The sequence below is a fragment of the Grus americana genome, chromosome 6 (genome assembly GCF_028858705.1).
Source record: "Grus americana isolate bGruAme1 chromosome 6, bGruAme1.mat, whole genome shotgun sequence".
Lineage (NCBI taxonomy): Eukaryota > Metazoa > Chordata > Aves > Gruiformes > Gruidae > Grus > Grus americana.
This window is the reverse complement of record NC_072857.1, coordinates 25,744,118-26,282,370: the sequence shown is the minus strand read 5'-3', so window position 1 is coordinate 26,282,370 and position 538,253 is coordinate 25,744,118. Positions and strand designations below refer to the sequence as shown.

Sequence of the window (538,253 nt, the reverse complement as noted above, 5' to 3'; positions counted from 1 at the left end):
ATTTCCAACTTACGAAGCACAAAGAAAAGCAAGAGAAACTTTAATTGGTCTTAAACTTACCATTTTGGCATATCCTAAGAGCAGGTTGTTAGGTGGAAACAATTGATTGTGTTAGCAAGAGTTTTGCAGATAATTTACTTTAGCGATGAACAGAAATGGCAATATATGATTTTTATTGCATTTTAAATAATAATGCTGTTTGGTTGGCGCTTTAATGACAGCATTAAAATGTCAAATGTGACTACCTAATGCTACAGGAAAAAAACAGCTTTTTGTGCACAGGTGACTAGCACACAAAGTGTGCTTAAAAGCTTATAGTAATTTAAAATTTTCAAGTATGGGTTTTTATGGTTCTACAATTTAAAATATATATTTTACATATTAGCAAGCCTTTAGCTGTTCTACAAGCAGCTAGCCATTGATTACTGTCACACGCCACTGATGCAAGTTCCTGTCGGGAACCTCTAGTGCACTTTGGATCTGTATGTAAAGGGGAGGAATACTATATGCTATGTAAAATATCCTATTGATTTATTAAACTCAAACATCTGTGCTTAAAATGTCTGAGTAGACCCAATATAACTATCTCTAGTTTCCAATACTCGGTATGTAATAGTCTTTCTTTGGGAAGGCTGATTTAGCCACAGATTATCTGTCAAACCTCTATAGCAAGCCATGCCACTGAGTGCGCGTGACCAAAAGGACCTATGCGACTGCTTTGCACAGCCAGCTAAACCATGGTTTCTACTTATGACTGTACTTATTTCTTCTGAGGATTCTGATGTTACGTATCCCAATCTTGTTCTGTCTACTCTGCTACTGTCACCATCAGAAGGCAGCATGCATGTTAAGTAGATTAGAAAATAATGAAAAGGAGGTCTCGTGGTAGCTGTGTGTCCTAGACCATGCGCAGTAAGATGCTTGGGCAGTTTTGTGTGTGTATGTATTTCACGTAGAATAAATCTGTGACAGCTCAAGGCCAGAAAAGCCCTGAGACTTCTGTGAAGTCCTGAGAATCACTGGCTCTATTTGAATGGATATAAATGCTCCCTACAAAGTAAGTTTATAAGTTGGGTGTTAAAAAATGTTACTTATCCCTTACCAAGATCTTACACCAAACATTAATTCTAAGCATCTATAAATTACAGAAATGAAATGGAGAGTGAAGTTTAGCTGGAAAAACTGCCTCTCAGAGGAACTGATGGACGACCTGTTACTTGAGATGTTTTATATCAGAACAAAGCATGAACAAATACCTCTCAAAAATCTTGATTTTTATTTGTTACTGTTCTCCACTTTGGCAGGAGCAGTCAATGTGCTAATTTCAGTGGTGTAATTTTCAGACGCGGTTCACTGTGTTATGTTTGGTTTGCAGTGTACAGATTGCCATCTCAATTTTAGGGTTTCTGCTTCCTGTGTTCATTTTCTCAGCAAGAGTTGCAGATGCTGTGTAAGTGACAGCACATTCCCACTGTCACTGCTGTCTTTCCAGGCATGCCTGGATTGCTCATGATCCCCATGCCTCACAGGATCATAGGTTGCAGAGTTCCAGTGGGCTGGAGAGCTCCAGTAGGATGTTCTTCTCAAGTACTATGCCAGGATCTTTTTTTTTTTAATGTCTTGGCCAAGTGATAAGTGTCTTTTAACATTCCATTCTCTTTTTAAGGTTTTTAGACCACTAGGAAAGTAGTTTTTATGGTGTTTTAACCATTTCCACAGGCAAGTATACAGCATGGTTACTTGATATTTGTTGTGATTGTGTGATGTGAGTCTGACTTTTAGAAACTTGGGAACAAGCCATATTCTAAACTGGTACTAAGTGCAGACTGTTCTCTTTTTGAACCCTTGTACGCAGCTCTGCATGCCTCTATTGGATGATAGATAACTGCAAGCTAGCCTCAGCAGGGTGAGGATTGTACAATGTATTCAACACGTTTGACTGCTACTCCGTATATCTGTGGTGATGATGTGAACGTGATGCCCCACTGTCTGTTTTATATCACTCGCTGCCTCTCAGAGCGTGGCCTTCCTCCTCTCAAAGACAAATGTATCCAAAGAAACACAGTAATGTGGTCAGCTGTAGCCAGGGTTTTTATTAATGCTTTGCTTGAAACAGCATCAAAAGACTGCAGTGAGCCACATGCTCAATGAGCCTTGTAACGTTTTTATTTCCACCCATTGTATATGGCCAATTCATTAGGTAGCTGCTATTTGTAGGCATCATTTCATGGTGCATTACCTCTGCAGAAAAGCCAGGCCATTTGTTCCTGCACGTGACAGAAAGGTGAACTATTGGAGTTTTTTGCTATTAGCTGTTAGCTCTTACCTCTTCTCTAGGTATTGTTTTGTCTTCTCGCTCTTACCAGAGAAATGTTCACGTTTACCACTAAACTGTGTTCTCCGCTAACAATTTTGTCAGAGACTTTGCAAGTGATGCAACAGCTCCAACAGTTTTAAAAGAGTTCCTTCATCGTTTTCAAAGCAGAATTTACTTTCAGGATGAAATGGTTGCTGCTGCCTGTGTGTGTGTGTTGGGAGGGGATGACAGCTGCATTCCCTGCTTCACAGGGTTGCTAAGAAGGAAACCTCATTTATACTGGGAGTGGGTGAGATTTTATAGTCATGGAAATCATGCACACACCCAGAGGATATAAAAAGCACAGCTCAAATCATTTTCATCTTAGAACAGTGAGGTAATGGGGTTTTTTCCTATATATGGTGGTGAGACCTAAAGAGCAGTAGTCAGCAAGAAGAAAGGAGGGAAAACCAAGGAAGTGTTGTAAGAGTTTAATTTACTATGAAAACACTTACAAAAATCCTGTGGTGTCAACAGGTGGACTGTAAGGAAGTTTGGGAAGATCCAGCTCATCCTCTGAAGGCAGTTAATCAAATACCCTGCAAACAGAAGAAATGTTAGTACAGTGAGAAAGAATAACTCTGAGAAAGCGGGTTAATTACAGAATATTTACTAAATATCAGATCAAGTGAGGAAAAAAAAAAAAGCTATGCAGCCCATGAAGTCCTCTTGCATGCTATTTTTATGCCTGGAACACTGAAAGCAAGGTTCTAAAACATAGTCACTGCAGATCCTGCTGCACTGAAGAGATGACTTAAGGTACATGATCTACCTCTGCATTCTGAGAAGACTGCTATGTAATGAAAGGATGATAGAGGACTCCTCAAAAATTTCTATTAATTTAGGCCAAGTTCTGAGATTCGTCATTGAAATGTGGCTTTTAATCTTTCAGCTCTCTCCTGGAACAGCTTATGTTGGATTCAAGCTCTGTGAGTTAAACAATAGAGGCAGTGAAATAGTTTATTTTTTAAACTTTCTCTTGATTTAGCTAAAGAAATAGAAAGACCACAGTAATTGTATAACTGGGAAAAAAAAATCTAAATCTAATATTCCATCTTGCAACTGAAGAGTATTATTTAAGATTTCTTTAAATCTGAGGAGTACTGTAAAACATGCTACATGATTTTAAAGAACCAGTGCAAAAATAGACAAATAAGAAACATTAGTATTATTGTTATTTTAAATTTACTTGGTATGCATCCCTTTTATCTCAGGGCCTGACTAGATGCCTCAACAGTAACACCCTGATTTATGGTCATTTGCAGATTAGAGGATAGGAACTAACTGGAGCAAAACCTACTGCTCAGCCAGTGACACCATGGTATCTTCTGTAAACCTTCTGTAAAAATGACAGTGTAATTTCAATGTGATCAGTCAAAACCTTAATTTGGAAGTTATTTTGCATTATGTGAATTTTACCTCAGTACTCTAGCAATGTCGTTGCTGCCAGTGAGGACACAGTACTGGTCTTAGGCCATAACATTCCAGCAGATTAATGTGATATCTGAGAACATACACCACAGCACTCTGCCTCAGGCATTCTAATATTGAAATTTTGTTAAGGTTAAAACCAAAACAAGAATCTCATTGCAATTTTAAAAATGCAAGAAGTTTACAGTTGTACTTGATTTGATATTTCCTTTCTCCTTCCTCCCTCAATCCCGTTACATATAGAGGTCCCCAGTGCAGTTTTGTGTCTGACTGCAAATTTCAGCTATAGTGCTTGCCCCACACTGTGAGGAAGATCACAGGAGATTATACCAGAAAATCTTGTATCCACCATATCATTAAACTTCAATTTGTATCCTTTTTCAAATATGGTGATTATTGTTCTGGGCAAACCTATTTTCAAGTGTGAAATTTAAGGTAATTAAGCAATGGGGATCCTTAATCAAAGCAGCTGACTGCAGAGTTCACTAGAGGACTGATACTTCAGAAGCAGCTAGTTTGAGAAACTGGAAAAAGTGATCAATAATGAGTTATTCCATGATTCACAGGAAAAGGCTTTTGTCCTGGCAAAAGGATCCTGGACATGTTACTGGACACTCTGTGACAGATGAAGCTCTTGGAAAAGACAGATTTGAGCAACCGGTTTATTTGTGTGATCAGCAGTGATGCTGATGGCCTATAATAAATGTGTATCTGTAAAGTGTCATAGACAGAACCTATACCTTGCAGATCTAACACCGACAGCAACGTCACAGATGGTCAATTTAGTGATTTGTTTTGCAGCAATACTGCAGTTTTAAAGTGAACTCCTGACTGTGTTCATTCACTACATATTAGTTAGGCTCTCAGAGGTCTGTTTTATTACATATAATTTAGTCTTTAGAATAAAACCAAACTGGAAGCTCAGATCCAGATGTGATTTAAATTGATCCAACACTTAATGTGACATTAGGTTCTCGACCAATGTGTGTGCTCTTTCAGCTTGTACCTAACACAGATGTATGAGTAGCAAGATCTTGAACAATGTAGAGCTCTTTCAATACCTTCACGTGGTTCTCTTGCTACAAAGGGCCAAGTGCCATGTGTGCCTTTGCATTTACTGTTGATCATCAGTCCCTAATTCATTCTTGCAACTCTCAACTTCTCCTTCATCGTTCATCAAGACTTCTGCTGGTTCAAAATCTTATCCAGTCTTTTGTCTTCCATCTCCCTGTTTGAATTCCTTCTTTTTCCTATCATCCTTTTTTTAAAATGTCCTTTCTCCCATTTTATGCTATTTTACCATGGTGAGAGCTACATCTTCTGCCTCCTGCTGAATTTCCAGGGGAGAAACCTGAGGTCCCACAGATGGCTGATCATTAATCTGTGTGGTGGAAGAACCAGAAGTTGCCTGGAGCAGACAGCAGAACAATTTAGTGGCTCTCCTGAGAGTTTGCCACTTTCATGACTGCTATTGGGCATGAAAGAGAAGAAATGCTGTGTCAAAGTCAAAGGGGTGAAAGCAGTGTTCTTGAAGGCTTGAAGCAATGTTTGACTGCACCTTAGGCACAGCATTGTGGCCACATCACCTGCATAAAGAGCCTGAAGGGACTGTCAGGTGGGAACGTGCTGCCAAGGTGGGCTTTCAGATCCTGGGATGACAACAAGGGACACTCCAAGGCAGTGTGCACCCTCCAGAGCTGATCCAGAGTCGTTGTCCCTGGAATCTGCAGTCAAATCCAACAAGGACATGCTGACAGACCACTTCTTGGTTTTCCCTACTATAGCCAGGTAAAGGTACTGATTTTCTAGATATATATCTCTGGGGTAAGGGAAGCTTCTGGTGATATTACAGCACTGAGTGCAGTGGTGTGGAAAAGTGATGTCTATTTCTGGTTTGACAGTATGGGCTGCTCTGCTTTTGAAATCGATTCCTTCAGGACCTTGTGCTGTGGCAGAAATCCTCCTGTAGTAGCTCCCTGTTGCACCGCACTTGCTCAGGTCTAAGGCTGTGTGGGATACCTGGTCCCCAAGTGAGCCAAATGTGTAGAACACCAAGATAACACAGCTCTCTATTACTTCTGGTCCTAGTCCATGGACTATTTTGTCCTCTCATGGGAAAGGGCATGAGAACACCTTGGTTTCTGACATATTTGTGTGTAGAGAAGGGGTCATTTCTAGAACTGTAGAGGTCCAGCTATGAGGACACTCTAGAGCAGGAAACATGGGCAAAGGGAACTGATAGCCCATCATGAGGTTGGAAGAGCATTGTCACTCCCTGAGTAGTGCTTCAAACAAAAGCTGAAGCCTTTGTGATAACAATGACAACTTTTAATCTCTCCTTTCTCCTGTCATTTCCTCGAGGAAACAGCTGCAGGCTCTCATCCCTAACCACATCCACCTAGCAGCAGACAGAGATGGCATCTTTTCAGTAACCAAGACCTATGGAGCCAGTGGCAACCCTCAGAAGGGAAAAATAAGACAAATTGCTCTTCAGGTTCTGGAAGAAGAAATCAAAACCAGTAGCTAAGAGACAGGAATGTTGTCCTAAGGATGATATGATCTCACCAGTCTGCACTCAGTTTCCCAAGCTCAGAGCTTCTTTGCGTGGTAGACCACAAGAAAAGTCACTCCAGTAGAAAGGAGTACCAGAAAAAAACACTTTGCTTCTGCTTTTTCTCAAAAGACGTCAACCAGGATAAGCATACAGTCATTCAAGATAATTTCCCCACAGGATTAAGTCTACTGCTCCCCACTATGGTGTCCTGTAGTACACATTGCCATGCAGACAGCTTGGTCATCATGTTGTCACTTAGAAGCAGTATGAAAAACAGTGACATATATAGAGTCTCAGTACCAAGTTTCTGTCCACTGAACTGCTCCTGTTGCACTGAACCACCTGCTACTGGAGACAACAGCATTCAGATCAAATGAAGTTTGCACACCCAGGTCCACAACAAGGAACAAATCACTTATTCCTGGTGACTGTACAGCAGCCCGAGTTTTTGCTATGGATAGTAAACATGGCTCTGAAGCATGTAAATCCAGTTTAACTGCTCTTCAGTTAGTGTTGAAAGAGTATTGAGGGGGAAAAAAAAAGGTTGTTTTTAATTATAGGCAATGCTTCTGAAATTTATGTGGGACTTGAATTCTGAAGTGTTACATGCCATCCCTTGTAGAGTGGGAAGGGTGACTTAAACTAGGAACAGTGAGGGAGTATCCTCATATCCTGTAGTCACATCCCTGTTACGTTGGGTGTCAGCAGTGAGCACACATCTGTTTAACAACCCAGTTCCAGACAAATAAGCGGGTGGCGAGATTTCAATACTTCCTGTTTTTTAACCTTTTCTAAGCACGTCACGCGCTTAAGCACTTACGTGAAAGGGACAGGCAGGACCTGGTACGTGCTTGCTGTTTGAGGTACAGTGATCTGAAAGAGGGAAATATGTGACCAGAATGTACCGAGGAATGCTCATCAGTGTCAACCTTCAAGTAGCAGAGTTATACAAGATGGAGTTATCTTTTTAAAACAAAACAAAGCACTGCTATTTATAACTCCGCTGATAAATGACTTCTTTTTACAAAGGATTCTAAAGCCTCATGGTTCTTTAACACTTAAAATTCAAGTCCCCTGCTGAATTTTTCTTTTCTGGATAAACCCCCTCCAATATCATATGTCGAAAGTGATGTGCTATTAGAAGCGTGGCTGTGTAACATAGTTCTATACGTGGTCTAAATTTAGCTTTCTGAAACTTGCGTCCATTTAAATAAACTCTTCCAAACAATAGCAATAATACGGTTTTGATGTTTTGATGTGGTTAGTATGATTATATCTAATTAGTCTCCTGATAAATGAACGACTCATACTGATCATTTTGCATCATTGCTGAGTGATTACTTTTGATAAGATTGAACAGAGATGTTTCATTATTAAAAGATGGTCCTAAGAACCTAGTTACACTGATGTAATTGTCTCTTTGAACAGTTTGTGTGATTTTTAACTGATGTTTTTATTTCACAAGTTTAATACAGACATCTGTATTCATGTATAAACATTGAAAATAATTAAAGGGAAACAGTCTTTTAATACAGCTAAATTGTAAATGTAAGTTAAACACAGAACTTGGTGACATGGGGCAAAACTGTCATTGTAGTTACCTTATTGGTTGGGAGAGTTTGCAGCTGCCTTGAGACTTAGATGTAGGTTACAATCTGCATCTCAATCTTTCCTCTTTACAGGGAGAAAGCGTAGCCTGTCTCACATCTATATTTGGTGCAGAGTGCATACTCCACTGTGCTAACACACCACATCAGGAAGGAATTCCAAATGCTCCCAAGGAATTTAGTAACAAAAGTCCTGTTGGCTTTCCTTACATGCATGGGCGAGGGAACATACTAATCTTGTGTAATAAACTGTTCTCTTTCTGCTGCTGCTGCTGGAGCCTGAACAATGGACTAATTAACTACCTAATGTCTCTTCATTCTCCTGACAGAATTGAATACACTGGGCCACCATTTTCTCCGTTGGCAAGCATGCGGTCGGGCTGGCTAGCGTAAATGCCACCCGTGAGCTGTTAAACCTGCCTCACTTTTGTATTCATCAGAGTACAGCTCCATGGGCTGCGCAGCATTTGTTTTGGATAACACCCAATGAGACAGAATTGAGCTTCCCCAGGGGTGCTGATGGGGTAAGTCCACTCTCCAGCTGATTCTGAGGAAACTGAAGCGGAGATAGCCTCCCTGCTATTTAATAGGACGTGCTGGTCTCTTCACCTGGGATGCGAGAGAGAATGAGACAGGATTGCTTTGTGTTTCACACTTGTGTATTGTGTTCTGTTTTGTTTAATCTTTTCACCCCATTCAACAGTTAAAATTTTCATTGTTTATATTTTGCCATTATACTTACACTTCAATAGTCATCAAGTTGCTTTTTTCTTTCAGTCTTTCCTGTGGCTGTCACCTTAGGAAAGGTATAAATCCAACTTGTGTTTTTTATTGGCTGTGACAGCAAAATAAAATTAAACTTGCAAAGAAAAATGATACCAAGTAATTAATGTGTTTGGATTTGGAGACATCTGTTCAGATGAGTTGGCTTAGATACATCTGTTAATCAGTCAGAGCTGCCAATCGCTTCAGAATTATCGTGAGGACCTGTGCTCCTCTCTCCCTCTCTTTCTCTTCCTTTCCCTAAGGTGCTTTTTGTGTTCTTCCTCCAGTTTATTTTTGTATGAAACCTCCTCAAGCTTATCTGTGGGTAAAGAATCTAAAGAAATAATTTTTTTTGCATGGTGTTACGTTTAACAAGGAAAGGAAGTTCCTTCTGAAAGCAGTAATGTTTTAACACATTCTCAGAACAAGAAATTTGTTTTGCTGCAGGTGTTCTTGAGTGGAGATCCCAACATCTCCATTTTCTATGCTGTCTAAGTCATGTGCTAAGATAACAAGATAAGAAAACAAATAGGATGAGCAGGTTACCACCAAGCTTGGTTTATTCAGCCTGGAGAAGAAAAGGGTCCGGGGAGACCTTATAGCAGCCTTCCAGTACCTAAAGGGGCCTACGGGAAAGATGGTGAGGGTCTGTTTACAAGGACAAGTAGTGATAGGACAAAGGGTAGTGGCTTTAAACTGTAAGAAGGCAGATTTAGATTAGATATTAGGAAAAAACTCTTCTCTATGAGGGTGGTGAGGCACTGGAACAGGTTGCCCAGAGAAGCTATGGATGCCCCCTCCCTGGAAGTGTTCAAGGCCAGGCTGGATGGGACTTTGGGCAACCTGGCAGGGGGGTTGGAACTAGATGATCTTTAAGGTCCCTTCCAACCCAAACCATTCTATTGATATGATATTGATATTCTGTGATATGATTGTCTCTGTATATTTGAAAACTATTAGGGCGGTTGTACACTCTGCAGGAATTCAAGTAGTGTGATGCCTGGTGAATAAAAATGTAAGCAGTCCCTGCGTGTCAGCATTCCTCTTTACCCTGAATATAAGCCAGGTAAAGAACAGGAAGACAATTTTTTAAATAACAGATGCTAGAAAGAATGGTCTTTGTTTATATAACATTTAGAAGCTGGCATTCTAAATTTAAAGGCTATATGAGGTTTCTTAAAATAAGAGCAGAGGCTGAAATGATATAACATCTGGTTGTAAGCTCTAGTTAAATTTGGATCTTGTCTATCATTTAATAAATAGTAGTGATTTAGGTACTATTTTGACAAGTGCTAGGTACAAATAGCGTGTATACTTTGTGGAAATCCTCTAGGATCCAAAAAGAGGGATATAGGGAAGAGAATGCTTTGGGATGAAAGAGTGGGACATGAAAAATTAATGACTAGTGGACTGAAATGTATCAGCTGTCATTGCTTCCCAGGTCTGTTTACTGTATGGGTTTTTTTAAATGTTGTTGTCCTTGGAAGCAAACAAATAGTGATTTTGCTCTTACCATTGCACTGAACTAGCAATGTTAAACTGTTTGCCAGTTTCTTGATCTCTGATACACAGTTGGGTTTACAGTTAGCAGTGTTGGGGTTTTTTTTCTTTCACGAAAATGAAACCAGGATACCTTTTGCTTTTGGTCTTTTCTCTGCTTTGTGTGACGATGTTTTTTTGATAGCTTTTTCTCTTCATGCTGTTTTCTTAGGGTGGTATAAAGTGTCTTCAGGACTGGTGACATATGAGCAAGAGTAGAAGGGTTTTTGTTAGGGTGATGCACAGGATGAATGGGAAGATATAAGCTATAATGCTTCATTATACTTGTATGTTTTTAAGCAAAATTAATCTGGAAACTATCAAACAATAATCCAGGCAACACGGACCATGGTTCGTTCTTACCGTTTCTTGCTGCAGGGGGTGGGGGGAGCAGGGTGTCTTGTACCCCTCAGGCACTCTTTCACAGCTGTTTCCTAGCCCTTTAGTGGGACTTCTCTTACCATGGTGGCAAAGATGGCACAACCCTCTTTTTGGGGCCACCAGGGTCCCGGGCTATTTTAGGGCTGCCTTTTCTTAAGCTCATGGACTCTGAGCTGACAGGGAAATGGCTTCTGCCTGTGCTTCAGCTGTTACCTACCTGAAGTTAATCTCATTCACCCTGGCTGGCCCTTTCCTTCCCTCTTGCAGGTAATAACAACCTTGCTTTTGGGAGAGTTCCCTCCCCTCTGGGTGCACCCGCCCTGCCTCAGTAACTTAGGCAGCAGAAACCCCTCACTGTTGTGAGGGGAGCGGGGCTGGCCCGGCCGCCCTTCGCCCCTGGGTGGTTGGGAGCGGACAGGCTTCCCTCTGTGCGGTCTGTGTCCCCACCTCATAGCTCTGTGGGGGCAGCGGAGGAGCCTGCTATTCCTTCCTCTGCCTCTGGGACTGGGACCTCCGTGTGGGCCTGGCCCGCACTTGTCCTGCCTCTCCAGCCGTGACTAAAAGGGTAATGTCTGTAAGTGTCTCAGTTTCCTTCCATTTTCTGTCAGCCTTCATTATGTGGTTTTCTGTAAGAAATGCTTCTTTCTAATTAAGAGTTAAGAAAGAGATGGTATTACAAGTTTCTTAGTACTTTTTGACCTCTGGGAGGAGGCGTCTCAGTTTCCCGCCTTCCTCCCCTGACAACTACTGGTGCCGGGATGGCTCTTGTCATACTTTGTTTGGGTTTTCAGGAATGACAAAACTTGTTTAGGATTTCAACCAGTTTGTCATCTTAGAAACTTACTCAATTAGTGTAGGGTAAAGAGCAGCCTTTTCCAGGAGAAATACCTACCTCCTGCTCAACCTTCACCTTTGTATGTGACCTCCATGGTTGCATAGTCCCCTCTTCCTGCACTGAGGAGACTTGCAGACTGCTTGCTTTCATGCCCTCATTCCTGATGATACCTGAAAATGGTGCCTACTCAAAAGGTAAGATGGTAGGAGCCAGAAAAAGCATCAACTACAGACTTGGAGAGGTCTGACATCTTTGTCCTTCATTCGGGTGGGGCTGCCAGAGGGAAGCAGGGTTTATGTACCTTCTCCAAGCCACACAAAACCCATCGGTTTGAGGGAATGCTTCCTTCCCTTTTTCTCCTTCCCTCCCTTGCTGTGTATGCCTGTTCTCCCAGGCATGAGACAAGGAAAATAAAGGAGACTCATTACATTTACAAACCAAAGTGAAGGACCTTGCATCTTTGAGGCTGCAGGGAGTGAACTTTGTCTCTCCCAGAGGCATTTTTGTAGTGTGCTGGCAGCTCTGAAGCTCTGAACAAAAAGCAACTTACCTCCACGAAAGATAGTCCCTCTTCCTATGCATAACTGTCAAAACTGTGATTAAACGCACTTCCCTTGCCACACATGAGAAAAAAGCTGCTAAGACATGCTCCATGTTGAAAATTAAATGAGTTTTATCACGTTTATCTTTCAAATCCTTTTTACATACAGTTGTTACAGACAATACCTGACATTATTTACACTAGAGAGACTTGATCTTTTTTTCGCTTTTCCTGAGATTGTTTCCTTTTTTTATTTGTTCAGTGTTGTCATTTCTCATGGACAGCTGGTGAATGCTAGTTTCCTCTTGTCATTCTTACTCTGTAGTAGCAAAGGGAAAATATTTCTCTCTACTGACACAGATAGCCTGCCACTTTCTGGCTTCTAGCAGGATTTTTGTTTGTTTGTTTCAGATAGAGGAACAGATGACAGATAGGTAAGTAAACAGGACTGAGAAGGGCGTGCTTGTTAAATTTTGTTTCCGACACAGCAGAAATGGATCACCATGCAATGACAAAATCCTCAGCTTTTTCTCACAGAGTTGTGCTATAAGATCTTTTCTGATTCCTTATTACCTCTTCTCTGCCTGCTACTTTAATGTTTCTCTGTCTCTATCTTGTATGCTTAGCATAAGGCAATTAAATACAATATCCATGCATTTGTTATCAGACATTTTGAATCACTTGACTCAGCTGCTGCCAAACTTGCTTTTGGTCAACTTCTTGAGTGTGGTGTTTTTCCATGATTTCCAGCTGACAGCAGTAAGAAAAACGATTCCTCATTTAACCTGAGTGAAAAACAGCTCTTATGTCTGGCTACCCTAGTGAGATGATGGATTGGCCCAACTTGTGCCATGAAAAAGTACACTTAAACTGTGCTTCTGAGAGAACAAAAACTCAAGGACCCACTTTGACAGAGTACCGAAATTGGTTTGCAACTCCTTTTATAAGACTAACAAGAGGTCAGTCTGTTTTTTTCCAGTTTTTCCAGCAGTCAAATCCTGTTTGTTCTCAGTCCTGCCTGCTGGGTGAAAAATCCAAAGTTGCTTGTCTTCTGGATTTTATTTTTTTTTTTAAATCTTGAGTATTTAGTAAGTTTTGTACAATGGATCTATCTTGTATTCAAACAAAAAATAGGGTGCTCTCTTCTGTTTCAGTTTTGAGGTTTTCTTCAGGACTTCTAACCTCCAGTTTTTCTGTGTCAAATTTCAAACATTTTGTTCTGCCATACCTATTACACAAATACCTGCATGAGTATCATGAATATCTATATAATGTTTCAGTGGCAGGAGGTTGTGGGCCTCTCACAGATGTTACAAGGAGTTTTGGAAAACTGTGATGTTTGTTCCCTTGTTGGCATCTTGAGCGTTCATGGTTCTGTTTTGGCACAAGGGATGGGAAAATCATTGTTTTGATTTGCCAAACCCTTTTATTTCAGCACAAACCACTACAATGCACTTCTGGATTGCCCCATTTGAAACTCTTGGTTTGAAGATGGCAATCATATTAAGATTATAATCTGCCAACAATTGGAGGCAGGGGGGAAATGCACAAAAATTCTCAGACCTTGACACATCTGTGCAAAGTTTCTTCCAGTCCAAAAAATTTCAGAATTTACTTCCAGATCTTGGTTTCATTGCAGGTGTCTGTTCTAGTGTACAATTCGTTTATATAAACTATTAGTTTATATAAAAATATATCTAAATGTTACACCTTTTTAAACAAATGAAGCAAGCAGATGCTTAGAGGAGAGTTAAGCACGTAGTTTCTTGGGTGGAATTGTGTTTCCAGAGTGACCTGAAAACCTAAACACTAGTGTCACTTTCTCAGCTGTTCTGTGGAAGGAAACCCAGCAGCTGCTGTCTTGTACTGTAGGCCACTTGTGGCATGCTCTGTGCTGCTGGCAATAGAATTAATATGCCAAACCAATACTGTGATTTAAATGTGTTTATTAATTTCCCTGCACCGAATAAAAAAAAACTTAAGTGGACTTTAAACAATTACTAGAGAGATCTTCCTTATGCTCACTTAGAACAAATTGAAGACTACAGAAACAATTTATGATTAAACTGAAAAGCAGGTAAATTATCTTAATCTTAGGCTGGAATAAAACACTCCTTAAGAATTCACACAAAGTACTTGGTTTCCTTCTCTGGTTGTTATGGTCACTGTACTTTTAAATATTTTTGGATTAAAAATCTCCTGTCTGTTTTGATTCAGCATCTGATTTGTATACACATGTTCATCCTGTTTAAATACGTTGACTCAATGGAAGAATTATGTTGAGCAGATATATTCAGTAACTAGTAAAGGAGAAAATATTTTACTTGTAGAATGTGAAAATGTAGATTGTATAGTTGCATGTTTTGAAACCTCAAAACACTGAGTTTGTCTGTATAGACTCAATAGTAAAATTTTTTTCTAGATGTTTTAATTTGAGAATCTTTTTTCCTTTGGTTAGCCATTGTCAGGTGATGTTCATGGAAGAAGCCCTTAACACTTCAGATGGTGACAAAAAAGAACAGGCAGCTTAATGCTACCAACTAGGGGTGTGTCACATCTCTCTCAAGAATGATAAACTCAATGGAGTTGTCTATTTTTAACCTCCTGTTCTTTCCTTTTGGCAGACAAATCAGTGTTAGCTGAGCTGTTTCACTGAATGAACCCAAGCAACTCTGTTGCTTTCTGAAATGACCACCAGACCTTGCAAGAGCATTTCAAGTCTGCTTTAATACGTGAAGTCCCATTTTGAAACACCATGTCAAATGAAGCCAGTTCAGAGCAGAAGCTTTCTACAACAACCATCAGTTCAGTTGCTGTTCAGGCTGGGGATGCCAGTATTGTCATAGCTGTACTTAAGGTAAGGCTAGCACGTCTGTTCTTGGCTTTCAGGTACTCAGTGATTACTACTTATTTTAAATGTTCTGTGCAAATGAATAGTTAGCATAAAATGATAAGGAATGGTCATTTAATCAGTTAACATCTAATAGAGCTTTCTTGGAAGTTAACATTTGTTTCTGTTCACAATTTCTGTTTGTAGTGTTGTTTGTTTTTTTTTTTTTAAATAGAATAGGTAATTTGCCAAAAATATGTAGGCTCTTTGAGGCGAGGAATTGCTCTTACTCTGTTTAAAAAGTAAGAGATAAATGCAGAGTGCCACGGAAATTTGTTAATAAGCATGATGTTACCTTTAATTGTAGTGGAGACTCCACAAAAGTTGTTTTTAAACTATACTCAGCAATAATTTTACATAATAAGTCATCTGCCAACTCCAAAAATGCAGATTGTGTGTCTTTTCTTGAAGTATTTGCTGGGGGGAGGAGGGGAAGCCTAAACCCGATAATGAGTGCTTATTTTGAAAGCCATGAATTCATATTCCCATGTGTTTTAGTAGAAGCCCTTGTGTGTATATAGTTGTGCTTATAAGCATGTAAAGGCCTGTTCTTTGAGCTGGGATCTGCACCTACATCTTGCACAAAGTTTGGCATGCAGAGTAAAGCTGGATGCCTAGGTACTGAATCCCAGTTGGAATTTATTGGCAGTTTGATTCTTTTTTCTCCAAGCATCTTGGGAAACACGCTAGCCTCAGCTACTAGAGTTTGCCTGTAAAGCAGAATAAGGTGATAATGAGTTGGGCGGCCACCAAATGAGGGTGATTATTCAGGATGGGGTTACCTCATTGTGCTGGTGGGAAGGTTCTCTCCCATCAGTTCTCACCCTTACTGGGAGGCTCTGTCTGCTGCTGCAGGGGAGTAATTTTGTTGCAAGGAGGCTTAAATTTAGGGTGAAGACATTTATTTTTACAGTGTGCTGTGGGAACCACACTAGCCTCCAGTGACATCGCTGCTTCGTTCCTTATCACTATCTTCTCTGAGTTACACTTCTCAAGAGTGTAGCAGTTCTGCAGCACAAGGAGGAGAGCACTACGCTTTGGGTTGCTGTCAAGCTTCCTCTCTTTGCGCATCCTCCAGGACAGAATGGGAGATTGCTATTTGGGTTCCTATTCCTATTCCAAAGGCTATTAAGTGTCCCTGCATTGTAGTTGTGCAATCTCTCTCTATGTATATTCAGTAGACAAGTATCTTGGATCTGTGTGGTAGAAATAAGATTTGGGGTTAAGTTTTTGCATCTGCTGTAATATAGTTGCACCTTCTGCCCACCCCCCTGCCCACCAAGTTTCCTTAACTATCTATGCAGTCTTCAGCTGAAAGGGGAGATGAGTTGGAGAAACCTTTTTGACTCATTGTGATAATATTACTCTTAACAGGCAAAACCAAAATCACAGTAGCTATAGGATAAGACTAGATAATGGGATTTTGATACCTGTTTCAAATGAAGTGAAATTTACATTGTATTCTCTGTGTCTTCATTCTGCATTTGAATGCATGTTTATGGCTCCACGTGTTCCTACGACCATGGGAAGTATGTGTGACCTGAGAGTCTGTGTGAGTACATAAATGAAGGAAAGCTTGTGTTTTCTGAAGGCTGTAATTGTTTACTTCAATATAGTGTGGAAAATGGGTGAAGCTTCAGCTGGCTGAATCAACACCAAATTTATTAGAAATTGGCAGCAATCAAGATGAGACTAAAAAACTACTGCAAGATCATGAATTCCTCCTAGCTAAACTTAAGGTAAGATGTGATGAGACCACACAAAAGTACATCTAGTCATTATAGTTCAGGTACAACAGCTGACATAGGTGCCTGTGCCTCCTGTTGCAATGTGGTGGTTAGGTTAAACTCCACATAGAAAAAAAACCATGTTCAGCCTCTGTCAGTGTATCAGATCAAAGTTAGGCCTCTGCACTGGAAATCTGTGCTCAGTGTTAATTACTATTTTCTGACAACAGCAGTAAAGATGCACTGTTTTTTCCACTTTATACGTTACTGTCAAGTGAAAAAATCCTATAGCCTTCATTAACTGTTAAATAGAATGGAACATCAATTTTTAATTTTTATTTTATTCTCCAGTGTTATGAAAAGTTAGATTACATTATAACAGCTGTAAACACAAGAAAGCTCCTTGTAAGTGTGAAGTAGATATTCCAGGCACATTTTTACTGAATATTAATTGATGTAAGGTATGGTAAGAACAATTTTGTAACATTAAATATTGCTTGTCATGAGCTAGGAAAACTTTAGCTAAGTAACAGAGCTAAAATAAAATTTTAGCCTTCCTGAGAGCAGATTATAACAACAGTGGCATTCGGACACAGAGTGATATGCTTGCATGAAAAAGCTGAATTATTTTAAATGTGGATGTTTGACACTGAGAAGAGTCTAAAGGCGCCTAAAAAGAAAATTTGTTTTCTTGTTTTGATAGGTCAGGCTGACTTTATATCTGTAAACAAATAAATTCCTCTAAAATCTTGGAGCTGAGTGCAACAAGTTATCTTAATAGATTCCATCTATTGTAATTTTTGGGATTACATAAAATTCAGATCTGAAAGAGCAAATGTGATCTGGATAGGATCAAGTGCACTTGATTTAATACTAGTGAGACTATGTGCTTCCCCGGTCATTATAAATCTCAAATGTATGTGAGGTAATTTAATATAGCATGTAGAGAATGTAATCTAATATAGTGCATAGTATGAATTTTTAATAGTATGAAGAATAGCATTACAAAAAAACCCCAAACCATAAAACCACCCCAAAAAACAGAGAGTGGTTCTACTATCTTTACTTATGCAAGTGCCTCATATTTATTGCCATCAGTGCTACACTCAGGCATTCTTGGAACAAGCTGCGGTACCCTGTTTGAACAATTCAGGTTTAGCTGGGTTCTTACACACTGACAACAGGAAGAAGCTGAGTTTTGTCCCCTCATTGTGAAAAATACATTTTAAAGAGTGGAAAAAGAAGACATAATAATTCCAATCTTTGAAACAAAAACCAAGGTCCAAATAACATTTTGTCAAACCTTAACATGTTGTATACTTATATTCAATGTTGTTTGCTAAGGGGAAGAAAATAATATGAATATTGTTCTAAGAGAGACCTTGTAAGTGTTACTGAAAACTTGTAAGGACATGAACAAGGACAGTAAAACAATAGTCCTCTTCATAGTCTCCAACTTGGAATCATTATATTAAAGAAAACAGAAAGAAAAAGAAAAAAAAGACAACAAAAACCCACCAAAAATCCCCCCAAAAAACTTGTTATAGATGAAATCTCTAGATGCATCTCCAAGCAGCTATTCCTTTTTTTTTTTTTTTAAAAAAAAAAATCTTTAAACTAAAATTAAGTTTTGGATATGATTCTCTCAATTAAAATTTTTCTTAAATAATGAAAATAATAAATATTTCATGCTCTCTGATGCTCCTTCACATGTTTGACTTTCTATTCCTATTAGTCTAGATACATGAAACTGTAAGTTTGTTTTTCATTTAGCAGCATTTAGCTTGTTTTCTGCTCTCAATAAATAGTAAAATAATAATCACAAATATTTCAGTTAATATTGAAGAAAATGCTACATTTTTTCACTGCTAATTGTGAGACCTTTTGAATGATTTCTTGAACCCAGATGACTGATCCTTATTTGGATCCCCAAAGCTTAATAGATTATATCAGATCAGAAAATTTATTATGCATAAACTGTTAAAGAATGCTTGTCATCCAAATATATCAGGAACAAATACTCATTATTTCATGTTTTATGTCTGCAATACTTGCAAAATTCAGCATTGGTTAATGATCATTCTATAAAAGGATTAAGTTCAAAATGACTATTTTTTTCCTCAATATTTTCAGCTGCAATAATACAGGACTGCAATGTCATTATAATTTGTACTGACTATGCGTTTTTCAGACACGACTCTTTCTGTCTTGTAGTGAGCTGTTAACGCTTGTTAGTAATTATTCAGTCTTAAATTACTAAATCAACTCATCAAAAGTTTTTAAAAGAATGATTCTCAGTCTTTGAAGTATTGACTATAGTAATTTTTTCCACTTAGCATTTGTTCATGAATTATGCATTAGTTATATAAAGATGCATAAAGAGGTAGTAATATTTCGGTCTTCAACATTTAAGGACATAAAAATTTAGTTACTTATGAGAGGTTAAAAAAAATTTAGAAATGTGTGCTAGAGAAGGTTCGAAAGGATGACACAAAATTGCAGTTAGATGGTCCTTGTTTTGATGGTGTCTGGTATGTGCAATTCTATTTGATCTTTTACCCTTAATGAACAATATAATTTTGTAAATTTTAACAATATTTAATTATACAAATACATGAACATTCTCCCAGCTGCAGTCTTATCCAGTGCAGTTTTCAATTCTTCCAATATCGGTTACAAGTTATTATTTTCATTGACTATCTTGCTCCAACTAACTCTATCGATGATAGTCTATGGCAGCTTATATTTATTTTTGCTCTTAATCAGATCTTGGCATTTGGAATGCATTATAGATAGCCTAAAAAAAGGCAAAGATGAAGCCAAGGTCTTTTTCCACTTATGTGGCAACATTGTGATATTTTATCTCAGGTTTACATATCTTTTTAGAGCACTTATATACAACTGTAGTAATGCTAATGTGACATATAGCAGATCAGATGATATCTTGTTAGAACAGCACATTTAGGAAAATGCAGGCTTCCATAAGATAAATTACAAATATCTATCAAAACTTAATTCAAAATAGTGTATTTATTACACTTAATATTTATATTGATATTAATGATTATCTAAATTGCTTCAGTGATTAAACTTGTATGAATTTGAAAAGTTGCTAAATGCCACATTAACTTCATTTTTTCCTAACAGTCTGTAACTTTTCAAAGTAAGAAGATTAGAAAGTTACATTACAGCAAGAGGAAAAAATCTTTTTTTTTTCCCCCTACTGTGCTTCATCAAAAATAAGGGAGGATGGAATCCTTACGGTTTTTAATTTTAGAGCTAGAAATGGTTTACAAGTAGAAAACAGTATAATTAAGAATTTCTTCACTTGGATCCCCAGGAAATGGATACAATTTTGTATATCATGGAATTTTACAGTCACCTGAATTTAAAGTACAATGGTGAGGCAGCTTTGAATTGTTTTCTGATATCTCTCTTATTGTTGTATTAAAAAAAAAAAAAAGGCAAAATAAATCATGTTTCCTGACAGACACCAATACCTGGTAAACATATGCTTAACTTTGCTAATCAGTTTAATACAATTCAGAGTTAAGCATTTGTGAAGTACAGGCAAAAATTCCTGAACCAGCAATGATTTGAATGCAAAACTAGTCCTGCTTAAGGGAAGAGTTAGATGATTAATTCTAAACACATCTTTGGAATCAGTGCTGAAGAACCTATGGACTTTTAGAAGATAATTTATGGAATATTTGACCATGCTGGCATTATCCCGTTTCATTTTGCAAACTTATTCTGGGTTTTGGTCATCCTTTTGCTGTTTAGCTTCATTAGTCTCATCCCAGTATATGTATTGTAAATTATAATCAAAATATTCAAGCCAAATTCTTTCATCAACTTCATAGGTTGAGGATTCACAGGTCTAAGAAAGAACAAAACTTGGCACAGTGAACAGTTTATAGTACTTCTGATGCTAGAGGAAGAGGAATGTAATCCAGCTCACTATTCCATGGAATTGTTTTTGATTTAGCAATGTTAACAGGAGTTAAAAACCCCCTGAACAATCAGTTTAACACTCAATAAGGCAGACGGTACTTTAAAGGGTAATAGGAACAGACCTGTTGAATGAAAAAGCAGTAATTTTTAGAACATTTCTTTGCTACTTTTAATGTTCAGAATTATTGTGATAACTGGTGTGTGTACTTTAGGATATGAAGAAAAAGCATATCTAAAATAGTTTCCTTTGGTGGAATGTACTCTGTCATGCTCATTACCGAATTAAATTTGTTCCATTGAATTTTGGAATTGGAACACCCTATTATTTTAATAAAAAGCAGAATACCACTTTTGAAAAGGTCCCTATTTCAAATGTTTATGGATTAGGAAACAGACATGTTATTGTTAATAGAGTTTAAAGAATAAATGCTAAACAGGAAATAATAAAACTGAGACTAAACAAAAAACATGTACATGATGTTTACAACGTCTACTTAAAATTCCTTTCAGTGCTCTTGAGATTTCATTTATATGTATAATATTCATGTCCTTTATAGCAGAAATTATTTTGTTTTTGTTCCATTGTCATACTGACTTCTAGTAGCACAGAAGATTAATGAAACTTGTTTAGCAGTAGTGATTTAAGAGGTAAACTATAGTTCAGTTTCTTAAATTCTGTTCAATGATGCCTAATTGATCAGGAAAATTTGTATATGTTTGTCATTTGTTCTACACAAACTTACAGAATTGTTTTCCTTTGGACATAAATTTGGTGTTTGTAAGTGTTAAAGAATTACATATTCTTTTATAATTGATGAATTCATTTGACAGGTCTGGATGCTGCCAACACTTATATATATTCATTGTTGCAGGTTCCATAAATTGAAATAAAATGTTTCTTTTGAACATGGTTAAGAATTAAACATAAACATTTTCAGGTTTGGAATAATAGCCCTTTCTCCTTGTGGCTTGACCCTTCAGTAGTCTCAACTAATATGTTCTGATTCTAAACTAATATATTCTGTTTCTATTTTGTTAAATTAGACCATATCAGCAGTAACAGTTTTGTTGAAAACATCAACTGATGTGATTTCATGCAAGTCTCCTTCCCACCATTTGCCTTATCCTTGTTTAGGTGACCTTCTGCAAGTTTGTATGTTCTGGAAATGTAAATATATGTGTATATATATGTTTTGATATCTTATTGTTTACAATTTAAAAAAAAAAAAGTGAGAAGAATCAAAACCAGAAAAACTTGAGACACAAAGCTTCCAGGAGATAAAATGATATTGATTGCAATGTGCATACACATTTCTCTGCCTCTCTTCTGTTCTCCCTAATTCAGATGTTTCCAACAGAAACTCTACCTGGAGATAACATGCTGTGCTAGTGTTTGAATCTCCCAATATTAATGCTTTCTGGATCTTTTTTTTTTTTTTTTTTTTAAAAAAAAGGAGTTTGTGTGTGCATGTGTTGCCCTGCTTTTGGCTATGACAATGTTAAAATCCCCACTAAAACAAACAGCAACATTCTTGGTTTGCTTCCAAAGTTCTGGTTTTTATCCTGAAAGAGACTGTGGCAGAACCACTACAAACCAGAAATAAATCTAGCCTATAAAGTTAAGTTTAAAACCAACACTGTTATTAATTTAGCTCATGAACCTGAAGATTGCTCCTAATTATTTTATTTACTTCAATTCACAGAGCATAAATTGCAAAATAGTAATTTATATGCTAATATCCAAGAGAAACAAATGAGAAAATTATGCTCTTCAAAAAGCGATAACAAAATATGCTCATTTTTTGCATTTGATATCTTTTAAATAAGTCTTTCAGTTATTTCAAGTAAAAATATTTTCATAATGCCTATTTTTCAGTAAATTTGTTATGGAAGAAATTATTTGTTAATATCTTCTGTATTATTTACAATTAATTATTGAGGTACCCAACAGTACAAGTAGCAGCAAAGTTCAGCTGCGTTTTCATCATAAAGCAGAGCTGATTTTTGTGAGTGATTTGGAAAAAAAGAAAAGAAAGAAGGAAAAAGGTAAGATTTAATAAACATTTCTTTCAAGGTTAGTTTAGCTCATCAGTTTCAATATTTGCATAAGCAAAATTCCCACTGAAATAGTATTTGTCAAATAGTTTTAGGACTGCTTTCTGGGCTTCAAGTTAATAACTATTTGTGTTGTATAATTTCAGCATTATCTAGAAACAAAGATTAATTTTAGCAGCATGTCAGTTGGAAGGATAGTTTACACCTCTGACAATTCCAGGATACAATATTCACTGTAAGAATCTGAAGCTGGTCCTTTGTACTATGTAAAATACAAGCTAAAGTGTGAAATTTGGCCAAAAATGATAATGAAAAGAAATATAGGGAAGGAAGAAGGAAAGAAACCACTGAGCAGGATCAGGCTTTAAATATAAACTACGTATAATTCCATAATTATGAGAGAAATGCACAATCCAGTCAGCTGCAAGTCTGCTCAAGCACTTTAACAAGCCCTGTCTGTTTTTCAGGAAATAAGTGGCAGACAGAAATAGATGGAAAAAGGAACAAAAGGGAGAGAGTTTTCCAAAGTTCTCTCCTTCTAGAGGAATCTGATATCTAGTACTGATGAGAATATTGCTCATTGGGAGCAATGTGATCATGAGCCCCATCATGAAATGGTGAACCTGAAATGAACCTGATCATGAAAGGAAGAGGGTCAGAAAGAAGCAGATGAACTTCAGTAGTATAATAACAGAAATATTATAATGTTCAGCAATCCATATATAAGGTTGTGCAGTTAAGGTGAATAGCAAGAATTTCTGTTGTGGCCTTGAGTTTACTACTTGATTGTGTAACAGCTATTAACCACCATAGCTTTGGAAACAGTCTAGGATCCGATCCTTGTAACGGTTCTGAAAAGAATTGGGAAGTATGAGTGGAAGTTTAGGATTCTGGTCATCTGTACTGAAAAAAGCTGGCATCAAACTGAAGGTAGATGCCTAGTAGGGATATCAAAGGGAAGAGTATTATCTTATTTCTTAGAATGGACTAAGAAAATGTTTTGTTTGGATTAGCAGGAAGACTGAGATTCTCAGATATATATTACATAGGTAAACACCACAGGAGAGCAACTGCTTAAGTTGAAGGCCACTGCTGGCATAGCAACGTATATATATAGCACATGGAGATCATTAAGAGGTAGGCTGAAAAAAGTTTCTAACTGTCAGAGCAATGTCCACAAAGGTTGCCCACAGAAGTTCTGCAATTTCCATTGTTGGAAATGTTCAAGACTTCATGGGATAAGTCCTTGAGTAACTTGAGCAAGGGATTGGAAGATGACCTGCAGAGTCCCTTCCAACCTAAATTGTTCTATGATTCTGTGTTGACAAAAAGTTCATATTTCAAAGATGAAAAGTATAAAACCAGTAATATCAGTCTACTCCATTTAAAAGTAAACTATTCCCATATGCAGTATATAGAAACTAAAAGAGTTGAGGATAAATATTTGAAAAGTTCACAGTAACTAATGGCTTTGACAGTTGTAGAAAGCATAATTTCAAACTTGTGGCAATAAAACCTTGATATCACTCCAAATACAATCTTATGTATCTGAATTCTTTGTCAACAAAGTAAAGTTTCCTGTAAAATATTTCTCTTCTTTTACTAGTCTGTCTTCTGAAAGTGCAGCTGTTGAGAAGGGCAAGGGAACTGGGGTAAGGGACAAAATGACAACTGTTTTGATAGTATATTAGGTTTTTGTAGTATTACAAGAGCTATTTAAAAAAATAAAATACACAGCTGTTTTAAATGTGAACCATTTTCAAAGGACACTAAAGAAAAAAAAATAAGTCTGTATCTCAAAATTTCCATGAATCAGTTATAAAAACTAAAAGGTTATTACACATGAACAATTTTCTAATTCTTTTTTGTAACTTTATGCACACTGCTTTTGCATTTCATTGAATATGGCAGTTTAGTTTGCTTTAGCTTTCAGATTTTCTTTGGTTCACTTTGACTTAATCACACAGTAATTTAATAAAAAAAATAATTGCATGAAGCATGACTGATAGTTTTGGAAAGTTATCCCAGTTTTCTCTGTTTCTTAGGGCTTATGTGCTTCACAGCTAATCAATTACAGGAAAATATAGCATACTGGTCAGGTAGAAATGTTAATTAACAACCTGTTCAGAAAAAAAGGCTTCTAAAAGAAGGAAATCTATTTCTGGCCCTATACCAATTTTACAGTATACATCCTGAGTAGTTAGGAAAGATTTAACATTTGAAGTGTCTTTTTTAATGTGTTTAAGCTGATGTAATACTAGGATAAATGCACCTCTAGGTTTATTTCAAAATATAAAATAGTCAGCTCTTTAAAAGGTCAGGCTTTGCCAAGAAATTCCAAATGGAGCTACCTCAGATGCCACTTGTTTTTTCCGGAGTGTGTTCAGGACAGCTGTGGAAGTGGTATGATAATTTGGGGAAATTAACCTACTAGTGACAAGCAATCTGTGTGTGAAGTTCTGAAAATATTTTACTTTTTTTTTTTTAGCATGTCAGTATTAAGTCATGACAATGAATTCCTTTCATGGATTAATATTAAGATGTTGAATTAGTAAAGAAACTATCTGTATCACATGCTCATATAATTCCTGTTGTATTAGTTATAGAGCTGGTCCAGAATGATAAGATAATCACATGCTGGATAATTAATGAATGCTACTACTTTTATAGAGTTGTTGTGCATGAAACCATTTTATGCCTCAGTAAGAAACAAACATAATAATGGCTTCTCTTAGTGCTTTACTTCATTATTTTTTTTTATCCAGTAGTATTAAAATGGCTGTTTAGATGTAGCATTTATTTTTTAGATGTGTTTGACAACTGTTCGCTCAACCCATTCTCTGCCGTTTCATGCCAATGCTATTCATGGTCAAAATAAGTTTAAATAGTTGTTACTGCACTTGAAATTCTCTGGAAGAAAATACAACTGTTTCATGCTACATGAAACCTCTCTATATAGCTTAACCTATGGTCAGAGACTATCAATTCATTGCTTCTCTGTTGTGTTAATTTTATTAAACATAAGCTGTCAGTATCTTATCTTGGAGGTGTGGAATTTTAGTGGTAAGTGTATGGATATTCAAAAAGTTAAAAATGTTTTACGAAGTCTCCTTTTACTTGTTTTGTGAAGTAGCTTCTCAGTATGTTTTCATTTTTTCTGATGATTCATTATTCACATTATCCATTATGAGTGTGAATTATTTAATTGCTATTACCTGAGTGTGAAAAAATGCTGAGGATTGAATTCAGTTTAGAGTCAGAGCTATTCCTGATGAAGTAAATTCAGGTCCTGGGTCTTCAATAGTGTAACGGGAGAGGTCTGTAGGACATCACCTTTCCCAGGGCATGTGGGAATCTTCTGAATTTCCTCAGCAGAGACTACCAACACAGGTCTTCTACAGCACAGTTAAGTTATCTTTAGTCCTCTTTCTTTTAAAATAGCCTGTCAAAATGCAGCATAAATTCCATCTACCTACTGCTGGGAATTTGTTGGGGTTGGGTTTTTTTTTTGTTTGTTGGCTTGTTTGGGTTTGGTTTTTTTGAAGTGCTGGTTGTGGTCTAACACAAAATTATTTTTGTGTTTCCTTGAACCAACTTGAGTAAATTTTCAGTAAAACTTTTGATAAAATTAATAAACTTAAGAAATTAAGCAGATCACAAGCTAGTTAAATGCTTCAAGGTGTTAGCCTGCTCTAGAAGTCAGAGGGGAGACCAAAAGAGCTAAAGCAGCATTGATTTCCTTGCACCCTAAGAATCAATGCTTATGCTTTGGAGTGCAAATAGGCTTGTCAAATATTAGGATGTAGAGGTAGGAGAGTGGATTTGCATGTGCTAGTAAACATTGTTATTTGGCCATGTTCTGCAAAATAAAAATACTACATGTAAGTTTGGAAAAAGAAACCTGTAAGGACCATGGAGCTGTACATGCAAACAATGATTTTCAGTTAACTAATGACCAAATTCCAGATCAGACATTTCTGTGAATGGAACAATTATTACGATGAGAAGTTTAAAAAAAAAAAAAAGTAATTTTTATTCATCAATTCAATTAGCTACCATAAAAAATATTGAATTGTGAAAGTACTTGAAGATACAAAACCCCATAATGGTTGCTTAGTTTGAGAGATTGACTGACTATCCTCATAATAAATGCCTCCAATCATTTGTTAGAAAAAATATTTGTGCAGAGTCTACTACAAGCAGTTTACATCTGTAAAAGAGATGCCCAGGAGCACCCCTGTGTGAGCTACCCAGACTCTGCTGTTGTTGTTTTAGCACCGTTTCTGAGTTGCCAATGGAAGAATGCAGTGATTTATTCTGCCTGTTTATCCAGTACTTGTACTTTTTTTTTAAAGCTGTTGAAAGTCAGATCTAGTGTGAAGTTTTGCCATCTCAAGAAAAGCAGAAATGATCAATGTGTTTTCATTGGCCAGGAAGAGTAAAATACTGCTCACTGCACACCCTTTTTATTATTCAGGAAAACTTGATTGGTTTGGCAGAAACTGCTAGTTATTTTTAAAGAGCTGTTTAAGTTAAACTCTATGTAAAAATATGAATGAATTGAACATTAGCAGTTTTACTAAAAGACAGGTTTTTCATAGAGCAAAAAGGAAACCAAACCCTATAATGATTACATGAAATTATAGAGTAACACAAATATAACTTAAAATTGCATTGTTTGTTTATTTATTTCCACCCCCCACCCCCAGCTTTACTTGCTTTGACAGATTTTAAGTATTTCTTAAAGGTACTGTACAAAAGTTAAAGCAAGGCGGCAGCTCCTTAGCCTCAGAGCTGAGAAAGCAGGTTTTTTCTCTTCTATGAATAATATATACTGCCTGAAAAACATCTCATCAGCTGTGGAATGGGCATGGATTTGGTAAAAACTGCAGTATAACTCTATTTTCTGAGATAGATAGATATATATATTAGCTAAATTGAATTTTAGAAATGAAAGTTTGTGAATTAAAATTCAAATTGCACTGAAAGCATAAATAAGGAAATCCAATTACACTTAAATACAGCAGAATTAGGTCAAATAAGTATATTAATAATTCTAGCTGTATATGCTACAATTATACTTATCTATGCCTGTAACTTTAGATAGTCTTGTATATTTGCATGTAAGTGATTGTGAGCAATTAACAGTTTTGCAAGGTCAAGACAATGCCAAAACTATAATTGGATTCACTACTTAACAATTATTCTGTATCTAAGTGAATGAAGGTGGGACCATGAAACTATTCAACCAGAACCGATAAGGTAAGGGAGCAATTGATAGGTGTCTGAAGAAGCAAAACAGTATTGTGTATGGTAATGAAAAACTTCTGGATACTTTGCTGCATATGGGTAATGTAGTAATGGGGATATTAGAAACCTATGTTGTTTCTGAGTTCTGACAGCACGTCTGTCCTGTGCTTATGCCTTCTATAGACATCTGTGAATTAACTTTAAATCAACTAGCTCAGACATAGCTAGCAGTGTAGCAGCAGGAGTATGAGCCACAATTATCCACCATTTCCACTACAATAATCTCCCAAACGCTACTTGTATACCTATAGAAACCTTTCTAGGCATCATTGTATGTCTGTCAAGAACAGGGTTTGTTCATTTGCAGCTTGTGCTCAAAGCCCTGTAATACTTAGTTAAGTTCTTAACATCCTGTGGCAAGAAGTGGTAAATTGCGATAGGAATGTTCTCAAATCTTTTTTGAGCTGCACTGCACTAAAGGATTTATAGTGCAGGTGGCAGAAATGCTTAGCCCCAGCATTCAGTGAAGATACAACCTCAGTGAAAGCAGTGAAAACAACTTGAGAAGTAGATATTGCACTAGCACTGAGTTCTAGGCTACTAACGCTGCACTGAGTGACTTAGATTTTTACCTTAAGCAGCTGCACTCAAAACAGATACCATAGTGCAGACTTACTCATTGCTGCACTGTTTTCTCTGAAACAATACTGTTGCAAACTGGCAGCACTGTGGATAGGCATGCTCAAATAGGCAAGGACGGGAGACAAAATTAAGAAACAAGAGAGGGCTTGATTAAACTAGAGATGGCTACAGTTACAAGTAAATTTAGCATTAGGGCTTATTATTGTTGCAGTAAATACAGTTCTTGCAATATCTACTCTTCTGTAAAAGTAAGATTCTTGCACAGTGCCATGAGTTTCAAATACTTTATGAATTGGTGTGATACAATTTTGTCAAATGTCTCACAGCTCTTCTACCTGGAAATTTTTTTTTTTTTTTTGGTATAAATTATTCTTTGGGAGTAAGCTTTCCAAGTGAAGAGAAGTGTTAATTCCAATTTAATACAATGCAATAAGATCTTGGTGATCTATGTTGATTTTAAGATGTTTTTGGGTTTTGTCTTTTTTAATGCTGCATAAACTGGTTTGAGGAGCTTAAAATACATAAATTCAGTAGCTTTCCTATTGAAGATGACACTAAAATGAAACATGAAGAACAGATGCACAGCCTTTGGTGCAACTTTTTGCAGCCCTACATAAGATTTACCAAGATTTAGAAATATCATGAATAGTTCATGCCTTGGTATGCTCCTTGCAGTAGAAAGTCTCTTTTTTTTCCCTAAAGTAAACCTTAGCCACATAGCATTTTACAGATACTGTTGTTGAAATCATATCTTTCTGTAGCAGCAGAGATATACAAATATCTCAGCATGTTTGAAAGTAACTTTGTAGCCTATAGGCTACAACTAAAAATGCCTACCTATAAATAAGAGGGTAAACTGTACTTCGGGAAGCAATAAACTGTCTTTGGGTTATCTCAGCCCTGGACTGGAACATCTACTGAACTGATCCTCAACAAAATGCAGAGGGAGCAAAGAAACAGAGGAGAAATGGCTTTTGCACTAATAACTGTCTCTGAGGCAGAGTGGTCTGTACACTCCATGCTGCTTTATGTTTCTGTCCTCACCTGGCAAATGCCTGCTTCAAGAAGCAATCTCATAGTTTCCCTCTTCACTAGAGCCACACTTTGCAGGTTGGAAATAAATTGCAGGCTTTCAGGGACTCCACCTCTCTGCAAGCCTCTTGAAGTGGCTGGAAAGTGAGGAGACGAGAATCTCACCCATAGTATCAATTGTTAAAACTGTGGCTTTGGTTTCTCTCTTCCCTGTTGAGGGTAGGTAGCTGCCCAGAGAAGCGAGTATCCTCACCAATTTCCAGTCTTCTCATCAAATCTTAGAACAATCCAAATGAAGAAAATTTTAACACTGCATAAAAGCGAGTTGAGATTTAGTACTTGAACTTTGACATGAACTTGCACTTGCTACTAAAAGATTGTACAAGTGAATTAAAATGCTACATTGAAGTAATTTGTTGCAGGACATAGCTCTAAATTTTAGGTCTATTTTAAAACAAACTTTAAGATGTGACAGCAATTTCCTAATGTTGGGTGCTAAATTACAAGAATGGAGAATGACCCAGTCTGCACATGAAACCTTTGTTATTTTGTTTTCCCTTTCATGGTCTCTTTATGTCTTCATTTATCAGTAGTTAAGCTGTTGAAAAAATGAATGAAGTCCAAAAACCTTATTTATTTTCCATTTTTGTAGCTTTTTTTTAAAAATCATATCATCTTTACTGATTTTTCTAGAATATTCTTTTTCTAAATGTAAAATAGTGTTGAATTTGGGTTCTGAGTGAACTATCGCTTTGAGTGAACTGAGCTGTTATGAAAGAGTGAAACACTTTTGTGTCCTGTATACAAACAGAACTCTAGGCATTTTGTGTTATGTCATCATAGGTAGTTAGAAAATATTGATTATTTTGATGAAATTGGACAGAGAACAAAGCAGTGTGACATGGAAAATTAGTAATAAATTCCTCTCTTATGTCTCTGAAAAGCTAGTCAAATTATCCTTGACTGTTTTCAGGGTAACAAAACCATTGGTTTATACTGTGCTTTTATTGGGGGTAGCTTTTTAAAATCATCTTACAAGCAGTTTGGCTGTGTGTTCAAACTAGATTTTGAGAATCAATATGTGAGTCTGTTTTGAAGGAATGTAAATGTCATATGCTGCCTTTATGTTGCCTGTGAAATATAATGAATGACAACAGGAACAGCCAGTATTAGAAATAAATAAGAAAGCTAAAATATATTTATTGAGTGTATAGACTATTTGAAGAGCAGCATATTATAGTTATGTGTGCTCATTTACGTATTGGCAAATGACTTCAATTAAATAAATTGTTCATTAGTATTCTTTGTGCAAAAGCTTAGAAACAAATTTAGTGGCATAATTAGTAAGATGAGAATGATATAGCACATGATTCTAACTACCAGATTTACTAGCATTATATAACACAATAGAAATGTGACTGCATTATTAACGAAAGTTTGTGTTTGATGTGCTTGATCCGTTTTTATTGTGAGAATCCTGTGTGTCTGAAGTTAACCAAAAAGGGAAAAGTGGAAAATAGAGGATGGGACCTGAAAAGATGGGTAAAGTGGCCTTCCAGATGAAGTAACTTCCTTCTTCCTCTTTGAATTGTATTGACCATTGGCTCTTTCAAGACCTGAAACAAGTGAACAACATAGACAAAAATGTGCCTGATTATGCAGCCATCATGCCTGTTAGGGTACTTCTGAAGATAATTGCCAGTGGGAAAAAACCTCAAGCCTTCATTATTTTCGGTAAACTGCAATCTGTTTTCTGAGAGAGGCAGGAATACTACACACTACCCTTTTGCTAATTTCCCAGTTCCTTGATACAAATATCAAGGAAAATAATTCCTGACTTTTTGTCATTTTTAACAGAAAACAATGACTTCTAGCATATTAAATCTCCAGATTTGTTTTCTAGCCATCACTTACTCTTAAAGTGAACTTTTTATTTTTGGCAGAATGATTGAACACTTAGAATTCTGATGTCGTTTTATGGAATATCTATTTCAGCTGTCTCATAATTTCATTCTCCACTAAAAGCCAATACTCCTTACAGGATTGTTTCTCCAATAATAAGACACAGTTTCCTTTTACTGAACTGCTGTGATGTCTGAAAAACGTGTCATGATTAGGAATCCAAACAGAGGAAAGTGGACATAATTAATATAGTCATGACAGCAGAATATTCCATGTTTTTATTTTTTAGCTTATGGCATTCATTTTTTCAAATGAAGTCAAACTTATCTGCTAAAAGCAAATGGTTGGCATAAAGAAATTTGAAAATAATTTTACATCAAAAATATTGGTAAAGCATTTTCAGCTCTATCTAGTAAGCACTCTGAGTATGTCTACGTTAATGTCATCCTGCCCTGCCATCAGAGGGCAATGAAGTCACATCCTTGTGTATTTCATTCATTCATCTTCTGTCATTATATTTCTTTTATTCTACACTTTGGCCTTAAAGCTTCCACAAGACTTGTACAAGATCTTTTCTTCTACATGCTAGGAAACAAAACAAACTTCCTTTAGATCTGTTAGCCAGAATTCATCCAACACAGGTAGTACTTGGCAGTTAGTACTTGGAGTTTAGCCTTTTTTTGAGTTCGAACAAAAACTAAGGCTTTGTTGGCTCTGAAGAGCTTGTGCATATATTTAGGAAAATCCAGTAGTACATGGACAACATAATTTTTATAGGTTTGACAGTATAAAAATAATTGAGAAATAATAATGCAAACCAATAAAAGAAAAAAACCCAAAGACTTGAATGAACTGTGTTAAAGATTGCAGTGAAAGATGGATTTTCATTTAAATTTTTCATGAGCTCGGTTCATTAACTTATCATTATCATTGTTTTGATGAAGCTGGGTTTTAAAATGTATTAATTGTGCAAACATATAATCTCTGCGGTTTAAAAATTATCATGAGTCTGTGCTGCTTGCTTTTTATTTCTAATAATAAGTAGTCTGATTGCTGCATGTAAGACTAGAAGAAACACCTGCAGCAACCCTTTGTTACCTTGTCAGCTAGATAAATATTCTTGAATGAAAGTTGATGGGAGCACTTTGGATTAGGTTCCCAAGGCCAGCTTGTTTTCCTGATCTGATTCTTGTCTCATTGTGGTATAATGGAGATATAAACAGTTGCTGTCAACAGTTACATCAGAGTGACAGTATCTAGTCCATGCAAATGACCTCATTTAAAGTTAAAGCATGGTTTTAAATAAGTGTTAATTAGATTTCTACTTAAATACAGAATAGATAGCATTTGTGATATTTGAGCTTTTCTTCTCATTTTATGAGGCAATTGGGATGAGGATTCAACAGAACAAAAAGAATTGGTTTTACAGAAGGATTAGAGAGCAGCATTTCCCATTCCTGGTATTCAGAAAATAAAATGGAATGTATATTGTTCTCTAGAACACTGGCTTTTGATCAGATGCTCTTTTTGATGGGTTTGCTACCAAACAATAAGCATGCATTCATGTTGCTGATAATGACTTTTCTATATACTGTAGAAGATGATGGATTTGTTGGAGCTGTTCTTATGCCTGTTAATTTCACCACTCTTTTCATGGTTGGTTGTCTGTAAAATTAAATTAAAATAATTTCATTCTATTTTTTTTCAAAGAAAGAATAAAAGTTCCACAGTTTATTATAGTGTTCTCTCAGTACTGCTTTTAGAGAGAACTGATGAGCCTCTTCAGTTCAAGCTGACAACTTTTTGCAGTGTACAAGTCCTAGGGAGGGACTGGAGGTCATGGTTCCATGTTTAGAACAATAAAGTTTTTTGCACTTTACTCTTTTCAGTTCGATCTGTCAGGAGAATTTCAAGTTTTCCAATTCTTTTAGTCTTTATTAGAGTCTGTGTCATGAGAATGAGTTACCATAGATTTTAATTTACCTAATACAGATTTCTTTTCCCATTACACATTCATGTGATAGCACCTGTAATAACAGCAGAAATTGGCACTTTATTAATTCATGCTCATAATAAAACTCGAGATGTGGGGAAAAAATATAGAACAAATGCTAATCAATTTTTCTGACACACTAAAGATTTTTAACACAACCTGGAAATGGGCCAGCAGTTATCTTTTTCATGGTGAGATTAGTAAAGGGAATGAAACACAGTAGAATGATTTTTCTTGACAATAGAAGTATTATTATTTGGTGGCCAGCTTGAGCTATGCAGCAAGCGGAATTTGAAACATTGCCTAAATTTGGTGTTTTTCTGGAGAATATGTGCATATGTTCAACCTACTCTTATCTGGATTGTGTTGAAGTCATCAGAGACTTATGAGTGAGTTACCTTACAAACTCTTAAAGCTTGTAATGTTAGGTAATGTAATATGATGGCAAATAAGAATATCCAAAATATCTGCTTTGCTACCACTTCCAGGAAGATCCATGTTTAAGGAGATGTAAATCTATTTGTATCTAAATATTAGAGACAGAATTTTAAATTCTCTTAACACTTGTTTTTAAATTTTCATAAAAATATTGCCTCTTAAGTGCAGATGAAATTCAGAAGCTTGCTATGAAACATGCAGGAACAGCTACACTGATAGCACTAAGAATTGGAAATAAAACAGGAGCAGGAGACTTGTGGGTGGTTTATCAGACTCACTGAAAAACTATCCTGATATCAGCATCAGCACAGTGTTCCAGATTTCTTTTGTTTTTTATCTTAGGCTTTGGAAGACCAGGTATGGGACCTGCTGAATGAAGCAGACAAGGCTGCAGAGGAGAACAAAGAAAAGAGTCAGGTTTATGATGCCATGGCGGAAACCCTTGGGGATGCATGGGATGCCCTCATCATTATGTTAGAGAAGCGACAGGCACTTCTGGAACTTACTTCAGTGTTCTTTGAAAATGCTCTGGAGGTTTGTATTTAAATCAAATTACCCTTAACTTGTAACCTTCCACATCTTACAGGTACTCTGTCCACTGTAGTTTTGCTCTGTTATATATGTTCATTGCATTCCTAAAGTTGAAGCAATTAAGAAAATAAAAATCTCTAGATGTATCCTTCCTTTTCTACCTTCTGAATAGTTCAACATGAAACTGAACAAAAAACACATGTAGACTTCAAGAAATATCTTAGTCATGATGTCTCCAAAATTTGTACTTGGCAGAAAAATGACAGTGAATAATAGAAATGGACCAAAACCTAAAATACGTAATTCAGTGGCTATGGACATTCTGCGGAATATCTTTTGTTCCCTATGATTCAAATAATTTGGCATTGAAAGAACTAAATTCTCAGATGCCTTCACTAATGCTTACTGAAGATTGGCCACTGAAGCTTTTACGCTGAAATATCCATACAGCCATTGTAATTATGCAAACTAAACATTAGTCTAACTTGCCAGTCTTTTACCTGAGACTTCCATGTGCAGATGTGCACAAAAGGACAATTGTGTGAGCCCATAGACAGATTTTGGAATGTTGTCTTTCCCCTTTTACCTATTTCTCTGTATCTTAAGAATAGTCTTTAGTGAAAATCAGAACTCCAATCTCAAATATTGATCCCTAATAGATTTATTTTATAGCATGCAGTTCAAGAGGGAGAAAAATGTGGAACAATAGAAAAGATAGAAAAAGCAGAGTGTTTGCTTTTCATCTTCCTTAATTTCACCATAGGTTTCAATATCTTTGCTTACACTGAAAGACACGTTTAAACTCTACTGGTTTCTTCATTCTTGAAGTGAAGCAGTAGAGTTGATAAAGATTGGCTAAGATGCAGGATATGTGTCTCAACTCTCTCTGAGCTACTCATACTTGGAATCACACCTGCAAAGGTGGAAGCCAAATAGAGAATTCCAATTTTAAACAATCTCAGCAGATTACCAAATCTGCTCCAGATCTCCCTGAAGCACAGTGTGTTTCAATATTTAAAATATGGAATCCATGGAAAAATGAGCTGTAAGGGAGTAACCTAACTTCAGTCTTGATTACAGAGATCCTGTTTCTCCATTATAATTAATTACTGTGTTTACCATAATATTTGTTAGCTTAAATTTGCTACTCATTTCTGCCTTCAAAAGATTGCTTTGAAGATTGTCTCTCTGTCTAACGTTGCCCTTAAATGTTATTTTTTCCTCAATACTTTAACATTAGAAATGAGTTCTGGGAAGGAGACCTGAGTTGGTCTTCATTAATTTTAAATGATTTTATTGAAGGCTTTGAAATTAACAGGTTCTTCCATAAGAATTTATTTTCAGTGGGTCTGAAGGCTATGTAGGAAAGATGATTCATAAAGTGACAAAATGTAATTACAGAGTATGTCAACTGAAATTTGGGTTCCCTCAATCAATGAGAACCTCAAAAAAATGGAAGGTGTGTAGATGCCACAAAACATCTGTATCTAGCAGTCACTAAAAATGTCTTTATCCAAGAATTTACAAAATCTCATGAACTTTCCCTACAGTACAGAGATCATGATGGAGTTCTGCAAAAGAAAATTATACTGTGCTTCTTCGTACCCTTTGTTTTCTTAATGCAGTTTGCTGTTAAAATTGACCAAGTTGAAGATTTCCTGAAAAATGCCCAAGAGTTTGACAATATTGACTCTTTGAGAGAACTCCTTCTGCAACAAGAGCACCATACAAAAGGTACAAACAGTATTCCACTACTGATGGTGTGTGATTGTGCGTTGACTCCTTGAAGGATGAGTTTACTCTTCCTCTGCATATTTAAAAAAAATCATCTTAGAACAACTATGAAAATGTTCTATTTGGAAAAATATAATGGTGAAATAAGTGTTTATGAGGCCTCCTGAAAGATATGAAGCTCCTGGTTTTGAGCTAGTTCTCTCATGTTTTCATCTTTGTTGCTGCAGAGCAGCTAGTGGTAAGTTTGTATTCTGATTCAAAGCAGTCTAGGTCAACTGAGCTGCTACGAAACCAAGCTAACTTTTAGTGCTGATAGGCAAGCAAGTTCTAAACCCATCCTTCTGTTCCATGGGAAAATTCATCAAAGTTATCATAGCTATCAATGAGTTAGCATTTTCCTATGGAAAGCTTTTCATTAGAAAATTTCCAATCAGCTCTAGTAATCCCCTGCAGATTTTGTACTATTGTGGCTTTCAGGAGCTGGAACAGACACAGACACATGGCTAGTAGGTCATTAAAATTACTAGTCCACTGAATTTTAACCCTGAATATATCTAGGTAGAGGTTATGGAAAGAATGTAAGAATTCCTGATATTCATGACTTATTTAGTCATAAGGTTATAGCCAGTCTCCCCAGACAGGAGAACTTTTTCTTTCAACTTCTGAGAGGGACATAAAAACCTAAACTTGTCTTTCATCACTAATGAAAAACTACAGAGGTTACTGACCCACAGTAAGCAGGGTAGGAAATTCCACTTCATCTTATCTGAGGATTGGGAAACCATCAAAAAGAACTGTTTTGAGAAAACAATACCACTTCTGGGTTTTGTCTCATTGGCTCTCAGTACACCATTATATGTGTATCTATATTATATTATATGTATCATTATAGGTACATATATGTATGTGTATACACTGTTACACATTTTTAGGTTTATATAAAAGTTGTCCAAATGGAAATATTTTAGGATATATACCTTCTAAAGTAAGTATTTTATAACCTGTTCATGCAGTGCATGAAAATACATTATACTCATGTATGCAAATAGATAGGTAGTTTTAAAAATACTTGAGTAATATTTGAAATACGCTGCTAGAATTACAAATCACATTGGTTTTTTCCAATGAAATTCTATTCTTACAGAGCTTTTGGAAAAGTCACTTGCACTTTTAAACAAAAGCCAAGAGCTAACTGAATTCATAGAAGAATTCAAATGTGAAGGGCCAAATGCAAATCCAGAACTGATTCAGGGAGCCCACAGCAGCTGCTTGAAAATTGATAATCTCCTTGAAATGCTACAAGACAGGAGACGGCAACTGGACAGATTTCTTAAACATCAGCGCCAAGGACTAGAGCAGGTTCTGCAAATTTGTTTGTGGCACCAACAAGAGAACCAGGTAAGACGTATAATATTACCTAACTTTTGTATATTTAACTTTAACTTTAACATCCTCATAATTTATTTTAATATAACTTCAATGTCTTCAAAAGCACTGTTTCCGTTATGTGGATTGCCCCCGTATGTTGTCAAATGTGATGCTTCAAACAAGATTAGATTCCCTTCAAATAGAATTCCCAACACAAACCTCTAGCCACATAAACAATAGCAGTAACTGCTAATAGCAATTACAACTGCAGCAGGCTGTTTCTGGACTAGTCAGTTAAAGAGAAGATAAAACATTGTTAGCTAGTTGGTGTGTCTGAAAGCAGAGGAATAGTTTGTTCTCGGAGTCAAATCAAAATTCTTTCAGGTACTGTAGTGACTCTAGGTTTTTCATAACTGCAACCTGTTTCTCTGTCTTCTTTCTCTCAGCTCCCATCTCTTACTGAATTTCTCAGATACAACTTGTTTTTGTACCTTCCTTTCAGAGCTTAGGTACATTTAGGTCTTACTCTTTCTCTTCCTCTTTCCAGTCCTACTGCTCTTTCTCCTTTTCATTCCTCATTTCCCAGCATTCAGATCAGATAGCTTTTCTCTCTTTGTGCCCCATGTTATCAGAGAAACTTCTGCAATGTAAGACTCTCTTCTCTCATTTTCCTTGAGAAACACTACATAACTTCACCAACTTGTTAGAAAAAAGATAGGGGGAGAGTCCTGCTGTGCCTCTTTGGATATTAAGTATGCTGAGGAGGAGGAACCTATGCAAATTTAACTGCCAAAATTTAACAAGACTAAAGCTGAGTTATCTTCAGTGTTTTGTAAGTAGACTAAAATTTTGTATGGACCTCTGACAGTACAGTCCCGATTGTGATACCTCTGTAAGTATCTATCCTCCTTTGCCTCCAAAATAAAGTTTTCCCCTGTATCAGAGGAAAATGTTAGAAACTGTTAGCAGCAGCCTATTCTGTAGGCACTAACTTTGCCTTTGAGATTGTTTAAGATAAGCACCTTAATTCAACAAGCACAACTCTTTGTAATTTTGCATAAAGACAACAAAATCATTGAGGTACACAAGCAAGCTCACAGCCTCAATATCAGTAGCTGCCAGAAACAGAGCAAGAATTACTTATTTAATAGTAAGATAGAAAAAAACCCAGATAAAAATAGTATGGTCTTGCGCAAGTGTTGTAATCTCAGTATGTAGTTATAAAAATAGCTGACGAAAACACTGAAAAGCAAGAACTACAATATAGGAGGCTGTATCCATTTCTGTGCAAATCATTAGAAACCACCTAGTGCTTGCTTAGAAATAGATATTATTGCTGCTGTTACTGGTTTTGAATTTTTTTAGTATCACTTTTATGGTATATTACTATACCATAAAAGATCCTCAAAAAGAAATGTTTCAATATAATGTATTCTAATAAATTTACAACAGCTACAACTGAACTTTCAGTATCAGTCTAACTCACTATATTGAAATACATCCTATTTCATCTAGAAAAATGATCCTTTCTCTACATTAAAAAGTATTAGATGTTATTACATTTACCTGATCATGTCAGTGTTATTCCATAGTATACAAACACGGAGGAATGTTCAAAATGGAAACATTTCAGAAACAGCTTACTGTTGAAGAGTAAGGGATAAATATGTGAGGTCTTTTTTGGAGCCAAGCACACTTCTTTTAAAAAAAGCAAATCACGTTGCCTGAGGTGTTAAATGCCATGATTTCATAAAAATTACTGGGGAATTCTACTTGTCCTCATCATGTAAGGGATAAATATTTGGGAGTAACCAGCTAAAATTCACCCTAATTTAGGTGGGATTGAAAATACTGTGCAGTGAATTTTTTGTGTGTATGTTTCCATTTCCTCTCAAGTATGTGCTCACATCACAAAGTAAGTACAGAAACTATTTTGTACTGGCAGGTTTTCTGATCATCTGAAGAGAGTGGCCAGTATTGAACTATTTGTTAGCTCGTACCTGTGTCCAGTTTGAGGCTGGTATACACAAGGAGGGACAAATTCAAATAGTTTTTAATATTATGCTTATCAGAATATACTTGTTTAGTATCTGCATTAGAGTCAAATCTGATAGAATGTATGATTTGTACATTTATGGACAATTAATTTGCATTCATCGTGGACAAATAATATATTCACATATAAATACAAACACTGGAAAATTAACTTTTAGAGACTTTATGTGAAATTTCTCTCTCTGGCTTTAACACATCATGCGTATATTTCTGAGTGATGACAGAAATTAAACTCTCCAAGCCTCTCAGCACATCTGAAAACTAATAGTCCAATCTCTGTACATGACTGAACTCCTTTTGATGTCTAATGGCGCTACATATGCAGGAACAGCATATTGAACTCCCACTGACATTAGTGGGAGTTCAGGGGATACAGAGAAAGCAGAGTACTGGAGATGAGCTCTGCTGTGTATGATCTAAGGGTGGATTTTTGCTCTTTGTATTGCCTCTGTTTTTCTAGGCATAATTATGTAATACAGAAGGCTGCATAATCTGTGGGTTGCTTTTTTAAAAGAAAAGCCAAACAGCTGTAAAGATTACTACTTATTACCTGGTTCTGAAGAACTAAAAATTGCACACCTCCTTTGATCTCTAATTGGAATGTGATGATATGATAGTCATGATTGTAACATGTAAGGTGTTTCTTTTCAGTGTTTTCAAGATGTGAAAATGTACTTATTTTACATTTAGAGACGGATATCTGACCTACCTTTATGGAAGTGTCAGCATCATATTTTCTGATAACCTCTTTCATTAATGAAAATTAGAGGCAGATTGGCCTATTTTGTGCATAATTAGTTATCTTTGGAAGAAGATTTATGAAAGTAATTTTTCTTAATCGATCCAATCACGCATATATGAGACAATTAAAACTTTTCATGGTACTTGGTCACATCAAGGGCAAAGATAAGAGCTGAGTAAAACTCAGGGGCCAGGTGAGTACACCCACATTTGCTACCTAGACAGCTATATGGGAAACAAACTATCTTGGCATAAGTCACAGTTCCTGTTATTTAATTTTCATTGAAGGTAGTTTAATTGACATAAAAAAAACCCTCAAGTGGTGTAGCTCAGTGAATTAGAGGCTGTCATTGGATTTTACCCCCAAAAATGCAGGACATTTTTCTTTGCTCGTAATCTTTACATAGTAAATTGATAGGTTTATCATCTTACTTGCCTGGAAGAATTTCTGTATGGTAGGATATGGAAATGTTCTGTTGTTTCTTTGCTCAAAAGCAAATTTCTGTTATGAAAAATGGAGATTTTCATTTTAACATCTAATAATGAGAATCTGCAAATATGTAAGTGCACATATATGAGGAGAAATCCACAGTAGTAGCTAGTGTGTAGAGAATTGTCTAAACATGGACTACATCTGCTGGTGGTGTGCTTTTGGAGGAGTCCACACTGGAGCAGTTGGATATTCCTTGAAGGAATTGTGGCCATAGAGAGCCCATGCTGGAGCAGGGTGTCCTGACAGGAACTGCAGCCCCTGGGGCACTTGTATTGGACTAAGGGAAAAGTGTGAGAAGAAAAGAGTGACAGAGAGGAACTGTCATAACCATACAGACCATAACCGGCCATTCTCCATCCCCCTGTACCCCTGGGTGAGAGGGAGTAGGCAGAGAAGTTGGGAATGAAGAGGTGATTGAACCTGAAGGGCTGGGTAGGATGAAGGTGTTGTAGTTTTTGTCTTTGTTTCTCTATAATTGGCAATAAATTAATTTTTCCCAAGTTGAATCTGTTTCACCTGTGATGGTAACTGGTAAGTGATCTCCATGTCTTTATCTCGACCCACGAGCTTTTTCATTTTATGTTGTCCCTCTGCTCTGTAAAGGAGGAGGAGTGAGAGAGTGGCTGGGTGGGTGTCTGACAGCTGGCCAAGGCCAACCCAACACAACAAGCCAAGCTATGCTGCTGGTTCGGGTTTTTTACTCCCCCGTTCTTTGCTGGAAAATGTGCTTCTCCTTCTAAATTGACAGTGGGAAATGTAGGAAGACAATGGAAGACTTTTATATATATATATATATATATATATATATATATATATATGTAAAAGCACTGAAATCACCTGGACCATAATCAGTGCAAAATGAGCAATTTAACATCCTGAGAAAAATGTTGAAGAGCTTTTGATTTCTGATATGAATTATTCATCGCAAACAGAGCAGATAATTATTGTAAATGAATGATAAAAATCTTATTTTTGTAGAACAGAAGGGATTTTAGATTTCAACCAATCAAAAAAACCCACTGTCTTTTTCAAACAGATATATTAACCTTCTCTCCCATCCCTCCACCAAAATCACTGAAAGTAGGGTTCTGTGGGTTTCTTTCTTAAAAAGCAGTTAAATATTCCCAGCTGTTGCTTAAGAGCTAAGCTGGCACAACTGGAATCACTCAGTGGTATTAGCTGTAGTGGAAGCCAAAAGTGGAAAGAAATATTGTCAAGTGGTAAAGGGGTGAACACTTTACTATAACAACATTAAAGAATGACTTTTTCCTCTGCCCAGCGTTACAGAAATACTAGTTTGTTGATGCATGATACAGAGAACAGTCCTAATTTACAAAGAAATTTTTCTTTCCCTTTTAGCACAATTTTTATTGTCCATTCCATTCATTTGTATTGTGGTGGACCCTTAGTAAATGTTCTGTAAAAATGTACTTCCAGGAAAAATGTTTCAATCAGTAAGTACACATCCGGAAGATATGCTCAAAAAATGAAGGATCAGTAGTAAATTAATTTGTTTACTTTCCTAGCCCTCTTGAACTCCTGAGATAATGTGCCCAATTCTCATTTGTAACTGAAAATGTTTCTAACACATTTTAAAGGTTCTTTCATTTTTAGAATTGTTTAAATTTATTACAAATAGCTTCTACATGAGCAGATAAAAAAAATATAAAAATCTGTAGTGTGCTATTGAAATCTGTAGTACCTAGACTACAAAGTAATTCTTATTATGCCATATACAATTTAAGTACAGTGGTGATTTTCCAGACTGAAAAGATTGGAGAAAGTCTCCTTGATACTAACAACTCATTCTGACTACTATTTTAAAATGCAAAGCTTCACTCAGGAATTCTTGCCATGTGTGGTTTACAAAGAGAGTGAGTGGTACCTACTGTGAATCAAGCAGAAATAAATGCAAGTCATTCTGTGCAATTTAGAAGATATACTTGTATACTGCGTATGGTTGCCGCATATACTTGCTGAAGTAAGTCTAGTAAGATGAAAGAATTTTTTTTTAAGCTACTAAAGATTATTCCACATAAGATTATCTCAGTAGCTTAACTGGTTTTTTGAAGCCATAGATGGGGATGTTCTATTAGGTCATAAGGCCAATTTAGTCTTTTTTTTCTTTTTTTTTTTTTCTTGTATTATTGCAAAAGTACTCAGATTTTTTTACTGTATGCAAAGGGATATTTTTAAGTTAATGTGACTCTAGGGAAAATGTGCGATATCTTTATCATGTTATAAAACATACATTTATTCCATGTGTGACTATAACTTGATTTTTCTTTTACTGTGTTAATTTATAATTTGGTCATACTTGATGAATACATTTTTCTCTGTTTTGTTACATATATTCCAATACATGTTTGCTTTGACCACAATCCTTTCCTTCTTATTAACATTTAAATAATACGAATGCAAACATTTGAATAAAAGCATGAACATTAGGAATGAAAACTGAAAGGAATGAAAATTAGGCCTTTTTTGTAGATAAACCTGTCTTGTACGTATTTTAAAAACAGACAGTTGCTTCTCAAATTTTTCAGTGAATTCTTTTTTATTATTTATTTAGGTAACATCTTGGTACAAGAAAAACATCAGAGATTATTTTCACAAGCAAAACTTAGGTTCATCTCTATTGGAAAATGAAGAGTTACTTCAAGAGCTTGAAGAAATGGAAGTCAAAGTGAAAGTAAGAAATATGGTAATTTATTGGTGAAGCAACTTTAAAAATGAGTAGCAAATCATGAACCCGGACATTTAATGAGCACATATAGAAGTTAGGTACTTGTTATGTGTACATAAGATATATATTTCTATATGTCTAAATAAGGATTTTTTTCATTTTACTTCTTTTAAGGCAGGCCTCCATGTTTCTCAGTGTTTTTCTCACTTAAATCTTTAAAAGCTATTGATAAGGTAAAAGAAGAGTAATCCTTGATGATGTTTAGATGGTTTTTCAATTTAGTGATAAAGTTCCAGACTGGTAGTTTACATATTGAACCATGATGCAAAAAATAAAGAAAAGCAATTTTTTTAGAATATTACCAAAGTTTAATGTTCGTAAAGGATAAAAAGCCAGCCACTTCTACCATAACTCATTATTGTCACTGAACTGTGTATATGATTGGAAGAGGTATTTGCCCATTTATTTCTTGGGAGGAAAAGTAATTGAAAATACTATTTTCATTATGAGTATCAGTTTTCCAGAGAATAAATCTGTTACCATCACTCATATAAGCAAGATGAGATTAAAGACAATGTTGATATAAAAAAAAAAAAAAGGATATTTGTATGAAGTAAATTGAATATATTTACAACCTTTTTTTCGATACTTCAATTCTGCTATCATCAGGTAAGTGCTGCTGCTGGGTCAGGATCATTCCTCACTGTATCATTTTGAAGCAATTGTATTTGGATAACTTAAATAACCAGACAGACCTTTTTCATCCAAAACCCATTCCAATAGAAACACATGTCTTCTAAAATATATTAAATATAATGTGACAAGAACACGTTTAGGAACAGAATGATTTAAAACAGAATGATTTAAAAAAATGCAATACTCGCAATTTATCTAGCTTTCTGTAAAGCAAACATCTATAATTCCCAAAATGTGTTTTCAGGCTGCATTCAGACCAAAAGAATATTTTGATGTATAACAACTCTGCTACATCTGTGCAACCTAATGTACATTGCAGACAATGATGACTGTAAAATGAAACTGAGTACCTTGTAATGCAATCTGATATAAAACCATGCAACATTTTCTGCTTTTAGGAGCTTTAGGTTGGCATAGGTTTTATACATAGCGCATATGATCACCACACATGTGGGTATTTGCTGGGAACTCTTGTGGTATAGAGTCATCAGAATTATTTTCTATTTTTTTTCTTTTAGTCATATGAGATTTTTCCGCAAGGATTAACTTTCTCCCTGAAATCAAGAGTCATAACATGTAATATATAACAAAATTGTAAAGCACTCATTAAAACATTTCCAGGTTCACATAGAAAATTGGGAAAAAAAAAAAAACCATGTCAAAACCCCTACAATACATACTTATACCATTCCATGCTATTTGGAAAACTTTAGAGTAGAAATTAAGTCTATCTTTTCAAATAGAAAAACAACTAACTGCATTAGTGCTTCAAAATTCCTCTATCTCTATTCCACTGAGCAGTTTTTTTTAATATGTCTGAACCTTTGCTTTTATCTCAATAAAATATTAGACACCACTTTTTACTGTGTATACATTAGAAGCAATCTCTTTACCAATAGGAAAAATACAATATCTTTTTTTTTCTGGTAACACTAAATCTACAATTTGGATTACCTTCCCTTTAGTGTCCAACTTACGTTCTAATATAAAAAGGTGAATATTCTATGTTAATTTCAGAGTGAAATGTATATTCCAGAAGTTTTATCAGTTCATACGGTTAACTGTTTTATCAGTTTATGTGAGAAAATAAGGAAATGGTTGTGAAGAAAATTTCAGTTTATGTTCAGGAAGAACCCTTAGGAGTACCTTGGCTATTTAATTACATATATTTTCTGTAGGTTGGTCATTGCTTAGAGCATAGCTGATGTCTGCTGTCATTTCTGTAGTTCCCTCATGCCAAAACTGAATGTTTCCAAAAAGCCATTAGAGGCTCTAAAACATTTTATTTACCTTGCTGCAAAAGTTTTGGTTAGTGTCTTTTCCATACTATCTGAATGGCCATAACAATTCCTAATGGCATTCTATTAGAAGTAATAAGGACAGTGGTAAACTAGTCTTTAACTACTTTGGATTTCTGTTAGGATCTAAAGTGGTGTAAATGAATCTTTTCACGTAATATTTCATATGTATACTTTAGCTTTCAGGATATGGCAAAAAGTTTCTTTGTAATAGACATGCAGAGCAAGTGGGAGTGTTCTCATAGGGAGTAAGATAGTGGAAAGTTCTGATATCTGAACAGTTTCACACAAAGAAAATACATGTGTTTACTTACATGCATTGTTGCATTAAGATGAACAGGGTAAATGATTTACTTAAATTGTTCAGAGGCTAGCCTAAGAAGGATTTACAGGATTAATACCTTATTTATGTGACTGGGCTGAGAGAAGAAAGGAGAATGGTTTATTAGGTTCTCAGGTTGGTATCTTATCTTGAACTTCACCTCACTAAGAGGTGGAACCACTGCAAACATTATCACTGTCTTGTACAATAATCAGGACCAAAGATAAAACCAAGGATTCATAATTGGAAAAAAAAGCCCTCAATTCTCCCAAACTGTAAATGGACACACATACGCACACCCCTCCGAGATTTCAGAGTAAAGGAAAGGCAGGTTTAGTAAATAATGTTTCAATGGGGATATCTGCTGGCACTGATTAACTGCTGGCTGTTAAATTTCTATCTGTATCGGAAGTGCTTAACATGGTAAAAAAAGAACTTCTAGCACCACTTTGTGGCCAAATAACTTTTTAGAATACTACTTTTCTTCATCTCTATTCTTTGCATTTTGTCTAGTTTCTGCCACTTTTCAGGACTGAACAATGCTGGAATCAGTCCTCCTTTTAATAAGGATTAGTAGCAAGATGGAAAGTACTTCCCTGTTTTATAGGTCTGCATGCTTAGTGGGTCTGGAGTAGCCATGCTGTGTAATACCGTGCTCTAATGAGGTTTCAGGATGGTTCTTAATGACCAACTTAATGCTCTAATTGATAGTGATATTTAATTGCTATATTTGGTGACATTAACATAAGGATTGAGAATATTGTATTTACCTGCTTTTTTCCCCCTAGATCTCACAGGTAATGCTTAAATACATGGAAAAGTTATTTCACAGTTAAATGTCTGGAGCCCTCTTTTTCTCTCTGTCCTTTCTGGATTGCCATGCTCCTTTACCATTCTCTGCATGGATGCAAACTCACACTATCCAGCTCTTGCCAGTTTTTCTGATACTGGTATTCTATTGAGGAGTTTGACAAGTATTTCATTTCATCTGCATAGCAGATGTTTTAATGCACTCCTGTATTTTGATAGCTAGAACAAAGCATGCAAAGAAGAATAATTTTTCTTTACAGGCGATTTTATTCTTACCTTCACATGCAGCAGATGCAAGTCTCCATTCATCTATCAGGTTCTTCTCACTGTCTGATTTTCCTGTAGTGCCATCTCACTGCCTTGGGAGAGTGCTCCTTTTTTGTCTATTTTTCTGTTAATGATTTGTTGTGGTTTGGGTTTTTTTGTTTGTTTGTTTTGGGGTTTTGGTTTTGTGGGTTTTGGGTTTTGGGTTTTTTTTGTTTTTTTGGTTTTTTTGGTAGGTCCCTCTCTGTCCTGGCATTATCTTTTAACATCTCTCAACAATTTTCTGGGAGATGACTAACTTTGCATAACTTTTTCCTCTGTCTGTTGATTCTAACAACTCACTGTTAAATATACTGATATAGCCGTCCACTGAACTTCCCAATGGACAATGGATCATATGGTAATTGTCATAGTAGGTCGCAACTTTGCAATTGTATTAGTGCACACTGTTTTATTTGTAATTTCAGAGAATGATATGATTATATTGGTAGTTATACTGCAATGTAGTTAGTGAAGGTAAAAGCATTTCAGATATTCACTGGGGTTAAATTATCAATTAACCCAATTCATTAATTACAGGCACAGAAGTTGGGCTCAGAATAAGTTCAGTTGTGAACATTTTTGCAGTATGACAAAAGGGGCTAATTTCTCATTCTGAAAGATACATATTTTTATACTTAATTGGCTTGTGGTTTAAATGCCTTTTTATCTACTATATGGATCACCATCTGAAGTCAAATAGATGTGTTTCAAGGTTTTCTCAGTTTAACCCTAGAATATTCCAGTGAAGATAGTTTTACACAACTTTTCAGGTTTTAATCCAACGTTAGAAATTTTAAGTAAGAAATGTTTTGTTTAAGGTATAGACCAAAAAAGCTTATTTATCCCACAATATATGTTTAATAACTGGATAAAATTGTAGGTATTTCTACTTTGGGGTTTTTTCAGGCTTGTCCTAGACATTTTTGAAGGCAGAAAAAGTTCAAAATGTTTACTTAGTCACAGTAATTTTTCTTCATTAGTTTTCACACTTTTGAAAAAAACACCTGATTAATCAAGGAACCTAGAAAGAGCTCATTTTCCTTGCCAAATGGAATAGTGAAGGCAAGTTTTAAAAAGACTTGCTACTGTGAGGAAAGTAGGAATAGTGACATGAGCTAAGGAGACACATTGAGTATAGGCACATACAATGCAATGTGTCTTTAACAGGTCAGAGGGATTCACATGCATTTCTTTACAAATTGAAAAGTCAAGGTAATAGTAGGGTTTGTATTTCAGGGAAAATGAGTAACACATATTTTAGTGCTGACTGAAGATTATTACAAATTTAACATGTAGAAGGCTGAAGAACAGAAAAAAACTTACAAAGATTTTGCCAGTGAGTTTGTATGTCCTGTTGATGGAAAGTATAGGCTTTTTATGTGTAGAAATATTTCCTTATAACCAGAAAGCTGAAAATGAAATTGTCGCTAGCTATTTTAAAGAAAATTGAACCAATTTTGAGTAATGATCAAATAGGATAGCAAATGAGTCTACATTTAATACCTTCAGAGAGTATGCAAGATTGTAATGTTCATGGAATATTGTAAACTAAATTATAGTAATAAATTGGATTTTTGAAAGGTTAGAGAAGAAGCTTCCCTCAGTATAAACAAGGCAGAGTTTAACCTGTACTTTAAGATCACCTAAAAGCTGCTATTGGCACCTTGTACCAAACAGATTTATGAATGTTGTTACAGTGAAATCCTTTTATAGGAGATAATTTCACTGCAAATTGATTCATTTTCTTATAGTTAGCCTTGCCTGTTGTAATTATAATTTATACATTGTGAAACACTGAAACAATTCAGAACTTTTTTGTTTTTCTGTATCTGCTTCTAAGTGAACTATAGACAATTTCCGTTCCTGTTACATTAAAATATGCATTTTTTATTCTTGCATAAAATATTATTTTTTATTATTATACAAATAGCATATAATAACAAAATGAGGATGCACATATTTAACTGCACTTTTTGCCTTTTTTCAGTTAATTATTAGTCCCAGTTAGAAGTTCCCAACTGCAGTGTTGTTTTTAAATTCTCATTAACATCTATATGCTTGAATGTAAGGAAATTTTGATTAGAATTTGACCATAGAATGCATTTGGTACCAGTCATTCCAGCTGCAAGTATTGGAAGATGATGACATTGTGGTGCTGATACAATTGGATGTCAGGCGTCCACACCTTATTCATAAATAGGCCAATTAAGCTGTGTGCATGGAGAGACCACCGTACTATTTTTTCCTGAGATAAATTCTTCAAGTAAAAAGGAACACATACAGCACAGCAGACTGTAATTATCCTCAAAATATGCATTCTTGCTGAATATTACTTAGGGCAGACAGACAAAGGACTTTATGAAAGGGGAATAGTGCATTAAATAATAAAGTGCAGGGTTTCACTTAATTAAAAGTACTGGCTGAAGATTATTGCATCCAGATCTCAGAAATGGTCATTATTTTAATTTGAAAGAAAAATAAAACAAAAAAAAAATCAAGAAATATTTTGCTATAGCTGTTTGCTGTTTATTGGTAATAGACAAAATGGAAAAAAAAATTTGGAAAAAAAATTGCTTCTATTGTGCTCTAGATTTTCAGCTTCCTACTGAAATAAAAAAGATTAGTGTCCAGTTGAAGTCCTCAAGGAATACTTAAATGAGAGGATTTTTTTGAGTGTTTTCTTAGAAACTGGTGCAATTTCATTGCAGGATATTCCAAAACAGCAGTATTTTTTTGCAAGCATGAAAGGAAATATAATGGGCAGCATTTGGCCTTCAGGTGCTTGTTTGTGGAAGAGCTGAACTTGAAAAGAGAAGGCTTTTCATAAGGGTTCCCTTGTGGAAGGAGAGAAGGGTGAGCATAAGTGAGACAGGTTTGCTTCTTTGTAGGCATACAGTGCAGGTATATTGAAACATAACCAGAACTCAGTTCTAGATGGAATTCTGGGATTCTAGGACGTCTGGTTTTTTCTTTTTTTTTCTTCAAAATGAAACAAAGCTAAATTTATTGAAATATATGGAATTAGTTTTCTTACCAAACCACTTAGAATGTGGTTGAAACATTTTAATACTATTGAATTATTTTTTACTGGCTTTATTTTTTTTTAATTGGTAGTACTATCATAAAAGTTAAAAGCAAAAATAGATTTAACATGAAAAAGCTAAATAAGATATTAATGCGGATCTATAGATTTTTACAGGTGCTTAGGTCTTCCATGGCAGAAAGGTGAAGAGTATTCACCGCAGTGGAAAAATGATTTACAAACTCAGCAGGATTATCATAATTTTCCTTTTCCTATTCATCCACTTTTCAAGATGAAGGAGTATGTTGCATTGCACAGAAATAGGATGCTGATCAAATAAGTCTATAATTTGAGACGTTTCTACTACTTCAGTGAAGGTGTTAGCAGTCCTTTTATGTTTATTAGCATGAAGTATTTTTTAAAGTTTTCCTCCTCAAAAAGCTTACTTAATACCTACATAAGCTTTAATATCCTTTTAAATTGGTTTTAATTTAATTAAAATTTGCCTGTTGAAATCTTGTTTAGATTCTAATTTATATAAAATGTGCATCCTTTTTTTCCCCTCAACTTTGCTAAAATATTTCTCTGTTATAACCTGCAACAATTAGTACCACAGACTAATTCACACAGAAAGTTTCATCACTTATGATATCCTGGTAGTTGATTTTGGGAAAGATTAAAGGTATTTTTATATAATTCATGATTTTGATACTATTGCAGTGCTATGTATTGACATCGCATCAGGCATCACATTCCTTATTGCCATGGGTTTTGTTCATATTTTAAAATTACTTTTGTTACCCATGTCAGTACCCTCTGTTTCAGCTTTAGTTCATGTGCTGTGAAGCTGCAGAAATGAATCAAAAGTTCAAGGCAAGAACATACAGGCATGGTCTGTGTGTTCCATTTTGAGGTCTGTTTTTCACTGACCTATGAATAATGGTAGATCTTTTTCCTGAATTGTTCAAGTTAATCTAGAATTCAGCAAGGAAATTAGTCCTTTGCATTAGAATTGCTATGTACTATTTAAACTTGACTATGCTGGGCAATGGGCACGTTGGGAATTGTAGGGTGTCAGTTGTTAGTTGTTGGTCCAGATCTAGTCCATATTAATAGGGAGGGAGAGATAACTGTGTCTGGTGGAGAAATCTATGTAAAATAAGTTGCTGATCTTTTTGAACAAATGTTTTTACTGTACCGGTTGTTGTCACAAACAATGGACAATGTCAGAAAAGGAATGTGCTGAACTACACAGACCAAAATAGGTCTTCTCCTGCTTACTGTACTTCAAAGAAGGATAGAGCAGCATGGTGGGACACTGTAAGGGAATTAGAATTGCTGCTGTTCATGAAAGATCTGTGAATAACCAGATTACTTCTTTTGGGAAAACTTCCAAAATAGTGTCTTTCACTAGCAGTAATCTCACTAAAAAGAAACAACAAATGTGAGGCTAACGTTCTTTAAGCATGCTGAAAGTAAAAGAACTTACTCTGTAATCTTGTTGTGCTGTATGCACTTCGGAGTGTTTTCATGAAAAAATTTCTGTCTTATTTTAAAATATTTTTCTGTCTGCTTTACCAGACATTTGATACAAATCTGTGGAAGGAAATGCTAAATCAATTTCAAAAATGTTCTCTTATTTAATTCATTACCAGAAAAAGTGGAGGAAATATGCTACCTAAGGCATGGGAAATTGCAGTATAATAGCAGATGCTTCTTTTGTTTTGAACAGCATAATAAAGCACCAATTTTAAGTGTTGACAAGCACAGCAGGGATAAAGTAAGCTGTGTAACAGTTTTACTATTTTATAGTTTTCTTTATAAAAACACAGCCAAAACAAAGAAGCAACTAAACACCAAAGCAGTAGTTGCAAGACAGGAAGAGATGAAATGGTGTTTTTCTCTTGACTCTCTTAAAGTAAAACTCATTTCCATTTGGACTATCTAGTCTGATATGCCTTTCAATACCTCTTCAAAACCTAAAGAAGACAGTGTACTGAATACTGTAGTAGCATTTATCACAGGGAAGAAAATGTAGGGGAAAAAATATTTTGGTCATGAAGGTTTAATCCCTAAATTTGATGTACAATTTGAGATATGCTAGAAGCACAAGTCAGTCCAGTATGAACAGTTAAAAAAAGAAATGGGAGTCAAATAGACAATCAGTTCTGATTAGCTAAATATGCTTCTAAGTGGTGCAATCCAGACAAAATATCTATATGCAAACTTAAAATGGATTCAGTTGAATCAGTACAAAGTACGTAGCTCAGTTAAGGCTCAGTTAAGTTTCAGTAATGTTTCTGACTCTGGCTTGAAATTCTGAAGTAGGATCTTCCTTTTTAAAGCATCTCTTTGATCTGTCACTGCCACTAGGAAGGTTCATGGTCAGGTAAGGCAGAGACATGCTTTGAACAGACTTGTGTTTTTGTGTAGGATATCAGGACAATGGACAGTGTCAAGCATGATAGCAAACCTCACTCTAAGGGAAAGTCATTTGATTTGATTGATTACCAATCATTTACCAATTACCAAAAAAATGAATTCTCTCAGCAGAAATTGTCTCACTGGAAGCAGGTATTATCTAGACAATATTTTAATTTGTTCTTGGTTAAATAGTTGGACTTAAGGGGCTGTTTGTCATGGGAGTATGGTCTTACCCCGTAGAAGTTTCTTGCCTTTATGTTATCCAGACCATTTTTTCCCAGCAGACACACTAGTAACTGCTACTTCTGCCTGTGAAACTGTATCAAAGAATATAGAAAGCCACCACTGAGAACTCTGTCTCTAAACCCATAATTTGTTAAGAAATCCCTCCTAATAGAAATACTGTTTTAAATGGTGATAACTTTCAGGCTTATAAATGTGATACATGTTTTCCAGTATCTATATTATTATTGTGCAGGTATATTACTTTTCTTTGTGTAGTTGATTAAAGTGGAATTTTTCCTGTTAGGAATGGAATTCCACTGTGGAACAACTGGAAGCTGAAGCACTTAAGATCTTGCTTTCAGAGGACTATACAGAAAAAGAACATCTAAAGCTTTCAAATCAGAAAATCTGTCTGTTGCGAGAAGAAGTGTGCTTCCACATGGAAGAAAGGAAAGCCCTGCTACAAGAGGCCAATGACTTTTTTCATACTGCTGGCAAGGTTGGTAAGAAGCCAAGTCTGTAATAACAACCCGATAATACAACTGACTGTGCACTTGAAGGCTGCTATACATGGGGTTATGCAAATAGAGTTTGCTAAACAATTTGGAATCGAAAATTACAAATCTGATTACCCTTTTATATAACCTTTTGCCTCAAACTTCTATCCAAAATGGCAAATGCATTTAAAAAGAATTTAAATATATATATGTAATATATATATATATTTAAAGAGAGAAGAACATTTGGTTTCCAAAATAAGGCATTTGGGAAATACTATCTGCCTAAAATTGGACTTTAAGATCAGGGGCTCTGTCATGCTGGCATAATGCTGTATCAAGATACACGAACTGCTCTAAAATACCCAAACTGTTACAGGCTAGTATGGATACCAGAAATTATGTCTATACTTGCGCTGGTCTCCACAGGGGCTAATTAATAATCAGACATGAGAAAAATCAAGGGCAGTACACAATTCCTTATACCAGGCACGTCATATGCTGTGTGGTCTAGACATGATGTAACAGTAAATTGGCCAGTTAAAAAAGCATAAACCTCGCTTAGTCACAGCACAAATGACACACCTATACTGAGGTCCGTAAGATAATGTGTAGGCAATAATTTGCATCACTGATGTGCTCATGTGGAGAAGCAGTGATTCATATTCCAGAATTAGATTCTTGCAGTGCTCACAGGAGAAGGCTAAGAGGGGCCTACTTGTCTACTGAATTCTATACATTGCTTGTTTTTGTGGGTTGTGTTTAGGTGCAACCAGCCTTGACTAGTATGCCTGTTTAATTTTCTGTCTCTTCCTAATCTTATGTGATGAAAATGGGTAAATCATTGATGACCAAAAAAAAAAAGAATATTTTACAACTAAATTTTTACTTTTTCAAACATCATGTCCAGTAATAACTACTTGTATGAAAATTATTTTCATATATTTGGTCGTTAATTTTTGTTACATCCTACTTATAATACTTTTTTCCTCTAAAATATAAGCTGTGTGTGAAAAGAATACTCTCATAGACCTTCTCTTCAAATCCTTATCCCAAAACAAAAATGCCAGATTGTTTTTTCTTCAGTCATCTTCTGAAGTTTTAGGCTAGTTATCACGTAGTCTTATGTGGGTTACATTACTTTCGATATTCTTACTGGCTCAAGGCCTAAGATCTTAAAATTATTTTTCAGGTGCTATGGTATTACAGGGTAGCACTTAATCACAATTAAAAATATATAATGAATTTTTGAATTGAACTGATTCAGGGGGAATTTTAATAGGTATCCAGTAAACAAATGTTGTAAAACTTATTGTTCAAGTAAAGAAAAGACTGAAATAAAAAAAAATTAAAAGACTGAAAAAAATCACAATAGGGGAGTACAATACAGTCAAGGAAATGCATGTAGAAAGGCATAAAATAATAACCTAATAATAGGCATAATAGAAATGACTTGAGAATCAGCCACATTCAGTCAAGTAGAATTAAAATGATGGAAGTGTGCATTTACATGGAAACAAAATGAGTCTTCAGAAATCCAGTGTCTATTATTTGCTGTAAAACGCTCTCAGTGAAATCTAAAATATTTACGTGCTGGTTACTGAAAGTGTATTCACTTGTATTGCTTCTGAGCCTTTCTCTTTTGAGAGACTAGATTGGACTTGGAATAGTCTTTCCAAAAATTAAATGATCCTCTGAACAGTTTTCCTTGGTATAACCAAACTGATCATAATCTAGTTTGTAGTGGATGTGTGCCCGTATAATAATAATCAAAACTTTGTTTGGATGCTAATTTGACACTAACTTGTATTGTCTTCTAGAAACTCATCAGAGAGGTAGAAAATAAGTTGAGTAAGAAGGTTTTTCCCCTCATAAGAAGTAGAGTTGTAAAATCTTGAAAACTTCCAATTTCCCCCCAAAATATGAGAATCTTGAGGTGGGAAGAGGCTGGCACAGTTGATTTAAAAGTTTTCAACCTAAAATCAAGATTGGGCAAACTCATGGCAACAGCTGATAGAAAAGTTGGTTCATAAAGAACTGAGGGAGCTTGATATCATTAGTTCAAATCCATTGATATGCATCAGGTTAACAATAGGTTTTTATAAGAAGATCAAATAAGGATCAGTAAAGGTGGAAACAGTGTTATAACAGACTTCTGTAAGGATATATTACTGCTATTTCATGTGTTGATGGTGAAAGTGAATAATACAAAACCCTCAAGCCAATTCTATTTTAAGCCTTAAAATGGGAAAACAAATAGGGATTTTTATCCACAGATGAGCTTCCAGTGGAGTAATGTGGATTGATTGCTGGTATTTTTCTGTTTATAATATTTGTAATTTATGTAAGAGTAGTAGGTAATGAAGATAGACAATCTGTAAGCACCTATATGGGCAAGGAAAGTTTAATAGCATATGATTTTTCTATCCAGCAGACGACAAAATCCACAGAGTGATGTCAAACTTTGTCTAATTCCAACTAGTAATAGAGCATATTTTTTAAACAGTGAAGAAATGAGCTATTGGAACAATTTACCACAGTTGTAAACTGGATGATATTCTTTAGTTAAAACAAGAAGCAATTTAGTCATTTGGTTTAACATATAATAAAAGTAAGTTCTGTTATTACATTCTAGTATTAATACATGACAATTTGTTAAAGGAAATTTGAGTTAGAACAGAAGGATTAAGCAAAGAATCCTCTATCTCATCAGTCCTTGATGTCAGTAGAGGACTTATTCAAGCCTTTTCCAGATGTGTGCTATCAGATCAGAGAGCTATCTTTTTAAAAAATGGGTTCTCAATTTTGTTGCCTTGGTTTGGGGCATAAAGCTTTTGAAACATTAGGTCTTTAGCCAGTGGTGCTGACCAACTGCCTGTTACACTGAAATTAAAGAAAACAAGGGTTTGTGTGCTTTTTGGAAATATTGAGTGCTTAGAACTCTGCTATCTGAAGGTGCCCCATTGAGTTTTAAGTCTCTAGTTTTGAAAATCAGGTGCTCCATCTGAAAATTTTCCCCTGAAAAGGACTTAAACATTAAAGATTGAACTTAAAATGTGAAATCACCCTGTCTCCGTTTTACAGCAAGCCTGTTCTTCAAGGGTACATACACTGAGTAGTATTAGTAATGCAAAGGTTTCTTCCAAACCCGTTTAGTTAGAAGACTAGTTAGGAAAGTTTCTATTTTAACCAACACTCTTCATAGTTCTATTAAATGTGCCGAAAAAACCATCCTTAACACTTTGCCTGTACTATTTTTTTTTTTTGAGCACCAGGTGGGGCTGTAATCATATTTGTCTTTAACCTGTACTATATTCCTTCAGTATTTTTTGAACAACCTGTAAGCAATACTTGATGTTGAAATTATTTACAGACCCTTGAAGTGAGAGATATCTTTTGCTCCAATAAGTCTGAACTTTCTTGACTTCATTTTTAATGAGTAATGTGAGATGGACTGATGGAAACTGTGTTAAAACTGTTGCTGACAGTCAACTCCCTTCTAGTTTGGACAAGGAACTACACAAATATAGGTCTATTACTTTGAGAGCGAAAGTAGCATCTTTTCAGAATACAGGGCTGTGCTTTGTGGAAGTACCTGCTGAAGAAAGCACTAGTTCAGGAGTTTCTCCACAGCATGCCATTATGCCTGTTATGTGTAAAAATGAACAAAGCACTGTAGTTATTACAGTTCAGAAAAGAGACTTTCACTTGTTCTCAGGGTATACCTGAATCTCTGGACTCTCTTTACATGCAAAGGGCAAATAAGCAAAATAAAGTATTAGTTGTTTTGAACTAACTCAGAGAACTGATTTTAGATCTTGTGTATCTCATTGTCATTTTAATTTTTAATGAATTCGGGAAAATAAAAACACAGAAGTACAGCACTTGCATTGTGTTTGTGCTCTTAAGTTCTGGTGTACATTTGGCTGCATTCTGTTGTATATTTGGCAGCCTTAAGCAATATTTTTCTGTATGCTTGCAAGCTCCTCGGCTCTTGTAATCATTTACCTTCCTTGCTAAGCTTTCCTTTAATTATCAATCCATTTCTATGTCTATGTAGTTACCATCAGTTTGATTTGCTACAGGGGAATCTCTGTGTAGCTATCCTCTGAGAATACTTAGGATATGATATGTGGAATAGTCTGAGATTGTTTGGTATGACAAAAGCTTGAAAACATTCACTTGGATAGCTTTAAGTAAATAAGGCTTTTAATGAGTACAGTATTTTTGCAGATTCGCATTTTTAGTTAGCTATGGAGAATCTTGTACTTTGGCACGTAAGTTACTTCAAAATTCACCTTTTGATTTTGAATTCCAGGACATAGATGCTTTCTTATAACTACACTAGAAGAACTTCTAGGTGCTGGGTTTTTTTTTTTCCTCCTGTGTGCCATTGCAAAATTAAAAATCATTCGAGATGATAGTATAGATAGTAACTAGCTTTAAAGTGAACATTCAGGAGGGACGTAGAGGTGGAGTATTCTCAACATGGAGCTGTGGGGATTGGAATGCAGACCTCGCATGATCCAGTGAAACTGCTTAACCTTCTAGACTCTCTTTTTCTTTGTTAATGGAATTTTCAGGTTTGCATATGTTGTTAGTTAATGATTTTGTGGTGATAACATTCAGTATTGGTAAAAATAAATAAATACCTAAATAGAGGTCCATATTGCTGAGTAGAAGCCTTGCTGAAAAATCCTTTACTTTTTTTGGATCTTGGTGATTAGTAAAGCATAAGGAACTACAGACAAACAATTCAACAGGCACAGGACTTGGAAAGCAAAACAACTACATGGAAGCAGATGATATACAGAGGGATGATATCCTTTATTTACTTGAAAATATCTCAAAACTATGATAAGTGGATGAGGAAGGCAGATGAAACTAAAATAAAACTAAAGCAAAATTAAAGAATTAAATTTTTAAAAAAGAACTACAACAAAATTCACTATTCATGTTTGGTATGTACACGATCACAAAACCAAACAGACTGGGAAAAGTGCATTGCATGATTTTTGTTGCTTTTTAAAAAATATTTAAAATGGATCCCAATCACGAAGAATGGTCAGGGTAACCATTAACAAGGAAATTTAGAGAGAAATATTAAGATCCTTTTTGAAGGACATCTGGATTTATTACAAAGTTTTTTTAATAGCAGGAAATGCTCAGAATGGCTCAGGAAAGAGGGATATTATTTCTGCTCAAAGGAGTTCTGCCCATGTTGTCTTCTGCATGTTGGTATTCATTTTAATTACAGCTTGTAAGATTTTTATCATTTTTGCTAGCATCACTATTGTTTTTCCCTACTAATCTTCCATACTGAAATGAAAAAACACCTCAAACCCTGTCATTAGTGTTAAGCTTTTGGATCACTAATTATAATTCTCCTGCACCTTTAACTTGTGAATATATAAGTTGCAAAGTATTTTTGTGTTATCAGGTGATAGATCAAGCGATACAATTTCTAAACCCTTGTCATTTAATTTATGCTCTGGTACCACAGTTGCATGTAGATGTGATGTTCTCCTCGTATTCTGTCGTCTATGCCGTAATATGCTTATGCTGTAAAAAAAAGATCAGAGATTTACACATATGCTAATTCTTGAAAAGCATCTGAGATAGAAGTAGAAGGCTGGCTTTGTGTGGATTGTTTAATGTTGATTTGGTTGAGCTCTTGAGAGTCTGAATTTAGGGCCCTGCTATTCTGAGCAGAATAGTAGCAGTATAGAACTACCAATGACTGCAGCGGCTGCTAGAGAAAAAGTCGATGCAGATAATATCTTGCTGTAACCAGGCTTCCTACTTGCAGCTGAAATTTGACACAAGGAAACAAATCTTTCCTCGTGGTAGCAGCCTTAATTGGTCAAAGTGGCAACAGCACTGATGCAGGCAATGCAACCCAATAGAGTAGTCTGTCATCCTTGAAGGCAGAGATTGATGAACATGCAAGGCACTCAGATCAGTTTAGGAAGAGCAGCTGCAGAGAACACCTGAGACTATATATATAATTTTTTTTTTCTCCATCCTGGTTCTCTTCTAAATCGTCTCTTGTCCAGTTGCTATTCTGCTCCTGTTGCTCTTTGATAAATGCAACCATGGCAGTAATATATACTTTTTTGATTTATATTTTTGAATTTCCCTGTTACTTTTTAGCAAGACTGAAAACATTTTCTGCTTACCTAGTTGAATATGCTAACTAGTAATACTTATAATAAATCTGAGTGGGTAACTCCTTCTGAAATGCTTATAAGTCCATAATCATTCTTGTATACTTTATAACTTTCCTATGACTCTAATATTCTTAAATATGGTCCTGAAGTCTGGAATACGTTATACAGAACCTATTACACAAAATAAACTTGTCTCAGTTCCTGAGTTCATGTAAATGGCCTCTATTTACAGAAGAAAATCTTTGAGATTTGCATAGGTCCATAAATACATGAGTTTCCAAAGGTGATTGTAATTCCTGTCTCGATCTGAAGTTTTATACTTAGCGATGACCAAAAGGACCTCATGTTTTAGGAAAAGTCCTTCATGGGTACCTCCAATTCCATTCCTCCACTGATAAAGTGTTCTTGTTCTTTGTATGGTCGGGTGGGGTTTTTTAATTATTATTAAATGCTGAATCCTTTATTCTGCAAGGAGAAATAACCTGGCAGACAATAAAATAATATACATATCCTATTTTAATCCATTGTGTTTAGAAGTTGAATTATCTTTGCTCATCCTCTTTTCTCTATTTTCCTTCATTTCTTTTGCATAGATTTCAGTTGTTTAAAAGGGTTCAGGCATTTCTTCTTGCTATTTTGAGTCAGAAATATAGGGCTCGTTCTCAGCTGCTTTCTTGATTTGTATGTAATATACTGTAGCAAGCTGGATCATATCGTCCCCTGAGAATCTCATTGAATTTTCACTTTTCAACTTGTTATGAATGTAAAACCTTGCAAAAGTCTTTAAAGTTAAATTTAGTCTGCCTCAAAGTTCTTTTGTTCTTCTGATGTAGTAATTTTAAATTTGACATAATTAAGGATAGTATTTTAGCATGTATCTAGTTTTGTTGTCTCTCAGAATTCTTCTCAGTGAACTGAAGCTTCAAGAGCAATGTTTTTAAAGACTGTAAGTCTGCAAAATTATTCGCTGAACTTAAAGCTTAGAGTTTATCTAGAAATTGGGAAAGTTAAAACACAAGTTTGGTGCTGTACAAACAGTTTATTTCCTTTTAAAAGTATGTATACAGAGTAGTCTGTTCTATAGTCATTCTATTTTTAATTCATTACATAAGTGTATATGTTCTGTGAGAAATTGATATTAGACATTGTCTACTGCTTTGCTTTATTTAGATTTCACATTTTTGTGATGTTTAGTGCAACAACAACAACAAAACCTGTGTAAGAGAATACAGTGCTACTGCTATGATGCTAATTATGCACAGTAGGTTTGGGCACATTTCTATTTTACTAATATTAGTATTTAGTAACTTCAATAATAGAGTATTGCAAGACAGAAGTCTTTTTAGAGTACTTTTGTCACTTTCTTCTGGTATTTAATGAGAAACTTCTGCTTGCACTGAAGGAAGACAAAGAATAGGTATAACAAAACCAAAGCTCCATATGTGCAAAATCAAAGCCTACCTTTTAAATAAAAATATATTTAATTGTAATTGATGGTTATAATTTGATATATTTAAAACATTAAAAAGAAGAATAATTTTGGTAAAACTCTTCAAGAGCATGCTTCAATAAAACTTGGAGTGGTAATGTGCTGTATTCTCATTATTTTGGTTCTGCTTTGGTATGTCAAATTGGTCTGTTGCTGAAAAAATGGAATATTTTTAAATTCAAAGAGTAATCATGATTTTGCATGCCCATACTTACATTAACTTTTGTTGAATTATACTTGTGGTGTTCTGTGACCTGAAAAGTCAATATCAGGCCCTAAATTAAAATACTGCTTTTTATTTCTGAAGAAATGTTAAATATTAAATGTCCATTGATCATCTATTTATGGAAAAGAACATACATGCACATTTTAAATAGAAATGTTGACAATAGATGCTTTTTTTTTTTAGGTACTTGATGGTCTTGAAGGTATTAAGAATTACCTTAAAATCTTTAATTCAGAAGGATTACATTTGCCTATCTTGACAATGAAGTACGAGGAATTACAGGAAGCAATTAAAGGTTGCACAGCAAGTACCTTGCAAAAGGGACAAGCTTTAGTTCATAAAGGAGATCCTCACAGGTATTGTCTCCATTTTTGCATATCTGCTGCATTTCTCCATATCTACCTGTCACTTTGTAACTCGACTATTTAGAATCAGACTGCATTTAGAGCCAATGTAGTTAACTAAGTAGGTATGCATTTAAATGACCTGAAGCTCAAAGTTTCTGCCATACTTATCTGTTGGTATTTATACAAACCAATCTCTTCAACAGAAATCTTTAGGAATACTACATGCTACTTGTAAGAGTGATGTCAAACACTGGAAGTGGTATGTTAGGGCAGCGTTCAGAAGCAATGGTTTAGTTAACATTTTTGAAAAGTAAATGTATGTAAATTAAAATTAAAATATCAATGGCTATGAACACTCCCTGCTGCCTAATGTAATCCTTTTAGACCTTTTTGAAAGTCATCATTTTAACAATTATAATGTGATTTGATACAAGATAAAAAATACAGGTGTTAAGCCAAGTGCAGAAAATATGGAAGTTTCTCCACCTAGTAGTTTTAATTCATGAATGAAATAACTTTTTTTCTTTCAAAGCTTTTGTTTATTACAATGATGATGTACTCCACAGATACAATTTTTATACTAATGTAAAGCATGATTTAGTTTAGAATCAGTCCTAGTGGCTTCATATCTTATGCTTTTCAGGTCTTAGTAGGAGGCTGGTGCAATAAGAATGAAGACAGTTTATACTAATGAGTTCTACTTCAAAGACGGAGTAGATGACCATGGTTGATGGTTGGCTAGTAGTCAGCTTAGCTCTACCTTTCCATTACGTGCTTATGTCCTTGATTATTCCTGAGCTTTGAATAGCTTTACTTCAACACAGCAACTGAAAGTCTTGATAAGATTTTAATTTCATCATTTGCAAAAATTTTATCTAAAGTACCTTCACCTGTCATCTCAGATTTAATTGGTTTGAACCTAGCAAAGGGAGGAAATAGAAAATTCAAATAGAAAGTTGTTTTGGGAGCATATGTAGCTGGCTTTACAAATATTGTTACTGCTTCAACATCTCCTAATATTTTAATTAAGTGGAAAGGAAAGGGATTTTTCTCAGTGAAACTTTGATTCCTAAACCAGCCATAATTCCAGAACACATGCTGCTGTTCTCTAGGACTTGATGTTCTGCTAGACATTACCTTAACACAAGCAGATGTTTTGTTTCAAATTATGTCTGCACAGCATTGATTAATGTTAGGAGTGCTAAAGATCTTGATAGAATGAATCCGTAAAATATCAAGTTGTTAATTTTATTTTGTCCTTAATGAGTTTTTTAAAAATGTTTGAACAGTCCAAATCAGCAGTGGGATAGTAAGGTATCATTGGTACACATCAAGAAGAATGGGATTAATTTGTCGAAATAACCCAATCAGTCTTTCTTTGTAAAATTCAGTAAAAATAGGTAATGCCACAGGCAGATCTCCTGTGTGCCAAAGAGCTGGTCAAGGTATTCTGTAAATAAATTGAAAGGTAAGATTTCTGCCTAGAAAACATTATAATTTAAAAATTGGCAAGGCATTACAGCTGAAGCAGGAATGATTTAGAGAAGAAAGGTGAAACTTAAAACAATATCAATAGGCAATATCACTAGAAATGTGTTTTGCTCTTTCTAAAGAACAGTGAAAAATTCTAGGCTCTCAAATATTTTAAATATCTACTTGTATCATAAAAATAAGTAAGTCCCTTTCTAAGAAAGCAAATACAGAATATTATGGCTTTTCAGTTTTTCCCTGCTGCCTTCAGGCCTCATTGCCTGAATGTAATGAATTTGCCATATATTTCAATGAGTAGTGCTAGTACTTCTGTGCAGGTGGAACACTTTATATTCCTAGACATGGGCTTGAGGATTACAATCATGGAATAATTTAAACTGGCAAGGAACTTTGGGGGTCATTTGGTTTAATACCTTGCTCAAAACCCATCAGTTATATTAGGTTGCTCAGGGCCAAATTTTTAGTATCTCTAAGGATGGAGATTCCATAGCCTCTCTGGGCAACCTGTTCTAATGCTTAAGCACTGTCCTTGTGAAACATGTTTTTCTTGTATCTAGCACAAGGCTAGTCTTCAATGCCACAAGGATGATCCTCACTTTCATTCAACTTCTTGTACACCAAGCTAAGTCTAGGGGGTTTTTTTGCCTCACCCATGGCTTTAGGAGATACCCAGAATGCTCCAGCCCGCTCATAAGCCTAGTAATGGTGATGCAGTGAGTTCTGTCAGAAAATGTGATAGTGTTATATTCCAGAATATTAATTTCCCCCAAAATATTTATGTTTTGAAAGAGGAAAGAGAGAGGCCTCTCTTTGTCGTGTATAAGCCATTGTGCTATCCTTAAATGCTGGCCAGTATTTAGCCCAGTGATTAACCCAGACTTCCCATTTCCTTTATCTAACCAGACTGGAAATCCTGAGGGACATGGACAGTCACCCATTTGAAGGGTGTGGATCTGAAAAAGTTTAGGTATCTTTCAAAAAAGCTGCTTTGCCATAAGAGAGACTCAAGGATGGGTAATCTGACAATGAGATATGTAGTTAAGTGTTTGCAGTCTGGTAGGATTCTTGAATTGTATGTGGTAACTTTACGATTTGAAGAGGACTGCCTCAAGTATTCAGACTGTGAATTGCTTCCCTGATATTAAATGTTTTAAGTTATAAGACAAGCCATTGTTTTGTAAATTGATGTTGTCTTTTCTTCTGTTAAAACAGCATCTTTGAAGAAATGTTGACTTAGAATGTATATGACATTCTTTTTTCAGCTACTGTAAAAACACTGAAATATTTGAAAGTCCAAAGAAAGCATTCTTTTTAAAGTAGAATTGATATGCCATATATTTTCACTCTTTTTAGGCTGTTCCATTTGTTGTTTTAGTCTTTAGTATAACTAAGGTAAGAATTGTTTGGGAAATGGGGTATTTCTCACTGAATCATGATATCTGCCACGTGAATCTAAGACACTGGTAATAAATGATTTGTTTGAAAGTGTCTTGTGTTCTACTTATTATCAATTTTGTTTGGATTAATTTTAATATTTCTCTTGGTTATTTTTCTTTTAGTTTAAAATTCATAAGTTAGTGTCATACTAATCAACAGAAAACACGTTGGAGTTTTTTTTAATCATTATCATCCTGATTGTTGAGCAAAAATGAGAAATAACAGCAATTCTACTTCTCCATTTTAGTTCTTGGGTGACAGGAATTCAGAAAATGATGGAATATATTAAAAAAAAAGTAGATCAATTAATCAGGCAGTGTCCAGATTATAAAGAATTAACTTTGAAGAAACAACAATGGACTGCCTCACTTGAAGATCATCTAAATAAGGTACATCATAACACGTCATCTTCTTAATGCATTCATGAACAGTGCATTGCATTTCCATAATTTAGCTATCTGAATATTAAAGTTGACTCAAATAAGTACAAATAACATATTAGCTTGTTAGAGAGCACACAGTTGTAGTTAGAATGCTGAAGGCTGTTATCAGCACAAAAGAAACTAAAGCTGTTCTGAAAAATGCAGCTGTTTCCATGAGAACATTTTACCAGTGATCTTCAATAAAACATGGATTTACTTAGATAATGAGCTATTATAATTTGTTCTATTGGAAAACAAGTGCACAATCAGGACTGTGACCTGCATGCAGGTTTCCTATACTGTTTCTATGTCTTCTGTTTCATTTGGCTGAAGAGAAAAATAAAAGTGTGGCAAAACTGAGGGTTAATAAGCATGGTGACTCTGAACCACAGCAAATTGTCAGTAAGGCTGAAGGAAACTAGATTTCGTTCGCTATAAAAATTCTCTTTCTTCATTGAGATACTGATGCATCAAGGACTTCACAATCTTTAGGCTATTGAATGTTCTGTAGTGCTGCAGACCTTTTTAATGACTTGCCAGAGATGGAACAGACACATGGCTCCTAAATAAGGTTCCATGTGTAAATTCAAATTAAAAAATATAATTTTTTAACAAGATTCATATGAAGAAAATCCCAGAGTGTTGACCAAAAAAAGTAAGTCAAATTTAATGACTGAATAATTAAGTCTGCAGTCAGGTATTTAATAATATTTGCATGATGTTTATAATGAACTATTCTGAATCAAATGGGAAGTCAATTTGACATAAATTGGTCCCTTTGCATATAATTTATGTAGAAGAGGCCTCATGGTATTAGAACATAGTGAAAATATTGAGTTTAGTTGAAAATAAAAGATTTGCTAATAGCTGCTGTTGGTCTTGTAGAAATGATGTTAACAGCATATTGTGAATCTTAAGCTAAAACTTCAATTACAAAGGTAATTTTTACTCAAAATGTAGACCCCAATTTTGACATATGGTTTTCATTTTGCATTTTGTTCTAATCAGTTTGTTCCCAGTCCTTGTGATACATAACATTCTGAAGATTTGAGTCATAATACATGATCTTTCATTACAGTGAACAGTGTTTATTGTTATATTCCTACCAAACAAAGCACTTTCCATTCCAACCCTGTCCTAATACAAAGTACCCCAAAGAATCTGGTGCTAAATTCAACTGCCCCTAAGCTTCATTTAATAAAGGTTGAGCCTCATCAGCAGCCATTTCTTAAAGTATATGGTACGTGTGAATTCACATGTCTAATAATAACTATATATACTATGGTATCATCTGCCTCTGCTCTTCATAATCTGTTTTTATCATCATGCATATATAACATCTTACAGTGACAATGAAATGGAGTTGTGTACATATATCTGCACAAAAATAGGTCTCTTGGCAGAGAAGCTTTAAATGTATGTTCTGAAAGAAAACCCCCACAAACAAACAAAACATAACCACAAACAGAGCATAATAAAAGTAGTTCTGCCAAGGTTATAATATCTAGATTATAATGTGGTTGTGCCTTATTGAAATGACAAGCCTGGGATATTTAGGATAAAGGAAAGCACTATCAACAAAATGAGAACAAACAGAAGGTTTTTTTCTCAAATTCTGACCATACCTGTTAGAATTTTCTTAAGAGAAATAGTAGAATTTTCTTCCATTATATTTTCATTCCTGAATTTCTCTGATTATACAAAGTGTATAATCTAAACACCAACAGGCAAGTGTTACTTCATTTTTTTCTATACAAAGTGATGTTTTATACTGATTTTATACTGTCTACTTGTATAAATTAACTATATAAATAATGCTTTCAAATGAAGGTATCGCAGTCGATTAAAAAAATCACCCCAATGCTTACAGTCGGTATGGAGATTGGTTCGTATTTGTCTGAGTCGGAAAAAGTTTTGAACAAACACCTTGAACTGGCTAAACAAACAAAGGTAAAAAAGAAGCTTTAATAATATTAAGTACTTTTAGAAACAAATGCATGCTGTAATTCTGAATGAGGTGAGAGGCTGAGAGTTTCTCATGTATTCCTGGAAAGAAAATAAGTCTATAGTTAGCTTAAAACTGCAGTTTTAACTCCTACCTATTCTTTCTGTGGATTTGTGATATGCTAGAGTTTGGGCTCTTGGCTGAATGCCAGAAGTAGATATGCTAAGTGGTATTGAGTTAAATATATAAAAGCAGATAAGCACAGAGACATAGATACATGAAGCTATGAGTTAAGACAGTGAATCTGAAAACCAGAATCCCAGCTGAATCATGGAAAATGTTAGTATCTCAGTTATCACTCAGACAGCATACTGTGACTTTCTTCTGGGTCTGAGCAGTTGATGCAGTAAACAGATACAACCCACTATTTGATCTCTATCTGATTTCTGCAGATTTGCTGCATGCAAGAACATTGTTTTGGGTTGGAATGCAGAGCAGTCTAGCTTGATGGGTAGGGACTAGTCTGGAGCTAGGAAGCAATTCAAGAATGAAGGCATGAGTGGAATGAAGATTCATAAGGCAAAGTGCTGCAAGGACAGGCCTTAACAGAATTACAGCAGTAGACTTCTGAGGACCCAGTGGTTCTGGAGTCTTACTCTAGAGTGGACACTGAATTATTCTATGAGAATTGAGTATCAGACAAGCAGCTAAGAGGGATTTAGACTCAAGAGAATCAGTTCAGAAAATTGGGCTATATTGTTTATTAGAGAATTGTATCAGTTCTGGCTATTAATGTTCCCATATGGAACACTTCTGTTGTTTCCATTCTTACACAGTGGTTTACTTAATCTGAATACTGAGATTCCTACTTTTTTCCCATTCAAAAATAGCTACTTTAATAACTATATACATAGTTTTTAGTGTCAAAATGTTACAGGAAAGAAATGGTTATTTTCAGCATATAATGTCTGCTATGAGGTCTTATTCAACTAAGTAATTGAATTATACATAAGAAAGCAATACTAGTGAAAATTAACAATGTGATATCAATATTCACGAGTCCTTTTCAGTCATTATGCATATTGTTCTATGCTTATACCCTCAAAGGAAACTTCACATGAACTGGAAGCAGCTGAGAGAATCATCAAAGATATGGAAGAGTGTGAACCTGAGCAGGTGGCAGCTTTTTCTAGCAGAACCGACTTTCTGAATGAAGAACTGAAAAAAATTGAAAAAATTATTAGTTCAAAACTAGAAATTCTAGAAACTTACGTGGCCTTTTTAAAGTCAGCTATGGAGGTACAGATTACTTATTTTCTGCCTAGACTGTAAAAATCTTACAGCTGAAAAATGTGCTTTTAGCTAGCTAGTCATGGAAGGACTATGAGTCTTTGTAAGCTTCTTTCTTCTTTAAAGAAGATCTCTTCCATCAGGGCAAGCAGCCCTGATCATTGAACTTGCATCAACATAATGACTAGTCTATGTACAGATTTTCTAGTGATTTAAATCACCATTGTAGGAAGTATTATAATTGAATTTTTACTTTTTCTCCTGCACACATGAGCGCTCTCATTGTATACATGGTAAAAATATTTACGTGTATGTACTGACTCTTAGGTTGACTGATTTTGCTTCATATAATTTTGAAAATATTTCACATAATATGTGGATACAGATATTTATCTCTGTCTTGCACAACTTCCACTGAACTGCTAATTCATCTGAAGTGGTTTAAATATTAAATATAAACCAGCTCTAGCTGAAATCATAATCAATTCAATACCAACATAACTTTGGTAGCTGTGCTAATGATGCCCAAGCCAGTTAATTTTCATTTTGATGTAATGCTTGCTTTAGGATTTTACAAAATTTATTCTTTTATATTTAGAAAGAAATTGAGGACAGAATGGAACCTATCGGATAAAATTAGTCATAGGATCTATTTATTTGAAGATAAACTGCCAAAAATTGGATTTTGTCTACTTCTGATTATTGCTAACTTCAATTACTTCATATTAAACAGATTTGTGGAAATCATTGCATTGATACACTGGTATATAATAGCCATGTAATGATACGTGACAGAAATTGAACAAATTGCTGCCAGCTGTCTGCTTGTCATCTACTGGTTTACAAGTTATTTAAAACTTTAAATTATTTAGTATTTGTATAGATGATAGATCTTAAAACCTGGAAAAGATTCAGAGACTGCAATTACGTTTTATCATGTCTGTATGCCTTCTGATTATAGCAGATCAATTTTTTTATTGTTTTTTTATGCTTATTTTATGTTTTTCTGTAGGTGAATGATGATATTAAAAATCTGAAGGAATTCTATAAATCAGAACCACTAGAAACAAACAGGGAGGCTGAAAATAAAATTGCAATGGAGTCAGCTAACATTCAGTGGCAAAGGGCTATAAAGAAGATTTTTTCTACCCAAAATATGGGTTGCAATTTTCTTAATTTAGTAAATATGGTGAGTACAATCTTGATAAATCATGTTGAATATTTGATCTTTGCCTGTGATGAGGTATAATCCCAGTTCTGTGACTGGTGGATTGTGATTTCTCCAGTACCTAGTTCTAAAGGGACTAATACCTCTATGTGCTTTTAAAATATGAAAGTATTATAAGTAATATAAAAATATTTGTGATTAACAATGACAGAGCCCTTAGGAAATGATCCAGTACATGTATACAAATACAATAAAATAATACATGCACATATCTGTTTCGTTCATGTTAGAAAGCAGCATATATTAAAGTATAGTATTAAGTTTATTTTATTTCCACTAAGAGGCAGTCTTTACTGAGTGTATGAAGTTCTTCTAAAGAAATGGGTGCTAGAGCTACTTCCTTACAGATAATCTTTCCTGGTGTCTTTACATTCTGTTTTGAGTTCAGCTGCACTGCTTAGGCATCCCTATCTAATTTTGCAGCACCCCTTATGAGATGATCATTTGAGATGTGCAATCGTTCCCTATGCCACTCCTCCTAAAGTGATCCCAACTAATGTAGGCAGCCTGGATACTCAGCTGTTCTTTCTGTTTTTATAGGACAGACTAGGGAGCAGTTACACTGGGGTGAGAAGGGGGAGTTGGTGCTGATAACATACAGCAGCATGAAAGATGAGCTGGAAAAACCTACTTAAGGCGGGAAAGTGCTCAGGCAGTTAGTGTGGGCTAAAGTGTGTGCTGTCACAGCTGGATGCAGGCACAGATAAGATAGTGTAAAGGTAAGCTGAATATGTGTGAATAGGAGGTTGCACTGCAATCACTTAAAGTCTAAACATATCTTTAGATACTGTCTCTCTAAAGACCTGGAAGTGTGTTGCCACTGTATTTTCTGCTACTCTGTTCCCATGATATTCTTAGGCTGTAACTTTTAAGTGTCTGGAAGATATGGATTATACAAGTAATTTATGAACACAACTTTTCTTAAAAATTTCTGAAATGGGAAAAGCAGAAACAGCATTACCCAGTTTTCTGGTGTTTCTGATATGGGCGCTGTTAAAAAGAAGAAAAAACATGAAATGTTCAAAACTTTATCCCTCCCATGCTTGGGTGCTGCTTTGGTTATCAGCACAAAGGAGTGGTCTTTTCTTCATCCACTTCACTTTCCAGTTGCTGTTCCTCAAAAGGCCATTTTGGGTAGTTTTGTCTATTCAGAAATTACTTTATTTTGTATGAGTGTTAAACAGCCATCAGATGGCAATAATTCAGTCATTACTGACCTGTTCTAGGTTTTAAAATTTAACATTAGCCATGTCCTCAGTATACGAATTCTGTTGATCTATTCCTATTTCTAAGAGAACAGTGTATTTAAAGACACCTAGAGCATCAGAAATTTTCAAAGTTGTTACACTAGAATAGTTGGATTTTATTAAGTTTTATAGAGATTTTAATATTATGAGGTTTTAATTGTATTTTATAAAAACATATGTGGAAAAAACCCATGTCTGTTTATTTGCCAGGTAAATGAGAGTTTAATATTAAAAGTAGAGAAATCTGTACAAGTAACAGAAGATATCATTGTTAATCTGAGTAAAGAAAAGAAAGAGCTGACTGATCTTTGGCCAATATGGAATTTTAAAATTACTCAATTAAAACCTGTCAATCAACAGTGCTGGATATTTAAAGAACAACTGAAAACTGTAAGTAAAATATCTAGGAAGAAAGCAACTGTGGCATATATTTCTAGATTGTGATTAGTTTGTTGTGACTCTCATCAACTATTATAGGCATCATTTAAGAGAGAGAGATGATCAATAAAATACTTCTCCATAGTCTATTCTACCATTCAGATAGTCATCAAGAAACATGAAATGTTGTTGATCTTTTTTGCCCTTATTCAAACACATTAAAGTCTAAGTCCTACCTCAAATTTTAAGTTTTAATCAAGTCCATATGCTATACCAGCAGTGCTTTATTTTTTGTGGAGTTTTTTTGTTTGTTTGTGGGGTTTTGGTTTTTTTTTATTATTTTGGGGCTTGTTTTTAAAGCACCATTTTGTTGTGACTTGGTAGTTACTATACTAAACTGTGTCCTAATGGTTACTAAACTCAAGTCCAACCATGTTCATAAGGAAAGGGAGTTGAAACCTCCTTGGCACAGGGACCGTGTGAAGTGTTCCTTAAAAGCAAGGCTGGCTAGGCTAGTAGAAAACCAGAGGTTTGTAGTCGCTATTCGTTTAGTGCAACTTATCGCTAAACCCTTGACATCTATTATCACAGAAAATACACTGTGTGTATGGGTCCTTCAAACTCAGTGTCTGAATTGTTTTGCACGCTGTCTTAAAGATTTCCTTGTCAGAGGATTTGAGATAGAGAAGTTTATAGTTTCAAAAAAAAAATTAGTCATCGTAACTTCAGAATATATCTTTTTTTTTAACTAGTAATTTAGATTTGAATTTAATTTTTTTATTTTATTTACCACAGATAGAAACACTGAATTGTTTGATTATCTTTTAGACTACCCATGGATTAGAGATTCTTCAAGAGGCACTCCAGCTTACAGCAACAGTTGACCTTGGAAGTGACCTTTTTATTGTATTGGAACTACAAAAAAAGGTTAACCAAATGAAACCACAGTATCAGGTGGGAAACCAAGCTAGTGAAGTGCATAGTGGATCAAAATCTCTTTTTGGTACAGTAATGATTCACGTTCATGTTGAACCCAGACAGTGTCTGGGGTTGCAGTGTTTTATGTTTTACATTACTTTTCCAGAAAGAAGGGTTTATGTATGTTTATAAGGTAAGGAAAAAAAAAGAGTTTACTTTCAGTGTCCAGAGAATGTTTTACACAGTCTTAGCTGTGTATTAAAGTGACACTCAAGCATTGGGGTGGTGGAAGTACAGGGAGAGTACTAGCTTCATGCTTTTGAGTTAGAGTTGGTCAGAGGCTGATGTATGTCATACTGAGCTTCCTACCTCCTCTGAATACTGTCTCTGAGTTATAGCCGTTCACTCTGCCATTCTCCTATAAGTCAGTTTGACTTATTGTCATCCAAGGCTATTTCTGGAAGATAGCTGAGCCTCATGCCTAGCAAAAAGTAAAGTATGCGGGGAGTGTTTTAAAGAGCATGGCACTGATTTTTCCCCAAGGCAATTTACCACTCTTAGGTTGTTATTTCATCAAATGTAAGGGAAAGCTTGCAAATATATTTGTGTATTTTGAGTAACTTCTGCTTTCTTGCTAGCAACTAAATGCTGAACTTGAGTACCTGATAAAATTATTAACATTGCCAAGCCAGAAAGAATTTCCTGTGAAAGACAATTCTGAGAGAATAAGTGAGCTTATTCATCTCCATCAAACAGTAAAGGATACAATGACACAATACGATGAGATTTTCAACAAGACAGTCAAATTCCATCACATTAAAAAAAAAGTAAGTATAATCTTTTAAAATATACCTTTTTCACATTGCAATTAAACTCTGTTTGGTTTTGGTACCTGTCATCTTCCCCCCTCCCTCCACCCTCGCCTCCAAACAAACAAACAGCATTAACCCGCCTGGTGATCAGAATTAAAATTTTGGATCTAAACCTGCATGAAATTTGGAGAATTTAAAATTCAGGTCTGAACTCGAATGTAATTACTTACCCTAAACTTCATTGATGTGGGTTTAACACATTATGGGTAAGGAAGGAATTGTAAGCTTCCTTTCACATTATTTTAAACACAGACTGATTTTCGTTTTAATATATTCCAGCTGGAATGTCTATCAAAATCAGGAGAACTGGATATTCCTGAAATATGTGAGGACCTTGAAAATTTGCACCATGCTAAAACCTACCTTGTGAATGCTCAGGAGAAACATGCATATATCAGACAGCTATATAAACTGCTTATTACCCAGGGAGTGGATATCTTGTCTGCAGTGCAGCAACCTGTGAGTAGAATTAGAACAATTTGTGAAATCAAGGATAAATATGAAAGATTATTGGAGCTGACTGACTTTTAGATATACAAAAATGTATTAATAGTATGAGAAAAATAAATACAGAGCTTTAAGTTTCTTTTAAAAGAAAGCGAAACATAAAGCAGTTGATCATTTTTAGATTTCTGCTTTTAGAGTATGCAGATATACAGCCATCAAATTAAATGAAACATCCAGGAATGACAAAACTTATTCTTCAGTAGTTACATTATGAATTGCTTTTGCCAAGAGAAAAGAAAAATTAGTTTCTTTGAAATCTTGTTTTATTTTGTTAATGGTCTATGAACAGATTATACTCTGAAAAACATTGAAATAGATTTGAAATAGGGAGGAAATTAATCTTAAAATAACAGTGCTTGGAAAGAAAAAAAGCATGACTTTTCTCTAGTATTCTTTATGCAGTTCAAGACCCTGTTGGTGATTTCTCGAATAGCACATCTATATATTAGACTCTTCCTACCTTTTAAAGGTTGCTTTGCATATTTATTCTCCTATAAAGAAAGGATAACAAAAGAACAAAAAGGAAATACAACAGTGTTACCTTATTAGTGGATTCCAGACTGATTTGCCTGACAAAATGGATATCATTTTAGAAAGGAGTTTTTTATCCAGGGCAGGATTGTCATTGCCCTGTATTAATTTAGTAGGGAGAAAACAAGACATTCCCTTATGACCTGTCTAGATTATCAATATTGCTGGTCTGCTCTTCACACTCCATAAATTGATTGATGGCAGAAAGGAGCTAATCTCCAGGTGGTGAAGGACTAGAGTAGGCTAATTCTTCTTTGCTCAGAGAAGGCACCATGCACGAGTTGTGAATTTGACCTAGACCACTAGTGATTGAAACTGCTATGTAGTTGCTCTCATTACAGTAGAGGTTTAATAGTTTACTCTAGCCCACTGGAACCGACTATGCATGTTCTGCCTCAAAATGATACTCATTTTAGATTGGTTAAATCAATACATTTCCTGAGTTTAAGTTTGTCTGTTCCCTGTTTAGAATTGCTTGAATGTTTCTGTAAAGAATCTGAAGCAAGAACTTGCTAGATTTGAGCGTGATAGCATTAACTGGAGCTCCAAAGTTGATAAATATGAGGAAGAACTGTCACAGCATTTCCAACACTGCAGCACTCAAGAGGAGATAAATGAGGTGAGAGAGAGAAATCCCAGTATGTTGAATGACGGTTAAAAGTACTGTTGTGTTTTGTAATATATGTCACTGTTTACCATTCCCCTAGATGCTTCATATGTACACAGAAAAGTTGATTTTCATTTTACAGCAACCTTTGATCCATGCAGCAGGAATAATAATCTGTGGTCCATACCTCTGCAGTTCAGGATTATATAAAGTTGTTGGACTGGCAATAAAATGTTTTCACTGTACCAAGAGGACTGGAAATAGAGCAGCTATAGTTTTTATAGCTTTTCTTTGGCTTTCAACTCTGTCAGTTTCATCTGAAATACATGAGTCTTCAGAATTCTTCCTTATGAAGCTAAAGTTTCAAACAAAAGTAGAATTTACATATATTGCAGTTATAAGGCTATTAGAAAGAACTTTCAGGCTTTTAATAAAAAGTTCGGAATAATTTAGTACTGAACATGTTTTTCAGAAAACCAAGATATGATACTACATTAGAAGAAAAGGAAATGTTCTTTGGCACAAGATATTAGAATTTAGTATTATGGAACTTAGGGAAAATTACTTAGTTAATATGATTATTAATTTAGCATCTTAGTAGGCCAAATATAAATCCACTCGCAACTTAGCAGGTTGAATTGGATAGATGTCTCAGCAAAAATTAATTTGGAAAAAAATTCCATAGAATGTATTTTCTTAGAGTGATCCATTAAAATAAGAGGCTGATGGCCTCTGCACTTGATGTTCTGTAGATCGCACTTCTGTGCATCCATGATGTACAGAAACTGGATTCTTACCTGGAAGGATTTCACACTTATGTTCCCTGTAGTATGAAGCATACGTAGTGGAAACACAGGACACTGAAAATTATATTTTTTTTTTATTTTATGTTTTTCTAAGCAAATCCACACCTGAATAAAGAAAGACTATATTTTCTCAAAATCACCAAGGTAGTGGTGACTGTCCCAACTATTTTTAATGACAAAATTATTGCTTGTATGATTTTTTTCTTTTACAAAATATTTTTTGTGTTTGTGAAAAGTGTCCATTTTCACAAAAAAGGTATTTTAAAATTGAAAGAACATGTGCATCAAAACAGTTGGTGTTTTTTTTTTTAATCTCAGTTACAGTTCTAGTCCCTTGTCAGTTATAAGCTGATTGTGTTTCAGTCTGTGATCTTCAGTGCATCAGTCTCCTGCGATGTAACTTCTTGGCCAATGGTAGGAGGCAACGGGAGCAGCAGGTGGTATAGGAGAAGCACTCTGGCAGAGGGAACCATGCTGTAGAAGAGAATGAAAGCATGAAGTACCTAAACAAGAAGTCCCATTATGCTTTGCAGTGTCATGGCAGAATCAGAATATTTGAGGTTTGAAGTAGTCTGTTTTCACTGAAAACTCCTCAAATTTGCTGAAGAAATATATAATGAGGGCAGGAGAATGTGACTCCTTTCTAAGAATAATTATTTTTCTGTTTTTATTCCTTGTTAGACTTCCAGTGAAAGCAGGAAGTAGAGGAAATAAGCAATCTTCTGTCTCTCAAATTTAAATAAAAAGTGTGTCAGTGACACGTGTTACTTGCCACATGCCCTATATAGCAAAAAATAAATTTTAGCTTCTCATAGTTAATAGATACCCTGTGCAAAATAATTACATAGCATATTTTCAATTACAGTGTTAATTATTGATTTGATTTTATTTTTTCATTTTAAATTGGGAAAGCCATGTTGACTAGTTATGTTAAAACCTGTCATCCCCAAACCTAATTGAATCTTGAATGTAGACTAACTGAACTATACTAATTTGATGTGTGGATACCTTTTTCTTTAGATTTCTTTTCTATTAGATGTTAGCACAGAAGATGTTTCCTAAACAAATACTTGGCTAATGTGCGTGTATACGCATTAATCCACTGCCATTTTTCTTCATTTTTTTCATTAACTATTTATAACTAATTCTGTTTAGTGATCAAAAAACTAAACACTGAACTACTTCAAGAATGTTACTTATGAGTATTTACTTCAGTATTTTAACTTCTCCTAATTTTAACATCAGAAATTAGTCTGAGTATTGCTAGTATCTAGCAGACCTGTCTAAAATAACAATTTCTTTACTATCTACTATGTCTAAGCAAATAAATATTTCATGTGCAAGCTGCAGCTGTTCATAGCTGTCACATAGTACACAGCCAACCAGATAATTTAGCTGTGATTTACCAGTGTACAGAGCAAACTTTAAAGTTGACTGAAAATATTTGGAATTCAGCTGTAAATAAATTAATTTAATGTGATGAATTTAAGTGTGTAAATAAAGCACGTGAGCAAGAGCTTTGATGGTTAGGACTCACTGGTGTTTGAAAATATCCTACTTAGAGGACTTGGCTATCTCCCTGTGTTTGTAATGTATTAGTGCTTCTATAAGAAGCAAGGAAACAAATACTTATCATTGATAGCCAAGGATACGTAGCATGAATTTTGAAAGTCTTAGAGGACAGAAGAGTAAAATGCATGCCTTTTGTGTGCTTTCTCTAATTTAAAGAGAATTTGCAAAGGTCAGAAAAAGGATTTATGCCCTCTGCATCTTTGACAGGTATAAGGAAAGCTCATATGACGTTTGGGATCTGTATTTGCCAGTTTGGGCTTCCTGCTTCACTAACTAGCTTGGGTAGCAGCCTCCGAAGAGGCTCCACTGCGTTACACTGCAATCTTTTGCAATAGAGCTGAGTCAAGCCTCAGATAACTGTAGCTTAATACTACACTGAATCTATTCATGGGATTATAAATGACAGTTATTTACATAGGATAACTTTTGCAATTAAAAAGCTTTTTCTTTAGGTGATCACTTTAAAAATAACATGCATGGCTGCACAAAGCTTGCAACAGAAGAGTAACACCCTGAAGCAGATTCTCAGCTCTCCTCGCTCATCTCACTTCTTTCCTCTTCATCATGTCATTATTTATACAGTTATGGAAAGGTGTGACTGAAAATGTGGATTTTAACCACAGAGCGTAATGAGCTATCTCTGTTCACAAGTGAATAGGAACTGACACTTAGTACATTTCTCACCTTGTAATTTATTTTGATTGTGGTCTTAAGATTTAAAGTAATCATTAATGGCTTGAACAGCACCTTTTCTTTTTTTCTTTCTTTCTTGCTGGCTGGCTGGCTTTGTTTCTGTCTGTTCTTTAATCTTTGCCACTTTGAAAATCTATTTTCAGCAACTCACTTTCATGGGCTATTTTGATTATTAGTGCTATATGTTTTATGTATAAATAAAAAGGCTAACAACGCTGAAGTACCTCCTAGAGTGGCTCAAACAGGAATCAAAGCATTTTACTGGAACTGTACTGTACTGTTAACAAAAACATGTTTAAAGCAGCTTATAACTTGCTTTTACCATTTATTTTGTAGTTGTGTGATAAATCAGAGCAATTGGCAACTAAACCGTTCTCCTCCACTATCATTCTCCACCCATGACAGGCCAACTATAGCTAGGAACAGCTGCCTGATTAATGACTATGACACAATGGACAAGTTATAAAGTTCCATTAAACTTGTGGGCTGAAGTCACTGAAGCTTGTAAGAGTGTATAGTTTCTTTAGTATTTCTCATTTATTTTTTCATAAAATAGTGGAAAACTTAGATAATTTTGATTTCTAAAAATTGGCAGCCATATATCATCCCCGGTACAATTGCTGATGATAACAGGAGTTGTGTACATGCACTCTGAGGCGGTGATGTACAAGTCTGAGCTGAATCTGATTTTTCCACTGAGGCTAAAAGAGAAGAGTGACAGCAGCTGCAGACCTTTGACACATGAGCCATCATATCTGAAACAAGGCGATCTAATTTCACATACTGCTATGAGGAGAGCCTCTGGCCTTATAAATGATCACTAGTCTATGTATGTGCATAAGCCAGTAAAATAAACTGAAATAAACTCTTGCTCATCTCTTCTCTTCCTCAAAATTAAACCAGCAAATAAGGATCTTGTGTTCTGAATGCAAAATATTGTTCTACAGAAGTGGTTTTATTAACAGAGGGCTTTTAGATATTATTATTCTGTGTACTTACGTGGGATAAAAAGCTTAAACTAACTGGAGATCATAGTGCTAGTGATAGAATTCCCTTCCTTTCCATTACACTGAGTGAACACCATCTGTCTATTCACTGCTGAAATCATGTGGCAACACCCCACTAGATGAAACGAAAAATATATCCCTTGACAGATTAACATTAGTGTGTAATAATAATAATAATAAATGATTGATTGCTAGCTGTTCCAATAAGAGTAGCTGTAAAATGAGCATTGATTACTCCCTGGATTCTTTGGCAGAGAAGAAGAGAGCAGCAGGGGGAAGTCTGTAAGACTTTTTAATATGTATTTTTAAAAAGCCTCAAATATATTAACTAAATATCAAATTGTGGATGTGACTCAAACTTGTTAGCACTAATCAGGTAACTTAAGTTCTTTTCATTCATGTATCTGGAGGATCAGACCCTAAAGCACTAGAACTACTGCATTTCTTTCATATGAGTTCCTTTAGATAAATATAATTTTACATAATTTATTCTACATTCTCCTAAAAGCAGATTTTCAACCCAAAGGATGTGAAATTCCCCAAAAATATATTTCAGTCATTTTTGTATTCTTCCATTTCAAGTTTTATGAATTAATTATAAATAAATTGAAAATGTGATCATGGAATTGTAATGTAATTAAAACAGTACCTTTTATAAGGTACCAGAAGTGTATTTTAAGCAGGTTTTTTACTTGTCTGGTTCTGGTATCTGTTGCTTAAAGATATTCAAAACTAACTGCAGTATCTTAAAGGATTTTTTTGCAGTTGTAAATAAAATTGAAAATTACATAGCTTTCAGAGAAAAAATATTGCAAAATATTTTATACTTAAAAAATTCATAGTCCTTTAAAGATAATTTAGCTGACTATGATATGTTTATATAACATTGCTAATGCAAAGAATGACATGTGGTTTCTTAAGGGCACACTTGTAAGAAGACAGGTAAAAAGCAAAACAGGTAATTGGCATTGGAAAAAAAAAGATAAAGAACATAACAACCCTATATTATAACTAGTTCCCATGGTAAATGAACACCGTTTTTTAAATTATGTTGATCATATATGGCTCTTCTTTTTGATGTGTATTAAACCCGTTCTGGTAAATTGGCAATGCATTCGATCCACATGTGTGTAAATGAAAGTGTAGCTTCCTAGAGCTTCATCAGTGTCATTCATATCATTCTGGATTTTTAAAATATTTTGTAGATTAAAGAAAATGTAGCTACAGACCATTTAAGTAAAAAAAAAGAAAAAAATTACAATAAATTTAATATAACTAAATTTATTAGTAGTTATCTCGGATAAGCCCATCTGAACAGTCTTGAAAGGCACATATGCTTCATAATCAGAGCTACTAGTTCATCTTAATTTATATTATTATAAGAATCATTTTCCATAATGTTGAGCTTGCTGCACCAGGTCAGTGCTAACTGGTAATAATACTCTCACATGATACCAAATCTATCTAGCTGTAGTTAGTTGAGGCTTTCTTTGGGTATCTGTTAGGCAGAATTTCAAAGGCAGGTGCTCATATAGTCCACACCTTGATCCTGCAAAGAGCTGGATTCATCTTTGTATGCTGTGAATAATTTTACTAAGATGTTTGGACTAGCATAGTATATAAAATTAAGCCTCTCTCTCACTTCCTTTCAGAAGCAGGGTTCCTGAAAAAAGGCGGGGGGGGGGCACAACCAAAGAAACAACTTGACATAAACTAAATGCTGTATTGTAGGAGAAAAATACTATGAAAAAACACATATCTACTTGTGCAAGCCCAATAAAACTATGTTTTTCTGGAAACTAAGCATGGATATACATTTACAGGGGTACCATTTCCACTACATGGACCAGAGTATGTGAAGGACATCTGCCTCTAGTTAAAATCAATGAAAGCTCTTGGAAAGGATTTTTTCATAGATTGTCTGAGCAAAGATCTCATCCTTTGCCCCAATCCTTTTTTTTTTTGCCCCAGCCATTCTAGGAACAATACTCAGCATTCAGAAGGAAAAAAATGTTAATTTTGTAAGATTATGAGTTCCCACTACTGGAAAGAAATTCTGAGGGAATAAAGATGCTTTATGAGATGGCATAGTATTATTAACTTCTGCATTAAGTTTTCAGTGTTCAGATCATGATCTGTTAAACAGCTCTTGAAAAAACCTGACTTGAAATGTTCTGGTTTCTTTTTTACTAATAAATATGCTTACTCTGTTTCAGCTCAGAGAATCATTTAAGGATCTCAAAAAGAAATTCAACAATTTGAAGTTTAACTATATGAAGAAAACTGAAAAAGCTCGAAATTTGAAAGTACTTAAAATACAGATTCAGCAAGTTGATACGTATGCAGAGAAAATACAGGTAATATTAGAAATTTTAGTCTTAGTAAAGTCTTCACTGGTTGAATTGCTGTGGCCTGTGCCAAGCAGATCAGAGGAGATATAAAAGGCATTGTGAGCTTTCCTGTTACTCAGCTTTATATCCTTCCCCTGTCTCAGTCACTGACTCAGACATTTTTCATTGTTGTGTTCCTTTAATTCTTCCATTTCCTTCAGTGAAATGATCTTATCTCAATTCCTGACTTCTCTGTGTTCACTCCTTTTATCCTCCATTATTCTTCTATTTAATCTTTTATTCTTCTTGCATCTATTCCTTCACAGTATGTGTGACCTAGTCTTCCCTCTCCTTAAAAAAACCCAAAATAAAACAAAAACCCTATCAAAATCAACAAATCAACAATAAATGCACACATATTCCCTCTGGCATCCAACTACTTTCTTGTCTTTCTCATTTCATCATGTAAGTCTTCAGAACCTTTTTCTGCATTCATTGCCTGGAGTTGATCATGCTCATTTTCACCTTAGAACCCTGCTAACCTCACCCATTCTTTACATTCACCAGAAACTCTTCTTCCAAAGCCTCCAATGACCTTTTTAGCTGCCAATCAGAACTAGCACTTTTTGTTTCATTTGCCCTGCCAATCTCTTCCTTCACAACTTTTTAACTTGAAATTTTCAGTAGCTGTTTTTGTTATTTCCTTTGTTGTCATTGTCTATTCATTTTACAACTTTTTTTCTTCTTGTCTTTTTTTTTTTCTCCTTTCTTGGCAATTTCATCTGCAAATTCAAATTACAGAATCATTGATGTTGGAAGGGACCTTGGACATCATCTAGTTGAAATTCCTTCCTCAGAGCAGGGTCAACTACAAAAGGCTGCTCTGTGTCATGTCCAGTTGGGTTTTGAATATCTCCAGGTGTGGAGACCACAACCTCTGTGGGCAAGCTGTTCCACCCTCAGAGTAAAAAAACTGGGTTTTGCTGGGGTTTTTGTTTTGTTTTGATTTTTTTCCGCTTAGGCAGAATGTTCTGTATTTCAGCTGGGGTCCATTGCCTCCATCTTTTCACTAGACACCACTGAGATGAGTCTGGTTCTGTTTTCTTTATTTCCCCCCCCTCCATCATATTTTCATGCACATTTATAAAATCCACCTTGAGCCTTGTCTTCTTCACACTAAAAAAACCTGAGCTTTCTCTGTCCTTGTATGACACATGCTCAGTCACTCAGTCATCTTTGTGGCCCCTTGCCAGATTTGCTCCAGTATGTCCAGGTATTTCTTGTACTGGGGAGCCCAAAGTGGACACAGGACTCCAGATGTAGCCTCTCTATTGCTACGCGGAAGGGAACAATTGCCTCCTTTGACCTGCTAACAACACTATTCCTACCAGTGTATATTCTTAAAAGTGTCTATATGGACACTTCATGAAATACTTTCCTATTTTAAACCAATCTCTTTCTTTCCAAACAAAATCAAGGACCTGTCTTTTTGCATCACTTGTAAAACAACTAGCACAATGAAGTCTTGATCAACTGTCAAGAGTGGTGTTCCCAGGATATAAAATATATAAATATATATACATGTATACCATCTTATCCTAAAACTTACAGGTCATGTTTATGCCGGATAGCATAAAGTACTAGTACGAATACTTGTTCCCCTTGGTCTTTGAGATTATGCTAGATTGTCACTGATGTTGCTTACATCAGCTTTTTAAGCAATATGTTAGTATACTAGGACATAAATAACTATGATGCTTAAATTGACTTGTATTTTGCCAAAGGCTCCAATGGCTTAGTAGTTTTTTTTCCTTTCCAAATTCAATGAAAGTTATTTCAGGACAAGAAGTGTGGGTTTTCTCATGTTTTTTCCTTTTTTGTTCTAAAGATAGAAACATTTTTGTTGTGGTGTTTAACATTGCTACATCTTTTAAACAGATTCTTAAAAAGAAGATGGATAATTTAGAGAAGAAAGTCATTGGCTCTGTAGCAAATGAACCTAATGCTAAAGTTAGAGTCCTCTTAGCGTCAATCAGTGACTTACAAAAACAGCTGAATGACTTTAGCAGAGTTGTGGAGGATTACAAGCAAAATCTGGATCTCGTGGAGCATCTGCAACAGATGATGGAAGAGGTACTAGTAAACCTGAGATCCCCACTGTGGCTTTAATAATGATCCAGCACTGGGATAGATAAAAGTGCTTATAACTACTTCAGGCAAATTCTGTGGCTTCCAAAAGTAGCAGAATGGTAAAAATCTGTATTTTCTTCTATGTTTTCTTTGTAACTTTGTGGAGGTAGGGGGGAAAAACATGCAACTTGACCATATTCTTGCACTGCTATACATACGACTGGGGTCTCCACCTCTACACGACTTTCATAGTGATTCAGCATATCTATGATACTTATGAGCTCATTTTCTCTAAGTATATTCCGAGGCAACACAGAAAGTGCCACAAGGCCCACTTTGATAGCTGTATACCACAAGAGCCAGGTTATCACAATACCCATTTTGTTAGTTGTCAGGAAGAACTGTTTGTGTGGTATGTAATTCTGGAACTGAAATATAAATGTTCATTTACACTTAAAAGCAGTGTATATTTTTTTTTAATAGACTTAATTGTTAAGTATATGGATATTTTTTTTCCTGAACTTCAGTCTAAGTCCTTTCAGAGATTTCTGTAACTTCATTTTAATGTGTCTGAGGACTGCCTAATGCATTCCCTTTTTTTAAAGAAAAAAAATAAATGTTTGTAACAGTATTTTCCCTCTTGCCACATTGTGTTGGTTCATCTGCTGTGAGGCAAGCACATTCCTGTCATCATTATTTATTTTTAGAAATAACACTGTTCATATCTCCAAAGTGATCTAAATGCATGACACATAAATTCCCTTAATGATGGATCACAATACTAAAGTTTTGTTTAAAAGATGTTTTCAGTGTCCAGTGATCTGATCAATGTGTCATTTCATATATCGTTAGCAAAGCAATTTTTTACCATTTGTTGTGCATTTACATTTTTAAACTCCCCATTTACTTTGAGGGAAATAAATTATTTCCTGGAGCTAAAATTTAAGATTGCCTTTTTTTTTTTACTCAGTATAAAGTATCAGCTTTTACTCACCAGTTTTCTTTTAGCAAATAGACACAATGTTAAATACTGACTTTAATGGCAGTTAAAAATGGCAATTGTTAGCTGCTTGCTATAATGATGCAATGCAGATAATGCTGAGTGAACATCAGATTCTATCCTCGTCTGAGTATTGATAACCAAAAATGTTCAGTAAGGGTATGTTTTAAAGGCCATTTTTGTCAGTAAAGAGACTCCTAGCAATTTTAATGGTTGCTGAGACCAAAACCCCTGTTTGCTAGTAGACTAAATCTAAGCAAACTTGCTGCCCTTACAGAGGGCCATGGCCATGAAATGAAGTTTGCAAAATTAGTCAGTTGATGTACATGGTGGAGAGAACTCAGAAATAAAACATTTGTTTGCAGAACCGTTAACTAATAACCTCACCATGCTTGTAAGATGAGCATGGATCTAGTGTTTAAAGAAAATTTAACAGCTATTAATATTTGAAGCAGCATTGGTAATGAAAAAATGCTTTTCAGGTTAAATTCAAATTGGAAAATTTAAGACATACTGTATGCCACCGATTATGGAAAGTCTCAGAATTGTCCAGTCTATTCTACAAAAGCTTCAACAGCTGATAAGAATTCATTATAATGCAGTGTTTTTATCCATCAGAGTCAATTTTGGTTTGAAGATGTGAGTGCAACAGTCGTTAGAGTTGGCAAGTATTCTGCTGAATGCAAAACAAGAGAAGCAATAGAGACTCTCTACAAGCAATTCAATAAATTTATTGAGCCTACAGTGCCTCAACAAGAAGAAAAAATACAGCAGATTATAGACCTCGCTAAACGGTTATATGGTGAGGAGCTGTCTGGTATTGTACTGTGGGGAAAAAAATACTAATAATTTAGGACAGGAGGAAGCAGATTCCTAGATTAGTTCATTTAGGAAGAAAATCCCATGAAGTTTAAAAACCAAATGTTTTAAAATATTGACTGGAGAAGGTGAAGGATTTCAGAACATATTAAAAAATAAAAATATGAAAGTACTTGACAGTCTGGTTTTCTGTATACAGCCTGAGTTCACCTTGAAATCAAAGTGTAAATGTCGTTGTAATATTTATGAGCTTGGAAAATTCACTCAGTGCTGAGTGAATTTTTTGCATTAACACTGAATAACAAGTGGTATTTGATTTCCAACTTTCTTAAGCATCTTAGTAGCAAAAAATGCAGATTGTGTAAATACTGTATTTGCAATTGTATTGATTTGGAACATTGTTGACCAAAAAGAATGAAGGTCAACAAACTTCACATTTTGCTTTTTTTCTTCCACTCATAATGTTTATATACTCAATGAAGTTATTTTATCCAAAGAAGGTGACCGTCCAAATGTGCAAGAATACTGTGTAGCCTATGAATTCAAGTAGTAAATCTGAAGAAATTTCAGAGTCAAACTGTGCTTTTAAATTGTTCTAATTTAGTGTTGAAAAGACTATTTAGAGAGCACAGATCAGGGTTGGGTTTTTTTCCTTCTCTCTCTCTTTTTTTTGTTTTTGTTTACTTTTTCAATATTTTAAACATTCCTATCTGTAAGAAAGGAGCTGACAGAATGGATTCTTGACACCAGCTGATTAGGAATACTGGGAGAAAGAAGCTGTGTTGTGGTTTTTAGATCATTACATGGGAAAAAGCTTCTCCATCCTGCCTTTACATTTCTTATAAGAGGGATGTAAGTGCCTCTTAGCTGTATAATAAGGCAACTAGTTTAGGAGACACTTTATGAGGTCAGCATCTTTTAAAGTAGTATCATTAACCAAATAGAAGTAATTTTGTTCAAGGAGAAGCCTAGCAGAAGGCCTGTAGTGACTATGGGGGCCCATCTCAAGCTAGTAAAAGGTAGGAAACACATTGCTAGGAATCACAGAACTCCTTCAGCAAAACAAAACACAGAAAAATGTAATTATTGTAGTATATTGGGGTTGCAATGTACATTGTTACACATCTATTTGAGGGATTCTGTTCTACTTTCATGTTGTAGGTGTTGAAGAAGGAAAGAAGTATGTTGAAAAAGCCGTATTAAAGCACAAAGAAATCATTAATTCTGTTGATGAGTTGTGTAAATCTCTGAGAGAACTTAAGGAGATTAAGGTATTTTTTTTTTTTTAATCTGGAGAATATATTGCATCTGCATCAACTTGTCAGGCTTAGTGTCTGAATCAGTACTTTTAACTGAGAATCATCTATGGTAGGATGAAACATTTCTGAATTGTTCACTTTTTCATTACCTTAGGTAATGATCGTAATGAATCAATGAAGTGGTACTTGTTTGTGCACTGAACATTCCTCCGAGGTTTCTTTTTCTCAACTTCTTTCAGAACTGTTACTGCTTTCAAGTAACCTTTAGGGGAAAATGTCACAATTTCTTTGAGTATCTAGACAGATACCTTTTTTCATATTTCTTCTTCCCTTGATACTGTAATGTAGGTAACTGCTAGATCTATAAAATGCCGAACAACCTAGCTTGGCTCCCTATTGGAAAAATTGTCCCAAGAAACAAGTTGTGTTAAAACCAAAATAATTTAAATTAGAAGAGCATGGCTTATAACATAAACATTAAAGGGATCAACAACATTTTTAGTTTCATGTTCTGATGAGTGTGCCATGAGTATGGAATGCCATGACTATGAATTGAGTCTCACTTCCTGTCATTTTTAAAGTGTAATACTTAAGGGGAAATGTATTGTGCAATCTTTCCTCATTTTACATGGCTGTTGAATGTCAGAAGAAAACAATTTTTGGATTTTTCAAGTGCAAAATTAAAGACTACTATTTCTTCAGAAAAAAATAGATTGCATAGATCACTGAGAATTTTTCGCTTTTGTTTAATGCTAGAATGGAAAATTAATAATCCAGCATTTTCCTATAAGAACTTATTTAGGACTGTAACTTTTGATTGGACACCTGAATATGTGAAATACACAAAACTGTAACTATAAAACTTTTGGTCTTCCTTATGTTATGCCACTGTGATGTTCTTTGGAATCTGTAGCTTTCTTCCATGACAATTTTAAGGGATTCATGAAGTCTTCATAAAATACAATATGGTTGTCTGGATTTCTGTTATGTGTAAGTACTTTCTAACCAGTTGTGCAGTCTTTGAGGCTTAAGCTGGAAATAATTGTTAGCCAAAAAGAATGGTAAAACTAGCTTATCTAAAGTACAGTTAACTACATTCAGAATGGTTATGGACTGTCCAGATGGGAAGTTGAAGGAGGGAGGAAAATAAGAACAAATGCAAATGCTGCCTGGTGATGTTTTATGCTGAGAACACATACTCCCCTTTCCACATTTTAGACAAATTTGAAAATTTTAGACACTCACAAAACTTTCTTTCCTCCCTAGAACTGTTTTCCTGAAATCCTGATTTTTTTTCTGGATTTGTTATCCTCTTTTTTCCTAATAGTGTAACTTTCTTCATCCTTTCTTTTCCCTTGCTTATGCTGAGTACAAATTGGTTAATATTGCTCAGATTCTTGACCAGCTACTTGGGTTCTTCAGTCTTTGGTGTCCTATACTATCCGTGCCTCAGAAAAGATCCCCTCAGCTTTGAAAAATGTTATCTTTGCTTGTTCAGGAATGCATTAATCAGGCTTTGCTGCATATTTTTGCCATAAGGCATTTACACCTGTGATGATGACAGGTTTTAGATAACATTGCACTTTTTTTCTTACTCTGTTGTAGAGAGCATAAGTCATTGTGTAGCTATCATTTGCTGCCTTCTATTGTGTATAAGCTTACTTAATTTTCTTTTCATGTGGCAGAAAGAGGAGTTTTCTGAAGAGTTGGTTACTGTTCAAAAAGAAGAAAGAAATGGTCAAGAAGTGTGTGAGGCTGTTATTAAAGACAAAGCAGAGGAACAAAAGCAGCAGGTTAGTTAGATTTTTATTTCTTTTTAACTAGAACACTTTTTCTTAAAAGGCTTTAGTATTGCTGGAAAGTTTATTGCTTTTCAATTTTGAAGCCTCCCTTAAGATGAATGTTATCAGTGTAGTCTTGGTCATTTCCCTTTCAATTTTTTTTAGTTACCCATTTGTCTTCTGTCCAATCTGCATATTTTTCCCTATGAATTTTAATTTTTTAGCCTTCATTTTACTTGCCTATGTATCTCTTTTTCTTTTCTAAAATAATATTCTTTTCAGAATCATAGAATGGTTTGGGTGTGAAAGGACCTTAAAGATCACCTAGTTCCAACCCCTCTGCTATGCGCAGGGACACCCTCCACTAGACCAGGTTGCCCAAAGCCCCATCCAACCTGGCCTTGAACACTTCCAGGGAGGGGACATCCACTGGATGGTTCCTCCTTCCTCAAGGGAGAACACATTCTGCTCTCCCCTTTAATGTAAGACTTAAGGGAATATTGGAAGTAAGAGAGGCGACTGCTGTTAGTATTTCGCAGAGCCCTAATATTCCTATAACCTCTAGAGACAAGCTATGAAAGTTCTTGATTTATAAGTAACATGCTATGAGAGAAGCCTTATAGCTCAGAATTTCAACTAAGTAATGATGGAAATTATGTTTTGTTAAATCATTAATCAGGGGAAAAAAGTGGGTTTTAAACATTTTTCTTTCAGATGGCATCAGGTAAATTGCTTACAAATTCAGAAGGTGTTACTGAGAAGAAAAACAATACTCTGTCTCCTACAAACACTAAACAGGTACCTGCGGTTCATGTTGATTTTTTTTTTTTAAATCAAATTGATGGCCATTGTTGTGTACTCTGAAAGGAATTTTACTCCTTAATCCATTGATTCTCAAAAGTGACAGATATTGTTATAGATTGGTGGGCTTTGATTGTCTTCTCATTTACAGTCTTACAAAAATCCAATGCAAAACAAGCACAGAACTACTTCACTTTTGCAACAGTGTGAATAATAGGAAGGAAGTCATGGCAAAAACACAATGGAACACAACTACAGCTGTCAGCAGTTAAGTATGACATCATGTCACAGATAATCTGCTGTACTGTTGGTACGACACTATACATCAAATAAATAACAGAACTCGACATCAAATAGTCATCTTCACCCCCACCTCAAAACACTTAAGTTATATTTCAGTTGCCAAAATTCCGTGCAGCAGAGATCATAAATAAGTTGCAACATATGGGTTGCATGTTGAGGACAATACACAAAAGGAAATTAGATAGTGAAAGACTGGGTATGCATTTAGAATGATAAAAATCCTAACAGACAAACATATTTTTCTCATGGATATACGGTAAATGTGTCTGAAAGGTTCCAAATTGTCAATGAATAAATGTAGTCTTAGAAATACAGGCAATACAAAACCAGACCTACATTTTATGAAATTAATTGCTTTAGCTTAAAGAACATTTTGAAGCCTTAGGATCCTGGATGTAAAAGTAAATAATTTACTATGTGAAATATTCTGGTCAGTTGGAGTGGGTGATAATATCTTTAAGTCCGTAGAAAGATAGGATACATTAGTAATTGATTTAGAGCTCTAAAATTTTTATTTTGTAAGCTGATAACATAGACTAATACTACAAGACATTAAATTTGTGATGTTCTGTAGAAATTCAAGTAATGGTAACATTCCTTTCAGTTCAATACAGACTGTCCTATGATCTGCTGATGAGCCAAAATTGAGCCTAATTAATCTTGTTACCTCCATTCCAAGTCAATGGGAGTTTCACCATTGACTTGGAGCCCAGATTTCACTCAAAATTTTGTGTGTTCCAAAAAGCCACCCTCAGGAGAATCATCTCACCCAGTTGATGTCCATACCGCTATTTCCTGTTTTACTAAGCCACAGCTTTGTCAGTCCTTGCCTAGACTGTGCGTCAGCTGCCAAGGGGAGAAGTCAAGGATATGTGAAACAGCAAATTATCAGATGTGAAGTATGGCAGCTATAATTTCTCCACCCTTTTCATCACTCCATACTTCATTTAAAAAAGCAGCAGGTTCTTCTCACTAGACCTTTTCTGTCTTCCATTTCCATCCTTTGAGGAAAGACCTGACTCACCTCCAGCCCCCCTCGTCTAGTGGGCCACCAATATGTAATTTTGTCTATATTTCTGCAAGCTAGTTTTTCCAGTATTAATTTGCTTCAGTAATAAACATCACTCTCTAAAAAGTGGCCTAAACTTTCTCATGGCACATTCATCCTCATGCTTCTTTGATCCTAGGTGTCACACCAGCGCTGAAAGTCCTCATGCTGCCAAAGCCTGTCTGACAGCTTGCTCACTCACTGCCCACCTGTCATTCTTTTCCCCAGCATTTTCCCCACCATCATTTTCCAGCAATTTCTGAAATAACTGTTCAATTCTGTGATCTCCAGATGAGGTGACCATGAAACTGACAGCACATCTCTGCACTAAGATCCTAGATTAGTCACTGGAAGATGCCTACGTTGTTGTAGCCTTCTCGTAGTTACCCAAATGTATGCCACTGTGTGTACGTGTGTGTAGACTCCTCAATAGACAGAATGAATTTGGACCATTGATTTCATTCAGACAGTAGAGACTGGCTATTCAGAAATTTTGACCTATGTTTTTTAAATATACCTGCTCAGAATTTAACATTCTAAAGAATTTTTCAACTTCTTAATCTTTAATCAAATTTGTTTTATTAAATTTTTTAGTGCAAGTCAGAACAAACCAGCCAGAATTTGCTACTGAAGTGCCTATTAAAGCTTCATCTAAGAAAGACTTGCAAATTTGGTCAGGCTTAAAACCAAGAGAGTTACTTAGAACAATGCTGATAAGGTTAAAAGAGCTGGGTGACAGTGAAATTTACAAAGCCTAGGAAAAATATATTGTACGAGTGTATTGGAATTAATCCCTAAAAATAACAGTTTCTTAGGAATAGTTCACAATTAGAACCTCAATTAAAAAAAAAAAATTGAATCTGTGCAGAGGGAAGAAGTAACTTAGTATTTATTATTTTCTGAGTAACTGGAAAGGGGAAGAATTGACACATTTCACCAAAGTGGAAAGTCAGTTATAACTTATCATGTTTATATCCATTATATATTGATACTGAAAGACACTTTGTGGGTCAGAGTTCATCAAGGGATGCTTGTGGAAAACACATTTAATACCCAACCTTAAACTTTGTCTTACAACTGAATTGAATTATTTAGTAAAATAGACACAGTAAAATCCCAACTTTTGTCCAGTCATTCATTCGTGGATCTGGCATGAATCGCATGGCTTTGAAATAACAAATGTAATAACTTGGAGAAACATCTATGTTAAAACTACCATGTCTACAGGACCAGGGCACATGTGAGGTTCTATTACTTCTTTTTATTTTTATTTTGTTAATTTTAATGATTAGGTTGTATTTGGAGCAATAAAGCAAAAAGAAAGCTGAAACAAAAGTGCTGCTGCACTTTTGTACTGGATGCTGCCCAAGAGACGTGGTTGGGAAAGCAATGACATCCAGTGTATCACCCAGTTGATTTGAGTGAACAGTTTATAGGTGATAGAAACATTGCTTAGTAATTTACATATTTTTGTATAGAATTCAACAATGAGAGAATACCATAAGAAAACATATGAACACCTTTGCTGAGAGCTGTGGCACAAATGAAATAAGCCTGAATATATGATTACACATTTCTATAAAAATCAAGGGGCAGATAGGTAATTAATAAATCAGATAAGGTCTTTGATACTTTGCGATTAAAATTAATGCACTCGTGCCACATCCAATTCTTTTTGAAACATGATGAGAGGGATTTTTTTATTTTATTCTGGATCCAAGAAAATATAAAAATAATTTTAACAGTGTTTTCTGTTAATGTTTGGACAAGGTCTTGAAACAGCTGGCAAAATTAAGGGAAATATAAAATGCTTGGAAAATATCTTAAAGATGTTGGTTTAATTCTGTAAATCTCGAACATGATTGTTGACTCTTTCTCAGAGAATCAAAGTCCAATAATTTGGCTGTTAATATGTTTTTATTTCTATGTAACTGTTTCTCATTTAGATGTAATTAGGCCACCTCCTCCTCCACCTTCCCCTTGCAAATGCTCTTTATAAACAGCACCTATGGGATATCCACATGTTGTCCTTTGTTTATAGAAAGGGGCACTTCTTATTTTATTGTTACTGTTTAATAAATGCTTATATATAATTATAATATCTGCTAGAAGCTATTCAGTTTGAAATTCCAGTTAGCGGCTGCAAAATTTTCTGAGAAATTATCCTTTTCCACGTATTTCCTCTTGCTTCTCAGAATACATTAAGCTTAGTTCGACTAATAATTAACAATTATTGTTGCTAGCTTCTGCATGAAAAGGGGATGCATAAAATGATAATTCATTCTCTCTCTGTTTTTCTTTTTCTTCTTCTTTTCCTTCTCTTCTTTCCCCTCCTAATTTAAGGAGGGGAATAGATTGGCTGATATTCCAATCATCTGTCCAGCTGGTGAGGATCTTGTTTCACAGGATACAGAGCTGTCATCTTCAGCCAAAGAGGATAGTTTACAGACTGAACTCCTGGCAGAAGAAATACCCTCCGGAGATGAATATGAGTGTATATCACCTGATGATATCTCTTTGCCACCGCTTTCTGAGACACCAGAATCCAACCTATTACATTCTGAAACAGAGCTAGAAGAGCAATGCTGTTGTAGTTCTCATAGTCTGCATGTCAGTTCCTATAGCTTGCAAATGCAGAAAAACACTAGTATTAAAAAAGTGACGGAAGCATCTGATTTCTTAACAAATTCTGCTTATGCTGATGCTGCAAATAATAGAATGGAAAGCCCATCAGATCAGTTTGAGAAGTTTTGTATCTCTTCAACAGGTTCTAGTCCAAAAGTCAGAGCAGTATCTCCTTTGACTTGTTGCTTACAAGGAATATCTGAAGCTAGCACTGCTTCCTGCACTAGAAATACCAAGCCAGTATATAGCATGATGACTGAAGTGTGCAAAACACATTTACAACACCTTGAACTTTGTAAAAGCATGGCAGAAACACAGGAACAATTGCATGACTTGAATAACTGTACTAAAACCCAGGACAGGCTGCATGCTGTGCCTGATGCATTCTCAGGTTTCGTGTTTCAATCAGACGCCACCAGAAGCTGTCAGAGGCAGATGGTTACCCAAGAAGAGATTAAAAGTTCATCAGAAAAGAACAGCATGGCCAGCCTAACTGGACAGGCGCCTAATTTCTCCCAGCTTCTGTCTAACAAAACCGTCATGGAAGGTTCTCCAGTAACTTTGGAAGTAGAAGTAACGGGATTCCCAGAGCCTACACTGACATGGTGGGTAGCTTATAATGAGGAGAAGTAAATATACCTATTAGCAAGACACCTTGAACCACTTATAACCAAATTAATTAATCTATAGACTAGAATAAATGGCTTGTATTCTTTCTACTCCACACTTCTGCATGATTCCCACCTTCAAAATTGCTTTTGACAATTAATCTACTTGAAATAATCTCTCTGTACTTAATTTTATGAATGAGAGCATTGAACGACTGCAAGCATATCCAATGTTTTTTAAGCAAATATATCATATAGTTTTTATGTTCTGGAATATGACATTAAACTTATTCAGTAATTTCTTAAACCAAATGCACAGTCCAAATTTACTGTAAGTAAATTCACCTGCATTTTCTCAGGATCTTGGCACTATACATGGACGGAGACACACATACATGTGCGCACACACTAAAATATTTATATAGCCACTACATATACATAGAGACACACTTTTATATATATATATATATACACGAGAGTCAGTTGTCAAAAAATGGAGAGTGGTTACAGGTTAAAAAATCCCCTAAATGTCTTCACTAAGAGAACCAGTTTTATATTATATATTTTTGTGCACTCTATCTATCTCTCTGAATTTCTGTATGTCTAATTAGATTGCTTTATACTGCATTTGTGAGAAATACAGATGATATTAGAGAAACATCTTTTAAGATGACTTTTTAGAAATGCCATGCTGAGGGGAATAGGGACTGAAAGAGGGGCAGGATTTTAAGATTTCGGTAGTAGTCCTCTGTGTGTTGGCATATCTTCATAAAATTTTACCTCATTTGCCATTTATCCACTTCTTCCATTAGTTTTTCACAATGGAGGCCTTTCTTTTAATGTATTAAAATTAGATATGCCTCTTATTGGAAATGTTTTGATGTTAAGATTATTATTATGTGTGTAAAGAGTTAGGCAAACTATAAGCTTTTAGTAAGCTGAATTTTCTTTTATAGCACTGAGAAAAATACTAGACACTCCAACCTTGATGCTATACTGTGTTGGTATCAATAAAGTTACTTTGTTTTAAATGCTGGTATTCTACACTTTGAGGAGTATTGTTAGTGAAACAAGATGTACCTTCAGTTTTATTTTATAAGAAAGCCTTAATTTAGCTTGAAAATATATACACTGTTGATCTATGGTCTTTTAAAAAAAATTCAACTGGAAGCATTTTGCAAATTAGAAATTTATGAGAAAACAAAAAAAAAGTGGGGTTTTGTAATTAAAAAATCACCAATAGCATGTATTTTGTACTGATATAGACATTTTATTGGATATACGTGTGGAAAAGCATTTCTATGTTTGTATTAGGTTCAAAGTAGCTTATGCTGAAACATCACAAGGAATTTTCCCTTATTTCCGATATGTAAGTCAGGAGTCAATAACAATACATGGTGACAGATCCTCAAGTGTTAGAATTTGACACCAGTTCTCTGAAGTAACTCCTGATGCATTGTTCTATCCGTTTTGATGGTGTGAACTAAGTAAATGTTAAGTGTCTGGGGTGAAGGAACAGGTTCTTGATTGTTCTTTATACTGAAAACACAAGTTCAGAAAGTTTGTATGTTGCTTATGGATCTTCAGAGCCTATTCGCAAATTGAATGTGGATTGACTCAACACTTTACTAGCAAAAATGTTTCAGCACAAAACTGATGGCCCAGGCCTTCATGCTACTCTCTCCAATACTGCAGTGAGATAACTGTGACTTGTCCATTGAAAACCATTTTCAGAACTACATTTTCTAGTATTAAGAATGTATTATCTAGCAATTTGGATTGTTTAAATATTCATCCATATTTACATATAACTTTAAAATTAAGGAATGAGACCACAGCAGTGAGCTGTATCTCCTGCTGTCAATGTAGTGTTATAGAGGTTGTCTGAATTTGCGAAGTTCTGCTTGGCATACGGTGATATAAATCTGACTTGAAAACTGACTCTCTGCTTCAGGTACAAGAAGGGCCAGAAACTGACTGCAGATGAGCACTTAAAGCTTTTACAAAAGGAGACAAAGCATACTTTGTTCATTCAGAAGGTGTGTGATAAAGATGCTGGCCTCTATGTTGTTCGGGCTAAAAATTTGAACGGCACTATCTCATCAAGTGCCATTCTCCACGTGAAAGGTAACAGGCCACCCATTACAAGAATAGACTGGATAATGCTGTGTGTCATCTATATTAGCATATCACTAATGTACTGTCTATTCACAAAATAAGTACAATATTGACTGCACTGGACTTAATTCTCACATGCTAAGACAACATTAAACGTATTTTCTTACACTGCATCTTTCACAACATGTACCAAACCACTTTTATGTCACACTCGATATATTGCTTGTTTCTTTAATACCGGTATTATGTGCTTATTTTCCTTTCTCAGTGATGCTGACATGAAAAAAGCTACAAAGATTTTCTAGAATCTGAGGCAGAGTTTTGCTTTCTAAAAATGTTGGTGTTACAAAGCATTGGAAACAGTTTTAATGGTTATAGGTATTAAACGTCAAGATACACCCAGGTAGAGTGCTCAGATCAATGTATATTTTATGATATGGGTTTTTTTGGGTGGGGGTGTGGAGTGCGTTGAAACGGTTTTTAAACATCGAATGTATTATTTCCAACCGCATTTTTCTCATATACTTTTTTAAAAAAATTATTTGTAGGATAAAGCTTCTTAGTAAAGAAATCATACCATTCATGATTGCACTGGCATAGATCATGTTTAAATCTGTCTTAGTCCAGCGGGTAGCGTCCACAAATGAAAGTCGCAGTAGTTCCAATAGAGTTGCGATCATCTGCACTACAAAGATTTGACCCAGAATTATCAGGATTTGTGTAAGTGGCTCCTAGTCTTCAGTAGACCAACCCCCCCGAATGTTTGCAAAATTAGATGTTCCAACACCAATCTACTTAGGTAGATGCTTGTGATACTTTCTCTGATTTTTATAAAATTAAAGATATAAATATTTCTAATAATCCAGAAAGTTGTTAGTATAAGACAAGAAAAATAATAGTTTATGAAGTGAGCATTTGTGCATGTTTAAAATTTTTAACACACTGATTTCAAACAGAATCATCTAAATTGGGGAAATACTCAAAAGTGTATTCACACGAAACGGTGTGATGGTTGGACTTAATGATCTTAGAGGTCTTTTACAACCTTAAAGATTCTATGAAAAAAAAAAAATAATGTTTTATTTCAGTCAAATTTCTAATTTCAAAGCAGGAAATACAAACCAGAACTTTGTTCACCTACATATTTCATTTCAGTGTTGACAAGGACAACCCCAAATATTTTTTTATTAAAGTAGTAATCTGTTTAAATATTTGAGAACAATGACATAACTGCACCAGTGGAATATTTCATTTATAAAGCCTCAAATGCAACTTTATTCTTTAGGTCCAGTACTTGTTGTATTTGTATGGTAAAAACAATTGACAAACAGCTACATGATTTTTCCTGCATCTTTGATTTGCAGCTTTCATATTACAACTGTGCTGGTGAGTAAAATTTATAGAAAGGAAATATTTACTTTCTCTTGCACAATTTGCTGAAATGAAGTAAGCCTTTTACTGTGTAGCATGCTATGAACAGAATATGTATTGCAAATTGCCAGGGGTCAGTGAGATTGAAGACTGACATTTAGATATTTTGGCCCAGTGACTGCAACTTTATTAAAATTCCTGTAACTTTGAAACAGGAGAAGTTCTCAAGGGAATATAACCTCACAGCAATACGAGAGGGAGCAGGAGGAGGAGGTGGTGAGCAGATGGGGGATCAAAGTAAATTCTAACTAAAATTGGTATTACCCTTAATGAACAACTTTCTAAGTTCAGTCATCTCCCAAAAATGTTGATTCATAAGAATTCTCTCAGGTATAAAAATCACCTATTTTCCTAAAGTGTACTTTCCATTTCACAATAAAGCTAATTTTAATTAGTATGGTTTTTAATGTTTCAATTTTCGTAAAAGTAAAATTCAGCTTAATGTTTTCGTGCCCTTATGACTTTATGTATGTCTGTTACAAACATACAGCAAAGAGCCTATGTAAACAAGCTGACTTGCATGAGCGGTACATTATGAAATATTGTGGTAAGAACACATCAAAATGCCTCTCCTACATGCTGTAAGGTTTTGCCTGCTACAGCGCTGCCAGTGCTTGATAACTTTATCCTGTTTATAACACTCATTTTCTCTTTGAAAATGAGTCTTCTAGGTGATGGCTGCCCTTTAATCCTTTTTTTTTTACTGAGAGTTGCCATCATTCAAAAATTAAAAGTAATCATGGATGTTATTTTGACTGGTTTTCTGATTGTCTGTGTAACTTTTATATAATACTCAGGTCACTTTTTCAGGCATTTTTGCCTCCAGTATTGAGGGTAAGTATATGCACACAAAAATCAAGGATTGAAAGCAGAGATTTTCCAAGCAGATTCCAGCCCTGTCCCAAACTCCTGAGGTCTATCAGAGCAGGAGAAAAAGATGAGAAGTTTTCATCATGTCACAGAGCAGGAATTGGAGGTAGCTTGGATCTAGACTTGTAGTTGGATCTCATTGCTTACTGGCACTTACAGAAAGACCACTCACTATTTATGATAATCAGCTCTACGAGTTAAAAAGGCAACAAACAGACACAGAATTTCTGGATGAGTGTACACAGATTATGGGGACATGTTCTTTCTCCTGCCTTGTAACACTTCCTGATGTACGTCCAGGCTCCTACGATATTACAAGGGAGCAGGCATGCGGACCTCCTCTCTCATACACATTTGCGTTAAATCTGTTTCTGTTAACGTCATATAACAGGCTTTAGAACATGTGGGAGAGATCTCAGTTACTTGCTTTACCTGAGATTTGACAGCCAGAATACAAGGCCAGTTTACAAAATTGAGTAAGAGATGCAGCTTTTAATCCAAGTAAGATTTATTCCATCTTTTTATTAATATTATTTAGAAGCTTGCCAGTGATGTAGCCTTTTATTGGGATTTGGTTTACGGTCCCAGTTCCAAGCATAACAAGGAGGACTGTCATCTTTCCTCTAAGAGGGGAGGAGTTAGAGAAGCCTCAGAGAGAGCGCAAATTTTATTTGAACATTTACAAATCTGCACTGCATATGCCTATGAACAAGCATATTCTGCCTTTAGTAAAATTCTGAGTATGTATCATGCTGCAAATATCTAATTGAGTATACTATGTTTTGCCTCCTTAGCAGAAAAATATTTAAAATCAATACAATGCTGATTTTCTTTTCTTCTGAATTATGGTTTATATAGTTCATGGAATCACCCTTGTTGCTAAAGTTTGTATTTTCCTTATCTATTTTTCTCTTTTTTCATCGTATTTTGAAAGTACTATTGGTAGTTCATGTGCTGAATAAGACACAAAAGTAGTTTATTTTAATGGACTTTTTCAAGGCATTGCTATTTGAGACTTGATTTGGGATTATATGCTCCAGGAAGGCTTTCCAGATGAGGAGGTTGTATTGACATGATGCCCCTGTAACTGTTCACTGCTATGATCTGTTGAAACAGGGAAAGTTGCCCTCTGTCCACAAATCTAAAAAAGTAGAATGGTAGTGAAATACCACACTTGGTGAGCTTAACAGTCATTTTCTAGCTTGAACCATAAATGACTGTTGTGACTGACAAATTAGGTAGCCCAGACTTCAACAGAGCCTCACAGAAAAAAGATGTCAAGGGTGATCTTGTCTCCAACTATGCCAAGACAAAACAAAATTATTCCACTGGGGAAAGACAGATAAATGCAGAATTCTTTGTACACCCTGATTAAAATTATATGGGTCTAAAGCTTATATGGAAGATCCCAGTATCTTACTTGTCACCCAGGGAAGCCAGCTGCCTGTCTAAGGAAAATGAGCCTCAGTTTTGCTATTCAGTTCAAAAGCAGCTGAAGTGGCTCTTGATCTGCTCCTGTGCCAATGCATCCACTTTCATTTTTACACAGACATATTATCTATGAAAAGTAAGCTTCCTACTATTGGATTAAATCCTGGAATTGAGTTCCTATTTAAATGTTAAGTAAGATCTTTCAAGTTTGACCTGTGAGAAGAAAGATGCAAATGAATCCAACTTTAAATATCTAAGCACACTATTATTTTCAAGAGTACACGCAAGTATGGAATTCATTTTATTGCTATATAGCAGACACTGTGAAATAATAGGTCAAAACAAGCACCTTGTCACTTCTCAGAATGTTGTCATTTTTGCATAGTCAGATATTATAATAGTCAAATGCAAAAAGGTATAAATATAAATATAAGGCCAGAAATTGCCTTAGCAGATCTGTAGATCTGTAGTATTGTAGAAGTACGTAATCCCTTAGTTCATTAAACCTTTCCTCTGAGAATTTGAATATTTCTGTGAATTTTGGATAAACAAAACAATTTTGTGAGTGTAGTATTGCATCGACTTGAAATCAGGAATAGTTTTAAATGCACAATTTTTAATGGGTATGTGGATACCAGCCACATTTTTAATTGCTGCAAGAAACAAGATTTTAAAAAGAGAGAGAGATTAGAGATAGAAGGGTACTGAAAGTGTTGTGGGTTTAAATGCTTTGCTTTGTAAACAAATGTGTAATCAATGCTGATTACTGCTATGTTGACAGTCTGGGTTTAAGTACTGTTTATTTAAGGACTCTAATGAATGCCCAAAAAACTTTTCTGGAAAATTCCTGCTGTTTTCTGTTCAGATAATTTAAAATAAGAGTGACAGTGATGTAGTCTCATGACACGCTAATATTTCTCTGAAGGAAACCCATATTCATTCTGTTTCGGCAATAATTTCAATGTAATGCTTACCGTCCCCCCACCCCCCCTTTTTTTTATGTAGTTCACGTTGTGCATGCTTCACTTCCTCCTCCTTTTAACCATACTGTAGAAGCAGGGAATTAATCTAGGTGTTTTGTATTTTTCTGGTTCTGCTACTTTCTTGTTTTACAGTGCTGAGTTCCCCTGAGCACAGTCACAGTTTTGAACCTATAGTTACTTCAAGACCCCAAAATGTTTGCATCCTTCCAATTGCTGTCTTAAAGAGCATATTTAAATCTCAGTCTCTCTAGCCTTACAACAAAAATATTATACTTAAGCATATTACAAAGCTAACCTCCCTTCCTCCTTCCCCATATACAGACACCCATTAAGAAAGTAAGTGGTGAATGAGATTGCCTGACTACAAGATGTGGAGTTGTGTGAAGGGGCATATACACAAGGTGCATGAGTTTGAAGGGGAAAGGGATTAATTATTTTCATTTTTCAAAAGAAGCAGCCTGTCTGAGGGCCCAGGTATGAGTCAGTAGGCAAGGGCGGATGAGGCATTCCCCTGGCTGGCTTTGAATCAGATGTGGCTGGAGCTGCAATGGAGATGGTGGCTTCCTCTCAAACGATTGGTAAGGTATACCTGTTTCTGGACATTTGTCTGGAGCCTTTGCTACGGTAAGCTAGTAATTTTTGCGTGTGTATATCTTTCGTGGCTCAGAGGAGCTGTGTCTTTAAAAATTACTGCTCAGACTTCCTTTAATGAGGCGACACCATGGTATTCAATAAGATTGGAGCTCAGGATTATGGATATTTCAGATCAATTGGGTCATGAGACCTCCTTGGTGTTCCTTAATAAAATTCCTTCTGATTGTCTTAGGAGTTTGACTGAGACAAAAATCTCTAAATGAAGTGCAGTGCCTTACTTTAGATCAGTGCTGAGCGAATCTGAAGTCTGAGCAGCACGGTGTGAATCTCAGTCTAGCCTAAATTTTTAGAGAAGATAATGGGAAGTCAATAAACTTGTTTTTATGCTGATTTACTGATACAAAATCAAGATAGGATCTGATCATCATCACCATTCCACTCAGAAGATTTTTTTTTTTTTTTTTTTTTTTTTAAATGGTAAAACCCTTCCTGGTATGAGATGCAGCCTGACTTCATAAGGTAATACAAACTGCACAAGTGATGAAATCCAGCCAAAAATATCACAAGGAGTGGCTCATGCCCACTTTTTCCACTGGAATATATGCACTGTTTGTGATGTATTGCCAGCTGCCTGCAAAGAGGAGGCAGGGGTTTAAGGTTGGTTCTCTTGCTTGAAGTGAAGCTACAGATCCCAAATTTCTGTGCTTCAGGTGAACGCAATGCAATGGTGGGTGGCAGTTTGTACATGCTAACTTTCAACAGCTAAGAACCAAGTTGTTTGAGCTGCTGGGACTGGCTAATACACACCTTAAGTTAGCAAGAGTATGAGAGAGTAAAGCTCATCTACTTCTGATCTATATTGTGGTGTCAGTCCTACAGCACATGGAAGAATGTAAAAAAAAAAAAAATCAGCTAAGCTTGAATGCTTATTGCAAGTAAGAGCTCACCTAAGCAGTGGATTTAGTAATACAGTGGGTGAAAATGTCTGCCTCACCATGCTGACAGTCCCACATTTGGCAAAAAAATAGCCATGGGCTCGATATATTTGGGTTGAGAAGTTGCTGAGTCCTTTTGCAGAGTAGACTGATTTTTGTTTCACAACAGCATAAAGAAAAAATTTTCATCCTCAAACAGTGGACCAGTGCTGGCATAGTTGAGAGCAGTTTCAAGCTCTGTAATTTATCACACATTTCAGTAACATTCAGTTTCTGAGAAAGCTGGTGATTACTTTTGTTAACTATTATGGACACATGATAGAATTTATAGTTAAGAGGAACAAGAAGGCATTCTTTATGTGGTAGGAAAGCAAAATGTTCATTTTTGTTGTAGCGTATGTCTTTGTGTGTGCTTCTGTGTGTTAACATCTGCTGCTTTGGATCCCTGTGTCAAGAATACTTAGTTGGAGTTCTGAGGTTACCTTCTTTTTTACTGTGGCCCTGGAGGTGGAATAAGTGGAACCTCAGGTAGTAGTACAGTGATCCAGTAAATCCAGCTTTACAGCTCATTAAGTTACATGTCACGTGAAGCAATGCTTTGATTCAGTACAAACTGATGCTGATAATGGACATTTCTTCAAATGATTTTGATGGGTTAATTTGTATTAGCCAGGCCTTGTACTGGCTCAGGTGTCATCTGTCCTCTCACAGTTGTCATGAAGCCAGCACAAACACAACCTCATGTGCTCTAGTTATTGCAATAGAAATACAATTATTTGCCCATCCTTGATCTGAATTAGATTTGTACTGGATGATCTGGTAGTTCATGGTTTCAGTATTAATGATCGCCAAAATAATGATCTTGATCATAGTACAGAGGCCACATTCTGGCCTTCTTTGTTGTTGCAAATGTAGATCAATCTTTTTTTATTTTTTCAGTAACTTTTTTACTAGAAGAATAAGCGAAAAAAATGAAGAAAGAGTGTGGTGTACAACAATACACTAAATGCAAAAGTGTGCTTTCTTGACTTTGTCACTTTAAATTTTTGTAGAATATTTACTCTTCCAAATTCACTGAAACACAATAATCCACACAGACTTGCCTACTACCTACACAAAGAACACGACTCTTTAACATTACCATGAAACTAATATCACTATGCCGATGCGTGAAATTCTTAGGTGCTTAATATCCATATGTTTCAACAAACTTTGTTATATAGATAAATAATACCTGCCTACTAACTGTCTTGCAAACAAGTTATCCTGAGTTCCAGGCATCAACAAAGGCTTTCTTTGTCATACAATGTGGTGAACTTTATAATTATGAGAATGGGTTTTTTCTTCTGTTGCTTTAGTTGTGCCTTTTAAAATACAGCGAATAATTTTTTTTCAGTACAAGGAAAACAGCCAGACTTCATACAAAAATTTGGACATACGACTCTACAAGAAGGAGAAGATTTAATCCTTTATTGCACTGTACATGGAAAGCCCAAACCACATGTCTGCTGGATGAAGGATGATATCCAAGTGGTATCTGGAGATATAAGTGTATGTTCTAATGTTCTTGAAATATTTCTTGAGAGAAAGATAATGTATTTTGCTTTATGCTACTAATAATCTCCTATGTGCATTCTATTGTTTTACAGATTGAGAAATTAGGAGATACCTATTACCTTTTAAAAAGAAATGTAGTCCTTGCTGATACTGGAAAATATATTTGTGTTGCCAGCAATGAAATTGGAAAGGCACACTGTTCTGCTTTCATAACCGTGATAGGTGATTTATCCTGCCAGCTGTATGCTTTTGGGCACGTTGTTGCCATATTAAATGAGCACCACTTACTAATGTATGTTTTGTTTCAGAGAAGAATAAAATCCCAGAAGTTTCCACTGTAACTCAGGCTAAATCAGAATGGGAAGACGGGTACTTTTCAGAAGAAGTGAATGTCACCACAACGTACAAGCCCACGACACACATTGTGTGCGAGATGAAAGGCCAGTGGCTAAACATCTCCCAGTAAGGTAACTTGCAGCTTACTCTGTGCTACATCTTGTAATACGCCAATAGCTGTATGGACCTTAATTTACAAAGGACACATCAAACACTCTTCCTAATCCTATTAATTTTTGCATAACGTAAATGAAGTGCATAATGTGTGACTACCTTATACGCTTAATTCTTCATCAGAAGATATGCAATTCTGTTTGATGAAGGACTTTGTAATACAATAGAAAATGGAGTGTGTGCAATAAGGTATTTAGTTTTGTGAAATAATTTTTAAAAATCTAGGTATCTTAGTCTAGATATTAATGTAAGATTAAACAGCTGAAAGATACGAAGTATTCCAGAAGTCCAAATTGGTACAACTACATGAACATGAAGTTTCAACAACGGAATATGTAAACAAAGTTTTCTACTAGGTAAGCATCTTATTTAGAAGAATAAGTTGTAATTCTAATAGTACATGAACAGTTATTGTTCATTAATTGATTGAAGATGACAAAAGTTCCCACTGTGCAATTTCAGAATATTAAATGATACACATGAATTCAACAGTCCTCATGGTAACTTCTTGCACAAGATTAAATCTTGTCTCCTGAATTTAGGCTCTGATAGCCTACTGTAGTTTATGGTGCCAGAACTGTCTGTCTTTTGAGTAATGCATTCAGGGATGAGAGAGTTTTTATACCCTGTGACTGTTGCTAATCTGGCTTATTCTACTGTTAGTTCACTGTTTCACTGGAAACTTCAGATAAAATGAGGTAACATAGGGATGTAGGTGGGGGTTAGGAAGAGATTGTGTACGTAAAAATGAGGCTTGCTGTCAGAGGTTTTCAACAGAAAATACCTGAACAATTCTATTGATAATGTTTACTACAAAACTCTGAAAATGGTAAGATTGTTTTACAGTGAAAAGCTGGTTTCATGATGATACAGTAAAATAGCTTGCTTTCTAGAAGTTATGTGGAGCGACGTGATGGAAAAGAGGCTCCAGGAGTCTCATGGCTTTAAAGAAGTGATGGTTAATGTGACCTGGGAAAGTGGCTGAGAATCTGTGGGGCTGCTGTCAGGCTAGTCTTTCACAGTCTGCTCAAAATGTTAAGTTTACACTGGTCACAGAAAAATGCTTTTGTTAACTATTACGGACACTGAAAAGTTTCTGAATATTATCTGAACTTTTCATACATAGTGAATTCTCTAGCAAAAAGCCATAGAAAAAAGAAAAAGCAGTGTTCTTTTGTCTTTAAGTTCCTCAGGTTTGTCTATCTAGACATAGAGCAACAGGTAAAAGGAAAGGAAAATTATTGCATATGTTGATTCAAAAACTTCTCATTTCATCATAAGCTGCCTGCACACTTTCCATCATGTTCAACTGATTAAGCATTGATCCCATATATTTTGCTCAGGGTTTTTTTGTATTTCTGTGAAATGGCAGATATTCCAAAGGAAAAAAAAAAATCAAATGTAAAATCATGTTAATTTTACTTAGGGCACATAGAGAATTCATTATTTGATTCTTTATTTGATCTCTAAACTCGTGTTGTCTCAAGACCACAGAGACCAGCCTATGCCAACCACCACAGTGTTGCTTATGAAAGGGAATGCAGCAGCTGCCACCATTAAAAATATGGGCAATATTAACTGACCTTTTTTAAACAGGTTTAAAGAGAAACTCTGGCTTCAAGGAGTGTATCTTGAACTTGAGACACCACAAAAGATTAGCTTCAATTTGGAACATGATCCTGTTCTTCTTCTGTCTGCTGCAGAGGATCAGAAGATGGACTGAACTGCAAGATGCCTGATTCATGAGGGTGTTCATGTTGTTTGCTGTGTCCATTAGTAGATGTTTGTCATGGGTGAGGAGAACATGAATCTTTGAGTGCTATTCAATTTACATCTAGGTTACAATTTGTAATTGGTTTCTTTATAAGTAAATCATTAATAAAATTCACCTGTGCACAGCATTTATTAGTGATTTCTAATTCCTTGAGGTTTTGTTCTGGTTTGTTGGACAAATCTAGCAGAAAAAAATGATGGAAAAAAGAGACAGCCTTTAGAACTACAGATCTTGGTGATTCATCAGTACCCACTGTTTTATTCTTTATACAAATTCCATCAATGCCATCAGTTCCATCAATTGTTCTTCTTACTAGATTATATAGAGAATTCAAACACAAACAAATGAGGTCTTAAGATGAGTTTATAACTACAGAATTCTTGAGTTTATTAAATACAGTGTTCATTACCTTATTTCACAGTGTTTGTTACTTTACTTCTAACAGCTTTGAGACATTTTGAGGAGACTGGGCATCAAAAGGAGTGGTTACTAAAAATAGCAAACCTTGTCTTATCTAAGCTTAGTACCAAGAATGTTTTCAGGGAAGAGAGAGTCTCTTTAAGGCAGCATAATGGAGAAGTCTCCTGCTATATAGCTTCTGCTTTCAGGACTGGATGACTATGACAAAGCAGTCCATTTCCAGTTGATACATGTCATTACAGTCCAAAAGAGTGGACTATGAAGTGACACCCACACTGGTTTCAAAGCACATCCTTATTAGCCAAGGACTTCCCAATGATAGAATTCCTCAAGACTCACAGCATCCATTTATGGCATAAAGAAAACCTGAACTGAAATTGAATCTTTTGGATTGTAGGGCAGTCATTAGCATGATGAAATTTTTGTCTCCATCTCTTGAATTCAGAGTCTAGATATCTTTTTCACTTCACTGTAAAACTCCTTGCAGAGAAAGAGGACTTTCATAGGGTCATGCATTTGCAGCATTGAAAAAAGTAGTTGAGAAAACGTCCCATTTTGGATGGCTGACTGGCACAATAACCAGCAGAACATCTGGTTAGACTTGGGAATAACTGCTCTTCAGCTTGGTCCTTCTGATTTGGATTTTCAAAGTCCTACCTAGCAAATGATTCATGCTAATCAGACTTCTGTTTTGGTGCACTGTATATGGCTTGGCCACAGGTGCATGTGTATTGTGCAACTGGCTATTGTGCAACATTTTGTCATTCTTTATATAAACATTGACTAGGCCTACACTGGGTTTGTATACCACAGCAATGCACTCACACTTCTCACAGAGAACAGATAGGGGTTTAAGCAGTGCAGTATCTTTTTGATTTATCCAGGTAGATGTCATCTGTGCAAAATTAGGACTGTAAGATCATTTTCAGAGTTGCTTAAATCATAATATTAAACATTAGACATTTGTCTCCAAAAAGATGCAGGTTGGCTGGTAGAAACTTAAATTTATCTATAAAGTACAGGCATAGAGAGGAAATGAGCTGAAAAAAAATATCATGTACATGTCTTCACCTGATCGCATTAATCACTTGCTTGATGTTACAGAAAAGTCAATGGCATCCTGCCCACAGAAAAGTCACAAGGCTGTGTATATGTGCACATAAATATAGCTGAGGACTGAGGTTCTTGCTCTGCTTGTTTACCCTGTATCTATCACAAACAGTTTTTTCCAAAATGGAATGGAGAGAAATATCAAACATCTTGCAAATCCCATACAATTACCTTTCTGATGACTACACACCTCCTTTGTACATGTTGTTTAGATTTAAAGATTTCACAGAAAATATTGTTTCTAACTGCAATCACATTCAGAGGACTGAAAAAGTACATATCAGACATCCCAAAAAATTTTTAAACCTTCTGAAATTTATTTTCTTTTATCAGCTGGAATCCATAAGTATAGCATATTAAGATTTCCTATTTAAAAAAAAAATTCTGTAAAAATGAAAGCATAGGACTCAGTAGAATTCAGACCTTAATTCCTCAGCAAATTTCAGGCATTGGGTTCTTTTTGCTTTTCCTCTTGATTGTCAGCCTGTAAGAACAACTTGAACTTGATTATTTGAGGTGGGCTTTCTTTCCCCTTGATTCACAAAACACAACTTTACTTAAAAAAAAAAAAGGTATTAATCCTTTTCTAAATAATACATACAGCAAAACAGAAATCTGCATATCTGTTCTTACTAATGGTTTTCTTACAAAATAATAGAAAGTGGCCTTTATAAACAGATAAACAAAACCCAAAAAACCCCAGCAACCTTCTTTTGCCAATGAGGAACATAGCTATTGCTCCAAGTGCTCCCAGGGAATGGGTCCATTATGAAACGTGGTAAGTGTGTTCATTTCATTTTATAAAACATAGATAGCCATGAATTTGTTAAAAAGTCTGCAAAATTTAACAGGATGTATGTATCAAATTCTAAGCACTATTTCAATGTTAGTTAAAGTTTTTCCCCAGTATTAAGATTTTAATTATTATTTTGTGGAAGGAAGTGGAACAGTTAGTAAATATATTCTTTACTCAGGGTCTCAGGTTTTGTTAATAGGGCCCTGCTTTCTAAGGTGAGATGCTGAGTAAGTAAGGTTTTATTTCTTCCTTGTTCCGCATATATAATTGTGTGTGGATGACATATAAAGAAACGATATACAAGGAAAACTTGGGAAAAGTGATGTCTGTAATTTTTCTCCTTAGCTGTTTCCAAGGAGATGATATGAGTGACAACTATCAGCATGAAGTTGGTGAATATGGACTCTGATAACTATTCCATACTCATTCAAATCTAGTCACAGTTCCCAGTAAGTTGTTCACGTGTGAAATAGCTAAAATAGTTTCAAAAATTGCTTAGTGCCTTAGTTATCTTTTCTGCTTTGGGAGCAACTGACAGTGCCTTCTTCAGTAACAAGTAAAACAATTTTCTGTCAGCAAATTTTAGTTTGTATTGAAAAAGATTAATATATCTTGCATAATCAGTTACAATCGTTCAGATAAGAGACCTTAGCATTGGAAAATGCTGCAGCTTTTCAGAAGCCAGCTGCACCACACAAACGTGGATATTGTTGTGAATATAATGCATTTTATAGCCTTTATTTAAGGTTCTAAAGGTGTCGTTGCAAAGTACTCTATAGCATTTGCAGGGGGAGTTGATGAAGGTGGTGGACACGCGTTTTGATTTCAGGTCAGGATTTAATGGTTTAACAGTTAACGGAAGAATTTTTTAGTTATTTCTAAGTTTAAAGAAGGTGAATGGGAGGAAGGAAAGTAATTTTTTTTTTTTTTTTTTTGAAAGTAGACTTTATAAAACTGGAAATTCAGCAAGCATACTATATCTAAATACATTTCAGGTTGTGTTTTCTCAGTTCTATAAGGATTTAAGCATCTTAGCATTGAGAAGTTTTATTTAAACTGACCAAATGATTTATTTCATTACTCCCTTGGTTCTGCATATTTGGTTGGGAGGCGGAGTGAAATGAAAATAGTATATGAAAGGAGATATGACAGACATTGTATAGGAAGGAACAGGACAAAGAATGGAGTGAGGGAAAATTAAAGTAGAGAGGAAATGGGAAAGATACTGATTCTTTTTAGGCAGTTTGCAAATTAGCATGTGTAGATTGATTAAGGGACTAGGCAAGAAAGCAGAGTTTATGCTATATTGGTTGTGCAGCTACAGCACATAGTACACTACTACTGTTTGACAAATAATGAAGAAAAAGAGGTTGTGATTTAAAAAAAAAATTAGAAAATTCCACTTTTAAAAAGCACATTGAAATTTGCCTAAGTGGCAGTTTGAAACTTTCAGAGTTCAAGAAAGAATGAATTTGTCTTTAAGCTCTGACTAGAGTCTTCAGCTTTACTGGCATCTTCATGTGGGTCTACTAAAGTAACCATTCCTTTTGTGACACTAAACATGTAGAAATAACACTGGGCTGATAGTCATTCTGTTAACAGAAGGCATGCAATATAATTAATTTGCATTTCTTTGAGAGCATGAGAGAAATATTTCACTGTTCAATTTCATTTCTGAATTCACCAGCAAAAGTAAAAACTTAAGAAGGTACAAACTCCTGTTGGAATGGAAATAGATTTAATAGTGGTCAAAAGCAAATGTAAAATTTCCAAAGAATAAAAAAAAAAAAAGAAATGAACTTATTTTAAAAATACAATATATTTGGTTTATGTATTTGAATGCATCAATTTTTTCCCTTGTAACTTTCTATTATTGCCATCAATTGTTGTTGACTTGATCGAAATAAAAAAAAATTGAACTTCTGACCATCACTTAACTTCAAAAGTGACATTTCTGTCATTTAGAACTTATCACATGTTCATAAAATTTTACATTGTTTATTTGACTTAGACATCATCATTAAGCTGGCTGTGATTATTAAATTTGCAGATAATAGCCAGTGTTCTTTCTCTAAGTTTGATTTTTCATTGAATATTTAAGTGTTCAACTATACAGAAAAACAACCATCTGCTAATTAGCAAGTCTCTATTTAGAATCAGAAATTAGCTACCCTTTACACAGATTTCTTTGGACATTTTGTGTCTTTTGGTAGAAGCTAACTTGTCCTCCCCACTAATGCCCAGAGTTTCATTTGTTATCATACTAAGTCTTATACAGATTAGGCTCTCTGACATCTGTTTCCAACAAAAAGCTATAAATGAGCCATAGTACTCTGACTTTCAACCTCAAGTTGTGTCTAGATGGTACCAGTGTAGAGACTATTCCTCCAGTTTCTGTTGCTGCTGTTACTGCTGTGTGCCGAGAGTAGCCGCAAAGGTGACACATTATGGGATGGATAAATTAAAGGGAAGATCATATTTCTGAACTTATTTTATGAGATCACAACAATGTGTATTTTCTTGTTTCTTTTAGTTCTGCAAACTACAATGTAATACTCGGGAATCATAGCGGTGGTATTGTCTCTCCTTGGCGTTTTGTGGAGCTCCTGCTGGAGGTTTCCTTCGGGTTGTTTTCAAACACAAGTGCAGCTGATAGTACAGAACTCCAGCCTGTGTTAACTTCTCTATGTATCTTCTTGGAGGACTTTATACCGCTTTCCCTAGTTGCATTTATCTTTACATTTGGCATCCTGTGCCTACTGGAGCCTTTTGGTTGAAGGATGGAATTGATAATACGAAGCTGCTGGGCTCCTCCTTCCCTCACCAGGAGCAAACCTGCTATAATGATAGCTCTCATAAGTACTGAGAGGATCCTTTTCAATGTGGATCTTGGTAACAGCAGACTGAAGTCCTCCATTTACCAAAACAGCTGAGCACATGCTTGACTTTAAGCACATAGGTAGTCTTATGAGCCAGTTATGTGCTTAAAGAGTTTGCTATATATGCATTATATATATTCCACTTCATAGGGACAGAAAAGGATTTTTGAATAAGAAGGCAACAATGAAAACAGGCAGATGTGATGTTGTGGCAAAACACCTCCCATTCCAGCTACAGACAAGAGTAGTCTTCTCACTGTCTTCTGTTTCAGAGGTAACCAATTTAGATTGGTACAATTAGCTGCATAGACTGATGAAGCCGGGCTAGTGGAAGTTCACAGACTAATATGCTGTTCCATGGATGATTAACTCTGTGATCTCTCCACATGCCTAGAAAAAAGCCGTTAGACTTAAAATCTGCTCTTTTGGAAATTACAGTAGTTGTCTCTGTTAATTTACTTTTGCAAAATTTATATTTCTGCACATCATATGATATTGTTTGTTAAGCTTAATTGCTTGGAACATCCAACAGCAAAATTGTGAAGGAAACAAAAAAACCCCCGGAGTTCCATATCTATACATTACCAAATACAGTTTTTGAATTCAAAGTTATGGAAAAAAATAATTTAAACAGTGTATTCTAATAATCTGCAGCCACATGTCTGAGCTCAGCTTACTTAGTCTGGTGATTGACAGATGCATTTGGTAGCTTCTTCGATGTTTTATAATGCAAGAAAGTAAGGCTGAATCTCACTGACATGACTACTTCTGACTTGTCCGTATCCTCTGCTGAAACTCTTTTTTATTACTTTCTTCGTCTTGTGCTTATGACTTAGGAAATTTGCAATGGCTTGTAAACTGCACATTATAAATGAAATTGAATTATAAATCAAAATCTTTGGAACAGATGATGTTTCCTCAGTGATTCTCTTTTGTGCTTCCAAAATTAGTGATGTCAGTCAAACCAAGAGGTGGTGTATGGTTACACGGAGTGGATCCCCTCTCACAAGATACTTTCTTTCAGGAAACCAATCAGAACTGGCACTGACATGATGAGGCAGACCTGTCAGCAGAGCTGGGGTATATAAAGCAAAACAACTATGTTAGCGCTTCTGAGCAGTCGTGCATTCCCCGCCTCGCCTCGGGTGTAGGGATTGCAAAAAAACAAAACTACACTGTCAAGACTGTGTAGTTTTGTTTTTATGATTAGAGGCTCTACAATTCTCATGCTGGGATTGTCTAAAAAAATCTTACTCTGGATAAGGACGTCGTTCAAGAAGATTTCGTTGGGCTTAGCCCACTCTTACAGGCACTTTGAGAGATCAGGTTAGTAGCATGTTTCTGCTAGTGTAATGGGTATTTTATCAGTCATTAGTAATCCTGATAAGATCTATTATGTATAAATTTGCTCACAGGGGGGTATAGTTTTCAGAGTATAGATATGGAGCACAAATTCTCTGGAAAGGTTATGTCTTAAATTTCTGGGAGTAAGTTTTGATAACACTCAGCAAAAAGTTTTTGCAGTGTATTTATTGTTAAAGAATATATAAATTAAGATTTGAAAAGTGCATGGGAACATCTGCTTAACTTAAAAACTCCTTTCTGTTGGGAGTGTTCAAGGTTATGCTACTGACAGATAAACTGAGAAGCTCCAAGAATAGCTCTGATAAAATGCATATGGTATCAGCTAAGCGCTGATGACTTTTTAAGGGAATCAACTGCTAAGGTATCAATTACATGGCAGCTCTGGAACACTTGTCTGCTGTCATTCATAGCTGGGAAGGTTATTTCTGGAACATGACATTTCAGATGCATGCTTTCAATTCTAATTATACAAAAAGCCTTATAAGATCAGATCTTCGACACCAAAATTTACCTAAACAATGAAATATATAAACTTTGTGTGAACTCAATGAGAATTCCACTTAATTAAATGACTTCCAATCTATTATAGAGTCAGGAAATTACATATAAATATATATATATAAGCTTTCATAATGTTTAGTTATATTGTAAGATTATTTCCATATATTTTAGATGACCTTCAAAACATAGTTATAGCTGAAGTAGATCTTAGTGAATTACATGTGACAGATGTGTCTTCATCTTCCTTTCAGAAAACTAGTGTTATGTTAGGATGAAATGTTGGACATTTATTTCTGATTTGAACTCATTTCCCCCCACCCCTGAAGCTGAAAAGTTTTGATAAAAGGCTGTTCCTCTGTCAAGATGGAACAAGTACCCAGATAACCAGTGAAGGCAATAAAAAGCAGCACAAGATCCCAATACAATATCCAGTTCTGCCCTTATTGTATGTAGGCATCGGGCACTGATTTTGATCACGAAGAATTTTCACCCTGTGAAAGATAGCATAGATTTGGCTCATAGTGAAAGAAACTTCACTTTCTCGTTAACTTTTAAGTTAAGCCTGGGACTGTCACAAAATCAGACACAAAAGCCAAAGTAAACAATGGTAAATATTTGAGTGAGATTGACTTGAAAAGACTATGGGATTAATCCTTGTTTAGTAAGAAATGAAATACTCTCAAGGGAATTTTCTAATGAGAAAAATTGTAACTTTAATAGATGTATGATACTATTAAGAAGATACTAGCTACATTTTAAAAACATACACAATTCAACATCAGTGAATAAATATGTTCATGCAAATATAAAATACTGCTGATACAGAAGCTTTTCTAGTGGCAGTGCGCTATTTAAAAGTAGAATCTTGTGGCACAGGAAGAGAAAGCAAACTATTTTTCTTTCAGATTTCATATGGATCTGCAGTTGTTCAAACCATCAGTGTCAGTGGCTACCTTATATCTGAGCTCACATTTCGAAGGTGGCTGTCTTCCCATATTCAAAATTCCACTGAGATACTCTCTAAGAAAGAGTAGAATTTTATCTGCATCTTCAATGCCAATATGCTTCTGTGTAAAATGAAATTATTCATTAATAACAGACTGCTGTTAAAAGAGACCCTCCTGGCATTTTTTTAATTTTTAAAAGCCAAATAGATTGTAGACCTTCACATTTTTTTCAGTTGCTACTTAGTGACCTAGTTGCCTTCCTATTGGAGAATGAAAATACTTTGTACTAACAAAGCATTTTCAAATAATTTAAAAAAAAAATTTACATGGACATTATTTTCTCTTTAGGTAAAGGAGACTAATGAACAAATAGAGGCTAGATGACCTGCACAAGGTCATGCAATGAGTCAAGCAGAGCTTTGTCTCCTGCTGCATACTTGTAATGCCAAATCACAGCTTCACTAAACAGAACAGTTTCACATCCAACTCAGAAAAGTGTGCCCTAAGAGTAATTTGCTATACAACTTTTAAAAAACCCTACATTTCGCCAGGTCAATGTGATTTAAAACTGAGAAGAGTAAATTATGAAAATAATTACAAATATTCCTAAAATCTAGCAAGAAGAATGTGTGTATAATAACAATTTTGCCATGAATATCTAATTATGTTTTTGTTGCTTTCAGAGTGCCTGTAAAGATGACGACAAAAGCACCAACATTTACACAGCCATTACAAAGTGTTGTGGCATTGGAGGGTAGTGCCGCAACCTTTGAGGCTCATATTAGTGGTAAGATTTTGATTCATTCTTGCAAGACTGTTTATTTTTTATTATTATTTTTGGTAACGTTTATGCTAAGACCAACAATAACACTTTTTGTAGAGCATAATCTGATCTGAATGAGTAATTATCAGTGCTGAAATGTGAATATATATCCACCTCATATGATATTGATCAGCACCGTGAGGTGCTGTCAGATATCTACAAACATACTGCATAAAGATACAAGGCTTCCCAGGCAATAGCCGATCATCCTGCCAATGAGACTGGTGTCCAATACTCATCTACATTAGAATCATCAAAACTGGGGGGAAATAGCATTAAAAGTATATATGTGAAAATGTATACTGAGCTAATAAGGGAACTTCATATGGGTGCAGAGAGAGTAATGCTGTTTGGATGATGATCAGACAGAATGAGAAGTCAAGGTACAAAAGGCAAGGCATATGCTAGTTCTTCACTGACATGGCCACTGAAGAGGATAGAAAAACCTAGTTTGTGAGATAGTAGATGTGTTGGTGATCATGATGTTAGTACAAGGCTGGATTAATATAATTTAAGGTGATACAATTTAAAGATGCCACATAATTTTAAAAGATACTTCATTTTGCCAGTCTACACGCTATTAAAACACCCTGTCTTGTGCAAAATCCCATGCAAACCCCTGAGATAATTATACCAGATAACCAACACCCTGTTCTAAGAGTGCCTCTGACCTTGGCAGTGACTAAGGAGAAATGACACGTGTTCCTGCTGATTGAGCTATATTGTCTTACAGGCATTAGCAATGTGATGATCCACATACCGTAAAACACTACCCAGATGCTCTCTGACAGGTGCAAATGCATGATCTGTCCAACTATAAAGATCTCTGACATCTATGGTCCACTGTGGTTCATCCCTTCATCCCTTTGGGTAACACTGGCTCACACAAGGTTGACACAAAGTGTTTGAACATGTCCTGTACTCTACATGCAAGATATTTTTTTCATGCCTTACTCTGTTATTTGGCCCTCTACTCTTCAGTTAATTGCCCTGACCTTCTCTTGTTGTCTGTACACCATAAATTTTCTGTAAAAAGTTTCTTTCCACTGATGATTACAATACTTATTATGATGAATACATAAATATATCATCAGAACAAGTTAGGATGCTAATATTATGGCTCAATGCGTGATTTTGGCTATTTTCATTTGTGTGATATCATGGAGTACTTGGGAGGGGAACTTGATTTCTTACTAAGAAGAGATACAGGATTTTTTCTAATAGCATATATCATATTTGTATTTTAGTTGCAAATATCATTTGAGGCAATCTCCTGTTAGCTTTTATTCACGTTGTGAGATTCTGGAATATCTTTCCTGCCCCAAAAGCATCCACCAAGATTGACGGATCTGACAGTGGCTTGGCATTCAGTTTTTCTAATGCATAAAAAATACGAAAGTTTTATTTCTTGAACTAATTGCATAAATAATGGACTACATAGCTTTATTCTGCAACATTGTCTGCACTTTCTATCTGTCATGAATTATTGTGAATTTGAAATTCAGACTTTCTGTTTATCTCTGATAACACTGCCCTTGTGTATACAAGTCAAGTGTTAATATAGAGCTACAGTTCAGACATGAAGAGCCCAGTTAATCTAAGAGTACCAAAAAGAGCTTAGCAACCACCTGAGATGCAATTTTGCAGTCTGTAAACTAGAACAAAAGAATTGTACTGGTGTATCAGACTGTGAATTAAGTGCCACATTACAAAGGTTTGATATCAGACAAAAATACCCAGTACCTCCCCCTGTGCTCAGAAAGTGCAGAACACACAAGCCCTGCGATTAAAAGCAGTAAATGCCAGAACAGCTAGGACATCATCACAGGGGGAGCCCTACTGGGTCAGCATGACTGAGGGAACATGAGACAGCATGTCACTGTCAAGAAAGTCTGCCGTGCTGCTGGCATTAGAACGGTGCCCGTCCTCATGTCTCCACAGTACTGATGAGATATTGAATTTGTTCATAAAGAACTAACCTGTACTCTGCTTAACTTTCTTTGAACTGATATTTTCAGGTATTACCTAATGCAAGCTAGCCTTTACACTCTGCATATTGTTGAAAGCAGCACATAGATTGTACACAGGCTGACAGTTTCTCTCACATCATTGTCAGGACAATCTCATTGAATTCAATTATTTAAGCAGTGAAGTTGAGGCACTTCAGGTTCATTTTCTTCTTTTTGGTAATAAAGCTCAAAAAAACTCAAGGCCAGTTTTAAGATGAAAATGAATGTCCTAATAATTAATATTCAAATCATAGTGTAATTTGGCACATATAAAAGTAAGTCCCTACTCCATGTAGTCCAGGCAAAAATATCTATAATCTGAGGCAGATCTTACCTTTTAATTGCCAGCTCGTTGGCAAGGGACTAGAAGAGTGCTAGTAAATTTTGTGAAGTTGAGTTTCTTTTAATATGAATTTGGGCTCAGATTTTCAAAATGACTGCTATTTTTGGATCCCTTGAACATATTGGTTTGAGATACCAAAATAGACTCAATTTTTTTAAAGGCAGGCCTTTTTCAACCTACCACACCAGCCCCATGTTTGTGAACCATCATACAATGCTGCACTGAGAAAATAAAACATTTTGGCAATGTTTCAAGAAATTCACTTTTGACAACATGATTTTGGGTTGCCATGCTTAACACATTTTGAAAACCATTTGCACAAATGTTAAAGATGCATAGCTCTGGATGAAATCAGTGGGATCTGCTGGATATGCTATCTTTTTGGTGATAATGCCCAAGTTGTCCTATACCAGTAGTACAAAATTGAATTATACCAGCCCCATCAGGGCTGCTTGATAATTTCCATCTGTGAAATTAACAATGCTGAAATGTACTTTTACCCTTTTGGTTTCTAATCCTCTCTAAAACTGGCCACATTCTCCTTCTGTGTGCGTGTGTGTTTCTATTTTACATATACCTAAAAATAAGTCTTTCAACTACAAGTAAAATTTAAAAGTTAAGCAAGTCTGGTGTCACTGCAGACAACCAGTAAAAGCCTCAGCTACATAGCTTCTCTTTCATTTTAGTCTCACACAGTCATATTCCTGGCACATTAAACCCCCACATAATTAAATGAGTTTATAGGAGGGATACTCTAGAAAGGAAGCAGAATTCTGTGGTCCTGGAGTTTTCAAACCACAGAGTGGAACTGGGAAAATTAGAGCAGCCATACTAAGCCTAGTCCCAGATCTCGTTCCTGAGCCCCTGTGCAGTGCAATTGGTGATTTGGCTTGAGAGGAGAAGTACATGAAGTACAATTTACAAGTAAATTGGCAGGGGTTTTCATTTTGGAGCAACGGTGTTCTAGGACTACAAAAAAGACTTTGAGCTGGAACTGTCTCCTTAAATTAGTTGTTATCCTTGTGTGGCTCATATAAAAATTTTACCTGTTCGTCAAATGGTTTTCAGTTGCTCAATAAAGTTGGCTGAGTAGAACACTGGAAGACAACTTTCATTAGGAATCTAAAAACTAGCAATAAGCAGTACTACTTAGATACTAGCAAATAAATTAAAAAAACCCTCCTTATATGCATCCATTCATCCCCCTCATAATTTTGATGAACTTTTATTGCTCAACAGGATTGCCGAACACTACGGTCCACTCATTATTCAAGTGATTTCCTAAATGCAGTAGCATTGCAGTTGTCCTATTGCTCTCTGTATTTTAAAGACCTTTCTAAAAAGAAAGTCCTTTACCACTGTGTCAGTGAACATATAATCATAGATCTGTGCCTATGTCATTACACTCCACTATAAGTGTGTATACATGAGTGAGTATTATGGTAATTTTGGCTATCTGGCATTTCATAGCATCTTAATCTCCTTTTGTCTTCCTTTTTCTTTAGGTTTCCCAGTTCCTGAGGTGAGCTGGTATCGGGATGGCCAGGTTCTCTCTGCTGCAACTCTGCCCGGTGTGCAGATCTCGTTTAGTGATGGCCGCGCTAAACTGGTGATCCCCACCGTGACAGAAGCAAACAGTGGCAGATACACCGTACAAGCCACCAATGGATCTGGGCAAGCAACTAGTACTGCTGAGCTACTTGTCACAGGTATCAAGCAACTAAAGAAAGGCACCTCTCTCTGCTAGCCATGTGAGAAAGAGATAATGAAAAAAGTTTGGATTGAAGTACATGGTCAGCAAAGAAATAGCAAACCAAATTCCTTCTCCTAAAGCAGTCTAGAATTCAGCATATATTCTCAGCAGTAACTTCTAACAGTGTCCTTTACACTTTAAGTTTATAAAGTTTAATCTTGATCTTATACACTCTTAATCACAATTACGAACTTCTGTCTTAGCCCTGTATACTTCTGCTCACATGATCTGTCACACTGGCTACATTCAAACTATGCATAAAAGAAAGGATAAAATTCAGCAGGATGGAGCCCTTAGTATTTAATAATATAGATGATATTTAACAGAATAACTGACATAAAGAGCCATACCCAAGAGACTGTGCTTACTACCTATGGTTATAATCAATGTATCTCTAATTCTAGAAACATTTGCAATCATGGGCATAATCAGAAATATCAGAAATTTTAAACACATGAAAGAAAGTTAAGGTTGTTTGCGTTTTGGCAAATCAATTCTTAATGTTTTGAATGTTCGAAAAGGTAGTATCATCTGTCAGTAGCATGTGAAGGAGAAATTGACCTTGTGCACTTCTAGTAATGATAATATCTAGCCTTACAGTTCTTTTTAACAGAAGTTATTGTTTTTCTATTTATTTCATCAATAAAACTGCAGCTGGAACAGCACCACCAAACTTCTCACAACGACTACAGAGCATGACTGCAAGGCAGGGAAGTCAAGTTCGGCTTGACGTGAGAGTGACTGGAATCCCTACACCTGTGGTGAAGTTCTATCGGGATGGAGTAGAAATCCAAAGCTCCCCCGATTTTCAAATTTTACAAGAAGGAGACCTTTACAGCTTAATAATTGCAGAAGCATATCCTGAAGACTCCGGTACCTATTCAGTAAATGCCACGAATAATGTGGGACGTGCTACTTCAACAGCTGAATTGCTAATTCAAGGTAATGGCGTTGAAGTTGCAAGCCATGAAAATAAGAGAGCATTCATTGTTGTAATGGTACAATATACACCACTTCATCAAAGTTATATCAATAAGTTCATTTATAACTTCTTTCTCAAGAGTTATTAACTTGCTGGGAAAAAGCAGCGTCATTGGTGAAATTTGCCAAAGATTTTTGTCTGAGACTTTAAAAGGACCTTTTCTGCAGAGTGGTTCTTCTTTAAACTGAGGATACAGTACACAGAAAAAAGCAGAATACTTTCAGTTGTTCTCATTTTGTTCCGTAGATTTCTCAAAGTTGTATTTGTAAGTTGGCTTTGATAGAATCGATATATTAAACTGCATAACTGTACATGGTCTTGTAAATGAGCCTGGTAAGGACGCAGACAGTTCTTAGAGGAGAATTGTAGCAGTGAATCATTCTACCCAGAGCAGTCTTGCTTGGATTTCACCTCAGTCAGGCTTGCAGGCTGTGTAGTCATTTGAGATCCAGGACCGATTCTGAAGAACCTACAATAAATGTGTTTTGTTTTGGTTGCTTTCTAATGACGTAGTAAGGCAGAAATATTATTTAAACTGTTTTCCCAATTATCTGTCTATAGATACTGCAGGAAAAACAGATGGTTGCTTAATTATTTTTCTGTTGTTTGTATACACTTGCATATAATTGACCATTCATTTAGTTCTGCAACTGCTTATTTTTTCTTGCCATATGCAATTCTCCTGACCATGTTTTCTCTTCCAAAAGGTGAGGAAGAAGCCGTTCCTGCTAAAAAGACAAAGACAATTGTTTCGACTGCTCAGATTTCCGAAACAAGACAAGCCAGAATTGAAAAGGTATATTTTTCAAAACCAAACCAGGTAAAGCTAAAATGTGGATGCCTACTTCTACAGTATCTCAGACTTGTTTTTTTGATTTCGTTGTAGAAGATTGAAACCCACTTTGATGCCAGATCACTTACAAGTGTTGAAATGGTCGTAGAAGGTGCAGCAGCCCAACAGCTCCCACACAAGACACCTCCACGAATGCCTCCTAGACCTACATCAAAATCACCAACCCCACCGATAATTGCTGCAAAAGCACAAATGGCACGACAGCAATCACCATCACCTGTTAGACAATCACCATCACCTGTAAGACATGTCAGAGCACCTACACCCTCACCAGTAAGGTAAAGTCACTATTCTTTCAAACAAGATCGCTTTTTGAATCACTTTCACATATGGCAGTAATGCTGTAGAGTGAGAGCATAGTATAAGATGGAAGAACGCACTGACTTAATACTGATCAAGTGTATTCTGACTGAGAGCTATAATGTGCTGTATTTGCCACTGCTGTAGAAGTGCATGCTTCTTATGTAAATTTGCTATCCCATATGGAAGAAAATCCTTTAGAGAATAAATCCCGTTTGATTGCTCTACATACAGCTGAAGTAGCACTCAAAGCTCCAAGTTCATGATGAAAGAGAAGAAAACAATAGGGCAGTTGGCCCTTGATTATTTTAGATGAACAGAGATAAGAGCAATGACACTCTGATAAGGACAAACAGAATGGAAGGATTTGTCAAAAAATGCAAACACACGTTCTATGTGTATGCTGGTAATGACTGCAGAAATAATAATTTGAAGGTAGGCAAAGTGTAAATGTGGTTATGGAAAAATGAAGGTTAGCTCTGCTGTGTAAAGGGTCTTGAGAGGGAAAGCGAGTGATTTGAAGAGCAGGGCTCATGATCTGGTAGACCCCAGGAGGTCTGTGCTGAGAGGCAGGTAAAGAGAAAATTGCTTTGGAAGTCCTGCAGTTTCAGCATCCTGAAGCACTAGTGTCTTGGAAGGAACGTCTCCAAGCTGAGCACTCAGAAGAGACCCATTTAAATTGTCAGAGCTAGGTATGCTGGTGAATTTTGCCTCATGGAGAATAACTTGCAAGGGCAGGAAGAAATGTATTGAGAGTAACTAGCAATAACTAACTACATAGATGAAAGAATAATTCAACAGTGCCATCTAGAGTGCATATAGAACTAGAAGTTTGTACTCTGATAGTCAAACCACTTTTAGACATACAACACGTTAGAAAATAAATATAAAAAATAATATGATGCTGATGCCCCCTACTGCTGCAATCTGTTAATGTTATCTGGGAAATGCAGAATAAAAAATTTCCTGTCAAAGAAAATCTAAGTTAGAAAACCTGTTAAAGCATTTTGAAAAATGCTTTAAAACTATCTGCTGGGACTGGGATTGAATTTTTGGAATATCAGAATTTAGAAACTAGTATTCCCAAGTGGCCACCAATTATTGTGGCTGGTATTTGTAAATATAAGTATGGGGAAAAGAATATAGCCCTGATCAGAAGCTTGCCTGGAGTCTGAACACATGTATGGATGACACATGGAAATGAGATGTGGTGTAGCAGTAGATACAGTTGTGTTGTTGCTAGGTGGCTGCCACAGCATATTTTTACGAAAAGCAGTTACACTAATCATTTTGTGTCTCTACAGAGACCGGACTACAAATATAATATGTAATACTCACAGCCTGTAAACCTTTTGTATTATTCCTGTTAAGAAAATTAAGATAGAGCAATTGAAACTAATGATGTATTTTTATATTTTAAATGTATGTGCTTGAATGAAATGCCCTTTGACATTTGCCCTTATTTCTTTTTGGAAATCTAACTAAGCTACTACAAAGATGACAAAAACACACATTAGGCATAATGTTAAAAACAGGTAAGTGTAATTTACAAGTAGAACACCTCAAAAACTTTTTAAAAATCAAACTACAAAGTGCTGAAGATACCCTAAATCAGGAGTGAATTCAAGTTCAGGCTGAAGTAGTTTATATAGTTGTTGTTGTATGACACTACATTAATTATATTAATACTTTTTTTTTTCATTAGGTCAGTTTCTCCTGCTGGAAGAATCTCCACCTCACCTATTAGACCAGTGAAATCTCCATCTCCGATCCGTAAAACACATGTAGTGACAACAGCTGGGGCTGAAGTCCTTCCTCCATGGAAGCAGGAAGGATATGCTGTAACCACAGAAGCCCAGATGAAGGAAACGAGAGTATCTACAAGCGCTGCTGAAATAAGAACTGAAGAAAGATGGGAGGGAAGATATGGGGTCCAAGAACAAGTTACGATTAGTGGTGCTGCTGCTGGTGAGGTTGTGGCTGGTGCTAGAGAGGTAAAGTCTATTTTTGGAAAGAGCTTTGGTTTTGCTCTATGTGTGGACTCACCAGTGCTGAATAGAGCTGCTAAATGGAACCCAAGTGGCTGTGTATAAATACGTGTATCTGCTCTTGAGAGAGTTCTGCTGCAAATATTTAAATGCTGCTTTGCAACATTCTGTCTCTGTACTTGTTTTGTGCTTCTACTGGATGTATGCAAAACATGAAAAATGTCTTTTCATGTGACTAATATAGGTGAGAAAGGACAGTGAAAAAACAGCAGCTGTTGCTACGGTTGTTGCTGCTGTGGATCAAGCCATGGTGAGAGAACCAGCTCCAGGTGTTGTAGAGCAAACTGCTAAAAGGACAGCAATGACTGCAGTCCACGTTCAACCTGTTCAGGAGCAGGTAGAAATAGAGCACAGACATTCTATGATTTGCCCTTTATCCCTTCATCCAACAGGCAAATAAGGCGTGATTCACTGAGGCATTAACAAGTGCACCACAAAAGCATGCATACTCATATAGAGCATCTGGACTGTAAAGGAGTGCTCGTGGATCACTTATTGCATTGCTTTCCATCATAGCAGGACTGAACTAATTATTCTTAAACTGTTTTTAAGTTTAAGAATGCCTTCTGTGAAAGTGATCCTGTATTCTCCCTTGCCATTTATTATCTAACATTATTCTTACACTGATGGTTTTTCCTCTAATATGTTATTTATAATTTCCTTACTAGGAATAAAATAATTCTCCCTTAGTATTTTCCCTTCACTTGCATTCCTCCCTATTTTACCTTCTCCCTCTTCTTTTGATGATCAATTTGTTTTAAAATGAATTTTAAGGCTTTGTTTTTTTTATTTGTTGCTATGAAAATCAGATGAGAAAGGAGGCAACAGTAGTAGTTACCAGTGATAAAGCCACAAAACAAACAGTAATATCGAGAACTAGAGAAGGAATTACTTCACAAGAACAAAGGCACATCTCTCATGAAAAGGTGAATACAGATGTTATCGATGATTGTCATATCCTACCTTGTTCAAAAATCTAGTATCTCATCAAAAAGACAAGCCTATGAACAAGACAAATGATGTACCGTAATATTATTTTTTCCTTATATATATATGTTCATTCTTCTAGTTTACATTGCTATCATTCTTCTATCTCTCCTTGATGATAACTGTCTTTCCTTTTTTATTTCTCTTCCATTATTAATACCTAAGAATGTGATAGATAAACTTGCAAAACATTAACTTAGAAAAAGATCTATTTTTTTATCTATTGTATGGTGATTTAGTAGATAGTATTCTAAATCATTTAAGGAACTGACATGTAGGAAATATCTCTTAAATTTTCCAATTTTTTTTTTCTGATTTTGTTTCTAAGCTTGCCATTTGTAGCATGCTCTGTTTGTTGGCAACACAGTGGGTCAGAAAAAGGAGGAAAAACTCATTCTGCATTAAAATCAATTTTGAAAATATTGATGAGTGAATGGGATTCAGATTATTTTAGCATGTGTTTTATCAGACAAATGTGATTTAATGGAAGACCAGCTTTTATAGAGAAATGTTACATTTGCATTCTTGCTGAAATGCATGAGGAAGAAAGTTTAACCTACCTTTAAATTACTGAAAAACAGAAATCCACCTGGGCAAAAAATTATGTGTTTATGTGCAGGTTACATCTGAACAAGTTGGCAAAATAAAAGTTACCTAAAACTTGTTTTTAATATCCTACACTTTCTCAAACTGATTATGATGCAGGACAGTTTTTCTCTGATCCGATTTTTTTTATTGCTGCATTCAAAAGCAAAGCAAGCATTTGTGGAATGTTTTATTATTTTTATGCTAACTGTGTACACATTTTATAAAAAGTGTGTTTATATTGTTGTTGTCGTTTCCAGACAAGATGATTTTGAAATCCATAGTTTGACATTTTTCCTCCCTTTTGTTTGTATACTCTTTTCCAAATGTATTGAAAACCGCATACCTTATATTTTTAATCAACATATCATTTAAACTTCTTTATTTGTAAACATGCAGGTAAGAAAAGAAGGAGAGAAAACTCCAGTACCCAGAGTAATAATTGCCACAGACAAAGCCAAAGAGCAAGAAAGAATATCAAGAGCTAGAGAAGAAATATCTACCAGACACGAACAAGTGCACATTGCTCATGAAAAGGTAAATAAATGTTACAGATGTTTAACTAATTGTTATACTCCAATAAATTTATAAAACCTCATTCTTCATGCTACATATCTTTGCTCTGCTTCTTCATGAAGAGAAAATTGCAAAATTAAAACTTTATAAAGCAACGTATTCCTGATATAGGCCCAGCACTGCAAGTCCAGTTACACTGACCTCATAGTGGCTCTGTTTACAGAGGAAGAGTACAGCTGCCCTTCCTACAGATCTTTTGAGCATTATGGCTTTTATTGCCAGGGTACTCAGAATTTCATCAGATGCTTAATGACCTTTGCTTTTTATCTGAAGGTAGATTTCTGAAGATAAATTGTAAAGGTTATCTCTCATGATATGATATTTACGCGTGGAGTTTGATTTAATGAAGTTCATATTTGTGTGAGGACTGGAATGTACCTGCTACAGCATGTGGAACCATTGTTTGTTGGGGTAACCAATGAAGTGGTTCCATCTACTGATGGGAGTAAATATTAAGTCAGTAATACTCATTTTTATGCAAATGGTTTTTACAAAACATGACAATGATATATCACAACTAGGAAGTGGGAAGATTCTTCTCTAATTTACACACAGATTAATGCAATATGTTAATGACTTTGCACTTTGTTCAGCTGGCATATAAACTATAATTTGGTCTGTACAAAGGAATTACTCCTTTTCTCAGGTGATGTTTTTCTCTTATTGATACACATTCTGAAACCTTATCCCACTTTCCTGAAAAGCTGTGTAATTTTGACAACAGGTGTAATTGATTACAATTATTTTTCTTTACCATAAAAACTAGATAAGAAAGGAAGATATGAAACCTTCTGTACCTAAGGTAGTAATTACCGCTGATAAACCTAAACCACCCGTCATAATATCAAAAAGTAAAGAAGAAATTGCTACCAAACAAGAACAAGTGAGCATAAGCCATGAAAAGGTGAATAGAACTGTTACAACCATATTTGGTTTTTTATCCTCTTTTCTCTACAAACATTATGTGTCCCTCAAAAAACTACTAACTATACATTTGTAGTTCATTTTTTCTAAGATTTATTCTACTTACAAACTTTTAGAACTACTGTTATTTAGACTATATTATTCCACCTCTATCTTTCTCTCCTAACTGTTCCCATTAATAGGATGCCCATAATTCTTTTCTGACTGACCTTTGGAATGGACTGACTCCTGAAATGCATTTTAACTTTTTTTTAAAATCATTACTTTTATTTAAATAGGTGTCAGAAAGTAACAATACTTATCAGTATACATATAATACAGAGCTGTGTGCAGTGCACCAGGATCTAACCCCTTAATTCTCCTTCCCTGTTCCCATTCCATAATGCTTTCCCATTGTTCAAATATCTTTCAAGATCATATGTAACTGAAATTTTTATTTCTGCTATAATAATTAGATTAAAAAGGAAGCCAAGAAAACTACTGTAGTTCCGAAAGTAATTGCCACTGATAAACCCAAAGCACCAGTCACAGTGTCCAGAACTAGAGAAGAAATTACAGCCAAGCAAGAACAAATTCATCTATCTTATGATCAGGTGAATACAGCTGTTGCAGATGTGGAATGCACTGTTACAATTTCTTTTATCTGCAAAACTCACCTTTTAAGAGCTACTTGGGTGCAATAGAATACCCTCAAATTAATTCCTGATAACATACCCGTTAAGGGGGATGATTATCAAGTAACAGAGTCAGTGTGATTGGGTTTCTAGTGATAAAGAGGTTTATGTCTCACCCTGTTAGGAAATGCCCCTTTTAAGACTGCAGTCGGATTTCTCTATGAAAGCCTGCTCCCTACCAATGACTTTCAAGTAATGTTTGTTTGTTCAAATTTTTGACACTGCAATCTTTTTTTCTGCAAGATGATTCCTTGCAATTTTATGGTTGTCAGAAGGAACAACCTCTCTCTATTAAGGTTTGAATTGTATTGTTCATTGTACAATAGAAACTTTAACATCCATTCAAGTCTGTCCAGTATATTACTTTTGACAATCAGACACTTGTTGACACTGCTTTGTTCCAGTAGCACTCCCACAGCAGAAAAGCTTTTCTATTATAACATAGCCAGGAACTCTTATATGTGGGACCTGTAGTTGCCAACAGGTTTTATTTAAAGTCTATCTACCTACTTTGTTAAAAACAGTACGGTACATTCATAAAATACATTTATAATATATAATTAAAATAGTATAGCATATAAAACTCTCTCAGAGAGGTCAGACTGTTAAAAGATTACAGTTACCTGTTAGATGATGTAAATTTAGGGACAAATTCAAGTTGGTATAAAAAATTATTTTGAAATCAGCAATGATACTGAAAAAGAGATCTCTGTTACCTAAACAACTACTTTAATAATAAAACAAAGTCTCTGTAAACAAGCACATTTTGGCCTTGCTTAAGTTATTTTAGTTTAAGGTAATAATTTCATGCTGATTTAAAAATCATTATCTATTAGGTTTTTTCCCATTTACAAGGCATGCCTTTTATATGCTCTGTTGCTACATCCAGATCAGTTATGACAGTAGTAATAAACACTGGCAGTAATCATCCTATTACCTACTGTTGGCTGACTGGGCAGAAATTTGGACCCTGACAACATAGAAGTTGACAGGATTTATCAGTTATTAGAAACAAATAAAATTCCTGATACAAATGCATTATTTCCAATTTCTCAGAAAGCTCCTTTTTTCGTAAAATAATTTAAAATAGATTAGCACTGAATTAACAGATATGACTATGGTAAAAATTTTTATGGGTATATTCCTTAGTAAACACATTCACATCAAATGCTAGACATTCTCTACATTTTTAATAGCATCTGACAGTTACATAGAGCTGATGAGCATACTGACTCATAATTTAAAATTATGTGCACATTTACACAGCTGCTGTACTCTTAGACAAGTAGCTGTAAATGTGACTATAAAGTAGTAAAAGTGGTCTTGCATACAAATATTGATATGTATAAAGCACACAAACATAGATATGTTCTGAATGTGTATAGATAGAGCTTAGGAAAAAATATGTCTATATTGGAATCTTCTGACTCTGAAGTGCATTTATGGGTGAACAAATTTGATGTTTGCATTATTACTTTTGTATATCTATGCACTCTGTCTGGAATATACTTTACTGAGCATTATATTTATAAGTATTTGCGAGATATGCACACCTTTAATACAATGATGAATATTTCTATAAATTCTGCCAATGTTATCTGTAGACTGAAGCTGGAAAAAGGGCTGAAGCTGTAGCTACAGTTGTTGCAGCAGTTGATCAGGCACGTGTTCGATCACCCTGGGAACCAGAACAAGCAGATGAAGCTTATGTAAAACAGAAAACTTTGGAATATGGCTATAAAGAGCACACTGTAACAGACCATGTTGCTGAGGCCCCAGCAGAACGTCACGTTGTCACTAAAGAAGTTAAAACTGTCTATGTTCCTCCTGAGAAACATATCTCAGCTGCTGAAAAGAAGGAATTTCATGTATCAACAGAGGTTAGAATCAGTTTACATTACATTCTTTTCCAAAAACTATGTCCCAGTGAAATCTGTTTCGGTTTGGAGAAGAGCATCACATTCTGAACAACTTTTTTCATTCCTTTGTGTAGATAAAAAGAGCAACAGAAACTATGACTGAGAAAACAATTCATGTTGAACACCCACGACCCCGCACGGCAAGCCCTCACTTCACAGTCTCCAAAATTGCTGTTCCTAAACCAGACCATGCATATGAGGTAAGAAGTGAAAACTGTATCCAAGAACAACAGCATGCTCATTTATAATAACCAGTAGGTCACCCATTCTATTTGGCTTTTGCTCCCACTCCAGTATGGTGCTTTCCCAAGAAGAAAAATAAGAATTGTATGCTCTCCACAGTAGTTTTTGTTGGCTTGTTTAACTAAGAAAAAGCAGTGCTGAAAACAGACACACAAACTGCTAAAATGTGATTTGTAATTATTAGTTATTTAGACAAGCTTATCATCTGTTTAAGGATGCAGCTTTGATACTTCATGTCGTGCAGTGAAATCGTAAACATTTGTCATGCAACTTATGTTTTTAAAGAGCAGAAGTATCCCTCTTCAATCTTATTATGTAGATCAGTTCACTAGCACATTGGAAACAGTGCTTCTTTCTTCCTTGCAGATTACTACATACTAAGCTAATTTTTGAAACAGAAAAATTCCACACTGCATAATATGACACCATCCATTTTTAATATTTTTTCCATTCTTCTGTTTGAATCCTTCACATAATATTAAAAGTTCCCATTTAATTAATTTTCTCATTCAAGCATACTTTCTCTCTTCACCTGAACTTTAAAAAAGAACTGTTTTTTCCCCTCAAATCTAATTAAACATTATAAAAATTACCTAAAATATTTTTTCTTTAAAGATTTATGTATGTTTTTCCAAAGTTACCAGACCTACAATAACATTTTGAAATATCTTCATTTATTTTAATCACCGATGGTTATGAAATTAGGAGTATTGTTTATTGCAGTATCAGATTAAATGGAAAGCTAAGGCCTCAAGTGAATAAATTTAGAGGACATTTCTCATGTTGCAGGAGCAACAAGAGCTTCTTGACCATTTAAAGATCAAATTCTAAAGTAAAAAAAGAGAAAATATTTGCATGTTAGACACATCCAAAATACTACAAGTATATTGTGTCTCTGGTATTCTACTAGTGCAATCTAAAACTAAAAGTAATTTTTGTATGTATAGCTTTTGCAGTGTCAACAAATAAGTAACTAAGGAAGCAACTGGTACATGGGCAATCTGCTCTCCTTTGAAAACAAGAGAACAACAAAGCTGTAACTCTTCTGTTCCCCAGGTTTCAATAGCAGGATCTGCAATGGCTACTCTGGAAAAAGAGTTATCAGCCACTTCTGCTGTGCAAAAGATCACCAAGCCCGTGAAACCACCTCAGCTAAAGCCACATGAAGTCAGGATAAAAGCAGAGCCAGTTGCTCCTCCACAGTTTCCCTTTGGAGAGGCTGCTGAGACCTATAAAAGTCGCTATGACGTTGAGACTAAGAAAGAGACAGGTGTAAGCATTAAAAGTGAAGGAGTGCGGGAAGAACACTTGGTGTTGCGGAAAGAAGGTGAAGCAAAGGTATGTTATTAAGCAAATTTCCATCATGTTGATTTTCATCTTAAGAACATAGCATAGCCTCACTTTTTTTTTCTGTTTCCTCATTGCAATTTTCCACTTTTACAGCATTCCACCGACTTTTATCTCTTTGCTGTTTCACACAAATCCGTCTAAGGACCTAATATTTACCTATGACAAGCAAAGAGTTCTCTTTATCTGATTTATTTTCTTATCTAAATTCTGCTCGTTATGTCCTTGGCTTTGTTAGGTGTTTGTTAACTGTGCTTTATACAACCTAGGTGACAGAAACTGCCAGAGTTCCCGTGCCTGCAGAAATCCCTGCTACTCCACCCACCTTAGTCTCAGTAAGTAATATATATGTAGATTAGGGGAGTTACACTATGTTTTCACTCATTTTGTATTTTAACTTTTCTCTTTGAAAACCTGACCATGAAAATTTGGCTTTGTTTAATCTTTTTAACTCTGTATTAAACTTACTCAGCCATACAATTTATCTCTAATACAAACTACGCAGAATGTCTGTTACGGGGGTGATTCTTCACAATTATGTCAGACAGTAGATTGATCTTTGCTGCAGTGAGACAATTTCTCACCCTGATCTGCATAAACATCCACCTACCTTTTCATTTTCTTGTTAATAACAGTAATGTTCAGAGATCCCAAATCCAGTTTCAAATACTTCCCTTTGGAAAATGCCTCCTTTTTCCTGGATACACTGCTGAACAGAACAATGTTTTCAATTAGATGTTAAATTTTCCATTCAAATAGGTTTTAGTTATTTAAATATCTGTTCAGTAGTGAAAATACATACTGACTGTGATGATACTTATTTTTTTGTCCTACAGGGCCTCAAAAATAAGACTGTGACTGAAGGTGAGTCTGTAACTCTGGAGTGCCATATCTCTGGTCATCCTCAGCCTACTGTGACATGGTACAGGGAAGACTACAAGATTGAGAGCTCAATGGACTTCCAGATCACTTTCAAAGCAGGGCTTGCTCGCCTTGTGATTCGCGAAGCCTTTGCAGAAGACAGTGGAAGATTTACCTGCACTGCTACCAATAAGGCGGGGAGTGTCAGCACATCTTGCCACTTATATGTGAAAGGTAAAATTATAATCTTCCTACAGTGATATATATACTTGTTAACTGCATATTACTTGTAATGTAACTTAGACATTTTCTCAGCTCCCAAGTAGAACATATTCCTTAAATTGCATTCCAGGGCTGTTAGGTAATAGGGCTGTAAGAACATGAGGAAAAGGCCAATTAAGGGCTGATGGAAGCTCTTAACTTGCTTCCTCAGTGGAAGTACCTGGCCCTCTGGGCCAACTAACTACTTAACCTTCTCTCTGTGTCAACTAAACTCACTGTTTAATAACTATTAAAGTATTTTAAAATCCACTATATCATATTTACCTTGCAGTTTCAGAAGAAATTGAGACTCGAGAAACCATTTCTGAGAAGGCTGTTACAGAAGAGAAACGGTAAAGTAACTTTCCTAAACAGACTGCTGCTATTGTGGTCATTAGTTTCTTGTACTCTGTTTATGAGAGCCTCAAACATCAGCTCATTTACCTGCACTGGAATCTTGTTTCAGCTATGTGGAGACAAAGGACGTTGTAATGGAAGATGTCTCTACTGCAGCAGAGGAAGTAATGGGAGAACCCATGCCTCCTTTCTTCATAAGAAAACCCATTGTACATAAATTAATTGAAGGTGGGAGCATTATTTTTGAATGCCAAGTAGGGGGCAACCCAAAGCCACATGTCTACTGGAAAAAAGGTGGAGTTCCTCTAACGACTGGCTACAGGTACTTTGAATACAATGCACAAAAACTATTTAAGCATAATTTTAAAGAATATTTAATTGGCAATACCATAATTTTGATTCCCTTACTGATGCTGAGCCAAATAACATCACTGATTTCTGTGAAACTTTATTTTTGAAATGGAAAAATCTTAGGATCATGTCTTAATGTGAAACTTTAGAAGGCTGCTAAGTTTTAAAATACATATATTCAAAAGACTGTAAAATGAGAAATTATACATATCCTTAAAAACAAATCAGGAAGAAGTTTTGCATTTGTTTTATCCTGTCTGTACAATGTTTACATTTTGTCTGTGCAAATGTTGTCTATAGAAAGCAACACACTTTCTAGCAGAGGAAAAAAATATATTTATCGCATTCTTGAAATATATCATGCTGTAATGACCCATATTAAGATAAGTTATGTGCACACAGCATATACCATTTTACTGTGTCTGACAACTAGATCTCTGATATTTCAGTACTGCTGTTTACATCTCATTTATTTTAGTGACAACAGAAAGAAAGTAGACCTGTAGTCTAGTTTCAGCATGGTAACTTTTCCTATGCTGTTTTGCAGATTCATTGAGTGAGAATTGCCTGCAAAAGTTCCTCTTTTTTTGTCTTACACAAGTCAGGAGTGATTCTAATTAATTGTATAACTAAAAGCAAATTCAATAAAAAGTATATTCATCAGAATTATAGAAAGCTTGTACTTATATTTTCTATAGATACAAAGTAAGTTACAAAAGAGAAACCGGGGAATGCAAACTTGAAATTTCCATGACTTTTGCCGACGATGCCGGAGAATACACTATTGTTGTTCGTAATAAACATGGTGAAGCTTCTGCAACGGTCTCCTTACTAGAAGAAGGTACATAGTAGATTAAAGAAATGGGAAAAATATTTCTTAAAATTAACTTTAAAATGGGAGAAATATTTTAAATTGTGCTGAAAATTCTTTGCAGCTTAGTGTGATCAATTCAAGAAACATAAAGGGAGATCTGGTGGTTCTGTTTCTGCAAGGCAGAGAATTTGACATCAGATTCTTGAAGGACTTATACTCTTTGCTGGAATGTGTAGCTATAGGAACCTTCTTCTGTTGATGTCCATAACAGTCTACATAACATAAGACATTCAGAGTGATGTGGGGAAAGGGGGTTAATCAAGTTCTATTACAGGGAAAGAAGCTAACTTTTTTTTTTTTTAATCAATTATCCATGTAAAAATGCATGAAAGTTTGCAGGAGACAGAGCCACAGTGAAGAAATTGTAAAATAGACTCTACAAGTGCTTCCGCTTTGAGAACTAGAACACCTAAATAGCAGTGAAACTTTTACCTGTTTATAAAGCTCATCTGAGGGCATCAGTCTTTGTATTTTATTGCTGTTTGTATTTTATTGGCAAAACAGACAGAAACTCTGCTTGAATCACCAGAAACAGTAAAATAAGTTTGTACTTGTTTTCTCTATTCAATCCAGTGAAAACCACAAAAACTTGTCAAAATTAATGTGTTCTTATTTCTTAGCTGATTATGAAGCCTACATAAAATCACAACAAGAAATGATGTACCAAACTCAAGTGACTGCATATGTACAGGAACCTAAAGTGGCTGAGGTAGCCCCAGCTATTTCATATGGTGACTTTGAAAAAGAATATGAAAAAGAACAAGCCCTAATTAGGAAGAAAATGGCAAAAGATACAGTGATGGTCAGAACTTTTGTAGAAGATGAGGTATGTGTACCACTCCATACTGATTTTATACACCGACATTTTACCAGTACAAATCACTTCTTTACAAGGTCATTATCTGACACACAGAACTAATAGTCTTGCTCTTCTGTACAGGAATTCCATATTTCTTCTTTTGAAGAAAGACTTATCAAGGAAATCGAACTCAGAATTATTAAGACCACCTTAGATGAACTTCTTGAAGAAGACGGAGAGGAGATGATGGTTGATATTTCTGAATCTGAAGCTATAGAAGCAGGATTCGATTTAAGATTAAAGAATTACAGAACCTTTGAAGGGACAGGAGTTACCTTCCATTGCAAGACAACTGGATATCCATTGCCAAAGGTACCCCAAACCTGTATGACATTACTCTCTTTAAAAAACCATCTGGTGCTCTACTTGAAAAATCTCTTAACATCTCATTGTCATTCTACATTCTGCATAGAAACCAGCAAATCTTAAAGGAAAGCCAGTCTTTTGTTTTGCTATCAAGCTGAATTTTCCTTTCCTTAATAGAATAGTGTTGTGTTGGTTAGCCAGTTCAGAGGTAGGTGAGATTTACCAGTTAAACTGGTCTTGCTCCTGAGTATATCTGAGTTAGCTCACACAAGCAGGGAACACAATAGCAAATCTGGTCTAGGTCACTTTGCTCTTTGTCAAAATGGGATTTATATCTGCTTCTAGCTCCAAAACTCATGTTTCAGGCTACTGTGAAAACATGTTACTTTAGCCTCACTTATTTTAAGTAAAAATGTTAATGTTAACATATATACATAGGCTGTGATGATGCAACAGCTGAAAAATAGGAAGTTGTAATATGTTCTATGCATGGGTCATTACTGGATCTTTGTCTTTAGGAAAGCTCACATAGCATTCCACTGTTTCTTTCCATGCAGATTGCATGGTACAAAGATGGTAAGCGCATAAGGCATGGAGAACGCTACCGTATGGAACTTCTGCAAGACGGCAGTGCCAGTCTGCGTTTGCCTGTTGTTTTACCTGAAGATGAAGGAATTTATACTGTCTTTGCCAGTAATATGAAAGGAAATGCCATTTGCTCAGCAAAACTCTACGTTGAGCCAGTTGCACCCACAGCAACTCCAGGTTATATGCCAGGACCAGAAGTTATGAGAAGATATAGGTGGGTACACAGTAATACATAAATTTCATGAGACTTCAGTCTGTTGTGATAGACAGTCCAAAAACGCATTACACAGCAGCTAAACGGCTTAAGTTAGTGGCATTTGCATACCTCTAGAGAAACTCTAAATGCTGTTTTCATGGCTTATATTGATTTATGTGCCAACTCTTTATCTGATTTGCCTTCTTAATGAGCAATGCGGTTCCCAGAGTACCATCATTCACATGCATATCTAGCCACAGTATCAGATTTACAACGTCAGTAACCATATTTATTTCTTAAAGTACTCATGTTTTGGAAGAAAATTCTTCTGCATTTGGGAGTTTTAGTACTGTGTGCAACTCTTACTCCCCACCCTTGAAACAGCTGTATTTTATGACAGAAAAAAATCCAGCGTTGGCATGTACTCTGTTCTGTCTCCATATACATACACACACATGCACAAATGTACACAGGATTACACCCGTATCTGTACAATATCCAAACTCCCAAAATTTCCCTGCCTGTAGTATGTCCTCATACTATTCAGCTATACAAATTACTGTCAAAAACCTCAAGAAAATTGACTACAAATAAAAATTAATTTTGTCACAATTTCTCACATAGATAAATTGAAAAACCTCTTTAAAATAAATTATGCTAAAAGCAAAAGTTGAACTCCGTTTATTGTGTCAGCCCACTGCTATATGATGTCATACACATATGTCTTATCTTTTCCTTCCAGGTCTATTTCTCCACGGTCTCCAAGCCGGTCTCCTGCCCGCAGTTCTCCTTCTCGTTCTCCTGCCCGCAGATTAGAAGAAACTGATGAAGGACAACTAGAGAGACTATATAAGCCAGTTTTCGTGCTGAAACCTACATCATTTAAATGTGCACAGGGGCAGACAGCAAGATTTGACTTAAAAGTTGTTGGCAGACCTATGCCAGAGACATACTGGTTCCATAATGGTACATCGGTCTCATTTTCATCAACAAATAATCCTAAAAAAAAATCTTATATGTATTTTACATCTTGTTGAGATACTGTTTTGAGTGCAACTTTTGTTTTTTTCGTATGTATCTGCAGGTCAACAAGTGGTTAATGACTACACCCATAAAATAGTGATTAAAGAAGATGGAACTCAGTCATTGATCATTGTTCCTGCTATGCCTGATGACTCTGGAGAATGGGCTGTAATTGCTCAGAACAGGGCAGGCAAAGCTTCAGTCTCAATGACACTGACTGTGGAAGGTATCTACTGTGCATGCTGTTTCTAGGAGGCTGCAGAGTGTTTCTTATTAAAAACCATGGTTATGTCATTTCCTCTTGTGATAATTTACCTTTGCTCTTTCAGCTAAGGAAGACCTAGTCAGACCACACTTTGTGGAAAGACTGAAGAATGTTAGTGTAAAGGAGGGCTCTAGACTGGAGATGGCAGTGAAAGCTACTGGTAACCCTAATCCTGACATTGTATGGCTGAAGAACAGTGACATCATTGTACCTCATAAATACCCCAAAATAAAGTAAGCATTTTTATTTTGTTTAAATAGCAAAGTGCCCCCTACTGTGTGCTGAATCCCTAGAAGGGATTCACTAGGGGCTTAGTCCAATGACTGCTGAAGCTACTAACAGCTTTTGTATTGCAGCAAGGCTAAGAGATATAAAATACTTCGTAGGACTCACTCCATTTTTTCCAGCCTGTGTCTTTGTGTATTTTGTATCCTGCAGAGTCAATGCTCTTACAACAGAGATTTAGGGAACCTTTATCTGTCTCTGATTTTAAGACCTCTGCAGGCAAAACTGCCATTAAATTCAAGACTGGTTATTATCATCCTTATCAGTTTGATTCTTAGGCACTGCACTCATAAACAATAATAAACGTAAACAACATGTCTAATTCCTCCAGAAATCTACTTTTGGAGGTTTTGACCTAATTTTGGAGAAGGGCAAAAATGAATAACAAAGAAGCACAAAAAAGTTTTTAAAAAATTGTTTTAATATTTCAGGATTGAGGGAACCAAAGGGGCAGCTGCCCTTAAAATTGAATCTACTGCCAGGCAAGATGCTGCATGGTATACTGCTACTGCTATCAATAAAGCTGGGCGGGACACTACTCGGTGCAAAGTAAATGTTGAAGTTCAACACGCAGAACCTGAACCAGAAAGGAGATTAATCATTCCAAAAGGAACTTACAAAGCCAAGGAGATTGCAGCACCAGAGTTAGAGCCTCTCCATTTGCGTTATGGTCAAGAGCAATGGGAGGAAGGAGATCTCTATGACAAAGAAAAGCAACAGAAACCATTTTTTAAGAAGAAGCTCACATCTTTAAGGCTCAAGCAATTTGGACCAGCACACTTTGAGTGCAGGCTTACACCAATTGGTGACCCAACCATGGTGGTGGAGTGGTTGCATGATGGCAAACCCTTGGAAGCAGCTAACAGACTCCGCATGATCAATGAGTTTGGGTACTGTAGCTTGGACTATGGAGTGGCCTATTCCAGAGATAGTGGAGTGATCACTTGCAGGGCAACTAACAAATATGGTACAGACCATACATCCGCTACTCTGATTGTGAAGGATGAGAAAAGCCTTGTGGAAGAATCCCAGTTGCCAGAAGGCAGAAGGGGACTGCAGCGAATTGAAGAGTTAGAAAGAATGGCTCACGAGGGTGCTCTTCCTGCAGTTGCAGTGGACCAAAAGGAAAAACAAAAACCAGAAATTGTTTTGGTTCCTGAACCTGCAAGAGTCCTGGAAGGTGAAACAGCACGATTCCGCTGCCGTGTGACTGGCTATCCTTTGCCTAAGGTCAACTGGTACCTCAATGGACAGCTCATCCGTAAGAGCAAAAGGTTTAGACTCCGGTATGATGGAATCTACTACCTGGATATTGTGGACTGCAAATCATATGACACAGGAGAGGTGAAAGTCACTGCAGAGAATCCAGAAGGCTTTATTGAACATAAGGTGAGACTTGAGATCCAGCAGAGGGAAGACTTCAGATCTGTTCTTCGTCGTGCTCCTGAACCCAAACATGAGCCTGTAGTGACAGAGCCTGGAAAACTTCTCTTTGAGGTACAGAAGGTAGACAAACCTGCAGAGGCAACAACCAAAGAAGTGGTGAAACTGAAAAGGGCTGAAAGAATCACTCATGAGAAGCTTTCAGAGGAATCTGAAGAGCTACGCAGTAAATTCAAGCGTAGGACAGAAGAGGGCTATTATGAAGCCATCACTGCTGTGGAACTTAAGTCTCGCAAAAAAGATGAATCATATGAAGAAATGTTAAAAAAGACAAAGGAAGAACTTCTTCACTGGACCAAAGAGATCCCAGAGGAAGAGAAGAAAGCACTTCCTCCTGAAGGCAAAATCACCATTCCAACATTCAAACCAGAGAAGGTCGAGCTTAGTCCAAGTATGGAGGCTCCTAAGATATTTGAACGAATTCAAAGCCAGACTGTAGCCCAGGGGACCGATGCACACTTCCGTGTGAGAGTGGTGGGAAAACCAGACCCTGAGTGTCAGTGGTTCAAAAATGGTGTGCAGATTGAAAGGACTGATCGTGTGTATTGGTACTGGCCTGAAGATAATGTTTGCGAATTAGTCATCAGAGATGTGACTTCTGATGATTCTGCCAGCATCATGGTGAAAGCAGTCAATATAGCTGGTGAAACTTCTAGCCATGCTTTCCTGTTAGTGCAAGGTAATTTAAATTCTCTTACTTTTATCCTACTGCTTATCATAGTGCATTAAGTCTGTATGGTCAGTGCACTGTTGATTCATCACATATTGTTTTGCAGCCAAGCAGTTAATCAGCTTCACCCAGAAGTTACAAGATATTGTTGCTAAAGAGAGAGACTCCATGGCAACGTTTGAATGTGAGACATCAGAACCCTTTGTCAAAGTGAAATGGTTTAAGGATGGAATTGAGATTCATTCTGGAGACAAATACCGGATGCATTCAGACAGAAAAGCTCATTTTCTTTCTGTACTAGCAATTGAAGTGTCTGATGCTGATGACTACAGCTGTGCACTGGTAGAAGACGAATCCATAAAAACTACTGCAAAGCTTACTGTTGAAGGTAAGAAGCACACAAGTCAGTATCATGCAGTACTGTTACAGTGAAATCAGCTTCAGGCAGAAATAAAACAATTTAAGCTGATGTCTAATGCACTAAGATATGTTCAAGCTGCTTTCATATTCTCAGAATCCAGTATGAAAATTTGGAGATATATTTATGTAAAATGATTACACTGTATATATATTAATTTCCTTAGGCTCATTTAATAAGAAATGTTTTCATCAGGGGTATCTAATCAAGCTTATTCATTAATGTAATTACTTTTGCCTGTAGGTGCTGTGGTTGAGTTTATTAAAGAACTTGAGGATGTTGAAGTACCAGAATCCTTCTCAGGTGAACTTGAATGCGAGGTTTCCCCAGAAGATGTGGAGGGGAAATGGTATCATGGCGATGTTGAACTCACTTCTAATCATAAATATGTGATTACATCCCGCCGTGGTCGCCAAATCCTCACTATTAAAGACGTTAATAAAGATGATCAAGGAGAGTATAGCTTTGTTGTTGACGGGAAAAGGACTCACTGCAAACTGAAGATGAAGCGTAAGCATTTCTAATACTTATATTGTCTCTATATCATAGATTTTCTGTATTATAGCATGTATTATAGCTACATCACTGTATCCCATACTGCCTTAATATTCAATAATCTCCTTATCTGTTATGAGAATTAATTAACTTCATTTCATTCCACAGCTCGTCCCATGGTTATTCTTCAAGGACTTACTGATCAAAAAGTCTGTGAGGGAGATATTGTACAACTTGAAGTTAAAGTCTCCCTAGAAAATGTGGAAGGTGTCTGGATGAAAGATGGTCATGAAATTCAATCAAGTGATCGTATTCACATTGTGTTGGATAAACAGTCACACATGTTGCTGATAGAAGATGCAACAAAGGAAGATAGTGGAACTTACTCTTTTAGTGTTCCTGGTCTTGGACTGTCAACCACTGGACGGATCACAGTGTACAGTAAGTCATTATCATGATTTTGAAGGTGTGTTTGATTTTTGGGTCCTTTAGGATTACTTTTTAAAGGCATAGTTTTTTTCATTGTGAATATTTTTGTAACTTGACAGGTGTGGAAATAGTGGTGCCTCTAAAAGATGTTCACGTAGTTGAAGGAACAAAAGCTATCCTCGAATGTAAAGTTTCAGCACCTGATGTGTCTTCTTCCAAATGGTACCTAAATGATCATCAGATAAAACCTGATGAACGTGTACAAGCTGTATGTAAAGGCACTAAACAGAGGCTAGTGCTTACCAGAACCCATGCATCAGATGAAGGACATTATAAGCTAATGGTTGGCAAAGTTGAAACAAGTTGCAATGTCACAGTTGAAAGTAGGTTTCCTTTAAGATGCACAGTTCTTTGTCAGATTATTTCTTTAAATACAAAAATGTGGAAGCAACTAATATATTTGTAATGTATTCTTTTTACAGAAATTCGGATTATTAGAGGTCTTCATGACATCACATGCACTGAAACACAGAATGTATCCTTTGAGGTCGAGCTCTCTCATTCAGGGATTGATGTAATTTGGCATTTCAAAGGCCAAGAGATAAAGGCTGGTCCTAAATATAAAATTGAAGCACACGGCAAAATATATAAATTGACAGTGGTGAAGATGATGAAAGATGATGAAGGAGAATATGTATTTTATGCTGGAGAGAAGAAAACATCTGGAAAGCTTATAGTGGCAGGTTAGTACGGTTAAAGTCCAAGATTTTTATTTCACTGTGATTTAAAAACAATGCTCAATGTACTGTATTTTGTAATTGCAGCAGTTGTGCTCTTTCTGTACTTTTTTGTCTTTAATTGTGGTTTTTTCCTGTGTTCTCCTTGTTCATCCTCTTATCTTTTGTGATTGGTATAATTTGATTTCAACAAAGCTTTTAAGTAAGTGCGTATGTGTTTTGCTAAATCAGAGCTATAGTATGGAAAAAAGCTGTAGTAGATTTTTGATGTAATTAATGTAGAAAAGAAGATTTTTGTCTTGAATATTCATTATACCTGTGCTGATAATAAAAAGAATAAATGAGAATAACTAGGATAGAAGTAAGGAACATCTTTTTGTGATGTTCGGGTCATATTCTATTCTTGATTTTTCACAGAACTCAGAATGTCTATGGCATGCTGCAAATTAGGGCAAAGAATTCCAACATCAACTTTTCACACAGTTGCATTTCCGTATGGGGGAAAGTTGAACAGCAACACAACAAAACCATGCACTTTTTCTTCCCAACAGGTGGTGCCATCTCAAAGCCTCTCACTGACCTGACTGTGGCGGAGTCCCAGACAGCTGTTTTTGAATGTGAGGTGGCAAATCCTGAATCAGATGGCCAGTGGCTAAAAAATGGTAGACCATTACCTATGACAGATCAGTACCGTGCTGAATCGGATGGTGTCAAGAGAAGGCTCAATATCCCTGTCACAAAACTGGATGATATGGGTGAATACAGCTATGAAATAGCAAGCTCAAAGACATCTGCCAAACTGAAGGTCGAAGGTCAGTATTTTTTATAACTAACTGATGTCTTTAAGACTCAGTCCAGCATCACTCACTGTGTCTTGGATAAGGCCCTAAGATGCAAGCATATTTTGCTTCATTTTTTGAAAATATTTTTATATTATGTGCTTTCTGAGATAGCAAACTTACCTTATTTTGGGGTTTCCGTATTTGGAATTTAGCATGGTATTTTAATAAAAACATGTTTTATTCAAGGTACTATTCAAATTCTTTCTTTTCTAGTTGTGTAGTAAACATATCAAATAAAAAACCCCTCTTTCTCATGAATGCTACAAGTAAACATTCGTTTTTGTGTTCCAAGCACACCACCGGTGGAAACTGTATAAATCAATCTATACATACTAGATTTTAAAATGAAGCACCATAGTTCAGTTTTATTAAGATTAATCTATTTACCATAATTTTTAATTTTGGTCTGTTTTGTGAAGTTTTTTGTGTTTTTTTTCTTTTTTTTTCCCCTAGCTGTTAAGATAAAGAAGACACTGAAGAACTTGACTGTGACAGAAACACAGGAGGCAGTTTTCAGCGTAGAACTGACCCACCCTGATGTGAAAGGAGCTCTGTGGATTAAAAATGGTGTTGAACTTGAATCAAATGACAAATATAACATTTCAGTGAAAGGAACTATTCACACACTGAAAATCAAACACTGTGTTGTCACTGATGAGTCTGTTTATAGCTTTAAGCTTGGAAAGATAGGAGCAAATGCCAGGCTTCATGTGGAAAGTAAGTCAATCTGGTTTAAATATTTGCTTTAATGTGTGGTTTGAAATTCAAATCAAACACACTGCTGAATCTTGCTAACTTTTTGTCCTCAAGCTGTCAAGATCATCAAAAAGCCAAAGGATGTGACTGCTTTGGAAAATGCTGTTGTCTCCTTTGAACTGAGTGTATCCCATGATACTGTACCAGTCCGATGGTTCCACAAAAATGTTGAGCTTAAACAAAGTGATAAATACAAGATGATCTCTCAAAGGAAAGTTCATAAACTTATGCTGCATAACATATCTCCTGCTGATGCTGGGGAATACACAGCTCTTGTTGGGCAAATTGAGTGTAAAGCAAAACTGTTTGTGGAAAGTAAGTATCGTAAATTTGTAAGAAAGTAATTAATTGCTACAGTAATTCGTATTGAACATCTTGACCTGACACTTCATAGCTTGTTATCCCAGGTTTTTTTTGCAGTCTTCCACACATACTGACTTTAAAAAATTCCTTTCTTTTCGTCTTTCTTTTTTCCCCCTCTTAGCCATACACATCACAAAGACTATGAAAAACATTGAGATCCCTGAGACCAAAACCGCCTGTTTTCAATGTGAAGTTTCTCATTTCAATGTGCCTGCTGTCTGGTTGAAAAATGGTGTAGAGATTGAAATGAGTGAAAAGTTCAAAATAGTGGTCCAGGGGAAACTCCATCAGCTCAATATCATGAACACAAGTAGTGAAGATTCTGCAGAATACACCTTTGTGTGTGGAAATGACAGAGTCAGTGCAACTCTGACCGTAAAACGTACGTAAAAATCAAATTAATCAGAATATTTTACAGGTACCAATAATAGAGTTTGTGTTAGAACATGCACTTGGTGCAATTCAGACAAAACCAGCACTGTTGTAGAGGTTTTTTTCAAATAATCCTAAACAGCCTCTATTATATTTTTAAAAGAGATCTGGAAGCTGTGAACTTGAAAGTCAGATCCTGGATTCTTCTGTGTAGACCAACATGCCTAAATGCCAAGTCACCATAGGAGACAGAATTTGCATTCCTATGTCATTCAGAAGTTTGGGGAAATTTAATTGTAGTATTGGTTCTGGACACAGAGCCTTCCTTTTAATGTTACCAAATATCAGAATCTGTCTTAAAGAATTTTAAACATCTCTGATCCAGTTAACCTGTTTAAAATAAAGCAAAACAGAACAAACAAACCCAGACCATGTTCATTTCTTTTCTTCTAGCCATTTTAATTACCTCCATGCTAAAAGACATCAATGCTGAAGAGAAAGATACAATAACATTTGAAGTTACTGTTAACTATGAAGGTATCTCATATAAATGGCTGAAGAATGGGGTAGAAATAAAATCGACTGATAAATGCCAGATACGAACAAAGAAGCTCACACACTCCCTCTCCATAAGGAATGTGCATTTTGGCGATGCTGCAGAATACAGTTTTGTTGCTGGAAAAGCAGCTTCATCAGCCACTTTATATGTGGAAGGTATTTGTCTTCTTGATTTGTATATTTAGTGACTTCTAGTGGCTTAAATAGCACCATGGCACTCATTCTATTTTTTTTTTTTTTTTTCTGCCCTAGCTCGTCACATTGAATTTAGGAAGCATATTAAAGACATCAAAGTTGTGGAGAAGAAGAGGGCTATTTTTGAATGTGAAATTTCAGAACCTGACGTTCAGGTCCAGTGGATGAAGGATGGACAAGAACTCCAGATTGGTGACAGGTAAATGATTGCTTCTACACCATATTGACTTTTGATATGTATTATCCCCCAGCAAATAACTTGTTCATTTTCTTTTCTGATGTCCTTAGGATGAAAATTCAGAGAGAGAAATATGTCCATCGTCTCATCATACCTTCCACAAGAATGTCTGATGCTGGTCAGTACACTGTAGTAGCAGGTGGAAACACATCCAGTGCCAATTTGGTAGTGGAAGGTCGTGACAGTCGTATCAGAAGCATCCGTAAAGATATTCAGGTATGGCCTATACAGAAGAATAAATATTTCATATCTTTGTCACTCAAAGAATAATGCAAAGGAAAAGCAACAATATCTAACCAGCAAGAGTTCTAACACAAAAATCTGTAATCATAAGGTCAGAGCCACCTTCTAGGAAACTGGAATGTAGGACCATCTGTAAAAACAAATGCTGTTTCTAATATTTATTCTACTTATTCAAAGGTCATTGAGAGACAAAGAGCTGAAATTGAATTTGAAGTCAATGAAGATGACATTGAACCACAGTGGTACAAGGACGGTATTGAGATCAACTTCCAATATGAGGAAAGATACAGTTATGTGGTGGAAAGGAGAGTTCATCGAATGAGCATCTTTGAAACCACTTATTCTGATGCTGGAGAATATACTTTTGTTGCAGGACGGAATAGAAGTTCTGTTGTTCTCTATGTGAATGGTATGTGTCCCCACAAACAATGCTTTGACTGTATTTATTACTGTGTGTTTTTCTGATTTCTATATAACTTTTCTGGAATTTTAACTCTGAAAGTTAAAAAATAAAAAAAAAAACAAAAACAAAAACAACCCAAAGAGAATCTTATGTCTGGAACACTACCAAAATCCTCATGTACATGGATGTTTCTTGCTCTACTGAAATAGCTGACTAGCTGATGAAAATGCTATAGCAGTTCTTTTCCCCACTGTGTTTATTTAGACCAGGAAATTCTCAAGTCCAAATAAAACTAATTTGTTCATATGGAGAAATATGCCTTGCCAAGAGAGATCAATCTAACAATTCTTGGACGTGTTTTGCCAGAAAACATGCCAACACAGCTAATTATGTTAAGGCAGTTGCTGCTAGATCATTCTGCCTGTATCAAGGAAAAGGGCAGATTTTCATGGGCACACAAGATTGGGAATAATAAGATTTAAAAATCCCTTGCTAATATTTTTGAAGCCTTGATAAATATCAATAATGAGATTTCTCTCTCTCATTCTCCCCACCCCCCCAAATTTGCAGCTCCAGAGCCACCCCAGATTATTCAGGAACTAGAGCCAACCACTGTGGAGTCTGGCAAACCTGCTCGCTTCTGTGCTATGATATCAGGCAAACCCCAGCCCAAAATTTCCTGGTACAAAGATGATCAACGGCTTTCTCCAGGTTTCAAGTGCAAATTTCTTCATGATGCACAAGAATATACTCTATTGCTGATTGAAACTTTCCCTGAAGATGCAGCAGTGTACACCTGCGAAGCAAAAAATGACTACGGAGTTGCTACAACTTCAGCTTCGCTTTCAGTGGAAAGTGAGTGTCCTGTGCTTATAACAATGTCTGTGAAATAAAACTGTCAAGATATGTGTAATCTTTTTCATGTTTAAAAATTACTTCTTTTTCTTATTCTTTAGTCCCAGAAGTTGTTTCTCCTGAGCTAGAAGTGCCAGTGTATCCACCTGTTGTCATAATACCACTACGTGATGCTGTTACATCCGAGGGCCACTCTGCTTGTTTTCAGTGCAGAGTTACAGGGACAGGTGGGTTTAATGAAATCCTGTACATCTTTTCACCTCTCGGAATTTTTTGTCTTGAACTCAGAAAAAAGGCAACAGTATATGTGCTGGCATCAGTCTTTCCCTAGAAGTACAGCTATTTGATATATGCACGCAACAAAGTGTTACTCACTGATGACTATCCGTTAAGCAAGTCATATGTCAAAAGTGGCATCAAGCATGGAAGTTATAAACTGTCATAAACATTAAGCACTTCTAAAAAGAAGGTCTGTTTAAAAAAAATTGTCTTTGGAAGCTTCTCAGCATTTCAAATGCTAACTGATGTTGGAAAACTGTGTCAGTGAGTAAAATGCAGTTTCAAAACACATAGTATCATGGTGGAAAAGCATTATCATGTTAAATGAACAAGGCAAAGTTTCTGATGATGCAAAGTGTCATGTCAATTAACTAAACGTACAGACTGAAACTGGGCCTCAACCTTTATCCCAAGTATTTTGTATCACTCTACAAACAGTAAACCACAATTGCATTATTTTTCCTAGCATAAAAAGGTGTTTGCTCATTGTCTTTTTAAATGTAGATTTTCCTTAACTAAGTTTGCTAGATTTAGTTACATAGAATATCATTCTACAATTAAAATAATTATTTCCAAGTTAACACCAAACCAAATAAAACTACCTTGAGTATGACTAGTAATAAAATATTCACATGGTAACCTGCAGAATAAGATCCAGTTCTAATCCCAAAGATTTACAGTTACTTAAAGATAAATGAAACTCCAAATTTAAAAATAATCCTGACTGATAGCTGTGTAAAAAAAAAAAAAAAAAAAAAACCCAAAAAATCCCACAAAACCCAAAAAACCCCCCAACGACAACAAAACCACAAAAAACCCAAAACCCAAACACACAAAATTGTTAATATACATATATATATGCAAATATATATAATTTCCATTTCCTTCACTTGAAATCAAACTCCTTTTTTTTTTAAAAAAAAAGCTTTACAACAAATCTGATTCTGCTTTAGAAATGGTACTAAAACTCAGAAAATGTATGTTGGAAAGACTGGCCTGCCTTTGTTCAAAGTATGCTATTGTAACTTTTTTTTACAAGAACTGTATTTATGTGAATGTGGAAGCTGCCTTTACAGCACAGAGCATAAGGATCCTTTCATCTAGGATGAAAGTACATACTATGCAACTGGCTATTGAAAACACTGTCTCTTCTGATGAGAGTAACAGCACACTATTTGTGTGAAAACATTTGATTCATGATGTAATGTAGTGCCAGGTGGAGAGGCAAGGTTAAAGCTGCCTGCAGTTGTCTTTTTTCCCAAGTCTACAAGAATCTATATGTCAAATAACACAACAATTTACATAGGAATTTTACAAAGGTACAGAGCTAGGATATTTCTTGAGAAATATGAGGTGTAAAACTTATAATATTTGCAACAAAAACAGGCAAGGTGCTGTCCTTAGTGAAAGGATATTCCGTTTTAATTTCTTTAACCTGGTAAGCTCAACCTGGTGATTTTATAGGCTGTTTAATCAGCAATTGTAGCAGAATCCCTTTTCAAAAATGAGACTTTCTCTGATAGTAGTAGTAGCAAAATATTTTTAAATTTATACTTTAAGAGAGGAAAGGAAAAATTATTTTTACTCAGGAATATAGCAGCACCAGAATCAGTTTTCCCATATAAATATTTTCAATGCAGAAGTCAAAACTTAAAGCAACATGGAGACCACTTTTCACTGATCATACATTACCAAAGTAATACAAGGCACATTTAAACTTAAAAAAGATACTTGAGATTAAGATTTCTGGCAGATATGAATATAAAAATAGTGTTCACTTACTGGTCTGATATCATAACTTACACTTTTTTTCTTCTTTCTGTTGCTTGAGCAGATCTGAAAGTCTCTTGGTACAGCAAAGAGAGAGAGATCAAGCCATCACGGTTTTTTAGAATGACTCAGTTTGAAGACACTTACCAGCTGGAGATTGCTGAAGCTTATCCTGAGGATGAAGGAATCTATACCTTTGTGGCTAGTAATTCTGTAGGCCAAGTGACAAGCACTGCTACCTTGAAGTTAGAAGGTACAGTGTGCGATTAAAGAAGATGTCTTTTTTAGGTCACGTTCCATTACTAATCTTACTTTAAACTGATGATATGTGAGTCATTGTCTGTCATGTTGTCTTTTAACTCAATTAATTGCTACCATTTACAGTATCCACAGCATACATTTATGTCTCCAAAATATAGGTCATGCACAGGAAAACTTATTTCATGGTTTTTCAATGTTCCATGCACCTCACCTTTTCATTCTCTCCAGTGTTAGAATATGTCATGCACCAAATGTGGTAGAAACCGTCTTTCTAATAGAAGTGCTTTGCTTACACATTCTTTGATTTGACTGTGAGGAGAATCTAGTAAGAGTTTTTGTATAAAATAAATTACTTTGAAAGTGTTGGAAAACATGTTAAATAGAGGTGTGTACCAGGTAGCAGGTAGTTTATATTCATATGAATTGATGAAACATTGACCAAAGTTTTAGAGCAGAAATATTGTCTGGAGAATTCGCTATTTAAATTCTATATTGTTTTTAATATTATTTAACCATAAATATTTTGTTTTCTTTTTGCAACAGATTTCATAAATGATGAATTAGAATAATTCATGCTGTTAAGTTGCAAGTTAGAAAAAAAAATCTTGAAAGAGAGAATTTATTGTAGTGTAGGGTAAGAAATTAAAAGTTGGCATGCTTCTTTTCAGGATTTAAAAAGGTTGAAGAAGTTACATCAGAGTCCCATTGGCATGTTTCTTCATCTGTTTCACTTAAGGAGGAGTCTATTGGCCAAAGGCCCACCTTTATCCAGCCTATTTCAAGCTGCAGGGTATGCAGCGGGGAATCAGTCAGATTTCAAGCTAGAGTCTCTGGCATGCCTAAACCAAAAATCCAGTGGTTTCATAATCAACAACTCATGTTGCCAACAAAAGACTTAGTTTTCCACTTTGATGAGTCAACAGGCACAGCTATTCTGATAATAGTAGATGCTTTCTTAGAGCATGCTGGGCAATACTCTTGCAAGGCAAGAAATAGTGCTGGAGAAACAACTTGTACAGCTACACTTACAGTGACTGCAGAAGGTAAAGCCCCATTTTTACTTCAAAGGGATTCAGTTTGTTGTATACCACACTTTATGCTGTTACTAATGCTCTTCTTTCCTTGTTTCACATCTTTTCTTTACCAGCTAATGTTAGTAATACCCACCCTCTGTAACCCAGCCACTCTCATTTCTTCTGTTTAAGCTGTAATGTTCGGAAACTTGAAAATTTGTATCGTGATATAGGTCAAAGAATAGTATCATTTTACTGAAGGCGTTCAGATTTTTAAAACGATTAAGTGATCTTTATAGCATTGATTGAGGTATTTTGCACTATCCTGTAGGGGAAAAAAAAGAAAAAGAATAAAGAAAATACCTCATTAAAAAGTTCCATAATAAGTTTCCAATACTAAAACGGACTTCGGTGAAAGAAGAGACAAGCATCAATTGTGCATCAACTGCATGACTAGCTTAGGCATCACTTGTAATTCGTAGATGTGAATGGGTAATCTTTGTGTCAAAAGCGTAGTGCATCTGGCATGCTAGGTTTTCAAATGAAGATCATTTATTTTCATCCTCCATGCTGTTTGATTTTATTCGGAGCATGGTCCAGTAAAGTTCTTTAGATACTAATATTGTTATTATTTTTGTTACTTGATTACACAGTGCAAGCCCTAGATAGGCAAAGTTCTGGGAAAGATGTAAAAGAGTCTATCCGGTCACAGGCTATATCAGAACTTCATGTTGCTCCTCTCACAAAGAAGAACATTAAAACCTATCACAAAGAATTTAAATCAGTACAACAACCATCACAGGAATTGGGTGTACAGGTTTTTGAAAGCGTATCAGAAAGTTTGACCATGAAGGCTACATCAACTGAAGAAATGGAAGCCATGCACACAACAATCCTTTCCCAAACATCTCAGAGCACCAGGATCTCTATGGCCACTGCTCAGGAAATGAAAGATGTCCCTCCAAAGATTCTCTTGCAGCTCAGAGACCTAACTGTGAAATGTGGTGACACTGCTCAGTTTATATGTGGCTTAGAAAATGAATTCTTCTCTGAGTTTTTCTGGGCTCACGAAGGTGAAAGGATAGAATTGTCTGAAAAATTGAAGATATCACAGAATGGAAGTGTCCTACTGCTCACAATCCTAAATGCCCAGATAACAGATCAAGGACTGTACAGTTGTACTGTATATAATGCTTACGGCGGGACAACAACTGCTGCAGTACTAACAGTCAAAGGTGGTTATCTGACTTTTAACATTATGACTTACCTTTTGCAACTTCATTATCACTGCCTACAGCTCACTCATATTTCCTTTATTATCAGTATATAATTGAGAAGGCTCTAGTAATAATGCTTTGAGGTTTTTCCCTCCGCATATACAGCTCTAGTCATAAGTGACATGTGCAGTACTGGGAACTTGGTATTGTAACTTCATGCCTCTTCCCAAAAAGTCACAGATGTCTGAGGCTTTTTGTTCCTTTTCTCTTTCATGATATGTGGTGAGATGTAAAGAAATACAGGCTGATAGGAATTTTTACCTTTTCTGAATTCCTGAAGCTGGAGTTTAAGGAAGATAATGTCAGATAAGCAATGTTGAACTAGATACCTGGTCATTTCAAACTCTATGGGTCCAACTTGTTTCCAATAAATCAAAGGTTCCAATTCCAAGGTTGGCAATATAAGTCGAAGTACTTGAAAGGATTAATGGGTGCAGGTATTGTAATACTGCACTAGTGAATGGTCTTCTACTTTTTACTCTCCCCGAGTTATAAGTACTTATTTTTGCTAAGACTCCTTCCACTTCTTCCTGACATCAGCACATTAAAATGCTAGTAATCTTACCACTAGTGAAGGCACAAAAATGTATTATCACCACACTGTCCAGGTGTATTTCTGCTGAGCTCAAAGGAATCAAGAGCAGAAAACTAAGATGAATCTTGAGGAAGCCATTGACCCTTTTGATTTGGCTTTTACATATTGAATTTTCTTTCTGCATTCTTGAGCTGTGCAAAACGCTTTACGTAATCTTCTGCTGCTACTTTCAAAAATGAGGCTCTCAGTTAAAAGCAAAGATGTACTTATATTAGGCATTACAGACTAAGTCTTGGTCCCATGAAAGTCCCATAGGCTTAACTGCTACCTAGAATTAGTCCAGCAGGAACAGAGCTCTTAAATGTGTAATCACTCATGTTTAATAGCATTGCTGTAGCACTAATATGATGGACACTCTTTCAATACTAATTACTGGGGTTTTTTCCCCTAAGTATAAGGATATTTTTTATTCCTGCAAAATGTCTGACCTAATCCTTTTCCTAACTTTATTCTTACCTAGCAAAAGAAGCACAAGCCAAAGCAGTAACAAAAATTACCCTTGAATCAGATACTAAAAGCTTTAAAGCAGCCAAAGATTGTCAGTTTAAAGCATCTGAAGTTAAGCAAGAATCTTCCAAGAAAACCTCAAGCTTGTTTATATCTACATCCCAAAGACCATATGAAACTGAGAAGCAAAGAAACAGAGTCTACTATCCTGATGTTGTGCCATGTGAAGACATCACAGAAACTGACGCCAAAGCACCAGAGTTTCTTGAAACTCTGCCTTCAGAAACCACTGTAAAAGAAGGAGATGATGTGTTACTCTTTTGTATAATGAAGGGTGTGCCTACACCTTGCGTGGTCTGGCTGTACAATCAGCTAATAGTTGAGGAGTCTGCACTGTGTTCCTTAAAACATGATGGGCCACTGTGCAGTTTAAGATTGTTGAAAGTTGGTCAGAACCACAAGGGTATATACAAGTGCAGAATAGTTAATCCTGCAGGACAAGCCGAGTGCAGCACCCATCTCAGAGTGACAGGTTGGCAACTGCATGTTCCTTCCAAGTATCAATTCCCCATGCATAGCATCATTGCATTCCAGTACATTTCTTCCCTGAGAGATGATAAAGAACGAGAAGCATCTCATTAGTCTGTGGATTGTTGAATGTTTTCTTCAGGGATTTAAGGCATGATAAAGGCATGTTACATTAGAAACTTTCCCCCACCTTGCAAAAAAGAAAGCAAATCTTATAGAAAAGCGTACATTGCAAACAAGTTTGAAAGCATTTGATTACTCTGTCCTCAAAATTTATCAAGTGTTTGAATTATTTGGCATGCGTTTATATGTATGTATGTGTGGATTTCTGTATATTTGCAAGAGAGATCGGATGTTTTTACTACATAAAGTGTTGATTGGCATATTTAGCAACTATAGCTCAAAAATCTTTCTCTTTTTATTCTAGCTCCTGAAAAAATTATTCATGAGAAGCTAGAGGAAGAGATTGAAATGGAAGTGAAAGGTACAGTCACCAATTATGTTACGCAGATTAATCAGTACCAGTAATTAGTAACATTGTGAAAAGTTTTTATCTGCTTACACGTAGTGTCTGATGGGGAAAGACAGACACACTTCAAAGCATATTGGAATATGTTGCATGTTTGTTTTGATATGCAAAGGGTTACCTGCATTATAAGGTTATTTAAGTTTTAAAATATGTTTAAAACTTCAAATTTATAATTTTGCAGCCATATTCTTAACTTTTACTTCATGCTTTGCAGCTGTTCACAGAGCTTTTATTTGTTCAATTTCCTTTTGAATGCATGGAATAGTTTACTTCAGAAGGAAGTTATAAAAATCTTAATCATATTATTTTTAAACATGTTAGCAACCTAACATTAATTGGTTCAATGGACACTATTGGATGGATGGATGGATGAAGTATACTAGAAAGCATTTGTTGTTTAGGATATGTGAAAGCTACACATTCCGATTGATTCCTTGCACTTTTTTTACATACATTAATTCATCATTATACATCTCTTACCCTGGCTTGCAGATAGCATACGTGGTTCATGTTGCTTGCTTTTTTCCCTGTGTATAACACTGTGAAGTTAGTGGCTGTATTAGTTCGAATAAACGCCTTCTCATTTCATGTTAGCTAATTACTTACTTTTTTTTTAATATCTTTCAAAATATTTTTTCTCAATTGTTTGAACATTTAATCTACAAAGAGAAGGGTCAGAAAGGGCGTTTATTCTACTGTCTGCAAGTCAGGTAAGATTGTCTTCTTCGCCACCCAAAGACACACAGCTTTTCCAGGCAGCAAAAACATACACGCAGAAGAACGTGTTATTTTGAAATTTATTTTTGCTTGTTCAAGAAGAAATTTCCACAGTCTGAAGAAAGAACAGACAACGAACGATTTTCGTGTCAATCTTTAAAACAGAGCAAGGCGTTGCGTTTATTCGAACAAATATGGTGAGTGAATTACTTTTTTTTCCTGGGTGTGTGATGAAATCTGTTGCATGCCCATTTTTTATTTCAATACATTGCTATTTCATTTTTTTCAATCACATGGCAGGCAGAGTATGGCATGTTGTAACCCAGTCTCCTTCTCTTGCAGAGCAGCACAGCAAGGTGAACCTCGAGGGACCTGAGACATCAGAAATGCTGGCTTGCCCCCAGAACTGTAAACCCACCTTCACACAGGGCCTCAAGTGTAGGTCTGTCTTGGAGGGGGACCCTGCACTCTTCCACTGCAAGCTGGTGGCATGCCCGGTGCCCCACATGGCCTGGTTTCACAACAACCGGCCGGTCCGCCAGGACTGCCGCAAGGTGATCCGCACTGAGAGCGAGGAGCACACACACCATGCCAGCCTGGAGGTGCGGGATGTGCGGGAGCACGATGCTGGCAGCTACAGGGTATTTGCTATTAACAGTGAGGGCTCAGCTGAGTCCACTGCCTCGCTGCTGGTGGCACGCAGTAGGGAGCTGCAGGGCTTAGGTTTCGCAGGGAAAGCTGAATGGATGCAGGAGAGCTGGAAGTGCCTGCTGCAGCAGCGGCGGGAGGATCGGCTGCGGGTGGTGCTCCGCTGCACTGGCTCGCCCTTCGACAAGGGACAGGAGGCTGAGCAGTTGCTCGGGGACCTCTCCCCAGCCCGGAGCATGGTACGAACCATCCGCTTCCAGAGGCTACCACTGGCGGGGCCTCACCATCCAGGGCTGGCACGCGGTAGGGAGCATAGTGGCACAGTGGTGGATGCTGAGGAGCTGCTGGATGAGGAGATCCGTTGGAAGCTGCAGCGGCTGCGGGAGGCAAAGAGGGCAGCACTGAAAAAGAAGCAGGAATCCCTCATGTCCATGCCCCACGGGGGCCCTCCTGGGAAGCCCAGCCCACCTGAGGCAGCTGCCACCATGGATGCCTCGGAGCCCTTCACAGTGCAGGTAGTGAAGGGATACTGCAGGCCGAAGGCTGCGGGGGAGAGATGGCAGATACCAGGTGGGCTCCTGGAGCCCTGCCCACCCATCTTTGTCCAGGAGGTCAAGCCCCAGGAGGCTGTTGAGGGGCAGAGATGCACCTTCTCCTGCCTCTTCCATGGCCGCCCACAGCCCACAGTCACTTGGTACAACAATGCCAAGCCCGTGGGGCGCATCCGGGGCACTGCTGTTCACACCACAGAGTGCCGCTCTACACTGACCTTTCCATCCCTGCTCCCACAGCATGGTGGCACTGTCACCTGTGTCATCTTCAACCCACTGGGCACAGTCAGCACCTCAGCTGCACTCCATGTGAAGCAGCAGATGCCAACCTATGAGGCCACGAAGAAGGAGGAGGAAGAGGAAAGGAAGAAAGAGGTGGAGGAGGATGAGGAGCAGAAGGTGAAGGAGGAGGAGGAAGGGGAGAAAGACAAGAAGGAGAAGGAGGAGGAAGAAGTTGTTGGCCTGGCCTTCACAGCAGAGCAGGGACTGCCAAGTGCAGTCCCAGACTCAGACTTGCTGTCACTACCTGTGGAAATCAAAATCACTGCCCCCACTCCAACACCAGAGCAAGACACAGACATAAGGGAGGCCATGCAGCCCTCTCCAGACCAGGCTGCTCCCACCATAAAGCACAAATTCAAGTTTTCATTTGATGTGGGAAACGAGCCACCCCAATTTGTGGCAGAAGCCCCAGCACACATTCATTGCCATGAAGGGGAGGCAGTGGTGTTGGAGTGTGCTGTGTCTGGGCAGCCCCCACCAGCTGTGGCCTGGTCCCTGAATGGCCAGAGCCTCTCTGCCAGCAAGAGGCTGAGGTTTGAGGAAGGCAAGAATGGCATGTACCGCTTACACATACGAGAGGTCTGTGTCACAGATGCTGGGCTGTATTGTTGTGTAGCCAAAAATGTGGCTGGAACAGCTCAGACTGTCACTGAGCTGACAGTGCAGCCTAGTGCACCCAGGTTGTATAGCAAGGATGAAGGCACTGAGGAACTGCCTGCCATGGACCATGTTCTGCACCTTCAAGGCCTCAGCACACTTGGGAAGGATGAAGAGGAACAGATCACATGCTCCAAGGAGGACAAAGCCCACCTACCTTGGTCCCTGAAGCTGTCTCCATCTCCTGGGGAGCAGTTGGAAGAGGAGTGTGAGAAAACTCCTCCCTTCAGGGAAAGTGAGATGGAGGAAACGATGGTGCTGGGTATCCTGGACGTTTATGGAAGACAAGAAACAGGTTATACAGAAGAAAGTGTGAGGGATACAGATGGTGTTTCTGAGATGAGGCAGCAGAGGGGAAAAGTGGTCTCTGAGGAACACAGTTTTGGAATTGATGCCACGGAGCCACACCCCAGCATGCCCAGGGAAGAGAATAAACTGGTGGCCAAGGACTCAAGTGCCAAGGAATTTTCAGAGGAGCTGGAGGCTGAAGTACCACATACAGATACTCTGTCCTGGGACATCTTGAAGTCACCATTTATGGAAGTGAAAGAGCAAACACATGCCTCTGAGCAGTCTGCTCTGGCAAAGGAGTGTGACAATTCACAATTTTTCATTCCTATATCACCTGTGGTACAAAAGGAGAGTGATGTTTACATGGAGGAGAGTGATGCCCCTGCCTGGGAGGCAATGTCTCCTGACGTGCCTCTTATAGAAGAGCCAAATGTGCCATACCTGCAGGACAACATTGCAAGCACACCAACAAAGGAGCAGTTTGGCTTTCATGACTTCTGTACAGAAGAGCAGCAGGAGGACCAGAATCAGGAGCAAGAGGGATCGGTTGATATTGAACAGGACATTGAGGTTGATCATCTTTGTAAAGAAGAAATTATTGATGATGGGAATGCCACACACTGCGAAACGCACAATGATGAACAAATGCTGCAAGAAATAGAGTCTGATGCAGGCAACTCTTCTTTGGATCTAGTCCTCACTCCTCCTTGCATAGAAAACTCAGGGCAGGATTTTACTGAGGAAGGTGAGGTTCATCTAGAAGAAGTGCATTTCAAAGAGCAGCCATTACCATCTGACACTGCTGAGACTAATATCACATTTGATCTGAAGAAGTTTGTGGAGCCTTTCTCAGCTGCCGAGGCTGTGGACACAGAACAGACACAAGCCCCCACAGCTTTGGAGAGTGTGGAGATAGGAGTCACTGGGCTCATCTCCCCTGTGCACCAACATGATGTGCTTGTGGAAGAGATGTCTCTGGGTGAGGAGCTGCATCAGAGCTACAGGATGTACCAGGAGGAGGTCAGTGCCCAGGAAGAGGCACAGCCAAGGGAAATCAGAAGGGCTGATTTACAAATCCCTAGTTGGGACCTTGGCAGCATCATGGTATCTGCTGAAGAGAGATCTTCTGCTCAAGAAATGAATGAACTGGAGGCGAGTGTCTGTGGGGAGGATTCACGTGAGGGACAACTTCATAGTTTTCTGGCAGAGTCCACAGCAGATTTCCAAAGAGGAGTGCAGGAAACATGTGTGTGGGAGAGTGGGGAACAACTGGAGACCGCAGACTCCCAGGGTGACAGCTTCATCATTGACTTGAAAAAAGCTGCACGTGAAACGAAACCCCAGGTTGGGCATCAGGCTGAGGAGGAAGAAAGTTCTGGGATAGAAAAGGTCTTTGAGACAGGAATGAGCAGCTCCACCTGTGAGATAGAAAGCACAGATTCCCCTGAGGAGATGCTCAGGGACACCCAACAGGAACCAAACATAACCAAGGGCTTCTCTTTTGGGCAACTCTTACTTGGTTTAATAATGGATGATCCTGTGGCACAGAAGGAGCAAAGGAAGGGGTCTTGGGACAAGAAGATGACTCCCACTGAAGAAGCCTCTGAGAATAGCCTGGATAGAGAAGGACTGTGGGAGGATATTTCTGCAGGTCCAGAGCCCAGTGCTGTTCAAACATCTGAGCTGGAGCCTGACTTGTCCCTGGCCAAGTATTTAAGGTCAACTGGGATGCAGGAAACTCCAGATCTCAAAGGGACAGTTCAGAAGGAGCAGCGAGAGACCATCACTTCACTGGAAGTGGAGGAGGTTACCTTCAGCATGGTTTACGACTATTACAACAACCAGCAGGAATTCGCCCGACCCTTCTCTCCTGAGTCAGAAATGTCTATAGAGCTGGAGACTGCGAGCGCGGAGGAGTCACCTGATTCGGACCGCTTCTACACACCTCCTTCCTCAGTGGAGATCTTTGAAACTGCTTCATCAGCATCCTACCACACACCGCTCAGCACGCCTGAGCGCTACTCCACACCATCTGAGGGTTCAGGATACAGCACGCCACCTGAGCGCTACTCCACACCGTCCGAGGGCTCAGGCTACAGCACACCACCTGAGCGCTACTCCACACCATCTGCAGGCTCAGGGTACAGCACACCACCTGAGCACTACTCCACACCATCTGAAGGCTCAGTGTACAGCACACCACCTGAGCACTACTCCACACCCTCTGAGGGTTCAAAATGCAACACACCCTCAGAGCGCTACTTCACACCCTTCGAGGGACCCTGCTCCGCATCAGGGGACAGCACACCACCAGAACGCTACCGGACACCCACTGGGGAGTATATGGATGCCCTGGCCGTGCTCCCCCTCAGTGAGAGAAGGCAGCAGCCTCCAGACCAGCCACAGGCTGAGGTGTTTAGGACCCCCTGTGAAGCCCTGGAGCCATCAGGCAGGGACATGCCACCTGCATTCCTCAAGGCGTTGAGCAGGAAGAGGCTGTATGAGGGCAGCACGCTGAGCTTTGTGGCCAAGGTGGTGGGCGTGCCCAAGCCAGGGGTGAAGTGGTATCATAATAAATCTCTCTTGGAGCTGGATGAGAGAGTGCAGATACAGCAGGATGGGGACAAATGCATGCTGGAGATCACTAACATCCAGACAGCCGATGAAGGACAGTATCTGTGCCATGCAGTGAACATTGTCGGGGAAGCTAAAAGTATTGCGCAGGTGGAAGTTTTGTCTGAAGATGGGCGGTCACTAGCACTGCCACCCCCTGTCACCCACCAGCATGTTATACACTTTGACCTGGAGCAAAACACATCTTCAAGGTCACCTTCACCACAGGAAATCCTTCTGGAAGTGGAGCTGGATGAAAATGAGGTGAAGGAGTTTGAGAAGCAGGTCAAAATCATAACCAGTCCTGAGTTTAGCCCAGATAAGAAGAGCATGGTGGTTTCCCTGGATGTCCTTCCACTTGCCTTGTTGGAGCAAGCTGCAGGCTTGGCCACAGAGGAGAATGAGGATGTAAAAATCGATTTCCAAGTAACTGAAATGCCTCCCCGCTTTGCCGTGCCCTTTGCAGATGTCAAGGTGACAGAAGGCTTGGAGGCGATGTTTGAGTGTGTGGTAACAGGTACTCCTGTCCCAGCAGTGCAGTGGTTCAGAGGTGACACCTGTGTGACACCTGCAACAGGGAAGTATGTTGTGAGTCAGAAGGAGGGACTTCACAGTCTGAAGATCCAAAATGTAGGTCCCTCTGATGGTGGCTGGTATCACTGTCGGGCAACCAATAGGCTGGGAGAAGCAACGTGTAAAGGCTCCCTCATAGTCATGGCTCAACAGGGAGCAAATGCTAAGGCGAGCAGTGAGACAGTCATGGGCAGTGAGCCACACAGGCCTCAGAAGTGTGACTTGCTTTTGAGTAAGACTATGAGCCTAGGTGACCAGTCAGAAACAGAGCTGGAGTTTGAGTTTGACCCACACATAGATGATTCAGAGAAAGCGATCCAACTGCTTGCGGTGACTCAACAAGAGCAGGAAGTGGAAGGGGAGAAGTGTGTCAACATTAGTTTTGATGTGTTTGCTGAGCCATCACAAGAGGAACGGGTTGAGTTTAAGCCAGAGGACTCGGAGAGCTGCAGCTTTGAGTTTGAGGTCACAGAAACTCCTCCCAAATTTCTGAGGCTCATTTCTGACTACAGTACATTTGTTGGTGCCTCAGCATGCTTCCAGTGTCTCGTGATTGGTTCCCCCCACCCTAGTGTCCGTTGGTACAAGGATGGGGTGTTGTTGGAAGGGGACAGGTACTGTGTACAGGAAGAGCAGGGGGGCTCTCATAGCCTTACCATTGAAAACTTGATGCAAAGTGACAGTGGGCAGTACAAATGTATAGCTACTAACACTGCAGGAACTGCTGAGACTTGTGCTATGTTAACATTATACTAAATTTCCATAATTTATTTCAGAGTCTCTTTTGAAACACTAAATGTTTTTATGCTGTTGTTCACTGCAGGTAAAAATGCAGCACTCATTTTAGGGGCATTGTTTTTCATCTCTTTAGGGATGAAAACCACTCCATGTGGGCATATTTCTCTCACTTAAACTTGCCTTCACTGGGGAATTTAAGTGAGGTTTAGTCTGTGCATAGGTCTTGTGCACACTTTCTGCACCGAGGTATATTTCAGGCTCCTTCCAAGCTCCTCACTTATTCTTGTAAAGATATTTTAATTGACGCTCATTTATGTAGGACTATTTTTTTCATATAGTGTACATATTCCCGTGTGTCTGTAACAGTGCAGTCATTATTGTTTTATGTAGGCTAGAAATCACCTGAAAATGTGGAAACCACCTTTTTATTGTAACCTAAAGGTATGGAATACTAATTTACACTTGCTGTTTAGTTTGAATATAGTTCTGTGAAAGAACTCCTTAAACTGATATTCCCCCTTCTCACAATATTGTGTCAGAACATGTAAGCCTCACTGATTCAAATCCTGTGTTTACAGTTTCTATCACTGCAAAATTCTTACATCCATGGGCCTCATTTTACTGACTCATGGAATTAAATGACTTTTTTTTTTAAAGTCAATGGAATTATGCTGTCACAAAGAAAAGCAACACAATGGGAAGAAAATGAAAGTTTTGCATTAGTAGAGACTGGACAGGATTTTTTTCTCTATTACCAAGTAATAAACATGAAAACATATTTTGTACTGTATCTTTAGAAGTTAAAGTGAAAAGAGAGGGAGCATAATAAATCAATGATGTTAACTGTAAATTCATTAAAATAATTTTGGTTGTCCCCGTATTCCAGTGTCATCCATTAAAAAAATGCATAGTAGTAAAAAAGTGAGAGATTTTTATGCAGTATTCGTTTCACATTAGAACTAAATCTCTACATATTCCTTTTTTCTGTGGTTTTTTTTTTAATTAGTAACAGTTAAGTGTGCTATGCATCAAGGTGACCAGAAATAAGTAGAATACATTCAGTTGTTATCTGTGGCATTTTCTCAGCAGAAGAGATTTTTGCATTAATGTTCTCAATGTGAGTAATATTTTTGTATTTAAAATAATGCTAATATTTAGGAGGAGGAATGAGCAGAACTAAATCTATCTTACATAAACAATGATAAATTGATTAAGAAAATATGTTAAAAGTATGTTTATCAGAAGTTAAATAACTCTCTAATGCATATGCCAGCTTTCCAGTTAACTGTATGCCAAGGTGAAACCTTGAGTTCAACAACCCAAAGCAAAAAATATTTTTATTTTGATTACCTGTTCATGAGGTTCTTCCAGTTATTTACGAATTGCGTCAGGTGCCTTGCAAACTGCTTTAAGGAGCATGGTGATTTTAAGCATAAAAGTACTACTCCTATAGTACATTCAGTTACATTCATATTTCTGAGTTTGATGTGTCCTCACACTGAGGTTAGCATGCCTCAGAACCTCAATAATCTTTTAAGTCTACCCATCACTCACTTGGGATATTAATTTTTGATTGAAAGATTCACTTTGCCCAATTATATTGCTCAACATAAACTGGAAGTCAGGAGCGGCAAGTTCTAATGATCCAGTACATGGGGATGTGTAGCACTGATTCATTAGCTAGCAGAGATCCTTACAGAAGTTGGCATGAATTGTCTGATGTTACACGTCAGCTGTGACATGACAGGTCTTTTAGGTCCAAAGCCAAAGAAGTCAGAGGGCCCTTTGGTTGGGTCCTAAGCAATTATGACGTGTGTTTGATTTGCACATAAATGCACTGAAATTTTTAGTAGAAACTGGCCCATAACTTGTTTTTGAAGCCAAAAGCAAACAGGTCCAAGTTCATGTTCACATCTGAAATATATGGCCAGGCATCTTTATCTCTACCAGTGTAGTAGTGTTTGTGGTTTATGTAAGTTTAAAAGTCTTGTTTTAAGTTTCATACATTAGCCAGGAGCACTATCATGTGCTTATGGAGAGACAAAGTCTCACCTAAGCTACAACGACATAAATCTGGAGTAATTCTTGTTTTGAATAAACTTACTCTGGGGCAACTGGTATAGCTTAGAGCCATGACTGACCACCTCTCTTCAAAATTTTGTGCTTTTGTAGGAATTACAAAATTCACAATTTCATTGTCAGGGTTAATGTCGTCTTCATTTCTACAAACCCAGTATCTTAAAAAAAGGATGAATTATGTTTATTTGTCATCAATGTATAGTGAATGTTAACATGTATGGTTAATTTGTGAAATAAATATGTAAATGATTTAAGTCTGTTGCTTCTTGTACTTTATTCATTTCACAGACATAGCTAAAATATGAAAAAGTATCTGTACAATTTTTCTGTCATAAATATCCAGGAACACACAAAAGTGCATTAATTTTTGCCACACTCCTGTGTATATATAGCATTTTCATGTGTGTTAGCATAGGTTCCATTCTGCAATTTTTATACTTTATTATTGGCCCAATTATGCCACCCGTTCTCACATTCATTGGCACATTGTATTTCTGGGGAAACTGCTCTAATGTTTTAACAAGACTGGTAGGTAATACTGAAGGACTGGTGTAATTTATTTTTTTTATCTAAGCATCTCTTCTCTGCAGTTAATCACTGTGTGCACTGTGCTATGTCATGTATATTGTGGTATTTGTGGTAAGATGAATAATTCCTAAAACCAATGAGAAAGAATTGGGTATGGCATCCTGTGGTGCTCTTTATAGCTGTTATTGGAGTGCAGCAAAAATTATCATCTCACAATAAGTTTTGGAATTTAAAACGCTGTAATTAATTGAGAGACTTATCAAGGTTCACTATTGGAGTGCCTGGAGACATTTATCCACTCACACTTCTTTTATTCTTTTTAACAACTCATATCGTTCCAACATCAAATACTGTGGGCCTTAACTGAGCAAACTTGATTCAGTGAGGACAACAGGATTTGATTTCTAAAAGTTTTCTTTGCGCCATGCTTTTCATGGATGACTTGTTCCATTCCTGGACATCTCAGATTTCACTGATGGTTCTTGTGTCAAGCACATGCAGATAGTGACATGTTCTTGACACCTGCTTCCTGTCATTTTAAAACCACCATTAGAAGAAAGTGGTCTAACACATAAATGTCTAAATTCACAAAGGCAAGAAAAAGAAAAACCTTAAAGTGCTCTGTCCTCCTTTTCTCTGGTATTGTGGGAGTTTTACTATGCAACATTGTAACAGGGAGTTTAAAAGCAGAGATTTAAATCACTGACATTAAATCAAGGGTGCAAACTCGTGATTTTAGTTAATAATGGTGTTGTAAGCCTAAGGTCTAATGGCAAAAACAGGGCAAAGCTGGTAAGGGACAGGTAATACCTTAGTGTGTTAGACGAAAGAGTTGAAAGAGATGAACTAACTGCACCAAAAGAAAGGTTGTGCGCTGAAGTTTGTTATTTTTCCAATCCTAATTCTTGCATTCTGCTTTTTCTTGGTGTTTTGAATTAAGCCAGAGTCTTAGCACTGTTCTGCTGTACTTGTTTGTATAAGTGTACATACAAATATGTATGATACATACCACTTCTTTAATTATATTTGTGAAATGCACTGATGTTGCTTGACTGTTACTTGCACTATACACCCTGGGGTTATGCCTAACCCATACTGTGATGTCAGGTTCAAAGAGACACCCATGTTGATTCAGATGGGAAATTCATAAGTAGCCTGACAGCGCAGTATGTCTTACTGGTTTTGGCAGTCGTGTATTTGATAGCAAGATGACCTCATGTTCATTGCTAACTATTGTACGGTATTGAGAAAGCCTCCAGATCTAGAAGAATAGTTGCACTAACACTGTTTATTGCTATCTACAAGTGCTCTCTTAAACATTCTAGTAAAACTAAACAATTTTTTTCCATACAGACATTGCTAGCTCTCTTATTGTGTCTTCAGAGGAAGGAAGAAGGGAAGGCTACAGCAGCAGCTTTCAGTTGCCTGATAGAGAGAAAACACTTGAATTTGAGCCTGAAAAACCAGTTTATTCCAGCAAAGCAAAGATGAAAATGGAGGACAGGGGCGAAGCCCCTGTTTTCCTCAAACAGGTCTCAAATGTTGAAGTCTGGCAGGGAGATGTAGCTAGGCTCTCTGTTACTGTTACTGGCAGCCCCACACCCAAAATCCAGTGGTTTTTCAACAGTACGAAGCTAACCCCATCCCTGGACTGTAAATTAGTGTTTGCTGGCAATGACCACAGCCTCATCCTCCCATATGCAGGTGTGCAGGATGAGGGTGAGTACACATGCGTGGCCAGCAACATACATGGTGAGACCACATGCAGCGCCCACCTCCGTGTGCGGCAGTGGATACCAGGAGTCCCTTGCTTTGCCAGGGAGCCGGAGGCTGTGCGGTGTGCACCAGGCTTCACCGCAGTCTTTGAGTACGCTGTGGCTGGGGAGCCAAGTCCCAATGTGCAGTGGTTCAAGGGAAGTGAGCAGCTCTTCTCCGATGCACGTCATTCTGTTGCTCACAACCCTGACGGCTCGGGCTCCCTGACAGTGCAGGAGTGCATGGAGGAGGACACTGGGCTCTACATGTGCAGGGCAGTAAACGCCCTGGGTGAGGCCACATGCTCTGCTGAGCTCCTTGTGCTGCTCAAGGAGCATGCTGTGTGCAGGCACAGCCCAGCCTTGCAACACTCTGCAGTGGCAGAGGACCACAACCCCCTCTCCTATGAGGAGGCTGGTGAGCTTCCTGCCATGGAAGGAGCGCTCAGCCTTGAGGCCATGAGGGAGCCCCTGGCCCTCCTTCAGCTCCAGACAAGCCAGGCAGAGCATGTGCTGCCCAGGGAGGACATCTTGCCTGGCCTGCCACCAGCCTGTCTGGCTGCACAGGGTCTTGAAGAGATGCTCACCCAGGTGGCCACGACACAAGAGAGCAGCAGGCTTCTGGCAGAGCCACTGCAAACCCTTCCTGCTGGCCCCCAGGGTGTGGTGCCTGCAGCAGCAATGGAGACAAAACTGCCAGGCTTCCTTGGGACTGTAGCTGCACAGATACTCTTGCCCAAAGAGCAAGTCATCTGCAAGGCAGCAGAGCAAATGGCTGCTCTGAAGACAGAAGCTTCCCAAGCCCTTCTACAGGTGTCAAGCACCACTGAGAGCCATGCCATAGATGGTGACCACATCCAGGTCCTTGAGGGCTTCCAGGCAATGCAAGGTGAACTGAAGGCTGAAGCCAGATTTCTATCTGAATTGGCCTTCAGTGGGGGCCAAGCTGTCCCCCTGGAGAACATTTCTTCCCTGGAAGCAGCAGAGGAAGATTTTGCTGCAAGAATCCATGAGGGACAGGCTGTGAGATTTTCCTTGCTGCTCGAAGAAAACCAGCCCCTGGAGGAGGAACATGTCATCGATCTTGACAGCCCACTTAGGCAGCGTCCAAGGGCAGGGAGACAACCCCATGAAACCATGTACACTCACCAGCTCCAGCCAAGCCAAGCCCTCAACAAAGAGAGCCAGCTCACTGCTCAGGTTCCCAAGAGCTGCAGCTTAGACATAAAGTCTCAGATTAGAAATGCACTGAAAGCTGCAGTGATAAGTGAGCAAAATCTCTTGTTTTCAGAATGGTTGGCTGATAAAGAAAACGTTGAAGTACAGACAATAAATATCACCAAGGAACATAAACACACCCTATGCACATATGTTGTGACCACAGGAGGACTCAGTCCCATAGAAATACCAGTCTCCTTGGGAGAAGTCAGCATTCAGACAGCTGATCAGAAAACAGTCTTGAAGGAGGCTTTCTATTCTCTTATTTGTGAAGAAAAACATCTCTTGACAGATGAAAAATCGAAGGCATTGCCAGTCCATCCCAGTCCATTTGTCTCTGGAAAATCCTGTGATGAAACCTCTGAGCTGGAGACCCAACAGGCTGAGAGGACTATGGAGGCAGAAATACCCTTGGAGCAGCCTTTGTCTGCACAAGTAATCAACACTGTGACTGGGCATGGTCAAATCAAGGATGTGGGCGCGGCTGCAGCCACTGCTGCTGTAGTGTCCACAGGTGTTCCCATTGAGACACCCACAGAAATACTGAAACGGAAGGAGAAAAGGGAAGAAATATGTGAGGAAGAGGGCAGAGAGGGTCTGGAAACTAGAGCTGGGAACCTAGAGGATGAGCTGGGCAAAGAGAGTTATCCCATCATACACAGCAAACTGGTCGACACTGTTGTGGAGGAAGGGGAGAGTGTCAGTCTGGTTTCTGTCATAACAAATGTCAGAGAGGTGAACTGGTACTTTGAGGGTAAACTGGTATCTTCAGGCGATAAATTCAAGTGTTTGCAAGATCAGGATACGTACACACTAGTAATAAGCAAAGTGTGCGAGGAGATTCACCAAGGAGAGTACACCTGTGAGGCGCTGAATCAAGGTGGAAAAAGAGCAACAGCAGCAAAACTCACAGTTATTAAAAGAGGTTGGATTATGGGGATAAAATATTGCCTTTCTAATACACTGCTCTACTAATGAAACTGCCTTACTATGTGTCTGTATCTTTGGATACAGATACAATATTAATACTATCATGCCACCAATCAGAGGGTCTCCTTTCTCTCTGGATTTATGGTCTCCTTTTATCACATTGCAAAGTGTCTCACTTCTGTCACCCCAGTTTTTGGCTGGGAACTTTGTTGCTTCCTGTTCTCATCACACAAGCAGAGTCAGGACAAGCTGTGTGTCAGTCCTGACCACTTGTTCCCATTGTTCCCTGTGAACTGGACCTGATCTTCCCACTTTCTCACTGCTGCACTTTCTCTCACTCTTTAGAGTCGTTGCACAGTTTTAGCACAATTTCTTATTCACACCATAATTTCTCACAGCTCCAGGATAGTGTGATATATGTTTGTATTGTGTTGTTATTCTGCATCACTATTGCACGTTGTTTTTCCAGTACCACCACTGTATTTCCTGATGTCATTATGCACCATAACACCATCTGTCCATGAAGCCCGGTACTGCTTTCATTTCTTACAGATATTTTTTCTTTTATAATCACTTTATGTGGATTGCAAGTAAATCACCTTTTTTTCCCCTCCAGTCAGTCACTTCACTGTTACTTTCCAGAATGTCAGCAGGCAGGGCTTTGAGTTACTCTCTGCTTCTGATTTCAGTTGCACCAATCCTGAGGAGAAGGCTCGAATCTCTGGAGGTGGCTGTAAATCATGTGGCCAAGTTTACCTGTGAGGTAGAGACAGCTCCCAATGTCAGATTCCAGTGGTACAAAGCCGGCAGAGAGATATATGATGGGGACAAATACTCCATTCGCACCTCCAACTACCTCTCCACACTGGAGATCCCTAGACCTCAGGTTGTTGACTATGGAGAGTATAGCTGTAAGGCTTCAAACCAGCATGGCAGCGTAAGCTCTACAGCCCTTTTAACAGTGACTGGTAAGTACAGGCTTCTCCTTCTCCATAAAATATCTTGGTGTATTGTAATGCTTTCACTGCTGTACTTACAAATGTTTATGGTAGGGCTCTTGATTACTATTGGTATACATTATCCATACCTAATTTTGGTAGGCACAAGCATAGAGAAGGAATAATTTTTGACAATGCTGCTTTTAGGTGCCTAAAAAAGGGAATCAGTGTGAAAAGTTTCAGAAGGGAAGATGTGGGGGGGAAAGAGAGTGTGAGGAACTACATCATCAACAGAATGGCATTGGTTTGTGAATCCATTCTTGAAGAAAGTTTATTTAACTTCCAGACAACAAGAAAACATACATTTTAAAATCTGATTTCTTTGGTGTAATAATCACTGTGCGATTATCCTAGCACCCTATGTTTATCCTGCAGCTATACTTGTGAGACAGGCTATGCAGCTACGTGTGTGTACCTGAGCATCTGTGTGTCGTGGCCAGAGGGGAACTCTGTGACTGGGCAAAGAGATCTTCTTAACCAAACAAAAAAGAGTTTAAAGCTGCTTCAATTTGCAAACTTTTTTTGTCTATTCAGAACTATACAATTCTCTTCTTTTGTTTATCTTTTAAAAAAACCAAACCACACTATCTTTTGGACTTTTAGTGTCTGCTAATTTTTTTACTCTGACTTTTCTCTTTGTGGGAGGAGTCTTTATGTGGTCTTTGCTAAGTGCCAGATGCTAGAGACTAAACAAAGATGCACAAACTGTGAAATGCATGCAGACTTGTCCGTCTTGAGGGAATGATATGCAAACGTGTCAGTCTTGGGGGAGGAAGTTTTGGCTTTTGGTTTATTTTCCCTTAGTTTGTACATTGCTCCAGAGATTCAAAATGCCTTCAAGCTCTGGAGCAATATACAGACCCAAGAAGTACAAAACTAAAAGCCAAAATTCATTATCCTTAACACTTCTTACTCTCCTTCACTGCTGGCTTCTTTTGCTTAAGAGTGTTCAGTGACAAACTGGACCCTCTTGCTCTCTGTCCCTGGCAAATGTGGAGAAATGGCATAAGCTCTGGTCCTCACCTCTGGATAACATTGAACCCCTTTGTTTTGCAGAAGCATTTCCGCCAACGTTTCTTACCAGACCTGAATCTATCACTACTTTTGTGGGCAAAAGTGCCAAGTTCCTGTGTACTGTTTCGGGCACTCCAGTCATCGACGTCATCTGGCAGAAAGATGGCACAACCATTTCACCTTCGGACCACCACAAGATCTCCAAAGTGGAAAATAAGCATGTGTTAGAAATTTCCCGTCTCACCACCAGTGACAGAGGGGTTTACACTTGCAAAGCTTCCAACAAGTTTGGGGCTGACATTTGCCAGGCTGAAATGGTCATTATAGACAAGCCCCACTTCATTAAAGTTTTGCAGTCAGTGCAGTCAGCAGTCAATAAAAAAATACATCTTGAATGTCAGGTAGATGAAGACAGGAAAGTAACAGTAGGGTGGACAAAGGATGGAAACAAAATCCCTCCAGGCAAAGACTGTAAGATTTACTTTGAAGACAAAATAGCCTCGCTTGAGATTCCTCTGGCTAAGGTCAAGGATTCGGGCCATTATGTGTGCACTGTCTCAAACGAGGCAGGAAGCAGCTCCTCTTCTGCCAGCGTCACAGTCAGAGGTAAGATAGTCCTACAGCCCCTATACCTTTGCTTTTCTTGAGTTCCCCATTTCTTCTTTTGCAGGCAAAAGAATTCTTTGGGCTGAAGCCACGCTGTGAACTCTTCTCAGACCTGCCATCAGGTCCATTCACCTCTTGCTTGTTTCTCCTGCTGTCTTCTGCTGCACTGTGTGTTGCTTCACTGTTTCTTTCACAAGCCAGATCCAAGAATTGCTCCTGCATGCAGAGGAGAAATGGGTGGAGAGGGCAAGAGAAACCACAAGAACTGCAGCTCAGGAAAGATTATGCTGATCTTTTCTGAAGTCATGCTTTGTTCTTGTGCTAGGAACCAATCTTTCAAAGATTTGTATTTCAGCCTTCTTTCCTTTTTCTCTTTTCCTTTTCCCTTTTCTTCCCCATTTCAGAACCACCAGCCTTTGTGAAGAAGGTCGATCCATCTTACTTACTGACCCCAGGTGACTCTGCACGCCTTCAATGCAAAATCAAAGGGTCTCCTGAAATCCAGGTTACTTGGTTCAAGAACAATAAGGAAATCCGTGAAAGCAACACACACAGGATGTCCTTTGTGAATTCTGTGGCTGTGTTAGATATCTTGGAGATGAAGGTTGATGACAGTGGGAGCTACTCATGTGAAGCTGTAAATGAGGTTGGAAGTGACAGCTGCACCACTGAAGTAGTTGTCAAAGGTCTGTTCTTCTTGCTGCTGCCAGTCCATTCTTGAGAAAAACCTTCCTGTCTTTTTTTTTTTTCATGGGTGACTAATTCTTTCTTACTGCTTTTATAGAGCCGCCTTCTTTCATCCGAACACTCGAACCAGCAGAGGTAGTGAAGGGAACAAACGCCATTCTTCAGTGTGAGGTTGCTGGCACTGGACCATTTGAGATTAGCTGGTACAAAGACAAGAAACAGATTCGCAGTAGTAAAAAATACAGGTTGACCTCTCAGAAAGCTGTTATTTCTCTGGAGGTGTCCTCATTTAATAGTGCGGATGTCGGTGAATACGAATGTGTGATAGCTAATGAAGTCGGGAAGTGCATGTGCAGTGCAACATACATCTTGAAAGGTCAGTGGGAGAGAGAAAACTCCACTAACTGAAGGGATTGGCAAGAACCTTGCATTTCTTAAAATGTCTTTTCTTTGGATTTGAGGCCTAGGGAGGGTGGGGAGGGAGAGTATCTTTTTCTTCTCTTAAAATTCTTAACTCTTATCTGTCGTCAAACCTGTGAATTTAAAGGACATTGAGCTTAAAAGGCCATGCATTAGCTCCCAGCTGGGGAATGCAGCTTTTCTCCTTGCCTGCTCTTTAGCTGAATTGTGCCATGTACTGCACATACAGTCTCATAAAACTGTCTTTAAACAGCAGATTTTGTGGGATGATGTGGTAGCAGATAAGCATTTCTTCTTGTCTCTTTTCTTTGAACTAGAACCACCATCTTTTGTTAAGAAAATTGAAAATGTGACAGCTCTGGCTGGAGACAGTATTACATTACAGGCTGTGGTGAAAGGGTCAGAGCCTATTTCTGTGACGTGGATGAAGGGCAAAGACATTATTCAAGATGATAACAAAGTGAGAGTGACATTTGAACATGGTCTAGCAACACTGCAAATTACTGGTGTCCAACTGAGTTCTGGTGGCAAATACACCTGCGTGGCTGAAAATGAGGCAGGAAGTCAGTCCTGCTTTGGTGAACTAGCAGTGAAAGGTCAGTGGAGTAGTGCGGTGATCCCTGCATTGTGTCCTACCTGAGAGGAAGAGCAGTTTCCTTTTGTCCTTAACACCAGTTGTTTAATTCTGTTGTAGAACCTGCCAAAATCATCGAAAAATCTGAAATGATCCAGGTAACAGCAGGGGAACCAGCGATTTTGGAGTACACTGTCACAGGCACTCCAGAGCTAAAAACCAAATGGTTCAAAGATGGAAGGCCACTACCTGCCAGCAAAAAATACAGGATCAGCTTTAAAAATAACATTGCCCAGCTCAAATTTTATGCCACTGAAATGCAGGACAGTGGCGAGTACACCTTTGAGATATCCAATGATGTGGGCATCAGCTCTTGTACTACCAGCTTCACTGTGCTAGGTTGGTATTGACTCTTTGCAAAGAGCCCTGCTACTCTGCTCTGAGCCCAACAGAGCCAGTAGCAGAACTGCCTGTCTGTTTTGCTCACATGTTGGTTTCTTTCATATTTTTTTTTCACTCTCACAGATCGCACTCTCCCTCCCTTCTTTACTAAACCACTGAAGAATATTGACAGCATCATTAACACCTCATGCCGCCTAGACTGCAAAATTTCAGGCTCTCTTCCAATGACCGTCTCTTGGTTTAAGCAGGACACTGAGATCACTTCAAGTGCCAAGTACACAGTACACTTTGCAGAAGGCTCTGCATCTTTGGAAATAAAACGTCTAGATGCAAGTGATGCTGGGGTCTACATTTGCAGAGCCACAAACTCTGCTGGTAGCAAAGACAGTAGTAGCACTTTGTTTATAAAAGGTTTGGCAATTTGTTTCACATTTCTTGGAGTTTTACTTTTCATGTGATAATACTTTTCTTCCCCAAAGTGCAGGCCATGTGTCTTACTCTTGACAATTGTTTCCTTTCAATGCAATCTAGAGCCACCCAGCTTCACTGCAGAACCAGAGTCCCAAGATGTACTGCCTGCATCAACCGTACGTTTCAAAGGCACATTTAAAGGCACAACACCACTGACGGTGAAATGGTTTAAAGGTGATACTGAGCTGGTGACAGGAGGAGTCTGCTACATTATGACAGAAGCATTAGCAAGTTACTTGGAGCTTTATGCAGTCAAACCAACAGACTCAGGAAAATACACCTGCAAAGTCTCCAATGTAGCTGGTTCAGTAACATGCAGTGCAAACTTGTTTGTAAAAGGTTTGCATTCTTTTAAATTATCTTTTAAACTTTCAGCTGCTGGATGGACCCAGTGGCACTCTCTTGCCTTCTTTGTCCTGAACACTCTTCTTAAATCCACAGAACCTGCTGCCTTCAAGGAGAAGCTAGAGCCAACCCATCTGGTGAAGAAAGGTGGATATGCTGAGCTGACCTGTGAAGTCACTGGTACTCCTGAGATTAAAATCACATGGTTCAAGGATGATAGAGAGCTAAAAGAGAGTGGCAAATACAGGATGTCTTTTGCAAAATCCTTGGCAATACTCCATCTTACAGACGTTGAGACTGAAGACAGTGGGGAATACATTTGCAAGGCCAAAAATGATGCTGGAAAAGATATTTGCAGTAGCATTGTTACAATTAAAGGTGTGTGTGACATCCAGCCCCCAGTTTGTCTCTTTAAACTCAGTCCAGTTTTGCAGGCTTCAAAAGTATTATTAATACAAACTGCACTTTCTCTTTTGCACTGTAGAGTCACCTTATTTTAGCAAGGAGTTTCAATCCATGGAAGTCTTGAAGGATTCTGATGTGGTTTTGGAGTGTGAGGTGCTTGGCACACCTCCCTTTGATGTGTTTTGGGTGAAAGATGATAAACCCGTGCGGAGCAGTAAGAAGCACAGAATAAGCACTGAGAAATCTTTGATTAGCCTCCACGTTTTCAGGTTTGACGCTTCTGATGTTGGCGAGTATCAGTGTAGAGTAACAAATGATGTCGGGAGCTGCCTCTGCAGTTCAGAGGTCACACTGAAAGGTTAGTGCAAGGTGCAGAACACCACTAGCATGCTCTTACCTCAGTGTGGTTTCCATGCCACACTGTCATGCACCAGACCCGTACTTACATTGCTGCTTTCTTCCTGCCAGAGCCCCCACAGTTCTTGAAGAGGATAGAAAACATTAGTTCCCTTCGAGGGGGCACGGTCGTGTTTCAGGCTGCTATTAAAGGCTCCTTGCCAATCACTGTGTCCTGGCTGAAAGATAATGATGAAGTGATTGAAGACAACAATATCAAAATGACCTTTGTGAACAATGTTGCCACTCTTCTGGTGAGGTCTATTGAACTGAAACATGATGGGAAATATTTCTGTCAGGCTAAAAATGAGGCAGGAATTCAGAGGTGTTCTGCTCTGCTGACTGTCAAAGGTTGGTCCTACCCTGAGGGCTTGCAGTGATCTCAGATGGTTCCCTTGTGGTTTTTACAGATGCTCTTAACACTCTATCTTCTTGTTTACAACAGAACCTGCTACAATTGTGGACAAGGCTGTGTCAATAGATGTGACTGAGGGAGACCCAGCAACCTTGCAGTGTAAATTTTCAGGAACAAAAGATATTACAGCCAAATGGTTCAAAGATGGCAAGGAACTGACGTTAGGCCCAAAATATAAGATCAGTGTTACAGATACTGTCTCAGTCCTAAAGGTGCTTCATGCAGAAAAGAAAGACAGTGGGGAATACATTTTTGAGGTTCACAATGACGTTGGGAGCAGTAGCTGTTCTGCCAGCATTAATGTCCTGGGTGTGTATGGATTCTCTTTTATCATTGTTTTTGCATACAAAATCTTGTCTCCTGAGCTGACATCTGCCACAATCAAGGTTGAATTTCATACTTTGTCTTTTTACTCTGTCTTGAATAGATCTCATTATACCACCTAAATTCACCAAAAAGCTCAAGAAAATGGACAGCATTAAGGGATCTTTTGTCCACCTGGAGTGCATAGTGTCTGGTTCACATCCAATAAGTATCCAGTGGTACAAGGATGGACAAGAAATAACAGCAAGTGAAAAGCACAAATACTCTTTCCATGATAATACTGCATTTCTAGAAATCAATAAACTGGAAGGCACAGACAGTGGCTCTTACACCTGTGAAGCAACAAATAGTGCAGGAAGCAACCAATGCAGTGGGTTCTTAACAGTCAAAGGTTTGAGCTCCTTCTTTGTCTTTTGTCAGTGCTCTCATTCATAAGTTTGGAATTCCCCTGTCTCAGATTAATCTTCTTTTTTTCCTTTTTACATGTTATAGAACCGCCATATTTTGTGGAAAAACCCAGGTCCCAAGAGGTTGTGCCCAATGCTAGGGTTCAGTTCAAAGCACTGGTGAAAGGCTCTACTCCTCTGCAGATAAAGTGGTTTAAGGACAGCCAGGAGCTCCTCTCTGGAGCCAATCGATCTGTCTGGAAGGACGACACATCTAGCGTACTAGAGCTCTTCTCAGCTAGGACATCTGACTCCGGGAACTACACTTGTCAGATAAGCAATGATGTGGGGACTGCAACTTGCAAAGCAACTCTGTTTGTAAAAGGTGTGCAACCCAATGTTCTTCCCATCTTCGTGGTTCTGATTTTTCTGTGCAATTTGGGGGGAGGGAGTAGCATTTCTTTAAACTACCTTGAAGTGGGAGAAGCCTCACTTTTTCCATCCATCTTCTAGAGCCCCCCAGATTTATTCAGATGCCAACTTCTGTAGTAGCTTTGCGTGAAGGACAGTCCACCACTTTCGAGTGCCAGGTAGTAGGCACGCCAGAGATCCACGTCACATGGTACCTGGATGGGAACGAAGTGACTGACCAAGCTAAGTACGGCATCTCCTTCATAGACGGTTTAGCCATTTTGAAAGTCACTCAAGCCAGAGTGTCAGATAGTGGGATTTATGTTTGTGAAGCCCGCAATGATGCCGGTAGTGAGAGCTGCAGCGTCGAGCTGAAAGTAAAAGGTTGGTTTTGAACATATTGTCATCACATAGCTGGGGTAATGGAGTAGGGGAGGCTTCTTCTCCCCTCAAAACCATTCAATGTTACTATCTACTTTCCCTTCATTCCTCTTTGTAGAGCCTCCAACATTTGTTCGGGAGTTGAGACCCACTGAGGTAGTAAAGGGTTTGGAGGCCACGCTTGAGTGTGAGGTGACAGGTACTCCTCCATTTGAGGTGAAGTGGCTGAAGAACAATAAGGAGATGTTCAGCAGCAAGAAATATGCCATCTCCACCAAAGAATCAGTATTTACTCTTAATGTGACTAACTGCGATGTCTCAGATGTTGGTGAATATCAGTGCATTATATCAAATGAAGGAGGGAGCTGTTCTTGCAGCACAAGGCTCAGCTTGAAAGGTCAGTCCTCTAGGAAGCACACCCCAAGCATTACATCCCCTAGCTAAATTGTAGTGACTAGGATGACTTTATATGGTCTCTCTTTCCCCTTTTCCTTTTCCGTGACTTCTCTTCCAAACAACAAACAAAACCTCACACCACAGAACCACCATCCTTTGTCAAGAAGATGGAGAACTTCACTAGCATTTTGAAAGGTACTGCATTCTTCCAGTGCGTGATAGCAGGCGCTCAACCCTTATCTGTGTCATGGATAAAAGATGAGAAAATACTAGAAGATGATGAACACCACCGTATTACTTTTGAGAACAACGTGGCCACACTGCAACTTGCCGGTGTTGACCTCAGCCACAGAGGGAGATACACCTGCCAGGCAAAGAACGAGTCTGGCATGGAGAAGTGCTTTGCTTTGCTTTTTGTACAAGGTGTGTACAAGGTGTGACCCTTTGAGCTCATCCTTGATGAGTACTTGGAAAGTCAGTCCCCTATCTGTGTAGCTAACTGCCATTTTTATACACTTTATACCTCAGAGCCTGCACGGATCATAGAAAAGGCTAAATCACTTAAAGTCACTGAAAGAGACCCCGTGACTTTGGAGTGTACTGTGGCTGGGACACCAGAGCTCCGAATAAGATGGTACAAAGATGGCAAACAGCTCCTGCCCAGTAGATACTACACAATGAGCTTTGAAAACAACGTAGCCAGTTTCAGGATTGAACCTGTATCAAAGGAGGATAGTGGTACATACAGTTTTAAGGTTGAAAATGACTTTGGAAGTAGCACCTGTGAAGCTGTTCTGACTGTGCTAGGTTTGTATTGTCATTTGGCAAATTCACCAATACAGCTGGGGGGGAATGACAACATAATAATCTCTGTTTGTGGAAGATAGGCAAGAAGGTAACCAGTGTGTTTTTGCCATTTTTTGTGTTGGGCAGATCAATCAATTCCTCCTGCATTTATCAAAAAGCTAACCAAAAAGGATGCTGTTCTGGGATCTTCTATCCAAATGGAGTGCAAAGTTTCTGGGTCACTCCCTATTACTGCAAAATGGTTTAAGGATGGAAAAGAGATAACTGACAGTGCAAAATATAGAAGCCTGTGCCATGAGAACACTATGTCACTCGAGATTGCTAATCTAGAGCTGGCAGACAGTGCAAATTACACATGCAGTGTCTCTAATGTTGCTGGGAACGATTCTTGCAGTGCTGTCCTGACTGTGAAAGGTTTGAAACTCTTTTACTACTTCTTATTTGTGATAGATGCTGGGAAAATACCATAAATCTTATGCTAACATAACACTCTTATACCTCTTAATGCTGAAAACTTGGTGTCCATACTTACCTCACTAATTTTCTTCATTCTTAGACATTTCTGATGTAACTGAGTATTTCTTTTTCTTAAAAACTGCAGAGCCACCAAGCTTCTTAGTAAAACCTGAAAGCCAGCAAGCCATCCCAGATTCCACAGTGGAGTTTAAGGCCACACTGAAAGGAACACCACCCTTTACTGTAAAGTGGTTCAAAGAAGACTTAGAACTTGTATCTGGTCCAACTTGTTTCATTGGGATTGAAGGGTCAACGGGGTTCTTAACCCTCTATTCGGTGGATACTTCTAGGAGTGGGCACTACACTTGCCACGTTTCAAATGATGTTGGCAGTGACTCTTGCACTACAACATTGATGGTAACAGGTGTGCACTCTTTCTTGTTGTGTTGCAGTCTTTTCATGTATTTCTTTTCTTTCCTTTCTGCCTAGCCCACCTCAGTGAACTTTGATACATTGCCAAGTGACTTCCCTAACCTGTGTTTGCAACACACAGTTATTTAGCTCTTTTACCTCCTCTTTTCTGTCCAGTATTAATTCAGATCTTCCTGACCCCACTTTTCTGGTTTTTTAGAACCACCCAAGTTTGCTAAGAAGCTAGAGGCGGCAAAAGTAGTCAAGCAGGGTGACTCAGCCCGGCTTGAGTGCAAAGTAAGTGGATCTCCAGAGATGAAAGTAGTGTGGTTCAGAAATGACCATGAAATTGTTGCCAGTGAAAAATTCCGGACATCATTTATTGACTCCGTGGCCGTGCTTGAAATGAATCATCTCAGTACTGATGAGAGCGGTGACTACATCTGTGAAGCTCACAACCCCGCCGGGAAGGCCAGCTGTAGCACCAAAGTCACAGTAAAAGGTTAGCTGTCCTCTTGTTCTCTGACTACATCCTATTTTCCCCTAGTGGTTTTATACCTTGGAAATCCACAGGAACATGAGATTCATTTCTTATTTCAGGACTACCTTTTTCTTCATGTCGTGTTCATTTCTTGATGCTCCCTCACCCCCACTGCCAGGGCCTGAACAAGAGAGATGTTGTTCTTAATGCAGATGGATCCTAAGCTAGGTGTTCCCCAGTCCTATGATTGTCAACATCCAAGACAGACCATAGTGGGAATTGTTATATCAAGGAGCTGAAATATGAAGAAAAAGAACAGACCCAAACTGATCAGTGTCAGTTTCATGTCCTGTGTTTGAGACTACCACCAGCTAAATAAATCCCATACCCTCTGTGCCAAGGGTCACCCCCCTCATTCCCTTTCCTACAGAGGAGCTAAGAGTTCTGAATGCTCACCTACCTGCAAGATCATTTCATAATGTGCCCAGAAAATGAGAAAAGTCCTTGCCCATTCTGTTGATTTTCTCAGCAGTCTCATTGTGTAGAAGTTGGTATCAGTAAACTGTTGGTCAAATAGTTCCAGACTCCTTTCTAAAAATGTTCCTTTCTTCCCTTGTTAGAACCTCCTGTCTTTAGCAGGAAGCCATCTCCAGTAGACATGCTCAAAGGAACTGAGGTTACCCTGGAATGTGAGATTTCAGGAACACCACCATTTGATGTTACCTGGTACAAAGACAGGAGACAAATCCGCAGTAGTAAGAAGTATAAGGTTACAGCCAAAAACTACCATACAAGCATTCACATTCTTAATGTTGAAGCTGCAGATGTTGGTGAATATCAGTGCAAAGCACGGAATGACGTAGGAAGTGACACTTGTTTCTGCACTGTGAAGCTGAAAGGTAAAGTATTGGCACATATGCCTTCTGCAATGCTCCCAATGACACTGCATTGCTCTTCTTTACATAGACACTGTGAGTATTTAGTATAACTGCATATTTCCTCTTCAGAACCACCAAAATTCTTGACTAAGATAAACAGCATGACTGTTGTGGTTGGTGAACCAGTAGAATTACAAGCAAGAGTGGAGGGCTCCCGGCCGATTTCTGTGCAGTGGCTTAAAGACAAAGAGGAAATTATCAGAGAAAGTGAAAACACGAAGATCACGTTTATGGAAAATATTGCAACTTTACAACTTGTGCGCACAGAGACCAGCAATGCCGGAAAATACATCTGTCAGATCAGAAATGATGCTGGAAGTCGCGAGTGCATGGCTACCTTAACTATTCTAGGTTGGTAAAAAGCACAAGTTTATAACAGATTTTTATAAAGTTAGGAACTTGGCTATTTAATGTGAGCTCTATGCTTTGCTTATGCCCTTGAGTTCAAAACAATCAAAACAGAGAATCCTTGTGTCCTCAACAAGCAGTAGTCAAGTTCTTTGTTTCCAGTTGTCCAGAGGTAGGGGTGAAAGGAACCACAGGCCTCAATATTGTGATGGAATCCAATTGACTTGATTTCTAAGTCAATCTAAGTCTAAGATTTCTTTTCTGCTTATGCCTGCTTGGAGAGGGACATAAAGTTGCATTTCTCTCCTAGGAGTTCAAAAATATTTTTACTTCATTTTGGAGAACATCTGAAATCTCCAGTTCAGAGCAGAATTAAGGGTGGAAAAACCAGAGCTGAAAAAATTCCCCAGCCCAACAAACTGAGATATCCTGACTAGCAAATGCGTGAGCCCCATCTTATAGTGCTGTAATACTTATAGCTAGTACTAATCAAATCCTGTTTTCACCATACATATTACCCATCTCTCCTTCCAGAGCCTGCAGTCATTGTAGAGAAAGCAGAGCCGATGAGAGTTACTATAGGAGACGCCTGTACTTTGGAGTGCAAAGTGGCAGGCACACCAGAGCTTTCCACTGGGTGGTTCAAGGATGGCAAAGAGCTGACCAGCAGCCAAAAATACAGAATTACTTTCCTCAATAAAGTATCTACACTTAAAATTATGGATGCAGAGAAGGAAGATGGTGGATTGTACACTTTTGCAGTGCAGAACGACGTGGGGAAAAGCAGTTGCACAGCATCAGTTGATGTTTTAGGTTGGTTGGGTTGCTTGTCTTCTATCTTGCAAAAACTTTCTTTCAGTCATATTCTCTCTCCTTTCTTCCATTCCTTCCCTTCTTTTCTCTCTAACCATGGATTTATTATGTTTTCTTATGCAGATCGAATCATTCCTCCTTCTTTCACGAGAAAACTAAAGGATACCCCTTGTGTCCTGGGTTCCTCAGCATTGCTGGAATGCAAAGTGTCGGGTTCACCGCCCATTTCTGTTGCCTGGTTCCAAAATGGAATTAAGTTAGTTAATGGGGAAAAACATCAAATCTCCTTTTCAGATAACCTATGTATTTTAGAAGTGAATTCACTGAGCGACTCAGATACTGGAACTTACACCTGCAAAGCTACAAACGTAGCTGGTTCAGATGAATGCAGTGCTGTATTGACCGTACAAGGTCAGTATATGATGGTCAGGAAGCTCTCCGAGCAATTCTTTTCTCTTTCTCTCTTGAAATTGCCTATGGGCTTTTGTAAGTATACTTGGGGGAAATTATTGACTGGAAAATAAAGATTTTGTTCTTTATCTTTAGTAGGTATGTGGAAATGCCAGGGTTATGCTGTAGCAACCTGTCTTATCTCTTTTTCTCTTGTGTGTTTAGAACCACCTTCCTTTGAGAGGACACCAGAGCCTCTGGATGTCTTACCAGGCACAAGCATCACTTTTACATGTGTTATCAGAGGAACCCCTCCTTTTAAGGTGAACTGGTTTAGAGGGGCAAATGAGCTTGTGCCAGGAGACAAATGCAATATCTACTTGGAGGACTCCATTGTGGAACTTGAATTATTTGATGTAACTCCTCTCCAAAGCGGAGAGTACACTTGTCTAGTGACTAATGATGCTGGCAGGGCGAATTGTACAACACACCTTACAGTAAAAGGTTTGTAAAGATTGTGTCTCTCTATATACTTTAAAATATTGTTTACTTCCCTCCATTTGTCCTGCTGTGCTCAACATTTGTGACTTCTTACCCTTCACTAGAGCCGGCTGTCTTTGTGAAGAAACTGAGTGATCAGTATGTGGAGCCTGGCAAGCCCATTATCCTGGAAGGCACTTACACAGGCAGCCTGCCCATCTCTGTGACATGGAAAAAGAATGGCTACACCATCACTCAATCTCAGAAGTGTAGCATCACCACCACAGAGAAATCCTGCATCCTGGAAATACTTGACAGTACCAAAGAAGATGCAGGAGAATACACTTGCCATGTTGAAAATGAGGCAGGAAGAGATGTTTGTGAGGCTGTAGTCTCTACACTAGGTGTGTGCTCCCATTGCTTCTTTTTCTTGCCTGTTCTTTCAAGCGTATGCTTTCCAAGGCCTGACACTGTAATGAGCCTATCTAATTGCTTCTTTTTTTTAGAACCTCCCTATTTTGTTACACACTTGGAACCTCTTGAGGTGTCAGTTGGGGATTATACAACATTGCAATGCCGCGTTGCTGGAACACCAGAAATCACTGTGTCTTGGTACAAAGGTGATACAAAACTCAGGTCTACTCCTGAGTACAAAGTGTTCTTTAAAGACAACGTTGCTACACTTATTTTCAACAAAGTGGTTAGCAATGACAGCGGAGAATATATCTGCAAGGCAGAAAACAGTGTAGGAACTGCATCTACAAAGGCTCTCTTAACAGTTCAAGGTGATGATTTTATATTAGCTTGCTACAAATTTTTTTGCTCTTGCAAAACTAAAAAAAAATAAAAATGCTTCCTGGGGCATATTTACCTTTTACTTGCTTTCTTCTAGAGCGCAAACGACCACCCTCCTTTGCAAGAAAATTAAAGGACATCGAGCACCCTGTGGGTTTACCCCTTAAATTTGTGTGTCGGCTCAATGGCTCAGAACCCATTACTGTGACTTGGCATAAAGATGGTGTGCTGCTAAGCGATGACCACAATGTGCAAACATCCTTTGTAGACAATGTTGCAGTGCTGCAACTGGTGCGAACTGAAATGAATCATACCGGGCAGTACTCCTGCACAGCCACCAATGCTGTGGGCACTGCCACCTCAAGTGCTAGACTCACAGTGGCAGGTGTGTTGACTTACAAAACTTTTGCCTGGATCACAGGCTCCCACTTCCCATTTCATGCATGCAATGGTATCTATGTGTTGGATTAGCTTTCTCATGAGGTATGAGTATTACACTGTTTTCTTGTGTTTCTAGAACCCAAGCAAGCACCTGTCTTTGACACCAAACCAGAATCTATTGATGTACCTTTTGGAGAAAGTGCTGACTTTGAATGCCATGTTACTGGAGCCCAGCCAATACACATCACCTGGTCCAAGGATGGTCGGGAGATCCGAACTGGAGGAAACTTCAATATTACGTTTGTAGCCAACATAGCTCACCTTCGAGTGCTCAGAGTGGGAAAAGGAGACTCTGGCCAATATACTTGCCAAGCTAGTAATGAAGCTGGTAAAGACTTTTGCTCAGCCCAACTCAGTGTCAAAGGTATTAAGTGTGTGTTCTTTTTCTTGGGTAAAGAGAGCTCTTTGTTACTGAGTCTAATCTTCCACCCTTTCCAGTTTGGAAATGTACAGAAAGTAGCTTTCCAGAAAGCAAACATATACCATGTGGTGACCTTCTCCTATCATACTGCATGACAGTAGAAGCCTCGTGTGCCTGCAAAATCTCCAAGGGGAAAGATCCCCTTGTGAAGCTGTTTGTATGGAGAGTTGCATTCACTCTGCTTTTTACTTTGTCATTAATGCTTAAACTACAGTCACAGTGGTATTCATACATAGCAATTACTATATGGAAAGCGGTGATACAGTAAATACAACTACCTTGCATTTTAGGCCAGCATTGGTGACTCCTTCAAATTTGCTAAAGATTTCAATTGCAGTTCTGAATTGCTGATTTAATTTAAACTATAAATCACGTAAGTTCTTCATGCAGAAATATGCTTTAAAGATATGTAAGCAAGTGAAACTATCCCTACCGTGTTTCTGCTGCTCCTGGGGTGAAGGGCTTGTCAAATCTTTCATGCTGGCCTGGGAATATTTTCGCCCCTCAAAGGTAACAGCAAAATTTCGCTTGGGTGGAGTAATCGTCCTTCGTGTGGTTTTTTTACAGCTCCAACTGTCAGACACAGCAGGCTCCAGAGTTGGCAGAACATAGTTTTAGTTGTTGTCTTTGTGTTCTTTTCTCCATCTTGCTTCTTTCCTTGAGGGGAAACTCTGGTTGGTGATACAGCCAGCTGCTGTAGCAAGCTTACTTTGTTGTGCCCCAATACTCTTGTGTTCCCCATAACTCTTGCTCAGCACTGTAGATTTCACATGGCAAACAGGTGTACCGTCACTCTTTACGTACTTATTCTGTTCTGCAGAACCTCCCAAGTTCCTCAAGAAGCCTGAAGCTTTGCGGTTCGTGAAGCAGGGGGACACAGTTCAACTTGAATGTAAAATCAGTGGCACACCAGAGATCAGAACCGTGTGGTACAAAAATGATCAGGCACTCCAGACAAGCGACAGGTTCCACATGTCCTTCATAGATTCCGTGGCGATGCTAACCATCTTGGGTGCCAACACTGAAGATGCCGGCGATTACATATGTGAAGCCCATAACTCTGCTGGCACAGCCAGCTGCAGCACATCAGTCACAGTGAAAGGTTAGCAGCATGGCTCTGCACACCACCAGAATCCCTGGCTTCTGGGGGGGAGCTCCCAGCTGCACATCCCCCTGGAGAGGGAGCTGCTGCTATGGCAGTTGGTAGCTGCTGGGGCAGTGTCTCTCCAGCTGCTCTCACATGCAAAGGCTGCTGTGTTTAAGCAGCGGAGACCAGGCAGCAAAAAGTGGTGGGTGTTCACTGTGCAGCCATTCCCTTGTTTGCCCATTTAAGTCAATTGCAAGCTGAATAAGGCAAGCTTGTCAGTTCACAAGGGAAGCATGGGCTAGATGAGCCATGGTGAGGGAGCTGGGCATACATTGCAACTCTCCCTCTGCTTCCTCTTTATACACAGTAACCCTGGCAGGAATGAAATTTAAGACGGAAGAGGAGGCTGATGCTGAGCCTCGCTGATGGTAGCTTTTGTGACTGGAAACAGGCGGGGAAAGCCGGAATGTGGTCCTGGAGAGAGGGGAGAGTGGCTTTTGGGGAGGAGCACTGAGCACTGACTCCAAACAGGTGCAGAAGTGTCATATTTTCTGCCCTTGGGACTCTGAGTGCTGGGATGGCTTGCTGGGAGATGCCAGGGGCTCAACATTTTTTAGAGGTGAGGCCACATATTTGGAAGCTAAATATGGGTTTACAAGAATAAGTGTAGGGCCCCTTCCTGAATACGTTGCCTCCTGCTACTATCCAGAAACCCACCCAGGAAAGCAAGCTCACACATTATGATGTGATTCTTTTTTTATAGAACCACCTGTTTTTAGCAAGGTGCCGAGCCCTGTGGACACACTTAAAGGCTCAGATGTTATCCTCCAGTGTGAGATAGCAGGGACTCCACCCTTTGAGGTGGCTTGGTTCAAGGACCGGAGGCAGGTCAGGAGCAGCAAGAAGTTCAAGGTGACAGCAAAGCACTCCGTTGCCAGTCTTCATATTCTCAATCTGGAATCTCAAGATACTGGAGAATATCAATGCAAAGCTATGAATGAGGTGGGAAGTGACACTTGCACCTGCCCAGTGAAATTCAAAGGTTTGTATGCTAGACAATCAACAGCATCACTGCCTTCTTTTCTTGATCTCCTGGCTGTGCCTCTTCCAAACAGGCATGCATGATTAATCCTCCTCTGCCTCCTTGTTTTTGCCATCAGAACCCCCACGCTTTGCCAAGAAGCTGAGTGACATTGCAATCTTCGTTGGGGAGCCAACAGCCCTACAGGCAGTGGTGGAAGGATCCCCACCAATTTCTGTTGTCTGGCTCAAGGACAAGGGTGAAGTTATTAGGGAGAGTGAAAATGTCCAAATGTGGTTTATGGACAACATTGCAACTCTTGAGATTGCCAGCGCAGAGGGAGCTGATGTTGGGAAGTACATCTGCCAGATCAAAAATGACGCTGGCATGCGGGAGTGTTCTGCCTTTTTACAAGTCCTAGGTGGGTATAGCCTGCTTCACTGGTACTATATCTTACAGCTTGCACAACTGCCTCTACCAGCCTGTTTTCTGCTTATATCCTGTACTCACTGGTTTACGGGTAGATTTCCTGGTGACACACTGACCTCTCCGTTCCCATTTCAGAACCGGCAGTCATCTTAGAGAAGACCGAGCCGATCACAGTAATGGCTGGCAACTCTTTCACCTTGGAGTGCAAAGTAGGAGGAACACCCGAACTTGTCACTACATGGTATAAAGATGGCAGAGAACTAAGGAGCGGCCGCAAATACCAGATTACCTTTTTCAACAATATATCCACTTTGAAAGTCTTTTCTGCAGACGGGGGAGACAGGGGCTTGTATACTTTCGAGGTGCACAATGAGGTGGGGGAGAGCAGCTGCACTTCTTCAGTTGATGTTTCAGGTCAGCTTTATGTTTTTGTTGTTCACACTTGTCTTCTTTAAAGGAAGCTTTTTTATTTCTTCCCCTCTCCTTTCCCCTAAAAACACCCAACAATTTTCTTCCTATTTTTCTGCCCTGTCCTACTTAGATCGTCTTGTTCCTCCTTCATTCTCAAGAAAGCTAAAGGAAACAAATGGGGTGCTGGGATCCTCTGTGCTTCTGGAGTGCAAAGTGTCTGGCACATCCCCCATATCTGTGGCATGGTTTCAGGATGGGAATGAGATTGTTAGTGGAGAAAAATATGAAATCTCATTCTTGGATAACGTTTGTGCTTTGAAGCTGAATGCCCTGGATGTCACAGATACAGGGCCATATACCTGTGTGGCAGCCAATGTGGCAGGATCTGATGAATGCAGTGCCTTCTTGACTGTACAAGGTCAGTAGAAGGATATTACAGCCCCTTCAACAAAATTCTTCTTCCCTCTTCTATTTCTTCCCTCTGGTTTTCCATGTTGTTTTTTTCTTTTTTCTTTTTTTTTCTTTTCTATTTTCTCCCTCTTTCTTTTATTTTTTTTTTTTTTGACTCAAACCAGCTCCAGTTTTCCTCCCCCACAGAGAGTCTCCTATTAACATCTTTCTCCCTCTTCACTTCTTTGCATGACCCTTAGAACCGCCTTCTTTTGTGAAGACACCTGATCCCCAGGAAGTTTTGCCTGGATCAAGTGTGACATTCACTAGCTACATCAAGGGCAGTACTCCCTTCAAAGTGACCTGGTTCAGAGGCATCAGGGAGCTAGTGGCGGACAGCAACTGCTCCATCTCTCTGGATGAGTCTGTGGCACAGCTGCAGCTGTACAACGTGGAGCCAGGCCACAGCGGGGACTATGCCTGTGTGGTCACAAATGATGCTGGCAGTGCCTCATGCACCACCCAACTCTTTGTGAAAGGTGTGTTCATATATGTGTGTGTGTGTGTATGCACAGGTGTCTCACTTCACACTCTGCCTGCAGCCCTGCCACATCTGTCCCTCTCACTATTGATCTATGCCTCCCCACAGAGCCTGCAGTCTTTGTGAAGAAATTAAGTGATTTCAGTGTGGAGCAGGGGAAGTCTATTGTGCTGGAAAGCAGCTACACAGGCACCCCTCCTATCTCTGTCACCTGGAAAAGAAACGGCATGGCCATTGCTCAGTCTCCACGCTGCAGTGTTACAGCTACTGACAAATCTGGCATTCTTGAAATCTTCAACAGCACCAAGAGTGATGAAGGCGAATACACCTGTGAGGTGGCAAATGAGGCAGGAGGGGATGTTTGCCACAGCCTTGTGTCCATCTTAGGTACACATTACCCCTGGTCCCTCTAAGGTACCCCAGTGATGCTCTGTCTCTGCTCACCATGCTTTCTCCTTCCCTAGAACCACCCTATTTTGTCACACACTTGGACCGTGTGGAGGTGAAGATTGGTGAGCCCTTGATCTTAAAATGCCAGATTGCTGGTGCGCCAGAAATTAAAGTGTCCTGGTACAAAGATGACACCAAGCTCAGATCAACACAGGCCTACAAAATGCACTTCAAGAATAATGTGGCAACGCTGGCATTCTCCAGTGTGGAGGACAGTGACATTGGAGAATATATCTGCAAAGCAGAAAACAGTGTTGGCTTCGCCACCTCCACAGCTTTGCTTGTTGTTAAAGGTGATGGGCCAAGGGCCACTCTTTCCTGGGGTAGTTTGTAGGAACTCTTTGTTGCCTACAGAAAGGGGTTCTTATTAATTTCAGATTTAATTAATTCTAGATTGACAGGGTGACTTCCTACTTATAGTGGTAATTATTATTGTTTTGCAGAACGTCAACTTCCACCCACATTCACCAGAAAACTGAAAGATATTCAGGAGGCAGTTGGTGCCCCAGTGACATTTGATTGCCGCATAACTGGCTCAGAGCCTATCCAGGTGTCTTGGTACAAGGATGGGGTTCTCTTAAGCGATTCTGATAACGTGCAGTCAGCCTTCTTAAATAATGTTGCGACTTTCCAGATCTTGCAAACTAGTATGGCTTACTGTGGCCAATATACTTGCTCAGCCCAAAACGCTCTGGGGACTGCATCTTCCAGTGCCAAACTTCTCCTCACAGGTTTGTAGCTCACACTTAAACAAAGATCTTTTGTATGTCTTTGCTCTTTTATTTCTTCACCCTTTTTCCCACTCTACCCATTGTATGGGCACGGCATGGTTAGGTGTGTGGTGAGGAGAGTTTGGTGGTGAGCTCTTCCATGTTTTCTTCTTTGCAGAACATCTACAACCTCCCTTCTTTGATATCAAGCCAGTATCTATTGATGTGGCGGTTGGGGAAAGTGCAACCTTTAAGTGCCACGTGACTGGTTCTGCCCCCATGAGGATTACCTGGACCAGAGAAAACAGAGAGATCCGCCCAGGTGGCAACTACAAGATGACGCTGGTGGAAAACACGGCCAGCTTGACGGTCCTAAAAGTTGGTAAAGGGGATGCTGGACTCTACACATGTACTGCGAGCAACAGTGTTGGAAAGGACGCATGCGCAGCTCAGCTGGCTGTACAAGGTATTGCTGTGAGCTTTAGTGTTCATGAAGCTTTTCTTTGCAAGGCAAACACCCAGAAAACAAAGCCCTGAATACAGACATGTGTGAGACTAACAACCTTTACAAGAGGCTACACTGAGATGTCTTATAAATACTTATTCATCTTTCTTCTGGTCTGGTATAGTGCGTGACTTGTCTTATCAAAGGGAGTCTTTGAAACATTAACTCTGACTTAGTACCCTGTTGCGCCTTTATGAATGACCCTGTTGGCCAGCAAAATCTCTTGTTCTTAAAGTCTTTCTCCAGCACTGACATTCACTAAGTTGTCTAGGGGAGGGAAAGGTAACTTAGAAAAACTCAGTTCACTTATGAGACCTAAATGTATTTTTACTGGGTGTGCAGCTCCTGCAAGTAGTTTTACTCTTTCACAGACTGAAAACATTGAAAACTGCTGTTCTAGATAGCAAAATTGGAGGATCTGAGGGCAGACTTGGTAACAAAAATCCGTTTCACCAACACTTTGCTTCTCCACATAGTATGTCTATCTATCTTATACATTTCAATGATCTAAATTTATGACTGGATCAAACTGTCTTGGTACAAGTGACACTTGTATATTAGTTTAATTTCCTCAATGTAGGTGGGAACATTGGATTTATTTATAGCTGTTCCAGATATCTTATTCTTATTGATTTTATAAAAGAACAAATGTTAAATACACTACTTAAATTATTCATGAGTTCAAATGTTGCTGTTGATTTAGTGCTTCCCCCCCCCCCCGCATGAATTTGAGGGGAAGAAACAAAAAATATTTCAAGAGTAAATAGTATGACTTTTACTCTCTAAGACAAATAACAAAAGAAGCCAAACTACCACTAGAAAGGTTTTATAATAATTGCTTACCAAATGTATTATAGAAATCTAGATTATATTGTATCCATAAGGATTTTTCTTCATGGGGGTGGGAAGAGTGTGGCAAACTAAATTACCTGTGGATTCAGTGGCAGGTAGGGATGCTGTTGTTATGTAGCTTAACTTAGAAAAAGTATTGAAAGACTGTAGCAAGAAAGCTAATCTCTTTAAAAGATTTAAAACTTGTTTCCACCATAATCACAATTCTGTTTGTTATTAATGATAACATTACTAATAGGTTTATTAGACCAGAGTTACCATTCATAAAATGATCCCAACAGACCTTATTTATTCTCTTACTCTTCAATTCTTTATTCACTATTTACCCCCCTCTCCCCCCCCCCCCATTGTTATTTTCTGTTTTGATCCTGAACTGACATTGATGCTCACTTCAATCCTTCAGAATTTGTACACTTTCCCCAGGGCTGTAAAATAAATGATGTTCATTGTTTGTCAGCCAGTTTCTATAGAACTTGAAAGGGCAAGCTCTTTGTGTGCATTGATTTGCATGTGTTTAATTTGAGCACATGCTGTCTCATTTCTATGACACGCAGCCTATTGTTTGTAGAATTAAGATCTTTGTTCAACTGACCTTGCAAATCTCCCCGGATTTTATTAACTTTCCCACTTTAACAGCTAATGTTCCCAATCTGTAGTTTTAACAATTGCTTTAGGTTCTAGAAACTGCTTTACATTCTAAGTATAAACCTTACTAACTTGTACATCCTCATTTTTGGAAAGGAATGGAATTAGACTGACTACTCAGCAACTGTTAGTATGCAGATAGATAATCAACTCTTTGTCAAAGTGAAATCTGATTGCAAATCACTAAGATTCCAAGAGTCCTTGTGTTAGCAGTCCATCATTTCTATTTTTAGAAACTCTAAGGAAGTTTTGTTACTAACAACATAGGATGTTCTGCAAATGTTCTACAAGTTGAAGTAACCCACCATAAAACAGATATTCCTCCTACACTTTACAGATACACAAAGAGACGCTTCATCCTGTTTTGCAGAGAGATTTATTTGTTGTGCCCACATTACCACCTCTTGGTTTTACTAGTTATATCTTTGATCTATGAGTAGTCGGTCTTGTGATTCTGAATCATCCGTATGGTACTTTTGATGAAAAGGGTCAAACCTCCACTCCTTTCTCTCCTTACAGAACAAAATGTAACCATCTGGTTTACTTTTCAGCCACAGGACCTTTAACACCAATTTCTGTAATTCCAGCAATCTCATAATTCTTCCCAGCATGATGATTTTGAATCTCTTTTGTTTGCTACATAAGCTCCTTGACTTTTATTCCTTATATGCACCTCTACATTTGGCTTTGCAGTAAATGTGTGAGGGGTTATAATGCGATACATTTATTAACTATATCGTTTCTTAATGGCATTAAGATATAAAGCAGTTGCTATAATGCTCAGCATAAATGCTCTTCTTAATAATATTTCTTGGCTGAATAATTTTGATTCGTGCATTTCCATCAGGCATTTTCATTACATATTGCAAGAGGATATTACTTAAAGAAAACTACACACATCAGCTGATCTGTACTGAATAAATAGAAGAAGTAGTGTGGGACATAAGTAAGGAGAAATTAACTAAAATGCAGATAGAGAACTTGTTTGCTTCCTAATCTAGATTTTTGGACCAACTTGAAATAATCGAAAAAAAAAATTTCATAGCAATTGCAACATTAGAATGTTTGCACAAGTCCCCAAAGTTTACATTATCTGTTACATATTTCCCTGCTTATTCAAAGAATCAGTGCAGTTTAAAGCACCATCTCCCCTTTTTGGCTTTCTAGAACCACCAAGGTTTATTAAGAAACTAGACTCCTCAAGACTTGTGAAACAGCATGATTCCACTAAGTATGAATGCAAAATAGGTGGATCTCCAGAAATCAAAGTCACCTGGTACAAAGGTGAAACTGAGATCCATCCCGGTGAAAAATACAGAATGTCCTTTGTGGATTCGGTGGCAGTCATTGAAATGCACAACCTCAGTGTTGAAGACAGCGGTGACTACACTTGTGAAGCTCGGAATCCAGCGGGTAGTGCAAGCAACAGTACCTCACTGAAAGTAAAAGGTCAGAATCCCAGTTCTTTCCTTTTCCTTACCTTTCTATCTGTACAAGTCCTCCGTTGTGGAAAAGCTGTTAAATTCCACTTTCTTTAGTCAGAGAGGCCAAAACCTGTCTGAATAGGTGGCAAATCTCTTACCTGTTTGCTATGCTGTGGGAGATCTTATTTATGGTTTGTCTTTGTTGTTCAGCATCAGAAAGGCTACTTGAAGTCTATCCTCTTTAATCTCCTTTGCTCAAATAACACAAACTTTAACCCCTTTCTTTTTCAGCACCCCCCATTTTTACCAAGAAGCCCCATCCAGTCCAGACCTTGAAAGGGTCTGATATTCACATGGAATGTGAGCTTCAGGGCACTCCTCCATTCCAGATTTCGTGGTATAAAGACAAACGAGAAATTCGGAGCACCAAGAAGTATAAGGTCATGTCTGAGAACTACGTAGCTAGTATTCACATTCTTAATGTGGATACTGCAGATGTTGGTGAATATCACTGTAAAGCTGTAAATGATGTGGGAAGCGACTCCTGCACTGGCTCTGTAACACTAAGAGGTTTGTATAAAGATTGGCACCTTCTTGGCATTTCATTGTTCCTGTCATTCTCCTCCTACTTTTCCGCTCCTGGGGTGGTTATTTACTGTTAAATATCTTCTCTTAAATAGCACCACCAACCTTTGTGAAGAAGCTGAGCGATCTCACTGTCGTAGTTGGGGAGTCGATTGAACTGCAGGCTGCAGTAGAAGGATCACAACCCATTTCTGTTCTGTGGTTAAAAGACAGAGGGGAAATCATTAGAGAAAGCGATAATCTTTGGATCTCCTATTCAGAAAACATTGCAACTATGCGGATTGGAAATGCAGAACCAGCCAATGCTGGGAAATACATTTGTCAGATAAAAAATGATGCTGGAGTTCAGGAATGCTTTGCCACGCTGACAGTGCTAGGTTGGTAGCATGGGATAAAAAAACACAATGTGTTTTAAGATGCTTCAAAATTTCAATTTTTATGATACTAATAACTAATCTCATTGCAGAACCTGCAGTCATTATAGAGAAGCCAGGCCCAGTCAAAGTTACAGCTGGAGACTCTTGTACTCTGGAATGCATAGTAGACGGCACACCAGAGCTTACTGCTAGGTGGTTTAAGGATGGGAATGAACTGTCCACCGACCATAAATATAAAATCAGTTTCTTCAACAAAGTATCTGGGCTTAAGATCCTCAATGCAGGACTAGAAGACAGTGGAGAATATACTTTTGAGGTGAAAAACAATGTCGGTAAAAGCAGCTGCACAGCTTCAGTGCATGTTTCAGGTTAGTGGACTACTCTTTTTGAGCCACATCTGATCCTATAGTTCCTTTACAAAGCCTTCAGGTAGCAAACTGTTTCTCATGACTGGCAGTCTGAGAGACTCATTGGTTGTGTAATCTTAAGAGTACTTGGCATGTCGCTTTGAAAAAGCATCAAGACTAGATGCCTACCTAACCTCTGAGGGGCAGGAGTTGTTGCAAGGGCTTGATTTCTTCAGCTGTAATCTACACGTATTTCTTGGACAGCAGTACTGGTGCAATATTGTTGCTTATGAAGAAGAACGCAAAAATAAAAGCTGTCCCTCAAAAAGTGTGAATGAAAGCGCCAGCATATCCTTAACTATCAACTATCTATTTTTCAATGACTTAGGTGTGTAGGAGCAGATTGCTAAAGCAGATATATCAAAAGAAAGTTAACTGATTTTATTATGCATGGGGATCTTTCTGCATTTTAAGCTCCTGTATGGTAATTTTAATTTTTTTTTTTAACAAATGCAGATCGTATTATACCTCCTTCTTTCACAAGAAAACTGAAAGAAACATATGGTCAGCTGGGTTCTTCTGCTGTACTTGAGTGCAAAGTTTATGGGTCACCACCTATTCTGGTTTCCTGGTTTCATGATGGACAGGAGATTACCAGTGGAGACAAGTATCAGGCTACCCTTACAGACAATACCTGTTCTCTGAAAGTGAATGGACTTCAGGAATCTGATATGGGAACTTATTTGTGCACAGCTACTAATGTAGCTGGGTCTGATGAATGCAGCGCATTTTTGAGTGTTAGAGGTCAGTATCAATAAGAAGCCAGAGGGCACAAATGTATTTTTAAAAAGACTTCATTCTTTGCTTTGTTACCTATTTCTGATTGCTATGTTCTTCATCAGAAGTTCAAATGTACTTCTCCTCTGTTTTATTTGCATGCTTAGAACCACCGTCTTTTGTGAAGAAACCTGAACCACTGAATGTTTTATCTGGGGCAAACATAACCTTTACCAGTATCATAAAAGGCTCCTCTCCATTGGAAGTTAAATGGTTTAGAGGTAGCGTTGAGCTAGTGCCAGGGCACAGATGCAACATCACCTTGCAAGATTCAATTGCAGAACTGGAGCTGTTTGATGTACATCCGCTTCAGAGTGGAGACTACACCTGCCAGGTCTCTAATGAGGCAGGGAAGATTTCTTGCACAACACATCTTTTTGTCAAAGGTTTGTCCAGACTGCTGTTTCTTATGCTTCTAGAAATGATCTCTTGGCTTTATTTAATTTGTTTTCTTCCAATTGTTCATTATAGAACCAGCCAAATTTGTGAAGAAGGTGAACGATTTAAGTATAGAGAAAGGGAAAAATTTAGTCTTGGAATGCACGTATACGGGTACTCCACCAATTTCAGTGACATGGAAGAAAAATGGAGTAAAAATAACACACTCTGAAAAATGTAGCATCACTACTACAGAAACATCTGCCATACTGGAAATCCCTAGTAGCAAACTAGAAGATCAGGGGCAATATTCTTGTCATATTGAAAATGATTCTGGACAAGACAATTGTCATGGTACAATCACAATACTAGGTGCGTCAAGCCACCATCACTTCATTAAGTGTTATTTGAACTACTAATGGTCCTTGTGCAATACCTTTTTATGCTAATGGTGTATGTTTCTTCTTCAGAACCACCTTACTTCATTACACCCTTGGAGCCAGTGCAGGTGACTGTTGGGGATTCTGCATCCTTACAGTGCCAGGTTGCTGGAACACCAGAAATGATTGTATCATGGTACAAAGGCGATACAAAGCTGAGAGGAACTGCTACTGTGAAAATGCACTTTAAGAACCAAGTTGCCACTCTGGTTTTCAGCCAGGTAGACAGTAGTGACAGTGGGGAGTACATCTGCAAAGTAGAAAACACTGTTGGGGAGGCTGCTTCATCATCTTTGCTGACAGTTCAAGGTGAATATTTAATTTGAAAAAAATAGGAAAATGGCCTATTTTTCTTAAGTATGCTTTGCTATTTTGAAAAACAAAGATTACCTTTTCCTTGTTAAACACTTTACTGTTTCGTGATGTGTAAGAGACCCTGTGGCACTGTCTTCTATTAACAAAGGCCTACTAGTAAAGCTAGTTGAAATATGTCTCTTACCGACCACAGCTCTTCTCTAGGGATACAAGCTTCTGCATCTTCCTTCCCCACTGAGGATATTGCTTTGGTTGTTTCCAGCATTAGCACTCCTGAGGGTTAAATAGGCTCACTGGGTATAAATGAGGGCAGAATGGTTATATGTTTTCCTGCAACTGTATGCACAGTGCTCTTTTCACATCAGGTTCCCAATAAATGATATGCTGAATAACATTTTTAATCAGAATTTATGAGCAAAAATCCAGCATACTCTATATTAGGCAGTGATTCTTGGTGAGTACAGCGATAGATACATATTTTCTGAAAGCCCTCACTGTGCAATACCTGTTTTCTTACAGAGCGTAAACTTCCTCCATCTTTTACACGAAAATTAAGAGATGTTCATGAAACTGTTGGTTTACCAGTTACATTTGATTGCTGCATTGCTGGTTCAGAACCCATTGAAGTATCTTGGTTTAAAGATGGTGTACGCGTAAAAGAAGACTACAATGTTCACACATCCTTCGTAGATAACGTAGCAACTCTCCAGATTTTGAAGACAGATAGGAGCCTTATTGGGCAATATACCTGCACAGCTACCAATGCAATTGGGACTGCTTCGTCTAGTGGCAGGCTTGTCCTTACAGGTCGGTGGGCTGTGTAATATTTAATGGAAATATCTTAAAACTCACTTTTGCTTTATATATGGATTTAATATTGTACAAATAATATTTATTTCACAGAGGTTTAAAGCAAATAGAGATTTTAAAGTGATGGGGTTTTATTTCTTTCACTCTTCAGAAGGGAAGACTCCTCCATTCTTTGACATCCCAATTACACCTGTGGATGGTATTATTGGAGAAAGTACTGACTTTGAGTGTCACATTACTGGAACACAGCCTATTAGAGTCACTTGGGCAAAAGATAACCAAGAGATTAGAACCGGAAGAAACTACCAGATCAGTTATGTAGACAACACAGCCCGCTTGACCATCTTGAGAGTTGACAGGGGAGACTCTGGAAAGTATACATGCTATGCTAGCAATGAAGTTGGAAAGGACTCTTGCACAGCTCAACTGACTGTTAAAGGTACTGAATAGATAATACATTGTGTGTACATTTTTCTTCCTTTAATTATAAAGGAAGTTAGCCTTATTGCTGCAACATAAATTTGAGGAAAAACTTTTGAGATATAGCTTGAAATTACCTATCTGGAGATACTCCCACTAACAACAACAGGAGGAGTAATGAAAGAATATTTTCTTTGCCCTAGTTTCTTTATAGGCTTCAACCTATTTCTTTCTTGAAAACTTGACAAAAATCTTGTTGTTTTTAAACAGCATTTGACTTAAATCAATGTAAGAGGAGGGTTTTTTCAAATAGGAAAATCAACTATGACAGTGACTTTAAAGGCAAGACACCTGCTGTTTATCTTGGCATGCTTTCACTTAGAAATAATATCCTGTTTGAATAAGAGCAAATATTAATTCCCCAATGTACAAATTTTTCTTGAAACATTCTCTTTAGAATTTTTCATTTCAGGTTTGATTCATAGAATTTTAATAATATGTTCTTTTTTTTCCAGAACGAAAAACTCCACCTACTTTTACTAAGAAACTATCTGAAGCAGTAGAAGAAACAGAAGGGAATGAACTTAAACTTGAGGGCCGTGTTTCCGGCTCTCAGCCTTTGACTGTTGCTTGGTATAAAAACAATCAGGAAGTTCATTCAAACCCTCATTGTGAAATATCTTTCAAAAACAATACCTTACTTTTGCATATAAAGAGCATAGAGCAATCAGATGCTGGTTTATATACCTGTAAAGTGTCCAATGAAGCAGGAACTGTGTTGTGTACATCATCTGTTGTTATCAGAGGTTAGTTGAAGTCTTATTTTTCTTTGTTTCTTACTTTTCTTTGTTGTATGTTAGCTGCAAATATACATCTTCTATCTTATGAGCTGGTTTTACTTACCTTAACAGCAGTAATTTGTCCTGAGATGGACAAGATAAAACTAAATTAAACCACAAAAATCAAGGAATTCTTTTAATTTTGTGATTTAACAATATTTTTCAGGGAGGGGCTTTTCTACTTTTTCACTATTTGCTACAACTGATCTAAACTGGACATTAAAATCTGTATGTGACATTTCTGTTGAATTTTTAATCATTCTCTTTTCATGGAATCACAGTTTTTCTGTGCAATTACATCAAAGCTTGGACAGCCTCAACAGTGTGTTGTGGCAGCATGGCACTTCATCATAATACTCTTGCAGGAGATTGCATATTTGTTTCTTTAAAGGTGCTTAAATAGTTTTGCAGCCTAGTAGCAGTGCTTTAGTTCTTATACTATTTTTTGCATGTGTATGTCCGTGCTGCGTGGATAAAAGATATTTCTTGCACATTTGCATAGAAAACATACTCTCTTGCTGTTGATTCCATTTTCTAAAACTATGATTGACATTCTCACACTTCTGTTTATATTCCTTCATTCCTTGCCATTGTCATCTTAAGAACCACACGATCTCTTTTTCTCTTAGATTCTTAATCATACTTTCCTTCCTTGAGTATTCACTCAAGCATTTTCATATTCCAGAACCTACAAAGCCTCCAGTTTTTGACCAGCCCCTTCAGCCAGCAGCAGCAGCAGAAGGTGATACCCTACAGCTCAGTTGCCACGTCCAAGGATCTCAGCCAATCCGGATTCAGTGGCTGAAGGCAGGGAGAGAAATAAGAGCTTCAGACAGATGCAACTTCAGCTTTGCTAATGGAGTAGCTCTGCTGGAACTTGTTGCAGTTACCAAATCTGATTCAGGAGAATACGTATGCAAAGCTTCAAATGCAGCTGGCACTGATACTTGCAAATCTAAAGTGACAGTTAAAGGTACAGTAACATGGAGAAAATCGAGGCATATGATGAAGATTTTTAAAACAAAATTCCATCCTGCTTTGTTTCCTGTGGAACAAAAATGCTAATAATGTAATAGCAAAAAGTTAGTATCTTTTAGTTCTGTACAGTCTGGGAAGACAGTGTATTTAACAATAATTTATATATAAATAGTGACATAAACAGTGGGAGGCCAATGTAAAATCAATATATTCTACTATTAAGAATTTAGTTTCTATTTTAAATTAAGATTAAGAAATAAGATTAAGAATTTAGTTTCTAAATCTAAACACTGAATTTAAAAAAAAAAAGCAAGCTAAATGAGTGAAATTACTTGGACATGCATATTTTATGGAAAGGATGGGAACAGTGGTGTTTGTTAAAGGAGAATACAAAAGGAATTTGATTGAGCTTGTGGCCTTAGAGGCTAATTGCTTCAGAACTGTTACAACTCTAAGACATTTTGGCCTTTTAGCTGTAAGCAAATATTGTCTAAGCATGGGTCCTTCCATGTAGCTCTTGCCTTACCATTGCATAAAAGACATAAGAGTTCAATAATATGTAGAAATAGTATCTTTTTCACTGCATGGGTTGCTGCAAGGCTAAGAAATACACAAAAGAAATAATAAAAAAAAGAATTTCGTAGATCACTGATAAAAAATACAAGTAACTCTGAGGTTGAAATTTCCAGAAATAGAAAGAAAAGACTAAAAACTGACCCATTTTAGAATATGAGGCTTCTTATTTGCATGTCCATCTATGAATTTTCATCCATGCAGAATGTAAATGACCTGAATGAAGTTAATGAGCAGCACAATGCTTCCCACAGTATTCAGTATCATCTGGAAAGTAAAGTACAAGTAAATTTAAACAATATGAAAGTATTTTGCATTTTTATTTCTTGCATAATATTTTGTTCCATCTCTGCCATTAATTCCTTTTTTACAATTCCTTTGGAAGCATCATCACACATGAACATAAGCTATTACATGAACACATCTTTTTTAATTGTTTGACTCTGTTCTTTTAGAAAAACCAGCAGCTGTACCAGCAGCTAAGAAAGCAGAATTGGAAGGAAAACTTTATTTTGTGTCAGAGCCTCAGAGTATCAAAGTCATGGAAAGTAAGAATTCTTTTCAAAGTACATTGTCTTCTATTTGCCTATACCTTCTGTTTGAGATTATGTTCTACTGTCACAGAGAGCAGGAAAGACTTAGCTTCCTCATTTGCATCTTTCTGCAGAGACTGTTGCAACATTTATTGCAAAAGTTGGAGGAGACCCAATTCCAAATGTTAAATGGCTGAAGGGAAAATGGAGGCAACTCAACCAGGGAGGTCGCATTATAATTCAGCAGAGAGGAGATGAAGCCAAACTAGAAATAAAGGATGCAATAAAAACTGATTCTGGCATGTACAAATGTGTAGCTTTTAACCAACATGGTGAAATTGAGAGGAGTGTAAATCTACAAGTTGAAGAAAGAAAGAAAGAAGTTGTTGAAGGGGATCTCAGGGCAAAACTAAAAAGGTATATAGAAAGTTTTCATAGATTAATTTGCCATCAACACAGAAGAAACATTTTTTTATTATATATCTCAGATCAAGATACAATTTTTTAATATTTGTTAAATATGAATAACTGTACTAAAAATAGAAGCACCTAACTTGACTAAACTAGAGGATTCCACTGCACAGGGCAGCTCTAAACTGATCCATTTTTTCAGTGAACAATTTTCTAGGAATGAAACATTGTATATTTAACATTATATTTAACTTATGTCATTGATTTGAATAGCACTCCAACAAAAAGGAAAGAAGAGGAAGAGCAACCTATTGATATCTTGGAACTTCTCAAAAACGTAGATCCCAAAGAATATGAGAAATATGCTCGCATGTATGGAATTACAGATTTCCGTGGCCTTCTGCAAGCCTTTGAGTTACTAAAGCAAACCCAAGCAGAAGAAAGCCATAGATTGGTAAGATACAGTGTGACTGCAGCACTGGCTTTGTTAGGAGTAACACGGTTCCTTTGAACAGACTTGGTGTCCACGCTCTGATGTTACTGTGTGTGCAGGAATTTCTTGTTCCTCTTTAGATCTTTTACTGACAGTTCTCAATTTCTTGCATGCTCAACCAAAGAAGAAGGAATGGGCCTTCTTGCCAAGTATGTTCTGTCTTCACCACTTGGCTGCAATTTTTAAGATGGGAAGATACACTAGTTACAGTAGCGTTACAGAAAAATTGATGTAGGAACTAATTCTATGTTGGGTAAACATGACAGCTTGACATTTAGTATCCTTTAGTCTTTGAGTACATTCTGCCTTTTTACAGGAAATTGAGCTCACAGAAAAAGCTCAAAGAGAAGATCAGGAGTTTGATGAACTTGTAGCTTTTATTCAGCAACGACTCTCACAGACAGAGGTAACGTTTTTGGACTGATTTGTGAAATATTCAAACCCATAACAGAGAACGTGAAACTAATTTAAACTAATATTTTTCAGCCAATTACTCTGATCAGAGACATTGAAAATCAGACGGTTTTAACAGATGAGGATGCTATCTTTGAATGTGAGATTAAAATTAACTATCCAGAAATTAAACTTTCATGGTACAAGGGAACCCAGAAACTGGACTCCAATGACAAATATGAAATTAGAATTGAAGGTGATCGCCACATACTGAGAATCAGGAACTGCCAACTTGAAGATCAGGGAAATTTCAGAATAGTCTGTGGACCACACATTGCCAGTGCCAGGCTAACTGTGATCGGTAAGTGTACTTTTGAAGTGTGTCTTAGAATTAATTTACACTTTAATTATTCTACTGTCTGACGTCTGCTAAAAATCTATGTTTTAACATGCTAATAGAACCTGCAGTTGAACGGCATCTTCATGACACTACTTTCAAGGAAGGAAACACATGCACGCTGTCTTGTCAGTTCTCCATCCCAAATGCCAAGTCTCAGTGGTATAGAAATGGGAGACCCATTAAGATAGGAGGGAGATATTCAACACAAGTCTCTGACAAAGTACACAAACTCATCATCAAGGATGTTAGAACAGAAGACCAGGGACAGTATACCTGCAAGCTTGACAATCTAGAAACAACAGCAGATCTGGCCATTGAAGGTTTGTAAACAGATATAGAATCTCTTTATTACAGTAGTGATAAACATTTTTTGGATGTTCCATTAACAGAACAAATGAAAATAAAAGGAATTTCTTAAAGAGATATTCCCAAACTTGGAAACCGACTAAAAAAGAAATTTTGCTGTCCTTTCTCTCAGAAAAATATGTGACAAACTTGTGTAAATTAGTATGTTTAACTAAATCATCGTTACTAATGTCCCCTGTCCCTCAAACAATCTGAAGTTTTGCTTACTTTTATTTTCTTTTTCTCTCATACTCTTATATTTTCCTTGGATTTCCTCTTTTTCTTAATTATTCTTTATCTTTAATTTCCTTAATGGCTTCTCTTGTATAATTTATCTGCACAGCAGTCTTGTTATAGTTGTACTCTTATGTCTTCTAATCTTCATTCTTACATAGAAAACTTCATAGAAGATGGAATCGCTTTGTCTTACTCTACTTTTTCAAGATCTGTTATTATCTCTTATTATAATGTAACTGTTGTTATGAAAACAATGAGAAGGAATTGGATAAGCTGAATGGCTTGGTGGTGCATAACAATTGATATATTTTTTGTTTCTAAAAACAGCAGAACCAATTCAGTTCACAAAGAGCATACAGAACATTGTAGTGAGTGAACACCAGTCTGCAACCTTTGAGTGCGAGGTGTCTTTTGATGATGCAGTTGTGACATGGTATAAAGGTCCCACTGAACTGAGAGAGAGTCCCAAGTACAGCTTCAGAAGTGAAGGTCGCTGTCATTATATGACTATTCACAATGTTACTGCAGAAGATGAAGGTAAAAATGCATGCAATGTTTGTGCTGATGCCATTCTTTGATCTGATTTTGTTGTCTCATTTTTTAATGATAAAGGCATATAAATATCAACATTCTTGGCTACTGCAGGTGTATATTCTGTAATTGCTCGTCTTGAACCAAGAGGAGAAGCAAGAAGCACTGCAGAACTCTATCTGGTAACCAAAGGTTAGTGAATTTGCTAAACAAGCTTGTGATTATAACCATCTGAAAATTTGTAAGTTTGAAACATGATTCTGAAAAAATAAATAGTCCTAAATGAAATCTAATATTCTTTTGCAGAAATCAAACTGGAGTTGAAGCCACCAGGTAAAGATCATGAACAAGACTGGCGCAAGATCATGTCTATACTCTGTCATAGATTTAGTGCATTGCTCTGCTTTATTTTTGCTTTCAGATCCTTTTTTCCTGGTTATAGTAAATCAAACCTACACCTTGAAAAAATATTCCTCATGCATGCATACATATGAGGAACTATTTATTCTCATAAATGGCAATGAATACTGTGGTAACTCCAAAATCAGTGATATTATTGTGTCTGGGGTCCTATTTTGTACAATATGGGAAACCACATTCTCTAAAACACAAACGTTTATTTTTGTTTGAATGACTGAGAAATAGAACAATGAAGAGTTACCAACGAATAGATTTGATGTCCTCTGCACAACTGAAAAAAATAACCAAGAACATTTCTGAATGTTCTTAAGAGTCTACTCCAAAATGATGCAAGAATTATTGAGAAATAAAATTAAACAGTGTAAAGTCTGACCAGACTGAAAGATTAATGCAGTTATTTATCTATTGGTCAGCTAGTTTATTCTTGAGGAGCAAGGTACAGTCCTTGTATGCTGGAACCGAAAGCACCATGCACTACTATTCTTGAGGACAGCATATTCAATCTAATTTTATTATTTCCTAGATGTTCCTGATGCCAAGGTTGCAGTTCCACCTCAAAAACCAGCTGAAGGTAGGGTAACAAACTATACTTATTCCATAGTGCTGTCTTATATCTGCACTGAAGCAGCAGGTCAATGGGAACCTGAGAGAAAAATCTTAGACAGTGATAAGATCTAGTTAATTATCTCTATACAAACATGATATAAGCAAGGCTTGGCTTGGGTATGTTTGTTTTGCTTTGTGGAAGGTGAAAACTATACACAGGTAGTAGTAGGAATGAAGCCTTTTCTCTTAAGAAGAGTTTGTAATTTCCATCTTGTTTTCCTATCAGTTCAATTTTCTTGGTTTTATTTCCAGGATAATTTAGTAAATGCTTGCAGTGGCAGCAGGAGGGGAAAGATTTGATATTTAGATGAATTACTAAAGATAGGAGAGTGTTGGCAGTAAAGAAGATATAAAGCTGAGAAGGGTCAGGGTTCAAATAAAGGTAGGCTGGGGATTCCCACTCAAAATATATTCTTCCAGCTATGGTAAACTCTCAGAACGAGCACCATGTTTGCTTTTGTTCTGCAGCTGCAATAAAACCATCTCATCTACTTTTGAAATGCAGTAGGATTTTTCTTCATTTACGAGGAAACACCATACTCACATTTTATTCTGAATATTTTATTTTTCCTACAAGCTGCCCCTATTCCTATTCTTCTCCCTCTTGTTCCACCACCAGAGGAGAAAAAGCCAGGTAAGAATACTTACAGTATTTGGACGGTGTGTACATGTTTCATTATGACTGGGATTTTTTTATTTATTTGAATTTTAAAATATGTTGTTTTTAAGCAGAAAAAAAGGTTCCAGTAAAGAAAGTCTCCAAAAAGGTGGTTAAAAAAGGTCCTGAAGAAATCCCACCACCTAAAGGTAACGTTTTTCCTTTTTTTAAGAAAACTTTTTTAAAAATAGTAAAATTACCTTGTGGAAACAAGGCAATTTGTTTTGAATTACCTTGAATCAATCAAATCTGTTTGATTTTTTTTTTCCTCATGTTAAAAACCTACATATTTAAAATCCAAGCTGATTAGGACTGCTAAAAAAATAGTTACTTCTTTAAACTGTCTGTGACGGTGAAATCATTTCATTAACTGTGAACATCCAATACACCTTGCAAATTCCAGGCTATGATATGAATAATCTATTTTATTATTTTTTTTAAGTTCCTGCGGTGCTGCCAGAAAAGCCCAAAGAGATCAAAATAACATCCATGGCAAGGAGAGAGGAGATTCATGAAGAAAAGAAGGAAATACAGGAAAAGCCCAAAGAAACTTATGAAGAATGGGAAGAAGATTATGGAGAAGACCATGACTATTATGTCAAGGAAGAAGGCTATGACGAAGGGGAAGAGGAATGGGAAGAAGCTTATGAGAAAAGAGAAGTGACTTATGAAGAAAAACGAGTCATTCATGAAGAAGGTATTTTAATTATCATACCATTTTATTTCTTCTCTTTTGTCATATTTATTATTAAGGCCCAAAAATTTTGAGACAGTCAGAATTTTTTATTTTGTTGTTGTTGTTACAATAACCTTGAACCTTAATATGCTGCCAAGTTTTAACTGGCACTTGATAATAAGACAAGGATTCTAGTATGGCAAGGTATAGAGGTGGGTAGAAATTGATACACTATAATTTGGTTGGCAATGGATTTAGCAGATTGGGACATCTTTAAGACCTAACACCAGTTAGAGGTTTGCAAGGATATGTGTAATTTTTAGTTGTCTTGGCTATTTCTTCTATCATTTTCATGTATTCTAGATAAAGTTGATTCAGGTTAAATGTTTCACGCATTAATTGCTTGATGTTTATAGCTGTATTTTGCAATTCCTTACATGCTTTAACTGTCTTGGGTAGTAGTAACATGTATGCCTCTAGGAACAGAATTTGGCTCTTATGAGTAACCATCAAACTTGGAAATAAGCAGACAATTTTAATGCAACAATTGGATCTCCAAAACTCTGTGTCTGTTTTTCAACTTCATAAACTTATAATGGCATAACTAATAACTTTTGTGTGTATAGAGCCCTTAGACAATGCAGTTTTCATCATTAAGTGATGTTATTATTTTTAAAGCAGTTGAAGTTCCTAAGAAGCCTGTGCCTGAGCGAAAACCACCAGCAATTACGGCTGAAAAGAAGGAAAAGAAAGAAGTAACAGTCCGTAAAGGTATGACTTTCCTGCAAAACTAACAGGAACATGCAGATTAAGATCTGTCATGTATCTCCTTCACGCTGAGCTATGGTGGTGATTCACATTTCTTTGAAAAGGAGACAATTGCCTTTATGTTGGACAGTGACATGAGCAAGGCTCATGGCAACCCTTCCTTTTCTCCCACCTCATGTTTTGAAGCAGAGAGAGAATAGTAGCAATGGTGGTTGAAGCAAACCAAGAATTGCTGGCAAAATCAAACTGAGCTTCAGTTATCTTTCCTTCTCATTGTATGTTAGCCTTGGGCATGGGTGGTGCTTTTGAGCCAGTGAACACTGCACTTCTGAGAAGTGTCCTCCATTTAGATCACCACGTATCTCTCGGGCCTGATCACCTGTTTCACAAGTGCTTTTACCACCACTGTTCACCATCAGTGAACAATGCACTGAACAACACACAGGGTGCGCAAAGTTTATAACATCCTAAACAAGAAAACAGCAAAGTTCTACCTGATTTGTGTCTGGAAAATAATTTGCAAGATGATTTAAACAATAAATATATCTGAATCACTTCTAGTTGTCAAGAAACCTGTTGATGAAAAAGTGGAGATAACCACTCAGAGGGTTGCAGAAGAAAAAGTCAAACGGGCTGAGGGTAACTACTGTTTAATTACCTTAATGGCATCTTTACATGAAAGTAGTGACTATTGTTACTTAGCTGATCTGCATATGCTTTGTCTTCATTTAGCATGGGCCTGATCAATTTTTCAGTCTTTGAAACATCTAATAAAAGCTTCTGCTGAATTGTATAAAAGGAAGATGAAAAGCTTTTTAGGGAAATTACTAAATGCAGATGCTAACTACCAATGCTTTAAGAAAGGCAGTAAGGGTGAAATGCTATGTTTCACTCTAAGCTGAAGATGTGAAATCCCCATCTTGCTCAGATTTCCATCTTGACCTGTCTACTTTGGTTAATTGTTTGGTTATGAAATAAAGATGCATCCTTATTCTCTTGGTAACCACCTCTACTTATATAGAATTTACCATTCTGCAGTAGGAATCTGTTGGCTACAATTCAATATATGTCAGGATATGACCCATGTACTAAATGCCCTGAGTTACCCAGCCCCTTTAAGGAGGTAGCAATAAAAAGGAGGAAACACATTCCTTCTGTTGCTTTGCATGGTTCCAAGGAGCCTGACTTAGCTAGAGTTAGATTATGTTTGTTGTTTTTTTAACATCATTGCTAGATAGCTATATACTTGTTTTGATCTCTTTGCTAAATATATGACTGAGTAACAAAATTTTAATGCCAACAGTTACCAAGAAAGTTCTACCACCAAAACCTACACCAATGATCATTGAGGAAAAAGTTATGAAAAAGGAAGGTACAGATAAGCATCTTTCAATTGCAGTTTACATTTTTTCCAGCACCCTGTGTGTTCTTGTGCTTCTTGTAAATATGTGGGCCTGTATATATGTACCTGGATCCGTCCTATTAGTCATGCTGTGACTACTCTCAGTGTTTAAATAGTATGTGTACCATGCTTTTCTCTTTCATAAAGTCTGTTTTTAATGTGTTTGTGGCTAGCCTTTTGATTCTTGTTTAAACAGCCAATAGGATATTGCAGTGTGATTTAGCTTTTTCTTCATCTATTCTGTCTGCTGGCCAATGCTTATATAATAATGGCTCAGTGCCCCAAAATTTCTTAGAAGAACCGCCTTTAGAATTCTTCTGATATACTATTTCCAAAAGCCTGTGCATGCACTTATTTCAGATTTTCAGGTTAAAGGTGTCTGTGTCTTTAGTCTTTAACAGATACTAAATATTACATGTGTATGCTTGTTTTGTGTTTTGTATTTTAGAATATGAATACTGGCTGTCTAAATATGTCTAAGACTTAAATGTTCAATACAGATACAGATTTGATAAAAACTCACATGCTGACTACCACTAATGTGGATCTAGAATATAAAATACTAAAGCAAAATCCTATCTTTAAAGTACCGACAGTAGAAACATGGACTGTTTCAGAAGAAAAGATGTCGGTTTCTGTCCACAGAGAAGAAGAGTATTCATATGTCACAGGTATGTACAAAACCAAAAATCTCTGCACCCAAATCAAAACAATCTTTCAATCCTACTAGATTTCTTTTAATCTATTTTTATGTATGGCAAATTACATATTTAGACACATTGTATATTTGTCTTCCAATATGCATTGCTTCTTTTTGTTCATTGTGTTATGTAGCCTCAGATTTCTTTAGATTAAAGACATCAACATTTCAACAATTTTATCTTAACATTGTTTAAATGCTTTTCTTTGAAGAGCCAACAGAGCAGGAGAAAACAGTTGAAGAAAGATTCTTTGAAGCTGTTTACCCAATTGAAGGTAGATTGATTAGAATGAGAGGCTGATCAATATTTAAGATTTTTAAACTGAATCTGTAGTTAATCAAAGCTGATTGTGAGATGTGCACATGCTGCTGGTTTTCTGGATGAAATTTTTTTACGTATTAGCATATGTGTTTCAGTGACCTTTGTGTACTGGACACAGATAATAGCTTCTTAAAAGCTTTTCAGATTTACTACAGACATTGATATTTCTTATCTCCAAATCTGATATTTTTAAAATTCATTTTGTAGCACATAAGGAAGTCGAAGAGGAGGAGGAGGAAGAAGAAGAAGAAGAAGTAATTTCTACAGAACTGGACATCCCTCACGTTGAAGGTGAATAAAATCTTTGTACCGTCATGCACTCCATTTTTCTGAACGTTCACATTATCTGCCTGTACCACTCTTTACCAAGGATAGCATAGCAGAACTGAGATCTTTCCATCTCTCTATGCCTCTACTCTCAAAAGTTCAAGCCCTACTGCATTTCTAAATCTAATTCTTCTTCATCACTGCTTTAAATTCTTTGAATCACTTTTTTTGAGATGAGCATATTGTATCTGTTTGATAAAACAGCATATTTTTTAACATATAGTGTTTGCTTATCTAGCATGTTGAAAGTAGCCTACTGTGATTTACCAAATATTTTTACTGTCTGCTAAGTGTTCACCACCTATCTCTTTAAAGTTCCTGAAATACCAGAGAGGCATGTTCCAGAAGAAAGAAAGCCCGTTCCTGTCCCTAAAAAAGAAGCTCCACCAGCTAAAGGTATTTCTACTGCCCTAGTAAAAAAAAAAAAGAAAGAAAAACAAACAAGCAAAACCAAACAAAAAAACCCCAAAAAACTCCAAAGAAATTGTCTTTTGTTATATTATTTTTCACATTTTCTTGAATATATTTATGAATGTACTCTCTATGGGGCTTTGGTTTTGCATTATCTCCATACTTTCAGTTTTTCATTTGTGCTATAACATAGCTTACAGCTTGCATTTGTCTCTACTTTGGCCCTTCTCTTTTCTAACAATCTTCTCCTTGTTGTTTGTATTTACATTGTGTGGCTTTTGCAGACAACAGTAGGGTGTTTTTACTTCGATAGAGTGCTATGGAAGGTGATAGTGCAGAAATGTTAGCATTGGAATTTTATACTGTATCATAATGTCTTTCTCATATAGTCTGACATATGTCCAAAAGGTTGTGCATTGTATTGTGTTGCAGTGCTCAGCTCTTTGTGCAGACACTATGTTCTATAAAGCAATCTTGGATTACTGAAATCTGGATAAGTGGTCCAAAAACTAAAGCTCTCTTACTTTTATAATGTTTTCCAAAGTGCCTGAAGTCCCTAAGAAACCTGTTCCAGAAAAGAAAGTTGCTGTTGCTAAAAAAGAGGTGGCTCCCCCAGCAAAAGGTACAGCATCTTTTGAATGTGGACTTTAACCAGTCCTGTACTATTGTGCTCTTTTCCTAACTACTATTCACTTCTCAATATAAGCATATGATATAGTCTTTGTGTGTTATGTTGTATGTCTGTTCTCATCTAAGACAAACTCAAAACCCTTAGAAAGATTACTCAAACACATTTTAATACTTTTAAAGTTCCTGAAGTGCCTAAAAAACCTGTGCCTGAAGAAAAAGCACATGTTCCTGTTCCCAAAGAACAACCTCCACATGCCAAAGGTATACTTAGTGATGGAGTGTACATGTACCTGTTGCATATCTTTTTTGTTTGTTTGTTAGCCTGTACATAAATATGTTTGTGTTAGAAATTAATTTTTTATGTATAATTCTCTGTGCATATATAACAGTTTTTATAGGCCGGGTAACCTACTTGAGTGGCTCTTTCTTCAATTAAGAAATCGGTCTTAAAGCACTTGATAGGCTTCCAAAGACTGGTTTGATTTTTAATTTTTTTTTTAAATATATGTTGTTCTTGTCTCATACCTGTCTATGTTAAGTGTATTAATGTGTTATGTGGTATATCTTGATAGTCTTATAAACGCATTAATGAAATTCTATAATATTCCAGTAAATCTTTGAAATATAGAATTCAGTTATCTTATATTTTACCTTTTTTAAGTGCCAGAAGTGCCTAAGAGAGCTCCCCCAGAGAAAAAAATTGCTGTTCCAAAAAGAGAGGAAGCTCCACCACCTAAAGGTACACTTAAATAAATACCATTCTTTTCTTGTTATCTTAAGCATCTTGTTTATGTCCAATTTTGGTTTTGATTGTTAAGTGAGTCTGGTTTTAGTTGTACTTCAGTTATGTTAGCTATGCATCTTTTGTGTCAGTTTTGTGGATAACTGTGCTATGAATGCAATCTTAAACCACCTGTAATTTTAGTTACTTAATATTACTGTAATTCATATCTCTGAAGTGCCAGAAGTACCTAAGAAACCAGTTCCAGAAGAAAAAATACCACATGTTCCTAAAGTAGAAGAAGCTCCACCTGCAAAAGGTACAATATTGTTCAATGTAATATCATTTATTATAGTCTTTAGAACATTACATTTGTCTCAGCTTGCTCAGCTCGTGTGTTTTGTAAGCAAAATATGTTCATGTGTAATCTTTTTGAATTATACATTTCTGTTGCATGATGCTTTTGCCAGTTTTGTACTTTATAGGTCCTAAAACTAAATATGTTTTTTTAAGTGCCTGCAGTTCCTAAGAAACCTATCCCTAAAGAAAAAGTATCTCCTGCTGTTCCTAAAAAAGTTGAGGCTCCTCCAGCTAAAGGTATGCTTTCCAGTAAAATGAAAGAAAGCTGTTTCTCAGCTTCTGTTTATATGTTTTATATTATCAGTCATTGATTTGTGCTTCCCTTGTGAATTCTGCTGTTCCAATTTAGTGACAATGAATTATTAAAGTATGTTGTATGTGTTGTGCAATACTTATAAAAATATTATTTCTAAATATTGAATCTTTGTTATGTGTTATGTGCTCAGTACCCTTAAGCAATTCTATGGAAATCTATATTTAGCATTTTGTGACAAAGCTGTCACAATGGAAGTAGAAAAGCATAGATTTAATGCTATTATCTTTCAAAGTGCCTGAAGTGCAGAAGAAAGCCACGTTTGAAGAAAGAGTACTTATTACAGAAGAAAGAATATCTGTTGCCATTCCAGAGGAAATCCCACCACCTGAAGGTACACTATCAACAGACAATAGCAAGAAACTTGTGCTTTGTCTACAAGTCTGTTGTTCTAAGACCAAGGTCAAAATACACAAAAATTTTGTGTTGGTTATCTTGTATGAGTTTTGTGTTGAACATTTTACAGACTTGCAGGCAGTTAAGAGCCTCCTGAGTGCCATTTACCATTTCGGTCTTGAATGCCAGGATCCCACCCCATTAACATGAATGGAAAATCATACCACTGAATACAATGGTCTTTGGATCAGGCTCTCATGAAATCATAGTAAGAAGTATAGGTGTATAGTATTGAGATTAGACTCCACTAATTAGGACTGTAACCATCCATTTGTGATACTCCCTACAAAGCTCTCTGTAGCCCTGCAGATAACAATACTACTTCTGTCTGCAGTGTTAGCATCTCACCAGCTCTTTTATTTCACATTCTCATACTCAGGGAAGGTTGAGATCAGTAGTTTTAAGTTAGCATAATTCCACAAAATATCTGCTTCAAGGCAGCTGAAATCAGCATTTTGACCATTTTTATATCCCATTAATAATTAGCCAGTCAAGACAATTTACATTATTCTATTAAAAAAGCATAAATGAGTTTTTAAAAGCAGATATGGAAGTTATCATCTATCAAAAATATGAACATGCAAATATATATTCATATGGATACATGCAGTGTTAATTTCTGTTTGTCTCCTGCATATTAACCTTTTACCCCAGAACAAGTTGATGTTTTCCCTGATACAGTCACATGTGCACATGCCAGACTGTCCTTTCAATTCTCGACCAACCCTTCTCATCTTGTTCCTGTCCTCCTTACTTTCATGTAGCTGGATCAAGGAGAAACCTCTAACTCTTTGACTGTTGTTTCCCCCCCTCCCCTGAGCTGTTGTGATGGGAAGGTTTGGGGAGCTGAGGCATTCTGAGGGACTGACAGTTGACCAATGAAGGATATTTGACAGATACAACAGTACACAATTGGGTACATGGAGCATGGAAAAAACACATCATTTAGAACAAATTATACATATGTGTGTGCACAGCACTTTCGGTATTGTATGCATATGTCATTGTCATATAGAACTTGTAAGAACTGATCTTCATCTTCTCCCCCCCTCCCTCCACCAAAAATACTAAACCTAGTAATTTTCTTTAAAGAACCAACAGTTGAAGAATGGGCTGAAGAAGAAGCGGAGGAAGTGTATACTTCCATTCACAGAGAAGAGATTTCTGAAGGTACAACCACAATTCAGGAATAGTAGGAAGAAGCAAAAAGTAATTTTTGTTTTGTACCAAAAATAGTGTGGATTCATATCTACTCTTTTCTTTATGAATTTTCTACTATATAAATATATTTCATATCTTATAAACTTTAATGCTAAAAGTGTCTACAATTTCTATTACTTGGTTTTGAAAAGTGCAGTAGTTAATTTTGTTTTGGTATGGTAAAAATAATGAGGTATCTCTTGGATGTTGAGAATTATCATTCCTTTTGTTTTTTACAAAAATTCTCTGTTGGAAGTTCCTCTTCCACCAGGTTGCCTGGATGAAGTAAAGCTCCTTCAGAATATCATGGTGCACTCTGGTTCCTCAGACCATTTCATCCTAAAATGACTAAATTGTTTCCACCTGTAAGTTTATTGGTGGTAACATAATGCCATGAAGGATTGTAGTATACACTGATTGACTCAATTACAAGTGACACCTGGAAAATATTTTAAAGGGATGCCTTTAGTCGAGGAATTTTCTCAGTGTTTGAGAGAGAGGCTTTCTCAAAGTGAACAAATTCCGATATTAGTGAACTAGTGGACAGAGGAATGGAAAATGCTGATCTAGTACTTCAAATGCTGAGCTTTTTCAAATTCTATGGAAATACAGGATGAGAGCTCAAAATCAGTTACATTTAAGTTGCCTGGAGTTTTTCTGTTGGCTTCAGAGGGAGTAGGGTGGTTTGAATGTAGATTTTGTAATACGAGAGGTGTCTGTTAGTAAAGCACACTGCTTATTCTTGTCTTACAAATACTTTGTTGCTTACTAGGGCCATAAATACAGTAATAGATGTCAAATACTTAAACTCTAGTATTTTTTTATTTTGCTCTCTTTTAAGTGACTGAAGAAGAGTCTTACTACATAGAGGAGAGGGTAACTGTTCCTAAAAGAGAGGAAGCCCCACCCACTGAAGGTATCTGTTCTTTTCATTACAAAATATTGGTTGTTTCATCATTATGTGAATTATGTTGTCACTATATGTTTATCTCCATTTGTAGTTTTTTGTATTAAGGTAATGTGTGCATATTACAGTGATACTGCTCCTCTTTGTAAAACCATGTATTGTAATCTTTTAAAGTGCTTGAGAAGCATAGGAGAGTTGTCCCTGAACCAAAAGTTCCAGCTCCCCCTAAGGAAGCTCCAGGAGTTAAAGGTATAAACCAGTTCCTCATCTGGGTGATGTGTCTTCAAGGGGATTAAGTTTGTCTTACCGTCTTGTTTGTACATGTTGACGTGGGTAGTGCCTGCTTCCAGTGATGAATGTTTGTCTCATATTCCATCTTGTACTATGAAAAGTGTTGCTTGTGTTAACTCAGTAAAACACATTGTGATGTAGTAGACAATTACAAATATTGCACCTTAATATTCTTTCTCATCTTCCTTCTTGTCTTATTCATTTTTCTGAAGTTCCTGAGGTTCATAAGAAAGCAGTTCCTAAAGAGAAAGTACCTGTCCCTGTGCCTAAAAAAATGGAGGCCCCACCAACAAGAGGTATACCAGTGGTTTGTTCCTGTTGCAAAAAATGTTTTTTTTCCTGCATTCCATCTTTAACATATAAGCATACTGATAAAAAATATATCTCCTATATCAAATTTCTTCAACATTAAACATGTACTTGTGTCCGTTTGTCTACAATGTGGCCTGTGTTGTCTTGATGAGATTTATGTGTTATTTTGTCTTTTATCTTGTGCCTGTTGGTGAAATCAATCAAATTTTCTAAAGTTGCACAATCTTTTTTAAGAACCTGCAGAAGAATGGGTGCCCACTTTTGAGATAGAAGTTGAAGAACCTCCATCAACCAAAGGTAACAAACTGAGAATATAGTTACTATGGAGATTTTTTTGTTTGGCCTTGTAGTATTTGTGTTTAGCCATTTTACTTAAATAAACTTTTGTTTGTTAGTATATGTAACCTTTGTCTGGATCTCCCCTTTCTTTTGACTATTTACCCATTTTTGTGCTATGGCTGTAAAGTACACTCTTCTGCAGTGTCTCATTTTTGTTGCTGTTGTAGTTTACTTAGCTTTTTCTTTTTTAAAAAAATCAGATTAAGTAGAAAAAACATGCATGTCTGCATTTCAAATATTGCAATTAAATATTCTTACTCTTATCATTTTTAAGTGACTGAAGTGCACAGGAAAATTATCACAGAAGAAAAAGTTGCAGTTGCTAAAAAAGAGGAGGCTCCACCAAAAAGAGGTATATAATTTTTGAGAGCTACACAAGAGAAGTCTTGTTTCAGAATACTGATTTATACTTATAATGTCTAATTGTCTAACACAAGCTGTAATGTTCATTGTTTGCTGTCTTTTTTATTTGACTTGAAGAAATGTCAAGTCTTTGCATTTGTGTTTTGTCATCTGATTTTGTTCATAAACCTTGATTAATTCAAAATCTTTTAAAATAAACTTTTTTTTTTTTTAAAAAAATATAAATGCCAGCAGTGCCCAAGAAGCCTGTACCAGAAGAGAAAGTACCTGTTCCAGTTTCACGGAAAGTGGCAGCTCCACCAGCTAAAGGTATACAAGTTCTTTTGAAAGTAGAGAAGGCTTCTAAATATCAGATATCTGTGTGCATCATACTCACCATCTACCTGGTTAATCAAATCCTAGTCTCTCCTGACTTGATTATAAATGAAAAGGAGCTTTGTCTTCTCCCCTGCAAAAGAATGCAGAAGGTGACAGAGAACAGTCACATACCTGCATTCTTTGCATTTTCTGGCCACTATTTAATTTCATTGATCACCGTGGCTGCTTAAGAGCTTTGGAAAGCTGAGTAAAGACATTTACTCAGTGAAGAAGTTAAATAAATATGAAGACATTTAGAAAAAAACTATTGATGTTTTATAACATTGTCAAGATTCAGTGAAGGGTTTCAAACTTACAAATATGTCTTCTGTTTCTGTGATTTTCTTGTGTTTGAAAAGTGATTTTGTTATGTATTGTGTATGTGTGGTGTTCTGTTGTTTAATTAAATTTCTGAAGAGCCTAGAGGAAAATTATTTAAATCTTACTTTCACCTCAATCATTCCATCTTACTTCATGATGTGTGAATATGCTGTTTGCTTTTTGATGTGTTTTGGTCTATATATTATCCTAGTATTATATGTATTATTTTAGTAGATATTATTTTAATATTTAACTAAATTTCTGCTGTTACTGAAATTGCACAGTGTTTCAAAGTGTCTAATTTATCTGGGGAATTTATTCCTGGAACCACTCAAAGTAGTAGTCTTCAAAATACATCATGCATATCTAGCTACTATGCATTATAGCTTCAGCTGGTCATTTTCTCTGTTAGTTTGTCTTCAAGTTTGTATGTCTGGTGTGATTGCTGTGTTTATTACAAGTACCTTTGCTATGTAAATGTATACTATTTCCCCATAATTGTTTGTCCATAACTCTTTCACATGGACTTCAGAAAGTGTATGATTTCTTTTAGAATTTAGTATTCTTACAATTACTGTCTTTAAAGTGCCAGAAGCACCAAAGGAAATTGCCAGAGAAGAAAGAGTACCCACTGCTGTTCCAAAAAGAAAAGTGTCTCCACCACCAGAAGGTACTCCTTCCCATGGATTAATCTATGAACAGACTGTCCTCATCCAGTACGACCAGAACTTCAAGCCTGCTGGTCTGGCACCTTTCTTGAAGTTTTAATGTTAGAATCATAGAATCATTAAGGTTGGAAAAGAACCTTAAGATCATCACGTCCAACCGTGAATGTAACACTACCACGTCCACAACTGTGTTCCACTGTAGTCCCAAGGCAACCTTAACAGAGTGTTTGAGAAACACTAGGGACATATTTTTTCCAATTACTCTGGATGTGGGAGGTGTCAGGAAATAATAACTAGTTTTCTAAGAAACACCAAATGGGATATTTATTATTTTACATGATATTGCACCACAGAAAAATATTAACATTAGACTCTGTCTTTGAAGTACCAACAGAAGAACACTGGGCTATGTCAGAGGAAGTATCCATTTCTCTTCACACAGAAAAGGAGATTTCATACACAGGTATGAACAGACTAAAAAGATTCTATGTCCAAATTTACATCTTTTCATCCACTTAAAAAAAAAAAAAAAAAAAAAATAGAACACAATTTTATGTCCTGTGCAGATCACCAGTTTATCCAGAAAGTGAAGCTTGTAGAATACCACAGGACAGTATTCCATCCTCACAAAATGCTTAAATCTTTTCTCCTGGCTTACTGCTGTTGTCATAATGGAAGTCCAACCATTTCACTAGGTCCTCCTTTGCAAATCTTGCCACCTGTCTGCCCTTTGAGGGGAAACAGGCAGATCATGAGTACTAAAAGGAGGATGGAAGAGGATCTTTGACTGGCTTTCTGTAAGGCAAGGGTAATGTGCCAGCTGGTCTGGGGAAAAAAGGATCAAAGCAGAAGGACATTAAATACAGCAGTTCTCCTGTGGAATACCAAATAGATGTGTTGTAGCTAGGATGAAAGAATCCAAAGGAACTTGAGCTTCCTGGCAAAGGCACTCATGTTCAATGCAGGGTTTTTTTGTCAAATCAACCAAAGTTACCAATCCCAATCAGTTTTAATTTAAAATTTCAAATGCAGATGTACCTGGCACTTACAAGTAAATATCAAGCAGGGCTCTGCCAGAAAACATTTAAAGAGCTAGTAAGTCTTCATATTGCCCCCAAAATAACATCCACTTAGCGAGCATCAAGACTTGTGCTAGCCACTCATCTATGCTCGCTGTGGCTTGTCATGAAAAGCATGTAGAAATTCTGAAATATGTCATTGACAGAATGGATTCCATCTCTTAAGAAGATTGAAAAAGATCTCCAATCTGTTAAGAAAATGCCAGAGTTAGTGTCTAACTTGGCAAGTCTAGTAGTCTCCCAGACATTAAAATGCTCCCAGATGTTAAAAAGGGTCATTTTCTGTGCAGTTTCCAGTTATATTGGTCAAAAATTTCCCAAGACACCTGCCTCAGAGGTCAAGACCCCTGCACTGCTGTTCTAAAAAAGGGAAAATGTTGCTTATACATAGCATGCATTCTTTCCTGAGTAAATCTTAAAAACTGAACATATTTACACCTTAATCTTTTGGAAATTTTCCTGTGTTCATAGGGAATGGCTCCTTGCCATGCCTGAACACACAAGCCACTTTGTAAAACAAGCAACAGAAGAGGAAAAACACCTTCCTCACTGAGCAATTAATTCTTTTGCCTTTAATTAGACCACAGCTCTTATCCATTGTCAGTCATTCACAAATGTTTTCTCTGTGTGCTCCCTCATCTTCATCTAGAGTTTCCTGTGCAAATCTTTTGTGACCAGTGATTGAGGACTCTTGATCTATTACTGAGGTAGTGCAAAGTGTCACTGCTGTGGAGACGGGCTGCCACAGAGGACAGTGGGATTTAGTGATTTTGTAATTGGTTGAATTTTGATTTCGAGTTCTGCCCGTTAGCAAGCTTAACTTCACTGCTGGCAGCAGTGGATGAAGTAGGAGTCATATTAGTTGCTTATATTAGGATCTTGAAATGTTACTTAATTAAATAGCAGCCTAATGGCTTCCATAATTACATGTCCAGTGTCAATAAGCACACGTCTTTTACATATCAGCCATGTATGTGTAAGATATTTTTTTGTGTTTCTTGCTAAGAATGTTTTTGCTTTTAAACAACACTTTTAAAAATTCTTAAATGTAAATGTACTGTATCTTTTAAGTGCCTGATGTACCAGAGAGGGCTATCATTGAAGAAAGAGTACCAATTTATCCTCCTAAAAAAATGGCAAGACCACCAGCCAAAGGTATACTGGATAGAGTATTGAAAGATGATATAAGTGTTTTTTGTGTCTTGTGTGTTCCATGTACAGTGAATACTGATTTGTTTTCTATGGAATGTTCTTCCTTTGATTTAAATCTTATTTGACAATGCCTTGTGATCCTTGTTATTAGTAAGATCTATGTGCTAAACTTTAAGATTATTTTAATTGATATCTTTTTAAGTGCCTGAAGTACGCAAGACAGTTGTCCGAAAAGAAAAAGTGTATGTTGAAGTTCCTCAGTATGAAGAGGAAGAAGAGATTCCAAAATATGAAGAGGAAGAAGCCACCAGATATGAGAAGGAAGTAATTCATTACAAGGAGGAAGTCCACCATTATGAAGAAGTTAGTCACTATGAGGAGGAAGTTCCTCAGTATGCAGAAGTTCCTCAATATGAAGAGGAGGAAGTCACGCGTTATGAAGAAGAAGCTGTTTATTATGAAGAGGAAGTTCCTGAATATGAGGAGGAAGAGCCAGAAGTTCCCCAGTATGAAGAGGAAGCTCCTCCACCAGTTAGAGGTATACTTTAATTTTAGGATTTGTGTGAGAAATAGTAGTATATTTGCATTCTGTTAATGTACCAAAGTCTTGTTTTGGTATGTTCCGGTGTCCTTTTTTCGAGATGTTTAGTATGTATTAGTACATAGTGTAGAAAACGTGTGATGGCTGTATGTCTACTCTTTTCTACTACCTCTATAAATTTAAATGTTTCACATCATACATCTTCATTTCTCTTTCATATGAAGTCTGTATAACCCATTAAAAAAATTTAACTGAGCTCATCTGTGGTCCAATTTTGCTATCAGACTATGCTTGAAATACTTAGAAATGTGTATGAGAATTCTGCTATCACAGACCAAAAAAAAGGTTTATCTAGAAAATGGGTAGGGTACTTGAAAATAAGTGATTCTGGAACACAAGTCACATTGACTTGCTCTCAGAAATCTTTGAAAACCCTATAGTTGTTGTTTGTTTATTTCTTGAAGGAAATAATATATTTCTATGGAAAGCAAAGATATAAAAGTTCTATTAAATTGTCATATATAAATACTCTTAGTTTTAGGTGTTTTCCATAGGAATAATTGTTATGGTACAGCTGTAAATTTTCAACATTGTTAGTACAGGATGAACATACTATTCACTACTTAGAGAGGACAACTAGGTCACACCAAGACCTTGGTAATACACTCTTTCTACATCTTAAGTCAGACTAACTATATCTGATTTTTCAAAATTACATTACAAGCTAAGAGTACTTAAAAATGTATCTTTTCCAGTCCCAATTCAAATCATTCCAGAATGTCTCTTCCCCAAAAAGAAGTTCAGAAATTCTTTTGACTAATTAATGAATGCCAAAAGTATATTTAACGTTGTTTGCACTAGAATTTTGACATATTGATTAGCACGTTTTTCCTAGTAAAGAAGAGTCCAGGCTGTACACTGCAGAAGCCAGGTTAATCCTGAACAGGAAGATTAGAGTTAGCTAAAACTTCCTTTGATTCTATCACAGTAATGACAAATTGTGGTATAAACTTCTGAGTACTTCTAATCTGTCCATAGTTCTGTGTTTGAAGTAGATCAGTTGATAAACTTGCTGTGCTTGCTTTTTACATATAGAAGCACTTGGAAATTTCTGAGGAAGAAAATGTAAACAGCAACATATATTCAATGCATATACAAAACTGGCTTATTCAACATGATCAGATGGAATCTAATACATGTCTGAGAAGCATTAGGATCATAGCTCTAGGGGAAAATAAGGAGAAGTAGTAAACCCACTAAATAGCTAATACAGCAATTAAGTAGTTGTTTATTACAAAGCTTGTAATAAACATCCAAAAATGGGAGGAAAAAAAATAAATTGTATTTTTGCAAGTTTCCCCACCATGACCCCTTCTTAATCTTCTTTAACAGCTGGTTCTAAAAAGTCAAACTCTGTTTTAACTCAATCTTTGATCAGCAAATAAGCCCTTGAAGTTAAAAACATTTTTATTGATGGCCTCAGTGGCTAAGCAGGGAGAATGGACATAATAACAGTTAATGTAATCTGTTTGCTATTTTATTTTGTCTTAATGATCAAATGATGTTAAAACATAGCTGTATGTTTTTGGCATGTATTTGTGATGCTTGCTTGCACTTTATGTTGTTTTAGTATTAAATACCTAAAACATTAATGGTATTTTTCAAGTGCCTGAGGTTCCCAAGAAGCCTGTTCCAGAGGAAAAAGTACCTATTCTGAAGAAAAAAGAAGCTCCTCCAGCAAAAGGTATATATCATCTCTTTATGTTAGTAGACATCCTCTGAATATGTAATTCACGGTATTTTTCAGATGTCTGTCTTGATCATTAGTTTTTTCTGTTCTTTTTGGAGGGAGTTCTTCCTATGAAAGGTTTGTGCTGCTGTCTTTTTTTGTTTCATTTCTATTTTGAATATCTTATGGGTTATTTTTAACCAAAATAATGTTTTTGAAGTGCCCGAGGTGCCAAAGAAACCTGTACCTGAAAAGAAAGTCCAAGTGCCAAAGAAGGAAGCTCCTCCAGCTAAAGGTATATGAACTTGTAATTAGCTGTGATCAGAAAGGTCTTCTAGTTTTCATTTATCTTCTTACTTGTGTTATACACTCTGATAGTAAAAGGACTGTTGTTCCTAAGAATTGTGGTTCTTTGTATTTGTCTTCAATTGTTTAGTGTCACTGGCTTGTAAGTGGTTTAGATTCTTATGCCAAGCTTAATTTACAATAATATCTTATTAAGTTCCAGAAGTGCCAAAGAAACCTGTGCCAGAAGAGAAGGTTCCTGTTCCTGTACCAAAAAAGAAGGAAGTTCCACCAGCCAAAGGTATATCAGCTCTTGATTGAATGTGTTATAAAAAAAAAAAAAATTAAAAATCAGTCTTTGTTCACTTTTCCTCTTTAATGTAATGTAGTGAAGAGAGTTTTCTATTCTTGAAAGTTCTTCTTTGTTATTCCACTTTATTGATTCATGTCATTGTTCTTTACAAAAATGAAATTCTTAAAATACAATAATATCTTTAAAGTGCCTGAAGTACCAAAGAAACCTGTGCCAGAAGAGAAGGTTCCTGTTCCTGTACCAAAAAAGAAGGAAGTTCCACCAGCCAAAGGTATATCAGCTCTTGATTGAATGTGTTATAAAAAAAAAAAAAATTAAAAATCAGTCTTTGTTCACTTTTCCTCTTTAATGTAATGTAGTGAAGAGAGTTTTCTATTCTTGAAAGTTCTTCTTTGTTATTCCACTTTATTGATTCATGTCATTGTTCTTTACAAAAATGAAATTCTTAAAATACAATAATATCTTTAAAGTGCCTGAAGTACCAAAGAAACCTGTGCCAGAAGAGAAGGTACTTGTCCCACTGCCTAAAAAAGTGGAAGAACCTCCACCAGCCAAAGGTACACCAGTTTCTGGTTCAACTGCATAATTCTAGTTTTGTGTCTTCAGCTTTAGAAGACTTCAAGTAGCAATCCCATTCCTTGTCCTAGTGTGTTTGATACACTGACCTATGTTTTATCAGGACACTGTATTGTGGCCGTTTCTTTTAGTCATGGGTACTATGCTTAGTCTACACTTTGAAAATTTCTGTTTATGTCTTGTATTGTGTCTGTCTTTTGGATCTTATATATCTGAATTATTTAAATTACTTGCTGTTTCAAAAACAGATGCTCCAAAAGATAAACAATGTACCTCAACCTTCCCCCTTAACCCTACTACACCAATTTGTAATGCTGTAGTGTGTATGTTTGTAAGTTTACTTCTGTGCATAAATCTGTTGATAAAATCAATGTTATCTTTCATACACAATTAAATTTTACCATATTTGTGTAGTTATCTTAGTATCAGTTATACAGTTGCCATTTTACTCTGTTTTATGTTACACTGCAAATTAATTTCTTAAACAAAAATGTCTTTAAAGTGCCTGAAGTGCCCAAGAAAGTTCCAGAAAAGAAAGTACCTGTCCCAGTACATAAAAAGCCAGAACCTCCACCAGCCAAAGGTATCTCTTCTTATAACTGAACATGTGGATGATGCCTCTTATTGCTTCTGTACGTTTGTTATTAGAATTTAACTGATGTATGGTAGCAGTTTGTGACAAAGGTACTTGCTAATCCATACTCTTTAGCTTCTGTGTAAGTTGTCTCTCAGTTTCTGATGTTGTGTCTAAGTTTTCTACAATTAAATACTATCTTTGAAGTGCCAGAAATACCAAGACCTCTCCCTGAAGAGGTACCTATTTTTGTTCCCGAAGAAGAAGAGGAGGAAGAAGAAGCTGTTCCAAAGATACCAGCAAAAGGTACACCATTTCTTCTTGAAAATTATCAGAGAGCTTTGTTCAGTTCATTTAAAGATCTTCATCTCTACTGATTGTTTTAAGTTGGATGTAAACCTTAATTATGCTTCTGAGGGGAGTCTCCTTCATCTTATTGGCCTTTGTGACTTTGTTCTTTCGGTTTAATAGTTTTGATGCTGTAAAAGTAATTCAAAATTTCTTATCTAAACAATATCTTCAAAGTGCCAGAGGTGCCCAAGAGAGCTGTTCCAGAAGAAAAAGTACCAGTTGCAGTTCCTAAAGTAAAGAAAATTCCACCAGCTAAAGGTATAGCACATTGTGGTGTATGCAGATAATTCTTTTCCTGTATATTTTTGTATTTCAGCAGAACCTCATTTTAAAAATCAATTTAAAAGTAAATTCAGATCCTTGGTTCTAGCACACTGCTGCTCCCCTGTAGCGAGCAGTGCTAGGTCTCAAGCAGGGCTTGATCGTCTGTTTTATTATTGACTTCAGTGGGCTGAGAATCAGGCCTTGAAAGATCTGCTTGTTTTCCATTTTAAGTGATTGCTGTGAATGAAATAATTCATTGTGATATCATTATTCAGAACTAATGTTTAAGTTAAATTTTGTTTAAAGAAAATACCTGGAATAATTTTATGGGCCTTTACCTGGAAATTCTTCAATTCAGGGAGATCATTCTGACATGTACCTTGAGATTGTGCTAAAATCTCAAGCCTTTTAGCTAAACTTATATAAAAAATAAAATCAAATTACAACTGGCCATACGAATAACCAGAAAATACACCCTAAATGTGGAATTCAAAGTGGAGGCAGACTATTGCAGAGATCACTCCTTGGTGCTGAGCAAATTGTACCTCAGCAGCTGAGTTTTTTAGAAAAAAAATGAAAAGCAGACACCAAAAAAATTTTTATGTAAAATCTTAAATGCAAATAATCTTCTACAACCTCTCATTTGTAGTAAGTCTTGCTAATATTTTCTATTATCAATGCTGTGTAATTAAGAATCAAGCTCCTCATGTAATTCTTATAACCCAGTTGCACTTTGCTGTTTTCATGGAGTGAAAAATAACTAAGAGAATTTCCCTTATTTTTATTACTATTATTACTTTAAATTTGGTGTTGTGCTTTACGTTATTAATTTTTCTTTGTGTTGTTGTGAAAGTAAAGTTCTTAAAATAATATCTTTAAAGTGCCTGAGGTGGCAAAGAAAGTTGTGCCTGAAGAAAAGGTTCCCATTTTTGTCCCTGAGGAAGAAGCTGAGGAAACTATTCCAGAGGAAACTATACCAGCAAAAGGTACACAATCTTTTCTTGCAAGTTACTCATGAGACCTTTTGGGTTCGTTAAAATTCACCTTTATTTCTTGTTCTAAGTGGTATGTAAATCTTAATGATCTTTTGGGGAAGTTTGTGATCTTGTTTCATGTTTTTTCATGTTTTTAATCCTCTGAAAGTAATTTTAAAATGTGTTTGCAAAATAATATCTTTAAAGAGCCAGAGGTTCCTAAGAAACCTGTCCCAAAAGAAAAAATACCTGTACCCACTCCTGAGAAACTGGAGCTTCCTCCAGCAAAAGGTACATAAATTAATACCTCGGAGAACAATGTGTTGTTATTCTCATTCAGTGTGTCTATTTATTTTATTTTGTTTCTTATTTATGTTAGTTTTGTGTCCCTGCTGTCTCTCTGTATTGGTGTCTCAGAGTGCCTGTCAAATTCCTAGCAAAAAATAGTCTCTGAAATGAATTGACTTGTTCAAGAAGTCTGCCAATGGATATAAAGTGTCTTTTGTCTTTATTTCTGTTTCATCTTTAAAACATTTTAAATATATTCTGCAGAACAGTTCTTATTTCATTATGTATGTTTGTATGTTTTCTGTTGTCTTTCTGATACTACTGGCAGATGACATTCTTAAAATAATGTCTTTAAAGTGCCTGAGATGCCTAAGAAGCCTGTTCCTGAAGAGAAAGAACCGGTTCCTAAAAAGGTGCCAGGTCCACCAGCCAAAGGTATTGCAGTTTGTAAATGCTTTTGTCATTAATAGATAACATTCTTATACAAGTTGACATTTTAGTATGTCTGTCTTGTATTATATTTGTCACTATACTATTTGTTTGTAAGTTTCTGTTCTGCTGTTTGTAAGCTTCTGGGTTTGTGTCTATTTAAAAATTGTGCAAAAGAACACTGAAGTTAGGTCCTATCTTTAAAGTACCCAAGGTGCCTAAGAAGGTTACTCCTGAAGAGAAGGTACCTGTTGCCCCCCCTGAAAAAGTGGAGGTTCCAGCTGCAAAAGGTATATATACTCCTGATTATAATTAATATTTATTCTAAAAATACTCTTGGCCACCTTCTTTCTAACTTTTGTCTTTGTTGTATGAGATTTCTGCCTGAATTTATGTTAAAACTTCATTATCAATCTTTGCATTGTAGAACCATAAAGGTCTCTTCTTGTGCATTTTTACTTATACTGCTTTAAGGTGTGTGTTTTTAAATTCCTAAAAGAAATCTATATCTTTAAAGTCCCTGAGGTGCGTAAAAGAGCTGTTGCAGAAGAGAAAGTGCCAGCTGTTGTACCCAAACCCAAAGAACCAACACCAACTAAAGGTACAGATATATTTCTTCTTATGCCTCCCAACGATTTGTTTTTCCTCCTCATTCCTAAAATCTTTTATAATATATACACTGTTTCAGGAGCATGTTCTTCTACTTTAATATAACTTATGCTTGTGGTTATCATGTACATTTTTTGTTCTATGTGGATCATCTTGACCAACTGTAAAAAAAAAAATAATTTAAAAAAAAAAATGCTAAGATACTAACAATAATACTGTTTCTAAAGTGCTCGCAGTACCCAAGAAACTTGTCCAGAAAGAAAAAATCCCTGCTCCTGCTCCTGCGGTGGAGAAGTATGAGTATACATATGAAGAGTATGAGAAGTATGAGACATATGAAAGTATTGAAGAGTTTGAGAAGGTTCAGGAAACTGAAGAAATTGAGGCATATGAGGAACCTGAAGAACCTGAGACATATAAGGAGATTCAGGAACAGGAATACGAAGAGGAGGCTGAGGAGAAAGATGTCTATGAAAAATATGAGTTTAAGGAGAAGGAAGAGATCTATGAGAAATATGAGGAGGTATATGAAGAGGCTTACGAAAGCCAACCAGCTCTAGGTACATCAAGTCATGATTTCTTTATTCTTGTAGTTTGTTGAGTTCCCAGCTACTGCTTAAGCCTCCTTTGGGTATTTGTTTATAACTTTCCCTGTTTGTACTCCTATGTGTGTCTGTTGCTGGTAATGATAAATCCATTCAAAGATTGTTTCTCTCCTACTCCTTCCTAAGGAATTCTTTCCTTAGAGTGGAATGGGAGGATTCCCCATCTGACTGCCCAAGAGTGAGCTAGTGTAGATATGACGCAAGTAAAGTAAATGATAATTTTCTGATGTGGTTCAGCTTCAGCCTGAATTAAATATTTTTATGTGTCAATATTTGTTTCTTTTGCCCAGTTTAGCTCCTGTGAGTTACATAGATGCTAAAATTCATGTAGGACCTACCTTCTCATCGTTTAAATTTATGATCATAGGATCCCTCATGCCAAACAGAAAGTGCATCTAAAATGTACCAGAAGGATGTACGCAGATATTCCTTAGCCGTTGCTCAAGAACTCCGAGATAAATGTCTGTTCGCTTGTCTCTGCATAAATGATGAGATGGTTCCTCTACAAATGAGTGATTGCTATGCTTGCTGTCTTTGTATCTGTTGTAATTCCACCTAAATAACTTAAAAACCATAATTAAATATTTTTAAAGTGCCCGAGGTGCTTAAAAGACCTCTGCCAGAAGAAAAAATACCGGTTCCTGTTCCTAAAAAAGAAGCTCCACCAGCTAAAGGTACATCAGCTATTAGATAAATTTAAAAACACAGCCTTCTGCCTGAGTCTCTGAATTCCCAAATCCAGTAATTTACCCATGCTGATTTGACTGCTAGACCCTTTCACAGTACAGTCAAAGACAGGGATTAAGAAATATTTAAAAATCAGAAAAATAATACTACTTTAACAAATCAAAACTGAGACAAATTACTTTCTGAGGACAAAGGAAGTGTAGGTAGGACTTTCAAGATTTAATTTTTGCTTTCACAATATTAGTGACATTTTATAGCTCATCATTGACAGCAAGCAGATGAATAAATTAATAAAACTCTGTTGAGCTATAGTGCCATATTAGTGAAACTCTAGTTTCCTACAGAATCCTATAAAACTAGGACCTTCTTCAACCTAATGATGTGCCGGAGTGCATACAATCTTAATAGGTGTTCTCTGTCTCAGGCTCTGCAAAAGATGTGTTATGAATAGCGATTGTCAGTGGATGCTAGTAGAGTTTCTGTACTAGTCTGGAACTCTGTAATTTTCTGTTCAGTGCACTTAATTTGCCAGAAACTCATTTTGTGCTAACTTTTATAGCTATTTCTCATATGAATTATCAGAATGAAATCAGTGGGAAAGGCTTGGGGTTTTTTTTAAATAAAGACTTGGAGTTAGTTGATAGGAAATTAAAACCTTACCATATTACCAGCCGGCATTAATTAGAGCTGATAGTTCATGAAACATAATTGTTAAGCCTTATCCCAGTTAAAAATTCACCCAACAAGAGCAGTGTTTTTCTTTCGGTGGATACTGAAGACTCTAGCAATGTGAATCCAAGCCAAATAGTCTGATGGCTAGCCCGCAAGGACATCACTCAGTAGCAATTGAGGACACTGTATTTTGTATTTTTCTAAATTTTCTGACTCTTTGCATTGTTTGCTTTTTGTTTAACTTCTATTCTTAAATAATATTAATAGTGCAAAAGTTCTTAAAAAAACACCAATGTCTTTAAAGTGCCTGCAGCGCCAAGGAAACCTGTCACAAAAGAAAAAGTACTACCTGCTGTTCCTAAAAAAGAAATGCCTCCGCCAGCTAAAGGTATACTTCCTCTGCATTGTCCTCATGAATCATGAACTCTGATTTCAGTCTTTTGTCTTCATTATTTATTGAGAAAGATGTGCGTATGTTTTATGTCCCCACAGTGTTTTTTTAATCTGTTTGTGATTGAGTCTTTTTTTGCCTGTTGGTTTCAAGTCATTTGTTGAAAATATGTGAGTCGCTTTAAAAAATGTGTGTTCTGTCATTATGTCATTACATATGAAAGTATTTTAGAAAGAAAGAATATTTTTGTTTCTTCTGAAAAGGAAGGAGATTCCACCATCCAAATGTATGGCCATCTTTCAAGAATATTTTTTTAATATGTTATTCTTTGTCTAATCTTCAAAATTAACATAGATGTTCTCTCAGGAAGCATTTAATCCTTTGTTGTTTCATGAATCTTCCTTGTTAGATTTGCTGTTCTTCTTTCTAACTTCTTCCAAATAACTTTGAAAGCACTAAAATAAATTATATCTTAAAGGGCCAGCCATTCTCAAAAGAACTGTCCCTGAAGAAAAGAAACCTACACGTATAGCTGAAATAGAAGTTCCACCAATGAAAGGTAAAGGAACCTTTGATATGAGATTTTATGGAAAGGAAATATTTGTGTCTTTTTCCAACTAATATCTTCTAAAATGATTCTCATGTTCTTTACACCATGACAAGAGTATCCAGTCTCTAAGTGCAGATTCAGCTCTCAGTGATAAATTGAAAACTCTGAGGCAAACATTTCAGATATGTGCTATACATGTGCTAAACAGTAAATACATTGATTTATGAATTAAAACCTGCTGAGAAGGTATTGCTACTTACCTTCAGTGCTTTTATATTTGTAATATAGTTGTGAATTTAGTTTTAACTGGGAGTTTGAAGCCAATACATTGGTCATGATATTGGTGGAGAAGTAATATGGCAAGAGCTAGTAAGTTAAAACCATTAAAGCTGTTACGCATATCAGAAGGAAAAGCATGATGATACAGTGAGAAAAGCAAATGACTTATGCTCTTTGAGAGCAGAAACTGTAAATTTATTCACATAATTAATTGTTCCAGCAAGACAGTTCTAGAACTGTAAAATATTTCATTCTCAAAAAGGCACAATATTTGGGACCTCAAAAGAACTTAGTTTTATGGGTTTATTTCTGTTTGGGATTTTTAAAGTTGAAAAATTATTTTGAGGTTACTAAAAGAAAGCTAATATCTTTGAAGTTCCTGAGTTTCATAAGAGAGCTGTCCTTGAAGAGAAAGTACCCACCATTATTCCTAGAGAAGAGGAGCCTCCTTTGTATGAAGGTACATCAATGACACATCTACCAAGCAGTAAATTGCAGAGAATATATCAATTCATGCTCTACATTGTTCTGTAAAATATGAGACATTTTCAATTAATTTTTAAAAATTATTTAAAAGTAACTTCTACCAATGTCTTTGAGACTCTCCCCCCTCTATTTAGTTCTAGTGTAGCATTTTTTAAATGCTCTTTTCTCCTCTATTAATGGGGGGGAGGAAGAAACGTAAATGAGAGAAACTAAGATTCTGATCCAGGAAAGCACTTTAGCCACATTGGACCAAAGAAATGAATTTAAGTAGACACTGGTTTAAGAGCCATCCTGAGTAAGACTTAATTATTTATTGAGCTGGGATATAGATAGTTGACGCCAGATGAGGACATGTGAAATTCAATTACAATTTCTATCTAATACACAGAACTAAGTAACTAGAAAATAAAAGTAAATATTTCTGTAAACTTGTATTTTGCTAACCGGAAATGGTAACTTCTAGCAATAGCAGCTAAATGATCAGGCTGAAATGAGATTTTTAAATAATTTATGTTCAAACAGCTCTTTATCCATATACATTTCTGCATTTTTGCATTATAAGTTGTCTTTCTAATCTTGTCTTGTAAATAATATTAAAATATGTAAAATAAACTAATATCTTTAAAGAACCTGAAGTTTACGGAGAAGTTCCAACAGAAGAAAAAGTCCCTGTTATTACTCCTAGTGAACCAGAAGCTCCAGCAGCTAAAGGTACACCAACTATTCAAGCAATCTAGAAAGCAATACTTTCCCTACAAATTAATCTTCATCATTCCATCTGTGTGCTAATCTATTATTTAATGTGTTCGTTCTAATGTTTCCTTAGATGCTATGTGTCTGTCATTGCTTCTTTGCTACTTACATTTTGTATATTATAATGTTCATTAAAAAATGTAATATCTTTGAAGTACCTACAGTGACAAGGAAAACTGTCCCACTGAAGAAAATACCTGCTGCTGTACCTACAGAAGAAGCTCCTCCAGCTAAAGGTATATGACCTCCAAGTGGATTTTCTCTAGCCTCTTTCAAAAGTGTGGTACCAAGTGAGAAACCCAACACAATTGCCCAGAAAAGTTGTGGATGCCCTAACCTGAAAGTGTTCAAGGCCAGGTTGGATGGGGCTTTAGGCAACCTGGTCTAATGGAGGGTATTGCTGCCCATGGCAGGGGGATTGGAACTAGATGATATTTAAGGTCCCTTCACACCCAAACCATCCTATGATTCCATGATTCTTGAACATGACCAGGTGCTATATCCACTGTTTACTTCCATTTGAGCTCTTATTGTAAGTGTAAATTTTGTCTGTTGATTTGTTTGTTTTCATCTTAGAAAGACAGCACACATTTGGGGAGATCAGAAATTAAAAACATAATAATTTTTCAACCATTTACAAAGAATTAAAAAATATTTCAGCATTTGGGGAGATCAGAAATTAAAAACATAATAATTTTTCAACCATTTACAAAGAATTAAAAAAATATTTCAGCATTTTCTTCATATGTTAAACTAATGAACAATTATTAAGACAGAATAATTCATCATTCAGGAAAACAAATTCAAGGAACCTTTTCTATAAGTTCTTATTTTTGTCTTATATTAGCAGCTGCTCAGATTGATACACTCTGCTTCAAGAATTTAGAATTTTAAAAGACAAATTAGACAAATTCATAGCAGAGCCAGGGATTAGCCTTATATTTTTTTTACTTCTTGTCTCATGTTCAATTTCCCAAAAATACTTTCTCTGACAATATATGTTAAAAAAAAAAAAAAAGGTTGTGGAAGAAGCTTGTTTGCAGAGGCACTCTTTGCAGTCATGTCAGGGGGTTAAATAAAGTCAAGATTAAGGTCAGACTTTAAATCAGGACAAAATACAAAGCCACAAATTTCTTTTTCATAGAAACGTACTTTTGTAATAAAATTCCAGCACTGAAGAAATCTATAGATGTTTGAAACATAATATTTAGTTAATTGCACTGGACTTTTGCCTTGCTATAATAGGTAATCTTGAAATTTCAAAAAAATTAAAACTCTTTAAATTGCCAAAATTCCTATAGATTGTTTGATAAAGGAAATAAACCCAACTAACTACGATCTTTTCAGAGAAGGGAAATGCAGACTTGTAAGTGTTAGGAGTTAGAAAAACAGTGAACTCCAGAAAGTGAAGTTGTTGAGTTGTATTCACAGTTGATAACCATGTATTTTCATGTTGTTCTAGTAGATTTTTTTATTATTTTATAAAACTGTGCTACTTATTTCCTACTGCAAATTTCTAAAATAAACGAATATTTTTAAGTTCCGGAAGTACCAAAGAAAGCTGTCCACAAAGAAAAAATACCTCCTGCTCTACCTAAAGAAGGAGCTTCACACCTTAAAGGTACAATACATTTTGAGTAGGATTTGAAGGATAAAAAATATGTTTTCATATATAAATCTAATTATTTTGACAACATTCTGTCTACCATAAACTAGAGTTTAGTTAGAAGCTGTAGTTAGCTACAACAGTATAACATTAATTAAAAAAAAAAAAGTAATAATTATATCATGTGTAGTTGTTCTTAAGGGGAAAATGAGCTCTATGTGCAAAAGAGACAATTGCAAGGCACCCTGGTACTTGAGATCAGTCAGAGGGGAGATGGGAAATAAAAATAGAAAAAGTGTCAGAGCTTAAATATACAGGGCCTATCTCTTTGCACTCAAGGAAGTACCTCAGTTTAGGACACATAACTCATCTTTCTTCTGGCAAGCTGCAGGGGTCAGATCAGGGTAGAATATGAGATTATTTTTTTACCCTCATTTGAAAGAATCCTAATTTTGAGGGTAAATATAAAATAGACCTGTACATCTTAAGATGAGCTTGAATATTTGATTGTAGTTGTTCTTTATCTTTCACATTGTCTTGTTTTCTGAAGATATACTAAGTATTTAAACTAATATCTTTCAAGTACATGAAGTTTATGAGGAGATACACATAGAAGAAGAAATTTCTACTGTTCATACAGAAGAGGAGGCTCCAGCACCTAGAGGTATATATCTTCTTCATCATCTCTTCCTGCAATTTGCAAAGTTATGAACTCCAGGAAAATCAAATTATTCATGTTCATGGTTTAGTTCTTGTTCAATGTAATTAATATTTATGTTCGTCTTTTTAGTAACCTACTCACATAACAACAAACTTGGGATTTTTTGTAACTTATCTTTCTATTCTATATAAATTCTTAAAATGAACTAACATCTTTAAAGTGCCCACAGTCATTAAGAAAGATGTTCCAGAAGAAAAAGTGCCTATTGCTGTGCCTAAAAAACCAGAACCCACTCCTGTGCCTAAAAGACCAGAATCTCCACCATCTAAAGGTACTTTGATAGCCTAATAGAACTGAAGTCTTTTGCTGATAACATCTTTTTCGTTTCTTACATCATTCTAATTTAATAGTTCGTGGTCCATTTGTGTCAAATTTGTGTCAATTATGTTGTATATGTCCTTTTTCCTGTTTCTCACATCTTTAAGTCATAAAATTAAAATCAGTAAATATCTTTCAAGTGCCTGAATTGCCCAAGAAAACTATTCCTGAAGAGAAACCCGTCCCTCTGCCTAAAAAGCCAGAAGCTCCACCTGCCAAAGGTATAGGTCAACATATAATTTCCTTCTCCTTTTTCTTCAAGTTTCTTCTTTCCCTTGTTTTGTTGTTGTCAAATCATTAAAAATTAGTTGAGTTTGTCTGTTTCTTCTACCCAAGAGCAATACATCGTGATGGCACGGAAATTGTATCAGAAACTAATCAAAGGGACTAAAAATAAGGAAAATTCTAGCTGAGTCAACATGCAATGAGAGTTACAGAACAAACATTTTCCCTTCATGGGTGTTCATAGGTGCTGTAAACAGCCTGAGAATTTCAGAAGTATATACATTTCCTCTTTCACATTGCTCGTGTCAAACAGGGTCAGTTGATTTAAATTTGAATGGAAATAGCATCAGGCACAGAAACCAGTTGTTACGATTCATTCAGATATTTTAGAATTCTGTCTGAACTAGCAGTTTGTCACCACTGCATGACAAAAGATCCCCAGAAAATTCACTTCAAACTTTTATTTGCCAGAGGGATAGAACCATGGAGACTTTTCAGAACATGTAACTGTCAACAGAGTATCCTTATACATCTACTTGTTTTGTCTTATTTCTCTGTATTGCATGTTTTCTTTTTATAATTCTTAAAAGTACACTAATCTCTTTAAAGTGTCCAAGGTACCTAAGAAATCTGTCTCAGAAGAGAAATTAAATGTTTCTGTGTCTAGAAAGCCAAGAGTAACACCACCTAAAGCTTATATGTCAACAATGGTGACTCTCTGAGGAGGAGATTCCTCTTTCTCTTAGGCAGTAGGGTCTACAGTAAAAGAAGAAAGTATCTTTTATTTCTCATTTATAAAAGGTCCTGGTAGTATGCAATAGCATAGAACATTTTTTGCATTAAATATTTCTTTTTATATCTGATCTTACATTTCTTTCTGATCTGCTGCTTGTGAGACCATTTCTTCTTAATAATTTACATATTTTTAATGCCTTAAATATAACAAAAATGGATGCTGTTTTCTTTAAAGTGCCAGAGGTGCCCAAGAAAATTCCAGAAGAGAAAGTACCCATTACTGTGCCTAGAAAACCAGAACCACCAGCCAAAGGTATGTTGCACTACAGGTAACTAAAATTTGGAAGACAAAACACCTCTGCCTTGATTGTGCAGATTAGTTTCTTGATTGTTTGTTGTGTTGTCCTATTACTTTTATTTTCTGTGCCCACAGTTCTATATATGCTACTGTTTTGAAAATTCTTCTTTTTGAATCATAGCTGTAATTTGTGTACCAGTGTGTTAGAAATACTGATGTGGCTGGGCAGACATGAGACTGATAAATTAGAACCATAGCAGAAATCTTGAAGAGAAAATGGCTTCTGTGATCTGAGATATTTCCAACTGACAGTGAAAAATTAGCCCCAAAAGAAAGTTTCATAATTTCAAAGTATAGAATGATACAGATGTCTAACACAGGAGAAACCCCTCTGTGCATAGATGAAAAATTGACACCAAGAAGTCATCATGCATAGAAGAATGTGACAAGGAATATAGAATGGACAATGACAGTCTTAGCCAAATGGAGATTTGGGAGGTGGTTGAATAAAGTGGAAAAATAATGTAATGTAGGAGGAGAAACTCCAAAAGACTCTGAGGTGTTTCCCTAGACTTTACAGGGACATAAAAGAACCTTAAGTCAATAAACATGTCAAATCTATGGCTCCATTAAGAACCTCCCTACTTTGCAATTTCTACTGCAAAATTTTGAGGATAGCTGTAAAATTCCATATAATAACTGAAAATAATCTCTTTCCTTAAAGTGCCTGAAGCACCCAAGGAAGTAGTTGTAGAAGAGAAAATCAAAGTTGCTGTGCCTAAAAAGCCAGAAGTACCACCAGCTAAAGGTAGTTGTCATTAATAAAACTATGGTAATAATTTGTCTTACTTTCACTGATAAGGCCTTCTTGATACTATTTTCCCCTCTTTCTGCCTTATAAACCATGATTTTTGTATTTCATTTTCGGGACCAGCCTCTTTACTCCTCTCAAATGACTCTTGATCAAGAGAGCGAAAAGCCTGTATTAGGTTTAATTGATGTTACCTGGTGTCCTTCTGTTTGTTTCTTTTTCCACTTTAATGGTATTTAAATTTCTTTAAATGCTTAGCATTAACGTAATGATTAATTTTAGAGTGTCAGAAGTGCCCAAGAAAGTCCCAGATGAGAAAATAGGGATTGTGGAGCCTAAAAACCCCAGTAATAATGACTAACTGCACAGAATCAAAAACATTACTCTTCTATTGTTTTAATTATAGAAGACAGTACCCAAGACCTCTGATAGAATTTTCTTCTATTGTCAATGGTTTTTCAAGTGAACAAATGTGTGAAAAAAATAGATCTTGGTAATTATTGTTCTCACTAATACTGTTCTGCTGTTATGCTTTAATGTTGTTTACGAAATTCTTATAGTAAAAGTTATTAATATTTTTCAAGTGCCTGAGATACCAAAGAAAGTGGTCCAAGAAGAGGTTTCAGTTAAAGTACCAAAGAAACCAGAACCTCCACCAACTAAAGGTAACTGCTATACACAATTAACGAAATAAAAACCCTTCATTGTCTAGGGTACTATTTTAGCATGTTGGTAATTTACTTTTACTATAAATGTTCTGTAAAATATTTTTGTTGTTTAAATTGTAGTATTTACATCTGTACCTCAGTGAGGCATCAGAGACAATTTTCTGTATGCAAGGAAAAAAGTTGAATTCACATCCAAAACCACTGATGCTTTTATGTCCCTGAGTTTTTCTTAGTGTCTTAACACTGCAAACATATGTTTAAATTTCATAAAAATAAAATTAATTACTTTCTTTAAAGTGCCTGAGATGCCCAAGAAAGTGATTTCAGAAGAAAAAGTACACATTGAAGTTCCTAAAAAACCAGAACCTCCACCATCTAAAGGTACGTGTTCAATACTGATAAAGTTGCACAGAAATTTTAATCTGTTTCTCTAAATATTATCTTTTTTTAAGTTTTCTTATACTCTTTTTTAATATTCTAATATTTATAAATGTTACAGATTATGGTGTTGTCATCTTCACTTGTGAATAGCTTCCAGTAAGCAACAATGGCTATTAATGGTGTGCATCAAGCAATATGAAAAAAACACAGACTGTTTATAAGGGTTGGGGTTTTTTTGTGATGCTGTTTGTTAATTTTCACCTTGGAGCTATTTTCAGCTTTTTAAATCCTACTCTTCAAATTCCCGAAAGTAAAACAAATAAATACCTTTTTAAAGAACCTGAGGTGCCGAAGAAAGTTGTTCCAGAAAAGAAAATACCTGTGCCTAAAATACCAGAACCCGAGGTTGTGCCTAAAGAACCAGAACCTGTGGTTGTCCCAGAACCAGAGGCTGCACCTGAAGAACCAGAACCTCTGCCAGAGAAAGGTAAATCTCAACACTAATAAAATAACAAAAGCAATATTTTTCCTCTTTTCTTTAACACTGTGATTTTCCAGGTCTTCTGTTTTCTGAGATTCTAAATTATACTTGGTCTATGTATCCGTATATGTGTGTGAAACAGACGTACATGTATCTTTTTGAAGAGTAATGACAAATCTTGTATGTCTGAATTGCCTGTATTTTATACTTCCATTCTTCGTACTATTTTGGATTATTCTTACTGTTCTACCCACTTGTATTTATGAAAACAACCACAACTAATATCTTTAAAGTGATAATAGTAGAAGAAAAGAAAGTATCCATTCTAGTAGCTAAGAGCAGAAGATATCAATGTACTTGAAATACCAGAAGCTCCACCAAGAAAAACTAGATGCCATCACTACTAATTCTTGAAACAGTCTTCAGCATATTACCTGCAATGTTATTAATATCTTTTGTCCTGTCCATTCTGTTTATAATTATCATGGATTTTACTTATAACTTAAGTTACACTATTAGTGCACATGTGCACTTGCATATGGAGGCATGACACTTTGGGGAGGAGGGGGGGTTGTACATTTAAGAGAAAAGGGACAAAAGCCAGAATCCAGTATATTCATCCTTAAAAAGGCCAACATAAATGATTGCTACTTGATATATTTTTTAATGTTTTCATTACAATTTTGGGTTTATGTTTTATTATTCACTTAAATTTGGTATGATTGTCTGTGCAGTTGTTAAATTTAGAACTAATATCTTTTACATACGTAAAGTGGCCAAGACAACTTTCCCAGAAAAGAAAGTACCTGTCCCAGTTTCCCGAAAACCAAAGCCCATTGCAGGACTCCCAAAACCGAAGCTTCAAGAGGTAGAACCTCAAGAACCGGAACCTGCTAGAGTGATCCGAAAACAAAAGCCTGTTGTGGCACCCCAAAAACTAGAGCGTGTTGTGGCATCCGAGGAGCCTGAGTCTGTTTTGGCATCCCAAAAACCAGAGCGTGTTGTGGTGCCTGAGAAACCAGAGTTTGTTGTGGTACCTGAGGAACCCAAGCCTGATGTGGCATCCCAAAAACTCAAGCGTGATGTGATGCCCCCAAAACAAAGGCCTGTTGTGGAACCCCCAAAACCAGAGCATATTGTAGAGCCTGAGAAGCCAGAGTTTGTTGTGGTACCTGAGGAACCCAAGCCTGATGTGGCATCCCAAAAACTCAAGCGTGATGTGATGCCCCCAAAACAAAGGCCTGTTGTGGAACCCCAAAAACCAGAGCATGTTGTAGAGCCTGAGAAGCCAGAGTTTGTTGTGGTACCTGAGGAACCCAAGCTTGATGTGCCACCCCATAAACTCAAGCGTGGTGTGATGCCCCTAAAACAAAGGCCTGTTGTGGAACCCCAAAAACCAGAGCATGTTGTAGAGCCTGAGAAGCCAGAGTTTGTTGTGGTACCTGAGGAACCCAAGCCTGATGTGGCATCCCAAAAACTCAAGCGTGATGTGATGCCCCCAAAACAAAGGCCTGTTGTGGAACCCCAAAAACCAGAGCATGTTGTAGAGCCTGAGAAGCCAGAGTTTGTTGTGGTACCTGAGGAACCCAAGCTTGATGTGCCACCCCATAAACTAAAGCGTGGTGTGATACCCTCAAAAGAAAAGCCTGTTGTGGAACCCCAGAAGCCAGAGCCATTCATGGTCCCTGAGGAACCTGAGCTCACTGTGGCACCTGAGGAGTCAGAGACAGTTGCTTCACCTCAAAAATCAGAGCATGTTGTGGTGCCCCCTAAAACAAAACTTTTTGTGCCACCCCAGAAAACAGACCTTGTTGTAGCACTTGAAGAAACAGAGTTTATTGCAGAATTCCAGAAATCAATGTCTATTGCAGTGTCCCAAAAATCAAAGCCTGTTGTGGCACCCTGCAAGCCAGAACCTGTTGTTGTGCCTGAAGAACCAGAACCAATTTTAGCACCCCAAAAACTAGAGCCTTCTAGGGCACTTCAAAAACTGAAGCCTGAAGTGGCATCCAAAGAAGCAGAGCCTGTTTTGGCACCCGAGGAACCATCACCAGCCGAGCTGGCCGAAAAGCAAGAGAGTGTTGTTGCTATACCTAAAAAACGAGCAGCTCCACGGTCTAAAGGTACCTCTTATGAATAGGATCTCTTTTCCTTCTCTTGAGTATACTGTGTTTCATTGCTTGTTTTAAAGCTTAAAACACATAACTAAAAGATACTAATATCTTTAAAGAGCCTGCAATGCCCGAAAAGGCTGTCCCAGAAGAGAAAATTCCTGTAGCTGTTCCTGAAAAATCAGAACCTCCATCAGCCAGAGGTACATGTTATCATGAATACATGATAAACATATCTAATCATCTTCTCTTAAGTATTATCTTAACCTCTTTTGTTCTGTCATTTCAAATCTGATGTTTTAAAGGATGCTTGCTAAAGAAATCACACTGAGTATAAGCATGTGCAAAATTGTTACTTCAGAACATTTCTATTGTCCTCTGTGTTTCCGTCTCTGTACTTATGTTCGGTTGTATGTAATTGTAAAATTAAATGCACTAATATCTTTGAAGTGCCTGAGATGCCTGAGAGGGCTGTCCCAGAGGAGAAAGTGGCCATTGCTGTACCTAAAAAACCAGGAGCTCCACTTGCTAAAGGTACATGCCACCATGATTATCATCATAATGAATGGATGTTTTTTTAAAAAATTAATCTCATTTTAAATTGATCTTTCACTGTATACTTTGATATCTAAAATGTGAGAGAGATGTACCAAATATGAATTGCTGTGCAGGGGCATCAAATGTTTCCTCTACTAAAACCATCCAAACGTATGTTGTACTGGTTTTTTGGCATATTCAAAAAGTTCAGGAGATAAGATTTGATTCTTTAGGCTGTAGCAATAAATCAAGCACGTATTATGAACACCTACAAATAAATGCCAAAACTTTATGGATGCTAGCAAGAGAAAGAATGCATAACCTCTTGTTCACATTATTAGTAAGGATGGCTTAGTACAGGGTTTAGTGGGATGTGACAGTGTTAGGTTTACGGTTGGACTCGATGATCTTAAAGACCTTTTGCAACCTAAATGATTCTAGATTCTATGAGAATTGCAAAATTAGCAGAAACTCGAGGTTTCAGCAGAGAGTAGCAGTTTCCACACATAACAGCAAAATAATTGCAAATATGTCTATGTACCTGTGTTGTCGTGGGTAGCATCATTGAGCAGAATCTTTTCTTTAAACTGTTAATTATAATTTGCCTGTATTTTGGTCATATGCCAACATTCTCCACTCTGATTTGCGAAGTTGCTACATTGTATGATTAGCACCAAAGACCTGTAAAGTTCCTGTGAACACCTAATTCACTGAGCCTTTTAAGAGGCATTTATTTTCTCAGATTAATCATGATGAGAAACTTTATGACTGAAATACTAACAAATTACTTAAGATACTCTAAAACTGTACACACCATAGACCGATGCAGTGCTGCAGCATTTTTCCTTTAGAAAGTTCCATGCACTGCCCAGAAAAGCAAACATTCTCTCTGCCACCAGATTCTCTCCATCTGAAATACAATGAATGACATTCCTCAAGTGAAGTTGCACCTCACAGTGATGATATTTAAAGCATTTAAATAATTTAAATTAATATGATAGGAAACATTTATAAGCAAAATCTAGTGATTACAAAGGAAGTCAGAGCTGTTACAGGAAATAATGCGTGAAGCAAAAAAACAGGAAACATAGAAAGACAGAAAAAGAAAGGTAAAGTCAACTTGAATGATAAAAATAGTGAAAATATCCAAGTGAAAACTAAAAAGATGGCAGTGACTGCCAAAACCAGCACGGAACACACAGTCATGAATGATACATGACTGCTACTCAAATACAGTGGATTCCGTAAATAAGTCTCTGATCAACTGTTACAAAGAGGGTGTATGTTTTCTACCCTTCCGCCTTGAGTCAGAGACAGAAACTAAACACACAATTCCTGTCTCCTGCGTGACATATTTGACACCCTGGTCATCCACGTGTTTGAAGCAAAGCATAACCGATGACTGAGTGTAACCACAGCACTTTCTCAAAGACGACTGCGTGCATGTATTATTGATTGTCTTATTGTTTCATATACATCAGTAGTGCCCACAAAACTAAAATATACTAATATCTTTGAAGTGCCCAAGGTGCCCAAGAAAGGTGTTCTGGAAGAGCCCAGACCTGTAACTGTGCCACAAAAGCCAGAACCTGCACCAGTTCGAGGTACCTGTTGCACTGTGCCTCAGCCTGAATGAGACTGTTTCTTACTGTCTTATGTGTTACCTCTGGTGTCTGTTATCCTGTGTGTTTGTGATTACCTGAAACTGCTATGTTCTGTGCTGTGTACAAATTCTATTATTCGAATGGCAAATACATAGGGAACATGAGGGACGCTCCCTATCTCTTTCACATGTGTTCAAAAGCTAAAGTTCTATATACCAAAACTGACAGGATATATGGGAAAGCTTTCCACTTTCAATTTTTAATGTAAACTTCTGTCTTTATTACTTTGCCAAGAATCTCAAGTAATATGAATGTTTTTTCTACCCAAAGTATTTTTCTTTAACCAGTACCAACTGGCAACCCTGTCCTATGGCGTGGTTGTAAGAACCAGACACAGTCATGGCACAGCAATATTAAAAAAAACCAGAAAAAAAAAAAAAAACCCAACTGAAAAAAACCCCACCCAAACATAAAAACTGATTACTTCAGAGAGAATAAGGAGGACTGTTCAATGGACTGTGAAGGAACTGAAGTTGCTATGGGAAAAGAAGTCCCAAAGTAAAAAGAGGGAGATACCTACATAACACAGTAGTATTTTAATACTTGGGCATATTTGATCTGGGCCTAGATCTCAAATAACAGATACTCCAAAGTCATAAGTAAATGCAGTGCTTATTCAAATGCATGGTAGATCAGGATGGTTTTCATTCCGTGGTCAGATATAACATGAAAAAAACCCATATGGCTGTAGTCATAGGCTGATGTAACTTTTTCTGAACGTAAGTGCATGGGGAACCAAAAAAATGAGTTCTGCAAATCTACAATTGAATTGCATGGAGTTATTAGGTACAAGACCACCAGATCTTCAGTATTTGTGCAGAAAAATTCTGCATCACATTAAGAAGGAGAACAAGGAAACTTGTTTGCTCTGCAGCTGGCACTTTTACCCTTGCCAAATGCAATTTCTAAATACAAGATTATAGAAGCCCTGAACTTTCACTAAGTCAAAGGCCCCAGCGTACTTGTGCTGCAAAAGATTTGAAAAAAAAAACAACCAACAGAACAGAAACAGAGGAGAGAAATAGTAATGATGATGGGATTTCTGTTCCTCACCCTGTCACTGCCCACACTGCTGAATGCAAAACACCAGCAGCATCGTGAGGAATGGCAACACATAAGATACGGGCTGAGGCTGCTCCCAGGGAAGAGCCAGATCCCAGTGGGGCTGAGAACGACAGTCTCTCCTCCCAGGGAGGGAGGGCTGCTGAGTACAGAGGAGGGTATCCTAATTCATGCCTCACCCTCGAGCTGTACCTAAACATAGCCAACAGTTTTCTCACAAAACCTCATTGGCGTCACCACTCTGTGCTGTGCCTGTGCCTGTACGTGGTTTTGTGTGTATGTGAGTCCGTGAGTGAGACGTGGGTCAATATCGTGAGACCAGTTTGGTTACTTTCATGAGTGCATCTCTAGTTTACGTTTCATTGTTCATCTTCCTGTTTAATGTATAAAACTGACTGTTACTAATACCTTTGAAGCACCTAAGGTGCCCAGGAAGGCTCCTCAAGAGGAAAAAGTACCTGTGGCCATTGCCAAAGCACCAGAGCTTCCAACACCCAGAGGTACCTGTCTTCATGGATGACTTAACAAAGAAGATATTTAATCTTCTTCTCTTAAGCGCTGTCCTACCCTCTCTTGGCCTGTCTCTGTTTCCAAACTGAGACTCTCAAGGTTGTGCATGCTGGGTAAACGGTGCTGCACGTGTGTGTGTGATGTTTTGAGCCAGCCGTTGTGATGTTCTGTGCCCATATTGCCCTGCGTTTTGTTTCTACTTGGCCCGTGTTTTCACCAATGTAAAATGCAACACACTAATATCTTTGAAGTGCCTGAGATGCCTGAGGCAGAGGTCCCAGAAGAGGAAGAGGAGGAGGAGGAGGCGGCACTGGAAGAGGTGGCACCAGTTGCTGAGCCTGGAGAGCCAGAAGCTCCTCCAGCTGAAGGTATATGGTGGTGTTCTGAAAGAGCCTGCGGTGCCCTCTGGGTTGCCGCAGTACTGGTCGCTCTTTGCCCCTCTGCGCTCTGTGGGGAGGGGTGAGAGTGGGATTTGGTCATGTTGTGTCTGTATGTGCCTGCGCATGCCTGCAGGGGAGGGTGGGGCTGCTCAGCAAGCACTCTCTCATGAGCCCATACTTTGGCTCTTTGCTGCGCGTAGTCCACCTAAAGGAAGAGTGGTTGCCTGAAGAGGACTCCCTGGTAGTCTGTCAAGGGTTTACTTTCCTGTTTTGCTGCTTGCCACTTGGCTGTTTGCTGACCTTTGGCTCAGTCAAGTAAAAGGGACTAATATCTTTAAAGTGCCTGAGGTGGCCGAGGAGGAAGAGCCAGAAGAGGAGGTGCCAGTGGTCGTTCCCCCAAAGCCTGTGGCAGTGCCCAAGAAACCTGTGGCTGTACCAAAGAAACCAGAACCTCCTCAAGCTAAAGGTATATCTTCTGCGGGGAGTTGCTTTTTATTTTAGAGTATTGATTAATATTTTTGTTTGGTATCCCTTCTTTTCTGTAAGATGTGTTTTGTGTCCTCTATCCCTAGCCTCTGCTCTGCATATCTTTGCATATGTAATTAACAAACCTGTCACTAGAGGATTGTTACAGTGTTAAATACGTAAACTCTTTCATTTTATCCTAAGTGTTGTGATCATTTGTATTCTTTAACTATGAAATTAAGAGAAAATAATATCTTTAAAGTGTTCAAGGTGTCCAAGAAAGTTGTCCCGCAAGAAAAAACACCCGTTGCTGCACCCCAAAAACCAGAACCACCACCTGCCCAAGGTACATGTCATCCCTATTAGTATCATCATTAGAAAGTAACATCATGATCTTCCAGACTTAGATTGAACTAATTTTTCTGGTGATGACCTATCAGAGATAGGTGTATAAGAAATATGAAGTGCTATCTGGAGTGTCTAAAACATGGCAGAAAAACTGGATTCTATTCCTTGAAAACTGTCTGCAGCTTTCAGAACTTCTTGTGAAGTTTAAGAATTAACATTTAATGAATGCTGAGTTTAAACAGAATAACATGTTGTTCTGAAGAAGACTCTGCAAATAAGTCCACAGTTAAAAGAACATAATGTTGCATCCCTGAATTTTCTAATAAACTGTATTGCTGGATGACAGCAGCAGTATCAGTTCTGTATCTCTTTAAAAGTAAGTTAATGTGAGTAGACATGAAGTAGATTTACTAGTAAAAGACTGTCTATATCTACTGATGATCCTATTAGCATATGAAAGGGTCATTAATATAATCCAAAAGAGAGGAGAGGAAGTATATATTTTTGTAAACAACAGAATCTTAAAGACAGGAACAGTGGAAAACTGAAAATGAAGAGGAGATGTAAAGAATGGAAATAATTGATAGAGGAAAAAAAAAGTGGTAATGATAAAGCAAATGTTACTTCAAAAAAAAAAAGTTTTGTTACAATGACAAAATAGTCATGAATGATACATGACTGCTACTCAAATACAGTGGATTCCGTAAATAAGTCTCTGATCAACTGTTACAAAGAGGGTGTATGTTTTCTACCCTTCCGCCTTGAGTCAGAGACAGAAACTAAACACACAATTCCTGTCTCCTGCGTGACATATTTGACGCCCTGGTCATCCACGTGTTTGAAGCAAAGCATAACCGATGACTGAGTGTAACCACAGCACTTTCTCAAAGACGACTGCGTGCATGTATTATTGATTGTCTTATTGTTTCATATACATCAGTAGTGCCCACAAAACTAAAATATACTAATATCTTTGAAGTGCCCAAGGTGCCCAAGAAAGGTGTTCTGGAAGAGCCCAGACCTGTAACTGTGCCACAAAAGCCAGAACCTGCACCAGTTCGAGGTACCTGTTGCACTGTGCCTCAGCCTGAATGAGACTGTTTCTTACTGTCTTATGTGTTACCTCTGGTGTCTGTTATCCTGTGTGTTTGTGATTACCTGAAACTGCTATGTTCTGTGCTGTGTACAAATTCTATTATTCGAATGGCAAATACATAGGGAACATGAGGGACGCTCCCAATCTCTTTCACATGTGTTCAAAAGCTAAAGTTCTATATACCAAAACTGACAGGATATATGGGAAAGCTTTCCACTTTCAATTTTTAATGTAAACTTCTGTCTTTATTACTTTGCCAAGAATCTCAAGTAATATGAATGTTTTTTCTACCCAAAGTATTTTTCTTTAACCAGTACCAACTGGCAACCCTGTCCTATGGCGTGGTTGTAAGAACCAGACACAGTCATGGCACAGCAATATTAAAAAAAACCAGAAAAAAAAAAAAAAACCCAACTGAAAAAAACCCCACCCAAACATAAAAACTGATTACTTCAGAGAGAATAAGGAGGACTGTTCAATGGACTGTGAAGGAACTGAAGTTGCTATGGGAAAAGAAGTCCCAAAGTAAAAAGAGGGAGATACCTACATAACACAGTAGTATTTTAATACTTGGGCATATTTGATCTGGGCCTAGATCTCAAATAACAGATACTCCAAAGTCATAAGTAAATGCAGTGCTTATTCAAATGCATGGTAGATCAGGATGGTTTTCATTCCGTGGTCAGATATAACATGAAAAAAACCCATATGGCTGTAGTCATAGGCTGATGTAACTTTTTCTGAACGTAAGTGCATGGGGAACCAAAAAAATGAGTTCTGCAAATCTACAATTGAATTGCATGGAGTTATTAGGTACAAGACCACCAGATCTTCAGTATTTGTGCAGAAAAATTCTGCATCACATTAAGAAGGAGAACAAGGAAACTTGTTTGCTCTGCAGCTGGCACTTTTACCCTTGCCAAATGCAATTTCTAAATACAAGATTATAGAAGCCCTGAACTTTCACTAAGTCAAAGGCCCCAGCGTACTTGTGCTGCAAAAGATTTGAAAAAAAAAACAACCAACAGAACAGAAACAGAGGAGAGAAATAGTAATGATGATGGGATTTCTGTTCCTCACCCTGTCACTGCCCACATTGCTGAATGCAAAACACCAGCAGCATCGTGAGGAATGGCAACACATAAGATACGGGCTGAGGCTGCTCCCAGGGAAGAGCCAGATCCCAGTGGGGCTGAGAACGACAGTCTCTCCTCCCAGGGAGGGAGGGCTGCTGAGTACAGAGGAGGGTATCCTAATTCATGCCTCACCCTCGAGCTGTACCTAAACATAGCCAACAGTTTTCTCACAAAACCTCATTGGCGTCACCACTCTGTGCTGTGCCTGTGCCTGTACGTGGTTTTGTGTGTATGTGAGTCCGTGAGTGAGACGTGGGTCAATATCGTGAGACCAGTTTGGTTACTTTCATGAGTGCATCTCTAGTTTACGTTTCATTGTTCATCTTCCTGTTTAATGTATAAAACTGACTGTTACTAATACCTTTGAAGCACCTAAGGTGCCCAGGAAGGCTCCTCAAGAGGAAAAAGTACCTGTGGCCATTGCCAAAGCACCAGAGCTTCCAACACCCAGAGGTACCTGTCTTCATGGATGACTTAACAAAGAAGATATTTAATCTTCTTCTCTTAAGCGCTGTCCTACCCTCTCTTGGCCTGTCTCTGTTTCCAAACTGAGACTCTCAAGGTTGTGCATGCTGGGTAAACGGTGCTGCACGTGTGTGTGTGATGTTTTGAGCCAGCCGTTGTGATGTTCTGTGCCCATATTGCCCTGCGTTTTGTTTCTACTTGGCCCGTGTTTTCACCAATGTAAAATGCAACACACTAATATCTTTGAAGTGCCTGAGATGCCTGAGGCAGAGGTCCCAGAAGAGGAAGAGGAGGAGGAGGAGGCGGCACTGGAAGAGGTGGCACCAGTTGCTGAGCCTGGAGAGCCAGAAGCTCCTCCAGCTGAAGGTATATGGTGGTGTTCTGAAAGAGCCTGCGGTGCCCTCTGGGTTGCCGCAGTACTGGTCGCTCTTTGCCCCTCTGCGCTCTGTGGGGAGGGGTGAGAGTGGGATTTGGTCATGTTGTGTCTGTATGTGCCTGCGCATGCCTGCAGGGGAGGGTGGGGCTGCTCAGCAAGCACTCTCTCATGAGCCCATACTTTGGCTCTTTGCTGCGCGTAGTCCACCTAAAGGAAGAGTGGTTGCCTGAAGAGGACTCCCTGGTAGTCTGTCAAGGGTTTACTTTCCTGTTTTGCTGCTTGCCACTTGGCTGTTTGCTGACCTTTGGCTCAGTCAAGTAAAAGGGACTAATATCTTTAAAGTGCCTGAGGTGGCCGAGGAGGAAGAGCCAGAAGAGGAGGTGCCAGTGGTCGTTCCCCCAAAGCCTGTGGCAGTGCCCAAGAAACCTGTGGCTGTACCAAAGAAGCCTGTGGCTGTACCAAAGAAACCTGTGGCTGTGCCCGTGAAAGAAGAGCCTGTGGCTGTGCCAAAAATACCAGAGTCTGTGTCTGTCCTTAAAACCCATAAAGTTCCTTCAGTTAAAGGTACATACATCAGTGACTGAGCCTCTCCTCTGTTTTCTGAATGTTTTTTCCCTTGTTTCACTGATGTACACAGTGTTTAGCTATCTGAGGGAATAATCTGTCACTTAGAATTTAACTGTTCCTGTTTTGACTGCCTTACTCTTTTTAGTCATTTCACTTTTCACTATTTTATATATATACACATATATATGTATTTTAATGTTCACAAAAATTAAAATTTACTAATATCTTTAAAGCACCTGATGTGCCGGAGAGAACTGTCCCAGAAGAGAAAGTGCCTCTTACAACACCTAAAAAGCCAGAATTTAAAAAACCAGAGCCTCCTCCCACCGAAGGTATATATTGCCAGGAGGCATCTCCTGAGGAGAAATGTTTCCTATTCTTCTCTCTTTTCTTTGTTCATAACTGAGTCTATAAAATGTGTCAGTTGTGTGTAGACTATCTTGGGAAAGACTGCTTGGAATACAGTCTTTCGTGGTTATGGTCACTGTTACTGTGATTTTCTGTGTTGTAGATGTCTTTGTCTTTTTTATGTTTCATATGTACATTTATATACCTGGAAATAAAAGGAACTAATATTTTTTAAAGTGCCTGAGGTGCCCAAGAAACCTGTCCCAGAGGAGGAAGTACCTGTTGCTGTTCCTAAAATACCTGAACCACTACCAAGTGAAGGTATATGCCATCATAGCTATTACTGTAAGGACAATCCTTTGTCCTGTTCTTCCAAACATAAGCGTTAAAATAGATGTTGTCCTTTTTTTTCCATTGTAATGTTTGTAAATCGTTTGCTTCATATTTTAGATACCAGTCCATGTTTCTTGTATCTACTATTATATTTTCATTTTTAGAAGTAAAATATAACTTTCAAAATTAAATATTTTCAAGTGACATATGCTCCTATACAGGATATTCCTAACAAAGTGTGTCTCTTTTTAGGATAATAATAAATTCCCACTAAATTTGAGTCTCTTAAAACCTAGTATTTGTATTGCTGTTATAATCGTAAATGATTTGAGAGCATTGAAGTTTTTATTCTTTCCAGTTACAATGACTCATCCACAAATTTAATGTTTGGTTTATATTGTATGCATAAAAAATACTATCCTTCACACAACACTGATTCATTCCTACACAGAGAGAGAGTAGTTTTTCAAAAGCATTCATTAACTGCAAAGGTAACATACTGAGTGATTACTTATCTTAATATGTATTTGTCTGTGTCTATTGGAGTAGCTTTCTTTTTACTAATATCTACAAAATTGTTCATGTGAAATGATCTTATCTTTGGAAACTTACACGGGTTGTCAATATTCTTTAAAGAATACGAAATTGTAAAGGAAATTGAGCCTGAAGAAGCAGAAGAAATTCCAGTTGCAGAAGTAGAAGAGGCTTTACCAATTAAAGGTATACAAAGTACCTACATAGAGGCTGCTGGACACCTTTCTTTCATTACTGTGCAGGTTTTTTTCTTACTCTGTTGTTCTTCATACCTGTACCTGTATGTTGTATGTGTCTGCATAATTCTTCCTCAGTTGTTATGTTTTGGAAATGAGTTCTGATCTCTTAATCCTAAGTACAACACACAAATTATTTTAAATGCTTTCACTTTGTTTCTTGTCAATGAGAGTCTTCCCGTCACTTGGTTTCCCACCTTTGTTCTCATGTTATTAACATGCTTTTTTAAGTCAGCTTGGATATTTGTATTGTGTGCATGCTACAAAGCAATAGTCTAAGGCTCTTTCATGCTCCCATTTAATTCAATGAGATTTTTTCACTGGCTTCATTGGAAATGGAAAATGACCATCTTTACATTTAAACGTTACTCTTCACATAACTGCTGTGGTAGTAAATTTATACTAAATCTACCTAATGTTATTTAAAGCACCGGAACCTGAAAAGAAGATCCCTGAAAAGCGAAAACCCCCACCACCTCCTCCACCAATAGAAGATATTAAATTGGCAAAAGAACTACTTAAAGGTATAATCAACTGAAGTCACAATTAACAGTGGGAACTGAAGCATATAATTGCTTTAAATTATACTGATGAATCTTGAAAAGCATGCTTTTAAACATATCACTTTGGATCTTTTGTTTTTCCTTTTCTAATTTACTATCGCTCTAATGGCGCGCCTTACTAATGCTCAATCCCTTATGATTTTTTACCAGCGTTATGCCAAGTCAGTTTACATGGGTTCTTTTCAATAGTTACAGAAAATCATTTAAAAAAAATCTTAACTAAGTTAACACATTCTTCTATCCTTAACGTAATTCTTCTATCTTTAACATGTTCTTACAAACGAAAAGAATCCCCAGCAATAATTTGCTGGTGTTACTATATGAACATGAGTTTCAGATCAACTGCGTTTCCTACAGATCATCTGACTACTTCTAAACAGTTCATCAGCCAGAATCTTTGTAACTCTTATCTTTCTATTATGCCAGTTGTATTAATCAGTTGTTTGGATTTTTTAGAAAGTTCTTTTCTTTTTTGAATCTAATGATGTGTGTGGTAAAATTCAAATAATTTTCTTTAAAGCGCCTGAATCAAGGAAGAAAGTTGTGACTGCAAAACCTGGTGAGCCTCCGAAATTGGAACCCCCACCTGCTAAAGGTACCTGCCTAGCTAATATAGGAATCTTACTTAAATTAAGTGCCTCATGAGCCCGAAGTTGCAGTTCTTGGTATCTTCTTCTTCTTTAATTTTCTCAGAAATATCAAAAAGCTGTCTGTGTTAGATTATGCTCAACAGTGGGCTCCAGTCTTGGATGTTTATGTTCGTGTTATATTTATGTCCACTTTGACCTCCCATCATGCAATTCATGAGATGCAAAAGACAGAATCACAGAAGAGTGAGAGAGTTTTTACGAGTTTCGTCACTTGTATATATTCTCACGTTGGTTCTCTGCTTAGGGAGAAATAAAAAACAATGTACTGTTTAAATATATATAGCATTGTTCTAACATACTTAGTTTATTATTTGTCTGAAATGTAAGTTATTTTTGTGAGAGGACACTTTCCAGAGATGGAGATGAATAATGAATTGAGCAAGCCACTTTACAAGTACACCCTTATATTTTTCATATGTACTGGAGCTTAAGACAAGCTAAGCAGCTAAGCAGTTAATGCTGTTTCAAATTTAGAAATTAACTGGATAATTATGAACATCATAGATAGACAGTTCAGATGAATAAATATGTAACGTAAGCCTGTAATGAAAGAGGAAAAGGAGATAAAAATGTTACTATAACTATCTTTGAATACATGACCTTTATAGTTTTATCAAACCATACTTCTCTTTTGTTGATTTGTATGAAAATTTCCTCTTATGCATGAGCCTAGAAGACAATTGTGTGCAAATAATATAGAAAAAGTATTAAAACTATTGACTTCAATCTCAGCGGCTTTACCTTTGCTTTTAATATTTAGTAGTGGACCAGCATTTGATTTGTATGTTTGGAATGGTTCATTGTTTGTTAGCTCTTACTACTGTTATGAACCCATAATAAAATCTGGAATAATATTCTTTTAAGTGCCTGGACTTGTAAAGAAACCTCGCAGAGTAATTCCCGAAGTTACTCCTCCACCAAAAGAAGAAGTTGTTTTGAAAAGAGGTATAGTAACTTGGCTCTGTTTTAAAAAAAACCAAACAACATATTAACATTGTTCAATATATTCCCATAAGTAACATTGGATTATGTGTGTGGTATGGAAAATTACACAAACAAAGTATTATCTGATGTCTGTTTCTTGGGGAAAGCCTTATAGTTGCAGAGATGAAGTGGAGATATTCCGAAAATCTGTCAGATCCAAAGGATGTGTGATGAAAACAGACCAGCACCCTGAAAATCTGGTTCATTATAACTCTCTTCTGTTTTCTTAATCTCTGTAAAAGTAGAGTTGACAGTTTTCCGCTGTCCTCAGCTTCTGGACCCCTAAATATTTTCCAGTGACAGTGTAAACGTTATTAAAGTCACATATATAGCATCTGTATTCTTTTTTATGGTTTTCTTGGAAGTACTGCACAGATAGCAGAACCTTACGGTACTATTGGACATCAGTCCCTTTCCTGCAATGTCTGGAGCCTTCTGAATCACTTCATGCTCAATCGTTGCTTAGAAAAAGGAAGCATTAATTCCAATTATTTTTGAAATACCACAGTGGGATGATTCATGCCCATGTACCTTGCAGATGAACTTCAAATTTCAGACAACATAATAAAATATAAATATTCAGCTTTTCAGATAACAATCTCATTGGATATCCAAGAGTGATATCTGACAGGACAAAAATAAATTAAATAAGTAAAATGAAAAACAGACATTATATAAATTTGAGTTCTCCAAATATAACACTTGAAGATTCAGTCTTGTTCTGTCACTGAAGTCAATAGTTTAATCCATAATCCTGCATTTTATCCCTGAAAATCATCTGTAACTGCAGTTATTAATGCATTATTATGTATTTGAAGTCATCATTTAATTATGATTATATGTATGATATTATAAGAAATTTTATTCTATCATGGACAGCTGACATTGACATCTTTCCTCTCGGGTGGACTGCTCTTAATAAAAGCATCTTTTTGCTCTAGATGACTTCAAATTTTAAGACTTTCAGAATAATATCTTGAATAGTTACACAAACTCTTCCATTTATATTGAACTATATATACTTTACATTCCTTTGATATATTTTTAATCTTTTGTCTTATTCACTTATTCTTTTGTTTATATGTGCTTTAAAAACTGAAATTCCTTTTCTTTTAAAGTTCTTAAAAAGAAACCAGAAGAGGAGGAACCTAAACCAGAAAAAGAACCTAAACCAGAAGTTAAACCAGTACCTACACCAGTAGAAAAAATTAAGAAACCTGAAGGTACTAGATTACATTCAAATCTATCTGGTAAAGTATAATTTATAAATAAATAAATAAATAAATTCCCACTTTTAAGTAGTATTCTCTGAAATTCAGGAATGAAAGTGAGATTTTAAAAGATGACTTGCATTAACCTAATTGTGTAAATTAAAGCCTTGATGAAAGCACAGCTGAATTCGACATCCATATTTGGGTCTGAATTCTATATTTTGGGATTGTTCCTGATTCTTCACTGTGTATAGAAGAGAACTTGACAAATATTTTATACTACTGATAAAAGTATAACTACAGCAAAACAGTTAATCCAAGCATTCTTTTAGTTAACATTTTGCAAATATGTGTCCTTTCGTCCATTTAGTGTTTCTAATTCATTCAATTCTCACTCTTAAAAATACATATTCCTAAACCTTATGAACAGCTGACACTGGTTCTGTCTAAAAAGAATGAAAACTTTTAAATACATTGGAAATAATTGTATTTGAAGATTCAAGGAGTTTCAATATATCTTACAAAATAAAAATAATATTTTAAAGTCCCAGAAGTTCCTAAGAAGAAAACTGAGATACCTGTCATCAAAAAAGAGGAGAAACATGTGCCTGAACCACCAAAAGGTACAGACGTGTAGTGCTCTTTTTCCTTATTGCAGCAAGTAAATGATATTCATTGCTGAATATCATGCTATATTAACCTAATGCGTTACTATCATCCAGTCTGTTCATGACTATTGTGTCATGATTAATGACTTTGCATTCTTCTGGATTTCTTGTTGGCTTTAATTCTTCAGTGCTTGAAAAATTCATCTTTGTTCCATTGTATCTTGCTTTACAAAAGTTCATCTCAAGTTAATTTCTTGCTTTCTGCTAAATAAAATATAAACCAATAAATTCTGTCTTCGATTAACACTGTTTGTATTCTTGCTTCTAACTTTAATGTTTGATGTGATTACAAAACATGTAAATTAACCTATTTGTAATTGTTGTGTTTGAAATGCCAGAACCTAAGCAAGCAGCTATCCCACTTCCTGGGCCTGAACCTAAACCTGCAGTAGGTAAGAATTCTTTAGTCATGAATACCAGTGCAGCCTTTCTTGTGCATCTAGTATTTTCCATTCAGAGACTTCTGGCTAAAAGGACATTAAACAAATGTCTTTAATATTACTAAGATGGGAACTTTCATACAATCTACAGAACATTTTAGAGAACATTGTTCTGAAAAAAAAATTATTTATTAAAACAAATATTTGAGAACTTTTTTTTTCTTCCCTACAGCTCTAAAATCTCCAAAACCAGTAGCAGAACCAGCACCAGCTGTCACTACTCCAGCTGTTACAGTCCCAGTGGTTGGAAAGAAAGCAGGTATTTATGTTTATTCTATGCTCTTTATAGGGTTTTTCTCTCTGAGATACCTAAATACCTTCAGGATAAAGAGAATTAAGAGCTGTACAATCATATAACTCATTCATCACAGGAAGATTTGAGGTCCTATTCAAGAATCTTGTTATTCTAGGTACTGTCACCTAATCTAAAAGACAAGTGTCTCTGGTATACCATAAAGACGGATCTGTGCTCTTGTTTCTGGATGGTGATATGTGTGTCTCTATTGTCATACTATGAAATTGGTGTATTCTGTTGATGCCTTGATGTTGTTTATGTCCTGATGTATGTCTTGTGAACTGCATCTTGTATTTTCTGTATAGCAAATGAAAGATTACACGTTTCTAAACAATTATTGTGTTATTTAGTTTTCTGCTTTTAATTTGTTATTGAAGTCATGAGAAAAAGTGGCAGTGGTGTTGAAGAACTAGAGTATTCCTACTTTCATTGGATATGCTTAGGAACCTGGATCATATGCTGCTGTGAAAAAGGAATTGTGAAGAGTTTAATTCCTCTGAAGCACTCTGAGCCTGAGGTCCACCAACAGAGCTGACGTACGTGCTGCTCACCCATCATTCAAAGGGCCTCATGTTACAGTAGAGCTCGGATCTTGGGCACTTGAAAAACCTAATCATGAATGTCTCTTGGCCATTGATTCAGTGATGTGGCCAGGCCTGCAGTTGCATAACTAACCCATTTTATATAAGGTGGTCAGATAGACCTTAGAAAGCTGTCATTTTCTGCTACTTTTAACCTGGATTGGATTGAAATTGGCAAACTAGTGGGACAATGCTCTGTACCATACTAGTGGTTTACTTAGGTCTTCTGTACTGTTTGTGTGTGCCATTCTTATCTTTCTTTTGTTTTGTGATTGTGTTGTAAGTTTTCTGTTGTGTGGAGAAAAAGTGTTCTATGTTAATTTTATTTCAGGTATAGCTGGAAATCTTGTCTTAAAATATATTGTTCCTGATGCTTATTCTTACGGATTTTAACTCTAAATTACCTGTGAAACCTTTGTAGCTGCAGAAAAGCCTGATGCCCCATCTGTACTAAAGCATAGACATAGAATGCCCCCAGTGGAAGAAGAAAAGCTTGAGTCAATTGTGTTAAAGAAGATTTTGGTTGAGAAACGCTTGCATGTAAAAGAGACAGTAAGTCCTAAGGAGACAGTTCTGGACATTCAGACAGTAGAGCCACTTGAGTTTAAAATCTCACTGGAAACAGCTGATGGAATACTGAAGCCAGAGGGAGATGAGCAGGAGAAAGTGGCTCTTAAATATTTTATCCTGGCTCATGAAGAAGAGGAGCCAGAAATGACACCTGTGGGTTCAAGAAAGACTACCCTTACAGGTGAGAAGATAGAAGTTGCAATAGATCACATTACTTATGCAAAAGATGAACCACCAATACCTGATGAGGAATTTAAATTGATTTCTATAGCATCTGAACATGTGGAAAGAGATTCTGGAGAAGAAAAGGGGGATGAAATTAAATTGGTTGCTCATAAGGAAGGTGCTGTAGAGAAAGTCTCTGACAAGTTTAGTGTTCTTCATGAAGGAAAGATTCCTGTGCATGAAAAAGGAGAGGGAATTGAGTCAACTTATGTACCTAAACATATACCCAGAGAGCCATATGAGCCCAGAGACCAGAAAAGACTTCTAGGAAAAGAGAGAAAATCAAAAATCACTTTGCAACCTGAAGAATTTCCCATTAAGGATAAAACTTCATTTGTAAAGGATATCACAGAGGCAGGAATAGCTGAAACTCCTTTGTTTAGAAGTGAAGAAGAGAGAGGAGGGTTTACTCTAGAGAAATCTGAAGTTCTTCTTGAAGAATCCATGAAGGAGCATGACTTACAAAATAAAACTCAATGGATGAAGAAATCTGGTACCATGGTAGCTGAAATTCCTATAGATAAGATTCTTAATAAAGAAGCAAAGAAAATGGAAATTATTCAAGGTGATGAGAAAGATGAGAATCTGGACTTTATATCAGCAGAACTACATTCCTTAGACCTGTCTGAGGTGACTGAACCAGCATTGAGAAAAGATGTTGACCTAGAACACCACACTGAAGGTGAGGAGTTTCCCAGAGAAAAAGCTTACATAATCTTTAAACCGTCTTTTCTTAAGCCAGAAGTAGTGGAAAGGAAAGCAAGAGAAAAATATTATTCAGAGGAAGAAGTTCATTATGAGGAGGATGCAGTACAATTGTTGACTGAGAAAGCACTCCTAAGTGATGTAAAAGCAGGCAAAAAGATTATACCAGGGAAGGAAGAGAAAACTACTTTCAGCACCCACTTAAAAAAAGACAAAATTAGACAGTCAGATGCTCCTGAAAAGCTGCCTGTGGAAAAAGAAGAATTTGATACGGTGGTTACAGGAGAAGGAATAGAAGGTGAAGTTTCCATAGGAGAACATAAAAAGGGAGTCAAAGATGAAATAGTTGACAGATCTGAGTCAGTAGAGACAGTTCCTATGCAGCCACCAGGGAGTCAAGATAAAAAACAATTTCAAGAAGTCCATACCATTCAGGATGAATGTAAAGAAACTCCAGCTCTCAAAAGCAGCAAAGACGAAACTGAAGAAAAGAAATCTTCTTTGACTGTGGAAAAAGTGAAGCTTTCGGGAAGAGAACTTCCAGTGACAGAAGGTACATCAGATGAAAAACCATCAGCTAAATATGGCATTGGAAAAAGCACATCTCTTACCATGAAAAAAGAGAAGGGAAAGCTTTTGGACAAAATACGACCAAGTAAAGGAACCCCTGGAAACGGAGATGGAAGTTACTCCTCAAGCATAGGTAAGATAATAACTCCCAAGAAAGCAGGACAGAAAGAATACCGGAAATCAGAACCTGCTCATGTGATTGAGCAGGCCAGTAGACTTCCAAATGAGAATAGGAATTTAGATGCACCTGGAGAATCAAGTGAAGTTCTGGATGTTCCTGCAAAGTCTCACGCAAAGCAAGGTGAGGAAGACCGCTGCCAAATTCTTCTATGAAGTTATTATATTATTTGCTTCTAGAGAATACCATTTGCCATTGTGATGTTTGTTTTCATTCTTTAACACCGTTCACATTTCCATCTAGCCTGTCAGCTGGCTGTACTGGCATTCAGCCACTCTTGACATGTTTGTCTTACCTGTCTTTATATGTATCTGTGTGATCAATGCTCATTGTCTTAGTCTTGCACTTTTATAAGACTGCATAAATCATGTTGTGTGCCATTATCTTCTCAGAAAAACTCACACATTTTTTTATAGTATTCATTTTTCCATCCACTGCAATAAAATCTGTCCTACATTTCATTCATATCATCCTCCCATTAAAAGTATCATCTTCTGTATTTCCTTTCACAAAACGATGAGAAGCAGCATAGCATGGGAAATATTTTCAAAAGTCTGAGATGATTCATCACAAGTTGGGCAACTAACTGAGCATCCCTCACTTGTGAGAGTATCACATTGTCCTGAAACATGTATTTCATTTATACAATTTATATTTTTGTTGTCTTCATTAGTAAAAGTATGTGTTTTTTTGAAAGAAAACCATAATGATTTGTAATAGGTAGTTAAGCTATTTTGGTTGACAGGTGGGTGTTGATCACAAAATATTGGGGAGGATAATAGATTGAGGAAGCAGGAGCTCATAAACTGCCTTTCAGTCCCCACTGCTGAATATGCTTTTCCCATGCTTCAAGATATTGAACTTACTATTGAGATATAGACAGATAAGTTGTATAAATATATACATATGTTTGTATCTTCCTCCCCTTGTATGTGTATATAACTAAAGGAAGAGAAAATCTGATTTGAAAAATAAATGTTTGTCTTAATTTTAGTATATATGTTTAATTACATTCCTAATAATACTGCTCTTCTACTGCTCTACAGAGGCCAAGCCACCAAAAGAAGAAACGCCGAAGGGTATCAGTCCAGTCAAAGGTAGGATACTACAAGTCAATACCTACAAGAAAAAGCAATAAATCAGAATTAGTTTATTCATTTCTAAATCTGAATTACAGCCAAGAAGACACCTTCGCCAGCAGATGCAGAAAGAAGGAAACTCAGGCCAGGCAGTGGTGGTGAAAAACCTCCTGAAGAGCCTCCATTCACTTACCAACTCAAGGCTGTACCACTGAAGTTTGTCAAGGAGATGAAAGATATAGTTCTAACAGAAGCTGAATCTGTTGGGTCTTCTGCAATCTTTGAAGTCCTTATTTCACCATCCACTGCAATTACCAGCTGGATGAAAGACGGAAGTAACATCCGAGAGAGCCCAAAGCACAAGTTTATTGCTGATGGCAAAGATAGGAAGCTGCATATTATTGATGTCCAGCTGTCAGATGCTGGTGAATATACTTGTGTATTACGACTGGGGAACAAAGAGAAGACCTCTACAGCCAAACTAATTGTTGAAGGTATTCCCTGTTTCAAGTTTATCAATAATTTAAAGGCTAGCTACTCCTCAAGTTAGAAGTACTGGTACTTTGTGAATTTACAGTGGTTGGTAGGTGCATTCTTTTGTTTCCATCTATCACTACACATATTGGTTTAATATGTAAGGCATTTCTGCATCACACCTTCCGTATATAAATGATACAAATCGAGATGTGTTTTCCACAGAACTCCCAGTGCGGTTTGTGAAAACTCTTGAAGAAGAAGTCACTGTGGTTAAAGGCCAGCCACTGTACTTGACATGTGAGCTTAACAAAGAAAGAAGTGTGGTCTGGAGGAAGGATGGGAAGATCATCAAAGACAAGCCGGGGAAATTTGCTCTGGGCATTATTGGTTTGTCACATTCCCTCACGATCACTGATTCAGATGATGCTGATTCTGGCACTTACAGTGTTACTGTGGAAGACTCTGAGCTGTCATGCTCGTCTTGTGTTAAGGTAGTAGGTAAGCAATCAAAATCGTGTTCTCCTATCTCTGTAGGATATTTGGGCTGGTTTAAAATTAGGAAAGCTTTTTCTCAAAGAATTACAATATAAATGGACAGATAAGATTTTTACAGCTATTTATTAAAAGCTTGTTGTAATAAAAAATTTGTTAATTCTATGTCTTCTATTTATGACCCACCAATTTGTACTAAAAGTCTGCTAAGCTGTATTTTTATGTAACTTTTTGTCATGCAGAAGTGATAAGAGACTGGTTAGTAAAACCCATAAGAGACCAGCATGTGAAACCAAAAGGAACAGCTATTTTCACCTGTGACATTGTCAAGGATACACCAAACTTTAAATGGTTTAAAGGAGATGAGGAAATCCCTGCTGAACCAACTGACAAGACAGAAATCTTGAAAGAAGGAAATAAAATTTTCCTGAAAATCAAGAATGCTGGCCCTGCTGATATTGGCGAATATTCAGTGGAAGTTGAAGGTCGCAGATACCCAGCTAAACTGACCCTTGGTGGTAAGGAAGCTTTTATTTGTATTATATTTAATCAGTTCATAGGCCAATGTTCAAAACCAACCAAACAAAAAAGGTAACCTGTATTATTATAGAGGTCTATCAAAACTTGACCTAATTATATATGTGTTCACTTGTGCATTCTAGAACGTGAAGTTGAACTTCTGAAGCCATTAGAGGATGTTACAGTTTATGAGAAAGAAACAGCAAACTTTGATACAGAAATATCTGAGGATGATATTCCTGGTGAATGGAAGCTGAAAGGAGAAATCCTGAGACCCTCACCTGTAAGCATCCTTGAATTTTACGACAAAATTTATTTAAATTTAAAGACTCTGAACAGGTTCCTTTGAGTCTATATGGTAAGATCTTTCCAGGTCTGTCACTGCTACTTAGTCCAGAACGTAGAAAGGCTAAACATTATGGTGATTAAAAACCACTGGTTTTCTACGTAAGAATTATATGCTATAAAAGCTAATTTTTGAAGGGCTTCATTTTCTCAAAGGATTACAGCATACCATTCAGACAGTAATAAAAATATCCTACATATATTGCTAGGAATGATGCTGACATTTAAAAGAAGTGTGGAATGCTGAAGAAATGTACTCCATTTTTTTATTATTGAGTAAAAGTGTTAACTTTCCTTGGAAAGCAATTCCAGTCTTTCTAGTTGACTCTTTACTGTGTATAAAATGTTTATAGAATCCCTCTATTAAAAATACCTAGCAGTAACGCATTGGCATTGTATTTACCAAAGTCTGTCATCTCTCTAGACATGTGAAATCAGAGCTGAAGGAGGAAAACGCTTCCTAACCTTGCACAAAGTCAAGTTAGACCAAGCTGGTGAAGTCCTTTTCCAGGCACTTAATGCAGTTACTACAGCTATCCTGACAGTGAAAGGTATGATGCACCATGGAGTATGAGATCAACTTAAACAGAATTCACATGGAGCCCATTACAAATGATGTGTTCTGTTTTGCTTCCAGAAATTGAACTGGACTTTGCTGTGCCCCTAAAAGATGTTACTGTCCCTGAGAGGCGCCAAGCAAGGTTTGAATGTGTCCTTACCAGAGAAGCCAATGTTATATGGTCTAAGGGCACTGATATACTCAAGATTGGAGAAAAATTTGACATCATTGCAGATGGAAAGAAGCATATTCTTGTAATCAATGATTGTCAGTTTGATGATGAGGGAGAATACACTGCTGAAGTTGACGGCAAGAAGAGCACAGCGAGACTGTTTGTGGAAGGCAAGTATCTTCTTGTGAACAAAACAATAACAAATGGATAAAGAATGTATCTTTTAGAACCACATTAGCCTTTTTCTGATGGTATTTACATGTCTACATTACAGGTGTGAGGTTGAAGTTCATCTCACCTCTACAAGACCAAACAGTGAAAGAAGGGGAAACAGCCCACTTTCAGTTTGAGCTTTCTCATGAAGACATGCCAGTAAAATGGTACAAAAATGACAAGAGACTCCACACAAGCAGAACGGTTTTTATGACTTCAGAAGGCAAAGTTCATAAACTAGAACTGAGAGAAGTAACTCTTGATGATATCTCTGAAATAAAGGCCGTAGTCAAGGACTTGAACACACAAGCAAACCTCAAAGTCTTAGGTAATTGCATAAATAATTGAAAATATGCTATATAATATATATAAAGAATTTATATAAGTAGAAAGTGACAAAATCTTGATGTTTTAGTAAATTTATGTTACTAATTTACTGTTTCATATCCACTATGTCTTTTGTAGAGGCCGATCCATATTTCACTGTGAAATTACAAGACTACAGTGCTGTGGAAAAAGATGATATTATTCTGGCATGTGAACTTAGCAAAGATGTGCCAGTAAAATGGTACAAAGATGGTGAAGAACTAGTAGCTTCCAACAGAATTTCCATAAAAACAGATGGCTTGCGCCGTATCCTGAAGATCAAGAAGGCTGCAGAGAGTGATAAGGGTGTTTATGAGTGTGACTGTGGAACCGACAAAACTAGTGCTAATGTCAGCGTTGAGCGTAAGTTACCATGCCTTGGCTAAAGGAAAGTACCGAAACCTTTGTAACATGGTGTAGACAGACGCTCTCTAAAGTACAACACCAAAAACTGTACCTTTAGAAAACATGCTGTTATGATAAATAGCTGAAATATCCAGATTTACAATTATTAACAGTATTTACAGGAGATAATATATCTTAAGACATATAAATGGCTGTTGTAAAGACAGTGATGATCAATTATTCTCTATGTCCATTTACAGTCAGAAAAAACCCAACAGTGTAATTCACTGTAACAGATAACTGGGTTAATTATGAGGAAAAATATTCATACAAAAAATAACTAAACTTTCAGACATATTATAGATGGAGGTTGTAGACTGTCCAAATTTGCAGCTTTTTAAAAAGAGGTTAGATAAACCTTTATCAGTGATGCCCTAAAGAAGGGATAGGGAGGGAGTTGAGATCCTTTCCAGTACTACATTTCTATGGTATAGAATGAGTGAGTAAACAGATGTGAACTTTTTTGGGTTTTGATTTTAGCTCGCTTAATTAAAGTGGAGCGCCCACTGTATGGAGTGGAAGTATTTGTTGGTGAAACAGCACGTTTTGAAATTGAAATTTCTGAGCCTGACGTCCATCCTATATGGAAGCTAAAGGGAGAAACCCTAACACCTTCACCTGTAAGTCATGGTCTTTATTTTTAGACCATAATTTACACTAGAAAAAACATATTTAATAATAGTGTATTCTGAGTGGTCTTAGAATATTCATATGTTGGCCGGGGGGGGGGGGCGGTGTGTTTCTTTATCACCAGGACTGTGAAATCATTGAAGATGGGAAGAAGCACACTCTTGTCCTTCATAACTGCAAACTTGATATGACCGGAGAAGTGTCTTTCCAAGCTGCTAATGCTAAAAGTGCTGCTAATCTGAAAGTGAAAGGTACAGTCTGTACTTTGTCAACTTTTCCACACGTATCTCAGGGCATTAGAACAAATCTAGCAGCAGAAAGGTCTATATGAACCTATTGCTGAACTGAAAGTTCTCTTCTTTGATTTCAGAATTGCCTCTCATCTTTATCACTCCACTAAGCGATGTGAAGGTCTTTGAGAAGGATGAAGCCAAGTTTGAATGTGAGGTGTCCAGAGAACCCAAGACTTTCCGCTGGTTGAAAGGAACACAAGAGATCACTCCTGATGAAAGATTTGAAATTATTTCAGACGGAACAAAGCACACTCTGATTATTAAATCTGTTGCCTTTGAGGATGAAGCTAAATACATGTTTGAAGCTGAGGATAAGAGAACAAGTGCCAAGCTAATTATTGAAGGTTTGTCTGACTTTACCTTTCTAGAAAAGGTTTGCACCATGGTCCTTGAATAATTTTTATTGATAACATTATTATTAATGAAATGTTATGTTGTTATAGGTATCCGTCTGAAATTCATTACTCCTCTAAAGGATGTAACAAAAAAAGAGCGAGAAACTGCAGTGTTCACTGTGGAACTCTCCCATGAAAATATCCCTGTTGTCTGGTTCAAGAATGATCAACGGTTACATACCAGCAAAGTGGTTTCAATGAAAGATGATGGCAAATTCCATACCCTCACAATCAAAGATCTTACTATTGATGATACTTCTCAGATTAGAGTGGAAGCTATGGACAAATCCTCAGAAGCTAAACTCACTGTCCTTGGTAAGAATACCCAAAAGAATTTACATGATGTACATTATCAGAAGACTCTTACTAATGAAAAATGGTGATCAGAAGGTCTTGGGGTTAGTTTTGGTTTGCTTTGGTGGTTTGGGTTTTTGTTGTTTGACCTCAATCTACATTGTGATTTTTGACAATTTTACAGTTCATTTGTCTTCTTTGGGTCTCCTTTTCCCCATTCACAAAGGATAATTAGAATAACTTTAAAATTTCTTGCAACTGTTGCAAAATTAACTATTAGATATTTAAATGTTGCTCTGAAATTCCTACAGCATCAAAACAATGTTGTCAGCAGTATTAGTAATACACTGAATTGTTTCTTAGATATTTATTGTTTTCTCTTTTTTGCAACAGAACTATGTAATATTTATAAGGACTATATTTAATCCTTCTTTCAGAGCATAAAAAAGTATTTTATGGTAAGAACTAATTGTCCTTTTTGAAGGACTAAAACTTCAAATTGAAATATATTTTAACTTTGCATGCAGAGGGAGACCCCTACTTCACCGGGAAGCTGCAGGATTACACTGCTGTAGAGAAAGATGAAGTAATCTTACAATGTGAAATCAGCAAAGCAGATGCCCCAGTGAAATGGATGAAGGATGGCAAACCAATTACTCCATCAAAGAATGTTGTTATTAAGGCTGATGGTAAAAAGAGAATTCTTATCCTCAAGAAGGCTTTGAAGAAAGACATTGGACAGTACACTTGTGACTGTGGTACTGATCAAACCTCTGCTAAACTCAGTATTGAAGGTATGATACAGCTGCTCTGTAGTACAGATCTAGGGTGTGATAGAGATTGAGGAAATCAATCACTTTTTTTTTTTTTTTTTCCTGCAGACCGGGATATTGAGATTATACGTCCGCTATACAGTGTGGAGGTGATTGAGACAGAGACTGCCCGTTTTGATATTGAAATCTCTGAGGAAGGTGTCCATGGCAATTGGAAGCTAAAAGGAGAACCCCTGACTGAATCAGCTGTAAGCAAATATTTCAGGATGTTTCTTAAATGTGTCCCAACAATTTGTGGGGAGGTAGGGTGTGAGGGAGTAGGTGGTGGTTGCAGAAAATAATTGAAACGTCTTTCTGCTTTCAGTAAGGGTCACTATAATAAAAATACTGTTTTTTTCACTAATAACTTTTAAAATACAAAATATAGTAAAAACTTAATCCAAAATATTATATAGAATAGCTAAATAATAAATTATTTTACATAAGTAAGTACATTCTGTATTGCTAGTCCCTATGTATCATGTATCTAAAGTGCAAAGACCTCATGGAATTCACTTAAACATAATGTCATTTAAAAATGCAAACTTTGGATTGTCTGCATTTACCTTTGGGTTTTGAGTTATGTTTGGTTTAAATAGATGTAGATCACATTTTCAAACTCTTTTCCATTACTATGGCAGCTAAAATTGGTATAAAATGGTATAAGGTTTAATCAAATATTCTTAATTCCTTGCTGGAAGTATCTGGAAAATTAAGAAACAATACAATCATGACTGGCAATAATTTGGCAACTCTTTGATGTAACAGTACCAATGTGAGTAATACACAAAGATCAGAAGTTCCATGAAAATCAGTGTCAGGATAAAAGAAAAAGACCCTTCTCAAGGAAAGGTCACAGCACAAGATTAGTAATTTCCAGTTCCCTTAGCCTTCTGACTGGTCTGCATACAGCTATATTGGCTAGTCAATCAGCACATACCATTCACAAACACAAGTGTGTTTTCTCTTGCCCTTTCTTCCTAAGAGGAAACAGACTACTAGGAAGAAACATTGAAAGGCCTCTGAAGCCCCATCCCTGGAAGAGTTCAAGGCCAGGCTGGATGAGGCTTTGGGCAACCTGGTCTAGTGGAGGGTGTCCCTGTCCATGGCAGTGGGGTTGGAACTAGGTGATCTTTGAGGTCCCTTCCAATGCAAACCATTCTATGATTCTATATTGCAAGTGGCAGTTAGCTCAAGTGTTGCAAATGGAAGAGGAGATAATAGATGCATGATATGAGAAGAAGTAGAGGCTCTTGTGGTGAGGAGCACAAAAAAGATACTGATAAAATAATTTCATTTCTCTTTTTGCAGGATTGTGAAATCAAGGAGGAAGGCAAAAAGCACTTCCTTACACTGTACAATGTACGTTTAGACCAAGCTGGTGGAGTAGATTTCCAGGCAGCAAATGCCAGATCCGGTGCTCACCTTCGAGTGAAACGTAAGTGTCTTTTAAACTGAAATTAATTAATTAAGTGAAAACAAGGTACTCATTGCCTCTTTGGAATGAGTGCAAATCTCTATACTGTATTGAACTCACAGCAATTATTTCCAGAACAGCAGCTCAAGGATTTAATTACTCAAGCCATCTTGATTTTTTAGTTAAGGAATGTCCTATATGGTTTTTTTTTTACCCTCGTGTATAGTTTATTCACATAGGAGAAGTAAAAATAAGGAGATGGCCTTGAAGGCTGCTTCCTGGTCTGGCATCGTATGTTGTTATGAAATCAAAGTATTACAAGCGAAGGCTTTACTGCATTAAAGTATCATGTTAACCTGAGAGGATGGTATCACAGTGGTATCTGGGGATAGGGTTAAGAGCTTGATGGACAGGGACAGACCACACGGTTGAAGACCACTTGTTTCCCAATCCAATCCTAGCCCTCGCTATTTTGGAAAACACATGCCTTATCTAGCAAGAGGCATGCAAGGCTTGGCAGGGAGACAGATGCATGGCAACTTTCCTGCTGACCTTGTTCAATTTAAAGAAACATGGTCTGCAAATAGGAAAATTTAGGTGACCAGCCCTCCCCCTAAAAACCCAGGGTGGCCTCTTCTATTTAGGGAATTTAAAGAGCAGCATTGCGATGTCTGTCTCTCTTGAGGGAAGCCACCATGGAGATTAGTACATAAGGGCAGCAGCTCTCTCTTGGGTAGAAGTGACTAATCTGAAAATGATGTCTTCTCCTTACCAAGCTCGAGTAATTGGCTTGCTGAGACCCCTCAAGGATGTAACAGTGACAGCTGGGGAATCAGCAACCTTCGATTGCGAACTCTCTTATGAGGGAATCCCAGTAGAGTGGTTCCTGCAAGGAAAGAAACTGGAGCCTGGTGATAAGGTAAAGCAATTAAACTTTATTTTTCCTCATGTTTCCTCCTTCTTCCTCTCTTTCAGCTCTCTTCCCCTTCTTTATTTCTCATTTATTCTCTGCCAGTAGAAGTAATAAGGCACAGCAATACAGTAGTGCTGCTGTGCCAAATGGTAAATCCTCACTAAATCAGATAGAGCATTTTTTCACCCAGAAATTCCAGTATTCTGGCATACTACAAGTATGTATCATACAAAGGAAAACTAAGGTTCCAGAATAGCAATCATTACAACAGTGATTTTGTGCCTGATTCTGTTGGTAACTCAGCCACTGGGCTACTGAATGATTTTTGCTCAGGTTAATTGTAGTTACAGTGAGAGGGTTTTGAAAGGTGCTATCAGGAAATGCTTTTTTTTCTCCTGAATGCTGAGTTGCAGTCCAATTCTGCATATAAGGGGATTAAGAGGATTCAAATTCCATTTCAGGCATTTGTTCTGGCTCTCAAGATAACTTTCTGGGCAGATTTGCTTGTCAAGCACTTCTCACTAGCTATTTTTAACCCTTCATCAAGTGCTGGCTCTTAATGCTGAGATCTGAGCAGCCTGGAATGCAGTCAGTTTAATATTTAAAATTAATGGTACAGGAAATACATAAAGAAACATAAATAAATACATTAAGAAACAGAAAATATAAATGGATATCTGGTTTTAAGACTTCTTTTTCACGTACTAGGCCTAAGGGAAATAATGCAAATGAAAACATAAATTGAAAACCTCAGACAAAGCAAACTTTCAAGGGATTACATGACATAGCAAAGTTTCAGAACCCGTAATAATGCTGTTAATAACATTTAGGTACAGATTTTTTTTCCTTTAAATACAATTTTTAACATATTATTTTCAGGTTTTACTAGATCTTTCTGTGCTTCACCAAATTTGCCTAAATAAAAACGATTTCATTAAAAAGTTAGAATATAGAAATAGGAAAAGAAAAACCAATCATGGTGATAGGCAACCCTATTACAGTATTTAGGGACAGATAAACAAAATTGAAACTTGACAGATGAGACATGTAATAAATCAAGGTAATGACTCCTGAGTCTAGGAATAAAAATGTTGAAAGCTATTGATCAGTGCAGTGGCTTGATAGTTATTACTGCCTGGCAAGAAACATATTATATGTTCAATATTCTGCATTATGGAACATTATTTTGTTCTTATCTGTCTAAGCTATCGTTTTAATCACATGAAAAAAATAAATCCAGATTTTCATTCAGTTTACATATGCAGTCAAAACTGTCATTTGACTTCAGTTGAAATTTTATCAAGAAGAAATTCAGATTAAACCATATATTTACTTGATGCATCTCTTTCTGCCCATTTAAAATAGCCTCTTGAAACACTTTTACTGCTGTCTTCAGGAATCAATCTAATTGTACAAGTGTTTCATTTCAGCTTTTTTTAATTCAAACCATTATTTTACCTCTGTGGCTAGCATTCAGGTGCACACATATAACCTTTATTGAAGTGCCTTCTTTGTTTACCTTTACTGCTTATCTTGGTCAAATATATTAATCTCAACTTCATCTCAATCTCTTTCAGACGAGCATTCACTAGAGCTAGTTTTCAGGGACACAATGACCATTTGGGAGGAAGGACAGCCTCTTAGTTCCTTCTTTCCCTCTGAAGCAAAAGGAACTGCCTTCTCAAAAGAAACACTCTTTTAGGCTTCTTCCTTAGCAGAAGCTCACTTTACCCCTTTATCTGTCTAAACCAGCATCTACTACTTGATCTCATACTTCTCTGAAAATAAATAAATAGTATTCTTCAAGAGCTATGTTAAAATGTGTGGCATGAATGAGTAGCAGCCCTCTTAATGGCTGCAATGCAGGGTGTATCCTTAAATCCCTCAGATCTACTCCTAGAAAAAGGGATATTTGTGTAGGAGTAGCCCAAGTCAAGCTCATGATTGCAAGGTAGTTTCAGCAATAGATCAATATGGAAATGTTTTGGGGTTTTTTTTAAAGCAGAATTTTTTACCAAAATTTAATAATAGAAAGTGAAATTGGAATTTATAAGAGTGTATGAGGAGGGTGCCAAACCTCTTTATAGCTCGCTAAAAGTTTTTACTTTAGATGTGGCCAGGAGTTATACTAACTTTTTCTCATAAATTTACTTATTTTGGTATTTATGAGTACCAGTTCAAAATAAACATTATCTCAAGTCAGCCTCATTTTCAACTTTGATAGTAGACTCAGGTTTTCTAATACAAGGACACAAATACCGTAAAACATGGGGAAACTTAAAATTACAATTTCTTGTAAGTGAAAGGACAAAACGGAAATGATTCTCAAAATACTCAACACATTTGTGTCTTGAGCTATATCTAGTATATACAAAAGCAAATTATCAAAATTTCATGTAAACAACCAAACTCCACAGATAACAATAAATAGCAAAGCTATTTCATTAAATATTTCTTAACTATTTGTTGTAGATACTTACAAAGCATTTTTTTAATGTACTTTATAAGGTTGTGACACGTGCTGAAGGGAGAGTTCACACACTTATTCTTAGAGACGTCAAGTTAACAGATGCGGGAGAGGTATCACTGACAGCAAAAGATTTCAGAACTCAAGCAAATCTTTTTGTGAAAGGTAAGTCAGTCATTTTAATTATACTATAGTCAGTGTTAATGGTCCATTCACGATTCACCCTGGACTAGGATTTTAATATACACCATATATCAAATTAGTAGGATCATACATACAATATTGCACTGGTAGATAACTTTCCTGATTAAAAAATCCACTTAAAATCTTTATGCTTCATAGAAGAGCTGAGGGAAGGGGGAAATACTGGAAATGTGTCAGATATGGGAGATGAATCAGTTGATTAGGATTTCCAGGGATTCATCGCAGACTTGAACATTCAATTGGCCTCAAGATGACCCACAAATGCTGGCCTTTATGGCTCCTGATGGCTTTTTTCTGTTCTTTGGAGTATCCAGAAACCTACAAGACCACAGCTACACCAGCAGTCAGGTGACATACTGTTAGCTGTATACCCACTTGCACTGCTTGCAAACTGTGTATGGCTAAGAAGTCAAAAAACTTCTTGCACACACTTCTAACTAATTTAGTAATTCAAGGAAAAATTAAAAAAAAAATCATTCCTTAAGTTCAGAGGATAACTTCAGAGTCATTGAGATCACATGGGTATAGTTCAGCTAAAGAAACTGAGTTACAAGGCTTTGTGATGATATTTGAGTACAACCCCCGTGGACAAGGATATCGTTCAGTCTAATCTTACAGTAGGCTGAAAATTAGGAGAAAAAGAAAAAGAAAAAAACTTCAGCAGAGATGTCTAAGAGCATTTTTGATTAGTCAGTCAAGGAAAATTAGTGAACAGTATGGGACAGTTCTGTACTAGCAGAGGGCTGGCTATAATTTAGATCTTTTGTAGCAAAAATCTATCTTTTTCTTTTAGAACCCCCAGTTGAATTTACTAAACCACTTGAGGACCAGACTGTTGAAGAGGAGGCCACTGCAATACTGGAATGTGAAGTTTCCAGAGAAAATGCAAAAGTTAAATGGTTCAAAAATGGAGAACAAATTCACAAAACAAAGAAGTATGATATCATTTCTGATGGAAGGGTCAGAAAACTCATTATCCATGGCTGCACACTGGATGATGCAAAAACATATACCTGTGATGCTAAGGATTTTAAGACATCATGTTTTCTCAATGTAGAACGTGAGTCATGTACAATTTTCTACAAAATGTCTAAGTGCTATAAAATCTTTGTACCAGTGTCTATGACTGGCAATAATATCAACGTCAGCAGTTTATTCTTCTCTACCAGAGACTTTCCTCTATTAAAATTTTTCTTTTCTCTTATAGCTATTCGTGTTGAGTTCCTGAAACCCCTAACTGACCTTGAAGTTAAAGAAAAAGAATCTGCTCGATTTGAATGTGAAATTTCTCGTCCAGGTGTCAAGGTCAATAATAATACTTTTTAATCTGAGTAATTCCTTCAACTAGAGCTTTTTTTGAATTGACAACTTTATTATATTGTTACAAAAGAACATCTATGATGAGTATGTTAATATTAATAACCATGTTGATTTGTTCTAAAACAGGTGAAGTGGTTTAAGGATGGCATTGAAATTAAAAAAGGGAAAAAGTATGACATAATTTCCAAAGGTGCAGAACACATTCTTGTTGTCAGTAAATGTGTCTTTGATGATGAAGCTGAATATGCATGTGAAGCAAAAACAGCTCGAACTTCAGGCCTACTTACGGTGATAGGTAAACACAGTGTTTTAGAATCTAAGCTATGAACAAGAAAAAGTATTTTTTGATGAAAGGCTTTAATCATCTTTCTAAATTCTTGTTGCAGAGGAAGAAGCTGTTTTCACAAAAAATCTTCCTGATCTGGAAGTAAATGAAAATGACACTGTAAAATTGATCTGTGAAGTTTCAAAGCCTAATGCTGAAGTTACTTGGTTTAAAGGAGATGAGGAGGTGCCTGATGGTGGTAGATTTGAACACATTTCTGACGGCCGAAAGAGAATTCTTCTCATACGTAATGCTCATCCTGAAGATGCTGGCAAATACACTTGCAAGCTCCCAAGCTCTAGTACAACAGGAAAACTTACTGTACATGGTAAGAAAGTTACTCTGGTGGCCTCATTTTCTGGAAAAAAATTTAAAAATATAAAAACTTGGTTTATTCTTTTCATAAGCAAAAAATAAAATATCTACGAAAATGTTTTCTTTCAGAACTGGCAGCAGAATTTCTTACCAGACCACAAAATCTTGAGGTGCTTGAAGGAGACAAAGCTGAATTTGTCTGTTCAGTATCCAAAGAGGCAATTACAGTACAGTGGCTGAGGGGTGACACAGTCCTGGAGCCTGGTGATAAGTATGACATCATTTCAGATGGCAAAAAGAGAACACTTGTGGTTAAAGACTCTATTTTAGGAGATGCAGGAAAGTATACTGTCATGGTTGGTGAAGTAAAAGCTACAGCACGCTTAACAGTGATTGGTAAGCTTTATTTTGTCTATGTGCAGCTGCATATTTTGTTTCATTCCTTATACTACATGATGTCCTATTTCTTCTATTTTCTCAATTTCAGAAAAACTCAGGATTATAACTCCTCTTAAGGACCAAGAAGTTAATGAGGGTCAAGAAATTATCTTCAACTGTGAAGTCAATAAAGAAGGTGCCAAAGAGAAGTGGTACAAAAATGATGAGGCAATATTTGATAGTGCAAAATACATTATTGTCCAGAAGGATTTAGTTTACACTCTCAGAATCAGAGATGCACAGCTGAAAGATCAAGCCACCTATACCATCTCACTGTCAAACCAGAGAGGCGAACACGTCAAAAGCTCAGCTGCCTTAGCAGTGTTAGGTAAATAACTTGCACTGTATTAAAATTCTTTCATCATCTTACATTCAATTTCACATCAGGATCATGAGGATGTAAATTAATCAGTTTGAGTTTTTTGTCTTAACAGAGGAGGATCTCAGAATTGTTGAGCCTCTTGAAGACATTGAGACCATGGAAAAGAAAACGGTCACATTCTGGTGCAAAGTCAATCGCCTTAATGCAACTCTCAAGTGGACAAAGAATGGTGAAGAGATCACATTCAACAAGCGCATTTTGTACAAAATTGATAAATACAAACACTCACTCATCATTAAAGACTGTGGGTTTATAGATGAAGGTGAATACACTGTTACTGCTGGACAAGACAAATCTGTTGCAGAGCTTCTCATCACAGAAGCACCAGCAGACTTCATTGAACATCTCCGGGACCAGACCGTCACTGAATTTGATGATGCTGTCTTTACATGCCAGCTTTCCAAAGAGAAAGCCAGTGTAAGATGGTACAGAAATGGAAGAGAAATCAAAGAAGGCAAAAAGTATGTACATTTTAATATGCTTGTTAATATCCTAAACATGCTTTACTTTGTCGCTTTTTCTGGAAACTAAAATACTGAATATTTTTCTCCCCTATAAAGATACCAGTTTGAAAAGGATGGAAATCTGCACAGATTGATCATAAAAGACTGTAGACTAGATGATGAGTGTGAATATTCCTGTGGAGTGGATGACAGGAAATCTAGGGCAAGACTTTTTGTTGAAGGTATGAATAAAATTGAATAGAATTTATTTCTTCATTATTTAGTAATAATAGAAACAATACACAGGTAACACCAAATGAATTAACATTTATTTCAGAAATCCCTGTTGAGATCATCCGACCACCACAAGATATTTATGAAGCTCCTGGTGCAGATGTCATCTTCATGGCGGAGTTAAACAAAGATGGTGTGGAGGTCAAGTGGTTGAGAAACAACATGATTATTGTCCAAGGTGACAAACATCAGATGATGAGTGAAGGAAAGGTCCACAGGCTGCAGGTGTGTGACATAAAGCCCCGTGACCAAGGGGAATACAGATTTATTGCCAAAGATAAGGAAGCTAGAGCTAAGCTTGAATTAGCAGGTAAGTTGTTTGCTTTGTGTTTCTTTTATAAAATCTTAAATTAGAGCATTAACTGTTTGACTGAATTGATTTTTGTCATTTCAAAGAGTTGAATTAAAATGAATACATAATCAGGCTGGGACAAGTGCAAGTCTGTTAAACTGTATGAATTATAATACAGGCAACAAATATTTTTTATTATACCACCCTAATCCAACTGTTGAGGAAAATGTAGGTCATATTTCAGTGTCTATACAAAAGACCATGTATTGAGCTTAAAGGAGACACAACCTTTTCATTAGGTCACTGCAGATCTAAAACATGAAAATTATTTGGCCTACTTTGGTCATATAAGACATTTAATTCCTCATTTGTCTATTTTACAGGATGAGACCAATAAAATACATTTAATTAATGCTCAAAAAGCAACTCCCTCTTCCATGATTTTATAGGAGGACACAGTACATACCAACCAGCCTGAGTTTCTTTCTCTGGAGCAATCCAATGAGTCTATGAAGGATTTGCTTAGAATTCCCACAACAACTGCTTTTTCTTTTCAATGTTAGCTTCTTTAACTACACAAATATATCAGTTGGTTTTATCTATAAGTACTTACTTGTCACATTGATCTTCCTTAGCTGCACCTAGAATCAAGACTGGTGATCAAAACCTTGTGGTTGACGTTGGGAAGCCTTTAACTATGACTGTTCCATATGATGCCTACCCAAGAGCAGAAGCTGAATGGTTGAAAGGGGAGGAAAGTCTGCCCACAACAACTGTTGATACAACAACTGACTGCACTACCTTCAAAATTTATGAAGCAAAGAAATCAGATAAAGGAAGGTACAAGGTTATACTTCGAAACAAACATGGCCAGGCAGAAGCATTCGTTAACGTAGAGGTCATTGGTAAGTGCTCCCATTATTAAAACCTTGCTTACATTTATTTAACCTGGGGGAGGGGAAGATGATGCAATGCCCTAAACTATTGTCATATCTTTGTTAGATGTTCCGGGTCCAGTTAGAAACTTGGAAGTCACTGAAACTTATGATGGTGAAGTTGGCCTTGCCTGGCAAGAACCAGAAAGTGATGGTGGAAGTAAAATAATAGGCTACGTCGTTGAAAGACGTGATATCAAGCGTAAGACCTGGATTATGGTCACTGATCGTGCTGAAAATTGTGAATACACTGTTACTGGACTTCAGAAAGGAGGAGTTGAGTACCTCTTCCGTGTTAGTGCACGGAACAGAGTGGGCACTGGTGAGCCAGTGGAAACAGAGAGACCTGTGGAAGCTAAAAGCAAATTCGGTGAGCAGAAGTTGTGAAAAACTCAGTGTTTGATGACAGTGTAAGAAAAGTAGTACAATCTGTAGCAATAGGGAAAAAAACACATACTTTGTTTTTCCTTTTTCTCCCTAAAATAAAATGCAGACGTTCCTGGTCCTCCTCAAAATGTAGAAGTTGCTGATGTGAACAGGTTTGGAGCTACACTTACCTGGGAACCACCTGAGTATGATGGAGGATCTCCAATTACTGGCTACGTTATTGAACTGCGTAACAGAGCTTCCATCAAATGGGAGCCAACTATGACCACTGGAGCTGATGAGCTTTCAGCTGTCCTGACTGATGTTGTGGAAAATGAAGAATATTTCTTCAGAGTAAGAGCACAAAACATGGTTGGAGTTGGCAAACCAAGTCCTGCTACACGTGCAGTTAAAATTATGGACCCAATCAGTAAGTATGCAAGCATTGATTGTGATTGCATTATGAGGCAGGGACATTTTGACTGTTTATATATTATGTATGCAGGAAAGTTAAATTGAGAAACGTGTGCTGCAAATACTATGTACAGCTAGATTTTTCCTACTTTTGTCCTTCAAACATGTCAGAAGTATCTTGCTACCATTTGATTCAGTAAGAACTCAAAATATTTTTGCTCTGAAATTAGGATCCACCCTCAATTTAAAAAATTGGTTTAGAAAAAGCCATGCAAAGGCTTTAAAAAGAGTACTTTAAGGTATAGACAGCTGATATGCAGAACCATACTCTTTTATCAGTTGCAAAAATGTATTTTTCTCAAATTCTTTCCAGAGAGACCAAGTCCTCCCATTAACCTTGATCATTCAGATCAAACTAAGTCATCAGTGCAGCTCACATGGGAACCTCCTCTCAAAGATGGAGGAAGTCCAATCTTAGGCTATATTGTTGAAAGGCAAGAAGAAGGAACAGACAAGTGGATTCGCTGTAACCCAAAACTGGTACCTGCTCTTACTTTTAAGGTAAGACATTCTGTTCATCAACAAAGTACTCAAAATATGTACATCATCTTTAATATGAGTTACTAAATGATTATTTGTGCTTTTTAGGTAACTGGATTGAAACCAGGATCCAGTTATTATTACAGAGTCTCAGCAGAAAATGCAGCTGGTGTGTCTGACCCAGCGGAGGCTATTGGGCCATTAACTGCAGATGATACTTTTGGTAAACCATATGCTATTTATTAAAGATAATTAATCAGATAAGACACACAATTAACATGTATCTTGTGGGTAATATGTATATTTTTCACCAGATAACTGTGATGCCAACTAGTATAAAGAGCCTTAGACCTTTGAGATTCTGAGCTATTTCTCATCCATTATGAATTCTGCAGATAATTAACTGTACTGGTAGGCAGAGACCTATTAGGTTGCTTGAAGAGCAAAGCATGGTCTTTTGTCTCCTGACCTAGCTTTGTGGAAGGTGGGAGGTAACAGGAAAGAAAGGCAGAGAGGATTAAAAAAAAAAAAAAAATCAAAACGATATGAAATTTTTATATTAAAGGGAAAATTAGATCTCCTACTTGATAATGCTAAGCTGCCTTATCAACTCACATATTTCTAAAAAATGTTTAGCCAGGAGAGGTAGGGAGTGATAAACTACAGCTAGGCCTAGGCAGCTCCAACCTGCAGACTGAGATACAGTCAGAGTCAGCCTCTCAACACAGCTATCATTAGCCATATTCAGAACATCTGAAAATATTTCATTGAATCCATTTTCCACTTTTTCCAGTTGGACCTACAATGGACCTAAGTGCATTTAAAGATGGACTGGAAGTTATTGTTCCAGAGCCAATCAAGATCCGTGTTCCTATCACTGGCTACCCTGTGCCAACTGCCACATGGTCTTTTGGTGACCAAGTCTTAGAAGCGGGTGATCGTGTAACAATGAAGACCACTGCCTCCTTTGCAGAACTTGTAATTACTCCAAGTGAACGTCCAGACAAAGGAATTTATTCCTTAACATTAGAAAACCCTGTGTCATCTGTTTCAGGAGAAATTAATGTTAATGTCATCAGTAAGTGGACACGTATATATTCTAGCAATAAAATTCTGTATTTGTCTTGCTAAAATCTAATTAGTTTAATAATGTGAAGTCACACAACTTTCACTAAACCAAGTATATTAAAATATTACTAAAAACTAGAAATCCATGCTCCAAAATAACTCCTTCCTGGTTTTCAATATCCAACTTTGCTGTTTAAGGAAGAATGACTAAGAAGAGTAAGTCTTCTGGCAGATAGACTACATAGAGATCATCTGTCAAACTCCAATTACAAAATAATTAATACAATTTCTCGGATTTCTAGCTCGTCCAAGTGCACCAAGAGAACTTAAAGTTTTAGACATAATCAAGAACACGGTACAGCTGTCATGGGAACCTCCAGAAGATGATGGTGGAAGTCCAGTTACTGGCTATATAATTGAAAAACGTGAAGTAAGCCGGAAAACATGGAACAAAGTAAGTTCGTTCTTTTTCATTTCAATTTCTATTTGCTATATTGTTTCCACATGTGCTGCTGAATTTTGTGTCTTATTTTGTTAATTGCTCTTTGGAAATAAATTTTAGAAAAACATTGGAGCCTTTCTTCTCTTTAGGTTATGGATCATGTTGTTGACCAAGAGTTCACTGTGCCTGACCTCATCCAAGGAAAAGAATATTTATTTAAAGTTTGTGCATGCAATAAATGTGGCCCAGGAGAGCCTGCATATATTGATGAACCTGTAAATATGTCAGCACCAGCAAGTGAGTCAACTGTTTTACAATGTTGCTGATTTTCTGTTTCTGAAATCTTGCTGATTTTCTTCAAAGTAATATGTAAAAAAATTTCTTCCTTAGACTGGTTTCTAAGACCTCATATGTTTTATTTTTTAATAGCGGTGCCCGATCCACCAGAGAATGTTAAATGGAGAAATCCAACATCAAAAGGAATCTTCCTAACTTGGGAGCCTCCCAAATATGATGGTGGTGCCCGCATTAAGGGTTATCTGGTAGAAAAATCCCAACGTGGCACAGACAAGTGGGAGACATGCGGGGAGCCTGTTGTTGAAACAAAGTAAGTCATTTAACATCAGAAGGTATATCCTTTCAACTAACTGAGCCATCCTCGCCACTTCAAATATCTGGATTTATTTTTTTTTAACAAACAGAATGGAAGTAACAAAACTCAAGGAAGGAGAGTGGTATGCATATCGGGTTAAGGCTTTGAACAGAATAGGAGCTAGCAAGCCAAGTAAGCCAACAGATGATATTCAGGCCACTGATGCAAAAGGTAATTACTTCAATCACTGAATTACAATAGTTGCTTTGTTTTTACCAGTCTCCGAAATACTATTTTTATAACAACGTTTTTATTCTCTCCTAAATTAGAGGCTCCAGAAATTTTCTTAGATGTGAAGCTTCTTGCTGGACTTACTGTGAAAGCTGGAACCAAAATTGAGCTGCCAGCTAAAGTAACTGGAAAGCCTGAGCCCCAGATTACTTGGACCAAGGCTGACAAAATTTTGAGACCCGATGACAGAATCACCATTGAAACCAAACCTAATTGTTCTACAGTCACTATTACAGACAGCAAGAGGAGTGACAGTGGAACCTATATTATAGAAGCTGTAAATTCCAGTGGACGTGCTACTGCTGTTGTTGAAGTTAATGTTCTTGGTATGCATGTATTTTATATTGTTTCTAAAAATCATTAGTAATGTACTGAGGTATGCAAGCAGAATATTAACATTCACATCTTGTCCTCTACAGATAAACCTGGTCCACCAGCTGCATTTGATGTATCAGAAATCACAAATGAATCCTGCCTTCTGACATGGAATCCTCCACGAGATGATGGGGGTTCTAAAATTACCAACTATGTCCTTGAGAAAAGAGCTACAGACAGTGAAATATGGCACAAGTTGTCATCAACTATTAAGGATACAAAATTCAGAGCTACAAATTTAATTCCTCATAAAGAATATGTGTTCCGAGTCAGTGCTGAGAACATGTATGGTATTGGGGAGCCAGCACAGTGTAACCCCATCATTGCAAAATATTCATTTGGTTAGTTAATTAAATTAATGTTAAATTTTTACAGTATTTTAACAGAGGGAAAAAAACACAACATATATGTGATGGTTTTTCTTTCTGTTTTTTTCTTCGTACATTTATTAATTTATACAGATCCACCAGGGCCTCCAACAGGTCTCAAGCCTACAGAGGTCACTAAAGATTCAGTCACCTTAACATGGAATGAACCAGATGAAGATGGCGGCAGCCCCATAACTGGCTACTGGGTTGAAAGATATGATCCTGATCAAGATAAATGGATAAAATGCAATAAAATGCCAGTGAAAGATACAACATTCAAGTAAGACTATAGTTCGTTTAGTCTGAAATATGTCAAAGAGACATGAAAATGTAACTGTAGCCTTTTAAAAAAGTTTTACATTTTTCTCATTCTTTTTTCCTTGCTTCCATAAGCTTAGATCCAACTAACACCTGGTGACATACCTTTTTTCATAATTAAAGAATGTCTTTACAGAAGAGTGAATCACCTCTTTTTTTTTTTTTTAATCTTATGCTTAATTTCTGTGCTATGTTATTATTCATAAGACATTCTAAAATAGCAGACATAGCCATCTCAAGTATCAATATGCCAAAACCCTGGGGTTTTTTTCTCATTATATTCATTTTCAGATTTTCCAAGTAAACTGTAGTATGAAGAGTAGAGAGAATAATTTTTTAGGCATGAGTTAATGTGTATATTTGGTTTAATCAAACCTAATTTTTATTTCCAGAGTTAAAGGTCTTACAAATAAGAAGAAATATAAGTTCCGTGTCTTGGCAGAGAATCTTGCAGGACCAGGAAAACCAAGCAAGGAAACAGAGCCAATCTTAGTGAAAGACCCAATTGGTATAATAAACACTTTTTTAATGGTTTAATTTAACAACACAAAAAAATTTCTTTGTTTTCAAAGTAATTAATATTGGACTCCTGTCTAGATCCACCATGGCCTCCTGGAAAGCCAACTGTGAAAGATGTTGGCAAGACATCATTATTCCTGAACTGGACAAAGCCAGAACATGATGGAGGGGCAAAGATTGAATCTTATGTCATTGAACTATTAAAGACCGGAACAGACGAGTGGGTGAGAGTGGCTGAAGGAGTTCCCACAACTGAACACTTCCTCAAGGGGCTTATGGAGAAACAAGAATATTCATTCCGTGTGAGAGCTGTGAACAAGGCTGGCGAGAGTGAGCCCAGTGAACCCAGTGACCCTGTGCTGTGCAAGGAGAGGCTCTGTGAGTATTGTTTCAGAACGTGCTGCTACTGCAAATACACTGTCTCTGTCTTTAAAAAAGCCCCATCTCTGCCTGTCTCTGTAGGTACCAAGTGAACTCTTGGAAGGCTTATGAAATATTAAAAGTCTGTCCTGCCCGAAGTTTTAATACTTTTGGTATATTCCCTGTCTTCCAAGATCTTTGATGGGAAATACACTGACCTGTTTTACCTTCTTTTTCTATTTCGCAGATCCTCCTTCACCACCTCGGTGGCTTGAGGTTATTAATATTACTAAAAACACAGCAGATCTTAAATGGACAGTCCCAGAAAAAGATGGAGGTTCCCCAATTACCAACTACATTGTTGAAAAGAGAGATGTAAGGCGAAAAGGCTGGCAGACAGTTGATACAACAGTGAAAGATACCAAGTACACAGTGAGCCCACTCACTGAAGGCTCATTGTATGTGTTCCGTGTGGCTGCTGAAAATGCCATTGGACAGAGCGACTATTGTGAAGTTGAAGATTCGGTGCTTGCTAAAGATACTTTCAGTAAGTTTCAGATTTGCTTACTGAGTGATCAGTAGAAACAGCTCATGTGTAATGGATTCCTATCCTTCTAATGTGTGTAATTTTTTTCTTTAGCAACCCCTGGGCCACCATATGCTCTTACAATAGTTGAAGTGACAAAAGGTCATGTTGATTTGAAATGGGAACCACCTAAGAATGATGGTGGCAGACCAATTCAAAGGTAAGGTCATTTTAAGTTTGTGTAGCGTTTCCTGTAGATTAAGATCTTTTCATGAATGAAGACATTTCTCTCAAAATGTTTAAATTTTAAATGAAAAAGAGGTGGATGGATATAAAAGAGAAGTCATGTGGTCAAAGCAATTAAGGGTTTGATTTTAAAATGTGGAAATTTTGCAAATATAAATAACTTAATGTGCATGAACAATGAATGTGTGTCAACATCCTCAAAACAGCAACTAATCAAATCAAATTGAGCTGTATATAAAATTAAAAAAATGAATAAAAATTAATGCAACCATAGTCTCCAGTTCTTCCAGAGCTGTAGCCACTTAGACCCATCTACCAAGTAATATTGTTACATTTTCCTTCTGCCTTAGTTTCTCATTCAGACTGTATACAGTCAACTAAGATGAAGCTTCATCTCTTTTCTGTTCATTCTCTTCTTTATTTCACTTTTCAGACTGGTTTACTCCTTTATGTTGCTTCCAACTTGTCCTTTTCTTTGCTTTCTAAAGTATCTGTCCTCTGAAATTCACCTTGAAAGCCAGTTAGATTTTTCTTCTTTATATTTTCACTCTTCCTCTCCTTCCCAATCACAGTAAGCATATTGTAAACAAACTGACAACTACAGAGCAAAAGTCCTGTAATTCACATTACTTTCCCATAACCTATCATAGACAGAATTTTGACAGCTGAGTAACTCACAGATAATATCTACAAATATTTTCAGTGGACTAACCACTGAGATCCAAACTAGCAAACATACAAGTAAACTTGGAGGTTCTTTTACCTCTGCAGCTCTCTAAAACCTGAGAACACAGCAGAAGTTCAGGAATTGGCTTTCAGAACTCAGTATGTCAGTAATGTCAGCCCCATTACATCCAAGACGTACCAGGACTACCAGGACCACCAGGACCAAATGCCTGATGTGTGAAGTAAAGTTCATTGAATTTGTAACTCATGACTCTCTACTTTTCCATTGGCCAAACTATTCTAATCTCTATCTATTTTATTGAGCAAGACTGAAGTGTTCATATTTCAAGTGCCTGATAGTATTTTCCCCAATTTATTCAGATATGTTATTGAAAAGAAAGAAAAACTAGCCACTCGCTGGGTAAAAGCTGGCAAGACAGCTGGTCCAGATTGCAATTTCAGAGTGACAGATGTCATAGAAGGTACAGATGTACAGTTCCAGGTTCGTGCAGAAAATGAAGCTGGCTGTGGTCATCCCAGTGAACCAACCGACCTCATTCATATTGAAGATCCAACAAGTAAGTAATAGTATAATATACAGTGTATGGATTAGGGAAGCAGTGCAATGTGTAGAACAGCTATTCTGGGAGAAAAATGACACAATTATTTTCCATTTCTACAGGCCCTCCTTCACCTCCTCAGGATTTACATGTCACAGATGCAGGTCGGAAGCACATTTGCATTGCATGGAAACCACCTGAGAAGAATGGTGGAAGCCCTATTATTGGGTATAATGTTGAGATGTGCGAAGCAGGAACAGAAAAATGGATGCGAATCAATTCTCGTCCAATAAAAGATCTAAAATGTAAAGTGGAGGAAGGTGTTGTTCCAGACAAGGAATATGTGCTGAGAGTCAGAGCTGTCAATGCCGTTGGAGCTAGTGAACCATCAGACGTCTCAGAAAAAGTTGTTGCCAAGGACCCAGACTGTAAGAATAGATTTGTTTTGGGTTTGTTTTTTTTTTTTTTTCCAGATCTGCATAACTGAAAAAAGAATGGCATTTGGCAAATTTCTAGTAATATTATACTTACTTTTACAGGTAATCCAACCATTGATCTAAAAACTCGTGACATTGTTGTTGTTAAAGGACAGAAATTAAGTATCCCTGTACCCTTCAGAGCTGTTCCATCCCCAACTATAACATGGCACAAAGATGGCAAAGAGTTGAAAGCTGGTGACAGAACAACAATGAAGAGTGACTACACCTCTGCATTGCTCGAAGTCATAGACAGTGTTCATGCTGATGCTGGTGTTTATACTATCACACTGGAGAACAAGCTAGCATCAACAACTGGCTCAGTCAATGTCAAAGTCATAGGTAACTAGGCTTCTTCCATTCTAAGAAAGATACTTATCCTCACTTGTGCCCTGCAGCTGACAGAAGAAAGGACTAGAAAAATTCCTTTTCTGCCATGTGGAGGAATCACTTCATCTCAGATACATGTAGATTGCCATAAAGGCATTACTGTTACAAAATACCACAGAAAAACACTATACCCCAAGTTGATCTAACTAGTCAGTGGCTGCTCAGAGCCCGATTATTATGAATAGTCATCATATAAAAAAGCCTATAAGAATTATGAATATTTCTCACCTTTAGGAACATAAATTTGTATATATGTTGTGCAGCCAACATTTGTGGTTTTGGTCTGTTTTCTGCAAAGCAAAGAAATGCAATATAATTTCATATTTGTAGGAATACAATTTGTCATCTGTTTAGTTAACTAATTTTATTATTCCTATTTAAAACAGGACCACCTGGACAGTGTAAAGACATTAAGGCAAGCGAAATAACTAAGAATTCTTGCAAAGTATCCTGGGAACCTCCAGACTTTGATGGTGGTACTCCTATTCTGCATTATGTTCTGGAACGCAGAGAAGCTGGTCGTAGAACATATATTCCAGTCATGTCTGGTGAAAATAAGCTTTCATGGCAAGTCAAAGATCTTATCCCAAACAGTGAATATTACTTCCGTGTTAAAGCTGTCAATAAGATTGGAGGAGGTGAATATCTTGAACTAAGAAACCCAATCATTGCAGAAGACCCAAAACGTAAGAGGTTTTTTACTACTAAATAATCTATCAAAATTAATTTTAACTAAAATCTTTATACTTTATTTTCTCATATGATCCCTCTTTTGCTACTCTTCCACAGAGCCTCCGGATCCTCCTGTTGACCTTGAGGTCCATAATCCAACATCAAAATCAGTAACACTGACGTGGAAACCACCGCTGTTTGATGGTGGAAGCAAGATTATGGGCTATATAATAGAAAAGCTCGCTAAGGGCAAGGAAAGGTGGGAGAGATGCAATGACTATCTGGTACCTCTATTAACTTATCCAGTGAAAGGTCTTGAGGAAGGAAAGGAATACCAGTTTCGTGTTCGTGCTGAGAATGCTGCTGGCATCAGTGAGCCTTCTCGGATTACTCCTTTTGTGAAAGCTGTGGATCCTATTGGTATGAATTGCTCATTTGATTGTTTGTAGTAATTGCCGTACATCCTCAAACACGTTGGAAGATTCTACTCTCCATTTATCATTCTGTTATTACAGAGGCTCCAAAAGTCTTCCTTGCTGCAAACCTACAGTCTGGCCTTGAGGTGAAGAGAGGTGATGAGATCATACTTGAGGCACATATTTCAGGGTCACCTTATCCATCTATCACGTGGCTGAGGAATGATGAAGTTGTCAGACCAGAGGAAATCAAAAAGAGAGTAACAACATATAAGAGGAAGAAGAAGGGCGAAGCTGAAGAAGAGGAACCTTTCCAGCTTTCACTGCCAGAACGTACGAGTATTGACAACCATAAGGAAGGAGAGTCTATACTATCGGTTCGTGACTCCATCAGAGCTGACCATGGCACATTTACAATTAAAGTGGAAAATGATCATGGTGTTGCAAAAGCCTCATGTGAAGTCAATGTGTTAGGTATGCAATGAATGTTCTCAAAAATATCTGATTTTTCAGAGTATTGGATAAAAAGTGCACAAGATGAGTACTCATCATTTATCTTGCTTTACTAACAGATACACCTGGGCCTCCGGTCAACTTTGTATTTGAAGATGTCAGGAAAAATTCTGTCATTTGCAAGTGGGAGCCTCCCCTTGATGATGGTGGAAGTGAAATCCTAAACTATGTACTGGAAAAGAAAGACAATACAAAAGCTGAAATGGGCTGGGTAACTGTCAGTTCAACACTCAGGCATTGCAAATTCCATGTAACAAAACTGATTGAAGGAAAAGAATATCTCTTCCGTGTATTTGCTGAAAACAGAGTTGGATCAGGGCCACCGTGTGTTTCAAAACCAATGACAGCGAAAGATCCTTTCTGTAAGTTCTTATTTTGAAATACAACCTTTTCAGAAAAACAGTGCAAAACTACACAGAGTCTTAGAACACTCAGTTTCATCTGTGTGAATGTCTCCCAGAAGAAAATTGAGCAATGTAATTATTATTTATTGCACATTTTAAACCATTGAAATAAAGGGAAATAAAGAAAATATTCTCATTTTAGTAGTAAAGAAATAAGAATGACAATCACTGTCATAAAATTTTGCACTTAAAACATTTAACATCTGAATTCTCTGTGTTCAATAGACTAATATTCTTACCAAAAGAGAGAATCACTTAGTTTGATTAGTGATTGCAGTTAGGAATCAAAGTTTCTAAGAAAGAGAGTAGAAGAACTATGAATGACTTAAAATTAGCCATTTCTCATATCTTAGTTCTCTCTTAGCTTTGAGTAATCTCTGAAGAAGACAGCAATGATGACAAAATTGCAATTATTTTCTTTCAGCTCCACCAGATCCACCTAATAAGCCTGATGTGCAAGATGTTACCAGCAACAGTATGTTGGTTAAATGGAATGAACCAAAAGACAATGGCAGCCCGATCATAGGATATTGGATTGAAAAACGTGAAATTAATAGTACTCATTGGGCTCGGGTCAACAGGAATCTTGTGAATGCTCTGGAAATAAAAGTTGAAGGACTGTTGGAAGGATTAACCTACATCTTTAGAGTATGTGCTGAAAATGCAGCTGGCCCTGGTAAATTTAGTCCACCATCAGATCCAAAAACTGCACAAGACCCAATAAGTAAGTAGCTTAGTAGAAGCTAGTAACAGATGGGTGACAGGATAGGATTCATAGCTTTTAACTTTGATTTACACCTTTTTGTTTATAGTGCCACCTGGTCCACCGATTCCACGGGTTGCTGATACAAGCTCAACTTCTATTGAATTAGAATGGGAACCTCCTGCATATAATGGTGGTGGAGATATCACTGGTTACCATGTATACAAACAACTAGTGGGAGTAAAAGAGTGGTCACGCTGCACAGAGAAACCCGTTAAGGTTCGACAGTATACTGTTAAAGAAGTCAGAGAAGGTGCAGACTATAAACTCCGTGTTACTGCACTTAATGCAGCTGGTGAAGGACCACCTGGTGAAACCGAACCCGTAACAGTTGCAGAACCTAAAGGTATTGCAATTGTATTATTTTCAAGAAATGTCCAGCTGCCTAAAAGGTGTTTTTGAATCTCTCCCTTGAACTAATTAACTGTTTCTCTCTCTTCTGCAGAGCCTCCCACTGTTGAGCTGGATGTTTCTGTCAAAGCAGGCATTCAGATCATGGCTGGACAAACTATTAAAATTCCTGCTACTGTGACAGGGCGTCCTACTCCCACCATTGCATGGGCTGTGGAGGATGGTGAATTAGACAAAGATCGAGTTGTTATTGAAAATGTTGGCACAAAATCTGAGTTAACCATTAAGAATGCATTGAGAAAAGACCATGGAAGATATGTAATTACTGCTACCAATAGTAGTGGTTCCAAATCTGCAGCAACCAGAGTAGAAGTGTTTGGTAAGAAAAATATTTTCCAAAATCAACTGAGCATTTCGTTTGGTGAGATAATCATTGGGCTTTATCTTACTTGTCTGATTTTGTTTTTTCAGATGTTCCTGGGCCAGTCCGTGACCTAAAGCCAGTGGTCACAAACAGAAAGATGTGTTTGCTTAACTGGTCTGATCCTGAAGATGATGGTGGCAGCGATATCATCGGCTTCATCGTTGAACGGAAGGATGCCAAAATGCATACATGGAGACTAGCTATAGACACAGAGAGATCTAAATGTGATATTACAGGTCTAGTTGAAGGGCAGGAGTATAAATTCCGTGTTAGTGCCAAGAACAAGTTCGGTACTGGTCCAGCTGTTGAAATAGGACCCATTCTTGCAGTTGATCCATTAGGTAAGATGACTAATTTTATGGGATTTTTTTAAACAATTTTTAATTATAGGTTAATAAACCGGTATTGTTGTGTGAACGGTTTTCTGTACAGAAAGTGTATTTACTTTTCTACTACCTGGATAAGGCATCTGCCTTAGATTAATTACTTCAGTTAGATCTCTGAATCAGTTCTGTAAAACTACTATGGTTCTTTAGGTAACAATATACTGATGTCTACTGAGACACTACTTGTTACCTTTTTATCCACATGCATGAGAAACTTCATACTATCCATAATCATACTCAGATACTTTGCATACAAAAGCTATGGCTTTAAAAAGCCAGAGCTACTGTATTCCTATGATTAAAAATTCTCTAATTTTTTAATGTTTTTTTTTCATTATGATTTATCTTTGTTAATAGGTCCTCCAACAGCACCTGAGAGGTTCATGTACACAGAGAGGACAAAGTCAACCATTACACTTGATTGGAAGCCTCCACGTAGTGATGGTGGCAGTCCTGTCTTAGGATATATTGTTGAGAAGAGGAGACATGATTCAAAAGACTATGAAAGAGTTAATGCAAGACTCTGTCCAACAACATCTCTTCTCGTTGAAAATCTTGATGAGCTTCATATGTATGAATTCCGTGTCAAAGCTGTCAATGCTGTCGGAGAAAGTGAACCATCATTGCCCCTCAATGTAGTTATACAAGATGATGAAGGTATATCTGCTTAAAACAATCCATGCAAATATCTCCAGAACACTGCAAGGCAATTTCTCTATTTCGTCTCCATCTTCACTCTGTCATTTTTCTTCTTGTTTCCAGTACCCCCAACTGTTACATTACGCTTGGCTGTGAGAGGAGATACTATCAAAGTGAAGGCAGGAGAACCAGTTAATATTCCTGCTGATGTGACAGGTCTGCCAATGCCAAAGATTGAATGGGACAAGAATGAAGTTTTAATTGACCAAACATCCAGTGCACTTAAGATAACCAAGGAAGAAGTATCTAGAAGTGAAGCAAAAACTGAACTTATCCTGCCTGCAGCAGCAAGGAGTGATAAAGGCACCTACACTGTGAGAGCTTCCAATCGTCTTGGCACTGCATTTCGCAATGTGCATGTTGAAGTGTATGGTAAGGATGCGACATTTTAATAAAATGACAGCTAATAAAATGCTCTTGCCTTTTTCTTAATGTAATTCTGTGCTCTGTTGCTTTCATGCAGATCGTCCTTCTCCACCAAGAAATCTTGCTGTTTCTGATATTAAAGCAGAATCATGCTATTTAACATGGGACGTGCCTCTTGATAATGGTGGTAGTGAAATTACCCATTACATTATTGAGAAACGTGATGCTAGTAGAAAGAAATCTGAGTGGGAAGAAGTCTCAAAAAGTGCTGTTGAGAGAAGATTTGGGGTAATTTATAAAATAACTTTATTACATACTTTAGTATATGTAAAAAAATAACAATGGTAAACATCTAATGAAAACTGCTAGTGGCATAGATAGCTGTGCTCATGCTCCATTTAGCCTCCAGAATTACTGGATGAATGTTGCCCATCTATGTATGTGTGTTTTCCTCATGTGACAAAACAAAAGAAATTGTTCTCTTTTGCTACTTAATCTCAGCTGAGTTTAGGAGACATCTTCCTTTCCATTGCCCATCATTATTGATAGATTTACCAACAGAAAAAACAAACATAATAACATTTTTATTTATGTTTGGTCCTATGCACGTGAAATAAGAATATCCCTAGGGCATTACATGCAGCTGTGTACTACATAAACATAGGTATGTCAATGAAATTCCAAGACAGAATTTAAAGCAAAAAAACGCTGTATAACTTCAAATAAGTTTATTCTCAAAGTAGCCAAGTGTTGATTTAAATCTTATTTTTCAGGTATGGAATCTTGCAACAAATGAAAAATATCAATTCAGAGTCCGGGCTGTAAACAAATATGGAATAAGTGATGAATGCCTCTCAGAAAAAGTTGTTATTAAGGATCCCTATGGCCTTCCTGGACCTCCTGGAAAGCCAAAAATTTTAGATCGCACCAGATCATCAATGCTGGTGACTTGGGAGCCTCCTTTGAGCAATGGTGGCAGCCCAATAACTGGCTATTGGTTGGAGAAGAGAGAGGTGGGAGGTGTCTACTGGTCACGTGTTAACAGGGCTCCAGTAACAAAACCGTCAGTAAAAGGTCTAGAGTACAATGTGCTTCGTTTGGCTGAAGGTGTTGAATACCAGTTTAGAGTTATGGCTGAAAATCTTGCTGGAATTGGCCCTCCCAGTGAACCATCAGATCCTGCCTTAGCAGCAGATCCCATATGTAAGTATATAATTTGTACGACTATTTTTAAGGACTATATAACACTAGAAACAAAATATTATTTATATTGAATTTAGTGCAATTAATCCAATGCTTTGTTTTCATTAAACCAAAAAGAATATAATGACACAAAGTAGTTTCCTGATTTACTGTTTTTCACCGTTTTAAAAATAATTAGCATTAATGCAATTTTTTTATGAACCTTAAACTGTGATTACACCAATGCAAACATTGCCAAATAAACTTGAGTTCAGAATCAGATTTTTATATTATCATTTTTCTTTATTCTTAAAGAGTTCAATCTTTATGCCTTGTACCTTAAATATCTCTTAATAATATATGCAATATATGTAATTAGTATGCATGTTCTAGGATTATATGCTCTATGTATGACAGAAGAAAATTAAAATGCTTGCATTCTTCTAGAAACTATTCAGCAAAATACAGGCAGCCACTAACTCTCAGGTAATTTTTACTTGCTCTTGTTTTACAAGTTGTGCCTGGTCCACCGTCTTGCCCAGAGGTCAAAGACAAAACCAAATCATCTGTAGCTCTTGCATGGAAGCCTCCACAAAAGGATGGTGGCAGTCCTATAAAAGGATATATTGTTGAAATGCAAGATGAAGGTAGTACTGATTGGAAGAAGGTGAATGAAGGAGACAAACTCTTTCCTACTTGTGAATGTGTTGTTCCCAACTTGAAAGAGCTCAGAAAATACCGATTTAGGGTGAAAGCTGTAAATGCTGCTGGAGAATCAGAACCAAGTCCTTCAACATCAGAGATACTTGTCCAAGATATTCTAGGTAAGTGTTCTGGGAATTAATTTAGGTATTTATATCTAAATGCCATCTACTGCTGTGAATGTTCAAGCAGGATGCCAAGCAAGCCAAAGTCAAAACAGAATAATTATGCAAACATGTAACTAAAGATTGACACACATATTCGAAAGTGTCATGATGACCATTACCAGGGCAGGATCCATTAGAAAACTGATGAGCACCTACAGTCATACTAAGGAAATAATCTGTATTTTATGAAGAAATGACTACAACAAATTTTTCTATTCATATACTTCCCATCTTCCATTTTGCATACCCAACCTTTCTCACATAAACATGCTGCATGCATTCTGCATGTTTATGTGGGGTTTTAGCTCAGTGCTGACAGAAATTTACTTTAAGTAGCTCTTAAAATTGATACATTAAAATATTTTTGCAGAGGAACCAGAAATCTTCCTTGATATTGGAGCACAGGATTTCCTCTCTTGTCGTGCTGGCACAACAATTAAAATCCCAGCTGTTATCAAGGGTCGTCCAGTTCCAAAAACATTTTGGGAGTTTGAAGGAAAAGCAAAGACAACGGCAAAGGTTAGTAAAAGAGAAAGGGTTTTTTTACATGTGTCTTTCTAGATATTTAAGCCTGTCCCCTTCTATGTTTACATTATTTTCCTTTGTTTATAGGAGGGAGGTCATACTGTACCTGAAGAAGCTCAGGTAAAGCAAACAAATTTTGTAGCTTTAGTATCGTTGCATTTTTCAAACATAAAGTTGATCTATTCTCTTTCTTTCTGTAATACACAGGTGGAAGCAACTGATACACGTTCAACGATTATCATCCCAGAGTGCAACAGAAGTCATTCTGGACGATACAGTATTACAGCAAAGAACAAAGCAGGACAAAAAACTGTGCATGTCAGAGTCAATGTGCTTGGTATGGCTTACACGTATTGAAGTATTCAAATGCTAGTTTTTAGTCTTATTTTTCTACATATTTATGTAAAATTGTTTCTGTTGTGCTTTTACCTTGACAGATGTCCCAGGCCCACCAAAAGACCTAAAAGTAAGTGATATTACAAGAGGTAGTTGTAAACTTTCATGGAAGATGCCAGACGACGATGGTGGAGATAGAATCAGAGGCTATGTTATAGAGAAAAGAACTATTGATGGAAAGGCCTGGACTAAAGTCAATGCAAGCTGTGGAAGTACTTCCTTCATTGTACCTGATCTCATATCTGGCCAAGAGTACTTCTTCCGGGTACGTGCAGAAAACCGTTTTGGTGTTGGCCCTCCTGCAGAAACCATCCAACGGACCACAGCCAGGGATCCAATCCGTAAGTGAAATCAAAGTAAAAAAATTCTTTACAACCAGATAGTACTGTACAGTGGATTTATTCACATTTCTGTTTTGTTTGTGAAGATCCTCCTGATCCACCTATTAAACTGAAGATTGGCCTTGTAACCAAGAACACAGTGAGCTTGACATGGAAACCACCAAAGAATGATGGTGGAGCACCGGTTACACATTATAATGTTGAATGTCTCCGCTGGGATCGTACTGGAGAAGTGAAAGAGACTTGGAAGCAATGCAACAGACGTGATGTGGAGGAAACAAAGTTTACTGTTGAGGATCTTGTAGAAGGTGGAGAATATGAATTCAGAGTCAAAGCTGTAAATATAGCAGGTCCTAGTAGGCCTTCAGCCACAGTCGGCCCACTTGTTGTCAAAGACCAGACTTGTAAGTACTAACTGATACCAGTATATAGAAATTCCATTTTAAAATTATGAAGTATTTTTGTATGTTAATTTTTTCAACATTTCGTAATAGGCCCACCATCTATTGAACTCAAAGAATTTATGGAGGTTGAAGAAGGAACAGATGTTAACATTGTGGCCAAGATAAAGGGTGTACCCTTCCCCACATTAACATGGCTAAAAGCTTCTCCAAAGAAACCAGATGACAAAACACCAGTGCTGTATGATCAACATGTCAACAAGATTGTTGGTGAAGATTCTTGCACTTTATTGATTCAACAGTCTCGCAGAAGTGATACAGGCTTATATACTATAACAGCTGTAAATAATCTGGGAACAGCTTCAAAGGAGATGAGACTAAACGTTCTGGGTAGATATCAAGAACTCTTATGCATTGCATAAATTGATAGCATTCATGTAATACTTTAATAGCATTTTAATTAATTCTTCTTTATAAAAATGTATCTTTTAGGTCGTCCTGGACCTCCAGTGGGACCTATTAAATTTGAATCCATTTTGGCTGATAAAATGACAATATCATGGCTTCCTCCATTAGATGATGGTGGTTCTAAGATTACAAACTATGTTATAGAGAAAAAAGAAGCAAATAGGAGGACATGGGTACCCGTTACTAATGAGCCTAAGGAATGCTTATTCACTGTTCCCAAGCTGATGGAAGGCCATGAATATGTCTTCCGCATTATGGCACAAAACAAATATGGTATTGGAGAACCTTTGGAGAGTGAACCAGAAACAGCACGAAACCTTTTCAGTAAGTAGGAATATGCTTTCAAATTATGTCAGTCGTTTTCATACACTGGTATGTGTACGGCATGTTAAATACCATTATTAATTTTCTTTCTTCATGTAAGTAAATTTTCTAGAATAGCTTGAAGAGCTTTAGAATTAGCAGTTAGTTCTTAAAGGACATGTAGTACTTAAAAATACTCTTCTCCCTCTTTATTATATATTAAAATACTATCTTGAGCTTTTTTAAGTTTTGAATATACAAATAAGGGTTTATCTGATAAGATTCAGGTCGTTCTGTTGTATTTGAGACATTATTGAATTTATAGATCAGGAAGAGCCAATTTCCTGCCTTCAGTTCAGACAGAGTAGCTCTGATGTAGAAGAAATATTAGGCTGGCAAGAGAAAATCATTCTTAAAACGTCCACGGTTATGCTGGGCACTGAAATGGGGTATTGATCCAGGAAGGCAAGAAAAACTCATTTTTGACAATTCTTATTTGAAGGAAAGTATTTTGCGTTTCACAGAAGTATATGTATCTAAACAGGGATGGGAAGGTGAATGTGGGAAGAAGTCTTGTGCACATAGGTAACTACTGAATGCAACTGTGTTACCATATGAGTGCATAGCTCTGTTTTGCACTCTAGCTATCTCCATCTTACTTTAGCATTTTATTTTATTCTTTTTTACAAGCTATGTGTGAATTTTTTCCCCCAGCTGTTCCTGGACCTTGTGACAAGCCAACAGTTAGCAGTATAACACGTGACTCAATGACTGTAAACTGGGAAGAACCAGAACATGATGGTGGCTCTCCTATTACTGGTTACTGGTTGGAGCGCAAAGAGACTACAGGAAAGAGATGGACTAGGGTTAACCGTGATCCTATCAAACCTATGGCACTGGGGGTTTCATATAAAGTTACAGGTCTAATTGAAGGCTCTGAATATCAGTTCCGTGTTTCAGCTATCAATGCAGCTGGTGTTGGTCCACCCAGTATGCCATCTGATCCAGCAATGGCTAGAGATCCCATTGGTAAATATTTTCGATTCCTATTTTTTAATTTGAAAATGTTCAGATAAGAACATGGAATATAATGGTATGATGATATTTTTCAGCCCCACCTGGCCCTCCTATTCCAAAAGTTACTGATTGGACAAAGTCTTCTGTAGACTTGGAGTGGACTCCACCACTAAAGGATGGTGGTTCTAGGGTCACTGGCTACATTGTTGAGTATAAAGAGGAAGGAAAGGAAGAATGGGAACGGGTAGGTGGAAAACTATTACAGAATCTGTGTTTCTTCTCTCTATGTGTCTAGCAAAAGAAATCCCTCCAGAAAATACATTTTTTTACAAATTTTCACTATGCACGTTATTTACTAAAAGTTCACATTTTTGCACCATAATTATCTTCATATATTTGAAATGTAAGACCAAATGTAAAAGTCAGTAATTTCTCCTCCACAACATCAAGTTAACTTTGCAGTTTCCTAAACTCAGAATTTTAAAATTTTTAATTTTTCTGTTTAAAGATGTGAGAAATTATGTAGGTAATTTTTTGATAACAGAACCAAAGACAAGACCAAGTTACAACTGGCAGAAAAGTAAATCTCACTGGTATCAGACTGTGCCAAATCATTTGCAACTACTATATCCCTACATTTGCCTACTGTTTTCAACTACTGAAATTTTTTTTCAATAATGCATTACTGTAAATTTTTTTTCAGTAATGCATTACTGACGATTTTGTTGCAATAATACATTACTGAAAATTTAACTGATGCATACCTTGGTTATTTTTTGTGTCTCCATAAACATTTGGGTGCATTTTAAGTAATACCTAAATTTCCTGCAGTGTTTCCAGGTAAACAGGCTTCATATTGGGGTTTAAAAAGAGCAAAGAATTCCTTTTTTTTGTTTGCCACTCTTGCTTATATGAGTTTATTTGTCCAATAACACATGTAATTCTTGTAAGACTACAAACTATTGTAATTGCTGTAACATCCTTGTCTGTTAGAATTATCAAAAAGGTGAATCTTCAGAATAGCTTACATGTCTGTGTCCTGTATTTCTTTACACACGTTCTGAAGAATTCTGTGTGAGCTAGATCCATGTATGCTTAAGACTGTCTTGTGTTTGTAAATCTGCAACAACATCTGATTTAAGATTTGTTTCAAACATCACAAAGAAATTGATGATACCTTGATGTTAGCTGATGCTATAATATTTTTTTCCAGGTAAAAGATAAAGAAATTAGAGGAACCAAGTTCGTTGTAGCAGGATTGAAAGAAGGATGTTTTTACAAATTTAGAGTTAGAGCAGTGAATGCTGCTGGCATCGGAGAGCCTGGAGAAGTTACAGACATTATTGAAATGAAGGACAGAATTGGTATTTATCACTTACATTTACATTTTTAGTACCTTTAAGTAAAAGTGAGAAAGAAATTAATTTAAATGTTTTTGTTCACCTCCCACAGTGGCTCCTGATATTAATTTGGATGCAAGTGTCAGGGACAGAATTGTTGTTCATGCTGGAGGAGTAATTCGGATCATAGCGTATGTCTCAGGAAAACCAGCTCCAACAGTGACTTGGAGCAGGGATGACCGCGCTTTACCAGAAGAAGCCAAAATTGAAGAAACAGCTATTAGTTCTTCCTTGGTCATCAAGAATTGCAAAAGGAGCCATCAGGGTATATACACTCTTCTTGCTAAAAATGATGCTGGTGAGCGGAAGAAGACTATTATCGTTGATGTGCTAGGTAAATAGCAACTTCAGTCCTTGTGAACAAGTGAAATTACGTAACGTTCAGCATGTATACTTAAATAGTCCATTTCTTCTTTGCTTTCAGATGTGCCAGGCCCAGTTGGAATGCCATTCCTTACTGAGAACCTAACCAATGACTCTTGTAAATTGACATGGTTTACTCCAGAAGATGATGGTGGTTCTCCTATTACCAATTATATAATTGAAAAACGTGAATCTGACCATAGAGCTTGGACTCCAGTAAGCTACACAGTTACAAGACAGAATGCTACTGTTCAGGGACTTACTGAAGGGAAAGCCTACTTTTTCCGAATTGCAGCTGAGAATATAATTGGCATGGGTCCATTCACAGAGACACCAAAAGAGATTGTCATTAGAGATCCAATAAGTAAGTATGTTTTCAGGTTTGGATTACTGTCGTATGACATGAATATGCAGAAAAATGCATTTACCTTTTTGTTTGTTTGTTTATTCACAGCTGTTCCTGACCGTCCAGAAGACCTGGAAGTAAAAGCAGTTACCAAGAACTCTGTTACGTTAACTTGGAACCCTCCAAAATATAATGGAGGTTCGGATATCACCATGTATGTTCTAGAGAGCCGCCTCATTGGAAAAGAGAAATTCCACAAAGTTACAAAGGAGAAAATGCTTGATAGGAAATACACTGTAGAAGGCTTGAAAGAGGGTGATACCTATGAGTATCGTGTGAGTGCTTGCAATATTGTGGGGCAAGGCAAGCCATCATTTTGCACAAAACCAATCACGTGCAAGGATGAAATTGGTATGTATCTTTTTCATATTTCTTTTGAAAACAGTGATTACATTTACTCATTCCTTACTTTTTCTTATTAATATTGCTGACATTTGTGGGCATTGTGTTTTCTAATATCATCTTTCAGCTCCTCCATCACTTGACCTTGACTTTAGAGACAAGCTTATTGTTCGGGTTGGTGAAGCTTTCAGCTTGACTGGACGTTACTCAGGCAAGCCTGCACCAAAGGTTACTTGGCTAAAGGATGATATTGTTGTGAAAGAAGATGACCGTACAAAGATCAAGACAACTCCTGCAACTCTTTGCTTGGGGATACTAAAATCTGTCCGTGAAGATTCAGGCAAATATTGTGTTACTGTAGAGAACAGCACAGGATCAAGAAAAGGATTTTGTCAAGTTAATGTTGTTGGTAGGTTTTACTGAACAACAGTATCATCTGTGATTTTTAGTAGTGATTAGAATTCATTGAATTATAAACAATGTAAATATTAAAACATGTTCTTTATTACAATAATTTGATTTACTGAATTCACATTTATAGTGAAATACTATTTATTAATTTTAAGTACATAGTTATCTCCGGCTTACTTTATTAAGCATGAATAATTTAATGTGTCTATGTGCATTTAAAGAATGTCAACACTGTAGAAACTGTCAATCACCAAATACCTTATAAACATTAAGGAATTAAGTCCAGTGAGTCAAACACTTATTAAAGAGAAATACTCTTGAAGTCTTGATTCCTTATTAAAACTGTGATGCTAAGTTTCTACTTCCGTAATATATTTACTGTATTGACACTGTTTAATCTATGTCATTATGTGAAGTTCATATAAAAGCATGGGTATGCTTTGTCTTTTCTTAAACAGATCGCCCGTCACCTCCAGTAGGCCCAGTTATATTTGATGAAATTCATAAAGACCATATGATAGTTTCCTGGAAACCTCCATTAGATGATGGAGGCAGTGAAATTACAAATTATATTGTTGAGAAGAAGGATGCACACAGAGACGTGTGGATGCCAGTTACATCTACCACAGTTAAGACAACATGCAAAATTCCTAAGCTGCTTGAAGGAAGAGAATATCAAATTCGAATTTATGCTGAAAACCTTTATGGCATCAGTGATCCTCTCATCTCTGATGAGATGAAAGCCAAGGACCGTTTCCGTATGTTATTCATTTGCTATTTTACTTTGATACTTTAATCTTTACTCTGTTTGTAGTGCTCATAAACTCTTTTTTCCCCCCCCCAAGGTGTTCCTGATGCACCTGAGCAACCAATCATTAAGAATGTTACCAAAGACTCTGCAGTAGTGGTTTGGAAAAAACCATATGATGGCGGCAAGCCAATAACTAACTATATTGTAGAAAAGAAGGAAACAATGGCTACAAGATGGGTCAGAGTTACCAAAGACCCTATTTTCCCCACTACTGAGTTCAAAGTACCTGACCTCCTTGAAGGCTGTCAATATGAATTCCGTGTTTCAGCAGAAAATGAAATTGGTGTTGGTGAACCTAGTCCACCATCAAAGCCAATTTTCGCTAGAGATCCAATTGGTAAAGTATTAATTTCCATTTCTCATTGAAATTTTAATGCACTTTTTGGTTAGAAAATGATTTTAATTGTTTCCTTTTTTTCTTTTTCCTTTTTTTTTTTTTTTGTTTTTTTGTTTTTTTGTTTTGGTTTTGGTTTGGTTTGTTGTTTTTTAACAGCAAAACCAAGTCCACCTGTTAATCCGGAAGCAGTAGATAAGACTAAAAATTCAGTTGACTTATGTTGGCAACCACCACGTCATGATGGTAATGGCAAGATAATTGGCTACCTTGTTGAGTATCAGAAGGTTGGAGATGAAGAATGGAAAAAGGCCAATCTTACAGCAGATTCTTGTCCTGAAACAAAATACAAAGTCACTGGCCTTACTGAGGGTTTAACCTATAAGTTCAGGGTCAAGGCAGCCAATGCAGCAGGTGAATCTGAACCAGCCTATGTTCCTGATCCAGTAGAAGTAAAGGACAGACTTGGTGAGTTTAATAAAATCAGATGTTTACCTAAGAAGTTTTTTTTTCTCCTCATTTTCTAAAAATATACCATTTTGATTCCAGAACCTCCTGAGCTGATACTTGATGCTAATATGGCCCGAGAACAACACGTAAAAGCTGGAGATACCCTGAGACTTAGTGCTGTTATTAAAGGTGTTCCATTCCCAAAAGTTTCTTGGAAGAAAGAAGATCGTGAGGTGTCACCCAAAGCTGATATTGAGGTTACAGGAGTTGGCAGTAAGCTTGAAATTCGTAACACTGTCCATGAAGATGGTGGAATTTACTCCCTGACAGTTGAAAATCCAGCTGGTTCAAAGACTGTTTCAGTAAAAGTTGTCGTTTTAGGTAATCTTTTTGATCTTCCTTTTATACTGCTTGTTTTTATTCTATAATTAGAGATTAAGAAATAAATTAATATCTGGAAAATATCAGTGAACCAAGTTATAAGAAATACACAGAAAAGGACTAAAAATTATATGAAATACATTAATTTCTCTTCAAATTTACTAAGTTTTGTAAAAAATACTTTGGTTATCAAATAAATAACAGATTCAATTTTTGTCAATATTAGATAAGCCTGGTCCACCCAGAAATCTGCAAGTCAGTGAAGTCAGAAGCGATTCTTGCTATCTCACTTGGATGGAACCAGAAGACGATGGTGGCTCTGTCATTACCAACTATGTGGTGGAAAGGAGAGATGTAGCTTCTGCACAGTGGGTAGCTATCTCATCATCCTCCAAGAAACGCAGTCACATGGCTAAATATCTGATGGAAGGCACTCAGTATCTCTTCCGAGTTGCAGCTGAGAATCAGTTTGGTAGAGGTCCATATGTAGAAACACTCAAGCCTATTAAAGCTATAGATCCGCTCCGTAAGTGTTTTTCAGTTATATGATTTGTTTTATTCATATTGTTCTTGGAAATTTTTGAGATTATCTTGTGAATGTGGTACACTGCTACCATAGATTGGCCATCATAGTAACCATTTTGGTTTTCTCTTTTTAAAGATCCTCCAGGGCCACCAAAGAATCTGCATCATGTAGATGTTGACAAGACTGAAGTTTCCCTTGTTTGGAATCGACCAGATCGTGATGGTGGTGCTGAGATAACTGGATATTTGGTGGAATATCAAGAAGATGGTGCAGATGAGTGGACAAAATTCCAGACAGTCCCTATGCTAGACTGTGTTGTTACGGGCCTACAAAAAGGAAAAATATACAAATTCCGTGTGAAAGCTCAGAATATTGTTGGTCTTAGCCTTCCAGATACAACTATACCAATAGAGTGTCAAGAAAAACTAGGTAATTTTTAGTTTTTCATGTTGTTTCACTGTTTCTTTCTCTCTCTCTCTTTAAGCATTTCCCCTGAAAAGGTAATTTCTATTTTTTTTCTAATTTCAGTACCTCCGTCTGTGGAACTAGATGTGAAATTAATTGAAGGTCTTGTTGTCAAAGCTGGCACCACAGTGAGGCTTCCTGCAATTATGAGAGGTGTGCCAGTTCCCACTGCAAAATGGGTTACTGATGACATGGAAATTAAAACCGATGGCAGACACAAGATTGAGACTGACAATTATTCAACTGTACTTACCATCAAAGACTGTATAAGAAAAGATACAGGAGAATATCTACTCACAGTATCTAATGCAGCTGGCAGCAAAACTGTTGCTCTACATCTTACAGTTTTGGATGTTCCTGGCCCACCAACTGGTCCTATTAATATTCTTGAAGTAACACCAGAACATATGGTTATTTCTTGGCGCCCTCCTAAAGATGATGGTGGGAGTCCTATAATAAATTATATTGTTGAGAAGCGTCAATCAAAGAAAGAAACTTGGGGAGTGGTTAGCTCTGGAACAAGTCACACAAAAATTAAGATTCCACGACTGCAGAAAGGCTGTGAATATATTTTCCGTGTTCGGGCAGAAAATAAGATAGGCATTGGTGCACCCCTTGATTCAGAACCAACAGTTGCTAAACATATGTTTGATCCACCATCCCCACCTGGTAAACCAACCGTTTATGATATCACAGAAAATGCTGCAACAGTATCTTGGACCCTACCAAAATCTGATGGTGGAACTCCAATAACTGGTTATATACTTGAGCGTCGGGAAACATCTGGTAAATGGGTGCGTGTCAATAAGACACCAATACTTGATATGAAATACAGAGTCACTGGTCTTTTTGAAGGCAACACATATGAATTCAGAGTTTTTGCAGAAAACATGGTGGGCCTAAGCAAACCATCTCCAAGCTCTGATCCAATAAAAGCGTCACGTCCTATCACTCCTCCTGGACCACCTATAAATCCAAAATTAAAAGACAAAACCAGAGAATCAGCTGATCTCGTGTGGACAAAGCCCCTCAAAGATGGTGGCAGCCCGATTCTGGGATACATTGTGGAATGTCAGAAAACTGGAACTACGCAGTGGAATAGGATTAATAAGGATGAACTCATTAGACAGTGTGCTTTCAGAGTGCCTGGGTTAATAGAAGGAAATGAATACAAGTTCCGAATCAAAGCTGTCAACATTGTGGGAGAGGGAGAACCAAGAGAACTGGCAGAAACTGTACTCGCAAAGGATATTCTTTCTCCTCCAGAAGTAAGCCTAGATGTGACCTGTCGAGACTTAATTACTGTCCGAGTAGGCCAAACAATCCATATTACTGGTAAAGTAAAAGGCAGGCCAGATCCTGACATAACATGGTCTAAAGATGGCAAAGTCCTAGTCCATGAAAAGCGTGTTGAAATAGTCCATGATCTACCTAATGTTGAACTGCAAGTGAAAGAAGCCAAAAGATCTGATCATGGCAAATATATAATAACAGCTAAAAACAGCTGTGGACATGCTCAAGCTTTTGCTATTGTCAATGTACTTGACAGACCTGGACCATGTCAGAACCTGAAAATAAGCTATGTCACAAAAGATTCTTGTATGATCGCTTGGGAGAGTCCAGTTGATAATGGTGGCTCTGAAATTACGAATTACATAGTAGAGTACCGTCAACCAAACCAGAGGGGATGGTCAATTGTGTCCTCTGATATCACTAAACGATTAGTAAAGGCAAATCTTATAGAGAACCGTGAATACTTCTTCAGAGTTTGTGCAGAAAACAAAATAGGCCCAGGTCCTTGCATTGAGACCAAGACTCCCATCCTTGCCATCAATCCTATTGACAAGCCTGGAGAGCCAGAAAATCTTCACATTGCAGAGAAAGGAAAGACATTTGTATATCTGAAATGGAGAAGGCCAGATTATGATGGCGGAAGTCCCAATTTAAGTTATCATGTTGAGAGAAAACTGAAAGATTCAGATGAATGGGAAAGGGTTCACAAAGGCAGCATTAAGGAAACACACTACATGGTAGATAAATGTGTGGAAAATAAGATTTACCAATTCCGAGTTCAAACCAAGAATGAGGCAGGTGAAAGCGACTGGGTAAGAACAGCTGAAGTTGTTGTGAAGGAAGATCTGCATAAACCAGTGCTAGATTTGAAGTTAAGTGGGGTTCTAACTGTGAAAGCAGGTGACACAATTAGAATTGAGGCTGCAGTCAGAGGAAAACCGCAGCCTGAAGTTGTATGGACAAAAGACAAAGATGCCACAGATCTAACCAGATCTCCAAGAGTCAGCATTGAAACAACTTCTGACACATCTAAGTTTGTTCTCACAAAATCAAGGCGTAGCGATGGTGGGAAATATGTGATTACTGCAACTAACACAGCTGGTAGTTTCGTAGCGTACGCTACTGTTATTGTCTTGGATAAACCAGGTCCTGTAAGAAACTTGAAAGTCACTGACATTTCAAGTGATAGATGTACTGTTACTTGGGACCCTCCAGAAGATGATGGTGGTTGTGAAATACAGAACTACATCCTGGAAAAATGTGAAAGCAAGCGTATGGTTTGGTCTACATACTCTTCCTCTGTCCTAACAAATTATGCAAATGTGACACGCCTCATTGAAGGTAATGAATACATATTCAGAGTTCGTGCAGAGAACAAAATGGGCACTGGTCCACCAACGGAAACACACCCAATTATTGCGAAAACAAAATATGATAGACCTGGACGCCCTGACCCTCCAGATGTCACAAGAGTTAGCAAAGAAGAGATGACTGTAGTTTGGAATCCACCAGAATATGATGGTGGCAAATCAATTACAGGATACATTTTAGAGAAGAGAGAGAAACGATCACCAAGATGGGTTCCTGTTACTAAGACCGCAATCCCAGAGAGACGCAAGAAGGTTACTAATCTCATTCCTGGTCACGAATATCAGTTCCGTGTCAGTGCCGAAAATGAAGTTGGACTTGGAGAACCGAGCTTGCCATCAAGACCTGTAGTAGCAAAAGACCCAATAGGTATTATACCACTGTATTCTACTGTATTTTGGTTTAATGTTAACAGATTGCTAAATTGCGGAACTGTGTTCTTATCTGTAATTTTTGTTGTCTTTCAGAACCACCTGGTCCTCCCACAAACTTGAGAGTTGTTGATAGCACAAAGAGTTCCATAACCCTTGGCTGGGGAAAACCAGTGTATGATGGTGGTGCTCCAATTATAGGATATGTTGTGGAAATTAGACCAAAAGTTGAGGGTGCTGATCCTGAAGCAGGGTGGAAACGATGCAATGTTGCTGCCCAACTTATTCATACAGAATTTACAGCCACCAGCCTTGATGAGAACCAATTATATGAGTTCAGAGTTTCTGCCCAAAACCAGGTTGGCCTTGGTCGGCCAGCTGAACTGAAAGAAGCTGTGTCTCCCAAAGAAATACTTGGTGAGTTTTCCTATTGTCTTTATGAGTATTTACATACAATCTTTATTTGTTCTGGTTTTATTTTATTTCATAAAAAAATGCTAAACTGTCCTGCTTTCCAGCTGGGATAGAGTTAATTTTCACAAGAAGCTGGGAGGGGACACAGCCAGAACAACTGACCCAAACTAGCCAAAGGGGTATTCCATACCATATGATGTCATGCTCAGTATATAATGGGGAGCTGGCCAGGGGAGGAGGAGCCACTGCTTGGGGACAAGCTGGGCACTGGGCTGTGGGGGTGAACAAATTCCATTGTGTATCATCTGCTTTGTATATTCTTTTATTAGTATTGTTATTTCCTCTTTCTTTGCTGTCCTAGTAAACTGTCCTTATTCCAACCCATGAGTTTTACCTTTTTCTTACAATTCTCCTCCCCATCCCACTAGGGGTGGGAGGGAGGGGGAGTGAGCGAGCGGCCAGTGGGGTAAACCACAACATAAACTTTGCATTTTATTTCATTAATTTTGTCTTTCAGAACCTCCTGAGATTGAGTTGGATGCAAGCATGAGAAAGTTAGTCACAGTCAGGGCAGGATGCCCTATTAGACTTTTTGCCATTGTTAGAGGTCGCCCAGCACCAAAAGTCACCTGGAGGAGAATGGGTATTGATAATGTTATCAGAAAAGGACAAGTTGATCTGGTTGACACTATGGCGTTCTGTGTCATCCCCAACTCAACACGTGATGACTCAGGCAAATATTCATTGACACTTGTTAATACAGCTGGAGAAAAGGCTGTATTTGTGAATGTCAGAGTCCTGGGTAAGTAATGACAGAAATACCTCTAGACTTTTTTTAACTATATTGAATGTTCATTGCATGAATTTTTATGACCCCCAGGTGCTACAGTTTCTGAGCACAACTGTATCAGCTAACATTAACTCCCCCTGTATAGGAAGCTGTTAGCCCCCTTTATTTTTAACTTATTAAAGAAGAAAATACTAGAATAAATTGAAATTTCTTTATAGATACTCCTGGACCTGTGTCGGACTTCAAGGTTTCAGATGTCACCAAGATGTCATGCCATCTTTCATGGGCACCTCCGGAGAATGATGGTGGTAGCCCAGTGACTCATTACATCCTGCAGAAACGTGAGGCTGACAGGAAGACCTGGGGAACAGTCACTGCAGAACTAAAGAAAACTAGTTTCCAAATAGCTAACCTTGTACCTGGAAATGAGTATTTCTTTAGAGTAACAGCAGTAAATGAATATGGATCAGGTGTTCCAAGTGACTTACCAAAACCAGTTCTAGCAACAGATCCCCTAAGTAAGTATGCCTTTATGCACATTTTGGTTTTTTTCTCTAGTTTTAATATGGTTTGCATTTTTTGAAAGTTGGTGTTTCTAAATTGGACAATGCTGCTAACTACTCAATGATAAACATAAATATTTCTGTGTCCTTTTCTTTCAAAGAATACAATCTATAGTACCTTTGCAATTATTAAGAATTTTGCTCTTTTCTATATTGTCTTTGTTGAGATGGATAGCATCCAATAATTCAACAAGTGTTCAATAGTCAGAAAATCTTGGAAATTCAATGTTTAATGGACTGCTTTTTTCCCTCCTTGAAAGGTGAACCTGATCCACCAAGAAAACTTGAAGTTACTGAAATTACAAAGAATAGTGCTACTTTAGGATGGCTGCCACCACTGCGTGATGGAGGCTCAAAAGTTGATGGGTACATTGTTAGCTACAAAGAAGATGACCAACCAGCGGATCGCTGGACAGAATATTCAGTTGTTAAAGATCTCTCCATTGTTGTAGCTGGTCTGAAAGAGGGAAAGAAGTACAAGTTTAGAGTGGCAGCTAGAAATGCTGTAGGAGTAAGTTTGCCAAGAGAAACTGAAGGAATATTTGAAATTAAAGAACAACTCAGTAAGTAACAATGTCAATACTACCTATGTTGCAATATTCTGCTTTAATAATGAAATGAGCAAGAATTCTAGTTCTTTGAGTGAGTCCCAGAAAGATATATGCCTTATGAAGTCACCTAGGGGATTATTATTAACTGTATTGAATATTTTGACATGTCAGAAAGGATGACAGTTGACCATTAATTCAGAATTATTAAATAAATTTGCAGGTATGGTTTCAGTTGGAACCAGAAGATAGGAACTAAGGAGAAATAATAAATACCTTTAATGAACTTAAAATGAAAGAGATAAAGAGTCAGAGTGGTAGCTTGAGAGATAAACGGGGCCAAAAGTGGGAGCTGTTTTAAGATATGAGAAAACAAGTTGTTTATATTGTAGAATTGGTTGAGAATGTAAAGTGAAAGGCAGGAGGACAGGTTGGCCTAATTAAGGTGGTAGGGTCCCTGAGGCACAGGAAGACACAGGAATAAGGGGCAGATGAAAATAACCTTCTTCATTTGTGACATGGAAAGAGGAAGAGAGGTGTATAGGAGTAAAAAGAGAATGAAAACTAGCCAATGGCAGGTAGAAAAGTACACCAAATACTGCCAGCTTTCTTTTGGAAGAAATTGGAAAGATTTTGTGCAAAAGAAGGGGCTCTACTTGAAGAATAATTCAAGGGTATAAAAAGATTGACTGTGGAAATGGGTTTAGTTCAGAGAGAATTTGTCTCCTTTTCTCCTCCTTCATGTTTATCTTGTAGAAAGTCAGCAATAACTGAGCAACAATGAGTTCCAGATATAAAGAGGAATTATGTGTCATGCATTAATAGTGCACAAGTTTTACATAAACATGTGAGAAGGCAATCCAAATTCAAAAATATTCTCTTATAAAATGTACAAGAATGTGAAAGTAAGACTGGAATAGATATTGCCCACTGCAAAATCTCTAGTTGTCCATACGTGGAATCTAAATCAAAAATTATCAAGTCATTCCTACTGATAATTCCACTGGAGAGAGAAGCAGAGAACTTCACATGAAAACATAAGAAAAAGTAAATTAATATGCCACAGAAGTTGAATTTATATGTCTCTGTGTGATTTTTTTTTCAGTCCCACCTAAGATCCTGATGCCTGATCATGTTCACATTAAAGCTGGAAAGAAACTGAGAATTGAAGCTCATGTGTATGGGAAGCCTCAGCCAGTCTGTAAATGGTTGAAAGGAGATCAAGATGTAATTACATCTAGTCGCCTTGCTGTACATAAAGCAGAAAAGTCTTCTGTTCTTATCATTAAGGATGTGACTAGAAAAGATTCTGATTTTTACACTCTTACTGCAGAAAATAGCTCTGGTACTGATAGGCAGAAAATCAGAGTGATAGTCATGGGTATGTTCCATTTGATTTTTCTTAAACCCAGCTTTATGCAAAACTAGTTTTAGTATATCCCAGTGGTTGCCATTTTCTTTCATCCCTTTTTTCTTAATACACTTTTTTTGTGCAGATAAACCAGGTCCACCACAGCCTCCATTTGATATTTCTGAAATAGATGCTGATGCTTGCACTCTTGCATGGCATATACCTCTTGAAGATGGTGGCAGTAACATTACAAACTATGTAGTTGAGAAATGTGATGTCAGTCGAGGAGACTGGGTAACAGCTTTAGCTTCTGTCACAAAGACAAGCTGCAGAATTGGAAAACTGATTCCTGGAGAAGAGTATATGTTCCGCGTTCGTGCTGAAAATCGTTTTGGGATTTCTGAGCCACTTACTTCTGGCAAGATGATTGCAAGGTTCCCATTTGGTATGTCAGTTTTTGATAGCAGCATTTCTCTTTTTAGTCCTCCTGGTAAGAAAGCATGTGATTGATATCCATCTTTGTATTTCTTTCTAGATGTTCCTAGTGAACCAAAGAATGCACGTATTACCAAGGTCAATAAGGACTGCATTTTTGTTGCCTGGGATAAACCAGATAGTGATGGAGGCAGTCCAATCACTGGTTATCTCATTGAGCGCAAAGAAAGGAACAGTCTACTGTGGGTGAAAGCCAATGACACAGCTGTGCGCTCCACAGAATACCCTTGCGTGGGGCTCATCGAAGGTCTTGAGTATACTTTCAGAATTTATGCATTGAACAGAGCTGGAGCAAGTAAACCTAGTAAACCAACTGAGTTTGTCACAGCAAGAGCACCAGTTGGTAAGCCAAACATACCAATAATTTCCAACAGGCTACTGTTTTTATGGTCATTTTCAATTATCTGCAACTCTTTATGATCTTCACTTTGCCCTTATGTTTATATTTTCACGTTTACTGTGACTGCACTGTGTGGGTATGCTGTAAATAGGATCCAGCACTGCTAAAGCCATTTTTTGGCAAAACAGACTATAACATGATCTCATTTACCTTAGATCCCCCTGGAAAACCTGAAGTTATTGATGTCACTAAGAGTACTGTATCACTGGTATGGACAAGACCAAAGCATGATGGTGGTAGCAAACTTATTGGCTACTTTGTTGAAGCTTGCAAATTACCTGGTGATAAGTGGATTCGATGCAATACAACTCCACATCAAATACCCCTAGAAGAGTACACTGCTACTGATTTGGAAGAAAATGCTCAATACCAATTTAGAGCAATTGCCAAGACAGCAGTTAACATTAGCCGACCTTCAGAACCTTCTGATCCAGTGACCATTCATCCAGAAAATGGTAAGAAATGTAAAAGCATTTGAGAACTGGTAAGGGTCTGTGCATATTGAACTAACAGTCATGTGAAAAATGAGATGTTTATCTCTTACTAGATTGATTAACTCTTGGGCTTTTCCTTTCAGTTCCCCCCAGAATAGAGTTAGATCTGTCTATGCAATCACAGCTTACAGTAAAAGCTGGAACTAATGTGCGCCTGGAGGCAAATGTTTATGGCAAGCCAATGCCAACAATCACCTGGAAGAAAGAAGGAGAAGTTTTAAAGCCATCTGAAGGTGTTAAGATCACTACTAAGAGAAATCTTGCTACAGTTGAGTTGTTCAGTGTTAACAGGAAGCAAACAGGAGACTATACTATTACTGCTGAAAATGCAAGTGGATCAAAGTCAGCAACCATTAAGCTTAAAGTACTTGGTAAGCTAAAGATTGTCTCTTAGTAAATACATTTATACTTAAATGATATAGCAAGAGAGAGGTATAACAATATGATGTTAATTCTTCTAGATAAGCCTGGTCCACCAGCCTCCGTTAAAATCAAACATATGTATGCAGATCGCGCAATGCTTTCTTGGGAGCCTCCTCTGGAAGATGGAGGTTCAGAAATTACTAACTACATTGTAGACAAGCGTGAAACAAGCAGACCAAACTGGGCCCAAGTCAGTGCCAATGTACCTATTACAAGCTGCACAGTGGAGAAACTAATAGAAGGACATGAGTATCAGTTCCGCATATGTGCTGAAAACAAATATGGTGTTGGAGACCCTATCTTGACTGAACCAGCAGTTGCTAAGAATCCATATGGTAAGTGCTTTGTGGGATAGCTTCATTAGTCACTGGGGGGTTTTACACACTTGTAAATGTGAACATAACTTTCAAATAAATCTTCACAGATGTACCTGGACCTTGTGATCCACCAATAATTAGCAATGTAACGAAAGACTTTATGACTGTTAGCTGGAAGCCACCAGCTAGTGATGGTGGATCCCCAATAACTGGTTATATGCTTGAGAAGCGTGAAACTACGGCTCTTAACTGGACAAAGGTGAACAGAAAGCCTGTCATTGAAAGAACTGTTAAGGCTACTGGACTCCAAGAGGGAACAGAATATGAGTTCCGGGTGATAGCATTGAATAAGGCTGGACCTGGCAAGCCTAGCGCACCGTCTAAAGCAGTGTATGCTCGTGATCCTCAATGTAAGCTAAAAGTCTCAGATGTTTTCCATGGTTATTTCCAAATACTTTTGCACAGTATTTGGCATGATAACTTTATGTTATTTTAATTCTCAGATCCTCCTGGCCCACCTGCTTTCCCGAAAGTGGTTGATACTACACGTAATTCGATAAGCCTGTCATGGAGCAAACCAGCATATGATGGAGGAAGCCCTATTATTGGTTATCTAGTGGAAGCAAAAAGAGCTGACACAGACAACTGGGTCAGATGCAATCTACCCAAGAACTTACAGGCTACGCGATTTGTGGTAACAGGGCTGATAGAAGACACAGAGTACCAATTCCGTGTTTATGCTGTCAATAAGATTGGATACAGTGATCCAAGTGATGTTCCTGATACACACACTGCCAAAGACATTTTAAGTATGTTCACAGAAAAAAAAATTACCTAGTTGACTTTTGCTTTAATTCATAGGATGGGTTCCAAAGACAGGGTTTGTCACAGATCACAGAAGCAGATTAATTTGGAATGTGTCATTTCTCAAAAAATGTAAGCTAAAAGTGGCTAATTTGGAAGAGAATAGGGCAGTAAGGAACTGAGGAGAATCTGACTTGTGTCTGCTTTTTTCATTTGTATGCTAGATAGTCTTCTGCCTCCTATTTTGGGTCTTCAAGAAGTTTTTCTCTAATCTTAAAATTGGACTTTTCAGATATATCTTTTATTCTTAAAACTTTGAGTATTCTGCATGTCTTCTAAATAATTTGAAGTCAAGATTGCTATTCTAAGCATCTGTGTGGCACACTATTTAATTGCATGACACTTATTCATTAAGAGCCATGCTGGCTCCTATATGCATTTTGCTGTACGTACAAAAGCATTGCTTCACAGAACTGTCTTGGTTCAAGATAAGCAGTACAGTCCAGGAGGCTTTGAAAGTCCTTTGAATTCTAAAAGAACTAGGAGATTTCTTCATATGATAAGTAACGTAAATGGTGGGAAAGGTGGTGGTGGGGGCGAAATAAGGAAGTGAAATCAGTGCAAAAAAAAAATGCCAGGCTTGCAAATGATCTTGAAATGGGAGTCTGGACACTAACTCACTGACATCATCATGGGCGTAAGAACAAGTTGGTTAATCTAGTGAAATGCCAGTGAAGAGGGACTTTTTGTCACAGTAACTTTAGTGATAGTCTTAAAGATGATGTTTTAATTGAATCTTTTTTGTTAAACACACAGTTCCTCCTGAAGGAGAACTTGATGCAGAACTAAGGAAAGTTCTTGTGTTACGTGCTGGAGTCACAATGAGACTTTATGTGCCAGTAAGAGGACGTCCACCTCCAAAGATTACATGGTCCAAAGTCGGTGCCAACCTAAGAGATAGACAAGGATTAGATATCAAGTCAACTGATTTTGATACCTTCCTGCGTTGTGAAAATGTAAACAAATATGATGCTGGAAAATATGTCCTCAGTCTGGAGAACATCTGTGGCAAAAAGGCATACACCATTGTTGTAAAAGTACTTGGTAAGTGTCAGGGTTTTCCCCATTATAATACATACTGATTTTTTTTTTATTTTGTTTACTAAATCAAATGTGGGGTTGTTGTGTTATCTAGATACTCCAGGCCCTCCAATTAACTTGATTGTAAAGGAAGCATCTAAGGATTCTGCCTTCATTACATGGGAACCTCCACTAATAGACGGTGGCAGTCCAATCACAAATTATGTTGTTGAAAAACGTGATGCAGAAAGAAAGTCATGGTCCACAGTAACAACTGAATGTCCAAAGACAAGCTTCAGAATAACTAACTTAGAAGAAGGGAAATCTTACTTCTTCAGGGTTTTTGCTGAAAATGAATATGGTATTGGTGACCCCTGTGAAACTCGTGATGCTGTTAAAGCTTCTGGTAAGAAAAATTAATCCATTTCACCTATTTTGGTATTCAAATAATTTTTATTTTTAGCTTGAATGGAGACTTACTATGCTTTTCTTCTCCTAGAAACACCTGGGCCAGTTGTGGATCTAAAAGCTTCAGCTGTAACAAAATCATCATGCAATTTAGTATGGAAAAAACCTATCAGTGATGGTGGAAGCCGTATTTTTGCATACATTGTTGAGGTCCTAACTGGTGAAGATAAATGGCAAGAAGTCATGCGGGCAAAGAATCTCCATTTTTCGATGAGAGACCTAAAAGAAGGACAAGAATACACTTTCAGAGTGAGAGCCCAAAATGATGCTGGATATGGAACTCCAACAGAGCTCACAATTGTGGCAAGAGATGATGTTGGTAAGAAACAACTTAAGAGCATAAATTCGATCCTTCACTTACCCAAATTACATTTAGTTTATGCTTACTATTATTACTATGCATACATACAAATCAGATGCCTTTAAAACAGCACACAAAGTTTATGCATAGTTGAATAATCAGTTTATTTTATTTTTACAGTGGCACCTGATCTTGATTTAAGAGATCTGCCTGATTTGTGCTATACAGCTAAAGAGGGTAGCAATTTCCGTCTTAAAATCCCAATTAAAGGCAAGCCAGTCCCAACTGTAACTTGGAAGAAAGACGAAGACCAGGCACTTACTGAGAGTGGAAGAGTTGCCTTTGAATCTACAGCAGTAAACACCACACTTGTAGTACATGACTGCCAGAAATCTGATGCTGGAAAATACACAATAACTCTGAAGAATGTTGTTGGCAGCAAGGAAGGCACTATTTCTGTGAAAGTTGTTGGCAAACCTGGCATACCAACAGGTCCGGTGAAATTTGAAGAAGTCACAGCTGATGCCATAACCTTAAAGTGGGGCCCTCCAAAAGATGATGGTGGTTCAGAAATCACTAACTATGTCCTAGAGAAGAGAGATAATGTAAACAATAAATGGGTGACTTGTGCCTCTGCAGTCCAGAAAACCACATTTAGAGTTACAAGACTTCATGAAGGAAATGAATATACATTCAGGATCAGGGCTGAAAATAAATACGGAGTAGGTGAAGGTCTTAAATCTGACCCTGTCATTGCAAAACACCCATTTGGTAAGTATGCGTTATAATTTTGAAAATTGAAAAAAAAAGTTTTAGGGGTAAGATTTATTTTTAATTTTACTGCATTTTTTAATATCGTTTAGATGTGCCAGATGCTCCTCCACCTCCCAACATTGTTGATGTTAGGCATGAATCTGTAGCTTTAACTTGGACTGATCCCAGAAGAACTGGAGGCTCACCAATCACAGGTATATCCCCAAAAGCAACCCTAGTATTTCAGTTCTTAACAGTTCTTTCTCTCTGTCAAAGGGTAAGACAAAACTATCAAGTGTTTATGCTGTAAATTGATTTATTGATTGATTTCACTGTTTTACTTCCTACTCTTTCTCTATGATGACTTTTTTAAAAAAATTAACTTAGAAGTTGGAAAAGAGTAACTGAGAAACAATATTTTTGCACATAGCCAAAACATCTAAAGAAAGAAAAACAAACTCACCTATATGTTACATTACTTGGGTCTATAAAATTAGCAATTTGCATTTACAAACATCTCATTCTTGCAATTGCATACATCTGTAATGTGTGTCCACATCCATTTCTTAATCTGGTTTTCAGTGTCCCTCTTGCACAACGCCTATGTGACATGCCATACAGGCAGTATGATGTTTCACAATGGTATGAGAAATTATGATTTCTAGAAAACCCCTCATATTTTAATCTCACCATTTATCTTCTAGGTTATCACATTGAAGTCAAAGAAAGAAATAGTCTTCTGTGGAAGAGAGCAAATAAAACACCAATAAGAATGAAAGATTTCAGAGTCACAGGGTTAACTGAAGGTCTGGAATATGAATTCAGAGTCATGGCAATCAATATGGCTGGAGTAGGTAAACCAAGTCTGCCATCTGAACCAGTTGTGGCACTTGATCCTATTGGTAAGTCATCAGGAGAATAAAAAGGAAAATTCTGAACTTTGGAATAACTTTTGTTTGATCACTATTTATTATTTTTTCTTCTAGATCCCCCTGGGAAACCTGAAGTTATCAATGTAACTAGGAACTCAGTAACACTCATTTGGACAGAACCAAAATATGATGGTGGACATAAGTTAACTGGCTATATTGTTGAAAAACGTGATTTACCCTCAAAAACTTGGACAAAGGCTAATCATGTGAATGTTCCAGACTGTGCATTTACTGTAACTGACCTCACTGAGGGCTCCAAATATGAGTTCAGAATTAGAGCAAAGAACACTGCTGGAGCTATCAGTCCTCCATCTGAACCCACAGAAACCATAATATGCAAGGATGAGTATGGTATGTAGATGGCATTAAAAATGTAGCATTTTATTTGAATTATTAATACCAAATAATCCTCTTCCCCCCCCCCCCATATTCTTGTTATAACAATTCAGGGGGTTTGTTTGTTTGTTTTGACAGAGGCACCAAGCATTGTTATTGATCCTACTTTGAAGGAAGGTTTAACAGTAAAAGCAGGAGACACCATTACAGTATCTGCTATTAGTATCCGTGGCAAACCACCTCCAACTTCAGCATGGTCCAAAGCTGGAAAAGATTTTAGACCTTCAGAGCTTGTGCACATTGAAACCACACCAACTTCTTCTACTCTAACTGTCAAATATGCAGCCAGAAAAGATTCTGGAGAATACACAATTACTGCAACTAATCCTTTTGGCACTAAGCAGGAAAGCGTACATGTGAAAGTTCTCGATGTTCCAGGACCTCCAGGGCCTATTGAGATCAGCAATGTTTCAGCAGAAAAAGCGACTCTTACATGGTCACCTCCTGCAGAAGATGGTGGATCACCAATCAAATCATATGTTCTTGAAAAGAGAGAAACTAGCCGACTGCTCTGGACATTGGTTGCTGAAAATATTGAAAGCTGTAGGCATGTTGTTAGCAAGCTCATTCAAGGAAATGAATATGTTTTCCGTGTCTCAGCAGTAAATCAGTATGGCAAGGGTGAACCGGTACAATCAGAACCAGTTAAAATGGTGGATAGATTTGGTACGTAGAACAAGATAAGAGGTTCCAGTGTGTGTTTATTAATCTCTGAAGACTCAATTTTTGATTTAACTGTACTTTTTTTCACCCTTAACAGGTCCCCCAGGCCCTCCTGGAAAACCAGAAGTAACAAACGTGACTAAAAATACTGTCACAGTTACCTGGAAAAGGCCAGTAGATGATGGTGGAAGTGAAATCACAGGTTACTATGTGGAGCGAAGAGAAAAGAAAGGTTTAAGATGGGTTAGAGCAACAAAGAAAACAGTTTCAGATCTTAGATGCAAAGTAACTGGTCTGCTGGAAGGAAACGAATATGAATTCCGTGTCAGTGCAGAAAACAGAGCAGGAGTTGGACCACCAAGTGATGTTTCAAACTCAGTCATATGCAAAGATGTTGCATGTTAGTATCATGCCTTTTCTTTTTTAGGGGTGGGTGAGATGGACAGGGAGCACATTCAAACAGTGTAAGAGTGACTCCCTCTGTAATGTAATGTTTTATCTTTTCCTCACTTTTCAGACCCACCTGGTCCACCTGCAAATCCAAGAGTGACAGATACTACAAAGACAAGTGCATCTTTAGCCTGGGGCAAGCCTCACTATGATGGTGGTCTTGAAATCACTGGCTATATAGTAGAGCATCAAAAGGAAGGAGAAGAAGAATGGATAAAAGACACAACAGGGACTGCTTTAAGAATCACTCAGTTTGTTGTGGCTCATCTGCAGACAGGAGCCAAATACAATTTCAGAATCTCTGCTATGAATGCGGCAGGTGTCGGTGAACCAGCAATAATTCCAAGTGTGGAAATCAAAGACCGAGAAGAGATTCCTGACTTTGAATTAGATGCTGAGCTAAGAAGAACGCTTGTTGTTAGAGCTGGTTTAACTATTCGGATTTTTGTGCCAATTAAAGGACGTCCAACTCCAGAAGTTACATGGACAAAAGATGATGTTTCACTCAAAGGACGTGCCAGTATTGAAAATACAGACTCTTTTACACTCTTGATTGTCACAGAGTGCACCAGATATGATGCAGGAAAATACGTAATGACTCTCGAAAATGCTGCTGGTAAGAAGACTGGCTTTGTAAATGTAAAAGTCTTGGATACACCAGGTCCACCAATAAACCTTAAGCCTAGAGAAATAACCAAAGACAGCATCACCCTCCAATGGGATATGCCTCTGATAGATGGTGGTTCGCGTATAACAAACTATATTGTCGAGAAACGTGAATCAACTCGGAAAGCATATTCAACAGTCACAACCAACTGCCAGAAGTGTTCCTTCAGGATTCCTAATTTGGCTGAGGGATGTGAATACTATTTCAGAGTGCTGGCTGAAAATGAATATGGTATTGGTGAACCAGCTGAAACTGCAGAACCAGTAAGAGCTTCTGAGGCGCCATCCCCACCTGAGAGCCTTAATATTATGGATGTAACACGGAACTCAGTTAGCCTGGCATGGCCAAAACCTGAACACGATGGTGGCAGCAAGATCACTGGGTATGTAATTGAAGCGCAGAGAAAAGGAACCAACCAGTGGGCGCACATGACCACTGTAAAAACACTGGACTGTGTCGTAAAGAACCTGACTGAAAATGAAGAGTATACTTTCCAGGTTATGGCAGTTAACAGTGCTGGAAGAAGTGCCCCAAGAGAAAGCAGGCCAGTTATTATCAAGGAGCAAATGATGCTACCAGAGTTTGACCTCCGTGGTATCTACCAGAAAACAGTCATTGCCAAAGCTGGCGACAATATCAAGATTGAAATCCCTGTGCTTGGTCGTCCAAGGCCTACTGTGACTTGGAAGAAAGAAGACCAGATACTTAAGCAAACACAAAGGGTAAATTATGAAAATACTGCAACTGCAACCATACTAACCATCAATGAATGTAAACGAAGTGATAGTGGTCAATATCCACTGTCAGCTAAAAATATTGTTGGAGAAGTTAGTGAAGTAATCACAGTTCAGGTTCATGACATACCTGGACCTCCTACTGGACCAATCAAATTTGATGAAATTTCATCTGACTTTCTAACATTCTCATGGGAGCCTCCTTTGAATGATGGTGGTGTACCAATAAGTAACTATGTTGTAGAAATGCGTCAAACTGACAGTACCACGTGGACTGAATTGGCAACCACAGTGATACGTACTACATTTAAAGCCACTCGTCTTACTACTGGAGTTGAGTATCAGTTTCGTGTTAAAGCTCAAAACAGATATGGAATTGGTCCAGCCATTACTTCAGAGTCTGTAGTTGCTAACTACCCGTTTAAGGTACCTGGGCCTCCTGGCACTCCTCAGGTGATTGCAGTCACCAAAGAAACCATGACCATTAGCTGGAATGAGCCAGTTACTGATGGTGGAAGCCCAATTCTGGGATATCATGTTGAAAGAAAAGAACGAAATAGCATTCTTTGGCAGACTGTAAGTAAAGCACTGGTATCAGGCAATATCTTTAAATCAACTGGACTTACCGATGGCATTGCATATGAATTCCGTGTTATAGCAGAAAATCTGGCCGGGAAGAGTAAGCCAAGCAAGCCATCTGAGCCTGTGTTTGCCCTAGACCCAATAGACCCACCTGGTAAGCCGATACCTCTGAACATTACAAGACATGCAGTTACACTGAAGTGGACTAAACCAGAATATAATGGAGGTTTTAAGATAACTGGCTACACTGTTGAAAAAAGAGACCTTCCTAATGGCCGTTGGCTGAAGGCTAATTTCAGCAATATACTAGAGACTGAATTCACTGTAAGTGGTTTGACAGAAGATGCTGCCTATGAATTCCGTGTGATTGCTAGGAATGCTGGTGGAGCTGTTAGTCAGCCCTCTGAGCCATCAGATGCAATAACTTGTAGAGATGACATTGAAGCACCAAGGATAAGGGTGGATGCTAAATACAAAGACACCTTAGTGCTGAAAGCAGGTGAAGTTTTCAGACTTGAGGCTGATGTTTCAGGTCGCCCTCCACCAACTATGACATGGACAAAAGGAGAAAAAGAACTTGAAGACACAGCAAAATTAGAAATAAAAATAGCAGATTTCTCTACTGTTCTTACCAATAAAGATTCTTCAAGAAGAGATGGCGGTGCCTATACACTTACTGCAACAAATCCTGGTGGCTTTGCCAAGCATATCTTCAATGTTAAAGTTCTTGATAGGCCTGGTCCTCCAGAAGGGCCTTTGGCTGTGTCTGAAGTCACTGCAGAAAAATGTGTGCTGTCATGGCTACCTCCACTGGATGATGGAGGAGCAAAGATTGACCATTATGTGGTTGAAAAACGTGAAACCAGTAGATTGGCATGGACAGCTGTAGCCACAGAAGTTCCATTAACTAAACTGAAGGTTACTAAGCTGTTGAAGGGCAACGAGTACGTGTTCCGTGTTATGGCTGTTAACAAATATGGAGTTGGTGAGCCTCTGGAATCAGAGCCTATTCTTGCAGTAAATCCATATGTGCCACCTGATCCACCTAAAACACCTGAAGTTACAGCAATTACAAAAGATTCTATGGTTGTCTGTTGGGGCCATCCTGATTCTGATGGTGGGAGCCCAATAACTAACTACATTGTGGAACGTCGAGACAGGGCTGGTCTACGGTGGGTGAAATGTAACAAACGGATTGTTACTGACTTACGTTATAAAGTGTCTGGCCTGACAGAAGGCCATGAATATGAATACAGAGTCATGGCTGAAAATGCTGCTGGAGTCAGTGAGCCAAGCCCAACCAGTCCATTCTATAAAGCTTGTGATACTGTATTTAAGCCTGGTCCCCCAGGTAATCCTCGTGTTTTGGATAGCAGCAAGTCCTCAATTACAATAGCATGGAACAAACCTATATATGATGGTGGTTCAGAGATCACAGGTTACATGGTTGAGATAGCACTACCTGAAGAAGATGAGTGGAAGATTGTAACTCCACCAGTAGGTCTGAAGGCCACTTCTTTTACCATCACTGACCTGAAAGAAAATCAAGAGTATAAAATACGGATATATGCTATGAACTCTGAGGGTCTTGGAGAACCTGCTCTTGTTCCTGGGACTCCAAAAGCTGAAGAAAGAATGCTGCCTCCAGAGATTGAACTTGATGCAGAACTACGTAAAGTTGTCACTATTAGAGCCTGCTGTACTCTAAGGCTCTTTGTCCCAATTAAAGGAAGACCAGCACCTGAAGTAAAATGGACAAGAGAACATGGGGAATCTTTGGATAGAGCGAGCATTGAATCAACAAGCTCTTATACTCTCCTTATTGTTGAAAACGTAAATAGATTTGATAGTGGCAAATACATACTGACCATCGAAAACAGCTCAGGTAGTAAGTCAGCATTTGTGAATGTCAGAGTTCTTGATACCCCAGGGGCACCTCAAGATTTGAAAATAAAAGAAGTTACAAAATCATCAGTTACACTCACGTGGGAGCCTCCTCTCATAGATGGCGGCTCTAAAATAAAAAATTACATTGTTGAAAAGCGTGAATCAACAAGAAAAGCTTATTCAACTGTTAATGCAAATTGCCACAAGACCAGCTGGAAAGTCGATTCACTGCAAGAAGGCTGCAACTACTACTTCAGAGTCCTAGCTGAAAATGAGTATGGAATAGGCCTTCCAGTTGAAACTTCAGAGTCAGTAAAAGTATCAGAAAGACCTCTTCCACCAGGGAAAATAACTTTGTTGGATGTGACAAGGAATAGCGTATCCTTATCTTGGGAAAAACCTGAACATGATGGTGGTAGCAGAATTCTAGGCTACATTGTAGAAATGCAAAGCAAAGGCAGTGATAAGTGGTCAACTTGTGCTACAGTAAAAGTTACTGAAGCCACTATCACAGGACTGATCCAAGGTGAAGAATACACCTTCCGTGTTTCAGCTCAGAATGAGAAAGGTATCAGTGATCCTCGCCAGCTGGGTATACCAGTTGTTGCAAAAGATCTTGTGATTCCACCAGCTTTCAAACTACTGTTTACCACTTTCAGTGTTCTAGCAGGAGAGGACTTAAAGGTTGATGTTCCTTTTGTTGGTCGACCTAAACCAGCAGTGTTTTGGCATAAAGATAATGTGGCATTGAAGCAGACTACAAGAGTAAATGCAGAAAGTTCAGAAAATAACACGGTGTTAACAATAAAAGAAGCATGCAGAGAAGATGTGGGGACATATTTAGTTAAACTTACAAACTCTGCAGGTGAAGCAACTGAGACCCTAAATATTGTTGTCCTTGACAAACCAGGACCTCCAACTGGACCAGTAAAAGCAGATGAAGTAACAGCAGATAGTATTACCATTTCCTGGGAACCACCAAAGTATGATGGTGGTAGCTCTATCAATAATTACATTGTAGAAAAACGAGACACTTCCACCACCACTTGGCAGATTGTGTCAGCTACTGTTGCAAGAACAACTATAAAAGCATGTCGATTAAAGACTGGCTGTGAATATCAGTTCAGAATTGCAGCTGAGAACAGATACGGGAAGAGTACCTATCTCACTTCAGAGCCAATCATAGCCCAATACCCATTCAAAGTTCCTGGTCCACCTGGAACACCTTTTGTAACAAATGTCTCAAAAGACAGCATGGTAGTACAATGGCATGAACCAGTCAATGATGGTGGTAGCAAGATCATTGGGTATCACTTGGAGCGCAAAGAAAGAAACAGCATTCTGTGGGCTAAACTGAACAAAACACCTATTCCAGATACCAAATTTAAGACAACTGGCCTTGAGGAAGGTCTTGAATATGAGTTCAGAGTCTATGCAGAAAACATAGTGGGCATTGGAAAGGCAAGTAGGGCATCTGAATGTTATACTGCACATGACCCATGTGACCCTCCAGGTCGTCCAGAACCTATAATTGTCACAAGAAGCTCAGTAACACTTCAGTGGAAGAAACCTGTATATGATGGTGGAAGTAAGATTACAGGCTATGTTGTTGAAAAGAAGGAGCTACCTGATGGTCGTTGGATGAAAGCAAGCTTTACAAATGTCATTGATACCCAGTTTGAAGTAACTGGTCTAGTTGAAAACCAGAGGTATGAGTTCCGTGTTATAGCACGAAATGCTGCAGGTGTTTTCAGTGAACCATCTGAGAGCTCAGGGGCAATTACAGCAAGAGATGAAGTAGAACCACCTCATATAAGTATGGATCCAAAATACAAAGACACTATTGTAGTGCATGCTGGTGAGTCATTCAAGCTTGACGCTGATATTCATGGCAAACCAATACCTTCCATTCAGTGGTTCAAAGGCGATCGTGAGCTGACAAACACAGCTCGGATGGAAATAAAAAGTACCGATTTTGCAACAAGCCTTAGTGTGAAAGAGGCCATTAGAGTTGACAGTGGTCAGTATGTACTACTGGCAAAGAATGTTGCAGGTGAAAAGAAAGTGCCTGTTAATGTCAAAGTTCTTGATAGACCTGGACCACCAGAAGGACCTGTTGAGATTACAGGTGTTACTGCTGAAAAATGCATGCTGTCATGGAAACCTCCACTACAAGATGGTGGTAGTGATATTTCACACTACGTTGTAGAAAAAAGGGAAACCAGTCGCTTGGTGTGGACGGTCGTTGATTCAAATGTGCAAACCCTAAATTGCAAAGTTACAAAACTTTTAGAAGGAAATGAATATATTTTCCGTGTCATGGCAGTAAATAAATATGGCGTTGGTGAACCTCTTGAATCTGAACCAGTACTCGCGAAGAACCCATTTGTAGTGCCACTTCCACCAAAGGCACCAGAAGTCACAGCCATTACCAAGGATTCTATGATTGTTGTATGGGAAAGGCCAGCCTCAGATGGCGGTAGTGAAATCCTAGGCTATGTCCTTGAAAAACGAGATAAGGAAGGTATTCGCTGGACAAGATGTAACAAACGCCTGATAAGTGAACTGCGATACAGAGTGACTGGACTTATAGAAAATCATGATTACGAGTACAGAGTTTCAGCTGAAAATGCTGCTGGTCTTAGTGAACCAAGCCCACCTTCCACTTACTACAAAGCATGTGATCCTATTTACAAGCCAGGTCCACCCAATAATCCTAAAGTTGTGGATGTTACAAGATCCTCAGTCTTCCTTTCGTGGGGTAAACCTATCTATGATGGTGGCTCTGAAATTCAGGGATACATTGTGGAAAAATGTGATGTAAGTGATGGTGAGTGGGCAATTTGTACCCCTCCAACTGGAATTAAGAATACTCACATGGAAGTAGAAAAATTAGTGGAAAAACATGAGTACAAATTCCGCATCTGTGCAGTAAATAAAGCAGGAGTTGGAGAGCATGCAGATGTTCCTGGTTCTGTTATTGTGGAAGAAAAGATGGAGGCACCAGACCTTGACCTTGACATGGAATTAAGGAAGATTGTAAATGTGAGAGCAGGAGGTTCCTTAAGGCTGTTTGTTCCCATCAGAGGTCGTCCAACACCTGAAGTAAAATGGGGTAAAATGGATGGTGAGATCAGAGAGGCAGCTATTATTGATACCACTAGCAGCTTTACTTCCCTTGTTCTAGACAATGTTAACAGATTTGATACTGGAAAGTATACTCTGACTTTAGAAAACATCGGTGGAACAAAGTCTGCCTTTGTCAGTGTAAGAGTACTGGATACCCCAAGTGCACCTGTTAATATAAAAATCAGAGAGATCACTAAAGACTCTGTTTCACTTTCATGGGAGCCTCCTCTCTTGGACGGTGGAGCAAAAATAAAGAATTACATTATTGAAAAGCGTGAAGCAACAAGAAAGGCATATGCAGCTGTTGTAACAAACTGCCACAAGACTTCATGGAAAGTAGATCAACTTCAGGAGGGATGCTATTACTTCTTTAGAATCTCTGCTGAGAATGAATATGGAATTGGCCTCCCTGCAGAAACCAGTGACCCAATTAAAGTTGCTGAAGTTCCACAGCCTCCTGGGAAAATAACAGTGGATGATGTCACAAGAAACAGTGTCTCGCTAAGCTGGGCAAAACCGGAACATGATGGTGGCAGCAAAATCCTACAATACATTGTTGAAATGCAAGCAAAGGGTAGTGAGAAGTGGTCAGAGTGTGCTCGTGTAAAAACACTTGAAGCAGTTATTACTAACCTAACTCAAGGGGAAGAATATCTTTTCAGAGTAATGGCTGTAAATGAAAAGGGTAAGAGTGACCCTAGAGCACTTGCAGTTCCAATAGTTGCCAAAGACCTGGTGATTGAACCTGATGTAAGACCTGCTTTCCACAGTTATAGTATCCAAGTGGGACAAGATCTGAAAGTAGAAGTACCAATTGCTGGTCGACCTAAACCAACTGTTACCTGGGTAAAAGATGGTCAACCGTTAAGGCAGACGACAAGAGTCAATGTGAGTGATTTGACTGATCTCACTATATTGAATATTAAAGAAAGTAGCAAAGAGGACAGTGGCACTTATGAAATCACTGTGGCTAATGTTGTTGGGCAAAAGTCTGCCTCTATTGAAGTTATAACTCTAGACAAACCTGACCCTCCGGTAGGACCTGTGAAGTTTGATGAAATAAGTGCAGAAAGTATTACCCTGTCATGGAATCCCCCAGCATACACAGGTGGCTGCCAAATCACCAACTATGTTGTACACAAGAGAGATACGACCACCACTATATGGGAAACAGTTTCAGCTACTGTTGCAAGAACTACACTGAAGGTGACTAAACTGAAAACTGGTTCAGAATACCAGTTCAGAATATTTGCTGAGAACAGGTATGGGCAGAGCTTTGCATTGGAATCTGCACCAGTTGTAGCACAGTACCCCTACAAGGAACCAGGGCCTCCTGGCACACCATTTGTGACAACAATTACAAAAGACTCCATGATCGTACAGTGGCATGAACCAATAAATGATGGTGGCAGTAGAGTGTTGGGCTACCATCTTGAGAGAAAGGAGAAAAACAGCATTTTATGGGGTAAAGTGAACAAGACTATTATTCAGGACACCAGTTTTAAGACAACTAACCTTGAAGAAGGAATTGAATATGAGTTTCGTGTTTCTGCAGAAAATATTGTTGGTGTGGGCAAAACCAGTAAAGTTTCTGAGTGCTACATAGCTCGCGACCCATGTGATCCTCCAGGTCGCCCAGAAGCTATAATAATAAAAAGAACCTCTATTACTCTACAGTGGACCAAACCAGAATATGATGGTGGAAGTAAGATTACTGGTTATATTGTAGAGAAACGTGACTTACCAGATGGTCGCTGGATGAAAGCTAGCTTCACAAATATCATTGAAACTCAGTTCACTGTAACAGGGCTTACTGAAGACCAAAGATACGAATTTAGAGTAATTGCAAAGAATGCTGCAGGTACATTAAGCAAACCTTCTGACAGTACAGGACCAATAACAGCAAGGGATGAAGTTGAACTTCCACGAATTTCAATGGATCCAAAGTACAAAGACACAATTGTTGTTAATGCTGGTGAGACATTCAGACTTGAGGCTGATGTTCACGGAAAGCCACTGCCAACCATTAAGTGGTACAAAGGAGATAAAGAGCTTGAGGAAACTGCTAGATATGAAATAAAGAACACAGATTTTAGTGCATTAATAATTGTAAAAGATGCTATTAGAGTTGATGGTGGACAATACATTTTAGAAGCCTCTAATGTTGCAGGAACAAAGACAGTACCAGTAAACGTAAAAGTCCTGGACAGGCCAGGACCTCCAGAAGGTCCAGTCCAAGTGACAGGAGTTACAGCTGAAAAATGTTCATTGGCATGGGCTCCTCCTCTTCATGATGGTGGCAGTGATATTTCTCACTACATTGTAGAGAAGAGAGAAACTAGTCGCCTAGCATGGACTGTTGTTGCTTCAGAGGTTTTACCTACAATGCTGAAAGTAACAAAACTCTTGGAAGGAAATGAATATGTTTTCCGTATTATGGCAGTTAACAAATATGGGGTTGGTGAGCCATTAGAATCTGCGCCAGTAATGATGAAAAATCCATTTGTGGTTCCTGGACCACCAAAGGCCTTGGAAATTACCAACATCACAAAGGATTCTATGACTGTCTGCTGGAGCCGGCCAGATAGTGATGGAGGTAGTGAAATCATAGGTTACATTGTAGAAAAGAGAGACCGAGCAGGCATCAGATGGGTAAAATGCAATAAACGCCGAATTACAGATTTGCGATTACGAGTTACAGGATTAACAGAGGATCATGAATATGAATTCAGAGTTTCTGCTGAAAATGCTGCTGGAGTGGGTGAACCAAGCCAAGTTTCTCCTTACTTTAAAGCTTGTGACCCCATGTTCAAGCCTGGCCCACCTACAAACGCCCATGTCGTGGATACCACCAAAAGTTCAGTTACACTTGGCTGGAGTAAACCTATTTATGATGGGGGTTGTGAAATCCAGGGATACCTTGTAGAAATCTGTAAAGCAGATGAAGATGAATGGTCACTTGTTACTCCACAGACAGGTGTACGTGCCACTCGATTTGAAATCAAAAAGCTTACTGAACATCAAGAATATAAACTACGAGTGTGTGCCCTCAACAAGGTTGGTGTAGGAGAGGCTGCATCAGTTCCTGGTACTGTTAAACCAGAAGACAAACTTGAAGCTCCAGAACTTGATATTGATTCAGAACTAAGGAAAGGGATAGTGGTTAGAGCTGGCGGGTCTGCTAGGATTCACATACCATTCAGGGGACGACCAACACCTGACATCACGTGGTCTCGAGAAGAAGGTGAATTTACAGAAAAAGTTCAGATTGATAAAGGCATAAACTACACACAACTTTCAATTGACAACTGTGATAGAAATGATGCTGGAAAGTACATTCTTAAGTTAGAGAACAGCAGTGGTTCTAAATCAGCATTTGTTACAGTAAAAGTCTTGGACACACCAGGACCACCACAAAACTTAGTGGTAAAGGATATAAAGAAGGATTCTGCTGTATTATCTTGGGAACCACCCATTATCGATGGTGGTGCAAAGGTAAAGAACTATGTAATAGACAAGCGTGAGTCAACAAGGAAGGCATTTGCAAATGTAAGTGCTAAGTGTGGCAAGACAAGTTTTAAAGTTGAAAATCTTACAGAAGGAGCAATTTATTACTTCAGAGTTATGGCTGAAAATGAATTTGGAATTGGTGTTCCAGCTGAAACCACGGATGCTGTCAAAGCCTCAGAGCCACCTCTGCCTCCTGGGAAAGTAACACTCACTGATGTGACTCAGAGAAGTGCATCACTTACATGGGAAAAACCTGAACATGATGGAGGTAGCAGAATTTTGGGATACATTGTTGAAATGCTACCTAAAGGAACAGAAAAATGGAGTGTTGTTAGCGAGACCAAAACATGCAATGCAGTTGTGTCTGGTTTGAGTCCAGGACAGGAATATCAATTTCATGTGATTGCCTACAATGAAAAAGGCAGAAGTGATCCCAGAGCACTTGGAATTCCTGTGATAGCTAAAGACTTGACAATTGAGCCAAGTTTCAAACTGATGTTTAATACATACAGTGTACAGGCTGGAGAAGATCTGAAGGTAGAAGTACCATTTATAGGTAGACCCAAACCTACTATTACTTGGACAAAAGATGAGCAGCCACTGAAACAGACAACCAGAATACATATTCAGGATACATCAACATCAACTATCTTACATATTAAAGAAAGCAACAAGGAAGACTTTGGTAAATATACAGTAACAGCAACAAACACAGCAGGTACGGCAACAGAGCACCTGAGCATAATTGTACTGGAAAAGCCTGGTCCACCACGAGGACCTGTCCGCTTTGATGAAATTAGCGCAGACTTTGTTGTTTTATCATGGGATCCACCTGATTATACTGGTGGCTGCCAGATAAGCAACTATATAGTAGAAAAACGTGACACAAGCACTACCACGTGGAGCATTGTGTCAGCAACTGTTGCAAGAACAACTATCAAAGCAACAAAGCTTAAAACAGGTTCTGAATACCAGTTCAGGATTTCTGCTGAAAATAGATATGGGAAGAGCTCTCCTTTGGATTCTAAACCCATTGTTGTGCAATACCCCTACAAGGTGCCTGGGCCACCTGGAACCCCATTTGTAACAGCAGCTTCCAAGGACCATATGATCGTACAATGGCATGAACCAGTTAATGATGGAGGAAGCAAAGTTCTTGGCTACCATCTTGAACGTAAAGATAAGAACAGCATTCTTTGGACAAAACAGAACAAGTCACTCATTGTAGACACCAAATATAAAACAGATGGCCTTGAAGAAGGTCTTGAATATGAGTTCAGAGTTTCTGCTGAAAACATTGTTGGCATTGGCAAAGTCAGCAAAGTATCAGAACTGTATGTTGCCCGAGATCCTTGTGACCCACCTGGCCGCCCAGAGGCCATTGTCGTTACAAGAAATAATATCACGCTGAAGTGGAAAAAACCAGAATATGATGGTGGAAGCAAAATAACTGGATATATTGTAGAAAAGAAAGAACTACCAGATGGTCGCTGGATGAAAGCCAGCTTTACAAATGTGTTGGAGACAGAATTTACAGTGAGTGGTCTTGTTGAAGACCAACGATATGAATTTAGAGTAATTGCAAGAAATGCAGCAGGTTCCTTGAGTGAACCATCTGAAAGTACAGGGCCCATTACTGCCAGAGATGAAATTGAAGCACCAGGGGCTTCACTGGATCCTAAATACAAAGATGTCATTGTTGTTCATGCTGGAGAAACATTTGTTCTTGAAGCTGATATCCATGGCAAACCTATTCCTGACATTACATGGTCAAAAGATGGTAAAGACCTTGAAGAAGCAACTGCAAGAATGGAAATTAAATCTACCATTCAGAAAACAACTCTTACTGTCAAAGACTGTATAAGAGTAGATGGAGGTCATTATACTCTTAACCTCAGAAATGTTGGTGGCACAAAATCTATACCAATCACTGTAAAAGTGCTTGACAGACCAGGACCTCCAGAAGGACCTTTGAAGGTTACAGGTGTCACTGCAGAAAAATGCTACTTGGCATGGGCTCCACCTTTACATGATGGTGGTTCTAGTATCTCACATTATATCATTGAGAAGAGAGAAACAAGCAGGCTTTCGTGGACACAAGTAGCAACAGACGTGCAGGCTCTTAACCACAAAGTAACCAGACTCCTTGCTGGCAATGAATACATTTTCCGTGTAATGGCAGTGAACAAGTATGGAACTGGAGAACCCTTGGAATCTGAGCCAATTGTGGCTCGTAATCCATACAAACCCCCTGGTCCTCCTTCAACACCTGAAGTTTCAACGATCACAAAAGATTCTATGGTGGTAACATGGGGTCGCCCAGAAGACAATGGGGGAGCTGAAATTGAAGGTTACATACTTGAAAAACGAGACAAAGATGGTATCCGGTGGACCAAATGCAATAAGAAAAGACTGACAGACTTGCGATTCAGAGTAACAGGTCTTACCGATGGGCATTTCTATGAATTTAGAGTTTCTGCTGAAAATGCTGCAGGGGTAGGGGAACCCAGTGAGCCATCCATTTTCTATCGTGCTTGTGATGTATTATATCCACCAGGTCCGCCAAGCAATCCAAAGGTTACAGACACTTCCAGGTCATCGGTTTCCCTTGCCTGGAGTAAGCCCATTTACGATGGTGGTGCTCCAGTTAAGGGATATGTAGTAGAAGTAAAAGAAGCTGCTGCTGATGAATGGACTACCTGCACCCCACCAACAGGCCTACAAGCAAAACAGTTCACCGTAACAAAACTTAAAGAGAACCAGGAGTATAACTTCCGCATCTGTGCCATCAACTCAGAAGGAGTAGGAGAACCTGCTACTATACCTGGTACAGTCATAGCAGCGGACAAGATCGAACCTCCTGAAATTGAACTTGATGCAGATCTCAGAAAAGTGGTCACTGTACGTGCTAGTGGTACATTACGCCTGTTTGTCACCATCAAAGGAAGACCAGAACCTGAAGTTAAATGGGAGAAAGCAGAAGGAACAATTAGTGAGCGAGCCCAGATTGAAGTCACCAGTTCCTATACAATGCTGGTCATTGACAATGTGAATAGATTTGATAGTGGTAGATACAATCTTACTTTAGAGAACAACAGTGGCAAAAAATCAGCTTTTGTTAATGTCAGAGTGCTTGATACACCTAGTGCACCTATAAACCTGACAATCAGAGAAGTGAAGAAAGATTTTGTAACATTAGCCTGGGAACCGCCACTTATTGATGGTGGAGCTAAAATTACCAACTATGTAGTTGAAAAGCGAGAAACCACAAGAAAGGCATATGCCACAATTACAAACAACTGCACTAAGAATTCCTTCAAAATTACTCAACTACAGGAAGGATGTAGTTATTACTTCCGTGTTCTAGCTGTAAATGAATATGGGGTTGGCTTACCAGCAGAAACACCTGACCCAGTTAAGGTTTCTGAACCACCTTCTCCACCTGCAAAGGTCGTTCTTGTTGATGTGACTCGCAACTCAGCTTCAATTAAATGGGAGAAGCCAGAGAGCGATGGTGGCAGTAAAATTACTGGTTATATAGTAGAAATGCAAACTAAAGGAAGTATAAAATGGAGTACATGTACAGAGGTGAAAACATTAGAAGCAACGATAACAGGCTTAAGTATGGGAGAAGAGTACAGTTTCAGAGTGATAGCTGTTAATGAAAAAGGAAAAAGTGATCCAAGAGAACTTGGTGTCCCAGTCATTGCAAAAGATATTGAAATCCAGCCATCTGCTGAGCTCCTTTTCAACACCTTCACTGTGAAAGCTGGAGATGATCTTAAGATTGATGTGCCATTCAGAGGGCGACCTCTTCCAACCATTAGCTGGAAGAAGGATGGGAATCCCTTAAAAGAGACAACCAGGGTAAATGTTCAGACATCAAAGACTTTAACTTCACTGTCCATCAAGGAAGCTTCAAATGAAGATTTGGGACATTATGAATTACATCTTTCAAATACTGCCGGATCAACAACAGCTTCTTTAACTGTAGTTGTCCTTGACAGACCAGGACCACCAACGGATGTGCATATTGATGAAGTTAGTGCTGACAGCGTAACTCTGTCTTGGAAACCTCCAGTGTATGATGGTGGGTGCCATATTAGCAATTACATTGTGGAGAAGCGAGAAACTACCACGACAACTTGGGATGTAGTATCTGCAGCAGTTGCAAGAACATCAATTAAAGTATCTCGACTCACTACTGGCTCTGAATATCAGTTCCGTATTTGTGCAGAAAACCGCTATGGGAAAAGCACTTACACTAATTCTCCTTCTGTTGTGGCAGAGTATCCATTTAAACCTCCGGGACCACCTGGAACTCCTCATGTGGCACATGCAACTAAAGCTTTCATGATTGTAACTTGGCAGATACCAGTTAATGATGGAGGTAGCAGAGTACTAGGATATCACTTGGAGCGTAAAGAAAGAAGCAGCATTCTTTGGACAAAAGTCAACAAGAGCCTTATACCTGATACACAAATGAAAGTTACAGGTCTTGATGAAGGACTGATGTATGAATATCGTGTGTATGCCGAAAACGTTGCCGGAATAGGCAAATGCAGTAAATCATGTGAACCAGTTGCTGCAAGAGATCCATGTGATCCTCCTGGTCAACCAGAAGTTACTAATATTACAAGAACATGTGTCTCACTGAAATGGACTAAACCAGAATATGATGGTGGAGCTAAAGTAACAGGATATATTATCGAACGCAGAGAGATGCCAGATGGTCGTTGGCTAAAGTGTAATTTTACTAATGTGCAAGAAACATACTTTGACGTAGGTGGACTTACAGAAGACCAGCGATATGAATTCCGTGTGATTGCAAAGAATGCTGCTGGACTCTTCAGTCAGCCATCTGAATCAACTGGACCTGTGACTGTAAAAGATGATGTGGAGGCTCCAAGAATTATGATGGATGCCAAATTCAGGGATGTCGTAGTTGTGAAAGCTGGAGAAGTATTTAAAGTCAATGCTGATATTGCAGGACGGCCAATACCAGTGATTTCATGGACAAAGGATGGCAAGGAGCTTGAAGGAAAAGCTAGAGTTGAAATAGATTCAACAGATCACACTACTGCAATAACCATTAAGGACTGTATCCGAGGTGATTCAGGACAGTATGTACTAACATTACAAAATGTTGCGGGAACAAAATCTTTGGCAATTAATTGCAAAGTACTTGATAGACCTGGCCCACCTGCAGGCCCCTTAGAAATAAATGGCCTTACTGCTGAAAAGTGCCATTTGTCATGGGGACCCCCTCAAGAAAATGGTGGTGCAGATATTGATTACTATATTGTAGAAAAACGTGAGACCAGCAGAATTGCATGGACACTTTGTGAAGCAGAGCTTAGAACAACATCCTGTAAAGTGACAAAACTGCTGAAGGGTAATGAGTATATTTTCAGAGTGATGGGAGTTAACAAATATGGTGTTGGTGAGCCTCTAGAAAGCATTGCTGTCAAAGCCCTAGACCCATTTACAGTTCCAAGTCCACCTACATCTTTAGAAATCACCAGTGTGAGCAAAGATTCGATAACTCTGTGCTGGGCAAGACCTGAGTCCGATGGAGGCAATGAGATCTCTGGCTATGTAATTGAAAGACGTGAGAAAACTAGCCTAAGGTGGATTCGTGTAAACAAAAAGCCAGTTTATGATTTAAGAGTGAAATCATCTGGTCTCCGTGAAGGATGTGAATATGAATTCCGGGTTTATGCAGAAAATGCTGCTGGCCTCAGTCTTCCAAGTGAAACCACACCACTGATCCGGGCAGAAGATCCAATCTTCTTACCATGTCCTCCATCTAAACCTAAAATTATGGATTCTACGAGGTCAAATATCACAATTGGGTGGACAAAACCACTGTTTGATGGAGGTGCTCCAGTAACAGGATACACAGTTGAATACAAGAAAACTGATGAAACTGACTGGACAACTGCTATTCAGAACTTAAGAGGCACAGAATACACCATAACTGGATTAGTATCAGGCTCTGAGTATGTCTTTAGAGTGAAATCCATTAACAAAATTGGTGTCAGTGAACCAAGTGATGTCTCAGACCCTCAGGTGGCAAAAGAAAGAGAAGAAGAACCTGCCTTTGATATTGACAGTGAAATGCGAAAGACTTTAATTGTAAAGGCTGGTGGATCATTCACAATGACTGTTCCTTTCAGAGGCAAGCCAGTCCCAAATGTAACATGGAACAAGCCAGACACTGATCTCCGTACACGAGCAAGCATTGATACTTCAGATAATTGCACATCTCTTACTATTGAAAAAGCAACAAGAAATGATTCTGGAAAATACACATTAACGTTGCAGAACAACCTGAACACTGCTACCTTGACTTTAGTTGTCAAAGTTCTTGATACTCCTGGACCACCATCTAATATTGCAGCAAAAGATGTCACTAAAGAGTCTGCTGTGTTATCTTGGGATGTTCCTGAAAATGATGGTGGAGCACCTGTAAAGAACTATGTTATTGAAAAACGAGAAGCTAGCAAGAAAGCGTGGGTCTCTGTGACAAACAGTTGTCATCGCCTCTCCTACAAAGTGACTGGCTTGCAAGAAGGTGCCATTTACTACTTCCGGGTTTCTGGAGAAAACGAGTATGGTGTTGGAGTGCCTTCTGAGACCAAGGAGGGAACAAAAATAACAGGTGTGTTTTACTAAGAAAAATATTTGTTAATATTTAAAACAATATGTGTTTTAAAATGTTTACTTTGAAAAAATATAAAAACTGTTAAATCTGTTTACAGAAAAATACAATTTTGTGGTAGGTATGTCTGTGGTTTGACAAATGAAAAAGACTTAAGTGATAGATGAATTTTAAATTTTGCTTGCATTTTACTTAAAATGTTTCTGATATACGAATTCATTTAAAAACATATTTTCTCAATCCAGATGGCATTCCTTTGTAATTGCTAAGATAAAAGGTAAATATTTGCTATATTCCTTAACCTGTTGCACTTTTTTTCCTCAGAAAAACCTAGCCCACCAGAAAAACTTGGAGTAGCAAATGTCACAAAGGACAGTGTTTCTCTTTCATGGCTAAAACCAGAACATGATGGTGGAAGCAGAATTGTGAGCTACCTCATTGAAGCTCTTGAGAAAGGACAGCAAAAATGGGTTAAGTGTGCAGTTGTAAAGACAACTCATCATGTTGTCCGTGGTCTTAAGGAGAACGTTGACTATTTCTTCAGGGTGTCTGCAGAAAACCAAGCTGGTTTAAGTGATCCTAAGGAACTACTACTCCCTGTTACAGTTAAAGAACAATTAGGTACGCTTCTTGACATGAGACAAAAGTTGATACACATTAAATTGGATTCATATTTAAAAAGAGAGAACATTTTTTAATGGTTTGAAAATGTATTCTTTTTCAGAATCTCCCGAGATTGACATGAAGGGCTTCCCTCATAACACTGTATATGTTCGAGCGGGATCAAACCTGAAAGTTGAAATTCCAGTTTCTGGAAAACCGATGCCAAAGGTGACATTGTCTAGAGATGGTGTTCCACTGAAACCTACGATGAGATTTCACACAGAAACCACTGCAGAAAGTCTCATCATTAACCTTAAAGAAAGTGTGGCTGCTGATGCTGGCAGATATGACATTACTGCTGCCAACTCAAGTGGCACCACAAAATCATTTGTTAATATTGTTGTGCTGGATAGACCAGGTCCTCCTGTTGGTCCGGTTGTCCTTAGCGATATCACTGAAGAGAGTGTAACACTCAGATGGCAGCCACCAGCTTATGATGGTGGAAGTCAAGTTACCAACTATATCGTACTGAAAAGAGAAACAAGTACCGCTGCTTGGTCTGAAGTGTCTGCAACTGTTGCTAGAACTGTTATCAAAGTTATGAAGCTCACAACAGGAGAAGAATACCAATTCCGCATCAAAGCTGAGAACCGCTTTGGCATCAGTGATCACATAGATTCACAATGTGTGGTTGTCAAGCTTCCTTACAGTGAGTAATACGCTTCTTACGCTGTAGGTCAATGTTTTAATGCTCTGATGTTGAAAATATAATTTTGTTAACAATTAATCACTTCTTTTGATATCATCAGCTACCCCTGGCCCTCCTTCCACACCATGGGTCACGAATGTCACCCGGGAGAGTATTACTGTTGGATGGCATGAACCAGTCACTAATGGTGGCAGCGCAATCACTGGATACCACCTAGAAATGAAAGACAGGAATAGCATATTATGGCAGAAGGCTAACAAGACCCTCATTCGCACAACTCACTTCAAAGTCACCACCATCAGTGCTGGCCTTATCTATGAATTTAGAGTTTATGCAGAAAATGCAGCTGGCATTGGAAAAGCAAGTCATCCTTCTGATCCAGTCCTCGCAATTGATGCTTGTGGTATGTACTCTCTAGAAAATAAAGAAGCTGAACCATTTAAGTAGTGGGGTTTGGGTTGTTGGGGTTTTTTCCCTTTGATATTCTGTCCTGTACAGTAAGCCAATATTCAAAATAGCCGTTATTCATTAGTAATACTCTCATGTTTCCTACTGCAGAACCACCAAGAAATGTTCGTGTCTCAGATATTTCCAAGACTGCTATCACTCTGTCATGGCAGAAGCCAGCATTTGACGGTGGTAGCAAGATCACTGGATATATCGTAGAAAAACGTGATCTTCCAGATGGCAGATGGACAAAAGCTAGCTTCACCAATGTTATTGAGACTCAGTTCACAGTATCTGGTCTGACACAGAATTCCCGATACGAATTCCGGGTCTTTGCTAAGAATGCCGTTGGTTCCATTAGTAATCCCTCAGATGTTGTGGGTCCTATCACGTGTGTTGATACATATGGTAAGTGTTTTGCAATGATATAACGGTACCATTTTGTTATACTAGGAAGCTTAAAGGCAGTGCTGTTTTGTAGAACCATAGTCTTTTAAATAGGGAAGGCTAATTTACAGTGATTGATTCAATAAGCTTGGATGACTGTGAGCTATTTGGGCATGATTGTAATGAACATCTTTGGCTGTAGCTACATTTTTAAAGTCTTATGGTGTCTTTATTCTTTGAACAACAGAAGTCTGCCCATGCCCCATGGTCAAAGTGGTTATACTTATACATGTGGTTGCCTTTTCTTGGTACAATTAGTTCTAACTTTTTCTAGGTTTATGATTTAATTTATACATGTTAGCTTTACTTTAATCTGTGTTTATAAAATTCATGTAACTATTAGCATAAATAAGGTACTCTTATTTTTGTTTTTATTAAATACAAGTCTAAAACTACTATGTTTTTAACTTTTTCTTACTCTTATTTTTTCTTAAGGTGCACCTGAAATTGATGTGCCACCAGAATATACAGAAGTAGTGAAATATAAAGCAGGAACTTCAGTTAAGCTAAAACTAGGCATCTCAGGCAAGCCTGTACCCACAATTGAATGGTTCAAAAATGGCAACGAGTTACAAACCAGTGCACTACTGTCTATTGAAAACACAACAGAATTTGCTTCTATACTCATCAAGGATGCAACTCGACTCAACAGTGGCACCTATGAATTAAAATTGAAGAATGCCATGGGTTCAGCATCAGCCCACGTTAGAGTACAGATACTTGGTATGTCTTGAGATATGACTGTATTATACTATTAAACAATAGTTCAGTAATAAATATTTAACATCATCTTTCTCCTGCCTTCCACAGACAAGCCAGGACCCCCAAGTGGACCTATACAGTTTAAGACAGTCACTGCTGAAAAGATTACAATAATATGGGACCCACCAGCAGATGATGGTGGTGCACCTGTAACACACTACGTTGTTGAAAAGCGGGAGACAAGTCGGGTTGTATGGTCTTTAATTTCTGAAAAAGTGGAGGGGTGTATCATAACTACAACAAAACTCATCAAAGGAAATGAATATGTGTTCCGTGTCCGTGGTGTGAACAAGTTTGGAGTTGGTGATTCACTGGAGTCTGAACCCATTATAGCCAAAAATTCATTTGGTAAGAAACATATAAAATAACTTATGCAACTGAATCATCTTATGTATTATTTGTAAGTAGTACTGATCTACTGACATATATACTGTTATTTTTACTCAGTTACACCTGGACCACCTAGTGTACCGGAAGTCACAATGATAACCAAGAATTCTATGACCGTTGTCTGGAACAGGCCCACTGTTGATGGAGGCAGTGAAATATCAGGATATTTTCTGGAGAAGCGTGACAAGAAGAGTCTGAGTTGGTTCAAGGTTACTAAAGAAACCATTCGGGACACCAGACAGAAAGTAACAGGTCTGACTGAAAACAGCGAATATCATTTCCGAGTTTGTGCTGTCAATGCAGCTGGACAAGGTCCATTCTCCGAAGCTTCTGACTTCTACAAAGCTGCAGATCCTGTTGGTAAGACACAATGTGCAGTATTTCTAATTGATTGGAAATCAATGGACAATGAGGATGGCATTGCACCAATGAAACTGAGGGCAGATGCGCAGATTTTATTCCTATTTATGATTAATTGTAAATTAAATTAAATTAAATTAATTGTAAGACAAATACAGCTTCTGATTTTTTTTTTCCCCCCATAAACTATCACTTACAGATAAGCCAGGCTCACCAACAAAGCTGAAGGTTGTGGATACAACCAAGACATCTGTCACCCTTGGCTGGATTAAACCTGTTTACGATGGAGGAAGTCCAATTACCAGCTACGTGGTGGAGAAAAGGGAAGGTGAAGAACAAGAATGGACTGTAGTCAGTACTAAGGGAGAAGTGAGAACAACTGAGTATGTTGTCTGCCACCTTCAGCCAAGCGTTAATTATTATTTCCGCGTGTCTGCTATAAATTCTGCTGGACAAGGAGAGCCTATTGAAATGACGGAACCTGTTCAAGCTAAAGATATTCTTGGTACTGTACTTTTCAGTCATTTATCATTTTTCTGTGTTTGGTTTTTTTTTTCCAAAGCATTTCTTATTTTACATTCCAAGTATGCATTATTGATTTTTACTTATTTCCACAGTGGCACCAGAAATTGATCTGGATGTTGCTCTCCGGACCTCTATTGTTGCTAAAGCAGGTGAAGATGTGCAAATACTGATTCCATTCAAAGGAAGACCTCCTCCAACAGTCACATGGAGAAAGGGTGACAAGAATCTTGGGATTGATGAAAGATATATCATCCAGAACACAGAATCATCTACACTACTTACTATTCCTCAAGTTACCCGAAGTGATACAGGAAAATATGTTCTGACAATTGAAAATGGAGTTGGGGAAGCAAAATCATCATTTGTGAATGTAAAGGTACTTGACACGCCATCTGCCTGCCAGAAGCTGCAGCTTAAGCATGTTTCTCGTGGCACAGTTACACTGGTATGGGAGCCACCTCTCATTAATGGTGGTTCTGAAATAACAAATTATGTTGTTGAAAAAAGAGATGCTACAAAGAGGGCCTGGTCAACTGTAACAACAAAGTGTTCTCATACCACCTTTAAGCTGACTAACCTGTCAGAGAAGACTGCATTCTTCTTCCGTGTTCTTGCTGAAAATGAAATTGGACTGGGTGAACCTTGCGAGACATCTGAACCTGTGAAAGCTGCGGACATACCTGGACCTGTGAAAGACCTAGCCATGAAAGATTCTACAAAGACTTCTGTTAAATTGCACTGGAGCAAGCCTGACTATGATGGTGGTAGCATTATATCAGACTATGTTATTGAAAAGAAACTGCAGGAAGAAAAAGAATGGACATATGCAGGCACAAGCAAGAGCTGTGAATTTGAAGTTGAAAAACTTAAAGAGCTTTCTGTCATGGAATTCAGAGTCTTTGCTAAAAATGAAAAAGGCATGAGTGACGGTGTTACTGTTGGACCCATTACAGTGAAAGAACACATAATAACACCTGAAGCTGACCTTTCTGATATTCCTGGAGGTCAAATTGCTGTAAGAATTGGACATAACCTGCACATTGAATTGCCCTATAAAGGTAAACCTAAGCCATCAATGAGCTGGCTCAAGGACAACCTCCCTCTTAAAGAAACTGAACATCTTCGTTTCAAGAAAACCGAAAACAAGATAACCTTAAGCATCAAGAATGTGAAAAAGGAGCATGGTGGCAAATATACTTTAATTCTTGATAATGTAGTCTGCAGAAAAACATTCACAATCACTGTGATCACTCTTGGCCCTCCATCTAAGCCAAAAGGACCTTTAAGATTAGATGAAATCAAAGCAAATAGTGTAGTTTTGTCATGGGAACCTCCTGAAGATGATGGGGGAGGAGAAATTACTGGCTACAGTATTGAGAAGAGAGAAACTTCACAAATGAACTGGAAGCTGGTGTGTTCAAGTGCTGCAAGAACAACTTTCAAAGTACCAAACCTTGTCAAAGACACTGAATATCAGTTTAGAGTTCGTGCGGAAAATAGATACGGAGTAAGCCCACCTCTTCTCTCAGCAGATGTTGTGGCAAAGCATCAGTTTAGACCACCAGGTGCCCCGGGCAAGCCTGTTGTATACAACATAACTGCTGATGGAATGACTATATCCTGGGATGCTCCCGTTTATGATGGTGGTTCAGAGATTATTGGATACCACGTTGAAAAGAAGGAAAGAAACAGTATTTTGTGGCAGAAGGTTAATGTTGCATTAATATCTAGCAGAGAATACAGGATTACTGGACTGCTTGAGGGCCTGGATTACCAGTTCCAAGTATATGCTGAAAACTCTGCAGGTCTAAGCCGAGCTAGCGAGCCGAGCAAATTTACTTTGGCAGTATCTCCAGTGGGTGAGTGAATGATCAGTCACTAATCCAAGAAAATTCTAGTCTTGTAGACTATGGTGAGCAGTAATAAAAATAAATTTTAATTATTTTCCTTTCAGACCCACCTGGTACTCCTGATTACATTGATGTCACCAGGGAAACAGTCACCCTTAAATGGACCCCACCACTGCGTGATGGAGGCAGTAAGATTGTGGCTTACAGCATTGAGAAACGGCAAGGAAGTGAAGACCGTTGGCTGAGATGTAACTTTACTGATGTCAGTGAATGCCAATATACAGTTACAGGACTCAGTTCAGGTGACCGATACGAATTCAGAGTGCTTGCAAGAAACGCTGTTGGTACAATCAGCCCGCCTTCACAGTCTTCAGGCTATATCATGACCAGAGATGAAAATGGTAAGAATTATTTCTTAATATGCTTGGGTTTGGGTACTGAAGCCAGCTAGAGCTTCTGGCTGTACTGATGGGAAGTGGGAGGCCAAGGGGGAAAGAATGTGTGACTGAGGTCCTTCCAGTCAACTCAGAACATTTCTGTTTGTACTCCAAGGTGGGAGGGTCTAAATTAAAGACCCAAATCTGACAGATATATGTAATCAATTGCTGAAAGGCATGGCAATCTACATTTTTGTTGGATAAGCAGCAGCAGCAAAGTTGGAAAGAAATCATAAACTGTAATATTTTGATGCACTGAATAATTTAGAATTTAAAATGTGCCTCAGGTAGCTTGGCATACTGTAACAGTGTATATTAATGGTGTCTTTCACCTATTGTTAATATGAAGCACTGTAAGCTTACAGGAAAAATAAGTTTATAATTCATATAATAACTGCTTTTTAGACAATGCGATTTTCTAAGTGAAAGAATTCTATATATAGCAATCTATTACAATTAGTACATTAAAAAAGAGTATCAGGAAAAAATATTTAGCTGCAAGGGAATTGAATTATATTTTCCTTTTTTAGTTGCTCCAACAATTGAATTTGGCCCTGAGCACTTTGAAGGCCTTACTGTCAAAGCTGGAGAGAGTATTAGACTTAAAGCTCTCATCAAAGGACGTCCAGTACCTAAAGTGACATGGTTTAAGGATGGTAAGGAGATTGAGAAAATAATGAATATAGAAATAACTACAGCTATTGGATATAGTACAATCTTCATTAGAGATGCTACCCGGGATCATCGTGGAGTGTACACAGTAGAAGCCAAAAATGCATCAGGGACTAAACGAGAAGATATTACCTTTAGAGTACAAGGTACTGCACCAAATACTTTCAAAATGCTCTTTTAAAATATTTTTTTTTATTCTAAGTGCCAGCAAATTATAATTCTGAACCTTTAAAATTGCAGACGCACCAGGAAAAGTTGGTGGACCAATACGATTCACAAACGTTACTGGAGAAAAAGTCACATTATGGTGGGAGCCTCCGACTAATGATGGTTGTGCTTCTGTTTCCCACTACATAATTGAAAAACGTGAAACCAGCAGGATTGCTTGGGCATTAGTTGAAGATAAATGTGAAGCTTGCAGCTACACGGCACTTAAACTGATTAAGGGCAATGAGTATCAGTTCCGTGTCTCTGCAGTGAACAAATTTGGAGTTGGCAGACCATTGGAGTCTGATCCAGTCACTGCACAAATACCTTACAGTAAGTTTCCACCTCTTTCTGTAGAAATAACTGTGGAGTTACCATCTTGTTTTTCTAATGACTTTTTTTAAATTTTTTTTTTTAGCTCTCCCTGATGCCCCAGGAACACCAGAGCCTACCAATGTAACAGGAGACAGTATCACACTCACATGGGCAAGACCAACATCAGATGGCGGAAGCGAGATAAATGAGTATATTCTAGAAAGGAGAGAAAAGAAGAGCATGCGCTGGGTTAAAGTATCTAGTAAGAGACCTATTACTGAGAACAGATACAGAGTAACTGGCCTTGTTGAAGGCAATGAGTATGAATTCCATGTCATGGCTGAAAATGCTGCAGGAGTTGGACCTCCAAGTGACGTTTCAAAGCTGATTAAATGTAGAGAACCAGTCAGCCCACCAAGTGCTCCTAACATTGTAAAGGTGACAGATACATCGAAGACTAGTGTAAGCTTAGAGTGGACCAAGCCAGTTTTTGATGGAGGCATGGAAATAATTGGGTACATCATTGAGATGTGCAAAGCTGATCTTGAAGCATGGCAGAAAGTCAATGCAGAGACTGTTCTTGCTACGAAATATACCGTTGTTGATTTGGAGGCAGGAGAACACTATAAATTCAGAGTTAGTGCTGTCAATGGTGCTGGCAAAGGAGAAAGTTGTGAAGTTCCTGCTTCAGTCCAAACTGTGGACAGGCTTTCTGCACCTGAAATTGATATCGATGCAAACTTCAAGCAGACTCATATTGTTAGAGCAGGTGCAAGCATTCGTTTATTTATTGCCTTCTCTGGAAGACCTGTTCCTACTGCTGTGTGGTCCAAAGCAGATGCTAATCTTAGCTTGCGTGCTGACATTCAAACAACCGATTCATTCAGCACGTTGACTGTGGAGGAATGCAATAGAAATGATGCTGGCAAGTATGTCTTTACTGTGGAAAACAACAGTGGCAGTAAGTCTATTACATTTACTGTCAAGGTTTTGGACACACCTGGTCCACCAGGTCCCATTACATTTAAAGATGTGACTCGAAGATCTATTACTTTAATGTGGGATGCTCCTGTTCTGGATGGAGGTTCACGCATCCATCACTACGTTGTGGAAAAACGGGAAGCAAGTCGTCGTAGCTGGCAAGTGGTGAGTTCAAAATGCACTCGACAAATCTTTAAGGTCACTGATCTGGCAGAAGGTGTGCCGTATTACTACCGAGTGTCAGCAGAAAATGAATATGGTGTAGGTGAACCCTGTGAATTAACAGAACCAGTTGTAGCCACAGAAGAACCTGCTCCACCTAAGAGACTAGATATTGTTGATACAACCAAGTCTTCTGTAGTTTTAGCTTGGCTTAAACCTGATCATGATGGTGGTAGCCGTGTTACTGGGTACCTTCTTGAAATGAAACAAAAAGGATCTGACTCCTGGATTGAAGCTGGACAAACCAAACAACTTACTTTCACTGTTGAAGGCCTTCTGGAGAACACTGAATATGAGTTCCGGGTCAAGGCAAAGAATGATGCTGGCTACAGTGAGCCAAGAGAAGCTTTCTCTTCTGTTATTATTAAGGAGCCACAGATTGAACCAACAGCAGATCTCAGTGAAATAAGCAGACAGCTCATAACATGCAAGGCTGGAAGCACCTTTACTATCGATATACCAATCAGTGGGCGCCCAGCTCCAAAAGTGACATGGAAACTTGAGGAGATGAGGCTGAAGGAAACTGAGAGAGTGACCATCAAGACAACAAAAGACAGAACCACACTGACTGTAAAGGACAGTATGAGAGGTGACTCTGGTAAATACTACCTCACACTTGAAAACACTGCTGGTGTGAAAACATTTACAGTCACAGTGGTAGTCATAGGAAGGCCAGGTCCTGTCACTGGCCCAATTGAAATATCATCTATCTCTTCTGAATCCTGTGTGTTGACCTGGAAAGAACCTGAAGATGATGGTGGCAGTGACATTACGAACTACATTGTAGAGAAACGTGAATCTGGCACAACAGCATGGCAGTTGATAAATTCCAGTGTGAAACGTACACAGATCAAAGTCAGTCATCTCACAAAATACCAGGAGTACAGTTTCCGAGTAAGCTCAGAAAACAGATTTGGTGTCAGCAAACCCCTTGAATCAAAACCAGTAGTTGCTGAGCATCCATTTGGTAAGTGAAACACTTTTCAAAATTTGTTCTTCTCTGTGCTATTCATAATAACTAACATTTTTCCTCCCCATCTTTTTTTTGTTTAGTCCCACCAAGCCCACCTTCAAGGCCAGAAGTCTATTCTGTGTCTGCAACTGCCATGGCCATTCGCTGGGAGGAACCCTATCATGATGGTGGCAGCAAAGTCATTGGATATTGGGTTGAAAAGAAGGAGCGCAACACCATCCTTTGGGTGAAGGAAAACAAAGTGCCATGCTGTGAATGCAACTACAAAGTCACGGGATTGGTGGAAGGCCTAGAATATCAATTCAGAACCTATGCTCTAAATGCTGCAGGTGTCAGCAAAGCTAGTGAAGCTTCCAGACCTGTAGTGGCTCAAAATCCAGTTGGTAAGTATTACTTTTACAGTCATGTTGTTATTTAAGCTAAAATAGAATTGCATTTCTCATTTTTCTGTTTTATTCCTCCAGATCCACCAGGAAGACCAGAAGTAACAGATGTCACCAGATCTACAGTGTCACTGAGCTGGTCAGCACCCCTTTATGATGGTGGAAGCAAAATTATTGGATATATTATAGAGCGCAAACCATATAACGAATCTGGTGATGGACGCTGGCTGAAATGCAATTATACCATTGTCTCAGAAAACTTTTTTACTGTGACAGCTCTTAGTGAAGATGAAGCATACGAATTCCGTGTACTAGCAAAGAATGCTGCTGGTGTGATTAGCAAAGGATCTGAATCGACTGGTGCCGTCATTTGCAAAGATGAATACTGTAAGAAATATTCACTTGGAACAATTGAAAAAATAATGTTCTATTTTTAGTACTGTATTTGGTTTTAATCTCTTTTTCCTTATGACAGCACCACCAAAGGCTGAACTCGATGCCAGACTGCAGGGAGAAGTTGTGACCATTAGGGCTGGATCGGATCTTGTTCTCGACGCAGCCATTGGTGGGAAACCAGAACCAAAAGTCTTCTGGTCCAAAGGTGACAGGGAATTGGATCTATGTGAAAAGATATCACTGCAATACACCAGCAAACGAGCCATTGCAATTATCAAGTTCTGTGACCGAAGCGATAGTGGAAAATATACTCTAACAGTTAAAAATGCCAGTGGGATGAAACAAATTTCTGTTCTTGTCAAAGTGCTTGGTATGTATCCCATGATTAATATTCATACTTAGTATACTAAAAAACCCACATTCTTTTAAATAAGTGTAAGACGCTTTTCTTTAGCTGCCAGTAACAATACTTATTTTCATCTCCACCCAGATTCACCAGGTCCATGCGCAGGCAAAATCACAGTTAGCAGAGTAACAGAAGAGAAATGTACTCTGGCATGGAACATGCCTGAGGAAGATGGAGGTGCACAAATCACTCACTATATCGTAGAAAGGCGTGAAACCAGCAGACTTCACTGGGTTATTGTTGAGGCTGAATGCCAGAGTTTATCATGTGTGGTAACGAAACTTATTAAAAATAATGAATACATCTTCCGTGTGAAAGCTGTCAACAAATATGGACCAGGTGTTCCACTTGAAACAGAACCTGTGATTGCCAGGAATGCTTTCAGTGAGTGTTACTACCTTCTGTTCTGCATTAGAATTTGTGGAATATTTCTCATAGATAAAAAATTTGTTAAATAATTTTTTTTTTTTTTTTTTTAAAAACCCAGCTATCCCATCACAGCCTGGTGCTCCTGAGGAAGTGAGTGTTGGCAAGGAACATATCATTATTCAGTGGACGAAACCAGAATCAGATGGTGGCAGTGAGATTAAGGACTATCTTGTGGACAAACGTGAAAGGAAGAGTCTGCGCTGGACACGAGTGAACAGAGATTACACTGTTTATGACACCAGACTGAAGGTCACTGGTCTCATGGAAGGCAGCCAGTACCAGTTCCGCGTCACTGCAGTGAATGCTGCTGGGAACAGTGAGCCTAGTGAAGCTTCACAATACATGTTATGTAAAGAACCATCATGTAAGTTACCACGTTTAAAACATATTTTAATATTTACTTACAGTAATGGAGCATAAACCCATGTTGACACCACATAAGATGTAATGGAACTTGCTAGTATCAGAATAAACTTAGAAGAAGTTATAGTTAATTTTAAATGCATTTCCTGGCATTAGCTGTTTAGAACTTGTTTTTAACTGTAAAATGTTTTGTGCACCAATGTGAAATGCATTTTCTTCTTTTTCAAAGATACTCCTGCACCACCTTCAGCTCCAAGAGTTGTGGATACTACCAAGCACAGCATAAGTTTGGCATGGTCAAAGCCCACGTATGATGGTGGTGTTGACATCTTAGGCTATGTTCTTGAAATGAAGGAAGAAGGTACTGAACAGTGGTATCGACCACATACAACTGCCACTCTGAGGAATGCTGAGTTCACCGTGACTGGTCTTAAAACAACACAGAAATACCAATTCAGAGTTGCTGCTACAAATGTGAATGGTATGAGTGAATTTAGTGAATCATCAGCAGAAATAGAACCTGTGGAAAGAATAGGTAATTTGAAAAGTTAATGTATATTTTAAGGAATAATTGTATTTTCCTTTAGAACTACTAAGAGATTAATTAATTCCATGTTTCTTACACCCTTCATCAGAAACACCTGAGCTTGAGCTTGCTGATGATCTGAGGAAGACAGTTACAGTAAGAGCTGGTGGTTCCCTGCGCCTAATGGTCTCTGTATCTGGCAGACCTGCTCCCGTAATCACATGGAGCAAGCAGGGTGTTGACCTTGTAAGTCGAGCTATTATTGATACTACAGACAGCTACACTCTGCTTATTGTGGATAAAGTTAATCGGTATGATGCTGGAAAATACGTCATTGAGGCTGAAAATCAATCAGGAAAAAAATCTGCAACTATTTCTGTAAAAGTGTATGGTAAGTACTGTTACAATTGTACATGGGCATTACATCACTCATAGTGCATGTTGCTCAGGAATAAGGAAGTTATTCATTTCCAAAGGAAGTTTGCAGTTTAAATATCACAAGATTTTTTTGGGGAAGTCAGAGAAACAATCTAATCCAAAGGAAAATACATAACTTCTAAAGCTGTGCTAGTTTATAAATCAAATCCCAGTGTTGTTTTTTTTATGCAGAAGCAGTCATTGACTGTAAAAGGAAAGGATCCAAAAGAAAAAAAAATTGTTTTGTTTTTGTTTTAGATACACCCGGGCCACCAGCTGCAGTGAGAATTAAGGAAGTATCAAAAGATTCTGTGACACTTACTTGGGATATTCCAACCATTGATGGTGGAGCCCCAGCCAACAATTACATAATTGAGAAACGTGAAGCTTCCATGAGAGCTTACAAGACTGTCACTACCAAATGCAGCAAGACATTTTATAGAGTTACTGGACTTCTAGAAGGAGCTTTGTATTATTTCAGAGTACTACCAGAAAATATTTATGGTATTGGTGAAGCTTGTGAAACATCTGATGCAGTACTAGTATCTGATGTCCCAATGGTACCACAAAAACTTGAAGTGATTGACACCACTAAATCAACTGTTACTCTTGCATGGGAGAAACCACCACATGATGGTGGCAGCAGATTGACTGGCTATGTTATTGAGGCCAGCAAAGCTGGAACAGAAAGATGGTTGAAGGTAGTGACACTGAAGCCTACTGTCTATGAGCATACAATTATCTCTCTCAATGAAGGTGAACAGTACTTGTTCAGGGTCAGAGCACAGAATCAGAAGGGTGTGTCAGAAGCACGAGAGATTGTCACAGCAGTGACAGTACAAGACCAAAAAGGTAGGTATCTACTGTTAAAAATAACAGGGTAAAGCTTACACCAAATGAATGTGACATTTATAAAATGGATATTTAAAATATCAATAACTTGCTTTTCTTAGTTCTGCCAACAATTGACTTGGCTGGAATACCTCAGAAGACAATTCATGTACCTGCTGGCAAGCCCATTGAGTTAGCTATTCCAATTGAAGGACGACCACCTCCAGCCGCATCTTGGTTCTTTGCTGGTTCTAAGCTGAAAGAATCAGAACGCATCAAAATGGAGACTGTTGCCAAAATGGCTAAATTAACTGTGCGTGAAACGACTATACATGACACTGGAGAGTACACGCTTGAACTGAAGAACACAACTGGAACAGTTACTGATACAATAAAGGTTATAATCCTTGGTAAGGATTAATAAAAATAATTGTCCATGATCTTTCTGCATCTGAACTTTGTTACATCAGCAATTCCTTTTCTCCACATTTTTTGTGTGTTTTCATTTTTTTTTTTTTTCTAGACAAACCTGGACCACCTGTTGGACCTATCCGAATTGATGAAATTGATTCCAATTATGTAACCATCTCCTGGGAGCCACCTGAGCTGGATGGTGGAGCTACCCTTAGTGGCTACGTGGTAGAACAGCGTGATGCTCACCGCCCTGGATGGCTGCCAGTTTCAGAGTCAGTAACCAGGACAACATTTAAGTTCACTAGACTTATTGAAGGTGCAGAATACGTGTTCCGTGTGGCTGCTACAAACCGCTTTGGAATCGGATCTTATCTGCAGTCTGAAATTATAGAATGCAAGAGCAGAATCCGTAAGTCTGAATTTTTGCTTATTCTCTATCTTTAAAAATAAAAATATCTATTTAAATGGGCTTACATATCCACACATAGGTAAGATTTTTCTAGATGTTACTACTTCCTTTCGCCAAATAAATTGGTACATTATGATGCACATTAGTCTTGTTATAATTTTGGAGAAAAATATCATCCATAAATCTATATAGGTATTATAGATGCACTGCACAGAACCTGGATGGTAAACTTGGATTTTCTTCTCAGGGTACTATCAGCCTTAAAAAGTGCTTTACCCCATTAAAAAAACAGGACTCTTTCACTGACCTAGTTTGTAAAGTACTTTGATATCTGCTGATAAAGAGTTTGATAGGACATTGATATTACATTGTCATTCACAATATGTTGCATGTTACTAATGTGTAGAATCATTTGACGCTTTCTTCACTAATTCTGTGTTGTTTTTACAGGTATTCCTGGTCCTCCTGGCACTCCAGAAGTGTTTGATGTCTCTCGAGATGGCATGACATTAACTTGGTACCCTCCAGAAGATGATGGTGACTCACAGATTACTGGTTATATTGTGGAACGCAAAGAAGTTAGAGCAGATAGATGGATCCGTGTGAATAAAGTTCCAGTCACTATGACTCGTTACCGTTCCACTGGGTTGGTTGAAGGACTAGAATATGAACACCGAGTCACAGCAATCAATGCCAGAGGCACTGGCAAACCCAGCCGTCCTTCCAAGTCTGCCGTCGCCAGAGATCCGATTGGTAAGTAATTTCCTACATAGATGAAGCACATTATGGCAGAAGGGAATGATACTCTTTTCTCTAATTTGGAAATTTATCTGAGTATATTAACAAATGACATTCTGACTGGAGAAAACCAAGAAAATATTAGCGAAAATTATACCCCATAGACTTAATACAGATCATATGTTGCAAGTTAGCATCTGTTACATCTTTTAAATATTCATAAAAAATATCCTACTCCCCCGTCTGATCTTCTCTTCCAGCTCCTCCAGGTAAACCTCAAAATCCAAGAGTCACTGATACTACAAGAACATCTGTCTCCCTGGCTTGGAGTCCACCAGAAGATGAAGGTGGTTCTAAAGTTACTGGCTACTTAATTGAGATGCAGAAGGTTGATCAATTTGAATGGACCAAATGCAATACCACGCCAACCAAGATTCGTGAATACACCTTGACACATCTCCCCCAGGGCGCAGAGTACAGATTCCGTGTGCTAGCCTGTAATGCTGGTGGGCCAGGAGAACCTGCTGAAGTGCCAGGAACAGTCAAAATAACAGAAATGCTTGGTAAGACACTTCAAGTCTTAACACTTATTGAAAGGCATCCTAAAAAAGTATTTGCCTTAAGCAGATATAATATTATCTGTAAAACAGACATAGCGTGACGTGTTCATTTTGTTTACAGAATATCCTGACTATGAACTTGATGAAAAATACCAGGAAGGTCTCATGGTGAGACAAGGTGGAGTTATCAGGCTCACAATACCCATTAAGGGTAAGCCCATCCCAATATGCAAATGGACAAAAGAAGGACACGACATCAGCAGGAGGGCCATGATTGCGACTTCTGATACTCACACAGAACTTGTGATCAAAGATGCAGAAAGAGAAGATTCAGGCACCTATGATTTGGCACTTGAAAACAAGTGTGGCAAAAAAGCTGTGTATATTAAAGTCAGAGTGATTGGCATTCCAAATCCACCAGAAGGGCCACTTGAGTACGATGATATACAAGCTCGTTCTGTCAGAGTAAGCTGGAGACCTCCTACAGATGATGGTGGTGCAGATATCCTAGGTTATATTGTTGAGAGACGAGAAGTACCGAAGACTGCCTGGTACACTGTTGACTCTAGAGTGAAAGGGACGTCACTGGTGGTGAAAGGGCTCAAAGAAAATGTGGAATATCACTTCCGTGTTTCTGCTGAAAACCACTTTGGTATTAGCAAATCTCTCAAATCTGAAGAACCAGCAGTACCAAAGACACCTCTAAGTAAGTCCCCTTTTAGATTTTAAAAAAATAATAATTTTTAATTACTACATTATGGCTCTAAAAGTACAATAGTATATGCAAATGTTTCAATGCTATGTCACTATTATTTCCATTATTTTTGTTGTTATAATTATTAACAGATCCTCCAGAGCCTCCAAACAACCCACCTGAAGTGCTTGATGTTACAAAGAGTTCTGTCAACTTGTCCTGGTCTAGACCTAAAGATGATGGTGGTTCTCGTGTAACTGGCTACTACATCGAACGTAAAGAGACATCTACAGAAAAATGGGTCCGGCATAATAAGACACAGATTACCACTACAATGTACACAGTCACAGGACTTGTACCAGATGCTGAATATCAATTCCGTATCATTGCTCAAAATGACATTGGTGAAAGTGAAGCAAGTCCTGCTTCTGAGCCAGTTGTATGCAAGGATCCATTTGGTAAGAAAATGTTTGCATTAACAGATCTGCTGAAGAGCAACCTAGCAACATTTAGAGGAATTTATCTTCTGTGTCTATTTTAATTTTCAGACAAGCCAAGCCAACCTGGAGAAATTGAGATCACTTCTATATTTAAGGACAGCATTACGTTAGAATGGGAACGACCTGAAAGTGATGGTGGCAAAGAGATCCTTGGCTATTGGGTTGAATATCGCCAGTCTGGAGAAAGCACCTGGAAAAAATGCAATAAAGAACGCATCAAGGACAGGCAGTTTACAGTAGGAGGTTTACTAGAGGCTACAGAATATGAGTTCCGTGTCTTTGCAGAAAATCAGACTGGTCTCAGCAGACCTCGAAGGACTGCTATGGCAGTGAAAACTAAATTAACATGTAAGCAAAAGAATATTGTCGTATTTGCTGTGATATTGTTGTGATTTGCTGTGTCATAATCCACGGTGCTGCACTTAACATGCTGCCTATTTGTTTTACATATTACTTGCCAACATGACTGTCCTAAAGCACAGTCTTTCAAGTACAAGAGGCACAAGTATAAATGAAAATTAATTTCCAGTAATATAGTAATAGAGGAAAATTTCATAGTAATCTACATTATTCTTTCATTTTCTTTGTCATAGCTGGAGAAGCACCTGCCATAAAGAAAGAAATGCAGGATGTTACAACTAAACTGGGTGAAGCAGCTCAGCTGACATGCCAGATTGTCGGGAGACCTTTGCCTGATATTAAATGGTACCGCTTCGGCAAAGAACTAGTGCAAAGCCGAAAATACAAAATGTCATCTGATGGACGCAACCATACACTGACAGTAATAACAGATGAACAGGAGGATGAAGGTCTCTACACTTGTATGGCTACCAATGATGTCGGAGAAATTGAAACTAGTGGCAAGCTATTATTGCAGGCACCTCCTCAGTTCCATCCCGGTTTCCCATTGAAAGAGAAATACTATGCAGGTGCAGGTGGCACCCTCCGCCTTCACGTTGTGTATATTGGCCGACCAGTACCAGCAATAACTTGGTTCCACGGCAACAAACCTTTGAGAGGATCAGAAACGGTTACTATTGAGAACACAGAGCATTATACTCATCTTGCTATTAAGAAAGTCCAGCACAAGACTCATGCTGGGAAGTACAAAGTGCAACTCAGTAACACATTTGGAACGGTTGACACTGTACTTAATGTGGAAATACAAGGTAATTAATTTGATTTTCAGCATTTTTGTGGAATATTTTCTCAAGTACTTATGGGGAAAAGAACTAAAAATATCGTGCTTTTTCTTTTACAGATAAGCCAGATAAACCGGTAGGGCCAATTGTTATCGAGTCTATACTGAAGAATTCTGTGGTGATAAGCTGGAAACCACCAGAGGATGATGGAGGTGCTATGATAACCAATTACATCATAGAGAAACGTGAAGCCAAGGAAGGAGCAGAATGGCAACTTGTATCTTCAAGCATTTCAGGCACAACCTGTAGAATCGTTAACCTAACTGAAAATGCAGGCTATTATTTCCGTGTTTCTGCTCAGAATACATATGGCATTAGCGAAGCACTGGAGGTTTCATCAGTTGTTGTTATGAAGCCTCCATTTGGTAAGTGGATGCCAAAACATTGATTTCTGTATGCCCCTGTAATTACTAAGGCAAGCTCACTTCACTTTTTGAACCTTTTATTCTTTACAGAAAAACCAGGACAACCTGGTCAGCCAGTAGCAAGCGCTGTCACAAAGGATTCTTGTGTTGTCTCATGGAAGCCACCTGCAAGTGATGGCGGTGCAAAGATTAGAACTTATTATCTTGAGAAACGTGAGAAAAAACAAAACAAGTGGATTTCTGTAACAACAGATGAAATTCGTGAAACTGTCTATTCTGTGAAAGATCTTATTGAAGGTCTTGAATATGAGTTCCGTGTAAAATGTGAAAATCTTGGTGGTGAAAGTGAGTGGAGTGAGGTATCACAACCAGTCATTCCAAAATCTGATGTACCAATTCAAGCTCCACATTTCAAAGAAGAACTAAGGAATCTGAATGTGAAATTCCAAGCCAATGCCACATTTGTCTGCAAAGTCACTGGTCATCCTAAACCAATTGTCAAGTGGTACAGACAAGGCAAAGAAATCATGCCAGATGGTGAAAAGATCAAGATACAAGAATTCAAGGGTGGATATCACCAGCTGGTCATCACAAATGTAACGGATGATGATGCCACAGTATATCAAGTTAGAGCTACCAACCAAGGAGGATCCGTGTCTGGCACTGCCTCTTTGGATGTTGAAGGTGAATGAGGGGTCTTGATTCCTAAGACGAATTCTTTTTAAGCTTTGGATATTTAGACTATTGGTGCTCTTATCATGTGCTTTTGGTCATGTGTTGTTTTTTCTTCCTCTTTCTATTCCAGTTCCTGCAAAGATTCACTTGCCCAAAAACCTGGAAGGCATGGGAGCTGTTCATGCCCTCCGAGGGGAAGTAGTGAGCATCAAGATTCCATTCAGCGGCAAGCCTGCCCCCGTGATCACATGGCAGAAGGGACAAGACCTCATTGATACTAATGGGCACTACCAAGTCATTGTTACACGATCATTCACATCTCTTGTTTTCCCAAATGGTGTTGACAGAAAAGATGCAGGTTTTTACATTGTTTGTGCCAAAAACAGATTTGGAATCGATCAAAAAACAGTTGAATTAGATGTGGCTGATGTGCCTGATCCACCAAGAGGTCTGAAGGTAACTGACATTTCAAGGGATTCAGTCAACTTAACCTGGAATGAACCAGCTACTGATGGTGGAAGCAGAATCATAAACTACATTATTGAGAAACGTGCTACAACAGCAGAGCGATGGATTCGTGTCGCACAAGCTCGTGATACACGATACACAGTGGTGAACCTGTTTGGCAAGACCACCTACCAGTTCCGTGTAATTGCAGAAAACAAGTTTGGCCAGAGCCAGCCTTCTGAACCTACTGATCCAATTATAACAAAGGAAGATAAGACCAGAGTAATGAACTATGATGAAGAAGTTGATGAGACCAGAGAAGTCACCACAGTTAAAGCAGCTCACTATTCTACAAAGGAACTCTATGACAAATACATGATTGCAGAAGAGCTTGGACGTGGGCAGTTTGGCATTGCACACCGCTGTGTTGAGGCAGTTTCAAAAAAGACTTACCTGGCCAAGTTTGTCAAAGTAAAGGGTGCTGACCAAGTTTTGGTAAAGAAGGAAATTTCCATTCTAAACATTGCTAGGCACCGAAATATCCTGTATCTTCATGAATCATTTGAGAGCCTAGAAGAATTAGTCATGATCTTTGAATTCATTTCTGGAGTTGACATCTTCGAAAGAATCAGCACAGCTTCATTTGAACTGAATGAAAGAGAAATAGTAAGTTACGTACGCCAGGTCTGCGATGCACTAGAATTTTTACATCGCCACAGCATCGGACATTTTGATATTAAACCAGACAACATTATTTACTCCACAAGAAGAAGCTCTGTAGTTAAAATTGTTGAATTTGGTCAAGCCAGACAATTGAAGCCTGGAGACAGCTTTAGACTCCAGTTCACTTCTCCTGAATATTATGCGCCTGAAGTACATCATCATGATTTGGTCAGCACAGCTACTGACATGTGGTCAGTCGGTGCTCTAACATATATACTTCTCAGTGGCATTAATCCTTTCATTGCTGAAACAAACCAACAAGTTATTGAAAATATTCTAAATGCTGAATACAACTTTGATGATGAAGCATTCAAGGACATAAGCATCGAGGCCATGGACTTCATTGATCGCCTACTAGTGAAGGAAAGAAAAGCTCGAATGACAGCTGCTGAAGCACTTAACCACGTGTGGCTAAAACAGCAGACAGAAAAGACCAGCACTAAAGCCATCAAGACTTTGAGGCACAGGCGTTACTACCAAACTCTAGTAAAGAAGGAGTGGAACACGGTTGTGTCAGTAGCCCGCATTTCCTGCGGAGGTGCAATTAGATCTCAGAAAGGCGTAACAGTGGCAAAAGTTAAAGTTGCGCCAATAGACATTGGTCCCATTGCTGGTCAGATAAAGCATACCGTTACAGAAGAAGGAGGGCATGCCAAATATGTATGTAGGATTGAAAACTATGATCAGTCCACACAAGTCACATGGTACTTTGGTATGAGGCAATTAGAAAGCAATGAGAAATATGAAATCAAATACGAAGAAGGTGTGGCAACCATGTATGTCAAAGATGTTTCTAAATCTGATGATGGTACCTATAGATGCAAGGTAGTAAATGACTACGGTGAAGACAGCTCTTATGCAGAACTTTTTGTTAAAGGTGTGAGAGAAATTTCTGAGCACTACAGATGCAGAACTGTTAGGAAAGTGAAACGACGGGTCGATACTATGAGACTACTAGAGCGTCCACCAGAATTTACTCTGCCTTTGTATAACCGCACTGCATACATAGGAGAAAACGTCAGGTTTGGAGTAACTATAACAGTTCACCCAGAACCTCGCTTAACATGGTTCAAATCAGGCCAGAAAATCAAACCTGGTGATGATGATAAGAAGTATACTTTTGAATCAGACAAGGGTCTTTATCAACTCGTCATCAATAATGTCACTGAAGAGGATGATGCTGAATACAGTATTGTGGCACGCAATAAATATGGTGAAGACAGCTGCAAAGCTAAGCTGACTGTGATTCCACATCCACCTCCAGCAGATGCCACACTAAGGCCAATGTTTAAAAGACTGCTGGCAAATGCTGAATGTCAAGAAGGCCAAAATGTCAGTTTTGAGATCAGGGTATCTGGTGTACCAAAACCAACACTGAAATGGGAGAAAGATGGTCAACCTCTATCCTTTGGGCCTAACTTTGATATAATTCATGAAGGTTTAGATTATTATGCTTTGCATATTAGAGATACTTTACCAGAAGACAGTGGTTATTACAGAGTTACTGCTACAAACAGTGCTGGATCTACAAGCTGTCAGGCTTATCTAAAAGTTGAACGCTTGAAATATGTAAAGCGTGAGTACAAGACTGAAGAAGAGCGGGAGAAGCATGTACAAAGGCAAATTGACAAGACCTTACGAATGGCAGAAATCCTTTCTGGGGTTGAAGCTGTTCCACTGACACAAACTGCACAAGAGGCTCTCAGAGAAGCTGCTATCTTATATAAACCAGCTGTTAGCACCAAGACCGTCAAAGGTGAATATGAAATTAAGAAAGAAGAAAAGAAGGAAGAAAGACGACTTCGTATGCCATATGAAGTCCCAGAGCCTCGCAAACATGTGCGCACTACTCTTGAGGAAGATCAGAACATTAAACACTTTGTGCCTCTGTCAGACATGAAGTGGTACAAGAGGCTGCGAGACCAGTACGAAATGCCAGGAAAACTTGAGAGAACTGTTCAGAAACGCCAGAAACGCATACGTCTTTCCAGGTGGGAGCAATTCTACGTGATGCCACTGCCACGTATTTCTGATCAGTATAAGCCTAAATGGCGCATACCAAAGCTAACACAAGACGATCTTGAAATTGTGAGACCAGCACGTCGGCATACCCCATCTCCAGACTATGACTATTACTATAGACCAAGAAGGCGATCACTTGGTGACTTGTCTGACGAGGAATTACTTCTGCCTATTGATGACTACTTAGCCATGAAGAGAACTGAAGAGGAAAGACTTCGTCTTGAAGAAGAGCTGGAGTTAGGCTTTTCTGCTTCCCCACCAAGTAGAAGCCCCCCACGCTTTGAATTGTCTGCCCTTCGGTATTCTACTGCAGGAGCACAGGTCAGTTCAGAGGAAGAAAGAAAAAGAGAGCTGAGGTATTCAAGGTATCACATCCCAACTAAAGCTGAGACCAGTGCAAGCTATGCAGAGCTTCGTCAACGCCATGACAGGGCTGCCTACAGACCACCTAAACAAAAGCAAAGAATAATGGATGAAAGAGAGGATGAAGAATTGCTCCGCCCTGTTGGCACTGCTCAACGACTCTCTGAATACAGGAGTGAGCTCGAATATATGGCAGAAGAGGAAAAGAGTAGACTGAGAAGAAGGCGGGAAAGAGAAATAACTGAGATCACATCAGAAGAAGAAGAAGAAATAGAAATGGTGCAACATGTTCACAGGGAATTTTCACCTCCCTCTAGATTACTAAGGAGAAGAAGATCTCTTTCTCCAACTTACATTGAGTTGATGCGTCCTGTATCTGAATTAATTCGACCCCGCTCACGGCCTCCTGAAGAAACTGAGAGAAGATCCCCAACACCAGAGAGAACTCGACCACGCTCACCTAGCCCAGTTTCTAGTGAAAGATCGCTCTCTCGGTTTGAGAGGATGGCAAGATTTGATATATTTTCTAGATACGAGTCCATGAAATCTGCTTTGAAAACTCAGAAAACTATGGAAAGGAAATATGAAGTTCTGACTCAGCAGCCTTTCACCCTTGACCATGCTCCTCGCATTACCCTGAGAATGCGCTCACACCGGGTACCATGTGGCCATAATACCAGGTTCATTCTAAATGTCCAGTCAAAACCAACTGCTGAAGTGAAGTGGTACCATAACGGTACTGAGCTCCAAGAGAGCAGTAAGATACATTTTACGAATACCAGCGGTGTATTAACTCTGGAGATTCTTGATTGTCACATTGATGACAGTGGAACATACCGGGCCGTATGCACGAACTACAAAGGGGAATGCTCTGATTATGCCACACTAGATGTGACTGGAGGAGATTACACTACATACTCTTCCCAGAGGAGAGATGAAGAAGTACCAAGGTCAATTTTACCTGACTTGACAAAAACAGAGGCATATGCAGTCTCCTCATTTAAGAAAGCATCTGCTACAGAAGCAAGTTCCTCAGTAAGAGAGGTCAAATCAGAAATGTCAGCAACAAGAGAATCACTTTTATCATATGAACACTATGCTGCTTCTGAAGAAAAAATCACTGCAGCTGAAGAAAAATCATTGGAAGAAAGGACTGTACACAAGGCCTTTAAAAGCACTCTACCAGCAACAATCCTTACAAAACCACGGTCAATCACAGTTTCTGAAGGGGAGACTGCAAGATTTTCCTGTGATGTTGATGGTGAACCAGCACCAACAATAACGTGGTTCCGTGCAGGTCAACCCATTGTTTCTTCGAGGCGCTTCCAAGTAACACGAACACAGTACAAGTCTACCTTTGAAATTTCTTCAGTCCAGATGTCAGATGAAGGAAGTTACACTGTTGTGGTGGAAAACTCTGAAGGAAGACAGGAAGCGCATTTTACTTTGACCATTCAGAGAACAAAAATTCCTGAAAAAACAATTACATCACCTCCAAAAGTCAAATCCCCTGAGCCTCGTGTAAAGTCTCCGGAGCCGGTTAAGTCTCCTAAAAGAGTGAAATCTCCTGAACCTGTCAGCAGCCCCCCAAAAGCAAAGTCACTACCTGGAGACAAAACAGTACCAGCAGAGAAAGTACAATTACCAACTGCTTCTCCACCAAAGATAAAACAGCATCTGAAAGCAGAAACTCTTGGAGATAAGGTAAAGCTATCCTGTGCAGTTGAAAGCAGTGCTTTAAGCGTCAGAGAAGTGGCTTGGTATAAGGATGGCAAAAAACTGAAAGAAGACCATCATTTCAAGTTTCATTATGCAGCAGATGGCACCTATGAGCTCAAAATCCATGACCTTATGGAATCTGATAAAGGAGAATACACCTGTGAAATTATTGGGGAAGGAGGTGCTTCAAAAACTAACTTCCAATTTACCGGCCAGGTATTTAAAAATATCCATTCCCAGGTGAGAGGTGTATCTGAAACTCATAAATCAGTTCAGAAAGAAGATGAGGTGCTTACAGTTTCTACACAGAAGAAATCAGCAGTGGCAACTGAAGAAAAAGCAGCAGTTCAAGAAGTCATTAAAAAGTCAGTTGTTACTGAAGATGTCAAACAATTGAAAGCAGAAATTAAAGCTTCTTCAACTAAAATGACAGTGTCTGAAGGGCAGAAAGTGACATTGAAAGCCAACATTCCTGGTGCCTCTGAAGTAAAATGGGTGCTGAATGGAATGGAGCTGAGAAATTCAGATGATTACAGATACGGTGTTTCTGGAAGCGATCACACGCTAACTATTAAAAAGGCTAGTAATAAAGATGAAGGTATACTCACCTGTGAAGGTAAAACTGATGAAGGCATTATTAAATGCCAGTATGTTCTGACCTTTTCTAAAGAGCGCTCCAACGAACCAGCATTTATCATTCAGCCTAAGTCTCAAAATGTCAATGAAGGACAAGATGTATTGTTCACCTGTGAAGTTTCTGGGGATCCTTCTCCTGAAATCGAGTGGTTTAAGAATAATCAACCTGTAAGTATTTATTTAATATATTTACTTGAAAAATTAGCATTGTTCATAAAACTGATCTTAATGAAACCATTTTTTACCCTCCTCAGATTGCTGTTTCATCACACATCAGAGTAACACGCTCTAAAAATATGTATTCTCTTGAGATTCGAAATGCAGCAGTGAGCGACACTGGAAAATACACAGTCAAAGCAAAAAATTATCACGGGCAGTGCTCTGCTACAGCATCTTTGACTGTACTCCGTAAGTTTGTTCTCTGGCTCTTTTGTTCAGACTAATCATAACTTTCTGCTGTGGTGTGTCTACTAAAATGACTTATGATAGAAGCCACTGGTAATGTTGATTTAGGTACTTTAACAAGTTCCTATTATTTCTCTTGTGTATTATATATACAGAACTAAAACAGCATTAGAAATCTTTGTAACACCCACAGAGGAGCACACAGATGCTCTGTCAATAGATGCTCTCATGAGACCCCACCTGGAGTACTGTATTCAGCTCTGGGGCCCACAAAATAAGAACATGGTCCTGTTGGAGCGAGTCCAGAGGAGGGCTATTAAGATGATCAGAGGGCTGGAGCACCTCTGCTGTGAGGACAGGCTGAGAGAGCTGGGGTTGTTCAGCCTGGAGAAGAGAAGGCTCCGAGGAGACCTTAGAGCAGCCTTCCAGTACCTAAAGGGGCCTACAGGAAAGCTGGAGAGGGACTGTTTACAAGGGCATCGAGTGATAGAATGAGGGGTAATGGCCTTAAGCTGAAAGAGGGTGGATTTAGATTAGATTAGATATTAGGAAGAAATTCTTCTCTATGAGGGTAGTGAGGAACTGGAACAGGTTGCCCAGAGAGGTTATGGATGCCCCCTCCCTGGAAATGTTCAAGGCCAAGTTGGATGGGGCTTTGGGCAACCTGGTCTAGTGGAGGGTGTCCCTGCCCATAGCAGGGGGTTTGGCACTAGATGATCTTTAGGGTCCCTTCACACCCAAACCATTCTATGATTCTATGTTAACAGAAGGCTATGAGCATTCCTTCTAGGATGACTGTGTTAAGACCTTGGTGCTGGCAATTACTCTTTCCTCATTTACTAACAGAACCTGTTCCAATAAAACAAAGTAATTCCACAGTAAAAACTTTTTTATGGAAACTTAGCCATAACTGATCTGGGTTTAGTATTTTATTGGCTGTACCATATCCCAGTTCCTAGCATCCAGGGGTTGCTATGATTTGCTTGTTTGACTGTGCTTGGGTTTAAAGGAAAGCTGCAGTGATTGAGCTTTTCTGTTGCCTTTTATAGCTACAGAACAATGCAGTGAAATACAGAGTTTCCTCTACCAGGCTTGTAAGAAGTTGAAAATGTTTCACAGCTTCTACAAACATGAACTGAACACACACAATTTCTCAGTGGCTAATTCTAGTAATGGTTCTAATAGGAAACGCTGTGTGACAACCTGTTTCTTCTTAAGTATGTTTTTCCTTCAAGCTCATACCTACTAGTAACAGTTCCATTTCCTACTTGTTTCATTTATAAATTACTGTTTGTGATTTGGACATCTTGAATCAAATGATTGTAAACAATCTTATACTCCACTGCAGTTTTCTATTGAAAGCAAACTATGTTGTCTCTTCATTTCTGTAAAATTAACCATATAGGACTGCATGACTTCGTTCGTTAATGTGACATTATTGGTTTTTCCTTCTATGTTTGCGATGCTCCTCAGCTCTAATTGAAGAACCTCCAAAAGAGGTAGTATTGAAGACAAGTGGCGACGCAAGCATGCACGAAAGTTTTTCTTCTCAGTCCTTTCAAATGGCTTCTTCTAAACAAGAGGCTTCATTCAGCAGTTTCAGCAGTAGCAGCATGACTGAAATGAAATTTGCAAGCATGTCTGCCAAAAGCATGTCCTCCATGAAAGAATCCTTTGTAGAGATGAGCTCCAGCAGTGTTGTGGGGAAATCTAGTATGGCTCAACTGGAGAGTTCAACTAGTAAAATGCTTAAATCAGGTCTGAGAGGTGAGCAATACAATTACTGGTAGCGTTAGTGCTTCAAATATCCTGAAGTAGTCCTCAGAGTAAACCTGCTGCATGGCTTAGTGAAAACAGACTAACTTGGTGTTTCTTCTCCTATTTTGTAAAGGAGTACCACCCAAAATTGAAGCTCTCCCATCCGATATCAGCATTGACGAAGGAAAAGTTCTCACACTATCTTGTGCCTTTTCGGGTGATCCTGCTCCTGAAATAACATGGTACTGCAGAGGGAGAAAAATTACCAGTCAGGACCAGCAAGGCAGATTCCACATTGAAACCTGTGAAGATCTAACCACCTTGATCATCATGGATGTCCAGAAGAATGACGGCGGACTTTATACCCTGAATTTAGGAAACGAATTTGGTACCGATTCTGCCACTGTGAATATTAATATTCGATCAATTTAGAGAGCTTGATCTGTATTATTTACACTTGTCTTTTTACAAGTGATTCGTATATGGACTGAAATATCTGATCTGTAAATATAAAAAAAAATATTTTTGTACCTACCTGAATGAGACAAAGTCCAGAGCTATACATTATGACTTATAGTCATTATTGACCTAAGAATTTTAAACACTTTTTTCACTGACATGTACATACTGTATATAGCCGAAGTTAACGGTTATGAAGTTTTGTACCATTTATTTTATGACATTTTGAAACGTAACTTTTGGAACTAACAGTTGGTAGGAGAAAGTTTCCTAGCAAACGACTACCCTGCTCAACATTTAACTAATTTTTGCGCCTCAACTCATTGTTGATGTCTAAGAATGCCTCAACAGGTAGAGAGGCTCCCTGTTGAAGATTACCTACACCTAAGAGATGATACTGTGCATAGTATTTCATACATGCACGAATATTTATGTTGAATCAGAAATGTAAGGCATTGGTGATGTTTGCAACTACCCTCCTGTAAGCATTGCTTTAATGTTTTACGTTTAGTCTGATTATGTCATAATTTCCATACCTGACTGACAATTTTTGGACAAAGTGCAAGCGGCCAGCACTTTGTTCACCCACTATCATCTGTGTACTGTTTCTGACATATTGACTGCCTGAATAGCTTTAAAAAAGTAACATCACCTGGCCATCCCCTTAATCAACGAAGCTATTTAGGTACTCAAGTGCAGCAGCAGTACCCCCTCTTGGAGGTTCGTAGGGTGCAGTGATTGAGTTTGTGTGGTAGTATTAGACATCCAGTAGTCACTTCCGGGCAACTAAGCAATGAACCACAGTTTGGAAACAAACTGTTGTTACAACATCAAATACCGCCCTGCACTTCAATTTGCTTTAGTTCTCCTAATGTAGTAATAAATCTTGATAGCTGTTGAACCTCCTTGAGATAGTTATTCATTTTTAAAATGCATTTGAAATAAAGCATGCTTTCTGCACCATAAAATCTGTACCTTTGTTATTTATTTATTATGATCTGTTTTTATAGTTCCTGCACTACACTACAGAAAAAGAGCTGCTGAATAAAAAGACTAGGTAGAAATGCAATTTTCCAATGTAAACCAGGGAGCTAACTGTTGAAAATACAGCCATCTACCAGAAACAGCCTGGCCACCAGAGAGTCAGCCTTAAAAGAAGTCACTTAAAAAAAAAAAGGCTTCTTCATAGGTTCTTCATTGACAAAGGAAAACGATAAATTCTAGCACATATCTAAGCATTATGCTGTTCTTATTATCCCTCTCGAGTGAATTTACAGGCCTTCCGCTACACCCTATATGGATAAATTGCTAATCTCTCTTCTTTTAGAGCTGGTCTCTGCTCACATGGTTAAAAAACTCCCTCCAGCAAACCTGGCTATTGCCTTGCTTTTTTGGCAGCTGCAACTAGTAAAGACCCTGCAACTAGTAAAGACCCTAATTGCCTGGACCTACAAGTTCTCACCTCCCATGGGTGATTAAGGGCCCATCAGTTCTTCATCCCTCAAGTCAGCTGACATACCTATAGGAGCAACGCCTGTCTTTACATTCCTGGAGGGAAATCACAAATCCCATGCAGGCAGGTCACAATTCTGGTTATCTATGGGAAAAGAATATGAAGGTCAAAGGAGCAACTCTGCTTCTAGAATTCACTCTGGTCAGTACAAAAAGCTTGACAGCAAATACACTCACAGCAACACAACACTGCTTCAGGGGCTGTAAAATATCTCTTAAGTGGAGCAGGAGCATTAATTATCAATAGTATGCATCACTATGACTCCCAGCATATTACTACTATTATTAAAAAAAAAAAAAAGCTCAAGTTGACCAGAATAGTAAATGAGGTAGTATGTTTAAAAACGTATTCCAAAAAGAGTCACTAAAGAAGCAGACTTTTTTATTTTAATTTTCTATAAACCTATATACTATCAACCAGTAGCTATCCCAATGATGCAGGAAAGCTAATAAATGGGGATGAAACAAGGACTAAAGTGAAAAAAAAAAAAGGATTTCAGAAGAGCTAAGTTTTGGGTCAGGACAAGAGCCAGACTTTTTCAAGTAACATAACCAGTAACATTTAGAAACAATCATAAAGATGAAAGAGTTTAAGAGTGCATGGTATTTCTTCCTTAGGGAAGAAAGTGGAAAAAAAAAAAAAAAAAGAAGAAAAATGAGGTTAAAAATGCCCTTTATTTTAATCTTTAAAGCATTCAAAGACAAAAAAACCCTCAAGCTTCTCATTCTAATTCCATCAGATGTTTAAAAAACAACCCAAAACACAACAATTCAATACAAGACACAAAAATATGCCTGTGCACAGGCATGTAATAAAATTAACACTAAATATGCACTAGTCAGTCATCTCAGCAGAAAGTAATAGTGACAGCATTTGCAGACTTAAGCATGGATAAAGCATCTTCATAAATACTACCGTAAATTTGGTGTTTCGTGGGCTCTACTGCATCCAGACCTATTTACTTGATCAAGAGGAAAGCACGCCGGTGTGGCAATGTAAACAAGTTTGTTCTGCCTGTACCTCTCTGGCCCAACTCTGCGCAGTACGTAAGCCAAGCACACCTAACTTTAAGCAAAATGAGTCAGTCACATGCCTAAAAATAGGAGCTAAAGTATTTACAGGCTTTGCTGAAGCACAGCTTTAACAGATAACTTTACATGCCAACCTGCTGAGCCAGTGGTTTTTCACAAGACTGCTAAGTGAACACTAATACAGAGTGACGCTGATAAAGTCATAACCTAAAGCTGCAATATTCAGTTTCACAGAACACATCCTTAAACAGTAACCGTTTTTCAAGACAGGAGATTAAGGAGTCTCTGGATAAAAAAAAAATAAACCTAAAGTTAGCAGTGAACATTTAAAATTATTTGCTTATTATATTCAGGTTGAATATTGTGATTTTTAACTGTACAAGCAGACATTTGCTCTCTTCGAAATCTATTGCACTACAGACCAAATTCAGAAAAAAAAAATAATTATCCTACCACTGATACGTATGCAAAGGCATTTGGACTTCATGTTTTCTGAGGCCTGATGCACAAGGACAATCTTTTTAGCAAAGCTCTGTGAGCTGCTGTATAAATTCTACTACAGGGCTATACATTCTCTACTAACATTTTACGTTTGGCAGCCTGAGAAAAATAACTGTGATGGTGGCTAGCCATAATAACACAAAGAGATTCCTTTTACTGCTAGCAGACAAGAAACCCTAGTCCTAACATTGCCTTTCAATTTTTACCATCATTTCCAGTTTCAACTATTTTTCAAGGGAAGAAAAATTATATGACCAGACTACAAAAACGTTGTATCTCTGATAAAAATATTAAACCAAAAAGCTTCTCTACTTGTTTTTGTTTTCCTTCCCCCTTTTTGAAGATGATAATGTTCTAGAGCTTGAATTTACAAAAAAAAAAGTAATCAGAATATTTAATGTCAAAAAACAACCCAAGTCATAACACAGTGCAAAGTAAATCATTCAGTCATTCCCACACTGGAATGTGCCATAGTACTAACAGCACCAGTACAAAGGAGAAAGGATGACAGAGAAAATAAGGTACTCTGACATGTCAGAAAATGACAGCCAGTATGTAGAAAAATGAAAGACAGCCCCATGCAAGGTAATTACAACCTGCTTCTGCCACTGTAACCCAAACTTTGTGGAAAATACCTAGGCAGGCTACAGAGTGCACTGAGAAAGGGAAGATACAGAAGTAACCAAAGCAGGATTTATCACAAGCGAATATGAAACACAGGGAAGAGGATGGAGACACTCTAAATCCTGTCGAGGGACAGCATTTAAAAGTATTACTTTTGACGTCTATAATTGACGGTGTTGGAGAGCCTGTTTACCCTTCTCTTTGAAAAAGCTGAAGGAGGCCTGGGTTGGGGGCGGGGGGGGGGGGTTTGACCACATACATAATATACAGCTGTGCTCTCCTCTTTAGTCTTCTCTCCCATACGTGTGCCGGTTAGAACAGTCAGGATGCGGCTACAGGAGTACCTATGTATATTGGCACATAAATACCATGTGTCCTACCATGGAGAAAAAGGTGACACCAGCCAGCAAAGCAGGGAAACAGTCTGACTACTTTCTTAAGGTACTCAATTGTCAAACAACACTCTAGATTGTTCATCCAGACTTAACAAATATCAAAATGCTAAGCAAAGTAAATTAAATTCCTAAATAACACCTTCCAATCACTACTGTACATACACAGTGGAAAAAGCAGAGGTAAAGCATTTCTTTTAGAATGTTTTAAAGTGCAAGCCATTATCTTCAAGTAAGCTTGTTCATGTTGGTGTGTTAGACATCCTTTGCAAAATAGTGAAGCACTGGTCCCCCTGCTGCACCAGCAGAGGAATGACTAGTTCCCAGATCTTCATTAGCTGCTAAGGGGCCAAGTCCTTCCATGACACTGGCAATTCTTAGGATGTACATACACAGTTACACTCATCTGGGGAGCTTTACAAGTGAAATAAAAATCTTTATGGCCCTTTGGTCTTCAGTGTTAAACAGCAGAGATTTTCAGGAAGGCAACTGTTGATTTGGGCACACAGGTTCTACATAGATCTCCTTTAAGTAGTAATGCTCTCTTCTAGATCTGGATCTGAAACTCTTAGGTTCAGCCCTCAAAGAAGTCGGTAAAGAAAGACCCCTAACAGGCAGGTTTCACATTAACTCTTTTAAAGCAGGATAATGAGGAACATCTGAAAAAGACAGATAGTTTTCCAACACAGACATTTCCTTTATTCAGGTACTGTACCTCTTTTTAAAAAGTTATTAACTTACAACAGCTACACTACAATACTTAAACTGATGGTGGCATAACAAGCAAAACTCAAGCTTATAGTTTGTGAAAATAACCATAAAACAAAGAGCTGTGAATGCAATTTTTAAATAAATTAAGTACAGGTTTTTTTATGCAGAAGCAACCTCTGAAATATTCCTACCCCAAATATTGCTTTCTCTGGGGAAAAAAAAATTTTAAAAGTCAAGCTGATTTCTATAGACTAAGTGTAAAGAAATACAAACATTAATTTTCAGAAGTTTAAAGCCCCTTAATGTTATAATCTCAGTATTCACGAATCTCCAAATCACCGATTGCCTGATCATTAATTCTTTATAGTACAAACTGGTAAGCCATTTAAGCACATTCCATTTCTAATTATCCGATGTTAAGAGACTTCAGAGATATAACTCAGTAACTAGAAGTTATCACTTTTCACCTAAAGAACATAAGCATACTACATATATTTAAGTGATAAATACTATTTAAAAAATTGAATTGGTTTCAGATTCATCTCTTGAGAAGCAACTGAGATCAGAACTACGAGTAGTAGTTACACGGTCTATGTTGAGGTTCAGCTTCCATTCTCCACCAGAAAGAATAATGATACAATTAGGCATTCCTGATAAGCTCTCCTCTAAACTTGGAAATGAAAATGTAAGAGCATCCAGCTTTTTTTCAGTCTTACTACACATCGATCATCATGATTCAGCCAGCTAAGTATCATTTCAGAAATTACTTCTTAGCTCCAGATGCATGAAGTATGATGGCATATCATCTTCACTGATTTCACTGAAATACATTATAGGATTTTTGCCACAGCGTGTGGCACAGGTATATATAAAAAGGCTGATTTGACTTCAGCAGGAACATGCTCCATATATACAAAGCCATCATTCTAGCTTCAGTGACATGGGGAAACCCAAAACAGTGCTGAAGTAATTATATGCAAATTCTGTGCTTGAATCTAATCATTACAACTTTTGTCTAAACAATCCTATTGTTGGCAGTACTTAAAAATATTATTTACTACTACATGCACTTATCAGTCTCAGAGTTTTTTTGCACAATGTAGAGTCCAAACTATTTTCTCTGTAGTAGCTGAAAGCCAGAAAAAGATATTTGTTAATGTGACACACACTTAACACTGTACAAGCTGGCTGAAACTTCAGTGAAATTTCAAAAAGCAGCTCTAAGACAGCATATGATTCAAGACAACACTCTAATTGCAATCTGTAGTTTACTTCTCTGAACATATTTTTAATACTTATTTTTACAGTTGTCAGAAGTGTCATACAGAATACATTAAAGCAAACATTCAGAAAAAAATGTACAAGCATGTGTGTGGCTGATATGCCTATGCAAATGCTAGTTGCATGAAAACTGACAGAACTGAGCACAAATGAGAGCTCTGCACTGGTATCCACAAATAACTTTACTTGTATGAGTCATTCCATTCCATCTGACTGTGACATAATGGTTTATAAACTGCTGTTTTATATATGGGCAACAGCTCCTACATTTTTCCTCAACATTGGGACCTATTTTGATTTAGATAAATCAACATTCCAGAAATTTATAAGGAAAACTTCTATTCCATTCCCATTTGTCCTTTCCAGCCTGCTTCAAAAAACACCAAATTATTCATATACACAACAGGAAGACTAGTTAAACCAAATTAAAGAAGATTTGATTATAAAAACATGTTTTGGTATGTCCTTGAGTGCAAAAAACCCTGTACATTTATTTAACAATTGTGTAAATCAAACAACAGTAAATGGCTTGCTTAAAGTGCTCTACTGCTAAGACTTTATAGACCAAGTTTATCCCTAAATGAATACCCAAAAAAAATCCCCAAAAGCTTACAATGCTAACACTAACATCCTTATGAACCAAGGTGCTAGTAGGCACTCTTATACTATATTACTCATTAATTGAGTCAGACCCCCATCTCACTTACAGTTAATGCAAATTTACACTGATGTAACTGAGAGCAGAATCCATCTCCTGGTGTATACCATCCTCAAATGATATAAAGGAGTCACAAAAACAGAAGCTCCCTTTTGTATAAATAGGTCATAAATAAAATACATATAGATACAAATATTCACTACAACAGCAGCTTAATGGTCTAATATTTCATCTCTTGCTTCTATAATACTTGCTAAAAAACACATCTTAAGCAAGCAGAGTACATCTTAACAGTGCTGCATTAGCTACTTGTGATGCTACACACCCCAGAAACAATTTATGCACATTTTGAAGCCTTTAGTAGATCTTTAGAAATGAAAGTAGGTAGAAATTTCTTATGCAAAAAAGAATAAATAAATAAAAATTATTAAATATCCAATGTTTGGTACAAATGCTTCATATTAAGTTATTTTTATACATTTGTTTAGAAAAATACACTAAATATTTCTACTTTCATTGGCTAAAAATAAGGACCGGATTATGTATATCCTTAGGTTTTTAAAGAAGGCAATGTCAATTACTGTCAAGCTGCTAGAGTAGACCCATTAGTGCCCATTCCCACAGCCCTTACACAGGCAAAAAAGCCATTGCAGGTCTAATCACAGCTCCTGGTGGATGACCTGGTACAAATGACCAAGAGGCCCATGGCACAAGATGCATTTTCTCCAAAAAAATGAAACCTTTTTGCTAAAGTTTATAACCTGCAGGTATACTAATGTATCAGTCAGACCTTCACACTTTTTAAAAAGAGCTACATTTACAAATGTGGATGCTTATCTGTTAAGCCATCACTTGTTCCAAAAAATGAACATTCAAACTCTGAAATATTAGGAAAATACTCTTGCAAATAAACTATATAAAGATAAAATACACTTCAAAGATAGTTTTTAGGTTTTCTATAAAGTGCAGAGAAATCCTTCTAAAAAGGGAAATGACTACTTCCTATAACAACAGTATAATTACAGCAGCCTTTGCATAGCATTATTTATAGAAAATTGAATACTTTCAGTTTCTTCAAGAAGAAAAGGATGAAAGAGTCTCTTCCAGTTCAGATCTTTCCTTTGATACCGATCTATTTTCTTCAGGAATGGCTGATGATACCAGATCTCCATTGACAGCACTTCTAGAACAGTGAGCAGATCCTATGAAGATATCAGTAAGTACTTAATTTTCAAGCCCAAAAATACTCATCCAATCTGTCAGTTATTCTATTTGCTAACTATTTCCTATACATAACCAATCAGAAGTATAATTACTCTGGACTTTTCCTGAAAGATTTCAATCAATATCATGCCCAAGGATGATGTATATGAGGAATGTTCAGCTAGTGTAAATAAAAGTTGTTTGTTTTTTTTTTAATACACAATGATTCTATGATTTTTACATTATGAATGACAGTAATCTGTGAGGTACAGACATATTCTGTATAAGGAACATATGAACTTTTTTTAAAAAAAAAAAAAACAAAACCCTGATGCATCAATAAGCATTTAATTAAAACATTTTCTATTATTAAAATAAAATGGATGAGTTACTGCAAGTTTAGTATTGCTATGCTACCTGACAGGAAAGAGGAAGAAATAAGATAACTAGAACGTAGTAGAGGGAGCTTCTAACACAGTAAAAGAAAACAAACCAAGACAGACTCCTCAGCAGTCCCGAAAAGAGTCAGACTGGGTAACCAACACCAGAAGGTCCAGATGGCAACAACAAAAGCCTTGCGTTATAGGAAGCTAGACTGGCATACACCTACATTTGCAACAAGACACAGAATAGGATCTAAACTAAGTTTATTAGCTAGGGATACAGGCTGGCATACCCTATGCTGGTAGCAGGTGAGTGAGGTGAAAGAGGTGCTTGTCCTGCAAAACGTGAGCATCAGAGAACCTAGGAAATGGTACGGAGGTGCACATACTTGCTTCATGATAGCACGTAAAGCATGTAGCACAAAAGACCTCTTTGTGCTCACGTGGGCTTTCAGCAATGCATAGGCCTCAGGTTTTTTCAACTCAAGTGAGGCACTAGGCACTCCGAAAGGAAGCAAGATTAAACTGGAACTAGTCAAGTTAAAGTCTCCTGAGAGAAGTTAGGATGGAGTCAAAATTACAGCAAGATTCAAAAGGATCAGAACGCAGAAGCACTGGCTACTAACTCAGTAGGCCCATCTAATCAGGATGAAATGATACTCTGATCATGACATCATTTCATAATTTTTTTGGGTTGTTTTTATTTATTAATGGCAAGGCTGTGCTCATTCAGAACAGTGCTGTTCTCTACAAAAGACAAGCAGCCACTGAAATGAACCATCTTTCTACAACGCACTGGGTGGAAATTACACACCGCCATTCACAGGGGTCACAGTAAGGAGAATTTGTTCTGTGACAAGTAGGTGGCAAACAACAGTATTCCACATCACTTACCAGAACATCGTTCATGTAAGATTCTGTTAGTACAAACATCCCTTTTTTGGTAATGTCTCTATTTTATCTTGCCATTAGTCCCACTGATTTCAATAAAACTACTGCAGCTGCAAGATCCTTTTCAATATGAATGAAAGCCAGCAAAAGTCAGCTACATCACAAACTACACAAGTGCTTTGATACAGGAATCTTACAACCAAAACTTTGCATAACTCAGTAAACTTTTTTCTTCCTGCTGATATCAGCACTAGAACAGTTACCTGTAGACAGGTAATAAATTGTACAGAAAGATACAAAAGAAAACCATCCCTCTTCCAAACTTACTCTGAGAATCTTCAAAGGGACTATCACTGTAAGATTCGGTATCCGAGTACGTTCTTCTGCGCCGCTGTGAAAATCGGTGAAGGGATGAAATTGGTTCTTTTATAGAGTGATTATTCCTACAAAAGAAATGAGATCTATTAGCAAGCAAAATCTGTAACAACCCACACAAACTTAATACACTTTAAATTTAAAATAAATTTGGTGCATAAATTAAACTGTTAGTATCAATGTTTTTCACTATACTAAACCAAAATCGGCAGTCAACAGAACATTCTTAATTTTCACTATTATAAAGCCTGAAAATGGAAATAAAAATGTAATATAATCTTTGCATGAAGAAGAAAATTCAAGAATCTGAAATACTGACCCAAAAAGAACATTAGTGTTTCAAGCTCCATATCTAATTTCATGAACTTTTCAGAATAAGTAATTTGCATAAAGTTTCTAGCATGAAGAAATTTGTATAGTATATTAGAGACAGCAGCTGCATTATTTGCCACAGACACTGATAATCCACACCCTTAGTTTTCACAATTAGATCTTTATCTTTCATGCTGTTAATTTTTTTTTCCCCCCAAGCGAATAATTCTCACATCTTGATTATAATGCTAGCAGGTTCAAGGACGTTTTTTGAAACAGAAGAAAAAAACCTTAATAAAATAGAACATTACCTTTCTGAATAGCACGGACCAGGGTGGCTAATGGAACGCTTCATCTAGTTAAAAAACAAAACAACAAATCAAACAACAAATCACACCAAAAATGTCACAAGCTACTTATAAGAATAATATGCATAGCTACATTAATTTCTACTTTATTTACAGTCTCTACAAAGAGGGAGGGCAATTCTTTTTTCTTTTTTTTTAATTAAAAGCAACCATTCTTAGTTAAAAATCTGATTTAACTATATGAAAACTGATGTATTGTCACCAATATTAAAGGTTTTAAAGCATTCACACAGGAAATAGTTTACTACAAAAAATACTACCTAGTTTCTATGGAATTCATTCTCTCTTGCTCCAAAGTTACTCAGAGAGCCATTTGTTAATTGCTATGATACACAGAAATAAAGACATTTTTCCTCTACCAAATGCCAGCTTAAATTCCCCATTACACAATAAAGCCAAATCCTGCCTCTTGATTCCCTGTGGTTCTTTTGATATCACTGTCAAATGTTAAGGCATATCAAATAAAGTCATATTTTAAATGAATAATGATCAGCTTTGTAAGTAAATTGACTGAAGATAAAGAGACAAGAGACCCAAGTACAAAGAAAGGGGTTCCCACAACAAAATCCCACAATACAGGTCATCTTGGAATCTATACATATGATGAAGACGACATTTAAGATGATTCCATATACACTGTCCTTCTAAGGGAAATAATCAGTAGTGAAGAGTTATGCAAGTAATATTTTTAGCATTATTTACCTTTTTGTCAAATGAGGGCATGTTAGATTAATACAAACATTTTGAATTATATACACTGAAAGATCTGCTATCTTACTGAAGTGCTTCAAGCCACAAGGCACTTAACTGTTTAAACAGGAGGCAAGGTTATGAAATTTTTAAGATCAGAGTACAGCTAGCATTGTAAAAAACAAAGAAACAGTTGAACTGAGGAAAAAGTTAAACCTCATTCATTTACAAGATACTTCATTGCAGGTTCTTGACATGTATGATGAATTACTCTGATTATGTAAAGACTAGCAAACAAAGACTGGGAATGGAAAATCATTGATTTATATCTAGGACCAGTACTGATCATAACAGAGTCAAGATTTCAACTGTTCACATCATAGCACATAGCAGTATCATAGTCTTCTGCTATTCTTCCCCCCATCCAACCACCAATATGACACTTAGAAAAAATAGTATTTCAAAATGTCTAAACCATTTGGACAGGTGATGGTGACACAGGAGAAACCAAGGGATCAGAGTGAGGCAGCTGGAACATTTCTGGCTTAAACTTGGCATGAGCAATCTTCACACATTCTTCAAGTGTTGTGATAAATGTATTACATGTGGCACTAAGCAAGGAAGAGGCTTCATTCATGTTCTGAAAATAAATGAAAGTACAAGCATAAGCAAGAAGAAAATTAAAATATGCCAATACTCCCCACCACTCACACACACACACACACACACACACACACTAATTTCCCTCCTTACCATTAAGGGCTTCCATTTCCCTTTTAATTTAAGCAAATGTACACCTTCCAATGAGGTTAATTTAAGCAAACAAACGTGACAGCATTGTAATTTCTTTCTGACATCTGAATTTCTTTAGGGTATCAGCCAACAATGCCGTAACAATTCTACTGCAAAGCCTGTCTCAGAGCAACTAGCTGGTATGAGAAGATCATTCAGTGAAACAAATGAATCTCAGCACAAAGTGCAAACAGCTTTATGGCTCCAGTGCAAGGAGCCTCCAGTTCAGTTTCACCTTGCTGTAAATTGACAACAAATTGCTGTGCTGTGTCTAAGCGTCAACTCCTTGCTGTGTTTTGTCCTAAGTGGACAACAATATTGTCCACATGCTGCTCATGAATAAGGCCATTCATAATTTCCAGTACTAACTTTCATTCAAAAGCAGAAATACTAGAATAATTTTCCTTGTGCATATTCAGGGAGACTTATCTACACCACAGGTTTCCAATACCTGTGACACTAGCTTTCACTGATAACAAAATGGAATACCCTCCTACACAAGGAAATAAAGAATGGACAAAGACGACTGTTTCAACTACTCTGCCTGTAACAGAGATGCAAAACAAGACAAATTACTGCATAACTTATATAGCAGCCCTTCTGGCCTTTTAACCAAATGACTCAATAACACAATTGCTTCCTAATGCATGTTACAATTACAGTTAAATCATTAAATCATCCAGGTGCTTTATGCACATATAATCACTGCTAGTATTACAGACACACAAGCACTCAAAAATTGACCTTAGGTTCAATCTCCCAACATTAGGGAGATGAAAAAAGCATAAGATGTCAACAGAAACTTGAGGTGAATTATATAATTAGGTTCTCCAATGGCATTATAGAAATTCTCTACCTCAATGCTGGGAGGACAGCGAGTCTCATCATGGTGAACAAATTCTTGTATTGTATGAACTTGCTGCATTAAGAGATCACAGTAGAGACGAAGTTCAGACATTTTGGTTTTAAGAGATTCATTGGTTTCGCTGATTTCTATAAAAACAAAATAAGGAAATATCAATTTATTGCATACAATATATGCACACATTTTTTAAGTGCACTTTTCATTTAAATTTAAATATGAATTTTAAAATTCACTTAAACTTTCACTTAATTTTGAAGAAAACTGGAGTCTACAACGAGTCAAGAACTGTATTTGAAGCAGACAATAGTTTGTACTTTTGGATAACTGATGCTAACTTAATGACCATTAAGACAGAGGCACAGTACTAGGGAAGATAAAATCTTTCTTAGCTGCAATGTAACGTAGCAAAAATTTAGTGGATTAAATTTACGGCCACCAGAGTGGTTGGAAATGATTACATTAATCCATCCAAGAAAAATTATGGAAAAAAAAAAGTAGTAACTACAAAGAATCAAAACAACAGAAATGAAATGACTTCACAACAGCTACAAACAGTATGTTTGTTCTTGTAGTGACAGTAAGTTGCTGATATTTCAGCTTTTTAAGATAGGTCAATGGAGGTGACCTCTAATTCCAACATCAAGGGGGAATTTACCATATAGATGACTAGAAATAATTACAATTTATTTTTAAAGACAATAATACTGACTTTCTACCACAATATTTGCCATATTATTGCCTGAAAACAAGCATTAGGAAAAGTGGTGAGATTGTATATGCTCTAGGTAACACACATACCTTTTTCTTTTTTTGTTCTGGTATCTGCTAAACAGGCTTTTGCACTCCCAAGTGCTACCAGCCACCTTTGCCTTTCAGCTGCATTAACTGCTTTCATATAGAAATGCTGTTCCCCTGGGATGATTAGCTCCATTCTTGTGTTGTCTGTTGCATGAACTTACAACAGAGGAGAAAAAAAAATTAAAAAATTATGAACACCTCAACCCAGTAACAACTATTTATTAAATAATGATCAAAATACTCTAAACTTTTTATTACAATCCCATAGTAATACAGTAAATCACAATGTACCACTGCTAAATAACAAAAAGCCCAAAGTTGCTCAACCCTTCGCCCCAGCATGCCTTCAAGTCAACGTGTAGGAACATGAGACACCAAACAGTGGCCACGCTCAAGTACAATGGGGTCCCCTTTCTGCGTTAACAATGCACAGCGTATGAATCTGTAATAACTGTTGTATTCCAAACCTGGTCTAAACATGGCAAACAGGAGTTCTGTTGCAAGGACAAGCATTTACAGAGGACTAGGCTAAAAACTGAAATAATCTCCCTTCTAGATGAAATCTGGCTTCAGATCACAGAGCCCTAGAACCAAGAACTGAGATGGACTTTGTATTAAGTCTATTCAATACTTCAACTGAATATTCTGCGGAGTTTCACATTATCAACCACAAGTTCCTCCAGACCCACACTCCCTCCCCACTAGCCACAGATGCAGGAGACTGCACCAAATCCAGGCTTCAACTATTATCTTCTTTTGGTGAAGGAAAGATAACAAGCTAAATGAACTGGAATGGCCAAAAAAATGGGATCTTCCACTTTACATCACTGATTTCATCTAGACCAAGGAAACAGTAACAAAAAGGAGTTACCACATCAAAAAATACTTGGTGGCCCACATAAAATAAGAAGTCTCACATTTTAAAATACAAGTACCCACATCACAAGCCCAGTCATCTGCGGGTATCTGGAAAGAGGTCAAGAGTTTAAAGCAACGGAGGGTTAGACAATGCCTTGCTGTTAGCCAAGGAGGTTGGCCTACAGCTTAGAATACACTAAAGGTACAGGCTAAACTCCGAGTGTGAGACAAACAGTTCACTTACTAACTCTAATACATCCATCACCTATATATGGGCAGCTGCTAACAGTGAGAAAAATAAAAATGACTCAGGAAAGCCAAAAGACTGAGCATCTCTGGTTTATAAGAATCTCCCCTTTTGGGTCACTGCTGCTACTCTTCTGAAAAACTAGCATTTATGAATCGGTCTCTTATCCCTGGTCATAAGAGGGATAAGCAGTAGAACTAATTAGCTGAGGTAATTACAAGCATAAGCTACATGCACACAACTGCTTAAAACTAAACGGAATATATGGTTGGTTCTAGATCTCAAAACAGAGTTCTAACTGTCAAAAACATTTTTCTTTGTCATCATTTCAAAATTCACATTCATTATTATTTGTGAACTATGAAGCAGTCACATTGGACTAAAACAAAAATAGCGGAGGAAAAACTTGTGATGCAGAAGGTACGTTGGGTGACCTTTTCTATTTCCCTGGCAGCTAAAATTTCCTCAAGCAAAAATCTATTAACTCTTACCTTTTATTTCACACACAGCCATCTTTATACTTCCTTTGCTGCCTTTGCAAACATCATCCTGTGAATCATAGTATGACAATATCCCATTGTCTAAAACAAACCACCGAGGCTGCCAACCTAGCGAGATCAAAAACATGAAGAGGAAAGTTTAGTCTAATTACTAAATTGCAAATCAAATTCAACTTTTTGGCTGTTCAAACTTTTATAAAAAAATGCAAACATTAAACTATTCATGTAACACTCCAGGAAGTAAACAATCCGCGCAGTCTGAAGAGCCACTCTACAACCAAAAACTAGCATTATATGGATATTTCACTCCCATTCCTTTTGGATGCAAGATCAGCAGTATTTCAATTTTCACTATATTCCATTCTAGAGCAAAATTGAATCTTAACGTAGCCACCAATGAATCCTATTCTGAAGGCTGATAAATTACATACCTCTGAAGAACCATTCTCATTCAAGTATATTTTTCAGGTAGACTTTTCTAAGATTGTAGGATCTTATTTGTAAGACACAAATAAATGACTGATGTCACAAACTGCTATGCTATGGTCTCCTCTGCCTACTGTATTTCAGTGAGAACTTCTATATTTCACACTTAACTACTGACATACCATTTGTGCTGAAATTAGCGCAGCTCCATTGCTCAACAACAATTTAGTGCCAGGCATTGCACAGGGAACTGAGGCAGGGCTTATACTACTAGGTCCATTTGTTAGGACAGCATACACAGCTCCTCTACTCAGGTTTTCACCAGCTTTGCATTAGCAAAATTATAGAACGATCTCTGATTTCACAACATCTACAAAACAGAGCAGTTTATGCATGGATGCAGATGTCTGAGAACTCTATGCAGCATTACACCACATAGTAAATGAATTACTCTCATGGGCACTCCTGGATTAAAGTATACTAGCATTCCTTTTTTTTTTTTCCTTTTTTTTTTTGCCTTCTTTTCCCTTTTTCTTTTTATTACAGTTATTTCATAAAACTCAGCACTCATTGGAACAGTTGCCCTAATTTCTAATACTACTAAATGCAAACCATTTTGCCTAGTAAATCACCTTTGTTTCTAAAAATAACATAGAACTAAAATATTCCAGTAGAGCACAACAGTTACACTGGCCCACTACAGTCTGGGTCAGCTGTACAATAGGAGCAGATTATCCTTCTATTTTACAACTCAACACCAAACTTTAACTTCCTGCTTGCATTTGGAATGGCAATAACTGCATGGCCAAGAACTCAACGTATTTGTCAATATGATGGTGTGGTCCATGGCCCTTATCAATTGCCATTCCAACAGAGCAAGCTGCAATCATCCAGCAGCAGTATATTATAACACAGGAGGCTTAATCAGGTACCAGACTCTTGAAAATCAGCTATTAAGTCATTACAAGTTTTAATATTAATTCAAGAAGTGTAAGAGCAGGGACCCATTACATCACATCACAATTACATGATAAGAAAATAATAAAATATAACTATTTTTTAAATTTATTAACTATAATGGTAAGCATCTGTCTCTTTCAAAATGCAGAGTGGTAACTAATAAGGAGATCCACACTCACACATGAAAACAGAATGAAAAAAGTACAAACATTAAGGGATACCAACTCCCATAGGAAATATTTCAAGTTGTATGTGTACATCACCACTTATACCCAAGGAATATGCAAACAGTCATGAAATGACTGTACTGAAGACCCTGTCCCGTAAAATGCAGCTTAGAAATGCACTGATTTTTTTTTCCTGTTACACTGTGTTGCAAAACATTGACTCTGTGCTGCCCTTATCTCCTAAGTGCATGCACAGCTGGTAATTCAATGCCTGTCTCAACAGTCCAATTGTGATAAAAAGGGACCCTACATGGATGATTATTCCAGCCTCACATTATGCTGGTATTGGAAAACACAGAAGCAAAGGATTTAAAATTCTCCAAGTGCCACACAGAAGTAAGCTAAAGAATAAAAACACCTCTTCTGATTTGAAATTGGGCAGAGTGTCCTATGCCTGACAAAATGTTTAACGAATTTGTACTTCACAAGTTCTTAGATGCATGCATATTATTTGAGGGGGAAAAAAAAATAAAGCTATATTTCTGGTTTGCTTTTAATGAAGAAGGAAACTAAATGTTTTCCACAATGCTTCAGCAACAATAACAAGCTCCTTTGCTGCCTGACTTCTACCATTAATGACAACAAGTACTACAGCCTATTTCTGGCTACAAAAATAGATAGTAGAGTAACAAGAAAGTTGGTAATACGATTTAAAAAATTCACTAATATGATTAGATTCCTTTTTTTTGTTTTAATTTGCTGCCCTCCTGTATTCCACAAATCATAGGGAATTCCTGACACATTGTAATTTTGAAATGCAAGAGCAAATGCTCGCAGTTGGCCAGCACGCAGAGAAGGAAGGGTTCTGCAGTTTGCTATTTTAGACGGCTACTTACTTTTAGCAGAAGTTAGCTGCATGTTGATATAAGTCTATTGCGTGTACAGCATTCACAGTTACTGTGGAATATTTACTTATTAAATAACAGACTTCAAATGGGAAGTTTATATCAACCACCACAAGGGCTCATTACCTGTGACCTTTTAACTTTTGCTACAGTAACATTTTTGCTCACATAAGTGAAAGTGACAATTTCCATTCTATTTTGAAAAGAAACTTTACTCATTATTTCTTTCATAACCACCACTTTTCCTATATGTGTTTTCTCCACATTTATTGTGAAGAAGTGACAAAAATATCAACTATCTATTTGATTATAGTACAACTGTTCTCTTTCACCGGAAGGCCAGTATACATGGGCACATATTTGCTCTGAAAAATGCAAGATTATGTTCTGTACACTTCAATTCACAGCAAGCGTGTGCAATCCTTGCAATGTGGCCCACGTTTCATAAACCCTCAGAGTTGAGTTTCACACCACTCCACATACAAACTCTGAATGTACTGAAGGAGAACAGCACATGTGAAGCGCTGAAGAACAAGAGGGCAAAGAAGATATTGCCAAAGCAGTCAAACAGGAGGCCTGATGAAGCATGGTATATGATCCAACACTGATCTGCTCTAGAGGGACAATTAGTCCTGTTACAGTGTCAGAAGAGAAATCTGTTTCACCTTGACAGGGCCATCTATCCATTGCTATCTCCAGCGGGAGGTGGTATCTATTACAACAAAGGACGAGGCAAACAAAACCAGAGCTTTGATGGCAAATGCAGGTATTTGGTGCATTTCTGTCTGCAGCACTTCTAAAACTATATTTCTTGAATACTTCACCCAGAACTAAAGTTTTTTATATGTTTTACAGGTTAGGATACAGGAGAATAGAGTCAGAAAAATTACCATCCAAAACGAAATGAAAAGAGAATTCAGACTTTTACATTTAGCACCGAAGATTTAAAGATGTAATCATAAATCAATCTACAACTGCAAGCGAGGATACCCTGCAAGTTTGCATGCTGCAGATTAGATCTGAGAGCGAAGAGGAGAAAATCCCATAGCTGGGCCGTTAGAATACGACGCTTCAGACGGCCTTTCCCTGCAGCCTGTCCTGTTCCGAGCCCCTGGCTAACTTGGCAAGGCGCAACCCAGGTCTCCAGAGGTACCTGGCCACGCAGTTCCCAGTGGAAGAACGCGGGGGGCCGGGCACATTCTGGCTGTGAGGCTGTCGGGGCCGCGCCGATGCCCACGGCGCAGGGCTGCGAGGGGACCGCGAAGGGGCTCGGCCCGGCTGAGAGGCCTGCCGTCACCCCACGCCACACACACGGAAGCGCGTGGGGAGCGGTGGCGACCGCTGTCACTTGCCGTCCCCCGGCCCAGCCCCCGGGGCCGGCTCCAGGCGGCCCGCCGCGCCAGCTGCCTCCGGGGCGCCGGCAGCCCCCGCCGCCCGCGACGCGACGCGCTGCCGCTCCCTAGCAGCTTGGATCTAAACACAAGCGGCGAACAATTTCTCAGCCAGCCCGCTAAAAACCGCTCCTGGCCGGCCGCAGCGGCGCCTCACGGACGAGACCAAGCTCCCCCCCCTTCCCGCGCCGCAGGCCCCGGTCGCCCGAGCCCCAACCGCTGCCCCCCAGGCCCCGGCCGCCTACCCGCCAGGTAGTTGGTCCACTTGTACAGGACCCCCTCCATCGCTCAGAGCCCGACGCCGGGCCGCATCCTCCTGCTCCGCCGCGGAGAAAGGGCAGCCGCCGCCGCCGGGATGGGCGCTCACCTCCCGTCGCCGCCGCTACTACTCCCTGTGCGCGCTGAGGCGCAGCCGCTCAGCTCAGGCGCGGCAGCAGCGGCGGCCCGCGGCGGCCCCGGCGGTGCCACCCGCCCCGCGGGACGCTCCGCATCTCCCATGCGCGCCCGGCCGCGCTCCCCAGTCCTCACCCCCGGCACCCCGCTGTGGTTGTTTCCTGACGTCCCTTTCACTTCCTGAGCGGAGGGGGCCGTACCGAAGAACCGCCCGCCCCGCGGCTGCGTGGGCCGGGCCCGTTCCTGTCTCCGGGGAGGCTGAGACAGTGCGGCAGCGTAGCCTTGGCCCCTCCGGGACAGTGCCACGCCGGCGGCCTCCTCGAAGCGACATGGGCCGCGGGCTGACCCTGCTCCTCCTGCCGCTGGCCCTGCTGGCGGCCCCGGTGCAGGCCGAAGGGGGCACGGCGGCGGCAGCGGCGGAGGAGGTTAAAATAGAGGTGCTGCACCTCCCCGAGGTGTGCAGCCCGAAGAGCAAGAAGGGGGATCTGCTGAACGCGCACTACGACGGTTTCCTGGCCAGCGACGGATCCAAGTTTTACTGCAGGTGGGTCGCCAGGGCACCGGCAGGGTGGAAGGGAAGGTAGGCCCCAGCCCGGCGGTGTACGTGGCACAGCCTGCCCGCCCCCAGGCGCCCGGCCCGCCGTGCCCCCTCGGCCGGGTAAGCGGGACTCGCTGCTCTCTCAGCGTGGGCACAGCTTGGGGTCCACGCTAAACACGTTAGCGTTAGTAATTTTCCTCCATCTCAGACTTTCTTTTTCCTCAGCTGAGTGTTGAAGGATGTAGGATTTACCTAGGGTCAGCAGGGACCTTGCGCCGAGGTAAGCAGGGAACCAAAGCCGTGCTTGAGGCTGGTGGCAGTTGCCAGCCCAGGGGACGGACTGGGAGGGTTACCGAGAGCCTGTAGCCCCCACCTCACATGGAGAACCCCTTTGGCAGGGCAAAAAAACCCTCCGACATGCTATCACCTGCCTTGTTCTGTGTTGTAATCAGTGCGGAAAAACTCGGGTTTGGAGGAGGAGCTCCTGGTAGGGACGCAGACTTACTATTTTAGACTGAAACTTGAGCACAGCATGCTGTGTAGTTGGCATTGTGCAGGGCAGCCACATTATGCTAGTGGTTGGCAGTCTTTATGCCTCATCCCTGCTGTTCCTTCCCTCCTTGATTTGTGCTGCCTTCCCCTTTGCCCCAGTGTTAGCATTTAGGCTTTCGCTTTTTCACTTTGTCCCATTCATCTATCTTCAGGCTTTTTCAGCTTGGTTTATCTTGCTTTGCACAGAAATTGTTGTGCAAAAGCTTTATTTTTACAGTGCCTTGCTTTTAATGGCAGTGCATCCTACTAGTGAGGCTGGAGTCACTGGTGCAGAATTGTGGAGGACACTCTTTTCTTTCCTTCAGGTACCTGGCTCGTTCCTTACCTATGTTTTGAGAGATCTTAAAGACTGTGGCCTAGTTTATTACAAAATCTTGATTCATTCCCCCACTTGTATCATTTAAGAAAAAATTGTTAGGGGATGATTCTGCATTTACCAGTACCATTTTACTTGCGTTTTTTTGCCTGTTGAAGTGACTGATTTTGGCAGGTACAGCGTTCCCCTCTGACTTTTGAGCTACATGCTGCTCAGTCGCCATTCAGGGTAGCTCCCATCCTGGGGAGACCTCATACGACCAGAAGCTGGCTCAGGTACTGAATATCTAAACTGGAGAGAGCAGTTGGTGGGCACACAGTACTGCAAGTCAAGGTTGCCAGGCTCCCCACACACACCTCTGCATGCCCTGTCATCCTACAGTGATGTGAACTGCTGAAGGCATTTTCACTTCCTAGCAGTGAATTGCTCCCAGCGCTCCTCCTCTTGCAGACTCCCTGCAGCGGCACCTTGTTTCTGGCGTGCAGCATATATGATCAGGAAGATTAGATGTTTTTGTAAAAAGCTAGATTTTTTACTTGTTTTTTTGATTTCAAAAGGAGGTTGCCTCTTACGTATCTCAGGACTTGACCCCTAAGAATTATAAATGTAGCGGAAAAAGAGTGTTAATATTTTATATTCTTGCACTCTAAACATTCTTGTGTTTTAATAACCTAATGTACATTTTTACACTTTTTATATTTAAAACATACAACTAAATTCACTGTTATCCACTCGTATGTTTTTTTTAATAGTCGGACGCAAAATGAAGGTCATCCAAAATGGTTTGTTCTGGGTGTTGGACAAGTCATAAAAGGGTTAGATATTGCTATGATGAATATGTGTCCTGGAGAAAAACGGAAAGTGATCATCCCTCCGTCATTAGCATATGGACAGCAAGGATATGGTAAAAAAAAGTTTTAATACCAAACTTTGTCTTTCTTCTGTTTTACCCTTTCAAACATAACAGTATTGTAAATGACTGTAAGAATTGGTGCTCCATTATTTTTGGAGCCACTTAAGGTGATGACTTCAGCTGTGCAGCCTAATCCTGCTCATTCCTGTGCAGTTTAAGTAGTCCTCATCATAGACCCATGCCCAGGCCTTGCAGTTTGCATTAGAATTCAGTACATGGCACCCGATGTGTTTTTCCAAGTATTGCCATAAAATGAAAAATTAACAGCAAAAGGAAGATCTTCATGATTTATATCAGCATTTTTTGTCTTAATCTATTATATTCTATTCGTGTTTAGTTTCTATTATTTAACCCCTACCTGCTTAGCCTTTTAATGAATTTTTGTCTTCTGAGCAAAATGGAATGTAATCCAGTGCATGCCACAGAATTAATCTAAGTAGAAATCATTTGTTTAAAAGACTGCTTGCATTCTGGATAGTTCATGGACGATATCATCACATTACATAATTATTTCAACAGTACAAAGCGTGAAATCTGATTTGAATTTATTATGCTGAAGTGTGCAGTCTACTTTAAAAAAAAACAAACAAACAGTTCTGGTCTGAGTTTTATGCAGTGTTTCAGTACTCTTAAGTGGGGATAACTTAAATTCAGCTCTGACTTAGTGTAGTAGTTTCTGTGAAAAGGTAGCTCCTGCTCTGTAGTAATTGGTTGGTAATGGTATTGTGTCAGAATTCCATGTACCAGTTTTGTCTTTGATACAATTCCATTGTAGCCAATGAAGTTTACTAGGAATATATTTTTCCCCTTGAGCATAATGTTTAATAAGTAAGTCTCATAACAACAAGGAAAAACACTGACACAAATAAAAGTATATACTTTAAACCTAATCTAGTGTTAACTGTTTGTTCTAGGTAGCACTTCAAGAAAGTATTATTTTCCTACAGCATCCCTGTTCTCTGTCTCAGCGTATTCCTGCATGCTGGGGAAGATGCCTGCCTAATCTTGAATTAAAAAAGATGCATGTGGCTTTCTAAATCTTTACATATCTTTCCTTTGTTGGTATGTATATTTGTAAACTACTGGCACTGAATTCTAGTATTGTATCTTTCTTTTGTAAGTAGTATATAAACCATGATTTATATTTGGATATATTTAAAACTTGTGCATTTTTAAAGCTGTAAGATTAAAATCTTTTGAACTCTGAAACCTGCCATTTTTACTATGGATACTTTAGATGAGAAGTGCAAGTAATAGTTTTGTTTACCTTCTGTTTATAAACAAAGTAGATTCTTTAGTTTTTCTTCAGTTTAGGAAGGATGGGCACAAGTTCAAAATTCTGAGGTTACAATGTTATTCTCACTGGCTTTGGCTATGAATAGAAGCAACTTGCATGTTTATATTTTAATGTTACACTGCATGATTTCTTGATGCTTTTTTGGCTTTACTTTTAGACCTCATTAGTTTGTTAACGTCTCACTTCAGTTCCCTTTTTTTTGCCAGATGCATTATACAATGACTGTGTTTATAGGCAGTGGTGTATTTACATCAGATACCAGAAAATGCTTTGACAAAGAAATAATGAAGTCTAACATGGTTTTTTTTTCTTCAGGGACCAGACAAAATATTCCAGTAGTTTTTTGGGTTTGTTGTTTTGGGGTTTTTTGGTGAATCAGATGACTTAGATTCTGTTGCTTCTTTCTAATGAAATGCATATTTTAAACACTATTTTACATAAAGTCGTTTAACCATAGGTGTAATTCATAGCATGTTGGTAAAAACTGATACTGCCTTCTTGTTTCTTCAGACAAAATATATGTGAGCAATGGTCTATTACTGTAATCTTTTAAATCAGATTGCAGATATTAAATAAAGGCATGCATCTTAGAGTCAGTCTCTCAAGCCCCATCGTATGACAGTACAGTATGTGAAAGAGTGAGAGCTTTAGAAATACTTGCTTTTCATGTTAACACAAACCCTTCTCTTAATTTTTAAAAGGCTCTGAATTGATATAAGCGATATAATTTTGTTTCAGGGAATTATATTGCTGGCAGATCTCTCTCAAAATCATTTATCTAACACAATCTGAACAATCTTCCTGTCTAGCTGTGTAATATTAACATTCAGAGTTTAATCTGAATATTAACACAGTCTTTTGTAATAAAAAAATAAGGCACTTTACATGTGAATTTATCATATCTGTGATCTCTGACCATACTGTCTGATTTCTTAAATACTTTTTTTCCTTCTTTTCATAGCACAGGGCAAGATTCCACCCAATGCAACATTGATCTTTGAGATTGAACTTTATGCAGTAAATAAGGGACCTCGCAGTGTTGAAGCATTTAATCAAATAGACAAGGACAGTGACAAGAAACTCTCTGAACTTGAGGTAATACAATGTAACTAATTTGGAATAAATAATTTCTCACTACAAGACAGACATTGAGGTGCTGGAGCGTGTCCAAAGAAGGGCAACAAAGCTGGTGAAGGGTCTAGAGCACAAGTCATATGAGGAGCGGCTGAGGGAACTGGGGTTGTTTAGCCTGGAGAAAAGGAGGCTGAGGGGAAACTTATCCACTACCTGAAATGAGGTTGTAGCCAGGTGGGTGTTAGTCTCTTTTCCCAAGCAACAAGTGATAGGACAGAAGGAAACGGCCTCAAGTTGCACCAGGGGAGGTTTAGATTGGATATTAGGAAAAATTTCTTCACCAAAAGGGTTGTCAAGCACTGGAACAGGCTGCCCAGGGAAGTGGTTGTGTCACCATCCCTGGAGGTATTTAAAAGACACGTAGATGTGGTGCTTCTTAGGGATGTGGTTTAGTGGTAGACTTGGCAGTGTTAGGTTTATGGTTGGACTTAAGGGTCTTTTCCAACCTAAATGATTCTATTATTCTATGATTTACAAAACTATAGGTATAGTTGCATCAGTGTTATCTTTTCATGAGCTGCCTCTGCTGCAGTTCATCATGTAAAGCTTCTGTATGGTCACATAAACTACACTGTGCAACATTGAAATTTGCTTTAATACATTACTATGTCTCAGACTTGCTGGGAAACAAACTTTAGATATGTCTGCACTGGAGTCACAATAACTCACGTACATACCCCAGGTGTCCTTGAAGATGGCTGTTGAGTACTGGTGTAAAAGCCTCAGTGGGTGGACTTTCTTTCTTTTCTTCTAGATAAGCCAGTATTTGAAAGAAGAATTTGCAAGAGATGGCAAAAAACGTCATCCTTCAGTCCATGATGAAATCTTAGCTGATATATTTAAGAAGAATGACCATGATGGAGATGGTTTCATATCAGCAAAGGAATACAATGTCTACCAGCATGATGAACTCTAAGTACTTAAAAAATCTTTAGCTGTTTTCTGGACACTGAATTTTAAATAATACTACTTTGTCACACAATTTTTTGTATTTTTTTATAGTGGCATCTTTTTATATCTCTTAAGGTGACTGCAAAAATCTTATTTTTAACATTAAACTAATAAAATGTGTTAGATATTTCAAAAGAAAGAAATAAAAGTGGAAAACACCATGATCTATCATTAGTGGTTCCTGCATCATGTCCTAAGCTACAGTATTGCTCAGTAGTCTTTCGTATTATGTAAATTACTGATGAAAATAATTATTTCTGTCCTATCAAGCACACAAAAATGGTTCCAATACCTGTTGACGTAGGTAGAACATAAGTTCTCAATCCTCGGTAAGATAAAAGGGGAAAACAGAATCCCAGGAAATTAGCTCTGTTAAACTTCTGCAGGGTCCTAGGCAAGCTTCTTGAGGAATTGCTGTTTGCAGCAAATTTAACTATAAAAGGCCTTAAAATAAATGAATGCTGGTTATGGAATGTCAAGATAAAAACGCAAATGTTTTTAAAGCAACTTAAAATACCCTCTTTGATATAATATTAACATGAATAATTTGTGTTCATGAAAAAGCAGTATTTTAAGTGGATTTATAAACTTTGACTTAATTACCAAATTATCCAGTTTATTCAGCAGCACTAAGTTAAAAATCTACACTATGGTGATTTACTTGGATGAGGTGGCAGATAATAGCAGATACTCTATATAAACATAAGTAATTATTTGGGCATCATTTGAGTTTCACTTAGGAAAAATGCAAAGTAACAGCAATAGTTAATAGTACTTGAGGCTCATTAACTGTTCTGCTTGTGCATATTTGTGTAAGATACTTTTCTCATGTGAAAATCAATGGCTGCATTTATTTCAACATGTAGTAATCAGATGTATGTAGCGAAAGTGGTATCACAGGTAAAAAAGCTTCCGTACAGGGGTTATCCTTAAAATAATTCTAAAACATAGCAAAACATTTCATAGTTGTTTTCCCTGTTTAAAATAGGACAGGGAGAGCTTCAACAGTGTACTGACCAGCAGCACCCCCACAGTTCTGTAATGCCCTCTGCTGTTTATATCCTCAACAGACTTAATTTTCTGTGGTAGAGATCTAACGGTTGAAGACCTTCACCCCAAAGTCTTGATGGAAGGATACAGTTTTGTTATTTTCATAAGCTTCCAAAACATTTTCTGCGAAGCAATTTTTTTTTTTGAATGCATAAAGTCAAGAGCAGCTGTGACCTAAAATCCAAATGCAGAAGGGTGACTGGCTGGTACTTTCTGGTAATCTAAACAAACTGTTGACATACGGTAACGGCATCCTAATATGAAACGCCTTTCCCTAGTTTTTGTTGTTCCCTTTTGTAAATGAAACATTAGACTGAGCTAAGTTTTAGCATGTTTTTTAATGTGATACTTCAGTTAAACATTCATGAGAACACTAAATTATTAACAAATATTCTCATTTTACCATAATATACCAGGGTGGATAAAGGCAGCATTTGGGGGGTTAACAACAAGTTTGTGTAAACAACTTAAAGTAAGTTCTAGCATATATTTTGACATTATAAAAATCCAGTTTAAAATTACATTTTTCATTGTCATGTTAATGAGAGGAGAAGGTTCTGGAAAGAAGAAAAGCAATGCCAGGGAATGCACGAGGGCATTTTCAAGTAAGGTTATTGACCGTGAAAGCAAATAATTTGAAGATAATAGCATAATAAAATGTTTTGCACTTTAACTAGTTTGCATTTCAACAATCTGAGTCACACTTACTAATTCTGAAAAGTTTGTGGCACAGTTATGCCCATGTCTGTGACAACAGGCACTTACCTCGCTCAGTTACTTAACTCGCTTATGCCAGAGGTCAAAGCAGGGCACAGCGTGCAGTCGTACGTACTTTTGTCCATTAAAAGAACACTCGAGGCATCCGTAGACTGTCTCCCTTTTAGAACTTCCCATTCCACAAAGGACACAGGGACCTTTGGGGATGTTGTTATTAAGCAAATTAATTCGGATATGAGACCCTTCTCTGAGATAGCTTGTAGATAGATCAGTCATGCTCGCAGCTTTTTCATAATAATCTGTAAAAAGGTCCTCCAAGTAAGCATCAGAGTTAGCAATGGTATCCACTACTCTTTTATCTGAAAAAGAACACAAAAAAAAAAGAAGCAATGATTTGTCATTACATGATGAACTGTTTACAAAACAATCTGTCAGTCTAATTATGGAAATACCAACTGATTCATGAAACCATTTTAAACATGCCGTGTTGTAGATTACTTCCCATCAAAAGCCCTGTGTGATGAAAATTTTTCTTTAATTTCCTAAAAGACACTGACAAAAGTCAGAAATTTTTGTATATGATCCATATAATTATAATATTTTCCAAAATGTACCCAGCAGATAGTTACGAGGTAAGCTTTTGAAAAATTGGTGCCAAATGAAATCACAGCTGTGTTGAACCATTTCTAATTTTGCATTTCTAGGGTTTTTTCTAAAAACCGTAAATTAACTTTTTTCTAGTTTTTACAAAAAAAACCCCACCAATACTTAAAAAGTTTAGAAAATTTGGAGATCCTAGCAGATTTCTAGGCATCCAAACACCCCAGGAAGAAGTCACTTTTGGAACTACCTACCTTTTTCCTCTCTCTTCAGGCACTGATTAGTTTAGATTGGATGACAAACTTTTAGGCAGGTATACCTACTGTGGAGTATCATACCCACTGAAGATTTATTCCCTTAGTGTGGACTGGAGCAGCACTGAAGGCTTGGTCCATAAAAGCCCTGGATACAATGGAGCAGGGACACCTATACAGAGCAGCCTTTAGAAGGATGTGTTTACTGCTCAACATTTATCTTTGCACTCAGATTTGCAGATTTCCAAAATGCTTAGACGAAGGAGCGTTAAAAGTTTAGAATCTTGTTCTGAAGAAAACACAGCTACGTATAGAGATGCTCAGTTTTGTTGGCTGTTGTGTTCATATCGGAATGAGAACGGAACTGTGATGGTATCTTGCCCATGTCCCTGCCATGTGAACATATAGCCTAAAGACTACATTCAAGTATTTAAATTTATATTGTTTGATATTTAAAGAGTTTGCCCTGAAATATTATTTATAGATCATAACTTGCATTGCATAACACTAGTCATTAATGACAAGCATATGAAATGGGCTTAATGTTAACTGAAGTTAGTTGTACAATTACTCCATACCAGTTTATCATCAGCCATAAATTTTTATTTTAAGATCTTGAGAGTTTTAATGAACAGCAATACCATAAATCTGTTATTTGTGAGAGTCAGATTCTCAAATATAAATTTTAATAACTTTACAATCATTTGAATAGACAAGAAATTAAAAGAGGTACATTTTCCATCAAAATTTTCTTCTTTAAATGTTCATCTTGCACACAATTAAAGAAACGAAAAACTCTTTTCATGCATTAACTAAGACATTTGGATATAAATATCAAAAGTCATACTTCGATGAAACAGATTTCTCTTTAACCTCCTTAATTTGGTCAGTGAAGATGATCCAGATTTCTCTTTTTCAAATCCTCCTTTTGAAACTGGAGTCACACAGAGCTCTGTAAAAATGAAAAATAAGTTTTTACAAGAACAAAATATAAAAGCAATAATTGCACAACAGAGTTTAATATGCTTTCTAATCTATAAAGCTAACTGATTAAATTCAGCTTTGCTAATGTTTTTAACGGCTAGTACCACTTTTTAATACATGTCTGCACTCAGTAATAGCCCACAGAATCAAGTGACACAGATTCAATGGGAATTTTAAAATGTTGGTGGCTTTCAGCATACCTCATCAGAGTTTGTTTTGGTTTTTACACAATTTATGGCCATATTAAGGGACTAAGTCAATATCATATAAATGCAAGTTCCACTTCTGAAGGAAAAATATTTCTATGATCTCATTTGAAACTAAAAATGAAAATAAGCCAGGCTGTGAGTTCTGCAGTCAAATCAACTACTAACACTTTTTTTTAAATAAAAATAAGTATCATCTAAGTTTCTATCCATAACTTGAAAGACAATCTTTAACATGAAATATAAGTTTTATCCATAACTTGAAAAACAATCTTTAACATGAAATGTAAGAATAATTAATTACAAGGAACTGAAAAAAACAGGTTTTAAGCTTTCTGAATTGAGAATTCTCTTTAATTATGCAAATACAAATATCAGCTTCATTGATTATTTCACTGATGATAACTTCAGCAAAAACATTCTGCATGTACCTACCATTGCATAAAGCTAAAATAAAATTAAAAGACTTCCAAAATTTAAATTAATGTTGAGCATTATGGAAGTGAATATAAAGAACTACCATACTGTTTTCTCTCTTTTAATCCAGTGATTATGCTTGGTTCGGAGTGTATTTAAAGTTTTTACAGAAGAGTAAAGGTATCTCCCAGTTCAGTGAAAAGGTGCTTTACAATGCAGAGTACCTGTCATACTCTGTATGCCAAAGGGTACGGAGCTGTTTGGGACTTGTAAAACACAGCGCTGTACAGATCTGCAGAGAGCGAGATTACTTCCCTAACCAGGTCCTTTATCTTGCTATTCACAGAGCGCCGCAATGTTACCCAGAGTCAAGCCGCTCCTGAACAGTTGAGTGACTCCCAGAGAGGTTCCTGTGTTTAAGCGCATGTGAATCTGGTGGTTAAAAGTTTATCTAACATCACTGTAGTCAATGGGGAGTTTTGCATTTCATATTATCAAGTACTGGATCAAATCCTACAATTGACTTTCTGGATTATTACAAACAATATTGGTAACATTGATAACGTTTTAGGCTGCACTTTAATTAGTGCAAATCATGTAAATACATAAGCGCTATCCTTTCCCAAAAGGCAAAAAACTTACAGGTGCTATGCAATTTTTTTAATTAGTTTTTAGTAATTGTGATTATTTCTTCTTGAATGTCTTCAGATATCCATATGTGGTAATGATGTATCAGACTGGAATTAAAAGCCCCAACCAAAAAAAATGTTAGCTTAATTTAAGAGTTCTGCACACTTTCTTCTTTCCTTGGCTCTTTTTACATGCCTGTTTTATGCAGAACTGATCAGATGGTCTCATAAGCCTGTTCCTTACGGGCAAGAAATATAAAGAAGTAATTTTTTGTTCAATGCAACTGCAGGATTTAAAAAAAAAAATACAAAATCATACTTTTAAACAACGTTTCCATGATGGACTATTTTCTAGTTCCTGCCTTGTTTATCTTTTCAAGAGCGGTTTCCCTTAGAAAGTCAGACTACTTATGTGCATAAAATAAAGGCATACCATTGCATGGGATCCAGGCTTACATATATCAAGAGCAAGAAAACTTTTAAAAACTCAGACCATTATAAATAATAGCAGCAATGCCAATAATGCACCTCACTTACCAAAATTACCATCCAAATGAATATAAAGTTCAAATACACTGAAAGCAATAGTTGTATGCGCAGGAAATACAATGGCTTTATCCCGCCCTTTATAATTCTGATCTTCAATAATGTGAAACTATAATTTAGGAAAGCATCAAAAGAAAAAAAAAGTTACAAATTGAAAAGAAAAAATAAACAAAATAGTAACTTAACTGTATACATGGAGAATTGTAATGCCGGGAGGAAGCTTTGAAATTGAAGATAAGATTTCACAACTAAAGAATTTTATATTAACGACTTTGCATTTTGATAAAGTTTGATACAGAGATAGTAACAACTTGCACCACTCATTGAAAATTATGTGAAAGATTTATAAATACTAATAATGGGCAATCTTCAGAAGATTTGTAGATTCAATTATTCAAACACACTGAAGAGAGAGAGGGAGAGGGAGGAATAACATAAAGCAGGGAGTAAGATGCCAAGCCTTGAAGTAATAAGAACCTGAAGTTCCAATGTGTTATGGAAGATGAATATGTTAATGAAAGATAGGTTATACATTTACTGGAGATTCAAACTGAGAAGTAAATTGCACATTTTTGCTGAGGCTTCACCCAAAGGAATAGCTCATTGTCTAGCCATCCTTTCACACGCATTTCCCATCCCTCAGTCACATAAGCAATACTAACAAAAGACCAACTTTTAATTCAATTTCCATCAGTGCAATAACATCGATTTACTTCAATTCTTTTTTCTGAGCTTACATCAGTAAAAATGCAATTAAATCCAACCATAAAATGTATAAAAATGAGATTTTTATGCTTGTTCATTTAAGTTACAGAACTTTGACAACCATATTTACCCTCATTGTCTCTCCACGCATTCCAGTATGGACGGTTAAGGAGCACTGCCTTGTAGTTCTAATACTTTCCATGACCACGCACAAAATTTCCATCCTACTTTTTCTTGACTGATGGACTAGACAATGATCAAAGTTTATTTTTCTAAAATCAAGAGGAAGGAAGGAAATTCAGACATTATTAGCAATTTACAAAGCAGCTAATAGTATTAGCAACTTTAAATCAGTAAATAAATCACTATAACTTCTGTCTCATAGCGGGTAAACAACTGACTGAGGAGGTCTGTGGAAACTTAATATTGATTTTCAGTGTTTGGGAACAGAAGCACTAAAAAAATTAAATAAAGCCAGTAATGTACAAATATTAGAGAGGATATGTGGGACATCCTGGAAAATTCCAAGTCTGTCCGTCTGACAGTGTTCTTAATGACAGTAAGGAACTGTCAACACACCCTAATTAAAAACAATTTTTTTAAAAGTGATATAATTAATGTCAGCCAGTAAGAATTTATGGAAAATAGGTAGTAAAAGCAATAATGCTCTACTGTTAGGCTTCTATAAAGCTGCTGTTGCTGGAATGTTTTGGTTAGAAACGTACACGATGCCTATACAAGCTGGCATACACTCAGTGGATTAAAAACTGGTTAAGTGACATGCATCAACTATAACTGAAAAAACCTCTATCAACTATAAACATAGAATGATCATGAAACAAGAGTGTTTGTAGGAGAATTTCTACAGGCATTGGCTCTTAGTCCTATAACATTGAATTTTTTTATCAGGAGACTGGAACCTCTTCCCCCCTCTCCCCCCCCCCCCAGTTATTAATGATAATGTTTGGAGGTTACAGATAAACTGCGAAAAGGTAGGTACAGAACAAGAGAGGTTACAGATACAAAATCACATGCACTGCTTGGTAAATAACTACAAGGAAACAATATATATTTGAAAATACCAAATGTCACATCATACATAGCGAATAATTTACTGGGATGCACCACTGGGATTCACTGGGATGACATTGTGGCCAAGGAGTAATCTTTGAAATATAAACTAGAAAATTACACCTAGGATCAGTTATATCATATTCGTATGTGTTTGGCATTTGCGCCAGCACTACAGGAACACAAAGTTTGGTTTCAGCGTCACCAGCTCAACAAGGATGTTGGAAAAATGGAGACTGCATTTAGAGAAGAGCCACAGCAGGTTATGAAAAAATCAAATATATAAACGTACTTTGCTTTTCAAAGAAAAGGCTGTGTAATAACCTCGTAAAACCTTGAAGCACCTACATTCACAATAATACATTTGGCTCTCTAGTTCATCAGACAAAGGCAAAGAAATCCTTATTCTGAAACTTGAAGTTAGGTAATGTCATCTGAAGTAAATTTCAAATTTTCAATAGTATGGAATAACATAGATAGGACCTTGGATGGACTCTTCCTCTCTGGATTCCCCCCCCCCCCCGAAAGATGTGCTGTAATTCAAACAAGAATTAATTCAGAAAAATTCTGCAGTCTATGTTCTACAGACTCTTTATGCCTATAATTAAGGAACTTGGAAAATAGCGGATGGTGACTGCTATTGATTGGATAAAAATAATCCAAACATAACCATTTCAGAGGCTCAGCCTAACTGTATGATATACAAATATGGAACCAGAAAACAAAATATATAATATAACCTTGTAGTAAGTTCTTTAAGCAATGTTGGTACTTCAACCTCATGTTTGGTCACTATGCCAAATGAAGCTTTAAAGGCAATAGAATCTGATCCAGCAACATCAAAACCAACATCATTCATTATATGATTTCCTCTTCTACCGTTAAGTGAAACATCTGATTTGTCTTCATAGTTGAGCAACTGGTAAGACGAGACACCTGAGTAAAAGAAGATAAATGTTGTGTGATGAGAAGTCTGAACATAGTATTTTTACACAGCATGACATATTTGTAACAGGACATTTTAATTCTTTTAAATTTTAATAGAATAAATATAAAGAAGAGAATAATTGGTCCTGTTCCTACTGTGCTTAACTATTTTGATGTGAAATTCAGAGCTACACTGAGCACTTGCTTATCTGAGGGGAAAAGAGCGCATCATAGTCTGCTGAGGGATTTCTGCAGCGGTCGCTGGTAGAGTTGTGCCCATGCTCCTGCATGTGGTATGTCCTGGGCATGAAATGGTGATCAGGGCTATTTCTGCATTTCTGTGCGTAGCTTTGTTCTCCGCAAGTACTTTTACCTGTAAGTATGCTGTTGGTACTTGTATAAACAGACACATAGTAGTGTGTTCTGTGCTTAATGACAGAGGTTCTGAAACACAAAATGACTCAGTGGAGGCCACACAGAATATTAAAACTAGGAACACAGTGAAAGCCGCTGTGTGTAAGATAACATTAGTGAATTCTGAATTTTGTCTAGGTGCAGTACAAATGAACCTAACGTTTCTTCGTTTCTGCAATACGTGAATGAGACATGGATGTGCCAGTAACATTAACTTTGCCTTTTACCCAATATGTCACAGTTAGAAAGACTTGCCACACTTTCCGTGAAGGCCTGATGATTCCAGGAACAATGACGGTTTATTCTGAAGGAAAACAACAGGTTAATTCTGACTTACTTGAAAGTTTGCATGGATTTATTGTACAACAAAATGGCAGGGGCCAAAGCATTTTTATAATGCTTTCTTTATAACCTTAAATATATTTTCGGTATACTAACAGAAAAATATTACAACACATTGGCTGCCAAATTAAAAAGAATAGAGCAGGTAGAACACAGGGATTAGGCATCCAAAGGGATCCAAATACAATTGAGAATCTAGGTTTCACTCCTTTTTTTTTTTTTTAAGTCCTTTGAAGCTTATAGGATAAAGTGACATTACGAAGTCGCCTAGTGTGAATCCTGTTTGTCTTTAATTTTAACAAAAACCCCCACCTTCATATACTTTTCATACTGCTAAAAAGACTGCAAATGCTTGCATTAGTCACATAAAAAAGGCAATTCAATTACAAAGTTCTTTGCTTACATTAAAGGACAATACCTTCTGCACATGACATCTAACCTTTACAAAAAAGACTATTAAGGTTTTGTGAGACATTTTAATGAGATTTTGCAACCTTTTTCTCAGACTTTTTAATGAGATTTTTTTCATTTTTTTTTTCATTCTGAACAAGCCAGCTGACTTCTCCTGAATGTAAGACTAGTAGGATCAGTGGGATTCCAAACTTTTTCATCACACTTGCATCCTGGAATCACCCCTTTGTGGGGTCAAACAATATTTCTGTCGTCTTGTGCTCATACTGGTTTGTCTTAGTAGAGTTTTTAATTAATGCAATTGTTGTGCAATTAATGTGATCAATGCTTTTGTTAAAACAGACATTTTTTCAAAAGTAAGTAAAGCAACGAACTGTTTTAAAGAAATACAGCACGTAGAAATGACTTACACAGACTTTTCAAAGGAAGGTACAGCAAAATGTAGGCAGCATAGTTCAATTTTGCACCTTTTATTCCTCATAGAATCCTCTCAAAACTTTCTGATATTGTGTAGCAAAGGCAATTTAAACACAGTTAAGCTCTTTAAATACAGAAAAAAGATTACAAATATGGAGGAAAAAAAATCTTATGGAAATCCAATTACTTCAGTCAGATAGCTGTTGTCAAATGCTTCAGCCTGTGCAGAGCCCAGTGCAACACCAGGGATTACTGGCATGGAAGAGCTGCAGAACCGAGGTCATTCTTACGTATTTAAAAGTGAGTATGCAGAGAAAGGTGAACATTAAAAACAATTTTTAAGTAATTAATCAACATACATCAATACATCTACCAGGAATCTGTTGTGATTTGTGAAAAAACACAAAGCTTAACTGAAATTGTTTCATATTAGTTCAGAAAATACCAAGGATTTTTAGTATAATTGTTTGGGTTTTTCACACTTTTTCCAGAAAGTCCTTTTTTTCTCTTTTTCTTTTTTTAACCAGTTTGACTTGTCCTTTTTTTCTCAAATATTTACTACAGGACTAAGCAAGACAAATTTTATTACACATCTACTAAAGAACCATCATACCACCTGCAAAGTTTAAACTGTCTGCTGTTCTGTATTTACTACAAAACGTGCATTTTTCCATTCTGAAGAAAGATAGAAATCTTACCTGCAGAAATTTCTTTCTCGCCTTGAAGAATGTCTTTTAATGTGAAAGGTGTTGAAGCAAATTTAGATGTTTTTGAAAGTAAACATTTTCTTTTCTTAATCACAAGGCTCAGAGGTTGGTATTTATCAGCTTCACTAAGACTGGGCACGGGAACTAGTCTTCCTCCATCACCAACCTGTTTAACAAAGTTTTTGGTTGCAGCAGCAAACATATTATGGCATTAGAAACGATAATAATAAAAAGCTCTGTAGCAAGTGTGACTTCCAGACGTCAAGCCCATGTTCAATTCTTTCTACAACGCTCTTTCAAACAAATTAACATGTTTAAAAAGAAAAAAACCAAGAACTGTCAAATTGGGGTTTAGATCGAGTTATATTTTGCTTGGAAAGAATCAACATCATCTTAGCTACCCAGCTGCTGTGGTGTGTTGCTCCTCTCAAAGACCTTCAGTTGAGCTCTCTAGTTCTGTATGATGAATAATGAATTACCAGTGTAAACTGATAGGGAAATGGTTGCCCTTTCCTAGGCAGTTTAATGCCACTGTTTGAAAACAAAATTTACAATCTTAGAAACAGATGACAGTAACTTCTGCAAGCCTTTGCTTCCCGTTAGGAGTTATCGATGCATTACTGTTGACTGGGTCCTTGCTGCAGCCGAATTCTAATGCTTGACCAGCAAAGCAGTCCAGATGCGCTCCGGGAGACCGCCTGAATTACACATTCGTGAAAGCTGGTAGGTCTGCTGAGACAGTATTGCCTTTCACCAGCAGTTGCATAACCTCCCTGCGGAAGCTCGGCCGGGGAGTAAGTGGTTTGGGGTCTTCGGAAGCACCTGGGCCAAAGCGTGAGACTAGAGATGGCTGGGGCAGGGGGAAACAGCGGTGGGCTTTCAGTATATGTTCGTTGCTCTTCTCCTATGGACTCAGCTGTCTGTGACCCCAGGGCTAGTTTTGAGACGGGCCAGCTGCATATTTGGCTCAGACTACTGAGAGATTTGATAAATCGTGAAAATTAGGCAAAATAATAAAAGTAAAATTGCAGACAGAAGTGAGATCATTGATATAGCGTTAAGGAGGAGCACAAGGATCCAAGAGGGAAAACACCAGTGTAGAAAGATATCAAATAGTAAAGGGAAAAAAGAGTCAGTAGACAGCACAGTGGAGGATCTGTGAGGGAGGCAGCAGGAACCAACCCATCCTCATGTAAACGATGACTTGATTTTCTTGCAAGAGTGGTGAGTGTAGAATTGCTAAACTTTGTAGCACATCTTCCAGAGACTCCTTTTGCAGTCACAGCAGGTTAAATATCAGCTTGTAAAGCTACACTTTATTATGAATATTATCCCTAGTTGCCAGGTAAAAAATCTTTGCTTGGCTTTTTTTTCTGAAGTAGGGTTTTCGCATGACAGCATTTTAAAGGACTGCTTTTATAATATGATCATTTATTTAATAATTTAACATGTTTCAATTTAGTTCTTTCCAACACTTCCATAGCTACATTTAAACATTTAGAGTATCAGGAAGTCAAATAAAAAGGCAAAAAAAGGAGTATACTACCTTGGCTATCTAAGATGAAAGGAAAGACTGCCGGAGCTTTCTGCTTACTCTAGAGGGTGCTAAAAAATCAAAGCTGGTTATGCGTAGACTTTGAACTGAAGTCATGTGAAATGCTGCAATTCATTCTGACTGTAATTCATATTACACTGCACTAACAAAAAACCCCTGTACATATTTACTCAGTCAAAACACATTAACAGATCTAAAGGGTTTAAAAGGAAGGAAAAGCTAAGGAAATACTTAAATTAAAATTACCAATTCAGTCTCGACTTAGATTTAACCTTTATATGTCTTATAACTGTTTGACAGGATACTATTATTTCCACAGGTTATTAAGCTCAGCTGGCACTGTTTATTCAACACGTATTTGTATTTCCCTTGCTTAGTATGTGGTCATAGATCATAGTCAATCTGATCCTAGCACTAAATTTGATAACGAATAGTTTCATTTGATATGTTTACGTGGTACTCCTGTTACTCTAACACTTTATAATGCACCATAAATGCTGCAGCAGCTGTTTGTATCATCCTCACACCACAGGTCAGAGAAAAGGAGTGCACTACATGAATGTTTCCGTGTTCAGAAAACATTCACTAATTTTGTGCATCCAAGTGAAGAAACCTAAGGTGCTCCCCCTTTTTCCCCCCAGTACTAGGCACTTTTGTATTTGGCACACAAGCGTACTGGTGAACCTTCGGCATTTCTGCAGCCCTGGTGCTGTCTCATTTCGGGCAACCAATAAATGAAAAACATGCTGTGCATACGTTATGCCTTAGTCAGCACCTGAATAAGAAACTCTTGCCTCATCTCGCCAAGCTGTGCATATGAAAATCCTTGCTCATGCGCGCGTTGGGTTCAAGGCTACCTCTGGGGAGCGCCAGGGCTGTAACCTTGCATACCCCTTAGCACAGAGCCACGTAATGACAGTGACAAGGCATCCCATCCACCTTTGCTGTGCAGGATCCTTCACAGAAGGACAAAAGGACTTTTCTAGCCCAATCTTAGCCCACCTTTATACATTACTGGAACGAGGTCAGACTTGAACCTTCACCATGACCCAGGCACCTTTTAAAAAATAAAAAAAAAGAAAAAATATGACCAAAAAAATCCCCCCCACAGATTGCCTAGTGTCCATCTATGATGACCTTTGTTCTTAAGTGAGCCCCCCCCGAACCATATACAAACTTCTTGGTGATGTCAGAGACAAAACTATTCATCCAGTTTCCCCATTTTCTCGATCATGAGAACACACTTTCTTTGTGTTACCCCTTCTCTCTCTAATTATATACCCTTCAGCACTTGCAAATAAATAAATCAATCAAGACTCTTACTGGCAGAAGCCTCATTTGCTGATTCATCTGCAGATCAGGTTCATCTATAGTTGGAAGATGGAATTCTGTGCAAGAAAAACATGAAGTGGTGTAAAGATTAAAATAGAGAGTAGCATCTGCATTGTATGGTTTTTTTAATTGACTTTCCTTTCCCTGTAAGTCTAGCTTAGCTTTGCTCTCTGCTCCTAACTACGACCCTCTCTTCTGCTTCTGTTTGAGTTGTCCATCCCTGGCAGACTGAAGGTGTCTGTAAGTTTGCCCAAGGACATCACAAGCCTCAACATGGGGAGCAGTTTCAAGGTAGCTTATTCAGCTCTGTGTTCTGCAGTTTCTTTGCTGTATCTTCACCTGGATTAATGGATAAAAACCCCTTCTCCATTATGCTTAAACATGATAGCATCATTTATGACTGTCTGGCTGACATGACTAAGACCATACAGTTTCTCTGAGCTGATTTTTGGACTGCAGTGGAACTGCAGTTAATGTTTGGGGTATTACGTAAAAGAGTCCTTGCCTTTTGTTGTGCCTCTGTGTAATGTGTTTCTGAAGCCTTTGCCTCTGCCAAAAGCACTCTTCTCAGACACCTGAATGGCTCTTTTACCATATTTATTTTTCTACTCAGTTACTACTGAAATAATAACAGTGACTGTAATAATAAAGGATCAATGAGTTTTGGTAACTGAAGACTAATTATTGAAAGAAGCTTACAGACACAAAAGAGTTAAATCCTTTGATTGAGGATCATCATTAAAGAAACTTCTGCTTCTTAAAAAAATAAAAAAAGGCAATTCAAGAGGGATGGAGACTTCCTGAATATTCACTTTAGCATGGCACTCAGTCTCCATATAAGACAGTTTTTTAGTAAGTTACAGAACAGCAATATTTCTAGAAGCTGGTATTTATTTTCTTGTTATCAAAACAGAACTTGACAGCTTCAAAACTTGTTCATATGTTTAGTTTCCATTAGTAGTTTCTAATGCATTATCAGTGTTGCCTCTTTTCCTCAATCTATCTTAAAGGAATCTGAATATTATATCTATTAATGCACATGTTTATCAGATCCTTAACATTTACTTTATGTGTTCCAAATATTTGTAATATAATACCATTAAATTCCTTATATTGAAATATTGAAGTGCAATTCCCATTTTCTACTGCAGCTTAATATTTTTATAAAAGTCTCTTGTTAGCCTCAACAGACAACTATTTAATCAAGTTTTATGGCAAAATTTTAGGGGCACAAAGTTACCGATAATATTTAAAAGCCTTATTAAGGCTAGGATGAAAAGTGGTATCAGAAAGCTAATGCATTCTGCAGTAACGCCAATGCTCTAGACAGAATCAGCCCAGTTAACATTGTAACTAGCTACTGAAACAATGCATGTAATAAATTTGCCCGCTTTGAGAAATTATTTTCCAACACAAAAATAGGATAGAAATTGTAAACTGATATAAACAGAAGATTCTGTCCATGCAGACCATGTTTCTATATTTGGACCATCTGCTGTACAAATACACACTATTAGATTTCCTTCAACAAAGAATCTTCATTATGGACTGAAACCCGTGCCTTGCATATGTTGATCTACTCACTAAGATTCTGCACTAATATTTGTTTTCTTGCAAGTTTTATAAAATAAGCACAGAATTATCTTGGAAATAGTTATGTATTTTTCTGTGATCTAATAACCATCACTATCTTAGCTGGATGGAGACCTGAAACTGATTATTGGATTCCTTGTTTCACAGGAGGAAGAGGCACTACCAGCTGAGCTTACTGAAGATCAAATATTGATGTTACCCTGAAATTAAGACAATGGGGTTTAGAAGAAGAAACAAGTTGAAAATACTCAGAAGTTGAAAAGCAAGATAGTTTACTTCATATGCAAGATGAGTTCCATTTCTTCACATTGGGTCTTAGCCATGGAGTAGTAAGAGAGCAAGCAGGTATTAACTGTACATAGCTGAGAATTTTGATGCTTAAATACTGTATTTTTTCCTTAAATTATATTGATATGAACCTGGAGATTACTTAATACTAAAATCTAGTGGATAGTCCTGCTTTCTGCATAACCTTTGAGGATGCAGAATGCTTTTTGTAGTTATTAGGTAACTCCATCATGATTTTTCTTTTATTATTAGATAGTTATCCTACATTATCCTTACAGAAATGTTGGATATCTGCAATTATGGGGTTTCTAAAGATGCATTTATAAGCTGACCTAAGGTGCATGCAAGCTAGAGGCTTGCCCAAGGAACTGAAAATGTGGAATTATCTCACTAATTTCAATCCAGAAATCTAGAATCATCTGCAGATGATTCTGATGTTTCTGTAATCCACATAAACTGTTTCTTGTCATAATCAACCATATCATAAAATTAGTATGATTAACCAGTCGTTTCAGGGGAGAAAAGAAGTCTTAGGTGCTAACTGACTGGATAAACTGAGTTGGTGTTTCACTTAAAAGGGTTAAACCCAAATATCGGTACCAAATCATGCTAGTAATTTAATATCTTCTTAGTGTACAAAAATGTGCTGTCAGTTGCCAGACCACCTGACTTAAGTCCCTTTGAACTACCTTACATTTACTTCAGATCTTTGCAAAACAACAAGTGCAAGAATATAACACCTAAACAACAGCAAAATAAAATGCTACAGAAAAAATTACTTGCTAAATTCCATAACTTTCCAGCAGATGGCATGAGTATTTCCTTAGAAAGCAAAGATCTGTGCAAGATAGATCATGTTGTATTTCAGGAGGTAACAAAAATAATAATTTATGGGACCATAACATATGGTCCTTATTACATATATGCTTTTTTTTTTTTTACTACCTAAGGGGTTTTAACAGCATTTGACTTCCCCCCCTCCTCCCCCGCCCAAGGTGGAGCTTATCTAGAGATTCTCGTGTATAAGCAAACCCCATCAGTTTAATACCATGACTTACATCACTTCAGAGCTCCCGAGTATGACAACAGTACCACTGTCACGCTGAACTCCTGGTCTAGCAGTTTGCTGGGGTACTGGGATCACTTGGCATAATGCTTGCATTTGTGATTGCTGCTCACAAAGTATTATGGTATTTAGAGACCATTGTGGGAAGAAAAGTAAGTTAAAGGAAGATCAAAGTTTTCAGCAGACTTAGCTTCAGCAGAGATACTTCCACATTGGATTTCTTTATTATATACTTCAAGTGCAGTCAAAATTTTAAATCCATTCACAAATGCTATTTTAATTATGCACCATAGGGGAACAATTAAATTAGCTATGGCACTATTTTAATTTTGTGTAGACTTACTTTATTTAGCTCTCAATTTTGTAAAGTAGTAAAAAAATGTAGTCACTGCTTGTGTATCTGAAATGCAGTTTGTTCCTTATCAAAACATCTCTGGATAGCATGATAAATAGACCATATCAAAATTAGAGAACTCAGAAATTCAAGGAGGAAACTCATCAGAAGGCTAGTCCTAAAATATTTTAAGATCCTCACATTTAAAATATGTTTTACTTCTTGTGAGGCTAGATCCTTTTGAATATTCCACTATTATCTGTAGTCTCAGGAGAAAATTTTAATAACCTTCTAGAGGTATTTTAATAGACTTTTATGTTTTATTTATATGGGACTTTTGTATGTGAACAGTTTCTTCATCAATTACAATGGATTTGAAAAAAAAATTTAAAAGGTGCAGGAAACACTGTTGTCCTTTTCTATGCAGATATCTAAAACATACCACTAGGGCTGTTCTAAATTATTTTCAAGGTCCATTTGAAAGACAGATACACATGCTCAGTATTGTTATGTTTCCTCTATAATACTCTTCATGTTTACAGCTCACGTAAACTGTTGGAACCTCCTTCTATTCTCTGCCAGAGAATAGACTGTGATAATGCATATTCATAGTCTGTGCTACAGTACACATGAAAGGTAGATCTCCTGCCAGGAGGTGCTGTATTAGAGCGTGACACTTGCCTAGCTATCAAAGTATTAAAAGCTGCACTGTACTGTAAGCGTTACATCAATGAAAGGCTACAAGATGTGGAGTTCAACTGGCTTCTCTATGGGCTTTGGTTGACATCATCCCCCTTTCACCTTTACACAAGCAACATCTGCTGACCCGATGAAAAGGGAACGTGTTGCACAGTTGGCTCCTTTGTACCACTTTACTGCCTTCTCGCTAGAGTCATGTTAATGATGAAAAGGAAACACAAAAGAGATTAAGGAGCATATGTTCTGGTGATAGTTTTATATGCTTTTCCACCAACTTACCTTTCAAGTTTCAGACCTTTGTTCATGGCTGTGCAGACCACTTAATCGGTGTTTCATGTGTCCATCTTTAAATAATATGGTATTAAATTACTATTGCTGCTTAAATTTTATGAAATATCCCAGCTTTTGCTTCTCTGTAATTGCCCTAATGTTATTGACAATATTTCTAATGGGCAGGTGGATGTGTTAGCTGTGAAGCATTTACTAGTAAGAAATGCAAAAGTAGCACACCAAGGAGAGATTCACTGAAAAAGTATGTTTGCATTTAAACTTAGTACCTATGAGAAGCAGGCACATCTTTCAGCCAGAAGTGGTCCTTCGTTACATAAACATTACTGCATACAATGGAGCTACTTTCATCACCTAGCATTATTAGCTTGTGAAGACAAATACGGAAACAAACAAGCCAATGCGACCTAAAGAAGGTTTAATGCTGCCTTGCCTTTGGAGGATGCTGCCCGAATCGCTAAATCCTTTTCTCCAGCATCTGTGGGTGTGCGTGTCTGTGTTAGAGGACAGCTCTGTGGGCTTGCGCATCCGCCTGTATGAGGATGACGGCCTGTAGCTGCTGTGCCACTATGTCTGAAGAAAGATTACAAAACAAAGGATTTGTCTACACTGTCCATGCTAGTCTCTCTGATGGGCACTGGTACAGTTATCTCTATACACTGCTTCCTTCCGTAGTAGACATATCTTGTTCCTTGCTTCTTCTCCTTATGTTTTAATCTGAACAGCAGGCTTGAACTGGATTCATTTTTGGCATAGCCACTAGCTTTTTCTGTGATACTGGGCAATTAACCGCAGTGTATGATACCTACTGTGTGTGGCTGTGGTAATATAGCACTTCCTTGAGCAAGATACCATAAAAACTGACTAGTATTATAAAGTACTCTCAGATATTTGGATATAGGGTATTTATAAACAGACAAAATGAAGTAGGTGTTTGTAGGGCATGCAAGAATTCAGCATCCTCTTTCATAATCACCTCTATACTTATTCAGGCTGTTCCTTTTCATGGTGCAAGAATACTTCCTCATTTAGTTTCCTTTTTTGTTTCTTCTTTTTTTTTTCCCTCACATGCGTAGGCATAAAATAAGAAGATACTTGAGCGGTTTCCAGATACTAAACATTTTAACAGACAGGTGACATCATACAAAATTATTGTCACCAAACATAAAAAGCAGCCTGACTAATACTGTTGTACTAGGTTGGCTGAGCAGCATTTAAGTGAAATCAGTTCTTGAACTAGAATTGAAGAACGGATGTGTCCTTGTGCTATATCATCTCAATTTCTCGGACTGCTAAATGTAATGCCAGGCCCTCAAAAATAACCTACTTAAAGAGGAACTTAAAAGACAATCTACACATTAAATTTTATCAGTTAAAAAAAAAACAAACCTCAATGTCCTTACCAGAACTTGCAGTCCACTTGCAGTCCAACAAGTGTAACCTTTTAGAAATGTTTAATTATACTTTTTTCCTCTACTGACTTGCCAAAAGAAACCTGGGGTAGTCAGGAAATTTGAGCTAGTAATTAGTCTCATTTCTTTGCTGAAGGAAATATAGCCAGGCAGTCATCAATGAGAAAAGCAACCACATATTTGATTTTACTTTGGAACTTTTCCATGTGATTACAAATGTAATCTAATGTAAACTAATCACAGGTAAAAAATGCCTTTACACCAGATTCATGTCTGTAAGGTGTTTATGCATACTTTATTAACCTGTTCTGAATTCTTTTTTTAAATTTACCATTATTAATACGCACTGGGGATATAGATATGGGATATACAACCTAGCCTGTCTCTTGGCTACTCTGCCTAATAGTCACATGTTAGACATAGCTTTCAGAAATAAAAAGCACAGTCTGATTATAAGACATTTTATTTACTGGCCTTGAGAAAAATTAGACTCACCACTCAGTTGAAATAAACTATAGAGTACCTCCTCAGCTAGCTCACAGTACCTCATTAGTTTTGAGTGGTATTTCAGCTTAGTTTCTTTTAATCTGATTTAGTAATGATTACCTACTCAAAAAATAATTTTGCATATTCAGGTGCAAGAACAGTCAATATTGCATACTTGTGGTTTTTGACATTTAGACCAACTTAAATATTTAATAAGCTAATAAGGACTTGGAGAACCATGTGGCTTGATACATTGGCTGGGCAAAAATGCTGTGTATCATCACATCAGAACAGATTTTTGTACCGGCAGTGAAACTTGGAACAGCTTTCTGTGGGCAACTCCTTTAGCTGAGTCAGGATGAAATCTTGTCAATAGCTTCCCACACTGCCTCACTTCACCACACCACAGCGCCTACATGTTTGTGGTTAAGAAGAAGTATCATCTGTCTCTTGGTTAGATTAAATTTAAATATAAAATTTACTTCCATACTTAAGTAATCATTTTATTGCTAAATTAGATGTCAGATTGGTAGTGCTGCCTCACAAGCCTCTTGTGCTCTAATCTATTCCCAAAGGTTTGTTGTATAGGGGTTTTTTAACCAATTAAGTAATGACATATAGCTTTTCACATTTCACTTATACACAATAATTTTACTGAGCAACAGACATCAAAAAGTGTTAGATTTGTTTCACAAAGCATTCAGAGGCAAAGTACGGATCTCAACTACACAAATGTGAAAGCAGAGCTGAATTTCACTTGGAGAATTGTTTAACAGGGAATAAGCTCCCTGTGTACAACCTGGCCCAGAGTATCGGTTTGGATGAGATCAGATGTGTACTCTGACACAAGAAAGAAAGCATTGCCACTCATGAGAAAAGTGTTTTCCTTTCCTTTGCTGTTGCTTCAACTCAGGCAGCATTCCAGACTGTTTGAACACTTGTTCTTTTTACAATGCCAAGAAACAACAAAAACCTTAATTTCTCCTCCCAACCAAATTCTTGTTTTCTATTATGCTTTCATTTTAAATGTAATGTAATTGATTTAAGGGCTGAACAACTGACAAGAACACATAATGGAAAAATCCCACATACTGTTATTTTTCCAAGATGCCAGAAGGGGTGGGTGTCAAGTAATTTTTTTTTTTTTTTTCATTTCCACACCTCTTTTTTCAATTCTATTAGAGAACATCAGGAACCATTTTCCCTACACCCTCTCACAAAACTTGAGAAACATACTGTAGGCTCCCTTTAATCATAGAGAGCAAGCTGAAATGAAAAAAAAAGCAAAAGGCTCTTACCAGCTGTAGCATGAAGATAAAGCTGGGAATTGCCAAAAAGAAAATTATCTTCTTTGAGACTGCAGTTGGTAGCTCCTGCCAGATTTAAAGGAACTGCACAGAGAATCACATGGCAAAAGTTTTATAAAAATAATCCTGCAGTGGAAAAAAGGTTAGAAAGGAACAGGATGATGCTAGTGAGAAGCCACTGTTTCAATGCTATTGCTGCCACTATCACCTACCTCTACAAAATCGATCTGTACAATGTATATTAAGAATTTTACAATTCATAGTCAATTCACTTAACTAGTTACAGTTCATTCAAGAAGCACATTCTAAAGTGTTTCTTATGTTAATAAATCAGAACACAGATGACAGCAGTTTAAACAGTGTACATTGAGATTTATTAGAACAAGCACTAATAGCAGCAGTGTACAGAGTGATGGAGACAATGTACTGTATGCACTGAACAATAATAAGTATACAATTGCACTTCTTCAGAGATCTATTAGAAAATGCTTTTCAGTAAACAGTTTCCCAAATCTAGCATTGTTTGGATTTGCCTCTGAGGAAAAAAATACAAAAAATATGCTTTTTTTTTTTTTTTTTTTTTTGGTAAGGCATTAGCAACATTCATTGGCAGGCTAAACAAGTCATTTGTACATGCATTATCCAATTACAATGCAACAGGTAAGACAGCATCATGTTTCCTCAAAGACTAGAATTGTGTGTGTGTTTTTGGACACAATATCCTGGTAAATCCAGCTCAGCCTGAAGGAAACAGATTACATCTTTTGTTACATTTTAGAGCACAACATAAACTATAGCATAGCCAAGTTCACCTTTATTTCCTACCAGAAGCTGTAGGACCTCCCTCAGTTGGAGTTGGTATTACGGGTATTATGTATATCACATATATCACTGGAATAAAGTCTTAATCAAATTGATTTCTTTTGTTTACTATTCCCCCCAGTACCACCTCCCTGAATCATGTGGCCAAAAGATGCTCAACTGTAATCAACATTAACTACTGCATGAGCCTGGTTTTTATTGCATGAGAGGTAGTCAGCATGAGGCCTCATCTGCATTCTGGATAACTACAACAGTATGTTCAGAACCAACTCACGAGTGCAAAGACACAGAGTAAGTGTTGCAGCTGCATTATGTGGGAACTGAAAATTGTTTTTTTACTGCTCCTTCCTAGCCAGGTTCAATCTCTGAAGTAGCCAGAGAACTTGATATACCAAAAAAAGCAATTCTACATACGTGCTAAAGCCTAGAAGGAGAGAGGGGAGGCACTTTCTCACATTCATGCTTTTCTAGGCTGAGATTAGGAGCATGCTCTTAGTTAGCCAAGCCCTTCTTCACAAATCAGAGAGATTAGTCTCCTTTTTTGGTTGGCATACAGTACTAGCGACCCTCACTCTGGGCTGGCACCATCCTGGGGAAAGTACAGGGAAACAGGGAATTGCAAATATTCTTACAATTAAGCTTGCCAGAGTGAGACATAATATGATGAATTGTCATTGATTTAATCTTCTTTTCTTTCTTCCAAATGTCATACATAATTGAGCTTCGCAGAGAACATGAAGTTAACTGGCTTTTAAATACTACAAGCCCCAGAATAAGGTCCCAAAATGCAAGAGAGTCAAAGGAAAGTCAAATATACTGCTCTGACTGGCAAGCAGTCAAACCAGCTGTATTTCACACATTTATCTTCCACAAGACAGCGCACATGTTCAAAATCAAGCTTAAGTGTAACTAGTTGAATACCTAGGCTTGACTGCACGTTAGGCCTAGAGTTGAAATAGACTTGGGCTGCTAGATCATCCACTCGCCTGGAAGCTCACTGAGTTCAATGGAATAACAACAGCAGCTCAGTCTCATCTGCATAGGTGCTCATTTGTTTAAGCATGTAGGAATTAAAAATCAAGTACTATAAAGCCTGGTGTAACCAGGTACATTGTTTTGATTTCTTAGGAATGGCACCGTTGGGCCTTTTTATTTGAACTTTAGTATCTACATCTTTTAAACTGAATTCAATGAGACTGTTTGCAATGTTTATGCTAAGTACATATCGCTGCTTGGGCAAGACCAGATTCCAAGCAGATGAAGCGAAAAAAAAATCTGAGATGTGCATTGCTGATTAACTCTTGCATGTGAAATAAAAGTCTATAAATTTGGAACATACAAATTATATCCTACCTATGTTATTCTTCAGCTGTTGATGCTTAGTAACTGTAAGCAATATAGTTGTTTTTACAGGCATGATTATAGCCAGTACTTGGAGTCAGAATTAATAAGATGTAAAGAAGAATCATCCTGAAAGATATCCCAAAATTGTGAATAGTCAAGCACAAATGAATGCATTTGCAGGAAAGCAATCAAGATAAATCAAGATTTTTTTTTTAAATGTTAAATTACTGAATGTACTATGAAGGACTAAACTTGCACTTTTAAAAATTGCAATACTGGAAGTAGTTTATCCAGTTTTCAAAACAAATATTTGCAAATCAATTTTCTATTGAGTTATTTAGAAATTATGGTACTGATTCTTTTTTTTTTTTTCCCCAAGTATCCTTTTCTTCTTCATCTCATTATGGAAGTTCACAGTGAATTTCTGAGCATAAAATTAAGGGTGCTGCAGGTGAAGTTTAATATTATAGTTGTCAAAAATACCTTCTGCAACATTTGGGTACATAAATGTTTTTTTTCCCCCCTTAAGTAACTGTTTTCTATAGCTTTCAAACAACAGAAAAAAATGTGTCTGATGCACCTAGAAACACAGACCCTTTCTAATTACAGTCTGTACAGTTCCCTCTAAAACAGACACTGTCTACCCAGTATTCAAAAGTAGTACTGGCTTTGTATGTTAGTCTTCTAGAAAGCAACTATTTGCCTTTAACATTCATCTTAAAAACCGCAAAGCAAGTTTCTGTATACCTTTCTAGCTGACAGAATAGCATAATCACAGTGGAAAGACTCTGAGGACCTCCTTTTACAAGTATGTTACACAAACAGGTATACGAGAAATCAACAGATTCGGCGGGGGTGGGGGGGGGTTGTAGAATGAGCACAGAGTTATGGGCAATCAGCAAAGAATGCTCTTTTAGCTATTTAGGTTTTGACATTTTGGCTTGCTAAAGAATTGGTGCAGGGCTGTTTCCCATCTGAAATTAAAGGCTGTTAAAAGCAAAGAAAGCCCAGTAATACAATGTAAAATTGAAAACTAATCTAAACCTTGTTCTTCTAATGGCATTCTCAGAGAAATTTATTACATTTCATACATGTGCGTATGGGATCTAATCTCACCCAAAAAGTGTGAAATTCTTCCCAATTCACATTAATTTTGTGCAAAAATGAGAGAAAATACAGAATTCTTTGTTGTTGAAATACTGAGAAATCATAATTCACCTGTTAGTTATACAAAGGAAAGTAGATAAAGACCCAAAGAAGAGTCTTGCTACTGGTTACAACCAAGAAAATATACTTAATACCCTAATATAGAACTATCATAATGATTAAACAGCAGTTTAATTTTATGATGGCTTTTTACGTGCTAAATAAAATATCCGCTTCAGACAATCCAGCAGTATCAGATAAAGAACAGGTTTTCTATGCATTTTTGTGAAGGAAAAGATTTCAGACATCAGATGCTAGCAGCTTGATTTCTTACTCATTTTATAGTAAATAATATAGACACAAATCAATATACAAAGAAGAATCCCAGTCAGAAAAGCCCACTGGTTTTTTTTTTTGGTCCAAGGATGAAATTTTAGTAAGTAAGCACTATATAGGTCCACTCTGCTCTGAGAGCTGGAGATTTAGCAAGATCTGAGCATTAGGTGCAAGACAGAAGCATCACTCTTTATGTCTGTGGAGTTCCAAACATTGTTTAATTTTTAAAACTCAAACTTCACCTGCACTAATTCTTAGTGCAGAATGAATGTTTGAAAATAATTAGTTTAGACATAATTTTCGCTAATTAAAGCGAAAGCTTAACTAAGGTAGAAGTTGCCATCTTTGCATTTATGCCTGCATACCAAAATATACTCATCAGCATTTATTTCTCAGCTCATCGTCAGGTCTTGTTCGAGACTCAGATGAAAATAAAATTTATTGTCATCTGAATTTGTTATACTATATTCCAACCACTAAAGAATACCAGTAACACTTCTTTCAAGAACTAAATAGACCTAATTTCTAACCTCAAATTGAAATTATAATTTTCAATGTTGACTTCAAGACAGGTGACAAAGCAAGTTTAATGTATTTATATATTATTTTATTATTGGTGATCCAAGCTCAAAATCTTTTATAAAATATTAAGCAAATACAAAGATAATTGAAGATCTCATCTGTATTTAACATAGTTGAAGAAGCTATTGTGAATTTTCCCTTTCCTGAAAAATAATGAGGATTAAACTTATATTAAATTTTGTTAATGTTTCTGTAATATCCCTTGTTCAGATAAATTTAACAAAGGAAGAGAGAGAGCATTCAGCACAGGACTACTAGAACAGAAATCTGAGTTTGCAAGCCTTACTCTAATACCGATTGTCCTCGGTGGACCTGACAAGTCAACCTCTGGGCCATAAGCACAATCATAAATAGTGCAACTTCAGAAAAAGATGTTGCATGTGTGGCTATACTGACCGGCACAAGGAGCGAGTACCTCAGTGAAGAAGAATAGTTGTGGCTGAATATTTATCACTGTATGTGCTGCTCTCATATAGCACTTACATAATTTTGACGCTCAGGGTGTAAAAGATGTTACCCACTCCTGACTTTTTGAAACAATCTCCTCACCTCTTCCCTTTTTGCATCCCAAATGTTCTGGGCCAGCAACATTATATATTATCATAAGATATCCCTCTTTCATTAACGTAGACCATTAAAAGTAGCAGTCAATATGGAAATACCTTTTAGTGTTTCACAGGAGACAGCATGTGGATCATTGCTTCAGGAGTACAAATAAGTAGCTTTACCATATTTCAATGAATTATTCATAGGTCAAGACAGAATATGTTACAAATTGCTGATTATATATTCCAACTTTATGGTGTCCTTATTTATAAAATATGTTACTCTTTTTGTCCACATTACCAATACAACTTGAGCCAAATGCTGGCTACAGTCATTTTTATTTATAAAAGGAATAAAAACTTCCCTTCACCTTCAGAGTTAATTCTGAGCAAATGTCATCAGTGCTCCCTTTTTTTATGCTGTCATGGATCAGTGGAAAGAAAAATGGTATTAAGATAACCTGCTGAAATGGATTCACCAGCTCTGCTGACATTTTAATTCACAGAAGTTAGAAAACTTTCTATTTTGTTACAGCTGTGCCACTGACAGAGCTGCTGCAACTAGTTTTTGCTGTTCTCCATTTAGTCTCTCCCTCTGTTTTCTGAGGTTTGTCAGAGATCGCAAGGAATGGAAAAAAAAAAAAAATATATGATCGGTTTATAATACCACAAAACTTGACAGAGGAAAAGATGGTTATATAAACCACCTACAAATACATTGCTATCACCTTTTAAACCTGCAAGACACCATATAAAAATCCTTTTATAAAGAGGCTTTTCAGTTTAGTGGAAGAAAGACATAGCTTACACCAAAGCTAATGAATGAAGGTGGTTCACATTCCCTAGCTTAAAGAGCAAATAATGTATTTGCTTTTGTAAGTGGACTCCTTACAAAAATAAAATAAATTGCTGTAAATAAGCCATTTCTCTGAGCTTACTGAGATTTGCAACATTCTTGTGGGTGCCATTCACTGTTCTAATGGAGCTCGGGGAGATATCCTCCCCAGGAATAATTAAACCCTTATTAGTCTAGATTCTTCTGTTAAAAACAAAACAAAAAACCCCAAACAAAAACAGAAAAGAAAAAAAAAGACCTTTCTCCATGGAACTACTTCTGAGTGATACCAGAATTATAATAAAAGTAAAGGGATGGTAAAATAGAAAATTATACTACATACTAAATATATCTTCACAATTTTGAGCACATTAACAGAAAACATTAATTGCCACTGTATCCCTGCCTACCTTGACTTTTATCAATATATGCTCTAAAGAGCAAATTCAAGTTTTATACAATTTTGATGACTGTTACTTAATAGGACAGACAGGAAGAAAACGCAAGATAGTATTTTCAACCTCAGTACCTGCCCAGGTAACTGGTTATGCCATAGTAAACTTTGTTAGCTTTCTCCCAGGTCTGTGTATAGCACAGAATGACTGATGAGGCCATTCCAGTGTCTCTTACACAATTCTGTCAATGTTGATCTTTTTCCTTCAGCTGGGCCAAACTCTCTAACTTTAACCTCTTGTAATTTTAGCATACGAATACAAATACCTTTTCCTTTCAGGTGGATTTAATCTGAAAACTCTCCTTTACTTTCATTATGCACCTCCAGTATTAGTAATGACATCTAAAATGGAGTTAATTCCTCACATTACGACTGCAGCTAACGGCATGTTAAACAGTTAGTGTTTATCTTTGCACTAGACAATGTTCAAAATCCTACAAAACAAGGAGACCACACAAACCTTCCCTTTACTAACAGGGTTTGCTAGTGAATGCAAGTTTTGTAAAACCTACAGAGAATTGGCATATTCAGCCCTCTTGGTTATTGTCTAAGTGCAAATGAACCTCCCCTCCCTTCCAAGGTATTTCTAAAAATTCAGATTTTTTGACAGAAACTCTACAAGCAAGACTGCATTGCACTGAGCTCCACTCTGCCTGGTTGGAGGTGAAAAAATCCCATGTTTCCTCATGGGAAGCAGAGGGGATGGCCCAGATGCAAGCTCCTCACCAGCCACCCATGAGGGCAGGACCAGCACTGCCTCCTAGAGTGCCTGAAGGTTTATGTAATTTGTTTCCATAAATCTCTGACAGTGTTTGGTACGGAATTAAGGGCAATATCTTTCAAACTTGTGCTATGTATACATGCTGCCATACTCGACATATGCCTACCATGTGCTATTCCAATAAAACCCACAAATGCCGTACAAGCTCATTCAGTCAGAAGTTCAAAATGAGAAAAAAAAAAAAAAAAAAAAGGTAACATTATTTGTAAGATGAAGAGAGTATTATAGTGGGAGTTCACTTTTAAAGCCAAATACAAAAAAAATTATTTCATGCAATGTGCGTCAGTCTAAAATTAGAATGGGTGTCTAGATGACTTTTTAATCACAGTGATACTGTACAAAAATCAACTCATATTCAAATTGTATCTCCCAGTGAGATAACAATTTCTGATATGCTGAAAAATCTACCATCTCGTTAATACAGATCTAAAATAGGAACAAAGCTTTTTAAGTCTTTGTAAGACATTACATTTGATGAAAATAGCTATTATTATCCTATCATATCTGCAGTACCAGAACAGGGAACAAACTAAGGTACACTTTTAAAATATTAATTGATAGTACAGTTCACTATTGTGAAACTAGGGCATAAGGGTTGCGTATTTTATACAGAAATAAGTGTTTTGAGAAGACACAGGAAAAAGCAATGGATATGCCTTTGTAGTGAAAGATAGAAATTCTTAAATTGTTTAAAAGGTTTTAAATGTCACATGATTTGCACTAATTTTCATCACATATCAAACCTATAGCAATTAAATCTACTGAGCTGCTAAGTACTTTTCCTGCCTTTCAAAAGGAAATACTGCCTGGATGAATGGAGTGAGGTGGGCTGAAAACTGTCTGAATCCCCAGGCTTGAAGGGCACTGATCAATGGCTTACACCCCACTGGCAGCCAGCAACAAGGACAGCCCTGCAGGAGTCAGTTTTGTGGCCCATGTCAATCAGCATCTCACCAGTGACCTGGGCGAGGACATAGACTACATGCTAACAAGTTCGCAGATGATATTAAATTAGGAGATTGAGACAGCACACTAAATGGCAGAGCTTCACTCAGAAGGACCTTGCTCGGCTTGAGGACTGGGCCAGAAGACACTTCATGAGGTTCAGCAGAAGTGCAAAGGTCTGCACCCATGTGCTGGGCAGGGACAGCCAAGCAGCAGCCCCGCTGAAAAGCAGCAGGCACTTACAATGGGTGCCAGGCTGCAAAGGAGCCAACAGCGCGTTCTCATTGCAACACGGGAAACCCCATTCCGCACTACACTGGTGGGGGAGTGGAAAGGCCACTATCCCCCGCGACTCAGTGCTGGTGAAGTTTCACTGGTTGTCTAAAAATAGTAATTTGGATAAAAGCCCCCAGACTGATCCTCTGTTAACTAATTCTCTTTAGAAACAGCACAAAATATCTCACGATGTCTCCCAAGGTTACGGGAAAATTTAATAAAAGATTTTGCACAGAATCCAGAGAATTCTGCACTATAAGAAATTGCTTTATGGTACATCTGCTAGCACTTTTCAATTTCAGATAAAGACTGCAAATATTTTGTGATGCATTGTTTTGCGTTTCCTCTACTTACTAATTAACTAATTTAACATTCAGTAGGCTTAAAAAGTGCCTTCAACAGAAACGTTTAACATGCCACTTTTTTAATTCTAAAAATGTTAATGCTATTTTTCTTTCAATGAGTATCAAATAAACAACTGTAAAAAATAATTAAATCAGTGATATCATCTTTAGTGTTCACCAAGTTTCAGTTTGCATTGCAAATAATGGCATTCACTAAGCACTAGCAGAACACTGTAAAACTAAAGACCTTATTTCTGTATTTAAATTAAAATCCAACTTTCAAAAAAATTTCAGGACACACAGTTTCTGTCCCTCAAATGTATTTGGTGTCATACACACATAATGCTTTCTAATATCATGGTAGACTGCTCATAGACTGGAGCATGGGGTGGGCAAATGTTTAATAATGTTGTTTTTAAGGAAAGTGACACAGAATAATTAATTGCTGTTTTGCACACAACATGCCAATTTGATTCATAATATAACATCATTAAAGCAAGTAGGATGAATTTAACCAAATATGATTAAAAAAACCCACTTTTGATATGTTTTCATTTTCTTATAATAACAATTGCAGAACTAAAAAGAAAATATCAGACTAGGTTCAACTAGGAAATAAAAATAAATAGTTCTTGAATAATTCAAAATTTTCTTTGGAAGAAACTCTGTTAATCTGCACACTTCTTTTATACCAAATATTCATAAGCAATTCATGAGCATTCACAATTCTTTAAAAGTATACTTAATATTTTCTTTAGGTTTTCATCATTTTTCCTGATAACAGAACTGTGTGAAGAAATTGGAATTCATTAGTATCTAGTTGCTCTGCCAGTTGCTTTGCCATATAAACAATGAGGAGTACTAGACACATATTAAATAATCAAAGTAATCTCAGTTCTGTAGGGACCTGACTCTGCAAAACGAAGAGGCAGTCAGAGAGCTGGATATGCGTGGTCGTCTCCTGAGAACTGTTCAAGCAGCTCTGCTGCCAGGATCACATACCTATCTAATAATTTTTTTAGGTCTCTGTACTGGAATCAATCTTAAATAGAAAAATTCAAGTGCACTATGTACGCTGTGTATGTGTAGAAAGAAATACAGTGTATATGCATGAAATCTAACCTATCATCAGTGCCTGGATGTATAATACATGCATAAATGGAAGACTAGATCATACCATATGGAATGCAGGTTTTGCCTAATAAAATTACTTTTTTTCCCTTTTATTAAAATCTGCCCTCCTACTGTTTAATGTTTCAGAGATTTTCAAATAGAAAGTGCCGAGCCTTCTCCCACATATATTAACTGAGGCTTAGCAACACTTAAGAGACTTGGTTCTTAATCAAAAAATATAGAATCACTTTATGAAAAACTGTAAAATATAACTTTGCACAAAGCTATTTTGGCAACACAAGTAGTAGTTGTTAGGTACAATGTATGGAAGCCTCTGCCATAGTCTCAGATATAAATTTAGATAGGAGAAGTGGATGGGGAAAAAACAGAGCCAGTCAGCAGTGTGTGTGGCAGAAAACAATTGCATTTACAGTACTATCCAGCTTCTGGAGAGAAGCCAGAGACCTTCCCATGAAATCTTTCTGTGCTTTTAACACTGTTGCAAAGCTTCAGGGAATTCTAATTGTATAAACAGTTATGGGGAAATGAGATTCACTGTGAGACTACATCCAGCCAGTGGTGAAAGCGATGATTGCAACTCAGCATCAGTCATTTAAAATATGAACTTTCTGACTAGCAAGTCATATGCATTTACCAAAACTGTCTCAAATTCAACCAGTTAGCAGTTTCTTTTCAGTCTGATTATACAGTCAGCTTCCCAAAACTAAAGCATGTACAGAAGATCTCATATACAGTTAGATGTTTGGTTGTCTTTTGATTTTAAATAATGCAGGTTCTCCAATATTTATATCATGATAAAATTCTAGTGCTTTAAAAATCTGCCCTTCACACAAGCCTAAGTATACTTATTTTAAAATTACTTACTGTACATCTTCATACTTTGTTTAAGGCATGAACAATGGCATATGAATGGGAACAGCTTGCAGAAAAGCATATCTCTTTGACAAAGGCCAGTCCAAGTACATCACACCAAAGGACTAACCTGAAGCCAGTAACGATAGTATTGTGACCCAAGAGTTTTTAACAAAAATAGTTGAAAAAAAAATGGATTTTTTTTTCTCTTTTTCTTCCTTTTTTTTTTTTTAATTTAAATTACATTACTCTTAATGTCTGTTTAAAGCACCGGTTGCAGTTTTGCATTTACCACCTCTTCCAAGTGACTTTGGATAACTCATCTGCTTCTTTTGTTCTGAATTTTCAGTGTATGAAACTTTAAAAGGTTTTTGTTTCTTTTTTTTTTCTTTTTTTTTTTTAAATGGCTGCTGCAAAATTAAAAAGATCCAGAAGTGGTCAGGGGCCTGGTCTAATGCACTTTCAAAAGTCCGTTATAAAGATGAATATAAATGCAAATGATAGGTTTTTCTGTAGACCCACAAACCACGCTTAGCTATAAGAAACATATTGTGCATAGTTATTTTTTCCTTCAGAGTGATATGTTTACTAGATCTACATTCTCAGTTTACCAGAGTACAGGAATTTCTACTTTACTAAAGCCAGGATCCTTTCGCAGTTCCCAGTAGGTGTCATTGGTAACCCAGGCTTCTCTTTGATTAGCGTCGATAACTTTTCTGTAGAAAGGAAAAAAAACACAAAAGAGAGAAGAAAAGAAAGTTCTGACCATAGATCTCTGCTCTTATGCAATATGAAATCAAATTCCATAGCCTTCTGATCTAACCCCACATTAAATCTGATTTCATATTTCTAAAGGACACAACAACAATCAGGATTCAAAAATAAAAACCAACCTCTACCTGTGTCAAAAGTGGAAGGTTTAGAAAAGAGCAAAGACTGCAAATCCATTCTCTGATCTACGTGAGCATGTCTTAGAGCCACATGAAGCCTCTTTGACCATTACAGATTCTGGTTATGTGCAGGGGATCAACCAAGAGATCTAGTTTGCAGAATGCAAGCCTTTTATCATTTACCTTGTTTGTCTCCTCTGTGTTTTGCTCAACTTCCACTACAAAACTGCATCAAGAATGTTCAATCTTTTCACTTTTGATTCCCCATGCTAAACATCAGGCTATTTGGTATGACTACCCCTTGTTTCAGAAGAATGCTTCATTAAAAACAAAAAGAAAACAAAAAACCCAACCCTCCACTCAAAATTAAATAAATTGTAATTTAAGTGTGTATATATACATTTATATATACATGTGATGTTGTTCAGGTCACTATTTATTACTTTGTTTATGTAATGACTTAAAACAATAACATAGTTAAATCTTAGATCCTAATATTACACTTTTATTCCACTTCAAAGTTCAAAAACATTGGCCAAGGACCACAACAGGCTTGTATAGCTGTTACCCATTGTGAGAAAATGGTCTTTCAATTATGAAGCTTTAAACTATGTAAAAATTGCTTCAGGCAGAGATCAGGTATCTGATTATTTTTCTTAAAATTGCCATTTTCCAGGATTTCACAATTAACAGACTATGTTGTGGTAATTCTTGTAGTACTTTGCCCAGTCACGCTATAGAAAACAGAGGGTTACTACTGAAACAAAGAGACTCACTTAAAAAATTTGGGTACGTATTCAATGCTGTTTTCTTCCATGTACCGCCTTCGACCTCTCTGGAGTTCCTCTATTCGTTGTTTCTCAGATGCTGCTGCTTCTACATTTCCTTCCTCCAGAAGCCTGTATGAATAACAACAGGTCCTATAGCAATCACACAGTGTGTAGAACAAGGTATTTTCTAGCACCAATCATCACAAAAGACAAGCAGAAGTCAAGCCTGTTGTCTGTGTTGTACCCACTTTCAGATCTAGACATAACCTCATAAAATAAGAATAACCGAGATGGAACTCCCCAGTTAGATGTACCTGACCGATAGCCTAAGGCATACACTTTCTTCAGTAACTTCAGCATATCACAAACATTGAAGTACTATGAACTGAGAATTAGGAGGGAATTAATGTTGCTTCCATTCATAGGAGGAGGGCATGACATTTCAGAGCCTGTCTTTCCAGTTTGTTATGAGGAATCCTATCTCTGCCCAAAGATTGTGCTATAGCTCTACTATACCAACAAGATGCTTTCTACTTTCCCTCAACTGGGTAAAGTAGAAATTTGATTGCAATACCGAATACCTTCTCTGCTAGCAGAATACTCCAAAGTTTAGTTCAGACTGTAGTGAAGACATAGACAAAATTCAATACTCAGCCAACCCAGCCTTAAAACCTCCAAATATTAAGTGTATAAATAAGCATTCTTGCCTTTGATCTGGCCTGAATCGCGCATCTGTTGTAGGAAGAAGATCTTTCAATAAAGGGTCTAATTCATTGAGCTCAATAGCAAACCTCGTGAAGCCGTAATAACGTTCATAATTGGTTGGCATGGAGCCTGTATGAATATGTATGAGAAAGAAAAAAGCTTTTTTAAACTATTCCTCTAAATATGCAAGAGATTAATTTATTTATTAAAGTATAACAGCAAAAATATTAATACATTTTACTCTTACATAAAATTAAAAAGCATCAAAAGCTATTCTCTAGGTGGAACAACATTCACTAAATATTAATTTCAACTCCTTATCCCACAGAGGTTGTAATTACATGCTAATAGATTCAAAACTTTTATGATCTTCCTTCCTTTTTAAATAAAAATTACTGTTTTCAAGATTTTCAAGTTAAATATAGTTTTCTGTTCCTCGGAAAGTGGGCTTATCAAGTGTCTGTATAAAAGCTAACCTTAACTGATCTTCAGAGTTCATTTTGAAACATAACGCTCAGTCACAGACTGGTTTGGCGCTGTCCAACACCTTCAGCACTACCAGCAGGCAGAGTAGGCATTGCAAAGTAGGGTTCAAAATACCAACAAAGACAACTCCTGGATAATCACTCTGCATGTATGAAAGACACTATAGGTGCAAAGGATGACTAATTCAACCTCAGTGCCTCTAAGCAAGCAGTAAGGAAGTTGAAATCAGCTCCTGAAATCACAAGAGCTCACCATCTCTGAAGACCAATCCTTTAGGCTGATAAAGCATTAAGACAACAAACTCAACAAACTGGCACCTCCTATTTGTTGAATCTAAATAAGCTACTCTGCTTTCTGTGAGAAGGCAGGCAGGCCCAGACATCCAATTTTTTTCTTAATTTTATTCTTATGTTGACCCCAAGACCCCAGAATATTTGACCAGGAGTCAGACTGAGATGTAGAAGACTATGCCCTATAAGAACATTTCCAATTACAATTATTATAAACTCATGTAAATTCTTGCTTATTTATCTAACCAGAAGTTTAATTTCTCCACTAGTATTTTGTGTATTTAAAATAATGGCTAGAACAGGTTTACATAGTTAAGGGTCACACTACCATGCCTGATAGTTTATTACAAGCTTCTTACCTGGCCTCCATATACATTTGGCGGAAGGTGCAACCCCACAATAAAGGCCTTCATGCCACTTTCCAAAAAGGCGATGAACCACCTTCCCTTCTTGATCTATTACAACACCCTGGACCTCATTTACATTTGAATTCCAGTAGTTTACCTGCAAGTTTAATAAAGAATTACTAGTTCACACTGTTTTTCACATTACCCATTGTACCAATACAGATACTGCATGAATCTTAATATGTGGCACCGACTGATCAAATTTTGTATCAGAACAGCTCACCTGGAACCAAGAATATAAGAATTCAAAATTCAGATGATCTGAATACTAATTGATTTAGTATATCAGAAACCCTGAATATTTGATAATGGTTTTGGTATAAAGGTATATAAGCACAATTAATTATCTGGGAACTATATTGTTGTTCATTAACCCAAATCCCACACAATTCAGTAAAAATCACACTCTGAAAGTTGGAAGATCAGAGCCAGCTAACTCTCTTCTTTCTATATGGAGAAATACTGAATATACCTGGGTATGTAAGGGAATCCTTTGATGGGTGCTGTACACTACTGTTTGCAGCAGGGATTACATTCACTTGGTATTACTTGTTAATCGTGCTTTCTGTTTCTTTTCTCTGTTTTCCTTTTCTTAGACACATTTATTTCTTACACCTTCACCTACTGAGCTAGTTGCCCATTCTCAGAACATCCATCAAAACATGAATTTCAGAGTTATGGCAACATGCTATTGCTAATACTGCATTATTCAATCTAAAGACATTCTAAATTCTAGAAAAGGCAGAAGTAAAATGGCACAGAAGTCTACAGTGACTTTGCATTTTCATTGTGGTAATAGAAATTTTGACAATTCATTTTTAACCTAAAACCGACAACAGTATAGCACACAGCTGTACAGCAATGCAACACACTGATATCAAATGTTCAATGGAATAGAGTCATACCACTTGACATAGCACTCTCATTTGACAATTTACATTTTTACAAATGTTGATAAGACAAGATGTGGAATGTTGATTTCAGGAATACTGAAGAAACAGCTTGATGTATGCTTAAACTATGCAGCTTTATGAGTATATTATATGTACTAGAATACGTATGTTACCTTGACAAATGTGAGTTTACAAATACAAATACTGCTTTTTGTGTTTCTGATAGTTATCTCTCCATAGTGTTCTATCCACCTCCTTCCACTAAGAATATTATGTATGCAAGTAGTGACTTTGTTCCAGACGTAGTAGTCTCCATACCTAAAAACAGATTAACAAGTAGTTGGTAACATATATTAATCATGATCATTATGGACAAAAAAAGTAAAACATAGGCCCATTATCATAAATACAAGACCATATTCCTCAAAAATTTTTGAAATAATAGCTTACTTTTATTAAAGCATTGGTTCCAGGTACATTACTAATCCTCTGTAGAGGAGCTCACCTAAGCTCTAGTGCAGAGAACTGAAGAATGGTGCTATGAACCACAAATCAAGACGTTATGAACCACTGAAGCCCTGCATAGCATATTCACAGTCCTCAGAGCATTAAGTGCTTCAGCCACAATTCCTTTAGGAGCAGGACCCAAAGATCAACATAAGGCTGAATTGAGGCTATAAGCAGACAATGTAATTAAATTACAAATAGAACAATATATATGGAAATAAATAAAATAAATATGGAAAGGAGATAACAGAAAGGAAGTAGGAAGCAGGAGCTCATTGGCACATAATACCTTTCCCTCTGTAACAACTACTCAGAGTCAGAGCATCTCTAGTGTCAAACAAGGGAATAAAATGAGGGAATTATACTGTGCAAAGCACATACTCCTTTGGAGCTGAGGGTAAAGCATGAAGACAGAAGACAAAGATGCTCTTGAGTGCATTTACTTCAATTTCATGAGAAGGATAAAGAGGTGGAGTGATGCCATACTGTTAGGCACAGAAAGAAAGGCTGGCTGCAATGTACATGAGCAGGAATAGTACTGCAAAACCACCAGACATGTTTAAAGTATCCTCTCCTTGCATATTCTCAGGATTTACATCTTGCAACTAGTCTTACCTGTGGTGAAACTTCTTCTCACTACTCTGTCAACATCTGAAGAACATGTTTTGCTTATCTACATTTTGAAAAATGACCTTGCATTATTACTAGTGGTTGTTCTGAGGGAACACTTAGCAGTATTGAGAGCCTTAGTAGGACAGCGCTAGCTGCTGACAGTCCTATATTGCAGCCTTGTTCTGAACTGTTGATCACTACTGTACATGTAAAACTTGGGTTCTCTCTCCTAAAACATTTCTATCCCACTTTGTCTATCACTTTCTAGAGAGTTTGTATATTTTTCCTTCAAAATCCCAAATGGATCTTCAGGCTCAAAAATGCTTCAGTATCCCCACCTGTACCCTAAGGAGAGATTTAAGCTAGGCACTAACTCTCACCAGTACAATTCATGTGATGTCTGCACACACCTCCCCCAATCCATTCACAAGGCAGCACAGATTAGATTGCAGCAAAGACTGAAAACAAAAGGAAATAGGACAGTAGCTTACTTTGGAAGAGTCACATTCAAGGTTCCAACTGGCAAAATTTCCATTGATTTGCCCCAGAATTTGTTTTTCCACCTGATATCTGAATATAATAGTGAAAGATTTACAAAACTGAAAAGACCATAGTCTCGCCCTTGCAGTCACCTGCGTAGCACACAAGATGATCTATGCTAGATCATTTGGTTTAAAACAGGACAGTATGAGGTTGCCATGAAAATAAAAAAAAAATACTAGGAAATGACATTAGGTCAGAAAAACTAAAGATAAGTTTGATTTTTTTGTAGGAGTCGTGCCTGTGCTACATTATTGTCAAATCTCTCATGAAAACACTCAATATAAATTAAATGCATATGCCAGTAGATACAAGGAAAGAAAGAGCTGCTTGTTCAACTGTGTAAAAAGAACTGCTTGTGTTTGTAAGAAATAATGATTTTCTTGGTAAAAAGCTTTTAAGCAGAAAAGTATAAACAGACTGCAAGGGACAAGGGAAGTTGTAACTTGTCTGCTCACTCTTAAGAATGAGAATTTGGAGTGAAATAATTCAGAGCATCAGTTTGTAATATGTTACTACAAAAACAGTAAGTATAGAAATTTTGGGTAAGTTCCAAATGCAAAGTTCAACTTGTACAGACAAAGTTTTTACTTGCTAATAAAAAAGGAGTTTATGCTTTTGAATTAAAATGTATACCTTGCCAAAACACAAAGTTCTTCGATTCACAGTGACAGGCCGAAATGGGAGGATGGTGGCTAACCTGGAAAACAGTTTGGCTGAGTTAAAAACAATTCATTTTCATTTCTAAGACAATACAATTGTCACCACAGTATGAAAATGCTAAAAAGCCCACACTATTTATTGACCTATCTTGCTATGAAAACAGAGGCAACTTAAATTTGTACTTAAAACACCATACTTCCTTGTGATTACTATAAAATTATATACCTTCTAGCATTTAACGAAGTTCACTCATACTAACAACCTTTCTTTACTAATAAGAAAGCAAATCATTCTAACTAGAAACAAAAACCAAGATTACCCTATAAAACAAAGAAATAAAAATCTAAATCTAAATAGGAGTGTCTATCTAGAAAAAAGCTTTACCTGCTCTGAGAAAAATCGAAATCCTTTGTCTTCTCTAATACATTCATAAGTTTCACCAAGCACTGGGTTAAATGGCTTGCTTCCTGCTCTAAAGTATGTAGAGGCATAGCCTGACGCTGCAAAAGCAGCTATGAGAACCTGTGAAAATACAGACAAGAACGTAAGTGAGAATAGGCAAATTCTTGTGTATATGCCATCGCTATGTGGTATCACACACCTCACTCCTGTCAGAGTGAAATTGGGATTAATGAAACATGCCTGAAAGTGAAGCGATACATCCCAGCCAGAACCAGTATAAACTGTATTTCTTTTATTGACATAATTTGTTTTTCTTCAAGTCAGTCTCTTTCAACAGTCCCCTAAAATAACAATCTGCACAAGATACTGTTTTTCTACCTTTGACCAGGCTTATCACTAATGATCTAAAACACACACACAGCTCTAGTCTATGCTCCTTGTGAATAAATATTATATGATAACTTCTAATGACAAGATCACATACCATTTTCCTATGGGAACTATTTTATTTAGTGCCAAACATAAATGGCTCTCACTTAGTATGTCCTCAACGCAAAGTTATCTTAGGATATTCCATGTGTGTGCGGCCTTATCAGCTCCCTTGTCTACATGCACAACCAAAATTTAGTAATCTCTAAACCAGGCCTAGCTGGCAGCAATAAGCTGACATGCCACAGTAATTGAGATTACAGCTCCCCTTAGCAGACTTAAAAAATCACAACAGGCACTCAGAAGTCCAAGCAAAACTCCAGAGAAGCAATACAGGGATAAAAATTGCTCAGCTATGGATAATCTGCTAACAGCAGGGTGAACCTTAACCCAGTCCCCCTCTCCTGATGCTAGCAAGGACATAACACTTGTGTGAGCTTTTACATGCTTTGTTTTCTTCCATCTGTGTAATGGGTGCTCCATTCTCTTATTCATTTTGTATTATTCATAAATGCAACATCAACAGAATTAACACTCTTTTCACAGGCTTTGCTTCAACATTAAAAACCTTCATTCATCCAAAAGTTTTTTCATGAATTTAACTATAAGATACTACAGAGCAATGAGAGGTTTTATTATCCTTATGATACATAAAGCAATGAGAAGGAAAAAGTTTCCACTACTTTTGTATGCTTAGTTAAGATAGCAAAGTCCTGATTTTTCAGAGAACAGTGCAGAAGCAGGTAACATATTCACAGCACTGCTACCACTGATGCTTTGGGTATTCAGCACTTCTGCCAAGTAGTCTCACATGCCTCAGCTTGGGTGTGCAATTTGCATTTTTAAAGTGCTTGTTAAAAGTTTGACTTTTATCCCCAGTATTGCACTAGATAGCTGCAACAGAGAAGAGGATTGAATCCACATTTCCAAGTTGTTTTTGGTTGCATCATGGCTTTTCCTTCCTGAACTCTCCTGACTCCTTCACCACTCATCTTCCAAGCTTTTCAACAAAGAAGACAGTCCTACAGGCAAACAGCCTGCTTTACTCAGTGCAACCATGCCCCGTTCTTACATGATCTCCCTTTTGTGAGGGACATAAGGAGTCTTGTAGGAAACCAGCATATGACGATAACAATTCAACACCCTATCATAAGACAGGTCCAACTTCTTCAGTGGCAAGGAAAAAATGCCAGTGTTTAGGACCTCTTGCTCTCCTACAGACCACATGAACATGGCAGTTCATGGACATAAGCATGTGGCTATATGACAGCCCCGGGCAACCTCTCTTCTCCCCTCTATCTGCAGGGATGACAACCCATACCAGAGAACAGTAAATATGTTCAGCAGCAATGCTACCAACTTTTCCCTAACAACCTTTCTCTGTTTCTTCTGAAGAAAAGGAGACATGACGAATCAAAACACCCTGAGAGCTGAACATAGGCTGTCGGCTGTCATTTAAAGAACCAAGACATACTTACAGGGGACCTGAAGTCAGGCTGCCCAGGCAAACTTTGTTTTGGTATTTTGGAACTTCTCTATTAGAAATTGCCTAGGATGACATCTTACTGACACCTACATTGATCATCAGCCAGCCACAGACTTGATTAGCTCTTGGAGGCTGCTGGACTTGGTCACTGAAAGCCAGGAAAAGATGCTGCAGGGTTAGAAACTGCCAATGCATACATATACAGTCCTAGAGAGTGAGATCAGTCTTCGCATCAATGAGTCACAATTACAAGACTTGGTTTGAAGTCAAGAAAAGTCCATCAGCCTTGTTCAGATCAAACCTATCACCTGGAATTGTTCACAGCACTCATCTGACCCAGCAGGGAGGTCTGTTGTCTGTGAACAGCAAGAGCAAGAGAGGACCCTGCACAGACCCTCACTCAACAGCTCCCTTTTTAATACAGACATAAGAAGTGTTACGCTAAATTTATTACCATGCGTTCATAAGGATCATCTGTTTCAGCAGCCTTGTCCAAGAGTTCACTGTATTCCAGCTCTTCACAAAGATGTTGCAAGGTATTCAGAGGTTCATTTAGCTCAACTGGCATGGATACTTTGGAAAGATCTTTGCCAATGTTATTTCTCAAAATATTCCACAGATTGATATTACTGGTGTCAGGGCTGGGAGCTGGGAGACAAGTTCTCCGTCCATTCCTGAATGCGCCTCCTGTTAGCTCACCATTAAGAACTGTGAAGGTAAAAAATTATGATCATAAGAAAGCACCAGACTAAGACAGACTTAACCATTGAACCTAATGACCACCAGAACAAGCAAGCCCAACTTCACTGATTTCAGCTGAGTTGGTCTGTAAAGACATGCAGTAAATCTGGTACATGAACATAACCGACGTAATTTCCCGAAGTTTAAAACATAGCAGTATACTTTGCCGAGAAATGTTGTCTGCAACACTGGTGTTGTCTTCAGATACATTATCACTCACGTCACTGATATAAGATTCATCATCAGAAGCCTAAAACATAAATAAAATATCAATCAAGTTAAATACATATAAAATATACTCACCAATTAGACAAAAATAATCAATTGAAACACAAATATTCAAAGAAATAATCTCTACCTAATTAGAGCTTTTAACTAAATCAACTGGACGTTTCAATCAGCCCATACTGCCAATGCACTATAAGTGTCAAAATAAATGCTATGCTTTCCTTATGTTTCTGAATTCCTTACTAAGAAGCCAAATACAGACATTAAATTTGCAAAAGGGTGACTTCAAATGACATCAGAGATAAACAAAAAAATGAGTACATAATGTGCTGGGGATGGGAGGTGAGAAGAGATAGTCAGATTTGTGTTTTTTATAACGAACAATAAAATGCAGCTTGTGTTTCAGCAAAAAATTATATAAACATTGACCTATCATTTTGCAAAATGAGAACTACATGAGTGTTAAGACTATTTTTAAGATTTTTTTAAACAGTTTTTTTTCCAGAAATATGACTTTCAAAATATTTTACAGTATTTCCTGATGACAGAGTATTTCTTATAAGGCCTATACCACTTGGGGGTGATTTTTTAAAGTTTCCATTTTGTTTATGCCATTCAGACACACCAATTTTCCACGCTGACAATATTGACTATAGAGATAACACGCACTTTACACCTGCCAGAAGCAATAAGATAAGGAACCATTCCACCCTTTAGATGAACAACTCGAGCTGTGGTTATGGCAACTCATGGCACATGAGCAGTCCTTGTCAAAGAGGAAAATACGGTGGCACACTCCTATTTCCTCTTACAGAAGAATTGTGGTAGACCACAGCACTACTCTGGCTTTATAAAAAGGTATTTTTAAAAATAAATAAATATTTAAAATTGAAGAATTTATTCAGGATAGCACAGGAAAGGATAGGACAGGAACATGATTCAGGAGCCTGAACTGTATCTGACTGCTTCAACTTTGAGTGAGATAATTTTTCAGGCTTTTATCTACTTCTCTGGTTACGGAGACTCACTTCATATGTATAGAAGATTTTTTTTTTTTAAAGAATATTTTAAAATCTAAATTAGTTGACTGCACATAATTGTTCCTGTCTATGTCATCCTAATTTGAAACTGCCATAGTCTAGCAAGGACATACACTGAACATAAGCTACTGATAAGCAACTTTCAACTCTGTTTTACACTTCAGGGAACTTCTGCACCCCAGAACAAAGGAGTCTCAGGTTCATTTATCTACATCTTACGCATTCTGATACCTTTTTATTCTAAGTAGCATTATTACAAAAAATAAAAATCATTCACCAGTGGTAGCAATACCTAAATCTGTCCAACGGAAAAGCTGCAGCATGCTGTTATAGCCTACCTCGTTTTCTGATGAGCTGGCAGACAGAAGCACTTCCTGTGCATCAAAGAACTCTGAAACGGATTCAGACATAGAGAGCCTGCTCTCATTAGAAACTTGCTGAGATAGCGGCAAACTGACATGAATTTGTTCACCCGTCTGTAAATAAAGCACAGAAAACCAAAAGTATTATTTCTAGTATAAAAGAAAGATGCATAGAAGGGGTAAATCACCTGAATAATTTTTCTATGCCAAATATAAGCACAGATAGCACAGATGGCATTTTAGTAGGACTTTGTGTCTACCTAACAGATGACACTTTGACAATTACAAAATAAAGTGCATTTTGAGCAGTGAAATACATGTTTTCATTTGAGGCCTGCTCTGCATCAGCTGCTAAGTTTTAGCGGCGTGAACAATCACATACCTACTTCTGTATACAGAGGAATGATTTTGTGGACAATAGCTGGACTGTACCAGGCAAGTTCAACCATGAAATTCAGATGAAAAGACACCTGGTCATAACAAATTACACCATTGGGAGCTAGCTTTGATACAACCAAAACTCAAATGTAAAGCTTTATAAGGTCGAGGATTTATAAGCTACTTTCAAAATAAATGCGCTTGTGAACAAGTTTAATAGCAAACATTTGAAATGTTTGAATATTCAGGAGGATGTCTCTCGTATTTATGTGTTTTTATTCCATGTTCGTACTCCAAATCTCATTTGAATTATGCCATTAACACTGACTCAATACTACTAAAGGGAATGAAGTCTCTATGGTTTATTATAAAGACAATTTAACAGCAAAGGCAAAGGTTCAAAATTGTGTTATGTGTATATCAGGTGCGGGGGCAAGCTAATTTAAATAGTGGAACATATCTTCCTCTTCCTGCTATCGATTGGAAGAACACCAGGTTTCAACGTGTTACTCTACAGGCTATCACTTTAAGAAGGAGAAAAAAAAAAAAAAAATCTCTCCCTGTGCCATTCCACCAAAGGAGCTGTTGCTGTGGAGAGAAATGGGCTTCTGACTTAATCCTTTAATTTATACAGCGTGATGCTTCCGGGAGATAATACAGATGAAAGTACTGAAGCCCTTCTAAACACAGTTAACTCTTCAGATTGCAGCTCCATCCCTATTAATCTTACTACAGAAGTTCTGCAAATGATTCTGTTGACGTCTTAATCCTTTAGACTTATTCTATATAGTTGCCTCAAAATGCACTAACAACAAAAAAAAAAATCATAAACAAACCAAGAGGTCAAAAACCATTCCTTTTCACTGGGGCTTATAAGCTTGTAGATGGTTTACAATGCTTCATGAATTATTATGGAAACAGCAGCTCATTTCACTGTTATCTTTACAGGAAGTGATTAAAATTTTCAGTTTTTGTATAAACTGAAGGGGACTTGGAAAAATACACATGCCCCTACCCTACCTGAAAAAGATGCTCACACAGGCATTATCTACACACTGCAAGACTATGTATATAAAGCAATCAAGAAAAGAAGTGAATGAGAGATCTGGGAACCTCTTTGAAAAACTCCTTTAGTCAGATACACTTGTACGAAGATAATGATGTACATAAGAAAAAGAATCAGCTAACCAACAAAAAATACAAAATAGAAGCGATGGTCATTGCTCAGAACTTCACTGCTGTGTCATCGCTTCACCTCTATCTTCTGTTGCTAGTGTCCAACATGATGGACTCTTGGAAAAATTGTTTGGACATTTTCAAAAAGCAAATAAACAAAAGTAATCGGAAACATATTTTCACCTTCCTTTCTTGGTGGAAGAAATAATTAGGAGACAAGAGTATGTTAATTGAAATGGCATATGCATAGAAAAAAAATTAGTGGAAATGACAAAAGAAAAATATTTTGGTAAAATGCAAGCAGAATGGTTGTCAAAAGTGACCACATTAATTGTAACATACTACAGCTCACAAATGCAGATTTGTCCTTCTCATGAGGGAATCTGACTTGTTATTAACACAAATGTTCGGTAATCTGTTGACTGAGGAAAACAAAACAAGAAAGACTAAATGTTGCAAACATGATATTATTATAGTGCTTGGTTCATAGACTGAACCTTTTGATTTCAGCAGTGCCACTCAAGATATTAAGCATCAGGCCCTTTCAGCATTTGCAGGATCAGGCCATTAAATACTAAACTGTTCTGTTGATTTGGCAAGAACTAAGACACAGAATTGGTTAGCTACTGTGTGTTACATTCAAATACAGTAAAACCTCACTAATTCCCACAGCCAACAATTAATATTCCAAAACTGGAGTCCTTCCCTGTTACTCTGCAGAGACCAAACTGAGTTCTTTCATGAGATCTGACATATGCAAAATAAAAGACAGAAGTTTCATTTTATGAAGGGAAAATATAATCTCACTTTTTCTATAAATGAACACTTGCCAATCTGAAAAATTCTGTAATTTGCCAGGTGTGTTTCAGCTATTAGTGAGAATTAGCAAGGTTTGATTGTACTCTAAATCCATTAAAGGCCAAAGTCTTACCTCATCAGGACTAGGGATAATATTTACACTGACAACCTGATCACAAATAACAGATTCTGAATGTATTCTGTTCAAGCGACTCCTTAGTTCAGCATTCTGGTTGAGAGCCTTAAAATAAAAATTGCACATTTCATTTAAAATTAAAAAGTAAGCGTTAAACAGAAAAAAAAAAAAAAGTAGCTTCTTCCCAGCAATTTCCTAAGAAATCACAGAACCTCTTTCCTTCCATTTTTAGAGAGATATTTATTTTGAAATCCTCTCTAACATGATTTAATCTTGTGGTTGGATTGCCTTCAGTGATTTTCAGGAGACAGGGGTTACCGATATACTCTCACAATGTAACAGTGGCATTCTACCTTAATTCTTCAGAAAGCTCTTTGGCAGGTATACTGGTGGGTTATGTACATTATGGAAATGGGGAGTGAACGCAGCAAGAAAGAATGAAACTGCAGAACAACAAACGGGAACTACCTGCAAAATGCGCAAAGAGGCAGCTCTTGGTTTACAACTATACAGCCCTTTCTGAACCTAGGTTATCAGCACTTGGAGCCTGCAAAAGGAAATTGTTTCCTCTCCATCAACAACAACATAATTGCTAGTATCATTGGGTGTTTGTCCATCCAGATCAAGTTGATATATTTGCATGTGTGTACTTATTTCAAATTACTGATCTATTTGTGTCACAAATACCAACAGAATTCAACTGGTGTCTGGTATCTGCTGATTCTTCTCCTTTTTTAAAGCCCAACCCAGATTATAAACTTGGGTGCATATATATTTATTGTCTGTTATCTAGAAAGACTCATGTGCAAGATTCTGAAATCTGGAAAAAGTATAATAAGTTACATTCCTAGAACACGAACTGACTTAATCCTAATATAACCCCAGCACTGGGGATTATAGAAAAGAACAAGACAGCCAGCCATACTGTTTTAGCAGAAATTTACTAATGACTGTTATAATGGAGTAAGAATCTTCTTCTGAGACTCAGGAATAGATTGCATGAATGTACTGAAGCAAAGTAGGAACAAAGTAGAATAGGTTAGCTTAAACTGTCACTAAACAGTTTCTATTAACCCGTTTTGCTTTGTTCTGAAATGGTCTGGTCCTGTTCACAGTTGCCATCTACCAGGAAGGGAAGGCGATGACTAACAGCAGCCTGGCAGTAGCTTCTTAAACTGCTCAAACCTGGTCATGAGACTGGTCAAACCAGGCTGTCTGACTAAGGTCAAATTTCCACTTATTTCCCATTAAGACTATGAACTAATGTGTGACAGGAACAAGAAGAAAACACGATCACCTATTCATACAAGGTGCTAATAAGTCTCCACAGGTCTTAGTTAAATTTGTATCAATAACCAGAAATGGTTACCCTTATCTCTTGTCCTCAACTTTTCTGTATTACAACACACAGTAATCAATCTGCATAACATGATACCCATCTGTATCTACAGAAACATTGTGCATCAATTTTAATCTCAGAACGAAAACCTCCAACCCAATAACAGTGTATGAAATTATATACACATTTGGATGAAGTTATGTTTGCCTTTGAACCTCTGCTCATATTTCTTGCAGATGCAGTACGCCACACCAATCCATTCTTCAGAGTAAAAGCTTTTATATTTCCTTGACAATGAATTAAAAAATTTGAGTTATTTTGCAACCTGAGGACTTACTCTCACTTCACCTCTTCTTCCCCACTAAAGCCAATGACAATCTTTCCTTTGGCTTAAGTGGGAGAGATGCTGGACACTAACAGGTGTGTATCTGATAATCCAATTTACCCATGATTATCCTGTAACCCATAATTCCTTTTGCAGTTAGACACATGGACATATAAAATAAATCTGAAAATATACAGTCAAAATTTAAAATTAATTAAGAAAACAAGAGTATCTCCTTGGTGCTGGAAACAGCTCCCGGAAAGATATCTAGCATTTGTATACAAACATTTAGTCCTTTTTCTTTATTTTGGAAAACCATAACAGATACATACTTACATAAACAAATTATATCCTTCACCTCCACATGCATTGAGGTTAAATCTATGCTCTCATGCCATAACAGAACGTATGTCACAGTTTTGGTCAAGAATTTGGCTTTTTCTTTGCTCCTTCTACCTCAGGAAATGGCCAACATACAAAAGAAATAGTGCACCAGGCAAGCTAGATGTGCTTGAAATGAAGTCAAGAACATACCTGAGAGAGGGACTGTCTGAGGTGTGCTATTTGAGCATTGTGGCCTGTAAGATCCTGCTCTGAAACAATCTGCTTAAGCTTCTCCTTCTCTATAGCTATGCTGTTAAAGGCAGACTTCAAAAGAGAATGCACTAAGCAAAAAGAAAAAAAGAAAACAAGTGTTTTCTTAGCTACAGAACTGCACATTGACATCTATTACAATATTTCAGCAATAAAGACTGAGAGTGAGATTTCCACCCCACAATTATGGACATTTGAAACAAGGATCTGAACTTCAAATAATCCATGCCAAATTAAGTACTAACATTTACGGCTTGAGGTTGTAATGTGCATACTGTATGTTCAGACATATGTCATCTTGGTGCTGAACGTATGGACAGGTGCATATTCGGAAAACCTGTGTCCAATGTGTGTTCTTTTCTTTCTGGTTCTTTTTTTTTTTTTCTTTTCAGAGTAATAAAAAACCCAGCTCTACTAAGACTTAATATTGCACTAAGAGGATTACTTGGTCTTTAAACAGTTTTTTGACATTTGTTAAGATATCAGTCTCGTGTTTTTCCTATGTTTTTATATAAGAGATAGCAAACTGATAACAAACCCTTTTAAAATAGTGTTTTTCAGTCTGAAGGACCATTCATTTATTGGCAATAAAAGGGCATTTATAAAATACATTCTAGTAATAAGCTCTTCCATTGTTTCCACTGACATAGAAAACATTGCACAAAATAAATTGCACAGCATTTTACGTAGCAGTGACATTCTGATTCATCTTTGGGGAGAAATAAAGCATTTTATTGAGAATCAAAATGTTTGCAAATTCAGTCAGGTATTTACAAGATGCAGAAAGTGGTTCAGAAGACTTGTAAAAAAAATCTCTTATCAGACAGAGTTTACTTATCTCTATATTCGTGACATGCATGGAAAATGTAAGAAGGCTAATGCATGTCGTTCTTTATGTAAGCCACCCAACCAGCTAAAAATTCTTATCCAATATCATCTAATGCAGATGAATGCTCTGGCCATAACTAAGCGAAGGCAATAAAGAAACACAAAAGAGAAGCACAATAAAGGAAAGGCTTGACATTTCCAGTTACCTTTTTGTGCCATCAGGCAGAACTCTTCTTGAAGCTTCATGTACTCAGTAGAGCACTCCAGAGGGTCCGTTACATGGCTTGGGGGAGTCTGAAACTCAATGTCTGCACAAAGGTTGGGATTGGATGAATGTAGTCGAACGGGTGACATTGTAGCACTGAAAGGGACCTACAGCAAAAACAGTGAAAAAACAACCAACCTTTTGACTCGAAGCAAAATACAAACTTCTTCTGAAAACAAAAGACTTAGTTCACAATGTTAAGAACATGGTAAGAGTGAACATGTAACTTTTTACTCTCCTAAATGTCAGCACAGCTGATGCAGAATTCTCTTGAAAATTTTCACTGAAACAGACAAAAGAAGGCCTAAACACATAGCTAACAATGGAGCATTTCAATTTTAACATTTACAAAAATGACCCATTTCCTAATGCTTAAAAGATGACTGGAAATTTGAACCATGACACATGCTGCTTTATATTTGGACATTTGAGAGTACATGTAGTATGATTCTGTTGTTACAATACCAACATCTGAAGTATGCAAGTTCCTCCACAGATCTAGAAATATGATATTATCAAATGTATCATTGAAACTTTTCAAAACTACTGGTAAATCTTGAGTTGAAACTCACTGTACTGGCAACACGGAAGACGGAAAAAGCATATAGTTTTCTATATTCTAAGTAAACAAATAAACAACAACCAAATAAAAATAAAAAAAATTCCACCTGATTTCCATTTAAAGTACATGAACCATAAATAAATGCAAAGAGATACAGTTTAGTAAGATGGAGCAAATAATTTAGTTTATTATCATTTCCACTTCTCTTTCTCCTCTCTCTACTTTTCAGGTACAGTAATAAAAATATGCATGCAAGTCTTTATAAATTATATACACTTGTATACTGCACAGTTACCTGTATACTACATGTGCAGTGCATGACTACCACTGTCATATACGTGATGTGTGCGTGTGTGCGTATGTTATATTTTATTTTAATTTTACCATTTACACACATTTGTATAAAAATTGGGCCAAGAACCCAATTTTCAAATTTAAAGGCAAAGGAAAGCCATGCAGAACTACATTTTGTTACTTAAATATTAAGCACTGTTAAACACATCAAATACATTTAATCTATTTCATTTTATTGATCAAATGTATAAATCAAGAATTTGCATACTGCGGTCTAATGTAGTTATTCAAATACGAAAAATGGGGCCAAAATATAAAATGTGTCTTCTGAGGCATGATAAAGAGCAGCAGATAATATAAAAAGTCATATTACTAAGAATTATTACTACAGTTAAGTTCTATACTACCATCAGTATTTGAAATTGGTACCTTGTTATTTGATTAGATCAGGGAATGGTTTTATCAATCCCCTCCTGTAAAAGCTGTCATCAGTATATGTTTCAGGTTTCTGATTCCCCAATGAAACCCTCAAAATCCTGTCGGATCTATTCATCACATCTCATTCCACTCGTGAGCGTATTCTGCAAAATACCATTTTCCATCCTATTCTTCCTCAACTTCCAGATACATCCAGTGTATATCTATGGCACCTATCCAGTATCAACTTTATTTATTCTCTTCTCTCATATATTTTGATTTCCAGCTATATCAACAAAGTAGGTATTTTTTATTGTACCTCATTTTAGCCTCATATCAGGAAGACTTCATTAACAGGAGATGTAGAATAAATTCCTTTTGTCCGTACTGAGTATTTACCCCATTATCTTCTTCATGAGTACCAGACTGCTTCTCAAAACAGCCCAATAAAACTAGGTTAATTGACTAAGGTGACTAAATGTAGGTTAATTTCAAGTTTCTTTTACAAAACCTTTTACTTCCTAAATTGGAGATCATGTTCAATTGCTCCAGGTGGGCAGAGTTGGTGGCTACATGATGTGTGCAAGGAGCACGTATCCAGCCCTCAAGTCGATCCAGAAGGCAGGAAAGAAAGCTGATCCCAGCTATGATACACGAGCTTGAGGGAGAGTCCCTGCAGCCCCACATTTCTGTGGTGATGGGGCAGGTTTCCCCAGCCCCACACAGACTGGCAGACCTGTGGGTAGGCTGCCCACACATGAGGGGGGCTCTTCAGTCACTTTGTGATGAACCTAGCTGAAGAGATCTGCTTTAGATCAATCATTTCTGCCTCATACCTCATCTGGCCAGCCTGAAAAGCAATGTTTCTGCAGTGAGATTTACTGGAAAAATAACATTTTACAGTATGTCCTAGAAACAGCATTTACATGTTCTACAAATACTGTCACACTGCAAGAAATATACATTCACATGACAGAGAGAAGTAGCTGCTTTGCTGACTGCTTTAAATACAAGAACCAAAAATACTGAACTGTTGACTGACATGAATTCTCTTCATATGCATCTTTTAGAAAAGTTTCCAAGCTACTTTCCACAACAGATGAAAAAATCCACATTGAACAAACTCTTTCATTCTCTTGAATAGGTAACAGTTCAAGAAACACCACCAACATACTTCTCTCCCTTTTTTCCTTTCACTGCCATGCTTTCTCTCTACATCCATAGTGACTTGATTCTGACTTTATTACCCAGGTGGTTTTTGGTTGCTTTTGTTGTTGTTGTTGTTTTGGAGGTTAATTTTAAAATATTTAGCTTCTTGATGCACCACTCTGGTTTCCTCCATACACACACACTCCTCTAGATCTCTGATGTACCTTGTCCTGACTTTCTGCTTTACGCCAGGGTCAAAATACCCACTCATCTATCCCCTTCTTCAGAATTACATGTTCATGTAGGAACAGACTGTTCTTGGTAAAGTGGGTTGTAAGGAAAACCTCCTCTTTCTGCCATGCATTTAACAAATGTAATTCTATATCCCTCAGTCTATACACACAGCTTCACTGTTTAGGAGAGACAAGCACTTTGCTACGTCAGCTAGGAAGAACGGGCTATTGCCACGACCACTGCAACAGCTGCAGAGTCATTTTGGTGCCTCTAGTTTTCCTTTCTCGGGTGCTTTTTCCAGCTCTTCCAACATCTCCCTCAACAGGTCCTCACTTCAGCTGCAGGCAGCAACTTTCAGGTAACAAGCGATTCCCTGGACTCCTACAGTCCAGCTGTATTTGCTCCACTTAAGCACTCCTTGGTACAGCTCTTGCCAACGCTGTTTAACCACTGCTGAACCTACTGGTTAGAGCCTCCCACTGACACTGTTCAGCCACGGAAACTGAGAAGTGGGTTGATTTCTCTGCTAGGCAGGCAGACCAATGAGGTCGGAATATCAATCAATTATTGAGCACAGCATTCAGCATCAACTGATTACAGGGCATTAAATTTAGATGAGTTAATCTGGGAACTGGAGAAACACTGATTTTTCTCATGTGTTTTAAGAGGGCCTCACAGTAACCGAGTGGTTCACGTAGCAGGAGCTCAAGGTATTCAGGCTATGGGATTTTAGCTATGGGATGGGGCAGCAGACCCTGGAATACTTTAGCCTGGTGAAGACATTCGCTGCTTGGGCTAGGTAAGGGGTATGCGTTTAAAGCTCCCTTTAATCTTTGGCTGCACAGAGTCTTCCCTATCTAGCTGTTGTACTAATCCATTGATGGATTAGTACTAATGTCTATATTGTGCATGCCTAATAAGTGCTTTCCTGATAAAGCAGCAGCTGAAGATATCCTTTTGACGTTAATTTGATTTCACAAACAGCACTTCCCCCTCCCAATTCCCAGCCCGCATGTTGATTTCATAGCTCCAGATTTTGCGTCAGAGACTTTGAGAATTAGCAAAACTATATACAGACACTAGAGGTAGTAATATGACTTTTTGGGATTATGGAATGTAAACAGAAAGTGTCTCAAATGAAAAGGCTAACCTTACACTACTTTAAAAAAAAAAAAGAAATCAGGAAATTTAATAATTCCATGGTTGTTTGTAACAAATCTTGGTTCTGCTGTCTTGCTATAGACTGTCATGAGAAACTTTTAACAGAATTAGATAATTTATTTCCATTTTGTATAGTTTATAGCAGAGTATGTCAAAGACATGTTCAAATAGTGCGGGGCCTGAGTCTAATCGTCACTTGCACTTGCATAAAGGAGGAGGGACGTGTACCATGTAAACAAGATCAGACCCACATTTATGGAACTCATTTGTGTCGGGCTTGATGAATTCTAAGAAACTCAGCTAAAAGTGGGTAGCATGGACACCTCCAAAAAGTGCAAGAAACATTTTTATAAGCTTATTACACATTCATGTACACAGCTTCCCATCTTTAGAGCTAACCCTTGATTTTTAAATCCACTCACTGTTGTAGCCACTGCAGCTGCTAGTCTCTGCCGGCGTCGTGTTGTGCTGAACTGGCCCTTCGGTGCCGGCCCTTCCTGACAGTGAATGCAAGAAGAGAAGGAAGTAGAAAAAGAGAAGGGAAGGGGTGATGGGACACAGGAAGATGAAAGGTGATCAGAAAAGGGAGAGGGAGAGTCTTTAAGTGGATTTCAATTTTGTTAACTCTTATGGCCTACACATTCTGAGGACATATCACATGTTTTCAGTTGTGTATGCCAGAGACATAAAAAAGCTAGATATTTCACTAAAATTATCTCTAGATGAGTTGGACTGCAGTGCACTCACTAAGAATAAAAAAAAAAATTATATTAGCATTGCCATTCAGAGTCATAAGGCAATTATGGAATAAGAAATGAAAAAGGATGCTATGGCATGGCAGAAAACACAAAACCCAAACTCCTTCTGGGGGTCACTTGACCATCTAGAAGATGAATTCTGAAAGAGATCACTTTGCATTAGTGGAAGCGCATGAACTGTGGTCATCGAAGATGCATGCATCTTAATGGTAAAACCTTTCAGTGCGTATGTTATAGTGAGTTTGTTTATGTAAACATTCCTGTGACAGCTCTAGCATTTCTGTGTCCCTCCTTGAGCCCATTTGTTCATTTTCTCCACACACCACTTTTTGGAGTTCCAACTACTTCTCCCAAACATGACTGAAGGCTTGGCTTCCACAGCAATCCAAAAACTCAGATAAAGCAGTACAAATGAAAACTAAGTGTTCCAACTACTCCTTCCTTTTCTGCATGCCTAACTTGTGGTCTCATCCTGCTTAATTTCACTTTCATTTTACATTTAAGAAAATTCATCATGGTATATTAAAGTCAAGCAAGTAATTAGACAATGCAGAGGAGCTCCACACCTATCGTAAAGTCCTTCTAGTTAATGTCTAATCAACATGTCATTATTCTGAAGCCATTTTAAGAAGACTAGAAAAGCTACCTTTCTGCTTTTAGAAAACAATTTTCAATCCCTGTACTTTTTTCTTCCCCTATATCTTCAGCTATAGCCTATACAGTATTTCTAAATCTATATACATTTTTACTTTTTCTGAAAGTAGCCTGGGCGCCATATAAATAACAATGGTATAGATTGGATACATGGACACCATGCTGAAGAACAAGATATTGTAGGTCACTTATTAGCTGAAGTGTATTGCTCCTGTAACATTCCGGCTGGTAGTGTTGCTGCATCTGAGAATGGCCATACACTCCACCACCCGCTGGCTGATACTAGTGGCAGTGCTACTGACAATGGAAGAGTTGGCTAATGATCAGAGTAAGGGAAGACTTGCTTTGCAATATTTTGTAAAATTCTCACATTAAAAACATATACATAACCTCTAAAATATAGAGTATAAACTTTGTTAAAGCAGAGAATGCATCATATGCATAACATAAAGCTCTTTCTGCTCTACAGAAGTATGTCTATCCTATGAATAAGAATTTGGAAGAAAATTCTGGTTTAACTAATAGGGACATATATAAATTTATATATGTACAGAAAGAAACACGTGCAAATGTATATATATCTGCAAAATTATGAAGATGTACATTATTAAAATGGGAACAACGAGCTCTGCAGAAACACACAGTCCCCTCAACACAATAGAAAGTGAGGTGATAATCTGGGTTACAACAGAAAAAATATCTATTTAAGGGAAAAGGTAATAAGCCAGTATTTGGGTCTGATTTAATTTCTGAGCTGAAAGCCTCAGTAGAGCAAGCTGACTTTTCAGATTGCTCCATACTATATAGTTCTCTATTAAACTACACCCCTTGAAAAAAAAATAAAGGAAAAAAAAATCAGTCTTTGAACTTCAAAACTCTGAGCTTTTGAGGGAAATCAAATCAACGTCAGTTCATTTTATTGCTTTTCAGTAATATTTTTTTTCTTCTTTTGAAGATCTTTAGATTGTCATGAGAATGAAAAATTGGTCTTTTGCCTAAAGCGGGGGGGAACCCCAAAAAAACCCACACATACCTCTGTCTTTCTACAAAAGTGTCATTTGTAAAATGAATGAATACAGGTCAACTAACCTGTTGTTGCAGGCCATTTTCATAAGACTTTAAAAAGGCTTTTAAAAAACAAAATAAACCTCCTTCATAAAAGCAATCTTTCTTCAGAGAAGCAGTCCATGTTTTACTCTTGAGTAAAGGCCTGTAAATTAAGCTGTTAATTCTAAACAATTTAGCAATATTAAACCCCCAATCCTGCAAACATATACACACATGCTACACTCAATTTTACTTCAGGAAGTAAACCCACTCCAGTTACTGGGATTAGAAGTGTGAGCGAAGTTAACTGCATACAGAACTGGTATACCTAATTGGTAAATATATATTTCTAAGAAACAAAGCAAGCAGCTTTTCTTACGAGAAAAAGTACATTTTAAACACATTATTCACCTAGCATTCATATTCCAGAATGTATTAGCAGGAAGACAACAAAAGCTATCTTATTAACAAAAAACTAGTAACAAGTACAATACAAAATCTTGATGGGAGAATTCTCTCCTTGCATCTTACACAGTGGATCCTGTGCTAGCAAAAATTACATCCTTGTCCTCCATTACTCATGAACAAGACACCTATACATAAAGCTCCCTAATTTCTATGCTCCCCAGAAGGATGGCTCTCAACATCATACTATCAGAAGGTCTTTTGATGGTAGTTAACAACTGCTCATTCTAAAATAAACAGGTGCAAGTACTTCAAACGGAATTAATAGTGCAACTAGCTTAAAGTTAGTATGTTAGCATTATCCCCTAAACCTAATGAGATGTATGGAGTCATGGGGAAAAGGACAACAGGAGTTTCCTTAGTACCAAATGTCAACCATTTAATAGCAAACTATGTGTCAACACCATGAAGAAACAATCGCAAATTAGACAAAGTGATTCTCAGTAGTGGATGCTCTGATAAACAGTTTACAAAGAGTGGGAGTAGTCTTGAAAAAATAACCTATAAGGAAGGCCAGTGAAGCTAGAAGAAATGGCTAACAGAAGAACAAAATGAGACTGTAAGCTTAAAAAGCACCTATGCATGGGAGGAAATCCACATTTTAGTGGCATGGCAACATGAGCAAATTAGGAATAACACAATGAGTCACAGTGAGGCCATCTTCCACAGATCACAGCTTTAGACCATTCATGGGACAGCCCTTGGAAGAATAAACAATGTGCTGAGCCCATCAAACCAGGAAAGATAACGGAGCAGCCGAAAAGGAGTCTTCATCTTCCATATAATTTAGAATAATTTTATTGTTTCTGTTTCACTGCAAATCAATTTATAGATCCATCATCAATAATTTCATGCTTTGTTCTAACAAAATAACCTTTACATTTCCAGCATGAAGCTTGCCAGGAGTTAATGCCGACCCAGGTTAGGCAGAGTTCAGTATCAACCCAGAAGTGACATACCCATGTAAAGCAGTGCTATGCACACAGACTTTCTCAGGGAAACCTGCAAACGAACTGTATTTGAGAATTTCAGGAGTTGTGCCTCAGCTCAAGCTGCAAACAGCAGTTTGAGAGTCAGGTGTCAAAATGACAGAAGCCCTGACCAGTGTCACTTTGGCAAAGTGCAGGCAACACAGGAGCAGCTTGTAATTACTCATGACCCACTCTAGATCATACGTTGACTGCTTTCATCATTTTTTCATAATTTTTGTGGAGAAGAATTTCTCTGAGATCACTGTGGCATGAAAGAAGAACATGCAGTGTTGACTCTGCGTCTTCATAGGCACCAAGTACCTGCATCCATTTTCCTGATATTTTTATTTGCCTATGTTATTCGGCAGCAGGGAAACACAGTGATCCTTCAAATGCAGGTAATAGGACATGACATCAATCACCAAAATTCCTTTGTTAATAAACCTTTTTAATCCTAACAGATGCTTCATTGTTCAACCTATTGTGATTTATCTAGTATAACAGGTAGAAAGAAAAATCACCTACAGCAGCTGCAATGAGAAAGCTGATGCAACTACAATTTCTTCTTTCCTTAAGATTATTAACTTTAAATGAGACACAAAGAGCTCTTACTGTGCCTCTGAGTCACAGAAAATTCCTTATTGTACCTCTAGGGGACATATTAAAGGCTTTCAAAGTTTGCATGAATTTCAAGGAATTTAAATGGATCAAAAGTTGTTGACATTTATTCTGTAGCAGACAGCATAGTGATGATTGTTAGCTCCTGAAGTCAGTTGAATATAGTCTTCATTATCAATTATAAGAAAGATTAGGTTTTGGATTAGGCCTCAAAACACACAACTACTGACAAAGCACAGTAAGACACCCTAGATCTAGCAGTAAGACAAGCATATTATGCTTATTTCTGTGCTTTTACTTTTCAGCTCTAAGGCAGGATGGGGTAAATTCTTTCGTCACGTAATTTATTCTTTGGTTTATTCAGTTTGTTCCCATACTAGCCTTTTCCATAACAGAAGGCTCGTGAAAATACTTCTTATTGGTAACATTCCTAGTATAGGTCTTCACAAAGACAACTGGTGGTTCAGTATTTCATTCATGTTTTCTGCTTTTAGCTTGATGTCGCCTGCTCAACTGCCCTTCTTGGCAAATCTGAGATAGAACATCAGTATCCCTGTGTGCTGCACGCATATTACTTTTTGTGCACCTTAATTGACTAGTATTCAGATCCCACTCCTTTCCCTAGATGGCAATGTTTTCATATGAATGAAAGTAAAATCAATACTTTTCTCACTATATTCTCCAGGTTTTAAACAACAAACGGGACTTAATTTACTTCATCAGGAACATAAGACACAGTACATTGACTTCCTACTTTCAGCTAGTATATCATTTCATGCTTAAAAGTTAATCTAAAAGTACAGTGAAAAGTAAAACATTGTACATTCAGTACCTGAAGTTGAATTTTTGCATCTTTGCTGACACTTTTTGTTCTCCATCGTCTCGTGACCCGCTTGTCTTTCTTTGAAATATCTACACAGTTAGCCTACATTACACAAATAGTTAAAAGCGACAAAGTACTATTAAGTTGACACAAGCAACACAGACAGTACAGCAAGTTAGTAAAGAATTGTAGCATTAGACATCTACAAATTAGAAAGGAGAAGAATGCCACTGCCAGGACCCACAACTACAGCAGTGACCAGCTGTAGCTATCCATACACTTCTATAAACACATGGTACATTTAGCTCATTTAGCAAGACTACTGGTATACTTTCTTCATGAGTGCACAATATTTAGGACCAGATCTTGAAATCCTTGTGGATTTCTATTATGGTGCTACTCAGAAAAATACAGAGTTCACCTCTTCCTGAAATCAGTGGTGAGTCTTGTTACCTCATTGGAACTAGACTTCCCAACACACCAATACCACTGCAAGATTTGTGTACTCAGGAGGACTGAGTGAAAAAGGAAGAAAATATTTAGGATTTGGGATCTTCTGTTGCTTTCTTGTGATCAAGAGAAAAACTCATGCTGAACTGGGAAATGGTCCAACCCTTGGGACATTTGTATTATGCCCTCTTTTCTAAAGCATGCAACTTCATCTTTGAGGGTCTTTGGGTCTCCACTCCTTAAAAACTTAAGATCATATCTTACTCAGCACAATAAAAACTCCTTAAATACAATTTCAATGTATACATGTATTTCTATTGTAACAGTTCTCAGTTTTGCTTTGCAATCATTTGATCATTGGAATCACTTGATTTGTCCCATTTAACTCAAATAATTAAGATACCTTAATTATTTGTTTACACTTGAAATATTATTGTACATGATTAAGATAAACACATAAGATAAACCTTTCATCCAAGAGTTACTATGATTTCAGAAAATCATTCTGAGTTAACAGCCAATATCTCTGTATTTCCCTTAACACAAAGAACAAATGTATCAGTGTGATGATTTATGTTCAAGCATATTTACCTGCATGTCTGTGAAATTTGGTGCTGACTGAGTTCTCTGCAGTATTTCTAAATTTTGAAGAAGTTTACTGAGTTCCACAAGGTTTGACTGACAATGAGCAAGATCTAACAGATATAAAACAAAAATACATTAGGTGCTTCAGTTCAAACTTTTTTTTTCTTCTATGATGTCCATCATTGGCACTTTATTGCATTATAAATGTCAAAATGTCAAAATCCCTGGTAGTAAGGCATCTAAGTAAAAGCTTTATTTTTAGAGATGTTGAGCACTTCTTATTTCTATGGGAGTCAGCAACAAGTCTGAACCTCAAAAGTTGATCATATTTTAACAATTACATCCTTTAAGATAACACAGATTATTAAGATAAATTTTAAAAGCAACATGTCAAAACATGCAGAGGGAAGTTCCCACCACAAGCATCTAATTACCTGAAGAGCTACTTCATGTGCATGTAAAGATGCAACTTAACCACTTTTCTAACTGTTTCTTATTTTATATCAACAAGAAGTTTTGCTGAAAGAAGGCAGCATGAAAAGGTAAAGACTAACCTTCTGCACATCTGTCCATCTCTTCAGAGTCCTGCAACCAGGCTGCTACTTTACTCTGACCAGTAGTGCAAGTAGCAGGAAGGCTGTTACTACAAGGTATTGGAGACTGCTGCCAGGGGAAGCTATTTTGTTGCACCTAAGGCATAATAAAATGCTTAAATTTACTGTTGCTATGTTGCTCAGTCAGTGTAATCACCATACTACTTCAGAATGAGAAAACAAAATATTTCAGTGATTCTGTGACACCTGTGATTTGACTATATAGTTCCCCAAGATGCAGATTTTTCTGAACAGCATGTTGGAGAACCAAACCAAGAACCTCACAAGCAAACTGTGTTTGCTAACCACCAGTTAGAAAAGCTGTTGTTTAAGAGGAAGAGCATTATCAAACAGTAAAAAAACCCAGATTTATCCCTGATGACAAAAGCAAGTGCAAATTGTTCTGGAGATGGTGAATTCTTTGCAAGACGTCTACAACAGACTGTTAATGAAGGCTGCTCTACAACAGACTGTTAATGAAGGCTGCGTAAGGCCAAATTAGATGGTCTTTCAGCTGCACACACTCACAGCTTTTTGCTGGCCATTGGTTCCCACAGTGGAAACTCCTCTCTATTGGCATTACAAGCAAAGCCCACTGAAACCGCCCACGTTAAGCCCAGCAGGCATCAGTTTTCAACAAAAGAACACTACACACCTTTCCATCTGACACATTAGCAGCTGGTGAAGACTCTGTAGTAGAGGCTGAAGGGAATATATGAAAGCTAGCATCTCTCGGAGATCTCACAATCTCATTCTGACGGTACAACCGGTGGTGGCGTAATTTTGAAACCCATGCATCAAATGAATCCTGGGACTTCACCTGGAAACAAATTCATTATCAAGAAAGCATTCAAAATACTACTTCTCTGCACATCTTTTACAGTTTTATTTATTTCCACTGTGGATGAAAAGAGAATAAGTATTTGCACTGCTTTTTACCTTCAGATGATAGATGTGTTCTTCTGTGTCAAGATCTATTCTACGAGCCTTCTTTTTTATGGACATAACTGATAAACCAACATCAATGCTCCCATGGACTTTGCCTTTCTGTATCTAAAATAAAAAGCAGGGTAAGAAATTGGTAGTATCATGCACTTCTTCACTATATTTAACAGAAAAATATCTGGTGCTGAAATGGTTTCCCATTTTACAAACATTTTAATATAATCCTATATTAAAAAATAAAACCTGTAGTCAGAATAACCACTTACTATATTTATAGACAGAGAAAAATATCTCACAACAAGTGCTCACTGCAGAGCCAATTCCAAAGTTAAAGTGTGTTGGTTCACACCAGTACACAGCTACAGGTAAGTGAGAAGCAGAGAAAATTAGACAGTACTCAGCTCCCTGCTGCTACCGCTCGATAGTTATTGGTATCAGATCTAACTAATTTAATGCTACCCTTTATATCTCTTGAGTGCATTGTAAATCACTTCTCTGTCCTATCCACATATCTCAGAATAATCAGCTCTGACTGACATAAAAATTAAAAAAGAAAAATACATGGTCAGAGTAATCCCTCAAGCACCTTCCTTAAATAAACTACTTTAAGTAACATAGTTTTTATTTTCACAGAAGTAAGGAAAGGCAGAATTCTTGAGGACAGAACTCAACCAAAACCTTACATGCTTTCCACATACAGATCTCTCTCTGAATCCATCACTAACTTTCACATGTGCGCTGTCATAATTATGTCTAGAGGGAGTATGAGATTTAATCAGGCCAGCAGGCTGAATTCCAATACAAATTTTAAAATGGTCTTCAATTTTACTTACATCAATTGGTGACTTTGAATATTTCAACATGCCATTATCCAGGACAAAAAACCTCTGAAAGAAAAAAAAAACAAAGCCACACAACTCTTTCTTAATGAGTAGATTTAATTTAAACTGTTTACTATAATGCATCTGCAGAAGAAAAGAATTACTCTGTAGCAATTAAGGAGTGTGTGTGTGGGTTGGAAAGAGAGGCTAGATACAGTATTGAATAATTTTCTTGCTTGTTTTTTGACAACAATTATCTTCTAAGAAAGAAAAACTAGATTCTCTTTTTTCAACATTATGTTCTAGGTTTTATTTAACAAACCTCAATAATGAAGGGTATTTTTTCAGTTTTCCAGCCAATTCGATAAATTCTATAAGAAAGACACTGTAGGCCAAAAGAGTTGTTATGTTTCTTCATTTTCTTCCTGTTTTTCTTCCCACAGAAGCTGGTCACATTTCAAATTGGCAACCTACCTTCCCTATCCAGAAACTGAAAAGTTTTTCCTAGTGCAAGATCTATATCCCAAAAGGAAGACCCACATATGGATGTTCTTGTGGTCTCCTTGATCTCCGGCTGGGAAAAAAAATTTAGGCTGTAAGACACTGCTCTATCATCCAAAATTTTTGCTCATGGCAGACCTCTATGCAGTGACGTAAAGATGAGATTGTAATTCATGCTGATTATACTTTTTATTGCTGTAATCTTGCTAATACAGGTACTAATACAAGTGTAAATATTACATCATTCCCAGCAACACACCCAGGTCAGGAGAGGGCTTATGTTTTGGGTGTTAGTCATTGATATGGTGACGTCTTCATTAACATAGTTACCAGGGCTAGGCAAATTGCAGCTAATCTGACAACGCCTATCTGTGCCATTGCTTTCTTTTATTGAGTGGCTGTTTGTTACAGCAGAGGGCAGAATCCCCTATTCACAACGTGTTTTTCCTGCAATTAAAATTGCCCTAGCTTGTGTGTACCAGACCACTCAAGCTGCATTGCGGAGCAGTTAGCATAGACTTTGGCACACAGCATAAAGATACAGCCCAGCAGGAAACCCAGGCATTAAATGAGATTCCCTAATTTGTGTTTACCACCACTAACTTTCAAAACATGCTAATTAACAGAAACTAATTCATATTTTTAGAGTCTAACCTAAAGCACTGATTTATGTTAAAAATCTAGAGCACAGCAAAATATTATCCTAGACTCTCTAAGCTCTCTGACATGAAAGGAAAGGACAATGTTTTCATGATCTGAACCTGTTAAATTGACACTGTGAGCAGGGTCAGTAGTTAGATGGCAAAAAATATCTCCTGAAGATGTTTCTGGAAATTATGTCAGTCACACAACAGATGGTACCAATATCTCACACAGGGAGAGAAAACAGTGCTTTCCTGGAGACGTAACTTCTTGAATAAGATGTCAAAACAACAGGAGGGGGTTTTCTTCTGCTTTTTTTAACAAGGTATGGTCATTAATGGACTTCACAAGAACATGGTATTAATTTGATATTGCTCTGCCTCTCTAAGTTACACATACAAAAGAAAATGCGGGACTTTCCTCATATTTCATTCCAAAGCATACTGCACTTCAGAAAATGATAAGCTACTCTCCCAGTTGTATGCATTATATTTGGTATGATACTAAAGCACATTTAGAACCATCAGAATATGACATGCAATGTTCCATAGACAGAGGATGCTACGGCTTTGCTAGCAAAACACTAACACAGCACATGCTACAATTTCTGTCTCTGGAACTCCTGGCTGGGCTCTCAGCACAAAGTATTGTTATGGAAATTGCAGGATATCAAGGCAGCACTTAAAAAAAAAAAAAGAAAAAATCCACAGTTTCTAAAGACAAGTTCAGCATAGATCCTTAAGTGAAATGTGAAGCAGAGTAGAGGGGGATGCTGAAATGTGAAGGTATTAATCACATTAAAAATTATTTACGCAGGTAACTGCTCTAAAGTCAGCGTGAAAAACAGATCATCAGTAGGGATCTCCTTTATAGAACCGTGAAAGTTGGACTCCCCTTACTCTCCTCTAAAGCTCCTTACCAAAACAGACACTTGTTCAAGAAACATCACATTAACATAATGAATTTTAAAGGAATGGAAGCCGTGGGTTATTACATATATTCTTACACATCTGATTGATTTTTTTGTTGTTGTCGTTTGGGGGGCGGGGGTGGTTTGTTGGGGTTTTGTTTGTTTGGGGTTTTTCAGTGTGCTTGTTTGGTTTTTTGGTTTGGGTTTGGGGTTTTGTTTTTTTCTAATAAGCTCTGCTTTTCTGCTCATTCAGTGTTTCAGGTGTAACAGTTTGAAATCCTTTAATTTCCCTAGACTAAATTCAAGTAGTGCATATGTATTTGGTTGCTGAAACTACAAACCCTAGTTAAGTAAAATAAAACCAAAAAATCTAAAGTGCACAAAAAAGAGTGGCAGTCATATGTATAAGTTAGTATAACATTCAGAAAGAACAGAGAAATTAGAAAAAAGCGTAATTTATACTACTATGGACTACATTTGGACTCAGACCTGAGTAAGTTCCAGTGTTTAGTAAGAAAACAAAGTTAATGCTTTCCCAGAAAAAAGCACCGTATGTAGCAAATGGTTTCATGATCCTTTGCAGTAAAACGCATTCTATCCTAGAAAATTATCCCGCTTCAAGTACCCTCAGATACAGAAAGATAGGTGAGTGTCAATACCACACATCTTGTTGCTAAAAAAAGGGGAAAAAATGTAATTATTATGGTATAAAATACAGACAAAAGTTTATGAACACCAGGTTTAAGGCTAACAAAAGGTAGAATTATGCATGGAGAAGTGTCTCCAAATTAACTAAACAGAAACAGGAGATTTGGGATTGAGTTTTGGAGTGTTTGGGTCCGTTTTTTTTTTTTAAATTGAGACATCTAATGGCAAAAGCACATAGTCCCACTGCATGCCCACACAGAAGACTGCAATCAAGAAGACAAACAAAATTCAGGGACAAAGCTGAGCAAATCTGCTCCGTCAGTATGCCTGAAGGGGAATGCTCTCCTGTATGAACACCCATGGGTCCACGCAAAAGCCTCTCAGCTCTCCTCTGCTATCATGAAGTCTTTAATGTACTTTAATGTAAACTCACTGCAATCTTACAGTACACAGCTACATTTTGTTATAATATATTGGAAAGAACAAAAGGAATGTTGATTAAACCTCTTAAACCACCAAGCATCTGCTGCATTATTTACAACTTCCACCTGGATTTTGAATACAAGATTAGGTAGCAGGCACTGCAATTTGGAAGCAGCGTGTGTGCAAACTAATTCTTTACACCATTTGAAGAAAAAATCATACACCAAAATCCTGGGCATTTATCTGACATCCTGATTTCCTCTAGACAAAAAATCCCAACTCATAAAATGAGGTAATAATCTTTTGACTGTTTTATGAGACATTTACCTTGTGCCAACCTTTTAAAGGCCATTTTCTCTTTTTCAGCATGAAACCTTCATGTTTGTCTGGCTTCTGGACATTGGTCTGGCCTATTTTCAGACCCTCTATGATTTCCCAGCTGTCAGGTTCCTGGTGAAAAAGTATGAAGACACATCAATTAATTAACTGTGCAGACACATGATGAAAAATTGCACTTATATGTCGCACAAAGTCTCCAGTGCAAGACAAAGAGTAAAGGAGGGCTAGGCTTTTAAATCAGCCTATTTAGGTAACAAACTTCATGGTCACTGTATTATGTCCAGCTGTATCTCATATAAAACTACTAAATATGAATACTTTTGGAAGTCTAACCCTTACCAGGTAACTAAAAACAAGTTGAAACTTTTAAAAAAGGCTGACACGGTAACTGAACGACAATCTGAGGGTAGGTCTGGACATGCTGTTCACAACAAGGACTGCGTCCCAATGAAATATATACATCCAAATATATGAAAACAGGATAAAATTGTGGCTGAGCTAAGTATAAGAAAGGTCAGACCGGCTACTGGAGGTAACGGTGTGTAAGTGCAGGTGGCTCTGACCACCTGTTAAGTCTGTCCAGAAGTCACCCCACAAATAAGCACTGCACTGTAAGAACTACAAGGACTGAAGAGATTTTGCAAGTGGGGTATGGACAGAATCTGCATGTTAAAAATGAACCTTTACTCTGACTATTCCTTCTCTAAAAAAAAAGATGGGATTGTGAAATGAAATGAGGAAGAAAACATACTGTTAAATGTACAGGCATATATTAACAGTCCCCTTTGTGGTATTTCCTGATCATAAAAAATTGTAACTTTTCTGATCTTTAAAGTGCAAGCTACATTGATTCTGGATACAGTAATTTTTCCTTAAAATCAGACAAACAAGCAGAAAAGGTTAGGAAAGCTAACTAATTTTCTCTCTAGAGGAAAGAATAGGAACTGTATCATTGCAGATACAACCAGCTGTATGCCTTTCAGGGAGCAAATTAAAGAATATTTCTTGCACAACTCAAGCCAGACTTATAATATACCATAGTGAACAGCTGAAAAACAATATTGTTAAAGAGAAAAAAGTCACCCCTTTATTTCTGTTCTTTTGCTACTATTGTAATCAACAAAATTCTGTACCAATTTAAAAATCTCCTATTGCCTGCTCATTAAGACTCTATTTTACTAATTGTATCCTACAAAGTTGTAAACTTGCATTTTCTCAGCTGATCTGTCACAACTCCTAGCAATGTTACGAAAAGTTATCAAGAGAGGAAGGAGGTCATACAGCACCGAATTAAAGGGAAAAAAACATTGTCTTCTCCATTTCCCACAAAACTGTTCAAAGCCGAGCACTGTCAATCTTTCTAACACCTCCAAGTTACACAGCCCTGATAACGTTAACGTTACTATTATGAAAACATGATTTCAAAAGTAACAACAAATTTCAAATCTACAATTTTCAATAAGGTCTTGTGATTTTGAGAAGAGTGAAAAGCTCTATCCCAAATAATAGATACTGCAGTAAATTTTAAATAGAAATGTTTACTTCAGTTTAGTTATCCCTGCATAACTATAAATCAGAACTATTCCAGTGCCTGTAAATGCCATGCTCAAAAAACATCTTTTTTTACTTCCCTGTGTTTTGCTTGGATATTGTATTTCCACTGCTGTAGAGTGAAGCCATATGCATTGTTTTTTCCCTACAAAGAAGCACTTGGCACTTGAGGGGGGCAAATTAAACTACGAGGCCCCTGGGGTGTGCAGAGAATCTCTCTCCGCAAATCTGCCAACTGATTCTTCACCATATTGATTTCTCCTTTAGAAGATCAGCTGCAGGCATAAGTCTTTTATCTACTAGATAACATCAGTATTGATTAATTCGCAACTAGAAATCACACAATCTCATATAGCTATTCATTTAAACAAAAGGTCTGATATAGAAGGACAAAATGAACAATTATTCAGTCCAATGTGGACACCTGTTTTCTGCTGCACCAGTGCTACAAGCTGTTCTTAAAACCATCCTAACAATCCTAACTGTGCCTCATCCCGCAGGTTTGGTGTGATGAGATATGCTCAATACAAGGGACATTATGCAAGAGCAGCCAGAAACAGGGGAAAATCAGAGTGAAAAGGATATGCTTGAAGGGTCCTCATCCAATGCCAATTCCCAAGTACAGCATTAGTACTTTAGGGGTTTTGCAATTCCCGACATATTACGTGAGAAACAGCTCTGCGCAAAGCACCAGGACTAGGGGAACACAAGTACAACTTACAGACCCTGGATTTGCATATGTCCCAGGTATTGGGAGCAAAGAAGACACTACCAACAGCTTTTTCACATGAAGTATCTTAAAATGAAACCTTCTTTACGTGGAATTAGACTTATTTGGCATTAGTTATTCCAAAACTGAGGAATTCAGCCAGGAAGTTAACTGCAAAGCACCACCCAGGAGGCCCCTCTCACACCTCACACCTGGGGAACAGGAACCTCTAAGGCAGGCTCACAATATACTCAATGGTAGAATCATACAAAACAATGTCCCAAAGCTGTTAGTCTTTTTGTATCTACAGAGGGAAACTCATCATCCAGATTACAGCCCATGCTTTTGCTTACCTTGGATAGAGAGATAGGGTCGCTTTCAAGGAACTGCTTGCTTAAAGAAGGGTCTGTGCTTCCCGAAGAAGCCTTCCGCTCCAAAATATGAACACTCTTAACAAACAAACAAACAAACAAACAAACAAAAAGTAATGAATGACTGATCGTTACAGTCATTATATAAAATATCAGTATTGGGGCTCAAAATGTACCAAGTACCACCCATGCATAACATAACTGCACAAACAGTTTGTCTTCTGAAGCAGTACAGCTCTCTTTCCTTCCTCTCTTTCTTTTTTTTATCGTTGGTTTTAAACTAATTAGTCTGTTCAGCCTAGAAATGACTGGAAACTAAATAAAGGGAAGACAAGCAATGCAGTTCTTATCTACAGAGATGCAAAGTGCTCCTAGCCAGACCTATTATGTTTTCTGCTAAGATACAAGACGCTGAGAATACATACCATGCAGTCGGCACTGTCCTACATTCGCTTCCAAAGTAAACCATTGCACATAAGACATTGCTGCCTCTAACATACTCATTATCACACCTTAGCATTTTGTTATTGGCTTCTCAACTGAGGTGAAGTAACTCATTACAAGAGTGCTTTTAAGAGATTACAGGTGTTCACAAGATCAGTTACTGGGTCTCAGTTGACAGGCTTGCTGATGAACATTTATGGAACACAATGATCTTAAACCATTACAGCTATTTTTACGTATGACAATACTATAAAATTTTATCTCTTCAAAGCACAGTACAAAAATGAAAAACATAATGTCACAACTAGTCTTGAAAAAATTGCTATTCTTAAAAGACATCTAAAAATGTCTTCCCATTTTCCAGGAACCTTTCACTCATATTTTGCAAAAGAAAAATAATTTTTGCTACAGGAGAAAATAACCACATTCTGCCTGCTTGGATTTGCATTTTATTCTCTGGTGAAACTTTGCTACATCTCATATTATTATTTGGTAAGGATTCTACCACAACATGTCAGTAGTATCTCTTTGGCATGAAATAAAACTATTTCATTTCCAGGACATGTAGCACAACAACAAACTTGGAATTGCCATTACCCTCTAAGGGTAAGTTTCTCTCAACTGAAAAAGACAATTAAATTTTGTTCACAATTAAGCTTCTTTGCATTCATTGAAGAAGAGATTACACAGGTACAAGGGACAGCAGAAACAATCAGGGAATATAAAAATACATACAAACAGCAGAGTAAATATTATTGTTTGTACAGATAACTAAGTACATAAGGACCATAACCAAACTAAATTAAAGTAAACACAGCTATTCATATAAACGCATATGTAACACAGACCACATTTTACTGCAGAGCAACACACAGACCTTTGTTGTTCTCTTTCAATTTGCAACTGTGAATGAGAATAGGAAAATGTGGGGATTGTCTCTGTTGTCAGTGGAGAGTAACAAGCATCCCTGCCACTATGCAACAATAACCAGCATTTATTGTCAGTTACTGTTAATTTAATTTTACAGTGAAGAATGTGGCAAAGCAGCAGTATTATGTTACCTGCCACATTCCCTAGGGCCAACCAACCAAAGTTTTGTCATCTATGCTTTGAAATCTTCTGCTTTATCAAAGACAGGCCAATCTTACTACTTAGCCCAATTACTAGCCAGATGAGAAAAACATTTCTATCTGTGTAGCACAAGTTCCTATGTTACATATCAAATAATTTCACATGCTTGAGCTGAGCATCACAAAGTTACTAATGATAAACTATGATAAAGTTTTCTCACTGAATAGATGAAATGCTACTTATGCACACAATATCACATTTAAACAATATACAAGAAAACCTAAATCTGTTCCTCCAAGGAAGATTAAAATGTCGCTTGATTAGCATAATCAGGACGATTCCCAACTTTCTTGCCAGTTTTGTTTGGCAGGCAGGAATCCCTCCATCTTGAGATGGAGCAATGCCCAACACAGATGTTCTGAAGGTCTCATGTGTAGCAGCCGGTGCAGTTTGTTGTTACATAACTGCAATTTCATTTTGTACAATATTTAGAGTGGAGTAACCCAACAGCCCTTGGCTTGCCAGATTTCCAGTGACATTTTCAGTCGCATGATTTTAAGGCAAGGGTTTTTTGTGGTTTTGGGGTTTTTTTCCCTAATCAGCCCTCAGTCATTACAGTTCCACTTCAGTTGAGAAATACATTATTAGCTAACAGCACTTTAATGAATACTGACTTATTCAGCTATTTGTTTGGAAATAAGAAAACAAACACTTTTAAAATAGAATTGCCTTCTTTACATTCTTTACTTCAAGAAGTGTTGTCTTATTGTCTATAAATGTCTGCTTTCCAATTCTTTCCTGTCATGACCACCACTACACTGACATAAAATCATTTCTTTAAATTTGTGACATGTCTCTAGCATAATATTAAGAGATGTTACTTGGTGCAAAATGTTTTCCATTAATGCATGTTATTTTTCTGCAAAATTACAGCTAGAAATTACACAATTCTTTGACATTTTGAAAAGCAGGTATTTCTATAATGCAAGAGTTTGGTTATTTGGCATCACAGAAATAAAAATTATGTAGATCTTGAAGTTATTAGCAAGTGGTTTTTTTTGTTTTAACAAGAAAAATAGAGTTAGCAAAGCAGTTAAAAAAAGCTGATGAGAAGAAAAGGAAGGAGGAGGCAGATCAATACAGCTTCTGGTTTTGTTTATACAAACAGAAAAATGAATAATCCTTTAATCTAGGTGTATCAATCAGCCTGGTACTCTCCCCCTCCCATCCCAAGAATACAGGCAGACAAAATCAACCTCTACATTGCTCCATTCCACACTTCCCTCATGCTTCAGGATGACCTGTGCACTATAGCTGGCTTGTCCTGGAGGAAAACGCCAGCACCATCAAATTCTGTGTGCTCTTGGAAATTACAAATTTAACTGAAATTGCTCTGTAATCCCACTGCTCAATCTTAGTCCTAACTACAATCCTTCCTTCAGCTTTGAGATTATTCACAACATACATTATATATGTGAGCACACATCTGCCCCAAAATGCCCCTAGCAAGCCTACACAGGGAATGCAAACGCTGATTCTGCAATGCATTTTTTCAGGTTGTTTCCCAAAGACAGGTGAGAGAGAAGGAAACTGATGGAGAGAATATCATGTTGGTTTATATTCTCATCTTCTCTGGAGGGCAAGAATGGAAAACATATCTTTCTATGTATTTTGCTAACTTAATTTCCCAGCTAGGAGTTCAGTGACCCATTCACCTCATCCACCAGAACAAATGCTAGCACATAGAGCATCTGGTCTCCACCAGGCCAGAGGCTGAAGATCCTAACACTTCTTAACTGAATCTGACTTCCCATTAAAAGAAAAGACATTCAACTGATTTCAAAGGGAAGGCAAGGAAAGAAAAGAAATATTGGGTAAGCAGATAGGAAATCCAGTGAAGGGCAAGTCTCATGCCTCTCCTTCTGCTTCACTGCTTAATTACTTAATGGAATTAATTATATTTAAGGCAACGAGTTCTAATTTATAATTTATTCATTTTCAAGAAAAAGACAAGCTGGTGAGGAATTTATCACTCACATTGGATTCTGACTCTTTAGTTCAGAAATGTGCACAACGTGTGTCTAACAGATAATTAATGAAAAAGAATTGGTGGGTCATTTTGTTTGCTCACAGCATTCAGCAGTCTTCAATACCCATAACCTTGGGGCCTAGACATAAACTGTTCTACAACAGTAATTTAAAATAGAGCTTTTCTCTCTGGGTCGTTTGTGTTGGGTTTTTTTCAATCCAAAGGACTAACTAGTGCATCTTTTATTATCCACTATTCATTGGCATTCTTTTTGCAACCTAGCTACCCTCTGCACAGACCTGTGTTCTTATTTGAGTTCTGTTTAGTATGAAGTGCAATGCTTAATCACTTTCTCTCAACTAAAAACATAGTGTTCTCCAGTTATCTGAAATACAGCAGCAGTAATAAGGTAGATACAGATTTGACTGCAGACATACCAGTTTTTACTGCCTTTTGAATAGAGCTGTGATATATGCTGAGTTAATCTGAAATATTTGCAAATGGAATAACCTTGAAATTTGCTTTTATCTTAGGCGGCTTCTCAGTCAGCTCTGGCTTTCCTTCTGTTGATGTTGCAATAAAGACAGAGTCTTGAATATCACTGTGAGAGAACGGTGAGTACAAAGTAAAACAACCATGTCTCCATCAGTGTATTTCTCCTTTCTTTCTTTTAGCATAGTTGTTTGGGGGGGGGGGGTTTGTATAAAGTAACCATGGTCCTATTCTCATACTCAGTCTCACCTATTGACACTGCTCCAGAGCTGTTTTCAACAATCTGGGCTATCAACCAACAGACAAAGGAACTTATAATACATTATGAATAGCACATATAGTTAATCAGTTAATCTTCCCCCCCCCCCGCCTTGTAGCACATGCTCATCTTGTACAGAAATGTGCTTAAGAGCAACACTTTCTCTTTGTAACCTTTTTACTGAAAGGTGAGTATATCTAAGCAGCAGTTCTGTAGCATACTAATAACATAAAGGCATGTATGGCTCTCCATCTTTCCTGGGATATGCAAAATAAATACTTCTTGTGTTACAGAAATGTCAAGGATTTGTTAGCTGAGGAGCTCTCTGTCAGCCCGTTCTGGAACTCCAGCTTTGTGTTGTACATAGCGCTTCACGTCACTGCTTTTAGGCTCGGGAAGCAAAGAAGCCTTTGCTTTTCAAGGTACTTTTTGACAAACTCTGAAGAGAAATAAGCTCTTGCTCCTCTGAAGAGCTTCTTGGAGGGAAGTATTAGCACAACTGGATAAAGTAGAAAAGAGCTAGCATTGTAACAGCACTCTTATCTTTGCCAGAGCAATTGTTTGGAATGACTACCAAGTCACAGTCTTTATGACTTTAATGACAATCTTCCCCTTTGATACTTTAGATTTTGACACACTAAGCTCAAAATGGAGCAAACAGATAAATTGACAATATCTGACAGAGAGAATTCAAATGTTTGCTAATGATACAAAGCTTTTTATGATTATTGAATAATCGCAATTAAAAGGATTGATATTTTGCTAAATAGTCTCAGGCTAGCAATTCATTTTATAAGTCTTGATGTTTAAAAAAAAAAAGAGGGAAAATAAAATTACATACACAAAAGAAAACCCTTCCTTGATAGGTTAATTTGTTAACTAGTGAAAGCATTCTAGACATGTTGAATGGCCTTCTGCAGAAAATACATGAAGTTTTCACTTTAATAAATGGTTGCAAGGGAGTCTAAGTTAACACAAATCATAGGCCAAAAAGTTGGACACTGACCTTAAAAAGTGCATAGGTTCAAAAAAAGAAAGCCCTTTCTTCCTGGGGGTCTCTTTCACATCCTTGTGTAAGCTACCCACTTAGACTTTCTCAATATCCTTTAAACTTTAATATATGCTGTACAAAAATATAGGAGCTAGGGAAAAAGAGGCTTGAAAAAATTTTTGATCGGATTATTTATTCTTTTTTATAAAAAAAAAGTTTGGATGTAACAGCTTCATTTTCAATTTGAGGATAAAATATTTAATAAAAACAGAAAAAGAGAGATGTCAGAACAGCAAATAGCTTTACTAAGGTACACATTTATTCTGTCTAATACATTTGTATGTCTTGAATATGGATAATCCCAATCATGCATGACTGTCTTGAAAACAGAAGCCTTCACATCATAACTGCCATCACCCTCCCTCTTCACTTTTGTGTCTTTTCTCCCCAGTGAGGAAATGAAAAGAAAATCATGCTTCTTTTTCTTCCTCTCCATTTGTTTCCAAGAAATCCTAAATGGCACTTCAGAGGTTTGCACTTCTTCCCTCTGAATTCGTGTGTTTGTGTGTGTGCGTGTGTGTACACACACACACATATTCATCACTGATCCCAGACAACCCATCTTGGATCCAGTTGCAGTTAGAAAATGAGTGCATATTATAATAATATCAGTTAATGTTTGAAGACACTTGAATTGTATGAATATTCATTTTTTGAATCATACAAGCTAACCTTTCAGTTGATATTCTCATGGAAAGTGAGACACGCTCATGTAGGTATGGACATGCATGCATGGTAAAGGGGCAAAAATGAGACAGGAAGAATGCAAGAATGACCATGTTCTGAAAACATCAGTTTAAATTATCTGTCATAATTTGCATGGGTAATTAAGCTTTTATGTGAGCAATTTCCCGGCTTTTGTAATAGAAAGCTACATACACCATTTCTAATCGAACTGACACAGTTAAAAAAAGAAATTTTTCTCCATAGCACATATCTGAGCTTCAGCATTCTCCATGCAGCCTTACCTCCTGGAGGCAAGATAACTCACATAGCCATGTTTATGAAGTTCAGAGAACGTGTACACACAGCCCCATGGGACAGCTTGGTATGCAAACTATCACTGTCAAGAACCGAATCAAGTCTCCTGCACAGCCTTTTTTCTCCCTCACAGGTCTTTCAGACATTGTGCTGGCTTGCCTCTTCTTGACTGCTCCAGCCCATTTTATTTCTTCAACAGCTTTAAGGCCAAGTCTTTCTTAGAAAGAGACAGCATCTCCCTCTATTAATCTCCAGGATTGTACTCTGGAAGATCTTGTCTCCAAACAGAGATATTAGCAAGGGCAGGGGCACTCGTGATCCAAGTATCTATTGATTGGAGAGGGCCCATCCAGTGCACGTGCACACAGACATACTTCTGGTTGCCATGTATCTACTGTGTAAATTCTATGCAGAAATACAGGCACAAGATGAAGGACATCTGCTGCATGCCTGCAGGCTGGCTTCACAACAATACAGACAGCGAGCCCGACGTGTGTGTTTCTGCCAATGTGTGCCAGGGCTGCCCTGCCTCCAAGGATTCCCACTGCCAGAGCGGGAATGCTTCATAGTTTCAATGCATCCATCAGCATTGGTGCTCGGGGGCATCTGCCTCGCCCCTGGGGTCAATCTGCACCGATTCCCTCCAAGTCTTTCTTACATGGGTTCCTACCCTGTCCCTGGACAAATACGTAGTCCAGAGAACTTCGGTCTAAAAGTCCTTGCCTTCTTCTGATGGTCTGATTGTGCCACGTGTAGATGTTCACTCATCAAATAGTTTACTGTTATCCACTTGACTGGTGAAAAAGGAATCTAACAGGCATGAGATTTATGATTTCATTTAAGACAAGTGCTATGGCATTGAACTTCATGTAACATTCACATGGGTGTTCTACAGCTTTGTAAATTACTCTATTCATTGTTTCAGACATTTTTTCAGATACTGAAGTAAGACCCACTTCCTCCTGAACCTAAGGAACATTTTCAGACTCTATTATAAAGACACAGAATTATAAAAAAAATCTTGTAGAGTAACAGGAGCTAACCAATTTAAAGAATAATTGCACGGTTTTGTTAACAATTTTGCTGCTTCGTTCTTTGGCTCCCTCAGAACATTTGCTTGCTCCAGTAAGTTGTTGCCTTTAAAGTACTTATTTAACACTTCCTGCTCCAATGCTGCTTCAACTGTATTATAAAAGACTTAATTAGGAAAGAGAGCAAAATAGAGCAAATGAGAATTGCATCACTGTAATAACAGTACTTGGCATTTAGTAGCATCTTCAGTTTGAAACTCTCAAAGAGATTAATAATTATTGTTGAAATAATTGTCACAATCTACTGAGAAGGAAAAATGCTCATAAATGTCTATGCTTTGCTACAGAGCAAATAGGAATAAGGCTCCATGTTCTCAGGTCTGTACCTTAACTACTAGACAAATGCCCATCCTTGCCTTTCTTTCTTTTAAAGTCATGGAGAGACAGAAACAAGTGAAATTTACAGGGAAACACCAAGAATTTTTTCCCAGATGTCACATCAGGCTGTCAGCAGTGAGTGAGCGCATAGGTTGCTATTCAATTTAAGAATAAAGAAGGGATATAAATGACCTCAGACTTCTATGCCACATGGAATATATTACATTATATTATATTGCAACACTGACTAAGGCACACTGGACAGATAGGCAGGCATGGTTAAAATGCCAGTTCGTTATATTGTCATTGTTTATGAGGCAGAAATCTATAATGAAGCTACAAAAGCATCCTTGATATTGTGTCACTGATTGTTACTGCTCATGAACAAAGAGAAAGTGGAGTTTGAGGTATCTCAATATATTAAAACCAAAAAATTAAACTACATGAGCATTAACACTCCCTCCTATTCCTTCATGAACTCTCACACATCTAATTGTCCTCAGTCTCCCAGAAAAAGCACCAAAAATGCTAAATGAAATAGGACAATTAAAAGAGAAAGAGTCTTCCAAAGGACTTTAATTTCCAGCAGGCAAGATGGATCTGTGTATATGATGGACCTTCCCCCGCCAACCTAGCCTACCAAGGGAAAAACACTAGTGGCTGAAACCCCATAGCTGCTGCCACCACAGCTGCTCCTGCCATGACCCTTCCCATTGCCACTGCTCTTCAACTTCCCGTTGCTCTGCCAGGAAAGGTGTAGCAGCAACAAGAGCCAAGGCAATAGCAGCAGCGGCTGTCTCATTTTAAGCCCCAGCATTTTGCATTAAGTAGCTTCAGTCTTTTCTGTGGGACAGATAAAAAGTGAATCTGCTATTTCTTAGAAAAACCACATAAAAAGACTTTCTTCAATTTCAAGCAGTTAGAATGAAAGATTGTTTGCGACTTTTTTTTTTTCCCCTCTACACATCAACCAGCTCTCCCAGATACTCCTGATTACAAAAAAACCCCTACCTCTCCCCTTGCTTTCCTTCTCTCTACTCTGCCCTTACTTTTCCAGCTAGTTGTTGTTCTCCCTACAAACCAGCCCTTGCTCCTTAGTTTCTACAACCACACAAAGCATTTGGCGCACCCAGTTCTCTCTCCGCTACTCATTTGTTTCACCTATTAATTTCCTGTCCAAGAGTCACTCTCTAAATCAAGTACCTTTTGCTTTCTGTACTGCACAGCTGAGCACTCCACTCCTGGCACTTCTTACTTCTCCCTCCTGCACCACCCGCTTGGTGTGGCATGCCGATTGCCCATGTGAACTCAGCTTCACAGAACCTGGTGGTCCCTGCAGTACATTGATGAAAAATTTGCAGCTCATTATCTCCTGGGAAAAACTTGATGGCAGTTTTCTTAGCCAAGAGACTTCCCTTCATAATTCCGCTTTTACTGTTCTTAATGCTTGCTGAAAGCATGAAACTGTAGAATTGACGTAAAACCCATATTTTCCTATTATGCACATCTCTTCTCATTATGCTTTACCATTAGTTGATGAAAGAGACAACAGACAAATCACCTCTCTCTTTTTCTGCTTCCAGTCTATGTCTGTCTCATCTAATCAGCACTTTATGCTAGTGACTGCCATTTATTACATGCTTAATACAGTGCATAGCACTGTGAGGCCTAGGTTTCTACTGCATCTCTGTATCCAAATAACAATTATTAGTCCTTTTTTTCAGGTACTATACATTTCACCCTCAGATTCACATACTGCAATAACTTTTTTACGGTCTTCCAGTTACTCTATAAACTAAGGTTTGGTTAAGGTTGCTGCAGACAAATGACTCGATCCTTCTACCATCATTAAAGCCTTTATATCTACAAAATGGTGATACCCGCCTTAGGAAATACTGCTTTCAGGAGACTAATTTGACAATTAAAATATAGTGGTTATAAAAAGCTAACTAGGAGCTTTCCAGCACAGACCTCTAGGCAAGACCAGAGCCTTGACTTTGGAATTGCGCTCTGCTCCTAAATTTCAAGGCCAGATAAACATCTTCAGCCCAAACTCAGCCATTTCTGCATCCCTTGAGTACACCCCTTCCCCTATTAGTCAATATTGCTCTTACAAAAGAAAAAAAACAACCCAAAAACAAACAAAACAACAAACAAAAAAAAACCACATAAAAATTGGAAAAGTAGATAATTGCTGCTCTGGAAAATTTTTTTTCTTTTTCCTTCAAAGCCCCTATCTTTCAGTCTTTACATACGGCTGAAAGACAATAGTCATCTGAAATATGAAAGCTTTCCTAGTAGAAAGGTGACCACACAAGGCTAAATGCAATAGGACTAAAAGCTTTTCTCCTTTTGTGTCTGCTGTGTGGAAAGAGAACCAAGGATTTGTTGAAACAGCAATCTGACAAAGAGAAACAGAGAGAGAAAGAGATAACAGCTCATTATCCCCCTCCCCCTCCCAAAAAGACCAAAAAGAAAATTGAGACATTAGAAGAGAAATCCTCACATTTAGAATAGCAGACATTGCTAAATCCACTTCTCATCATGCATTAGCTACCCTTTAGATGGTGGTCAGAAAAGTCAAAATCTCTCCTTTGTTCACAGTTTCATTATTACTACCCTTCTTCTGTATCACTCCTTCCATTTAATAGCCTGGGGTCAGGCCTCAATTTAACAAACTGCACATTGTTAACCCTATAATGTATTTACTTCTTACTGCCTTCTCAGCACAGTATTACTACCCATGCATTGCAGAGAATATATAACGTATTGCAGTCTGCAGTATGACTTGCATACTTAGTCAATAAATAAAATATGGAATATTTATAAAGAACTTACACCCAAACTGAATGCACAACATATGCTTTTATTATATTCAGCTGTACTTTCTAAAAACAGTGTTCGTGCTCCTCCTTTTTGTTGTGCAACAGAATATGACTAGCTTTTTCAGAGTTTCATGAGGAATGAAAAACAAGAATCTCCTTTTCCAGGATGGCTCACAAAAAAGGCTGTCAGAATTGAAATTTTTATGCTCACTTACGTATGGGGACTCTTAGTTTTCTCAGGGAGATCCCCTGACAGTGGAAATGACAGGGGTTCTGCACTGCAACAGCTCCAAAGTAGGAAAAACTTCTGCTGCTCTATTCTAAGGTATTCCTCATCAAGGACACCACAACTGCCCTGCCATCCTGCTCAGCTCAGGAGTTAAACAAAACAGATTGGTCCTGGGCCACCTTCTATCTAATAGTCCAAATTAACCACAATTTTGATGAAAATGAATGATGCTAAAAGTTCCTACGACAACAAAAATGTGAACTGTTTTTTGGTTATTGCTGGCTTCAGTAGTCTGTTCATTTATCAATTACTTAGCCATGGAACCTGCAAATTGGCAATGTCAAAGCTTTTGCTGACTGCTAATTCTCTTAGGTGATGTATATTACACAAATAAGAAAGCTACATTAAAATGTCAGCATTATATACAGCACGACATTTTCCACTCTCCCTGAAATGATTTATTATAGTCATGTTCACACTCATTCAGCCTCCTGCACCATAATTTATTGGGAAACTGTTCCATAATTGCTGGTATGACTTTGACAAGAATTATATGATGAGAAGAATTCAGTCATTAACCATCTAGAAATATCAAGTGTTATCCTCGCATATGACAATGAAAGCTACATTGACACTTCATCCAGTCACATCACTTTCCATATCCATACATATTACCCCTTCAGGAAGGGTGCTTTTCTACTACCTGCTATTTTCAGGCCATTTCAGAGTAAAACGCAACAGCCCCCAAACCAAAATCCCGTACCCCCTAGGTATCATTGTGTTTGGGGGAAAGCTTATGAAAACCAAAACATATACAAATAATGACACAAGCAAGGAAAGAAATTAGAAATACAATTGTTATAGTAGATGGTATGATGAAGCTGGTTGATTTACTGTGTCTACATGCACAAAGGAAACATTCGTACATTTATTTCCCTGGATATAGTACCACTGCACCTCACGCTGTGTTGCATGCTGTAGCTCAGTTTCACTGCAGAAGAAATTGCCCATCCATTCATTCTCCTGGATATTTCTCTGGCTTTAACAGTAAAAGCACCAAGGCAAAAAAATGAACGTCTAGCTGTAGCCTTTACAGTCCACATTTACATGCCTAAATATACTTGTTAAGCATCATCGGACATTATTGGATCCAAGAGAGCTCTGGATGCATCACACCATCAACCTCTTCAGCATTATTTTAAAATAATGCTTCACATTTCAGTGACCAAATATGGACTTAAAGTTAAGCATCCATTTTATGATGATGACAGGTATACCTTGCTCTTCCCTGTTGCTATGGTAACAGATATGGTAGCCATTAGATTTATGGTAAAATGTATTCCCAAAAGGTACTTTTTTTCATTCTCCTTTGCATGATCGTACCAAGCTACCTAATTACAATGAGAACTCAGAGGATACGCTCTTAGCTGAGGTCAGCAGCTCCTACAAGTCTTGCATTTACCTTCTTTGGGTTTAAATGTGGGAGATCAAATATACTGATGCTTTGAAAAAAAGATGTCAAAATTCTTGCTCCAGATGGAACCAATGAAAAATTAAGAGGAGATCATATGCTAACCAGGACTTAACTGAGTACGGCTATCCCAAATCCTGTACAGCATGAAAGTGAAAATATTTATCACCTGTGAGAACATCATTTTTGGCTTCACTGAAAAGCAATGAAAATGATTTTAAAAATTCCAGACACATTTCCTGCCTGTTATCGAACACACAACAGAGTTGTTCTCCTAGTTTAACATTTTAAACATACCTTATGGTGAGACTGTTTACATTCAAAGCTGTAAATGTCACAGTTTTCATCAAAATCCTCAGTTTTCAAAATCTTTGTAAGTCAGGTAAAGGAAAAATACCTACTTCAGCAGCAGCTGAGAAAATAGTGTCACAGCTGGCATACAAGTAGCTGGGAAGATGTTCTTAAGCTGCAGCCATTCAAGTAAATTCATACCACAGCTTTTAAACAATTATTTAAATTCTTTTCCTGCCTCTTTTTCTTGCCAAGCAGAAAAGAAGCCAGTATTGCATTAATTATAATATTTTCACAATATTTTAAAGTTGTTATATTCTTACATTTTGTACATTTCTTTTTTAAAACATGATGATGTTAAACTAACTCAGAAGCTGATTTAGTGTTCAAGGTTTCCAGGGATCAAAGTTTTAAAGTACATTCCAGTTCTAATAAAATTTTCAGTATCAACTGAAAATGATTTACAACATTTGTAAATACACATGTAACAACCCATCTGAAATCTAGTGGGCAGCGATAGCTTTGATACTTTCTGAAATGGTCCCACTGATGCTGGGACCAGACTGTACACCCAGCCCTCAAAAAACACACAGGAATGCCTAAGTTGTTTTGAGGGGAAAATAATACAGACTTTAGAGCATGTTTCCTCCTTGTCCGTGTGATTGTATCCTTCCCGCTCTGGCACTATACCTAATGTCCATGTTGCTTCTGAATCTTTTTCAAACCACTTCAGAAAGTAGGAAAAAAAAAATAATCAACAGTTCTTGGCTATAGTGATATCATCCAGTGGTATAAGCAAGTGAATTTAGAGCTAGCAAGAACTAGCAGCCGCATTACAGGAATAAATGAATCATTTCACAAGATGTTACAAACATCTAGATCTTTTCCTTACCTGCCTCCTGTCCCTCTGAGAAGATGATGAAGAGGAGGCACTTCTGTGTGATGGAGTGGATGTTTTGTGAGCTGGAGATATACTCTTATCCTCTGAACTCATCTTTGCAGCAAACTTGTAGTAATGATCTTGTGCTCTTATCACTCATGTACAAAAAGGCAAGGGATAGTCTTCTGCATCCTTCTGTTTCACAGTTTACAGACAGCCAAAGAGGAATTCAATCTCATCTGAACTGCACCTTAATAAAGAAAAATGTGAGAGAAAGAGTGAGTGAATACACCCTCACTCCAAAGTAGCTCTGCAGCAAAGAAATCTGTTGATAGTCACTATTTAATCCAACAGATTTCCCAGTTTTTTACTTCCCTTCCTAACAACAACCTAGTACAAACACAAAGACATTGTTCTGCATTCTCACAGAAGATGAAAAGTGGTATTACATTATTTCAAAAAACCCTGTGGAAAGGCTTAAGGAATTTACAGGAACTTTCACGCAAAGTTTACAAATCCCTGACAAGGGGTCGTTATCCCATCTTGCATAATATCATAACATTATCAAGTAACTCCTTAGGACTTCCCGTACAACACAAATACCACTGAACACCCCATTATAAGCAGTGCTTCTTAAAAATCCTGCAGTTAGGTTAAGGGCTCTGCAAGTTGTTTTTTAAAAGCAGGTCCCTCTTTCAAAGATAGTGGCCTCACTGAAGAGGTGGACAACCCAGTTTCACAAATCAGCACCTTTCAAATGGTGCAGAGCTCACCATGCACTCACATCTTGCTCTCAAAGATGACTGAAAGATAATACAATATGTTTTGACCAGAAAACACTTTCAGCCACAAAACTGTGGTCGGGGGTATTAATCTTTTCATCTGGACAAAAACTTCAGTATATTTGTTGAATCCCAGGTACAAAAAAACCCCATATTTTTGAAGGCAGGAACTACCCAGGGCCTAACTCAGACACTCCGGGCAGCCATGTTGGGTGTGATGCCCAGCCAGGTCTGGCAGCGGGGGCTGCCGGGGCAGCCTCTGTGAGGAGAGGCCGTGGCTGCCTGAGCTAAACACAGCCTATTCCAGCCGGCTCCAACCCGCCCATTGCCGGGCACGGCTGAGCCTGTCTGCAAACAGGTGGTTTAGGGCAGAAAACACTATATAGGCAGAGGAGGAGGAAGAAAACAAGTGACAAACAACCCTGTGAACACCAGGGTCAGGGAAGGAGGGGGAAGAGATGCCCCAGGCATCCCAGCCCACATAGCCTGAATATCTTGGCAAATTCCGTATTCTTTTCAGGATGACAGGTTCCTGCTAGAAGAGGCCTAGGAAGCTGCCTTGCACTGGAGATGCTAGAGCCAGCGACAAGAAGATGGAGGTTGCAGGAAGAAAGAAACAAGCTACACAGCACATTTGTTTCAGAACTTCAGAGAGGAAAACATAATGAAGGTGCACCCAAAAAGAGGCTTTTCCTTCTAGGGACTGCTGATCTAGTTTAACAGCATTTTCACATCCTAGAAATGCATTAGGCAAATTTTAGCCATGGAGGTGTACCAACAGTGATATCTCATGGTCTATGCAATTTTCCTATAAATGAAAAAATCAAATTACAAAAATTAGAACCACAAAATTATAATCCTAGTTCACACAGCTGTGCAGAACAGCCGAGTCATTTAATAGCTAAAAGGACAAATTTTCAGTCACTTTCAGCTGTGAGGTCACTGAAAATTTTTTAGCAGAGCAGCCTTTGGGCAAATGAAAATCAAACCCTTTTTAAAACATCTGATCTTCACTCACTTGACTCATGTGGAAAAATTTATATTTAGTATTGGCACAGGAGGACAGTGATCTGGCACTTCAAGTGTGTTTTTTAGGCTCTCGGAAAGCGTAGGTGCCGTTTTAAGAAGAAACACAGTGCTAGCAAGCATTCTTGCTACACAAGAAAAACAGTTCTGTAAATAGTTGCCAGGTTTGAGATTCTGTGGAGTATGGGCTTTTTCTTTTGAAAGGTATTTAAAAAAAGTAAAAGCGTGGCTTACACCTGAGCCAAACTCCATAGTTCTGTGGTGCTGTCCAAGCATTAAGAGCTGAACCTAACCAACAACTTGCTCAAACCACACTGATTGATTGATAGCAGTCTCCCCAAAAAGATCTATAAAACTAAACCATCCCCCTTAACGCTACAAGAAGCAAACATTTCTTCTTACCCTATTTAATGGCAACAATAATTTCAATACAAAATTACTATTACTTATACATAGAAATTTCTGATAGAGAAACAGTTCAGGGTTAAAAGTCAAAAAAAGCAAGTGGGATATTTGAGAAAACAAGCACTCTAACAACAAAAAGCTCTATGCACACCAGCAAAAGCTAGCATTAAGCTTTTTGTTATTGTGATTTGAATTTGGATTCTTTTTCTCTATATTGCTAAGAGCTTATCTTCCAATTTTGGCTTAAAATTTGGGTAATACATCTTTTTTAGAGCATGTTAGAAGGAATAAATGTAGTGAAATTGATCTAAAGAGACACAAGTCTCTCTGTAACTAAGATTGAAGCAAACAATTATAAATCTAATTTTTTGGCCAACAAATTCAATTTACCAAAATGAAACCAATGCTTTTGAGACATTTTTCATCGGCTTTTTCCATCAGTCACTGGCAGTTTTGCTACTGACTTCAGTGGTAACAGAGTCAAGCCATATACCGTGGTACAATATCTCTAGAAAATAATAGAAAAATCTAAAAACACATCAAAAAACTATGATGTTGGCTTTGAGGGGAGGTTTCCCCTAGTAATTGTGCCTTTGTTCTGATACTATTTCCTGACAGAGACCAAAACATCTGACTCATTGTAAGAGGCCAATTTTATCATGCCTTTACTTCACAGCAAATATGTCTTCAACCTGAAAGTATTTTAATTTATTCCAGTTGGACAACTCAAAAAGAATGGCATTATCTGGCATAAACAAGGGTAACAGCATTGGCCATTGGTTATTAATTGCTGCTTATCCAAATATCACTGACCTATAGGCTGCATTTTACACCACACCAACTAAACCCCTCATGAACTGCTCAAAACCACCTGTCAGTTTAGGACCGTAAGTTGATTCAGCCCGTCAAAGTTGGCTTGCCTCAAAGCTACTTTGCCATTACTTCCCAAGGCAGGAAATATATTTATTGCTTCCAGCATATAAGAGGAGACAGAATTCCTGGAATGTGAAAACCAGACACTGCAGAACGATTTCGGTCATCGCAAGTATCAATCGCCCAGCTGAGAGTTTTGTCTTCAACTCTTCTCACTGGCATCTCAACTATTTTGCATTTAAAACATCATTTGTAGTTTAGTAATCATAAAAATTATTTACTAGTTCTTCAGTACATTCTCTTCTAAGTTATTTACTTGTCTTTTATGTAAGGTGATGTATATAGAAAGGTAAGATGCTCTGCCCAAAGTCAAGGAGAGAGCGAGTTCTAAGCAGAACGTGCAGCGAGGTCTTTTAACTCTGATGCGTAAGGAAGAATACCATTTGCCATGATTGTAACATCCTCCAGATAAGGCAAAACATCTATATTTAATCCTATTCATAAAGGAATACAAAATTACTGTACAGAAATGACAATAAGAGATTATTAAAGAAATATAGTAAAGATTCTTTACTGAATAGTAAAGAAATTGTTTATTCTTTCTTAAACATTTGATATTGAATACTTCTTTTATAAATGAGAACTATTCCACCACATACTTGCAGTTCACCCCTACTATGTTTATTTTTTTAAGCTAGCCTTTGAATTCAAGGCAGAGTTTTCCAAATATATGTTTTTGTACTTGATCTCAATTGTTACAGATTGTCTAAGATTGGGGGGGGGGAAGCAAAAAAAAAAAGCAATGGAGACCTCAGGATTCCCCATACTTTCTCTACTTCAATCTCAGATTTGAACATATTTTACTACACAATTATTTTTTCCTCATTTATTCTCAGTTCATTAGTGTTTTGGGTTTGTTGTTGGTTTTCTTCCCTGGTGTCTTAAATCAAGTATTAAATAGGTCTTAAAAACAAAGTCATTCTTCATATCATTTCCATCCACAAAGGGTTACTGTCTCTTTCGTTCTCTTTCTGTCTAAATAAATAAATAAAGGAAAATTACATGCTTTATTTCTCATATCAGAAACCACTGGTTTTTACACTAGATATTATGTTAACCCAGAAGTCCTGCCTTCTATCATCTGAAACAAAATTATTTCAGATGCATCAAAATAAAAGACCAATCCAGTACCAACATGTAGTGTGATTATTTTTTATATCAATGTTACACTAAATAGTTTGAAAGACAAGGAAGCACTGAGAGCTATTTACTGATTTCTCTTCACCCTCTATCCCAGGTTACAAAAATATGTTTGATTCAACATCTCTTAAAATTATTTCCTGGGAATTCTGTAGCCTGGATTATTCAGTAGTATACAAATACTGAAGAAGACACTGACTCTCCATATAAAAATTCATTACTTTTAGTTTTATTCACTGAACAAACTACATTGTATCTGATGGTCATTATTTGAAATTTCATTTTAAAATTGAGTAATTTTATGTTACTGGCTAAAATTAAAAATAAAATTTGAATAAAAAAAGAAGTTGGTGGAATGAAATGGAGAAAGGCTGGCTTTAGTGGGAAAAAAAAGTTAGTAGATTTAAAAGGTCCGAGTGAGATACATACACATGGAGTGAAATGAGACAATACACCAGGGAGAAAACTGGGCAAAGACCTAGGAAACACAAGCTGTATAAACTGCACAAAATAAATGGGCCACACAGAGGAGAGAAGCAGCCTGTGAAAATGAGTATTAGCAATCTCAGAGGTATGGACATTGCAGCTATCTCACTTAACGAGCTGCCACCGTACGGCAAGTCCATTGACACTGGTTAGGGAATCTCTGTCCTCTCCCCAAATCTGAAGATGTTCCACCGAGCCTGGGCAACTGCACCAACTGCAGCGTGGTTTGTGAAAAAGCTATTAGCAGAAGTGACAAAAATGTACAAATACATGACTTGCGTAAATCCAGAGTTATAAATAAACCTGCATGTCATATAACAGATAAATGGAAGCTTTCAATGGGTAACTCCAAATGAAGTCTGGATTCAAGTAACAGACTTCTGTCATAAATGTTATGTTGTTTCTCACTCTGATTGAGTCTTTTCTCTAAGAATGCCCAGAATGCTTTATAGACTGTTTAATATCTTGTGCAGTATTGGAGTAATTTGAGAAGACAATTTAGGGTGCAGAACTGAGTCTCTAGGCATAAATGAACCAAAAATATGCAACTGCCACTGGCGTTATTTCAAGCAAAGCATCTTCGCACTGATCTATCAATATGGGGCTGTTTTTCATTTGGGAGGGAAGAGGTTTTCTGCCGTGCTCTGTGGCTGTGTAAAACACAGTCATTCTACATTCAGGCACTCAGTGGAGGCCAACCTTTGTTCTCACATTATGAGGAATATGTAACTGCCTGTTCCCCCCTTTACAGCTGACCTTCCGTGCAGGAAAATCATAACCACGCTTTTATACAGTACATGAATGTTGCAAACATAAGAATATAATGGAAATAAAACGTCAGTGCAGTGGCAATGCTCTGGTGATTTAATAGACCACTTATGGGAAATAAGTAATTTGTCTTTTTTTCTGTTGTTCATTAAAAAAAAAAAAAAAAAGACAAGTGACCCAATCCATTTACAGCCACTATTTGAGCATCAGCCACATCGTTTTAGCAAAACATCAACTTTTAGAAAAGGGCTTTTATCAAAGCATTTTAAGATTTGTTTTATTTGCAGGTTCTGTCAGAAATAATAAAGAGCCAACTCCAGATTCAGGAAAATTATTGATTATGTTTGGCGTGTTGACAATAGGGAAAAAAATTGAGCAACCTTTTCTTTTTTAATTCAAAAACAGTAATTCCCATCAAGAAAATCAATTTCCCACATTTTTCTAGCACAGTTTTAATAATACAATTGCTCCAGTATTAACTTTCAAGGCTAATATTTAGAGTAGCCATCAAAAATCACATGTCCTAGACCTCTGACCAGTGAATTTTAAATCCTAGATAGATACCAACACAACACTGTTGATCTAAGGGGACCCCCGATGATTTTCAGGTCCAATATTTATGAGTGGAATAAATGAGGTGCTACAGGAAAACTGTGCCTAAATACTGCCATAAATCACTCTTTATCCCATATTCAGAAAGATCTAGAACCTGGCTGTAGGTAGGAAATGAGTCAAGTCCAGCATTACCCCTGGAGTGGAGTTCTGATACAGACCAAACTGCTGCACTTGGTCAGCACAATTTGCAATTTCCATGATCATAGAATCATTTAGGCTAGAAAAGTCCTTTAAGATCATCAAGTCCAACCATTAACCAGTCCACCACTAAACCATGTCCCTACACACCACACCTACACGTATTTTAAATACTTCCAGGGATGGTGACTCAACCACTTCCCTGAGCAGCCTGTTCCAGTGCTTGACAACCCTTTCAGTGAAGAAATTTTTCCACCTGAAACTACCTGAAAGGAGATTGTAGTGAGGTGGGTGTCAGTCTCTTCTCCCAAGTAACAAGCGATAGGACAAGAAGAAATGGCCTCAAGTTGCACCAGCAGAGGTTTAGATTGGATATTAGGAAAAATTTCTTCACCAGAAGACAAAAGCAGTACTTACCCATTTTACACATGCAATTTCCTATAAACTCTTTCAAGATGAGATAATCAATTGGCTAAGACACAATTTTTATATCAATAAGAGCAAAGTCTAAACTTGTATCACTATTCTGAACTAGGCTACCACTTCTCCTTGACTGATAGTCAATAACACAGTAAAAGTAATGGAAAAAAAAATACGTATTTCATAGCATTCATGTTTTACAGCCCTACATTTGACAACCTCCCACAACAAGCATTTGTTGGAAGAATTATCAAAGAAATTAAAATGAATGAACATGATGTTTACCAAAACAGTGTCTAAGTTTATTAAATGCAGTGGTTTTTAAAGTCCTTAGGCTTTGCTTTGGTGGTTGGGTTAAGGGGTGCTTTGGTTGGGTTGTTGGGGTTGGGGGTTTTTTTGGGGGGGGAGCGGGAGGAGAATTTTGTGGGTTTTTTGCTTTTAAGGAGGTGTACTTCTGTACATAGTCTCTACATCTTAAACAGCATATTACACAGGAGACTGCAGTATCAGCAAATATCACTGACACACTCTTATTTTCATGTCATCCTTTACAGAATGTAGTGGTTCCCAACACTTTACACCTGGTATGACTTCTTTAACACTGAGGTATCATTTTTTTTCTGAGTGGCTAGTCCAAGTATGTCTCAATAACATAAAAAATAAAAATAATATTTTTAAAAAAATACTTTTGTGGGCATATAGGTCTGTAAAATACATAATTATGACAGACTTCATCAAATAGATGGATGAGGTAAAAAACCAGATAATCAGGTTCAGACAAGAAGAGGTCAGTACAACATCTGCCTTTCCTATTTTCTGCTTGCCTACACAATTAAGCAGAGTTTTCTGCCCTTCCAGAAGCCCCGCAGCATACATGGTAATTAGTGGAGTTCCAGTATGTCCAAACCTCCAGTTTAGATCATAATTACAAAATAGGCCCTCAACTCATTTGCAGTCTCTGAGGATTGCCTCAATAGCTGAAGTGACCCTAGGATTTTCATTAGGATGTCTTTGTTGCTCCACGTTCCTCAGGCTATCACAGTAATAGAATACTATTGATTTGCATGGCATGGAAATGTTTTGCATACTACAGAGGCAGCATATCGACCTGTGTTGTATGCATTTGTAACAGATTGCTGTGAGTAGAGGGTTAAGTGTGTATACATATTTACAAATACAAAAATACAAATATGCAATATACACCAGTTAAACATTAAACAGGAAAAAGTAACTGGTGGACATCATCGTCTTTTCTAGACTAACAGAAGCCTAGAAAACCAACAAACAAATACTATTCCATCCCTCCAGCCCTTTTTTAAACTGAAAACACTACTGAGGGATTCTTGTTTCTATCAAAATTATTTCAAAAATCAAATTTTTCAATGCTTGAAAAAAGCCATGAAGAGATTGAAAATTTTAATCAAAACTCAGGAAATGCTTTAAAGAATAAAAAAAGTTTCAGGTATCCTGATTTTTTTCATGGAAAAAATCCTCACAATTTTCAACAAGGTCCTTAAAAAAAAAGAAACTTCTTTTTGCCTTATTTTAGTAATGAATTTTTTCTTTACCACTGGGCAACTTGGACAAAGGAAAAATAGATTAAAAGCCTAAAGACTCTTAAATTGCTTTTTAATTAGAGTCTCAACCAGACAGTGATCTAAAGCAAAGAACCTATTTTTGTTTATAAAAGGGCTACAAAATGTTTTTAGAAAAAATGGTAGTAATCTTCCAAAGTGCAGGAGCCTAAAAGGTGCTTTTGGCCCTTAAAAATCCATGTTTGGCTGCATTTTACTCCCCTTCTTTTATTAACCTATCTCTTGCTTCTCTGCATGTTTTACTTCCACTACCTCACAAACATTACATTTTTGCGACATTTTTCAAACCTACCAAGTAAAATTTTGATTCAGAGCAAATTAAGAACTGCCTGTTTTATCAGTCTTGAATTTTGAACGGCATATCATCAAATGCTTGTAGGGAGGATGCCACAAAACCTCACTGCTGTCTCAATATAAATGCAATGTATTTATGGGAGCAAATACAAGACTGCAGTTGATGGAGTTTGCTCAGGTCACAGAGAACGGAGAGTGGAGACACAAAACTGGCAGATTAGTCACAGCTTCCACCAAACCTATTTTTTGGGGTGCTAAATGGAAGGTCACATCCAGGAACAAAAAACAGGATGCAATTTTATTCTTGGAAGCAATTAGCTTGACAAACACTAAGTGTCACGGTGGATCACAGCTGCATGGAATAATATAGTTAATGGTTTATATATAATCTGGGAAATAGCAAGAAGGAATAGGGAGGCTGTATTACCTCTGTGACTGCTACTAAATCACTGTGTCCAGTTCTGCTGCCAACATTTCAAAGACATTCACAAATGGGTTCAAGAGAGAACCATGAGCATGATGACAAGATTGAAAAACACTACTAATAAAAGATTTATAGAGGTCAATCTATTTAGTTTGTCAAAGAGAAGACTGAAGGGTCACTGAATGACAATCTATAGCCCACTACGTGGGGGAAAGGAAGTTATTATTATATTTGAGAATTCTTCTCAAAGGTATAACACAATCTAACAGGACAAAAAGAAGAGATAAATATATGCAGGTTAGAAATAAGGCACAGATTTATAATGATGAAGACAATTAAACACTGATAAGCTACGGAGGATTACAATGGGTATTTGTAGGGGTATGAGAAGACATTTTCAGATAGAGAATGGAATTTTTAATTATTTTTTTTTAAATATTCCAAAACTTAGCCATCACTACTGATTTGGAAGCAGAAATTAATTCAGGGCAGTCTAATGGCCTATTCCGTGGTGAAAGTTCAGCCTAGATCATAATGCAACCTTTCCCTCTCCCTTCCCACAACTGAAACCAAGCAACAAAAAAACCCAAAAAAACCAAACAAAAACCAACCAACCAACCAAAAAACCCAAATCAGCACAGAAAAAGAGGGATAAACTATTACGAATAAAACTCCGGTATTTTTCTTAATCCTGATCTTTGGTGCACCCCATTAATGTCTCCACTTGAAGTTCTCCAATTTTATCCTCATATGTCACTAGGCATTTATTAAGATCAATCTTTTGCATGGAACAACGTTAAATCTTCTTCAAGTCTAGAGAAATATATATTCTGATCAGAGCTAATATTTGTTTTTCTTACTGCTTTAGAGATCTGTCCTCCTGACACATATGTTTCAAACATAAGTTTTCATGGAAGAGCAAGAACACATTATAAAGTCATTTTTTTATCTCATTACTACCTGAATTTCTTTGCACCTCACTGAGTGATGGCTTCACTAGAAAGACAGAAAAGAAAAATAGACTATTATTGTTCACGTCAAGGAAGTATCAAAAATGTCTCAAGCACTTTACAAAAACATTAGGAATGGCCAAAAAGACTATGAGGTGGAATAATCGCTTTTGAAGCTCCTCCAAAGTCTAAGATACATTGACTGGAATTAAACTAAACACAAGAATGGGTGAGTTGCTCCAAAGTAGCTTCCTGACAGAGCAAGTCAGTGACAACCCACACACACGCACACACCCCCCACCAAAAAAAAAAAAAACCCAAACCAAAAAACAAACAAACAAACAAAATCCATACCAAACAAAAAACTCCCCCCTTTTCTCTTAATGCACAGCTGGTTATCTTCTGACTCTCTTCCATGAGGGAAATAGATGCTATTTCCTGTCACCACACTAAACACTTGAGTCCTGCACACATCAATAGCTAGATATGCTTAGTTCTTCCTACTTTTGAAATACTAATGAATCAACATTCAGCTGCGCTGACAAAAAGCACAGCGTAAAAACATTCATTTGCCATAGAAGGAACTTTCTGCTTCCAACATTACTAATAATTTCAGCAGAAATTACACTACACGAAATTCCCTCCACCTGTGCATGAAGCATGATGTAATATGAGAACAGAAATGCCCTCAGGCACCTTACACATAAAAAAATATCTGAGCAGTCCTAGAATATTCTCATCATTGACAAGCCCTATGTTCTCCATCAGTCATTGATTTCCAAAACATATTATAAACAGAAAACTACTGCTAATACGTATTGATTTTTATACATAAACAGATTATAAAACCAGAAGAGACTACTGTGATCATCTAACATAAAAAGGACCAAGGGAATTTTCCAGCTTAGTTCCTGTCTAAAATAAACCATATAATTTAGCAAATAACCTAACATCAGTGCAAAAACGTCCAGTGGTGGGAAGCAACCACAAATCCTAATAAGTTCTTGCAAACATTAATTTCCCTTCATTTTTAAGAATGTGCATGCTATTTCTCCTTTAAGTATGTCTAACCACAAACCTTAGCCAAGAACCCTTGTTAAACCTTTGCCTACTACATGGAAGAGCTCTCTTCAAATGCAAAATTTACTGGTGCATAAATACCCTGTAATTAGTATTGATACAAGATTTTAGCCATCTAATGTCAGTTTTCACAGGTTTTTTTAAAGCATTTTAGTAAGTTTGAGAAAGTTTAGAGAAGAATTGGCATATTTAAAGAAGCGACAAACATTTTATAGTCAGATGTGCAGAAAGACCTGTATTTAGTTAATTAAGAGGAGGGCTGAAAGGTTGCTTGAGCACAATGGTAAGGCAACTTACCCAGTTCTGAGAGCAATGCGCTTGTTCATACACTTTTAGACTTCAGGATGCTGCTTAACCACGTTGCACACAGCAGCAGACATGATGCGCTTCAACAGTATACTGGTTAGAGGTATGCTGGAGCAATTATTCCGATCACAGATGAATTTCACAATAGCCAATCACTTAGATACTCATAATAACCCACACTACACTCTTCCATCATATTTATGGAAAACTGGTGTAAGCTATGCAGGGCACTGGTTCCCAAAGATACTCTCCTTGCAGGGCTGTGTAGGCTTCACGAATTATAACAAAAAATATGAGGAATGAAGGAAGGATCAAACTATAAGAACACACCAAAAAAAAAGCACAGAAGTCTTTGGTCACAATTAACACTTACATATCCATAACTTAGCAACACGGTAAACATGCCAGCTGGCGAGCAGTACTCTCCACTATTTCTTTGCGTGCTGGGAAACAATCACCCTTCCCTCCTAACATCAAATATTGCTATTCTCTTTGAAAATAATATACAGAAATTCTACTTACGCTTCCCCATAATTAGGGACAGGAGACTTACATTTCATACCTTTTGGTGTCTTATAGAAAGTGCCAAGGTGAGTAATGCCCAGCTGAGAATCCTGTTTCATCCCTCTAAAAACGACTTGCCTTTTAACACTTCAGTGAGTAGTGATCATTATTGCATGACCTGCTGCATTAGCACCACTTGCAAGACGTGAAATTAGTTTTCCTCTACTCGCCACACAATAAGCCACAACATGTACAACAGCAGCAAATAGGACTGAGAGACTCAGATGGAGCCATGCAATCCAGAAATAGGGCGTATCGAGCTCAGTTGATCAACTGAAAAATGGGTTAATTTTACACAGGCCAGAGAGGAGGGCTGTTCTGTGCTGGTGATCAACATTCACACCCACCAACCTCGCTAGGTGCTTGCAAACTATTTGATGCTTAATAACATCTCCATCCCCCAAGTGCCATACGAATAAACCGTGATAACCAGCACAGAAGACTTGCAGGGATTAACAGAGCAACAGAAACACAAATCCCTAACATGCCACTATATATTACTAACATCTTAACTTTTTACTACAAATTCATTTTTCCCCGCTGTTCGTGATGTTGCATCAGCCCCGATTCCCACAAGTGCTCTATGTCCTGCAGACCCACCCCAGTCAAAGCTCAACCTCTCTGTCCCCACTCCAGTATTTTTCATTCTTCCTCTCCCTCATCCTGCAACCACGAAATACACACTGCCTTGCTACAGACCATGTTACTCCTCTGTATTTCATAACCATGCCAGGTCTCTTTCTTTGTTCATGCTCCTCTCATAAACTGCACATAATCATGATCCCTTGAATTTATCTTTCCTTTTCTAACCCAAGCTCTATACAGACCCCACTTCTTTATGTTACACAGCACAGCCTAGAAGGTCAGCTCACAGCAACAAATTCTTTAGAAACTATTTAAAACATATTCTGTACTTGCAAAAAACTGCTCTTCCTGGGAGAGGACATGGCTGCAGATTCTCGTTATAAGAAAAAATTAAAGAAACAAAGAGAATCTACAATTAGAATTAAAAGACCGTGTGCACCCCGCCACTTTGCAATACACAGGTCTACGCCCCAGCCTTTCTCTCTCTAGGGCTGAGATACGAGAAAGTTTTTCTTCAGCTTGATCTGAACAATTGAATGGCATAACAACAAGCAAAAGATGTCTTATTTCAACACTACTAAACCTGTGGTACACTATCATTTTATCACAAGCTATTTGTAATTTTCTTTGCAAAACAATTTTTAATGAGGGGCTTAAAGTGACGCCAGCGACAACATCAGCACTTACACAGTGTTTTTCAGCTGTACTTCTCAAAAGCATTTTAAGAAGAAGGAGTTTAATTTTAGCATAAAGTCAGTCCCAGCAGATGCAGAGTTTGCAAGTTGCAATCAATTCTCACAAAGTTCTTATTAACGATCTGAAATAACAGTTCCATTCAAGCTCTAAATGGCAAGTGGCTGCCAATTATGCACAACACTGCTTGGCATTGTGCTTTAGCAGAATATTTACTAGGAACTAATACATTGTCTTTTGTGCCCAAATGCAAAATTCACAAACTGATCTCAAGAGAAGATTCCAAACTGCCTGATTGTAATGCGACTTCAAAGAGACCCAGAAGAATTCCTCAGTTTCACCAGTAAGAAACAAATTCAGGTTTTGACAAATTAAATCATGTTTTAGGGTTGCATCTAATTTGCTAATGTTGTCAGCAAATAACTGTTACCTAATGTTATAAACGAATATGTGTAACCTGGTACATTTATCAAAATTTAGTACACATTCTTAATTTTACTTAATTACTTAAGTACAGTATCTCATATTGAGTTCCAAAATTTTGAAACTTTCATTTTGGAGTCTATTAAGCCAATAAAAGAAATGAAATCTTTTCCTTTTTTTAAGGAAATATTTTCATTTCAAAAACTCAGTGGATCTCATTTTGGAACTTTCATTTTGGAGTCTATTAAGCCAATAAAAGAAATGAAATCTTTTCCTTTTTTTAAGGAAATATTTTCATTTCAAAAACTCAGTGGATCTCATGGGAAATGAAATTTCTTAATTTTAATTTATTTTTCTGAACTTTCCAAATCATGCTATATTTACAAGGTATTTATGTATTTTTCATTCTAACTACATTGATAAGAATAAAAAAAAAAGTTTTAAAAGCCCTCTGATTATTTAAGGTGAATTTAAAACTTTTTTGAAACAGGTAACATAAAATGATACGTTGCTCTCGTATCTGTAAATGCCACAGTTTCACATTTTGCATTTGTAGAAGTAGACATCATTAGAGAGGTGCCTTTTGGAGAGATTCTAGAATAACAGTGAGGCACACTAAATACAAAACCCGCAGCAAGCTTTGACACACATCACTTAACCTGGAAGGTGAAAAATTGAGGTTTCTTTTAAGGTAAGATGAGAGAGAAGGTGAATGGATATTATGGGGCGGGGGGAATGTTTTCTTCTTTTCCCAAGCAAGCACAAGTGCCCAGAGTTGGCCAGCTGCTAACCAAATATGAGCAGCCAAACGTGCGGTTCATTTGTGAAAGCGACACTCAAGCATTTTGCTGCCTGATATGCATTAACGTCAAAGCGAACAGCCAACGCCGCAGCTGAAAAGAACAGCCAAAAGGCAAATCCAGCATCTGGCCTGCACTGGCCAAAGGCGGTGACTCAGCTATGGTGACAGCGCATAGTAAGAGACGGATGCAAAATCTAGTAGTTGATAGAATTGCTACTCTAGTGCAGAAAACTGATGAAGTTAACAAATACAGCTGAAAGAGGGCTCTTCTGCAGTCTTGACCATTTCCACGCCGGTCAGCTGGACAGGATGAAGCATCAGTCACAAGCACCAAGTGGTGGCTTTTCATGAATAGTGACTTTGCTTAATGCATAAAGGAAATGTAAGATTTCTTTCTCCAATACATTCAGTTAAAAGTAACATCAATTAAGAATGAATGAGATTTGAGTTCTGTCTGAACTCAAATAACCGAAAACCTCATGTCATCTAAAAATAACATCTTGCCCTCTGATGCTTACGAACGTCAGTGAAATACCAGAAAGCCCTGGCTGTTCAACCTCTTCTGCGTTTCCTGTTTTAGAAGGCAGTTAATGTTTGATCATATGCATGGGGAGGTCTAAAAAGCCACACAATATACCAGTGAACTACATGGGTTTTTACTAACTCAGAAAATGTAATCTTTCACACATGTGAGGTAACACAAGATTGACCAAGAGTACCTAAACTACAGTGCAGGCCTAAACCTGTTGCCATTTCAGCTCATGGAAAGATCAATAGTGCAGGAACAAGCTTGAAAAAGAAAACAAAAAAAGTTGGAATTGTTCCTCCCTTGTGCTACTGCAACTGTTCAAAAGTCTGCTTTTTTTTAACTGTTGCAATGGAAGTACTATCATCTCTTTATCAAAAAACTGGGAATAGCAGCGGAAAGTTAGTTATAATTATATATTATGAATTATAGCAGTTGTCACTGTCAGAACCAGGATTATGACCAATTTCTGATAATAAAGTTTTTATACACATACACACACCTTACAGAAAACAAAAAAAAGGCACTAAAAATACTTATAAAATCCTGAAATATTTCATTAAAATTAAAAGTTGAAATGAAATATTTGTTTGATTACTGCTCTTCAGTTGTTTGACTGATTAATTATTAACTTAGAGTCTCCTCATCTGTATGGTAACCATTCAGAAGACCACCCAGGAAAACAAGCATTTCAGTGAATGTGTTTTCCTCAAACCACCACGCTGCCCTGAACAGAATAAAAGAGGGACTCTTCCACCTTCATGTCCTGGCTGGCACCATTGGTCCCAGATACGGTGCAGGTGTTGGTATTGTTTCACTTCTGTATGTCAATTCCCATATGTTCTTTTGCTATATATGGCCTATAAAACAATTTTCTAACAATCTTTTCATTACTAAATCATTTTATCGTACTTGAAATGGAAATCAGAATAGCAAACCGATTATTATGTACTTTTAACTCAATGAAATCTAACCAAAATACAGACTGTTTTCCATCTAGGTATGAGTAGGATGAACAACCAAAGAGGGAGCTGCTCCAAGTCTCGTACAGTTCACTCCACCCAGAGAGTCTCCAAATCCCAGAGGGTCTGGAGCCCTCCAGAGGAGGGCCATGAAGCTGATCAGAGGGATAGAGCACCTCTCCTATGAGGACAGGCTGAGAGAGTTGGGGTTGTTCAGCCTGGAGAAAAGGCGGCTCCAGGGAGATCTAATTGCAGCTTACCAGTACCTGAAGGGGCCTACAGGAAAGGTGGGAGGGACTGTTTACCAGGGAGTGTAGTGACAGGACAAGGGGTAATGGGTTTAAGCTGAAGGAGGGTCAATTTAGATCAGATGTTAGAAAGAAATTCTTTACTGTTCCAGTGGTGAGGTACTGGAACAGGTTGCCCAAAGAAGCTGTGGAGGCCCCATCCCTGGAAGTGCTTAAGACCAGGTTGGATGAGGCTTTGGGCAACATGGTCTAGTGGAGGGTGTCCCTGCCCGCAGCAGGGGGGTTGGAACTAGATGATCTTTAAGGTCCCTTCCAACCCAAACCATTCTATGATTCTATGATTAGGAACCAGTATCAGATGTTAGCAGGGTTCGTCACATCCTCACTTTTTTAGGTTATCGCTGCCTCTGATGGCAATGTTGCACTTCTGTTCTCTGCATGGTATCAGACAACTTAGAATGAGGGTTCATATGAAGTATTCACCTGTCTGAACAGGCCAGCATTTCTAAGGGGCACTTAGAACTTCTTACTGTTATTAGTTACACTTTGTCAACACTGAGGAGTCAGATTAGCAACACAACTTTTCTACATGAGGAGCCTTCTGGACTTGGCCCACAAACTTGCCACGTAAATGAAAGGAAGTTCACTTCCAAAACATAGTTCAGAGGAGCCTATTTTTAAAATTTAACTTACTGAGTAATTTACAAAAACTGAATTTCAAATCCAAAGCAAACTGTAAGATACCTCACCTTTGTTTCAAAAACAGGCAAGCAAAACTGTCCAATCTAAATTTAGTAAGCAGCAAATAACCATAAATTAGACCTCTGCATTAAGAATGGTGAGCAACTGCAAACCAAGCTGTATCTGCAGATGCAAGGAAGTCAGTATGACTTTGCAGTATTTTAACCTTCCTTAGTAATTCCTGAGATTCAGGGCAGTCTACTCAAGAGGACAATGGTTGTTTCTTTTGTGATGGGATTGCAATGAAAAGACACACTGAGAAGTATTTCAGAAGTATAAAAATTTTAAGTACTGGAAAAAGCTCCAAAGAAAATAATTGAATTAGCATGCACCTACTGTCTCAAATCATCTGCATGAAATGCTTGCTGCGCTGGATCCATAGGATAGTTTGTGCAACAGTACCCAAAGACGTGGCTGTGCGAGTGCCAAGCACTCTCACCACAGCGCCAAGCAGCTTGCAGCGTTTTGTCCTAAACAAAATGTAATAGAACGTGGCTGTAACAGGTTTCTCAAGTTTGCAGCAATCCATCAGAAGCTTTTACAATCAGAAAGTGTTAATGGGACTATATAAGGAAGCAGCTTGGCCCTCAAGTCCACAAATTCCTAGCAACAATGGGAAGTGTTTACAATTCATGTTGATAGAGACAGAAATGAAAAAACCAATTTTCTATGGCCCTACAGCAACTGCTGAAAATATGTCATTAAAAGAATGCCCTCCCATGCCGTTATCCAGTGCTGACACACATCTGGTTTCAAAATGACCAGTTACATCACTGGTATTTGTGTTTCTGCTCCCTGAATAAAATCCCACTACCTATCTTCTCAAGTACACAAAGAGGCTCTACATCACCCATAGCTGTAATTTAACAGTCCCCCATCGTCAAAAATGTTTCTTTATCAACAAAACCCAACATTTTTTTTTTATTCTCCCTCCAGTTTCCTCTGCTTGCTTTTCCTCTGGTACCTCTGCCTCAGTCCTCCCATAAAGTTTCACAGCTGGTAATGCCAGAGCATTGCGCTCCACATCCATCCCTTGCTTTCTGGCGCACGTCCTGGTCTACGGTTGTTTCATGTACCCTCTACTGCCTACCTAGTCTCCACTGAAAGGATACACATACGACAACTGAACCAACACATACAGTGCTACAGGAGTTATTACTTATATCGCAATGGTTACATTAATATAGATCACAGGCCTCTACAAACAAACAAAAAAAAATGGCTCTTAAGGTATGAGCAATTAAAAGTTAATAATTTGTGCAACTAATATGTTCCAAAAAAAAAACCAAACCCAAAACCCGACTGATGACTCCAAACATCTCAGAGATTATTCATTCTTGACTGGCAAGGCTATTGTAGGAACCTTCTACCTCAGAAGTGGCATCTACAAATTTTTGTAAACACAGTACCAACGCGTTTTACTTTGGGGGAGTAGGAGAGAAGATTTGTGGAATATGAACTGTAGAGAGATCCATTAAATCTGTCATTTTTTTGCATAATCGTGTCACATTTCAGATGGGTATTTCCCTGACATACTATATACCACAGATTAGAGATTATGGTGCTAATTGACCATTGCTAAATATAGTCTGCGGGCTGCAGCAGAGGAATGTAAAAACAGAGTGTACATCTGAGCAACACTGAAGTGAAATGATTTTGTCAGTGTCTGGGAAATCATAGCTGGATATTAGGCTTGGCCATGGCCTGAAAAGGTATTTCTAGAACTATTTTTGCCTGCTTTTGAAGTGTCGTTCTTTACGCTAACAAACTATTAACAGATTGTGTTAGTCAACATGAGCTCTAAAAAAATGTTTTTTCTCACACCGCACAACAAAACGCTGCCCTGTTTGCAGTGCTGTTCTTGGCACAAGGCATTAAGCCGAGTTCTGCCTCCAGCCTCCAGAGAACGGCTTAGCAGGAGCTAGCTCCCAAAACCATTTTTATAAAGAGGACAAGCCTGCTCTCCCTGACCATGTTTTCACATAGAGTTTTAAATAGAAATCCTTTTTCATTATTTATAATGATCATTTCTAACTCATCATAATGAATCTGAAAAGGAAGCTATAGAAGAATAAAGAGCTTTTGTATTAATTAACAAAGTAATTATATGTTGTGGTTATTTGCTTAAACAAGCTATTTCAGCCTACGGTGGTTACCCTTAGGAACCTGTGGTAGCCAAGTGCCAGTACCACAGTATTTGCCATACACTGTATTAATCCACATGCCAAAAAAAAGTCAAAGGCTAAGGATGTCACAGAGACCACAGCAATATTCATTTTACCTGCTCGTGGTGTCAGCTTCTTTAATCACATCTGTTAGATTTAGAGGAAACCTAAAGTACAAAGAAATGGCACAGCAAGAAGTTAGAGAGCTGCAGCAACTATACAAGGGCACGTGTATGGTAATGAACTGCTGCATGAAAAGAAATCGGAGGGAAGTTTTCAGTGGTCATAAACATTTTGGGTCAGAGAACTTTCCAACATATACAGAAATTTTAATTCAGCACCATCAAGGATGGCAAACGCTTGAGGAAAGGTAATTTATGATCAAAGCCAGCAATACCCATAGGATCAACATTTTGTTGAAGCCTCCTTTATGTCTCAGCATAGCAAAACTAAGTGATGAAGCGCTGACATGACAGCTCGTGTTCATAGAATGGTTTCGGTTGGAAGGGACCGCAAACATCATCTAGATCCAAAAGTCCATCATGTTCTTGAGATGCTACTTCTAACACAGCTGGCTCCTTTCCACCTTGAGGGGGGAGCAACTAAAACAAAGCAGCAGCAAGTAGAACAGAAAGCTCCTAGAATTAATGGGTTCTGCTCCTTAGAATACAATTTTTTTTTTTTTTTGATCCTTCTAAGATGAGGTAATGATGCCTTCAGCTTGACGGGAGACAAAAGACCAAATAATAAAAGGATTACCCAGCAACTGTAACATAAGATTAAGACTGCAATGTTCACAATTGCAGGATGATTCAGCAGAGAAGATAGTAAGAGAAGGATGCATTATAAAGTACCTTTAAGTTGTCTTTGAAACTTGATTCAGCCAAATACAATGATTAACCCAGCCTATCCTCTAAATGGGGAAGTTGCATAAGGAAGCACAAGAGAAACATCAAGTAAAATATTCCAACTTTACATTTTTCCATATATATCTGGCAAATACTCAGCTCCCTTGACTTTAAAATACAAAGTGAAAGCAAATAGCTAGTACACAATGTAGAAGTCTAATATTGTTTCACTTTATTAAAATATTTGCATGTTTTCTCAAACTCTTTATGAAACTACAGAAGTTTGTCTACCCTAAATACGTATCTTACCATCTTCTCTCCTCCTCTGCCTCCTGTTGCTCCTATTGCTCTGCGAGCTTCACCAAACTAGAGCTGGCACTTCAGTAGGTCCCTTTTCAAAGAGAAAAAGCACTGATTTGTGAACAGCTTGTGACTACTGGCAAGACCAAGTCAACAGTGAACTTCGAACATAACTCTATCTAGCACACAAAGGACTCAACAGTGGCACAGATGTTGGGGGCTTTTCTGTAAGGCCTCACTCAGAACAGGATAAAGGACAAGGAACAAAGCCTTGTTCTGCCACTTCTGCATCAAAAAGACCACAAGGACTTCACTTTTTTATGGTCTGTGCATCCGAGCAAAAGGCTTGTCACTTACATTTCTGTTGCCTTCCTCTTCCCCTACCCACCACCTTTATATGTTTGTGTGGCAAAACAAATCACCTCAGTATCCTGAGTGAAGTAAACTGAAAGCTAGCAATTCAAAGAATTTATCACAAAAGAAAGAAAAACCTATCATATGGTGGACTTCCTTAAGTCAACTATTGTTGGTTATACAATAAGAAGAACTATTTAAAGAATATTTAATTAAATCATTCATTCTATTACCAGACTGACAGTAGCTTCCACTAATTGGAGATAGATTTTCAAGCAAGGTTTTCTTCATTACTTCATCCACTAGACAAATAAAAGCATACAAAATGGAGATGCTAGAGAATTTCATATCCAGATTTCCAACATGCCATATTTCTATTCTGTCCTGGCTGCCACTCTCATTTCAAAGCTTGTTTTCTTTATAGATTGATTTTTTTTTTCTTCGCCTGAGTCAGAAATGACTCATCACCTAAGTTATGATGAAATGTTCCAACGATGGTACATTCAATCAAATGGAATAGAGCCAAAGTCCTGAGGTACACTTTCCTTGAAGCATCTTCCAACTATAACTACCGTATCTGTTCCAGATAGGCACATCTTTCCTTTAAAACCTCTGATTACAACCCTACTACATAAAATAAGGAAGGGGAGAAAACCAACCTGCTAACATGGAATGTTCTAGTCCCATCCCATCAGCTAAAATACACTTACTTTTTGCTATACAATGTTGGGATAAGATTTTTATTTAGAAATCAAAAGGAAAATGTCACCTCAACTAATGTCAGGTAGAAGTCTGCCACAAAAAGAAGTTCCAATATAGGATCAGTTACCTGGATATCCCTCTCTACAATTTTGAAGCTGAAAATAATGCAAGACAAGAAGGACTGCAATAAAAGTTCCAGTTCCTTATGTTGTCCTGAACACAATACACCCTGATAAGCAATATTCACAAATTTTAAACCAAATTTATTATTATGTACTATGAAGAAGCTGGGTTATAAATGGAGTTTTCCAGGTAGTCCACACCTATTTGTCAGTTCGACTCTCTTTTTGATCTAACTGCTGTGTATGTTGTACAGCACCATCTTCATAATCCTCAATAGTAGATTTAGCCATCATATAGACCTGCTTCAACAAGCTGACAAGAGAAGTGGTATTTAAAATGCCTGTCGCTGACTGTCAGGGAGACTAGTCTCCCCTTTTTCCAAGTGCTTTGGAACTTTAAAATGCAACTGCCACTTCCAGTCAGAATGGGTTTTGTGAAATCAGGGAGCTCAAAGCAGCATGCTAGAAAGTAAAGAACAGAGAAAAGTAGTTATCAGGCCAGCACTCATCATCTTCATATGGTTCACTGCAATTGAATAATCAACTCAGTAGTTCCCTTAAAAAAAAACCAAACCAAACCAAACCAACAACAAACCAAAAAAACCCAAACACATCCCAAGATATTAACTACTACTCCAAGAGAAACAAAAATTGCATGCAATTACATTTCTCTCAGTTGATACTAAACCACTAAACATGGGAGGTTATTAAAATGTACCTGGGAGGTTATTAAGATGTAAACCCAAAGTGACATTCTACAGCTAACAAACAGGACAGAAACAAATAATACCTGCATCTTGCAGTGTTTTCCCTACAGACCTGTATCTATTCAGTTGTATTTTAATAGCTGAAGAATGTTGAACTAGCCCTCTTTGAACTGTTGTTTCACTGTAACAGGGGTAGTGGTTTGTGGATCTGCAAATATCCAAACACCACTTATCTGGCACTTGGAGAAAATGGTACGATAACTTTTGTTTTCCATATGTTTGGAAAGAAAGGAGAAATAAAAGGCAGAAATTAGAGGAATGTGGGATGTTTTATAAAAGTTCCTAAATTTGTATGTTTTACTGTGCTTCCATATTGGAACAAACCCACAATTCATCATTTCATTTATAAAAGGAATCTTAGTAATTTCCTGTCCAGCTAAGGCGGCACACCCATGTCAAATACCAGAGCTGTAATTCAAAACTCAGGAACAATCAAAGCCCACCGGGTCACATTTTAAAAGCAGACTGACAGCAACCAAATCTCACTCTTCACTAACACCAGTTAGTGGTCTACCATATCCCAAAAGGCACCGGTGTTACTGATGCAGTCAATAAAAGCTTTCCCATCCCAAAAGCCACTATAACTACTGCCACTCTGTCTTGCCTGAGTGCCCATGGAGAGAAGCCAGAGCTAAGGACCGCCGAGTTTGCATTACCCTCCCTCCTGAAGCCCGTTAAGACAGAGGAGCGTGTACGACTCACTGCCTACGCTCCACACTGCAGATACCCAGAATATTCTGCAGTGTCCTAAGCTCTACAGTCAGACAGAAAATTTAGGATTTTTAGTCACAGTGGCACTAACTATTCTGATTTGAAATATCTTACTATCCTGAAATAAGAAATGTTTAGACTTTGACCATTTGCCCATCTGGTAGGCTGAAAGGCCACAAGAGCCAATTATTACAGAAATATTTTTGCTCTAATACACTACAACAAAATACTGGAGATTAATTCTGTAATATGAAAAACCGCATCCTAATTGAGATGATTTAATAAATGCTTTAAAAGAAAAAATGTTGACAAAACTTTAAAAAAAGGGGAAAACCCCACTACACACATATTGGGACACATTGTCTTTCTGAACTACAACCAAAGGTTGCAGTATGCATAGAGCTACAGGAATGGGGCTGCTCTCCAGGAATAAACTAGCACCATCGGAAATGCCAGCACTTCCTGAAAACCTGCAAGTATCACCTAACCATTACTATATAAATACCATTTCTATGCATGACAACTGTCATCACAGAACTTTAGGGTAATTAATCTAAAAGTGGCATATTTCACACATGAGACAAAGAAGCTGGGAGGAATCCTGCATACTTTGCATTCTTCAAAGAAAATCAACTCTAGTATATCTTGGTGTACCAGATCACCTTGGAAAACTGCAAAAAGAAAAAAAAAAAAAGTCTGTGTATTAGTACAGCCAGTTCAAAGATATTACACATGTACGTATTTGTCACCAGAAGAGGGTCATTGAAATCACCACTGCCATGTAACAGGTCTCATTGCTTGCTCTAAGAGATACATGGAAAAGACACAAATCCTTTTCTCACTGTGATCTATCACACAAAAGAAACAGATTGGTTCCTAAGGAACATATCACATACAAAGCAAACCCACCAAGGAGAAAATAGTGCCATTAAGTACTTGTTCATCGGAAGAAGCTGACACGCTTATGAAGATTGACGGCACGGCAAAGCTGCTGCTAAGCTGCAGATGCTGCTTGCATTGCCTTTCTTGAACCAGAAGGGCCACTATTAGAGCCAGGACAAACAGAGCACACAATGACCAAATACATCATCTTCACACCTGCAGTGCTATGAACCAAGTCTTTGAAGACCCATGAGAGATGAGGGTGCAGCAGTTCCAGACTAAGGCAAAATACAAATCACTTAAAGAGCACCCTCAACCTTGCCACATAAATAAAAACTATAAAAGAAAAAAAAGATCAAAATTATGTGCCCATCACTGTACTGTTACTTCTTCAGGAAAGCATTTTAGTCACAATTATTCATACACTGGAATGAAAAAGAGAGTATTTTAAATTTCATAAGAAATGGTTTCCTCTTGGTATAGACAATCAAATTACTGTTCTTTACCAGCTCATACCATGCTCATATCTGCTGATCAACTTTGTTGCATTATTCAGTCATTTGTCATCCAGAATTCAGAAAGAAACAGAATTTCCTTTTTCAATCTAAAAAGTTAAATCCTTCAGCACCAAGTTTGCCTGTAGTATACCAATTGAAATGCAAAGATTTTAATACTGCACAAATATCTTATTAGAGTATCAATAAAACTAATATTCCAAAATAAATTCTCTCAAAAGTCAGATTAGCTGCAGTAGTATGAGAATACACAGTTGAATCTTTGAAACAATTATTTTGACTAGATTTTGTATTGCATATAATCCTCTCTTTGTTTTTCTTCCTATTTGAATATAACCTTGTTTATTAATTGCCATTATCCTGGCAAATCCATTGAGCTGAAATTATGACAATCTATTCTTTAATCCAATGTATCACAAATTAATGCTACAACAATTAACAGCATCACGTCTCTTGGAAAATTGTCTGCTGTTTAAGCAAAGAAACCCAATCCTAGAACAATAAAGATGATGTGTATAAGATTCACCACTGGCACATCAGACTTCTGCATCACCATTTTGGCCATCACAGTTTAGTAAGCGTTATCAACAGAAATTCAGAAGTTGTCCACCTGCCTTTTTCTCCCTCTCTTCCCACCATCTCACCAAACCCATCTTCTCAGATGGGTTTACCTTTCCTTTCTCTAGCCTCAAAATGTTAAGAAAAACATTTCTACATTTATTAGACAATGTAAATAAAAAACAATTCACAAACGACGTCACATTTAATAAGAGTTCATACAGTAAAATCATTTGTGACCTTTTTTTGCCTTGGAATTGACCCAGTCAACAAGACCATTGTTGCGATTACAGCTTTTTAAAAGTGCTGTTGTTTCCTTCCTTGTTGCACGCACCTAACACGCAGCACAGGTTTACCCTAATCACCAGTGCTCACACTTAGTGTGATTTACAAAGTCTTGGATTTCAGTCTGCTCTAAATTCAGAGATTTGGACAGAGAAACGAAGTACCATTCTCAAGTTGAAGCTAACATATTTATACTAAAGTACACATTTTCAAGTAGGACTGTACGAACAACTCAATTTGTGTTCAGTTTTTCAGGTTTTGCAGAAATGAGAAGGTATGTTGACCAACACTGCGTTTGCTGTTTCTCTTTTCTTGAGTTGGACCACATTCCCCTGTGGGTGCCAGCAGTCTGCCCGCACCAGGAAGTGCCCTGTTCCTCCACCATCACATTTCCAGAGAGATCCTGAACCATCAGAGATTTACAGAAGACACAGGCGTGGTACCAAGCAGGAAGGACTGATGATCCTAATGGCAATGAGAAGCTTCTCAAGAACTTGCATACTTCCAGAGTTAATCTGATTACCAGACCTAGGATCAAGAACAAGTTTTTTCCTCTAGCTCAAACTGCCACATCTTATGGAGAGACAGCAAGAAAGAAAGGAGCATGGCATGTCCCATGTGAGTATGAACACTTTGCTGGGGACATATCAACTCTTGCAAGTCATTGGGGTACGTCAAGACAATGGAAATAGTCTTGCTTTCTTGGTAGCACAAGTCATGTTTGTATCTCTGGGATTTTGATAGAATAGGACTTATGATGCTGGGCATATTTCTGACTTCTGGCCACAGCAGGTGCTTTTACAGACCTTCTGGACTTACTCCCCACTGCTGAACTGCATGTGATGCTGTAGGCTGGATTCAGTGATTCAGGTGGCTTCCTCTGCTTCTGTACCATTATGTTTCTAAATGGAGCTGGTATAAGCAAAGAGTAGAATTATTGCTAGAAAAACATAGTGCAGATCGATTGGATTATTACAGGAATTATAAGTGGATGTTTTTCTCTTGTGTTAGGTAGCAGGCCAAGCAAGACAACCATCATCTCTTCCTATAGTCATAAAAATTCCCTAATGCATATAAAAGTGCAGACCTGGTCTGAAAGTTGCCTGTATAAATGGTATCTTATTGGATTGGTTTCAAATATAAAAACTCATTACGTACTTATTAAAAAAAAAAAAAAGTATCAGTCCTAGAAGTGTATCTGCAACTGTACTGCACATAGAACCTCTGTAACTGGAATTCAGCTAGTATCTTTTGGTTATGACTTGCATGCTGGTAAATATTGCATCTTATTTTGTTCTGTATGTGTACTACATCTGCCACAGTAACAAAGTTTTAGGCAATAGTAGGAATAAATCAGTGAAGTCAAGAGAGCTGACTCATTACCAGTGACCATATATCTCTGAAGAGTTGAGTAGGACGCAGGGGGGTTGACTGTAACCTGACTTTAACATCACAGTGACTCACCAATCCACTTGACTTGCATAAATATTTATGACAAGGCACTCCAACATATGAATACAAAGAAATAAATAAAACAACCCAGAGAGTCCCTTCCCAATCACATTAATAGCAGACGTACAGAAAATGTTTCAGGGATTCTATTTTAATCTAATAAAAATAATAATACATAGAGATCTCCTGGGAAATATGGGATCAGAAGAATAGAAACTAAGAAGATTACACAGGCTGCAGGTAAAGGAGATAAATGGAAGAGAAGAAAAAGTTATACAATTATAGAATGGTCAGGGTTCTTTTTGTAAAGGAGATTATGATGATTAGAAGTACTTTAGGTATTATCATGAATATACATGTTTAAAATACAAGAAATTCTAGGTACACAAGATAAAAACTATGAAATATTACAGCTTTGCAAAGTACAAAGAAAACAATTTTTGTATTAAAGAGTAAATAAATGTTTTTGCTTCTTTTTTTTAAATATTTTTTAGTCAATAGACAAAAAATATGAATCTTTATATGCACATACCATAAAAGAGATTTTGACTCCAAGGTAGAAACAAAAACATTTCAGTAGAATTTATTCTATTCTCTAAATGTTAAAGAAATTTATCCGTTTATTATTTATAATAGTCATACAATGATAGGAAGAATTTTAATTGCACCTACACTTTAAAAATGCACTATTCCTTATCATCTAAAATAAATAAAGTAAAATCTCTATTTCTATAAACAGAGATGTTTTATCCTAAGGCCAGTGTACGCAAACATATCATCTTCTCATTTTAGTTATTTTTATCCTAGAGATAAGAGTCAATTATGTCTATTTTTTTAAACAAGGGGGAACCTAAAATTAACCTCCTAAATCTGTATTTAGACTTGATTTAACCTGAAATTTAAATAAAACAAAAATTCCCAACAGCAGACTCAAAGCTCTTACAAGAAATCTGCTCAAATTCCTACAGCAGGGTGACTATTTTATATGCCTAGCTACCGCAGTTGCTTTGAGTTTATAAACATTTTAGCAAAAAGGGAACTCAAATCTCAAATCGAGTGCAGACTCTCTAAAAGAAACAGACAGGTCCTTTGAAGTGGGATGCTCTGAAGACCGAATTTAGAGGGACAGGACAGGGCAACCTGTATCGGTACTTTTATGTAGCAGGCTCACTACGTTCCGCTGCTTTGGTAATTGATGTTTGTATAAGCAGCTGACCAAACAATCGGAATTTCACCTTGCTATATAAACATCACGCAATAACATGAAGAGAGGTTGGTCAGGTTATAATAGAGATAGGATGTGAACAGAAGTGGACCCCACGAAAGCATCAAATAAATTCATGACAACTTTTAAGCAGTCCAGAGAAAGGAGATGAATTTTGCTGTAGCTAGCATTAGAGCTCTATAACTTATAAACCAGTGCACCCCAATTTCTACACCCAATGCCACATGCATGACTTCTCTGGAGTAATTGTGACTGTTGGCAGTAGCAGCTACATTAAAAGTAGCTGACAGAGTACTACAATGACCAGCGAAAATTAGATTGTAATCCATCAGGACACACATCAATGTAACAGATTTTGTTGATCCCATCAGACCATGCTAGTGGAGAGGGGAGAAAAAAAAAAAAAAAGCCTTGAAGATGACATCATCCATAATGAAATTACATAGCAGAAAAGCAGTTAAAGGAGAACACAAACACTTCTGGACTAACAATGAATGGCTTTCTGTAAAAATTGAAGCAGCTAACACCTAAGTGGCAGAATAAACTGACTCTTAATGAGAGCTCAGGTAACAAACACACACACACACACCTCTCCCAGGAAAAACACTAAAAGAAGATATTTGTTATTTCCTTTTCAGTTTGTTGTTGTTCTCTTCTCACGGTTTAGCTTTTATTTCAAAAGGCTTCCATGTATTATAATTCCTTACTGGCTAAAGAAAAGAGTCAAGAACTAAATCTCTGAATTGCTCAGAATTTATTATAAATGCTTAAATGCTCTGAACAGATGGAACAAATACTTCGTACAGCACATGAGCTATCCAAGAATTCACAGACTATACGTGTATGAAACAAGGAAAATTAGGTGGGTTAACAGCAGGAAAGTAGCTACAGCATCCCACTATGGCTGCAGAGACGTGAGCGCGAGCCCTTTGTGTGGCCGGGTGCCAAGGCCTTCCCGCGGTTATCCTAGCTGTAAATAGGTACCTCTTCATTCAAGCTGAGAAGAAAAAAGGCAAACAGATGTGATACTAGCCATATTGCTCCCTTGTGTGCTGTTGGCTGCAAAATACAAGTGTGTCTTAACCACACAAGACTGATAAGCCACCTGCACCCAGAAGGGATCTTTGGCAGATTTTGTATTAGGGAAACAAACCCAAGTATCAAAGCATCAATAAGACTGTTGTTTTCTTTTTAATTTAAAAAAAAAAACACCAAACACAAACAAACAAAACAAAACCCCCCTGAAATACATATTTTTCAGCAAAGACAAAAACTGTACCTCTCATGAAGAAATACAGTTTTAACATAAGAGTTACTAGCTGCTTCAAAAAAAAGATGTTTCCCATTTTCACCCTTTTATACTGCTCCATCAGCACTTCCCATGTTTTCTCCCTCTTTCCTTTTCTAAATGGCTTTATTCTGTTTAAATGCTTCTTCCACATTGACACTCTTTTCCATTTGATTTTTTCCATTGCTTTGTTCCTGCATCCAAAATGTGGAGCATCCCCACCTCTATTTCCCACAGGATTCCTTTCCTTGTTATTGTTGCTTTTCAATTTTTTTTTTTTCCTACTCCTCTGTTTACTCTGTGCCTTTGCTTATTTTCTACCACTTCAGCAGAAAAGAGTCCAAGCAAAGATCAAAAGCAAATGGGAAGCAACAACATTCCTTCGCTACTCCACTATTTGTGCATGGAAGCATGCCACTTCTGAGGGAACAGTCCAACTGGCATCCCAGCGATCCCTGTGGTATTTGACAAGGATGTTATGTTGCTCAGGCAACCATTCCTAATTGTCTTTTGGGATGCTGAGCAAACAAGATGGGTTTTTTGCTGGTCTGTATGAAGGTCACACTAGCATAGTGGCGGCGAACACAGGTTACTGCTATAGCAAGCAAGGCACTGAAAAAAAAAAAAAATAGATTGCATACACAGTCCTGTATGCAATAGCATCAATCACATATAAACCCCAATCTATTCTGCAACGACAGTCGTGTAAGACAACGTGTGCAAGAGTTGTCATACAAGACTACAACTACTATGCCAGAGACGTTCATGTTATTCTAGACTCATGTTGAAAGCAAATCTGAATGTTTCTCTTGGCTTGGAAAATTAAATATATATTAAAAAAAGCTATTTATATATAACAGCATCCTACAATAAATAGATTGTCAACACCAGTTTGGCCTCAGGGCACTATTAACATCTTTCAGAGATTGGGAAGAAAAATTTTTAGGAAGTAAATCTCTGCTGAAACAAATAAAGGCAGAAGCTTTAAGAGCAGGAGCAATTGCCTCGAAGTTCCTCCAGAAGGTTCATCTCAGTATATGAATATTTTGCAATTTAAAAGAAACACACCATATGCTGGGATGGCTTTTCTTAACTAGAAAAGTCTGCTTTATATTTTTGGAACAGTTAAGTTTTTCCTTGGGTGTGTTTATTGACATGTTTCATAAACTTCAAATCCTTAACTGAAAAAAGAACCTACTTCGGCTGTATCAATGGTGGAATTTTTTTAGTTCAGAGACCAGAAGGAGGAAGAAAGGAGAAATTTTGAGTAACTTGGGGGAGAAAGTCCATTTCAACATCAAGACACAGGAAAATGGTCATTTCATTACAAACATATTCAAATGAAATTTCAGCTTTTCAAATTTTTCTCCATTTTTCCTTTTACGGAAAATATTTGCTAAATTTAATCCAAATTCACTAACAAAGGTACAAAACTGCAACTTTTTTCAGAGTATAATGAACCAACAAACCCCACTTCCTAATCTAACAGAATCAAAAGTCCTCTTCTGTGGATCCACGTACTGCCTCACTATCTTCTGCCTGGACCACAGGAGGTACAGATCCACCCAGCCCTCTCCAGTTTTCGTCACCCCTGGAGAACTGTGTGACAGATGCCATGCAGAAACTTACAGTGAATCCTTTAAGGCCCTACCAGAAAGACAAAAAATAACCCAAATTTTCCTTTTAATTGTGTTCACTCTGTTTTTACTGTAGCATCTGCCCTGTAACACATAAAGGTTTCGCCAGCCTACGCCAACCAGCCCACGTTACTGGATGCAATGTCTATCTTCCCTGAGTTTCTTCAAACCTACGCACACTGTAGCACACTATAATAAGCACATAAACATACCAAATGTAAGGTCTAGGAAGCGATTGGACCAACTATGGAGGGAAAGATGTATCTCAAGCTATCTGAGATGCCTCCCAGTGCAGGGGAAGCCCCCGGGGAAGCACCGGTAAGAGCGGGGCATTGTGCTCCCTGCTGTGAGTTACTGCCAGAGGCAGGACCAGGGCTCAGCAGACCCAACGTGCCCCAGCCATCCTGTGCTCATCTTTCATGTGGAGGAAAGGAAAAAAAGGGAACAAAAAATATTTTCAAAGCCATTAGCAGTACTTTTCTAAGGATGCTGGTTTAAAAATAACCCTTTTTTTCCTTTTCCCATGGATCATCCCAGTTCCCAAAGCCTGAGAACAGCTCCCACTAAACAGAGTAAGAGATATAACTTTAGCAATTTCTGGTGGACTTATTTAGCCACAACTGGTCAGAAAGCTCCATCATAGTGTTTGCTTAGCTAGATTTGCAAACACTTGCAACTACTTTGGGCCAAAAAAACCTTCTTGGCCTCTATTACTTCTGGACTGGGTAGTTCTTTCTTACAAGTGTTTTACATTTTCAGACATTTTTCCCTGTCCAAGGAAAGCACTCCCGTTCTCTAACATAAGAAAGCAGATTTTACCACTAAGAACACTTGAACAACAAGAACGTCTGAGAGGCCGAGGTCACAGATAACTGGCTATCAACATGTTCTGCATCCTGAAACGCTACCACTAGCACTTAATACACCAACAAGGTCAGTGATATCCTGCCGTTATCACTCAGGGGCTTTGAACTTTCATAAAATGTACTCAGAGGCATTTTCAATTTCATAATGATGCTTTAACATGCATAATATAAATAGATATGACAAGACATCTTTCCTATTTAAGCCTGGAGAAAGAGACAACGGGAGCCGTATTTCTCTATTATAAATTATTATGACAGTGAAAGTGACAGTGGTGGACTGTATTCAGGAGATAAATAACAGGAAAAGTAAAGTAAGGTTTGTCCCTACAACTACTACTATTGACAGTGTGTTAATTTTCTGAGGCGCTATGTGAGTAAATGACAAGTTAAAACATTCCTTGCGCTATTTGGTGTTACGACGAAAATAAACAAACAATTTAATGTGGGTTTTTGTATTCTGTTTTCAATTCTGAGCCAATTTTTGAAGACACTTTTGCTTATTTATGTGCGGGCCATGGAGTTTACAGTTCACATAGCCCTTCATCTATTTCAGCAGGGCTCCAGGAGGACACTGCTTGAGCGCTTCAAATCGCAGGGCAGAGATATTACAGACTCACAGACTCCTGCTGCGCTTGCGTACCCACACTGATCTTCAATAGAACAAATAATTTTTAAGGACTTGGTAATATACTTAGAAGTAGGAAGACAGGAGGATAGGCTAAATAAATAAATAAATACACAGCATAAACTATCAAATAATTTTAACAGCCATATTGTTTTCATATCACAGGTTATAAACTGAAATTTCTTACAGTACACTAGCACCAAAATGAACAGCGTTCTCTGGACATTCTGTACTGACATATAGTCAAGGCAGAAAGCATACATGGTCTCTCTTACTTAGATTAAAGGGTGACCTAAATTAACCCTGGGTTAAAGATAACAAAAAGACCTCCAGCAGTAAGCAGCTGAACATAAATCTGGCTGTTTCAATTACTTTTGTCAAGATTCCTCAGGAGGAAGCAGCACAACATTCACCCGCAATTCTGTTAGGACTGATTCTCATCCTGACCAGGAGGCATTTATTACCGTTAGGTACATACTCACGCTCAAGACAGGATGCTAAACATTTTCTTTCATGATTATGTGAGACTTCATTGTTGTGTCATCAAACCCCCCAGCTGCCAGGATCCTACGCACACCTCCACCCCTGCTGTTAACAGCCGCCACGAGATTTTATCTGCGGTCTTGGCCAGAGCCAAGACGATGTGCTGGCTATCACAGACTGATCAAACAGGGTTCATTAAGTATTCCGCCTCTCTCCGCTCGCTGACTTTGACAAATCAGGGAGCACTGCCCCCACTCTGAGAGCTTCTTATTCTCACGTGAGACCCTGATAAATTTGGATTTTCCAGAGTAAGATTCAACAAAATATGGACAGGATTCCAATGACAAATTCGTATGAATAAAACTGGTGACCAAAATACAAGCATCCTCTTCCCTCTTCAGGGGAATCACACATGTTTATGAAACAGAACAGTTATGTACCGCTGTTGAAGCAGAAAATGGGAAAGCGGGATTTACTGCATGTTTTGCTGGCCATGAAGACCTAAACAGTCTGCGTCAGAAATTGCAACTCAAGTCATCAGGTTTTTCTGAACTGCTAATGCCGTACAACCCACGGTTTGAAGTTCAGCATCTCCTTTTTAAGCTTCTCTTACTGTCGTCTACTGATTTCATAGCTACCGAGAAATCTCCTGACAGCAACCTCTAGGCATGAGAATGGTCCTGAAAAGTATATTGCATGCAAAAGTATAAATGATAAAATGCTACTATATTAAAAACCATAAAAGATACAGCAAAAATAGAAATACAGATAAAATTTCTCCCTCTGCTCCTTGTTACCATTCACAAATTATAAGCTCAGGTTATATGCAGGGCAACTCAGTATTTGTAAATTCACTAGAATAAAACTGTTGGACTGCATTGACTCTGAGTCATCGATCATCTAGACAGTGAAAATATATTGTGATATATTTATTTATACATAAACGTTATCTCAAAAAAATATTATGTATTACTAGTCATAATACTGTCATTTTTACAAAGAAATATACCTCCAGAAAGTTACACCAGAGGACTGAATTACAGAGAAGTATCCAAATTGTACTCAAAAGTGAGACCTAGTCAGTGTTTTTCAATTGAAACTTTTCATTACTGTGCATATTGCCACTGAATGAACAAAGATACTCAGCCACTTTTTTGTTTTTGTTTTTGAAAGGCACTTTAGAACAATTTCATACCCCACCATCATAAAATATCTCAATATCAGCTTTCAAGATCTGTTAGAAAACTTTTTCTTCCTTTGGAGGAGAGATCACTCCAACTGTAAGGACAACAGCAATTTTCTTAAGTAACTCATTTTATTTTCACAACATTCCTTAGTCCTTGACAATAGCTGGTAAGTCAGCGTGTAGCCAAATATGTGTCAGCAATCTCAGCCAAGATGCCCACAGCCGTTTACACAGAAGAGAAACTCCCCTGCTGTATGCAATACCAGTTCCAAAATTAATCAACATCAGAAAATAGCAGTAAAATAATTCTTGAACGATTACCAAGCAAATACGCTAAGGAAGAAAAAAGGATTTGTAAGGTTAATTGTATTAATGCTACATAGTGACGCCTAACAAATAAGTGTTTTGGGACAGCTTCCTGGCTATAAAAATTCTAAAAGGCAGATTAACAAGGGGGGGAAGCACTTTAGATATTCAGTTGGAAATTGCAGTGTTCTGGAAAGAAAATCTCACATTCACGCTTATTTTCTCTCATTTTTAACAAGCATTCTGAAGCAAGAAAACTGCATCTATTCTACCAAACAGGGCTTTGCCCATGCATTTATGAAAGTTAGGAAATTTACTTCCCTCACTTTTTTTTTTTTAAAAACTCCATCTACGGCTGTGCAGGGCACTGGTTTCCAGTTCCACACCACTCCGGTCAGACCCTCAGCAAGCCCACAGGCAACTGTGACAAATGACTGCTATGAGTTTGGAGTTTACCGTCCATTCCTCTCAAATATTTATGTTTTAGTCTTTGAAACCATTTGTAAAATGTCGTGTTCTCTTCTAAATCTAGTAATAGCACTGGAAATGGTTTGCTTAATTTTAACTTTCTCCCATTTACTTTCTCTTTTATGCATTTCTCTACCACTGACTGCCTCTTACAGCTAGATAGTTTAATAACAAAGATAGGAAAATACGGTTTTGTGCGCAGAAAGAACAGAAACATGGTACTAAATGTACCGAAGCACGTAAGATGTTAATTACAATGAAAAATACTGAAATACCTTGCTCAGCTCACTGCCAGGTTGCTAACCAACGTATATAGCTAGAGGTCTGTAGATAGGGGCATAGTTACAGCCGCCGTCCGAAGCGGCTGATGGCTGGCTGTCCTGCCCGCACCCGCGCTGGGGCTGCACGAGGCACGCGCGTTTATAAGCTCCTTCAGAACTGTCCGCTGCAATCCGCAATCGGGCATAACCCAAGGGGGAAAATATTCTGTCTCTGCTTAAAGTTCCTGACCCTGCGTTCCGAACAGCAGAGCCCGTTCGCTAAATCACGTTCTTCTTGTGCCCTTTTCCTGAGAGAGATGCACATTGCCCATTTTTATTTATCTAGGTCTTTCGTAGCTCCTCAAGTGAAAATTCCTACCACACGGTCCCTGCCAGCCACTGCTGACAAATGAGGTTGCTCTTATGTGCAGGCAAACTTTGCAGCAACCGTAAAAGCAAACATCAGAATTTTGCTAAAGTTTCTCCCCTAATATCATTATTTGCGAGATCCACCTCCTCCTAGAATGGAGCACCATTGACCTACAGTACTTTATTTCTCTACTTCTCATCTGCCAGAGCAAATGCTGTTGCCTCCTGCCCTCTGCTCATATGCGCACATGCTCTTATTAGCAAAAGAGAAATAATGAGCAAAGCCTAAACTTTGACATTTGCTGTCTTTCACTTTTGACCCGTTGTGTTGCCTTTGATCATGCCACTCTTTTGCTACTCTTGATAAATCTATAGAAACAGAAATGCAAAGTGCATATTTGCTCCAGATTATAAAAAAATAGTTTCTTTAATTCAAATCTACAGTATTTTCAAAGCATTTTCAAAAGATGTGTACAGGGGGATATCGAGAAGATCATTAAAGTAACAAACAAAATTAAAAAATTAAATACATTTGGCTTGCTGCCAACATACCAATAGGAAACTTTTGTTCAGGGATATATAAACGTAACATTTCAGTTTATAAAAATCAAACTGAAGAACAAACCCTCCACAGTACCAATATTTAAACACTGACAAATTTCAGTGACTACAAAGCCAAGCCAAGCCATCACATTATTGAATGAGCAGAAAACTAACCCGTGATAGGGATCGTTTTCAGTTTCTTATGTAGTTTAATTTCCTCAGATAAAACAGTCACCCTCTTAACTCGAAGTACTTGAACAAAGGCTTTAAAAATGCACCACAATTCCATCATTATTTGAGTATTTAACTTGTAAACTCAAGCAATGGTTGAGAATAAAATGACAAGCACTAAGTACGCATTATACAAAACGTAAAGATAAATAAGGATTAGCTGTCTGGGAAGCACACAGAAGTCAGAGAAGCCTAGAAGCCTCACACTTCCTCATTTATCCTTCAATGGAAAAAACTGACATTAGCTGAAAAAGTATTGATTTTCTGTGCTGCAATCTGTGGGAGCCTAAAGAATTGAAAGTCATTTTTGCAGCATACTGAGATTGTTTAAAAAGAAAAACTTCAGAGAGGTCTGCTTGAATTACTTTCTGGATTTCATAATACACATACACATTTGTTTCTGTTCAGACTTGTCCTTCTAAATGAGAAACTCACATTTGGAAGTTGTACCATTATGTTTAAATCTGCTTCAGCATGGTTGAAATGTATAACCCACCTTGACAGAATCACCAACGTAAAGTGCAAAAATATTTCACTTACTGCCGTTAAGAAATAGCACCTTACACTGCTATTAGACATAAGGCCCATTAGGAAAATAACCGATTTTCTTTGGTATGCTTAACATTGTGATTTTCCAAGCATTTTGTTTGCCAGGTTGTTTTTTTCCCTCCTTGCCTTGCCTTGCCTTGCCTTTCCATCCCCCACCGAGGATCTCCTGAGCTGGCAAAGGACCCTCAGGAGAAGCACGGAAGACTCAGCCGGGATGCAGGAGGGGCAGCTGGAGGGAAGAGGCACGGAGCAGCGGCAGCCTGGGCAAGGGGACGTGCCTCTGTCCCCAGCGGGGATCGCTGCGCCTGGGCACAGGACCGAAATCCAGAGAGGTGTGTATTAACGCGTAGGGGGTGACCTGCGGAGGAGAGGCAGAATGATAAAGAGGGCAAGAGCTGAGCAAGCACATCTCGGTGCTGGAAACCCGGAGGAGTAATGAACACACCCCTGGTGCACTTGTCCTTCAAAAAAATTAGTTTCAATATTAGTTTGCGCTCATTATATTTCTTTATAAGAAACTAAGTTTCTTCTATAAACAGATTTATCTAACGTTGGGGTTTTTTCAGTGTTAAATCACACAGCTATGACACATTTTTTATGGCAAACTACCCAAGAACCAGCCAAGAAAGCAGAACTACACGTTCCTCAAGATATCTGCAGCCTAAAGAGCAGTTTGTTTCCATCAGCTTTCAAGGTGGGAAAGTTGCCAGAGATGTTAAAGTATGAAATGAATAAGGCTGCCATGCCCTCCGCAAGCATATTCTGCATTTCTCAGCACTGAGCACAGTGTCCGCAACCAGACGAAAGCAGGAGAACGAAAGAAAGAAAAAAAGATGGAGAGCTTACCATTGAACACATGGAGTGGCATCAAGAAATAAAACTTCTTTGTTATGAGATACTGCCCCTTTTCTAGAGCGCACTATTAGCCTAACTTACATCCAATCCCAGATTAAATAGTTCTGGTTTACTGTATTTAAAACCACCTCAGCTGACATAAATTAGCATACTTCTGTTGCCCTCAAGAGAATACCACCATGTTTACCATGTCCGTATTGTTAGTCTCTACCTATTTTTTACATAGCATTATTCTTTACTGCATCTTTGACATTATTTTTACTGATTTACTACAAATAACACAAGTGAAAAAGAATGAAGAAAATGTAGAAAATGCTGAAGTCAATATATTTTAACTTTACAAAAGCATGCTGCATAACTTAAAAATAATTCAAATAGTATATAGAATAGTAAAGAGATACAGCACAGGTTTATGACTGACTGGCTTTATGCAAAATGATTGAGTTAATGTGCTCACAAAATAAAGATTAAAGCATAAAAATTTGCAAATACTGAATAAATCTCTCAAAATTCTAAAGAACATTGAGGGGGGAAATCTAATAAGGAATATATCAGAAAGCAATTATACCAGAAATAGCATAAGGTGGCAGGGGCTAATAATACCACGGCGTATTTGCAGCACGAGCTGGCAGCTGAGGGCCAGCCCAGCGCTGGACGGGACAGTCGGCAGGTATCAGAGCTGAAGGCACCGATCCTTCCCCCACCCCGGGCACAGCCCTGGTACGATGCGGGAACAGGCTCAGTAACATTTCAACTATTAGAAAGTGCACACATCATAGAGGACAAGTATTTATTTGGGTCTAAAAAGGTGGCACAATTAGGAGAAAAACGAAGCAATCAAGAAGGCGCAAAATGTCAGGAGAACTACGAACAGCGATCTGATACACAGCCTCTGGGGAACCGGCTTACGCATTTCAAGTGGGAAGCCTAAAACCTAAGGGTTCTGAAGAAAAATACGACAGCTTTAGGAAAGGCCAAGTGATTACAACATGGCTGGTTTACCACCTCCTCTACCTGTCTTACTGTTCATAGGTTCATGTTACACTGATTTCAGCAAAATACTATGAAAAAAGAAAGAGAATTATGAATTAGAATTTGTACATTTTAAAGGCAAAGAATCTGCCACTCTCTCTCCTTTCCCTAGTGTAGCTCACAAAATTTTACTTCAATTTGTAGCACATTTTCCCTTCTCCAGGCAGATGGACACACAGCAGCTGTTAGGGAAAGGGTAAGAGCTAGGAACCCAAGCTGCCACGTTCATTGGTACATTTAAGAGCAACCAACTTCTTTGCAGATCCAACAGCAATCACTGCATCACCAGAAACAGAAATTAAAAAGCATGTCATAGATGACTTTTGAAACTGTTTCTGTTCCTTAAACTCACAGATACTGCATAACCACGTGGAGCTATTGAGGAGTCCTCCAAGGGTCAGTTGGCTAATTCTAATCCTCATACTCTGACCTGGTTTGAGGCCTACCCCAACAATCCCCAACTCACATTTCACAAGAAAGCACAACCATTATTGTATTAATTAGAGACGGAAGCCACTGTAATTGTTAATTGTAAGCTCTGTCATGCAACTGTATTTATGGTGACTGGGCAGGGGACAGAGCGTGCAGCAACTGAAGAAAATACCTTGTAATTTTTTTTAAAGATTATTTTGCACTGGATGTCACTCTGAATCATGTACTACAAACTGACCATGGGTTTTGTATGTAGGCTACACTACCAGTCATAGGATGGACCGAGAGAAGCCTTCTCAGTGGACCACCATATATTTTACATTTAACTTCCTATAGCACTCTTGCACACCCACACAAATACAGGTTACAGTTAAGGAGAGTTATAGAAGTAGCTTCTTTTTTTTTTTTTCTTTTCAGTCAGAGAATGGGTTATTTTTGCCCATGTTTGTGTCACCCAAGAGCATTAAACCAGGCAGCAACTATGACCTGGCCATAGTTACTAGAAGTTACATGCCCCAAAAAGCATTGTTGTCAGGTGCAAGTGAACTTGGGAGGACAACTTGCATTTAGCTGACTGGAACTGGGGGAAAAAAAGATGGATTTTATGCATCAACAACTGTTACAATGAAAGACACAGAATTTGTATGGCTACAGAGCTAACCTTCCAGTACCAGGGGCACACCGATACTTTACATCCAGACTCATCCTCTGAGTACTCTGTAGCTCCATTTCATATCATTCCCATCCTTCTGTTTTGTGCAAACACCTTCTGAAGAAAGCTTGTTTTCCAGAAAGAGATTAAAACCAAGAAACACTGACTTCAAACACAAAAGAGACATCATTACTTCCCAGAGGGATGCATGTGTCATGCTCACACAGGGGTTAGAGGGACACCAAGATGACTCAACACCAACTGCTAGTTTCAGATCTCAACAAGTTATTTTATTTTGAAGCTTTTTTCCTTTTAACCAAGTATCATTTCCACCATCAGCCACCACCTTCTCACCCAGCTGACCTACTCCACTCTGAAACAAACATTTGTCACTAAACTAACCATTCCAACTTCCCATTTACAAGGTGAAAGTCCCTTTATCTGGTACTTCTGTTGCCATTTCTGTAGTTCTCCATCAGCGGTTTTGCCTTTCCAGTTTCCCCAGAAGATCAATCCTTAGCAGGTGGCAACATGGCTAACCAGCACCCTAAATACAAAGGTGTAAAAGAAAATAAGTTGCCCCCCACCACTAAAAGTTTTCCTAGTGTAGAAAAATAAATTAATTGAAGAAATTTATATCTTGTGGCCATAACCTCAAAAATCAGAATCTCAGAAGATAAGCCACGGTCTATCTGGATTCGTTTCTCTCTCATTTCTCAAATCACAGTGCCATTACTTTCCAAACAAGATTGAATTTTATTTTCAAAGACAGGATAGGAAAAAACAGTTAAAAGATGTTTTCCTGAACAAGACCTCAAGGGTGTCAGGCAACCCTGAGTAGGTAAGGCATAAAAACGCTCATACAGTAGAAGTGGGGACAAGAGCCCATCTGCAGCCCCACTGCAGAAGCAGGTTGACCACACACAGGAGAGAGACGGTGAAGGCAGAGGTGAAATGGGAGGAGGAATCACCAGCTTGGAGCCGTTCCTGTAAGACGTTCGCAGAAACTTCTCTTGACCCAAATCCTGTTTAACATCACCTCATCTATGCTGGGTTTTTCACAGGGGAACAGGGTGAGGTGGTTGCAAGAATAGAAAGACACCACTGTGTCACATAATCTAGTCATGTTCTATTAAGCAGGATGGGTGCGGCATTTCTGTTCCAGCTTGTCTGTTCTACGACACACACAAATCAAGGTCCAGGTGACACTGCCACCAGAGGCCCTGGGGAACAGAACGCTCACAACAACTGCTCAGTGTGTCCAAGTCCTGGCCGGTGGCCTGGACCTCACACCAGGCTGTTCCCCTCCAGCTCAGCCTTCCAAGTGCCAGAGGTATGTGCATGTCCCATGTCATGCTCCCTCATCTCCTGCACCTGGGGCTACTGCTTTAATTATTCATTGCTTTCTCATTAAACTGTCAGCATGAGCCATCAAAGGTCTCACCAATTCCACAGTCCGTATGTAAGGTCAGTTAGCAGTTGCCACCGAGGTTTCTGTAACTCTTTTGTCTCCCACCCCAAATGTGTTACAGGAAGTGTGAAGTTAGCAACAATTAGAGAAGAAATGTATTTTATTGTTTTCTCATTTTCCAGGATTAATCAGGTCAGCTAACGCTGGTCTCCTCTGTCTGAGCAGGTAGCCTTCACCCCATGGCACAAGCTTCATATGACCTTTTCGTTGGGCAACCTGAGCTTATTCCATTTCTCAACAGAAAACTTTTCAATTCATAATCTGAAAAAGGATATCACAGTCCAAGATAAGGTATCATGAAATTGATCTATAGATCATTCTTATACAAATGTTAGTTACTTTGGATTTGTTTTTACAACAAAGCAATCCCAGATATATGTCCCCCTGTACTGATGTAAAGGATCTAATATTTTAATGCCTTTGAATCCTTTACAAACATAATTCATTATCTTAATTGGAAACAATATATGCTGTAGAAAAGCTTTGTACCAACAGAACAGCATTTGCATTAGAGAGTAGGACTACATTCAATACCACATACAGATAAATTAATCCAGCCTTTTAGGTAAAGAATCCATAAGTTCCTTAGCATTTCTGCTTGGACTAGGAATATGCAAATCAATAGGGACTAAGCATAGCTTTGGTGATTTTCACAATTTTCATGTGAAGTGAAAAGTATGGGTCTTTTATACAGTTTATAGGCTACAAGCATTTCCATCTCTCAATTTCCACTCTGAAACAGGGAAAATAAAACTCTTGTTTTAGCAGAGCTATGAATGCAAGCAGTCAGATCGCACTGTGAGAGATCATAACCAAGACCGGACTTCCTAACTGCTAAATTCTGGGTAGATTCAACCTGTCCACCTGATTCTCAGCATCCCAAAATAAGGAGGAAAAGACCCACTGGAGTGGGGGCTGGGCTTAAATTCCACAAATGTGAAATATTTGATTGAGGAACACAGAACCTCTAAGAGATGCCCAGGGACCACACTTGATAGAAATACAGATACCATCCCCCTGCAAGACAACACCAAGAAAGCCAAGTTTCCCAGAAGGAAATAGATTTTTTTTGGTAGAAAACTTAATCTTGGAATTGAATGCAACATGACGTCTGCTACTTAAAGTTCTTGCGACTTTATGTTAAGCTCACAATCAACAAGAAATTTCTTTTCTTTACATCTCAAGTTAAAGTATCCATTATTTCCTTTAAGAGAAGTGCTTTCAACTAGTATTAAAATATATTCATCTTGAAGAAAAAGAAAAAAAAAGAAAAGGAAATTATTGAACTTGGTTTCAAAATGCAGCTGTTCTCTCTGCTACAGCGAGGCATTTCTAAGGATCATTATAAACTCTCCTAATCTTTAGGACATTACAACTGCCATACATTCCAGACCCATCGTCTTACTCTTCTTCAGTCTCCAACTTCCTCCTCCTTCCAAGCTTCACTTTTCAAAGTTATAGGTAACAAGTACTACGATATAATCTTTTTTGGTTTCTGAGTTGGTGATGGAGGGGGTCACATCGAAACCGTTTTAAGAAACCAGTCTGTAGCGTTCTCAGAAAGACAAGCTTGATATTCAGCACCTCCCTCCCTGCTGCTACCACCCATAACTGTATACAGCCCTCAGCACATACAGACACATTTTACTTGGAACCAGCTCCTAAACTAGCTGGAAATTCTGTAGGATTAATACACATACTCCAGAAAAAATAATTCAGAGTTTCTAAGCATCATCTATTTTTCATTGTGAATGGAAAATAGCAGTGTCTGGGTTTTGCTTTTAATGCCAAACCAGTTAGAATTATAGAATAATTTAGGTTGGAAGGATACTCTGAATGTCACTTGGTCCAACCCCCCTTAAAAAAAGAAACACACACACACAAAACCCCACTTCAACCCTTTTTTTTTCCTCTTTCAACAGTTGTTTCTAGTATTTTGGTATTCTTCACTTTTTTCCTCCCTTAACATCTTAACGAGTCTATTCAACCCCTGAAAGACACGAGTTTGTCTGTCCATACACGATCGCTCCCATGGTCTTCTCCTATCTTCCACATTTCACATTTACCTGTGCTCCCTTTGAGTGGCTCAGCAGCTGTCAGCACCAAACGGTTCTTCCATCCTTTTTCAGCTCTTCTGAAAGGAATAACCCCGAAAGAGGGATATGCTAGAAACACCATTCACCGGGATGTGTACAGTGGTGGCAGCATTTAAAGAAAACTTTTAACTGCCCTCATGTCTGTATTTTGACTTACAGGAAACAGCTGAAAACTGTAGGCTTGTATTTACAGCTCAGAAAACCTAGATACAGAGATAGTGAAATTAATTACAAATATACATAAATAGCACCATTCATAGCATGAATACTGCTATAATTTCATATTCCTTAATATTTCATAATATTACAATCAAATTTAGTTCCCAATACCTAGCACCTCATAATGCAACTTCCTCCCCGTCAGACTTCTTACAGCTGGAGAGTTTCCCTGTCTGTCACCAAAGCCATGCTTTCAATCTGTCAAAAACCCAACACCCCTCATATGCCCTGAGCATGTTTACTTTTATTTGTATATAGTACCTGTTGCTGCTTCCTTCGACATCTAGAACCTTGATATTGCAAATTCAACTTAAAAAAAAAAAAAAAAAAAAAGTAAGCATTTACTTTAGTATTCCACTGGGAAGGATTTTTTTTTTTAAATCTCATTAAAATCAGCTTAAGAAAGAAACACAAGCCTGAAGGAAATTCTTGGAGAAATTCCTTTTAGAAGTACAATTGCCCAGAGTAACATTTCCCATGAAAACTGTCTACAGAAGCTGCTGCTTTTTCCCATGCCAGCATAGTCAAAAGCTTCAAAACCAGCAAGCATTTAGTTACCAGGAAAAAAACCTGAAAAATAAAGCCTCGCAGTTTTTAATCAGCACGTACACCAGAAATCTCTGGGAACTGTTTGAATTGAAAAGACAGGGGTAATGGACAATTATTTTCTACCCTATATATGAGGCATACGGGTTAATTAAACCATTTGGACAGACTCACCGTATACATACACACACATTAAAAATAGACACACACATGCCCCTCCAGCAGTGAAGCACCGGCAGTTCCCTTCCCGTCTCCCACTGCAATACCAGCGTCAGGGACAGCAGGTTCTCCACAGTGGCACAGAAGGGCTGACCTGGAGGACTAATGTTCCCTAAGAAATACAACTCCCCCGAGACAAAGCCACATGGTACTAGAAGCTAAGTTCTCAGGAAACTAAAGAAGCATATGCAAAATAAATCCCCAGAGAAAACCCGTGCTGGTATATCATGTATTTGACAAAACAAGAGCAAAAACATTCACTTCTGTCACAGTGAGAAATCCACTGTACCTCAGAAGAAATGTGAGGCACCAAGGGGTAAACACACGTCCGTATCCCACATACAGACACGTGCTGAAGGACTGGAGGAAAACGAAGCAGCACTGTGAACACCCTCTGCCTTCACCTCCAGCACGGATTGAAGGAAGAAGTGCCAAGGGAGAGCAGCCCCCGTCTCCAGCAGCACTTGCAACAGAGCAAGAGGTGGGGATCTCCCCTCTGAGGAAGTCACAAGGCTTTGGTTAGCCACGGTGGCTTCGTAGTAAGGTCTGAACGGCTGCTCAGTTAACATTTGTGAGCAAAGTTATGGTTTTGATGGTTGTATAAAAAACATATCCAAACATATAAATAGAGAGAGAGTGTGCAGCCCTTCAACACCAGCACTTGAAAAAATCTCACTTGTTTCTACAAGTAGATGAACCAATGTTTTGTTATTCCTGGGTGGAACTGAAGCAAAACAAAGACTAGAAAAGCCACAATAGAAACTTGGAGCAGCACAGAGATTGATGAATATACCGCCAGAATGGGCTAAGAACAAAAAAGGGCCCGCAATCGGAAAGACTGCTAACAATACACCTAGCAATACAGCTCGCAAGCACCACGGAGGATCCGGGAGTGTAATAGCAAACTAATAGGAAGTGGAAGAAGTGAGCTTGAGGAACTACAGTACAACAAAATGCTCCTCTTTCAGCCCTCAGTAGCAAGGGAAAATATTTAGATGGTCTTCAGTCAGGAATCCTACAATTTTTTTTTCCAGATATACATCCTACCATTTACTTGTACAGAAGAAGTAGCTTAAATATAAACCTCTTTAGGGTATTTTAAACAATAAATGTTGCGCATATCTCTGTTAATTTATCTAACATGGAAAGAAAAGAGAAAGCAGTCCTCTTGTATAGTTTTGAAACAAAAGTAAGAGAAAACTCTTTATTATCATCATATTTTATTAAACATATAAGATATGGAGATGCATACCAACCACATCTGCTTAACCTCTAAAGGTCAAGGTCATGTCATTTATACCAAGATAAAAAAAGTCTAATTATACTATCTACAGCTATAGGGACAGAGGATGGTTATTAGAAAAGAATTATTATAAACCAAAAACAATTATATTATACAGAAACCACTAGATATTTGATGAGATTTTAATCTTTGAACTGGTATAATTCTGCAAGTTAATCATCTGGAGAACAGAAAATCTGTTAGGAATGCAATTAAATGTACTAGTTCCATTAAAATCGAGCTGATACAGTTAATTGTAGTCCTAAAATAGCTATTTCCTCACACCTTCACTAAGCAATTTTTTTTCATCTACTGAGTAAGAGTCTATTTAAGGAACACTTTTCGTGTAAACTCTCTAATAAGATTTGTGAATACTTTTCTTCTGTCACGTTACCCCACACAAGTTGCACTGCAGTTTGCTGTTCGACCTTGGATTCCTAATTCACTCTGAGAAGCACAGCAAGGTCTTTTGTTTCAGTTACTAATATTCCATAGTATCTGCATTGCTGAAGCTTTGGGGAAGAATATCAACAATATAGCCTTGCAGCATGCTAAAGCAGTTATAAAATAAAATGACATGATGGGCCAATGGCAAAACCCACATCGGATGGTCATTTTAAGCATCAGCACTTGCAGGAAGCAGATAATTTCCAAACAACTGCTTTAATGAATCCATACATATTCAAAGTACTTGCAAGGGTTTTGCAGCATTGCTAGCGAATTGGGAATACAGGCCGCTCCTGCCTTTTTTTTTTTTTTTTTTTTTTTTTTTTTGAGGCAGACAGAGACTAAAACACAAAGGTACCGTAAGAGTGTATCAACTTAGGGATAGCTGATCGACAGTTCATTCTCACAGACCAGGCAGTTTATTGGGGCATTTTAAATTGCTCTGCATGGGAGGGGGGAGAAAATACGACTTCGGGGAGCGACAATTAAGCCGCCGGGCCGGGGCTGACACCAGCGCATCTCGCTGCGCGGATGCAGTTACGTAACCCCGTCCCCCCCACCCCGGTCCGGATGCTCCGGCTTCGCCCCGGGGCCGGCCGCAGCAGCCGCTGCCGCCGGACCAGGCCACAGCCGGCCCCCGCACCGGGCTCGCCGCCACCGCGCCCCGGTCTGCTCCCGCCTCCCACGGCGGCACCGCCGCGCCCCGCCGCCCACCCCGGCACCCGGCCGCGCCGCGCTGCTCCCCCCGCGGGGCCCGGCGCCGCCGAGACCCGGCTCCGCCGCGCGGCGCGACCCGACCCGACCCGCCGCTCCGCGGCACGGCACGGCACGGCCCGCCGCTCCGGCTGCGGGCCCGGTGCGGGGCCGCCGGCCCCCGCGCCCCGCCCGTGCGCGCCCCCAGCGCCGCCGCTCAGCGCCCACCTCCTCGCCGGGATCCGCGGCGCATCCCCGCTGCGGCGCGGGCGGCTGCGCCCCGCCGCTCCCCGCTCCCGCCCGCCGCAGCTCCCCGCCCGTCTGACGGAGGGAGGGAGGGGGCGGGCAACCGCGCCGCCGCCGCAGCCCCGCCGCGCCGCCTCCCGCCCCCGCCCGCCGGCCAAGGTGCCCTCCGCGCCGGCCGGCACCCACCTGCGGCGGGCGGCCGCTGCCGGCGGGGGCAGCCCCGTACCTGTCCCCGCCACGCCGGCGGCAGCGGGCCGGGCCCGGTGACAGGTACCGCGGGGCTGGGCTGGGCTGGGCTGGGCTGGGCTTGGGCTGAGCGGAGGGGACCGGCGGCACCGGGATGCTCCTGCGGCCCTCTGAGCGCAGCGGCGAGGCGGCGCCGGGGCACGGCACCTCCCTGGCCGCTCCCGCAGCCGGCCCCAGTTCGCGAAGCAAAGCCCGGAGTCAAGCTGATGCCGGCGTGTCGGAGAAACGGGGACCGAGTACCGGGCTTCGGTCATGAGATCAGGTCTAAAATTAAACAGGAAAGCACGTGGCAACACCGGGAATGCACTCAAGCAAGAGGGACCTCCGTGCCACGGTGGGAGGGTGGTGTCAGACAAAGGGATGCTGCTGAGACACCCGGGCGTAGGTACAGAGCAGGGCTGTCAGCAGCCGCGGTAAGGGCCTTTCTCTTCACTGGCTTGGTAACGCAAGCACGATACCCAACATTGCACCGTCACCATGCCCGCAGCTTTCATTGCCTTAGCTGATTTGGTCTTTGTCATCCGATAATGGGAGGTTGTGGAAAAAACCACATTATGTACTCTTGAACACTGCCAGAGAAATTACTCCCTTAGTTTAATCTATATTAGCTTGCTTTTTTTTTTTTTTTTACTGTAGATTGTCCGTCACAGCTTTCATGACATCCTTGATGGCTTAGGCACACCTTTGGAAATGGGAAGCCAGGCTGTCTTGCGTAGAGAAGCCACTGAGTGGCACAGATCACCCTGCTGTGGAGGAGACAGGTTGCAGACTCACCTATCCGGTTAATGACTTGCCTCTGGCACCCTGGTCCTTCTGCTAGAGCCTGGTCACTCCCCGTCCCCAGGGCTGGAGCACTGTCCTGTCCTCTGGGGATGGCTCCGAGGCCTCTCCTAGCAAACTGGGCTCCCCCTGGCTGTCCTATTTTAATCCTCCAGCTTAGCCCTGCTGTCTGGTTCATGGTAACAAGATGGGGAATATATTTTTTTGCCCAAGAAAATCAGTTGAAATCCCTGGAGAGCTAGATGTGACTGCCAGCAAATTTCAATAAGAGAAAAGGGGAAAATGGCAAATTTCTTGGGAAAAGTAGAGAGATGTACATGTTTCTAGAAATCCAATTATTGAACCTACGTTATTCATCAAGCAAAAAAGCTGGTTTATGTTTTCCCCATTTCTCAAACTAGCAGTTCCAGATTTGGCAGCATCGTTGTGCAGCAAAGGATCATTTTGCAGACCCTGGCATACAAAAAGCCATGGCTGTTTTCCTGTCGAATCAGAGACCTCCAGAGAAGGTTCCCATGACACAGTATTTTTGATGTAACTTCTAGGATAAGCTTCTCAGAAAAATATGCTCTAGTCTCTCAGCTGAACCTGCGAGTGTCATTCTGAATATGGTTGAATAAAGTTAGGGAATTCATTAAGTATCACAATTCTTTATTTTCTGTGCTCAGATTCCAAGAGTTGAAGCAGCAAAAAAATTAAGTGGGATTTTGGGAGGTGTCAGAGTAAGTTTTCATGTAAAATCCATAGAAAGATTCAGTAACAAGCAATATACATTATGGGGAGCTTAATACTATCAGGAATGTAGTCACTTATCTTTCTCCTAAAAGAAATAAGTATCAGGCCAAGGAAATAAAGGACACAACGCTTAATTGTGTCTTAAAGACACCATTCAATAACACCATTATTCATTTCAGTCAAGAGGCCACTCAACATCTGCGCCCTGAAAAAGCAAACCTTGCATAGAAAGAAATTACAGAAAACTGTGTTGTTAATTAGCTGGCTTGTTTCTGAACAACTTATTCTTTAATATTCTCTAAAAATCTTGATACCAAATTCTTAAGTGGCTATTCTGCAGAGTTTGGGTGGGGTTTTTTTACTAATTTGCTTATACTTAAACCAAAGAGAAACAAATGTGTAGAAAGTCAGTTTAAATATTTTATTTATACAATTATGTTACATAGACGGTGGATGACAAAATGCTGGTAAAGTGTATGCACACAGATACCATCCTCATCTTCTAAGGGCTTATCTAGACAAAACTTTAGTCCTGAAATAAGCCATCATTTGGGTGGATTCATATGGACATTTCTTGCATAACTGTAGAAGATTATAACCATATCACTTCAGAAACACTGGCAAAAAACATTGATGTAAGTTGAGCCTATGTAGTCTTATATAAAGTTTTTGAAAATCAGTGTGGTTGTTACCCAATGACATGAAATTTTTTTTCACTAATTGTTACTCATAATTTACACTGCCAGGAGCAAAGGTTTGAAGATCTTGATGAAATGTTAAAGTAAGAATGTAAACACAGGCAAGGAGCTATATTCTATTTTGTCCATCAAGAACTTGACCTGTTCCTCTCAAGTTTAGGCTTATTAACAATTGGGAGGCATGTTCTTCAAAAGAAGGCTGTAAAACAGAGTTTGATTCTCCATGCAAAGATAAAAGCTCCACAGGTTAAATCATAGAATTCTTTCCGCAATTCTTGGCAAGACACAAATGCCTTTAAAATGTCCTATTCTTTAGTTCGGGCAACAGGGAAGTTTACTAAATATAATATGAAAGGTTTGCTTACCATACATTGATGATAAGCAGATCTATGGGCACTGAAAATATTTACTTACAGAATCTTAAGAAAATATTTTTATTTTCACCTGTAGTAGCAATATTGTTGTTTCTTTGCTGTCATTTATTGTTAGGGTTCGTGTGTGTTTGGCAACAGGCAAGGCACAGGTAGCAGACACATGTTTTTATTAAAGATTTTTGCAAAGTACACCTTGTCTTTTTTGCAAATTAATTTGATTTATGCAAAACTGTGAGAGTACAGCAGTAGTAACCAGTGAACTGGAAATGCTTTGAAGAATGAGCATGAAGTGGAGCACCAAAGAGCATTAAAGAGCATCTGATAATAAAACAAATGAGGCAGAGGGAGAATTCAGGAGGCAGCAGGAGGCTCAGAGCAGGCACGTGCTGTAGGGGCAGCAAAAGGCAAGTGCCAGCGAGATGGAAACTGGATGTGCCAGAAGACTGAAGAGCCGTCCCCAAGAATCAGAAAGCACAGCTGCCATCAGGGCTGACATCAGGTAACTCCATTCTGAGTAGGAAACCGGATCAACCTCTTCTTTCTTTTGCAGAGACAGACCACCCAACACAACATTATTCGCTTCCTTCTTTGAGTCCTCCATAGGGCTGAATTACTTAGAATACTTCTGGCTGAGCGCTGTTGCACGCGAATAGCCTAAAAGTACTCATGTGAGGACCAAGGATCTTCACGGTTTCCTGATGATGCAAAATTACTCATGGAAAGAACATGAAATCTGACTCTGAGCAGTTGTAGAAGGATCTGACAATAGTGAGTGATAGGGCAATGAGACGGCAGCTGAAAGTCTATGTCAATAACTGCAAACTAATGTAAACAGTAGTGAAAATAGCCCTAACTAAACATACATAATAATGGGCTCTAAATAAGCCTATATCATTTGGAGTCATTGTGAGTAGTTTTCTGCAAACATTAGCTTGCTACTCAGCAGTAGTCCAAAAGGCAAACAATGTTAGAAATTACTCCAAAAGCAGCCAAGAACAAAGCAGAAGAGCTCATTACATCCCCGTGTAAATCTCTCGTGCACTTCAGCGCTGTGTACAGTTCTGGTTCCTTCATATGAAAATGTGGAACTAGAAAATGCATGTACGTGGCTAAAAGAATATATGCAGAGGGATGGGAATACATTTGTGCGAGGAGATAATTTCTAGCTGGAGAACAGACTGAGGAAGGATTTTCTTCCAATCTATAAAATCCCAAATGGTACTTAGGAGGCCAACAGGAAACGATCACGCGCTGCTTTCCATCACACGAGACTTCGGGGGACTCAGTAAGTGGTCAGACAGCGGGTTTGAAACAACAACTGGGAAGAACTTTTCCATGCAAAGTGTTATTAAATCAGATGGCTTGCTGCTATACAACACTATGGAGCTGAAGAGACAGATGTTTTTAAGCAGGGATTATGCGAAAGAAGGAGGGATACCTGTAGCTATTAAGGACAATAATTCCCTTTGCAGTTCCTGCTGAAAAGGTGCCTGCCTGTTGCCTGCTGAAAGTCGCCCAAGGAAGGACACGCTTTATCTGCCCTGTTTCAACGCGCTCTCCAGGCACCAGTTTCCAGCCACCGCGGAGAACAGGACAGCAGATTAAATGGACCTTTCCGCTGGTCCTGTACAGGCATTCAGATGGTTTAATTCTTTTCTTTCTGCTCAGTTAGGTGAGAGAAACACAGGACAAGCAGCATCTCTAGGTATGAAAGCATACTCCTGCCTTTCCCCATCTTCCCTGGAAGTTAAATCTGACTCCTAGTTCTTGGTCTTCCTCTTTTGGGTGTTTTTCCATTCCCCTGAAGAAAATCTGGAAAAAATGTTTTTCTCCTCTCAGCATTTTGCTCTTTAGTTTCAGTAGTGATAATCCATATGCACTGGTCTATTCATTTCAGCACCATTTTCTGCTCTCCTTTATACAAGATTGCGGCAGTACATAGCAAGAGAAATCCTGAAGCGTAACAACGTATCATATGCATAGAATACAACAAAAATACTTTCCATATTCATAGATCATCACAGGAGTAAAATCTAAACCATTCTTGGACATCCTGGAAGAGAAAGGGATAGTGATTTCTTCTCATTGAAGAAACTGGAAAGGGAAGTAGAAACATCCAGATATGCTTTAAAACTCTTACACAGATAACCACAACTTATAAGAGCTCTATTAAGAATATCCTTATTAAATACAAGAAACTAGAAATCCAAAAAGCAAATCTGAAATGCAGTTTGGCAGAACTCCAAGAATCCCTGAGGACAAACATATGATAAATCAGCTGGAGCGGTCAAATCTCATGTAAACAAAATCTGTATGGTTGATCCTCTGTGTAGCTAGCTATCTCCACTCAAAGATAAGGAGAAGAGTTTGTTTCATACTTGACCTCAGCAATGGATAGTAGTCCCATGGCCTCATCTTCAGCAGAATGCATATGATTTCTTTACCATGTAGACTGCAAAACCAAAGCAGTATAAACGCTTTAAGCCACACTTTTTAAACAACAACAACAAGAAGAAATAAATCTCTGGTTGGAAGTGTTGTTACTACAACCATTATAACCCTGCTGATTACTACCAGCACTCTAGTTTCTGTTCTAGACTGAGTTCTTTAAAACTTCAAGATTTAAAAGACTTTTCTCTCAATACCTCCCCTACAATAACTTTAAAAAGGTTACAGTTTTAAAAAGTGGTACAGTTTCCTCTGCACCTCCCAGAACTACCTAATTTACTTTTGCAAAGAAACAACAGAGATTACCCAGTTTCAAACAGTTTCAGATGGCCTCCAGGAGAAAATTCCAAGCACATTGTTATATACGGGCATTGAGGCCATCTCTGTATCCTTGTCCTTTAAACAGGCACAGGAAAAACCTACTGTCATACGTGTGTGTGGATAACCTGCGTCCAAAATTGTGGCAATAATTTTAAGTAGCTAAGCCGGTTTGTTGTCACGAAGAAGGAAGGCGGCAAATTTTAGTCTCCCCCAGCATTATTATAATAGAAGTGAACTCTGAATAGAAGTGAATTCTGTGGACTTGATTAAAAGTTAAAAACTTCAGTGGGTCAAGACACGCAGTACATGTTTTCACATGCCGTTGCCTTTGATTTTGTTTTGCTGATTAAATATAACTTCACTCCTGCTATCCTTGGATGTAACAGACACATTAGGAGGGGGATTTAGTGTGCCCAGGATTAGGACAATCGAAGTTCTCATATTTAATATAACTTTCAGCAATCTTGCAATTTTGATTGTGAAGTTGCTTATAATTTTGATTTCAGAAAATATTTCCAGCATATATTTGCATTTCCAATAGAGTTATTCAGGTATGTCCAGATACCTGAATACACTCTGTTAACATTGTCTTGTATTTCTTAAAATGACATCAGAAAAAGTTGCTCATTAGCACTTTCCATAGACAGAACTCAGTCAGAAGAGTTGGAAGAATTCCCAGGGTATCTCCTGTACTCCCATGCTGACGATTTGTAAACACTTTCTCTAAATATAGAGTACGGTCTGGTCAGCAGTTAACTCTTCAGTCTGAGGAAGGTCCTGCAGATGTTGCATGTCAACATTACATTTGAACACTTCTTCACACTTCACGTTGGGTGAAGCCCCACAGAGTTTGCAGACTTTCAAGAAAAATTCATAATAAGAGGATTAAGGTTTGGGAGCAGGCAGATGCATATTGCTAAAGTAGATGAAATAAAAGGCTTATATCAATATTTAATTAATCCAACAGTGCCATGTATAGTTCAAAACAACAGCCCCACCATCTATGAGACACGTGGATCGGGCGCTACTGAAGTGTTATTTTCAAGCTGTGATTTACGACGTTTACAAAGCACCACGGCCATAAAGGCCATCATCCCTCCAAGCAGCTCCTCCTTAGAGCTTCCCTTAAAGCATTAATAATCAGGGCGAGCAGCTGAACCGTGTTTTGTGTTACGTTCAGCCGCACACTTCTCTTCGCTCTCGTACCCAGCAGAGTCGCCTGACGCAGAGCTGCCTCCTTTTGTCTCCACAGCTTCAGCGACCAGAGCTGTCTGAAACGTCTGGAATCACCCAGAGTTTTTCGAGTGCGATACAGCACCAGGCTGGCTGCAGGAGGCCTGATCCTGCCTGTAACCCAAGCTTCTGCTGCTGTGCCCGTCCCTGCCAAAAGCAGAGGCTGTGGATGAGTGACCCGAGGCCAATTTGTGCTGCAAGTTGTTCAGTCAAGTCAAGCTGCAGCTGGGGGTGGGCTGTGAGTGCAAGGAGGAGGAACAGAACCACCACACAGCAGAGGGGTGAAGGAGAAATGACCCAGCAAGGTAAAGGAGCTCAACAGAACGCACGCATTTTTAAATAACAGCTATTGCTTTAGAAGTAATCCTGGTGCCGTAATATTAGTTACGTGCATATGAAATGTGCATGGTGCCTGACAATCAGCGTGTTTCAAAACAAAGGAGAAATAAGACACAAAATAGTGAAGTTACTACGGACTGATGTAAGGGCTCCTGCAGTACACTGGTGATAGACATCCATCCAAGAGACTCCAAATCCCTACACCCAACCTAATCTGAAAGCATTTGGCTTCCAGAGCACCACAGTGCCCTCCATCTTTTCCATCTTAAGATATGAAACATTCGGATTATCCTGCTTTTCCCAGTATCTGAATTGACTTTCCCTCAGGAAACTCCTCTATGCCTTACCTCTTATTAGACCATTTCCTATTCCGTTGTCTCAAAATCAGAACTCCTTTTTTATCACATTCCTTGTTTTTCCTTTGTTTTGTCCCTCTTTCCTCTGGTTCTCTTCCTAGTCCCTGCTCATTATCTCACTCGATCTTTTACAAAGAAATTGCAAAAATGCCAAGAAATGGTATAAAAAGGTGTTCCATATGTGGTGTTTTCAGGTGTCTCAGAAAATTTTCACACTGGGCATGATAATTTTAAAACTATTTGGCTAATCCTGCCTTTGCAAAAGTATGAAAAGCCTCTGGAACAGCAAGAAAAAGAATCAGAAACAGACGTTTGAGACTTGTGCGAGCAAAAATACATCATTTGTATTTCAAAACTAAGAGGCTATGACGAAATTGATGGTTTAAAAAATAATTCAGAGAAATGATGCAAGTTAAACTAGGATTCTGTCTTCTCTTAATTACTTGAAGTTATTTTAACTATTATTAAATAATAATTATTAAATTATTTTAAAGTCTTTTAAACTATGCGTTTGAAATTATACACTTTGAGATAATTCTCGGGTGGGACCCAAAACCAAAACCCACAACCTTTTGGTTAAGAAATTCAGTATACAAGTTGATTACCTTAGAAGCGGGTTAAGATTTCCAAGAGCCGTGTCCGTTTGGAGTTGCAGCCTCTACCCGCACCTCCAGGAGACCAGTGACCTCTGCTGGAACAGGGCGATGGCCTCCCAGCGCTGCAGGCTCCGGCATCGCCCTCGGTGCCTTTACTCTAATGACGTTAAGTGAACTCGGCATCGTTGACCCTCCTTCTTTCAATTACAGGTTTTTTTCCTCCAGTTTATTTTGGAGGAAATTTACCAGTACGACTGCAGTACAAATCTGACGTTCTGTGAAAAACCTGAGCAGAATCTTTGACAAACTTTTAAGTGAATGTTTAACAAATAGAGATAGAAAGTTTACAAAAATGGTACGGTGAGAATATAAATGAGTAGTTTTCCTGAACTGGAGCTGTGCACGTAATTGCATGTTGTTTTCACCTTCAACAGCTTCCACTTACATGTGATTATTCCTTCTTGTGCCTCTCACTGCTACAGTAATTGAAAGAGCGGAGGTGCCTGGCGTCGCACACATGAGATGGTATCTCTGGAGAGAGAGTAGAGATAACACGACTGAGTACCCTGCGTCAGAAAACGGACCATTAACAGGAAAAAAGAGGAAGGATACGAAGGAAATCCATTTCCACCGCACAGTGCAAACCTGGGCTCTGCCCCCACCTGAAGTACCACCACAGGAAAAGGTCTCAAGTAGGAGCCCCAGGACCAGTGAAGGGAACAGACTGCAATCACCGACTCACAGATCCCGTTGGAATGCGCAGCCCTCTTGAGAACGGCCTTTTTTCATTTAATGATCAGAAATACCCTAATGTAGACATTCAGGCAACATAAGCAAATTAGTACCTTTCTCCAGTTACACAAACAACAGGCTCCTCTGCTGACCAAGTGGTTATGACTCAACAAACGGATAAAATAATTTCTACTCAACATCATTTAGCATAATATATGAAACCCGTATTATCCCATTTTCAAAAGGTATAAAAGCCCCATTCAATGCCCACAGAAACTCTGGCTGACGAACACAGCTGAAATCCAAATCACAGATAAGCATACTAAATTCTACTTACCAATATTAAAGCACTATTACTGCAAAACAACAAACAAAAAACCCTATACAGTTTTAGCCAATTTACTAACCACCAGCAAAAGGAATATACGTGAGGCAGTTTTTTCCAGTACGGGAACCTAACGCTCAATCTCACAGCAGAGTTTTTTCTTACCAGTGAAATGACCTAGAAAAGCAGCATGCCACCTACTTATCAGTAGCGCTATATCACAATTTAAACAAGGAGTGATGAATATCATATCCAATCAAAAATGCCACGGGACTTTATAATAGCAAAATGTATTTACACAAACCGCTATCAATGCTTTTGGGAAATACACTGAACTCTAAGGAGGGCAACTAATAATTTTGCTTTGAAGAATCTTCTAAACAATGTTACCAGGACACTACAAATGGCTCCGTGTGAGTCATCTAATAGACTGATTCGACAGGGACTAAAAAGGAAGGATACTGTCTGCTTGCAGGCTGCTTCTTAGGGTATCTCGAAGTGTCAGTACTAAAAATGGGGAAATTTCTTTGAGCACCAGCCCAATTCTCTTCAGTTCAAGACCTGAGCGAACAAGCAGGGAAAAGAGCTCTGTAGCCCAAAGCAGGACTACATACAGACAGCAGTCACGTCATTTTTGAGTGCTTACATTCCTGGGGATGTTTACATCACCTAAACACACAGGCATCCACCTGCAGAGCCACGTTAGTCAGGGGATCTTGATATAGGAGAGGCTCGTCAAAAAGGCCGATTCAAACACGTAAACAAGAAGTTTTTCTTTTTTCAGCTGACTATACAGAGATTCTCAGCATTTCATCCAGCACCTAAATAACACTCCCACCCTTATCCTATACTTTAAGCACTCTCTTAAGTAAAGACAGTAAAGATCTGCACATGCACTGAAAAGATGCTTGTGCTGGCACAGGACCTCAGCCCTTGTAGGCTGTGGTTTAGCTCACTCCTAACACGCAGATACATCGCCTTGCACTCGTTCAGCAGCACGCGCCAGACCTGCTGTACGAGCATGGTGTCTCTATCTCGTTCACAGCAGGACTGACGCTTTCTAAAAACATTGGGCTCACTGCACACGTACACGGTGTAGTTAAGGCTGCAAAGGTGCTGCTTGACAGTTCTGGAGTTTTGGATCTATGGCAACCTGGTCAGAATTTTTTCCCCTAGGCAAATATAAGAAAGCCCCAAATTCTACCCAAAATTTATGGTGAGGATGAGGGGAAAAAAACAAACAAACAAAAACCCAAACAGGACTTTTCTAGAGGCATCCCAGAGAAATGGCAACCACCCTCACAAACAATCTCCGGGTCAGAGTCAGAGACAGGGTCCCATTCTCCAGGCTCAACCATAAACCTGTGTGGTTGACTATGCAATTTCTAATATCTACAAGAAATTAAGCAGGAATTTTACAGCCCGCTTTAACCGTGCAGCCCAGATTCAATTTTGTTCTTTGTGCTGAATGAAACAAGTGCTCTTGGGGAAAAAAAAACTTCTGGTGAGTCATCAAGGGCTGCATCGTAACACATATGAAGGGAATGGAGAGAAGCAAAAGGAGGTTTCTTAGGCAACCTTTTTTCTGCAACTTCCTAACGTTTGCGCATTTGAATTCTAATATTCTTTTAACATAAGGAATAGCACTGCTTTGTGTTTTTTTTAAATATGCGGTTTCTGTCACTTAAAATTTAAACTTCTGAACCAGATTCAATGACAGCTCTCATTCTCATATACCATCTCTAATGCAAAAACATTTTTACTGATGCCTCTTCTTATAAGAGCAGGAAACAAAGAAAAACTGGTTGAATGTGGCTGTATCTTGTATTAGAGAACAATTTACTATTTTTTTTAAAATATGTGCTGCGTAAGAAATGTTATATATGCTGCATGGAAATATTCTTCTAATAGCATTAATTTGATAGTAGGTGAAGTCTCATGGCATTACTAGACGGCTAATCTAGGTTCGTATTCTAGCAGTATTTTAACACAGCTGACTGTAAAGCGCTGAATGCTAAAGTTCTAAGTTTTGAGTAAGCATATCTTCCAGTTGAAAAGGTTGTATCAAAGGCTCCGCTCTTCTGCTACCTCCTCTTCCCCCCCAACCCCAACCAGGGGCATTGCTTTAATGGGTACCTGTCTTTTGCTGTTGTAGAACAACAGAGAAAAATGAAAAAGGGTTGCATCTGCAGCTCTCAGCTACTTACAACTGGAGGTATTTCCCTTCTCCCTTCCTCTTTCTCCTCGAAAAACAAACAAACCAAGAAAAGGAAGCCATCTGTTGTAGGTAAAAAACATAGCTTAAATTAATGAAGAGACACAAGACAAACCCACTAGTTATAAGGTGGTGTGCTTCCGCACATTCGCTGTTGGGATGGGACAAGTCAGGGGCTTGGAGCACCAAAAAGGAGGCTGCAAGGAAGGTTTCCAATAAGAAGTAGCATTCTTGAAAAGAATAAGGGGCCGGAGAAGCAGAAGGTGAAGATTGTGGAAGGGAGGGATGATGCTGGAGCTCAGCGAGCTGCAGAGCAACAAATGCCGAAGGCTGCCCAGGGGCACTGGCCAGCAGGACCCGAGACTGCTGCACAGCACAAACGCAACTTTCTGCCCACCCCTCCAGACAGCGCCAACGTCCCCGCTGGGAACGGAAGGGAGGCGAAGTGAACCTAACGCTGCTGCCAGGGAGGGGAGAAAAGCAGGTAGGCGCGTGGAATTCTAAAGGTAGGAGAAAAGCTCACATCTTTTTGGTTCTTAAATAAGCCCCACTACCCAGATCTACTATGGACTGCCATTCCCACTGCCTCTCCTGTGACCCAAGCCCCCTTATCAATGTAAGTAAGCGTCCCATCACATTAAAATTGTATACGCTGGCTGCATCTACTCTGAAACTCGGCTGACTATCCCACGCCTGGTAAGTAAGGGAGCAAGACCTGCATTCTCACCCCGATCTTAGGGACTGCTTGGAAGGAAAGCCTTCTGAAGGTGCTCAGAGCCAGCGGAGCTGTGCCTGTCTCCACACCGACGATCAAGGGACCAGGACTGGAGACACCGGGAAGAAGGATGCATCTAACAGCATGCCTGTCCTCTAGTGTGCATACAACTAGAATTTATCGATTTTATCTGTATAAATTATTTTAATAACCAGGATATTTTCAATTCAACAAGTAGTATTCAGGAATACACAGAAAAGTATTTGGCATTTGAAAACTATCTGTGCAACCATCTTCATTTATTCTTCATCAATGCCGAAATCCTCTTCATCATGCTGAAATGCTGAAGTGCCCAATTCTTAAACAACATGTGCATGGAAAACTTCTCAAGAAAACCCCAAAAAAGTAAAAAAAAAAAAAGACCAAAGAAGCCCCCCAACCCCTCAAAGCAAAGCACGACCCCTAGACTCCGTACTTTCCCCACAGTTATAACCAAAAGGCCTCAGGATAAGAATAAATGTAAACAGCGCTGGTAGTCTGGCCCACAGTCAAATGTCCTTTTCGCTGCACAGCATACAAAAGCATAATGAATACTTTTGGCCCAAATCAACAAAATATTTAAGAATGTACTTGAATAGTTTTCTTAATTATGGCTATTTTTTTAAATCTAGCTTCGCACTGTCAGGTTTGCTAGCAGTTTTTGAAACAAGTTATTTCACTTTCTTTGAATTTACTGCTGTACTTCAATTTTCAATGTAATTTGGATCATGAGAAATGTCCTCTATTTCAACAGTTATAATCTGAATCATTATCAAGTAACCAGTCAAGCCACAAAATGCTGACTCCTTTATCTCCCCCATCATTGTAATTTCCGTCTTAGAGGAGGAATTCAGTTAAACATAAAAGAGAGACTTCTGTAATACGAGATTATAGACTACTACAAGAACAACAACTACTTTACAATTTTTAATGCCTAGATAATTTTCAAAACGGCATGTCTACATTTTCAAAACCAGAAAGCACCATATATATATAGAGAGAGAGAAGATAAACTAAGTAACAATTTAAAAAAGAAAAAAAAAAAAAGCTGTCACTGTCCACAGGAACCATGTCTAGTCACGTTTTCAGTCAGTCAGTCAGCTAGCTGAGGGTCATGTCATTATTTAGTTTCTGTAGAAAAAACACAAGTACAAAAATAGTATCAAAAAGCAACATACCTATTTTTATTTAAAAACATATATATTATAAAACATAATCATTACAACACCACATAAATAAGACCTTTAATATATTTAGAAGAAGAATTCCAAAATTTTATATATGCTTCTCTAGCTTTTAAAGAGGTACCTCTTTTTCTGAGCAGCATGGGAAAGGCAGCAATTTTTCTGCAGTATACTGTTGATACAAAATATAGCTAACTTTTTTTTTAAAAAAACATTTTTGCACAGAAAAAAAATTATACATGTTAAACTTCAGGATTTTACTAAGGTTTTAACTTAAAAGAAAAAAAAAAAAGAACACAAATCAAATCAGGATATTTTCAGGACAAGGATAATAAAAGACAATAACCAAGTATTTCCTAACAGCGAAAATGTTTTTCAACTTAGTAACTAACTAACTAATTATTTAAAAACATCAGTGAACATTTTCAGAAGGGGAAAAATGCAATGAATCCATTTGCTGTGGGTTAAAGCCAATCAGCAATGATTATTAAGAGACACAGAATCCAGCCCAAGAGATCTGTGTTTTGCATTTCTAATATAGTGCTAGTTAGAAGCTCTGCTTCCTAAGGACTACTTGAAAGCTTCATGAAAAATGTTTGGGGTGGGTTTTGGGGTTTTTTTTGTTTGTGGGTTTGGGGTTTTTTGGGCAGTAGTGGTATTTAAATAGAACTCCTAGGTTGCAATGAAGAGATTAATTGGAATTCCACAATATATTCTTCTGAAAGATACCAAATTCTTTCCTTCCTCTTCTATTTTTGAGCGATATAATTTACACAACAGGCATCGGACAATTGCAGTGAGGTTCTCACGAAATACTCAAAGCAATACAAAAACCTGAGTAGAGCACGCAAGCTGGGCAACACCAAGAGTATTAACATCGCTTCTGCTTTTAGCAACTGCCTAGAAGTAGACACTGTAGTTGACTTCTCAAGCCTACACCGACTCAAAGCAAGATGGTTTAAAGTGATTATTTCAACCATTAATACTTACTTAGCATAAGAGGGGAGAACCTCACCCAAAAAAAACTTACATTAGAACTTAAAGTAGTTAAGAGAACCTTATTGGTCTGTATTTCCATCATTTCTCTGCTACTTTTAACTAGTCATATAAACAATTGAATTTTCATTGACTTGTAGGAGAGCCAGAGCCTGCAAAATTCATTAGATGGATTAGTTTAGAATATTAATACATATGTATTCAAATTTTCCTGATAAACAAAGGTTGTTGTAAGATAATAGACTGTTCTTGTGATCAGAAGTTTACATTGCAAGAGCATTATCAGTAGCACACCATTACCATAAAACATTTTTAAGAAACAATTTTGTAAATTGTATTAAAAAAATTATTTATGTAAGAAAAATATTATTGGGGAAAGAACTTCAAAAAGTTAGATAAAACCTGTGTTGAAATATTTTATTTAAATTGAATTATTAAATTGAATTAAATTTATTTTCATATAGATTCCATTGAATTCACGTGTCTTATCACAGATTTTAATCAGAGAACCTTGCATAGAAAGGACTATTGCAGAAATCCAGCCACCTTGTTAGCGATAAGAGGCAAGCAATGTAACAGGACTTTAGAAAGGATTTTTTTAAGAGGCAATGACTTCCTTAAGTGAAAACTCACAGCAATTTTAGCTAAGATTATTTCCTCCAGCTGCAATTCAAAAAGAACAACAGTTAATATTCTCACATCTTCAAAAAAAAAAAAAAAGTACAATTTCAGGGTAGAGAGAATTACATCCCCCTTTTACATGCACAATTTAAGGCTTTAATTGAAAGAAAACTATAAGTCTCTAAGCTACTGCAAAACTTGTTGGTCAGTCAGTCCAGCGCAGAGTCACAGAGTAGTAAGCCTGATTTAACGGACAAGCCCTTTTAAAAAGGAGCACAGATAGAATCTTTCTTTTATGTATGTCATTTGAATTTGAGGAACTGGCTAAAGGACAAAAAGAGAGCAAGTAATTTTGTCTGTCTATCCTAAGAAGAGCTAGATGCTAAGGCAACCTGCTAAAAGACTCGGAATCAGAAGCCTGATGTACAGGATGTAGCAAGATGTAGCACAGTAAATTTGGAAAGCTCTTCTACCTGTGTTAGCGCTGGGACACAGCAGCTGAAAGGCTAACCAGAGGGGAAATGCTCAGCAGTCATTCGCACCAGAATCGCAGGTAATCTGGCCAAGACAGATTTAGGGTGTCCACCTTCAGATGAATTAAAACTAGTACTCTTTATGATTTGAAAATTTACACAAATGCAAAAACCTAGGAAAGGACAAAAAGCTCTGCTGTAATTTTGCGTGTGTAAAACAATTAATCTTCAAATGTGGCCTTATTGCTCCAGTTTTCTAATTAGATAAAATGGCACAACAGCAAAAGTGTATGTCTTACCCTCACCTTAGAGGGGAGTTCAGGTTCCTAAATAGTCAATAATAGGTATATACTAGAATTTTTGAACATAATTTGAAATAAAGTAAGTTTTAGCCTTTTGAAAATCCCATTTGATGACCAACTGCACCTTTTGTCAGCTGGAAACCTTAAGGAATCTTCTCAAAAATCACAGTGGAAAAGTGTGTGCTTGTGAATGTGTGCACATGTGTGTGTGTGAATTAAAAAAAAATTAAAAAAATGTTTTAGCTGGACAATCAGAAAAGAACCTCCCAGTCTTCTCACTCTTACCTCTGCTAACAACAAAGAAACAAGAAGTAAGGATAAATTACCTTTACAATTTTGGATGCATATCATATCTACACTTTTTTAGTAAAAAGTAGTGAAGGCAGACCTGGTATTGCATTACACTTTACATCATAGTTCTTCCTGTAGTGATCAAGAGACTGGACTTTTATTATTGAAAGTCACATTCAAAACAAACAAAACCTTTGTACAAAGATAAGAGCATGGGTACGAGTTACTTAAATTTGCGTTCACCAGAGTTGCTCATTAAAAAAAAAGTTTCAAATGAGTTTTAGTTACAATTCAAGGCAGAAAAAAGAATGCCAGAAATCCTTTTTTTTCTTTTTAAAAAAAAAAAAAGCAAGTTGTATATAAAGACTAAGGCCACCGTTAGTAACTGCTGCTTAGCAAAGAACAACATGAAAGTCCTTAGGGAAAAAGGAGGAAAAGAACACTATGGGCAAAATCTTTTTTGGTCTTTGCCGCTCCCAGGTCACAAAGAGTATCTACACAAAGAAAGGTACAAGGAGTGAAACTTAGAAGTAAAAAGAGATGCAGAGAGAGTCAGGATTTCATGTGATGTTTTCTGAATAAGTTGAAGCAAAACTGCATGTCCCCTATAAAGATAATATGGCTACTGAAATTATTTGGAAGCTACAGTAATATTTGGGAGTTATTTTGTAGAAAACAGGGCTTAACCTTTCCCCCCCTCAACTACAGTTCTCCTTTAGTAATAGTCCTAATGTTAAAAAAAAAAAAACCAACAACAAAACTACAACATAATTTGAATCAAATCAATGTTTTAAAAGACAAAGTGAATTTTGGTCCCTGAAGTATCTAAAACCTCTCTATGAGCTCAGCCAGCTTTCACAGGCCATAAGCATGAACTAATAAATTCTCAAAGTAATTATCTTAAACATACACCTCAATCTCCTATCACACATTCCAGCTACATCTGATTTCTGAGAATGCAGATGACCCAAACATCCCAAACCTTCAGTTCTACATGGTAACCTTCCCTGTCCTTCCCATGTCCTTTTTTTTTTTACCCTTTCCCTCCTCTGCCCTTCAAGGGCTGAACTCTGCATCTTTATCCACCACCACTGCGGGGGCACGTGTTTTAATGAAAGAAAAGACACACACAAGCTGATCTCGGTTCCATTGTTTATTGTTGCATATTCTTTTCAATGTTAACTGATACTCTTATGTACATAAAGTGAATATTTCTGTGCACATCCAGATTGATGTTAATCAACTGGTTCATATTTGTTCAAATATTATAAAAATAGATTTTTACTAAAATAAAGTGTACGTGTGCATATATAAGCATACACACACCCATATATACATATATATGTATACACACACATATATTACAAATTAATTTTCAAGTTGTTAGCTAAAAATAGATTTCAAGTTTATAATTATATGTTCATACCTAACTTCAACATGCTTTGCCTATCACTATTTCAAGTAGTTGAACTTCAGTTTAAGTAACAGCTCAGACTGGGTACTCACCTGCTCAGTAAGTTCTCTGACGTTTGTTAGATTCTTCTGTAGGTGAGTCTGCCAACCTTACTTTAAGCCTGACACCATTCACAATCTTGCCATGTAACGCAGTTATGGCATCACTGGCACTTGCTCTATCTGCAAATTTTGCGTAGCCCACATTTTTTCCAGCCACCAGGTAAACTTTTATCAAGTGTCCAAAACGACTGGGGAAAAACAAGAAAAAAGAAAAAAAGATAATTTACAGGTTTTGCTGCAACATAGATACCTATTATCTGATCTGAAGTAAATATAGAATCATAGAATTGCTTAGGTTGGAAAAGACCTTTTTTTTCCTGCCAGGCAGCTTTCCAGCCTCTCCTCCCCAAGCCTGTAGCGCTGCAAGGGGTTGTTGTGACCCAAGCGCAGGACCCGGCACTGAGCCTTGTTGAACCTCATGCAGTTGGCCTCGGCCCATCGATCCAGCCTGTGCAGATCCCTCTGTAGAGCCTGCCTGCCCTCAAGCAGATCAACACTCCCACACAGCTTGGTGTCGCCTGCAAACTGACTGAGGGTGCACTCAATCCCCTCGTGCAGATCATTGATAAAGCTATTTGAGAAAACTGGCCCAGTACTGAGCCCAGGGGAACACCGCTTGTGACCGGCCACCAACTGGATTTAACTCCATTCACCACAGCTCTCTGGGTCCAACCACCCAGCCAGTTTTTTTACCCAGTGAAGAGCACGCCCATCCAAGCCATGAGCAGCCAGTTTCTTCAGGAGAATGCTGTGGGAAACTGCGTCAAAGGCTTTACTAAAGTCTGGGTAGATATGATTTGGTAGCCGCAAAAACTATATTCTTATAGGTGTACTATATTTTCTTGTGCTGCCCTCCTCCAAATCTCCCAATTTTCATATCCCATTCTCTAGAATTCCAGGCAGCACAGAAATAAAATCAAAAGTTCGTAGGCAATGTTTTGTACAGAATATTACAACAGAACCAGAAGCACCAGTGATTTATCTCTTATTTAAAAGAATATGTAAAGCTAATCAATACCACAACAAAACAAAATAAACACACACGCACACACAACCCAGCAGGTAATTCAAAGGCTGAACTTGCAGCTCACTTAAATGACCTTGCTCAGCTGTGATTCATTTTTGAAAAGGTCTCACTGAAATGACTCAGAAAGCAAGTGCAAAAGCCTTGTGGAAAAACCCAGATTTCCAAGTCCTCAGGAGATTCCTGGACAGTTCCTTAAAAAATGTTTTCAAAAAATAAAGTCTGCTTGCTTCATACTCAGGTTATGCAAGTGTCAAGACTAGGATGCATAGCCTTTTTCTTCTCCAGCATCCAGTTAAGAAAATCTAGTATGTCAGATAGGTACAGTTTTAAATTCCACACAAGTACATATTCTTTCTTTTCCCCTCCCGGTGCTTTGAAAGTATTTTGTTTTTCCAAAGATTTATTGCAAATGCCAGCTATTACAAGAGGGAAATAATGTCTTTTTCTTCAAGAATACACTAAAAATAAATAATATAAAATACTGGGGAACAGCTGAACTATAGATTTGTTTTAAAGATGGCAATAATTGTCTCTCAAGTCTTTGCTCCTCATAGGGAGGTAGCGTGAAAGGACAGTTGAAACAGTGTCATTAAGATGCAAACCATCAAAATGTCTCAGGACATAGGAGAAAAGAGACCTCCCTATACTTACTCCCCTAAATTACTGTGGAAATTTATCAAAATACCTAAATTCCTTATAGAAATATGTACGAGAAAGTGCCAAATAAATTAGGTTATAAGAACAGCAAGCACTACACTTTTTGGTTAAAAAATTTTAAAAGAGTAGACATTTTACTTCAGATTACGTTACTCGATAATAAAGCTGCTATACTGATGATGTTGCATCTGTGTTTCAAGGTAAATTCCATTACACGCTTGTTTCATAACGCAGCTGTTACCTATTGATCACTTACTACTTACTGATCACTGTGTACTGTCTTTTCTGGAAAGAGTTTTCATGATGACCATCTTTATTTTCAACATTTATTTTAAACATGTCATGATTATTTTTTTGGTTACAGAACACTTATTTGTAAATGGAGTCTTACCAAAACACATCCTCCAACACATTTATGGGTAAAGGATGGGGATGAAAAAGTATGAAAAGCCTTTCCTTCACAGAAGTGTCAGGTGGAACTTTTTTTTTGTGTGGTGGAAGTATGGCATCTGTTTGGGGCTGAAGTAACTGTGAGCCAGAAGTTCCTCCAAATGCCTGCTGAAACAGGGGAAAAAATGCAAGTAAAAATTAACCAATGCAGGGGGAGGGAAGTAATTTTACCTTATTTACAATTTTCGTTCCTATCACAGGACATAAACAGGCTCTACCAGTTCTCAATTAATTTGTTTACTCTGTATATTTCATTAAATTGGACAATAAGTCCAAGTAAGGTCAGACACCTTTACAGGGAATAAAAATGTACAAACCAACCAGAGGTACATCTTAAAAACGTAGCATCTAAAACAGTTACAGAAGAAAGTGAGCAGTGTTCTTCATTGACATGTCTGAAGTTTCTTACAATTCAGAAGAATATTAACAGTATCCATTATATTAACTTACAGGAGGTGTCCTATACTGCTGAGCAATTGCATTGTTATTCCGCAACACTGATGACACATGCGCTGTTACCAGCTGTGTTGCCATTTTTCTGATGAGGCTGCAAGCAGAAGTGATGATAAACTATTTTAAAGAAAAAGCTAAGTTACAGTAATCATAAATTCAGCAAGTGAAAATAAATTTTAATGCACAACTAAAAGTATCTCTGGAATTCTGTGAACTCATGTAGATAAAAATCAAGTCAGGCTTTCATGACACTCTAAATATGATCCGAAAGTATACATGCTAACTGCAACTCACTCAAAGGACTCATGTATTTCTACGTATAGAGATACAAACCTCTTGTTTGCTTTTTTTAATACTCTGGCAGGGAATAAAAAAAAAACCAACACGACACAGACCACTACATTTTGTAAAAGGTGCCTAAAAGGCAGAAGGGACAGAAAAAAATGTAACCTGTTTCAATAAAGAGCACAGAGATTCAATTCAGAAGTCAGAATATTATCACAGAAAGTTTACTTTCAGGTCTCATTTTCCAGTAATTTTTCTTTGTTCTGTTTGGGAACAAGAAAAAGCAATTGCACTTTTTGCATAGATTCACAGCCCATGTTGTAGGACCATGAAATGCCTAAATTTCAGAAAATACTACCTACAAGTATTAAATAAGATCACAGTGACATTGCTGTTACTTCTTATGTAAAATAAAATTAAAAAAAAATTATTTCTTCTAAATATTGCTTTCCAGAATACAAGTTACAACTTCCTATATGTATTGGTACTTACTCTGAGCTATCACTTCCATCTTCTAGGAAAATGACAGTTAATCGATTTCCAGGAGGATACTCAAAACCGTGTAATTTATACTTGGCATATATAGCTGATGCAGCAGTACTGTACTGAATCACAGCATACCCTACAAATACAGTGCACACAGTTTCAGCTGGTACGGGTAAATCCTAAGAACAAACTACACTCATAAAGCACTATGACTAAAGTGCACATTGTCAGGCATGATACAAAATTCTTAAGTCTTTTAACGTACTTTTTTCACCACAGAGTACATTACTTAATAGCAACATCAGTAGCATTTGTGAAGAAAATATTTAACTATATTAGAAAATATTTAGCTATATTTATGCTAACTTGAAAAGCTGGTACTAAAGCAACACAAGTAAAAACATGTCTTCTTCCCTAACCCTGTATTAGAAACAAAACCATATACAGTTTCATTTTAAAATGCAATTATCCCATCAACAGTGAATCACAAGTACTGTAAAGTTACATTTTAACTCTGAATCATTTCCGTTTCAAGCTTCTTGGAGAACAGAGCTCTTCCACGTTTTTCTCAGCAATAGCAAAACAACAAGAAAACTGAAACCAAAACAATCCTTTCAATACAAAACAGTATTTGTTTTGGAATGATTTAATCCTGCTTACTCATGTCAGCTTCTACACACAGAGACACATACGCACACCCTATTTCATGTTGAAAACTCAGGAGATCTGTTTAGAGAACATGAAAACTACGTCTCATATTTTTCAAAACTTTTTCTCCTTTTATTCAGCCCAAAACTATTAACTGAATTTGACCAAAAAACATTTCTTAAGGTTTTGATTCTGTCCTTGAGATTCTATTATCTGAAAACAGAGGTATTTAAGGCTACCTGTAAATAGAGGTTCAAACAAGACTAAATTTTTGGGTTTATGCATCAGTGATAGCAGCAGCCATTGATACATAAAACATTAATTCTTTCCAACAAGTGTACTGTATTTGCAATCCAAATGAACTGAAGTACAATTAAGATTACTTCCATTCATAAAAAGAAAAAAAAAGTCTTTTTGTACTTTCACTTACCACTATTAGTATGAGGATCTCGCTGAACATCACAATATTCCAGTCCTGGGACTAGATCAAAGAGGGCAAACAGCTGCTCTTGGATAAAGGGAAGCTGCGATACCACTGACAGACGTTTGGAGACTGACTCTTGAATTCTGCTCTCATTTTTTTCAAAACTACAAAACTCTGGCTGCCCACCTCAATAATCAACACAAAAATAAATAATTCAAGTCATCACACTAGCATGCCTTCGTTTCATACATATTTTTCATTTAACTTTTAAAAGCAATCTAGGTCAACTCTACACTAAAGGTAAAGTGCTTATTTCACCAATGCAGGTCACAGAATAAATCGGCCAACTAGAGGAAAGCGAGCCATAAAAATATAGAAACGAAATACTTGACTCCTTTCTAACTCCAACACTCAATCTACTATATAAGTGTTGATCTCAGCCTCCGTTAGCTTCCCTTCTTCCAAACTGCGTTCTTACTTTGTGACCGTACTCAAGTCTACGAATCATTTTTAGTATAAAAAGCTGAGACTTACAAAATGGAAGTGTATTTCCTCTTGGTTCTTGCCTTGTGTTATTACTATAATAATCATGTTCAAAAGACTCCGATGACTTATTTTTAGGTTCAGCCAAAATAGCCCTGTAGCCTGAAAGAAACAATCACACATACAGCAACACCTCAGCATATCTGAATTATCTGACCGGATCTGCATTCTCCAAGTACCGTATTTAGAAGCATATTATTCTAAAAACCCAGAAAGTGCTGGTTTAAGGAAAATAACTGATTTATAACTCTTGCAGTCTGCCATAATAATTGCCTGAAAATTAACAGCTTCCACGTAGAACTACTCCTAGTCACAAGCTAAGCACAACAGAGCCTTCTTGCTGTGAGGGTGACTGAGCACTGGCACAGGTTCCCCAGAGAGGTTGTGGAGTCTCTGTCCTTGGAGATATCCAAAAGCCATCTGGACATGGTCCTGGGCAACCACAGTGCCCAGGTGACCCTGGTTGAGCCAGGCAGGTGCCAAGATGATCTCCAGAGGTCCCTTCCAACTTCAATCGTTCCGTGATACTTGGCAGGATTCAGAGACAGTCCAGAGGCAATCACCTGAACTTCCATGCTCTAACAGCAGTTTATGCAGGTTTTGCACTGATCTAGGTTTTGCTTTTATGAAAGAAATAGTTATTACTCTCAGGCTATCCAACTAATTTCATTTTAACCTCACAGCAAAAAGGAAATAAAATTTAACTGCTAAGTAATCTCAGATTCATATTCCTATGCAAGAATTGTCACAAATATAATTTTTGTAGAACCACTTACAATAGATATGATGTAGCAATACCACGTATATTACTGGAGAAAAAAGAAAAAAACCACACAAGAACTACAAAAAACCAACCACACTCACACACCAAGTTGTTTCATATTTGTGATTAAGCAAACATTGAACAGGAGGTTGGACTGGAAGGCTGCTGTTAGGTTTCCCCAAAAACCTTTCTCCTCCTGGATAAACTTCAGCCCCTGACCACCTTGGTGGCCTTCCACTGGACTCACTCAAATTCATTAACATCTTTTTGGTACTAGAGCATAAATAGCCAATGGCTGGTCATAAAGCATACAAAGTCTTCCATTCTGTAACAGATTAATCACGACATTAAATGAAAACAAAAAAAACCCCCACAAAACAAACCAACCCCCAAACTTCAATTAGGATGTATTTGTTCCTAAATAAATGTAATCAAAACAGTATCCCTATGGATTATCAAATATATTTTATATCTAAATTCATTTTATATCAAATATATTTGATTAAAAATGCATATTCCTAGGGATACATTAAAATGAGATTTTCCTCTGTATGAAGCCTACATTACAGGCAAATAATAAAGCATGAAGGAGAATTCTATAATCATTTCCAAACTCTTTTCACTGGTCTTACTTGCAGTTTGGTCCTGCAAGAATGTAATCAGGTGACTGTTCTCAATGAGTGTTAATAATACTGTTTTTTATTTGCATAGAACTTTGTCTCAAGATATGTTTACATCCTAAATAATTTACCTGCAAACAAAACTAAAAATTAAAGGTACATTAATGATGATACACACTTATTGTGAAAAACTTGAAAGAATTCATTCAGATTCTTACTTCGATCACACTCTTCAATTGCTCGGGCAGCTTGCGATGGTTTTAAATACCTCACATAGCCCAAACCTTTACTTTCTCCAGTAGTCTTGTTTTTAATAATGCTGCAATATTCAATGTCTCCATACATCTAGAACAATTAAAAAGCATATTAATTTACAATATTTGAAAATGCATTAAAGTTCCATGTGTTAAGCCCTTCTGATAAATTAAGACAAAAGCAATTTGAAATAACAATTAACAAACAGCAAATCAGTACCTTAAACTTCTCTCGCAGATCTTCCTCTGTATAGGATTTTGGTATCATAACAAAGATTCGTGTAAGCTCCTCATCTTCAACATCTCGGTGGCTTCCAGAAGCTCTTGACTGTGCAATAAATACCTAATGAAATAATTACATAGACATTAATTACTGGAGAAAGGGTCTTAACCACATATCAACAAGCAAGAAAGATAGTTTGTTTTAACAAGTCTTTGTATTTATCTTTAACATTAACTAGCTTTCCTAATATGGAAAAAAAAAAAGAACATCTCTGATCATAAATGCATCTGTGACAAAAGGCCTACAAATATAATACACCCCAAATGGTTTCCCAAACAGGACAGAGGCCAGCAGAAGTTCTCACTGGGGATAAGGAAGAACGTTCAGGTGTATCAAAGCCTGATTCACCAGCACTGCCAATGTCACAGGTGGCATGTGAGGCAGCAAAAAATGCATTGCTGCAACAGGCCTAGTATAGCAGTGGTAACAAAAAATAAGCAAGCAAAAAAACAAGCCTAGCTGCTTATTGAAACTTTCCTACTGCAGTCCATTGCTCAGTTGGGCCAAAGTCTGCAGGTCTAGTGCTCCGTGAAAGTTTGTTAACTTCTCACATCTCTAACTGTTAAAATCCTTTTTAATTATTGAAATAAATTTCATCTCAGAAGTGCAACCCAGAAGGCACCCAGGAAAAAAAAAAAAGTGAACAAACGAAGCCAAAAGAACCAAATAAGAAAAATGCAAACAACCTTCAAAGTAAGCCTCTTATGCAAAAACAGGAACTGATATCACAGAGCTCTTACATTATTTTTCTTACAGTCACGCAGGGGAGGAAGGAATACAACTCTCATATTTTGGCTTCTAACCACAAGGTCTTCAGAAAATATTTTACTGACTGAATCGCATTTTCAAATGAAACACGTGTAATCTTCTTTCACTGTTCAAAGTCATTCATATCTTCTTAGTACTTGGGGGATATGAAAACAATTCAAAAGGCCAAAAGCTGCCAGCCAGCCAGCTCCGCTGATGAAAAAAATCCCATAATTGTTTCGAAACAAACCTGTACATAACCTACAAAACCAATATAAAATATACTTACTTGCAAAGACAGTGCTATTTATTCACATCGATCTTGCTTACAAGAAATAAAATATATTGCTTTAGAATATTTCACAGAGACTCCCTCAAGGTTGGGGTTTTTTTTAAAAAAAAAAAAAGCTAGTTTGCAGGTACTGCATTTTCTCCAGGACTGCTGCAGCTTATGCCACGCGTGGGAACTTCAGGCAAGGGTGGCACCCACTGAAGAGCACCGCCATGCGCGCAAGCCCCGCAGCCCGAAACCGCCCGGGTTCGACCCAAAAGGGTGACAGCATCAGCACCAGCAGCGCGTGCGGAGAGGCGGCCCCAAGGCGCGGCTCTGACGCTCCCCGTGGCGGCTCGCTGCCCGCCGCCAAGCGAGGCGCCCAGCTCGCTAAGGCTGTTCCAGGGCTGCTCCCGGCGGGCCTCGGCCACCGGCCGCCCCCGCAGCGCCCCGCTGAGGGGCTTCCCGTTACCCCCGCGTAGGCCAACACGACCTGCAAGCGGCAAGCTCGGGGCGCAGCGGCCGAGGCCTGCTTCCCTCCGCGGCCGCCATGCTGGGGAGGGAGCGGGGGGCACCCCGCCGGGACTCGCTCGCTTCCTCTGGCCCCGCTCCCCGCCAGGAAGGGGGCGGCGCGGCGCGGCCCGGCGGCGGTACCTTGATGGGCTTGGTGTCGGGGACCAGGCTGCGGCCGTGCATCTCTTCCATGGCCCGGCAGGCCTGCGAGCTGCGAGCGAACTTGATGAAGGCGATGCCGCGGGACTCGTTGGTGCGCTTGTCCCGCAGGAGCCAGATGTTCTGGATGTCCCCGAAGGGGGCGAAGCGCTCCCGGATCAGCGCCTCCCCGGTGTCCTTGCCCAGCACCACGAAGACGCGGCTGTTGGGCGGCTCGTCCAGGCACTCGGCCGAGAGGCGGAAGCCGCTGCCCTCCTCCATAGTGGGGCCGCCGGGTTCCCGCGCCGCCGGGGACCGCTGGCTTTTCTCGGGGGCTGGCGGGGAACGGCCGCAGCGCCCTTTCCGCCGGGGAGACAACATGTCCTTCCCCTTCTCGTCCTCCTCCTCTTCCTCTGCGCCGGCCGCGCCCCTCCCGCCTCGCCGCGCCCAGTCAGGGCCGCGGCCTCGCCTGCGGCGGGCGGGACTCCCCTGCTGCCCCACGCCGGGCTTCAGCACCCGGCCTGCGGAAGGGGCCGCGGCGTCGCCTTTGGCCGGCTTGTGCGGCGTTCCCCGCGGAGCGGGGCTGCGCGGCAGGAGCGCCTCCCGGCCTGCCCGGGGCACCGGCGTGCCTACCCTGGAGGAGACAGGCGCCTGCTCCCCGGCAGCGGGTGGGAAGGACTAAGCAGAAACGAATCGAGAGTGGCGCCCGCTCCTCCCTGTCAGCGCCCGGCCAGGGGCCGTGTCACAGAGGCACCGAACGGGAGGAACCCCCGGAGGTCAGCGGGGCAACCCCCTGCTCGGGCAGGGCCACCTACAGCATCTTTGTGGCCCTTCACTGGACTCCCTCCAGTATGTCCATGTCTCTCTCACACTGGGGAGCCCAGAGCTGGAGACAGTACAGTAAGTGTGGCCTCACCAGTCCTGAGTATAGGGGAAGGGTCATCTCCCTTGTCCTGCTGGTGACACTCCTCCTAATGTAGCCCAGAATACCAGTAGCCGCCTTTGCCACAAGGGCTCATTGCTGGCTTATGTTCACCTTGGTGTCCACCATGACACCTACGTCCTTTTCTGCAAAGCTGCTTTCAGCTGGTCACCCCCAGCACATACTGGTGTATGGGGTTGTTCCTCCCCAAGTGCAGGACTCTTCACTTCCCCTTGTCGGGGGGGAAGATGCTTCCATCAGACAATTCTCCAGCCTGTTGGGTTGGGTCCATCTGGATGGCAGCATGACCCTCTGGTATATCGACGACGACTCCCAGTTTTGTACCCTGTGTCAACATTTCCCTAGCATACTCACTTCTGCTGCAATAATTTATTTTTAAAGGGCCCCCTTCAACCAGAAACTCACTACACTACAATGGTGACCCGCCTCCTTTGTAACAGCACTGGTGTCATGAAGAGAGAGTTCCTCCATGAAGAAACCATTTTCAGGGCCTTTAGTGCTTGTTGTGGTTTAATCCAGCAGGCAGCTCAAATAACCCCCCAGCCGTTCGCTCACTCCCCACCCAGTGGGATGGGGAGAGAATTGAAAAAAAAAGGTAAAACTTGTGGATTGAGATAAAGACAGTTTAGTAGGACAGAAAAAGAAGGTAACAATAACAACGATAATAATGATGATATAATAATAATAATAATAGAAGAACCCGAAGCTGATACTCAGCTAGTTCTCGAGCTGAACTGCCTCCTGGCCAACGCCCCCAGAGAAGCTAAAAAATCTTTGACTGAGTGTAGACACTACAACTACCTGGCAACAACTGAAAACATCAGTGTGTTATCAACATCATTCTCATACTAGATCAAAACCACAGCACTATAGTGGCTACTAGAAAGAAAATTAACTCTATCTCAGCCAAAACCAGGACACTGCTATACACAACAGTGGGGTTTAACATGCATCTTGTGAACTCTCACGATACTGAGGCCCAGGGAACTCGGTGTATTTCATGGGAAACAAACACCAAAAATATATTACTTTTCTGTAATAATGTTCAAATTTCCTCTTTTTTTAAAAGATTTTTTTACATAGATCAAAATGGGTGCTGTTGAAAAAATGCAAGATCTTTATTCAGATGTGTTCTCGGCGCCACACAGTTGGAAGAGATGGAAAGTAAAGACAGGACCAAATCTTTGGGGTTTAGTTGGCCGCAGAATGGGACAAGCTGCAGAATTTTCTTACTCAGATGCAAACTAGAACAAAGGTAAAACAGGTGACATGGTTGAGGTCCAGTATTGGAAGGGACATGTATGAAAAACCCCTTTTCCTTTAGAGGTACAATAGAAAGCCTTACTCATAAGGAGTTACTCTCACAACTGTCTACTTTGCATTACTGCAGATGAATCTGAACTATAATTTCAGAAACAAAAATCCTTGGTCTCTATATTAAAAAGAGATTTTACCAATATCAGCACACCAGGTCAGAAGGTATATAGCTTTCCCAGAGCTCTGTAGTATCAATGGGCAGATTTTCATTTGTTAAGTCTTAAGAGAGCTTTTAGATTTTGTTTGCTGGTCACTACCCTCTACTGGCGTCGTGGTGCGCTGCAGTTGTTTTGCTCAGAACACTTGACTGAATACTGTCACCTGCTAGTAAGCTGTGACTTTTCTTGTGTTTTTCATACAGTCAGTCTTGAAAAGCAGTGGAACATCCAAAAATGGAAATTAATTCTGTGTGGCTTTCATTGTTTTTATTTATATTATTTGAATATAAATTATACTATTTGAATCAAGCTTTTAATTACAAATGCGGTCCTGGTGTTTTTCTGGTTACTAAGGTGCTGTAGAATTGGCTAAGTTTTTGATTTTTCTGTGATTTCTAGGAAATGTTTTTGACATTCACTTTCTACTGGGACTTCCTCCATAAAAAACATTATCAGCATATATTAACTTTTTTTCATTAAAATTTAGTGAACAAATCATACAGATGTTAGTACAAGTTTTTAAAAGAAAGCTAACAAAGTGGTATCTAAATCCACTTTAGACAATGGGAAGAGTCAGCTCTGGAGGACAGAAGAGAAATTTGGTCTTGATTATAGGTATTTCAGTAGTCTTCAGTACAAGAGTAGGCTTCTGTTGACAGAGATGGGTTTTAGTAGGGTTGGAAGGAAACACTAAAAGTCTTTCATCTTCTGTCAAGAGATTCCAGGAACTGGCTATTAACAACCCTTTTTCTAATGCCCTTCAGTGGAGCACAGCCTTGATGAATATCATGTCCATCTGTAGATGCTCATTTTCAACAACTGTATGAAATTCAGGTTGGATCTTCTGGATACTGGAATTACAAAGATATTTACATAGTTTAAAAGTAGTAAGTAGTTGTATGTGAAATGGTGCAAAGAACTGCAAGGCTCCATATTGCAAAAAGGATTTATATTTGACTTATTAAAGTGACACAATGTATACCTTGTGCATTTTATATTATGTGTCATTTCTGCTCACATTCCTCTTGGATTCTAGGCACATTATGTTCAGGAGCATCACACCTTTGATTTGAGACCACTGATGTTTTAATAAATACATGATGTTGGGCCAGCCTTGTATTTTACTGGTTTTTGGTTTTCAGGAGCTGCCTAGAGTGTGAATACACTGACGGAGTATTTGGAAAACCCTAAGAAATACATTCCTGGTACAAAGATTATTTTTGCTGGAATTAAAAAGCAGAATGAAAGAGCTGATCATTGCGTACTTGAAAAAGCAACTTCATGAAACACTGCTGCAGCAGCTGTAATGTCAGTGAAAATTGTTTTGAATTTTGACTAGCTCCTATGTCAAGTTTTAGTATTTTGATGTTATTTATTCATTAAGGACTGGCCTTAGCAAAATCAAATAAGGATATGTTTTAAGATCCTGTATCCTAGTAACATTGGGAGGTGAGCATTATTTATATTGTGTTATATATTTCACAGACCTTTGTGGAGTGTACTTTAGAAATACTGTTCCATTCTATAAGGAGATCTGAGAGCCCAATTATACAACTAGTTATTCAAACATCCACTGAAACCATTGTGGCTATGGAAATAAGAAAGTGCCTGTAAGTATTAGGACTGACAACTAAATGAAGTTTTTCTTTTGAAAAAAAAAACCCAACCGTTCAGCATTATCATCTGTGAAGGAAAGTACCATACACAGTAGGTAACAAAACATAACTTTACATTGAAAGAGCACTATATAAGGATAATGGAAGCAGAATATCAGCAATATCAGATATTTTCAGGGGACAAGTAATCCTTCAGTAATGATGGTGTCCTAAAAGAATCTTGAGGAGATACCTGAATACCTATGACCTTTTTTGGTTTAAAAATATAACCCCATTCATTGTATTGTTAGTGTTCCTTTGTGTATTAAAAAACCATAATCACCTACCATTCATTCTTCAGAGTTGTGGATTTTTTTCTCCATTTGATGCTAATATATTAAGGTATCCTTATCCTCTTAACATGTAGGATGAATGAGGGCTAACTAGCTCAAGCAAATGATAGTACTAGATATTTTCACTAATGGTAGAGGATTGATGAAGGTGATTAAAGTTCTCCTAAAACCTCCTTGTGAATCTCTGCCACTTGAATTGTGATTTACAATTCAATTCCCTGTTTACACAAATGTAACATTAAAACATACTTCTCTCAAGCAAGGTTTCCTTATGTCAGCACAGAAGGGAGCATTAGTACAGAACTAATTTGCTATAGCATCTATTCCCAGGTACTCATTTTATCGGTATTGTTCCAGTGCTTACCCAGTAGGGGCTTTAACTGTCTGACAGCTCCATAGAGCTGAACTGCTGTTTTTAAGTAAGGGAATAAGCAAGAGTTGGGTAAAAAGTTCTGTGACACAAGTGGATGAGTATCTGCTTTTTTTTTTCTTTTGTGCTGTACCTAGAAGATACTTTCCCCTTTCAGTTTAACAGTTGTTCACTCTTTAGACAATTAAAGCATCTGCCTGAATGACGAAAAGTTTCTCAAGTGCTTTTCTCAATTGCATTTTGAAGAGCATTATGCCCCTGCCTTTCTGAATAGAGAAACACACTCTGCCTGAGAAATGCATTGACATTTCTCCTTGTGGTTCTTTTAGCACATCTCTGTACGTTTGTACCCGAGGATACCAGGTGAGACTGGCTAAAGCCTGCCTTGCTTCCTGAGTTGGTATTGTGCATCCATACCGATAAAAGGTGCATCATACATAAGGTGAATCAAATATAAGCTGCCTGTACCTCACTGCCGCAGACCTGTAGAATTACCAAGGCAGCACAATCCCGTGGAGCCGACAAAATCCACCTGCCTTTTTGGCCCTACCACAAAAGGCTGCAAATAATCTCTCTCAGGTCCACACATGAAGCTGCAGCCCAAGCGTATGGTGCGTTTGGTTTACTCACCCTGCAATCAGAGGTATAGTTTGATGTATGCCAGAACACAGATCCAACTTTTCTCTGATGCACACCAGGCCAGGTTTCTGAGCATGTTTTACCATGAAAGCATGTCAAAAGGCTGCTCAAGTTACAGAATAGACAAACCACCATGATCATCTTTGTCACATTTTATCTTTAAAAAAGAGGATTATAGTTTATACACAGATTTGGGGCTGCTTAAGATGTTACAGTAAATTGTTCACTATGTATTTTATGCAATGGAGACAACTGCTTCTTCCTTCAGTCTTGACTCTGCTATTTGAGTGACTGTCAATATGCAGATTTTTGTTGTAATCAAGCCCATGCATAAAACCCCCAGCAAACAAACTAAAGATGCCCCAAGACTGTTTGAAGAAATGTATAAACAAGGAAGACCTTGTTTATACCGAGCCTTACAGCAACATTAAATTGCTTTCAGTGTCTACATACAAAATTGCTTCACAGTAACCATTTTGTTGTAAACACTGGTGTGAACACTCAGACCAAACCTCACTACAGTGAGATGGCAAAAATTATTTACATACAATTATTTCACTTGTATGCAGAGGCCCCAGGTCCTTGCTTGAGAGCTCGGGGTACGTGCCTGCCAGGCCTTCAGCAGCTTCTGAGATTTCTTTGTGTAAGTGGAGCGTCTGTGCCAGTGTTGCAAAAACGCAAATGCCACTGGAAAGGCCAAGCAGCAGTTAGTGGTTGCAGGCAAGCGGGCGCCCTTCAAGGGTGATGGTGACGCAAGTGCCAGCACACGCCAGTAGTTGAGGACGGCTCAGTGGCAGCACAGACAGCGGTGTACAGATGTGCACCAACAGCGTGGATGCTGAGGGGATCGAGGGTGGCTCCTCGGCTGTGTCATCCCAAGAGCCTGGCCTCCACCGACGATGTGACAGTCGCTGGCATAGGCTGACGGGCT

The 538,253-nt window shown here is 37.8% G+C and overlaps 7 protein-coding genes and 1 long non-coding RNA gene across 15 annotated transcripts; 4 read left to right on the top strand and 4 right to left on the bottom strand.

The window, feature by feature from the left end:
- Window positions 1-7,976: 7,976 nt before the first annotated feature.
- On the top strand, window positions 7,977-105,317 carry CCDC141 (coiled-coil domain containing 141). The gene is given in 31 exon segments (XM_054830244.1): window positions 7,977-8,472; window positions 14,634-14,866; window positions 16,516-16,638; window positions 34,235-34,426; window positions 36,049-36,157; window positions 37,302-37,555; window positions 43,387-43,506; window positions 52,908-53,102; window positions 61,169-61,341; window positions 64,508-64,649; window positions 66,513-66,632; window positions 67,735-67,926; window positions 68,930-69,106; window positions 70,603-70,782; window positions 71,599-71,724; window positions 72,327-72,515; window positions 72,840-73,019; window positions 74,068-74,217; window positions 80,500-80,640; window positions 82,552-82,746; window positions 84,362-84,545; window positions 85,724-85,833; window positions 87,507-87,614; window positions 88,317-88,400; window positions 92,098-92,984; window positions 94,942-95,114; window positions 102,746-102,900; window positions 102,999-103,128; window positions 103,215-103,307; window positions 103,310-103,373; window positions 105,013-105,317. Coding segments are annotated over 30 exon segments (5,175 nt in total). The 5' UTR covers window positions 7,977-8,472; window positions 14,634-14,764; the 3' UTR covers window positions 105,140-105,317.
- Window positions 105,318-111,417: 6,100 nt separating this feature from the next.
- TTN (titin) lies at window positions 111,418-354,574 on the top strand. The gene is made up of 318 exons (XM_054830237.1): window positions 111,418-111,721; window positions 113,892-113,995; window positions 117,889-118,092; window positions 118,791-119,078; window positions 119,826-119,914; window positions 120,005-120,249; window positions 121,977-122,265; window positions 122,504-122,656; window positions 123,129-123,245; window positions 124,291-124,428; window positions 125,234-125,371; window positions 125,847-125,984; window positions 127,670-127,945; window positions 128,059-128,184; window positions 129,284-129,565; window positions 129,844-129,909; window positions 130,411-130,669; window positions 130,989-131,049; window positions 131,163-131,375; window positions 132,103-132,245; window positions 132,899-133,104; window positions 133,219-133,449; window positions 134,001-134,245; window positions 134,970-135,193; window positions 135,312-135,476; window positions 135,580-135,748; window positions 136,232-137,922; window positions 138,020-138,301; window positions 138,575-138,841; window positions 138,995-139,267; window positions 139,375-139,638; window positions 139,738-139,998; window positions 140,544-140,804; window positions 141,288-141,551; window positions 141,645-141,905; window positions 142,075-142,335; window positions 142,779-143,039; window positions 143,136-143,277; window positions 143,367-143,532; window positions 143,737-143,968; window positions 144,533-144,817; window positions 144,919-145,044; window positions 146,931-147,119; window positions 151,415-151,471; window positions 162,547-165,090; window positions 165,785-166,063; window positions 167,150-167,713; window positions 168,118-168,399; window positions 168,498-168,776; window positions 169,138-169,416; window positions 169,515-169,793; window positions 169,920-170,207; window positions 170,328-170,606; window positions 170,709-170,990; window positions 171,097-171,375; window positions 171,486-171,764; window positions 171,859-172,137; window positions 172,256-172,543; window positions 172,645-172,923; window positions 173,052-173,333; window positions 173,449-173,727; window positions 173,871-174,149; window positions 174,255-174,533; window positions 174,660-174,947; window positions 175,135-175,413; window positions 175,621-175,902; window positions 176,502-176,780; window positions 176,889-177,170; window positions 177,702-177,980; window positions 178,104-178,391; window positions 178,596-178,874; window positions 178,976-179,254; window positions 179,357-179,635; window positions 179,743-180,030; window positions 180,163-180,450; window positions 181,328-181,609; window positions 182,358-182,636; window positions 182,755-183,036; window positions 183,180-183,458; window positions 183,586-183,873; window positions 184,106-184,384; window positions 184,495-184,773; window positions 184,851-185,129; window positions 185,280-185,567; window positions 185,725-186,012; window positions 188,716-188,997; window positions 189,264-189,542; window positions 189,653-189,934; window positions 190,024-190,302; window positions 190,798-191,085; window positions 191,226-191,504; window positions 191,590-191,868; window positions 191,967-192,245; window positions 192,771-193,058; window positions 193,213-193,500; window positions 193,997-194,287; window positions 195,006-195,293; window positions 196,327-196,419; window positions 196,539-196,821; window positions 197,089-197,269; window positions 197,625-197,714; window positions 197,795-198,062; window positions 198,161-198,421; window positions 199,011-199,220; window positions 199,329-199,406; window positions 199,521-199,547; window positions 200,158-200,205; window positions 200,818-200,874; window positions 200,970-201,047; window positions 201,341-201,595; window positions 202,253-202,345; window positions 202,904-202,981; window positions 203,646-203,714; window positions 204,332-204,415; window positions 204,657-204,719; window positions 204,974-205,057; window positions 205,409-205,489; window positions 206,049-206,126; window positions 206,315-206,395; window positions 206,796-206,873; window positions 207,094-207,174; window positions 207,369-207,452; window positions 207,764-207,862; window positions 209,017-209,094; window positions 209,966-210,040; window positions 210,206-210,280; window positions 210,535-210,618; window positions 210,869-210,931; window positions 211,248-211,325; window positions 211,568-211,645; window positions 212,601-212,684; window positions 213,068-213,145; window positions 214,833-214,916; window positions 215,116-215,451; window positions 217,121-217,198; window positions 217,404-217,478; window positions 217,686-217,769; window positions 218,252-218,338; window positions 218,860-218,940; window positions 219,139-219,237; window positions 219,457-219,540; window positions 220,428-220,532; window positions 220,728-220,811; window positions 221,166-221,243; window positions 221,444-221,527; window positions 221,755-221,838; window positions 222,074-222,406; window positions 223,045-223,125; window positions 224,115-224,198; window positions 224,680-224,760; window positions 225,407-225,490; window positions 226,144-226,227; window positions 226,425-226,505; window positions 227,810-227,890; window positions 228,459-228,539; window positions 228,757-228,867; window positions 229,055-229,135; window positions 230,110-230,187; window positions 230,897-230,980; window positions 231,568-231,648; window positions 231,949-232,032; window positions 232,370-232,519; window positions 234,744-234,827; window positions 238,649-238,765; window positions 239,118-239,243; window positions 239,505-239,588; window positions 240,570-240,653; window positions 242,192-242,275; window positions 242,537-242,653; window positions 243,006-243,227; window positions 243,464-243,562; window positions 243,816-243,899; window positions 244,548-244,631; window positions 245,110-245,205; window positions 245,765-245,839; window positions 246,759-246,839; window positions 247,997-248,101; window positions 248,635-248,712; window positions 249,096-249,149; window positions 249,370-249,456; window positions 253,368-253,418; window positions 253,499-253,894; window positions 254,100-254,375; window positions 254,612-254,887; window positions 255,032-255,171; window positions 255,658-255,784; window positions 255,871-256,134; window positions 256,239-256,505; window positions 256,643-256,906; window positions 257,429-257,568; window positions 257,703-257,829; window positions 257,949-258,215; window positions 258,315-258,581; window positions 259,088-259,354; window positions 259,442-259,581; window positions 260,684-260,810; window positions 261,566-261,708; window positions 264,211-264,334; window positions 265,167-265,433; window positions 265,581-265,678; window positions 265,820-265,988; window positions 266,080-266,346; window positions 266,463-266,729; window positions 266,821-267,099; window positions 267,206-267,614; window positions 267,714-267,838; window positions 267,934-268,200; window positions 268,818-269,087; window positions 269,185-269,487; window positions 269,611-269,913; window positions 270,271-270,458; window positions 270,546-270,660; window positions 271,231-271,515; window positions 271,808-271,959; window positions 272,097-272,244; window positions 272,377-272,554; window positions 272,649-272,770; window positions 272,869-273,156; window positions 273,250-273,546; window positions 273,667-273,853; window positions 274,284-274,399; window positions 274,489-274,788; window positions 275,018-275,317; window positions 275,411-275,516; window positions 276,590-276,786; window positions 276,891-277,196; window positions 277,308-277,586; window positions 278,021-278,320; window positions 278,424-278,726; window positions 278,822-279,196; window positions 279,295-279,597; window positions 280,064-280,363; window positions 280,452-280,748; window positions 280,848-281,132; window positions 281,225-281,518; window positions 281,921-282,220; window positions 282,326-282,634; window positions 282,726-282,916; window positions 283,402-283,831; window positions 284,326-284,634; window positions 285,050-285,198; window positions 285,292-285,324; window positions 285,412-285,541; window positions 285,642-285,941; window positions 286,028-286,345; window positions 286,436-286,732; window positions 286,835-287,134; window positions 287,828-288,142; window positions 288,226-288,374; window positions 289,344-289,494; window positions 289,583-289,864; window positions 289,955-290,257; window positions 290,348-290,650; window positions 290,769-291,050; window positions 291,511-291,810; window positions 291,898-292,200; window positions 292,357-292,665; window positions 292,747-293,028; window positions 293,255-293,554; window positions 293,690-293,983; window positions 294,083-297,049; window positions 297,148-297,468; window positions 297,983-298,267; window positions 298,474-298,773; window positions 299,079-299,381; window positions 300,472-300,747; window positions 300,863-301,162; window positions 301,253-301,555; window positions 301,768-302,067; window positions 302,190-302,477; window positions 302,568-302,864; window positions 302,954-303,256; window positions 303,350-303,655; window positions 304,467-304,754; window positions 304,846-305,136; window positions 305,230-305,517; window positions 305,680-306,270; window positions 306,363-306,467; window positions 306,957-307,154; window positions 307,239-307,535; window positions 307,659-308,246; window positions 308,341-308,643; window positions 308,761-325,866; window positions 326,191-326,487; window positions 326,591-327,178; window positions 327,279-327,581; window positions 327,737-328,033; window positions 328,508-328,795; window positions 328,883-329,182; window positions 329,282-329,584; window positions 329,784-330,089; window positions 330,202-331,968; window positions 332,064-332,360; window positions 332,927-333,214; window positions 333,309-333,608; window positions 333,694-335,760; window positions 335,847-336,149; window positions 336,231-336,536; window positions 336,625-336,915; window positions 337,036-337,335; window positions 337,439-337,744; window positions 337,973-338,278; window positions 338,379-338,660; window positions 338,945-339,538; window positions 339,640-339,927; window positions 340,041-340,340; window positions 340,791-341,093; window positions 341,339-341,641; window positions 341,760-342,344; window positions 342,485-342,790; window positions 342,881-343,180; window positions 343,426-344,001; window positions 344,094-344,399; window positions 344,490-345,083; window positions 345,205-351,152; window positions 351,239-351,392; window positions 352,863-353,156; window positions 353,281-354,574. The coding sequence occupies exons 2-318, from the start codon at window positions 113,905-113,907 to the stop codon at window positions 353,577-353,579; spliced, it is 102,726 nt and encodes a 34,241-aa protein (XP_054686212.1). The 5' UTR covers window positions 111,418-111,721; window positions 113,892-113,904; the 3' UTR covers window positions 353,580-354,574.
- A 153-nt stretch (window positions 354,575-354,727) lies between these two features.
- Window positions 354,728-373,001, bottom strand: PLEKHA3 (pleckstrin homology domain containing A3). 3 transcript variants are annotated; one of them, XM_054830240.1, is made up of 8 exons: window positions 372,694-373,000; window positions 368,591-368,707; window positions 366,995-367,150; window positions 366,188-366,324; window positions 365,015-365,179; window positions 363,793-363,836; window positions 363,122-363,237; window positions 354,728-355,203 (listed from the first exon to the last, which is right to left on the bottom strand). In XM_054830240.1, exons 1-8 carry the CDS (start codon window positions 372,731-372,733, stop codon window positions 355,166-355,168), a joined length of 813 nt encoding a protein of 270 aa, XP_054686215.1. In that variant the 5' UTR covers window positions 372,734-373,000; the 3' UTR covers window positions 354,728-355,165. The 3 variants fall into 3 exon arrangements, with proteins under 3 accessions (XP_054686215.1, XP_054686213.1, XP_054686214.1); XM_054830238.1 differs by lacking the exon at window positions 354,728-355,203 and adding an exon at window positions 355,802-361,500 and having other exon boundaries at window positions 372,694-373,001; XM_054830239.1 differs by lacking the exon at window positions 354,728-355,203 and adding an exon at window positions 355,802-361,519 and having other exon boundaries at window positions 372,694-372,998.
- A 46-nt stretch (window positions 373,002-373,047) lies between these two features.
- On the top strand, window positions 373,048-378,728 carry FKBP7 (FKBP prolyl isomerase 7). Its single transcript, XM_054830241.1, has 4 exons — window positions 373,048-373,385; window positions 375,000-375,151; window positions 377,419-377,552; window positions 378,346-378,728. The coding sequence occupies exons 1-4, from the start codon at window positions 373,171-373,173 to the stop codon at window positions 378,505-378,507; spliced, it is 663 nt and encodes a 220-aa protein (XP_054686216.1). The 5' UTR covers window positions 373,048-373,170; the 3' UTR covers window positions 378,508-378,728.
- A 1,602-nt stretch (window positions 378,729-380,330) lies between these two features.
- Window positions 380,331-390,195, bottom strand: PJVK (pejvakin). Its single transcript, XM_054830242.1, has 6 exons — window positions 388,931-390,195; window positions 386,462-386,657; window positions 384,781-384,922; window positions 383,937-384,054; window positions 382,011-382,115; window positions 380,331-380,668 (listed from the first exon to the last, which is right to left on the bottom strand). Exons 1-6 carry the CDS (start codon window positions 389,139-389,141, stop codon window positions 380,367-380,369), a joined length of 1,074 nt encoding a protein of 357 aa, XP_054686217.1. The 5' UTR covers window positions 389,142-390,195; the 3' UTR covers window positions 380,331-380,366.
- Window positions 390,196-400,809: 10,614 nt separating this feature from the next.
- OSBPL6 (oxysterol binding protein like 6) lies at window positions 400,810-506,142 on the bottom strand. 5 transcript variants are annotated; one of them, XM_054830410.1, is made up of 28 exons: window positions 505,834-505,900; window positions 502,680-502,727; window positions 502,357-502,402; window positions 502,170-502,237; window positions 459,071-459,308; window positions 445,609-445,704; window positions 442,984-443,106; window positions 439,545-439,598; window positions 438,706-438,819; window positions 438,422-438,586; window positions 437,728-437,863; window positions 437,180-437,283; window positions 436,148-436,240; window positions 431,225-431,299; window positions 426,927-427,092; window positions 425,833-425,963; window positions 423,632-423,739; window positions 421,123-421,260; window positions 419,679-419,766; window positions 419,230-419,483; window positions 416,843-416,980; window positions 416,432-416,495; window positions 415,747-415,825; window positions 414,310-414,454; window positions 413,196-413,340; window positions 412,063-412,189; window positions 411,362-411,484; window positions 400,810-410,411 (listed from the first exon to the last, which is right to left on the bottom strand). In XM_054830410.1, the coding sequence occupies exons 5-28, from the start codon at window positions 459,170-459,172 to the stop codon at window positions 410,303-410,305; spliced, it is 2,877 nt and encodes a 958-aa protein (XP_054686385.1). In that variant the 5' UTR covers window positions 459,173-459,308; window positions 502,170-502,237; window positions 502,357-502,402; window positions 502,680-502,727; window positions 505,834-505,900; the 3' UTR covers window positions 400,810-410,302. The 5 variants fall into 5 exon arrangements, with proteins under 5 accessions (XP_054686385.1, XP_054686388.1, XP_054686387.1 ...); XM_054830413.1 differs by lacking the exons at window positions 502,170-502,237; window positions 502,357-502,402; window positions 502,680-502,727; window positions 505,834-505,900 and adding an exon at window positions 506,078-506,142; XM_054830412.1 differs by lacking the exons at window positions 502,170-502,237; window positions 502,357-502,402; window positions 502,680-502,727 and having other exon boundaries at window positions 505,834-505,889.
- LOC129208147 (uncharacterized) lies at window positions 505,992-514,579 on the top strand. The gene is made up of 3 exons (XR_008577686.1): window positions 505,992-506,121; window positions 512,706-512,991; window positions 514,460-514,579. It is a non-coding gene; the product is annotated as an uncharacterized LOC129208147 (long non-coding RNA).
- Window positions 514,580-518,148: 3,569 nt separating this feature from the next.
- RBM45 (RNA binding motif protein 45) lies at window positions 518,149-532,570 on the bottom strand. Of its 2 annotated transcripts, none has more exons than XM_054830448.1 (10): window positions 531,951-532,570; window positions 530,216-530,338; window positions 529,960-530,086; window positions 528,350-528,460; window positions 527,822-528,001; window positions 526,750-526,879; window positions 525,970-526,066; window positions 525,461-525,627; window positions 523,377-523,573; window positions 518,149-519,134 (listed from the first exon to the last, which is right to left on the bottom strand). In XM_054830448.1, the coding sequence occupies exons 1-9, from the start codon at window positions 532,326-532,328 to the stop codon at window positions 523,381-523,383; spliced, it is 1,506 nt and encodes a 501-aa protein (XP_054686423.1). In that variant the 5' UTR covers window positions 532,329-532,570; the 3' UTR covers window positions 518,149-519,134; window positions 523,377-523,380. The 2 variants fall into 2 exon arrangements, with proteins under 2 accessions (XP_054686423.1, XP_054686424.1); XM_054830449.1 differs by having other exon boundaries at window positions 525,461-525,624.
- Between the last annotated feature and the right edge of the window lie 5,683 nt (window positions 532,571-538,253).

Coding starts and splice junctions, on each gene's coding strand:
- PLEKHA3 (XM_054830238.1), bottom strand. CDS start 372,733: ATGGAGGGGGTCCTGTACAAGTGGACCAACTACCTGGCGG. Junction 368,708..372,693: donor GTGGACCAACTACCTGGCGG/GTAGGCGGCCGG, acceptor TGATCTCGCTAG/GTTGGCAGCCTCGGTGGTTT. Junction 361,501..363,121: donor TCCCTTTGAAGATTCTCAGA/GTAAGTTTGGAA, acceptor TCACTGTTCTAG/AAGTGCTGTCAATGGAGATC.
- OSBPL6 (XM_054830413.1), bottom strand. CDS start 459,172: ATGAGTTCAGAGGATAAGAGTATATCTCCAGCTCACAAAACATCCACT. Junction 437,864..438,421: donor CTAATGTGTCAGATGGAAAG/GTGTGTAGTGTT, acceptor ATTATGCCTTAG/GTGCAACAAAATAGCTTCCC. Junction 425,964..426,926: donor CTGCCTGATGGCACAAAAAG/GTAACTGGAAAT, acceptor CTTTTTGCTTAG/TGCATTCTCTTTTGAAGTCT.
- FKBP7 (XM_054830241.1), top strand. CDS start 373,171: ATGGGCCGCGGGCTGACCCTGCTCCTCCTGCCGCTGGCCCTGCTGGCG. Junction 375,152..377,418: donor ATATGGACAGCAAGGATATG/GTAAAAAAAAGT, acceptor TTCTTTTCATAG/CACAGGGCAAGATTCCACCC. Junction 377,553..378,345: donor AGAAACTCTCTGAACTTGAG/GTAATACAATGT, acceptor CTTTTCTTCTAG/ATAAGCCAGTATTTGAAAGA.
- RBM45 (XM_054830448.1), bottom strand. CDS start 532,328: ATGTTGTCTCCCCGGCGGAAAGGGCGCTGCGGCCGTTCCCCGCCAGCC. Junction 525,628..525,969: donor AGCAGTATAGGACACCTCCT/GTAAGTTAATAT, acceptor CCCCTGTTTCAG/CAGGCATTTGGAGGAACTTC. Junction 523,574..525,460: donor GTGTTGGAGGATGTGTTTTG/GTAAGACTCCAT, acceptor GTTTTTCCCCAG/TCGTTTTGGACACTTGATAA.
- TTN (XM_054830237.1), top strand. CDS start 113,905: ATGACGACAAAAGCACCAACATTTACACAGCCATTACAAAGTGTTGTG. Junction 242,654..243,005: donor AGAAGCTCCTCCAGCTGAAG/GTATATGGTGGT, acceptor ATATCTTTAAAG/TGCCTGAGGTGGCCGAGGAG. Junction 337,336..337,438: donor GATTGCCAGGAATGCTTTCA/GTGAGTGTTACT, acceptor TTAAAAACCCAG/CTATCCCATCACAGCCTGGT.
- PJVK (XM_054830242.1), bottom strand. CDS start 389,141: ATGTTTGCTGCTGCAACCAAAAACTTTGTTAAACAGGTTGGTGATGGA. Junction 384,055..384,780: donor TGCGTGGAGAGACAATGAGG/GTAAATATGGTT, acceptor CCTAAATTATAG/TTTCACATTATTGAAGATCA. Junction 380,669..382,010: donor GAGAAATCTGTTTCATCGAA/GTATGACTTTTG, acceptor GTTCTTTTTCAG/ATAAAAGAGTAGTGGATACC.